At 40.1% G+C, this 573,081-nt stretch overlaps 7 protein-coding genes and 1 long non-coding RNA gene across 16 annotated transcripts in view; 5 read left to right on the top strand and 3 right to left on the bottom strand.

Annotated features, from left to right (window-relative positions):
• Positions 1-25,086, top strand: part of LOC117266318 (eukaryotic translation initiation factor 3 subunit H) — a 77,786-nt gene extending 52,700 nt beyond the window's left edge. The window contains exons 4-8 of the mRNA XM_033641453.2: positions 1,693-1,792; positions 5,685-5,834; positions 14,752-14,872; positions 24,152-24,284; positions 24,764-25,086. Of these exons, the coding sequence (XP_033497344.1) occupies positions 1,693-1,792; positions 5,685-5,834; positions 14,752-14,872; positions 24,152-24,284; positions 24,764-24,858 (599 nt within the window). The 3' untranslated portion in view covers positions 24,859-25,086. The remainder of the gene's footprint in view (positions 1-1,692; positions 1,793-5,684; positions 5,835-14,751; positions 14,873-24,151; positions 24,285-24,763) is intronic.
• A 93,828-nt stretch (positions 25,087-118,914) lies between these two features.
• LOC117265836 (CUB and sushi domain-containing protein 3-like) lies at positions 118,915-387,349 on the top strand. 5 transcript variants are annotated; one of them, XM_078171922.1, is made up of 70 exons: positions 118,915-119,448; positions 134,221-134,443; positions 163,527-163,639; positions 176,984-177,178; positions 192,496-192,742; positions 205,039-205,151; positions 206,432-206,509; positions 208,024-208,111; positions 209,026-209,150; positions 209,621-209,742; positions 213,196-213,299; positions 214,304-214,416; positions 214,749-214,931; positions 215,633-215,959; positions 216,665-216,859; positions 217,338-217,476; positions 218,512-218,699; positions 223,962-224,150; positions 227,641-227,757; positions 233,875-234,090; positions 235,575-235,763; positions 238,749-238,918; positions 240,211-240,367; positions 243,616-243,807; positions 245,362-245,488; positions 246,643-246,845; positions 249,681-249,872; positions 251,462-251,600; positions 253,752-253,939; positions 254,286-254,480; positions 258,779-258,895; positions 280,609-280,722; positions 281,357-281,452; positions 281,839-282,042; positions 287,859-287,983; positions 288,172-288,268; positions 289,763-289,867; positions 297,903-298,015; positions 299,697-299,766; positions 302,087-302,203; positions 302,511-302,720; positions 303,831-304,019; positions 305,005-305,182; positions 310,970-311,115; positions 311,679-311,759; positions 312,681-312,794; positions 318,500-318,688; positions 319,342-319,488; positions 320,788-320,976; positions 323,740-323,925; positions 324,816-325,010; positions 325,744-325,917; positions 328,512-328,685; positions 329,381-329,554; positions 332,896-333,081; positions 334,371-334,544; positions 342,123-342,305; positions 347,884-348,060; positions 354,986-355,168; positions 363,038-363,211; positions 368,462-368,635; positions 369,419-369,492; positions 370,645-370,756; positions 378,734-378,913; positions 379,441-379,506; positions 381,514-381,672; positions 382,075-382,187; positions 382,965-383,052; positions 385,409-385,550; positions 387,032-387,349. In XM_078171922.1, the coding sequence occupies exons 1-70, from the start codon at positions 119,271-119,273 to the stop codon at positions 387,189-387,191; spliced, it is 10,854 nt and encodes a 3,617-aa protein (XP_078028048.1). In that variant the 5' UTR covers positions 118,915-119,270; the 3' UTR covers positions 387,192-387,349. The 5 variants fall into 5 exon arrangements, with proteins under 5 accessions (XP_078028048.1, XP_033496465.2, XP_033496466.2 ...); XM_033640574.2 differs by having other exon boundaries at positions 319,342-319,500; XM_033640575.2 differs by having other exon boundaries at positions 297,897-298,015.
• A 22,508-nt stretch (positions 387,350-409,857) lies between these two features.
• LOC117265340 (protein lifeguard 1) lies at positions 409,858-419,408 on the top strand. Its single transcript, XM_033639775.2, has 11 exons — positions 409,858-410,078; positions 411,018-411,153; positions 413,043-413,211; positions 413,593-413,671; positions 414,152-414,205; positions 414,497-414,587; positions 414,740-414,777; positions 415,435-415,522; positions 417,324-417,413; positions 418,049-418,096; positions 418,688-419,408. Exons 2-11 carry the CDS (start codon positions 411,049-411,051, stop codon positions 418,832-418,834), a joined length of 909 nt encoding a protein of 302 aa, XP_033495666.1. The 5' UTR covers positions 409,858-410,078; positions 411,018-411,048; the 3' UTR covers positions 418,835-419,408.
• A 1,669-nt stretch (positions 419,409-421,077) lies between these two features.
• On the bottom strand, positions 421,078-459,942 carry LOC117265339 (ankyrin repeat and IBR domain-containing protein 1-like). 3 transcript variants are annotated; one of them, XM_033639773.2, is made up of 20 exons: positions 459,771-459,942; positions 456,948-457,232; positions 455,830-456,130; positions 454,530-454,712; positions 453,831-453,948; positions 449,108-449,316; positions 445,212-445,300; positions 444,933-445,077; positions 443,602-443,768; positions 442,056-442,144; positions 440,267-440,397; positions 435,976-436,110; positions 434,534-434,620; positions 434,069-434,135; positions 432,523-432,668; positions 431,846-432,024; positions 431,614-431,665; positions 427,454-427,565; positions 426,653-426,696; positions 421,078-424,448 (listed from the first exon to the last, which is right to left on the bottom strand). In XM_033639773.2, the coding sequence occupies exons 2-20, from the start codon at positions 457,133-457,135 to the stop codon at positions 423,522-423,524; spliced, it is 3,369 nt and encodes a 1,122-aa protein (XP_033495664.2). In that variant the 5' UTR covers positions 457,136-457,232; positions 459,771-459,942; the 3' UTR covers positions 421,078-423,521. The 3 variants fall into 3 exon arrangements, with proteins under 3 accessions (XP_033495664.2, XP_078028047.1, XP_033495665.2); XM_078171921.1 differs by lacking the exon at positions 459,771-459,942 and adding an exon at positions 459,523-459,623; XM_033639774.2 differs by lacking the exon at positions 459,771-459,942 and adding an exon at positions 457,329-457,403.
• A 1,417-nt stretch (positions 459,943-461,359) lies between these two features.
• On the bottom strand, positions 461,360-466,933 carry eomesb (eomesodermin homolog b). Of its 2 annotated transcripts, none has more exons than XM_033640250.2 (7): positions 466,548-466,933; positions 464,669-465,332; positions 464,363-464,517; positions 463,911-464,032; positions 463,273-463,431; positions 462,952-463,013; positions 461,360-462,742 (listed from the first exon to the last, which is right to left on the bottom strand). In XM_033640250.2, the coding sequence occupies exons 2-7, from the start codon at positions 465,190-465,192 to the stop codon at positions 461,911-461,913; spliced, it is 1,854 nt and encodes a 617-aa protein (XP_033496141.1). In that variant the 5' UTR covers positions 465,193-465,332; positions 466,548-466,933; the 3' UTR covers positions 461,360-461,910. The 2 variants fall into 2 exon arrangements, with proteins under 2 accessions (XP_033496141.1, XP_033496142.1); XM_033640251.2 differs by having other exon boundaries at positions 461,360-462,694; positions 466,548-466,922.
• Positions 466,934-485,905: 18,972 nt separating this feature from the next.
• cmc1 (C-x(9)-C motif containing 1) lies at positions 485,906-494,081 on the top strand. Its single transcript, XM_033641757.2, has 4 exons — positions 485,906-485,993; positions 486,499-486,591; positions 492,969-493,059; positions 493,291-494,081. Exons 1-4 carry the CDS (start codon positions 485,975-485,977, stop codon positions 493,409-493,411), a joined length of 324 nt encoding a protein of 107 aa, XP_033497648.1. The 5' UTR covers positions 485,906-485,974; the 3' UTR covers positions 493,412-494,081.
• Positions 494,082-495,305: 1,224 nt separating this feature from the next.
• azi2 (5-azacytidine induced 2) lies at positions 495,306-508,831 on the bottom strand. Of its 2 annotated transcripts, none has more exons than XM_033641110.2 (8): positions 508,667-508,831; positions 506,225-506,478; positions 505,362-505,478; positions 504,956-505,055; positions 504,174-504,307; positions 503,760-503,824; positions 501,951-502,075; positions 495,306-497,671 (listed from the first exon to the last, which is right to left on the bottom strand). In XM_033641110.2, the coding sequence occupies exons 2-8, from the start codon at positions 506,441-506,443 to the stop codon at positions 497,226-497,228; spliced, it is 1,206 nt and encodes a 401-aa protein (XP_033497001.1). In that variant the 5' UTR covers positions 506,444-506,478; positions 508,667-508,831; the 3' UTR covers positions 495,306-497,225. The 2 variants fall into 2 exon arrangements, with proteins under 2 accessions (XP_033497001.1, XP_033497000.1); XM_033641109.2 differs by having other exon boundaries at positions 496,162-497,671; positions 504,950-505,055; positions 508,667-508,821.
• A 3,922-nt stretch (positions 508,832-512,753) lies between these two features.
• LOC144464429 (uncharacterized) lies at positions 512,754-516,853 on the top strand. Its single transcript, XR_013492127.1, has 3 exons — positions 512,754-512,861; positions 513,580-513,671; positions 516,016-516,853. It is a non-coding gene; the product is annotated as an uncharacterized LOC144464429 (long non-coding RNA).
• Positions 516,854-573,081: the final 56,228 nt, after the last annotated feature.

The raw sequence follows: 573,081 nt of genomic DNA, 5'->3' as shown, positions 1-573,081 counted from the left end.
AGTGCTGTATAAATACTCATAACTGCTAGGCACTTTCATCTCTTGTATGACAATATACATTCTGGGTTAGAGACTATATAGTAACTGGTTCAAGATGGTGGGCATTGCACAATGGAGACCCTTGGCACTGTTTACCATGAATGGAAAATAAACATTATTATTGTTTTGTCATATCATACCAAATTCGATGTGCAGATCTAGTTAAGGTTTGCTTATTGGCACTATATCCCTGAAAGATATAGTGATAAAATATGGCTAATACCTACCATACACTAGAAGACTTTAGAAAGACTTTTAAAAGCCTGAAGTCTGACACTTGAAGACAATGTGAGTGCTTAGTCACAGACTAAAAGAATTTACAAAATCTGGGGATCTCTTAGGGTTACTATTTGCAAGACTACAACTAGATTCCTTAGAGGTTATTTTCCATCCTGCTCCTGGTGGAAAGTACTACACCAACTAATATGACATATTAATAATTCCTTGCATGTCTGCTAAAGCACATATCTCCAGAAACACAAGATAAAAGGCCTCGTGTGGACAGTATGATCGTCAATGCCCTATCAGTATATTCTATAAAGAAACTATTTGCTAACTGTACTTGTTGCCTCAACTTGCTACCAGCCTCTTTTGGTTAGCTGCACTACTTTAGTGGTGGAAGACTTTTGGACAAACAGGCAAACCATTTCAAAAAATAAGATTCTTCACTAAACTAGGTGCTGGTCTGGGGATCAGATATATGCTGAATTGTTCACTCCACAGCTCAACCAGTTTCTCCTCCTTCTCTACAGTACAAGAAAACCGAGACTTTGTCATGTTCGTTCCTCCCTGAAGTCCCCTCCATGTTTACTGTCTACCCAGTTTGCTGCTTCCTGTGTGATGCTGGAGAGATAGCACCTATTGGCTGTTGATAATTTTGGAGCATGGGGCATCAATATTTGCCTGAGCCAAGAATAAAAAAACTATGATGATATTAAACATGTTCAGTTTGTTAGAACGTCAAGAGGAAAAAGACTGACTTAAGACAGCCAAGTGTTTTAGGACCACCTTATTCCAGTCAATTGAGATGTTAGAGCGCTCCACAACTCTCGCAAAACACACTTAATTTGTAAAACAACAGAGACAACTGTACCCAAAACTACAGTTAAATTATTTCACAACCAAAAACCATGGATTACCAGAACCATCCAGATACATGGACATTTAAGGAGATGCAATGAAGACTAAATTATAATGCACAAGTTGAAAGAGCTGATGGTTGTACCTTACTGTATATGACTTTATGTGAAGAATAATTGATTGTTTGATTGATTGAAAGTGAAATTGCTTGTTTGGTGTAAGGCTGGTGTAAGGCGCTTTAGAAATTCTAAGTATGTTCACTTCATTCTAATACTAATACAATATTTTACTATGTTTAATCATTGTCTAAGGATGTGATTGTGTATTACTGGAGCAAGTCTCACTCTAGCCCTTCAGATTTGTATACAAATATTAAATATAGATTGTATGTCAGTAGATGACAGGCAGATTTTTCATGGAACTGATTGCATAGGATCAATTGGACAAAACGGACATTTTTTAGAAAGCTTTACTTTAAGAGGAATTCAGTTTGGACTGGAATCCAGAGAGTATGATTCAAAGAGCAGTGTTACAATTTTCATTTTTTCGCATCCCACCCTCTTGTCATTCTAGACCCCATAAAGACGGCCCAAGGCTCCCTGTCCCTCAAGGCCTACAGGCTTACTCCCAAACTCATGGAGATCTGCAAAGAGAAAGATTTCACACCTGAGGGGTAAGTAGCTCATTGCAGAACACACAAAAATAAAATTGGATTTCATGATCACTCACAAAGATATTCATAAGTAAATCTTGTGTTTTCATTTGTGCATAAATATAAGCACATGGGTTCATATTGCTTACAGGAAAACAGAATTAAAATATTTTGCCTTTTGCTCTTTTGATTCTGCTTATTCAATGGATGCAAATACAGGCTTGTGCATCCACAGGGGAGGCATTTAGTAGCAGTTGCAGACTGATGCTGATGATGATGATTTATCAGTTCGCCCTTGCCCGTCAAACAAATGTACCATGTTTACGCTTTTTCTGACCCTAAGGCTTATCGTAATTGCTTTTAAATTGCAGCTAAAAATGAATGTAATGAGGGGACCATTTTGCAGGCAGTTCAGGGTAGTCCAAGTGCACAAACTCACACATGCATAAACACACGCATGAAGGGACACACACATGCACTGACGAATGCAAGTAAACAGCTCCACGAAGAAGTCCCGGAGGTATCAAATTGCTGTCCACTCAGAACTTCCAGATACACATTTTTAAATTCACTAAAAGCAAGTGTATTTGTGGGGAGAGGGGACAATTTAACCGCATCATTTCATTTCTCTTTCCCATTTCCTCTGTTTTTCTCCACCTGTGTGTCTCTATTGCCGACAACTCTGTTATTGACCCAGTGTGTTTGGCCCAGAGTCAGGATCCTTCTCATTTCTGCAGCTTTTCATTAGTTCCTATGATTTATTACTGCTCCAATCTGTAGCTATCAGTGTTCCCAATAAGCCCATGATTGAGAGAGGGCAGCGCAGGGCAGGAAAGGACAATATCACCACATAACAACAATCTTGTCTCGATCCTATTATTTTCAGAATAGACTGGAAATCTGAATATCAATAATGTTTCTGTTTTTTTCCCACTCTGGAGATGCAAAACTTCAAAAGTGTTTCATTCCCCCCCCACTACAATGTGCGTAAAAAAAACACTCTCTTTCATGTTGGTTTATTTGATGTTACATAAGCTTGCATATATTGTGCACCTTTTCAAAATGAAAGGCAGGGTTAGATGATTGCTGAATAGACCCATCCCTTTGAACTGCCCTCCAAGTCCGCTGGGCTATGGAGACAGTGGTCAATAGCCTCCACTTCAGCACACAATATGAAGCATCAAATTAGTCGGCCTGTGGAGTCAACCTTTGGCCTTGTCCAGCAGGGCCCAACTTGGAAAGAGCATGGCATTAAGTGCGCCAAAGTCCAGTAGGGTTGAGCAATTTGTACTGCCTAGAATGTGCTATCCTTCTGTTTCCTCATAGATGTCTTTTTGTGTTGTTCTGCAGGCATTTGAAAAGGTCATAATTTGCAGGAAATATTTTAAAGCACTGCAGATGGATAATTGCGCCAATAGGTATGACAAACAGTATTTATATAATTATAGATTTTCCTTATAGAGTGCTGTTATCCATACTGATTTTTGTTCTTGGCACTCTGAGCCTGAGGCAGGGTTGTCCACTTCCGCTGCCTCAGAGTCTCTTCCTAAAGTTTGCCTGAGGTGATTCTCTACTTGGAATACGAAACAACATTTTTCAAAATTACCTTATCAGAATCAGATGATGCTCCACACCCCTATTCATCACACGGACAGCCATAATATAAACATCTCTGTTTCTGGTACAGTGCACATGGTGGATTTATGCAGCGAGCGTATTGATCCCATAACAAGCAGGACGCGTCTAACAAGCCAACTTTGCACATATACAGACATTAGTTTGTAGCTCATGCACTGTGCACAAGTGACAGGCTGAACTAAGGCATTCAGTCAATGCTATTGGATTTATGTGAGACATTAAGCAAAGTTTGAAGTTCCATTTTGTGTTAACAGGCCCATGTCAGAGAAGCAGAGAGAGATGCAGCTTTTAGCTCCTGAGGAACAAGGAGAGGTGGTTAAAAATCGGTCGGGGCTTTGCACACTTATCAGCAAAGCCCATAAAAAAGTAATTTAAGCTACTGAGTCTAACATTGCCCGGGGTGTGCAATATGGACAACCTATCGTATCACACCATTTTCAGATATCAAAATGCAACATGCATAACATTACTATTCGTTTTGCTTTTATTTGGCTGAGGTACAATTTCCTGAGAAGTACAAGCCAAGTGGTAACAGTACAACGCTCCATTTGCAACCTCTCTTGTAAGCATATGTGAAATAAATAAAAATGTGGAGCTAAAAGCAGACCTGAGAAGATCTCTGCTCTCAACACAACAGATGTTAAATGCATTACAACTAGGGGTAGAACAACTGTTAACCCCATCTACCCTCGGTTCATTTAAAATGTGTTCAAAGTGTCTGTGGATCAGCTAGGACCTGGATTTTTCCTGGCACCAGTTTTGTTTGTTTCTGGCTAATATCCACCCCTGATTCACACTCACTCCTGCGTGTAGTTTTTATGCATAAACAGTAGGGGTGTGAATCTCGAGGCACCTCAAGAGTCAATTCTATTTCAGGGAGCTATGATGAGACTGTTAAATAATTATCAAGGCATTTTGATGCATCAAAATGTTTGATTTCTGGACATGATTTAGTTTTCTCACTGTGTGAGTGCTTGCAACTTTAAAACTGCGTATGTGTGATGATCCATAAATAGATAAACAGATGAATTTACTTGCACACAGTGTGGCTCTTGTCCAGTTCCCTTTTCCCTTCATCTTCATACCAAAATTCTTCCATAGTTTAGCTTCTAAGCCAGGAGGGCTGCTCAGATTGTATCTATCTATCTGCGGTTGCACATGCTCTGCAAAACTCAAGAAGTGGCCAAGATTAGGACAGTGGTTCCTAACCTTTTTCCGTAAGGAACCCCTTTTTTATCATGAAGTAAACTGATGACCCCTGACTGAGTGACATATTTAATGGATATTTCATATTATATTTAATACATAACAATAACAGTAAAGAACAACTGATAAACTGTACAATTAATCCAAATGATGAACGCAGTAACTGCAGGAAGTTTGTGATTATTTCCTTTGAATATTGTATCAGAGATGAGTTTTCCTGATATTTTTAGGAACCTTTTATGTGATTCTCTGTCTGTGTTATTTATTTTTTGATTTTATATTTAACATTCATGCATACTTAATAGGCTGCTTTTCTGACAAATTTAGTGTTTTCTTCTCCCTGACACTTAGCCATTGTACTGTTAGCTCTGTAGTTGTTTAGACTGCATACTTTTCTAATGCTGGACGAGGCTTTGTAGCAGAGAATGAAAAGGCTGTGAAATTTATTTTAAGTTCTCAAGTTGTCTTGAATCATAATCTAAACTTTAAATATGTTTACATCCATTACATTTCACAATCCAGTTGGTTCAGCAATAAGGAACCTATAGCCTGGTCTTACAGAGTTGTTACAGGTGATCATAAGAGAATTTGGGTTTTAATTTATTATTGACTTTTTTGCATTGAGACATAATTTTTCCAAGAGAGAATCCTGATGCAGCCGAGAATTAGAATTTATAACCAGGCAAGCTGTCCCCTTAAAACCACTCACTGTATCAGACAGAAAATGATGGATAATGTACCCTCTGGTTTTAGTATAGAAGTTGATCTACATTTCAGCACAGTATAAAGAACGAAGTGATGCCACTTGGCTGGGCAGCATGGTTGATGTCCATATCAGGAAATTTCTACACAGCAATATACAAATTTATTAACACTAGTTAACTGCACAGAATGTGTATTGTGGAAATCCCGGTTCGTCTTGTGTCAAAATATCTCTCTGTCTGCAAACACTGGTAAAAGCACTGAATGTAAAGGGGAAATGAAAGAAAATCTTTTTTGGGTTGACAAATTGTAACTTAACTTCTCTTCTCTTGCCTCTGTCTGTCCTGTCCTGTCCTTCACTCTGCAGCTTGAAGAAGGCTAACATTGGCTTCGAGCATATGTTCGAGGAGGTGCCTATAGTCATCAAAAACTCCCACCTCATCAACGTACTGATGTGGGATCTGGAGGACAAGTCCACGGTCGCCGACAAGCACGAACTGCTCAACCTCTCAAGCAGGTCAGACGTGAGCTCATGCAGCCATTTTACCAAGAAGGCTTTAGGCCAGACACCTTGGTAGTGAAAATGTTAAGAGTGAATGCAGGTATCTGGATCAGCTATTTCCAATAGGTTTTTCTCTGGACATATCATTTACAAGATATTTTTGCATGGTCTTGTGGGGGCATTGTGTGGGTTTATCAAGATCTGTCCTCTATAAAATAGCGCGACCTTCAATCTCGCTGTAAATTTTCTAATCTAACACCGACTTTGCAGGGAACATGTAGGCAATCTAACAGATTTAACCGCTGTAGATACTCATGAGTGACTTAGTTTCTCTCCCAACTTTTATTCCCCAAATAAAATCTCTCTTTTTTTCTATTTATTTTGGAATTTCAAGGCTCCTGTTTACATAACATGCAAATTAATAATCTTACATTGCACTTGGAGAGACCCGTGTAAGATCATAATGGTAGGAAGCTCTTCGGTCTTTTGATGTAAGAGTCCAATTCCTCGTTCATGTTTCATGCCGTCTGATTACATTACAGCATTTTCTATTTTTATGACACTGCCTGCATCATAGTGTTTTGTAAGCACATGAGCGCAAGCCAGCATGGAAAAAAATACTGTCATAATAAGGTTCATCAGCAGACCTCAGTGTGTCTCATCAGCCTCTGTGCAAAATCACCCACAATCAAATCGCAGGAAAACAAGTTATTGATGGAAATTGCATCACCCCCAAACCATCCAACACTAAGCAAAGTGTCACCTTAATTTGATTCATTTGCACACACTTACCATAGTACTGTGCATACATATCTATTGAAGAATAATGTCTTCCTAAAAGCGTCTTACAAGCTTTAAAACCATGTCATGGTATCTCTTTAAACCTGCAGGGTGCTTTCACAGACATGAGTTAAAGCTACTTCTAAATTAAAATTGATTTGACATTAGGGAACTCCTGGGCATTAATCTGTGTCTTCTACACTGTTCTAAAGTGTACCAGTAGAAACAATAAGAGGCCTATTGATGTGTTTTGGCTTATATTTATATACCATACATGTTTAGTGTTGTTTTCAAGCACTTCTTTGGAGTGTGTTTTTTTTTTTATCTTTTTATTATTATCACAAAAATCCCATAAAGACCAAATGCAACAATGAATTTATCTTACTAAACGGGAATAGTTTTGTGGCCAAAGCTCACACTTCTGTGCCATTGTCTTCCAAAACCTATTAAAAACACATAAAAGAGCCATATTATTGCATTGGGTGACATATTCCTTCATTACAATAAACACAGCCGGTATAGTTTATTCTGAAACATCAGCTGCATTTGTGATCTCTGGAAAGCAAATGCTCACATACACTGGTGTGTGTTTACCCTGCTTTGTTAGTTTGCTTCACCATTTATCATTAGCTGTAGAAATTATCGTTAAAATGTACAATGTGTGGGTCAGACTCGGATCATTTTTACAAGGTTGAATACGCAGCTGACAACACTAATGAAGAAAGGGTCAGATTTGGTGGACCTGCAGTGTCATAAACTGGAATACCCTGGAGAAGATACAACAATGAGCTGAGTGAATGGTGTAAACTACACTGACCATGTTTGCTGTAATGAAGGAATATGTCACACAGTGCATCACTGAGGCCCTTTTGTGTGGTTTAATAGTTTGTAGAGGATAATGGACCTCTATGGCACATAGGCATAAGCTACATGAGGGTGTAGCTCCACAAACAGTACTTGTTAGTAGGATCAGTTCTTTGGATTTGCTGTTTTGTTGATGATAATTAAAAGATTGAAGATAACGCCAGCCTAATCTTTTAAAACTTATTTTAACCTGCTTGGACAGCAGCACCAAATGGGTGAGGGATAAAGCATCAGAACATCTCAAGATTTGTTACCTGCCAGTCATGGAAATGTTTCACCAAGACAGTTGAGAAATTCAGTTTGTATTGTGCATCATAGATATAAAACAAACCCCAACAAGTATTTGTTGTTTGGATCAGATCTGTCACTCACACTAAAATGGCAGCCCACGTACATATTCTAGTTTTTAGACATGTTTGACCACTTATCTTGTTCCAGGAACTTATCTGTGTGCCCTTGGGTTAGTATCTGATGTCTCATTGGGATATCCAGTCTAAAACTAGGTACAGTAAATGCCATATCTAAATGTCAAAACATATTTATTCAGAAATGTCTCCACAAAAACAGAACCTGCCGTCAAACTTTGTCTTCCATCACTAATGAGCACAATATGAACAAATATCACCCCACCAATTCAACTCACAGCCTGGCTCTTAAAGTCTCGCATTTAGATCTCAGAGGCTCTCAGCATCAGTCTCAGGAGAATTTATCAGCAATCATTTATGGAGATAAACCGCTGCAATTGGAGCAACAGCTGTGAAGCTTCCCAGGGGCAGGTGTGAGAAATTAGCACAATAACGACTCAAAGTGCTGATTTACACACTGTTAGCACGCTAAACACTCTGTGCTTACTTATACACTGCAGTGTAGCGCATCAGGAGTTGTTGTGATTTTTCTCATCTGTGTCCTGAAACACAAGTAAGTCATGAATTCAATGAAACACTCGTGTATACAGAGCTCTGCAGAATGCATGTGCCTGTCCAACTAAGTATGGCTCCAGCACAGGCATTTGTTAGAAATTGTCAAGTAAACTGAGTAAGAATACCTCACTTTTCTTGCATATTATTCCATTTTCCAAATGACTACTCTGAAGTTTAAACATAGCTTTTGATATGACCCAAAATGGGGCAGAGGAAGCATGGCACTCCCCATGGATTTCCCGGCACGGCTGCCGATGGGATGTCTGGCAAGATGAAATTGTTTCCTGAAGTTGTCAGATTGCTGCGCAGCTCTGTCCTTGTATTGGATTGTAGTGTCCGTCTCTCTACATCTTCTCCTGACAGCCCCGCCCTCTTCTCCTCATTTCTACCCCTCCAAAAAAGACAACGATAATGGGTTTTATTTAATGTTTTTCCTTTTGTCTCATTTTCCAATCTGCAGCCCCATTTGTCAATGTCATCTACGTCTAAGGCTGAGTGAATGCAGTTTCACTCCAGCAAACAGGGTTGTTCTTACCACAGATGATGATGTTGATCGTGGTGATGGATTGCATGAATGTAAATTCATTTATGTAGCTATTTTCCCCCAAACAGTCTCGACATGTGCAAAGTCACAAAGCAGCATATATTCATGTCAGGCCACAAAGCTTTTCACTTGTGGGCCGGTTTCCACAGTCTTCACCTGCCTTAAGATTTGCCCACTGTATAGTGGCTGACATTGTTCATTATAAATCATCCTTTAAACCTCATATTTACTTTTTGTTCCGTGTGAAAGAGCAACTTGTCAGTCCATTACCTCCAGTCTACTTAGGGTAATTGGTCCTCTGCATAGAAATGTTGGACAATGGAAGGATATGTAAACAGAGCTCTCTGCTTTACAGAACTACCCTGATGATATGTATTCAATAAGGGAAAATGGTATTGAGCGCAGGCAGAAAAGATGAGAACTGCAAGGCTTTGTTAGAGCTGCAGCGGTAGGAGGAGTGAGGAAGGTGAAGAGACATATTGCCACAAAGGAAGTGTTGCTGTGAAGGAAATACACGGAGGAAAAATTATTTTTGACAGACAAACCTCATCCAATAAGATGGACTTAAAGAAGAGATATGTCTTATTCTCTCACAGCTCCGTGTCTCTTGCAATAGAAATAATGATAGTGGACAGGAAGGGAGGAGATAGGGATTTAAATATAATAAAATTAACAAGCTATAGGATTTTCAGTCACATTAAGGATTATGAATTTCTGTCACACCCACCATAAATCGCTCTGAAAATTTTAATTTTATGCATACTTTTTTATCACCGAGATAATACTATGGAGTTATGTTGGGACAATGTTAGATCTCGGCTGTTTCATGTACTTTTTAAAACCTATTATTCTGCTACAAAAGCCAGCCAGAGATCCATATTGTGCCCTAGTCCATCAGTTAAAAAGGCTCCATCAGAGTAAAACACTCATTATAAGAATGGAAGTCACTTCCTTGGCAGCTTTGTTAAAGAACTCCCCTCTGAACTTTCAATTTACTGAATGTCAGCCCATTTTTGCTCGCACATCAATACAGTTTTAGAATTTGTCCTCTATTGTCCTGTGTGAATATGAGCATGTAGGCCTGAGCACGCATACAGTACACTGTATGGGCTGCCATTGAACCTGACCTTAAAACAGAATGAGTGATGATAGGAAGTCCCACAGTAGACTTTGATTTCTAATTCAGGATTGATCGGAAGGCTCACTGACCTGTGTGAATAATTCAACCCTTTGGAGCTTTTGACCAGACACTGTGTAGTGTAGAATGCAATATTCCGCAATTTTTCCAAGCATGTGTCATTGGTAACGTCACATTTTTGAGTGTTTGGTAATACCAGAGAATGTGTGCACATTTATGAGCAGTAGTGTGTTTTCCTTGTATATTCAGGCTTTTATTCACAAGAGAAACAACCGAACATGCTCAAACACAGCAGAGAACAGAGCAAAGTATTAGTAGGTGTAGTCGTACTAGCAACCTGTCATTACCAAGCATGTGTCAAGGACACAGAAATACACTCAGAAATTCAAAAATATAAACCGATAACAAAATAGAACAAAAACCCAGTGCACTGAATCACTTACTAACACACACACACACACTGACACACACAGTCCAGATCCAACACTTGACACATACATAAACGACAGATGTTTTGAAGGATCCTGCTCTGACTAAATGTTTTCCTTTGCATATATTATAAATGCTCACCACACAAATTAGCTACCATATTGCTCGATGAAATAGTTTTAAATGGGCTTTCGTCAGCGAGAATCAATTTTGACACAGCCAGAGGGACGCGGCAGGGAAGTGCTGTGGTGAGATTTGGTCCTGGGCCATCAGTTTTCATGTTTACAGCTCTGACACTGCAGTGGAGGGTTGACAAACCGATCACACGAGAGTCCTCACAGGCAAATGCGATGGGACTGGAAATGGCTCGGCAGTCTAAACTATGGAAAAGAGAATCAGAGCTACTGAAAGTCATACAATATTCTCACACTTATTTTAAAAGAAATTTTTAACTGTGAAACCAGCAGTGAAATCTGACAGATAGCCCATTTGCAGGATTCGTCCACATACCTTCTGTGCCTAACACTCTGCAATGCAACGGGCAGCAGGCAGGCCTTGAAGCTGAATATTTGATCACTTGAATTAACACACACCTCATGCAGGTGCCAGGCTGTGATGTGGATGGTGTTACAGATTGTCAAGCATGTGAGAATAACATTATAAACCATCTTCAGTAATGCTTATACAATTATCTGCATGCATGTGGTTACATTAGTTTTCTCTGTGTTTGTAAGCAAGCTCGAGGGACTTCATCAGTATGTGTGTTTGCATGTAAATGTAATTAAGGTGTTACCAGTTGAATGTGGGTTGATGGCAGCCGGATGCTAAGCTGAGATGATCCCGATGAGTGGCTTCAGGGTGTGCATATATTTTACATATGTATGACTGCTTAATTTTATGCGCATGAAAGTAATCCTGTAGTGTTTGTTCTGGTGTGTGCCCTGGCCACAGACTTTATACTTCCTGGCATTTTGCTAATACTTTCTGACATTAATACTAAAAAGTAGAATGCATAAGTACACTGTACTTAAATGCTGACAGCTTTTTCAGTAACTAGCAGTGAAATGTGCACAGTCAGAACTGCAGCACCTCGGGTGTAAGATTGGACTTTGATGTCATCATTCATAAGTGTTGAAGATTGTGAATTATAACAAATTTCATTATAAATCCCTGTTTAATTTCATTTCAAATCATTAGGGATGGAAATCAAGAACCAAATAGTCCAGTCCATCAGAATTGTGTGCCTCCGAGCTTATCAATTCCTTTATTTGTGCCAGTGCGCATTGCATAACAATGGGGCCAAATTCATGTGTCTGCTACTGGAAATGTGCAACAAGAAAAAGTTATGCCGAAGAGAAGAAGTGGTCCAAAGCATGGCTTCATTTCATGAAGAAAAATGACAACAGTGCAGCTTGTAATGTCTGTAAAATGATCATTTCAAGCAAGGGGGGAAACACTAGCAATATGCAGAAACTAGGGTTGCAACAGCATTTTCACAGTACAATAACCGTCTCAAAGTATCACAGTTTCACAGTATACATTATTACACTATTATTATCAGTTACACTGACCCTTGAAGGAAAACAGAAATGTTTTTTGGGTTGGACAAACTCTTTATTAAACTCCAAACCATTTTCTATAGGCCTATGGAAGTTTGTGTAAAAAGTCTGACAGGCAGTCAAGGAGAAAGGCAGATGCAAATGAACAGCCGAGATTCTCCTTCTGGTTGCTTTTTTCTTTTTTCCAGTGCTATGGTTAAGCAAATGTACGCAGTATGATAAATGTACAGTTTCACAGTATACCACTACAGCCCTTGCTGAAACATCTTTTTACCCAAGGTGGTCTTAAATTCCAGAACAGCCATGACTCTCTATGCACAAGTACCACTGCTTCCCGACTGAGCAGCACATCCATTACCAAGGGTAAATACCCCATGGTATAATAACATTGATGCCACTAAGGTGGGGTTTTTTTTTTTTGTTTTTTTTTTTCCCAGATTTTTTCTTTTACAAAAATCAATCGAGCAAAAACCAGTAAGTGAAATAATAAAGGAACCGGAACGATAAGCAAAACTGATAGTCATTGGTATCAATAAAATTCTATCAGTTCCCATTCCTACTAATTACCGTCATAGCACCAAGAATACTAAATTTGTAACTGGCATGTGCATACTTAACTTTTTAATATTGCAGAGCCCCTAAGGTCCTTGTACAACTGTACAAGCATTGTTTTATGTGACACAGGAGGACATTCAGTGGAGCCCTCCTTGTAGATGAAGCCTCCAACAGCACAGTGACAGAGTGAAGAAGCTCTTTAACATTTGTGCTTCTCATGTCCATACATGTTTTGCTACACCTCACTCACACAGCAGGAGAGTGTGTGGTTTTAAATACAAAAGGAATTGGTTTAAATTGGCACGGCAAATGTGTTTTGCTGAGGTCAGTTCTGGTTACACTGGAGCTTGTTTCTCAGTGGTACCCATGGTAAGTGGCAATTCTTTTTATATTCAAGACTTTGCACAATCTAAGAAATTGAGGGTTGGTAAATTATTTCCTGACAAGATGATTTTTTTTCCGCTTGCAAGAGAAGATGGAGAGTGTGAGGAGCCAGGAGAGAGTGGGGAATATTGATTTATAAAATTGTTAATTGAAAAATCTCACAGCAGAGAGGAAAGCAACTGAAAATCACCCAAAACACTCTCCACTCTTCTTCCACATATTCACACAAACAATAAAACACACACACATAACAGTTACATCAGCATGAGTTCACACACAGCCAAAACATACACAGTGCTGGCAGTCCTTGCGGGTACAATTGCCATTTAAATAAACAGTCAGAATCTGTTTTCCCACAGTACATGCTGCATTATGTAGCACCCAAACATTCATAAATTAAACAATATAATTCCACAGAGGAAAGTACAAGGGGGAGACGTCTTGAAGTAGAGCACTGCAGTCTTGTCAAGGTTGAACTTAAGGCAGTAGTGAGACATCGTGTTAAAAATGGGGCTCATGGGAGGAGAGAGAAGAGGAATGCTAGTAGAGTTATGTTGAGAGTTGTCAGCATGGCAGTGTTGGGGAAAAAATGAGGGATGTGAGCAGAGAGATTTAGCACAGAGACAAGAGGACGGGTCCTCAGGTCTGAGTACTCTCAAACCCCCGGAGAGAGGTTTCATGTTAGATGTCTTTCAGGATTCATAAGAGCAACATGGTAGGAGGTGAACTCAAAGATTAGGTCAGAGTGGAAGGCAAACATGGACTGTTGAAAAATGTGAATGTAGCATTTTTAGATTGCAACCACAGGTCTCTGAGGGGACATCTTAAAGCTTGGAATAGTGCCTACTACTAGCCACTGTTTCCCATTTGTAGTGTAGTGATGGGAAGGAGCATCTTGTGGTTATGTGTCAGAGGATGCAGGATCTGTCGGTGTCTGTGGTTTCCTCTAAGTTTTCTTCTCTGGAAGGTTTTTTTTTTTTGTATCTCTTGCTAGATTTGCTTGAAAAGATTGTGAGGGACCACTGGAAGTTTTTTCCCATGAAGGTGGTCAAACTGCACAGATTGCATTTACACTTGGCTAGCAATTTGTATCAATGTAAACGAGACCATCTGCAGATATGATCTGGTGGATCAGATAGCCCTCTGATTGCAGTGCATTCTGTTTGCATTTATGCTTTGCATTGAGATAGATGCAGTCCACAACTTAATACCAGCTGTAAAGGGAGTCCAGCAAGCAGATCACATCCAGCCAAATATCAGGGAAGAGTTCATAATCACATACAATTACAGCACGGTGTTCCAGCAGAGATTAAAACCCGTAAATCTTTAAATTAACTTGTGTCAAGCTAGTTTTATTTATATAGCCCAAAACCATGCAATGTGGACATGCTCACCCAGGTGGAGCTCTCATCTTTGGGGGAGTTGCTGACTGTGGCTAAGGAGGTAGAGCAGGTTTTCCACTAATCACAGAGTTTGCGGTTCGATGCTTAGCTCCTCCTGTCCACGTGTTGAAATGTCCTTGGGAGAGACACTTGGCCAAAACAATGCCTTACATGGTAGTTTTCTGCATTGCTGAAATGCTTTGGATAAAACCGCCATACCATTGTGTGTCCGAGCTAGCAACAGAAAAGATCAAGTTCAAATTAGGAAGAATTAAGTTTGTCTTCAGGGTGATATGAAGAATGTATGTCACTGCTGCTCTCGTGTGCTGATGGCAGCATAAAACCATGTGAATGACATGCTGGCATTTCCCCCCCAGCAACCATTTGGAGAAGAGCCTCCAGCTCCTGATGGACAGGGTGGATGACATGAGCCAAGATATTGTCAAGTATAACACCTACAGCCGCAACCTGAGCAAGCAACAGCAGCAGAAGCACCAGGTAACTCTCGAGCACACTCACACATACACACAAGCTTTCACGGGCTGCACACACCACCTACAGACACAAAGCGCAAGAAGCAGCAGCAGAAATATCAGCTTACCAGCATGTGTGTAAGGGAAAGAGGCACTCTCTCTCACACACACACACACACACACACACACCTGCAGCCACAAACTCAGCAGGAAAACGGCAGGTATATTTCTCTCAGGCATGGACACAACCAATTGCAGCTATAATCACAGCAGGCAAGCAGCAAGCACCCGGTAGCACAAACACAAACACACACACACACACACACACACACACACACACACACACACAGAAATATGGTACTTCAGGCTCACACATTAATGTACATGCACCCACAGAGGACCACCCAGTATACAGCAAAAGTTAGCAATACATAAGCATTCACTAAAATTCATAACTACACTCACTTTGATACACACAGGCAAACTAGGTAATGCAACACTGCCTTCACACATCCAGTTCACACATACAGATACAAAGTAGTATGCAGTTTCTGGCGTCTTGTGAATCTGCAGCTCCGTTGGTATGTTGTATTACGCACATAATTTACAAACTGACAGACCAGCTGCACTACCAATGACATAGTTAATTCTCAAATACAAAATAGCTTTGTTTGTTGTCTTTTTACAGTAGCGCGTGTTTTTTGAAACACTTGTAATACAAAAATGTCACCTGAATGGTCAAGACTGATTGGCATTGCTGTTCTGTATCTGTACTGTAAGCAATCCTCAATCCACTGGTGGAGCGTTGTAGTAAACTGTGCTTCCATTTTTGGGGGCCTTAAAGTGAGCCCGACTGGCTCTTATCTGGTTGTCGCTTGCATTGCACAAAGCTGAGCTTTTTTCAACTGTCTCCTGAGCACCTTTTAAACTTCTCTAGCTCAGCAGGCAGTGCTAGGCTGCAACACGAGGTCCCATTTATCATGAACAACAGCCTTTCACTGTTCCAGTTTTTGAGTGCGTATGTATAAACGGCTCATAAGAAGCAGCTGAAGAAAACATTAGCCAAGGACAGAAACGCACTGTAGTACTACCAGTAACAAGTACAGCAGTGTAAGTGCAATGTCTCAGATGATCAAATGCACATCATTGACTTCATCACTTCAGTTTTAAATTTTAAGCATCTGATAATGATGATTATGATAGTAATTTGGATGGCAAACGATTTGGACATTGGATCCAAAGTGGGCAGTGTCCAAATTGTATTCAATCAAATGGGGTCTGGTAGGGTTCAGTTGTACTGCTGCAGATCTCATTACTCTGTATTTTGTATTTCTTCAATTTACCTCACAAATTACTTTTCACAAAGCTCCGCCCCCTTTTTTTAGGTACTGCTACTCTGTCACCCTGTTTGAGCGAGTATGGAGTACACTGTCACAAATTGCATTCTTTGCACTCCCTGAAGAAGCATTATAATTTTTGCAAAAACAGAAAGGCAATTTCAGAGAAAAGCAGACAGAAAGGTCTACAATATGCATTTTAAGAATATCTACAGTACTCACAAAATTTAAGAGAACACTTGATTCACACATCACGTCTTGATGAACAAAATGTTCAAGTCAGAAACCTTTACTTTTGTACATTTTAAAACGTTATCTGTAAAATTTTATCATGTCAACTCATAATGTGACTGTAGTGTGTATGACCCCCGCGTGCCTGTATGCACTCCCGACAACATCTGGGCATGCTCCTGATGGCGGATGGTGTCCAGGGGGATCTCCTCCCAGACCTGGATCAGGGCATCAGTGAGCTCCTGGACAGACTATGGCAGTGCCTGGCGGCATCGGATGCACCGATACATAAAGTCTCATAGGTGCTCAATTGGAATTAGGTCAGGGGAACGAGACAGGCTAGTCAATGGCATCAGTGTTTTCATCATCCAGGAATTGCCCACACACTCTGGCCACATGAGGCCGGGTATTGTCCTGCACCAGTGTAAGGTCTGACAATTGCTCTGTGGATTTCATCCTGGTACCTAACAGCAGTCAGGGTACCGTTGACTATGACATGGAGGTCTGCAGTATGCCTCCCCAGACCATCACTGACCCACCGCCAAATCAGTCATGCTGGATGATGTTACAGGCAGCATTACGTTCCTCATGGCGCCTCCAGACTCCTTCACGTCTGTCACATGTGCTCAGTGTGAACCTGCTCTCATATGTGAAGAGAACAGGGTGCCTGTGGTGGACCTGCCAATTCTGGTCTGTTCTCTTGCAAATACCAATCGAGGTGCATAGTGCTGGGCTTGTGAGCACAGGTCCCACTAGATGACGCTGGGCCCTCATGCCACCCTCATGGAGTGTGTTCCTTACAGTTTGGTCAGAAACATGCACACCAGTAGCCTGCTAGAGGTTACTTTGTAGGGCTCTGGCGGTGCTCCTCCTGTTCCTCCTTGCACAAACATTAGGTTAAAAAGATAAAAATAAAAGCTAAAGCCTGCAGGTCATAGGGTAAAAGTAAACCACCATATCACCGGGCATTCGAGACAGTAGACAGTAAAATTAAGGAGCAGCACTGTTGCTGTGAAGCAGGATGGCCTTTATTCACTGTTATAATCATTAAAAAGCAAAAGTAGCACGTGTGTCCATTCAGTATACCTTACCTTCAGTAGCTAGTGTAGCATGAAAGGGCTTCTTTAGTAACCTATAATGTTCAATGTACATCTCCTTCCAACCCCTTGGGGTAACAAGTGTTAGCAATACATGTGCCCCATGCACGTTTCAACATGACCATTTTGAAATCCACAAAGCCTGAAAATGAAGAAAACCTTAAAGTACAGCATGAGAGTCTTTGGTGTACTGTCATTTAGTTTTCGGAACCTGGTTGTAGCTTGCCAATGCTACGCTAAAATGTGCCAGTCTTTGGTCGAGGGCGGGACTTAGCGAAGAGCTAATTGTAATAACAGAAGATAAGATGAGTGCCACTGTGATAACTTTACAGTAGGGCTGAACGATATATCGTTATCGTATCTATACCGAGATATGAACATGCAAGATATTAATATCCCAAAAGGCAACGATATTGACAATATAGTTTCCCCAGCTTGACTTGCATGTACAGCTCAGCCAATCACAAACATCCTTTTTACGCTTGCCCTAAATGTACAGCTACGGCCAGCCAATCACAAACCTCATTTCCTGCTTGCCTTGGATCGACAACAAAGCCAGCCAATCACAAACTTCCCCTTGAGTGAGGGAGACGTGCTGCTGCTAGCAACTTGCTAGTACACACAACACATTTGCGACTAAAAATAGTTTTGTTCGAGCAAATTAAATCATTCAGCACGCTGTGTGAGTACAGATTTCAACCAGCAGCAGAAACGAAAGGCGAAACTTACCGGTTGTGGGTTGAACGGGGGTCACAGACGGGAATACGGCGGAGCACTATGGCCGCCGCAAGATAATGTGGTTTACCGGCATTTCGCCGTACGTGAAGAGCCTGGTGACGCAAGGCTACCGGTGACCGAGAAGCCCGGCTCCAGTTGAATAAGTTGGTGTCATGACTGCCCAGTAGTACTGGAACAGCCGAGCCGTAGCGGCACACAGGTATGTGAGGTGTCAGAGGAGAAACGAGCCGTTAACATTTTCACAAACCTCACCGCACTTTAGGGACTGTTCTTTACTTATGAAGGGACTGTTCTTTACTTGTCAGGGGAGGAGGGTGGCTGGTTGATTTTTATTTTATTTTTTTATTTTATTTTGATCCCCCCTATGTTAATCACTTATTGATGCTGTTTTTGAAGTATGAATAAGTCAATAAGTAATTTATTCCATTGAAATATCATTGATGTATTATAGAAAAGTGATTTATCTTTTTACAAATGACAAAAGGCACATCTGCCTCATTTTCGCTGTGGTATCCTGATACAACTCAGAACCGTGATACTTTCACTGGTATCGTACGGTGGGTCCCAATTTTGGTACTGTGACAACACTACCGAGGACTGTATGAACAGTGCCTTGCATTAAAAGACACGGCAGGGACATCTGGGTCCTCCTGTGTCAAGCCCAAGCAAGGTCGGATTGCCGATGCATTCATTAGCATAATGCCATACCAATCGACGTCCACAGGCACAAAGACATTACAAATGCTATAACGTACCATATTGCTACACATGATTCCCATGTATTCAGTCACTAAAGAGGGCTTCCAGAAAATGGTTCGGACTCGTTTTTTTTTTTTTAATTTTTTATAAAGAATGCTTAGTTTTCACTGAACCCATAGTCGTATCGTATCGTATCGGTATCGAGATATCTGGCATAAATATCGAGATATGAAATTTTTTCCATATCCTTCAGCCCTACTTTACAGAGTTGCAAAATTCTGAGGAGCCTTCAAGCTCATAAATCTGTCACTCAAATTGGACTTCCGTGACCGTATTTCATTCTCTCACAGCCACCTGAAGCAACGCAGCCCTTTTCATTTTTTTAATGCACAGCTATTTTTAGTCTGAAGTCCCACTTATCTCCAAGTGGATCTGACTGGTGTGTCATAACCGTCACCAGTGTCATCAGGAGGAAAATGTTTGAAGATGATGTTTGAAGCGAGATCTTGAAAATGAGATGCAAAGTGCTGGGAAAAATAGACATGTAATGCTATTGCTCTTTTATGTATCACAGTTAAGGTACGTTTTTCACTCACAAGATCACATGGTTGATTAATATACCGGCTAAAAAAAAAAAACACACAGGACTACAAAACATCTGCAGTAAAGCACACAGTAAGAAGAACAATGCTTTGCTTTACAACAGTAGCTCCATTAACTTCCAAACAGCAACTACTTGGGCAACAACTAAATCACCGCCAACATCAGTACTAGTAGCTTCAAGCAAAGACAAGTTTAAAAGACATTCCTGTTGTTTTGAGCAGACACTAATGAGATAAGCTTGACTAATCGTAACCTTCAAATATCTGTCATAGTGTTCATCCCTCACCTCACTTCAGCTGCTGACATGCGCCCACTGAAGATCAGCATCACTTCAATTTCAGACACGCTTCTCCTTCATCTACTACATTATTTCTCCTCTCAAGGAAATGGTTATTTTCATCACTACAAGGGCTACTTCTGTGAGACATTCATCCTTATGTGAAGAAGAGTAGGTTCAGAAGGTTAAATACCACAAGTCATGCTCAGACAATCTTCAAATACCCCCCAGAGAGATCTGATATATGTGGGTTCAAAGCTAGTATTAATAAATTGAGCCTTTCTTTATTTTAATGAGTAAGTGAAAATCCTCTGTTTTTATTCTTTTGCTGTACCAGTGAGACACATCACAAACTTTAACTTCTTTTAAAAGCAGCAGCAGTAGCACTTTGAAAAACACACACACAGCCACACACATACTGTGTGCAAAGACACACATATACACACACGCCACCTACAAGCACAAACTCAGCCAGAAGCACCAAAAAGACCAAAACAAAACACACAGAGACACACAGATGAAGTCAGCCACAAACCATCTGCAACTCCAACCTTGACTAGATGCATCATAAACATTTGGCAACGCATGCAAACACCAAGGGTCATAGACAAACACCCATTACTCAGGAAAATGGAAGCGGAGAGGCACTGATGAATGCCGAGTGCGTGCATACAAACTTACACCTACGTTCAAACAACTACATTATTCTGACATTATTCTCTGCAAGTGGACACGAGGAAATGCCTGAAGTGTTGATGTTAATCCAAGCTGAGTCATCATCGTCTCTGCCGACAGCGGACCAAGCTGCGGCCAAGCTCTCACACATTAGGCAGACTTACAACAAACATGCATCTGTGACCACAGGTAGTCCACCGCATGCACACAAGGCATTCACAACCTGGGCCACAAAAAACCACACACCTACGTAGACACACATCCCCGGGCCAGACACCCACACTCCGGCCATTATGATCCATCATCCTCCCCTACCGACCCTCTCATCATCACAGCCCGCAGGCCTTGCCCCTCACACACACACACACACACACACACACACACACACACACACACACACACACACACACACACACACACACTCATGTCATACTCAATATCACACAGACAACCCCTTTAATGGTGTCGACTTTTTCATGTTTCATGTGATTCTCTACAATGAGCAAACAACGCACACAGAGACAAAGAAAGTGAGCCTCTATTACACCTTTTAGACATCTACGGTACTTGCTCCATGTAATCTTGTGCTATTGACCCAGCTGCTTCCCGGACAAATGGAACCTTATTAATCATCATAGAAAGTTGCAAAAAGGCGCCGTGCTCAGAGGGCTCCATTTTTCATTTATAGCCCTCTAAATTTGGTAAATAGCAGGTTCCCAGGCACAATCTGTGGCCAAGTTAGTCTTTGTATCAGGAAATTTATGTCTCACGCCCCCTGATTTATTCATTTTCAATTTTCTCCTTTCTTTTCTTTTCCCATCGACAGAAGCAGGCAACACTTTGCAGAAGATTAGGTATGGAGCAATGAGTTAATCTTATGAACCGAGGAGTCATGATTCATGGTTAATGATACAATTCAGCTACCATTAGATGATTCAGCAATATTTTCCAAGTCATTATTTCTGAGCCATACAATTATTTTTGATGTATAAACAGAAAATAATTGCATGAAAGCCAAGCCAAGTCATGGCTGAGAGTGTATTTGGTTACTAAATGGATACAAAGCCACCAAGAAGTCTGTGACCACTCAGGAAAAAGTCATCAGTTTGAGCTTTATTGCTTTTGAAGCAAAGGTTATGCTGGTTTTAGTGCTCTGATGTAGAGTTTATGTTGGACATGATCCAAAATGGACTGGGGGAACAGTTACCTGAACCAGACATGAATCAATTAATTTTTGAATTAGAGAAACCTGAACCAAAGGGGACCCAAGGATTAGACCAGATCAGTTAACCCAAATACCTTCAATGGAGAGAGGACACCACAAACAGAATCAGTAATGTGATGCACCCTAACAAGCAGCTGTGGTTGAAAAAGAGCAACAACATAAGAATAATAATGAATCTATTACTGTCACTTTTAGTGAAGCGTAATCTACACAGACATCTGTTTGAATCACACAGATATCCAGCTGTATATTTGTTTTTAACTTAACTGTATATTCACTGATTAATCAGTCTGTCTGTGAGTGGCAGACTCCCCTTGGTCGCTTCGGTGGGCAGGGAAATAAAATCAACCATACAAACACTGAATTCCTCCCGTGGCATTGACTCTGAAAACTATTTTGGTTCAGTGAATGTCTGCTGTCAGTCAGCCTGGTGAAGGTGCTGGATACTGTCCTTACAGCTCTGCAGGAGCTGCTGCTGACAGACGGCTACTTCTGCGGACAGAGACACTGAATGCAGGTCAGAGTCAGTGTAGACTGAAAACTACTATCTTGTTGGTAATGATGATAGCCTTACTAATCACATTGCTCAAAAAATGTTGTTTGCAACATAACAATAAAGTGTAAATGTTGAGCCACACTTTGTTCTTTTGAAAATACGTCATTTCAGTTGAGTGATACTTATCAAAAGTGTCAAGCACCCTAAATCACGCTGCAAACTGCAATTTGGATTTAGTCAGACTCTAGTCTTATTTCCTTAGAACAGAGTGGTCCTGATAAGTCCTCTAGTCAGTTGGCGATTTTAGGGGAGAGGAGGGGGGCATCATCCCCCTCTTTAGCAAAATGCCAAACATTGCGTCCCCCTTGTTAACCTGCCACCATCCTCCAGCTGTTGGTCCATCCCCACTATTAAAATTTAACAAAATGCCTACTGCCTCTAGTCCAGACAAAATTGGAATTTTTAAGCATGATACTGATGCCAACTGCAGCACATTGCCAGAAACACACCATTCCCAGCATGAGTCATGGTGTTTCCAGCAGCATGCTGTGGGGATGCTTCGCTGCAGCAGCCCCTCGAAGGCTTGTGAAGATAGAGGCTAAAGTAAATACAGAGGAATCCTGCTGGAGTCTGTGAAAGAACAGTGACTTGGGACAGGATTATTTTCCACCAAGACAACGACCCCAAGCATAAAGCCAAAACTACACGGGGGTCCAGACCTCAGTTCATCTCAGACTCTGTGGCAGGACTCTGAAACTACTGTTCCCTTACAGTACCAGTGCAACTCGACAGAGCCTGAGCAGTTTGTAAAGAAGAATTGGGAAAAAATAGCAGTGAAAGGTGCCTCGACTAAATGCTGACTAAAAGGAGGTTGTTTTATATTTGTTCTTAATTTAGATCACTTAGATTTTTTTTACTTGTGACTTTTACTTCTAATGTGTGAAGGTAAATACTTTCTAAGCATTTGTATGTCTATATTTATCTATGGAAGGTGGAAGTGCAAAACTGTTTTTGTTTGCTTGTTTCAAAAATTTGCATATATTAGCATTTTGATTATGCACAGCCATGCTGTGACGCATTGGTAGACAAGAAAAATAAATAAATAAATAAATAAAAAAGCTGGAGGAGTAACGATTCATCACAGCAAATAGTTTTATATTTTACTTATTGTTTATCTTAGCAGTTTTTGTCAGCTTCAGTTACCCGTACAGGTGCGTTGTGGGATGTGTTGAAAACACTCAGGTTGCTCCCACGTCGTTTTTCCTCCTCATCTGCCGCAACCTCCCCTTCCACTGGTCTGTGTCAGTCTCTCCTCCATCTTGCCAAATTAACAAGGCTTTTAGGATCTCCAGAGACCCGGCACCTCACTGATTTACCGACTGTCAGCCCTCCACAAATCACTCCATCCCTGTCAGCACTTATAACTCTTCTCTCTCCCTCTGTCTCCTCTATCTCTTCTTTCATCGCCATGTTTCTTTACAACTCACTTCCCCTGTGTTACTGTTTCCAATGTCTGTCTTTCTTCCTCCTCTCCCTTTTTTTACTATCCACTGCCACTCTGTGCTATCTGCATCTCTCTCACTATATTTCTTTCCATCCTCTTACTCTGTCTCTACTTGTACCTGACTTTTTTTACTGAGGTACCTTTTTTTTTTTATCACTTTCGTTACTCCCACTCCTCACCTCCCTGATGTCATTGTTTCACCCTTTCTCTTCTCCTCACATTCTCATCCTGTCTTCTATCGCCTCACGCTTTCCCCTTCTCTTTTACTGTCCATTTTCTCTATAACCATGTATTCCCTTCTCACATCCCTGCCTCCCAATGCTATTAAGTTTAGGGGTTTTTTTTTCTTCTTTCCTTTGCTCTTCTGTGCTCCTATCCCCTTTCTAATGCAACCCCTCATTCTCTCTGTGCCACTCCTCCAGTACCTCCAGAGGCGGCAGCAGGAGAACGCCCAGCGACAGAGCAGAGGGGAGCCCCCTCTGCCTGAGGAGGACATCAGCAAAATGTTCAAGCCCCCTCAGCCTCCACCGCGCATGGACACACTGCTCATTGCAGGTACATACACACTGACACACTGACACAAACACACAACCTCCACACATGGACAGCACTCGTCATTTCAGAGACCCCCCTCGTTCCAAACTCCATCAGCCGCCTCTGCTCCCCTCACAGGAGCTCAGGTTCTGTTTTGTAATTATCTCCGCCATTATCTTGAAATTACATTAATTTAAAGTTTATTGACTCAATCTCCAACTCGACCGCCCCTTTTCCTGCTGTTTCACGCTGTTCAGCTCTCCCCCGCCTTCTGACAACATTCTGATCCTTCCGTTTACTCCATTCTCAACTAATTTGATGTTTTGCTGTGCTGCTGTTTTGTCTCCCCCCCCCCCCCCATCTCCCGCCTCCACCTGTGCGTGTGTGCGTGTGTGTGTGTGCATGTCTGTGTACAAATATATGTGTATGTATGTATGTATATTTCTGTGGGTGTGTTTTTGTGTGGGGGTGCACGGATGCATGTGGCTACCCTCCAACAGGGCAAATTAACAACTACTGCCAGAACGTGAAGGAATTCACCTCGCAGAACCTCGGGAAGCTGTTCATGGCGGAGGCTCTCCAAGGCCACAACTAGAGGAAAGAAATGGGGTGTGTTCCGCATCTGCGAGAGAGTGCACAGAGGAGAGAAAAAAAATAAAGGTAACCGAGATGCAACACCACCTTGAAGACAACTGGAGGAACGCGGCGCCGTTATTTGTTTTCTAAGAATTTATTCATTGTTTTTATGCCTAGCTCCATCTTGGATACAAATTATCTTTGAAGATCACTTGATTTTGATTTAAATAAAAGTCTTGCATCTCTACATCTTCTCTGGCTCCGTGCATGTTTTCACAGTTGAACTGTATTCAGCTCTTTATGGTAATTGCAGCATATTTTATTTTAGCTTGTAGACTTAAGCATTGCTTTGTGTTTTGCTGTACAATAAATGATTGGTTTTGTACACAATATCAATATGCTTAAGTGGGGTTTGTGTGCATAATACAAAATAATTATACAATACAATGGTAGTTAAACATAATTTTATTGCTACATGCTTTCTGTCTTGCAGTTCAGACATCAAGGATGTAGAACCAGTTATTAGTGGATTTGCTGAAGAGTTTATTTGCATGGGGAGAACAATGATATGCCTGTAAACACAACTGCAACAGAAGCATCAGTGAGAGTTGAGCGTTAAATGAAATGCCAGGTACATGACTTGGCCCCCACTGTCTGACGGCACTAAATAGACTTTTGATTGTGTCTTTTCTTTTCCTGAAGTGAAATTACATGACACACCAGAATCTGCCTTTCTTCCACACAGATAGCAATTAACACCTGTTTATTTTTTAGGATGCAAAGATAGAGTCCCAGCAGTGAAATGTAGCTTGAAACAAAGATTTTTGTTGTTGCTGAGTTCTCTAGACAACATTTGAAGAAGGAACTGCAGGTGTGCCAAATGACAGACTGAGAGAAACTGTTTTTGTGTTTTTGTGTCTGTAATTGCCAAACAAGGATAGATTATTTGGTAACACAATTGTACAGAAATCGACAATCAGGGAGCCAATTAAGTTTTTCTGAAGTTTATTCATAAAAATACACAGAGAGATAGATTTTGAGGAATGAATCAAAGCAATGTTTTTTTGTTGATGATAATGAATGTGAACCGTGGTTAAAGATGAAAACCACAGAGAACATTATGCATTGTTTGACAACCAGCTGAAGTGGGATGTAAACATAGAGATGACAATCATGCCTGGCCATCACAGTTCACCTTCTTTAAAAAGGTAGCTCTTTTTCAGTCCGTTATTCTTAAATTCATCTGTCTTTCATCGAAAGTCCGTTGGCCTTTTATATTGTTATATTGACAGAAACTGCTTGAGCAGTGTCAAGGTCTGTTCAACAATTATTGAAGTCAGAAGGATTTGACTTTTTTTTGTGACACATCTTAAAAAAAAAATCAGTGAACACGCTGAACCTGTGATACCTGACCACATCGTCGTAGGAGGCACATTTTCAGTGTTGCCTTCAGGATGTTGCTGTGTTCTACCTGCCTGTAAAAGAACATTTTAATCTTTATCCCACCTGCTATTTAAACTCTCAAGTCTTCACAGCTTTATGTTTTTGTACAGCTTCATACCTGTTATTCAATTCAGTTCAACAGAATAATCCACTCAGTATCAATACTGCTTTCTGGGAGTCCTGGGTACAAACTATAATAACAAAATCTACAACCATGCTCGAGGGTCTATGAGGCTATACTTGGGTATATTAGTACCTTGATCTAAATGCTAATTTTAGCATGCTAACTTATAATGACATTGCTAACGTGTACCAGGAATATTGTTTACTATGTTCACTCTTAGTTTAGAGCAGGGGTGTTGAATATACGGCTCATGGGCCAGCGTCGGCCTGCCAAAGGGTCCAATCTGGCCCGCAATATTGATGCATTTATAGAGGCTAAAAGGTATCAGGTTTCAGGAGCAGGTTAAACTGTGAGGAGCCTACTTTATGTAGAAAGACTTAGAGGCTTCTCACCCTGGGCACAGTATGGCTTTCTGAAAAAACAATGAGCACTTATTGTGGCTGTATTTAAAGATATTGAACATTGTGCAAAATATTGTCAATCAGCAGCTTCAGTTCTTTATCTTAAATCACTATTGGTGGAGTTTTATTGCTAAGGCACTGCCAAAACTAAGATTTGTAAATGATTTGTAAGCTTGGAAATAACTTGTCCTGTTTCCCTGATAGCTTTCACTTTAATTTGGTGAGGTGCTGCTGCACCCGCATTGCGATACAGGGGTGAAAATGTATGGGGGGGGGGGATGCATATGTAATGACAGTGAGTAATAGACCGACAGAATTTGGAAAAACTGACACATATTGTTGAAGTTGCATTTATTTTTCTTAAGATATCTCAGGCTGTTCATCTGTATTGTCAATGGCAGAACATTTTCAGAATGTACTTTGACCACTTAACACTAAAAGAAAGGGGAAAAATTGGAGGTGGTGTTATTAATAAGTTATGCTTTTGCTAAATGAATTTGACATCCCTGGTTAAAAGTTTTAGCAGAGTGTTACATTGCCACCCACAGCCCTGCTGCTAGCACAGCCACAAAAACCCAATAAGACATTTAAAACATATGAAACTGTTGGTACAGTCTGTTGGTACAGTCTGTTGGTACAGGCTGTTGGTCAAGTGTACTGGTTTCCAATTGGTAAGCACGTATACTAGTTTGTTACCTGGCTGGCTGATTCCACATCCACTTGTCACATCATAATACCTCAGGCTGCTTTTGAACGCAGTGTTTTTGACTGCAGGCATTTCCATGTTTCATTTCTCCAAAACTTTTGCTGCTGCAATGTTCAATTATGGTGAAGCCCATCTAAATAGTTTGGATGTAGAAGGGCATTGTGACACTGGGATTTAAAGACTACTGACAGTACACTTTAATTCTGTCCACTCTACTATAAATTCCAGCCAACACTTAATCTTATTTCAGTATTTATTACTTGAACTCATAAATGGTTATTAAGCTAATAGCTTAGCTTTGTGATTAAGTATATTTGATGACCGGGGAGGTAGATTGTAGCATACAGTTGCCCTTGATAAATAAAGTTGAATTGTATTGGATTTTAGCGAATTGAAAAGTCCCTGCTTCTTCGATACCATACTCAAGCTGAATAGTAAAGGCAGACGCTATTTGCACCTGGGGTGTAAATAGCTAATGTGGCTATTTACCGATGTGGCGATTTACATTCGGGTGTAAAGCGATATTCCTGGGTGCCTAGCAACATTCAAATATGACATTAACACTAATGGATCTCTTCAGCTTTTCTGCTATAGTTTATATACCCATTGTGCATTCAGCAGCTTTATACATCCTAAAAAAATGAAAATAGTAAGTCAACGAAGTCTAAAAATAATAAGCCAGCTTTGACTTAAACAGTGTCAAACTCCAGTGTCCTGTGTAAACAGTCATGTGCTTAACCCACTCACCCATCACATTTACTCTGTGGCAGTACATTTGTGAGTTTTTTGTAGTGAATTTACCACTTAAATCTCAGACAACATCTGAGACTGACAAGCGCTAGCTCCAACCATGACGTCTTTGCCCTAGTCCTAACCGCTTCCGACCTTGACATGCCAACGTAAAGAGTACAAGCCAACCATAGCACACAGTGGGATCCATAATAACGCTTCGTAGGGATGAATGTAAATAGCCAAATAGCTGCAGTGTGACTCTTCTCACCCGGGTGCATATATCTATGGCAGCACTGTAAATCAGCCACCACCAGAGTGAAATTAAAAGAAAAAGAAAATGTAAAATAAGCCACTTTTTATGATACAACATTACATTCAGCCCAGAGGGAGAATTCTTGTAGTCCTGTACCCTTCAGACATCCTAAAACAAACTTTTGCTGACTCTAAAACATAACTTGTGGGTTGATGCAGCATCGAGTGTGTCCAACTGTAACCAGTCCTGCGGAGTGTCCTTGAATAAGGGACTGAAACTTTAGCAGCTCACTCGCTCTAAATCCTTCTGCATGAAAGCATCAGCTAAATACCTCACATGTAACATGTAAGCTGTTTTGGCGATGATCCCCAGAGTATCGCATATCTTAGAATTACTCCTCAAGTCATAAAAGCACAGCTCATTTTGTGGCGCTTGTCACCAGTGTCCACTCCACCCAACAACAGGAAGCTGAATGATGGCTCCTCTTCGCTCCATTTAATAAAGAAGCTGCCAGTGTGCGGTTCATTGTAGAACAATTACACTGCAGCTCTATCTTGCTGTGTGCTCCGTTGTTCTTCCTCGACCTGTGGTTAAACAGCATCATCTAATTCAGCGGATGATGTTATTTAACTTGTCATCAGTGTCGCCTAGTCAAGTAATAACTTGTAGTGCTCCTGCTTGTCATCAGCACAATGTCATTAACAATAATTACAAGTCAACCAACATGATGAACGCTTATTGGAACGGCGATACTCGAGCCGGAAATGATTTCTTCCCCAAATCATAACATGTTTCCCTGACAGGCTGGCAGGATGGGAAATATTCATTTGCAACAGAGGGCTCAGATGATATTCATTAATTAAGGTATTTGCTCCGTTGACAGGCACACACCTGGGCCTGTGATTGATGTGTTGTATGATGCGAGGCATTTCTCCCTAGCAGGTATTGATTGGCTTTTGATTGGTGGCTTCTGCTTAAGCTGAATCTTTGTTGTTTGTAATTCTGTAGCAGCACTGTAGGGTGACGTTGCCCTTGAGGGCTGACTGGGGCACAGCCTCCCTTGTCCCTAATCCTGAGATGTGTGAGGAATTACAAAACTTCGAATGCCCTCGACAGAGCCACGAGCATTGTGTGAAGCTGCTCGCCCCTGCAGTGTGCAAACACGGTGACAGAGGTTCAGCTTGTATTTAAAGTGACAGTGTTTTGTTTGGAGTGGAAAGCAGTTTCGACTGAATCATGTAGTCACGGCAGGGCTCAAGGGCAATAGAGTGGAGGTGCATGGCAGTCCAGCATTACTCCACAGTCATATAAATCACAACATTAATGGTTGACTGTCTTGTTAAGCACAGATCAAGAAGATAGATTATTTACGAGTTTAACTGGGAAACTGCAGTCATCCATGAAGCCTATGCAGCCAAACAATGGTGTTTCTGGAATTAAGCTACAAATTAGGAGACCTTTTCATGACTTTATCAATGTATAAATACTTAATAAGTGGTTGTTAACACTCAGTTTTAAGCAGATGTAAGGCCATTTTATAACTTCTCCTTTGAAGCGTTAGCAATTGGTACATAAACAATTAAACAATGATTAATATCCATCCATCCATTTTCATCCACTTATCTGGGGCCGGGTCGCAGGGGCAGCAGGCCAAGCAAAGCACCCCAGACATCCATCTCCCCTGCAACACTTTCCAGCTCCTCCTGGGGGATCCCAAGGTGGGTTTAATTACACAGTATAAAAAACCTTTTATCATACTGAATGACACTGATACACAAGTGCTATAAAATCATTAAAGAGAACTTGTAAAAACGTTTTAATCGGTTAAAAACACTTAAAGTTACACCTGTTTCTTCCACCTTAATAAAAACTCCAAACCTAAAGTAGGATACAAGATGTCTGCTACTTCACTGAAAAGCCAGATTTATTTATTTATTTGGATCTACACACATGTAAACATTACACCATAATGTAAAACTAATGTGATTAAAAATCCAAGGCAAGAAGGAACAATATACAACATTGATTGTAATGTCACAAAATCTGGCTTAAACTCAGATTTAATGTGAGCACAGAGAAAGTTTCTCCTTCAGCAGTCTCACAACCCAGCAGCTATCAGTCTGTCAATGATAAGCCTCTTGGAGCAAAGGCCAGTATCTTCAAGCAGGTATAGCTGCGGCTGGAGCAGCTACATCATTCACCCACCATACCTACACGACAGCTCAAGATCAGCCCTGTTCGCACCTTGGCCCAGAAGTGGAAGTCCTGAAGAAAATGCTAAGTTAGCATTTAGCTAAGTATGAAGAGTTATAAGAGAGGTGGCTAAGGTCAAGGGTTAAAAGGTTAGGGTTACATCTTGTTACCTGAATCATGTCTTCATATGTAATGAATTATAAGCGGATTCATGTATTTACTATAACGTCACATTGTAGCAGGGTTCAAATAACCATCCTGTTGTCTTCTGATCATGGGCACAGTTTGTAGGGTTGAGTTGTGTAGGCTACGAACAGAATGTGGCTGGCGCTTTACATGTCTCAATATTTTGGGGGATCTAGTGTATCCAGCAGATATCCAGGCCGAGACTTCCTGTAATTGCATCTTATATCTGTATGTAAACAGATACTGCGTATTAATGCAGATTGATAAAAATTTAAAAAAAAACTAAAACATTGTCATACTATAACCAATGGTTTCTTAGATTGCATTTCGCCCAGTGTGTTCAGCCTCTTTTGCTCTCCATACAGACCAGTTACCTTCCATTCAAAGGTGACTGGTCAATAATACGCCGACTACAACTGGACTTCGAACAGAAACCAGCACACTTTTGATACCAATATCTTGTCCTGCTGCCTACTGATTCTGCATACATATGCAGATATCTGTTTACAGACGTTACCTCTTCAGCGGATAAATGTGAAAACAGCCTTGCTACTGTCAAAGTGCATGCACTTCATTCTGACCAGTGAGGAGCAGACATTTAAGTGAAGCAACAATAAGCAAAACACATTTGTCAGTAAAGGGCTTTAAAATATCACATTTGATTAAAACTACATTATAATGTATTATACATTTACTAATTGTGTATTTTCTGCTTATAAATGCTAAAAGGTGGGGAGGTTACAGTGAAGTGTTGCTTCCTTCTTATGTAAGTACTTATTCTTTTGTTAGTTGCTATTGAACACAAGTAAATTAGTTATTCGTTAGAGTACATTCATTATGTCATCCTGAGTGTGTGCTGGATAAAAGCAACAGAGAGACTGTGTTGAAACATACTTATGTCCTTCCATATGTCCAGACACTTCACCTTTTGTTCCTGCTTGAGGTATTGATGTGGATACAGTGCTGTGTGTCTGTGCATCATTGTGCTGCTTGTTTTGAAATGTTAAACTGTTTGGAAGAAAGAAGCACACAGAAACCCGCTGCGGCAGCTGCATCTGCGATTTGCTCCCCCACACTATCCTGCTCAATTGACCGTGAGACTACTGTGAGTCGGTGAAAATGAGAATGACATCCTCAAATACGAGACAACATTTTTTCACCCACATCGCAGAAGCTGAGTCTGTGGTCTGCTGACGCAATACTTGCGATTAAACTTTCCACCTCTTCTTCCAAAGTGATTCTATTTGCTCGCCCAATTATTATTTTTTTTTATCACTTTCTGTGATGTCACTTTTCTCTTTAGCATTTGCACAGATTACCCTAAACTATGTGTTTGAACTGAGCATGGGAACCGAATGAGGGCTTTAGCTGTGTAAACAGCCAGGCGTTTTGTACGCCGCAATAGGGGGAAATACTTAATTAGGATTATGGGATTTGTCTCTGCACCTTCAGATTCCTGAGGAGGAGGCTGGGAGATGTCAGAGGGATATAAGTTTGGTCTCATTTAATCAGGGAGTGCGGCCTGCACAGCCCTGACCCCAGCAGTAATTTATTACTGCTCAAACACAAACAGAAGCTCTTTCACCGTGCCTGCCATCGCCCTGTCATTGGTGATAGAGAGAATCAGCTGGCTGAATATAATGAAACCAGTTATTTCCCTGTCAACTCTGAATACTTTTCCTTTTTTTTTTTTTTTTTTTTTTTTTGCTCTCCCTCTCTCGCTCTCTGTTTTTTTTTCTGCCACAGATATTGCCATGGCAACTGTGGATCCTGTATGGAGTAGCTGTTGAGGATGTAAAGTAGTTCCCGTGGAAAAATAATCTTGCAAATCCCCAAAACAAGAGCAGAAAAGGAAGGCAGATGCAGTTGTGGGAAGAGGTGTGTGTATGGTTGGGGAATTTAGCATTTATGGGATTATTCACACAAGTCCGAACAACCAATGTGTGAATATATTTCTTCACATAACAGCGCTCTCTCTCTACCTGTCATTGAAGCAGCTCTATATTTCCCTTATCTCTCTTTTTTCTCCGTGGTCAATAGATCTGCACTGTGATTGGCAACTGTATGGATTGAGCGCTGTGTTCTAGTTGCAGTTCGTCTCTGCCTGCCACCCAATTCGACGGCTGTCACCCGGCAGTGGCACAAATCCCACAGGCCATTATGAGGCTGGTTTAATCCCCACAACAGCAGCAACAGAAGCCTTTCAAGAAGGGTTTCAGAGCATGATACCCTGTCTGTCACATGCATCCGTGGGCTTCAGGCAAGGCTACGGTGCATTGTTGTCATCCCACTCCATCACTTATGTCTCTTCTTATCCCCAAGCCACTAAAACAAATGTACTGGATGTCCTCCTGCTAAAGATCAATCACATGTTGCGTGTAATCTTCTGCTGGGCTTTGTCTCTGCTATTGATACTCAGATTCGGCCTTGGCTGTTGCACACAATAAATTGATTTTGCAGGTCAAGATGGATTTGTAAACAGAACTGCCTTTTAGTATGTCGGTAATATTTTTTATTTCTGGTTTGTAATTTAAAGATGTTTGCTGGTATAAACTGAGGACCCGATCTTTTTATGTGTATGTGTTCCATGTAAACTCTCCTCATCCCTTTTTGGTACACATCTGATTTGTCATGTCATGTATCACAGTATGTTTTAGATCCAACTCATTGTTGTGTATAGATCAGTATCACTAAATACATGCAGTCTGTTTTCAAAACTTAAGGCCAAAAAACCCTTAGTTTTTAGGTTAACTTTCTGAAGTTTAGGCAACAAACATAAACAGTTAGGTTTCAAAAAAACATGGTTTGGTTTGTAATGTGCATTTCTAACCACTGTAACGTAACGTAACATCACATCACATACATCACTAGCATGCTACATATACTAGCGCACGACGCTGTTATTAACATAACTCGACTGACTTGTCGTTTTACACGGAAGACAAACAGCGGTCTCTCTGGTGAAAGTCCAGAGTTTGTCTGAAACATCGACCTCCCCTCTCCCCTCCCTTTGCAGACTTTCTTGCTTTCAGCCTTAAAAAAATTCTACCACCTGGTGCGTCTCATACGGCTGCTAAAAGGGTGCCTCTGTGCGTCGGTAACTAACGCCGAGGGCCACTGACCAAGTGTCAGTATTTGAAAAAGCTGAAAGTAACACTGAGCTGAAATAAAATGTGTAACCTAAGAGTGCAATGGCTATTCCTGAGCTGGATTTTGTATTATGTAGCTCTTGTCCCTTTCTTTGTTTAACATGCTCTATTTTATAATTATTGTAAACTTGTAATGGTGTGCTATCTTGGCCAGGTCTCTCTTGAAAAATAAATGTTTAATCTTAAGGGACTTCCTGGTTAAGTGAAGATCTTTTAAAGTGAATTTAAGTGTGACATACTCTTTTATTCTGTTCTAAAAGATTAGAGAAATACAGGGATGATGAGAAGATCAAGACCACCTTAAGACAGAAAAGTGGTACTGATCTTGTAAAGTCCAGTTCTTACCAATGATTCGCGACGAGTCAAACCTGCCAGTTTACACCAATGCAACTAGATGAGAGGCTGTATCATCTCTATGCAACAACCCTCTGTACTTTCATTCTGATATCTAGCATTTCAGACTAATTTGTGGCTGAATATAATTTGTAGCTTCTTAAATATGAATGAGGACAGTGATAGTGAGATATTGGCTGCAGTTTGTAGTAGTGATGAATTGGCAACAAACATAAAAAAACGAGCATCAGATGGACTGTATTTATTATAAATATGCCACAGTGATATATTTAACCAGCACCAATTAATCAGTCAATGAGAATGTGCACATACAGCGAGCAGCAGCAGCAACCCACCGTCTAACACTGGTACACCTTAAGCATGAAAACAGTCCTTGGCGGGGATGGAGCACCTGCTACAGCAAGCGAATATGTCATCTGCAGTCATTTTGACTTGACCAGCGGACTTCACTACAAGCTGATTGGCTGCTGAAAAGGTGACGTGCTTCATGCTCTAAAACCAGCCACCGGCGATTTGACCAGCTAAGTTGCAGGTGACACTATCAGCCTGCTTAAGTTGAGTTCGGACCAGCCAGTTCACACTGCTACAACTTTTCTCTGCAACGTTCTGAAATAGTTTTGTCTCGTCACAAATCTTTGGTCTGAACTGGGCTTAAGATTTAGGGGTATTTAGTGGCATCTAGTTGTAAGGATTGCATATTGCAACTAGCTGAAACTTCTACTAGTTAGAATTCCTTCAGTGTTCATTGTTCAGAGGGTTTTTACCAGGAACTGAATTATCTGCAGGGGTCTCTTACTCTCAAAAAACAAACGGACCTGGTGATTTAAACTAGTAGAACCACTAAATAAAGTAGTTTCATGTTACAAATCAGTGTTCGAACACTCTTGTCACGGAGGGGCTGCTAACTATGGTGGCCAACCTGAAAACAAGCCAGTGTTTGTTTTGTACATTCTGGGCTACTGTGGAGACATGGTGTTGTAACATGGCGATTTCCGTAGATGAAGACCCGCTTCCTATATGAATAGAAATGGCACATTCCAAGGCAAGGCAAGGTAAGGCAGTTTTATTTATATAGCACCTTTCATACACAAGGCAATTCAATGTGCTTTACAAGAGAAATACATTAAAATAAAACATTAAAGGAACAATAGATCATTAAAAACAAAAGCTAAAAGCAAGACAGTAAATAGTTAAAAACAGTGCAGAAAATGCATTTAAAAAGCAAATATAAAGCAAAAGCAACAACAGACAAATATAAAAACAATAGCTACAGATTATCCTAACAATAAGTTACATATTTAGTTCACTGGTAAGCTGCAGTAAATAGTAATGTTTTAAGCTCTGATTTAAATGAGTTGACAGTTTCAGCCGACCTCAGATATCCTGGAAGTTTGTTCCACAGGCGGGGAGCATAGAAACTAAAGGCTGCTTCACCTTGTTTGGTTTTGATCCTGGGAACACTGAGTAAACCTGTTCCAGATGATCTGAGGGGTCTGGATGCTTCATAACAAGTATATCAGAGATGTATTTAGGCCCAAGACCATTTAGTGCTTTATAGACAAGTAACAAGATTTTAAAGTCTATCCTTTGACACACAGGAAGCCACTGCAGTCACTTAAGCACTGGTGTAATGTGCTCCATTATTGGTGAGGACTCTGGCAGCAGCGTTCTGGATGAGCTGCAGTTGTCTGATTGATTCTATACTCAGGCCTGTGAAGACACCGTTACAATAGTCCAGCCTGCTGAAAATGAAAGCATAAACAAGTTTTTCTGTATCTTGTTTAGACAGAAATTCTTTTATTCTTGCTATGTTTTTAAGGTGGTAGTAGGCTGATTTAGTAATTGTCTTAATGTGACTATTGAAATTTAGGTCTGAGTCCAGAACTACACCAAGATTTCTGGCTTGATTCATAGGTTTTAGTGTCATGGCTTCAAGGTGAGCACTGACTATTGATCTTTGTTCTTTGGGGCCAAAAACAACTATCTCAGTTTTGTCTGTGTTTAGTTGTAGAAAATTCTGGCATATCCATGTATTGATTTCGTCAGTGCGCTCATTTAGCAGATGTAGGGGACTGTAGTCATCTGGTGACACTGTTATGTAAAGTTGTGTGTCATCTGCATAAGTATGGTAGGAGATGTTATGATATTCCATAATCTGAGCAAGAGGGAGCATATAGATGTTGAACAGATGAATAGATGTTGAGGAACTCCACATGTAATTTTTGTTCGCACAGATTCATAATTGCCAAGTGACACAAAGAAATCCCTGTCTTGTAAATAAGATTTAAACCAATTTAGCACAGTGCCAGAAAGTACCACAAACTTTTCTAGTCTGTCGAGCAGTATCTTATGGTCGACTGTGTCGAATGCAGCACTGAGGTCCAGTAATACCAGAACCGAAATCTTTGATGCATCACTGCTCAGATGAATGTCATTTAAATCTTTTACAAGTGCAGTCTCAGTGCTGTGATGTGCTCGAAATCCAGACTGAAAGGCATCAAAGGAATTGTTTTGCTCCAAGAAGGTGTTGAGTTGCTGAAAAACAACCTTTTTAATGAACTTTCCTAAAAATGGTAGGTTTGATATGGGCCTGTAGTTATTTATTACTGAGGCATCCAGATTAGGCTTTTGTAAGAGAGGTTTAATGACTGCAGTCTTCAGGGCCATTGGAAAAAGGCCTGACTGAAGAGAACAGTTGACTATCTGTAGTATATCTGATGCTATGCAGTTAAAACATATTTAAAAAAGCTTGTAGGCAGAGTGTCAAGGCAGCAGGTAGTGGACCTAAGGTTTCTTACTATGTCTGTCAAAGTAGCATAATTTAATGGGTGAAAAAGTGCCAAATTAACTGGAGTAGTCTTATGAGGCACAGGTGAAATAGCCACTGTGTTGGAGTTACAGACTGTCTGTCTTATCTTTAAGATCTTGTCTGTGAAAAAAGAAGCAAAGTCATTGCATGCCTTGGTGGATAGCAGCTCAAGAGGGACTGACGCTGATGGGTTTGTCAATCTGTCAACAACAGTAAATAAAGTCTGTGCATTGTTGTTATTTTTGTTGATAATCTCAGAGAAAAAGGACTGCCACGCCCTTTTTAGCTCCAAGCTATAGATGTGCAGACTTTCCTTATAGATGTCATAATGAACCTGGAGTTTGGTTTTTCGCCACCTGTGTTCTGCTTTTCTGCATTCTCTTTTTTGAGCTTTTACTCATGTGGCGTTCCTCCATGGTGTTTTTTCTTACCAGAGACAACTTTGACCTTCATGGGGGCAATATTGTCCATAATATTCATAGCTTTAGAGCTGAAACTATGAACCAGATCATTGACAGAGACTGAGGGCAGAGCTGGTGTGGGTGTAAAATCCTGGGTGAATAGTGTACAGGTGTTTTCGTTGATATAGCGTTTTCTGATTACCTCTGTTGTAATTTTAGTGTCAGCGGAGATGTCCATTTTAAAGAAAACACAGTAATGATCAGAAAAGGCAACATCAGTCACCACAACCTCAGAAATGTTGAGCCCTTTGGAGATAATTAGATCTAAAATATGTCCCTTGTTGTGTGTTGGCTCTGTTACATGCTGGGAAAGTTCAAAGTTGTCCAGGATGTAGAAAAGAATAAAAACACAGCAACTGTTACAGGCATCTATTGGCAAGGTTTATAACCACCTAAAAATAAGAATTGTTGTGTCCCAGAGTGGTCAACCACTGGCTCTAGATAGGGCCATTCACGTTTTCACATCATTCACCGTCGTTTGTCTACACACTTGGCACACAGGAGCAGTTTCAGTTGGTTGCAATCTGCAACCTCATCACCACCATATGCCACTAAATCCTACACAACAGACTTTAAATCAGATATAATCAATATAGTTAATATTAACATTGGCTCAAATAACTGCTTGTAATGTAAAAAGACTATTAGTGATGAACACATATCCGACTCAGCACCTCTCCTTGGCTCCACAGAGCAATTTAGCATTATTTTGGTTTTCCAGCCCACAACTTCGCTGTTCTGGTTCACTCCCAACAGCACTGCTTCCAGGTCCAGAACCAAATGGCAGACAGGGAGAGCAAGCAACTAGCTGATGGACATAGTGGAGAATTTAGCAGCAAGAGATTTCCCTGAGGAGCTGGTGGAGACAAAAACAGAGCTGAAAGGAGAGTGAATATTGAACTGTGGACAGAAACACTCGGACTAATGTTGCTCCATATCTGCGAGGTGTGTAGGCAACTGTCTGCAACAAGTTCACAATGTCAACTTCAAAGGTGATAATATGTCTATGATATGTTTGCAGCTTGTTTCTGACACTTGCACGTGGATTAAAAAAAATCAATTATTAAAGGGTTAAAAGTGCAGACGGAGTCCCAGTTGTGTAAGATTTTTTTTAAATGATTAAACTGGATAAAACAGATATCTATGCAGCCCGTAGCCTCACCTAGATATGAGTCGATTTCATATGTATTCTGTCCCCCAGGGATTTACAGACTACAGTGTTGACGTGCTACTTGTGCAACATAGTAAACAGGAGGCTGAACCCTTTATTTACCCAAACACCAGCTGTGTATCAGTAAGACGTAGGACAAATACACTGGCCATCTTCCTGTTAAAGACCACACTTGTAGTGCTTTGTATTTTCTGGAGCACACATGCCGTTATTGACCTCCAGTTGCTCCCAAAACTGTTTTTATGGGCTTGATGCTTTTTATTCAGGACTACGAATATTGTTATCTATCATCTTTGCTGAAACCTTGAATCTCTTACTTTTTTTGCTGGCTTATCATATTTATTATAATTCATGATCAGCTTGCCTGTGTTCCTTTAAGTCTGAAGGTGCCAGGTTACCCCGGGCACAGTGATTGATGGGATGCTTGTGACCTACAATAGACAGACCCACAATTAAAGAGCACCTTATCTCCCAGCTGTGAATCTCAAAGATAAATGCTGATAGCACCCTCCCCTTTGATGTTCAATCATGCACTCCACGCCTTGGTCTCAGCTTGTGTCCTTAGAATGACTGATGTGCATTTGAATATTTCTTTCTCGCAGGTAAACATTAGCATTCAGTTCACTTATTCATTCACTCCTCCTCACTCTGGGTTCGATGTAGCCTGCCTGTTTCGCACAAACATTCTCAGGGAAAAGCAGCACCTAATTTAAGTGCGTTTATTTTCATGCTGTGCAACAGTAGGACTAATGTACTGAACATCCTTTTACTTTGGAATTATTCATCACATGATATGGAAAATAGTCAATATTTTTCTTTCGTTCTTTCTCTGCACCCTCTTCAGGTTTTCTATTCTTTCTTGCTTGTTTTTTTTTTAACTTGGCTTTGTCCCATATATCTTGTTTTTGGACTTTAAAACAACTTTTTTTTTCCTCCATTCTGTCTCCAGTGGGACATAAGCCTTTGACCATTGCTTGCCTTTTGTTCCGGTCCCGGGATACATGTTGGGCCTCAACCCATAAAAGATAAAAGAATCATCCCTGCCAGTTCAGTTGTTTTGTCCTGCACCAGATTTTTTTTGGCAACTAGGTTTCCTTTTCCCGGGTGGAGTCTCACATATAAAACTTCTCGATTTGACTCTGGGGCATTTTGAGTTCACAGTTCTACATCTGTCTGATGACGAAATTCATACAATGCAGTCGGTAGTTATTATGGGTATGATGGAGAGAATGCAACGCTGTCGTGTGCCGGATTCCAGTGGCGAACACTCAAAGAGGAAACTATCAATGATAATGCTTCATTCAAAGTGGTGATAAAAATGCTCCATCAGTGCAACAGTGCCATATGATCCTCAGATCTTCTATAGTGTTGCAATGCACAGTGTGAAATGCTTCCATGGGCTCCAGACTAAGCACTGTTCAATTATGTACATACTGTGAAAATTTGATCAATGCTCCCGCTTTCATTCTCGATTCCTTTTTGTTTCTCCCTCAGCTTATTATCTGTTTTTGACTGAAGTTAGACTTTACCATATGAGCTGCAACATGTAAAGTCACTCAGTGGGTGTCATTTTTCTGATCTCTCCTCTGTCTGAAGCTAAAATAACTGCACAGTTGGCTTTTAATGTTTCCAGTGCTCCGATGTTAAGGGAAATGAAATTTTTGTATGTACTAACAGGTATACTATGCAGGATTGTTGGTTACTGTTTCCAAAGATCAAGTGGCAATCTCTAGGACTGAAAAATAGAGCCAATGCAGGATTGCCAAAAACTGCAGCTCTTTGAATGGCCACTTGAGGCTGGCTTCAGAAGCCAGTCAATACCTGGAAATTCTCATGTTAAAATGTTCAACATTACATCAGAAATAAACATGATTACAGGCTGGTACAACAAATGGTTTCTGTCTCTGTAGCTAAATTCCCCATGCATGACAGCAGGGGGTGAATTTTTGTATAACTCACTCATTTAAATTTTATAAGGCTTACAATTCTTAAGAGTGGGGCTGCTTTAAGTGGCAAGCTGTCTGCAAGGCGTCACCACAGTCTTTGAGTCAGATCAACCCCTTGTTCCTCCATTCCTCCAAAATGGGACACCACACTCTAGTGACATCACAGTAGCTACATCTATTACTTTATACAGTTTATGGTAAACATGGCATGGTGGTGCAGTGGTTAGCATTGTCTCATTGCAGCAAAAGGGTTCCTGGTTTGGACCCAGGGTGTGGGAGCCCAGAATTTGCATCTTCTCCCAGGGATTTCCTCTGGGTACTCCAGCTTCCTCCCACAGTCCAAAGACTTGCAGGTTAGGTTAATTAATGAATGAATCTAAATTGGCTGTAGATGTTAATGTAAGCATGAATGGTTGTCTGTCTCTATGTGTCAGCCCTGTGATAGTGTGGCTACCTGTCCAGGGTGTATCCCACCTCTTGCCCAGTGTCAGCTGAGATAGGTTCCAGAAAATAATGAATGAATGAAAATGGTAAACATGCTCACCAGTGAAAGTGAAAGTAAAAGCCAACTCCAGATTCCCTCTTGGTTCTTGTTTGCCTCGCTATATTTGTGTTTCTTTTTTCCCATAAAAGTCCCAAACACAAGAAAAAATAAGAATATAAGAAAAATAAGAAAATACAGGCAGAAGGCAAAGTCTCTGCAGAAAAATACACTGCCACACACTGAGAGTGGGTCGTGAGTGACTATTGAGAGGGTTTTCTTCTGTATGAATCTATACATTGCTTTGTTAGGAAAATCCTGAGTATATCTTAATCTATTTTTAATGTGTTTTAAACAAGTGGGTATCTCTGGGTCTAAAGAGTTCAGCCAATGTGCAATGGTCTTAACCCTGCATTCTCTCTAATGGCCAGCAGGGGTGACTCCACTGGTTGCAAAAATAAGTCTGATTGTATGGAAGTCCTTGAGAAAATGACCCTGCTTCTCATTTGATGTATTACCTCTGTAAACATTTCCCTAATGAGGTTATGGTCTCGATTCCTGATTTCAAGTCTTCCATACAGGATGATGTTCTTTTTGTAAATTATGGTTCCATTTAGAGTAAAATAGACGATCAAACAGGGTATGCTTTAGGGCAGGGCTACCTTGTGATTTGCTAACACAGCTCGCTGGATGGCTCGGTGACAGGGTGGATCCACCCCTCACTCATCCACAGCGCCACCCTCTTGTCAAAATATGGTCGCTCCTGGCTTTAAAAAAAACAAAAAAAAAAAAACAAGATGCGACAACCAAATGCCAAATTGGAGGCTTCGAAACGACAGTCCACAAACCAATAGGTGCCATCACGGTAGCTACGTCCACACTATGATTTTACACTGTTAACACAGGTGCAGACTGTCAGAGAGGCACACAGAGCAGCTGTCACTGACCTTTTAGCAACATGAACTACCACATCATCTCCCAGCTGGGAAGACAGATTGCAACAAATTTAAACAATGATTTTTTTTTTAAAAAATATGCAGTTTTCACCTTCAGCTTTATTTTTCCCTTCCGCATCTTGACTGTAACTAATGTTGATGCCTGGGCCCTGAACCTTGTCATTTGGTGTCCATTTATTTCCTTTGAGGGAAGCAGCAAGCCCACTGACATTCAATCACATTATTTTGGCACAATGATTCGCTGCCTCCACCTGTGACCTGAACCACACATAACACAGTGCATGACAAGTGCTGTGTAAATCAAACCACCAGGACACATTATACACAGATTTCTAACCGAATCTCATGGTGAGACGCTGACCAGCAACGGGGATGATCACATGCACATCAATAAACAAAGCAGACGGTGGTCAGCACCCAGGATTGCACTTTTACCCTTTTCTGCAATATTTTAATTCAGTTTCTCCAAAGCCATCTTCAAGGTGATACTACACCACTTGGATGCAACTGCCGACCTGTTATTGCCAGACTGTAATAGAGAGTAAGCTTATAGCAGCCATAACAGGCTTTTGTAAAGGCATGATTGCCTGCAGGTAAGTGATTTAGAGAAAATCAGGTTGATGCTCCTCAAACCCTCTGCCAGAGAGGCACAGGCCAAGGCCAAGCAGTTGTAAATTTTCTCAAAGTGTCAGCATTTTCCACATCGCTTACCTTAGGCTCAGCTGGAATAAATTCTCACACAATTTCAGAGCTGGAATTGGTCATTCCTTGCGCGTCTTCTCACTCCAGGACCTCTAAAAATTGTCTGAGGGTGCCGTTTGGAGGCTTGTCTCACTGTATTTGGTGTGGCACCTGATCCATACACTCAGTAAAGAGAAATTTCTGAATCTTTCACCCAGTTTAGAAGGAATTGGTTATGCTGCACAAGGCTGATTTGACATGGTCTGTGCACAAAGAAGGAGCACAGGCCTATCTGATGTGTTCAGGCTCACTGCAACTGGACAGCTAGCCTAGGTATATACAAACAGGTACCAGTGTACACTGGAGGTCAGAGTAAAATCATCACATGCTGTCCACATCCTGTATAAGAGTTTAGCAAATTTGTCTTAGTGCACGTGTACCATAATCCACAACCAATTTACTGTTAAATAATGTGGGATCATTTAAATGACAGATTATGACCTTGTTGAGACCCACACAAAGATAACTGGTAAAATGACTAATGAAGAATATCTGTGAAGAGCTTGTAGTTATTAAATCTAACACAAACTGTCAAATACACTGGGATACAGGTGTAAAGAAATGGACACTACATTAATATGGGTGGGATACTGTAGGCCTTTCATTAAAGAAGAATGTCCTTTGTACTGTAAATGTGACAGAATTTCAAGCGAAATTGAATTATGCAAGACGCATTAGATTTTCAAGTATAGAGTGTGCACTGAATAACAATTTGGGAGTTCAATAGCTTGGAAGAATTTATAGGAGGATATATTTTAAAAGGCCCTAATTACATCATGTTCCTCTCAGACCAAGGACACGGCACCCCTGCATCGCCAATTAATTCGGATTTGATTTCTTTTTTTCTTACAGAAAGAGCCCACGCAGAGAGCATCACAGGTTAAGTGTGAGGTTGAGAATTAGCTGCTCTGTTGGTTGTCAGTGCTGATCACATTTTGACACGTGTCCTTCAGCAGTTACATCTGCACCAACACCGGCCCTGACATGAAGGCCGTGATCTCAAACTTTAAATCACTCTTAACACGAGTCAGAAGGGAAAAGATGACATCTCGGTCCTAATATTGACTGAGAAGATTGACTGTCTGGATTGTCTGTACAGTCATACATAATCAGAATGTCTAGAAGGACCAACTGAGGAGTCAGATATTTCCCTCAGGAGACAGTGGATTGGACTTTAATTTGTCAGGGGGCCTGAGACTCGACTCCAGATGAATGATAATGTTGCTCTGTGACTACTGGATTAATAAATCAGCAACTATACTAACAAGTTGGCCTTATCGACTTAACGGTCTAGTGTGTAGGATTTGGTGGCATCTAGAGGTGAAGTTGCAGATTGTAACCAACTGAAACTTCTCCCATGCACCAGGCATGTAGGAGAACAACGATGGCTGATGCTAAAACGTGAAAACACAAATGGCCAGATCTGGAGCTGGTTTTTGGTTTGTCTGTTATAAACTACTGCAGAAACAATATTACAAGCTCTGTGGAAGAGGACCCGCTCTGTATTCAGATATAAACCAGGTCCCCCAGGGAGCACTCTAGACTTTGAAGCCAATTTAACACAGTGGCTAAACCATATAGCTTCAACTTCTGGGTCTATCACGTGATACAATGGGGCCGAAAAAAGACTATTAACCATAGACTTACATTGTGAAGAGATGTCTGTAAATCAGTGGATACACTTTTTTGAGTGTCAAAACCCCTGCAAAGAGACATGTTTCACTTTTGTAAGTCTGTTTAAGCTGCACAATTAAATAATAGTTGTCCCAATTTAAGTTAGAGGAGTGCTAAACCTGAAGTTAGCCACTTGGCTGGTTAAATCTCTGGTGCGCTCGCTCTATGGACCCAATGATGCGGAAGAGCCGGGTAGCTTTATACCTTGGAAGACAAACTTTTTTGACTTCGGGCACCATTGAGCAGCTTTCATAGGAATGAACAGAGCCCCGCCTCCAACACCGTATCCAGTTCACTTTATACATCCATGATATAAATGGCTCATTCTAAGGTAACAAAACCACAATGATTCTTAGTTTCAGGTGATTTTAAACTCATGAAAACATAGTCACAATAAAATTTTTTTCCTCCAGTATATCCCACTAAATCCTGTACACTGGACCTTTAAAGGGCGATGATGTCAGTGTGTTAACGTCAGTGTTATGTTCACAACTGGAGTGTTTTGACAAAGCAAGATAACCTTTAAGTCACTGTATCATAAAATTGAACTTGCAGAGGCCTATTACTTGTAGAAGACAGCCAACCACATTTCTCGTGGTGCATTCAATGGCTCAGCTGTTGCTTTTTTGAATGAGTTGATAATGGTCCTCACTTATGTTAAAGTATTACAATATGTAGTTAATAGGCCACGAGATGGAATTAATCTCACGTAGTGGTCAGTCTTTGCCAGTGCAAAAAAAATTAAGAGTTGTATTTTAAGTTGATATTGGAACAATTGTTTACAAAAATGTAAATATTTGTTGTAAAACTGTCTTAGTCATTTCATTTAATGCATGTTCAGACAGCTGCTCTGTCAGCACCATTTCATAAGCTTAGCAGATATAGTTTGGTCACTTTGCCCAGTCTTTTACAAACCTCTGAGTTTTTCTTGCTTGTTTTTCGGCTGCTCCTACAATATCATGGAATCTGACACCTGGCTGAGAGATTCAACTTCAGCTGTCATCTGGCACCATGGTAGGTTATGATTTGTTTTTCCTTAGTTTAGCTGCTTGCCAACAGTCAATACAAAACCCCATCTTGAGCCAAGCAGCTTAAAGGTCCCTTTATTGTGCAGTAGAAAATTTGATGGCGTACGTGCAGGTGAAAACCCATAGTGTTTATCGACTGATATGAGTGATACTGATCTGAAAGCAGTTATTTCCTCTCCACCAAGCTGTCATTTGGCTGGCTGAGTGAATCCAGCCCGGGCTTTAGCCTATTCTTTTACTGCCAGACGGCTGGGTGATTAGTACTGTGGCAGTCTGCAGTCGGCAGCTCACTGCTGTTGCCTGATAAAGGGGTCAGGCTCAGCCACACACCCATCGCCAACCTACCCTGCCACTTAGAAGTCTGTTTCCTGTTGGCCTGCACGCAGTGAACGACACCAGGTCACCATCCCACCGTCTGGCCACGCCACCTCTTCCTCCAAAGCCTGACTCTCCATGAAGCAGATCCCATTTTGCCACTGCTCCTTGTTGCAACCAGGGCAAGAAAATCCTCTGATTAATCTTAGTCAACATCAGAGCCAGTAACCCAACAATGCAGTCCGCCTGTAGCCAGATTCTCTTCATTGACTGCACAGATAGGACCCCCATACACAGCAGAGAGCCAGAGTTAGTTAATTGGATATTATATTGAACAGAAGTAGTTTAGAGCTGAAGGAGAAAATAACTTTTGTTGGTAACGGTGCAATTGCAGCAGCATGGGCAGATAAAATGGATGTGATTCTCCTATCAAAGAGCAGGTTTATTGTGTCTAGAATTGTCTTCTAAAAAGGATTGAGATTGGAAAAAGAGATGGGGTGTTCATCTTTTCACAAGATGATTTACTGCACTGATACAGTTTCTAATCAGATTTTACTGGTGTTTTAGGAGCTTTTTGACATCAAATCTCTGAATAAATCCACCTTAAAGTGAAATTCACAGGCAGATGTAGCTAAAAGTACCAGCATTAACAGGTTAGCTGCCTTGAGAATTCACTTTTGCTTGATCCCAGTGAGAGTCCTGTGTGAGAAATGCTGCAGTGTAAATGTAAGATGAAGGAATTGGGGGAATTTTTAAAAAATCTCCTGCTGAGTGGTATTTATTGGAATTGGAGAAGTTCGGTTAAAGTCTCTCCCCATTAAACTAACATTATGTTGTGTAATGCATAACACAAAGGGCCCCAAAATGGTGGACTTAACACTTTTAGCTCTGAATCTCGTAACCATCCTACAGGCAACATCTTTATTCCGAGCTAACTTGTCATTACATGCAGCAAAACAGCATAACTAGCAACATTCAGAAAAAAAAGCAATTATAGCATTCGCAGTGAATGTGCAGAAATCATTGCAGCTCACCTTGAAGGCTCCTGGAGGGTCAGCAGTAGGATGCTTTTAATCTGTTGGTCCCCACATCCTCATCACCATGACCTTGCAGACACACCATGAATTTCATTACATGCTTCTTACCTTTGACACGACAATGACAGTTGCTGTTAGTTCCCTGAAGAAGTATTCTTTAGGCGTTGCTCACAAGCCGGGAAATCCATCAAGTTACAGGCCCATTTACCAAAAGAAAAATATTACTTTCAGTTCTGCTTTAAGATTCAAGGCTCAGTCAGAATTCAGTCAGATGTAACTCTTTTCAGAATTCATTTTATTGTTTCATTTTCAATCACACACACATGCACACACGCACACCCACACATACACACACAGCTCGGTTCCATTAGTTTGGCTGACTTTTCAGACTGCATTGCTAAGCATTATCTAAGACTGCCTCATGGTTGTTGCTAATTGATGCTGCAGTCAGTTCATAATTTCAGTCTCTCATGGCCGCTCAGATATCTGATTCATACATACACCCTGCATTTAATCAGTATGATCACACAGCCATGCAACCAAACATGAGAGGATCTCTAAGGCCATCAAATCATTGGCTATCAATAATGTGTAAGATGTATTACAAATGCTAAATGATTATTTTCTATCAATCAATATAGATTTTTTTCTTACTTACTATATATCAATTAAATTGCAATACTTAATGTTTATTATTAACTCCTGCTTCAGAGATTCAATTACAGACTCAACAAGGCAATGTAATTTGCATGTCAGATTTCAAATTTAGGTGCTGCAAGCAGTGTCTGACGTGGCACATTCAGCGCCCCAGGCAAGCTTCTTCTAGCAAGACCTAATGAAAAATAAACACAAATAAACCACTTAGCTAACAAACACTAATAATAAATATTAAACAATATAAGAATACGGTATGTGCAAATTTGCAAATTTCATCTTCTTCTTTTTCTTTAGGTCTGCTCCCCTGATGGCTTTGGGCTTTTCATTTCCTCCTAATTTTAATGCTCTCCATTTATACTTCATTCCACCATACCCATTAATGCTGTTGCTTGTATTGACTGTGATGGTAACTCACTGATTAACCAAATGAATGTGAACTGCATTGCCACGACTATAGGTGGTACTCTTACTACAGACATGGGGTAATTGGGGTAATTTTGGCACCCCCCCTAACTGGCGCCTTAGGCGGCCACCTGTTGCCTATAGGAAGATCTCCCACCAGCTGTAAGCATTGTTTAATGGCTCAATAGTCACCAAATGTGCATCATTTTGTAGGAAGAAAGAATTTATGTCTGCTCATTTTGCTGCTGTGAAGAGGATTTCAAGAATCAGATGTGACAAATGACTGATTGAGCAAAATTTCTTCAACATGCCAATAGATCAGGGGCAGTATATTGTGGGATGTCATTGCTACTGTTCCCACATGGTTTGCTCGATGATGAGGCTACAGTACCACACCCACCCTCCTAAATATCCAGATATTATCCCATTTGAGTTTTTTACTAGCCAACATAAAAATGGAGTACCGAGGTGATTATTCAAAATTATGATGGTAGCAGTGATAAACATTGGCCTTGCCCACTAAAGAGGAGCAGTGAACACCAGAGACAGTTGCCATTACTGAGCTATAAATGGGGGGAAATCCCTCAGCTGGTGGGATCACACCAAGCATATCCAAAACAACTATTATTCGGTCCCTGTGTTGACAGTTTATTCAGAACATCTATCAGCTATCTAAGGGACATCTAGAATTACCTTTCAGTGGCAGACAGACTGAAATGACCTCATTTGAACGCATTATTCTGTGCATAACTCCAACAAATGATGCATTAAAATGCCATGATCAACACGTAATAGACCTTACGCCACTGGAAAAAATTCACTCAAGCAACAGAGACTGTATGCCTCTGATAAAAAGCAGACAAAAAGAAAGACAATTAGGACGTGAAAAAGAAATTACCATCCTCATTGATGGGCCTGAATGGTGTCCCAGAGGAGGAAGAGGTAAAATGTAACGCTTCAACAAAAGGACATTAACGCAGATCCCTTCATTACTTTGAGTATAATGACCCTCCCTCTTTCCCACCCACTCTCCATCCATACGACCCAGCTAGGAAAAGAATTTGCAGTGGTTTAGTGGCAGGGCATATTCTTCAAATACATCACTGCTCCATCCAGACATCGTAAGATGAAGAGGAGTGAAGTGTCAATGTTGTTAATTAATACTTTGACATTTTGGGAGTTTTCAGTGCATGGAGCTGGACGCACTTGCTTTTCATATGTTCAGACTCGGCATAGTTATAACATAAATGGTTCCTGAGTGCATGTTAAAATGGGTTACACCACATACACACACACACACACACACACACACACACTAGTTCTTAGTTCAGAGATTAATTTTTACCAAATATAATCAACTGTGAGGCGTAACTGTTGCACGGAACTGTCAAAACATTAGCATGCTAATATATGAACTGCCAAGACTGAAATTAAAAGATTAAAATAGCCCACATATATTACCTGGCATTTGATCAAAATATTGTTTAATAACAGTGTTGACTGAGAATATTTCAAAATTCATCTCACAGTATCACTTCATATCCCTCAAATTACAAAGTGTTATGCTAATACCTCCTGACTAAAGGACAAATAGCATTGGTGGGTTAGCACAGCCAGATAGATCCCACTCATTTTAAACTGTGAATACCGCTACAACACAAGTTTCTCCATTTGCAGTATGCGTAAATGACTTTATACCTACATTTAGAAAGGAGTGAGAGGTTTAAGTTGTAACATAGCTTACAAAAGCAGGTGTAGTTTATGGCAGTTTGCTGGCAGTGATGCTGCAGTGACTCTCTGTGTAGACATAGCCGACTGCTTTATAATTGGACAGCACTATAATACCCTACATACAGTGTTTCCTATAGCAACCAGTTTACACATTAGGTTTTTCTTTACTACACTAGCTTAGACATTTCTTAAAGGAGCTCTATATGATCTTCAGAGTGTATCTATGATTCAGAGGATGTCTGCACGTGCTGTCACAACGGCACTGTCTCCATACCAGTGGAGTGCTGTATGTGCAAAGTGCAAAGTGGTGACAATTAGCTTGCCAGTGGGATACACCATAAATGTTAAGAGACCTGGATACAGTGTTGGAGGCGGGACCCTGTTTATTCCTATAAAAGGAGCTTGAAGCCATGAAGCCAAAAAAGCTTGGTTTCGGGGCGTCGGTGGCTTAGTGGTAGAGCAGGTGCCCCATGTACAAGGCTGTTGCCGCAGCGGCCCGGGTTCTTGATTGATTTCCACGGTATTAAATTACCTGTATGATCAGCGCTGCTCCTGCATCATTGCGCCCAAAGAGCAGGCGCACTAACACTACTTCTGGTTTATCACTTCGCTGACTTTGATCTTGCGGCTCTTCTACATTTTCCAAATGTTATCTGACCAAGTGGGTTAAATCCTGATAGTGAATCAAGTCATTTCGTGGAAGCTGTGATGCTCAGAAATCTTTATCCAATGATTTACAGACATCTCTTCCCCAATGGAAGTCTATGGGAAAAAATATTTTGGGGCCCAATGGCATCATGTGATGCATTTGGGAGTTGTGATTCCACTATGTGGCTACTACGAAAATTGGCCTCAGAGTCTGGCTTAATTCCTGGGGGCCTGGGATACACACATAAGCCAGACACATGCACACGTCCACACTGACTACCACAACAGTCTTCTCCCAGTCCTGAGTAAACTGCTAGAAAAAATTGTATATGTTCAAATCCAAGACTATCTCTCAAGCAATGATCTGATTACAAGTTACCACCATGCATATACAAAGGGACACTCCACAAACGCAGCACTTGCACAAATGACGGACGAGTGGCTAAAAAACATGGACGACAAGAGGCTGTTTGGGGTGGTGATGTTGGACTTCAGCGCTGCTTTTGATGTCACTGATCACTTGTTATTGCTTGATAAACTCAAATGCCACGGTTTTAGCTCTACTGCTCTGTCCTGGATGAAGAGTTACCTGTCAGAGAGAAGGCAGAGAGTATTTTTAATGGAAGTTTGTCTGATAGTAAAGTACTGCAGTGCGGGGTGCCTCAAGGGAGCTCTTTAGGTCCTCTATTATTTTCTGTTTACAAATGACTTACCACTAGTACTAAATAAATCCAGACTGGTAATGTATGTGGATGATTCTACAATGTACATTACAGCTCCTACATATTGCACGTTAAATGATATACTGATCACTGAGCTTGAGGTAGTTGCAGACTGGGTAGACAGGAATAAATTGGTGCTGAATATTGATAAAACAAAATCCATGGTGTTGGAGTCTAGACACATGTTGGACGGCGATCCTCGACTGAGCTTATCACTGGCGGGGAAAACAGTTGTACAAGTAAAAGAGGCTAAACTACTAGGCATTGCTCTGGATTCTAAACTAAAATGGTCGAAACATATTAATAAGTTAGCAAGTAAAATGGGAAGCATCGCTGTAACCAGGAAATGCTCCAAGTATAACACTAAACATCCTGAAAGAAGTAATCCAAGCACTTGTCCTGTCACACCTTGAATACTGCCCAGCCATTTGGTCATCTGCAACAAAAAATGATATACAGAAATTGCAAATAGCTCAAAATAAGGCTGCGAGACTGGCTCTAAAATGTTCAAATTATACAAATATTGTAGAAATGCACACAAATCTCTCATGGCTGCCCGCTGAAAAAAGATTACACTCCCGTCTCCTCAGTTTCTTCAGGAATGTTTTAAATGAAAAAAACCTGAAGCATTTCTCAGACCAAGTAGTGTACTTAAGAAACAAACATAATCATACAACTAGACAAGCCAGTTCAAACTATCTAGCTGCTCCCAAACCCAGAACAAACCTCCTTAAATCTTCTATAATCTATAGAGCTATTATAGGATGGAATTTATTACCTAATCAGATCAATAATATAAAACAAATTCCACTTTCAAAAAGAAGTTAAAAGAATACTTAATGAAAACATATCTGCAATGAGCAAAGGCTTTGGTCGGAGATTACCATCCAACATGTGTTTTTGATGTGGGGGGTGATCATGAGGGTGTGTGAGGTAACTAGGATTAGTAGGTTTTTCTTGTTTGTTTGTTTGTTTGTTTTCTCTGTGTTTGTCTTTTATGTTCTCTTTATTTATTTGTAGTAATCTGGCTCTTCTGTGTGGTGTTATACTCATGCATATTTGTATGTATGTATATGTATATGGGTACATATGTATATATGTGTGTTAGTACTCTAAGGTAAAAATGATTGTACACTGAATGTGTGTGACACTGAATGTATGTTTGTTTTTATATTTTATTTTTGACGGACCCCAGGAAGATTAGCTTTTGCATGTTGCAAAAGCTAATGGGGATCCAGTAAACAATAAACAATGAAGAAAAGAGAAACTCAGACTACAACACACAAACAGGAAGTGTGACTTTCAAGATGCCAATACTTCGCTATATCTTTACATAGCAGATATGAATGCTCTGAATATTGTATGGTGCAGCCTGATCACCAGTTTGAAGTTAGCCACTAGTTGCTTATAACTTAGAGGGGTCGTGACACACATACTTAGTCATGGATTTATGAGTAGCCTAGCTAGTGCAGCCAATACTGAACTGACCTTAGTGTCCAAGCAATAAATCTACCATCACCATTATCCCAAAGGAAAAGATAGAATCCCAATAAGCACCTTAAATATATTCTAAAAGTACAACTTCTTCATTTTTAATAAAGCACTGGAATCCAAGTTCAAGTCCATAATTTGCTTTTGGCTGCCTTGGTCCTTCAATATTGAAACCACACAGAGTTTACTTTTTGCAAACACACCAAGTACCATATTGATCACCTTGAAGGCAAATATTAGGGAGACAAGAAGCAAAGTTTCTCATTAGAGCACTGAGTTCATTGAATGTAATTACCATGGACACTCGAAAAGTTATGCATCAATTAAGCCAAGTCGCATAATGCAAGCTCAATTATCATACAGCATGGATAGGTATCCATGTAGAGAAACAGTGAAAATGATTACTCTGCTGTATCTGTTCTTAACATTGGTCACGTTCAGAACAAGCCCTGCCGGTGAGTAATTAATGAATGAGTGAGCTTAATGAGCAGAGGTGAGCACTTCAAATGTGAATCATGTCTTCACATACTAATGATGTGGGAGTTCATTTCAATAATAAAGAGATGTAAGTTGCTGAATCATGCTCTAGTTATGGAGGAGGAGATTTAAAATTTGAATAGAAAGCTAAGACAGGACGCTTTTTAAGCCAATCAAATATTTGAACTAGTTATATGAATATTTGGTCTGTAGAAGTAGAAGTGAGTGATGTGCGGGTGGAAAGGCAGGTTGGTTTTTATTCTATTTATTGTTTAATTTCTTTTAACAGTTTATTCCCTGTCACTAAATTCAAAGTACAAAGATGACACTAAGTATAAACTGTCATTGATTTTGTGATAAGCCATCTTCTTATTCAAATAACAGAGAAAAAAAATACCTCAGTACATTTTTTGGAGTATCCTGCCTTTAACCATTTAACCATTATGATTTGTCTGAGTTTACCTGAGGATAATTTTAAGGCTGGGACTTTTATGTTTTTTTTTCTTTTGTGATAAGCCAGCCAACATATCAGGCTGCAGTGCGTCTGTGTCATAATCCTCTCTTACTAACCTTTTTCTCTCTTGCCGAGTCAGCTAAAGCTCAAAATCTCCGATGATAACCTGTTATAGCCTGGACCAAAGTGCTGCAGAGCTGGATGGTTACCTGCACAATGGCTCGTTGATGGTGCTTTAAAATTTAAGTGACACCCACAAAAGGGATTTTTTGGGTCCTTGGGGGCATTCTTGTTGTTGTCAATAACTGTTTCTTTTATAGAGTTAGTTCACAGGTACAGCAGTGTGTGTAGACAGGATAATGCCGTGGTTAAAAATTTTACACTCTTGCATATCTCTCCTGAGCTCAGATACTCCCTATTACGCTACTCTACGAATGAGCTCATCTTTATGTAGACTTGAGTCTAATGATGGAGGGAGGATGTGGAGATAGAGAGAGAGAGCAAGGTAGAGGACTGGAGTGCCCTCATAGTCCCAGACACAGATGGACAAGATGAGAGGGGAACACAAGCACAGCTGAGGCCTTGCAGCGTAGAGTATTATAAGACCAGGAATCAGTGAGCCTGGCTCTGCACTGATGACACTGGCTTTACTGCCACTCAGTCATTCACAGCTCTCACCAGGAACCCCGGGGACGTGACTCGTTGGGCACAGTTGCATCAAGATTAAAGGCACTTTTCCCTCTAAGATCAAAAGTTTGCAAGGCTAAGCCAAACGTGTCTCCAGTGGAGTTAAGATGGCACAATAACAGTACACAAATGCCCCAAGCCATTAGCAATGGGGTATTGAGAGTCAACTCAAAGCATATGAAAGTGATGTGCATGTCCTGTTTAAACAGGGCTTATTACAAACTGATCTCACAGAAATGAATGAAACTACCATGACCTCTTAAAGTGACAGCGTGTAAGATTTAGGGGGATTTAGTAGCATCTAGTGTTGCGGATTGGAGATTGCAACTAGCTAAAACTTCTTCTATGTGCCAATGTTAACTCCTAGTTAGAATTCCTTCAGTGTTTATTGGTCAGGTAGTGTTTATCTGGAGCTGAATTATTTCACTCCAAAACAAATAGACCAGGGATCTCATTTATAAAAAAGTGTATAGGATCCATACTGAAAATGTATGTATGGACAAAAGCCAAAAATGGCGTACATCAAAAAATGTTAAACACTTTCTACAAACTGCATCGTCAACATCCTGTCTCCAGAATGTGTGTAAGCATGGGTCAAAGTTTCTCCCATCAAGTCTGTTTTTTTAGATCACAACTGTTCTGTGAGAAGTGGAAAAGCTCTTTCAGGCCTTGTTTTGTGCATGTGCAATGTTCATAAATGAAACCCCAGGTGATTAAAACCAGTAAAAATTACTAACAAATCAGTTTTTCTTCGATGCAGTTTGGCTCGTTGCAGACAGGCTGCTAGCCCAGCACCTGCCAATGTGTGCTCACCTTTTTTCTCTGATGAGTTTAGATCCAGACCTTCAGGAGGTTGTAACTGAGAGACAAATTATCAGCAGAGATCTCTTCCTCTCTAAAACAGATGGACCCTGTGATTTAAACAAAACACTAAATAAAGCAGTTTCACGTTAAAATAAGTTTTTTGCTGTTATGTTTGGCTCATTGTGGACTATGGTGGCTGATGCAGAAACACTGCAGAGTTTTGTGTCTAGAGCTGGGCTACTTTAGAAATATGTGGGTGCAACACGGTTGGCTCTGTGGACAAGGACTCATTCAAAACACAATTCTTATTTTCAGGTGATTATACACTCAAGAAAACGTACTTATTATATTACATTCAATTTCTGCCAGTATATCCCCCTAAATCCTACACACTAGACCTTTAAGGTCGCATTATTTGGTTGTTACATGTAATGTGCTAAAATAACGTTCCTCAGCAGTCGCTGTTTTAAACATGGGATTAGCGTTCTGAAATGGTCACAGTTTCATTTTGGTTTAGGCACCAAAACTACCTGGTTAGGTTTAGAAAAGGATTATGGTTATGGACATTAGTACATAAAGTTACAACACGTCAGCGTTGACTTTTAGCTTCACACAGGACACTGACAGAGAGGGTGAAAGTCCAAGTTTGTTTGACCCCTCCACCACTCTAACCTTCTCCTTGCACAAACTTTGTTGCTCTTTATATTACCTATAGAGCAGTAACATTATCCAAAACTTATTTCCTGATGTTGAACCGGACAGTTTGTATGTCCAGCATGTCCAGCATGACCAGTCATTGTTTATGTGGTGCCAGCATGTAATTTTAACACATGTTGTGCAATCACCACATAGTGAGGTGTTACGAGGTCATGGCCATTTACATATTTCTGCGAGACCAGTCTGGTTTATTAAGTATGTCCTTTATCTGTTTGGACAGAACATTTTTGGCTGGATTGAACCAAAGTTATCAACTCTGACATTTTGCTGCTCCAAATTACCTTAATTAATTGCCTTAACTTTGATGTTTAGGCTTTACATCTGAGCTTTTCATAAAGAGTGTCATTTATGACAGATGGATTGGTTTGACCTATTATGTCTGCCATCCTTTATGAATCCCTTAAGCCTCATGCATAAAAATGATGTTTGTCAGAACTTTGGACAGGGACAATGAGTTAATGCTTTAATGGGAAAAAGAAGAATAAACGTATCCATTGAGGCATAAACACCTGTTTGTCTTGTTATATACTGTGTTGGATGAGTGTAACTGCTAAATGGCCAGAAAAAATTGTCAAAAGTTATCTGTGGTGCTTCACACTCCCTGTGAGATGAAGCACAAAGCATACTCCACCTGAACTCTATAGAGTACGGAGAGACTAGTAATCTTCCACCGGGGCTTCAGCGGGCAGGACAAGAAAGCACACAATAGCATCAACCACTTCTGATCCATTTTGTGAAGGGAGAGGAATGAGAAAAGAAAATGAATACATAGCCTCAACCTCAGCCTCAACGGTTGCAGAGAATGGAAGAAAGAAGTGGAGAAACGACAACAGCGAAATTCTTAACAAGTCCACTGCTGTGGGTTTATGTGAAACTTTGTGCTGCAAAATTGGAGATTCTTTGAAGATGATTATTATTGGAGGATTAATTGACATTATTTGAACATGCGGTGCTTTAAATCCCAAACAGTCTGTCAAATAAAATGAATAATCAGGAAGAAAAAGCCAGAGTAGTTCACAACTCTAATCCTTTCCACCTTCAGCTCATCAGCTTCCTCTCCTGTCACAGAGGGAACTTCCAGGTAGGCAACGCAGGATAAAGTATTTCCACAGGCCAGAGCTGGTTTCCAAGGTAACAGCCAGTGGGCCCCCTTTGGATCGAATGGCTAATTTCCACACCTGTAACCTTATCGTGACTGCAGAACGATGTATATTTCAACATGCTTTATGACTGCTCACCCGAAGGGATCGACAGCAACAGAGGTGACCACAACGTAGAGCTGAAATACCAGAACAACACAGAGCCACCTCATTAGTAGTATCACACTGATACCGACGCTGGCTTTTCCTTTCCTTGGCTTGGTCATCACTGCCATCTCGCTGTGTGTTATGTCAGCCTGTTCTTGTTCCTCCTTTCCCTTTCACACCATAATCCTTAGTGTGCCTGTTTGTGTGTGTGTGTGTGTGTGTGTGTGTGTGTACCTCACCTCCTCCCTTTCCTGCTTTCACCTCATCTCCTGTTGCGATCTGTGATTCAAACTGTCCTCAGGTGGCTCTTTTCATCCCTATCAGTCTGTCAGTTTATCAAGCCTGAGTGCCCTCCCAATATCTCTGTTATAATTAGTACACTGTCCTGCAGGAGTTATCTGACACCAGCTGTTTTCACTTTCAAAGTTTACCAAATTTAAGATGGCGATGTAATTGATTTGATTGGCCAGTTGAGCTAAATTGACCCATCAACAACTGTTAACTTAAAGGTCTAGTGTGTAGGATTTAGTGGTATCTTGCGGTGATGTTGCACAATTTAAACTTCTCCCATGTGCCAAGCATGCAAAAGAATTATGGTGGCTGACATAAAAACTCAAAAACGTAATTGGCCTTATCTAATGCCAGTGTTTGATTTGTCCACTCTGGGCTACCGTAGAACAACATGGCAGATTCTGTGTGGACCCACTCTGTATGTATATAAATGGCTCATTCTAAGGTAACAGAAAGACAATTGTTATTTTCAGGTGATTATAAACTAATGAAAACATAGTTGTGAATATGATATACCATGTCTGCCAATAGATTCCCTTAAATCCTACACACTGGACCTTTAAGCATCTCTTTATAACATCAAATATCTATGATTATATAACCAGCTTTCAAGATTTAGAAACATCCTTGGGTATTATTTGTCATTTAAATTAACAACAGTTCATCAGCTTCATCACAGGGGTGTGGTTTGATCAGATTTGATTGACAGTGGCCTGTATAGAAACCTCAGCAAACTACCCCACAACTGTCATCACTTTTTGATTCAAATGTTGCTAAATCCTGATTGGTGCATGGAAGTATATGACAGCACCTATTTTATACTCAGACCCACCCACTAGAAACCAATGTGTGGAACAGGCAAAAACACACATACAGAAATACTAAATAGTAATGAAAGAGTCAAAACTGGCATTGCATGTTCAAATCATTTAAAGCAAGCAGTGGTGCAATTTAACAAATTACATTTACTTAAGTACTGAACTGAAGTACACATTTTAGGTACTGTATGATATATTTCTGCCCTATTACATTTCAGAATTGTTTGACAGCTTTAGTTACTAGTTACTTTACAAATTAAGATTTTACTTACACTACAAACGTGAAAAGCCTATAAATATGGTTCTTTGTTATTAATGATAGTAAACTATCCAACATTGTATACTGATAGAGCTGAAATGAGTTGATTAATCAATTGACAGAAAGTACACTGTTAACCATGTAAAAAAATGCAAAACATTTGGTTTGAGCTGCTCAAATGTGCTCAAATTTGTTGCTTTATAGAATAACATTATTGAATAAACAGAAGAAAGGTGTCTCTTTGGGCTCTGGGTAATTGTAATGGGTATTTCTTACTACTTTTCATAAATTTTACAAACCCACCGATGTATCTATTATTCAAGAAAACAAGAGGCCGATTAATTTATAATGAAAATAATCCTCACTTGAAGCCTCATATGAAATAAATAAAGCTCCATCTCAACCAAGTACAACAGTAAAACCCTGCTTTTACATTAATGCATGAGTAATAATAATCTAATAATAAAATATACATTTCTCTCAACTTTTGATTGCAAATCCATGTTAGTGAGCACTTATCCTTTTCTAAGATAATCCATCCACCTGACAGGTCGGCATATCAAGATGCTGGTTAAACAAATCATTACTACACAGGTGTGCCTTGGGATGGTCACAATAAAAAGCCAGTCTAAAATGTGCAGTTTTATCTTGGAAAAAGACATTTAACAGGGTTTCACATGACTAGCACCACAGAAATGCATTCTTTGGTCACAGATACCCTAAAGAATTTGTCTGTACTTGGTGTGACACCATTAGCCTCATGCAGCGCAACACATCACCTCCTCAGAGTTGATCAGGTTGTTGATTGTGGTCAGTGGAATGTCAGCTCGCTCCTCTTCCATGGCTGTGTGGAGTTGCCAGATATTGGCAGTAAGTGGAACATGACATTGTACACACAGATCCAGAGGATCCCAAACATGCTCAGTGACATGTCTGGTGAGCAAGCCATGCAAGAACTGTGATCAGCATCCAGGGATTGTGTACAGATCCATCTAACATGGAGCTGTGCATAATCATGCTGTGACATGACAATATAGTGGCAGATGATGGGCATGAGAGTGGGTCTCAGGATCTCTTCACAGTATCTGTTTGCATTCAAACTGCTGTCGACAAAATGCACTTGTGATCATTGTCCGTAGCGTTCCCAGCCCATACTATAACCCCACTGCCACGATGGGGCACTCTGTTCACAACCGCTCGCCCACACAGCGCTATACAATCTGCTCAGTATTCATCTGTAAAGAGAACACTTCTTCAAAGTGCCAGGTGCCATCGACAGTAAGCAGTTGCCCACTCAAGTTGGTCACAATGACGAACTGCTGTCAGGTTAAGACCCTGATGAGGATGAGGAGCATGCAGATGAGCATCTCTGTGACGCTTTCTGATGGTTTGTGCATAAATTCTTTAGTGGTGCAAACCGATTATTGCATCAGCTGTTCGGGCACCTGGTCTCAGATGATCTTGCAGGTGAAGATGCTAAATGTGGAGGTGTGGTTACATGAGGTCTGGGGGTGTGAAGCCACTAGGATTTACTGCCAAACTAAGGGAAACGACATAGGTGACAGCTTATGGCAGCGAAATGAACATTCAGTTCACGGGCAATAGGTCTGGTGGATATTCCTGCAGTCAGCATGCCTCAGAACTTGTGACATCTGTTGTGTGACTAAACTGTAAATTTTAGAGCGGCCTTTTGTTGTGACCTTCCCAAGTCACATGTGTTTGGGAATGATGCTGTTTAATGAGCATGGATTGCTTGTCTGACCAACATTTGAAAGAAATATATCTTTTAAGTGCTTATAAAGTCTTGGAAAGCCTGGGAAAAATGGGAGCAAAGATAAAAATTTACTTTTACTTTTGATACTTTAAGTACATTTTCCAGATTACAGCCTATTGACAGACTCCTATTTCAGTAACATTTTAACACTTGTAACAGAGTAATCCAAACCTTGTTTCCACCAAACACTCTGGCTCAGTTCAGTTTGGTTTGTTACACATTAGAATGGTTTTGTATTTCACGTTGTCAAAAGTTGTGGATGGTACCAATATAAATGCACCATACCATCACCATTTTTCGCTACCCCTTTGCTAAGGTACCTAACACACTGATCAGATACTAGAAGCTGTTGCTATAAACACTGCTGTCATTTGGTCAATAAACAATCAACGCCTTTGCTCAGGCTACAGTGGACTGTGTTCCTACAGTGGCAAGTTGACATACATCAGTCAGCTCTAACTATGAAATGTCAAAGGATGTTTTGCTGCCTTTTCATCTTTACTAGTTCACAGTCAGCTACAGACTGAGAAAACATAATTTAAATCAGTATGCACTTTAAAGGCTACTGTCAGCAGCTACAGGCAACTAAGGTGGAATGTTTTCCTGCTTGTTACTCTATGCATGAGCTCACATCATGAATCAGTCAACACAACTTATATGTCAATATGATAACCCTGACTGGGCTCTCTGTGCTTTAGTGATGATTAGATCTTCAAGAGCTTAAAAAATGTATATGAATTCCAATCTGTTTATGTGAAGTACAAACACTCTATTTCCTCACCTAGGAAAAAAGTGGTGGACTGTCATTGATGTGTGCTCTGGCAGCACTACACTCCTGCTCTGAACACGCCACCCTGTTCTTTTATGATCTGAACTTGTTGCACAACTGTGTTCCGTGGACAATCAGTGATGTGCAGATATCATTGGTGAAGAAGAAATACACAGAGAGCCGGACAGATCAGTGACGAGGCTATAACCATCACATAAAAACCATCCAAACACAAAACAGATCTCAGGTTTAGGCACATGTCCGTATGGGTTGCATACAGTTCTAAGGGAACTATACCAAAAGTGTCTGGGGGAAACGCAGCCTTATAATGTGGTATTAGTACTTTTACTTAGTAGTTGTGGTAAATGATCTGAGTCCTTCCTCCAGGACTGATAACAAGAAACTGAGAAAATAACTTTTCAGGACATGTAATTTTTAAAGAACCAAAAGTTCTTGCATTTCGAAACATTTTAAAATGAACATTGTGCAGCGTTTTTGTTTAACTATCCTCAGGTTGAGTCGCTGTCCTCTCCTCTGAGGGCCAGTAGACAAACAGTCTAATGGCATCGCAGACGCTGTAATTTGTGTGCATCCTGATGACTGCTGCCCCGAGCTATTTGCACAGTTTCCCAGCAAGCCCTGTGAAGGTCAGCATGGTATCACAGCAGACGATAAAGACAGACTCAATTGCTTGGACAGTTGACAGTTCACACACACACACTGCTTCTTTTTTGCACCATGTTGCAGCTCACGCACAAATACACCCCAAACCCACTGCAGGCGTTGTCTGTATACAGTATCTTTCCCATATAGCTCTCCTCCCATCGCGCTGACACCAAGCACAACAGTGACTGTTTTTTTCTTCAGGCAAATGATTTTTTTTTTTTCTGTATCACAAAGTCTTTAAAGGTCCTTTTCATTTCTCTGACATGTTGGTAACAGGCTTTTAAGAGTGTGACGCATATTTGTTATCTTGTTGGCTGTTAGCAGCATTGTTGAGACGCTGTAAATTGGCTTTTATTGTTGTGAATGTGGAGAGTCAGTCAAAGTGATGTAACAGTCAGATAAATCACTCTTCCCCACATTCTTATGTTTAAACAGATGCATCTGCGGTTGCTGAAAATGAAAGCATGCAATGATTGTACTGAGTGGAACAAGGCTCCTACCACTCTTACATACTTATTAATCTTCTCTGCATTGTGCTCATAGTTTAGAAAGCGTTTCCTGACATTTTCCTGACATTTCTCTGTTATGATTCAAACCAAGGAGATCCAAAATCAGCCATTAACATGGCTAGAGGCTCCTTAATCAAGAGGTACATCTTGGAATTTGATATGGAAGTGCTCAGGTCAAAACTAATCTCACATGGTATTTTTTTCCCTAAATACTCGAGCACGCTAATTTAGATTAAGAATATAAAGACGGAATTAAGAACACAGAGGCCAAAGTCACAGATGGAAAATTAGCACAGCCATAATGATGAAACTTTTCTTGTTTAATTAACTGTGGCATAATCTTCATATTCTGCATGCACTCCATGTCCTCTGGATCAAAACAGAAACACTCTTCCCTTGATCTTCATTAAATTTGAACCCAAAATCTATTTTGTATGAAGACACAATCTGTCACAACAACTTTTCTGGATTACTGTATATTTCTATTTCCATAATCCCTTATTATAAAGTACACATAAATCCAACACTGTAGTATTTTTAATTTGAATAACCTACACGTTTGTATGACCTTATTTGTTAAACTATTTGAGATCATTTTGATATGAGATGGCTAAAATGTTCAATTATGAACATTTCTGAAAGGCAATTAAACTGAACTGAACTGAATCAAAGTGAACTGCACTGAATTAAAACTAAAATTTCATGCAAAGAAAAAACATAGGTCCTTTTAAGTGTCTTGGATCTTTATACTTCAAACCCAAAGTCAATGTCAATGTTTAGAATTTAAAGTAGGAGATAAATGTTGAAACACTCAAGCAAGACACAATCATTTGAGAGTAACTGTGGTGCAACAGGTTGTTGTCTTGCTTCTCTTACTGTTGGTGCAACATCCTAAAAAGCATTTAAATGGCTATTTGTGAATTAGCAAAAATGAAATGAAATGATGTCTTTAATATCAAAGGGCACCACCATCATAAAAAGGGAAACCCCCTTAGACACTGCAATGATGACATGTTGGGAGACCTCCCTATTGGGGCCCCCTACTAGTTGACTTGCTGCTGCTGCTGCAGCCGGTGCTGGGCAAAATGAAGCAAACATATCCTTCAGGACACGCAAAAAAAAAAAAAAAAAAAAAGCAAGAGGAGGAGCCATGTGTATTTGCCAGGTGTAGTTTCCGGAGCACTTTGAAGGCCCAGTGTATAAAATGATATTTGTTTGTTTCTTTGCTTGTTTTTTTCTCTTTATACAGACTCTACATTCAGTGAATGTAGAGTCTGTAGGCAAACCCCGGAGATCTTGCCTCCGGAAGAAGAGCGGAAGAGCCCTGGTTTCTGGTTGTAGGCTGTTTGTAGTCCGCGTGATATTGACCAATCACGTTTGAGCCGGCTGCAGTTGTTGCCAGGTTAAATAGTCCGTGCAGTGAATTAACGAGGCGGAACATAATTGGCGTCACTGCAAACTCTGAATCCATCGCAATGGTTCAGCATATTTACTTATATATAAACGGAAGTCGGAAACAGAAATTCGCCTCCTCTGCCCAAATCAAACCGGAAGGCCAAAGAATCGGGGGTCTGCCCCAGAGGCTGTATCGCCGTCTGCCAGAAGTCACACGCCGAATACAGCCGATGGGTTCCGAGAATGCTAAAAAGTAAACCAATAATAACAATAATGAAATAAACAAAAATAATATTAAAATTATATTGAAATTTTAAAATCTATTTACAGAGTGAAATGGTAGCCTAATAGATAACTTAGATACAATTTACTATTGTTTAGACACTTTATTATTGCTTAGATACTATTTAGCCTATTATTGTATTTACTTTTAGCATGCTTTACTTTTATCTACTGTAGGCTTTATGTTTTAATTTATTTAATAACAAATTTATTTTATGTTAGGCCTACATCTTAATATTTTATGTCATTTATCATAGTTTAGTTCTTAACACCAGTGTTTCCTCAGTGGGAGCCGTGTGCGCCAGGGGGCGGCTGCTGGTTCTGTGGCGATGACTTGGGGTCCGCTCTCCCCTGGTGGAGTGGAGGGTGGCCGGGTTGCCACCTCCCGATGCGGACGGCTCCATGTGATGGCGTTTCCTCTCTGGTTCTTCCGTGCTCAGCCTTATTTTTTTCTTCTTATTTATTTATTTATTTATTTATTAGTGGCATTTGGATTCGGTTACGGCAGACGGACGGCAATTTGAAATGGAATGAAGCCCACAGGCGGCAGACAGTAGCTACAAAACAGTAGTTAAATGCGCCCTATCCGCCCACAGCACAATGCTCTTAAAGCCCTACGCTATCAAAAGCTGGCAAAATACATTTATTTTACTTCATGGCCTTGACATTAACCTGTCATATTGTTGAGTTATGAAGGACACTAGTGTTTTTGTGTGTATACAGGAATGTTAAAGATATCATTGAGGAAAATGAGGTTGACGTGACGTTGTTGAATCAGGGAATTCATGTGTCCACTACGACAATGGATCCTAATTGATTTTACATTGGCATTGTTTCCGTGGTACCGGCACGAAATTTCAACCCATTACGTGCTGCCACCACGGAATGCGGTGTTAAGAGGTCATGGTCATTTCACGTATTTCTGTGAGATCAGGTTGAATCACGCTATGCTATGCCCAGTTAATGTTATGTTACCAGTTTGTGACTGAAGAGGGAATGTTAGCCAGTGATTCTGTTGGTTGTGAATGAGCTGGGCCTGGCAGAGATCAGGTTCTGATGCTTTTTGTTCCAACTGTGCACGTCGGAGGAAACTAGTTGCTGTTGTCCTTACAGAGTTAGTTGCTCGACGCTAACTATGCTTTCTTGTGCCTTGACACTTGTGAAGTTAGCTGACAGATTTGTGTTGTAGGTGTTGTAGTTGATAGTGCTAAGCTTGTTTACTCTCAGTTGGTGGTCTGCACTTAACTAACCAGGGATATGCAGGCTCTTGTGTCCCTGTCATTTAAGGGTCCAGCGCTTCTGCTTTGTGAGCAGGGTACATGGCAGAGATCAGAGAGACATCAGTTGGAGCATGGAGACGAGATGAGAGAAGAGAAGAGAGGCGTTGCTGCCATGAGAGCAAACAACTACTGAAGCTGGGGTTTTGTTGATAAGATCACATCAGGGTTCACCGCTACACCCCACTAATGGTAGTTAAAAACTGGGTCCGTGGGCAGGGTTTCACACACAAGTGTGAATAACAGAGGATTGTGGGAAACTGAGTCCATGTAGTGGTTTATGTTTCACAATAAAACTTCAGTTTAAGCCACACAGATGGACACGTTCATCTGCGGAGCACATTTACAACAACTCTTTTGCAAGTCGAGTAAAGCCCAGTCCTGTTAGTCACTGCACATTGCTCACTGTGGTCAAGCTTGTTAAAAATTCTGTGGGCAGGTTCGGCTGGTGGACGCATTACAAGCAGCTGCTTGCTGTGAAAGGTTTTGATGAATTCTACAATCAACTGGCTTTCATGTTAAACACCTTTCCAACCACTGTGAAATTAGAATTCTTCTCAGCCCTTTTCAATTATTCATTAAATCTGGTTTGATCTGAAAGTCACTGAGTGTGATAAAAGGGCTGTTTTGAACATTTTTTGAGAACCATCCCACCTGTTAAAATAGCCTCATCTATTTTTTTTCTATTATATTGGGTCCTCATAGGTAAATTGTCTCACTTTAAATGGCTGTGATGCAATTCCTCACAAACCTTGGTGCTGTTTTAATCCCCAGAGTTTGGGAATGGATCTCACACTGTGCAGAAACAGGAGTAAAGAAAATACAGTATGTATGACAGTGGTCAGGTTTTACAGTACAAGTCAGAGGGATGGACAAGATATTTACCTCAGACAAACAGCTCTCTGATTTCTAACATTAGCTATAAGTCAACACATGAGTTAAATATTTTTTTTTCACTGATTCTCTTACAACAATGTTTTTTTTTTCATAGTGAAATTGCGTAGGTTGGAACAGGCTCACTCCCCACTCCTTTCATACCCTCCAAGCACCTTAACACCTGTCAGTTCAGAGTCAATAGAGTATCACAGAAAACAAACTGAAAACCTAAGTCTTACAAACCTGGCATAAAAATTGCAATTTTTCAGAGTATAGAAACATTGTCATTCAGTGCATCAAAAATCTATCTGGTGAAGCACACATGCGTGACATTAGGTAGCCCTTGCTTGCATTGTAATTCAGGATGCATCATAAATGGTTCCACATCTTCCTTGAATGGTTTCAAAGCAAAGTGCAGCACAGCATTGTAAAGGGTGTAAAATCTGACAATACATGGGCTCTCAAATGTTGACCAGTAGGTCTTGCTTTCTTCTAATGTGCGCTCTTCTTTTACACAGAGATTCAATAACTAAGGTCAGGTAATTTTCACTTTATAAAAATCAATGTGTGTTGGTAGTGAAACCATGTAGCTAAAGGTGTGTATATGATACAGGGTGCTGATACAGGGTGCTGATCAGACATGGCTGTGTACCAGGTGCATTTACTTATGCAGGGATTGTAATTGCGATGGGTTTTGGAGACGGGGTAGAGAATACAGCAATCTAAGCAGGTGAATTGGCAGCTTTGCCATGGGTGTGCTGAGCAGACTGCTAAATAAGGTTTTCTGTTGTCCAGAGAAAGAGCCAGGACCGTGGCAAGGGGAGAGAGAGAGGGAGAGAGATGGGACAAGGGATAGTGAGGAGGAGCAAGGGCAACAGAGGAAGGGAGAGAACGAGTGAGGGAGATAGAGAGATGGGGAGGGAGAGAGACCGAGGGAAGATAGACGGCCAGCACGGAGGAGTGAGGACAATGGAGGGTAAGGGAGGGGAGGAGTGTGAGACGAGCACCTTAGAAAATCAAGCAGCCAGTCTATTCCCTGGAGAGGCAGCAAGGCTGGCTGTGGCTGACTGATCCAGTGCTGTGCTGCACTGTGTGAAAGGGGCCAATAACAGGCTGAGTAATGGGATTGTGCCACTGCAGATTGTGTGTGAACAGGTTGGGTCCTTGGGTGTTCCCACAAGTCAGGTTAGCACTGGCCTGAATAAGACCGGACTGAACAAGAGCCAAAGCTGCCTGTTGTACTCAACATCTATGGGCTCACCATTTTAGTTGGATAAGGCTGGGGCTATTCTAAATTTTTCTAAGTGCTTGCAAACCTTCATGAAAAGACCAAAACCAAAAATAAACAGATCCTCCTAACAGGTATTATGAGGACATGTGAGGCCAAAGCTTATTCCTCTGTGCCACAGAGCTCCATTCTTCTTAAAATATGAACATCTGAAAACCATCAAAGAGCTGCATTGTTGCACTGGATGACATGTTCCTTCATTGCAATGAATATGGGCCCTGTAATTTGTAAATTACACACAAATGATTTGACCAAAAGTGTATTTATCCACAGCTGAAAATAGTCCCCAGCAGTACCGTTTGCTCATTTGAACCTACAGTGTCCAGTCCGCTATTTTAACGAAAGGAATCAATAAAAAGTTTCACTTCTCTTTCAAATAAATTCAGACAAAACACATCGCCTCATCCTAAACTTGGTCATTTGGTGGCATCTAGCAGTGAAGATCGCAGATTGCAAACAGCTGAAACTTCTCCAAGTTCCAATTCCTTCAATTTTGATTGTTCAGGAGGGTTTTTTTTTTACGGAAGTATCTGCAGAGGTCTCTTCCTCTCCAAAACAAATGGACCTGGTGATATGAACTTGTAAAACACTGTAAAGCAGTGTCACAATACAAATTAGTGTTTCTCCTACGCTGTTCAGCACATTGCAGACAGGCTGCATGCCCAGTCCCCGCTAATATATGCTCACTTTTGTTTTCTGATAAATCTGTGCTCATCTTATTTCCGATCCAGACATTGAGGAGGTTTTTACCGGGAGTCGCATTATCCAGAGATGTCTCTTCCTCTTCAGAACAAATGGACACGGTGATTTAAGCCAGTTAAAACACTAAATAAAGCAGTTTCACATTACAAATCAGTGTTTTTCCTTTATATTAGTTGTAGTTAGATGTCCATTTTGTTTTACCCTTTTGTGTTAAATGGTTTGGCCAAACCACTATATATGTCCCCTCAAGTTTCATGTGCTTAGGTCAGTTTGTTCAGTTGAATTACCGTGTTTTGTTGCTGTTATTTTGAGTACAGTTCTATTTGTTTGACCTCTGTTATGGGCCTAGTTACTAAGTTCTTGGTTTGTATTGTTTTTGGCATTATTTGGGTAAATAAAACCCTATTCTTTCCAAACAAATCCTGTTTTTGTCATTGCCTCACTGCTTGGTACCTGGCAGCTGCTATCTATGATGGCCGGAGCGAAAACAAATGGCCCTATCTAGAGCCAGTTTGTCCATTCTGGGCTACTAACATGACAGACGCTGTGGAGGAGGACCTGCTTCCTATGTAGATATAACCGTCTCATTCTAAGGTAACGAAAACATGATGATTCTTATTTTCAGATGATCATAAATTAAAGGAAAATATATCTATATTCCACTTCTGCCAATATATCCCTCTAAATCCTACACACTGGACCTTTAATTCATGGTACCTTTGCTGTCACTAGTGATAACAATACTAACTCCTGCATTTCTGTCATGTTCAACCTTCACTGCCTTATCTACGCCATGATATTTTTTCCCATCTTTGGTACTGAATCCAAAATCCACTTATTTGTCATTACCACAGGTTACACAATTCATTGTTAGTCATTGCTCTAGTTTGCTATTATTAATATTTTTTCCCTCCTCTGTGCTCTATTCTGTCCCTGTGATAGGCTGATCTGTAATGAGGTCCATTAACACACTTTAATTTAACACAACAGTTTTGTTGGAGCATGTGTTATGTATGTTGCATATATAAAAAGGGTTGATGATTACCACAGCAAATAGTGACTATTTTAGCCATGTGTTTGTTGCAGACTAATTAAGCACATCACAACTTTGCTAACCTGATTGTCGTCGTGAGTCACATAGTTCCACAAGAAATCTCTGTGTGTAGCTTGCCTACCAGCAGATAACTCATTTCTTTCTTTCTTTGTTATTAGTGTTTTGGGGGCTTGTTCCTATAAAGCTGGCTGTCAGTGAGTTAATGTCATTCTGTTGTTAGCAGGAATAAATTTGCCAGTTTGAGCTTCATTCATTACTCAACACAAGAGAGAGTGCACAACTGCTACTCTTCCACACATTACTTCTCTGGCGATTTGGTGTTATAATTATACGTTTAGCACTGCTCGCTAATTTCCTCAACTCACACTGGACATTTGAGTTAAAATAATTCTGTCACACATGATGTGAATTTTTAATTTGAACAAATCATTACAGATCTTTTTTCTCCCCCGATGTTACTGCGTTAAATGGTTATTAGTGTAAAAAAATATTAAAATCACGGGTCCTGTCTGTCTCTGTGTATGTCAGCCTGTCTTAGGGGATAAGATCATCTTCTGAAGTGAGTCAATGGGCTCCATGTTGATGTGCGGTTTAGTTACTGTAGTTCACACAATGTCAGTGTGGATTAGAGCCACCACTGCTCAACACCCCACACCCCGCTTTGAAGCCCCTCTTGCTCCACATCCTGCCGGTGCTTTAGCTCACATTTAGCACGTCCCATTGCATTAGTCTCACTCTGTCCCTCACCTTGTGGCTCCGCTCGAGCGGCTGCTGCCCAGCCATTTCCATTTCCTCGTTGCTTCTTTGATGTTTGTCCATCACATCAGCCGCTCCCGCTTGTGTGTGGGCATGTGTGCAAATGCATGAGTGTGTGTCAGAGTGCAGGAGTTAATTGTGCCGATGCGATTTAGCAATGCATACCGCTGTGATCACTGAATTCATTTAGCAGTTAAAGGCCTTGCGAATGCTTGGCTCAAAGCAAAGACGAAGTCGCTGGCATACAAACAGCCTAACAAGATGAGTGTGTTGCCAAATGTATAGCTGCGTGCCATTTCTACACCAACACAAAATGCATTCACAGGTCCAGATGATGAGTCAGAAGCAATATAAAATGAGGGTTTGTTTTTTTCCTTTTTGGAACAATTTTAACAGTGTTGATTTAAGATTATTCAAATGAACTTCCCACTTGCTGCACATGTTGAAAGGAGACTATAATTCATTGGCGAGTCACCAAAGCCATGATTGCTGCTTGTATTTTGCTTTCACACTGGCGTAACAATCTTTCTCCTTCTGTAGGTAACTGCAGAGAGCACTATAGCTCCTTTAAACACCACCATTTTCCACCAGATTTCAAGCCTCTGACATCTCATTACTTTGGATTAACTAGTCACAAGTGCCACCTCTGACAGCACTGAGGGGGCTACAGATGATGGCCTAAGGGTTTATTCATACCCTGTGGCACTAGTACCCTGCCAAGGTACTGAGGGATGGAAAGAGTGAGGGAAAAGATGAGTTTAACTGGCTGTAACTCAAACCTGATTTAAACTTGACCTTGAGCTTCTTGTTTGGAGTAAATGTGTATTTATTTTCTTTGATGTCTTTTTTTCTGTTTGCATTTAATGGCGTTCATACGTAAGTTGATTTCTCTGCTTAGCATTTCATTTTACCAAGAATTGGAGTTTGTGCATGAAAAGGTGGGAGTGCTGTATCAGATAAGATATGAGAGAGATTTTGCTGAATATAGAAAAAAGTGGAGAAAGACATTAAGTTAACAGATGAACTTAATGCTCTGTGAATTACTGTAAGGACCCGTGGACTGGGAAACATTGCGTCTGCCATTGTGATCTCATGTTACACTGACATCGCTGAACTCACAGAGAATAATTACCTGACTAGCCTTTACTGTCTTTTGCCACATTATTTTGTTTAATGCCTCCATGGCCAGAGCCATTATATTTTTGGGTTGTCCCTCCTGTCTGTCTGTCTGTCTGTTCGTCCCATTCTTCTGAATGCGATATCTCAAGAACACCTCAAAGGATTTTCTTCAAGTTTGGCAAAAACATTCACTTGGACTCAGTGATGAACTAATCAGATTTTGGTGGTCATAGGTCAAAGGTCAAGGTCACTGTGACCTTGTCTGTTTCATTCTTGTGAATTCAATATCTCAATAACAGCGCTTGAGAAAATTTATTCATATTTGGCACAAATGCTCACTTGGACTCAAGGATGAACAAATTTGATTTTGGTGATCAAAGGTCAAGGTCACTGTAACTTTGCATCTGTCTCATTCTTGTGAATGCAATATCTCGAGAAGGCCTTAAGGGAGTTTCCTCAAATTTAGCACAAACGTCCACTTGGACTTAAGAATCAACAGATTCAGATTGGGTAGTGAAAGGTCAAGGTTGCTGTGACCTCACAAAATATGGTTTTAAGTCTAAGTTTATAAGTTTATTTACTTTATTAGTCCCCCTGAGGGGAAATTCAATGTTTTCACTCTTGCTTGTCAATTACACACAGGTCCGAAAGACACACACATGCACAATCAGGACCTATACATGCACAAAGTGGAGAGATGTCAGAGTGAGGGGGCTGCCCTTGGTCAGGTGAACTGGCACCTCTCCAGCCACCAGTCCACGCTCTATATTTGGTCCGAACGGGCGACCCTCCGGTTCCCAACCCAAGTCCCTATGGGCTGAGCTACTGCCGCCCCCTTTTTGGCCATAACTCAAGAATTTTTTCACTAATATGACAAAATGTCATGCAAATATTTAGTAGGATACAATGATGAAGTGATGACATTTTATATCCAACATGTCAAAGGTCAGCTTCACTGTGACATGTGACTGTGCTGGGGGGAAGATGCATGTGAAGCATCCATGTTTTCACCAACATGGATGTACTCTGAAATTACAGCTTGAGTGGTTTGCAAAGGCATACAACTGTAAAGCAGCAAATCTTTTTTTTTTTTTATACAGGCAATTTTCTGTTTTTGTTCACTCTCATGGCTATATTCAGTGTCACTACAGATGAAGCACACAGCTGTTCAGTGATAAAGCTCTGATAAACCCAATGCACGCTACTTACTAAGCACTAAACAGTACGCATACATAGTTTTAAAGGCCTGTACAAACAGGGGCTTTTTTTTAAACGATTAATTTGCATGTTTGCATGTTGCATTTGCATTTTTCTACGGTTGTTTTTTTTAAGAGTACTTTGACACAGAATGCAAATATTATGCCGTGGTAAAGCACCACAATTTTCTCTGAGTTACATTTTTCTGAGCTTTTGCACCGCTAATAAAGGCATCATCCAATCACTTGTATGGAACAAATATCACGTCACAACATCTCAACAATGGCAAACTTGTTGCAAACACTCACATTAGTGCCTGCTGGTATGAATAGTTTTAATGCCTGATTTTTGTGTTGTTTATTCCTCATGCCGCCAGTGTGTAAAAGGCTCAAGTGTCAGATATTTCCCCATAGGAGTTGGTGGAGACCAAAAAAGAGCTAAAAGTAGTGTGAATTTTTAACTTAAATTTGTCAGGTGGACAAAAACACAGCTCCAAATAAATGTTGCTCTGCATCTGTTGGATGTGTAAGTAGGTAACTGCTTAAACAACATAAGGGAATAATCTGTCAAAGTCGTGCCTACAGCCTATTTTGCTGCCCCCTGGGGCCAAAAATATGAACTAATGCAGAATTAAAGGGGCTCTCCTCCACTTTCACAGATCAAAGTCAGTTTACCAGAGGTGGAGAGTTCTTCACAGACCGTGGAAATAGATATGTAGTGGAAGAGTTTCATAATTTCATCTTGTGGATTTTTTAATGGAAAGCCAGGTTTGCTAACTGTGTCTGAATTTGTATATTCTGAAGACATGGGTTTAACCACAGGTCTCATGAAAGATACTATTTCAGTTTCATTTCTCAAAGTGTATTAGGGACAAACAGGGACTAAAGATCATGGTATCTTGGATCTTGCTGAATCAATCAACTGTTTTTTTTAAATCTGTCTTTTATATATCACACAACTTTATAGAAGTGTGATCCCACTGTAAGTTACTGAACCACTGTTTTAATTAGAAGCATCACTTCACACCCAGGCTAAAATAATAGATGGTGCCTGTTATAGTAAAAATGACATATGTGCATATTTTGAAATAGAATTGAGACATGATCCACACTGCAGTGGACTGTTACTGTCTGTATGAGAAGTGTGACTCCAGCAGCCGGAGTCAGCGGTAATTAGGCCGGTGGGTGGATACATTTCATTATGCCCAGAGAAAGACGTGGCTAAGCCCTGTGTTCCCCTGTAATCCTTTCACTGCGCTGCCCATTATGACTCAGCCCCAATCCGCTATACTGAAAGTCATCACTTTTCTCCAGCCACAGCGGGCCAGACAAGCCAGGTGCCCCAGGCTTACTGACACCAGCCCTGCCTCTGGTGACTGAAGTCACCTCAGCACAGAGTTGAAGTTTCCTCCTCTCAGGTTGAATAGGGCTGGAGGGAGCGGCATTTAGTTCCCCTTGTTTAAAGATAAGATAAGGCTAACGACTGTAATAGCTCCTCAGGGAAATAGATACTCAGGATAATAGAGATCCACTGTTCCTATCAGTCCAGGTATATTGGACAGAGCAGAGGTTTTTGGCTGGAGGAAAAAAGCACTGATGAGCTCTGCTTTGCATTACAAGCCACACTAATGACTGTGATATATCAACAGTTATCTGACATAGCAAGGAAATATCACTCCCTAAACCTTTTGATTTTTGTTCCTTACCATTACTCATCACTCTCTGTTCATTTAAGTTTTGCTCATTGAAGGGAGAAATGTTTTTTAAAAAATCCAAGACAAATGATGAAACTTCAGAGTGGTTTTGAGGGGGTGTGTATAAGTGTTTTTTTTAGTCCAAAACTTCTGTGGTCTTTTTGTACTTTCCCCTCATGAATATTTCATGACGAACAAGGTTCATTCAGCAAAGTCAAAGTCTTCCCAACAGTTTTGTGCAGAGACTCTCAGGGACACAAGTAAAAACCCAAGACAAAAGCATCACCCGTCAAATGCCAAAGGGTTCGGAGAGCAACATGACCCCGGGAGAGATTTTACTCTTTAAAAGGTAATTTGAAGCAATTGTTTCAGGTGACTTTTGACTGAAGAACAATAATTGTCAGCCCCCCCACCATCATTAAAGTTTAAAGGCACAAAAAGACTCTACTTGCGTCACACGAGGCTCTTGGAGTCATGTTTTTGACTGCTGATCAAAATGAGTCTGCCGAATAGCATCAAATAACACCCTCAGAAATCATCACTCACACCCTGCTTGTTATGTTACTCTAAAGGGCACCCACACCAAAGGCAATATCCAGTCAGAATAATGTTTTCCCACACTATTATATCAAATGGTGCAAAGCAAGACAGAGCAGTATGGAAAATGATCATTCTGTGAGAGGGCTATTATAGCAATTTGAGGTATCCTTTAAATTACAAAACGCACAAATCACTAGTAATCTGAACTTGATTATAATAATTTTCATTGTGGTCACATCTGTAAACAACAGCAGTCCATCTTAGGTTTTAGCACTAGAGGGAAATTATAGCGTAGCAGTGTTTTATTTATTTATTTAATTTTTTTAGGCCCTGTCCTTGTCTGTGTTTTGCTCTAGATGACTGGGTGTCTTTTTTCAAAATGTTAGCCATGGGCAGGAGCATTTGTCCCTTCTGCCCACACCTTTTACTTTGTGTAGTTAAAGCCTGTGCGGCACCCTGAAGCTTTAGTGTGCCACCAACCAATTTAAATTTTGGCACTAAGATAATTTGTTCTGGGTTTGTACCACAAAAGATAATTGTTGCACACTGACTTTGACCTTTGAAAGACCAAATTATTAAGAAAAGGTGGTATTATTTTGCATTCATTAGATGTCACAGCTGCAGGCTTGCACGTACTTTTAAAGTAATTGACATTTAATTTGGGATTAAAAGGTAGAGCAACTTTATCTGTCTATCTATCTATCTATCTATCTATCTATCTATCTGCACAGCACATTCAGAGCCTATACACACCTGCTGACATTGTTTGACTGTTAAATTTAGAGCATCTCTTTCTGCTCCCTTTGCTTGCTGTCTTCCCGTTTCTCCATTATCTCTGGAGAATTGTTGTGTTATTCCTTGAGTCTCTATCTGATTTTGAGATGAAGCAGTTTACCTTCTGACTTTCCATTCGATTCCAGGCAGATTTCAAACCCATCCTCTATCTTTTTATAGCCTCTGCTACTGTATCTGTGTCTGGGTCTTTTTTATTTTTCTAAACTTTGCATGATGCTTGGAAAGTAGGTTTTGTTCACTTTGAGCAGCTGTTGAAAAGAAGTAGCCTTTCAGAGTATTGTGCCAGAAGCAACAAGTGGCACAATGGGATGTACTTTGTGTGCCATTCTACATGAATGGTTTAGTACATCCACCCATCCATCATGATCTCATGAGGGCACGCCGTGAGATTTGTGTGTTCTCTGCTTTACTACCTTTGCTTCTGCACAAACTGCAAAGCCTCTCTGAGATGATGGTGGGCCAAGTGGAAAGAGCAGAAGTGATGCCTCTCTGCCCTGTTGGGTAAACACTCGGTCGACCACATTATCCTCCTCTTTCTTTTTTAAATATTTCATTCCATTTTTGCATAATATAAAAGGTTAGAATCCAGGTCTGACTATGACACTTAGATGAGAGTGCTGTGCATATGCGAGTGTGCATGTGTGAATGAACCTGCATGCCTAAGTTTGTGTGTGTGTGTGTGTGTGTGTGTGTGTGTGTGTGTGCATGTTCCAAACAACAACAAATCTGGGTTACTGTGCTCCAAACCTGCATTGGCTGCTCACTGTGGAGTGAATGTCAGCACTCTGTGTAGCTCTCGCTGTCTGGCATTTTGTATGTGCAATTAATGTCCTGGCATACAATGTCCCTGTGAAATGTCCTCAATCACTGCTAGATAACAAACAAATACAAAAATGAATCATAACAAAGCTAGGCTAACATTCCTTAAATATGATACTCAGCCTTCCCCCCTGAAGGAGTCACTTAGCTTGCACTTGTACAGAAGTAGAGTCAAGTGAAGCATGCCTCTGTTTGGTTACTCTCCTTTCTTCTTCCTTTCAAATTGTCTTTGGCAGTGTGTAGCACTGCACCACCAGGGACACTGCAATGCAAACTGGGACTGGCAAATAACAGCATGAACTCAGGGCTGAGCACAATTTCAAGAAGAGTAGGTAGCAACATAAAGGCCAAGGTGTGGAAGTGTAGTCCATGACTTGTAATTATGTGTCGCTGTCTCTTTCCCACTCCAAATCAATAACCCTGACACCTCCTTGGTCCTTTCATTTCAGAAAGTCCGTCCTTCATTTTGCATCCTTCAAAGTGAGCACAGATCTTTCCTGTGTAACACTTTTAACTGGTGATAAAATATTACCATAGTAACTTGGATTCATAATTCATAATTTCCATAAACAAACACAACCATAATTGAGAAGATTGGCAAGCTCTATTATGGTCTTGAAGCTGGTCACACTGCATGCTCAATCAGTCCTTTCATTTCCATCTCTGGTTCAACACTGGATAATAATCATATTCCACACACTGTATAATAGTGATTTTCTATGTGAAAATGCAGACACGCTGCCCTGAAGAGGTAAGATACTCTTAACCACTCTGTTATCACACACAGATAATGACAGATAACCCCTACTTGTTGTTCATTGTCAAGTGGCAGTCTTTTTGCAGTAAACCACACCTCATTCATCGGCTTATAGTCATTTACACAAAAACTCCTTTTGACTTTCTTTGCTTTTTGAAACCTCAACCATTCTGCAAAACCCTGCTCTGTAACCTGCTCTTACAACCCATACAAACATACCACAACACCACTCTTTTCTCCCTTCCACTTCAGTCTGCCCAGCTTGACAAGAGCCAGTAACACAAATCTCTAGAAATGGTCAAATGCATCTAAATTGTAGCTTCAGCTCCTATCACACACAATCTACCGCCTACAGCTGCTTCTCCAAAAAATGTGCCCTTACTGTGGTTCATGTGAATTTCTGTAATTGAAGCTTGTTTTATTCAGCTTATTTATGCTCTCTTATGCTGGCTGCGTTATTTCAGATTTTTCTATTGTTCATCATTTTCACATTGTTATCATAATTGTCATTTAAAAAAAAATTCTAGTCCAGTCTGTCAGCTGCCGTTACTCTCCTGTGCTAATCATCAGTTATTTGTCTGGTTGTCAGTGGCAACAAGGCTACCCAAATCTTACCAGCAACCTCAGGTACTATCCATCACAATATTGTAATGTCATACTGAGTGACACATTTATTTCAGACTGGTCCCACTATTGCCAGTGACGAGTGTGGTAAAATCGTAATCATAATGACTAACATGTCTTTGCATCAGCTAAACACTTCATTAATGTAGAGCAATGCAGAAAAATGGCTCTTATTGCTTTATCATTATAGTGCTTTGCTATAATGTACAGGACATTACTGAACCTCGGAGTAAAATGAACCACAGGGTGAGTCTCAGCTTTCCCTCATTCAATTCTAAAATGAAGATTACACAAGAAAAGAGAAACTTTTCTCTACCATTCATCAGAGTCAGCCTGGGCCTGGGTGCACAGACATTTGTCCCATAAAATGCTTGATGAAAGGCTCTTAGTGGGACTGGCTTGGACTGATTGCATATGCACGACCAGTAATGGTGAATTTACTTGGCCCACAGGGGAGCAGTGCTCCCTGGCTGTGTAATGCTTTGATCACCACAAGACACTAGCAGCACTGGGCATGTCTCCCACCTTTTACTCGCCCTATGCCACAGGAATATATTAGCATATTGTGCTTTAAAAGAGCTGTCGCCTGTGATTGCATGGCTGTGGGTTAACAATGTGTTTAAGCAAGTTTGTTTCTTTTTGGTTGTGTGGAAATATTGAGTGTTGGATGAAAGATTTGTCAGCTGGCGTTGTTGCGCTTAATACTGTGGCAGCTTACTGTCAGAGCATTGTCGTGATATAGCACAGCACACAGGAGCTTAGTGAATAATAAAGACCTTGTGCCATTTGGCAGACCTTTTGTTAGTTTTCATAAAACTTCTTGCAGCTCCGTACAGCTGGGCTATAATTTACACGTACAAGGTTGCAGTGCACGAGCCCTTAAACTCATACCCACTATAACTTGACATCCATGAGGGCGGGCACAGACATTGGCAGGAGATGTAATTCTCAATAATTTCCATACTGTATGTATGAATACATCCATCCCAATGTTATTTCATACTCATACACATGTGAATGTTGGAGCGTAAAATGCTCCTCTGAATACTGCGCCTTAAGCAATGTCAAGTTTGATAGGTTTTGTTTTGAGTTTAGAGGTGTTAGGTCACACAATGACCAGGCATTAACTTAATATTCCTCAGGCTTTGTTCATATCAGGTCTGGTCTTGTTAGGGCATTTGAGACATTTGTAAGCTCTGAAAAAAATTTAAAGTTGTGCCCACGTTGTGGTTGCTGCACACAGCAGTTGAAAGTTTCTTGAATAGCATTACTAATTAGTCCCTTTGCAAGAGAAAATATTTTCAAATGCCAAAAACATCAGTCATGAGATACTTGAAGGATATTGACCTGATGGCATTTTCATACATGTGCTTGAAAAGGCTGGCCTGTGATGATATGATAGATTTCACAGGATTTCATCACATCCTCTCAAATTATGCTTTTGTGCATGTGTCCGATATATTGTATCTCACAATGTTTCTCATCTCTACCACTCAGCCAGTATAATTTGATGCTCAGATGCCCCAACGTTGTTTGCAAGTCAATATTTCAAGTGCTTTAAGCGAGGGGAGTCGATAGCAAATTGGACGTATTCTGGGTTTAATCAAATGCTTTAGTTCTGTGATGACACTATCCCTGCTGTGAGACCATCACGCTTGCACCGAGGAGACCACGAAAATATTCATTGCCACACAGCTCGCTGCGTTTGCTCTTGAGGACATTGCTGAATCATGCAATTATGGTTTGGATGAGGAAAGTCGATAACTGCCTCACACTTGGGCCGAGATGGCTAAGGTCACACCTGTAATCATGTGGGAGCAGCACAGTCCATTGACACAATGATGAGACTCCACAGACAGTCGGGCAGGATTGAGATAGAGGCTGATTGCTCCTTATTGGAAGATGGAGTCGGGCTGTCATGAATTGTGCTGTCACAAAGATGGAGATATGCACCAGTAGTCACATGTTTGCTCAGGGCAGGGCCTGACACCCTGCCTGCAGGGCTTGTTTTGGTGAGACAGATGTGTAAGGGCCTTCATAAACAGGCAGAGCACTGACGGAGCAGTGACTTTACAGTAAATTAATATTAAGCAAAGATTGATAGATGAGTTATAAGCTAAAATAACATTTGGGTTGCCAGATTTGGGAAAAAAAATCCCTGGACTGTGCTGCTGCCCTTTTTTAGAGAAGGGCTTTGAGGATATAAACCGAAATTCATTCATTAACAACTGCTTTAGCATTTTTACCAAACAGAAAGTATAAACACTGATCTAAAGGTTTCTCACACTTCAAATTCATTCTTATTTATGGTTTATAACTGTGTTTTTTAATTACTGAGAAAACCACTGGCTACAACCATTTACAGTTTGGTTACTGTTTAAACCACGATGATGGGTTGTTTTATTCTATCTGTTTATTAAAATTTAATGTATTATATTCTTTGATAATGTAGATTTTATAGCTACATTTGAAATTTAACAACACAGTGCCCTTTACATAGGGGTAACTTAGGGTAAAAAGTTGTAGCTGTCAGAGATGGGGACTCGAGTCATTGTGACTTGGACTCGAGTTGACTTGAGTCGCTGTTTTGATGACTTGTGACTTGACTTGACAAAAAATAAAAGACTTGAGACTTGACTCGGACCTGGAAGTTAAAGACTCGACTTGACTTGAGACACGATGAATTGAATGACTTGAGTGTTATTCGCATCATTTTTCAGTTTGAATATAAAATTAATAAATTAATTTAAAAAATAATGTCGATTACCCGGTAGGAGCGCAGGCTGAGAATGGCGTTGTCATGATTGGATCACTACCCTGTCAATCAGTCATGCCCTCTCTACGTACCTTACGTGTTTATTGGAGAAAAAGGCCCTCTTATATCAGATAGGCATCAACATGTCAGCGGGAGGGGTACCAAGAGCCATCGTGTTTGGCTTTCGAAATTACCATTATTACGGCAAAAGACAAACAGCACAGTGCAAGATATGCGGCATAAACATCTCGGACAGCCAGATGACAACTTCAAACTTTGTTCATCATTTGAAGAGCCATTCTGCAAAGTAAACTTTGCAGCGATGAAGTCAATGTTTACTGACACTTACTTATATCTTGTCTTTTCACTTTATTAAGATCTGATTCTGCAAGTAAAATTACAATAATAAGGTGACTTGACTTGGACTTGACTTGACCTATTACAGGACTCGACTTGACTTGACTTGACCTATTAGAAGACTCGACTTGACTTGACTTGACATAACCTGTGACTTGACTTGACTTGACTTGCCCAAGAAAAAATGACTTGGGACTTACTTGAGACTTGAAGGTTAGGACTTGAGACTTACTTGAGACATGCACATGTGTGACTTGGTCCCATCTCTGGTAGCTGTATTTAAAAGAGATATCTCACCCCAAAATCAAAAAATAGGCCTACAGATTTTTCCTCTTACCTGTAGTATTATTATTAGTCTAGACTGTTTTGGTGTACGTTGTCGAGTGGTGGAGATATTGATTGTAGAGGTATCTCTCTCGTGCATTTACTGCTAGCTCACGTAGCACCACTAAGCTAGCTAATGTTACAGCTCAGCTGAGGAGGACACCATTACATCTCGCACTGTCATGAGCAAGAGCCTCTTGTCCATGAGTAGATGCACCCTTCCTTTTGCCCGGTGGTAAGGTTGGCAGGTGTAGTTTGGTAGACAGAAAATAGTTCCTACATGAAACTGCTCATAACAAAGTCGGTGGATTATCTTGAGTAACTGGGTCATTTTTTCTAGAAAGAGACATTGCTGTTGAGTTTTCCAAATGTATTTTTTGGTGCTTTGAGCACCACAAGCTGAGTGCCATCAGGTTCCATTTTATTAAAGAGAAAACAGACATCTCTACCGCCGATATCTCTAACACTTGGCAACTCACACTAAAACTCTACACTGATTAACAGCACCACAGGTAAGAGACCTAAATACACCTAAATAGGCCTCTGTATATTTGATTTTAGGGTGAGCAATCACTTTATGGAAATATACTACATTTCTTTGCTGTGTTGACACATTGCTGATTTTCTCTGGCTGTAAAGGCCTGGTCACACCAGCACTGAAAACAGCAAACATTTTTGCACATTGACAGTGTTGACCTTTAAGGAAACGGAGAGCCAGAGAGTCCAAAATCTAGCAAGCTCATGTAGCTCATTAGTTGTGTTGCACCATCCACTTTTATTACAGCCTCCTGTGTCAGTGTAAAAACTGCTCCCCAAAAGATGAGTCAGAAGTTCATGGTACAGATACATCCTTTGATAAACTGGGCATGAACTGTACTATCGGCAAATGTGCTTGCTAACTGACAGTTAGCGAGCTTGTTAGCTTGGAAAGATCTTTCCCTATTCAATAACATTTTTTGAAGAAACAAAATGATATACAATCCTAAGAACAAAATGCCAGATGAAAGTTAAAGGCACAGTACATAGAATATAAGGTGAAGCTCAGGGAAATATTGTGACTGACTGGCACAATGTTTCTGGCTGGCTAGCTTGTTAGCAATTAGCTCGCCCAATTTCAGAGTATGGTCTGTGAACAAGTGGGCTGGTTCTGGGTAGTGGATACAGAACCGCCGTTAGCCTTGCCAAAGGAGTAGTCAAATACTTGTAGAGTTAATACAGTCACAACTTAATGATCTGTGCTCGTGCTAGTGACTATTCTTCTGATAGCGCAGGAACAGGAATAAAGTGAGCTTTTGTGATGGGCTATAATTTTGCCACAGTGAGACAGTTTACACCATAAATAATGCAGTTTTAGCGAAAGGATTATAGGTTCGGTGAATTTCAGATATTGGTGCCAAAGGACGAGACACTGCTGGCACATGCAGATCACATAAACCATCACATATAAGGTAAATGACCTATGAAATGAAAATACCTTGAAGAAAACTGTTACAGGGGTACTAATGAAAAATTGTCTGTATTGTTACATCAGTAAATCCAGTCAATACGAAGTTAAAGTGTCAACTGAAAACCAATAAGGAAGAAAAATTCACAGGTGAACATTATAAATGTGACATAAAAACCACAACAAAGGAAAAAAATATATTTTGATATGTGAAAAGGAAGGCTTTTGTCATTTATCCAGTTTTCCCTTTCATTTTTCAACATTTGTACAGCGTTTGCTTTAACCTAGCAACCCTCGTACCTGGGACACCACACGAACATGCATAGTGCATATGAGTGTGGTTCATAGACTGGTTCAAGATGATAGAAAGGCAACAGGAACTCAAATAACCACTTGTTACAACCAAGATATGCAGAAAAGACCATCTCTGAATGAACAACATATCGAATATTGAAGCAGATGGGCTACAGCAGCAGAAGACCACACTGGGTGCCACTCCTGTCAGCTAACAACAGGAAACTGAGGCTACAATTCACACAGGCTCACCAAAATTGGACAATTGGAAAAACGTTGCCTCGTCTGATGAGTCTGAATTTCTGCTGCGACATTCAGATGGTAGGGTCAGAATTTGGTGTAAACAACATGAAAGCATGGATCCATCCTGCCTTGTATCAATGGTTCAGGCTGGTGGTGGTGTAATAGTGTGAAGGATATCTTCTTGGTACACTTTGGGCCCCTTAGTACCAACGGAGCATTGTTTAAATACCACAGCCTACCTGAGTATTGTTGCTGACCGTGTCCATCCCTTTATGACCACAGTGTACCATCTCCTGATGGCTACTTCCAGCAGGATAACACACCATGACACAAAGCTCAAATCATCTCAAACTGGTTTCTTGAACATGACAAGGAGTTCACTGTACTCCAATGACCTCTTCAGTCATCTCAATCCAACAGAGCACCTTTGGGATGTGGTGGAATGGAAGGTTTGCATCATGGATGCTGTCATGTCAATATGGACCAAAATCTCTGAGGAATGTTTCCAGCACCTTGTTGAATCTATGCCATGAAGAATTAAGGCAGTTCTGAAGGCGGAAGGGGGGTCCAACCCAGTGCTAGCAAGGTGTACCTAATAAAGTGGCTGGTGAGTGTAATTGACTTGTCTATAGAGAAAATGCCTTTTGGACTGAAGGGTATTTGTGTTGCAGTACAGGTGTTTGTGGGGACACTGAGCCCTGTGAGTTACCTCTATGTGTTCAGTCCTTCCAGAATCAAATATTTCAAAAAGTTACACAGGTGAATGACACTTGTGACCATCATGATCCCCTTTCAGAAAAGTTTTGAACTGATTGTTATGTCCTATACCTTTTCCACATTTAATGAAACACCTTAGGTAGCCCCAGCTTGTGCTAACAACATGTTATATGCACTTTACACCCAGCAGAAATTTACATCAGTGAGTTGTATGCAAGCAGATACCTGCTCTGCTGCAGCCTCTTAAACAGATGACTCATTAGATGGCACCCAGGTTTTCACAACGCTTCTCTGTCCACTTCAGTCCAATTATTCTTAACAAGTGCTCACTCTGAGGTCATCATTATGCCACCACCCACCCCCCCACTCTGTCATTTCAAGAGCCACAGCAGAGTGGTGAAACATCATCTGCTTGTCCTCCTGCAACACAGTCTTTCCTTTTTCTCCACACTTGCACATGCTGAGTCTGATTAGATAAAAGATCGCATGAACAATAACTCCTCTATTAATAACTCAGGATCCATTCACCCGTAATGTTATTGTGTTTGCTTGTGTAAATCTGCGACTATTACAGCACTGTTAAATCTCAGTCTTCTATACCCTGAAGCTGCATGTACAGCTGAGAATGAACGGTGGTTAACTGCCAAAATCATCCAGTGTTTGGCTTCTTCGGCTGGGCTGCGGAGGCAGACAGCGCAGGAATCCAGGATTTCGCTGCAATGTAAATGAGAGCCATTATAGCAATGAAAAGACATTTGGCTGCATTATTCTAATTAGATTGTCAGATGAGATCCATAAAGTATTTTTAAAAATTGCAAATGATTTGTTTTTGCATATAAACTGGAGCCTATATTATCAAGTCAGTGAAAACACCATTGTTTACCTTTTCTCTTGGGTCGCAGGCAGTGCAGAGCATCATTAATTCAGAACTTCGGCATATTTGTATAAGTACAGAAATAGGTGCAATAAGAGGGACTCATCAGAATATTGTTAGTAGAATGTGACTCAGCGATGGTGGATTGGTTCGGCTTATTAGCTTGTTAGTGTGTGTTTGTGTGTGTGTGTTGCCTCACTAGTTTAAACATCAAAGTCCCACAGCTACTGCCATGCAGGCGACAGATATTGCAGGCATGATGTGTTTTGTTATACGAGCTAGCTTGCTATGTGAGCACTGGCAGTGGAATGTAATAAAGGATTGCCAGAAGCATGTTCTCTCTCGTAATGATCTCTCTCAAAATCACTGCAGCAGTTATCTCAGATAAGACTTCCTTTGTTTATGCCTATTCAAATCAAAGTGATCTATCAGCAAACCACGGCAGGTGTTAGATGCTTCCAACAACCTAATTGTTGTTTTTTCTTAAATTGGCCCTTATTTATTACACAGTTGTAGTAACATGTTCGTCAGCCCGTCAGAGACTGCTGTGATACTTTACCAGCCAAACAAAATTGCTCAAATTTACTTCAAGTGCAGCTTGCTTGTTTGTCATTTCTCTTTATCAAAATGCCGTCATGTTGTGTGTTTGTTCAGCGCCTATGCAAAGCCTTTATCTATCGTGCTAAACTATACCGTGCAAAAAGTATGTTCGGCTTAACTGCCTGAGACTAACGAGCATATTTGAGGTGCTGTTGTTTCACTCGGGAGACGGTCCTCTTTTGATCTGAGCAATAATCTGTCTCTCAGAGTCTGGGAGCTATTTACAGAGGAGATTTATTTCACTGATTCTCTGTGTACAATGAAGCATCTGCTCCTGCCAGCTCAGGTAGAGAAGGGCTGTTTCAGACAGCGGCTCACTGAATATGTGCTAGTTCTTCTCAAACACAAAGAGGAAAAATATCTATTAATAGTCCGCTGAGTGTTGTCTGTGTGCTGGTAGATGTGTGTAATGCTCCTTTCAACGAGTTGAAGTGGGAGGAAAATGTCCATTTATGAGCATATCCCTCCTACTTCCTTGTCAATGCTGCAGTAAAAATACCACAGGAGGAAACTTTTGTCCATTTTCTATCAACAGTGGACACAACTGTGTTTTCATCTGCTCCACTGTGGCTACAAATAAAATAAAAGACCAACGAGTGGAATTTTCCATTGGATTTGTCTCTGCTTTTTTATCTCCCAGCTCCAAAGTGAATTACAACACAACAGTGTCTGGCAGGCCTTGAGATATTCCCAGGCAAGAACAGTAGAGGTCAAGGTGTGAGAGCAATGCCATAAGCGCAACTTGAAATTCTGCTGGTGCTTCTTCTCCCACAGGCTTGCTCTCACTTCCCCACTTTCTATCGCTCTGTCTCTGCCTGTCTCTCTCTCACACGTGCTTTCCGGTTTCTCTCCTCTGCACATTCCCCCTCTGTCCGCCTGTCTCTCACTTCCATTTCTTTTTAACACCTCTTTCAACTTCTTCCCCCCTGGCATTCTCCTCAGCTCTCTTGTACAGGTGTAGTGAGTCAGTCTATGGTTCTTGTAAGACTAATTCATTCATTCATTCGTTTCCCTTTAAACATTTAAACATTTCAGTCGTAGTTGTAGCCAGGATATTAGAAACACTCAGGTAATGAGTCCAGATTCCCTCAGTGCGTCCCCACCCCCATAAGAACTGTTTGACTAGACACCAGAGCATCTCTTTAAAAAGTTTAATGTATTGCACATTATATTAATTCATTTAACTTTTAATTATATTTTCTGTAAAATGAGGGTTATATCAGGATAAACTTGCTGAGATATATTATCTCACCGCCAGCGGGGAGACAGGAGGTCTTGTAAGTTGCTGCTTGGTAAAAATCTTCACATATCTGCTTCCAGCATCACATATATGTATTGTATTAATTGTTATATTTCACATCACTTTAATTTATCATTCCAATAACTCTCCAGGCAAATAATGTCACTATCTAAATGAATTTTCTGATTCAACACTGATTCAGGAAGCGTCAAATATAATAACAGCATTTTCATTAGGTACAATGTAATGGTGATTCTCAATAGTCAGTCAGGATGATATAAAAGAATTACAAAGGATCACACTGAAGAATAAAATATGCGGTGTGAATGACACACCATGAGTGTGTCTGCTTGTGGTTTTGTGAATGTGACTCATGGTGAATGTGTATTTGCTTGCAACCAGGCTTGGTATTTATCATATCTGTCCTTCGTTAAACACCAAGCCCCGGTGAAAAGTGCTGCTGGTGGGAAAAATTCCTCCTGTATACAATGAGGATCACTGGGTGCATGGACAGCATGGACTGAACAAATTGCAGCTTGGAGGTCTCCATCAAACTTATTTTAGCAGCATCCTGCGGCGTGGCAACTGTAGAGGAGAGCCGTGACAAAGGATTAAGGGGAGTCAATATCAATTTCTAATGGCTGTGGTAAAGAAAAACAGATTATTGTGGCATGGAGATTTTTCTGATGCTTTTAACAGGCAATTATATACTAATCTAAAGCTATTGAAATGTACCGTGTAATAATTTTTAAAAAAGTATGTTACATATCAAAGTATGATTTCACCGTTGTTATTGTGGATGTTATGTCAATCTTGAATGTTGCCTGCATTTAAATTGCAAAGGTTTATCAGACATGCACAGTAGTGGATGAGTAAATGCCAGCGTTCTGCTTTCAGTCCATTTTAGAAAATATCCACTATTCACTGTTACCAAGCTGAATGTGTTTTGTTTAATGGTATCCTTGTAATTATTTTAGCTAAATATCAATAAAGAGTTGTACTGTTCAGTCCAATATTTACTTAAAGATCCAGTGTGTAAAGTTCAGGGGGGTTTAGTGGTATCTAGGATTGCAGATCACAAGCAGGTGAAACTTCATGTTAGATTTCCTTCAGTGCTCATTGTTCAGGAGGTTTTTTACATGGAGCTGATTTTTCCACAGAGGTCTCTTCCTCTCCAAAGCAAATGGTCTCAAATTATGGAATCAGTAAAAACACTGAATAAAGCCGTTTCACATAAAAAAAAAAAAAATAAATAAAAAAAAACGATGTGAAAACATGAAAACATAAATGGCCCCATCTAGAGCCAGTGTTTGGTTTGCCTATTCAGGGCTACTGTAGAAACATGGCGATGCAACATGACTATCTCCATGGATGAGGACCTGCTCCCTCTGTAGATATGAACGGCTCATTTTAAGGTATCATCATATTATATTCCTTTTCTTCCAATACACTCCCCTAAATCCTACACACTGGACCTTTAAAAACCAACAGAAATCTGTATTAAGATATCATTTTCATGCCTGCAGACAGATGGTCTACACTGAGAAAGTTGATTGCCCATGCATTATAGGTACTAAAGGTAGCAAGTGTGTGCAAAAATTGGGAAACTTTTTCAGTGTATGTGCTGGGTGAGCAGCTCTAATTGGAATAAATGGGGCCTACCTGTTTGGCTTCATCTTCCATGTCTTCCATTTATCATCCATGGGTGTCTCAAGTATGGAGATTCATTTTATCCCTGCAGATCTCTCACTCCCCCAACCAAAACAGTAGTGCAGCAGCAAAAATGTGACCCCTCACTGCCTCTGCACGTGGCAACAAAAGCTGTGTTCAGTGGTGCTTTGGGAATCTGATTTCCATGTCCTCAGAACATTGCGATAACAGAATTTCAGTTGGAAGTCCACATGGTGAGATTCTAATCATGTACTCTATGAAAAACGAACCCTACATTTCTATCCTTCATACTATATTTTAATTTTTCCAAGTCGTATTGAATCATATCATGCTGTAGCCCGCCTAATAACTGTGACATAAGATGCAGACTATGTGATGAATTTTATGAGTTGCTCTGCAGGAACAGTCCTCTGTGCATGTGTGCCTTTGTAATGCTAATGAAAATTATGATGTGCTCTTCAGGCCACCCAGAGCCACATGGGTGAAAGAAATACAGAGTGTGCGCAAACAGGCAGTGTGGTAGAAACTGTGGATAAAGACCTCACAGCAACCTTCAGCACATATTTCACATGCCGGGCAACAGCTCTGTGTCCTGTGTGTGTTTGTATCTGTGTATATTTAATATTAGAGTTGCTACAGTTTGGACAACAATGCTAGAGTAACTGACAGCAAACAGTGTGGTAACAACAATGACTATTTACATGTACACAGGACTGCCTGCAGTTGGCTTAACACAGGAAACACCCGATTAAACTGTCTAAGCTCAGCTTCAGATTCTGAGAAGCACAGTTAAGATGCCTAGCACAGTGTGATACTAAATGTAAATCTTGTGCTTTTGGATTTTGCCATCTGTGCAAACTCTATGACTGACAGTGTTCTGTTTACATTTTAATATCAACAAAAAAACATAGAAGAGCTAGCTTTTGTTCTTATTACTCGGACATAATTTTTTCCACCTGCATTAGAATTAATGTCTGTGAAATAATGAGGAAGCTACACTATTTGATGCTTTTGCTGGTGAATTATTTATCAGTGTGACAGTCACCACAAGTGAACACTTATCTTCTCACACTGGTTTATTCAAGACAAGAGTGACAGTTTATCAAAAGGCGCTAGTGCGCAGCTTAACCCAAACAAGATGTCAACCAGAACATGGCCGATAACTGTGTTGCTCCATGTATGTAAATGTAGCCACGGGAAGTGTTCTGGGTTCAAGTCTAACTATTAAATATTCATACACTTGACATGCTGCAGGGCACTTTGGAGAAAATACTCCTTCAAAGAGTGAGTGTAGTGATCCATGCAAGTGGGAGGAATTCTTTTGTCAAGTCAAGTTTATTTCTATAGTTTTACATCTCAAAGTACCCGCACTTTTATTACAAACAGTAAATGAAAACAATGGTTGAATATGAAAATAATATCTCCAGCCCCCGGTGAAAACGAGGAAAAAATTCATGAGGAGGAAAGCAGGAATCAAACAAATTCAAAGAAATAGGGCTCTCCTTTTTAGGAGGACAGATGTGCAGAGAGCAGGCAAAGATTAAATGTTTATCACAAAGTGCAGTGTGAATAAAAGACACAGAGTAAGAAAATATACATTAAAGACAGCTTTATCAAGATTAATAAGGGGGCCTTCCTGTGAGTGTTTTAAAATGGTGGTATAGATTAAAAACTCTCCAGCTCAATATGTTAAAATACCCCATCAAGACACGATTTTTGATCTCAAAAGAAACTAAAATGACCTTGAATATAATGGGGTTACAGGCAAGGAAACTTTGGTGGAAATTAAAAACTATGATGACAAAGGAAAAAGGAAAACAATGAACAAAAAAAAAAAAAAAAAAAAAACAGGAGGCTGGCAGCAAGAAGAGGGACTTGACCACCGTAAATCCATCCAAAGCCTGGGCAGGGATATACAAGACCTGACAAGTGAGCTCAAGCAGAAACTAATGGACTTCAAAAATTACTTTAGAAATGAAATTAAACAGGAATTCAATAATTTTAAGACAGCCATATATCAAGAGTTACAAAGTATCATCGGGATGTCTGCAACCAAGGTACAAGTCTAATCAAAGCAGAGCAATGAGTGTATGAAGCAGCAACAGTGAGCATCGAGCTAAAAGACACTTTATTCCCTCAGACAACACAGACTTCTTTGAGCTAAAGTAATGTAAGAGGAAGGTCTGTCTGTAATACAGTAACATACACAGAAAGGAGCTTGGTGTTAACATTCATTAACAACTTCCCAAGATGGAGCCGGTTTCATTTGTACACACATTCATGAGCAGATGATAACAAAAAGAGCATAAGGAAAAGGAGAGCCAAAATTTTAATTGTGGCTTTTTGTGGAGCAATGGTTACCACTTCTGCATGGATGCACGTGGGTGAATGTGGAGTCAGAGCTAGAAGTGGTGGGACAGAGATGTGGATGGCTTCACTGAAACAGACTTCAGTGTAACACCCTGAAGTTGGAAGTCAGTGTTAGACTGGTTCCTAATTGTTCTGGTAGGTGGACCCAAACGGAGGACACTGACTCAGGGTTAGGTGAAGTTAAGACTGGTTTATTGGGTTTAGACAGGTTTATTGGACCACAGGGAGTTGTGGGTGAGTGGAGAGAAGATAGCTGGCTGAGGGAGAGGCTGGAATGGAGATGGTGGATGGCAGCTACACCAGAGGGGTGGACGAGGATGAGTGGCTCGAGGGTTTGCTGGCAGGCTAGCAGGCAGGCAGAAGGAAGATTATCCTGAGGCACAAGGTAGAAAGACAGTCAAACTCTAGCTAAAAAACAACACAAGGAATGTTCTCAGAATTTACAAAACTAGACAGGACCAAAGCAGGTGACTACCACAGGAGATGATACAATGATCTGGTACTGGATGTGTGAAAAGCTGAGGATGAACTACTCCAGAGGTGATGAGCCCATTGCAAGCAGGTATGCAGCAAGACTAGCCTCAGGCTGATGACAGGTCTCACACACACACACACACACACACACACACACACACACGCCGGCACATGTAGACTGAGTTATTGTTACGGGGTACAGCAATTTTCAAGTAGCTTCATGGAAAGTGAATGGCTTAAAGGGAGCAAATCTATGTTCCCAGGGTCCTATGTTGCCCAGTTCAATATGCTTTAAATGTGACTCAATAAGGAGACCTTTCAAAGGATTTATGTTCTCAGCAATGGTTTTCCTGAGATTAGATGTTCAATGTTTTTTCCTCTGGGTCAATATGTTTAAATCCACCACATGCAGCTTATAGCATACTGATGTTGTACTCCTTGAAACCTACACCATTAGATTTGTGGGTAAGACAGTTTTCTTGACTTTAGACATTAATGTCCCCACAGTGGCTGAAAAGATTTTTTCCACTCAAACTGCATTTGAAATGTCCACGTCCCTTCTTTCTTTTGCAATTTGAACTGCAAAGCTGGCCCCTACCAATCTCTTACAATGTTAGTTTATATCAAGAGACATAGGATTCTGGGAACATAGGACCCTGGGAACATAAGGATGACCCCAGCTTGGAATATCCAATTAAAAGAAGCAGAGTAATGACCAAAATTAGATAATGGATATAGATCTATCCTAGAAGCAAGGAAAAATAAAAATAAAATTTAGAAAACACCACCCTTATTTGTGTCTAGCTACCTCCACAAAGTGCTCAAAAAGTTATAAAGGAGGCTCTTGAACTCACTGCTTCAGAGTCACAGGGAACACTATGCTGTGCAGGAGACTTTAATATAGTAATAAATGACAAATGGAATACATTTAATAATAAGAGGAATGTAATTTCTCACACAAAATTAATGAGAAAGGGCCTGGGGGTGGGCAGGATGGTGCAGTGGTTAGCACTCTCACCTAACAGTAAAAGGGTTCAGGTGTGTACCTTGCATGTGCTTCCCATGTTAGTGTTCTCTGGCTTCCTCCCACATTAAATTTTGACTCTTAATTGCCCATAGGTGTGAATGGGAGTGTCAGTGGTTGTCTTGTCATAGTCTTTGTTGTTATCTGTCTCTATGTCTGTTACCCCCTCACCCCCACCCCTTCCCCCATATCACAAGTGGTTACAGATAATGGATTGGTCTGGATGAAATTGGCTCATTGGATGTATGGAGGAGCCTACATCCATCAAACGGAAATTATACCTTTTACTCAGCTCCCCATTTGATGTATTTAAAAACAGACTATTTTTTACATTAGCCCGAATTCTGAATTAGAATTAGCACTGGATATCTTAGATGCACCATTTTGTTCCTCAGAGTATTTCAATTAATTCTAACCCCACTGTGCTGTGATTGGCTAGTACTACGTGCTGTGAATGGCTTATACTTACCTCAATGCATTAATGTCAGGGGTGGTTAGGGTTAGGGCAAGGAGGTCATGGTTAAGGTGAATACAAGTCAATCACAGCACAGTAGGGTAGAAATAGGGAGAAAAAAGAGGGGGAAAAGTATAGTAGAACAAGGAAAACAATTTGGAGACTCAACACAAGCTTGCTTGAGAACAAAACAGTCACACAACAAGAAAAATCTGAAATTAAGATCTCTCTCAATCTTTTTAAATGACAACAGGGGAGGGAACCTATACAGAACACCACAGGCAGTTGTAAGGAGCAAAACGTTATCCCTCAGTTGGCAATACAAGAAGCAAAGACAGATAAACTGAATCTGCTCGAAAATAAACTAAAAGAATTATAAAGGCAACACAGTGCAATATTTAGAACCTCCAAATGATGATAAAAGTAAAAGAAAATCAAATTCAGATCTTAGATGAGGAAGAGTTACACAAAAAATAAGAAAAAAATCTAATCATATTATGAAGTAGGTCCTAAAGCTCCAAAAAAGAAAATACGGGGGAAAAAACAGATTTCACAATCATTGTTTAAAATATCATTATAGGGTCGAAGACAATACAAATATTTAACAGCTTAGATGATATTAATGCTGCATTTGAAGCAAATAACAAGACTATCTACTCACAACCAAAGCAAAAAAAGTAAAGAGAATCTAAAAACATTCTTTAATTCACGACTGCCCCGAAAATTAGAGTACATCAAAATAAGCGCCTAATTACAAAATAGATGAGGATTACAAAAAAAGACCAGAATGCATTGAAAAAAAAATAAAAAAATAATAAGACACCAGGAAGTGACAGCGTACCAGCTGAGTGGTATAAGATCTTTTGAGAAGATCTGACTCCAATACTCTGAAATTCCTTTCAAGGGACACTTGAGAAAATGTCAGCTCCAACTTCACAGAGAGGAGCTGCCCTTTCTGTCATCTCAAAATAGGCCAGGAAAAATGGTGTTGCACATGGTGAGTCTGGAAGCTATGATAGTTTTTGACTGTGTTAGTTGGCAATTTTTGTTTGGGGTCTTGGAACAATTTGTCTTGCTGAAAAGTTAAGTAACACTGTTAAAATCTTACATTGAGCCCCTATGACAGGAGTCAAGATAAACTGGTGTCTCATTGATTGCATAAATCTAGAAAGGTCCCCTCGTCAAGGATGCCCCCTGTTACCAGCCCCTCTTGCACTTTACATAGAACCTTTGGCACCAGCAGTAAGAGAAGATTGTAATATTCAGATAAGGAACACAAAATAGTTTTTTTCTATGCTGATGATGTTTTGCTTTATATTTAAAACAGAGAAGTCTGCCTTCCTACCCTTTTAGGACTCCTTGACATATTTGGCACATATTCAGGCCAGAATCACAACGTGCAATACCACACCCACACTGCCTCCTACACATATGACAAATTAGTTCCGCAACTCAACACAACCCAACCCAGTGACACAAGATCCGCAGCCCTACCAAGACCTGCAAATTCTATAATAAGCATGCACTGTTCAGATTTGGTTAGGCAGGGCGTTTAAAGTGATCATTCTGGGACATTTCATACATGTGAAAATAAGATTTTAAAACAAAGGTAATTCAGGTAATACAGTTTAGATGATTTTTTTTTCTTATTCTCATAATATTGAGGAGCAGACCTCCAGAGTTTACCTGGCTTAAGCAGCTGTCATATTTCAGCTGGTGCAGAGGACAGAGCTGACACACAAAGTCAGCAGTTAAAGGATTAAAACGTTAAAACATTATTCTCATTTTATTTGAAAATATTCATCAACACTCACAATTTGACCCTCATATTCTTTGTTTCACCCAGAACTGAACCTGGAAATAAAATTATGACTAAACACCACTTGTGAATTAATGATGAAGTAAATTGTGTAGATTCCAGATTTAAGCACTGGACTAATAGAAATATTTCTGTAGTAAAACTGAGAGGAACACATTGCAAAGCTTTGAGACACTAAGAGGAAAATGTAACTTGGAAAGCCTTCACTTTTTCAGCCATTACTTCTTAAAAGAAATTGGGCAAAGTGAGGCAAATATGGCCTCTGAAGGAATAATACAATTAACTGTACAGGCATACACTGATGGTTCTAAATCAGTCATTATAAAACTTTACTAGGAAATTTTAAAGGTCAGAGGCACTACCATAAACTTTATCAAGGAGAGATGGGAAAGAATTACATGATAACCATTCAATAATGGGAAAACGTGCAAAAATATCTTTTCTATTTCCTCAATATATTGACGTGAATTCTTTTGAAAGAAGATATTTTTTCCCCATTACTCCTAAACTGAAAACATATCTTACATCCACAGACCATACATGGTGGAGAAAATGTGTGGATGATAAGAAAAATCACCACTGAATTTTTTAGGTCTGTCCAAAGATAGCTGTTTTTGGAGAATATTTGAAGAATATTCTCACTGCAGATCTCACTGCCATGCATGTCTCTTATTTGGCAATCTGCCAAAAGGAATAATAGGAAATGAAAGGTACCTCCAGAAAATATTTACAGTAGCAGCAAAAAAATGCAATCACTCATAAATGGTTACAGGCAGATCCACCTACAGTAGATAACTGGCTTGAAATCATCAAAGAGATTCATGAGATGCAAAGACTGACTTTCCTACTAAGATAGAGAAATGATGAATGACAAAATGGATGATATATTTGTTGGAATAAGGAACGTGCCTGGCGGTTTGGCCTGCTTGTCCTTGCTGCTTAAAATATAATTTACCTTCCTGTTACTGCCTGCTTTGACAGTCATGGAAAAATATATGCAAATTATGAATTGCTGTATAAAGACCCCCTGCCCATAATCCATATTATAGGATGTCTGTCATCTGGATATGGTTAATGTCATGATGCATGGCAATGATGTTGCTGTTCTGCACGAGGACTAATAAAAAATCTCAGTGTCAAAAAAAGGCCAATATGGGAATGTTATGTGACCACGATAAACACCACAAAGCAAATTAATTCATACAGGCTAATATGGAGGCCAAACCTAGAAATGTGACGTCAGTTGCCTTTGTATTTTTATGTCAGTCTGGAAGCTTTAATGAAATTAGATACATTAAATTAGCAAAGTAAAATAGAAAATACTTACTTAAGCTTTATGTATCCCCAAACAAGCAGTGGGTGGTGGCTCAGGAATCATCAATCATACCCTGTCCTTTACAATTCTCTTAATTTGACACACAACAACTGAGAGATACAAAGAGAGAGACAGAGAGAGAGAGAGAGAAGAACTTGGGCTATATGTTCATTAATGATTTAGGAAATTGTAGATTGACAAAAAGTCTTATCACAAGATCCACTTACTGGAAAGTTTCGTGGATGAGAGACTGAATGAAAACCAGAAACAAAGCTGTCAAAGCTGTCAATGAACATCAGGACAAAGCCTGTCACAGCACTGACTGGGAAGGCATCAAAGTTATTGATTAAAAGTCTGTGGACAGCCGGAGAACGATCAAGGAGAAGGCCACTGACATCCAACACCAGGGACAAGAGATATTTTTTTTCCCCAAACCCAACCAAGTAGTTTTGCTGACAAAACCTACTTTTACCATAAACACTGAGGTTTATTTTGAAAACATTATGCATGTAACAAGGGGACATGGACATGCTGTCCCTGAGTATCTACAACAAATGCTAGAGGGGTACCTACAGTGTCATAGTTCAAATCTATAGACTGTATTCTATAGATTCTATAGACTGTGGTCGATCAGGCCTTCATCAGAGCATACATGTGCCAAACTCAAACGTCACCAGCTCAAGATGGCAGTGGCTGTATCTGGGACATTTTGGCATTGACATTTTGTACAGTGGGGGGAAGTGGAGATGTGTGTCCATCTTTATATGTAGTCATTGTCTGAAGCACAGGGCCACCGAATAAGCTGCCATATTTTAAAGATTTGGAGTGAAAACCAGCCCCCCCAGAAGGTACAGCAGGCTGAAGACAATTTTTGTAGTGGCCAAACAGTGTAATTACACCATCAAAGGATGCCCTGTTGCCCACAAAGACTTTTATCCAGTGACTTACATGGCAAAAAAGATGTCTGTATATCAGTCAATGCATTCTTTTGAGTGTCACAACCCCTGTGAAATGACTCATTTGACTATTGGGATTTAATCCATTTGGTCCGATAACATTTGGAAATTCTAAAAGAGCTGCATGATTGAATCAGTTTATTGTGTCATACTGTCAGGTGTTTCCTGTCACTTAAGCTACTGCTCTCCTGTTATTCAGACAACCAGCTCTGAGAACAATGCTTCTCCTCACATAACCAAAGTTGGCCAGAGTCATGCCAGATCATTTAGCTGAGGTCACATCAGGATAACAACAGTCTCTATCCATTCACACACACCATGTTTTATACAATAATAGTTTATGCCCAGTCATTTACACTATGCGCTCTATCCAGGTCTCCTCATCCATCCATGGTGAGAATGCACTGGAGGGCCATGATCTGTAGTTTAACACGCCAGAAATTTTCCTGTAAGTGAATCTTGTGCTAAGAATCAAAGTTGAATGATATAGGCTGAGGGGACCAGTGACATGCATTTATTTGTTTAGATCATACAGTTATACACACTCAGTAGGGTGACTGGTAGGTTTTCAGCAGTGCAGCTCAGCCCTCGAAGGTGGACTGAGTCACTGGTAGCTTTTAAACTTTGTTCCTTGAAAAAGATTCATATCACTATAAATCTCATCATAAACCCTTATTGGTGCAACGTTTTCTCATTCAACAGTTTGTATGATATCCTATAAATAAGGGCCTCACGAATTATATTAAGCCCTTATCATACAATAGTGTTATTAACGTAAAGTTATGGAGGTTAGTTTTAGGCAAGTCAAGTTTCTGTGGTTAGGTTTAGTGAAAGAAACATGGCAAGGACGTACCATAAAATGACTCAAAGTTCACATGGTTCTGAACACACAACTTCAGAGGAAAATCCTGGGGTAAAGTTCAGATTTTAATGATCGATCCATCACAGCCATTCAAATACATGGGATATGTATGAATATAGGCAAATTACTTTTCATAGGAAAACATAGTAACAGTTTGTGAGAACAGCCTGAGTGGTGAGGAGCTACAGGTATGGTTATACATCTTGCTTGGAAATATTAACTTATGTTATCTATAATTGCTTTTCAACTTCAGTTTGTTTTATAATACATTATGTGGAAGTCTACACACTTTCTGCTTGAACCTATGCCCCACTCAGATGTTACCTGTTTAAATAACCTACTGTGTTAAATCAGAAGATATGACTACTAACACTGTTAATGTCTTTCCAATCTTGTATATTTAATAACATTAAAAAAGTCACATTCAACAAGTACTACTGTATGATGGTGAAGAGAAAGGATACATTTTCCTCTCTCCCTTTATCAGGACATTATTTATAACTACAGTATAGAAAATTACCTGCACTTGCTGTGAATAATATTAATAATTCTTCCGTTTAAACCCATCCATTTAACATAAACTTGACTAAATTACGGTGAGAAACCAAAGCCGTTTAATTGCGTCCTGCATCCTTGCTCATACCACATTCTGCTCTAAGCTATTACATCCAATTTCAACCCTGATGATTATTATGTAGTAGATACTAATAGAATAATGGCAGAGGAATACCAGACTGCAGAGGTAATTAGGAGGCAGTGGGTCATCTCGTTTGCCCAGAGGAGGATGCTGAGGGAATTACCTGGTCCACAGACAGAAGAGGCAGGAAGAGGGAAGAAGAAGAAAAACAAGAAGAACGTAGAAAGAGAGAGTAGCATATAAATGTATAGGGGAGATGAAAGAAAGGAAGAAATAAAGCAACGAGAGACTCGAGAACTGAAGTATGGATGGAGACTGAAAAAGAGAGAGAACGGCGACAAGAGAGAGGAAAGAGAAAAATGAGACTTGTTTCATTTTGAAATGATGGAATGTGTTCCCGCCCCAGAGCTCTGTTCAATAAGCTGCCTTCTGTTGTCGAGCTCTGGAGGAGACAGGGAGGAGGAGAAGGAGACGAGAAAGAAAGAGAGAGCAAATGGCCATGTGTATGAGTGTGTGTGTGTGTCATGTGTGTGGAGAGTGTGTGTATCCAACCCTTAATTCCATAAAGAGCATTAGTCCGCCTACTCTGCTGCCTTAAATGTTGTTCAGTCATTCCAATGCGTGACTGATCATGATAAAAAAAAAAGATTAAGACATGGATCTCTACAGTCATCCATAAAAAGCCTTATATGTCTACGACCGTCTGTCACTCAAGTGTTTCTGCTTTTGTGCTTTATTAATTAATAAACAACTTTCGTTTATTTTTGGGTTAAAAACCGTCCAGTGGCAGTCAGGAGATAAAGGCACTCCAGTGACAGATATTTATGTTAATTGTCTAGCCACAGGTTTGAAAGTTATTTTGATTATTTTGATCCCACATTTTAATGATTTTTTAAGTATAATGTTACAAGAGTAAAAGGAAAGATCCAAAAACATTATTAAGTGTCACCTTTAAGTAACTGCTCTTTAAAGGTCCAGTGTGTAGGATTTAGTGGCATCTAGTGGCGAGGTTACAGAACTGAAACTTCTTCCATGAGCCACGCATGTAGGACCTGGGTCTTCAACAGGGGGTCCATGACCCCAAGGAGATCCTCGGGGTTGTCTGAAAATACACATTAAGACATTTAATAAAACCTATCTAATTTACAGTACATATTAATGATAAGCTAACTGTTACCCATGAATCCTTGTGCAATCATGTAAGCTAGCTAATGCTAAATTAGTGTGCTGCACACTTTTTTTTTTATTAAATATTGGCCAATTAGCTCTATTATTACCAGTATTTCAAGTGTACAGGCATCCATGTGAGCAACAGTGGATCATTTTGTAACTTTTTCGAGCAAGAGAGTCTGACATACTGTCCACAGGAAAGCCACTGGCAGAGTTATCCCAAGTCCAGCTCAGTTTTATACAATATACAGTGGGGGTCCCTGTTCTGTCTCTCTTTCAGCAAAAGGGTCCTTGGCCTGAAAAATGTGTAGGAGCACAGAACTGTCCCAACAGAAAAAAGTCACAAAACTTTTACGATTCTGCAGAGACAGTACATTCTCCACTTCAGAAGAACTATAGAACAAGCATTTTTCAGCAGTTGCCGGAGGCTCGACAGAGGCACACGTCTGCATTACCTGGCTGCAAGGTCATTAATGAGGTCATTATATGACAGCTTCTGAGTGAGTTGTGCATCGATGCTGAGAACAGAAAGACCACCAGATGCTCCAGTCCCATTGTTGAATGCAGGTATGTTTAATGAGCTTAAGTTAAAAACAAATTTCACTCAGCAGAGGCACCTGACTGTATAATTAACTCTAATATTAACCTACAGTATAAGCGCGAGGGCAGTGCTTGGCTAGCTTGCGCTGCAGCTACGCTTTGTTCACTGAAAACATCTGCGGTGCAGCTCAAACCGTGTTGTGTCTGAGAGGGCCGTAACTGAGAGGGTTAATGAACAACGCGAATTGCACTATCTAGAGCCAGTGTTTGGTTTATTCTCTCTGGACTACCGTAGAACAACATGGCAAATTCCATGGATGAGGACCTACCTCCTTCGTAGATATAAACGTCTCATTGTAAGGTAACGAAAACACAATGAGTCTTATTTTCAGGTGATTACACACATTAAAGAAAACATACTTATCCTATTTTGTTCCATTTCTGCCCATCTATCCCCTCACAGTCCTACACTTTTGACCTTTAGAGGGATGCTCTGCAATAACCAAAATCTTAAAAAATATATTCTTCTCTCTTTCCCATGCGACAGTTTTGGTTTATGTGCCAAGGTTGTGAGAAGTCCACCTGTATGTGTGATGCTCAAAGCATTCAATAAATACATTTGAAAACACAAAAGCAGCCTTAAGCAGCCTTCCCTCACACCAGAGCTGTGCTCTAAATCCATATTACACAGTAATTCTAAGCAGAATGTGTTCACCCCGCAAAAGGGACAAAATTAAGTACACTCAAAACAGTCAATGTGCATACTAAATGAAACAAAGGAAATGGAGGAGCTTGTCACAGCTGGAAAAAAAATCAAACTAATTGTGGACTATTACAGTTTTGGAAAAACATTTTTGCTTTCTCTTTATTAAGTCTAATTGGCAGTGGCATTATAAATCACAGTTTGACTGACGTCTTGCAGTGCATGAATTGTATGAATAAATATTTTGAACAAAAACTAATAGGTGAGTGAGAAGGTATCAATCAAGACCAATCTTTACACGCCCACACAGCCCTTCAGGAGAGATCCAGTCAGGCAAAAGTAAAAAATACCTGTGTGGGTGGACCACACATGTGGCCTGAGCAGATCTATGTGCATTTATATTTGACACCAAAGACATTTTGTCATGTGACACTAGAAAAGCAAAGACTTCAGTGATAAAGGTAACGATAGCTGAATTCCATTTAGCTGCTTTAGTGGCAGATTGCTGGTATGGGGAACACTGGCCAACACAATCACCAGAATAAAAGGTGTTGTATATTATTGAAAAACACAGACATTCTTAGGTCAATATGAAGCAATATGAAGTCCTGTTGTGGGAACAACTTATTTATTTATTTTTATGCCCACAAAATAAAAAAATATTCCACCTTTAGGTCTTAAATCGCCACAATCGCCACTATGTGTTGCAGTTGTTTGTTGGTCTCGAACAGTGGTCTGCAGTGGTCTGTTGCTTGGCAGCCATCTTGCCTTGCTTTCACGAATAGGTGGACTGTGCTCCATGTCTGGACCCATCCTATCTGGACCTGGACCTAAAACCAAATCACTCCCTTGTAAGAAATTAACACAATGCTCACTAGTAGGGACATAAAATGAATGTAGAATGAATTTATCTTAAAAATGATCATTTTGATTTGAGCTACATTAGACAATTCTCTTTTGTTAAAGGCACGCTGTGGAGTGTTTGATCTTTAAGAGCACTATAGAGCTGCTTTTCTGAGAAGGTCCCTGTTTTATTAATCTCATTGACTTGATCCACAGGTTTGTCGATGTTTTTACACTAACCCACTGCATCTACAGGTGATGTTAACATGCTAAGATATGCAGTAATATTTATGCAGTGACAGGGAAGACCAGCAGGTATGACATACGTAAACAATACTGAGTATAAAATGCTTTAGAAAGCTGCTTTGTTAATGTTTTCTGAGGAAGGAAATTCATTCTGCGCATTTGTTAAAGCCCAAGGATACACAAAATGAGTTTTTGTGATTAACACTCCATTTAAACAGAACTTTTGTTTGTTTAAAAGAAAACTCCACAGGATTGCTTTAATAGAATCTATTCAATGATAGTGATCTAGGCAACCTCAAACCATTCCTCTCAGTGAGAAATAGACCTGGATTAACCCTGCTGATTTAAAATTCCAGACCGCAGGTCCTGCATTATGTATCGTAACATTTAAGCAATCAGAGATATACCAGCTATAAATGGCAGCCCCAGCTGTTGGATCCACCACCAGCACCACTACAACCCTTCACTGAGGTCACAGCCTGGCCCTGCAGGCCATCATACCTAATTCTAACTGCACTATTTGCTCCGTCGGCCCAGTACCTACACCTCTCTTTAAACCCTGTTCCCCCATCTTGTCTCAGTTCATCTCCACATGCATCAACAAATCTTTGCAGACAGGAGAGGTGCCCGCTGCCTTTAAAATAGCAGCTCTGAGCTCAATCCCGGGGAAATCTAACCTCAATCAAGGCTCTTGCTCAAACTACACAGACCCATCCCCAGCCTGTTGCTTCCCACCAAAATGTTACAGCATGCTGCTTCAGTCACAGCTGCCTAAAAATGAACTTGATAAAACATTTTAGTTGCTGGCAGTTCACAGCAGCACAGAAATGATCTTGAATGAAGCTTTTCCATGACTGACTAATGGCAGCCAGCTCAGCTTCAAGTCTATTTTTCATTTTTATTACAGACCACAATATTCTCCTCAATCAATGAGGACTGAAATGGTTTCCACTCTTCTCCAACATGCACTGTTATTTAGGTATTATTTGTAGCAATATGTACCCGTGAAAATGTATTTGCTGGAGCAGTCGCAGCAAAGATATGAGTGTGTGAATTTCAGAACTTGTTAGATGTAGTGTGGGATTTAAAACAGTGCAGTAGTAAATGCGAGGTGTAAGGTTTAAAGTTGTGTTTACATGAGAAGAGAAAAATAATTTAGAGACGTACTGCTCCAAAAACAATTTTGTCTCACTTCAGATTTATTGCTTATGTGCACTTACAGTACTCTGTACAAATATAAATTACTTTGTAAACATGCCCAGATCTTTTGCCACAGGTACAGATTTTATTGTAGAAATATAAAGGGATTTTACAACTAAAATAAATTCATAACTGCCAGGATTTACTGGTTGAATTAGTTCAAGTGAAGCTGGAGAATAAAACACATTTTCATATGATTCACAGAGGTGTTGTGAGGGAATCATATAAAGGATTTCTGTCTGGCTATGTATGCATGCAGCATGCATGTAATGTGTTTAGATCCGTCTCAGTCCAAAGACAACAACAGTGTGACAAAACATTCAGTATGGCCCAATTCCTTCTCTTATTTTTACCCATACCGCTAGTTTGTGAATGCCCCTTTGCCCTTCTGAAGAGAGTTACAAGTGGCAGTGGTTAAAATGTTCCCTTCACAGCCTGTTCTAACTCCCAACACTTCAAATACTGCTGCTTTGTAAGTGATTTCAGTGTTAGGGACCAATGCACAGAGGCACCTTTTGCGGCAGAATAATGCGTACCAGGTGTGTCAGTTTTAGAAGAAACGGGCAACATCCTAAGTCATCAAATGCGGCTGCTTTGCCAGTGGATGATGGGGTCAGATATGGATGCAGAGACACCCTTCACATGGTACGTTATACCCTGGTTGGCAACTACTGTGATATAAAAAGCAACAAAGTCCATATAGGGTGGGCAGGAGTGGAGATGGATGGATCAAACAAACTCACCTGGGAACCTGCTTTTCAGTTCCTATGTGAATTTTAGGCCACACCATGATGTTTTTTTCTACATGTAACCACATGCTATTGCTGCCTTAACCTAAAGAAACCAACCTAAAAACGTAAGTGTTTTACCAATGTTGTAAGTTTATTTGAGAAAGACTGTATGCATGAAACGACCAGAAACAACATGTCCTGTGAAAATGGACTGTATTTTAAAAAAGAACATGTTGCCTTTCAAAACTCTGATACGTTATTAATAGTGGTCAATAGAACGTATGTAAACAGACATGTGGCAATACTATGGCAATAATAGTATTATGACAATTACATTTACCTGATGGAGATATAAAATCATGGATGCTCACGACTTGTTCACAACTTAATGGACCTGCATGGTGAATGGACATGCATTTGTGTAGCACCTTTCTATTCATCCGACCACTCAAAGCGCTTTTACACTATGAGTCACATTCACCCATTCACACACACATTCATACACTGGAGGCCGAAGCTACCATACAAGGTGCCACCTGCTACTTAGTTTTAACACACTCACACACCAATGGAACAGCCATCGGGAGCAATTTGGGGTTCAGTATCTTGCTCAAGGATACTTCAACATGCAGACTGGAGGAGCCAGGGATCACACTGCTGATCTTAAACCATATATTGACTTACCCTGCTGTACAAGAACATTCTTTATCCTTCACATGAAGTGTCAAGACGTGGGGTGCCTGACGCTTGCATTGCGACTGGTGAGCTTTTCCCTCTATTTTAATGTTCTCATGATTTATACTCCGCCAGCAGATGATATTGTGAATGTAGCTCTCACATGCATATTGAAGACCTTTCTGTCGGCTTCTCTCTGATATCTCCGAACAGTTTTTCCAGAAATTTGATGTTATTTCCTTTGGAATATCTCTCACTGATATCGCTGAAAACTCCATATTTCTTAGGGGGTGATCACACAGAAATGAGACGCTAGAGACATGGACGCTTCAAAGACGCTGGAAGCGCTTATTCAATGCATGCTAGCTACTGGCATCTGACGCTCAAAAAAGTTGAAAATATTTTAACTAAAAAGAGGCGTCTACGAAAATGTGCGTCTAAAAAGACGCCGGAAAAACGTGCTTCTAAAAAGATGCTTGAACGCCGGTCAGACGTGTCGTATCATAGGAAAACAATGGTTTTACTGGCGTCGCGTTTCTAGTGTTTCATCTCAGTGTGATCGCTCCCTTATGCTAGGAGCGAAAGCTTGACGGACGTGGCAACAGTAACTAAGGGGGGCGGGGCTTAGCGAAGGGTCAATTAATCAGAAAAGTCATCAAATAAAAAAGATCACTGCCTGATTCTCAGGTAACTAGCGTTGCTTTGAAGGCTAACGTTAGCAACTCGTGCTTCTATCCTGCACTCATATAAGAGGAGCAGTCATACATGCAAGAACTTTTGGGCATCACATGCCATCAAAGGGGGAAATGTGATATGGAAATATGTCAAAATGCAGAACTGTCATGCACAAATCAGCAATAACAATGTAATATTAGTGAGCTAGCTAGTTAGCTAACGAAACATCAGCATACTACTAGTGATTTGTTTTGTTATGTTTGTTGTTAAAAAAAAAGGGGGAAAAAAGGACACAATACAATGCTCAGTTAAGATAATAAAATGGTTATTGCCATTTTTAAAACTTGATTAATGAAGAAAATACATTTTTGGCTTCTTTTGTTGCTTTGCAGCCATCTTACAAAAGATTTCTCATAACACTCGGTTTAAAGTATGTCTTGAAATGCCTCCATTTGGAGCGCCATGTAGCCCTAATACTTCACCCTGACCCTCTACCCCAACAAGAACCGGACACCCTACCCCTAAATGTGACACATAAAACAGAGAGGTAGGGCTAAGTAGAAGGGGCAAGAGGTATATTGGGATTGGGCCTATATTTTACATCTTATTTTTAAAAACCTCTTTTTTCTCTTTGTTCTCTTGTTTACCTGGGAAAAAAATCATCACTCCTCAACATCCCAAAAAGTTGTCCTTTATTTTTTTTATTCAAATATTTTTTTCAAACTGTTGTTGAAGTGAAAATGCATTTTAATGCTTTTCATGTGTCATCTTAGTTTCTTTGAAAAATAGTTTCTTGCTATCATTTGACTCAGACAGTCATGATTTATTTTTTCATTTGGTGACATTTCTACAGTGTCTTGTTTGAGGGAATGATGGGGGTGGTTCAGTTTCTTTGTTAAACAATATCTATTCACAGCCATGGCACAACGACGAACGAATTCAAAAGGCAGCTAAAAGAACTAGGGTACTGGAGATATTCAGGCCGATGCAGAAACTCGTTGGTAAAGGAGCAAAACTATATAGAGACAAAATAACAATAGCAGTCAAGAAAAACAATAAATACTGGGAAGGCAAAAGAAATGAGAAGGCACAAAAAAAAAGAACAGGCACTAGTACTTACTATCTCTGTGAGATTTGAGGGAATTTTGTAGGAAGCAAAACAGAAGCCAACAGCTCAGAATCGAGCCTAGAGCGATCACGAACAGAAATAAAGCTCAATCAGGGCAACAATGGAAGGTTGTGTCCGATGGTAGGAAAGAGATCCAGATGTGATAAAGCTGCTTTTTTTTTGGCTCATTCCTCTCACTGGGTACCACAGGCTGGAATACAAGCCTGAAACTATCAAATTCAGGAAATTCATCTGTGAAACCTATTCTGTTTTTTCTGCATCATGCCTTTCTCTTGCCCAATCAGGCACAGACAAATGGTTCACAATCTTACTTTCTCTCACACTCACATCAGTGAATACTCTCCTTCAGATAAATGCAGCAAATCTTTACGAGGTCCTGTTTTCATTGATTTTCTTTGAGAAATGGTATAAAATATTCACAATTATGTGTCATTAGTTTCTAATCACCTGAAATAAGAGTTGTTGTGTTTTTATTTCTTTAGAAGGATCGTTTATATCTACATACAGAGCAGGTCCTTTTCCACGGAGTCTGCAATTTTGTTCCACAGTATCCTTGAACGGACAAACCAGTCGCTGGCTATAGATAGGGCCATTCACATTTTTACGGTGGCCACCATAGTTCTCCTACATGCTTGGCTCGGACTGGCCCTTGGGCAATTCTGGCAAATGCCAGATGGACTAGCCCACCTTGTGAGCCGCAAGGCGACCACCAGCAATGTTGGAAAGCATTCATTCATTAATTCATTCATTCATTCATTTTCTGTATCCGCTTATCCTGTTAGAGGTCACGAGAGTGCTGGAGCCTATCCCAGCTGACATGAGGTGGGGTACACCGTGGACAGGCCACATGACTATCACAGGGCTGACACATAGAGTGTTTAGAGTCACCAATTAACCTAACCAGCATTTGGATTGTGGGAGTATCTGGAGTACCCGGAGAAAACCCACACTGACACGGGGAGAGCATGCCACTCTGCAGCGAAGGATACCTCCACCCCAGGGTTCGAACCAGGAGCCCTCTCGCTGTGAGGTGACAATGCTAACCACTACATCATCGTGCCGCCCTTTTGGAAAGCAATTGTAGGAAAAAAAGAAATTAGGGGTTGGATGGTCCAAAAATTTTCAGGGGCTGACCTGGACTGTAAGGCAGATGCAGTGATACCAGCCATCGTCACCTCCCCCTACCCCTTCAAGTTGATTGGTCCATCATGTAATGTCAGAGGTCAAGCAAGAGAAGTCAAGCGGGGCATACATGAAATCAAGAGAGAAAAAGCGGAGTAATGAAAATACAAATTAGATGAATAAATGAGATAGAAAATGAAAAGGTGGAGCATAAAAGGTCACAGACAAAAGGATAAAAGTACTTGAGCAGCACGCTGATACCAGTGGAGCAACGTTACAGGCCAGGGACAAGGAGAGGAGGTCGCTGCCTGCTGCTGAGGATGAGCTACATGACAGCTTCTCAGCAGGTGATAGTGCTAGTGCTAGGCTAGCCACTCAGCAACAGTACTACCAGTGCCAGTGCTGTACCTCTCAGAGGGCTTTAACTTATCTCTTTTTAGGCTTTAATTCAGTTTATCTGTGCTGTAAATCCTGTTTTAAATCTACAGTCTGTTATTTCTGGTCAGACCGCTGCTATGGATGCAGCTCTGATCATAGATGCTTAGTGCAAGCAAAGTGGACCTGAATTTTAGCCCTAGTCTGCAACCTCACTGTTAGATTGCACTAAATCCTACACACTGGACCTTTAACTGTCATATGATTTGATTTTGATTTGATTTATTGCCAGAAAAAATGAAATTTGTTTTGTGTCCTAGGACATCAACAGTTTCACATACACATTAAAGGGCCAGTGTGTAATATTTGGCATGGTTTACTGTCAATCTGAATCTGAATCTGAATATTCTACCCATTAATATGTTTATACAAGTGTATAATCGCTATAAAATAAAATTCGTTTGGTTTTCGTAGCCTTATAATTATGCTTTTATATATATATATATATATATATATAGCAAGGGCCTTGCTTTAGAGAGGTCGCCATCTTGCGCCGCCATGTATGTAAGGCAGCCCGAGCGGACAATCCAGCCAGCCAGAGAACGCGTTTTGCGTGTATAAATAAACCAACGAAGACAGCGGAAGGAAGGAAGAAGGAGGAGGAAACAGCAGAGAGTGTTAGTAGTTCGTCGATAGAGAGTAGTGAAAAGTTTTTTTAGTTATAAAGTTTGCGAATGGACCACACTTACCACACAACAGGAAAGAATGAACCCTAACCGCCATCTGCGAGGAAAAGAAGACGCAACTTCACTCCTTGTGATGCACTCTCTGCGGCGCTTTTCCTCCTGATGATATACCTCCCAACGATGGTAGCAGTAGCACCGAATCCCATTCTGTGCATTCAGCCTCTCTTCTCGCCCGCTCAGCATCAAACACATGGAGTTCCTCATCTGTATGCTCCGGCTCAAACAGGTATGGCTCTGGGTCTGTGTCCGCTACAAGAAACTCTTCAAAATTGCGTTCAAAGTCGTCCATTGCAGCTACTATAGTCCGGAGATATTGCTAGGCTAAATAAACAGCTGAGCTCTATTACCGGCTACGCTGTCAGTCAGTGTGCGGGCTGGAGATTGGCGGAGCAGAGAGGGGAGGGGGGTCCCCACTCGGTATTGTAAACGAGTATGTGTGTAAAGTTATGAAGTGTGTCTGTTACGCTGGAAGATTCAGAGTTTGGGACGGAGTGGAGTGTTACCGGAGTTTCTGGAGTGCTCAAATAAACGGGCCTTTTTCCCGAACGCTCCTCTGGTCTCCTGCTCGTGAGGGATTCATTACAATATCGTAACATGGCTTAGATTTCTAAATAAACATACACCTCGTCGCTAGATAGACCTACTCCTGAAAAACTTGTGCGCAAGGCTTTTTGTCCCTACGAGCCCGCCATCATTTACCCGAAGGGAGGGGTGAGCAAGTGAGCCCTGCAATCTAGAATTTGGCCACTGATGTCACTGTTTTCAACCCATTTTACACACTGGCCCTTTAACCAAGCAACAAAATCGTACAACAAACCCTACAATTCACAACATATACATTAGAAAAGTGGATGCAGTGCAACACATTACTCATTACCTATCACATTCAGTGTTCCATCCAGGCTACTTAGAAGCCATACTCTGATTTAGCAAGTTGGCAGACTGAGGAATGAATGAGTTCCTCATCATGTTCAATCAAGCCTGTGGGACTCTAAATCTTCTCTGTGATGGCAAAAGTAACATGAATGAGGGTTGTGAGAGGGATCAGATGGACTATTACCAGTCAGAGACAACACTCTGTTAGTACACGCAGTTTGGAAAGTTGACTCAGGCCCGGTTTTTACGAGGGTGCATAAGCATGCATTGCACCCTTATTTTATGTGTCTGCATGCTCAGTTGAAAAGAGTGAAAAAAAAAAATTATAATGTTGACATAACACTATAGAATACATTGACAGTGAAGTGCGTATTCTATTTGCCAGTTTAGTTTTAATTCAATGGTAATTAAGTAAAATTCCTGCCTTTCTTCAGTAACGTCACTGTCAACGCTGTCTGTCATGGCAAATGCGCGTGACTGCATGTCACTCATTTGCGTCCAGCGCCTGGCGGCTGCTGCACCAGTTGGACGCAGCTTTCTGCTGTACCATTAACAGCCTGTAACACAAATAACGTTAACGAGATCGCCATGGATATTCGAAAATGGTTCAAGCAAAACACGACCAGCAACAAGTCAGACAACGGTAACGATGGTGAGACAGAGACTCGACCTCGACGTTAAGTTAAGCCTAGCTGCTGGGGAGCAAGTGGCAGCCTCGTCCTGCTCACTCCCGCCTGAGCCGCTGCCTTCATCCCCAGCCCCAGAGCAGGCGCCCGGCTCATCCAAAGCACCGCCACCCGACGACCTAGGTAAAGAGGAGCCATAAGACTCTATAAAATCTGCACCTTTTGCTGTGGTATGGTGGTTTCTGCCGGATTAAATGGACCACACAGGTTATTTTTATTTTATTTGAGCTATTTTTTTTTTTTTTTTTTAAATTCAACTTTACTAAACATGTTTACAAAAAGACAGAAAAACAAATAACAAAAATAGGGCATATAAACAATACAATAAATTAGTTGTTGAGTAAGTTAGATGGTATGTGTCATGGTCAAAGGGGTAGGAAGAAGTTAAGAATTTTTCTGTGTCCTACTACATTATACTGTTTGTGCAAATTTGAAATAAAAAATAAAATAAAAAACTACAAATTAAAACTAGGAATTCTATCTATAACAATCAGCGATGGTTTTGAGCTGACAACACTGACTGTTATAGATAGAATTCCTAGTTTGAATTTCTATGTTTTATTTTCAGGGTAAGAAACATCTGTTGCTAGATGGACTGATGGGTGAGGTAGCCCAGACTAAATGTAGGCTTTTCTTTGTTCTGCTACAATATTGCTGCAATAAAGCACTTGAAAGACACTTTAAATATTTTTGCTTGGCTGGTATCATCCAACTTGAAATGACTGGAAAATGCATAATTTAGTATCGAATAACGTGCCGGGCATGTGCACCCCCTCTGATCTAAGATGCACCTCTAGTCATTATTTTCTGGAACCGGCCCTGAGTTGACTCAAGTGCTTGACCCACAGTCTTTGACCAAATATGCAGCAGTCTAGCCAGTCTTGCTTTAAGCTGACAACTGAGAGATAACTGAACCATGCACTGATTTCATACTGCATTACACTTTGTATTATAGATTGGAAAAACAACAACAGTCTTCTCACAAAATAAATGCATTGTTGTACCTTACTTCAAATGTGATTTATATATGCACTCCAGGACAAAGCAGCATTCCCATAGATGCCCGAATATTCACAGGGAGAACTTGTTCAGTCTGTGTGTTATGGACAATAACTGGTGAAAAATACCAGTCCAGTGGAAGACCAAAATTATCTCTTGTGTCTTCTTTGTGCTCATAATAAGTGGATCCCTCTCGCACCCCTCGTCTGTCTGTACAATACTGACAGATCGTCTTAAGAGCCCAGTTTTACAATCATCTGTATAAAGTACGAAAAGTTGAAGAGAGCTCACACAACTCTGGAGTGCTCCTGAGTTAGTGATAATGGAAGCTGAATATATTTGATTAACGTTAACTATCTGTACTCTATGTGTAAGAAATAAATAGTACCACTGAATTAGCTGAGGATTAACCTCTAGCTGAATCATCTTTGCCAACAAGAGTTCTGGCTGAATCATGTTAAATGCTAAGTGTATGCCTACACCTGTTCTCATAAATGTGACATTTTACTTTCTTTAATATATATAATGTTAGCTCTAAAAGTTTTTCCCTAATGTGTTGCTGCAAGTAAAGCAGCTGTTCATATGTATCTGATGCTCAGTAACGCTAACACCATGAACTTTTTCTACTATTCCAAACAGACAAAATATACTTACAGTGTATGTAGCAAATATATCATTCAGCTCCACACAGGTATTTATTCATCAAACACAACAAGTCTAATCGGTCTTTTAAAGGGCAATCACAGTGGGAGCGTGGAGATCAGGACTTGATTGCTGCAATTTGGTATTTAGGCAAAGCCAATATGGAAATGCACACATTTCAGAGCATCCAGTTAAACTGCATTAAAATGGAATTCAGTCACACTCTACAATCAGTGTGCACTCAAACCACAACCAAAAACAATCCCAGCATCGCAGCTGTTATACCTGCAATCCATTGTGATTGTGATTCTGTGCAGCGAGCTTAAGCTTAGATCAGGGAAGCCCAAATAATGTCCTTAGACAAAAGGAGATTTTACAAATTTCCCATCAGAAGGGAAGTGAGTGATGTTTCCCACTGCAAGCTGAAAACGTGTCACACCTTCCTCCCTGAATCATATCCTCTCTCCTCTACTGACTCTAATTGCTCTCTCAAAATATCCCTCCAACCCTCTGTCTCTCTGTCCAGCACTTATTCTATTTATTTTCCTACATTTCAAGCCAACAGTATCATTTCATGGTCTCATGGGTATTATAAGAACCAAAAGGGCCCAACCTTTGTGCTCCTTAAGTTTGGCTGCTTGCTCTTGTAGTGATCTGGGATTTGAGGCTTATTACACTGTTATCTTCACTGTAAATCACCCTGGGTTAAAATACAATCGGAATACTAACATGTAGAATGTAAATGTAAGGCTTCAAATCCCAAACAATGTCTTTGAATCACAATTTCCTGTGCAATAAATGCACACAAACAGGTGTTTATGTTCAAAGCCATATGGGGAGAACGGGGTAAATGGATCTGCTTTTCACATTATGCTAGTACAGCAAAATAAATGCGCATTCACCTCAGGTAGTAATTGCTGTGGATAATTAAGGTTGCTGGGCATCCATGGAAACTAACACAAAAACATGAATTTAAAGCAATTTTAAAAGAATGACCCAATTTTTGGCACAGCCTGCCCCAGGGTTGGGGTAAGCATGAGGCAAGATAAATCAGAGGTAAGATCTAAGACTCGCCCGTACAACAGGGATTAAAAAAAAAGAGATGCAGAAATATCTCTATTGGTCTTTTTTGGCAATTTCACCAGAACATGCTCAGCTACCACCTGTTGGATTCCAGGCACAGACGATTTGTATCTTTGCAAAATGTCCCAGTCTTAGTTGCTAAATTTATCTTACTCACACCAACGTAATCTGCTGGAAAACAAGACACAGCTTGACTGAACAGGTCTGTGTTGTGTACAATATGTACAGTATATGTATGTATCAGATGCTAGATCAAGGCGACTGATCCCACACCTATGATCAGATTAGCATACATCTGCTCTGCGACATCTGAAAATCCCACCTGAACACACATTTACTATCTTAAGTTCATTGCATTAGAATGTGAATATGATTACATAACATTATGCTTCACGCAGCAAATCATCTCTAGAGTTAGTTAGGGATATCATATTGTAAAATGTATCTAATGTTATTTCAGTGCATTATTATGATCTTTATCTTTACCCGACATCTGCCCCTGCATTAAAAAAAGTTTATCTTTTACCTCACTCTTTATGTGCTTTCTTCTATCAGAGATACAGGAGAGTGAATAAAGTTCTGATCTCATTAATGTCTTTGTTTGGATAGACAGGCGAGTCATCTAACACACCAGCTCAACCTACCAATGTTGAGCTCTGCTCAGCTCTTACAGAGGCCTCCAGACAAACTTGGTTTCATTTTCGATCGAAAAACAGATTTGTCTCCTTTTTCCTTAGACCATAGTTTGTTTGTTTGTTTTGAATTCATTATTTCTTTCTTTTACCCACCTTTTCAAACTATTCAATTCAATATAAACTGGAGTTGTGTTTACATTAATAATTAAAAGGAGCACTGTGCACTGCCAGCGATCATTTGTGTGCAGACTGCTGGAGTAAGAGGGTTCAAAGTTACACCGTACATAGAAAAAAAGCCCCATGCACCATGTGTTCATGCCCAGACTGTGAAATCATTGATGTTTTGTTCTTTCAGACCTTTATCATAAAAATCCTAACTTGCCCGACGACCATATTAACCCGCGTCTTGACCACTTCACCTTCATTTCATGGTACATAAATTTGTTACCCATGGATATGTACACTTTTAATTTCATCTAATGAAAAAATATGGTAAGCAGAGTTATTAATGTTCAAAATAAACTGATGCAATATCCTGCTATATTTCTTGCTAAAGGCAAATGCAATTTTTATGGTGTAATTTAACTGAGTCATTGATTATTTTCATTCCCGCTCGAGAATGCACAGTAGCTGAGTGACAGTGAAGATGGGTGAGATAAAAGCAATGACAGGCAAGAAAAGGAATAAGCCCAAGAGCAATATAGCGAGTGGATGGTATACAACGCTCCAGCAGGACACCCTTGAACCATCACTTGAAACAGGAAGTGGTTGGAGCTGGAGCCTTAGGTAAGTCATTGACCTACATGGAATGCAGTGAGCGGCTCCAACAGACATATGCATTTCACCTTGGGAGCAACACTAAGTGTTATAGGACTTGCTAAGCTGCTTAGCTGGGTTCTTGATTTGCCTCAGCCTTGCACCATGCTCTGCAAAAAGTAGTGCTAGCTCTAAAAAATAAAACCAGTAATCTGCCTCTTTTTTAAACATGGATCCTGCATGCCCAAGCACACAGCACACCATGTTCTACATACTGTAAGACGATGGTTTGAAGTGATTGATTTCTCCTGCTTGGCAGTGAGATACCGACAACATGTAAAAATAATGCAGCTATTCCAGTCACTTTGAAAGAAGTACGCTGTAACAGAATGTGGTTGTTGTGCTGAAGAGACACGGACGATATTTTGAGGGAATTCAGATGGGTAATTTTTTCCCCTTATCAAGGATGACAACTTGGAAAAATGGGTAAAATGAACAAATGCAAATCATTACATTTGACGTGTAAGTTGCCCGTGTTTACTGCCTCAAAAGGTTGAGCGTGTAGCACTGTCGTAAAGGTGCTATTTAAGCTTGGCAACACTTTATTCAGTGTAGGTAAGTCTGGTATTTCACAGTGTGATTAGCCTTGGCTGTCACGAATACAAGATTATGTTTTGGACTGTCAAAAAACCTCTCACTCAATAACCCCAGCACATTTTTAATACCGCCAGCACATTTACAAGTCTCTGCTCCACACTTACAATCAAATGCATTTTCCCCCCCCCAAAAAAAGGTGTTTAACTCTTTTTTTTTTTTTTTTTTGCCTCCGTGGAGTGAATCAAAAAGCTAGCGTTTGCTTATTCTCTCCTCCTCTCTCTCAATCAGCAATTTTTCCCTTTGATCTTTTATTCATATGATTAAGTCTGTGTATCACCAGACTGTTCATTCTACATTTCAGTATATGATGAGACCATCTTTGAAGTTGGGTATGCTGCAGTCGAGTCACTTTGACGAACAACAGCTTTTTTTTATGCTAATTATTGTTGGAATGGAAAGACTTTCCATCTGGTTAATTATCCCATTTAAATTGTTTGACCTTAAATATAAACACACACAATCAGTTTCCCGTGTTGTTTGTGGATCAGTCACTGAAATAATTTCCATCTTAAATGAAAAAAATACTGAAACACTTCCAAGTTTTCCGGCCCATATACTAAATATGGCTTGTGTCACCCGCAATCTCTTTCATAAACATTTTTATTTGGTACCCAGTTATTCACATTCATTACTTTTCCCTTGTTATTTTGGCTTCTGTGCTCCTCAAATCTATTTTTCTCTCTTGGTTATTATAATGCTTTACCCTTGCTCCTCTCCTCTGTCTGTTTCTCTTCCTGTTTTTTTTTTTCACTGCCAGCCGCCTCTATTCATCCTCACTCTGCCCTCTTTTTGCCTGTTTGTCCTTCCCTGTCTTTCTCTCACTCACATCTGTTCTCTATCTCTCACCTTTATGTTTGCCACCATCCCTCGGTCAATACCTTTAACCCTTTTTTTCTCCCAGTTTCTTGTTATCCCCTCCCCCCTTCCCTCCTTCTCTCTGCTATTTCAGACTTTCCCTAAGAAGATAAAAGGTTTACGAATGTTTAATGTCAGATGTGTGAACAAGGCACATGAGCAGGAGCAGTCAGCAGGGATCTGATAGAAACCTATATAGAACCTAATGAGCAAAAGACAGCCGAGTGTGGTGAACATATAGTAACAAGGCAAAGGTGGTGAGACCTGGGAAAGAGGAGAGTGAGATGAAATAGAGAAAGTGTATGTATCCATGTGAAAGCAATAGGCCATGCAGGGGAAAGACAAAATATTGTGGGATTCATATTTTATGAAGCTTTTCTTAGACTAAAAATGGTTTTGATGTTTTTGATGTCACTTTTTATCCATATTTATTCAGACTGAACCATTTTCCATGACTTATAGCTCAGAGTGATGCCCTGAGCTAGAGTGCTAGCATCGCGCTGATGATGATCTCACCAGGCATGCCAGTGAAACTGTCAATGCGTGTTTTTGTCAGTACGCCACCACGTAACCTGCTACAGGATGAGGTGTGAAGGTGCGCTTTTGTGTAATTGTGAGATCTATGTTCCATTCTGTGCGAGGGGAAAAGCAAGCCTCTATTTAAAACCCCAACTCCAAATTTGTTCAGTGACGGGCCATCATCCCCAAGCACTGGAGTGGAACAAAGATTATCCACACTGGCATGGTGACTGAATTTATTAATTTATCATTTATTACTCAACAGTGCTCACATATACACAAACGCACTAGGAAAACATCCAATAGTAAACGGACATTTGTTTGGACTCCATGTTTTTTCTGCCCCAAATACCCATTATCACACATTAGTCCTTCCGCACCCCCCCTCCACCATCACAGTCACAGATATCTCTCCTCTGCTTTTCTCACCTGCACACACCTTCACAGTGCCCCTTGGGTGCTAGAGGTAGCAGACCCAGAGCAATGGAGCAACAGAACCCAGCAGTGGATTAACAGCAGTGTGTGAGAGAGGCCAGATCCAGACACATTCCTCTGGGGAAGTCAAGCCAGCTAATCCGACCCCAGTGCTTACTCTATCAACCCCCTACCAGCTGCACTTCGCCCCTTCAAACAGACAAACACAAAACTAAAATACAACCCAGGCATGAAGATTTCAACTTAGATGCATGCCGAAGTGTACGGCAGACCTACATGCAAACAGGCATATACACACATTTTAGTGTACAGCCCTGGAGGGAACGTGTTACGTATACACAAAAAGTCAGACACTTTTATTCACACGTGTGCATGTACTCATGCGTAACATACACATATACAGTATGCACACACACGCTCACAGACTGTCCGAGGCCCCCGCAGGGCCCCCTCTGGGAAGACAAGAGACCTTTGGCCCATGTGTGACACGAAAACCCTCCCAGGTGTCAGTTCTCATACATGGCCACTGCTAATCAGAACATGCTGCCCAGATTCACAAGTACAACAGCCTGAGTCCCTGAGGGGGAACACAGAGCTGGTGCAGTCACTGTAGCAATCTGACTGGCTGTTCAGTTGGCTGTCTGATAATCTGGCTGGTTAGCCGACTGGTTCTGTTCTTTCTGATGCGGTGGCCAGCACATAAAAGTACATTCAACACATCAAGTCCCTTTCAGAATGAGATTAAGCCTGCAAACATTTGCACAGAGCCTCTTCCATACAGAGGAAGCTTAACCATGCTTGCACACATGTATGCAATAGTGTATAGGTTCATTTTGGCATGCATGAACTGCTACATTGACATAGACACACATGCACACGTAGAGATGCATACGAAAACAACAGGAGGATCAGGGAAGAGGCAGTGTGATTGCTCATCAAGCAGCAAGCGAGAGCTGGCGAGAGGCATCAATACGACTGAAGCCCACTCTCCTGGGCCCACCTGTCGATTACAGTGGTAAAGACAAGCTGCCTGGTGCCTCAATCCATTCCCAGCAGTCTCCACTGGGCCTGTAGACACCTGAAGAATTCTGATGCCAGGAGGGAATAAGGGACCTTCCACTTCACACTGGCAGATACGCAGTGGTTTACCCCTGCTGCATAAACCATTCAGATAAACAACTCTACGGAGAAACAGAGCGGGGGTACAAATCTATCGCTCACAAGGTAGCGATTTAGTTTGTAAGGATAGAATGAGATAGATTAATATCAAGCTGTCCGCAGAAACGTGAAATGAGACGCTCACAAAGCACTGCTACAATTCATTGCTTTGAGCTGCCGAAGACACAATAAATACAGAATAAAACGTAACTCACAAAAGACAATGCCCATAAAGTGCTGCAGCTATTTACAAATCCAGAATATCTAAAATAAATCTCAGGTCGTTACAATTATATGTGAGATATTTATCAGCATTTGGCCTGCAGAGTTGAATTATGTTTTCTGAATATTTGGCCAAAGGACAACAATCCCATTGCCCTCTGCTGCCTTATAATTAGACAAGATTAGAGCAGGATCAAGCTGTTTTCTCCTATTTATCCTCCCATGGGAGAGCAGGGGTAGGGGTGGGAGGTTTACCCTGTCTAGCCAACTAACCTTGGACACAGAACAGAAACATGCAAAAGATGATAATCCAGACAGCAGGCCTGCACTTTGGAGGGGAATTTTGGGCAGAGGGCGAGGTTGTTCTCTCTAATCTGTTAATTAACTGTTTGAAAAATGTAAGTATGAATAAAGTGATAGTATATTATTCTGAGTCACATTATTTGCTGGGGATAAATGGTGAGAGGATGAGTGTGTTTCCTTGCAAAAGTGGCTGCAAGCAGATGCTCTGGTATAAAGTTTCTGGTTTCAGCACCATGGACAGCTCTCATACTGTAAGTTACTGAGCAGGCTTCCTTAAGAGACGCTCTGGGTTCATTTATTAGGTTTCCTAATGAACTCACCCTGCTGACTTCACGCTAATAAATCTTGCCAATGGTAGGGCACAGGATATTGATTTCTATGGAGGTCGTTGCAGTGACAATTATTAAGTGGGCAATATTCAAACCAGAAACCATGCACATAATTGATTTAATCCTCACCTGACATCCAAGCTCCTTTCAAAGCTGCTGCTCTCACAGAGTAGAAACTTTAATCTAGATTAAATAAGAATGTGGGAATAATGTTGATGAAAGAGAGAAGCCTCACACATTCTTCTCACAGTCTTGAAGAAACTCCATTTGAATGTGTTATAGACTGAATGATGTTCATTCTATGTGCAATCACGGCCTCTCACTACACTGCTCAGTTTTTCCTCTCCGTCTCAAAGTGGAGGTCGGTGACTCTTCCGAAGCTAGATGGCAGAAGAGCCCCACTGCAGCTGAGCTGCGCTTTGCGCCGTCATCATCCCATCTTTGCATTGCAAATTGCCCAGTCCCATCACTCCCAATAACAGCTCCGCTCGATCTCCAAAATGAAAATCAGAGTTATGGTGGGATTGCCTACCAGGCGAATTTCTTTCATCAGCTTTCGGGACGGGATGCTGCCTGTCTGAGTCTCACCTAACACCCCCACACCCACACCCACCCTCTCCCCCCCCCCTCTCTCTCTCACACACACATAAACCACATGCTGTCATTAACAGAGTTCATTTCTTTCCCAGGATTTACATTCTTCCCATAAAGACGTGCCTCCTCCTCCCTTGCCACCCACACCTCACTGTTCGCACTTCATGATTTGTTAGCCACACATCAACCAAATCATACTTACACAGGACGCTCTCTCCCTCTCTCCCTCTCTCCCTCTCTCGCCACACCACCACCCCTCCCTCCCCACCACCTTTTCTCTCACACTCTGCGTGGTTCAATTGCCGATCGATAAAGGCAGCATTCAAATTGTAGACTAGACTCCTCTCCGTCCACAGCCGGTTTATAGGGATTAAAAAGGAAAGATGTTGAACAGCAGATGCGAGAGCGCACCGCCAGAGATGCTCACACTTGATGCCCCTCTCAGCAGAGATGGTTGAGCCCTCGTCCAGGTTGCTGTGGTCCTATCCTAAAATTCAGTCTTGCTCACTTCTCTCCTATCAGCTGACATAGCGCGGCGGGCGGCTCTGCCTGTTTCTCCTCTAAGAAGAGAAAAGGGGAATCTACTTAACCCAACAGAAAGAAAACATATGCTCATAGGTTACATGTGTTAGTTGTGGACATGAAGGGGATTTACAGAGACGGATACTACGACGGATCTATTGAACTACGGGACGTTTTCAACAGGAGATGCGTTAAATGTGGCCGAGGGGACTTTGTTCAAGCCAAAACGATGAGGATTAGGACGGGAATTGTTTTTTGGAATCTCATCTTTTCACTGATGTTCACTTGTGTGAAAGGTACGAGCCACTGCAGCAAGCCTCTGTATTTTCTGATGCGCTTGGTGTGCCTTGGTGTGTGTGTTTGTGTGTGTGCGTGCGTGCGAGAAATCAAAAGCTTTAACGTTACAGACGTGCGCAAAAATAGGCTACCACGGTTTGCTGGATAGAGTTTTAAGGGACGCATTTCACTGGTTTGGCGCTCAATGCAGGCTTTGACTGAGTCGCTCAATAGATATTCTTGCGGTAGCCTACCCTTCTTCTAATAGCCTACGTGAGCTGCTTTGCTTAGTAGGCTAACTAGTGAATTGTTGAGGCGCAAGTGCATGCACTGCAGATTTCCTATAGGATGTAAAGAGGTTCTTATTTATTTCGGCTCCAGCCGTCCGCCTTCTCTCTTTTCTGGGTCGAGTTTTCAAGTATTTATGTGGGATTTGCGTCAGGCCAGTTCCCCCATCAGAAATGTTACTGGAACCATTTAGGGGGCCGAGGCAATTAGTAGTGTGGAACCAATTTGTCGACTGGTGTTTATCGGACTTGTCAGTGCAGGCAGGTGTAAGGTGGGCTTGTTAGTATTCTAGTGGCTCTTTCTCAGGGTCTGCCCATTTGAATACTCGCTCTAGCTGGTGAGGTAACCGCTGATTCCATTTTATTTCTCATATGCATCAGCTATTTTAACTCAGACTGATGGCAATTTCAGCACCATGGAAATGGCACTTTTCTGATACAGTTTTTTTTTTAAAATGTAGTCTTCTTTTTTGACCACATGAACAAAATCCCAGACTTTGGACTTATCTGTCTGTTTTTCTTCCCCTTGCTTACCTCACTAATGTCACTCATGCTATTTACATACTACAACTGCTTTGAGAATCAGTCAAGCAATTGTTGCTCATTTGCCACTCTGCAACCATGTTGCTCTCTATTGTCCACTGACATTAAAACACCATTTAGAGTAAACGTATGAAAATCAGTTTGTTGCTTCCTTGAAATGTCAGTCACATGTTGATTATAAAACTAAACATAAGTGTGTGTACTGTATGTGTGTGAGTGTGTGTGTTTCCCTCCATCTGTGTGTGTATGATGTATTTAATGTTAAACTCACTATGTGAAATTCTCATTTCCAACTAAAATTAAAGCCAAAGAAAAAAGGCAAATCCAATTCCAGCCATCAGAATGTTTTTCTTCGTGTGTGTGTGTGTGTGTGTGTGTGTGTGTGTGTGTGTTTGTGTGTGTGTTTTCAGGGTCACTGTGTGTATGAGTGCATGTCCATTTATCTGTTGAACGCATGTATGGCTGTCTGAGTATGGGCACTCACAGATATCAATTTACATGCAGATTGTTCACCCTGTGAGTAATTCTCATGTCTGTCTATTGGGGGTGGATAAAATGTGCAGCATGCAGAGTAGCAGCGCCCACCAAGAATGAGCCAAGTCGAGTCGAGCAGAGTCGGGCACAGTGCTGTTTCATCACCACCCACATTGTGGCAATGTCAAACCTCGAGGCCACTGCCAATCCTCCTAGTTCTGTTACTTATTAGGGAGCCAGCCAGCCAGCCAGGGAGGGAGGGAGGGAGGAAGAGAGGAGGAGGATGCTTGGGTCTTCTTTTGGAAAAGAGCAATGGAAACAGTCGCACAGACCGAGGCGAGAGGGAAGAACCATGGAACAGCTGTTGTTCCCCTGCTCTGACAGGTGACACAGTGTTTGCAGAAGTAAAAAGATATCTACTAGATCTGGCCTATGACTCACTGCTCCTGCTAAGATAATGATGCTGTAAAAAAAAAAAGAAAAAAAAGAAAAGCATCTATCTAGCAAAGTTTGTTCAACACCACTTTGCTAGAGGTGCTTTTTCATATTAGATTATTTTTGAGCCAGGATCCATGTGTGGGTGGTGCACAGCTCTGATTCTCAGTTTGCAAAGTTATCTCAGTCATCTGTCTGATTCTTGGCGCTCACACACACATTATACAGTGGATTTTAGTGGAATTTTTTCAATTAAAAAAAACTGCATAGTGAATATGTTCTCATTGCGGCAGTCCACCACCAAACAACCGAGGACATCCACTGCAACTGTGTCACCTAATCCTCAGGGAACTTATAAAACTGCTTGACACAGACAAATTTAGGAAGCTAAATCGCAGGGACTGGGTTTTTTCTTTTAAATAGAGCAAAAGACCTGGGTCAAATACAAATTGAATTCCTTTACTCTGATAGTGAGCACTTTACTGTATCTTCTTTTGGGTACCGCTGCTGTGTTTGCCTCTTTTTGTCATGACAGTCACATTGCTTCCATCGACTGCACAACGATCAATCAAGTTCACAATAATGAAAGAGTCACAAAGCTGAGAGCACCCCATTCCTACAACACATGCTTGTGTAAGCAGTGGATAATATCATGTGAGAGAGCAAAGACATCCTCAAACTGTAAGTGAATAAGATCCAGATTGGATTTATGGCCACAGCTTCCTGGATCTGCCCTTTACATTGTTTATGGTTATTAGAATATTAAAACTGATGAATGTTTTGTTACTTTACAGTTTTCTTTTCTTTAGATCCATTTCAAATGCCACTTTGCAGATCTGAATCTCCCAGAATATCCAGTTTCTGTTTTTTGGGACTTCTTTATACGGGCAGTCATAGTGGTGACCTGATAAGGAAAAGTGGGAGGGGACATGATCGTCATGGGAAGTTGGAGGGACACCATGGGAGAGGACAACCAGTACACACAGGGACTGGCCTGTTTCCCACACTGACATTAGCTCGTCAAATGACAGCAAACGACTAATGATAGTCAACAGACTGTTGAAAATTGTCCATCTGTTGTGTCCCACCACTTCTATGTCTTGTGATCACACTGTATTTTTTCAGTATCCTTCTAGCTTCCATGTTTTGTTGAAATGTAGTTGTTGTTTTAGAAACTCTATACCAAGCTGTCACTAATTGCTGGTAATCAGGTGGGTTCTGCACAGACAGTAATCTGGCCACTGAGCCCTTGATGAAGACTTTCTCTCAATGTGATTATGTAAACAGGCTGGAAAGGCTGCTGGGGCTAATCAGGATTACAATTTGTCTTTGTAATTATACACTATCTACAGGGAATTTGGGGCATTATCCCACTGCCCCACAGGTTCCTGATCTCCACAACAGCAGAAGAAGTAGATCAAAAGTACGAGAAAAGGTGGTCAGTCTCCAGGAGCATCACTTGGATTCAACTGGAACTGAGTGGAACAATAAATAATTTTCCAGGAAATAGGAACTTGGAACAGAAACAATTTTACTCCCTGGATTCCTAATGCCTCTTTTAGTGCTGACATCTCACTGGATAGCCGTGGTGTGTACCATAGTAATACTCAGTTCACCCATTGGCCTCCCGCCCATGGCTTTAGGCCTGGGCCAGGCTCTTAGATGTTGCTGACAGGTTGGATATAGTTTGCTGGTTCTGATTAAGTCAGTTCTTCTCAGGTATCAGTTTTAATATAAGCAGTACTCTTGGGGGAGAGAGATTGGCAATATCTTGTCTTCAGGAGGAAAAATAGCTCACCGTTTGTTGAGATTAAATGTAATAGGCTGAGCAGCTGCTGCTTCCAGAGTCAAGGCTACAGATTCAAGGTGGACTGTCTTCTCCACCTCAGGTGCAGGTTTTAGGGAGGATTAAGCTCTGTTAACGGGGTGGAGGCATACTCCCAGATAAAAATGCATTCTATTTTACAGCCTTAACCATGACGTTAAAATCTAGAAAACCCTGACAAATAAGAAATTTGCAATCATGGGGATTAATTTGTGAAGTAGCTGTTTGTTTAGTAGCAACTATTATTATTTATTTTAAGTGAGATGCAACAAATAAATCAGTAACTACATTGCCGCACATGAAATCCCCTATGTATTTCCTATATGTTAATTGAAGCACATTAATATCCATACCTTTGGATAGTTTTCCCATTAATCTCATGAAGAATTGTCACCACAGTATACTATATTTCCAGAATTATTCACTTTATAACCTGTGACCCACGTAACTTTGTGAATCTTCCTTGGCAGTGACCACTGGTGCTCTTGTTTGTGTCTGTGGCTGTCGCCTGGATTTTTGATATGTGACAGGAGAGCAGGCAGGGGCAAAGCATGGCCAGGGAAACAAAGTGGGGGTGGTGGGGGTGGGGAGTGGGGGGGTGAAGGTAATTGAATAGTTAGACTGCTTATTGGAGGCTGCCATGATTCCACAGTATACTCCACAGCAATTAAAATGATAGGTGTGGATAGATTAACAGATACCTGTTTAGACTCTCAACTAAACAATTTTGTTATTAGTGTCGATGAGGCAGTGCTGCATAATGCATATTCCATCTTCTTAGAAAATAAATGTAGACAGGTAGACCATAGAGGCTCTCAGATCAGCAGCTTTGGAAATTATTGATTTCTTCATAAATGCTCTATTACTGTTAATTTAACCATCGGCTTTTTTTTTTTTTTGTGAGCATCCCTTGTTAGGAACAAAGTAGCAGAAATGTGTCATGCCATGTTTTTTCAACATGCGAGAAAACACATTCAGGCTACTCCTGTGCATACCAAAAAATAATTGATTCACTAATAATCTGATTTTAAGCTGCCATGCTGTGTACATTGATATGTAGCCCTGGCCTGTGGAACCGCATTTATTAAAAGCTCTTATTCATCGATCTGTGTCCACTCTCAGTTTAGAACCAGGCTAGATGTTGGTCATGAGAGCATTATCAAGGACACACAGTGTCACTGATACGAAGAAGCTGAATCTAGACCGAGCCAATATCATCAAACTGCAGTGGCAGCAGTTTTAGACCTGCAGTTCCAGTCCAACCTGTGGAATCTGAAGGCAATGACAGTAGGAGTAATAGCAGTAGATAGTAAAGTAATAGCTTCTTTATTGTGCCACCTACAGGTAATGAGTGTAACAACTGCAGTGTTGACTTTCTGTGATTGTGTGTATTTATAGCTGATGTTTATATTTTCTACTGAATTCTACTAAGGCAGTCCACACTGCTTGGAGTGTCCTTGTGTGTCCTCTGACTTCTAGTGTTTTTTCAATGGCCGGAGGAAAAGGGTCTTATCTAAATTATATTTGTTAATGGAAAAAAAGCCAAGGAGATTATGCAGAGGCCCCAAAGAAAATTAGCAATGTAGGTTGACCAAAACTGGAGTAAGAGCACTGATTAGTACATTAATCGATTGGCCGATCAATGAAAAATTAAATGGCACTGCAAATGGCCCTGTCTAGAACGGGTGTTTGATTTGTCCACTCTGGGTTACTGTAGAACAACATGGTGGACTCAGTGAAAGAGGACCCACGGCATATGTAGATATAAACCACTCATTCTGACATAACAAAAACACAACAGTTCTCATTTTCAGGTGATTATCACTAACAAAATCATAGTTATGAATGTTATGTACCATTTCTGCCAATAGATGGCCCTAAATCCTACACACTGGACCTTTAAGTCTAAATGCTAGATATTTAGAAAGGGAAATTCAAATTCATTTTCAAACCTTTGGATGTTTTACAGCCACACACTGCACATATTTATGATTAACACTGCAAGTTAGTATGACTAACTAACAGGTTATACAAATCATTGATGGGATACTCCCAAAACATACAAATACAATGAAAACAAAAGCTTCAAAAAAATGTAGCTGTAACACTCATTGCCTCCACATAGTGCAAAATTGCTGAAGCAATCACTCTCTCTGCCTGTAGGTGGCGAGATCAACATGTCTAAATTTGCAGGTAAACTCCTGGCGCCACTACTTTTTTTTCCAACAGGTGGCACAGGTTTAACAATTCCTGGAGAATCGGCAGTTAAGTAAATGTTAATGAGGCAGTTTTGTAAGTTTGTGATTGAGGTTCAAGTGAGATCCATGAGGTAGCTTTGCATCTAAAAAACATGCCCTCACTATGTGAACAGGCTGTTAAGTGGAAGAAGATGTTTACTTGGAGAGTGAAAAACAGCCAAGTATTGTGCCAGCCTCTGTGTTTGTCTTTAGACAGAAAAAGATTCTTGTTCTCTGCTTCTCTCCTTTTTCAGGGGAAAGTGAAGTGTTGATGTTATTGTTTGTTTGGAAGATTGGAGGCTAGAGAGACAGGCGTCCTATTAGATGTGTTGTTGGCTCACAGTTTTGTGTTGTACAGCAGCTCTCACAGTGGTGGCCTGGCATCAGGTGCAATATGGCTCAGTAGCTCTTTGAGGAGGTATTGGTGTCTAGCCATAAAATACTGTATCTGCTGGGAAGTGGCTGAAGCACCAGCAGCACGCAGACGCTCGCAAACAGTTATTACACTTGGCTATTCAGACTCACAACTTCTGTTATTTCCTTGTGCAGTGGCGTGTGTGTTTGGTGTGTGTATTTGTGCACGTGCCAGCTGTGTTTCAGTGTGGCAATGTATTTGATTTTAGTATTTCTCACCTCAGTGGTTGGCAATTTAAAACCACCAAATGGAATATTTCAGAGCCCTTTTCCAAATTGCAGTGACACACTCATGAGGTAATAGTCATTCTCTAGAAAGCCTCTTTTCTGTTTCTGTTGTACGGAGCCCATTTCCCTTTCATCAAGCATGCAGACAAGCATAGTGAGGGGCTGCGATTATGCACATTCTATCAGTATGAATTGTGAAGGTGCAGCACAGCCATGCAGATAAAACCCTTCTCTTTGGGGACATCAATTTAAGATTTCTGTCTACTAAGGTTGCTGTCTAGGCCCTTGCAGTCATCATTGTTGTATTCCTGGTTGTGCTGATGAAAAATTATTTTCTCTTCCCTCCATATTTTATGTCTGTGGCTAAGAGTACAGCTTGTCATGGATCTAAGAGAAAAGTGCTTGGTTTTCTAAAACCAAAATTACCTCTAAATATAACTCCTAAGTGCTGCAGCAGCTCTGATCTGATATGGGGCAAACCCTGAAGATTCATGATCTGATGGTATGACAGCAGACAGGCCACAATAGGTTTTATTTTTTTACTCCTTTACACATTTCCTTTGATCAATGGTTATCCTCAATGTTCAACACAATCTATAATTTTAATTTCCTCTTCTTTTTCGGGACTTTATAAAATCAATACTCAAGGGAGCGCCTATGTATAACACTTCAGTTTCTCTTTGTTGTGTTTTGTAAAAGGTGTGGATGCTCTGCAGCGAATGAAACCTACCAGGATGTTTGCTGACCTTTGTTTTTGCTTGGTAAGGGCTCAATCTTTCCGGTGGGTGCTCTGTAACCAGGCCCCGCTGATGGATATCTCTGTATTGTCTGACTCACCTTTAAGGTCAGGTGCAAATCAATGCTGGGTTTTTTGTACTTTAACTTTGATTGCTAGGACTGGTGCTGTCGCCTTCCCCCCTTCTGTCTGTGATAGGCCATCATCGTGAACAATGATGAAATGCCATGCGGAAGAAGAGGTGTCCTTGACTAAGCATACACTACAGTCAATCGCAAGGAAAATGGAGTATCAAGCAGAGAGAGAAAATAATACATGCCAAAAATAAATCAAGAAGAGGAGCTTGAAAGCGCATAGCTCAGTAGGCTTGTGGATATTGGGCTTAGGATTTGTTTGAAGAAAGATACTGTGATGTATGAAGGGTGAAGGCAAAACTCTTTTCATGCATAGATCGACTGGTGGTCCAAATCAAGGCTTGTTTCTTTTTTTAGAAGTCTGAAATTGTGCATTTTAGTATTGTTTAGTTTTTCATGTAATCAGGTACTGATGTGAACCAAATTGGTTTGAACATTTATTCACAGCAAGAGTATGTGCATTTAAGTCCTTATCATTATCCATGCATCCTTATACAGCCAATATTGATTAAAAACACAAAATATTTACATAGAAGTATTTATATGCTTCTTTTTATTCCCTTTTCTCACATTCAGTATATTTCAGTAAATATATCTATATGACTCAGAGAAAAAGGTGTAAGGGTGCATTATGTATATCACCTCACACACACTGTTTGTGCCAGAGATTATAATAATTCACTTATTGCAAATCTAAGTTAACTGTCAAAACACTGGGGGACACTGAGGCTCATCACAAGTCTCTACTTAACCCTGTTATCTTCAGAAACAAACAAACAAACAAACAAACAGGTATATTATCTATTTAAATAGCAGGTTAAAGATAAAAAGCCACAAATGATCTTAAATTAAGCTTAAACACAGAAAGTAATAATACATAATAACCTGAATTATACCGCAGTGCCATAAGAAAGCACTTAGTGAAATGCTTAGTTTTTTTTAGGAGAGGAAGTCTAATTGGCTTTGAAACATAAACATCTTATGAGTGTGTCAGAGCTCAGACACTAAAGGCACCACTCCACCTCTGCTTTCTTTGGTCTCGAGGCTCAGTGCACTACACAAACACACACCAGCAGACAAAAAGGTAGCTCAGGTGGTATGAGCATGTCGGCCATTAGTCATATGGTGGCTCAACCTCTTCCTGTCCACTTGCTGAATTGACCTTAAGCCAAACAGCCAACTCTGAATTGTTTCTGATGTACACAATTTAAGTTGCACAGGTCAAAAGCATCTGCCAAATGACTGGAACATAATGGTACACTTTGACATTTTAGCATCCTTTCTTCTGACACTGTAGACTTTGTGTAGTCCATTTACCGTGCTCTATAGACCTCGCCAAATGTCCTTACAAAAAGCCCTGCAGCTGATGTCCTCTTGCTGTTTTGTGTCCATACATCACAATGAGCTTAAGACATGTTGCTAACCTTTGAACAAATTGTCTTCAATATGTAATGCATCAACGGTGTTGCATTCACTGTTTGCAAGTAACTGATCAACTGACCAAAGAATCTTTACTTCACAACCTAAATGTCATATGCATTGTTGCCCCATTAGGTTGGCACTGACTGATGCCAAAGGGGGGCGCTACAACATTCCTTTTATTGCCAGTACATTGAATGCCATTAATCAGGGCATAAAAACTTCCATTTCAATATTACTCTGATTGCTCTAAGCCACGGGGTTTTGTTAGATTAGATAAACTTTATTGTCTCACTGGAGAAATTGTTTTGGACATGCAGGCTGCCGCATAAACTGGAGACAATAGACGGTCGATAAAAGACAAATACAGCTCAATAGACTGCAGATAAATTCAATATGGTTTAGGGACAATCTATAGCAAATGGAACACAGTAAACTTGCCAAACTAAGAGCTGCAGTCTTTCATCAGAATTCAACAGTTTCACTGCCGGCGGAAGAAAAGTGTCTGCCAGTTAAATCTGCCCTGTGAGATCCAGAAGCAACTACCTTAAGGGAGCAGGTCAAACTGTGAATATTTATTTTTCAAGCCCGTTTAATCACAGTCCGTTCAAAAATAGTCGATTGGGACGGGCAATCTTTCTTTCCCATCAGCAATCATCCATTACCCAATGGTCTGTTTGTCACTCATAATAATTTGGATGGCAGTAAATGACTCCGCCTCTCCTCTCCTGCTGCACATAATCATTTCTCTTTATGGTACAACTACAAATCTGCATTAATGCTGGAGGACAACATATTGGCTGTTTACTTCTTTTAGGGGGCACCTATCCCGTCAAACGCTAGCTCATGTACTGGGAAGCCACAATGTTCTTCCATGCTTACAACGAACCTTAAATAACGTATTTAGCCTGAAACAAATTCTATTATCGATACTCTCTACGATGCATAATGTATTTTGTTTACAAAATCAATCTCATTCCCTTTCCACACAGGGTACAGCACTGTGGTTCATTATCTGGTTCATTCTCCTCAAAATCTTTGTATTCACTGGGCAAAGAGGAGAGAATCACATTCAGTCGTCTTGTTTCACCCCTTGCATTAGTGAGAGGCTCCGCAAGGCCTACAACACATATAAATATGCATGTACTTGCAAAATAAACACACACATTCAATTCAGACTGACAAAGAGACAAACACCTTCTCATCAGGACGGGAGACAACTGTCATTTTCCTGTCTGCATTTTGCACAGCAAGCTTAACAAGCAGTTACAAGCATCAAAGGTGTGGTGCAGTGGAAATGTAGTATTTGTGTGTATATCCAAAAGGCCAGTGGTAAATGTAACTATTTGAGGAACAGCTGGGACTGTTCTTGAGCTGTCTGTCAGCCAGCGTGGCTGCCTGCTGAGGCCTGGGTTTTTTTCAGGGACTTGTGCGTTGCGATACTGATTCATATTTCTGAACCGCATTTTCCCCACTGCGCAATCACAGCATGTTGTTAATTTGGTTTCTCATCACAATTTATGGTTGATGTTGCGGCATGGCACTAACATGGGGTCGGAGAAAACCCCGGGGAGTGCGTTTTCCAATTGAAACGATGATGGAGGTCGGGATAGGCGACTAAGTGGTGACAATGGAATTCAAAGAAGACACACTGTAGGTGTAAGTGGTGAATGGATTTAATGCATGTCCTCTCTCTTGTACAAGGAAACACATGCTGTCGTTTCCCTCCATGTTCCCTTTGAAGTAACAAGATAAATGTTTACAACAATGTTCTTTTTATAGATGTGGCTTTTATGGAGATGATGGTGCTTAACATATTACAAGCTCCTATGATTCATTGCATTGAAAAGGGGGATTCTAATTCATAATGGATAGCTTATGGAGAAAAAGAAACAAGGGGGCAATAGATAAGGGGGAGACGATTGGCTGAAGAGGCAGTGAATGAACGAGTTGAGTGAGATGAACAGAGGGTGGGAAGGAAGAGGTGAGAGAGTTGCAGCGACGCTGAAGGATGAAAGGAATACATAGATCTGAGAAGGGGAAAAAAGGAGCGGGAGAGAGGCGGAAAGAGGGACATAAATATCTCTGCAATGAGCATCTGTTCTGTCATCTTCAGGACATCAGAACAATCAGCCACACAAACATGGCTAAGCAGTTCACACCAACAGCATTGCTCTGAACATTAATCATCTAATGCTTGACAAACACTGAAATATCTCAGGGACTAACAGAGCGCTGTGGGTGCTGTCCTGACTGTAGTTCTAGACTCTGGGTGACACAAGAGAGCCTCACATAAAAGCAGTAATAATTGACTTTTGCTTTCTAAAATTAGGTGGGTTTAATTACTACTAAGCCCCACACAAGGTTCAGGGTCTTCTCTCTGTGCTCTGCTGATATCCTCAACTGGGACTGCTCCTGGTTCATGTTGTCCTACCATGGTTAGCCGCAGTTACCCAGTTACAAAACTGTGCAAGTCTAGTTTTCATTACTTGTGCTCATTGTTATGTAGCAGTGATTAAAACTTTATGTCTCTGGGTTCATATATTTTTTACTTGGCTGTTTTAACAGTCTTGCTTAAACAGACATCAAATCAAGAAAAGTGTTGCAGTGATCTTTCTGTTGTAACATTTAAAGGGATATTCCAGCGATTTAGTATCACCATTTCCATAATAAAGGGGACTCACAAGAGACAGATAAGAAAAAAAGAAAAAAAGAACTGTTAAATCAAAGCAAAGGGGGAGCAAAGAGATATCTTGACTTTAATCCAGCTGGCACCAGGTGTCAGTATGACATCAGAGACACATTGGACTCTTGCATTGGACTCATGTAAAACTTTGATTGGAATGAAAATCGGGTTGACATATTTTAAATCTTTATCAATGATATAATTCCATGTCACATGGATGTTAACATTATGACATTTTGAAGACGATGGATTTTGTTCTTCATATCTTATGGCTAAATGTTGGTATTGAACTTCAAGATGGTGTTGACGTGAGAAGTTTAGAGGGCGTCAGATTTTGGTAGTCTCACCACCAGACAATCAGAGATCTCCGCCTTCTGATTTAGTTAAGCAAAGCGTCTAAAGACTGACTCGTGAGTCTAGATTTTGGTGACTCAACAAGACAACTTAAAACCAACAAAATATCATCGTCATCTGTTTCCAGTGTTCTACATCAAATTGACATTGGCATTAGACATTGTCCTGACATTTAATATTGGTCACCTGGTGTCACAACCAATTGAGTTCCAAAACCGTGGTTTCCCATGAAGCATCTGAATGGCATCTTTTATTAGACCCTGCCTGCCTCCTAAATGTTCACCTCCTTTAAACCCTACACCTCCAATTAAACCTCACACTGAGATAAGCCTGATGACATTATCAGGGTTGTTTTTTTAGACTTTAGAAAGCACCCTCCAGAGACACAGAAGGCGTTATGCAACTGTTTCCGACTCCTCGTAAAACTTAACTGAAGGCATCTTTGTTTCTGCCGCCATTACTGTTGGATATTTAATACAGTTGCATCATCCTATGGCCATGGCTAGGTTAAAGTTTTGTTTTGGAAAATGCATTCATAATTTTGCTCATAAAAATGGAGGAGGTGACATTCTATGAAAAACAATAGACTGAAGCTGCACACCAGTATCCAAATAGTGTGCTGTTATGCATCTCTGCCCTCATGATGATCTGCTACTCCTGTTTTTACAGAGGTGAATTGAATCTTAACTGTAACTACTGCAGCAGCTGTGGGTGGGCCCACTTTCAGTAATGGGCATGCCTTTCTCAAACTTCTTTTGCAAGGCCATTTTAAATAGCCAGCGTGGGTGTGGATCATTCTGCCATGTCTTCAAGTGCTCTTCATTAGCTGCAACCTTTCATCTAAGCTGTCTTGCATACACCCAGTCAAGCTATCAATTGCTTTTAGTTGGAAACACAAGCAAAATGTGGATGCTGGGAAAATATGTTGGTGGCATCTTTGTAAAAATGTGGATCAGACATCTAACAGGTACGCTCTATTTTAGCTCATTAAATTCAAGACTGTGACAACTCATGCGACGAAACCCTATGAAAAGACCACCAGGCAACAATTAATATCATGGTCTCTGTTGGTCAGACATGTTGCCACTTTGCAATTACTCATCCACTCTTTTACAGTCATACTGACAACTTTGCTGGATCAGTGACAAGAGCTGTCCTGGTAAACATGATATTCCCGAGAGCACTTGAAAGCTGCAATAATGCACCGTGTCACAGGTTGGATCATGTTGAACCTGTAGGCGGCACATCAGTGTTACAAATTTGCCATGATCACCCTGTTTGCTCAATGGTGGCGGAAATAATTGCAACTTAGACATGCAACAAACCTTGGCGAGAATTTTTCCTCACTGCATTTAGAGCAGCAGCTCATCACCAGACACAACATCATAAACCTGTATGGGCATGATGCACAGTCGACTGGATCCATGACTGGATCTATAAGAAGGTCAGGCCACTTGATCGCTGGATACAGGAGGAGTGTATGGGTCTCGGGGGCAGGTCAGCTATCTGGACAATAGGTGGAGATATACTTTACTGTCAGGGACTCCAGGTCAGGACCCCTGTGAGGATAATATCCTGAAGGTATTGCAAGATGTAAAGATTGTGGGGGAAAAAATGTCCCAGAAAATTATCATATTTGTGATAACAGAGTTGTTTTTTTGTATGAAATATAAACAGCTGCGAGGCTTTGTCCAGAAATAATGAAACAGCTTGACAAGAGGGAAATTAATTGTCAGTTTGTCTCAGAGTTTAACATTTTGTTTGCTCACATCAATTTATAACGAGGCGTACACATTATCAGGAAAAATTACCACTGCTTTCCGAGTAAGAGGTCATTCCAGATACATAGCTGCAGAGCAATCTGTGTGTTTTGCTTTCCTCCATATACTGCAGTACGTGTATGACCAACACTATGCAAAACATCCCTTTCCTACCGAGTGTGAAAAGCTAATTACACTAGGAGTAAATTGTGGGTGGGTAAACCATGCATCTTAATTAAGTTTGCATTTCATTAGACAACGTGTGAGATAGCATCACAGAAAATGGCATGTTTTTTTCCTGGTATGATACAGTGTGTATGGTACCATCTCAGACATTGTTTGTGTAAGTGTGGGAGTACACCGGGTGTGGAAATATGAAAGAATATGTGTGATCGTGTGGGAAAAGGGGTAACCTACTGTAAATGTCTGTGTATGAGTGAGACAGATTATGTTTGTGTCTGAGCAAGAGTTACTTAGCTGTGGCACATTTGCTCATTTACATGAACGCCACAAAGGTTAGCCAAGCAGTCAGACTATTGCAGTCTGAGAATGATAGTATAATGCTTAACCTAATATGTCATGGGTATTGATTTTCAGCGAGCCAGTGCAGCTAGGTGCAAAGATATATATTGTGTGGGCTGTGAAACAGAGTGTTAAGGGCTTGTGGCACCAAATTGGAAGACCTTGCTTGTTGCTTGTCTCCTGGGCTTTCTGACCCACCGGAAAGAAGTGGGCAGTAATGATACATTACTAGCTTTTTGTTCAATATAACTTTGAAAAACATCACTGTAGTCCTCAATTATGCATTTCTCCTCCATAATGACAGCAGTAGTTGTTGCAGCCTATTCTTTTTTTTTTTTAATTTGAAAGGGAACTGAAAGCATAAATGGAAGCACAGAGCTTGGCTCTTATTCAGCTGGTTGCCAGATTTCCCTTACAGCTTCTGCCAGCTGAGAACAATGTGGATTTTACAATTTGTTCTCAGGTGAAGAAATATTGCACCTGGACTTTACAGGGTGCACACAGTTGTTGCAATAAAAATGTTAACTTGGAATAGCATCTGTACAGGCCTATTTAAAAGTTTTAAAGCCATTCTGTTTATTTATTGCCGCTTGAATGTGTTCACCAGGCAAAATTAAGTACATTTTCTGTAGGGATCTCTATAATTTACTCCTTTTCTTCAGTTGTTGAAAAGCATTTTGTTATCTTTATCTCCTCCACTGTGTTTGATAATGACTGTGTGTTTTCCTTTCTTTCCAGGTTTTATCCATACTTGCGGAGGCACTTTAAAAGGGAGGAATGGGACAATAGAAAGCCCCGGGTTTCCATATGGATATCCAAATGGAGCAAACTGTACCTGGGTGATTGTTGCTGAGGAGGGGAGCAGGATTCATATAGTTTTTCAATCTTTCGCAGTGGAGGAGGAATATGACTTTTTATCTTTGTATGACGGGCATCCACACCCGGCTAACTTCAGGACGAGGTAAGGAAGCGGCCCCGAAGCCATGCACCTTGAAGGCTCTGTTTGAAGAGTGGCAGGCTGGGACGGGAAGTAATAGGGAGGGGAGCCTTCAATGATCACTTCTGATGGAGGGTTCATCTTTAATGTACACATGACAAAGGCTGCTTATTCTTGTCAGGCAACTCAGCAATAGTGTGCGTGTGTGGATTGCACTGTGTCCACTCTTTTCTGACATGGTTTTGTGCAGAATTGAAATGTCCTCATAAAACTATAGAAGATTTTGATTTAAATTTGTGAAAAGCTCGTTCTGTGTTTTGGTTGCAAAGGAACCAACTTTCAAAGATATATCTTGTACATTAAACTTAAAACAGACTTTAAATGTAACATTTTCATTTCTAAGTTCAATATGCAATATTTGATACTCCGGAGAGTCAAATATATGCATTTTTTTCAGCAGTAACAGGACAAAAAACACGATTCTGTTCAAACACAATCATACAAAAAAGTCAAAAACTATTTCTTCCATGAAACACAGTTTAATAGTTTTGTTTGGATTCCAAAGCAAAGAAACCCATCAACCCAAAGCTCTACGAAGAATCCCTGGCATTTATTTATGAATGAGCATGCTGTGTTGGCTTCACTGGTCCGTGGGTCAGCTCAGTAGCCATCCTTTATTCAAATGCTTCACTGGAGGAGACAGAGGTACTGAAAAAACAACATGAAAACATGATTTCTCCTTGTTTACTTTTGTCACTGAACAGACAAATAGCTGTTTACTCAGTGTGCTTTCTGCATTGTCAGAAAAGCCTCACATTCAAGTGGAGTGGGAAGATCCATCTATGTTTGTTTTAACATTTCTCCCTCTCCTCAGTATCTGTCTCTAACAGAGTGATTTGGCTCTCACTGTGTTTGATTTTTTTACGGGACAGTAAATTCACACTATGCAGCTGCGTACTGTTCGATAATTGAATTTGATAAAGAAAAAATGACACTCATGGTGAGACAACGCTCCATGATTTTTGCAGCACAAGCTCATTGTAATAAACCCACATGTAAGATATCACCCAGACATATGGATATAAGACGCTGATCCAGATACGCAGTGCATGCATAGATACAGAAACAGTATTGAAAGCTAAGGTTTAGATGTAGACGTTTTCACAGAGCACACCATTCTTTTAGTTTTTTGTAGGATGTACATTGTTAATGGATTTTGATTATTAAATAATTCTGATGCTTCTCATTAAACATCACCAGCATGAGCTCAATCAAACCCTCAAACCTTGCAAATGGGTTTAACCATGCCGGCTGCAAGCCAATCACTATAGTGACTAAAATAATTTTGTTTCTTTGCCATAGAAAAAGAAGGACATATACAGCATCTGATTCAGAAAGAATCTGAACTGCGCCATTCTTGGGATGTTCTGTTTCTCATTTTCTATAAAGAAACCCTCTTAAAAGGCTCATTTTTTGTTTGGATTTCAAAGAAAAACACCACAAAGGTTTTCCTTGTCAAACTAAATTGCCCAAAATAAACCCAGTCTTCACAGATAAGTGTGCTGTGTACTATGAGAAGATTATCTCACGTCTGAGCTGATACACACATCAGCTTTTAAACCTGTCAAAAGCTTTTTTTTGAAAAGGACATCTTAGTGTCTGATTATCCACTTGTACTTACCAGCATGCTCATCAGAGGTGAGTGTGGGGTCCAGCGTTTCTCTGTGAAACACTCAAAAAGATGGTGCCAAAATGAATTCTCCTGGCTCATTTATGTGACTCGACTTCAGTGGAAGTGGACCGAGGTCACATGCTAATACAGTGGAGGATGTATAGCAAAGAGTGGCAATGAAGGGGAATAATTCAAGAGCTGAATCATTGTTGATACTTTAGCAGCTGAATCACTTTAGATACTTAAAAGATTATGTTGCATAATGCTGTTTTCAAGGTCAGGCTTATGAAAGGTTTGTCACCATGTTGGTTGACTCCACATCACTTAATGATCTCACATATATTACTCTTTCTGCAAATATGTTTGAAAAAGCCTCAAAATATAATGCCTTGTGTCTGAGGAACTGTATAGAGTTCCTGACATTGCTGTGACTTTGCACCCATATTTTATTCTCTCCAAGCATGGTAAAGTATTAGCAGTCTTTGCTTTTTCTCTGCAGTAGTAAAATAATTGTTGCACAAATACAAATGAAGCCACACAAAAATATTCAGCATTACCACAACACATCGGCTCAAACCTGTGTGTTATAAACAGCGGGCATTTTAATGCCAGCAATTTGAATTTAATGGCAGTAAAATGGCCCAACATCAACAAGTTATGTGATCACACATGCTGTTGATGTTGCCTCATATGCTCAGATAAATTAATCGGCTGTTAAGTATAACTAGTGTTGTCACAGTGCCAGAATTTTTACTTCAGTGACAATAACAACATTAAAATTCAGCAACACTATCAAACCTTGGTGCAATTTTGACAAATCAGCTCAACTTTAATCCATGAAACAGAATTCAAAATATATATAGCCTCAAAATATATCAATGATTATGTTTTACACGTGTTTGAAAACCGCTGAAAAAAAGATAAAACATTAAAGTTTCCCTTTATTCATGAATGCATCAGAAATTCCCCACACTCCAACAAACACGTAAACGCAACTTGTAATTAGACGGAGTAGACACCTGTGAAGAAGATGATGGGAGAAAAAGCATCAGGTTGACCCGTGCTAATAACTTTAGTAAGTAGCTTGTTTCTTCTTATATTCATAAATTTCTTTTTTTATTTCGTCCTTGTGTCTGAGTTTAGATATTTCAGATAATTTTCTGACAGTAACGTTTGCTGTTGGACACAGTTACTGAGAGGAACATGAATAACAACATGGCGGAAAGATTAACGTTAGCTTGTTAGCTGCTTCCACAAGCATACATTCCCAGTTCTTTAAAAGTTGGGACGCTATGTAAAACTTAAATACAAACCGGATACAATGATTTACAATGATTTGCAACGGAAAAAAAAAAGTTGGGACAGAGGCAACAAAAGACTATGGAAGTTGTTTAATGCTCATAAAACACCTGTTTCACAGGTCAACAGGTTAATTGGTAACAAATGATGGTATCCTTATTATAGGGGCATCCTCAAAAGGCTCAGGTGTTCACAAGCAACAGTGGTCACCTTGTGAAAAACTGTATAGGCAAACAGTCCAGCAGTTTGTGACCAACTTTTCTCAAAGCACAATTACAAGGAGTATATGAATTTATCCATCTACAGTCCAGAACAAAAGATTACTAAGCACATCTGTTTCCAGACAGGTGCTTGGGAGACGGACTAGCAGGACACAACTTGTAGAAAATCTCCTGCACACTTAGATCTTAGATCTTGCAAAAATAATGATTGTAATGTTGCTACAGCAAACAGTTTTGTGACAAAGCAAAGCCCTAATGTAGGAATGGCTGTGAGTTTGCAATCAGTCACATTACCTGCATGCAGTGGGGAGGTATAAATACTAAACATATATTTATGTGACAGTCCACAATATTACACATAGAGGCAGAGAAATAAAAAAGTAAAAGTAAAAACACTGTATAGTGATAATTGTAAACATACATGTACCCCAAAATGTTTACATTAAATAGGTAACTCCTTATGAATACATGCTCAAGTCCTTAGGGTTAAAGGGATAGTGCACCCAAAAATGAAAATTCAGCCATTATCTACTCACCCATATGCCGATGGAGGCCCTGGTGAAGTTTTAGAGTCCTCACATCCCTTGCAGAGATCGTCGGGGGCAGCAGCTAGCACACCTAATGGCTAACGGCGCCCCAGACTAACGTCCAAGAACACAAAATTGAAACCACAAATTATCTCCAACATGCTCATCTGTAGTGATCCAAGTGTTCCCTACATAAAAAGTTGTTTCGAAAAACGTCATTTGAACTCTGTTTTTAGCCTCACTGTAGCCTGTAGCTCTGACTGCTTCTCTGTGCTCCACGCTCACGTGTGTGCGCTCAGGGTGATCGGTGATGCACGGTCTCTGAAGAGCAGCAGTCTCGTCAGTACTGATGTTCAGATTCTCAAGTGCAGGCATCGCTAATTCCCAGTCTGAGCAGCAAAGACTTTCCTCATCCGTTGGCATTGCTGCTTCGTCCAGTAGCCTGAGTTCCGTCCGTATACTCGGGGTCAAACAAATACGGCTCAACAAATAAATGCTGTTCCTCCTCAATTTCAAAGTCTTCAGACATGTTGGGCTATCCTTTGCTAAAAGACCGTAGTGCAAATTATCTTTTAGGTACTGTGGTTACTGTTGTCTCCCCCTGTGGTGCACCTGTCACGTGATGTAAACACGGGTGAGCATAGCTCATGCTTTCGGTGGTCTCGCGCAAGCGCGCACGTGAGCGCAGACCACAGAGAAGCAGTCAGACCTACAGGCTACAGTGAGGCTAAAAACAGAGTTCATATCACGTTTTTCGAAACAACTTTTTATGTTGAGGCTTCAGCACACTTTGATCCAAGTGTGCTGGATCACTACGGATGAGCAGTATGGAGTTAATTTGTGGATTCAATTTTGTGTTCTTGGACGTTAGTCTGGGGCGCGGTCAGCCATTAAGGGGTGCTAGCTGCTCCCCCCGCCGATCTCCGCAAGGGATGTGAGGACTCTAAGGGCTCATTATGCTCCCTTTACGTACGAAAATGTATACGTCCGTTTCAAACAATGTTACTGTCACTGCCCACATACTTCCATGCGCCCTTTACGTTGGCATGGATGTTAACTAATATATCCACCAGGGGGCAGCCCAGCGTCAAAAGTTTATGACAACAGCAAACTCAAAAACAAACATGGCGACTGTGGAGGAGATATTGATAATGTACCTCTTGCATAAAAGACAAAACAGAGGCAGCGTTGTAGGAGGTGGTGGTTGGTGAGGCCGTTAAATACATCGCAACTGGAGGATGGAGAATTCTTTTCTCTAGTACTGCTGATGAGAGAAATTGAATTGTTATTTCTTCTTCGTGTCTCACTAGAGCTACATATCGGGTAGTGACAGCAACACTGCCCTCACGGTTCCCGGTGGTACTGCTCTGTTTGGCCTGTATCCGTAAGCTTTATGGAAACGTGCAGAAATACGGATGAAATGAACGCAGAGCATGGACAGAAGCATAAATAAACGTTGAGCATAAATGAGCCCTAAAACTTCACCAGGGCCTCCATCGGCATATGGGTGAGTAGATAATGGCTGAATTTTCATTTTTGGGTGCACTATCCCTTTAAGTTGCATTCTCAAATTTTGCAGGTTGCATTAGTTAGTGAAACTGCAGGAATATCTTTACATAGAAAGTCAGAAAAGCATCAATACACAACTAGGAACCTCCATAATAAATACAACAAGGCCTCCAAAATGCCACTGGGCAAAAAATTACATCAGAAAATACAAGACAGTAATCTAATTACCCTCCGCCCTATCAAGACTGTACACTTTAAACTAAGTGGGTCCTTTTGAAAAAATCCTTAAGCCCCTCAAAAGGTGATTGCAGTCAAACAATGCAGGAGTCATTTGTAGATGAACCTAGCATAGCGTATAGAAAAAGCCAAAGCCAGTGACACATTTAAAAAATAAAATATATAAATATGAAGGCCTACAAAAATCATTTAGTCACTGCATACATGTACAAATGGACACAATCAACAGGTCACATTAGTAAATGAACCTGATAATATATGTACATACACATGCATCCATGACTATGTGGGTGTGAACTAGGAACCCCTGGGGTAAATCTTTCATAAAAAAAAACAGGGCACACAGGAAACAACAGAAAAATTTACGAGGAATGTTGAGTATGTAACAGATCACAAGAAAATACTGAGAAGTAGTTTATCATTCAGTCCCTTCAGAGCCAAGGTTTGAAGAGTATAAATCCAGTATGCCTCCCACTGTTTAAGTAGTTTGTCATGGTCACCACCTCTAGGTGGTAGGGGACCTGTTCAGTACCACAGAAACGTAATGAGATGTCATGGTGAGCGTCACTGAAATGCACTACTATGGGACAGTTCATAGCATTTCTGCGTGTAGTGCTTTTGTGCTCACTGCTCCTTTGTTTGAGTTTTCTGGTGGTTTTCCCAACATATGCAAACCCACACGGACAGCATATCAGGTAGATTGCGTGTATATGTACAAGTGATGACGCTGTTGATGAGAAAATATATTACCTGTGTGGGAATGGGAGAAATGATTGGTCTGATTACTTGATGTTTAGTATTTACACCTTCCTGCTGTACGTAGGTAATGTGACTGATGGCAAACTCACAGCCACTCCTTCTTAAGAGGGCTTTTCTTTGTCACAAAACTGCTAGTAACTGAGACACTGGAGCATTATCATTATTTTTGCAAGTTTTGACAGTGTGCAGGAGTTTTTCTACAAGCTGTGTTCTGACCACCTACAATCCATAATATAAAAAAATACACAGTATCTGGAAAAATCTCTGCACATAAAGGGCAGTGCTGAAAACCAATACTGAATACCCATGACCTTCGACCCCTCAGGCTGCACTGCATTAAAAACCAACATAACTGTAAAAAGGATATTACTACATAGGCATGGGAACATTTGGGAAACCATTTTTAGTAAACACAGTTTGCCACTACATCTACAAATGCAAGTTAAGAGTCATGAAAGTAAAAACCATATAACAACAACCTCCAGAGACAGTGCCGACTTTTCTTGGCACATTTCAGATTGTTTTTGGAAACCATGGACGTCGTGTCCTCTAGGCTAAAGATGACGAGAACCATTCAGATTGTTACCAGTGTAAAGTAAAAAGCCAGCATCTATGATGGTGTGGTGGTGTGTTAGTGCCAGTGGTATGGCTATTTTGCACATCTGTGAAGGTCCTGCTAATGCTGAAAGGCACATACAGATTTTGGAGCAACATATGCGGCCCTTCAAACGATGTCTTTTTCAGGGATGTTGTGCTTATTCCAGCAACACAATCTCAAGCAACATTCTGCACATGTTACAAAAGCGTGGCTTTGCAGTAAAGAGTGTAAGTACTAGACTGACCTGCCTGCAGTCCAGACCTGTCTCCCATTGAACATGTGTGGCACATTATGAAGTACAAAATACAGCAATAGACTGTTGAGCATCTGAAGCCTCAAATCAAGGGAGAATGGGAAAGAATTTCATTTCCAAAACTCCAAGAATGAGTGTCTTCCGTTCGCAAACACTGAGTGATGTTGAGAGGAAAGATGAAGTCCCTGTCCCAACCTTTTTTGGAACTTGTTGCAGGCATCAAATTCATAATGAATTATTATGTATTATAACATTTAATATCTTTTCTTTGGACTGTATTCAATCGAATATAGATCAAAAAAGATTTGCAAATCATTGCATTCTGTCTTTATTTACATTTTACACAACGTTCCAGCACTTTCTGGAATTGAGGTTGTAATATTGCAGAATAACTTAATGCTTAAACATGTTTAATGTTGCAAAGTATAAGCTAGCCAAAAAGCACAAGTGTATTAGCCTCTTGTTATCTTGGCTAACTGTCATGACATAGTGGGGAGACTGGGGTACTTCAATTGAGAAGATCCATAATTGGTGTTAATAGGCGCAATAGCTTTCCCTGATGTGACATGTCAAACCACCTTTTATGAAATGTTCTGTTGCTGTTAACACGTCAGAGTGGAGATACATTTACAGTGTGAAAACAACACACAACCAACATGCCTCATAGATGCAATCATAACAGGACTATTCTGTTTGGGATTGAAATTGGAAAGGCATTAAGGATATTGTTTCTAGGCCCTGTATTTGCTGCTGGATCATCAAACTGTCAGTATTTGTGCACAAGTGTGTTGCTACCACCCATTACCCCCCTCAGCTCACTTGTTGAAATGACCATTTGATGTTCAGTTGAAGTCGCCGGCTCATTCAGTGACAGCTGTTGCTGAGGAAAAAAAACTTGTTACCAAGGGCAAATGTGTAAATACTGGAGATACTAGTACCTGTGGCTGCACTGGTGTGTGAGTTTGTAGACAGAAAAAGGGAAGAATTCTGTCAGACGTGGTCGGAGCATGGGTTTGTCTGTTGTTGTCTGCTTGGGTTTAGACAGGGGCTTAAAGGTTAAGGTAAGCAGCCAGGACTTTTGACACGGCTTCTCATCCAATGTCATCTGTCAGGTGACTTTTTTTTTTGTCTTGGTCCCTTTCTCACCAACCATAAATTTGTTCTAAAACTAGTGAATGTGTAAACTGTAATTTCCTCTCTTCAAGACGAGAAGCTGACTATTGCACAAACTACACTATGAAAACAATTAACTCTGGTGGTGCAAACACTGTTACTGGCTCCACAAGCATTTTGATGTTGACAATGAGAGCCTAATTATGTTTTTGAAGGTATCCATGATTAAATCACATTTCTTTAAAGTCTTGTTTTAAGGTTTTAACTGTGTTATGAGATGTGACAAAATGTAATTTTTTGTTTTGTGCACCCATGGTGGCATATGAGTGGGGGAAGGTATGGAGCAGTTAGGGACAAGTCTCTGAACACGTATTCAGCTGTTGGGCCTGTTTTTTTTTTGTGTCTATTATCATTACTGTGCAAGACATGTTTGAGAATATGATTGGCTGTCTTGCAAGCTGTCTTGTAGTTTAAGGTCAGTTTTAAACTTTGGTCTTATCACTGACCAGTCTCTCTGCAATAAGCACTTGCAGTTATCCACCACACCAGTTCACTCGGCAAAACTGACCCATGGTCAAAGCATGCAAGTCATGCTGCTCAAGGCTGAGGGCTGAAGTAAAGTCTGCACACCAAAACTCTCTTCATATCTTTAACATCACATGACTAATTACTTTATAGAATCTACAATTAATCAGGCATTTTCCATAGATGGAAGAATATTATAGAAGATCCAGCTGGAATGTTGGAAATGATTTTTAATTATTTAGTTTAAAGGGAAATTTCAGTTTATTTCAACCTGTCTCCTATCGTCCTAAATTTGTTTCAAGTGACTAGTGACATAAAAATAATAGTTAGCATGTTAGCCGTTAGCCTAGATACAACTGGGGTGCATAGTAGCGTCAGACCTGTTAAAACGTAAGTGAACGGGCAACCTTCAAGTGCAAAGTTAGTCCACTAAACAAGCTTTTTTTCCCACAAAGACCGCCTCATATCGTTAGGATAACGAAGCATTTCCTGTGCGCCGGCGCGGGAATGTCGCCGGTCGACACGCAAACTAAAAATGATATATATTGAGAAGTACTGCGAGATGTTAGAGGAGCCGATCGGCTTAATCAGCATTGTGTCATCTCCTCTAGTAGTGGCTTGGGTGAAACGGACATTTACGGACCTGTAGAAGTTACGCACTATAGCTTTAAAATCTATATTAAGGTATTAATAGTAATATATTTCTGATATACCATAGTATGGCAAAAGGAAGTAAAGCCAAATACAAGAGACTCAAACTGATCTTCAGCGCATTAAGCTGCTCCCACTGTAAAAGTATGATTTACCTCAGACTAACTATGTCAGAAAAAAAAATCTCTAACAAACTTTGTCAGTTTTTAATTACATGGAAATTGTGAGTTTGGAAAACAGAATGTTAAATGATAACATGGTATGATTATATCATCATGATATGAGTCCAGTAGAAGATGCTAAACAGTATTATGGGCATGCTAATAATATTTACAAATTCTGTATCTATTTATGTGGTACAGGACTGACAAACTGTACTTTTGACAAATGACTATGGATGTTATATGTATTAGTAATAAGAAATGAAGATAATACATTTGCTATTCCTAAGTACATGACAACTTATAATTTACACTGTATAAATGTGCAGGCTGTACTTCAACATTCAATGTATCAACTTTTAATTGGTTTATGTATATCTAATCTACGCAAAGCTACTGCTGCAGCTCTACTGAAATGACTATTACTGAATGAATCCTGTGGGTATTTCATAATAAAAGCCAAACACAATTCCCTTCAGTGCAAAGCTTTTACGGTGAAAAGCAAATACAGAAAATGTTATCTTTAATAGCACGCTGCTCATTATCTTCTGTTCCACTTGTTTTTCCTGTATCTTAGTGCTGCTTTATCCCCATAATTCTGGTGGTCAGTGATGGTGGTGATAGCCATAAACCTGTGGTAGTAAAGTGTGCAATGCTGTGTGCAAGTTAAAAATATTTTGGTCATTAGTATGCAGTGTGATGAAGATTCTGGCTACAATTGAATTGTAAATACAAGTATTCATGTTTTTCCAATTCACAGCAACTTTCCTCCTCCTGTACACTGAGGTGATTGTTTACAGACATGTTGGTTCAAGAGTCTGCAGTAGAGGCTGCGATATTATGCAGTTGGAGAATACACAACAAAGCTGATGTCAGGGAGATGGCTGGGCAGAGTTACTGTCTTGACAAAAATGTATGACTAACGTGCAGGATGCTTATCTGCTAACGGATTATAATCAGACTGTAGAAAAAATAATATATGTAGATGCTGAAGTTCAAGCCTAATGTTATCTAAATAGAAACCACTAGGAAGCTCTTCAGTGACATTCTTATACCAAGGCGCTCGCTACTGAAACACCACAAAGCCAAAATAAATAATTTACAATAGACAATATGTCAGTGGATTTATTGTAATTGGGAATGTCCCAAATGCCAAATTTTGGTCATTCAAGCGTCAGTGAGAAATATCCATATTTAGTCAAAGCTTCAGTTTTGGGGATGTGGGTAATAAGTAACAAAGACATGAGTTGGAAATTTTAAAACAATAGTTTTCAGTCGATAACACAGCAATTAGCTACTTTGTCAGCATGTAGGTCACAGTTAGGGCTGTATCCTAATATTCGGATATTCGAATATTCGTTTCTATGGGTAGGTATTCGTTATGAAAATTTGGTATTCCATATTCGTTTTTTTATTTACTTTTTTTTTAGTCTTTTTGTTGTTGGTAAATGTAGGTTATCAATAAAAATCAAAACATTTAAATTGCATTGTTAAAAATGTGAAAATATAGTATAGCCTACCAATGGAGCTTGTGCGCACGGCACGCTTAAGCGCATCCGTCTGAGGCTGTGGATCAATGCCAAGTTTTACCACTTTATCACTATTCCCTCTAACTTGTAGCTGTTTTTTCGTTATCTTTTGAATTTAATATGAATTATGGAACCATTTTTGTCAACGTTCATTTCCCCCGTTTTGTACAATAAATTATTGTTTAAAGTTTCAACAAGTTTCTTTTGGAGTGCGTGACACAAGTGTGTTTTGAAAACGACCACGAACTGTCACCTGCTCATCGCATCAGTACCTTCGGATGCCATGACAGTAATAGCCAATAATGTCAAAATATCATTTACAGACCGATTTAACAGACGATCACTGCTGCCCGACCCGCAGGTCCATTTGCAGGTCCCACGGGTTACGGGTCGACCTGCGCATCACTACTCAGCTCAGTCTATAAAGGCTGTACACACAACAGTAAGGCTATAGACATTATATTCTGTTCAGGCCGGCAGAACCAGCAGCGCATCGGCTCTACAGTGCACGGCATTGCTGATTAACCATTTTATTGCAGTACAGAGTGTCTGCCAGCATCCAGTTACTTGCAGAGGCTTCCTTCCGAAAAAGCCCCGGAGTTAGTTATTGCTGATGCATAATAAATAATGCTGGATTTAGGGCTGGGCAATATATTGATATTATATCGATATGTGACTAGATATTGTCTCAGATTTTGGATATCCTAATGTTGTAAGTGTTGTCTTTTCCTGCTTTTAAAGGCTGCATTACAGTAAAGTGATGTCATTTTTGCTCTAGCTGCTTTATCATTTGCCTTTACCCACTTAGTCATTATATTCACATTACTCATGATTATTATGAAAATCTCATTGTGTACATATTTTGTAAAAGCACCAAACCCAACAATATTGTTGCAATATTACTACCTTGGTATTTGGTCAATAATAACATGATATTTGATTTTCTCCAAATCGCTCCTACCCTTGTTACTATTTGTTAATTTATTGGCTATTTAGGATACATGGGTCAGTCCTAATTTTAACTGAATTTAACTGAATGCACACTGCACAGCTATTGAATAAGTTAGTGTGAAGTTATATGCACCAGTCATTTTTCCTACATTTTTTTTTTTTAGGCTCAACATTATAGGAACTCTTGAGCTCATGTGTTACTCCTATGGATTATACAGCTCATGCAGTATTTTTCTGTCTCAACCAGGAAGCTGTAAGAGAGTACTGGTACTTGTGATGACACACTTATGTTTTCACTTTAACTCTGTTGGCACCGTTAGCAGGGCCAGCACTGCTTGTGGTGCAAATATAGTATAGGAGCAAGTGGTTAACAATGCTAAAGGGGTTTTGCAGCTCAAAATGAAGCTGCTTGCTCATGGGGGGACCTGGGGGAAGACTGGAGGGTGGCCACAAAATTAAGGGGTTACTTACTGGTACTGTCAGGCTTTGGTAAGCAAAATTAACCAAAACTGAAATCCCTAGTTTCTGTGTTTTGTCCTTTACATTTGCATATATGGAAGGGGCAGAATATTAGAAATACTTCTTAATATCATGCAGTTCAGTGCAACACTATCACTAACTATGACTTAAATGCTAAAAAGTGTAGTTTACTGAACATCTTTATGACAGAGACAACAAAAAAAACTGAAAATTATAGGCATTATGAAAGTAGACCTTATGGGAGGACAGTTGTATTGGATTGCACAGGTGTACCTCTTAAAGTGGACACTGAGTTGCGATGTCTTGTCAAGTCGTTGGCTTCTAAGAGCCAATGCTGTTTCAGTGTGTCCATTATAGGGTTAACAATTTGCAAAACAAGAAACCAGAGTATTTTGCTGAGAGTTTTTAAATTCACATGGAACTAATCCGGCCATTCAGAGAGGAGGAGGAAAAGCACAACTAATTCTCGCTACGAGACAAAAGCAAATGGCTCAAATTCTGATGGGTTTTTGCTGATCCGACCCAAACCTCTAAATAGCAACGTCGTTCTTTGTGTTTTAGTCACACTTTTGTTTTTTCCAAGTGGTGGATTTCCTCACAATGTGGGACTATGTTATGTGGCGCCAGAAAATGATAATTCCATGACACAGTCTTTGCTGTGCCTCTAGGGCCCAAAATGTACGCTAGTAGAACGCCTGCTCTTACACAATTAATTCTCTCCAAAACAAAAATCACGGAGAAAGAAAAAACAAGTTTCCTTACCTTGTGTTTTCTTACCTTTTGTTTAACTTTGTCAAGAAAGACGCAGCAGAAACTTTCCCACCCTCTCTTCCAGCAACTTGTTCTAAAAGATGCTCATTTCCGTATGGCAATACCTGAAGTTTTTTTCCCTTGTTTTCTTGTTTTTCCCAGCCTTCTCTGAATGTATGTTGATGTGTTTTTCACTCAGGTGTATCATCAGCTGGAGTAAATAAGAAGGTGAACACAATGACAGGCAGTCATTTTTTCTGCCTTTCTTTTCCCCCTCCTAGGGTGATTATAAATAGAAACCTTGATAGAGATTAAAGAGGTCCTGAATTTATTAATGCTTTTAATTAATTAAGGCAGAAATTCAGAAGGGAACACGACAAAAGCGACAATGAATTTTTAACATGAAAAGGAATCGACATCCCCGTGATGGACCTGATTAGTGTGTCTCCCTATTGATCTATGTATTCTCTTTGCTCTGTGAAGTTTTTTCCCCATCCCTCTCACTCAGTGCTGCACTCACATTACGTACAATCCCTCGTGCCCGAACATGGCTGGTTGAAGTACTCATTATTTGTGCTGAAATGATATGCTGAGGATGGTAGAGGAAAAGAGATGAGTTAGTGTGTTGCCCTGCACAAATAATGACCTAATTAAGGTGAATTTTTTGCCGTTTTCAATATACAATTACTATGACAAAGACATATTGAATGCTGTGTTGATAAAGACTCAGTTTTTGATTTATTAGATTTGTTATTTGTCTATAGAGCCATGTTTTCTTCCTGCAGCTTGTAAAAAAGCGATCCCTCCCTTAATTTAACACAGAGCTAAATACTGTGACCATGCATCTAAAAAAGTTTTGCAACTGTAGAAAAATGCGGAAAAATTGTGTCTTTCGATGTACTTTCAGTGTCAGTCAATATGAAACTTGGCTCCGGTGAATTGTTGACCTGCTAGTGTATATTTTTATTTAGATATTTTTCAATTTTAGCAGTTCTCATGATGTAATGTGTTGCTTTACCAGGAGTTTGCATGTAATACTAGATCAGAGAGCAGATAGTCAGGTGACCTGGAGATAGAAAAGGTCTTCACACAACAGAAAACTGAGTGCTAACCTCAGTTCCTCATCTTGTTAAAGGACATTTTGTACATGGATTATTGAACTCTTGCCTGACATGAAAATCCCTAATTAAATGTTAATTTATTTTGTACATAACCTTTGAATGTCTTTCATACATTCAACGGAAGCTATTTTTTGGCTCAATCTCAACTTTCCTTCAAATTTTCTATCATTAGTTTGTAGCTTAAAGGCTAGACAGCTAACTGTTGGTCAAAAGAAACTGAATATAGATGGCAGGCAGTGGTGTGCGTATTACACTAAACTACACCCACTGATGGAGACTCTAGAGATATACACTTAACGATATAACTGTGTTTTTTTTTTTACCATAGGCAAGATATGACCTCGCAATCAAAATAGATATCTGCCTAGATTTGCCAGGAAAGTTGACAGTATTTCACGTTTTTTTCCAGCAGGGCGCAGCCATCTGTCAACAAGCTAGTTGGTGACATCATGGAATGGTTTTTTACCAAGAGCGCTGAGTACAACACTGTACTTCAGACTAGGTTAACTTGTATTAACTTAATAAGTGTTGATACAATGGAGTTTGAGAGTTTTGATAAGATACAGTGAACCACAGACAAAGTTAAAATCCAACTGCCAATATAAAAGCCAGTAAGACCAAATATAGTGGTAAGACCTATTCCCATGGAGTCGGACAACAGCAGCATAAGTGAAGAGCTGCCTAACCTTGACTAACATTCATTTTCATGTTGCTGCTGCTGACACACCACACAAATCACTTCTCCAGACATGTGCTCTGTCACTTTTTCCATCAAGTTGTTGCAACATTATGTAAATGCTATCATGTGGCAGCTAACATGGCTAATATTGGCCTAACCCAGGCCAGTGGTCACATCCACAAGCCACCTTATATCATGATCAACATTTCCACCTAGAAGTCGAGTCAAATGTAGGCATCGTCTGTATCACAAAGCATCAGCACAATAAACAAACTGTATGACTCACCATCAGAGTAACTGTTGGGGTTGAGCTCCACTTGAACTTGGCCCATCTCCCTGTGTGTGTGGTATTAGATTTCTGGTGGTGCAAGTTAGGTTTTGTGTTTGTGTGCCCATCTGCTTGGTGTACATAACAGACTGTTATCTTTGATGTGGAGACACCACCAAGATCTTGCTGGCTCTTTGGTAAAGTTTTGGAAACAAGGGCTCCCTTCTTAGCGACAGAATCAACTCATAATGTTGGGCTGGTTGATGATGTTAGCCTTGCCTTGTATCATACACCAAACGTTTTGCTGGTACGCTTCTTACCACTTAAAGCTCCTCTCCTGTTATTGTATATTTATATATCCTGCACTCCAATTCTTCCATCAAAACCATGTGTGCACTACTCCACTCAAACCATCATACATGTCCATAAGAAACATATTGCCAGAGAACAAAACATCCATCAAAGGAAAAACATGCTTTAATGCAAGTTTACCTATAGCCTAGCTCAACAGCTGCAACAGACAAACAGGCAGACAACAGAGATGAACCATTCCAGGGACGTCGCTGACCTGGCAAATTTAGGTGGATATCAAGTTTGATTGGAGAAAAATCAAACAAACCACAATCATATTGGCCACGGTTTCATCTCCTCTCTAACGCTTTGGTGGACTGGTTCTCTGTACAGTAGATAGGGAGCTTTAAAATGTGGTGTTCCTTTTGAAAGACTTTAGTAACAGAGGCGAGGTAGTGATGATAGTTAAAAGCTTGACGACAGCTGTAACAAAAAGTTGGTGATCTGAGACTTTGAAACTGAATCTATTAAAAGTTGTACTGTCAAAGTAGAGGCTTTACTTCCATATAGCAAACTAAAGTGCAACTTACAAAAAAAACTCAGCAGCGTATACTAATACCATTTGTAGTTGCCACTGAGCGCCGATAAATTGTTATGTAATCCTAGATGTATGTATCCTTTAAAAGAAGAGATGGTTGCACTCAGAAATGTGACATTTGAAAAGTTTACATGATCATTTTGTCTTTTAATACACACAGTGTTTTTGGGCATCCAGCCTATATCGGTGTGTATCGAGATAAATGTGAATGAATTGCAGTGAAAAACAAAGCATTTTTTTGTTTTTTGTTTAATTTTTTTCCCCCTGACTCTTGTACTTCACTTTACAGAACTGTTTTCCTTTCCTGTAGGCTTAGGGTGCTTTCAGACCTAGAGTTCTCTTGCTTTGGTCTGAATCAGGGACTCATTTTGTACGTATTTCAAAACTGTTTGTTTCATTGTGCGACCTACATTTGATACACCCTGTGCTATGTCTACTACTCTCACGTGCGAACCAGACATTCTGGAGCACAAAAAAAGTTCTGGCAGTGCACCAGTTGCTCTCCATCAGTTGTAGTATGTTAGTTGGCTCAAATTAGACCCGTTATCCCGGTTAGTTAAGGTCAATGTACAATCAATGTAGGGATGTCCCGATCACATTTTTTTTTTGCATCCGATCCGATACGAGTCCTTTATTTTGAAACCGAGTCCAATCCGATACTTTGCAAAGCATTAAGAAAGAAAAAAAAGAATGCATCCAAGTTGTCCCATAAGGTTTGTTTTTTATTTAAATAGTATCCAAAAAGTTTATCGGTGGTTCAGCAGCAAAAAATGTAAACACATTCAATATCTTCTTCTTGTCTTCAACAAACAAAATAGGCCTATATCTTTTGTAGCGGTTTGACACATGAAACAAATATTTTTCTTTTACTCAGTCAAACCCCACAGAGAAACCATAAAACCCATAAAACAGGTCCATTAACACCAAAATTAAATTGTTTTTACCTGGTTTCTGTAGAACAAAAGAATTATACTATACTATACAAAAATACAAATACAACAGTAATCAGTTTCAAGAAAGTATATATTTTTTCCACCAAAGAAAAGAAATGCTCCGTTCTGTTCAGTCAGTTCAATCCAGTTCAAACAAAAAACTCCACTCCGGAATTTCCAAATAACATATCACAGTTCAATTCAGTTCAATCCACACAGTTCGCTAAACTCCACCCCACGTTTTCCCGTAAACAAGGATGTAAAAAGAATCAACTGTTTGCTCTGACTCAGTTCAGTTTCAAAACAACAAATCAGGTTCCAAATAAGGAATAATGAAACGGAAAGTAACCCCCGGCTTTTGCCAACTCACGGGACCGTGTGTGAATGCCGTAACGCTGCGGCGCTGTTTCGGGCGTGGAGGCTCCGTAGGATCCCATGATATCCGTGGCGGAATCTCTGAGGTGAGGCCGGTGGCTGGATGGATGATATTCCACAGGGAAGCGCACCTATTTTGCGGACTTGGAGCGGTGTAAAATGCCGTGGTGGGCCGAATACGCAGAGGACTTCTGGCTTATTTCTCACTCGCCGGTGTCTCTCGTCATACTGCCAGGAGGGGCATAATGTAGGGGCCGGTCTACCTGGGCTCAGCTGATCGAGTCATCCCACTGGCACCGGTGAGTGTGTCTGGAGGTACCTCAGTGCCTGGAGGTGAGCAAGCCATCAGCTGACTGTCTAATAAAAAAATATAGGCTATATTTATAAAATATACAGGATTGCCACACTTTATACATTGGAAAGCGGAAGCAACGGTGAACAACATAGATGAAAAACCTGGCCATTGTTGTTGTTTAGATTCCTCCGATCTTTTATTACCGATTCGATTTTGTAAAAAATAATGTGATCGGCGCCGATACATCCTTAAACCAATATATAAATGTATGCATTGTTCAGCTAAAGTCGAGTATACCCGTGGAAACACTCCAAATATTTTATTTAAGACAGCATCACCTGAATGTGTCAGTTAGAGGAAAGAGACAAAAACGGACTGGAAGGCGAGTCTTTCTTCCCACAGCATTCAGGCAGCCTCCCACTGCAGATTCGGACTGTGCCAAAATAATAACTAATGCTATGGATTGTTTGTTGCCAAGTATATGTGACTAACCTTGCTTATGCTGTAACTTGCCTTGTAGAGAATAGCAAATTGAAGCACATGGTTAAAGTGCTTGAGCTCAGCTACAATGTGCCTTCACATGCTTTGTTGTGCCTGCTGTGTAACAATTAGAGCAAGCTGCAGTTCAGGAATTATCAATGAGTCAGGTCCTTATAATGGAGCATTACATTTACATCACTGACAATTCAGTTATCCCCTTAACTTGTACAGTAAGAACTATGGCAAATGAACCACTGGTGAATGTTCAGTTTTTTTTTTTCAAATCAAATTTAAAAACACATTTTCTGCCTTTTTTAGTTTTCTCTGCTTTACCGAAAACATACTGCACTGTGTCCCCCAAACTGAGGTACATAATTTTGAATTTTTGTCTACTGTTACACCCTATAGCAATCATCCATCTCTGTTTCAGCTTTGCTTTCAAAGTATGCCAGGCTCACACTGTGTGGAGGTGTACTTTAAAATCTAAAGGCAAATGTCAAATGTAGAAATGTAAAACTGGAGCTTTCGATCACAGGAGACTTATTAAAACAAGTGTAACCCCAGCCTAATTCAAATTTAAAACATCCAATAACATTTTTTATACATGACCACTCCAGGCTCATGTTCATGTCATACTATTAGAGCCATAATATGGGACAAAATGTCCTTTGCCTGTGATTTTTTGAGTCACAGTTAACTCATCAGCAAGTTACAAAGTCCAAATGAAGCACGTCTATAGAATTTAAGTTGATTATAGAGTGCTCTGCACATCTGATTATGACAAGTAAATTTTATCTTCTGTTTATAACAACTGAAAGCTCATCATCTGAAACAAACCAGATTTGTTTAGCTTTACCCTTTTGCCACTTATAGTTAAGAAATGTAAAGTTATTAAGTGTGTTGCCAAGATTGTGAAACAGTTAACAAAATAATTGTGAATTCTGGTGCATTTTATTAGTGTCAGCACGTTGTCCTGTACATGTTGTAGTTTTAGTAAGAAAGCACTGAGAGTAAAACCCTTTATCCTTTATATTTCACAGAGGAATGGCATGAATCATAGCAGTAGTTTCTAATGCAATACAGAAATAACAAAGAGGTTAACACGACTTAGCCTGACATTTAGCTGCCATATTTAACCGTTCTTAACCCTCTGAGTCACTTTGGGTGGCACTTTAGGAGTTCAAGGTGGTGGAATGTAAATCTGTGACTCTTGACCTGTGTCTTTATATAGCCTATTGCTACTGTCATTTAATGCCCTCTGATAAAATCGTGGAGGCTGAATAGTACTTGTCATGGAACAAGTGGTGCCACTAGTGCCAAGTGGTTAGGTTTATAATGTCTACTACAGAGAACACAGTGCAGAAAGTGTTAGGTGCAGAAAAATTATGCTGCTAGCATCAAATCAGATCCTCAAGAAGGAAGTTTGTAGCCATGTAGTTCACAGAACTGGCTACAACCAGTCCATGTACAGGTTTGCTGTGTTGAATGGATAAAGATTATAAATGACACAGTAAACAATGCGGTAAATAAATAATGTGACTTGCCATTTCGACACCATATCCATGGTGTAATGGTATACAAAATTCACAGTTTGGTATGTACCTTGGTTTTCAGGGTCATAGTGTGGTACGCTTTTAAACAGCAGGGAAAACACAAATAATGCATTTTTTCTTCAATTATTTAAAAAAGAAAATCCAACAATAAATAGCATACATGTCAGTAATGCCCCATCATAAGACTCTGACCCATTGTCCTTCATACAGAGCAGGCACAACGGACTGATTGAATGCACAAAGGCACATTGTAGCATGGCTCAAGCACTTGGACCATATGTTTTTATCCAGCATTCTCTATGACGAGTATGGTCACATACATGTGGCAATAAACACTCCATAGCTTTAGTTATTACTGTGGCATGGTCCGAGGTTGCCTGAATATTGTGGGGAGAAGGGCACACCGTCCAGTCTCTTTTTGTCTCGTTACGCTAAGTGGTGAATTTGGCTGATGCCGTCGTAAATGAAATGTTAGTGTATCCACAAATATACCCAACTTCAGCTAACAATGTTGGCACACAGTCTGACACAAATCGTTGTCCATTGAGCTCAACTAACCTGGCTAACTGGGCTAACTTGAGCTGATTAGCATGCTGCAGCTGATTGATAACAACTAGTGCACTGCCAAAACTTTTCGGGTTAAACTCCAAAAATTCTGGTCCATGTGTTGGTCATAGGGTGTATCTAGTCTCGCTCGCCAGACCTTTCTCAAGAAAAGAAAGGTCTGGCTGGGCCGACTCTCACTTTAAGATTAGAGAAAAAAAACGCCCCGGCTGCTTGTATTTCTTTCAACCAATCACAATTGTTCTGGGCGGTGCCACAGCAACGGTGCGCCTGCAAAAATATTGCCGGGGGGAAACAGGTTTTGGTGTAACACGCCTACAAAAATATCGCCTACAGGAAGCGAACCATGGCAGAAAAATGGCTACATCCCTGCAAGATCAAACACCGCAGAAGTTAGTAAAGGACGTGTTGAAAACTGCAACTGGAGGTGGTAGGGCGGGACTTCAGCGGTGGCTCGTTCCGCCCAATGAGAGGCTGATCTATGCAGCGAACTTCCACCCACTCAGACTAGGGTGTATCAAACTTTGGATGTTGCATACCGAATTGTTTTTGTTTTACGCATTCCGTCACACCCCTAATCTTCAGTCACAAGCAAATCAACAGTCGTGATGTATGAAGAAACTAAATTGTGACTCATTATTACTCTAGAGCTTTCTTTTCTTTCTTTTTTTTTTTTTTCCTTCAAATAAGTGAAAGTAGCTTGAAGTTTCCATGGAGTAAGAGCACAAATAATGGCTTGGCAGTGCTTTATTTATCTGCTCCTGCTCTGTCACCTTCAGCCTGGATAACTTAAATCGGGTCTGTGGTTAATCTGTCTTCTCTTCTCCACATTGATTTACCAGAACGACAATACAGATGGCATACACTTGGAAGAAGAGGATTAATTACCCTTTTGTCTGCACACCTGTGAACTAGCCTAATTACAGTATTGTTAGTTGAAAAGATAGCTCATATTTATCCAGTTTTGTTTTTGCATTTGACACCCTGCCTATTCTCATCAGGAGCATCACTTGCAGAGGCATGATACCGTGGAAAATGTCAGTGTGATTCTGCGCAAAACAGAAGTTGAGCGGGCACAGTAGACACGCAGAGAGAGTGATATTAACTTTCTGACCGTTCACCAGGCATTTACAATATTAGATTTCCCATTGCAATTCAATAAGTAGCCTTTTTTTATTCTTCACTCCTATTAGACAGAGAAGAGCCAAGGATGAATTAATTGATAGGATGATTTGACCTTTATTACAGCAGTTATTAAAACGAAATGTCAGTGTCTGAGGCTGCTGTAATGAGTTAGGACATGTCAGTGCAAAATAAGTCTATTAATCATTCCCTGCTGTTTTTGTGACGGCTAGCAGAAAGGCCATTATTCACCTTAGTAAGTAACATGCCTTATTTTGCTCTGTTTCTAACAATAAACTAAAGGCAAGTGGTTCACTTTAATTGTTGCTTACTAGGTAAGATCAGTCACAACACTTAAGGGCTCTCTCCCCTCTGTCTGTTTTTGTTCTCTCTTCTTCTATCCCAGGAGACAAAGAGGTTAAGAGCAGTGTTGCAACAAGGAAAGGTGAGCAGAGGGAAACAAAGAGATACAAAGAGGCAAGGCGACAGAAATGGTGAAACAGCAAGTCAGGAAAAGCAAAAGTAACGGTGAATATGAGCAACCTCTCGCAACCACAAACAGAGAAAGTGAGAAAGAGAGCTAGGGTGACAGAAAGAGCTAGTGCAATGCAGAGGGAAAGACAGATGGAGGTAGAGAGACAGTGAGTCAGACAAATAGAGGTACATCATTCTCGTCTCTCTCTCCTCTCTGTCTATATGGCACGCCAGTACCGTGACACACTAATCAGATGGCGGGAATGTCTGACAGCTACCTTCAGGGCTGATGTAGTGCGTTCAGGTGGAAGGAAAGGCTGCATCTGTCCAGGCAATCATGGGCACACTCTTTCCAGGCACACATAGTCATTCTGCTGCTACTGGTGTTGCTTTGATCCATCAACAGGGGGGCACCATTATAGCTGTTCAGAGTCAATACAGATGCAGCAAAACTGGTTTGTATCTGACTCACTTTTGTAGCACTATGCAATGTCTATTCTTACAGCTACACAGCATTTAATTTAGTTTTTTTTTTTTGTTTATTTTATTCTATTTCGTAAATGAGCTTTCCCGTAGGGCTGGGATGATATGCTTATCTCCCGATTTGATACTATTATGGTACTTGGGTGACGAATTGTTTATGTATTGCAGTGTTCAAGTATTGCAATTCTACAAGTATTGGGATTTAATAGGATTTTAGTTTATTTTTTAACACTAGACTGAGGCATGTTTCCAAAACCAGTGCACATCACGTCAGTCAGTCTTTCCTTTCAGCAGCATCATATACTGCATAGAAAAGTTGCAAATAAAATGTACATGTACAGTAGAGTGAATAAAAACATATATAGCCAACATTTTGATGAAATCTTAAAGTGCTAAATTTTGATATCCCTGCTTATCAAGTAAGTGCAGTGTTTCTCATAAATTGATTTATTAGTCAGCTGCCACAATATCAACATTGACTGCCACATATTGATTTTCTTTTTTTTTTTTTAACTAATTAAACTGGGTTACTTTAATGAGGAGCTGCACGCAGGGCATTGATTTGCTCAGCCCCTCAGTGCTCCTGTGGTTTATCAAACCACAAATAAAACAAGAAATAGCTAGCTAGCTGTGGAGCTTCAGCAGCTGTCGCAACTCAAATTTAGCCAGCCTAACCCCAGTACTATTGGTCACAACTGGTCGAGTCAGGGCAGTTGGGGATCAGATCCCCAATGCTTGGGTTTGCACTCGCTGTATTCCAGTTGCTACAGTCAGTAACTGATGGTCCTGTTGGTTTTTCTCTGCTATTTTTACTTTGGCTTTGTTTTGTTTTAAAGGGTTTGGCTTCACCTTGCTCATAGATTACAACAATAATGCGTAACTTCTTTGCACCTAGATATAGACTAAAATTAATATAGGCATCAGAAATCTGTTTAAAAATTTCAGTTTAAAAAAATTGGCATACTTAAGTAAAACAGTTTTTTCCCCCAACCCTGCAATCATCTCATAAATGTTCCCGTCTCACCCTTGCCTGAAGGAAGTCATAATTACTGTTTGCTGTGCCGTTGTGAAGACTTCACAAATGTTGTTTTTGTTTTTGAACAGACTTTGATCAAATTCATCAAAGCATTTTCATGCAAATAATTTGGTCCTGACTTTGTATGACCTCTAATGTTCCATCTTCCACCACCATCGCAGGCCAAAAGCAATAATGTTGCTGATTGGCTATGAATGGGACTGCTTTATCTACTGTAAAGTGGATGACCTTGTTTTCGCTGCAGTTGGAATTTCTTTGTCACAAAATCATTGTGTATTTTAATCCAAACACTCTGTACTCTCCTTTTCACCCTAACGTACAGTAGATGTAACATATAATAAAATATGCAGATCCTATTTGTTTGTGATCCTTTTTTGCTCTCATGTAACTTCATGGGATTTAAAATAGGAGTCCCTTTAACCCTCTTTTTCTTATGTGCAAATTCTTTACCATCTTTTTCGAAAAAAAAGTTGTGTATAGGAGGTCTATGAATGGTGTGGATAAAAATATCGTTTCTTGTCAATTGACACAATTTTCCAGTGAGCCAGCAAGGGCTTCTGCAGTGAGCTTGAATAACTGTAGGTTAAAGCCAAGTGTTTGTCTGATGTTTTAAAAGCAAAGTACATAGTTGCTAGGACAAATTTAATACATTTATGTCAAACATTAATGTCTATCCTTGTATTAACCTTTCTTCTGGTTGCGCGTTCATCTTGACTATAATGCCTTAAACTGTTGTACTTTTACTCTCTCAAATGAAAATGAAAATGAAAGTTCCCTAGTGAGTCTGGCCTACCTCCCAAAGTCAGATTAGGGCATAATCCGGTATTTAGGATGTCGCCTTTGTAGAATTTCAAATGGAAGTGTGATTTAGTTGCAGACTTGTGTCTGCTATCTGACTCATAAGCTCCTTGTGTCTGAGGAGACAGCAAGCCCCGTGGTGTTTATTTGTTAATGACATTTTCCAACCATTCACCTGATGCTTCCGTTGCCAAAGCAACAGGTGGTACTGAATGCCAGATGATGGAGATCTCTTTGTCTTCTGTGCTTCTTTGGCTTTAAACACAAAACCCATAAGATATTCTGAAGACCTCTTGAGAATGTGCTGTCAAAATATAAGTACTCTTTTTAGATTAATTCAGAATGATTGTTTTGTAGGCAGTTGCAGGTTTTCATGTCAGTGGTTTTAAGTGGTACTTGTATAGGTTTTCTTTTCAGGTTTAAATTATTCCTGCATTAGCGTAACCTATACGAATTGGCCTGTCTGAATCAGAGATGAGTCTAGGAGTGCAGAATTTTTACCAACTCTGCCTAGACTGTCACCTCCTAATCCGTCTCACTGACAGCCTTAGAAAAGATGTCTTCCCCTCATGTACACTCACTCCATGACATCCTCATTCCCCTGCTATTTTGTGCCATGATGACAACAGAGCAATCTAAGAAAGGATTTAGCCTGTTGAGACTTGGAACGTGGTTCAGAGGTTCAGTTTGGCATGCCTAAGCTTTTTCTAAGGCATTTTATCCACTTTGCTTGTGGTCATGAGAAAATGTCTTTATTTCAGATATCCTGGTGGTTGTAGGGGACTAAAGAAGATACCTAGGCTTTAGGTCATCAGGACTAATTCTTCACATTACCCTGTATATGCTGCCTTAACACTGCATTTGTTTCTCACCCTTTTGTCTCTCTATCACATGTTGCAGGACATCTTTTTCTCATCTTTTGTGTAGTCTGTCTTCAAAGTCAGTGCTGCAACACAGAGTAAAGATTTGGCTCAACCAATTCAGTGTTTATTTGTTCCACTTCTTTTGCAGCCTTTGCAGGTCAAGGCTTTTAGTGTCATTGTGTAACGGCATTGCACTCGTATTGGTGGGTGGCATCGACCTTTGTGCAAACACTTTGCACTCTGGAGCCACTGATTGCTCTGTGGTTTTCTGTTCTGCTCAGCCAATAATTAGTTCCCCCATGGATCCCCCTCCAAAACTTGGAGGTAAGGAGGGCTAATTTTAAAGACTACCCAGCTTGACATCAAACTGTGTTTCATTGAAAATATATAACTCCCACATGGCAATGGCACTGCAGACCCCTCCGACCCCTGCACTCCTGTTGGAATGGCGCTGAGAGAGAGAAAGATTGAAGGCTTGTTAATTACGTTCCCATTGGGAACAGAGATACAGGCCAGGGTTACATGCTTGTCTTTTCAAGAGGACTTTTGTAAACAGAAGCAAAGTCACATCAAACTCATGTGTCCGTGTGTGACATTTTCATGTGATCTCCAACTGGAGCTGTGTTTCCAGAACACATTTCTAACAATGAAGAGATATAAAAGGCACAGAGTGAGAGAGAATTCCTCAATATTTTCATTGTTCATATCTTTAGATATTTGTTCCCAATCACATTTTAGAAACAACAGTTTTGGCAGTGCCTTTCTTAGCAGCCGTGACAAGGTTGTGACAGCTGGTATTGTTTTCACTTTGAGTTTGTGTGTGTCTGTGATGATGGCAAAATGTAGTCCTGAAGACACGTCTTCTACCGGGAAGTACCACAGAAGCAGTTTTAAATATTTTGGCAATTGTTTATATGTCTGTCTGTGGACAAATTTGTCAATGCAATGTCGTCACAACTTTGCAAAATTCAGTCAGGAAACATTAAATATTTGTAGGATCAAAATGAAGGCTGAGTTTGAGGAAGAGCAAGGGGGGCAGAAATGGAAAGGAAGTAGGGTTTCCTCTGTTTTTGCACTTTGCACTATGTGTACACTTAACAGGGTTTGACAAATTCTTCTATTAAGTTACATGTAATTTTGTATCACTGTAATGATATATATGTATCATGATACAGTGATTGTTCCGTAAATTAAATTACAAAATTAAATTAAATTAAATTACCTTAATTACATCACATTTAATTATTTTCTTATATATGGTGAACTACCATACAAACAAAACAACTGCCTCACACGAGAAAACACATGAGTTAAAAACAAAAGACTCAAAACAGTAAAACTAAATTTCAAATGGAAGCTTTTAGGTCCTGACAACATTGATTTCAAACATTACAGGTTTCTGTATTTACAACTTCACTTTCATATCTGCCAGCATCCTGTTACCTTGTGAGGCAGCTGTATTTGCATAATAGTTAGAGTTGTACCGATACCAGTATCGGAAATGCCTCCGATACTGCCTAAAATGCGGTATCGGATATCGGCAAGTACAGCCTATGACCAGTCTGATACCACGTAATGCCTCACGTCATTATGCATATGCATGCTACAGGCAAACGAAACGGAAACGGAGCGTAGTTTAAATTAAATTCTACTGTAGCCTTTAAAATGTCTTTTTTTACCAAATTGTGTGGCTGCACTTTAACCTGTGTCTTGATCTGTGTCAACACTGGATAATAATAATAAAAAAAAAGTTTTATGGCATTCATTCTACTATTATGTATTTATTTCTTAATATTTTATGTTGAGTTTTAGGAGTTGAGACATACAACAATTCATATCCCATCCATTTTTATTTTACGCGCTGATATCGGATCGGTACTGGGTATCGGCAGATACCTAAGGTTCAGGGATCGGAATCGGTATCGGGAAGGAAAAAGGGGTGTCGGTACATCTCTAATAATAGCGACATCATGCGCAGTTGAAACAGTATTGCCAAATCTCTACTGATGGACACATTTCGACTGTTGCATAGGATACAATTCCTGTCATATCGCTAGGGCTACAACTAATAATTATTTTCATTGTTGATTAATCAGTCAGTTATTTTCTCAATTAATTGCTAGTTGTTTGGTCTATAAAATAGTGAAAAATGTCGATCAGTGTTTCCTAAAGCCCAAGATGACGCCCTCAGATGTCTCGTTTTGTCCAGAAACCAAAGATATTTAATTTATTGCCATAGAGGAGTAAAGAAACCAGAGAAAATTCACATTTAAGAAGCTGGAATCAGAGAATATAGAGTTTTTTGCCTTAAAAAAAGTACTCAAATTTATATTTAGATTATCAAATTGGTTGGCCATTAATAGTTGACAACTAATTGATTGATCAATTAATCTTTGCTGTTCTAGAAATGACCCAACCCTTGTTTGGGGCCCGCTAAATGAATAACATTGCCTTTGATATTTAGATTGTGACCAGTTTGAATATTGCCTAACCAGATGTCATTGAAACTTTATTAGTAAAACCATAAAATGTGACAAAAACAGTTTTAATGTGCTACTTTTTTGTCCTGTGCTTGTTGTAGCATTTCAGCAGACTTTTCTTGCAATGCACAGCCTTGCCTCCACTTTTAATTTAACCATGATAGCATGCATATTCAGTGCAGTCCTCCTGTGAGTGATTAAGCTTCTAACAAGGTCACATTTTCAGTTCTGTTTCCTCCATAAATGTATTCAAAATTGCATCATGTGGCAATTGACTTTTAGCAGTATCTTGGCATGCTGTGCAGTACCTGCGACAAAGGGTAATTATTTACTGCAAGGACCAGCACAGTTCACAGTGCTGTAATTGGAAACTCTATTGAAGCTGTAAATACAGCACCCTCTTCTTTGCTGTCACAGGAGGGAGTTCAGTTTTTCCACACTTGGCCCACTACAGACATTATTCACCTGGCTTATTGTCAAGTCGAGGTTCAGTCACACAAACAGCCCCAAAACTAGCAATGGAAAATAACAAAAGAAAACGGGATGGCAATAGAGAAGGAGACATTTTGTTTCATGCACAAGTTCTGTCCATGCTACAAAGTCTGCCTTACAGCAGTGGAAGGTCGATAGAACATCAGCAACCACCGCTGAGGAATGGTCAGCAACACATCTTGTTTACGACGTCGTGAAAGTAAATGGATTTGTTTGGATCTGCACCTAATTTGAAATGCAGTAATGAAGCAGTCTGTTACAATGCAGCTGCCAGCCCTCAAACACCATCCAACAATGGGGAAGGTTCTCGCTTGGGTTTTGATTGTATAGTACCCAGTATATTATTGGTAGACAAATTGCATCACAATTCTCAGAGCAGTTCTGTTTTATTAGACACAGAATGCAACAGCACACAAACTCACCAGTGGTGTGAGGTCTTTGAACGGTCATTATTTTTAGTGATAGTTACTTTGGTGTGCAGTTTTTATGGATCATTGCATTTTAGTGCCCACATCTCTCAACAGGAATTTATAAATTTACGGTCAGCCACTTCACCTGGCGGCCTATCTAATTTAAATAGAAAAATGACAGAGGTTAACAAACCCAGGTAGTGTTTTGGTTTCTGCTTCACAACTTTTTAATAGTGTTGCCTGTTTGGGAATCAATACAAGTTGGGGAAAAAGCCTTAATATTGGTAGATGTCACTCAGGTTGATTATTCTTGAACTCATGTGGTTTTAGCATGTGAAAGCTGTAAAATGCAAATGATTTACCACCGTAATACTTCTTTTAATTTCCGACAGGTTTTGTTGGACTGCCATCATAGATTTAATTAATACATTTGTCTTGCATTTAATTAAGCTCAAACTACAACTGCACATGGTAATTTTAGTGTTACTAGCATATAAATGTGATTGATATGACATAAATCTTAAGTTCAGCACTGATGTGTCTTTCTCTTACCTGCAGGTTAACAGGATTTACCATCCCTCCGCCTGTTACCAGTACTGGCTCCATTTTTTCACTGAGGCTTACCAGTGACTTTGCAGTAAGCGCTCATGGATTTAAGGTAGCTTATGAAGGTAAGAAAAGCATCGTTTTCTGCTCTTTGTCTTTGACTGTTTGAATAGAAAAATGACAGAAATGTAAAATTTAAAGTGGTGACTACGATTAGGGCAGCTCTTCATAAACTGGGTCCTCATTTGGAAGAAAAATCCATCAGCCAGGAGAAGAAGACACAATTTATTCTTAAGAGAGGGACGGATGATCATACTTAGCTTACCTCATCTGATTTCCGGTAGGACTTCCACTTTTGAGTTATGAAAACATTAGGTACCTCAATTAAGCAAATTAATCTCATATTTTCCAAATCAACATCCCTCCCCCCAAAGTCCTGAACCTTTTCTGCAACTCCAGAGGTGCATCTGAAATTGCATGGCAGATGGCGATGGGAATTAGTTGAACTAATGGATGTGCCGAGTTATCTGTGTTGTAGCAGAGCTGAGTGCAGCGGGGAGCTGTCTAAATATGAACTATCCTTCTGTGACCATCTCGCTCACCTCTACTTTTTTTTCCCCCACTGCTCTTTCATGTGAACTCCATCGTTCATCTATCTCTAGTTCTTTCTCTCTCTGTAACCTTCATCACATCTTATTGTTTTTCTTAAGCAGTCTTTTCTCTTCCTCTTCGTTTCATCATCTCACCCCCTTTCCTACCTTTCCTTTCTTCTCCCTTTCCTTCTATGTGCTCCTTTGGCTTTTCTGCTCCTTTCTTCCCTCTATTCCCAATATCCTTCGGCTGTGTCTTTACTTTCTGTCTTATTCTCTTACCTTCTCCCCCACAAACAGGCTGACCCCATCCGATAGCCTCAATCCCCCTCTCTTTCATGATGTCCTTTTCCATCCCCCTTTACCCCCTCCTCATCTCCCCACCTGCCCCAGACCTGGTCAGTCCAGGACCTCTTCCCTCTCCATCTGCCCATTTGTGCTCTCCGTCTTCTGCTCTGTTTTTCTCCCTTGCCTGTCTCCTTCTATCTCTCTTTCTGTCTCCAGTGAGTGGCTCGGTTGAATTAGATCTCGTTCTTCTGCCTCCACCTTTTGCCTTTGTAATCTTCAACAGAATTTCATGCTGATTTGGATGTTAATCACATTTTGTTACACATGAGGCAAAGCTATTTCCCATTACATAATACTGAAGAGTAATAAGGACAGTGGAGGATATTTTCCAATAAGGACGATAGGGGATGTTATATCATCAGCACAGTTTATTTCATGGCTAGATGTGTCAAAAACGTACGGACTAGGGAGTGTAGCCAAAGCTGTGGTGTGGTAATACTTGGACTATAACATGTTCAGCTCAGTTTCTTATGACTATCATTCATTCTTTAATACCCCGGTGTTACAAGAGCGTACACAGCACATGCATAAATATTTAAACAACAATCTGAGTAGTATGGTATTACTTACTCAAGCCTCTACAGGGGTCTCCCTAGAAATCCTTGGTATGATGGTGCTATCAATATTAAAACAGTGTATTCCCAACATATTTTACATTGTATGCAATAATAGCATAAAATATGAATGTAATGCGCTATTTTGTGTGTGAAATAATGGTGCTACAGTAGATTACAGTGGTGCAATTCACTAAGGAATTTAAATGAGAAAGTTACTTTTTATCATTGTCACCATCACCACCATCTGAATGGAAAGCCCAATGGCTTGACTACCATCATAAATTTTCATTATTTTCAGTCAGAGACCCCTATGACTGACACACACAAAATACAAAAATTCAATGTGCTCATCCATAATGTATTCATTTGCATTTACTGTCACTGCTGTATACCTTTTTCCTTGTTATGCTGATATGGCTAGGTTCATCTTACACATGAATATGTATGTGTTTCTCATTCTTATGACTGAAAGTGTGTGATGCTTGTAGACTCTCAGATATGATTGAATCATGGCTGCAATTAAGTGAGTTTGAATCTGCTTGCTTACAAAGGACACAGTGAAGGACACGGCCAGATGGAATCTAATTCCTCAATGGCCTGTCAATCTTTTGTCAAGTATATTGGAATGCAAACCACCTTCAAATTTCTGTGAATTTTATTACTGATTAGTGCCTACTTTCCTATACAGTCACCACACTGTCAATGTGATTCCGCAGCCTTAATACTCAGGCATGGCCTGAAGGGTCAAGCCGCATTTATTAAGGAATAGAGATATGGGTGCTTTTCTACAACACAGCCAAACAATGGCCACCGGTGCTTGTGGCTTTCACAGGGATAGAGAGCGGCTGCAGTCGTTCAGCGTACACATCCTGAGCTGGGAGTAATGCTATCTGCTTGCCCTTTATTGAAGGTTGTGTGTTTGCAGTGAAAACATTGTCGTGCCTATCTAAAACCTGCCTCGATGCCATTTCAACCTGCCCTTTATTTGGAAAAGTCTTTGAAAGACAGCTGACCCATAAAACATATTTTCATCTTTTATCCCCAAATCATTTCATTTGTCCCTCTGTGGCCATGCAGATTGTCCACTGAGTTGGAAAAGTCTGTGTGTATGTGTGTGGGTGTGCATGCATGTATGAGCATGTGTTGTTTACCAGCTGCTTTGCCCTGTGATCCAACATGAGTTCAGTCAATACTCTTTTCTCTGCCTGCGTGAAAATCCAGCTCAGCAGCCAGTGAAGCAGCCAGCTAGGAAGCCAGACAGGCAGTCTGCAGGCACCTCCTGAGGGGAAAGTGTGCTGCTTGTGTGCTCACAAACACTGCCACTCCGTCAAACTTCCATCTTCTTCAAAGGGCTACAGAGTCATTAGATATACAGGCGAAATAAATAGCTCAGCCCCAGAGAAACCTCACACCCAACTACCTCATTTACTAGTTCACATAACTTACTTGTTACCACTGTGATGAGGCATAATGCAAGCCACTCTCACTCCCACTGTTTGTGAACGCAGCTGTAGGTAAAATTGTAGAGGAGTTTTTGTTATAATGACAAAATCCCATTACTGTGGTATTTTTGCTTTAATTGTGCACTGTTGGTTTACCAGGTCTTAGGTTATATTTTATATATTGTCGCTCCCTGTCCTATTAACATATTTTGCTGAAGACGTAAAACACAGAGCAGTTTTTTCATCACATTAGTTTACAGATGGGCCAGAGAGATTTAAAAGCACTCTGTAGCATCACATTAATGTTGTTTGTATTTGTTTTTCTCTGGCATCACAAATGATATTTACTGTGTATTATAATGTTAAGTATTTTTTATATATATATATATATATATATATATATATATATTGTTTTCAACCAGGCTTTATTTTGCAGATTGGGTGGTGCCTTATGAGGTTTAAAGCACTCCACTGGCATTAAGATTTTTTGCATTCATTTTCTCTCCTTGAAGTGTTTTTGAAGTACAGGTTTTCATGAGGCTTTTCTCCAGCATCAGCCCCTGGTGTTTAAGAGCAGCTGTTTTCCCAAGGTTCCGTTATATCAACAATTTATTTAGGGTCCTCCAGACAGCAACACTTTGTTAGCTCAGGGCTAACATTGTATCTAAAACACTTGATTTCTTTAGGGGGCTCTTCAACCCTCGTAAAAGTAGAAATCCTGATTCAGTGTTAAGTGCAGACTATTATTCAGAGTACTTCCTTTTTCTTAGCTTCACCTTCAGCTACTGTAGCTGCAGCTGAGGCTCAGAGTCCTGTTTTGCCTACAGTAAGAGGCCTTATCCAAACCAACTGCTTCAAACGTCTGCAACACATCATTTAAATTAATTCAAGAGCCATGTCTGTCTGACACATTAGTTATGACTTTCCATACACCAAAGGCCAGTGAGTCAGTGCTGGTATAATTACAGCTGGGATGCATCTATTACTTTTTAATTAGTGACCTGGGGTGAGTTTCTCCAAATATTTACTTGTGCTTGCACTTTTGTTTCTCTATGTAGTTCTCTCAAAAACAGCTGCCGGAAAGTAATAATTGTAGCAATGCATATCTTATAGTTACCATACTGTAAGACAGTTTGAATATAATGTTACCAGTGAATTAATCAGATATCCTACACCATGCACATGAGCATCCACCATATATCCGTACAGCCTGCTGCACAGTTAGTATTGTAGTGGGTAGGTGTTATGTTCACTGATTATGCTTAGGGAATAAGGTGGGTGTCATAAAATGAAATTGGGGAAAAAGAATTAAAACACCCAGAAATATGTGGAGAAACAAAAGTTGCATTTAATTTACAAAAATAAAGTTGTAAAGAAAAGTTTTAACAAGAAACAACAAAAAAAATACTTCCCTAAACAGAAAGGGCTGTTAGAACAACAGCAATTAACTAAATCAAATGAAGGAATTACAATGACTAATAACACATACTCCCCCTGGAAGGAAGTAAAAACTATTGACTATAACTATCGACTAGGTCAACCAACACACACCACTGTGGGTGCCAAACTGGCCCTGTGGCACTGTCTCCTCTTTTCTCCAGTCCTTTTCACTAGCCCATGAAAAAACTGGTGTGCTCAACCACTCTCTGATCAGCGTAAAGGGGGAAAACACGGAACCTGAGGGAAAAGACAGAAACGCCCAAGGGAAAGAAAGACAGGAAATGTGCACTCTGCCTTTACCTGAAACAGGATGTTTTTGTTTTTAAGCATGAGCCGTAAATGCATCATACCCTTGCATAGAAAATCTGTGGGAAATTATTAAAGAAGGTTACTACGCTCTTGAAAAATGTGGTGTCATCCTGTAAAATAATTTATATGTCATCACATTTTTATTTGGCTGAGTGCAATCTGTCCGAGGTCCCAGCAACATCTGGCAGCTGAAATTAGAACTCTGTTTGGGGTTCACATGGGTACACATAGTATGATTTGTAACACTCAACAGCTCACAGACTTCTGAGTTTTTGATTTCACTCATAGTCACATCCAAGTCACAGCAGGATAGTCAAGGCACTAGTGAGCAGAGGCATGTTGCATGCAAAGAATAAATTGGGAATGAAGTATGGAGAGACAATTCAAAGAATGTATGCTGACATATTGTTGCAAATATTCACAGATGAAGAGATGGTACCAATAGTTTGCATCAAAGCCACCTAATAGCTACACACAGTGTCACTTTCCCCTCTGCAGACTTTGTATATTTAACTATTTCACACTGAAGTGTCTTGCTAGACGTCAATGTTACTTTTTTGCTGAGTCAGTGCAGTAAGAAGGCAGTAATCTGTGTAAATAGGCTTTTGTATACTTTGTGCACTGCTGAGTTTTCAATTGCAGGGTCTCATATTTAACATATGTCTTTTCCCCCTGTGATTTCCCATGATATTAAACAGTGGCAAACATGGCTGTGGTCTTAACCACCCCCACACACGTTGCAAAGCTTGCCTCTTCTTTTTATACATGATATTGACAGTTTGGATTTTTAAGCTCTAGAGAGGAAAGCTTTCAATATATGGATTCACATAATTTTTCAAAGGTTTAAACATGCAGTTGTATAATGCAGATATTTCTGTACAGGGAATGCATGGTCACTGAATGGATTTAGAATGAAATTGATTTAAATCATATGCCATGGCCTTTGCAGTCACTCGATCTCACCTCAACTGTCCCGTTAATGCACTAGTATACGTCATCAGAAGTACTTGTTAGATGGTTCAGTAGCTTCAGGAACCTCCTCTCCTCACACCTTTACAACACCATAATATGGAGGGCTGCACTCGACAATATCTTGGATTTTCTGAAACAACAACAGCAGACATTCACACCCGCTTCACTCAGTGATTGGCCAGGTGTGCAGAGGTGGGAAAGTAGCCAGGGTTTGAGTCATCTTTTTTTCATTCTTTACACATCTATTTCCAGCACTGTTTGTGTGTACAACCGACACTGAGAATGCCTTCCAGGAGAGACTGTCTGAAAATGTGCGAGTCTCCCCCCTCTCCTCTCCATGATGGCTGGCTTTTCATCCTGCCTTTCAGTGTAGCGGTTTCGAACAGCTATTAACACTTTTACCCTCTAACGTAGTCAGACAACATGATGTCTGAACTGGTTCTTTTCTAGTACAGCCCGGCTCATAGTTACAGTTTATCAGACAGCACTGAATCCCATCAAAATACCAAATATCCCTTATTAGTATATTAGAATTTCATTTAATCCATTACCCATCTGCATAGCATTTAGCTCAGCCTCTTTGGCCAGGCGTATAGTACAATTTCTAATATTTACATAGCTTTCAATGGCAGGTACTGACACTATTCGTTTCTAGTCCATTTTTGTGCAGTGTGTTATAGCAGACTTAAAACCAGTGATTTACCCAAATTGATAAAATATTCTGTTTGATCATATGATATGTGCATCTCTGTAGTTTGATGTCTTAATTTATTTTCTCAAATCCCATGCCAAGACATTCAAGATTGAGTACTGGATGATTTTTTCCCCTTACAATACAGTGTATAAGTGCAGATTGCACTTTAGATAGGACAACATTAGAATTACTCAACACTGACACTGGTTATTTTGCCAACCAAAAGTATGGGTACACCAAGTGCATCAAAAGGGAGAGTTTAGATCAGCTACATTCAACCCACATATTGTATTGTATCATGGCAAGCTCATACCTGAAGTCTTCAGTACTCTTTGTGATCTATGCACATGCACCTTACCTTATTTTACTTTTAAACGATTGGCACATTTCACCACTCAAGTCATCCACAGAATGCTCTGCAGCCTGGTAAAGCAGCCAGGCTTTTGCTGGTAACGTTTAATTTAATTGGCTGATGAGTACTGAATTGCTAAAGCACAGTGTGCCTTTGGTATTTTCCAGTGATCATCATCATCCATGAATGGTAAATGGCCAGTTAAATGTGATTGCTGTAAAGGCAGGCTTTGTGGGAAACAGCTTTTTTCGGTCAGGGGGAGTTCTGAATAACATATGGTTGCACGCAGCACCAGTCCCCTGACCAGTTGATTTTCTCTCTTGTTTAGTTTTTTTTTTTTGTTATTCAGATGTTCTCAGCTCAGCAGTGTGCTGCATTTGAATCTGATGTTCTCTGCATAAATTGTAAAGGGCTGTTGTGGTGAGTTTTTAGATATTTAGCTTCTCTTTGATGTGCTTAGTCACACTTTGTTGAACTCCGTACATTTTGATATTTAAAAAATTTAATACATTTAAATATCACAGGCTCTCCGTAACTCCCATGTAGACATACTATGTTTGCAGTATGTTGCCAAAGACCATGATGTGCAATGTAGGGATGCACACATTCTTTGCAGCTTGCAGTTATTAATGTTCATATTAAAGAGTACCCATTATGCTTTAACTTATTGTTTATTACAAGTTTAATGTTATAGTGCTGGATGTTCATATTAAACATGGCCAAACTTTAAATAGTGTGGTAAACGTGTGTAAAAGTAATCCCTGTGAGCAAAAACCTCAGGCTTCAGACCATTTCGAATACCCTCGTTTCCAGTGTTTTTTTTTCTTCTTTCAAGACAAGCTGTCAAGTCAGACAAGTCAGATCATATTGGATTCCTTTATACAGTCATGTGCTCGGGGCACGCTATTGCAGATTTTTACAATACTACTCCGCTACACGAAGCTACATGCCAAATTTCTCAAATTCTGGTTGTGTTTAAAAGCTTTTATTGGTGATTTTTCACAGTAAAAGTGCCATTATTTTCCATCACAGTCATTCCCCTGGCTGCAATGATGCTGTAGAGACACTCAGATACTGAAGCCCTGGAAACATTGACCAATCAGAGCAAATTGGGCTCTTTTGGGAGGAGGGTCTTAAAGAGATGCTAAAACAGGTGCTAAAACAGTGGGTGAATACTGGTGTTCCAGCACAGCTTTTTTTGAACATCAAACATGTAAACATGTTCTAGTAGAAACCCAAAATACAAGTATGAACCTGAAAATTAGCATAAAGGTCCCATTCAATCAAGTTTTTTTTTTCTTTTTTGGATGCTTCTTACTATAGATCTGTTGTAACCTTAAAGATTAATGTGACCAAATACACTGTGCCCCATATAATTTGAACGCAGCACCATGGACTCTTATTACTTTGTGTGAGTAATAGTTTACATATTTGCAAATGCAAAACAATTGCTTACGAATGCTGTTCTTGAGAGTGGGTTGCTCCTTCTCACCCCTGACCTCTGTGCTGGTCAGATGTTAATCCAGGAATCTCAACCCTGCTTCACACCTCTCACCCCTACATCGGTCAGGCATCATTAATGCTGCATATGTGGTTCGATTTTCCTTCAGTGTGCACCTCTCTCAGAGAAAAAAAACATCACTCAAATTGGCTGTCGGTCATAAATTTCCATTTCTGTATTTTCACTGAACTTTTGGAGATACTTGTGGAAGGAGGTGTTGCAGCTTGAAGTAAAAGAATTGCATGGATCATACATAAATAGATAATAAACCCATTATACATATTTTACTCTTCTTCAGACAGATTAATTTGCAGGAGCTTTTGTCTAAAAATAGCTGGTATTAAAATGTGAGAACGCAAATGAGGGCCTCAGCTCCCAATGTTTCAGTCGGGTCTGTCAGTGAAGAGTTGATCAACCCAGAAAACTACTGTGCCTGTAGGGTTTTTGGAAATACTGTTTACTGTTTAATTTTTACATCATAGTGTTTTTGTGCTCAGAAATGTAGTACCCTTGGTGAAGGTTGGGATTGTCAGGCTAATGGTCACTGGAGTATCAGGTCTGTTTTGGATGTTTTTTACCTATTAGTCTACACTTTCTGTATTTGATTAAAAAAGAAATTGCACATGCTCTGTGGTCCCCTTTCCTCCTGCTTTATTCCCGTCACAGTCTGTTGGTATTTAATTTTGCTCATAAACATAAACAGCCGGCAGTTGATGCTAAGGATTTATATTACATTCATTAGAGATCATACGTATGAGGGATGTGTATGTGAGCATCTGCAGTGTAAAGTGGATTAGTGATTGGATTTCAAAAATGATTCCTAGAAATTAACATTGGAAAGTGCATCTTCACAGATGTGTCTGTCAATGAAATCAACTTCAGAATTGTGGTCTCAGATATACTTCTCCTTACCTCCTTCTGTCTGTCTATCTTTCCATAGATCCATCTAACACAGTTTATGTAAGTGTAAAATGGCTTCCTGTTCCCTGACTTGCCAGTTGGAATAATTAGCCACAAACAGATGGCACATATCAGAAATAATAATTTAACTTGACTGCATGATCAGTCACAAGCTGTAGGACTGAAGGAAGTGTTCTTTTCCTATCAACAAGACAACTCTGGATGTGATCAGACGTAATTGTGTTATATTGATCAATAGCCACGAGTTCAGTTATGTTGTGTTCCTTATCATAAAGCTAAGTCAATTGTGTCTTTTAAGATGGACTTAATATATTTAATAATAAAATTAAGAGTGTGTCTCATTTCATAGACTGTGAAAATAATGGACACACCTACTGTAACATCACCTACTGGTTTGTGAACTCTTCTCATGAAGCCTCGAGCTCAGCATTTTGGCCGTTGCTATCTTTTTTTTTTTTTTTTTTTTTTTTTCAGCCAGAAGTGACCATTTTTGGATGGAGGATGGCGCTGTGAAAGAGCGCAGGGTGGATCTGACTGAGAATCGAGGACACTATCAGCAGACAACCTGTCAGTCAAAGCGACCTACCCTTAATTATGCATAATTTTAAGCCTTGATTTAATGTAAATGGGTGAGTTATATAAAAATTCACCCCCATACAGTTGTCATGAAGGGAGAAATTAGCTGTAGAGACCAAAACCTTTTTTGTATCAGGCTGCTGACATATATTTCAGCTGTTAAGTTGGACATTGTAATATGGGTGTCCATGGGGACTGACTGGCTTCTGGAGCCAGTCTTAAGTGGCCATTCAAAGAATTGCGTTTTTTGGTGCTTTCTGTTGGCTTCATTTTTCAGCCCCAGAGGTTGGCCCTTGGCTGATTTATATTTTTTATACATACATTGTCTTTTACTGAGATGCTCTTTAATCTAAAATGACAGATGTAGCCCATGTGAAATATTTACCTTCAAATAGATAATCACTGATTATTAAAGTGCTCTATATTAAGAGAGTAGCAACTGAAAAGCCATGTTAATATATTTCTTAGTTACTTTTTGTTTTAGATTTTGGTCACAAGGGTGGTACTGGTTCAAGTTAATGAAGGGGTGTCCAAACTTTTTTGAATGGGTTAGCTGTTAACTAGTCTCTATATACAGACTCTACATTCAGTGAATGTAGAGTCTGTAGGCAAACTCCGGAGATCTTGCCTCCAGAAGAAGAGCGGAAGAGCCCTGCTTTCCGGTTGTAGGCTGTTTGTAGTCCGCGTGATATTGATCAATCACATTTGAGCCGGCTGCAGTTGTTGCCAGGTTAAACGCTCCGTGCAGTGAACTAACGAGGCGGAACATAATTGGCGTCACTGCAAACTCTGAATCCATCGCAATGGTTCAGCATATTTACTTATGTATAAACGGAAGTCGGAAACGGAAATTCGCCTCCTCCGCCCAAATCAAACCGGAATGCCAAAAAATTGGGGGTCTGCCCCCAGAGGCTGTATCGCCGTCTGCCGGAAGTCAGACGCTGAATATAGCCGATGGGTTCCGAGAATGGCTGTTAACCAATACATAAGGAATTTAAAAAAGGTGATGACACTGTTGTGATACTAGTTGTTTAACATTTGCAAACACACTTACACATTTGTTTGTCATTTCATCAAGAGACACAAGCATAGAGCATCATGAAAACAATAATATACAAGGGAAAAACAGAAAAATTTAAAACCAAATGTAACATCTTTAGAAAGACTGTATTTGCAGCAAAATAATTGGCTTTACAGGCCAAACCTTGGTTCAAGTCGACCGCAGGTTCCAACAGCCAAAAGGACCCTGGATCATTAGTCTGCAGTCTGACTCACACAGGTGTTTAAAGTTTAGTAACATGAACTCAGGTCAGACCCAATCCTGCCCTCAAGAAAAAACAAAACATCTAACTGCAGAGGCAAAAAGAAGCCAACGCTGTGTTATGTTCTGTGTTGCATAGGGTGACCATATTTTGATTTCCAAAAAAGAGGACACTCAGCCGGCCATGACATAGCCCACTTAAATGATACTCGCAGTTTACTCAAAGATGCCTTATAATTTTAATATATTTAAAATTTATATGTAGTGATAGAAAATTCAGTTATATTACAAAATAATATCTCTCAAAGACAGAAATTCAGATAGGCCCCAATAGGGGACGCATACACACACTAGAGTGTGGCGATCCGAGCCTGATGGTACCTGACGGGTCGGGCCGGGTTTGGTCAAAAATGTAGCTATAAATTGTATTCGGGCTCGGGTCGGATTCGGTCAGCTTTCAGTGAAAATGTAGTGTAAAAATAAATAAAATCCTTTTGTCTGTCCTGTTTATTGCTTGGGCACTGTTATTTACGTGACAACACCTGAACATAACACACACAGACACACATTGGCTGTTTGTTTCTACCTCCCCCCTCTCTGGAAGTCTCGGACCTCCAGCCGCCCGCCTCCGCCTTGATTAAATGCTGAAAATAAAATAAAAGAGGGAGACAGGTTTCTCGTATTTTATCTTATTTTGTTATATTTCTCCCTCTCCTCTCGCTGGAAGCCTCGGACCTCCCGCCGCCCGCTCCCGTCTCAAACACGGAGGTCTCCCTCTCCGCAGCTGAGCACCCACGGCACACGCCGGCCTGTTAAATAGCCTGTAACCACTGTGTGACACAAACTCAGTGCTTTGGTCATTAAATAATGTCGGGCTTGGTTCGGGTTCGGACAGAAATATGCTGCCCGTGCCGCACTCTAACACTCACAGACAAACACGGAAAACCGGACATTATCATCAGTTTAAAAAAAAACACCCCGGACGGGACGTAAAAAGTGGACATGTCCGGGAAAAAGAGGACGTTTGGTCAGCCTAGTGTTGCAGCTTGAAATAAAATCATGATACATTTTGTTCAGTCTGAACATGTGCAGGGGAATTTAAACAGAGATTGAGTTATGGTGGTCTAATGGAGGAGAGAAATGTACTGGAAGATTGTGTTCAACCAAAAGAATATAGGATGGGAGAGCCCTCCAGGCCTGTTTATCACAACTTAAAGTAGATTGTTATCAGAATTCTCTTTCAGTAGTTTGCAAAGGAATACACTGATCATAAGAACTTTGGCTCTGTCAGCACATGAGCACAATATTATGTTGCTAGTAATTTCTGGGGAATTGCCTTCTTGTGAAAGATGTATAACTCTGATATTACATCTTCAAAAATGTGTACAGCAAGGGATTTAAATTTGATGTAAATGCAGTTTTGTACAAGCAATGTTATTTTTCATCATTATGGTTGTTCTATCACATGCAGTCATTTACATTTAATATCTATGTTTGTACCATGATTAGCAGATACACAACAGGTAAAGTAATAAGGAAGTAGAGAGCAGAGGGTGCTAAGAGATGATAAAGGAGTGGATATTAAGTTGTAAATATAATAATGTCACTCTGTGAAAGTACATGCCTACTATAGATTTCATCATCTTGTTACTATTTTCTGGAGTTAAAGAAATTGCCTAAATCAAAAATAGTATTTAAACAAATGAAATGCAATCAGTAAGTAATATAAGTAAGGTAAAAAGAAAGTCATTTGACATGGCAGTTATCTGTACATAGTAAAATCTGCCATAGGTTAGATGAACATTCCTTCCTATAGAAACCCTGTATTCATTGTAAATGATTTGTTAGCCTCTTCCTAGGCCCTGTAGTGGGTATCAGATAGTGGGTGCTCTTTAAAAGTTAAAAGCCTGGTACACATTCAGTGCACAAGTCCCTTGGATTTCTGAAAATAATTTGAGTTCAGTTCCTACTATTAGGCAATGCGGCGATTCAGCAGCATACAGGAAAATGATAATGGTCTGCAGCTGTAGCTCCTTCTCTCATGTACCTGTGCCTCCTTCTTCTTTTTACTACCTTTCCTTTTCTTTCCTCTTTCACTGTGTTCATGTACTTGTTTTTCTCTGCCCCTCATTGCAGCTTCCACCTATACACTGATGTAATTTAGTGAACTATTAATGCAAAGAGATTGGTAAGACACCAGTGTGGTACTTCACCGCTCCCTGGGCAGTGCATTTTTAACATCTTGCCAAGATCATTTCAAATCTTCAGACATAACTAAGCATCTGAGTAGCAATGGCATAAATGTCAGACTTGTGCTGACATGTGCTATTAACAGTGTATGTGAGACTCTTAACACTTAAATCAAGATGACTAACAGTGTCAAAAATGATATTGAAATCTTTTAGGAAGCCATAGCTATGAAAATAAAACACACTAGTGCAGATTTTTTTTTTTTTTTACATCAACACATTATTATTTTTAACAATACTGTCTTTTTATTTTCCAGAGCTGAGAAGCAGCTCATGTGGAAATCCAGGAGTTCCACCCAAAGGAATACTGAATGGAACTCAGTTCAACATAGGTGACAAGATCCGCTACCGGTGCATCACTGGCTATGTCCTGGACGGACACTCACTCCTCACCTGTGTGACCAACACAGCCAGTGTGTCAGTGTGGGACTTCCCTGTGCCAATCTGCAGAGGTGAGGATGTTTTATTGCTCTAAATGAATTGCTAATCATTTTTACTGCATGTCGTGTCTGCTGCTGCCAACTATTTCTCCCAGCTGTACAATGTGACTGTAGTTATGCATTATGTTATCTACACATTTTAGCCTTCCCCAAAGACATATAAAATAAGCCAGCGATTGGTTTGTTTTGACCTCTCTTTTATTTTCCATGAATTGCATAAAGGTAATTCCTTTGACATGATGGAGAGCTTGATGGGGTGTGACTGGGTGACTGGTGTGTGCCACAGAGTAGTAAAGTCTGGCACAAGTCTTCATTAGATCTGTAATTTTATTTGCAATCTGATGGGATGGAATTACTTTTTTTTAATCATGTTGAAGAAGTTAATTAGAGCCTCTGTGGCTCAAAAGGTTAATTAAATATTTATTCCTGTAGAGCAAGTAGCTTAAATACATTAATGCTGATGGCAGGAGTGGTACATCTACTAGGTTTTTGCATCGCCACTTGGGCTGTACTTTAATGGCTTACACTGGAGGAGTATGGGTTTTGGGCATGTCTTTGGAATGTGCCATAGTTTTTTCCTGATGGGATGGGTTTTTTTTTTTATTCAGTGACCTGTTTGCTCCTGCTGCTTTACTTAGATACCATTCACCTCTCCATTCAAACTGCACGAGTAACAAAATCAGGCTGCATGAGCTACAAAGCAAGCAATTAAAGACACACCAAGTCTATTTTATTGGGCAGTGAAAAATAAATGCAACCATTGTAGTCTACTGTGGTCACCCACCAACTCCAGAGCCATTTCCCATGAGGTGGACCAGCAACAACTTGAACTACTACAGAATGTACAGCAGAGAAAGAAGACAGTATGAAGACAGTTCTTATGCCACAATGTGGGGGATTTGAAATGAAAATGCCACATTATTCAGTCAGACCTGGAACCTGTGAAACTTCAATATCTACTGTGCCTTTTCTCTCGCCTGGCAGGAGGAATATACTGAGACTGCTGATTCACCAATATGGCAAAAAGCATTCATAGTATGTATGGCGGAAATTCTCAAACCACTAAGTTTTCTGTCTACTTCAAGACAAGTGACCCAAAATTATCTATTGTTTAGACTGTTAACCCTGGCAAAGGTGATTGTGGAAGGCAAAATATTTATATCAATAAATTATGTAAATCACAAGTATCCACTAGTGAAAAATTTCTAGAAGATCTGGCATCTCAGCTAATAATGAACCAAAATGAAAAACAACATGTAGGTATAAGTATGAGCATACAGCAGGGGTAGATATTTCAAAAAGTTGCATTGCTTGAGGTGTAATATATTTTCTCTTCTGACACTTGGAAGAGTTTCATTATGGTTTTTGCTTCATTTTTTGCTCAGAAACTTCCTAGCGTGTTCAAAATACAGTGTTGCCCAGGATTTGAACCCTTAAAGATGCTGTGCATAGGTGATTTGTCTCAGCGAGCTCTTTTGCTCAACCATCAGGAACAGAGAGAGTGAAAACGATGCTATAGCATAATGATGGTTTCTTTCTGACAGCTGGTTGATGAATGACTGACTAGTGCTCTTCATGCTGTTTATCCCTTGCTGTGCTTAGATGGGACCTGTCGTCACACTGACGCAAATAATCCATGACATATGTAGAAAGGCATTGTGCTTATAAGAGCCTCTTGAAATTTGCAATGATGTGCGCACAGTGGGAAGGGACTTCAAGAAATGTCACTGTGGTCGGTAATTTGTCAGAATTGCTACAGCACAGTGTCTGTACAAAGGACTGAGAGTGATCGTTTAGCATGATGGATTCAAAATGAGGTAAGGCAGTCTTTATACTGCAAGTTATCTCTAACAGTTGCTATTGTGATGTACAGTAGACTGAAAGTTTTTGAGCTGCAATCACTGGGAGTTAGGTTTAATCAATGTTGTGTTGTAAAAGCTCATCTAAAACTCCATTTGGACATTTGAACAACTTATTATTTTTTGCTGCACTTGTATAACACAAGAGAACTGTTCAGCTGAAGAGATGGAGGCATTTATTGCAGTCTGGGTGAACTTCAAACCTGTGATGCACATATTCCAGGGAGTCAACACCTTTTCTTTTCTTTTGCTTTTGCTTTTGCTGTGTCAGCCTCCCTTTACCCCAAACCACCAGGAAGTTCTGCTGTAGTCTCATTTTTAGCCGGGGAAAACCTTAACAGTTATTTTTGTTATTTTTTTGAGACAGACACCTCTTCATACTGTATACCACAAGGAAAAATAAACTAACATTAGGGGAAAAGCTCTCAAGGATTGAAAACCATTCTCATATACTGATCATTTCCATCCAATCTAACACCATAGTCAGCTCCTGTGTTTTTTATTGCTGTATACTTAAATAGCCTCATCCAACTTAAAGAGCTGAGCTTACAATAATTAACCTCATCAAAAATAAAAGTCTTGCACCATGGACATTTTTGGAGTAGGCCAGTGTGTATTTTCTAGGGATGCAGTGATTTATCAGCTCAGTATTGGCAGATATTCACTTTGTTGACTGTCATCAGCCTATTGGCAAATAAGATGTCATTCACTGATGGCAGTGGCCGATTTTTTTCTGTTGTATCACATCAGTTTTAACCACGCTTAAAAGCAGGGCTCGAGACTAACAGCCACAGACTTAAATTAATGAGCAGGTACAAGAAGAATACAGTAACTGTTTGGCAAATGGGCTCTGTGATCTCAACAGAGATCTTTCCCAGGATGTCTTTAGGACGAAAAGACGCAGGTAACTCACTATTAACACGTCAGAGGACGCACGCTGTTGTTTCCCTGGTAATACTACATTCACTGTGAACAACTAATCTGTGTTTAAATCAGCACAAGGAGAGCGAGTTAACATGAGCTGTTAGTAGCCAGAGGCCATAAATAACAGCTCATGGAGGTTGCGTTGAGTTACATTATGATCCACTGAAGCTCTATTCAGTAAAAGTGAGCAGTGGGAGAAGGTAAATTACAATGTTTTCATAATGTGTTCAGTGTAATCTTGTAAAATGTAGTTTTCAGAGAGAAAATTGAATATATGCAGGCTTTTGATGGAGAAATTTGTTGATGTTTTCACAGCAATATAAAATAGATATGAGAACGAGAATTATGATATCATTTACAATAAAAAGCCTTTGAAGCAATTTTTAAAATATGTTTTTATGTGAAAGAAGGTTATATTAAAGGTTGTTTCAAAAGATAAGGGTAATGAAGTACTGAATGACTTGAAAACAGTTCAGTTGCTTTTTTATAGTGTAGATTTTTTTGTTCCTCTAGTACAAAAGAGAGAGTGAATAGCAACAAGAACAAAATAAACAACAATATATAAACATTGTTATCAGCTATGAGCCAAATTATTTTAAACACCGGTAGTGGTCTTGGCCCAGAATTTCACAATCGGTGCATCCCTAGTATTTTCAACTGACTCTTTATTCAAGCAGATTGATCTTGTGGTTTTCTTTATTGAGATGAAAAGCAGGAAATAACTACATGTCTTAATAGACTAAATTGGTACACTTTGGTGCTGATGGACTGCTAGATCTAAAGGCCTTTGCACTGTACACTGAGTCTGCTTTTTATCGTTCTGTTTGTTGTGAAAATTCGTAAAATGATACTGAACAGTGTCGTCAAGCAGTGAGGATGATTTGTCCTCTCACTTCTTTAAAGTAAAATAAGAAAAGATTGGGTCGATCCCATTCTGAGAAGACATCCAGAGCAAGGAGAGTTTTACCTGCTGATAAAGGAGCAGCATAATCATCCCAGTCGTTTCCAGATCTATTTCAGGATGTCAGTTTGATGCGCTGTTAGCAGTACTGGAATCACACATTAAAAAGAAGACCACCAATTTTCATGTTCCAATTGATCCTGAACAGTGGGTGGCAGCCTATGTCAGATAGGGACACGCACACATACAGAGATAGATGTGAAAAATTGCCAACAATTGAACCTGTTTCAAAAACTTCAGTGGCTGACAAAAGTTTCCGAGTTGGAGTATTAACATGATTGACCCAATGTGACATATTTACTTTAAAATGTGTGACGATTTCAGATGAATAATATGGACATGGTGTGCGAAGGCCTTAAACCTGCAAAGTCAGCCAAACAAAAGAGAGAATATACTAAAAAGAGTCAAAGACCCCCCCCTCCTGTCCCAATATGCAATCCTTAGAAATCCCAAAGCCAGCAGAGCAAATTTGCTCTTGCCAACTCATTCTACAGTGCAAGGCACAGCAAAAAGGAAATGGCTCAGCATATGTTTGAGAAATGGCAAGCTTCAGGGAAACAAAAAGCTGCATATGGGGGGTTCCTTTCCATTTAAGGATGGTGTTAGCCTCTATTGCCACGGGCCAGAAACATCACTCCTTTTCAGGCCTGGGCACTGCTTGAGCCACACTCTCTCTCGACTAAATCCAGCCCGGCTCCTGTATGTGGGCAGATGGTCCTTTGATCTTATTTCCTCAGAGATCCTGCCCTTTCTGCTCATCACCAATTGTTTCACACTAAACACACAGCAACACAAAATCTCTCCCCAATCCACCGTCCACCCCCCACTGTCTCCTAACACCTCAGTCTCTCAACCAGTCACCTCCTTTTGTCTCTATCCCTCTCTTTTCATCTTTCTCTCAGTTCTCTTCTCCATCCTCATACAACTTCCAAAGTCTGTGTTTGTGAGGCATTTGTGTGTGAACGGATGACAGAAAGAGAGAGGGATAGAGGAGAGGAAAGAGAGAAGTGCAGGGAGACATACAATACCAATTTCCAATACAAACGTTTCGTTTAAAGCTGGATAATGAAGCCGTGGAAATTTGACCAATATTAAACATCATTACTGAACTGTGGAATCATCAGATATAAATATATTTGCTGGACAGAGTTGTCGACTTTCATTTAATTAAAAGTGGTCACTGCAGTTTTTACCCTGGAGGCTCAGTATGTAAGTCGGTATGGAGAAAGGGGTGTAATTTAGTTTTTCTTTTCCTCAGTTTGACTCCTAATGGAACAACTCACACACAACCACCATGTTTGTTTATTCTGTTATTGAGAAAATCAGAATTCATGGCTTAGATGGTTTTGAGTCAGGGTTATGGGAACCCCATAACAGTATACTGTAGTTATTGTGAAGCCGTCGTAATGCCAGGTGTTATCCCATTTAGATTAACCATAAATGTGTGTTTATCCTGCATTACTGTCTCTTTGAAAGGGGACATTAGAGCTTGAAAGGTAGACAGAAAAACAGAGGTGGCTATTCTAATCGTGAGTTGCTACCGCCCCTCCCAGGAGCCCATTTCAATTCCTTCCATCTAAATTGTCTCTGGACATTCATTAAACCAGGCAGCGAGACAGCAAAGAGGGACAGGATGGTAACATGAGAATATGGTCTATTGATGCACTGTCATTCTCGCTGCCAGCCACTGTCCAACAGAATAAGAGAATTAGGCCACAGAAAAACCTTGCTCCTTTAAAACATCTCCATGTCTGGTAATGTGACTGGACGAAACACGCAGTTCCCTCTGCAGTGCCTTTTCAGCTCTCTGCTACTCAAATAGAGAATTTAAATATGAAAATTTTTCTTACCCATGTCACGATTTTTCATTTCAAGTGAGTGCTCATTTGTCCTCCTCAGTTAGAACTGATATAAAAATATCTCTCTCTATGTTCACTAAGATACTGCTAGAAATTCTTGCATTGAATCCACAAAGGTGATAACAGGCAACAACTGTAATAGCATTTGGATTAGAAATTAAGTTACCAACATGATCCTCCATGTTCAGTATTCATTGATTTGAGCAGAATAATAATACGATGTGAGGATCATTGTTTTTGTGAAAAGAAAAATGACCAAATCCTTTACCCATATATATGGCTGTGATTAGTGCTGTAGTGCTATATTGCTCATTAAATAGTCATCCTCTTCTCTCATTACTCATTTAAAATATGAAATTACGGCGAAATGGCCACTGTAATGAAATGACCCCCAGCAACATGCATGATGCAATATGAATTGCATCTGTGCACCCATTACAGATCACTTTGCCACTGCTCAGCCCTATCAATGTTTAACATGACTTGCAGCTGAGCAAATGAGGGACTCACTGTAGGCATAGTCACTGCCTTTACATTAACACATGGATTATTACAAAGGAGAAACCTAAGGTAATGTAGAAAATTATACATGTTCCTTCCCCCTATCCTTGGGGGTGAATATTTCTAAGCAGAAAGACAAGTGTTGTATATCTGATCAAAGTCAAGGGGAGAGAGGCTTAATCCCTCCTCAAGTAGCATTAGATTGCTGATGCTGGGGATGTAAATGAGCTCAGCTAAAGCAGTCCTAATCCTCACCACCATCTTTTTTTTTCTTTTTTTTTTACACTGCCACCGTTTTCAAAAGAGAGATATTCTTCATCTTCTTTAAATCCAGAGCATGTTCTAATGATTTGCTAAGGAACACATTGCCCAGCATTCAGTGCCTCTTTTATGTCACTAAACCTCGTTGGCTTACTGTACCTCAAATGCTGCCATGCATCCGAACGAAACGCTGCATGTGAATATATGGAACCTGTAAGGCATTATCCAGTTGAAGCCATTTAAAATTCTCAAACTGCAAAGCATTTTTTTTTGAGCCTCAGACAGCAGTTTGCCGGTTCATGATTTACAGTACCATGCATGGATGCTTCTCAAAGAAACAGCTAAGAAACCTGTCATAGTACTTCTGCACAATAATGAATTGCTCCCAAGCATCTACCCAATTTTCCTGTGCAGTTTAATGGGCTACAACTGTAGACACATTAATGAGTTATAAGTGAGGTTATGATCATAAAAACGTGGTTGTGGAAATCTGTCTCATGCCTTTGAGGAAGCCCTGTGCTAAAATGTAGGCAATTAATCCACAACACACAAACCAAAGAATGAGTTGCATTTTTTTTTAGTGTTACCAAAATGTCTCTTTAAAGATGCTTGTATGCAGTGGGCAGTTCCCACTACATAAAAATTCATATCTGTCACTCACACTACTGCACATGGCTTCATGCTGCCACCACCTGAGCTGAATGATGTTCAGCGATGATCAGAAAGCAAGTCCGTTATCATGGAAACCACTTCAGAGAAAACTATAAACGAGCTATATTTTATTTGTTCCAGCATCCTATTCCAGTGTACAAAGATCTGAGGAACAAAAAAGGGCTTTCATTTTTGTTTACGGTTTGTGGGAAAGCCTTTTCATTGTCTCCTTTTTTTTCTATGATAATATCAGTAGTATCATTTGCCACAGTGGCAAGGCTGTGTCCTCTGTGCTTTCCAGTCAAAACCTAGAATATAAACAGTGCTGGATGGCAGCCTGCGGTTTCTGCTTGCTCTCTGCATGCACCTCAAGGCCTAACTTAATTTACTCTTATCTACAGCACCGAGTCTTACTGCTGCGTGTTGATGTTTGATTGATGTATATATCAAGTTTCATCATACAATGCCCCTAGGCTCCAGCAGATGCCCTGCAGATTCTTGTTTAATTGTGCTTGTTGTGTTCCTTTCATATTCAACAATATGAAAATGTGGTTGTTTTCTACTCTTAAGTACATAGGCAATTTAGTTACAGCTTCCAACTCATTTAGAGCACTGAAGAAAAGAAAAAAGAAAACATTTTAACATGAAAGACCTTTGGATGCACCAAATCTTTCTGTTCTTTTTTACAGTATTTTTCTCCTGACTACTGCAAATTAAACTTGTGTAATATGCTTGTTTGGTTGTAATGAATTTTCTATTATTTATTGTCCACTGCTAAAAAATTCTGTTGCTTTAGCCTGTATTCCGTTTTCTGTCTATCAGACCTTGGACAAGTTTAAACGTACTGTGCATTAGTGTGTTTGAGAGAAATTAGCCAATTTCCCCACAGGGATCAATAAAGTTCAATTACATCCTTAAGACAGGATGCTCGTTTTGATATCATTGTGTGACATAATGTATCATGAATACCTGCTGTCAGTTTTGTCGGGTTTTACAAGTACTTATTTTATGTGGCACTTCATTGGAAATCAATGTCACAGTGTTCTGAGTGCATTTATAAAATACTTACCTGATAATTAGCACAATGAGCTTTTAAGCTCAGCCCTGATGTTTCTAGTAAGATAAGTCCATCTAGCTTTGGTTAACACAGAGTGTATTTAGTTTGGATTTCATGTTAAAATGTCATTGAATGACCTTGACTGACTCATGCTCTTTGTGTGGCTGCTAATAATTTTCAGCCCACTACTTTATCACTGAAGTCTTTTTGACTCTTTGAATTTGTCCTGTTAGACTTCTTTTGTATCCCTTAAATGTTACATTTTTTGTGGTTACTGATGGTCGCATTAACCACTGTTTCTTTTCATAATACATATTAATTTCTGTGCCCAAAATTGTTCACACATTCACTGTTGCATGTGGGGGGAACACTGCTCGACCACAACTCTCCGACAGACACACAGAACAGAATAGACTTGAGTACAATACAATGTGTCTTTATTGTTCAACAGTCCACCAATAGTGAAGGATGTCAGACAATGCCCAAGGTTCCCATGATCACGGAAAACCTTGAAAAGTCATGAAATTTCACAGTTACATTTCCTAGGCCAGGAAAATTCATGGAATTAGTAAAAGTAGTTGAGTCAAAAGTCATGGAATTTTGTTGTGTGTCATGAGGTTATTCCAGTAATCCTCCGTGGATAACTGTTAACATATTGTAACATAACAACAACTTTGCTTTCTGTAGCTAACGATGTAAAGTTGCTCGAATATGTGTCATGCGTGATGTTTTGTTTACCATCACATTTTCCAATTCTTCATTTTCTCCCCACATTTGATATGCAGTCTGATATTTTTCAAAAACACCTGCCAAGTGGGACAAGAAATGTATTTTTAATTATGGGTTCTTGAAAAGGCATGGAAAAGTTTTACAAATTTTTTACAAACGTTTTACAAACGTTTTGAAAATGTGTGGGAACATTTCATCAAAATTAAAATGAAACAAGTCCTCCATTATCTGGTCTGGACATTTCCATAGAAGAAGTACTCATATGTACATTTACCACTCCAAAAGCAGCACAACCAGTATGGAATGCATAGTCTGTTTTATTTAGATGACGATTCAGCTGTAGATGAAGAAAAAAACTGGTTTGACTTTTGAGAAAGATCATTTCGATTTGACAATAAAGGTAATTCTAAAGCTTGAGCGCTTCTGGCAGTTATTGATCAGACCAGACATTAACTTTGAGAAACCTTTCAAGCTGAATCCAATAAAACATTGATTGATACTGTTGGATTCATTTATAAAACTTTGTAAGATGTGCTGTAGGTCAGTCACTTTTGCACCCAATTTCCATCATATTTATTGCAGGTCTGTTGTATTAGACACCGTTAGTTTTAGCTAGCCTAGATGTACCTAATAAAAAAGGCATCTGAGTTATTGAATGTGTGAGTATGAAAATTGTCCCTTGTGTCGGCCAAAGTGATCTCTTTATACATTATTATTTCAGTTTTTGAAATGATATGAAAATCTTTTCACACTGTGAAAACATTTTTTAAATTTTGAATACAACCTCAATCATTATTGTTGTGTGATGGATGGCAACAGAGATGCACCATTAAGGCTGTTTTGATACTGCCTCTGGCTGCCAAATTCCAGCTGATTCAGATGTTAATGTTAGAACCCTTTTAAAAATATATTAAAAATCCCTTTTGTTAGGACCAAATTCACTTTGGCAGGGGCAGGGTATGGTTAACTTTTTCCCTGCCTGCCCTCCCCTGTGACAAGCAATTTTTTTTTTTTTTTGTCTGCAACTCAGAAATTGTATCTGCCACTTTTGAAAAAATGCACTAAATGAGCAAATCACATTTAGATCATTTAGACATCATTTAATGTAAAGAATGTTGTCATTTAATGGTCAGTATATTTACACCTAAACCATACACACACATACGTGCATGGTAAATTCTAGTGTCCAAATTACACTTTCAGGGGAGCCCTATTTTTTGGAGGTGGGAGGGTACAGTACACATGCATGCTCGTGCATGAATGTGTCCACCTATGTGCAGAAATATACCATCAATGCATTTCAGTTCATAAAGAGAATATTTAGCCTGGAACAATGCTGATACAGGAAAAAAAATCATCATGGTAATATTTTAAAGCAAGACAAAGGGACTTGGCTTGGTCTTGAGGAGCTGCAGTGTTTATTCATTGACAAACTGAAGCCTACACAGTACATTTACTACAACTCAACAACTTTACTGTTAATTTCCTTTCTGCTCCTGTAGCCAACACCTGTCTGCTCTGAGCAGGGGCAAGAGAGACCTCTTGCTCTCTCAACCACTCACTTGATACACTACTGACTCTTCCTTGAGACGAAATTTAAATGTGACGTAGATCTATGTACAGTACAGGCCAAAAGTTTGGACACACCTTCTCATTCAATACGTTTTCTTTATTTTCATGACTATTTACATTGTAGATTCTCACTGAAGGCATCAAAACTATGAATGAACACATGTGGAGTTATGTACTTAACAAAAAAAGGTGAAATAACTGAAAACATGTTTTATATTCTAGTTTCTTCAAAATAGCCACCCTTTGCTCTGATTACTGCTTTGCACACTCTTGGCATTCTCTCCATGAGCTTCAAGAGGTAGTCACCTGAAATGGTTTTCCAACAGTCTTGAAGGAGTTCCCAGAGGTGTTTAGCACTTGTCGGCCCCTTTGCCTTCACTCTGCGGTCCAGCTCACCCCAAACCATCTGGATTGGGTTCAGGTCCGGTGACTGTGGAGGCCAGGTCATCTGCCGCAGCACTCCATCACTCTCCTTCTTGGTCAAATAGCCCTTACACAGCCTGGAGGTGTGTTTGGGGTCATTGTCCTGTTGAAAAATAAATGATCGTCCAACTAAACGCAAACTGGATGGGATGGCATGTCGCTGCAGGATGCTGTGGTAGCCATGCTGGTTCAGTGTGCCTTCAATTTTGAATAAATCCCCAACAGTGTCACCAGCAAAACACCCCCACACCATCACACCTCCTCCTCCATGCTTCACAGTGGGAACCAGGCATGTGGAATCCATCCGTTCACCTTTTCTGCGTCTCACAAAGACACGACGGTTGGAACCAAAGATCTCAAATTTGGACTCATCAGACCAAAGCACAGATTTCCACTGGTCTAATGTCCATTCCTTGTGTTTCTTGGCCCAAACAAATCTCTTCTGCTTGTTGCCTCTCCTTAGCAGTGGTTTCCTAGCAGCTATTTGACCATGAAGGCCTGATTCGCGCAGTCTCCTCTTAACAGTTGTTCTAGAGATGGGTCTGCTGCTACAACTCTGTGTGGCATTCATCTGGTCTCTGATCTGAGCTGCTGTTAACTTGCCATTTCTGAGGCTGGTGACTCGGATGAACTTATCCTCAGAAGCAGAGGTGACTCTTGGTCTTCCTTTCCTGGGTCGGTCCTCATGTGTGCCAGTTTCCTTGTAGCGCTTGATGGTTTTTGCGACTCCACTTGGGGACACATTTAAAGTTTTTGCAATTTTCCGGACTGACTGACTTTCATTTCTTAAAGTAATGATGGCCACTCGTTTTTCTTTAGTTAGCTGATTGGTTCTTGCCATAATATGAATTTTAACAGTTGTCCAATAGGGCTGTCGGCTGTGTATTAACCTGACTTCTGCAGAACACAACTGATGGTCCCAACCCCATTGATAAAGCAAGAAATTCCACTAATTAACCCTGATAAGGCACACCTGTGAAGTGGAGACCATTTCAGGTGACTACCTCTTGAAGCTCATGGAGAGAATGCCAAGAGTGTGCAAAGCAGTAATCAGAGCAAAGGGTGGCTATTTTGAAGAAACTAGAATATAAAACATGTTTTCAGTTATTTCACCTTTTTTTGTTAAGTACATAACTCCACATGTGTTCATTCATAGTTTTGATGCCTTCAGTGAGAATCTACAATGTAAATAGTCATGAAAATAAAGAAAACGCATTGAATGAGAAGGTGTGTCCAAACTTTTGGCCTGTACTGTAGATGAAGTTGATACAGTAGCAGGTGGGCATGTATATACGTATATGTGTGCATCTTTATAATGTTGGTTATTGGTTAGACTTTGTTGAACTTCAAAGATTACTTTTTTGGCTTTTTGCCTTTTTTTGCTAGGATGGTTTCAGAGAGGAAGGGGGAGAGAGAGGGGATGACAGGCAGCAAAGGGCTACTGGTTGGAATTGAACCTGTAGCTGCTGCGGGAGGGATACAGCCTTTGTACATTGGGTGCCCGCTCTACCAGGTTAGCTACTGGGTGCCCCAGATATGGGTGAACTTCAAGCTTATTCAGAATGAATACGGTTCTATGGCCAACAATGCTGCTTTGATATACCAATTGTGAGACACTTTCAATTTTGTAGCTCTGTCCAGTCATACACTAAGCCTACCAAACGTGTTTTTATGTTTTGGATCCACCTTGTGCGCCAAAATCGCGGATGGCCTGACAACCTGCTACTGCCAACAATGTGCCCACGTTGTGGGGGGGGGGTGCGCTAATGTCAGACCCTGGGCTAGAGAAAGATTCTGTCTCCTATTTTGCTGCTATTGTCAACAACTGAATTTCATTTCAATTCAATTCAATTTTATTTATAAAGCCCAGTATAACTGTCCTTGGACCCTCACAGCTGGTGAGGAAAAATTCCCCTGAAAAAAACCCTTTAACGGGGAAGAAACTGGTAGAAACCTCAGGAAGCGCAACCCAGGAGGGATCCCTCTTCCAGGACAGACAGACGTGTAGTAGATGTTGTGTGTGTATAGAGCAGATCAACATTATAAAAGTGGAGTGATCCATATGACAAAACACAGTATGTCGCTATACTCAGTTCAGTGTATTGAGGCATGAGCTCTTTCTGGAAACAGCCATTTGCCACAAGTGCAGAGGTAACGTCCCCAGTGTTTGAAGAATCAAGATCAGAAAATATGCCCCTGACTTTTGAATGACTGTGTATGGGGAAGAAGTGCTAAGTAAAGAAATGCAGAAGAATGGAGCTGATAGGATTTTTTAATAAACGTGGTAAAGGTGGTGTAATTGCCCAGAAGAGAGGAGAGAGAGTGGAAATAGGAGTTAGGCTGGCCCAGCCCCCCTCTCGGCTCCTATCTTGCTTTTCCACGACCCTATCCAGCAGAATGTATGGAATAAGACTCTGGTAAACACAGCAAGTGGAGATTAAAGACTGTTGTGTTCACATCTTTGCAGACACCTGGCTCCATCATAAGCCCAGATCAGGCTGTTGTACCTGACAGGGAGGCCGTGGACTGCAGACAGGGTGCAGTACTCTGGTGGGATGAGAGGGGGCACACTCTGTGTTTACATCAGTGATGCTTAGTGCTAAAACAGTCAAAGAAGGACAATGTTTCCCTCAGGCTGAATTTTTAATGTTTAGATGCAGACCATATTATATGTCCAGTGAACATTCCTCCTGATGCAAATTGCAAAAATGCACTGCTGTGTTTTTTTTTTGTTTTTCTTGTGTAGCATAAAGGGACTACCACTGATTTTGTTGCGCAACCCTATGTTGTAGCGTGGCAATAAATGAACCTTGTAACCTTCTATCCCTCAGTCTTGTTTTCCTCTCACTCTTGATTTGCTCTCTACTCATCTCTTTCCTTTTCACTTATTTTTTTTGTCTCCTCTCCTGCACTCACCCGTCTCTGATTATCCAACGCTTCCCTACCACTTCTTTGTTGCTCTCTCAGCCTTGATGGCCATGAAGACACTTTACGCTGCCCCCCTGTCTGTCATCAAGGTTAAAAAGTGATATGGCTCCTTTGGTCAGACTTGCAGCACTTTAATATCAGTTTAATTTCAGCCTATAGCCAATTACTCTACAAATCTGCTGGGCACTTTTTGAAATGTCATTTTAAAAGCATTGAGGGGATATACAATTTGTCACTCAGGCTAAGTGTTATGTGGTGGAGGTAGCGATAGCAATGATTCAAACGAGAAACAAATCATGACTCCACATTCTTTTGTTGCTACAAGGCTGCAAGCATTCACCAAATGAAAGCCTGCCCTTGGTGTAGTCTGCAAATGAGTCGGCCCTTGATATAAATCATATATGTGTGTACATCATTGATGTCTCACACAGTATCAATGCCATTGCTGCCCTTTCTATGAAAACTTTGATCAATCGCTATGCTTTGGCTAATGTGTCAAAGGACATGGATCAAGCTAACTAGCGAGCTCCTGCTCCCTCATCTTCTCCCCTTTTCCCTTTATCTTCTTTTGAATTTCAGACACCCGCTTCCTTGTTCCTTGACCAATCGTGTAATGCAGCATACAGGAATGTTCCAAGGCTGGCAGCTCTGACAGCCCTGAGTGGAGCGCTGAGCCATCAAAGGTTTCAGCTGGCACAGCTGAGTGTCACATATTAGTCTTAAATGATGTGAAAACTGTGAAAGCCCTGCCATCATTAGAATTCTTTAGGGAGAAAAAACGGATATAGGGGTAGAGGGGAGGGTGGTGAGTAATAGTAGAAAGATCTGAGAGGACATGCAGAGAGGAGAGGAATGGAAAGAGAGAGAGAGATGGAGAGATATGAGAAAGGGTGGGGGAGAGAAGGGAAAAGGGACATGGAGTGAAAGAGAGCAAGCCACTGTTATGGTAGAGTGCATTAACATTCAACCGACGTGCCATGCTCCCCACATTGGAAAAAAAAATACAATTTCAGAGCATTACAAGCCCTGTTTATCACCATTTGTTTGTTTCCTGAAACATGTGGGGGCTTGGAGGACACAATGATGAATTACTGACTCTTGGATGGAGGGAATAGACAAGATGGGGGGAAAGGGAGAAAAACACAGAAGACATTGTTAGGACTTTTACTTCCACAAACAGCACTGAAGGAAACTGACAGAATTAGCACACAATAATTGGTAAATAATTATGTCCATTGTCTCTTGTCTGAATGCTTCAAGATTCTTGCCAGTGCGAAGAAAACAAGCCGTCTTTTAATCTTATGTTTCATATTGTTAGAAATCCCATAATTGTAATGGAATTAGCTTTAGACTCGACAACCTGTGGATGTGTGAAAAGCAAAATTGTGTTTAAATGGCCTGTGCTGCTCTGACATCAGCTTCCACATTGGTCTTGCTCTGGTTTGCATTTATCTGAGAGGACAGGTACAGATGTTTTTTGCCTCAAGCCACTTTTTTCATGTCCCATGTTGAACTTTGAGTAATAGCTCTGAAATAACCCAGAGACCACGTGTCTGTTCTTCCCTCACCCTCCCCACCCTGCTTTTCTCTCTGGTGACTGACAGCGGAGGACACGTGCGGTGGCACCCTGAGGGGCTCCAGCGGGCTCATCTCCAGCTTCGATTTCCCCAGCGGTGAGTCTCCTGGCGCTGGTGGAGGTGGAGGTGCTGGAGGCCTGGGCAGCAGTGGGGAGTGTAAGTGGACCATCCTGGCAGATCCGGGGGACACCATCTCCCTGGTTTTCACTGAATTTCAGATGGAGGAGAAGTCGGATTATCTGGAAGTAGAGGGATCTGAACCGGCAACAATCTGGTGAGTCGAGCTGTGAGTGGAAGTGCTTAATCATGCAGTTGTTAGTTTAGGAGTTTTACTGTGACAGCAGCTGTGTATGTGTTATATTATGTTGACAAGGTGTTAAAGGGACAGTTCACCCCTAATTCAAAAACATATATTTGCCTCTTACCTGTAGTGCTGTTTATCAACCTAGATTGTTTTGGTGTGAGTTGCCAAGTGTTGGCGATATTCAGCCATAGAGATGTCTGCCTTCTCTTGAATACAACCACTATTCCAAAAAGTTAAGACTGCTGTGTAAAACTTAGATGAAAACAGAATGCCAGGATTACCAAATCTTTTTTGACCTATATTAATTTGAATACAGTACAGAGACGAGATATCTGATGTTCAAACTTTTTTTTGTAAATATACACTTATTCTGAATTTGATTACTGCAGCACGTCCAAAAGTTGAAACAGGGACATGTTTAGCACTGGGTTACATCAGCTTTTCTTTTAACAACACTCAGTGAGCATGTTGGAACCGAGGACAATAATTACTAAGGGTTTGAAAGAGAATTTTTGTTCTCATTCTTCCTTGATATATGACTGAAGTTGCTTAACAGTTTCAGGGTCTCTGTTGTTGCATCTTGTGCTTCATAATGTGCCAGACATGTTCAATGGGGGGCAGCCCTGGACTGCAGGCAGGTCAGCTGAGCTCTGGAATAAGTACGACATACCTGAAAAAGTCGTCATCTGAATGGCAGCATATGTTGCTCCAAAACCTGTATGTACCTTTCAGCATTGATTATGTATTTACAGATGTGGAAGTTACCCATGATGCCATGGGCACTAACACTGCCCCGTACCACCATAGATGCTGGCTTTGAACTTGTCGTTGGTAACAATCTGGGTGGTCCTTTTCATCTTTAGCCTGAAGGACACAGTGTCCATGATTTCCAGTAACAGTTCAAAATGTGGACTTGTCAGAACACAGCACACTAGCCCACATTGTGTCAGTTGATCTCATCTGAGCTCAGGCCCAGGGAAGTTGGAGGCATTTCTGGATGTTGTTGATATATGGCTTTTATTTTTAACGGAGGAGTCTTAACTTACATTTGTAGATGCAGCGACAAACTGTGTTTACCAATGATGAATTTCCAAAGTGTTTCCCAGCCCATGTAGTAATATGCTGTAAACAGTCATATCTGTTTTCAGTGCAGTTTAGCCTGAGGAATTGAACGTCACAGGCAGTCAGTGTTGGTTTTCAGTCTTGCCCCCTTATGTGCAGAGATTTCTGCAGATTCTCAGAATTTTTTGATGATATTATGGATTGCAGATGCTGAAATCCCTAAATTCTTTATGTCTGTGATGATTCTCAGTCATCCATGTCATGGTAATCTTAAGTGCTATATCGTAGGCAACTGGACTTGCTTGAGTCTCTTGAAGACGGTGCGCCTCTCATCCAAGAGGCTTCTTCAGTTCAGTTCAGAACTGAAGAAGCCTCTTGGATGAGAGGCAAAACGTCTTCAAGAAACTCAAGCAAGTCCCTAAATTCGTTGCAATTATGTGTTGAGAAACATTGTTCCTAAACTGTTGGCTTATTAGTCACAGCAGTTTTTCACACAGTAGTGAACCTCGCACTGTCCTTCCTCGTGAACAGCTGAGCCTTTTGAAAATGCCCAATTTCATGCTCAATTTTGATACTATCACCTGCACTGTAAACCCCAATCCATCCATGACACAACATTTTAATGTAAAGTCTAAGCAAATGCCCTGGATTGTTAAAATGACATAAAAACTTTATGTTCACTTGACACAAAAATTCATCCCATTTGAGGCTGACATAATTTTTTATGTCAAGTCAACAATTTTTGAGTTTTGAGTTAATTTGACTAAAATGTATAAAGCTGATTTTGCCTAATTAGTTTAAGGCCATTAAACAACGCTATCATTGTGGGCTTAACATATTATGGTGTGATGGGGCTAAATGGCTGGAGATTCCCAGCATGCTGTTCGACAGTATGTTGAAGGCCATAAGCTGAAGAAAACTGTCTTTAAATGTGTTTTAATTACTCGCGTTACCCATTATGCAGAGATTAATGCTTATGTAATTCACAATGGTTCTACTGGGTTACAGTTCATGTTGTGGTAAAAGACATTTTGCACCATGAGTGAAATCGTATACACAGTGACCTCCCGCCTGTGTGGAGATCTAAGTGTCTAACATAAAGTAGTGCTGATGTGAAATAAAGAGCACTTCCTGGTTCAGCATTCATCTTTTTGCCTTATTGCTGCAATCGAGAAACCTAAGATCACCACAATATATTTTTATAGTTCAATGAAATAAAAGAATGTTGTAAAATGTGTACTCAATGTTTTTGTGTTCATGTGACATAAAATTAAATGGTCAAACAGCAACAAAAAAGCTATGTTAAACTGACATAAAATTCCTCTCAGACAAGGGTCATGTGACATGTTTATTTTTGTGTCGGGTGTACTCAAAACTTTTATGTTGCCGTATTGTTCTGAACTAAAAAGTTTTGAGCTTAGTTAAGCTGTTTCCTAAAAAAATTGTAAGTCGAGTGAGTGTTGGGGTTCACAGTGTGGTAACAGTTAACTGATTTACCTGTGGAATATTCCAGACAGGTATTTTTTGAGCATTCCACCACTTTCTTAGTGTTTTGTTGCCCCTGTCCCAACTTAATTGGAACTTGTTGTGGGCATCAAATTCAGAATAAGCATATATATCCAAAAACAACTAAGTTTATCAGGTAGAACATTAAATATCTTGTATTTGTATTTCATTCAATTGTACTCAGTTATTTAAGTTATACACAGTGTCCCAACTTTTTTGAAAACGTGGTTGTATAATGAATCTAGATGGTACTCAGCTTTGGGTGCTAAAAGCACAAAAAAAACCCCAAAACTCAGCAGTGTCTCTTTCCAAAAATCATGACATTTTTACAAGATTTATGTCGAAACTATTTTCTTTTTATTGAACTACACCCTACCAAAGGTATCACCACGCGAAAGAAGGCATGCTATCTAGTTCAATTATATTTGAGGGAAGGCGGACATCTCTGCGACTTATAACTCCAATACTTGGCAACTCACACCAAAACAATCTACACTGATAAATAGCACTACAGGTAAGAGGAAAGAATGTTTGTGGGTTTTTTTTTTTTAGTTTGGAGTGAACTCATTTTTGAGAGAAAGGTGAGATGCGTGAAATTAAGTATAGTTTCCATAAGCTGTGTTGACTAATGTATCACTTGAAGAGAGATAGGGTGAATTCTCCTCCCCCAAAAAAGGAGTTTTTGTGCTGTTGTAAAACTGTTGAATTATGGCCTGTATTCTGCTTGAAAACATTGCTGCCAAAGCAAATGTAGGCCAGAAACTAAGTTTTGAAGTACAGAAATGCTAGCAGTATTATCACAGTTTTGATTGACAAGTTCAAGTTCGGTTAAAGTAAGTAGTGAAATCATTTTTGTTCTGGTAGCACATATAATGTTTCAGTGGAATTGACAAGCCCACAGTTGCACTCCAAACACCAATTTGAATATTCTAAAGAAATCCCTCAAAAATGTAAACATGTGGAAAGAAATGTAAGAAATGCAAAGAGAGATCCCTCCATCACATTAATGGCTGGGGTTGCAATAAAGACCTGTTTGTGTGTTGAAAAAAGACAGTAACAAAAAGAACATGTAGTAGAAGTTAGTATAATAAACCATAAACAACCAGATTATAATCCAATAATAAGATTACATTCAGTTCAATAATATAGTATATTTACCTATCTGAATATTTTTCGTGTCCTGTAGAGCAGGGTCTTTGTCATCGGGTAATTCTGACTTATTTAATATCTCTGTTCATAATGTCCATTGAAAATAATTCCCCCTGAGAATAAGTAGCCCTAACACTGTGTACTAACAGCAAGCGAGCATTACTCTCTGTCCACACTGAATCTTTTACTTATATGCACTTCTGTGCTCATGAGCAGCCTGGAGACATAACCACTGGAGAGATGAGTATCTCCCTACATTAGCATTTTTTTAAACAGAAAACACATGTTTTACATTGTGATATTTACTGGAAATAACATACAATATAGCCAGCAGCAAGTTGGTTGTAATTGTTATTTAGAGTTTTGTGATTAAATGAGGAAGAACTGTATAAGTAATGCTTAATTTCTGCTTCACGACTCAGCTGTTCTTTGTCCAGCTTTGAAAACGAGCGATAGGAATAAATAGGAACAGGCATCCAACAAAAGTTCAGCTTAAAACAGCGTACCACGCAACATTGTGTTGCTCGCAGCTAGTTAGAACATTCCACTAGAACACCATGCAGTCAAACTGATTTTGTTGCTGATGCTTGCTGGTGAACATGAACATAGACTGACATAATATTTAGAATTTTTATTTAAATAACAATTAATTATAATGCATGTGAGTCTATTCAACCAACACAGATATTTGTGCGCAACATTGAAATCATCAAAGCCACGTAGACCAGCATCAGTTTTTTCAAACAGAACCCTGTTGGACTACTGTATATTCATGCACTGCAAAAACAAAAGGTTATGGGCTGTCATACAGAGAATAAACACATTTTAAATCTAGATTTACAGATCACAAGAAATCCTGCAGCTGTATCGACAAGATTATTCCAAAGAGAGGTGGTGGCTTGGTAGGACAAGGCTGTGTTGCCTCAGGATTTTGTCTTAGTTCTTGGGATAACGAGGAGGCCTACTTGCTATGATCTTGAAGCATGCAAAAGAACAAAGGTTTACTGTGTATGGTTGAGCATGAGCATGTAATATGTAACGGCACTTGAAAATCAGCCGCATGTATTCAAAACTTAAGGGAAAAGGCCAGCTGACTGGCATACAAATGTACCTTTAATGAATTTCCATGGGCAGTTGTGTGCAGAAAATGTTTTAAATATGCCCTGTGGTTCTGATTGAATTAAACCAATTCTCAGAGAGGGCACATGATTTCCTGTTTCATAATTCAAATTAAAGTGCTCATGAATTACAAATCTTCGACAGAGTTTTGTTTAAAAAGCAGCCCTCAGACACTTTGGTTTATGGCTTTCTGCAAGGGCTTAATGTAGAAGTCACTCCCAACTGAAACAAGGAAATATGAAATGGGTTTGACCTCCAACCTTGAGGCTAAGGTTATCCATCTCCTCCACGTCCTGAGTGAATGGGAGCATTTGCCAGGTTTATGTGATCCTGCCGGGCATTAATTATAATTGGCTGAAAGAAGCTCTAATCAATCACTGAGCTACAAGCTTTGTTGTCCCTGAGAGTTGTCATCCGCAGTCAGAGGGAGAGAGGGAGGCAGACACTGTGTCAGTGAGAGACAGAGAGAGTCAAAAGGAGAGGTGCTCTGAGCGTGGTGATGACTGCTAAGTATTGTATGTTGACGTAGCTCAAGAGAGTTTGACAGGGAGCTGATATGGGATGACACTGATGTGTTTTGACAGACCATCAGGTAACCCTCTTCTCTTAGGTAAAGCTCCAAAATTAACTCTTTCACTGACAGAAATGCCTCACAGAGCCCCAGTGATATTCTTCATGTTGTCTTGTGTCTCCTATTTTCAGGATTAAAGAACAATGGCTCTGACTCGTTAATAATTTATGTACATTTTTTGCTTTTGATTTTATTAATGAATACTCTGGTTATTAAAATATGTTCACATGCTGGGGAGACAGTTGTTGTGTAGTGGAAGCTTTCAACAATGACAAAAACAAATGTCTTTCAAACAATTTAAAGGACAGTGTACTGCAGTTTGAACAGATAAGAAAGCAAAGACTTCTGCACACAACATCTCAGGTTCACATTAAACTCAGGGATGAATAACAAGATATACTAGGCAGGTTACTTCCTTGCAGCTTCAAAATAAAAGCATCCATAAATGTAACTCATTTAAAAACAATGTTTGTTTGTTTTTTCACCTACCAAAGTAGTAATGATTTGTTTCTATTAGCAGGTTTCTTATGGTGTGTTTTAACATTTGTCTTATAACATTTAAAACAACATGTGAATTACAAATAAATTGCATGAATAAGGGGTGGGGGAAGATATTGATACAGCATAGTCTCTAATATTTGCCATGGTGATATTGTATCAATACATGGACATCAGGGATGGACTTTGTTTTATTATATAAATTGTTAATATTGCAAATACAAATTCAACTTTTGGAAGCCTCCTTGAACAATAAAACTTTTAGTCCACTATATACATTTGACATTTTACATTATAAATGAGATGAACAGACTGGAAACTTTATCTGATTAGATAAAACAGATGATAACAATGTTTTCCTTTGAGGATATAATTTGCAGTTGAAAAAAGGTAATAAATGCCAGTATATCATGATATATGTTATTGCAATATACGGCATATTACAGAATGTTTAAAATCGCAATGATATTGGATTGTGACCTAAGTACTGTGATAAAATCATATTGTGGGGCCTCTGGTGATTCCTACCCACATGAATTGGTTACATTTAAACAAAATAAATCACATAGAAAACGACTAAGAAATGTGGAAATGTCTCTCGTACCTTTTAAAATCAAAGGCATCTAACATACACACAAATACATATAGATGATGCTCTCTTTATCTCCATCTACAGCAGGGTTTCTTATACTTTTCTATTACCTTATGTCAAGGTCCCAGCCATTAAGAAAGATGTCAGGTAAATTGAAGTAAACCATACTTTTTCCTGTGACCCTGTCTGCTATCAGGTGATACTTTAATGAAGCACAACCTTGAAGGGTGAACTGGCATCTTATGCTATTTTTTTTTTCTTGCTGTCCAGTGTCCACGGAGAGGATTGAAAAGACACATATTGTGTTTGTTTATCAGGCAAAGAACTTTAACAAGTAGTGCCTTTATTTGTTGCAGTTGTTACTTATGCGTGTGTTGAGCGGTCACCATGCATCACTTGAATGCTTTGAAACTCAAAGATGATGTTATTGTATGTCGCTAAATGTCAGAGGCTGTCAGGCCACGTTCTCGTTTTAAGCCCCACAATCCGAGTGGGACTCAGTGAGCTTGAGTGCAGCGGGGCCAGAATTTTAGAGAGATGGCTTCAGCTTGGCCAGGTAAACAAACAGACAAGCAAACAAACACGATTCAGAGCGAGCAATTCTCGCATGCCCATAAAATTCATAGCTCTCGCTCCCTCTCTTTTTATGAGTGTCTCTGACTGTGTACAAGGCCATTGGACAGCTAAACTTTCAAGCATCCTAACATATAGCACCAGCTGCAGGCAGAGACAAGCAAACTGTCAATTTACCCTTGAGGTTTAGAGCTGCTTAACGATGATTGACAGCCCAGAACCTCAAAGTCAGACAGATTTAACACCTCCTCTTAGCCTTTTTCAGGCAAATGGCTTTAAAATGTGACCCAACTTAACTTGTTATCCTCGCTCAACCTGTGGTATTACAGATTGTTATCAAATAATAACACAAGTAAAAACATGAATGCAGACTTTGATCTCTGAAAAAGTCCATTCAGTTTGGTACTAGAGAATAGGAATTGCAAAATAATTCGCAAGGCAGTTAATAATTAATGAGATTGACACACATGTTCCACATATATTTAATTACTGAAGCTATGTAAATATGTAATTAATGTTGTCAAATGTAATCATTGTTATAAAATGGAAAATGCAGTAACATTTTGAACTGCCGAATTTCACCAGCCAATTTCCTTGAAGTAGCTGATAGATGACGACTAATACTAAAAAACAATTTTTGTTAGCTGAAAGTACACAAAGTCCAAGACTATAGGGCAAGAAATATGTTTTGCTGACACCTCTTAGCAGCTTTTATCCTTTTATCAATTGAAGATTTCTATCAGATCTCTGCAAATGAGTTTATTGATCCCGTTGTCGTCACGCTGGGGAAGGTTTATGTGAGGCTACACATCAATCACTGTGAAAATAGACAAAAAAAATCTCTGTTTCCTTTGACAAAAGCCAATGGTGGAGTTTGGCTCGACCAAGGAAAAACAGTTCTTTGTTATTCTTCTGACCTTTAATATGATTGTACAGCCCCTGTTCACAAAGGGCAAAAACAACAAGCTGTAGATTACACGTCACTCATTATTTCAAATATGGACACAGAACATAAAACCTGAAAGGCTATGCGGATATTAAATACACTTTTTTGCTTATGTACTATAAAATTTGACCAGAACATGTTCTGTTTTTTTTTCTCTCTTGCTTTTCTCCGCATACACACCTGAGTTTTTCACCTTCCTATCATTCGGTTTCTTTGGAGATTTTTCTAATCATGTACTCTGCATGTTGTAAACATACTAACAGAGCTGAGACTTTAGAATAGATTGCTATTTTGTCTTGTAATCTGGCAATATTTACTTGGTTCACTGAATATGAACAATCCTATTCCAACAGAGTGGCTAAATGGTTGTCAGAGGAAGATTACAATATTCAAAGCAGGTTGAGAGCAAGAGGTGCCCTGCAGCTAAATTACCAACTTTGGTTAAATTACCATGTGTATTAGATTCAATTTCTTTTTCCTGGGATTTATTATTGATCTTCCCAGGCAAAATATAACCCATCAAAATGTCTCCGAAAGCTATCCTCTACTGCAGACAGACTACGAAAAATGCAATAGCCCTTTTTAAACAGAGATTCTGTAGTATTGCCGTGAAGAAGAGCAGCCATTATGCCAGCTTTGCTTTTTTACACTGAACCAAACAAGGCCAGCATAATGCTGCCCCAAGTGTGTGATTTTTAGATAGCATGCCAGCATTGCGAAAGCAAAAGAGGCGTGACATGTAACACATCAGCTTCAGCTTCTAGATTGTGTTTGCGTGAAGTCCTGACATGCCTGCTGTCCCTTTTACAGAGACGCCGCCTTGAACATGCTGTGATAAAGGAGCTAGAGTTTAATTGAAGGAATGTGAATTGACAACTGACCCAGGTATTTCACCATGGCCACTGGGTATACCGTGACAGGCTCACTGTTCTCAGAAGTCAATCTACTGGCAGACAGGCACCAAACTGTATAAATACATCTCCTGAACAGTCTCTGATGAGGGAGTAACTTGAGGAGGGAGAGCAACGGCTTCTTATCGCTTAGAATATTCTTACAATTATTCCCTCGTCAGATTTTATAGAATATATGTGGGAGGAAAATCTGGCCCTATCTCTTTTGACAAATTTGAATTGATCGCTCATTATCTGGGGTGCACTTATGTATAACCCACCTCTCTGTGAAACTAAGTAGAGACACCAGAGATTTCAACTTCGCTCTGGCCTCAAGGCCCCATTTAGCCACAGTACCTGCACACTGGGACTCGTTACGTTGGTATTTTGATGAGATTGCCATGCTCCCTTCAACCCCTCTTCCCATCAAATCGGGCCCATTTTACACAGAGAACTTTATGAGAATTCACTAATGTGCATCACAAACCTATGTCAGAATCTGCCATTAGTCCTTGAGACGCCCTAAATCAATGATATGAAGCATGCTAAAACTTGGACGAAACCACGCGCATAAAAACACTGCACTTATGCCAAGAAGTAATCTCTGAAAAGCCATATTGCATATCTATGAAGGAATAAATAGACAGCCTGAGTGAGTGTGCAGAGATAGAACGGCAGTGCATTATGTGAGGATTCCATTTTTCCAATTGGACTTTCTCATCTCTTGTCACTCAGTATGCACTAGAAGAGATACAATAAGAAAACAGTTGACAGCACTCACTTGTTCTTATCTGTCGTAAGGACACTAGGCAGCCCACTTCCCACAAGTAATTTATTTGTTTTCATAATGGTTACATTGACGAGTACCAGTGACTAGCGTAGAAGCTCTTTGAAGTCACCCTGAGTGATTTTGCATAACCTATTGCTGTTAAAATTTTGATCACAATCTGGACACATCATCTCGAGAAACAGTTCATCAAAGAGAGCATGAGCAAATGTTGGCATGCAAGACAGCAGTTTCTTGGATTACATCGGATGCTGACAATATGATTCGTGTCACAGTACAGAGGTTATGATTTGATATATAGTGATACTGTAAGCAAGAGGATCTATCAGTGCTAGCAGTGCGTTCTTTATGGCTGCCTGTTTCATAGGCCTGTGTTCTTTGTGTTTATGCTAGCGATATGTTGTTATGTTAGAGTGAATGAGTCAATAGCTGAAGATATAATACAACACTGAAGGAATCAGTTGGAGGGTTTAAACACGAACTACTGCCACAGATCTTTGAATGTAAAGTATTAATTAAAAGTGTATCGTGTTTCTGGGAATTGATACAATATGACAGAACTTACTATCAAGAAACTAGTATTTATCGATATTTTCTTACACCCCTAATGCTGTAAGTTTTCCCCAGCTTGTGATCACATTTGTGTTCAGTTGGGCATCTGCTCTCACTGAGAGCACAGCGTCTGAAGGGAGTGTATTTCCTGTGTGCAAACTAGGTGTCCCCAGAATGGTATTACAGTACAATTCATATCATTTTTACTCTTTACTCACATTGCTTTATGTAGCAGGGGTTTTTTTTTGCAACCAGACCTGACTGTTATTGTATAAATTAATAGAATGGTTTGCTGCACATAGATACAAGTGCACTCATTGGATTAAGTGCTCTGTAAGGTGTCATTAAGCCTTTATTTACTGTCGATGGCAGATCATGTTTCTCCTCCTCTGCCATACTCTGCCATAGTGCCAACAGTACATTCACCTCTGCTGGTCTTAAATTTGTAACATCACTCCTGTTCTGCCTGGAGCATCCATGCAACTTGTGGATGGGTACAGCTTTATTGTCACAATCCATTTTCCTTTAGACTTCTAGCAGAAATGTTGTGATAATTTGCAGCTTCCACTACAGGAAACATGGAGGCAGTTTCTTCTAAATAGTTCAGCTACCTGAAGGGCGCTCTTTTTCATTCTGCCTGTATATTGGTGTCATTAGCATTTTATCAATGACGCAATGAGAGAAAAGGTCAGCTTTTGTGTGAAAATCAATTACCTTTTAACTTTTCTCCAGGAGCTACCATCATCTCCCCGCGTAATGGATAATTTGGATTAAAAATGTCACTATTTAAGAATTGCATTTAGTTTTCTGATTAGTCAAAAATAAAACATGCAACAGCCTATAATCTGTCTGACAGATGTATTTTTTTTTCTCTGAAGTAATACAGTTAAAATTTAAACAGCAGGAACCGGTGGTGTAATCACAATAAGGAGGAATCAAATGTCAAGTAGACTTACTAATGTATTTCTTATATCTGCAGTGGCCACCAAGGGAAAAAGTCACCCTCTCTCCTTTGTTTTTGCTCATCACTCTCTTTCTGTCTCTTTTTCTTTCTCTCACTGCCACTTTCATTTCTCTCCTTTTGATTTTGTCTGTCTGCCCCTTCGGTGGCTCTGCAGTAAATGCCAAAGAAATTACATGGAAAAACAAACCTTAAACACGACTATACACACCTTTTACACACACAATAAAGCAGACATGGACGAGTGTGGGCACATACACACAAACAAAATAACAAGTTAACACATTGTGTTTTCATCCACTGAGCCAATTTGGGAATACAGGGCTCAACTGCACCATGCTCTCTTTCAGCCTGTCCCAAGCCTCTGTTTAATAGCTACTGTAGAATGGCATTGTGTGCTATTGACTGTGGTACGACAGGGTGTGGTGCAGGGATTGCAAAGCAATAGAAGAGAGCCAGAGCTGGTCAGGCAGACAAATGAGAAAGCCCCTGGCAGCCTTAAATCTCTACAATTATAGTGGGTCCCTGATGCTGCGGCCATGCGCTGAGTAAAACTTCTGATCTAAACACTAACACAGACACTAGGACAGATGTAGCCGGAACATACACAGCCTTGAATCAAGCAGGCCAGTTTTGAGACAACTGGCCATGAACATTTATGGATGACACTTTTTCCTCTCTCTGTTACTCTTTGTCCCACCATTTCTTTCTCCCCCACACACATTTGTACGTATAAAAGCACAACCCAAAACAAGAACTTGCAGAGTCAAAGTAAGATTGGCTTTTTTCCTAGGTTTTAAGGCTGGTCCTCATTTTCGGAACCATTTTCTTTCCTGGTCTGTAGAAAATGATTGATTATCTCCTGTATTTGTTGTGAAGTCTTCAAAATTTTTCCAATGTTTTCCTGGTGTCCATATTTTATTATATTACCTGTTTTCCTTTCCTTTTTTTAGGTGATTATGGTGACACAAGGATGCTACTGACAAGTAAGCCATGTAGTTGAATTAAAAATAAAACAGATGACATGTGTTTTCTTTTATTTGTGACTCTTTACACTCAGGATAACTGGAATGAATATTCCAGCACCCATCATCAGCAACAAAAACTGGCTACGGCTGCATTTTGTGACAGAGAGCAACCACCGCCACAAAGGCTTCAGGGCTCAGTATCAAGGTAAGACATGATTACTTCATTTGCACATCATAATAGAGGCCCCCCTACTTGAGCGAAAAGGGATCATCGTAAGAAAAACACACTGTAATTACAAAACATGTTTTTGATCTTTGTTAACTGAATATTAAACAGTTTGATTAATACCCCCTCTGTAGAGGGCATGAAGGCCCTTTCTGCTTCAAACCATTGACTTCAAAGGGCCTTGCTAATCAAAAAATTTGAGAGATAAATACTGTATATACTTTCCCCTTATACAAACCCAGCTCTGGCAGCTCAATAATCCATTACCCTGACATTGTTCCCTGGCATGACTTTAAAGTCACAGTATGTGCTGCATACACTATACCTTATAGGCTTAAAGCCTGGCTTAGAGCCTGGCCCCAGGCCAGATATAAAACCTGCTACTTCACCGTAAATGCTCTATAAAAACTTTCAGTAACATGCATGTGTGGCAACTCATCGTAAATGACGACATAAAATCAATTGCATGAAAAATCACATTTCTCATCTACTGCAGTGCATTGTTGTGCAGGAGTAAAACAATTTCTATATGCATCTGTTATTTATGATGTATAGGGCAGATATTTTTTAAGCACAAACAGGCACTGACGGGTTTCATATTACGCAGTATGCTTTTGAGCATAAAGCAATCCTTATCTGGTCACTAAATAGATTCACGTCCTCATTGTGTTTACAACAGGTTGAATAAACCAGTTGACCTTCAGTGCAGTTCATAGGAGAGGCATTGTCTCAGTGTTTTTCAAATTCAAATAGCCATGTTTTTGCTTGATACATCATTCATTGCTTTTGGCTATTCTGTTGATACTTCAAAATTATGATAGCCGCTTGCATCACCTGGCTTTTGTGTGCAATCTGGCCCCTGTTGTGTTTAATTAGACTGTCTTAAGATGTAGCTTTGGAGTCTTTGGGCTTCTTGTTGATTCTGCTGAGTATTCCCCCCCCCCCACAAGCTATAATCATTAAATCTGCTCTGACCAATCAATTTTCATCCACTGTTTAATATGTCTGAGTTATATGAACAAACAAACATGAGAAACCAATTTAGGTTTTATAGAATTGCCAGGGCAACCCTTAAGAATGCATCAGAGCCATTGGACTCATTTCTTTTGAAAAAGGTTGCACACCAGTAGCAATAACATTTTGATGTTCTTCATAGGACCAAGTATTATCCAGAGAAAGAAACACTTGTACTGTATCTTCTCACATCTAATACTGTAACTTCTATCATCTAATGAACTCTTTCTATTGCTCTCGACCAGTGAAAAGCTCTGGAGAGCTTAAATCCAGAGGGGTAAAATTATTACCAGGAAAGGACAACACTAACAAACTGTCTTTGAGTAAGTCTTTTATTTTTCTTATGCAACTGTTTTCATTGTTTGGATTTTTTTGTTTATGTAGGGCTTGCGTTCTGGGTCTTTGTTTTTTTCTTGTCTCTTTTTTTTGCTGCATCATTTGGTGAAGGAATTAAGCTACAGTACTAGATTTTGCAGAAGTGCAGTCTCTTTTTCTTTCTGATGACCCATTTCCCCTGCTGTCCCAGACTTCCTGTCCTGACACTCAGTTAGATCAGGCCTAGTTATGTATATTGCAGCAAAATGCTAAATACGATCAGTTACAATCGGCCAAAACCCCCTCTGTCTCATTCTGTAGTATTTAGGCAGTACATCAGATTGACTTATGTTCATGCACTGTGTGATCTACACACACCGCAGTAGTCAAGGTTGAGTGACCACTCACTTGTCAGATGATTTGTGTACACTTCAGACCGAAGTGAATGCATTCTAATTGCTCGTGGGGCTCCGTCATTAACATAAATCTGGAACACAATTCCCTCTAACTCCACAGTGTGCTAAACACTTCAATGATAACAGGTTGTAATCTTTATTACCTTATGTGTCATAGATTCGGCATTGCATGGAGACATGAATAATGCAGAGGGCTGTAATCTTTTCTGTGAGACAATACTGTATATCATTTAAAAGACTGTGAGGAGATGCTTCATATGCCTTGTGGATTCATCGCATATAATTGAGCCCATAACTGTATTATAACCCGCAACAATTAACTTCAAAGCTAATGAACTTCCTGAAAGAAGTCAAAGAAAAGAAACACATGCCGGTAGAGCTTCTCGTGTTAAAATGGAGGGGTCTGGATGATGTCTTACTGCAAATACTACACCAAACTTTAATGATAATTATGATAGTACATATTTCATGGAATTCATTTTGAGTGCATGCAGTCTTTGATGTACAGATCATAATGTGTGGGGGGAGATGAGCTTGTTAAAAGTCAGAACACAGAAAATGCTAAGCTGTTTTCCTACTTTCAAGCCACCTCTCTCCGTTCCTACCATAGTGAAGGCAATACACCATATAAAAGTATATCTGCAAGGCTTTATCTAGTGTACTTAAACTATTATTATGTATGGAAAGTCTCACTGAGTGATTATTGTTGCTCCTGCAATTGATAGTTGAAGGTTATTTAATCCTCTTAGTCCCTGTTGGGCCCAGATATATTTCCCTCTATTTTGTCTAGCTCAGGTAAGAGAGTTGCATTTACCCTTGGCACTCACTCTGATATCACAAAACATGACTGTGTATTCACAACAGTGCTGCCAAATAACTGGCAGTTGAAAGTCAGTGACATTGAGAGATGAGGTCGATTTGTCTAACTACATGAATCCTGGAACCAAATTCTGTTACCAAACATAACCACTGAATGTTCAAACAGACAGAGTTATCTGCTATTGAAGTGCTTTTCACTGCAGTGGGTGTTTTCTGAAAGTGCGGAGCTTTGACAATTAAAGTATCTCTCTCTCACAACATTCTTGGTCCTTCTCTTTCTCTCTCAGTGAATGAAGGAGGAATCAAACAGGTGTCTAATTACTGCCCTGACCCAGGGGAGCCGGAGAATGGTAAACGGAGCGGCTCCGACTTCAGGTGAGTTGGTGCTTCTGCAGCTGAAGTGACAACGCACAGATTTGTGTAGGGGAGAGTCGAGGACTGGGACAGGATGCTCTCCATCCAATTTCAGTATTATGACATGCAGCATATTTAAAGTATTGCTGTCACATTCTATTAAGTCAACAAAATCTGTGTGCACATAAACCCAGTTTTAATCTTGTTACGGAAACATGCGTCCATTTTGAAACTGTTATATTACATTTGGAATGTTTGATGTATTTACCAGAGTCAACGGAGAATCTTTTTCCTAATATTGTGCAGTATAGTGTGTCTTCTTTTTCATGAACCAAAACCCTTCAGCTTTCAGCAGAGAAAAAAACACACATATCCACTTTAAGACTATTTGCTCTGACATGTAGCAGACTTTGATTACATTTTCATCCTACACAGTGTACAGAATACAACACAGTGAACTCATGCAGCTTTAGAAACCCTCTGTAGTTCTAAAAATGAGCTGGATGCTGGGATTTAGCTGCCTGCCACAGTTAAGTCCACTCTCAGGGCCCTAAACAACTGAGTGCATGTTTCTTTGTTCATGTAAATATATGCCTGTGTGTGGAGGGTAACTCTTATTGCTCTAATATGCAATACATTTCATGTCTAGTGTTCCAATATGAACTCAATTAAGGTGTTTCGGTGCAAAAACACTCAGTACATTTTTCCTTATTTAACTGTGACATTTGCACTGTAACTATGGAGAATGAAGACAATTGTATATAAATTGATAAATTCACTCATTCCTCCACTGAATTTGATATACTGATGCACAGTGCAATGTAAACCTGTAATGAATGACGTGAAATAATTAATGAATTTGAAATTTCATCAGGAGTCATTTTTGAGGAATTGATTGCTTTTTCAGGCGTTAATGGTGTTTGTTATCTTCTCAGCATCGGAGCAACTGCTCAATTTACCTGTGATGAAGACCATGTGCTGCAGGGTTCCAAAACGATTACCTGCCAGCGCGTAGCAGAAGTCTTTGCTGCTTGGAGCGACCACAGACCCGTCTGCAAGGGTGAGCGAGGCTTCTGAAGAGCTAATAAAACAGTTTGATTAAGGCAGTGCCTCTGGATATAGGCTCTATGCAGATAGAGGAAAGTTCATTTTTGTTAATTATGTATGAGAGCCTCTGCTGCAGCATTCCGCTTTTCCATTCCAAACCGCTCTGCCTGTTTTTCTATGTTTCATAATACCTGGAGCACCTTTTAGAATTTGATTAATGGAAATGCAGCTAATAGACCTTCTCTCTACTTGTGCAAACAATATATTACATTTCTGTCATAATACAATGCAGGAGCTATTACTCTGCCTTTTGAGGATATTTATTGTGAATTTAGCAGTCCTATCTGACTTTAAGGTTTCATAGTAATGATTTATACTGTGTATACTGTATATAAATTTTTTTTGAATGATCAAGAGTTTGAATATTTCCTTTAAAATATGTTCATTGCCTGTGTCTTCCCGTTTATCTTTATGCTGTTGCAGTGAAAACGTGTGGGTCAAATCTCCAAGGACCCTCTGGGACTTTTACATCTCCCAACTTCCCGATCCAGTATGAGAGTAACTCCCAGTGTGTGTGGATCATCACAGCCAGTGATCCAAACAAGGTAGTACAATATTGTCACAGATCTTATTTTAATTTTCTAGTGGGGCTAGGCAATATATAACCTGGAAATCCAGATGCCCTGCCCCTAGCAAATTCAGACTTGCACTGCACGGGGATCTGGCCCCGACGAGCAGAGCCCCCTGAATCGCCAATCGGACCAATCAGATCAGTCTATCTGAGAGAGGCGGGCTCTGGGCGGGCGTAACATGATGAGGACAGCACTGCGCCGTAAGAGTCTAAAAGTAAATAGCCAAGATGGCAGCTAGAGAAGGACCGCATTCATTCAGTTTAGCTTTGTAAGAAACGCTAAGCCAACTACACCTATCTTTTTCCTTGAGAGAGGAACAGAAGACTGCCCTAGAACCCTTTGTATCCAGGGAGGCCGTTTTTGCTGTTTTGCCGACAGGATATGGAAAAGCATAATATATCAGTTAGCCCCACTGTTCGGCAAACAAATGGGGCTTAGTGCAATGAATACCTCACCTTGTTGCTTGTTTTTTGCTCTGATTGGCCATCGTGCTATCCAATTGTGTGCGGCGGCATTTGAAATGCCTCAGTTAGTAGCCCCTTGGGTAGGACGGGTGTATCGGTGAGGGCCAGACCAAAATCTTTCTAGATTTAAATCTGGATTTCCAGGCTAGGCAATATATTGATATCGTATCAATATTGTGACATGAGAATAAGTATCATCTATTGTAGGGGTTGTCTTTTTATAGTTAGGCTGCATTACAGTAAAGTGATGTAATTTACTGAACTTACCAGACTTATTATTGCCTTTCTATTATTTGCCTTTACCCACCCAGTCATTATATTCACATTCACATTATTTACCAAAAATCTCATTGTGTAAGTACTTGGTGAAAGCACTATTAATCAACCCTACAATATTGTTGCAGTATAAATATTGAGGTATTTGTTAAACAGTATTGTGATAATTGGTTTTGTCCATATCGCCCACCCCTTGTTTGTAATCTTCTTACTCTTTGACCCAGTCTGATGAAAACCCACTTTTACTGTTGCCATCTGTGGACCAAGCAATAACACACCTTTCGATCCAAAATTATTTTTCATAAAAGTGTACAGTACAGCCTATGTTTTATATCACACCTATTCACATATACTATATAGCATAAATTGAACAGTTCCTTCCAAGATAACAATGCTGAATACTGTTGATATGACTAGAGGCACAATGAGTGCCATGGTTACTGTTACGAGGGTGAAAATAATAATCTGACATGAGACAAAAGTGTTTGCCATCATTACCTACAACCCCATTAGGTCATGATTGCTTGACTATGGCTTGTAAATTTGACCCCAGAGCGGTCTCTTTACACTGCACATATAGTATATATTAAGATGAAATAGTGGCTTTTATTTACATGATTAATATACTGAAGAAATCTCAAGAGTTTAAGGAAATATATAGTATAAGTAATATGGTGTAATGGCCGATTTGTGTTTTTTATAAATAAGTAACAGTCCCTCATTAGTTATATCATAAACACAAAAAGGTTTTTTCTTCTGTTCCCCAAGTGTAAACCCTCACCGATTTATTTTAGAAAACCCCCTCCTGTATGTGGTGTAGCGCATTTGTCCGGGCATTCCTTTCCTGGATATGTATTTATGTATGCATTTATTTTCCAAGGGCTTCCCAAGGTGGGAAAAGGTTACATAGAATATGCATGTATTTTGACTTAAGTTCATCATCACTGTCCCTCATTAGTGTACATATCTGCAATGTATTGCATTTCAGTTCTCACTAGACTAGCCTGTTGGTAATTGAGCGATTTGCCTCATTCATCTAGGGTAACAGAAATGGAGAGAAATAATGATTGAATGAAATCAGCTTTTCCCCAAAGTGAAGAGGTCAAAGCTGTTTCCCTAATGGTCATTACTGCTCTCCTATATCAGCTTGTAATCTGGCTCTCTATTGGCATTCCAGTGAGTCATATACACAGGGGTGAAAACTAAGTGCTATCGTGCTAATAAACAATAACTAACCAACTAAACGTCACTGAGAGCTGACTCGGACTGGCAAGTGCTGTAGCTTTGTGCCGCCGTGCCCTCTCCTAGGCAAACACGCCATTGAGTTGGCACTGCAACTTGGTCCATTAGTGTTATTATAGTAATTATGCTTATGCGTGCATTGTAATGAGGCTGTTATACATGGATATTGTGCAGGCATTGTCCTCCCAATGGCCAGAGAAGGGGATGTTAAGGATGAGCAAGCAGCCATCATATGTTTGTCATTAGCAGATGTGACACTCGTGTCATTAAGACATTCTTTCTTTCATCGCTAATCCATGTCGGCAAAGTGTAGGTTGAGATAATAAGGCTTTATTGTGTACTGTGTCCACATCAGACTCATTTTTACATGATTATTGTTAGTGTAAGCAGCTGTTGCCGCTTTGATTAGTGAATATGTCATCTTTTGTGATGTTATGCATGTTAATTCAGGGAAAACAGATCAAGACCAGTGACAGCTGACAAAGATATCTCAAGGGTGAATGCGGACAGGCAATTAAAAATTTTGGACTCTTAAATTTGGCTGCCGTGATTGGTTTTCAGCATTTGATTTGCGCTCCAAAGTAATGTGAAGAGATGCTGCTGTCAGTTTTTATATCGCTTTGAGGGATGTTTGTGGTGTCCTTTGCAGGGTTGTATAGCATTTACGTGCATTATTTGTCAAATCCTTATTCCATAAACAGTCACAAATTTGATGTGAGTTAAGTCTACCATTTTCTCTTGATGACATTGTTGATTTGAGTTTTAGGGGTAGTTTCTGCATAATTCATAAAAGTACCAGAATGTAGGCTATATAATGCAGCTATCTGAGTCCTGAGACAGGAGAATGTTCTGGGTTTTTACAGCATTACTCAAACATGCTGCTGTCTCCTTCAAAAAATGTATAAGGCATTACATAGGCTTTTCTCTGTATAGGGTTGCCTCTTTCAGTTTAACTGTCTCTAGAAACACTGTCTCTGAAGGCAAGTTATGGAAATGAGCAACCATGTTATGAATTTCTTATAAATGAGATGGCAGGTTCTTTGGTAATAAAACTTGAGAATCATTTAGAAATATTGCTCATCATTGAAAAGGTTTGGCTTTTATAAATGAATAACACGAGCATGATCGACAGTCAGGATGTCGGTCTGTAAAGAGCTGTTGGTTCGAATCACTTGGGTACAGTTGGGTGTAAACAGAATGACCTCCAGGGGCAGATGGTGGGGCTTTCAGACTCCAAGTTATGTTTGTATTTATAAAAATCTATAAACATTGCTGACAGACAAGTTGTTTAACATGTCCACAAACTATCTGCAGTCTGTGTTGACTGACTCAAATAAAATGCTTCATTAGAAATATTTCTAATTATCACCAATGCTCATAAGCGCTGCCTTGCTCCAATGATAACGCTTATCAAAGGATAAATATGATTCGTATTTTGTTGCAGGTTATTCAGATAAACTTTGAGGAGTTCGACCTGGAAATTGGGTATGATTCTCTAACGATCGGCGATGGAGGGGAAGTTGGCGATTCTAAAACAATAATACAAGTGTAAGTACCACATGAAATACTTTATTGGATAAATACAGTAGTATGATAATGCTCAGGCAGTTAAATATGTTGCAGAGCTGGCTAGATCTTCATTTGTTTAGATAATGTTTTAAAGCCAAGATATGCAGAGAACCTAAATGAATTAATGACTGCACCATTTAAAGTCCCCATGAAATGAGAAATACATTTTTCTAGTTTTAATCCTGTGTCCCTGTGGTTATTGTTCAATTTTCTCTTGTAATATGACAAATATATGTCAAAAAATCAGCATCAGAGTATTTTTACATCAGAATCCAACCAGGTAGAATGGTTTCAAATGTGTGATGACTCATCCTGCACTCAGGGGCCTTTACAAAAATTCATCCAATCAAATGAGACTTTGACCGACAAGCTAGCCACACTGGTCATATAAAACCGCACTTCACTGTTTGTGGGTAGAAGTAGCTACAAACCAACAGAGCAATATGAAGAGAGATAGGAAGAGATACGTGTTTGGATGTCAGCGAGCAAAACTTTTGTTTCATTTCCAAAACAATGTGCCTGAGGTCTAATTAATTTATCTCTCCCTCATCATCCTCTTGATCTGATGGTGAGGTAGGAGTGTGTGGAGCCAACAGTCTGTGCAGCAGCAAAATCCACTGTAGCTTTGAATCACGCTAGGCTCTAATCTCGCTGACTTTTTAGCAGTCCAATTAAATTTGAGGGATTTGATTTAAATCCCACTTGCAACTGTACACTGCTCAAATATTCTGTTTCACTGGGAAATACGTCACAGTATGGAAGATAAAGGCGCCCTGACTTCTGTTTCACGGGGACTTTTAATAAAGGCTTACTTTGTTAAACCCAACTTAATGCCCTTTAATTACTACGATGCAACACTATATAAAGTAAACAGTAGACAGTTTTTTACAACACACTTTACAGGACTTAAGACGTTTTTGAAATAACTCTGTGAGAAGTGGGTTTTGATATCATAGTGACGGTTTTTGTTGCTCGATCTGCAGGCTGACAGGGAGCTTTGTCCCAGACCTTATTGTCAGCATGTCCCATCAGATGTGGCTTCATCTTCAGTCTGATGAGAGTGTGGGCTCGATCGGCTTCAAGATCAACTATAAAGGTACAGAGACTTTAATGCTGATATCATCTCTCACTGTCTGTATCCACGTCTGTGTCTGTGACTGTCTCGTTCAGTAAAGCAACGACTCCATTTTCCTGTCTGCCTTTCGTTAATTCTATCTGTCCGTCTGGCTGTCTGTCACTCGCTTCTCTATCTCCTTCTTTAAGAAAAAACCTTCCTTAACCAGACTCTCAGACTCTTCACCTGGACCTTTATAGATAATGTTAAGCGGAAAAAAGTACTTCAAAGTACTTGGCTTGACCTAATCCTCTACTTTACCCACCTTCCCCTCTTTCCATCTCTTCCCCCTCCTCTCCTCCCCTCACCCACAGAAATTGACAAAGAGAGTTGTGGTGACCCTGGTACACCCCTGTACGGTTACCAGGAGGGTAGTGGCTTTCTAAATGGAGATGTTCTGCGCTTCGAATGCCAGTTTGGATTCGAGCTCATCGGGGAGAGGATGATAACCTGCCAGAACAACAATCAGTGGTCGGCTAATATCCCCATCTGCATATGTGAGTCCAATACGTGCTTTTTGTCATGACAGCAAATGAAGCAATTACTTATGCGCTTGGAAAGTTCACAATGACACTAAGCTATTGGAGGATTAATTACAGAGTTGTTAAATGACCATGCAGGGCATTGTGTGTAAACAGCAATATACATAATGTAAAATGGGAAATTGATAGGATATGGTTGCCTAGTTGTTTGGGGGGGGATCTGAAAAAGAAGAAAGTAGGGTACACACTGTTACACTTTACAAATACTCAGGAGAAGGGAAACCTGCATTATTCTGCACAATGTCCTTTCTCAAGACAAGTTAAACCCCTCCTGTGAGTTTCACTGTACCTAACCCATATCCATAACAAAAATCTAGTCTCCTGTTCCATTGGGACAATGTGCAGTATTCTTGTGCGCCTATATTGCTGTATGTCTGTATCTTTGTACAGTAACTCCTCTGTTCCGTCCCCCTTACAGTTTCATGTTTCTCCAACTACTCAGCACCCATGGGAGCAGTGCTGTCTCCTGATGGCTGAACTAGTTATTCAGTACTGACATTGTTCTACACTGATCTTTGTGCCTGACCCTGTCATGGCAGAATCCAATGTACACTGTCGCATGACCAGTGACAGTTGTTGTAAAACAATTTGCCTCACCTGGGCAATTTAATTTTTTTTAATCATTACTAACATATTTCATCCCATCTGTCACACAGTCCCCTGTTTCTCCAACTTCACTGCTCCCATGGGGACGGTGTTGTCTCCAGACTACCCTGAGGGCTACGGAAACAACCTCAACTGCGTGTGGCTCATTATCTCCGAGCCTGGCTCCAGAATCCACCTGGCTTTCAACGACTTTGACCTGGAGCCTCCCTATGACTTCCTCACCATCAAAGACGGGGACCAGTCAGGAGCCACAATCCTAGGACGCTTCTCAGGGGCCGAAGTTCCTTCCCACTTGACGTCCAACAGCAACGTCCTGCAGCTGGAGTTTCAGGCTGATCACTCTATGTCTGGGCGAGGGTTCAACATCACCTATAGCAGTAAGGGACTCTTTTATCAATTTAATTCAAAGAATCATAGTAAAGAATTTATAAAAACTAATTATTGCATTCACCGTTTTCCTTTTATGTTTAGGAATTAGTGTGGTGATTCATGTTAATGTCTCTTTGCAAATGTCAGGACTGAAGCTGAGCTCTTAAATTTGTGCGCTTTTTAAAAACATATAAACCGCTAAACAAAGAAGGGTTATCTAGAGAGAAGTGCAAAGAAATTACATCTTATATCTTATGAACAATAAAGGATGGACTGAAGTTCAGCAGTAGTTATTTCTGTGAATGTGAGAGTTTTCAGTCCCAAAGCATAGTGTTGTCCTTGAGTCCTCTTTAAAATTAATGCCTAGGCTTTAAGGAGAAATGCTCCTACATTGCACCCCAAGTGAAGCTAAAGTGCCTTAACAAAACAAAAAGCAGCATTTAGGATAGTGCAAACAGTTCCTAACTCTTGTGCCTCATTGCCTAATACAGCACCATCGTAATTCTTTCTCTCCTGGCGAAGGCACAACATGCTCTGAAGACAGAGGCTGTTGTCACCCTCAGGTGTACAGAACAGACCTCTGCTAGGTTTTTTTTCTCTCCTACGGACAGCTACATCCATTTCCCTTATCTCCCGACTTCTCGAAGACCCCATTTCTCATTCACACAACAGCGTTTGTCACCAGATCTTGTTCTCTTTCTTCTCATTACAAGCTTTCGGGCGTAATGAGTGCCCTGACCCTGGCATACCGTTGAATGCCAGGCGCTTTGGGGACAGTTTCCAACTGGGTAGCTCCATCTCAGTGGTTTGTGAGGAAGGCTTCATCAAGACGCAGGGGGCTGACACCATCACATGCCATCTGGAGGAAGGCAAGGGGATGTGGAGCGGACTCATTCCCAAATGTGAAGGTACTGAAATGGAATAGCTAATAATTGTGTGGTTGGTGGACAGATGTGTCAACTTTTGAGTTAGGTGGAGAAAGAAAAATAAAGAAAAAACAGAGGGAATCTTGATACAAAAAAATTGAGTGGGTTATGTGGAACATGCAGTTCACCCGAACTGGGCTTTGCTTGTATTATTTTCAGGTATTTGTGTAACTCCAGCCTTTTGGTGACTCATCCTATATTTCTTTTTTTCAGTGTTTCTCATGTTGGTACAAAAAGATTACTGACAGAGTGGTATCATCTTTAAAACAAATACTCTCTCTTTCCTCCTCTCCTCTCCTCTCCTCTCCTCTCCTCTCCCCACCTCGCCTCACCTCGCCTCTCCTTGCCTCTCCTTGCCTCTCCTCACCCCTCCTTGACTTGCCTTTCCATTTATGAATTTAATTTATATCTTTATCCTCCTCATCCCTCCCACCATTCTTTCACCTCTCTGCTCCTCCAGCTCCTTGCGGGGGCCACTACTCAGGGCCGTCTGGTGTCATCCTCTCCCCGGGGTGGCCCGGCTACTACAAAGACTCCCTGAGTTGTGAGTGGGTCATCGAGGCCGAGCCGGGAAGCTCCATCAAGATCAGCTTTGACAGGTTTGTATGACAGTGCTGCAACAACTCACCCATGGAAATGAAGACACACACATACACACACACAGACGTGATGGCCCAGGCAAATACTGAGAGAGTACACAATCCCTTATGGACGTGTATCCACATACTGTATTGCATGTGAGTACCACTTTACGTAACTACATACAGACCTGCGTTTATACACACACACACACACACACACACACACACACACACACACACACACAGCATATCAATTTACACACACACTGTTCATGTGCACAAACAGAAGGCGTACCTCTGGCCCTGGAAACCTCTGAGTTAGAAATAGAAAGTCAGAGGAGGTGGAACGCAGTCCTGGACCTAGTTTCCAAAAATGTTGAAAGCCTTGAGTAATTCTTTATTTCGCTTACCAGCTCCTGCTCACTCCCTTAGAGAGCTGCAAGTGTTGCTGTAAGATCTTTATTTCTTACCATTAAGGAACGAAACCATAAAATGTTCATATTTTCTAATCAACGCCTTCTCAGTGCTGACATATTCCTTTGTAAAGAAACAAAAAGCTACTTTCCCTTCGACTTTTTTTGTAAAGTGAACTCAAATATTTTGCCCCTCTTCACTTTAAATGAGCAAAAGTTTTCCTATGCCTAGCTCATGTAGCTTCTGTTTTTTTTTAAGCTTTTTGCAATAATAATACAGAGATGTGTGGCTTTCCTCTTGCTGAAATTGTCTAAAGGTGATTTTTCCACAGTATTGATAGTGATATCGGAACTGCTAATGTCACTTGTTTGATGATTTAGAGACCTCAGGGTGACCACAGAGCTATACCATGTCAGATTTCCAAGAAACTCATTGATCTTATACTATTGCAATAATTGGAAAACTTGTTGTGCAAGCTATTTCTGCTCATTTATCTCCTTGAAATAAGAATGTTTTCTCTGCGGACACAATAGGCTAAATGGCTTCAAACTGTCTAATCTGTCAAAGCAGGAGTATTGTTTTGAATACCAATAATTGTGTACTCTACAGCTCCCTCTCTCTGCTTTCTTTATTCTCAAGGTTTCAGACTGAGCTCAGTTATGACTTCCTGGAAGTGCATGACGGCCCAAACCTGCTCTCTCCTCTGATTGGCTCGTTTAATGGAACCCAGGTCCCTCAGTTCCTGTTCAGTAGCAGTAACTTTCTATATCTGCTTTTCACCACTGATAACAGTCGATCAAACAGTGGCTTCAAGATATTCTATGAAGGTGAGAGTATGCGTCTGTTCCCTGCATGCACTGCATAACATGATTTAAATTGTAGAGTTATGAATGCAAAATATTTTTGGGACAGTAAACAGGTATTGTTGGTACATGTCACAGGTACATTTAATTGATTTTAAATTAGATATGTTTAGAACAAGAAAGAAAAAAGGAGATAAAAGTACAAGTAAGCAGCAGTTAATGACCCTACAAACTTAAATTGGTCTGCTTCTATAAAGTTTCGTAAACTATATGTTAAAGCCAAACTGCCCTGAAGATGTGTTTCAGGAGGATTATATGACCACCATGATAACAACTTGGCTCAATAAGCTTCAGTCCTCAGGATAAAACATTTTTTTTATTCCATTTCAGACTACAGAATTTTAAACATTGCTCAAACATGCTCATTTTAGAGGGAGACTAAGGTCAGCACTGTATTGTAAATCTTATCTTGCCATAAATGTTAATGTTTTCAGGATACCTCACAGTTACTTCAGCGTGAGCAGTAGTATTAAAATCCCATTGTTTGCTGGGCCTTTTGTGTGGGAGGTTAGGGAATGGCTTCTGGGTAAAATCAAAGCCAGACTTCAGGAAAAAGTCGGCTGTAGATCTTGATCAATGCGGCTTGTTGAATATTATTGTGCCATAAACTCTAAATGTAAACAAACACTGAAAATAAGGTTACTTTCAGACTGCAGTCAAATCAGATAAGACTAACTGTCTTACTTTTATTTGCAGTTGATCAGATACGAATCCAATTTGAGGTGCTCGAGCATCCGGACTGAGACGCATTTATAGAAATTGGATTGAAATTACATTTCAAACCTTCTCCAAATGTGGTTTGCAGGTGGTCTTTTGCTGTCAGACTTTATAAAATCAGTCTGAATACAATCTAGAAGTGCCAAAAAAAGGATCTGGGCTGGCTCTTAACAAGGCCCTAGTAGCTAAGTTTAGTGCAATCGATGGATTTTTGTATATGGTCATCTGCTGCAGGCACGCTACTGCAAGTGCAGAGATACCAAGATGCAGAAGAACCAGAAACACTGGTGCAGGCTTGTTGAGGAAGGTTGTCTTCAAGTGCAAGACTGACTTAGAAAATCTGGATGAGGGAAGAGAACTGTTAGCTTTTAGAGGTACACAATCGAATACTGTAAATAACTGGCTAAAATCTTCTGCTCTCAAAGGAGTTGATGTTTTTAAATTTTTTTTTGCTGTTGTTGGTTGTTTGTGTTTTTTCCCCTCTCACATGCATGGAGTGGTAGTCTTTTTGAAAATTCAAATAGAAAATACTCTGGACTTAGTGTGATCTATTTTCACGATTGTATGCACTAGCACCATTACCCTTGTCACTCAGATGAGATTCATAAGACAGAGTTTGTTATTATGTCTGTATTATTGACTGAGAGCAGACCACAAGTGCCTTTGTCTTATTATGTTTCACTCTCAAGTGCATTTTTCTTTTGTTGATGAGGCTATTGAAAAGCAATAACAGTAAGATCATATTAGCTTCTTCCATTGCAATTTAGGACATATCTTATTGCTGAAATGCTTTGGGGAAACCCAGCCTAGTTCATTTGTAAAATTGGTCTTACAAAGTAGGGCTGTTGTGAATTATGCTGTGAATAAACTGAGGCACATGACCACGGCATCATTCCCTTTGTATGTAATGGATAACATAGATCAATTCAGTTACAAAAAATACAATAAAATGATATTAAGTGACATGTGGGCCCACATATTCAGTTAATGTTTTCTCTAATTTCTCTCCTGACCCTTGTATTTCTTAATCTTTTTTTTTTTTTTTTTTTTTTTTGTATTATTGTTTTCCACCAAATCTGTGCACCCCAGAGGCCAGTACCAGCAGTGATCCATGAATGGTTTACTTCTGTAACATGTTCAGGCAAAATCCATGTGTTTTCTTACTAAAAATATCACAAATTACTCAAGGAGAGCAAGACAGGTTTTCTACAGGGGCCTAGCAGTACAGAGGAAGAGCCCTGTTATCACACATGAATAATCAGTCTGCTTGGGCTGTTTTACAGGTTATTAATGTTGATGACTGTGATCTATAGCTCACAAACCATATAGTATAACTGTGTTACACTGTCTACGGTGTCACTTTTGTTGATAATGCTGTGCCACGTGGCCAAAAGTAATTGCTGCTGGCCACGTAATAGAACTACACTTCTCCCAGTGGATTAGAATTCATTACAATGGAGTACTGGACCTTTTCAGACAATATTTGTTTGACTTGCTGAGGGTGTGTGTATCCGGCGCTGTTTGATTTTGCAGTGGGGGCACTTTTACATAAATTTCACATTGTGTGCTGTACCTTTCTCAATGCGCTTCATGCTGGGCTCACAGTCACTGATGCCAGACATCCCACAATCAACAGGGTACTATTTGCTGACATGTCTGAGTTCTTTGACTGGGTCAATCACCTGAAACTACTGCAGCACCAGACATTGGACTTGAACCAGGACACCTCTGAGAGGAAAACAAAGGATACAATACAATACAAATTTATTTATATAGCACATTTAAAAACAACAGCATTGACCAAAGTGCTGTACAAAAAATAAGCATGACCAAAACACAAAACACGAAAAGTTTGTTAACACGAATTAAAAACACAAAATTCAGACCACAAAGCAAACCGCTATCATACAGACACTGAGAAGGCCAGAGAAAACAAATGAGTTTTTAAACGAGACTTTAAAAGGCAGGGTAGGGGCGAGTCTAATCTGGAGGGGTAGCTGCAGCTTTGTTCTGAATTTGCGCTTCATTCTAAATATAAATACAATACAATACAAAATGTATGTATGACCACAGTTTACTTCAAGTTACTCAAGCCCTTCCATTACTGATCAGGTGCATTTGATATCCTAGGGTTCATTTATACTCCTTTCATGTACAAAAATAGATCCCCCCATTACAAATGTTGTAAACGTTACTGCCCACATACTTCCATGCGTCCTTTATATTTACATAGATAGATCTACAAAATGGCACTAGAGGGCAGGGCCGGAATTTTTTTTAATTTATTTATTTTTTATTTTAAGATTATTTTTGTTGGCTATTTTTTGCCTTTAATGACAGGACAGAGAGTGAAATGGGGAGTCAGAGAGAGAGTGGCAGCAAAGTGCCGCGAGCCGGACTCAAACCCATGGCTACTGCAGCGAGGCAATGCCTCTGTACATGGGGCGCTGGCACTATCCACTATGCTACTAATGCCCCAGGGTCGGACATTTAATAATGTCTGTTTTAATGGAGGTAACTTTGTAGGTGGCAGTGGTCTGTGAGGCTAATAAATACTTGTGACATTTGGACAGACAAGTCTTTTTTCATGTTAACCAATTCTTTTGGTCCAACATTTTTAAAATATTTTCATGTCTTATGCTCTTGTCTTGCTTGAACTACGCTAGACTGTCGTCACGATTTCCAGTGGCACTGCTCCATTTTGTCTAGATCTGTAAGTTTTCAGAAAACGTGCACAAATATGGACAACAAGAACGCAGAGTACAAACAGAAGGCTCCGTCCATGTCAATATACATATCTTAATGTTGAACATGAATAAGCCCTTACTTATAAATGGATGCTCTTGTAATATGGAAGTAGCTGGGCAAACTGATGAAAATCAAATAAAATGGTATTTTTTAAATAATACCTCTATATCAATACCATGATAATAATTCAGGGTTGACTGAATACAATATTGAGACAATGAGATTTTTTAAAAATAACCATCAGTAATGTGGATATAATGGCTATGTGGGTTAAGGCAAATAATACAACAACTAGAACAGCCTGGTAAGTTCAGTAAATTATATCACTTTACTGTAATACAGCTTTTAAAACCAGGAAAAAACAACACTCACAATATAACAAAATCCAAAAGATGATATCGAGTCTCATATCATGATATATATATAATATCAATATATTTCCCAGCCCTACATCAAAGGAGTCATTGTCAGGCAAACAGCCGATTTTCAGTGACTCCCTGAAGTTAATGCTTACATGTTCCAATAAATTGTTGGAGGTGGCAAAAGTAAAAGATAAAAGTACAGATTGTGGTGATCCTAGTTTAGAATAGCTCACCCACCAATGACCTGATAACTGCTAACACAACTGTTGCCAGTCAGTGCCTAAAATCAGTGTATTTTTAGTGCCTCAAAAGCAACCCTACTTGGAAGATATCCAAACAGCAGTCCTGGAAATCACAGGGAGAACCAGGGCAACTCTTTGCGACTTGCATCACTAAAGATTAAGAGAGAGCTGGCACTACTATCCAACCTGCTCACTCTAGGAGCAAAATCAGTGAGCAACAGTTTTTTTTTAGGAAAACCTGAGGTGGTGGTGTAACACATGGATGAACAGGAGGAGGAAGTATTTTTGGACAGGTTCACTGGGGTCATAACCCCAACTCTTTCTCAACATGCCCTGTAATCCTCCTCACCACCTACAGTAGAACATCTGCTTTTGACCTGCTTTCAGTGGGTGACCTGCTTACATGTAACACAAAAAAACAATAGCATGAAAACAGCTAACAAAAACCAACCCTAACCCTATCAAGGTTATTTAGACAGAAAACTGTCAAACTTCGCAGCAGTCCATGCAATTGTGCATTTTTCTTCAAAGTCTGAGCTGTGTTGTGTTATAAAACAGCCTTTGCTATTGTCTGAATTGTGACATTTTTTTCAGTGCAGTCCCCTTAGTGTGCCATGAAATATATTCTCTCCACTTTGTGTAAGCATGAGTGAGTGTTCATTTTTACATTTAAAAGTCAATAAAAGTCAAAGTAAATATCTTACTTTGGAAAACTTGCTTTCTCTATTATGTATGCAACCCGAGACCTACCTTTGTTGTGATGATTGTAACAACATCAAAGGTTCTGTCAGCACTTTTTCTGTATGAATGTGGCCTAGAAATTTTACTGATGGTAAAAATAGAATTGTCATTTTGTGTTTCGTGAATGCTGTGTGACTTTAATATACCTCTATAGCTCAACAGTCATTCTTTATTTGAATAAGCAAAAGCAGACCTCGTCCCTGACTGTATAAATACTCATCATCCACAGTAGTTATCGTATATGACAATAATAGACCACATGCTCATAGGTTAACACAAAAACTAGACACTTCCTAAAGGTTGTGAACAAAGAGGAACTGCTATGAAAATCAAGTTATAAGTAACTTAATGATGATACGAAAACGTACAGTTTTGTCAAAAGGTAAACAAGAACTGTTTGTTTTTAATTTCTCTAGTGGTCACATTGGACACATACTCCTGCATGGATCCTGGCATTCCAGTGAACGGCATGCGGTTAAGCCATGACCTGTCCATCGGCTCCACGGTGTCCTTTCAGTGTGACCCAGGATACAGGCTGAGCCATGAGGAGCCACTGGTTTGTGAGAAAAACCACTTCTGGAGCCACCCACTGCCCACCTGTGATGGTATGTATACTGGATGGTTAAAAAAAAAGACTCAGAGGGAAACAGATCTACTATTCCTCTTTTTTTTCCCATTGCCTGCATTGCTTGCGCTGGGTTGACCTGTGAAGGGAGCAATGCACATCAAGGTGGCTAGTGTTCACATCAGAGGAAACATTGGAGAAATCCAGCCATACATGTTTGAGCCTCAGTCAGACCCAGACTCAGATGAGGAGTCTGTTGTGCACCAAAATCTGCAGCCATATCAGCCATATCAGAATTGTAGACATAGTTAGCGTTTTTCATTTAGGTTGTTTGTTAGTTGGTAACTGCAATTAATGGTTGTAAAACATACAGTAATATTTTGCTACAAGTTGTGCTCATCAAGTTGCTACGAGTTGTTTACATCCAAAAACTGCACACTCTACCATGTGTGCTATCAAAACTTTTACTACTTTTACTAACTTTTACTATGATAATGCTATGCTTACTTTTACTTTTACTACTTTTACTAACTTTTACTATGCTAATGCAAACTCCCGCTCTCTGTCAAGTCTGCTCTGTGCTGGAGGTTTCAGGTTTCTTTGCTGGTGTTGTGTTGAAATCTGTTACTCCGTCAATATGTGTTTACCATATCAGACATTTTTGCATTAGTGATGTACCCTACCTAACTTGCCTGGTATATATTTAAATCTCAGACTTTTAGGGAAATGAACAGACATCACCCCACTTTAGTGGAAGAATGTGGAAACACCTCTCTAGTGACAAACTTTGTGCAGATACAGGTCAGTGAAGTCAAAGTCAGACATTTTAGGCGTCTGTCTGCATAGCTCTACCCCCCCCCCCCCCAGCAGAAAAGCAGTGGCAGGGTGCAGGAGCTTCATCCCAGCACTTCATTAAAAAAGCGCTCGCAGTGGGATTTTTTTTTTTTTTTTTCATGAAATGCTGTACATGAGTATCTTGACACTAACATAGCAAGGTAGCTAATAAAATGCTACATTGACAGAGGGTTTAATATAGTGTTAACAACAAGCTTACAAAGTATATGGTGATTTAAGCACAACACTCACCAGCGACACTCAGTGTCCGGCCGATCCACACCCAGAAGTGGGCTTTTCTGTCGTTGTTGTGGCAGTAGACAGTAGCCTAGCCAAAAAAACAACAGTGACGTCACCAGTGCCTTTCTGAAAAGTTGAAGCACTCTGAGTGGCTGCACAAAAAGAAATTAAGTGAATGCTTATCATATTTATCAGATCTGTTTTTTATGGCCCTTAAAAACTGTAGAGCTGAATGACTGTAAAATACACTGACCAGCGTTTTTGTCCTAAAAAGCATCCTAACATGAATGTTAAGAGTCATTGAAGAGACATTAAATAATTGACCTGGTTATGATTTGAAGCACTAAATGAATTTTGTACAGCACCGCATCAGCTCATTAGAATGTCAGCATTATTTTTAGAAAATACACGTAAGAGCTTCTCTGCACATTCACTAAGTATATCCTGGCAGAGTCTTTTTTGCTCCAAATACTTATGGGATGCTGCCACTAGTAACTGGCAGAAGGTTTCTAAGTTAATTTTTGTTGAAGGTAACTGGGTTCATATAGCAGCTGCTTCCATGGTTATATTTATTCTCAAACTGAAAAATGAAGAAGAAGAAGAAGAAGAAGAAGAAAAAAAGCATGGCCTTGTTGGCAAGAGGTAAGGACACAAGCATAGTGACTATGGGTAGCCTACAGCAGGTCTGACTAACCAAACATGCGCTTGTCAAAATGCTTTTTATTCAACAAATAGACCCAGTCCTTGTGTGAACAACTTACTTGGGGTGTTATGAATCATATAATACTGAAGACAGATTATGCTCAGCTTCAAAGCATGAAGTTCAGCATGTTCCTGATAGTTTTGATATCTCACATAATCTCCCTCTCACGGCTGTGTTTGTGCAGTTTTGCTCTTTGTGCTGTTTAGAAGCACACTGAAGGACGATTGTGGCAATTATTGTTGCAGCGCACAAGCCGTAAATGATGTCTCTTAGTCACGGATCACTCAGTTGAAAGAATATAACGAATAAAATACATGCAAGGGTTGGCAAGGAGTGCCATACCGTGCATATGATACAGTGCCGTGTGATGCAGCTTCAGCCCAATGGTTGTACTGAAAAATTGTTTTATATCTTGGAACATTTTCTTGCCTAGGTGTGTGCCAGACTGGTGCCAAATGCCTTGGCTCTTTGCCTATGGAGTCTCTAAAGTAGATCATTTGCCAAGCGTACTCATCCACTTTTAATGACTTTATATAATTTTGGCTCATTAATAAAATATTTGATATAATTTTGTTGGTGGGTAAGGATTCAGGCCTTGATGTGTTGTGCTTGCTGGAGGGCCCAAGGGTGGAAGGAGAGAGGATAAGAGGGGGGTGGGTGTGTGCAGCTGTGGAGCCTCAGGCATCTCAGTGATCCTCAAAACATCATCTGACATTCATTACTTTGAAATTATGTACATGCACAAGAGTCCTACTCCTAATATTTGTCGACAATTGCAGTTTTGAAGAAGGCATCCGGGCATTCGGTTGTTACACCAGTCTTAGGACATTCAGGCCAAAGGACACACACATACACACACACACACACACACACATACACATAAAAGACAGAAGAAAAGAAAAAAACAAAGCTTGTCAAATGTCATCAATGCTATATTTAAAAAGCATTGCCCTTTATGTGAAATGACCTTTTATTTGAAGCACAATGACAGCATGAGAAAACGGTTGCAGGTTTGAACAATAGCCAATTAGACCAGTTAACCTTCAAATGGATCTAGTATTAACCTTCGGCTCCTCAGCAGCCAATGAGGGTAGAGATTTATCTCATTAACTTCCTTTGATGAGATAAGGAGCTTTATAACAGTAAAGTCAATAGTCAACATGGTTGAGAGTTGTATTACTGAGATGACAATGAGTGTTGCTGCTTTAGACAACACTATCTATCACCTCAACTGTAACTGCTCTGCACGGTGGGTTGCTACTAGATTATCCTCCCAACCTGACTGAAAAGTAGTTGGAACGCAGCACTGGGTTGATTGTTTCTATTTGGAAGAAACACAAAATCACTTTTAAGTCACAATCAAAATAAAGCCGATTCTGTAATCCGCTGAATATGCCTGTGTCAGTTTTTGTGATTTGTAAGTAAATTTAACGGATTATCGTGTTTTCTGACAATGTCTTTCAGTTTAAGATACCATAGGAGAGGAGAAAATATGGATGGATAGCTGAATTAATGAATAATTTATTGTCCTGGCAGTAGGGCAGGTTTGGAGCAAGAGGGAGAAAAAAAAACATTGTGTTGGCAGAATTACAGGTACTCATAAAAATAGCAGGACAGGATGTGATATGACTCAAATGCATTATTCATTTAAATCGCTCCTCTGTCTTCAGGTGAAGGATTTATTGGTTCATTTACAATTTTCATTTTTTTTTCCGCCAACAGTTATCTTTCATTATCTTCCCTTTCTATTCAGCATCATGCGGTGGGGATATCAGGGGACCTGGAGGGATCATCTTATCACCTGGCTTTCCGGAGCTGTATCCAAACTCTCTAAACTGTACATGGACGGTTGAAGTCAGCCATGGAAAAGGTAAGAAAGCACCACTAATTTAAGATTATGCATTTTTCAACATACAAGTATGCAAACAATGCATACTACAATACATTGTTTTTGTGTTTTGGGCCTACGCCTCATATATTTTAGGAACATTTAAAGGGACTGTTCCCCCCAGAATCAAAAATACACATTTTTACTCTTACCTGTAGTGTTATTTATCAGTCTAGATTGTTTTGGTGTGAGTTGTCAAGTGCTGGAGACATCGGACAAAGAGATGTCTGCCTTCTCTCCAATATAATGAAACTAGATGGCACTTGGCTTGTGGTGTGGGAAAACAATACATTTGAAAAACTCAACAGCAATGTCTCATTCCAGAAATCGTGACCTGGTTATTTAAGATAATCTACAGACCTTGTTCTGAGCAGTTTCATGTAGGAACCATATCACTATGCAGAAGGAAGCGTGCATCTACTCATGGACGACAGGCTTGTGACAATCTGAGATGTAAACATTAATGGCATCCTCCTAAGCTAAGCTCCATCGTTAGTTAGCTCAATAGTGCTAGGTGAGCTAGCAGTAGATGCCCGCTTCCTTCATCATGGCAATATGGTTGACAGGTGTAGTTTGGTAAAAAGAAAATAGTTCTTATATAAAACTGTTTACAACAAAACCTGTGGGTTATCTTGAGTAACCAGGTCATGATTTCTGGTAAGAGACATTGCTGTTGAGTTTTTCAAATGTATTTTTGGCACTTAAAGCACCACAAGCCGAGTGCCATCTAGTTCCATTATATTCATGAGAAGGCAGCCATCTCTATGGCTGATATCTCCAACACTCAGCAACTCAGACCAAAACAATCTAGACTGATAAATAGCACTACAGGTAAGAGGAAAAATATGTATTTTTGATATGGGGGTGAACTGTCCCTTTAAACTATGGATATGTTAATTTAAGAAATATTTTACTTTGTACCTGCATGAGTCATTCACCTGCTACACCTCAGTTACCAGCACATTCATTTTTATATTCCTTACCACACTGACATTCAATAGTCCTCACTATCGCCAAATTATAAAACTATAAATTAAAATTTCACCCCCTCAACAGATCCCAAGAACATTACGGGGATTTATTATTATGAAGTGAGAAGTGACTTGAGCAAAGATAATTTAAATGCACTGACTTTTTTCATCTTTGACAACTGTCCAGAATATGCGTTGGGATAATATTACACTTTGAGGTGTTCACGCATTGAAAATTTAACTGTGTGATTCTTTTTCTTTTTTTTAAAGTGTGTTTGAGTATCGGAGAATACAATTTAATTTGTAGTTCCTCTTCATCAGCAGTTATTCCACTTATTATGCTTATTTGAGACAACGTTGTAGAATAAGCTGCTTCATACATCCCTTAGTTGGATAGCATTTTACGCTGTTGGGAGAATATTGCTTCTCATCAGTTTTTCACCTAGCTCAATTAATAATGAACAGCTCTGACATTTTAGTGGTTCACCTGGTAGATAAATCTGGTATTTCACTGATTTTCACATATTATTCTTTATTTAATTAGATTAATTCCATTATCACAGCACTCGCTGTCAGTTATGTGATCAGTTACCTCTTCTCTGAGACATTCGTATTCATTATCATTTAAAAAGTGCACTAAGCTTATCTTAGTGCTCTAGCACTTAGCTGTATTATCCCTGTATTTTACCATAGTATTTCTTGTTATTCTCTTCCACAAGCCCCATTAAAATGCCTTATTGTACTCTTCATACATTACCAAATGTTCCTATTGTCAAAAACTAGAGCCTTTTTTTTCCTCTAAAGAATCACCTTCTGATAGTTGATGTCTCACAAGACCTAACAAGACCTGTCTTCCACCCTCTCCGTAATGTGCTAGTCAAGCACAGGAGGTGCATTCAGTGCAAGACTCATTCAAGATACACCACAGAGCGCCACAGGAAGTCATTCCTGCCTGTGGCCATCAAACTTTTCAGCTCCTCCCTCAGAGTGTCAGACACTCCAAGTCATTGGACTTGCCCTTTGACTTATTTCACCCAACAGCAGCTATAGCTCCACGATTTATTGATTATTTATATTTTCAACAATGCAACACTGACTTAACTGTACAGGCATCTGTGCAGTAAGTCAACTGTACAATACTCTGGCATTAAGACTAAATTTATACTGTATATTTCAGCCACTATTTTAATTTAACTATTTATAATATTCTTGCGTTTTTTATTTTTATTTTTTATTTTTAAATTTTTTTGGGGCATTTTTTGCCTTTAAAGATAGGACAGTTGAGCGTGAAGGGGGGTAGAGAGAGAGGGGGTAATGACATGCAGCAAAGGGCCACAGGCTGGAGTCGAACCCAGGCCGCTGCGGCAACAGCCTTGTACAGTACATGGGGCGCCTTCTCTATCCACTAAGCCCCAATATTCTTGCATTCATACTTAACACACCTGTAGATCCCATTTCTCAGTAATTTTTATTTAAACAGTAAATGCAGTACCATATTATAGTATGATGCACATATTTCTGCATATTTTTTTATGCATCGTATTTCATATTGTTCAGTTTTCTCTCCGTATATTGTTATTTATTGTAACATAATGCACTTATTTTCCATTTACAGTGTTTCTTGTAATTTCTTTGTATATCAGAGCATGACTCAACAACGTGACCCAACTTTCCTCCCGGGATCTCTGAAGTATTTCTGAATCTCATTCTGATTCTATCAGCAATCCCTCCACTCAAAGCAAAATTAAGCATTTTTTAATTTCTGCCTCTGAGGTTTCTAATCTTAACTTCTCATATGACTTATTTTTCTTGCCATCAAGGATAAGATTAATGTTATTATTGTACACATAATCCACTAGGCTCATGATGGTTATATCTGTGTATGCATTTTCTAAGAGGAGACTGTAGTGTAGTGATTACCCAACAACATCACCTAATCCTTCCCTAAATAACTCACACCAACAACAGAAAACTTGTTTCAACTGTGCTGTATTGTTTCTTTTTTTTCTCCTGTTGTATGTATTTTTAGTCAGGGGTGCCCAAACCTTGAATGGGGGCCAAATCAGATGATGTAAAAATACCTGGGGGCCAGCTGCTTCTCACAACAAAATTGGTATTACAAAAATCCTACACACATAAGACAAATGCAACTGTTTCATCTTTCAATGAAAAACCATTAAATTTTCTAACACTCCTTAAAGCGGCGGCCCTCAGTGTTGACCTTCCACTTCTGTGCTGTGGCCATGTCTGCTACGTAGCAGTCTGCTGTTGGGTAACAATTTTTTTTTGCTTATTTATCATCTGTTCATGAACACATATTAGTTCCGCCTGCATAGTTCCTACATGGCTCATGTCTAAAAACTGTATGGTCGTCTTGCCATCGATAAGTGAATGGAAAAAATGCAAAGTGATCTTGCTTGGTTAATCAACATTGTGTGGTGGGTCACACATAGTATATTTTTAGCAACAAGCCCCAAGCGGGCTATGATTGGACAAGCCTGTTTTTGGTGATTATGATAATAACCTCACATACGTTCTCCTATCAGCAGCATTATCCTTTTTATTTCTTACATGGGTCCTCACCTAACAACTGGAGCCATAAAACTCAATTGCACCAGCAGCTGTAAACCAATAACAACAACTTGAAATAGTTGCCAACTAATTAACTAATTATAATCAAATTCAACACAGTGCCCAAAATGTTTCAAGCTATTTAAAATGCTAAATTAATTTAGTGTGGGCCAATTAACAATCAAACCTCATATATGCTGTGCAAAATCAGGAAGCTAAGAAATTTTACTTAGACCTTACCTAAAACCCTGAAGCATGGTGAACAAATGTGATTAATTATAAATAGTAAGTGATGAAAATAAGCTTTTACATATGACATTGTTTTGATCAGGGGCAAATTTAGTTGATTGAACATGATTTAGAGGGGCAGGTTCTCACAATTTGCAGAGCTTAGCTGAGCAAAACCAAAGACATTAAGTCCAGGGATCACCATTTAGTCACTGAGACTTAAGTTCTATCTTTTTTTAATGGAATAGGTTTGAAAAGTAGGTTCAAAAAGTACTGGTACAATACCTGTACCAGTACCTGGGTGTAACGTTAGGGTGTTACTTAAAACTATACAATAACCACTGTACTACAGTCTATCTCCTACGTAATATGCATTTTCTTTCGATGGTTTTAATTATATCGATATCTTCAGATTTTCATCACAATCTCAAAGAGGTGATGCTACCCATCAGCTCTTGCCATACATATGAAAAAAGACCAATCTTTTATCATTGCAATGATTTTCCCTGTGTGTTGTTTTTCCTTTGGCTACTGGCTGGAAGACAAATTCATCTTTAGGGATAGTAGCTATGTAACTATTCCACGCAGTAATTACCACCATCCCGTACCAACTATATTAAAATATTGGGATGTCCCCTCACAGGGATGGGTCTTGATTAATTGATCATTTGGCTTGACTCTCTGTGATATAATTGCCATTTTACAGAGCACAATCCATCATTTCATTTCGTTATTTATTTTATGGCCATTCGGGACTTTCTTTATCAAGTGAGCCAAACATTATGGAGGACATTATAGAGTCATATTCGAACAGATTCAACAGATGGCACTAAAATGGCAGTGCTTATTGTACTGAAAAGCAGCCAACTGGCCATCATGGATGGAGGGAAGATGTTATTGGGTCTGAGTTACAGTGTGAAAATAGAAGCAAGGTGCACAGACCTAGATCTTGTTTTCAAACTTAAAAGTTAAATATTAGTTTGTTGATACAACATTTAGAAACCTTTTGACCAATCTTAAAGGAATACTTCACCCACAAAATGATCATTTATATATCAGTTAGTCATGCCATGTTACCATAAATTCCTAAAGACGGCTTTGTTTATCTCATATGCCTTGAAGGAAAACAGCAAACCTATAGATTTCTTGATTGACTAGGGACCAGGTTTAACAACAGCAAAACTATATCAAAATGTTAAAAACTCACACAACTCGTGCAGTATAATCTAAGTTTCATATATCCAGTTCTGTGCTCAGTATTTGCCAAACGGATGCATTTTCAAAAATACAATTTAAAGCTGGACTGAAAACAAAACTTATCTGTGCTCATTTTAATGCCAGACTCCTGCAGTGAAAATGCATGTGTTTGGGAAGTACTGAGCACGACTGTCTCCACGACTGGATAAATGAAATTTGGATTATACTGTGCAAGTTGTGTGACAGTTTGTAAACCCATATTTTGGCCCCCAATCAATCAGTAAATCACTAGTTTGCTGTTTTCCATGTAGGCATGCAAGAAAAACAAAGTTATCTTAATGAATTCAAGGTAACATGGCACGACTAAATGATAGACAAATGGTCATTTTGTGGGTAAAGTGCTTCTTTAACACAGTTTCCTGCACTTTGCTCCTGTAGCAGATTTGCTAACATCAATCATGTTGTCTTCACTCATGGGATTCTGTATCATTGGCCTGCCATTAGAGATGTTTTGTCCTGGAGTTTTAAAGTTTCACAGGATGGGCAGATTCCAAAGTGTGAGAAGTACTGACTAATACTCATGCACTAGTGGAAAGGCCATGAGTCTTTGATTACATAGTTTAATTCTGTGGAAATCATTTTCACTTTTTTGGTTTTTACTGCATTTTGAAATTGCTTTGAGTCTTTTTTATGTGTGCCCTTTTTAAATGTATTTTTTTTCCTTTTTATGTAAGTATGATAATTTAAGTAGGATTCATATTCCTAGTGCTGCTGTAAGTTAAAACATTTAATATTTAATGGATGAAAAATGAATTGTGTAGATGGATGTTTCAGCAAACTAACCCCAAATTAATACAAGTGATTTTGAATGATAAGTATGACATTTGAAATTAGAGCTAAAAATTGAATTGAATAATAGTCACATTCAGTCTGAGGTTGTTGCATTAAATTTCGCTGCCTTACATTGTCAACAGTAAATCCATTTCTTAACCTTACGGGTCAGTCTAGACATGAAAACATCAAATTTATGCATTACATATTCTATTCAAAGCTTCCTCTATATCTCCATCAGTGATTCTTCGTACTTTCCTGAAAATCTCTAACGCTGGCCTTTTATATTTTCTCCTTCAAGGTGTCCAATTCACTTTTCACTCTTTCCACCTGGAGGATCATCATGACTACCTTCTGATAACAGAAAACGGCAGCTTCGCCCAGCCACTGGCTCGACTCACCGGCTCAGAGAGGCCTTCACCAGTTAATGCAGGCCTGTATGGGAACTTCAAGGCCCAGCTACGCTTCATTTCTGACTTCTCTATATCGCTGCAGGGATTCAACATCTCCTTCTCGGGTATGACGGCATTTGAGGGTTCTGTCTGTAGGAGGCAGGGAAGGGAGAGTATTGGTATGTGTGAAGACAGGATGGGTAGGTAAAGCTTTAAAAGAGGAAGGGAGATGAATTGTGTGGGGGAGTGAGGATGCTGAAATGTGGTGGGTGGAGTTGTTAAGTGGAAAGGGTAGAAAGCAGAGGTAAAAGACACCGTGACAGACAGACAGAAGGAGAGAGACGGCTTGTTCAATGATGAGATCAAAAGTGTTAAGCCTCTCTAAAGCGTGCATAAAGTAACATGTGAGGAGTGATTTGTCGGTCAGAGTGGGAGCGGGCTTAAGGTAGACCATGCCTCAGGCTGCGCTGATCAGAGGAGGATAATTAAGAGACAACGAGGTCACACAGGTAGAGGATGTCTGACCGTGATGGGAATGATCATCAAAGCATGCCATGTGGGTCAGTATCCTCAGGACTGAGGAGATGGAGGGGAAGGGGGGGGGGGTGTACAGAAATAATGCGCCGCCCCCCCCCCCCCAAAACCCCCCGCCCCCCCCCCCCCCCCCCATGCAGAGAGCAAGAAATGGAGAAATGCAGAGAGAGGTAGCGATAGGAAGCTTGGGGAAGGAGGGGGAGAGAGAGGAAAGAGATGAGACAGATGGTGATGCTGAGTGAGCAGGGTTGATGGAGAGGGTGGAGAGAGAGTGATGGAGAGAGTAAGAGAGAGAGAAAGAAAGAAAGTGAGAGAGGGATAGAGTAGGAAGAGAGAGAGAGAGGGTCTGCTTCATGAGCATCCTGGCTAAATGTTTGCCTGCTGTTCGCTGAAGTGAAGCATAACTTATGCAGCCATGAATATTCATGAAATTTAGTTTGTGAGTGTGCGTGCGTATGTCCTTGCGTGCTCTGTAATTAGCATCTATAGATTTCCTGATTAGAATTCATTTTTTAACCTTTTATGACCTTTGATGAAAATTTGCCAAAGCTGTCAGGTCACATCCTACAGTAGGATGCTGCTTTAACGCTTTGCTGTGATGGAATCAATAGTTGTACATAGCTCTGCATACTGCCAAATAACAGCACCGTGAGAAGAATGCCGCTGGGACTAAGACCTTATTCTTCTTATGCAGCCCAAGTTGCATCTACACCTTAGATGATAAGGCCACCAACAGCCTTTGTATAATAATATTGCATGCAGAGTGGCCTCTATCTTAGAGAGTCCATCCTTCATCCAGACATCCAGGGTTCAATTTTTTGGCATGCATCCTGACCTGATGAAGTGTCCTTGAGCAAGACCGTTTATCCCCCAGAGCTAAGATATTGCTTGCTTTGGCTGAACACGCACTTAGTGTTTCATTAAAGGGAGCAAAAGAACAGACAGTTTTTTCCTTAGAGTATTATCAATGACAAGTTTACAAAACAAATCAAAATAATGGAGCATTAAAAGTACATTTTGGTAGTCAAGACAGCACTTTGTTCCAACTCATTTCTTATGACTTTCTTGTTTCCAGAGTACGATCTCGAACCCTGTCAGGACCCTGGAACGCCTCAGTTTGGCTGGCACACAGGCTCCAGATTTGGCATTGGCGACTCGCTAGCGTTCTACTGCAACACAGGATATCGACTACAGGGGGCGAAGGAGATTGTATGCTTGGGAGGTGGCCGCCGCATGTGGAGTGCCCCTCTGCCAAGGTGTGTGGGTACGTGGTCAGCTGCTTTTATTCCGTTTTCTTTCCTGTCTGTGTATGTGTATTGCAGAATTTCCACTGTAAGCCAGTGTAATGGTTTAGATTTATATGGCACGGATATGAACCTTTTATTAGTCATTCAACAAGTCAGTGGAGTTACATGTACTTGAGCAGAACACTATTAAAAGTGTGTGATTAATACTGATGTGAGTTGCTAGGTTAAAATTATTTTTGGAGATCTCTTTTACACTCAAGAGTGCTCCAAGGCCGGGTTAAAGGGAAATTTCGGTTTATTTCAACCTGTCTCCTATCGTCCTAAATTTGTTTCAACTCACTAGTGACATAGAAATAATAGTTAGCATGTTAGCCGTTAGCCTAGATACAGCCGTAGCTCAGACCTGTTAAAACGTAATTGAACGGGCATCCTTTCAAGTGCAAAGTTAGTCCACTAAACAAGCTTTTTCTCCACAAAGACCGCCTCATATCGTTAGGATAAATGTCAGAGAACATATAGAAAACGACATGTAAACGTGTTGTACCTTACCGGTGTGGTGCCATGTTTGTTGTTTACCATTTAGCTAAGGCTGCAACCAGTCCCATTCCTTGCAACAGAGGTAGTCCTCTTCTGTGGGCACTGGGGTACAGCATTCACAGGTCATGTTACACCACCAATCTCCAGAGCTAAAGCCCTCCAGCAGCCATTCCTCCTCTGTCGTCCTCTAGCGTTACCTGTTGTGCCTCTCTCCCTCTCCTCCTCCGTTCTTCAATTTCACGAAGCTCTTTGTCAGTGTATTCTGGCTCAAATAAATAAGGGCGCCCATCGCCTCTCGATGTGGAAAGCCTATATACTAACATTCCACATTTAGGTGGTCTTCAGAGTTGTTGTCTTACCTTACGTGTGTTTACCATTTACCTCTGCTTCCCAAAGCACGGCCGAAATATCGCAAGAACAAGCAGCGATCTCATACTGTGCCTGAAATCTTGCAAGAACAAGCCGCAGCAGGTGCAAGGCAGAACCGGACAGTAGCCTGAAAGGTTCATTCATTTATTTTATGAAAGATTTATAGAATAATGGCTGACTTTTTGCCAGACTTCGACTTTGTGGAGGAGGAATTTGATTTTGCAGAGTTTGATGGCCACCCTTATTTATTTGAGCCAGAATACACGAGTCTACAAACATATTCAGTGCCACATTACAGTCTGCACAACACTGCACACTATGACAAAGCCTGTCATGTTTAAAAAGTGACGATCTAACTCGGAAAATGCTCTCAAAATACGCTAAATAATATGTAAATAAAAACCAAGCACTTATAGCCACTGGATCATTACAGAGGTGAAAAGCATGGGCTTACATTTACTCACGTCACTGTAATTGAGTAGTTTTTTGTGTACTTGCACTTTTTAAAAATCTAATTTGAGTGTTACATCAGTAGCCTATGTTTTAATTTAAGTATTATGCTTCGCTGCATTTTAAATGACTTCCGTGACCGAGTAAAAAAAAAAAAAAAAAAAAGTCGGCCGAAATTTTAAAAAAGCAAACGGAATTGTATAAGCGTTAACTACCATGACACAATATTAATAGTATTACACTCTGTGACAACCTGGCAGCTAGCTCTGATGGAGACATATGAGCTCTAAGAACAAACTCACATTTATGGACGCACACTAAAAGAAATGTCGCCATGGTCCGAGAGAGATGACGTTATGCTGTTATCTCTGTCTCTACAGGTACGCAGTGAGCGAGTTAGATCGCCACTTTTTAAACATGACAGGCTTTGTCATAGTGTGCAGTGTAGTGCAGACTGTAATGTGGCACTGAATATGTTTGTAGACTCGTGGAAAAAGAACAAGAAACATTGATAAATATGTATGGGTATTTTCAAGGCAAGCCGAGGGTAACCAGTTGTCTCAGGTCAGCCCAAATCAAAATGTTACCTGGATGCTGACGTAATTTACTAATACCTGAGGAAAGCCTGGCTCTCTGGGAGTCTCAGTGGCTCACACAGGTAGACGTGCGGTTTGTGTTACATTGTCTTTTTGTTGACGTGAAATCGAGTCCAGCTCGACGCAAATTTGTGTATATCATATTTTCTTTACTTTCTTTTTTTAATGTCGCTGGTACGTAGTGCTCACTTACAGAAGCATATTCGCTGTGGTAGATGTGGGCTGCGACTTTAAAATCACCAGTAATATGTTGTGTATGTTTGTGACATACACAACATATTACTGCTGACGGAGGCGCAGCACATCTGCAGCTGTTCGGTAAGGAAACCAGTTAAATTGGAAACCAGTAGGGACATAACACCGGTAAGGTAAGACAACACGTTTACATGTCGTTTTCTATATGTTCTCTGACATTTATCCTAACGATATGAGGCGGTCTTTGTGGAGAAAAAGCTTGTTTAGTGGACTAACTTTGCACTTGAAAGGATGCCCGTTCAATTACGTTTTAACAGGTCCGACGCTACGGCTGTATCTAGGCTAACGGCTAACATGCTAACTATTATTTCTATGTCACTAGTGACTTGAAACAAATTTAGGACGATAGGAGATGGGTTGAAATAAACCGAAATTTCTCTTTAAAGGAGAAGTGTTCATGGACAATACAGCTACACTGATTTTTCTCCCCAGAGAAGCTCAGTTACATTACTTGCACATTTAAAGAGCTGACTCCAGCGAGCTAGTTGCTTCATAGCAGAGGCATTGTGTCATTTAAACTAGTTCCATCACACCCTGTGATAGAGTACCCAACATGTTTTCGCACAACCCTGCCTCTGGCACACCAGTTTAGCCTTGTGTTAAAAAAGGACTGCTAGGGTGACATGAATTTTACATGACAGTAGTGCTTGAAAACAAATAGAAAAAAAATATTTATGCAGGGCTTGCCATGACTTCGTTTAATTTGTAATGAGTTTTAAAGTAGGCAGCTCTGGTTTTAAAGGAAAACAAATAAATAAATAATTATTGTCTCTGTGTTGTTGTTTTTTCTTGCAGCCGAGTGTGGATCGACAGTCTCCAACAACGAGGGAGTTCTTTTGTCACCAAACTATCCAATGAACTATGACAACAGCCATGAATGTGTGTACAGCATTCAGGCCCAAGCAGGCAAAGGCATCAACATCACTGCCAGCACATTTCAGCTCGCACAAGGTGACATCCTCAAGGTAAAGACACAATGCAGTCGCTGCTCTCTGTTTACAAAAAATAGATAGGCAAGAAATAAACACAGGGCTTTGGTTATGAACTAAGTCAAATACATTAATGTAGTTGTCTAATTAAAGTTTAGGTGTATGAGGCAGGTCTTTTTGCCTCTTTATTATGTAAAACCTGGGAAACCAGAAAAGGGATTAGGCAGAGCGACAGGCAGAATACAGAATTGTTTTGCCCTGATAGTGAGAGCAAAGGTCAAACAGCAGCAGCATCATCAAGCCTTTGGGAAGGAAGAGATTCATTTCTTTGCTCAAGGGCATTTTAACAGTTTTGGTAAGCACCACAAATGTGATGCAAATGACTATGTAGTCCCTACTTCACAGCTGGAATGCACTCTTTTTAGGATGCAGATGTCTTGTCTAATGCTCCAATTAACAGAGCATTGTAGCCTACTATCAGTGTTTCTAGTAATGGAGCTGTGTAGACAGTAATCTCTTGTACTTAGTCATTTTGTGAACATCTGAAATGTGAAAAGACATGCTTAGAGAGCTAAATTGACTTGAAGAAAGAGAAAAACAAAACCGAGAGGGCCCCAGTAGTATTTCAAAGGAAGAGCCCAGAGCCTTGTATTTCATTCCTTGTTATTTCACAGATGTCAATCAGAAAAGATTAGGTATACTGCTGGAAATTCGTGGGAATTCAAAAGGGTGCTTCTTCAACAAATAATTTCCATTAGATACATGGATCAAAAAAAGATCTGTGAAAAAACAGAACAACAAATAAAGATAAAAAACATGCAATTATTTCTGAGCAACACATCCACACAAAACAGACAAACAATGTAAGTACCTTACTCTTTGCTTAGAGAATGCACTGCTTTTAAACTCTGGATTGGATTTTAGTTCTAGTATAATATTTGGATGATAATTGGTGTTCACTCAAAGTTTGATGAAATTAATAGCATGACAGAGAAAGGACAATTATTCCTCCAAACCTTCAAAACAGTCTAATTTTAGTTTGACTTCATGGATCCCACCATCTGCCTTGTTAGCTCTACAGATGCACAGTATCAAATCAATGGCAAGAATAATGGTCTAATTTTCACATCTCATTTAGGACATTGGTTTTGCAATAGATGTGCCATATAAAAAGAGAATATACAGTACTAATACCTTCTTTTTAATTGTGGCTTTCCTCAGTATTAATATTTAATTCTCAATATGATAATTTTACTTTATTGGGGCTATTTAATCCACCATAAGCAGCAAAACTCTCCATCACGTTCTCCTTCTTTGATTCTGATCAGGTGTATGATGGCAAAGACGGCGCAGCCCCACTCCTTGGCACATACACAGGCACGTCGATGCAAGGTCTGTCCCTCACCAGCACCTCCAACTATCTGTGGCTTGAATTTTACTCTGACCAGGAGGCGACAGCAGCAGGGTTCCGGCTCATATACCACAGTAAGTCACATTTCATTTCCCTGGGGGAGGAGGGCCCTAAAGCTTTTCCAAATGAGTGAATTTAGCCTCACTTCAGGAGCCAGGCATTTCAAGTAGCAGAATTTTAAAGAAAATTTTAATTGACCCTCACCCTGCTTCACTGTGTCTTTCACTGTCAGGGTATCCATTTAACACAGCATGGTGTTGCTGCACCATTCCTTCAGGAAAATTATTTTTTTTTTCTTCCCACCACCCTTTGTCTCCCTCAGCCTCTCTCTATGTGAATCCCTTTTCCCTCTTTTCCTTTGCTCTCCACCCCTGCAATTAGTGTCCATGCCTGCCTTACTGTACCTTGTTAAAACAGGTGAATTATTGTTGGGATTGTTTGAAATCAGTGTGTTTGTGTGTGCATTAGCAATGTGCATGTGCATGCACGGTATACAGTGTGTGACTCTGCATACAGTGTGCGTGTGTGTCTGTTGAAAGTTTGGGTCATTGCTGTAAGTGGGCCAGTAATAGATGGGTTTTGTTTCTCCCCCTAATTGGCTTGCTGACTGTGTATTGTTGCTAACCGTTTCTAATTTATTACTGTGACGAGAGAATGTTTTGGTGACACTGCATTTTGCAGTCCAATTTAAAGTGTTTTTGTGTTTCACCTGCAATTGAGCTCTCGGAATTCTTTTCGTCTACCAGTGAGTTTTCTAGGGTGGGATTCAACATAGTTAGTGAGAATGGCAACAGGCCAAGTCTTGTTTTGACTTAAAGTATGAAAGCAAAAAAGTTTTTAGCTAACTTGCAGTTACTAGGCCCACACTGGCAATTTTTTAGTCTATACCTGGCACACTGGGTTATTTTATCACACTTATTCTATAGTTCAAATAAAATAACAGTTTCAGTGCAGATCAGCATCACTACAGGTCTGCAAAAATAATAATAAATGTCCATTAATCGGGGATGTGCAGTGAATTATAACAACTAAAATGAATTGCCATCAGCATCTAAATGCAACTGCGCCTACCTAAGAGTAAGTAATGGTCTAATTACAAGGTGCCTTTTGAGTTACAGAATTAGACATAATTAAATTTTACAGAATTAGACTTCCTTTTACTTTTTCCTGGTATGTGCACAAGGTAAATGGCAAAGCGTGGACTAGCACCCCTTAAAGGGACATTGTGTAACATTTTCAGTTGTTTATTGGCAAAAATTGATGTCTGCATTCATAAATATGTCATCACTGGTGTACTATTACCACCACCAATAATCTGACTTATTCTCGTAAAAGGAGAATTTCGGATTTGTTTGTACATTGTGCGGGTAAGTCGTCTGTGGGGTTCCATTACGTTTCGCCATCTTGAGAATACACCCGCCAGCAAGGGACATACAGCACCGCCTTCGGCGTTTTCGTTGAGAGCCAGGCCAGCACTGCGTGACTGAGGAGCCGAAGGAGAGGAGCAAGAGGCGCTTCGCTACTACCCTGGCAAATCTGAAACAAAGTCCCGCTCTTTGAGCATAATGCAGGATCATGCATATGCAGCATCATGGGAGATGGAATCCTTGTCGCCAAGAAAGCGCAAAAGGGAATAGAAAAGGCAGCGTGACCGGCGAATTAAAAAAAACGAAGGCCCACATCAGGGTAGCCTTTCCCAGGTAGAGAGAGCTGCTGAGGGAGAATGGTAATGCAATCACAGGCCAGTGCTGCTGTTGGCTGTTAGCCGCTGTTAGCGGCCAGTCGCTAACAGCCTCATCCCTCTCCTCACATCACTGCGCCGCTGTTAGCTGTTAGCCGCTGTTAGCCGCTGTTAGCCGCTGTTAGCGCTGGCCTGTGATTGTATTACCTTTCTCCTTCAGCAGCTCTCTCCACCTGGGAAAGGCAATGCTGACCCTTGTTTTTTTAATTCGCCGGTCGCGCTGCCTTTTTGATTCCCTTTTGCACTTTCTTGGCGACGAGGATTCTGTCTCCCGTGATGCTGCATAATACACGATCCTGCATTATGCTCAAAGAGTGGGACTTTGTTATGCGACAGTAGTGCCGCTGGCCACTAACAGCTGTTAGCGGCGCAGTAATGCCAGGAGAGGGATGAGGAGTGAGAGGTTGAGCCACTTGTCAGTTGTCAAAGGACAAGACGTGATTGGTTTGTTTCAATTTACATCCGCCCCAACAGTCCTACGTTGTAAACACAGCCAGCATGGTGAGGTGGGGGTTTGTCAACTCGCGTCGCGTGTGTCTGTGTAGGAGCCTGAATGAATACTCCATGTAGTATCGGATGACATGGTTTCATCAGTGTTATCATAGCTTTTTGGTACACAGCGGCTACAGTTGTTGCAATACGTGTTTGAAACAGTGAGGCGCTAGAGTGCGCCATCTGTTTGAATGCAATATATGATTTCAGCGTTAGATGGGAGAAATTCCTACACACTGTGGCTTTAACCATCTCAAAGTGCAGTCTATACTTGGTCTTTTCAACCAGAATGAATAGCCTTTTTCAACTCGGAGAGATGTGACTGATGCACGAACAGCACAAGGGCAAGGAGAAGGTGGAATATGGGCAGCTTAAATCTTGTCTGGACATGAAACCTGATCATGTTTTCATGACTCTTCTACCAAAAGTGCAGAGGTAATTTTCTAAATGTGAGCAGTAACTGTTGGAGATTTATACTGGGCATGACACTTGTAATACTACCATAACATCTGGCATGGGCATGGACCTCGCTGTGAGAAGAGACCATAAATCAGAACTGCTGGGTTTATGTGCGGCCACTGTTGCTGCATAGCAGAACACTTACATTTAGTACCTGAGAGAGAGGAATACATATAACAGCCATGGTGGAGTTCAAACATGGTGAGCTAAAGAATTATTGCAGTGTTTTCTTGTTTGTGGCTTGTTTATTTTATTTCTTTTGTATTACCCCAAAGGGTTGGAAGTGCATGGGCTGTTTCTCAATCGTGGTAAATGCCCACACTCAATTTAACATTTAATTGTGAACATCTAATTGTGCTCTGTGTCCAAAAGGAATCTTTTACTGCCAAGTGATATAATGGGACTGTAAGCCCAGCCCTCAACTGGAAATTAATTCTTAAAGCTCAATCAATACCCCTACAATACAAATGAATGGAATTATGGCACTGGTTTACAGAATGGCTGCTCTCCAGTAGACTTTGTTTTAAATGCAGACAAGCAATTCTGTGTTTATATGTGTTCATGGTCTTCATGTTGTGTCATTCTTCGACTTATGTTTTTCTCCTCTGCTTCTTAATCTCACTCGTCCAGGCTTTGAGCTATCCCACTGTGATGATCCAGGTGTGCCGCAGTTTGGCTTCAAAGTCAGTGACCAGGGTCACTTTGCTGGAAGTGCCATCACGTTCGGCTGCGACCAAGGTTACACTCTGCACGGCAGTGGCATACTCAAGTGCATGACTGGGGAGAGAAGGGCATGGGACAACCACCTGCCGTCATGTATAGGTAATCCTTTCTGCGTATGTCTCAGTACTGTCTTTGTCTCAATATTTGGTCCCTGTCTCCCTCTGACCATCTCTCTGTATCTCTCTCCTTCTGTAGTAGATTATTATTCAGGCCAGGCACACTGTCAACATTGCTCAGCTAGGTGTTAATCCTAAGGATTTATACCAACATGATTTCTACTTAATTGAACCGTGCTGAAAGAAAATACGCTGCTTGTCATTTTGTAAGGGAATATAGACAGCTCTGATGTTTTGTTTTGAGTCATTGATCTCTCTGTGTGTGTTCTTGATGCAGAAAGTTAGGAGTATAGAGTGATTAACAACACTCGTGAAACAATCTGAATCGCTGTTGAACTTTCACTGTGATGCTCTGTCTCTGTTTAATTTGTAGACTGTGTTATTCAAATGTTTTAATTCACGAGCCATTGATCAGCATGTTTCTCAAAGCCAGGGCATAATTATCAGAGTATTCATATTAGATTGAGTCATGGACATGATGTACAGTCCAGGCTGTGCTTTCATATTCAGGACATGCTGAGACAGAGAGACAGAGAAATGATAAAGCTATTACCTGCATGCTACTGGAGTCTGGAAGGTGTTGTGAGGCAGTGTCTGTTTCTTGATGTCTAGCAGTGATGGATTAGGGTAAAAAATGATTTATAAATTCCTGACGTGGGCAGAATTGCACTTTAAATGGCACTGTGTCCTATTGCCTTTTTCAAAGAAACATGTATTTGTTCCCTTTTCCGCGAAAGGACTTTGGTGTGGCATTATGGCATGTTCAATACCATCACAAAAAAAAACTAAATCAGTCTATTGATTAACTGTTTAACAGTGCTGGATCACTGAGTGGTCAATATGAATAGTGAGCTTTGTATTTGCGAGCTGAATGTGAAATGGGATTTCCAGCTATTTCTCCAGGGCCACATCCCGGCTCCTGTCAAGGACTTTTACATTTGCCCGGTGTTATGATACTGATTATAGCCTACCACTGTGGCAATGTAATGCAATTTTCCTATTAATTAAGTGCCGTTTGTTCTGTAATATAGATAGCCAGACGATAACCAGGGGAGAGACAGCATAGATTGGATAGATTGATGAGATATTCCTTCAGTCATTAACATTTGTAGCAGTGTCCTCCCTGCAGTGCAAGGCCCAGCCTATATATTCTCTGGACACAGTCTTTTTAAAGTTAATTAATGGCATCATTAGAAGGCTTACTTGGAGACAAAACAAGTTTTGCATCTTTGACTATCTCTGCCCAGACAGAAAGTCCTTGTTACAATCCTATTACCTGTAAAAAAAAAAAAAAAACAGAAGAAGAAAAAAAAAATTGTTCATTTTCAGCAGAGCTTAAACTGTTGCTCATTAGTCCTCATCATAGACTCTGAGCTTTAGTGAGCTTGCACTCTGACAGCATTTTTTTCCTCTATTTGTTTTCAACGTGTGATATGAGCATTTGCTTGTGTGTGTGTTTCTCCATTTACTTTTATGTGAGTTTACATTTTGGAGGTTTTCATGCATTTTGTGTGCGTGTGCGTGTGTGTGCATGCAGCGGAGTGTGGTGGAAGTTTTAAGGGTGAGTCTACAGGGCGTATCCTCTCTCCTGGGTATCCCTTCCCCTATGACAACAACCTGAGGTGCACCTGGACAATTGAGGTCAACTCTGGCAACATTGTCAGGTATCTTTTTATAACATGGTCATATAATAGATACATATTAATGCATATATTATCTATCCACTATAAATGAAACATTTTTGTCTTTGCACAGCGTAGCCATTAATAAGTTTTTAGAGAATCATTAAATTGTAGAATATTTTAATAAAGATGTGCAGTAATTTATCAAAATATGCAAATTGAATTTAGCATCATCACTCATGTAATTTGGTGCTGAGGACATTTGGGCCTTAAATTATTAGTCTCATAAAGAAATTAACATATCAGGAATAAGTTTAATCAAAAACAGCACAATAGGATACTCAGTGTATTGATATGATGAAACGAAAAGGAATTTGATGGACGTTATCATTAGACTGCAGTTTATACACAAGAAAATTGCCTGGGAGTGAACTGAGTTAAGTTAATTTAAACAGATCTTAAATTAACTGAGGTCATCCTAACTTCACCTAACTTTAAAAGACGTAAAGATGAAAACATCATAAAATGTTTTCATGAGATGTTGTGAAGTTCAGTTAAGATTTTAAACATGAACAATTCTCCTCTAGTGCTAGATGTCATCGAGAGAAACAGCCTGTAGCAGCTCCATTAACAATGATTGGGAGAGGGACTTTGTAGACACTGTGACAGCACCCAGGGGAATTTTCCCGGGACATGGAAACATTTCTTTTTTTTTTTTTTTTGGTTGAAAGCTTCTAGTATTACTGTGAAATAAAACCCATTTGGGCTTACAGGTCGAAGTAAACATGGTATGATTTCATAAAGTCAGCCACACATTCTTTGTAAGAAGAGCTGCTTCAGGGTATCTCTTGATGAGATTGCAGATAAGTCTGTGCTCTTGTATTTCTAACTTTGGTAGAAATTGATTGATGATACCATATCTCAACTGTAATACCCAAAAGCATGGGGAGACATTTTCTAGATGGATCTCTCTTTTGAACTGTATTTAATCTTTGCTAAGTTCATCAGCCATTCTGCTTGCCCTCTTGATAACATTTGTTTTTGTTGTATTTAAAATGCAAAGTAAAAGCAATGCAAGTAAGCAAAGTGCCATATTGGCTGATGTTATCTCTGATCATATGTTAAATACAAAGATTTGACTTAAACTAATTTGAACTAAAGCCAAACTAAGAGTCTCTTGTGTTCACCCTTCCCAGTCTCCAGTTTCTTGCATTCGACACAGAGGCATCCCACGACATCCTGAAGGTGTGGGACGGGCCTCCTGAGAATGAAATGTCTCTGAAGGAGGTTAGTGGCTCGCTGCTGCCTGAGGGGATCCACTCCACTCTCAACATCGTCACCATACAGTTCGAGACTGACTTTTATATCACCAAGTCTGGCTTTGCCATCGACTTCTCCAGTGAGTATTCCCTTCTGTTGATGTAAAGTAAATGTTTACTGTAATTTGTCTGCACTTAGTGAGAGTCTTTGTGAGGAGGTGATAAGTATTACATATGTTATTTATTTACACTCTTGTGCCAGGGAAACAAAGAAAACTTCATTATAAATGGGAAAAAAAACCTGAACTGTTCAAAAATCTTTTAGCCCCTCATTGCATCTTTGAATAAGCACAAATTCAAACAAACAAATTTATGAAACAACCTTATAATATAATCTTCTTTCACATGATTTTTTTTAACTGTTTTTTAACTGTTTCAAAAGCCTTTTGGCCTGTTATACAACCACATGTACCTACTAAATGAGACATTTTCAGTACAATAACCCAACAAAAACTTTCTTATTATGAAATACAAGTTGAATGCAATTAAATGTAAAAGCATTGAGAGACGCAATAAAATATAGTAGCATTAATAAATAGAACATTGATCGAGCTATCTCAATGTTTTTCCATACAGAATACAAAGTTCTTGTCTTTTCATGAAGCACAGACTTACCGTAGATCAGAACATAGGGCTGAACATGGACCTTTTTATAAAACAAAAATGGGCATCTCAGGAAAAGCCTTCCCAAACAGGGAGGTTAATGATAAAAAGAACCACCAATAACCAACACAATATTTAGCCAGTGCAAAATTTATGCTATATGACAGATAAATATTGGCCACTGCTGTCAATCATTGTCATGATATTTGCTGCCAACAAGACAAACAAAGGCCGATACCAATGTTTGCTGTATCTGTGCATCCAGTGTCAGAAATTAGCAAGGGCCACGGGCCATTTGGCCCGCAATTTATCCAAAAATGCCCCCAAAAGCCATGTTCCGGGGGCCAAAATTGCCCCCAAGTTTTCGAAACAACTATATGTATTTATATTTTTAACAGTATTACAATCTGACATTAGTAGTATAATTAGTATGAGAAGTATAATTTTATTTTTATTAAATTAATTTACCGTCACTTCTTCAACTCATTTTCCAGACATAATCAACGAGATTGCACTGATTACGTGAGAGTAATCTGACAGAGAAGGGGAGGGGGCTTTGCTGTACCATAAGTATAAATTAACCATTTCTTGGGTGATCTGTGTCTACACAATGACAAATTAATGAAAAGTTAAGGTAGAATGAATGTTAAAGTTTAAATTAACTTACTTCCAGGATGGCATCTAAGGAATTTATAGTAATTTGGCCTTTTTAACAGTAAAAGTAACTGTAATGTGGTGAAACATTAGTACTGCTATCAGTAGATTAATGGTTAAATCATCACATTTAAACTGGTTGAATTATAGGAAATCTGAGTGATATTTTGCAGCCATAACTTTATGTAACCCCTTATTTATTTCATTTATAGTGGTTTCTACTGAAGAGTGAAGACACTATCTTAGTTGGTTTTGCTTTTCATGTGCTTATTGTTAGAACATAATTACAATTTTTTGATGGCCAAAATTGCCTCCAAAATATTTTGTTAATTTCATACCCTGTGTGCATCCCTACCACACAGTATGTCTGTTTTAACAGACACATTAGGCGTTGTCACCACAAAGAATGCTAAGGAGTATGTTAAAGGTTAATATCATGTTGATTTCTAAGCATTATATCCCAAAATGGTGTCAAGTTATTAAACTGAAGTATGGTACAGCTTTTAAGTTAAACATCTCCTCATGTCATATGGATCTCTCAGTATTCTATGTAACCTTTAACCATGACGTGATGTGCAGTAAAAGTCACAGGTATTTTACACATCACTGCTGGCGGTCTGCTTATACAGTCAACATGTTCTGCTGATGAATGGTTTCTAAAACCAAGCACATGAGTACAGCAGTTCCATAATAAGCTATGTATGATGGGTTTGTATTTCTTTTCCTTAGCACTCAGGCATGGCAGCAGCGTAATGTAAAAATCAATCAACACGTTTGAAGCTGTAATCGATAGTAGACATGCATACTGCACTTAAATACCCAGTTTGCCTAAGGCTAGTGGTGTTCAGAACTAAAACATGTTAGTGTTCAGTGAACATTTGCAGGCCTTCCTTAATGAGTGACAGTATTTTGTGGTTGGTATCCAGGATATTTTTGAGGATATCAGTGTATTTTCAGGTTTGAAGCCGCAGTACAATTAAAAGAAACCTTTGTTAAGGTTGGTTGAATTAAGTCTTTATACCATAATTCTGAAGATAAAGTTACACTTCCTTTCATCGTCTATGTAGTATTGAGGTTATGGGTGTCTTTATTACACTGTGAACTATCATGGTCACCTTCTTTTACAGATGTTACACTTATTGATTCTTATATACAATGTGATCATCATTATATTTTAATTCCACATTTGTGTGTCTCTTTTTTTTTTTCATCTGTGTACTTGTTGGATGTTTTTTTTTTTATTTATTTATTTATTTTTTTATGGTTTTTAAAGCAACAGCTACACCAAACCACAATAAACTTAAGTGTGTTAAGTCTCTCAGTAAAGTCTGTCATGATGGGCATATTTGAAGAATCCATCAGATTTTACCAGATCATTCTTGTTGCTCTGGGCTCCACAGCTGTGGTTTAGGAAAACAGATTAGGAAAACACAGCAGGATTTTGACTGATATCAGTCAGTAATCTGCTCTGTGGTCTAACTCTGTTTGAGCTACAGTTTCAGCTTGACAGCTGTCTACTCTATGATATGAAACTGCTTGTGTGTGTGTGTCTGTGTGTATGTGTGTTCTCCTGTGCACACATTGATTCCCTGTACTTTGCATGCACATGTGTGTTTATGTCTGTGCATGTCACGTGTGTGTGTGTGTTTGCCCTTCAGGTTCACTTGCGACAGCTTGCAGAGATCCAGGTATTCCCATGAATGGCAGTCGCAACGGGGAAGGGCGGGAGCCCGGTGACTCGGTGACCTTCTCTTGTGATCCGGGATATGAATTGCAGGGGGAAAGCAGAATCACCTGCATCCAAGTGGAAAATAGATACTACTGGCAACCCAGCCCTCCAAGCTGCATCGGTGAGAGAGAGGGAGATAGTGTGGGTTAGAGGGAGAAGTGGGAGTGTGTGTGGAGGAAACAGAGAGAGGTATATGGATTGAAGGGGAGAGGGAGAGAGGGAGGGAAGCGTAGGGGATCAGACTGAAAGAGATGGTGAGAGGAGGAGGGGGCGAGGGAGTTTTTCTATTAACCGGCTGTAGCGGAGACTATAATTCTCTCTCACTGATGTCATAAGAATATGTGCAGGATAAACAACACTCTTCAGATATGTTTGAGTCGTTGCCAACTCTTATGTGGACAAATCCACTTCTGTAGCCAGTCAAAGACGGAGTACTCTACGGTCTCCCAGCACATTGTCTTATTAGAGCTTAACAGCTAATTACCTAACAATGCAATTAGAAATAATTACACTAAGTAGGTCCAAAGAAACCTAGATGTTGCTGCCAGCAGGTCTAACTGAAGTTTTTTCCTGGACAGGAAAGAGCTAGGCATTTGTAGGTCTCACTGTGCAATTACAAGTTCACACGACTCAGTGAAATGTAATGACACCGGAACCAAGTCTGTATCAGTGAAAACTTGATGTAAATGTCAGCTGTCTTTTTACAACTTAAGTGTTACCACACCAAAAAAGAGCAACATACTCATCAGCGTGTTACTCACACCTCTTTGTAGTGAAACATGACAGCTGGCAGTTTATTCATCAAGTCAATGACAAGAAAAAATGGTAATGGAATGACAAGTAAAGCCTTTTATGAGGCTTTATGATTTAGGCACGTAGAGTTTCTTCTGACATGCTTAGGCTCTAAAAAAGATGTCCTTAAAAATCATATAAACATAATCCATCCAGTTAAACCCCACAGCAGAAATGTCCATATGCATTTATTGATTATTAAGTTGCCTTAATGTCTTGCTACTGTACTTTAATCTCTCAGTAAGATCCAAGAGTAATAAACAATATAAAACAAGTCCAAAATGATTCATGACAGGCAAGGAAAAATGAGTAAAATAGAGTAACATTTTTACAGTTTTGGACTTTTGTTGAAAGAGTTGCAGAAGTCTTAATAAAAGCAGCACTGAAATCATTTGACCAATAAGACATTTTGTTAACTCTCTATATTTGTTAAGTTGTATGTTTATTCCAAATATTTATCATATTTTATGATTACCTAATGTGTACAACTACACAGGGAGACAAACTTATTTGTGCAGTGCTGACCTGTTGACTACTGAATAAAACACTCAACAGGCTGCACTGGAAATTAATTGGAATGTGTACCAGAAAAATCCAATCCCTTAGCGAGACAAGTGTCAGAAAAATAGTCCTTGTAATCATAATGTGGGGAAATAATGGCATGGTCTTTCTCATGCCCTGGTTTCTGGCCTGATGTCATTGCAGTACCTGATGGTTGTTGCTGATAGAGGTCGACTAAAGTCATAGAATTTGAGTCAATTATATTTAATGACCCACAGGTGCTCATTCCCTACCTGTCTCCAACTGAATTCAGCTCAGCCAAACGTTTGCAGCAGGTCAGGCACATTTAAAGGCTTTCTTTGTGACCACTGTGTGCATCTTTCTTATCCATCTCTTCCTCCTCTTTTATCTCCCAAGCTCCTTGTGGTGGGAATGTGACTGGATCTTCAGGATTCATCCTCTCTCCCAACTACCCACACCCATACCCACACAGCAAAGACTGTGACTGGCTCATTGCTGTCCACTCTGACTACGTAATTTCCTTGGCTTTCATCAGGTAATGTGAGCTGCTGCAGTGTCAGTTTTACTTAGTTTGGTTGTTTTTAGTCAAAATACAAAACAAAACAGCACTAAATAGAACTGTGGTGACACTGGGTGTCTAAATGGTGAGATGAAATGTAAAAAAAAAAAACAGCCAGATTTTGTCACAGTTGCATTATTTCGATTTTTAAGCACTGGGGTTTGATATTTTCCTGACATTTGTGGATTACTTAAATTGATTTGAAACAATCATTAAGGAATACTTTGTGTCATGTTAAATTTGTGAAGAAAACTTTCTCGTATGCATCAGGTGAACAGATAATTCAAAAACAGAAAATTGTTGATGAATGAAGTCATAGGGGTCCACGTCTAACAACCGCAATACTATATAGAAAAAATCTGTTTACAAACTCTCACACAACTCGTCCAGTATAATCCAGGTTTCATTTATCCAGCTGTATGCTCAGTACATCCCAGAAAAAGAAAAAAGACTGGTGTTTTAAAGGGTCAGTTCAGATTTAGTGAAGTCACACAATAACACACACAAACTACCAATCAAGGCAACAGTTGACCAGCAACTCCAGTGTTCAGTGAGGTAAAAATACAGTATTTGTCAATGTAGTCTGGCTTTGAAGAGGGCATGGTCAAGGTTGGAAAGGATAGGCTACGACTGGATAAATGAGACTTGGATTATACTGCACAAGTTGTGTGAGAGTTTGTCTATGGATGTTTTGTTGTACTATTACTTTTGTTTAAAGTGAATCCCTTTTGCTTCAATTCATCAAGAATTTTCTCCGTTTTTGGATTCTTCGTTTGCTGTGGATGCATGTGAGAAATACAAAGTTTTTTTCAATTCAAGGTAACACAGGGTGAGTCATTGATATACAAATGGTCTTTTGGGGGAGTTGAAGTATTCCTTTTAAAAGAAAATCCTGAAATGTGAGGTTTCTGCAGGATGTGAATAGTGGCCCCAATAAGAACTACTAGACACAGTGGGAAAAAACAGTGTTGTCCTTTAAGGATATGGTCCAGTAGCTTACAAGATGAAGCTTTCCCTAAACCTGTGGTATGTTTGTAACCTACCTGCAACAGAATGGAGTCAGTTCTTAGTGGATGCACTACAGCTCAGGCTGTGCCTTGGAATTGGTTGTTTTCTGCGGTGGAACCAGCTATAACATCACAGTATTGAGCAAAGTTGGCCATGTGTGTTAAGCAGAGGACCTGAGTTTGAGTCCAGGTGTGTTGGGAGATAGGGGGAAATCAGCAGTGCCTCTTCAAATACCTAGAAGGCAGGTATTCCTGACACTTTGCTGAAATGTGGTGAAACAAGATTTCTGAATGAATACTGAATATTTCAGGCAGAACTGTGAGATGAGTGCAACTCATTTCCCAGACTGAATGATACTCAGGCCATAAGCTTTACATTATTAATTGCAATCTAAATATGTAGCAGCAATACTGGCAGAGGAAGCTCACAGATGGGCCTGAGGGCACTTTTCATGGGCTGTGTTGCTCTCGACTGTTGAGTATTATTTTTGTAGTCGTTTGATGAAGGGCTGGAGAAGGAGCATATGTACATTGGCTGTTACTGCACCCCCACCCACTTTCCCTCTTCTCGAGGTGAAGGAGAGAAATTCACCATGTTTCTTTTTCAACTTTGTCCTTCAAAACAAACATCTAATAGAGTTAGCACAATGCTGCATTCTCCCTTAGGAATGCCAAATGAAAGGATGGAGTTATGATTTTAAATTGGAGTTGCCTTGATCCAACTCAAATGCAATTATCTCCAAGCTATTTACATTTTTGTCATAAACCACGCTCATTATTTTGAAAACAAATGCTCCTCTCTCTCTCACTGCGGCATGTGATTTGATATACAGCACTACAATATGAAACGATCTTTTCACACTGCATCGCCATTGCAGTGTCACAACAATTTAATCTCTTCTCACCTCTTGGGGGAGATATCTTTTTTTATCTCTTTGTCTAGAGATGCAAAAACAAATCACTTGGCATGACTCACTTCTAGCACTGCGGTGCACACTCTCATTTTGAAACCCTAATGCATTCTAAATCTCACATACAATCTGCACAATCTGGTGGTTAAGACTTGCCAAAATAACAACTGTTTTATCTCTCATTTGTGTGTTTCTTTCACTTGTCACAGCTTCAGCATTGAGCCCAACTATGATTTCTTGTATATCTACGATGGTCCAGACAGCAGCTCTCATCTGATTGGCAGTTTCCAAGACAGTAAACTTCCTGAGAAGATTGAGAGCACTTCCAACTTCATGTACTTGGCATTTCGCAGCGATGGCTCTGTGAGCTACACCGGCTTTCATTTGGAATACAAAGGTACTCTGAAGGCCTATGCAAGTGGGATTCTATATGCATTTTTACAGAATGTGTGTATGCATTGCAGCAGGGTATTTAGTTGGATACATTTAAAAATAAATCATAAAATAATGTCTTTGAAGTTTGCTACTATACACAGCTACTTTTTCTAATGTTGATGCCAGCCTTTCATTCACCCTTATTCATTTCCACAATGTTTACCATGTTATTTGTTAACAAGCTATGTAATGTCAAACCACACACACACACTTGCAGCCTGTATAACTATTAAAATCTATTAATGAGAAACCACTCTCATTTTAGACACTTGTCAGTGCTCTAAAGGCTTTGTTCTTTTGATTGGCAGCAAAACTGCGGGAGGCGTGTTTTGATCCCGGGAATGTGATGAATGGCTCTAGAATGGGTACTGACTACAAGCTGGGATCTATGGTGACATTTCATTGTGAGGCTGGTTACCTGCTGCAGGGCTACTCCACTCTGACATGTGTCATGGGCAACAGCAAGAGACCAGAGTGGGACAGAGCCAAACCAAGCTGTCAAGGTGAGAAGCAACACTTGTGCATTAACAGAAGGCCTGCCTGAGTAGCAGAGAACTGCACTCCAGCTGTTTGGTCAATATTTGATACTATGTGATACCAAGACTGTGCTGAGTAAAAATGAGTTGATGTGTGGTGTAGCCTGCTCACGCAGAATGCAAGACGCAGAGGAGAGAATTCTGTGATATTGATGCAGAGCACTTAAATCTTTTCAGGTGTAAATAAATTAAAACAAATACTTTATATTAGAGACATCACTATGTCATGTGTTAAAACAATTTGGGGGGCTCTAGCCTGGTGGGGGCATTATAAAAATGAACATATGTGTGTATTTTGTTTTTTGATGACAACTCCAAATGGAAAATTACATTACAGGGGACCTATCATGCAAATTCTCTGGTTCATGCTTTTATTTGGGTTTCTAGTAGAACTGTGTTTATTTCTGGGTGTTCAGTATCTGGGCATCTTTGTACTGTCATAGCAACCAGGGGGATGACCTTAACAGAGAACTGTAGCACCTTCTGCTATGAAAAATCACCAGTAAAAGCTTCTAAACCAAAATCTTCACAACCAGACATGTTCCAACAGAAATATGATCCAAAATGGGGAAGACATTAACAATGGAAACCAAAATTACATGTTTCCCTGACTTTAGCTTGTAGCTACATGTGGCAGTGTAGGCCACGTAACGTAAACACTCGCAGCGGTGCGCATGGAGCAGATGACCATATAAAGAAAATTGTTATAAACTGATGTCATCTTGTTGCAAAAGCAGAAAAAAAACAGTTGAAAACAGAGTATTCAGAATGATCTGAGGCCTGAGGTTTTACATATGTTTATGTCATTATTTGAAATTGTGGCCGTGTGTAATAAAAAAAATTAAACATTGTTACATTATATATGTGACAGAAAATAAGGAAAAACACAATAGGTCCTCCTTAATGTACTGTATACATTTGCGATGCTATATATTAAGTTCTCCAGTCCCATAACTTGTAACAGAGGACAATATAACTTTATAAAGCCTTAAATTTTCTGCTTTTTACAATAGTGAAAACTATTATGTTTAAATTTGTCTGGTTTGCATAACTCTAGCTCTTACCTCCAGTACACACCCAGCTGCCAAACATGGTTTCCAACAGCTGAACCCTGTCAGTCTAATCATACTGAATCATTTTCCTTTAAAGCACAATAACCACAGATAGTGACAGTATCTCTGCATGCATATAGCATTTCAGGTTATCAATTGTCAACCCATAAATCCAACAATGAGCTGACCTTAAACATAAAACCTGCAGTGAATCTAAGCAGAGTAATAAACAAGTGGTTGGCAGTCAACAAAGCAATATAAATACATTCATGGTACATAAGGCACTGGCTTGACAGGAAGTGAGCCAACGTTTGTGGTAAAGTAGGAAAAAAGCAGACTGCAAAGTCTTTCATCAACTTTAATTGGCAGTATAAACACCACGGCGTTTGATTAGTATCTACCCGTGCTGCAGAATTACTTTATGTTTAAACTAACGGTAGTTAAAGCAACAAAGTGTTAGTGAAAAATAGTCTGTTATATAATTTTGTAGTTTTATAATTGCATAGTGTGTTGCGAAGAACATAATATACCAAATATTAATTGTTTATTATTCACAGCCAAATCTACAGCATAAGATATTTCCTAGAGCTTTTCAGTATCACAGTATGAGAGAAGTGAGAAAAGATGTGAAGATTTCAAGATAACTACCGAGCGTTTCTTCCTCCAGTAGCATGACGCCCTTTTTTAATACTCCTCAAAGTATCTGATCTGCCAAGGTTGAATTAGAATTCAGCTCCCATTTTCAGCAGTGGGGAACAGGGGCACCCACTCTCACACCAGGGAGCTATTCATTACTTTTACAGTTGGCACCTGTGTAACTTCCCTGAACAGCCCTGGGGTTATGTGCTTTACTAAAGGGTCCATCAGCATCTTTCCATTTAGTATTCTCACTTTGAGACCAAATTTGAACTGATGACTTAAGTTTAAAGGCTAAATCTAATGGCTTCAGCTGCCCCAACATATGGCCAGCTCCTGTCCCTTCACATTATTTCGCAATTAACTGAAGCTGATGGTATTTCCCAAAGAAGCAAAACACGCAGTTTACTTTAAAAAGTTGGTAATTACTGACAAGACTGATTCCTTTTGTATTATATGTTGTAGGGTAGTGTTGTGGACAGCAGTAATCACACTGTAATACACAAACATAGCTGTTAAACCGTATCATTATTATATATATAAACAAAACATGTACATTTCAGACCAGTACATTTGTGGGCTGACATCATTTGTTGAGATTAGCTTAGCTTGGCACATATACTGATTGATAAGTAACAAGAAATTGCAGTAGAGATATGCCAAAAATACTGTATGTTTGAGTGCTCAATAGATTTCTTGGACACAGTTTTTTAAAAACCAAATTAAAGGGACTGAATTTAAGTCATCAGCAGTGATTAGGTACTAGTCGTAACCCAGATCAGTTACAATTTTCCTGTCATATTTCCAATTTCATTGACTTTGCTGTCCGTCCAGATTTTAGCATCTCACCCAATACATTTAGCAGATTAGATTAGGTTCCATTAGCTTCAGTGTTTGTCTAAATGAAGTGGATTGCAGTGCTGGGTCAGTATCCTTCAAATATAACCAGCTGAAAATGTAAAAACATTGCAAACCTCTCTATTTGCAGCTTTCTGTCTGTTTGTAATGGTACTGCATCCTCACGTTTTTAAGAAGGCTATGTACTGTATATACGTGTATGAACATTTTGCTGGAGTTTGGTTTTTGAAGATAATCTGAGCTCTCTTGAAATGAAACTTAATACATGAACATCTTAAAAGGTAACCTGATTCTCTGTGGCATATTTATAGTTTTAAGGAATAACCCACCTATTTTAGTGGGGGATTAAGGTTATTTCTGCCCATCAGTCTTTTACAGAACACAAAATGGTTTTGCAGGTTTTGCAGTGTGCCCACTTCTCCTTAAGACTACACTCACCTGTCAGAATGGAACCATTAAAGCATATCTTGAGAATTCCTTCCTCTCCATAGTGCTGCTCTCACCTGCTGTGGATTGACAGTACAGTGTGCCCTCCTTCCCAGCAGCAGCCTTCTCAAATTCCTTACCTACCACGGCACCATGGCTCCCATTCTGTCTGACAAATCAGCTTCAATCAGAGTCCCACTTGCCGTCATCACATATGTTTGATTACATGCCTCTTAATACTCCAACAACCAAATGCGGATAAATTGCTGATCCATCTTTCTACATTAGCCCCTGTGTTCACTTTTGTTCGTCTTCTCCTGTGCTTCTCGGTGAAACAGCAGTGACATGTGCATTGTGCGGGCCACGGGGGGTTCAGAGCAGCTGGTGACAGCTTCCCTCTGACAAATGAGCGTGTGTGTTTGTTTACAGTCGAGGCTCCCCCACCTGATGGCTCAGTCCGTGAGGTCTGAGGCAACCACGTTAGAGGGCCTCATGGCAAATTAGGAACATCATTAACAGCTTAAGATAGAACTCTGAGATGCAACGCAGGTGCAGGACAGACCACAGCTTATATTGATGAACCTAGTCGCCTACACTATGATGATGGTGCAAGTAAAAGTATGCAAGGGTATGAATTTTGTTTGGAGTTAATAGTTTTCAAAGACAGGTGTTGGTTCCTCCCTTGTGAATGGGGTCTTGATACCATTCTGTGACTTTAGCAGCATAAACACTTATCCAGCAACTTCCAAACAAGAGCAACTGGACTTGTTATGTACACAGCCTGCTGACTGAAAGTCTGTTTCAGCTGAAGAGTTTGGTCCAAGTTTTTCTCAAAACATGCTGCTGGGCGTTACGAGCTGATTAAAGTCGAGGCGTGTGGAACTTTTGTGATTGTGTGTTTTGTTGATTGATGATGTTTTCATGTGTTTTGAAGGCAAAAACTACTTTTCCTCGCTGGTTGTTTCCCTTTTAGGTTTTAACCCTGTGAACACAACTCAGACTTCCTTTTCTGTCCTTTTACAGCTCGCTTTGCTTTTGAATATGTCCCCAAAGTGTCTCTCAAGTGTCAAATTATGTTGGTTTGCTGCCCAAAATTATGTTTGTCAGCAGCTGAAAGTTCAAAGGTGACTTTTCATCTCATTTAGTGATATGAACTGCTTACCTGTGCACCTGTGCCAGTTAAAATGGATTTGCTGATTGTAGTTTATTGCCTCATTTCCCCAGGTATTGTGGGCTGGTTGTTTCACATTTGTTAAATGTGTTTCTCTGTTGCTTCCCTTCCTGTCCCCACAGCTCCCTGCGGAGGTCACTTGACAGGTTCAGAGGGAACTGTGCTGTCCCCAAACTACCCACATAATTACACCAGAGGCCAGAGCTGTGTCTATGACATCTTCGTCCCTGGGGACTTTGGTAAGCATTTCAAGTGTTATTTTCCCAGGGTTGCCGAAAATTGCTGCATATAGTCTGCTCAACTGCTGCTTATAGTGGTGTAGTGACTGTTTCCAGGAATATTTTTGCTTCAAAGATGAAGTGAGAGGAGGAGGCCACGAGAGATAATTGTCTGTGTTTTTCCTGCGAGTTTTCTGTTAATGATGAGGATAGACGATAGTCTAAGAAGAAATGAAGGCTTACTCTCAAAGCTGGTCATAGGTCATAGAGTTCTACCAAACAAAATGTTCAGGCCTGCATAATTCATTTCTCTGTAGGGCCTAACTTGTTTCATGCGTTTCAGTGATTTGTAAATTTGGATCCGTATGTTTGATGGTTACACTCAGGTTAAATGCCTGTCTGCTGCTTGATTAATATTCAATCCCTGTATACTCACCTCATATATAATGACTGAATTGACAGAGAATCAAGTCAGTGGTTACACCATGAATAGACAAAGGTCAGTGAAGGTTACTGCTATTCCTCACAGCGGTGCGTGTCTAATGAAATCACATTTAATCAATAATATCAATAATACATGCTAGAATTCCACACCAACATTAGGGGACTGCTGCAGGCTTTTTCCCACTGACTTGAAACACAACCTGAAGAATGGAAGAGATTGGGCTCCAGCAAGAGGCATAAAAGCAGAATAGGATCAGGGCAAACAAAAATTGATTGTGTTGACATGAAAAATGCTCTGTACAGAAGGTAATGGAGAGGAAGGTCAAGCAGCGGAGGACTCTGGGCAATAGCTGGAGCAAACAAATTCCCAGGTTTATCCAGGCACTTCTGTATATGCATAATTCAACAAAGATCTCCAGAAGACCTTGATGCTCATTTGCTCAATATTCCATGTTACTCATAAAGAGCTGCAGAAATCGTAGGCAGAGGTTTTTATTCTGTAAAGCCCTGTGCTTATGAAACACAGATTAATCCCCTGTGTGATGATCCAACTCGACAGTTTACATCCTCTGTTGCCATCTCCCACTGCTCATGGAGTCCAGGAACCCACAGGTCCTCTTTTTTTTTCTTTTTTTTTTTTAATAAATATTGCATATAAATGCAGCCTTTGCTTAAACTGCCTGCAAAAGCTTAATGGAGTGTGCAAGTCGCCAAGCAACATTCCCACCTGAGCCTGCAAATTTATTCCAGGGAGTGCAGGCACACAGGCTATTGAAGTCCCACTGATTATGAACAAACTGCTGTGGCGTGGCTTGAGGGAAATATATTCTGAGTAGTAGTCTAACAAAGCAACTGGGATTCACAGCTTGGATAGAGCAAATTGAAAATGTTGGGACAACAACTCCAGCTATGATGTAACAAGAGATCCTAAATTATCCAAAGCATGCACCCCTCATTTAACTAGTAATATATGAATCTTTGATATAAAAGCTAAAGCCAGAAGAGATAATGCCGTGGCAAAAACATCATATGGCTTATAGTGAAAAACAAACTCTCCACAGTTTCTTGCTGTAATCACAATAGGCAAATCTGAGCTTATTTGCATACAGCATGTATGTGCTCTTAGGAAAATAGCCACGACTTGTAATTCTGTACAGTATATTGCAACAGCAGTACCACCCTAACACATTTTTTTTATTTTTTAGTTATTTTACTTAATCAAGTGAAATTACATTAAAAATAAGGGCAAGTGTTGTACAGTATGCAGGGTCCAGCATTTTAGTGTTTTTAACCTCCAGATAAAACTGTATGGAGATAAATTTTGTTTTCTGTGTAGCAGCTTGGCAGCTGAGTGTAGCCTATAGGCAGTGCGATAGCAGAAATCACATTTCAGTGTCTAGTATACAGGTAATTGAAATTGTAAGCGCCTAGGGTAAAGTATCAAACGTGTGTCCTAGTCTGTCCCTAATATGACCGATAGCGTACCATAAGCCTTTGAGACATTATGTCAGCCTGGTTGAACTGGCAGGAAAAGGTCAGTTGGAAATATCATCTCATGACTCTGGCCGTGACCTGAGGGTTTTACACCTGAGAAAGGGGGGTGCTGTAATATTATGTGGATGTGTGTCTTTTGCTGTCAAGGTATAGTCCTTGGCATAAATATATGTAATGTAAAATGTTTGTGAATGTTGAAATATGGTGCAAGCACACCGTGTTAGTCTTCTCAGAAAACTGAGCAGGTTTAGAGTTCGAAGCAGTACATTTTAAAACAATTAATCATGTGCTTTTAATGATTATTATTATAGGAATATTTGATAAAGCCAGTGCCAGTAAAGTGCCTGACATCATGTTTGAGTTATGGTTGCCAGGGTGGCAACGGGCCATCAGCTGTGTGTTGCCAGAATGAAAGCTATGTTATAATTGTTGATCATCATAAAATTGATTCCACTAAAAACAAGTGGCTTAGCGTCGCCAACAATGCAAAATAAAATTAACAGTGATAGACAGATGTATTTTTAAATTGCATATTTACAAGGTAGCCTCAAGTATAATGAGGTAAATTGCAATAAGGAAAATTACTTCCCGTAAGCATGATCAGATCTGTACTCTATCAGTCATATCACAGCTATATTTGATCTGATATGCAGCAGACAAGGCAGGCCGAGTGCTGTAAAGTGCTTGTCATATCTGAATAAATAAGAAACTGTTGAAAAGTTTCTCAAGGATAACTTGCTTTCTTATTACAATGTGTTATATTGCCATATACCCAGATTTTGGCAGTTACCTAACGACAATACAGGTTGTGAAAAGGAAAAATCTTCTGTTAATTTCAGCCTTGCCATTTCTGACAGAGTAAGGCAGTGAGTAATGTTTTCTGAATATTTGCTGCTTTTAGCTTTCTGTTTTTCCTTCTACACAGATAGGAAGAATTCAGCAGTCTTTAATTGTTGTAGTTGTTTGTTTTTGTATAACAGTAAAAAGCGATTGCCAACAGGGGCAACCAGATCAAATCCAATGATTGATAGTTTTTCAGATCTCGTTGTCTTGAGTAATTGGGCACCTGCCATCGTCAAGATCTGCAAGTCCTGCATTACCTGTGACTTTGAATTTTTTCTAACTACTACAAGATTTTTGCATACATACATACATGACTTACACTGGTGACATAACCAGCTGTTCCTTCTTTTTCTGTTTCATCTTGAGTTTTCCTAAAAGCACAGGTTTACACTGTGTGTTTCGAGATTCTCTGACAGGTTGTCAGTGCAAATGAGTGTAACTGCTGAAAGCTTTGTGTGTATACACGTGTTGGACATTGGTAGATATTTTGTTCAGTGTTATCGTAGCACAGTTTGTATAGATTTACTGTGTTTTACCCAAGCTGTCATGGTTTCTGTCAGACTGATTGAACATACCTTGTGGATAGGTGCATACCTCCCTGTATGTGTCTGTGTTTTCATTTGGACTGCATCTTGCCATGCCACATTTTGCTTCTGATATACTAACATAATGTATGCACATAATAAATATCCGTCCACAACATCATAATGCGCCACAATGTAATCTAGTTCAATTCTGCCCCAGGCGTCACCTCAATCACATAAATTTCTGTTTTTGCGTAGGGCTCGCTGGTCCTACCTGACTTATTTTTACAAATGGGATACCTGGCTTCTGCTCTCATTTTGTGCATACATGCCTATATAGGCATTTATGTGCTGTATTCCAGCTGATGATCATAAAAATGATGATAAATAAAGAGCTGGCCGTAGACACCAGTACTTAAAGCGCACTGTGAGTATAGTCAGTAAAAAAGCTCTACATTCATTTGTGAGCCATCATTTCTTGGTACTTTAGTGCTCATACTACGCGCTGTGCATATTTTACTTTGCACCATTCAGATGTCATTAAGGTACCATGCACATCTGTCTTGCCCTTTAATGTTTAATTATTCTGTCAGAAATAACGGTTGTAGTCATATTTCAAACAATAACTCTGCTTCTTTTTTTTTTAAATAGATGAATTATTCATAGCACTCAACCTTTGCCTTGGGCTCTACTTGTAAACATACAAACATACACAGCGCCATATAAATTCACTCTTGTTTACACCAAATTTGGTAGCTAGTATGTAACTTTTTTGTCCTATACTTCCACTAGTGCATATTATGGTATTTTCCTACTTAAAAACAGGGAGACTGACAGTTGAAATATTTTGACAACATTAGACCCAATTGTGTGCACCGGTACACAGGGAAAAAAGAAATTAAAAAAACATGCGGACACATTTTATCTTTGACAAAAATGCCAAACTGTGCTTCAAGGTAAATTGATTTTTTTTTTTTTTGTACAGCCTTAGTTTGTATAGTTTGTATTTTGCCTCAAGGTTTGTTTGCTCGGTGCTGCCTTCTTTGTGGATGTTTGATAGCGTCAAAGTTGAGCCAAATTCTTCCAATTAGCTGGACCCTCCATGGTATTTCTTGTATACTGTATGTATATTTTTTTCTTTTGCGAGGTAATATGTGATTTATTTTGTTTTGAATTGGATCGTGCTTGAAATATCCCCAATGAGATGTAGCTACATTCACTCCAAATATCATTAGCTTTGTAGATAACCTTTGAAAATCGGCTGTGGATCTGAAAATCTCATTAAAATTGAGCTGATTGTCAGAGGCCATTTACATGACTGAAGGTGAAAATTGAGGCTAACTTCTAATGCTCTCCTTGCAACACACTGCAGTAGTACTTCTATATATGCTTCTAACTCTCACCCTTGTTTTGATGGTTATGTAGCAGGTTGTATAACCACTATAACACAGTATTTTTAATTGTGCTTCACTTTGCAAAAGTTTCATTGCATCCTTAGCTAATGTGTCACTGGAAGGATGCTCATTATGAGTCATTGGTGAATTTGATTTCACAGACACACAACACTCAGTCACCTCTGTTTATCTCCTGAGGCTTTTTATAGCACCAGTGTATGTGTCTATATAATACTAACAACAACATATGCATATTGGATGCCACAGAATGTGTCAGGAGGCGAGACAGGAGCACTGACAGATTGCAGTAATAAATCTGGGCTGTAACAAGATGGACAGAGAATGAGTGTGAGCGAGAGACTGAGGAGACTGCAAGAAGTAAGGAGAGTGAGTCTAACTATGAGAAAGAGGCACATAGATCTTGGTTGAATGTGAAAGGCTCAGAGAGAACAAGTTAGATGGAGAGTGATAATGAGTGAGAGAGTTATAATGAGCGAGACACAGAGAGAGAGAGAGAATCAAGAGTGCTGCTGAGAGCGATCATAAAATCGTTGACCCCGGGGGCTGACTGTTGACTCATCAGTGATGTTCACTGGAGAGTAAGATTATGCCTGGGGCCACCTCAGTACATGACTTCCTACATCCCACACAAAAACCATTACCTTGTCTGTTTGCGTCAGCTTATAGTATACAGTCAGGTCCATAATTATTTGGACAATGATACAGTTGTTGTCATTTTGGCTCTGTACACCACCACAATGGGTTTTAAATGAAACAATGAATACGTGCTTAAAGTGCAGACTCTCAGCTTTCATTTAAGGCTTTTTTCAAAAATGTAGTATGAACCGTGTAGGAATTACAACCATTTCTTCACACAGTCCCCCAACTTTAAGGGCTCATAAGTATTTGGACAAACTAACATAATCATCAATTAAACAGTCAGTTTTAATACTTGGTTGCAAATCCTTTACAGTCAATGACTGTCTGAAGTGTTGGACACATAGGCATCATCAGATGCTGGGTTTCTTTCCTGGTGATGCTCTGCCAGCCCTTTACTGTAGCCGTCTGCACTTCCTGCTTGTGTTTTGGGTGTTTTGCCCTCAGTTTTGGCTTCAGCAAGAGAAACGCATGCTCAGTTGGATTCAGGTCAGATGATATGACTTGGCCATTGCAGAACATTCCACTTCTTTGCCTTAAAAATGTCTTTGGTTGCTTTTGCAGTATGCTTCAGGTGAATGTCCATCTGCGCTGTGAAGCATCGTCCAATGAGTTTTGAAGCATTTGGTTGAATCTGAGCAGATAATGTAGCCCCAAACACTTCAGAATTCATCCTGATGCTCTTGTCAGCAGTCACATCATCAATAAATACAAGAGAACCAGTTCCACTGGCAGCCATACATGGCCATGACATAACAGTACCTCCACCATGCTTCACTGATGAGGTGGTGTGCTTTGGATCATGAGCAGTTCCTTCCCTTCTTCCTTCCCTTGTCTTCCCATCATTCTGGTAGTTGATCTTTGTTTTATCTGTCCATAGTATGCTGTTCCACAACTGTACAGGCTTTTTAGGTGGTTTTTGACAAACTCTAATCTGGCCTTCCATTTTTAAGGCTAACCAATGGTTTGCATCTTGTGATAAACCCTCTGTATTTATTCTAGTGAAGTCTTGTCTTGCTTACAAGAGCATCAGGATGAAAGCTGAAGTGTTTGGGGCACCATTATCTGCTCAGATTCAACCAAATGCTTCAAAACTCATTGGACGATGCTTCACAGTGCAGTTGGACATTGACCTGAAGCATATTGCAAAAGCAACCAAAGACATTTTTAAGGCAAAGAAGTGGAATGTTCTGCAATGGCCAAGTCATATCATCTGACCTGAATCCAACTGAGCATGCGTTTCTCTTGCTGAAGCCAAAACTGAGGGCAAAACACCCAAAACACAAGCAGGAAGTGCAGACGGCTACAGTAAAGGGCTGGCAGAGCATCACCAGGGAAGAAACCCAGCATCTGATGATGCCTATGTGTCCAACACTTCAGGCAGTCATTGACTGTAAAGGATTTGCAACCAAGTATTAAAACTGACTGTTTAATTGATGATTATGTTAGTTTGTCCAAATACTTATGAGCCCTTAAAGTCGGGGGACTGTGTGAAGAAATGGTTGTCATTCCTACACGGTTCATACTACATTTTTGAAAAAAGCCTTAAATGAAAGCTGAGAGTCTGCACTTTAAGCACGTATTCATTGTTTCATTTAAAACCCATTGTGGTGGTGTACAGAGCCAAAATGACGACAACTGTATCATTGTCCAAATAATTATGGACCTGACTGTATACTACCCTAAGTGTGGTTAACCTAATATGAACTGTGAACTTTGTAGAAAGTGTTATTGTCATGGGGCTCCACAGGTGCATATGTCTGTGGATGTGTTATTTGAATGTGCCTCAAATTTGAGTGTGTCAAGCACTTACTTGAATTGATTGCATTGACTGGATTTGACAAACTGCGGTTTTCAAGTTGATGAAATTCTCGGTACCCATTGTGTGAGTGCAATGGCTTGTGCCAGTTGTCGGATACACCCCTGAAGAGTACTGTACGCTGTTTTAAAAGTCACCAGGTAAAAACAATGATAAAGACTGGAGCAAATAAAAAAGCAAAAGGAGAGCAGCTAAAAGTGGAAGGAAAAGAAGGTGGTTAAATACTCTCGTCCCCTTACTTCTCTCTCTTCGCTCTCGAGGTGACCAATAGTTACAGCTTTCAATCCACAGAGGGGAGTTTGTACTCAAGATAGAAGCCTAATGGACTGGATGGAGCTTATGCCAAGGTGTAGCCACATACTCTCTGCCAAAAGGGCTGATGCAATTTCACTGTGATAATGGGTCATTAAAAATATATGTGTCTGTGCTGTCATACAATCCCTCTGGTTTCTGTAAATGAGGCTTGTGTATGCTGTCACAGCCCAGAATCTCAGAAGGCCTGTGCTGCCACAAAGCAAAGACGACAGGTACCTCTTCCATAATTCATAGCCAGAAGGACAAACATATGCTGCCATTTTCCTTACCTTTTGCCGCTGACTGTGCTGTGAGTGTCTTTTACACCTTATGTGGGCTTTGTGCATATTTTGCCTTAAGGCACATGTAGCTAATGCAGTGGCTGTAGGCAAAAATGGGCTTGCAGTGCATTACAGTGTCATCCGTGGGTGTCCTGAGCAATTGCTTTTCACAGCATGGCCCACTGATAGTTTACCTGAGTGGCTCTGTACCAGTGGGAACTTCTGTTTCCCACCTATTTAATTTGCTGCCATCATGGCCATGTATCTTGACTGACCAAAAATGTTTGCAAACAGACTGTGGTGGCTGCAGAGAAAATGGTTGTTCACACATAAGCTTTTAACTGAAAAAGTAAGCAAATGGAGCAGATAGCTGATATTTTGACATTTAACAGCTGTTATAAACAACAAAACAAATACCAACATTACCAATGGCTCTTCTGGATTTAAGTGTCCTAGGATTCATTATCACTATAAGGTAATAACAAGAAAGGTAACTCATCAGGTAGAGAGGTGCTTTTATGAGCAACAAAAGTGCACTCAAGTAGCTTATGACCAGAGTAATCAGCTGATGGGAAACAAATGCCATGAGCTAGCGGGCAGGTGAGGTGTGGCTGGATGTGAAGAATAAACATATCACACAGACATTAGGAAAAGAATTTGGTTAAAATGCTGAATAAGATGGATATGCAAAAGATGGAGGCATCACCATCACAACTTGGCTGCGGTACCCAAGTTGGCAAAGGCATAAAAGCATAAATGCACAAAAGTGTGACTGAAGCAGTTTTTCTCTTTTTTTTTTTTTTTTTTGGATAATTGAAGGTGGAGGGCCTACTTCCTTTTTACTGTGAGACAAAACACCTTCAAGACTTTTCAGACAGAGGCAAGGGCAGAGGGAGAGAGCAGCCCTGCAGAGGCAGTCAAGGTTCACTGATTAGCTTCCACATGATACCTGAGAAGTGCCACAGCCTCTTATCTCACTTTTATACTCCATTTTAGATAAATACTCCACCAAAACTGCTTTATCACCACCAAGAAATGATGTGCTGGCAAGGATTTGTCGAGTTTTAGCCATATTATTGCCACTAATGTTTGTAATGTGTGTCTTAACAACTCATAACTCCTTGTCCTTACTAATATTGCTGTTTTTTCATTGGTGTTACATACCTCCTGACAGGATGGTTTATTTAGTTAGATAGAGGCGCCTCTTATAGTTAGTACAGTATGATGGCCCAATTGCCTGAGTCCAATAATGGAGTACTTACCTATTGGAGGTACACATACTTTAAAAGAAATATTGTGTATATATTATATAAATGTCATGTATATTATTATGGGTATATGGGCATGTGTATGTATGTATATGTGTATGTGTATGTGTGTGTGTATATATATATATATATATACATATATATATGTATATGTGTGTATATATATATATATATATACATATATATCATGGTTTGCACGCACAGGGATTGCAGACATCTGCTTTTACCGGGCGGACCTCTGCCCGAGTATGCGGTCCGGTTGGTCTCCAAAAAAAAAAAAAAAAAACGGTCCAAGACAGAGTACCGAACCGAATTGGTATTACCGAGAACCGACCCAACCCTACCAAACATAACCTCAAATATTAAATTGCAGACTGTACATGTGACTGTATGCATTCCAGCATACTTTGCTTGAGTCTTGTCACATCAGGATGTTTTCAGATAAACTGTAGTCAAGGACTGTCTCTCCTTGTTAAGGTCATGTTTTTTTAATTTACTACTGTTTGTTTGTTGCTTGTGAATCATATACAGTATCATAAGGAAACAGATGCTCTGACAAACCAGATGGTGTAGCATGAGTCTGCAGTTTCAGATGGATTGCAGTGATGTACGTGTAATCTGACCATAGGCTCTTTTTCTATTTTTGCTTAATGTGAGTGGGATTATACTCAGATATTGAGGTCTAATTTCCTGTGTGAACATGGAGAGAAGTGTTTTTTAATACCAGTATCTGCCGATGAGTCATATATAACAAGCTGGCAGTCATGTAGCATGGGTGTGTTAAGCCAGTTGAGTAGGTAGTTAATTATTAATATTTACATCCAAGGCAGATATACTGTATATTTTGCAGCTTCTTTTTTAAAGACATAGACTGTGGAATGAGTTTCTCTCTCCATTACTTTGCCGCACTCTTCTTCTCTAACAACATTATAATGGTGATTTATCATTGTGAGATTTTTTGCGTAGATCTTTGGTTATCCACTTGTTTTAATGCGGTGTGCAACATAAACTAAGTTTGTGGGTTGACTGCATGAAAAAACAATATGAATGTGTTTTGTTGTGAGGCGACAGTGATAATCTCTGAGCTCCCATACCTGTGACTGCAAGTAACGCTACTGATAAACATACCCCAGAGGCAATCTAGGAGCATATTGGTTTGTTCAGGTTAAATAGCAACAAAGTAAAAAGATTACTACCACAGGCATTACAGACTTGTGCTCTCCTAACAATCACACATGCCTCTCATGTTGCTGCGTAGAGAGACACGGATTCATAGAAGCTGGTAAGCATTTAAGCATTGCTCTGTAACACCTCTTAAAAGAGATATAACTAAATAAAATTTCCTCAGCATTCATTGCATGTATAAGCAAGCAAATACACTCAAGATTCTAACCCTGCATTGTGGAATTTTTTTCTTCCTGTCTGGCATACATGAGTTTTCTGATCATCCATCAACTACCCACAGCACACAAGTGTTCAGTGGGCTATGCTCATTCATTTTGTAGAGAGAAGATCAAATAGCAGAGGGGTGAGAGACGCAGTCTGAAAGAGCCTTTCTAAGATTATGACATTTCTCTTCCCTGCTGTATTGTAATGATCCTATCTGCAGCACATGCCCTTGTTTTTGTCAGGGAAAGGACTCCATCCCAAAAGCCGAGATGATAAAGAAGCCAGATGAAAACTGAAAAGTGCAGCCAAAGTTTATAGAGCAGGGGCAGTAGCATTTAGCCAATCAGATATGTTGTCTATATTCCAGCCTCTTCGGCTCCTGTTTTCTCTTTGTAGGGGAACCTTTACATTTTGTTTCTCTTTTTGATCTCCCAAACCTTTTAAGTTCCTGTTCAGGCAAGGATTAAACCCCTAAAAACTCATCTCTGTTCATCAAAATGACATGTAGAGGCTTTATTCCATGAAAAAAATTCTTAATGTCTTAAATTGGCTCAGATGTAACTCTTCATATTTGCTTTTAGTATGCACAGATCTATAATATGCATTTTAGTCCCGCCCCTCAACCACTGGCCTGCAGCTCAAGGTTACGTGCTCACCTTTAACTCTGTTCATCAAACACACAAACCTTTTCTTGACAGTAAGAAATGAGATGAGACTTGCACATTATGTTATCCAACAGTTAATAATGTGTTGCTAATGTTGGATAAACCTTGTTCCCGATCACTAGTTCTGACAAATTGAAGTGAAAGTGAAGCTTAGCTTGCCAAACACGTCTTCTTCTCTGATATTCCTTGTTTTGCCATAGTGTTATGTGATTGGTTCCTTAGGATTTTGATGTAAAAAAAAACCTCAAAGTCAGAATCTCCAGTTAGGAGACTGTCATTGGTGCACTGCAGTTTGAAGGCAAAAATGCTCAGCCATGGTGTTGATGTTGTGTTGTAGCACATAAAGTAACACCATATGAACATGTTAACAAGGCTAAAAACTTTATTTTCACTGGAGGGGGTCCTTAACACCTCTTCTGAGATTTCTTAGCTTCCTAGCAATGCTGATATTAGTCAAAATGAGACAAAAATCCAAGTTTAAAGGTGGCCTGATTTCAGTTGGAATGTCGCAATATGGCATATACAATCAAAGTAATTCATTTCCTTAATTCCCATCGATGTGGGACTCCTTTTTTAACAGGAAATGGAAGACAAAAACCAAAGCAACTGTTGCCCTGTGTTGTGCAGTTAACAATACACACCTTTAAAAGAGAAGGAATTGTTTATAACGACATGTTTACCCAGTGGCCATTTAGAATAATACAAAAGAAAGATGCATCTAATCACAGGTTTGCATACATAATTCCCAATGATGTTGCTTTGCTGTGAAACTAAGTAATGTGTCAAGTGTATTTGGCAAAATACAAAACTGTTGATGCACAGAAAAGTGTAAGCCCTGTCTAATTAGTGTGTATATTGAACATGTAGCATGAATAAACACACCGTATGTAATTGCTTAGTATATATTTGCAATGGTAAAACATGATTTTAAACACACACTGAATGTAAACTTTTTATTTATATTTTCAAGCATTAATAGACCGGGTTAGAAATGGAGGCCAAGAAGTTGCATTGGAACCATCTCACCAGCTGTGGTGCAATTATGTGGGGATGTTTTCTTGGCACACATTACTCCCCTCGATAACACCATGGCACCACCATTCAGACACCACAACATACTGAGACATTGTTACTGTCCAGGTGCATCCATTTAACGCCACAGTCTACACTTTTCCAAATGGATACTTGAAACAAGCCTTGTCACAAACCACTCATCATCCCAAAATGGTTCCAGGAACATGACAGTGATCTTAATTTACTTCACTTCTCTGCACTTTCTCCAGATCCCAGCCTAATAGAGCACATTTGAGATGTGGTGGCAAAGGGATTTTCACAGTAAGAATGCACTGGCAAGTATCTGCAGGAACTGAGTCAGAATGAACCAAGAAGTGGGAGCCATCACTTTGTTGAATCCGTGCCTCAAAGTATTAAGTCTGTTTTGATGCAGAAATCTCCTATGCACCTCAAGCTAGTTGTATCTTATGAAGTGAATTTAAAAGTGTTAACTCTACGTGACCGTCTTCTTCTTTGTTTTCTGAATATGACTCAGAAGTATGAGCAGTGAGCACCCAGACTTGATTGCTTTAATCATATGCTTAATTAAAACAGTTCCCTAAAACCATTAATATCTGTCAGACATCACCAAGGACAGTAGAAACCATCACAGCCTCTTGTCAAAATTTTCAAAATTAGTGCTTTTAAAGGGAAGGAGAATAAGATTACAATCACACGAGGAGGATCAACCTGTAACTTTACATTTTTTCCATTATTAAAGCCCAGCAGGCATAATGGTATTAGATATAGGAATGCACTAAACTCATGGTCTAATACCCAAAGAGGTATGCGATTAGAGCGACTTAACTGCTTTGGGATAATTCAAGGTGAAGATGCAGGCATGAAAATGTTGTCCATTGTTCAAGTGCATTAAGTTACACTACCATGACTAGGCCCAGAGGACAAAAGATTCATCATAGTCCTGCATAAATTAGGTAACAAGTTTACAATGATTTATTGACTTAATATCTGGACGTGATTACAGCAAAGGAGCAGATTGCAGTCATGCATGGCTGGCTTTGGATTAGAGGCAGGAATGAGCGACACTGTACTCGTGAGAGTGTGTATTCACGTGCTCGTGTTTGAGTTTGTGTGTGAGTGTGTGTTCACAAAGCAGGGCAGAGCAGCCTATTCAACGTAGCACGGTGTTGGTATGCTAATACCACAGCGGTGAGCTGTCCCTAAGGGGAAAATCATCTCTTATTCAGATGCAGGTTCAGCCATAGGCATTCTCACTACTCTACAGATAAAGAAACAGGTCTGCCTGTGCTGCTCTGTGTGAGTGCACCTTTTGTGTGCATACATGTGTGCATTTTAATTATTTGTTTGTTTTTTGCTGTGTCACAGTCATTTGTCTCTGGCTGTGTGTTCAATCTGTTTCATGTCACACAGAGTAGGGGGCAAGGCACCCTTATTATTAAACATAGAAACTTTTACACTTACCACCACATTTCCTCCTCCTCTTTCACTCTGTGTCAACAGCACTGTTATTTGGTTGCTCACTTTGTGGTCAGTACAAAACCACCATTGCAGCCTTGCCTCCAGTGGCTGTTAGGGGGCGTTTAGTCTCTCAGCTTTGTTTCCTACTCTGCCTCTCATTCTCTCTCTTGCAGTGTCCGTCTTAGTTATGTGGCAGGTATAACAGTTTTACTGTGCTGTACTGAGAGGCTACATGCCAGAGGAGATCCGAACAGCTACAAAGTGAAGACGACAGGAAGCTGCTCCATAATTCATAGCCAGAAGGACAAACATATGCTGCCATTTTTTACCTTCAGCAATTGCCTCTGTTACCAGTGTTTTTTACACCTTTTCAGGTGGGTCTTCTGTGTATTTTGCCTTGAGGCATGTGGATGAAGCTAACACATTGGCGAGAGCTATTACTGGCCGAAAACAGCCTCGCTTCATTTAGTAGTTTCAGCCATTTGAAGTCTGCTCCTCACAACCTGACCCAATTATAGTTAAGTCGCATGTCTGTGTGCCATTTACAGCGGCACTTTTACTTAAGTTGTTACTTTATTTTAATGAAACATCTAACTCCGATGTGTTGACTGCAACTTCTACAATTTTAATTAATTGGTTCGAAATTAGCCTTAAGAGCTCACATACAATACAATCATGAGAACAATTGTATGGTTTAAAGGTATACTCTCCAGGATTTTCCCAGTTAAAAGCTATATCGATACAATGGCTAGGATCATACAGAAGTAATCTCTCAGTCATCACTTACGACCCATAGAAGTGTGTAGTGGTGTATTTTTTTTTAGTCTTATTTCTTCCTATTTGCTCTGTTTGGGACGTTTACCCCCACAGCGCACAGGTGAGGTCGGGGCCTAATAAAAATGTAGAGACTAGGTGGCAGACTATAAGATGCGGACATCCAAGAGACAGAAAAACCCACCCCCAAAAAAACACACATATTGCAAAGTGAATTGCCAAACGAGAGAATCTGGAGTTGACATTGGCTTCTGCCTTTATACCTTTAAAAAGATTTACTATTATTTTTTAAATGAACATAGACTTTGTATTTGCTCTTTCCATTTACAAACTGATTACACAATTTTTTGTCAAGATGAATGCTTCATAAAGCCACACATAATCATTTAAGCTGAGATCTTGCTAGTAAGGAATACTGTTTCTCAGAGATCAAACCCACTTGTCAAAAACAGGATGGCATTTCTTGCTAATATTCTCTCTGTGTTAAAGCTATGATGGTGTTAATTGCTAACTATTATTCTTTTAAATGAACTCTTTTCGAACCATCCCACACACTGGATCATTGAAACAGAGTGAGACAGCTGGGAATTCATTTTCTTCGAAAGGTTAAATATCAATAGTGTTTAATTTATTTTCATAACCTGCTCCTCCTTATAAATCAAACTTCATTATGGTTGTAATACCTGGCTAATAGCTGAACACAGGGAGCTCAGTATCCACAGCCTGTGATGCAGGCACAGTGCGAGAGCTTATCCATATGACAGGAAAAGCAAAGTGTAAGGTGCCACTTACCTTAATGAACATAACGGAGGTTTGCCTAAACTGCAGTAAGAGCCTGTCATGTGCATCGCCTCAATTAACCACCAACACTCTGGCTGTTGTTGCCTTATTGTTGACAGATATAAGCTGGCATTTGAGAAAAACATGATGAGGAGGCTAATGAGCTCAGCCCAATGGTGCGCACAAAAAATAAACTTATTGCGGTAATCGCCCATCTTCATCAGGCTGAAAGGTAAGAAGCATAAGAGAGAGTGAGTGAAATAAAAGAAGTGCGTAAAGACAAAGTAGCTTTCACAAGATGCCTGCGCACCAGAGGGCGAGATTGAGACTGTATTAATTTTATCATTGCTAATGCACACAAATACAGTACTTCTATGCACACTGGCGTGCACAACCACACAGACACAAATGCCAATGATATCACAGAAGTAGTGATCCAGTCGACCATGTCTATTCATTTGGTTGGAGAAAGATCTGATTATTTTCAAGGGCGTGTACACATTGATATAATCAGGAATGGTTAATTGGAAATATTCATGCAGGACATTATTTAGATAATTCTCTGTTCATTATCATAAATTCTCACTAGTTTCCCTCACTGCTTTTTACTGAGGATGAGATTGAATTATTACTTTTATGATAAACAATAATGTTCTCATGTGACATGTCATTAAGTAAAACGGTTTAATTAAATTAAAGGTTAGACTCCACAAAGACATTGTTGAGTAGCATCGTAGTTAAACTACAACTGAATAATATAATAATATATTTTTTATTTTCATAAGGGCCCCCTTTGCATTTTCCAGTTTCACTCCATTGTGACATTTTAGTCATACATTCACACAGATGGGGAACTTGTTTGTATACCGACAGTCAAAAGGCTTCGTTTTAGATTATATTTGTATAAATTAGTTCTACCATAGGCAGATGGGCACACTGACGGAGATAAGGTCTAGAACTGGTGGAACAAGCTACCAAACAAACATTCACAAAGGAAATGTGCAATGCTAATGTCAGTTTGCAGGCCACATAGTTAATTAGTGGCTCGACTGCTGCACATTAAACAGCATCCAGCAAAATGCTACTTTAGATGCCAGTGTGGGCCTTACTCTTCAATACCACTAACAGCACACTGCTTGCCCATGGCATGCAAGCTACGGCACAAGTTTGTTTAGTTTTCCTCTTGTTCTCCTGATGGGGCTCAGCCTGTCAGCTGCTGTCAGTCAAACACTGACAGACCCCTACAGTGGCTGAGAGGAAAAGGAGCATTTCTGGTATTTCTCCAAAGATCTTTCTTTTTATCATTTGATAGTAAAAAACTATTACAGTGCCTAGGCACACCAAAGACAGATACAAAATTCAGAGGAATACATTATTATTGGTTGTTAGGAAAATGTCACATAAAGGTTTACAGTAGGTGGGCAGATAATATGTTGCTTGAGGAAATGGTGCCCTATAAAAATCTACTGTAGCTTATTATTAGCATATTACTGTAGCATAGCATATTGCACCAAATATATTTTCTTTTTTTTAAGCTGCCAATGCTGCACACCACACTTGTGTTGTTTCTTAACATTGGAGTGAAATGAAGTGGATTTTTGAAGACTCCCCATCTAGGTGCATGCGTGTGCATACTAAGTGTATGGCTCATTTCCAAAATGGCAAAGCTGTGTGATGTGTGTAAACAAAATCTTGATGAAATAGCTTTACTGAAGGGTTTTACAAAATCAAAACAATAATTAAAGTAAAACCAACCAGCCTAAATACTCGTTTAATTTGAATCAATCTGTACAAATATTATTTAATTTAACACTGTTAATGATTCTTAGTTATGTAGTAGGCAAAGAAAGAATTAAAAATAAAGCTAAGTTCAAGGGTTCAAGCCAGAATGGACCTTTAAAACTTGAAAGCTGGGTTGCATTAAAGATTACTTACAGGTTTTCTCACGAAGAGACAGATGCTCATTGATTTATGTACAAAGCTTTACCACACTCTTACTTGGAAACACTGTTGTTTCCTATTGGTCGATTGCAGAAACATTTTGAGGCAATGCCTTAATGGCTTTGTTAAAAAAAAAAAATCTTCTGAGATTGGTGATGTTTGAACAAACTGTCATTGATTTAGGGCCAAATTATGCCATTGGCCATTGCACTAGTTTTGACCTGGTGGTGCCCCCTTTAGAGCAATTTCAAAATAATTTTACACACATAGCTCAACATTGGAAATTAACATATCCTGCTTGTGATGATTTGGACAAATCATTTCTGATTTATAGCTGTTATGCCATGCCCATTTTTTGCATTTGTGATGCCCCCTAGAGGTTGACTTCAGTGACACTTTCAGTGTATGTTGCTAGTACTTAAATGGGCACTGTGTAGGAATTTCTCCCCTCTAGTGTTGAGATTGTATATTGCATTCAAACTGTTCCAAATGCGTATTGCAACAAAGGTAGCTGCTGTGTACCAAAAAGCTATGATAACATTGATGAAACCATGTCATCCGATAATTTATGTAGTGTTCATTCAGGCTCCCATACGGACACACGCGACGCAAGTTGACAAACCCCCTCCTCACCATGCTGGCTGTGTTTGCAATGTAGGACTGTTGGGGCGGGTGTAAATCGAAACAAACCAATCACGTCCTGTCTTTTGGCAACTGACAAGTGGCTCAACCTCACACACCTCATCCCTCTCCTCACTAACAGCACTAACAGTGGCTAACAGCGGCTAACAGCTGTTAGCGGCGCTGTTAGCAGCGCTGGTCGCTAACAGCTGTTAGCTGTGATTCTCCTTCAGCAGCTCTCTCCACCTGGGAAAGGCTACCCAGATGTTGACCCTCGTTTTTTGAAATCACCAGTCATGTTGCCTTTTTGCCTTTTTTCAAATGCACCGGCACTTGTGACTAGCCTGCTTGCTGCTGCTTTTCATCACTCTACCTCCAGGCGGAAACCAGAAACCGACAAGTGAAAACGCGAAAGGCGATTCCGTATTTCTCAAGTATGTCCCTGTACGTACCTGTATTTTCAAGATGGCGCACGTACATGAGGAGACACCAGTCGCAATGTATATGTAAATGAGAATTTCAGAGCTTACGGACAAACTAAGATACGCTGATGGAGGTAAATACACGTGCTAGGACACACGTTTGCAAAATTTGTCTCAAAGAACAACTGAAATTGTTACACATAGTGCCTTTAAGTAGACCTTTTCTGTGTGTTTTGTGATGGTTGATTTGACAGTTGTGGAGTTGGGTCTATTCATGTGCTGAGCCACGACCCCCCAAAAGTTCATTGGGTAGTACCATCAAAATGTAATAGAGTATCCCAGGAGTGAGTCCTAAAACCTGGAAATGAGACAGCATTTTACTACTCACAGTTCCCTCGCCTCCAAGTCAGTGGGTTTTTTGAATGGGTTTTTGTTAGGTGCCTGAAATAAGGTATGTGGTTAACACAAGCTTAAAGGGAAATTTCAGTTTATTTCGTCCTAAATTTGTTTCAAGTGACTAGTGACATAAAAACAATAGTTAGCATATTAGCCTAGATACAGCCAGGGCACATAGTAGTAGATAGTCAGACCTGTTAAAACGTAAGTGAACGGGCACACTTCAAGTGCAAAGTTAGTCCACTAAACAAGCTTTTTTTCCACAAAGACCGCCTCATATCGTTAGGATAAATGTCAGAGAACATATAGAAAACGACATGTAAACGTGTTGTCTTACCTTACTGGTGTGCTGCCATGTTTGTTTTTAGCTCTGCTTTCCAAAGCGAGAACAAGCAGCGATCTCATACCGTGCCTGAAATCTCACGAGCTCTAGATAAGGCCAAGCTGGATACTACTCCAGGTGGAGGTGTCTTGTCCTCGGTCACATCAAGACCTTGAAAATAAGGCTGCAACCGGTCCCATTCCTTGCAACAGAGGCATTCCTCTTGTGTGGGCACTGGGGCACAGCATTCACAGGTACACAACCAATCTCCAGAGCTACGCAGCCTTGCAGCAGCCATTCCTCCTCTCTCGTCCTCTAACGTTACCTGTTGCGCCTCTCTCTCTCTCTCTCTCCTCCTCCGTTCTTCAGTTTCACGAAGCTCTTCCTCAGTGTATTCTGGCTCAAATAAATAAGGGTGGCCATCAAACTCTGCAAAATCAAATTCCTCCTCCACAAAGTCGAAGTCTGGCAAAAAGCCAGCCATTATTCTATAAATCTTTCATAAAATAAATGAATGAACTTTTCAGGCTACTGTCCGGTTCTGCCTTCCAGCTGTTGCTGCTTGTTCTCGCGAGATTTCAGGCACGGTATGAGATCGCTGCATGTTTTCGCGATATTTCGGCCGCGCTTTGGAAAGCAGAGCTAAATGGTAAACAAACATGGCACCACACCGGTAAGGTAAGACAACACCTTTACATGTTGTTTTCTATATGTTCTCTGACATTTATCCTAACGATATGAGGCTGTCTTTGTGGAAAAAAAGCTTGTTTAGTGGACTAACTTTGCACTTGAAGGTCTGACGCTACTATGCACCCCGGCTGTATCTAGGCTAACGGCTAACATGCTAACTATTACTTTTATGTCACTAGTCACTTGAAACAAATTTAGGACGATAGGAGACAAGTTGAAATAAACCGAAATTTCCCTTTAAGAGACTTTTACATTTTGTTCTACAGCATAAAATACATCAGTACAGACAGAATGTCATCATGCCAAGCCCTGTCGAACACAGCTTTACAGTCTTGTTTATGGTGGTGACATCAGGTCATGCAACCGTAGTGTAGTTTGTTTATAGCCAAACGTTAGCTTTTTATTTCTGATGATTGCATTTAGGAAAACGTCATCCCTGGAGCACTCTATACGATATCAATAAGCTTTTGATAACTTTTGATAAGCTTTGTCCGGTGATGATCTACAGGAAAATTTGGTACAAATTTGACCTACTGTGTAAAAGGAGGAATATTGTGTTTTTCAAAAAATCAAAATTGCGTTGCTGCACTCCCTAAATATGGATTTCAAAATAAATTTACACACAAGGTTTAACATTATTAGTCAACATATCCTGCACGTTTTGTGATGATTGGATTAACAATTTCTGATTATAGTCTAATTTGTGTTATGCCACGCCCGTTATTGCATTTGTGATGCCCCCCCAGTGACAGTTTGAATGACACTTTCAGGGTTTGCTGCTGTTACCTCTTTAGAAACGACTTGGACCTACAGCTTCAGAGGAGAAGTCAAAAATGCGATTTTCAAAAAAAAACAAAAAACAACACATTGAGCTGGGCTTGTCCGTCGGTTTTCAAGTCAATGGGACTTACAGTGTGAGGGGCATGGCCTTTCCAAAATTGGATTCTTGGGCTTTAATTATAGTGCCCCCATCTGGCCAATGGGTATCATATTTATTGAGCTGCATTTGCACACAACTTCAGCAGCTGAAACCCTTACACTTTACAAAATACTACCAACGCTAAAACATTTAAACAAATTGTCAGTTGGAACACAGAGCACATCTGTGACATTTGTGTTGTTTTTCTGCTTCTTGATAAACATTTGTAGAATTGTTCTAATGTTTATTTATTTCCAAAACACAAGATACATTGACATTAACTACCGCTAATGACATATCTGTGGACAACAATTCTCGAGAAAGATTGAAAAATAAATGAAGCGCACCTTATCTGACTGTCTCTGTATCTCAGATTCTCTGGCTGACTCACACACAAATAGCAGCAGCAGTCACAGCAGCAAATAAAAGTCGTATTACATGCCTGATTTTCTGTTTTGTTGTTGTCTGTCATAATTTTGCATATGAAATGTATTTTTTGTCTAAGATAGATAAACCAAACATGTATCATGCTTCTGGTAAATGTGCTTTAAAAGCATTGAAACTACTTCTAAGTGTTATATGGTAGGCAACTGGACTTGAGTTTCTTGAAGACGTTTCACCTCTCATCCAAGAGGCTTCTTCAGTGGGTGTGACCCTTACAGAGTCATTGAGATCACTCTGTAAGGGTTCGCCCCATGGTTCATGTCCACACAGGGTTTAAAGCCTGAAACTCCCCACCAGGCAGTCAGAGCTGAGGACACTACTGGATCAGAGGTTGAAACATCTTAAAGGAACTCAAGAGAAGAGTTGGAGAATCTTCACCAACTCATTAAAAGTACTGCACTTTGATATCCAAAGGGTGCAAATGTGCCTAATTTTCCATTTGCAATGAAATGATCTCAGATATATTTTAAGAGGTAGTCCAAGGCCAATAATATTTTATTTAAAGTTTGAGTGTTATGACTAATGTGTTTGGTAGGAATTTGTCCAGGGTGCCTATCTGGGGAGAGACACACGCAAATTAGATTGGATACACAACCCTTCAAGTAAAAGGGAGTATTCCAGTCAAAACAACATTAACTTCTGTGTTACTGGTTCAAGGTGTCAGTTTTTTGTCAAAGCAGCCGCCAGACTCTTGAAAGACTGAAAAGATAATTTCAGTTTTCACCAGCTAACCTGATAATTGCCTCCTCACAGTAAAAGCCCCAGTGAATGGGCTGAATGTTGACAGTTGTTTGTGACCCTCGTGTTTTGATGTACCCGTTAATTTCTTTGTCCCCACTCCCGCTCCTCCTTCTCTGCAGTGCTGTTTGGCCAGTTTGTGGTATTCCAGACTTTGACCAGTGATGTTGTGGAGATCTATGATGGATCCTCCACAGATTCAGCCCTTCTTTCATCCATATATGGATCACACTCAGGTAAAAACGCAACACTGGAACACGTATGTGTCTATTTTTTTTTTTTTTTTTTTTCTTGTGCCTCTGGCTCATACTATAGATTTATATATTTCTGTCAAGGCATTTTGGCATTTGCATTGCAGGCATGAAAGTAAATCCATCTCTTAGTTTAACTCAAATCAAATAACTATTTTTCCCAGACAAATTAAAAATCTAAAATCCTACCTGCCACGGATAAAGATTTTTCTTCCCTTTTTACATTTGTGTTATGATGATACAATGAAACATGCTGATGATGCATAATACATTATGACTACAATCGAATAAACTCCGTAGATCAAAATTGAAATACTAAAAGCAAACCATCTGTTGTAAATTGTTGTCACACTCTGCCTGATTAGACTGCCGCCATGTGAAAACATACAAATTAGTCTGATCTTCCACTGTATATTCAAATCACATTGACATGCTACACAGAACTCAATCAATAGTTTTCCTTCTTTGCCCAGATTAATGTGCAGTTAATAAGGTCATGCAGAGCTTATGTTCATAATTTGTCAGTTGCTTTTTACTGTGTTTGTATGTCATCTGTGGACATGTGTAAATGGCATCCTCTGCAAGTGTTGATAATGTCTCCTTTGATTTTGTAATTTAGGCGAGACACTTCCGTTGAGTTCAGGAAACAAGATTACACTCAAGTTTACCACAAATGGAACAGAAACAGCCAAAGGATTTCACTTTGTTTACCAAGGTAAGGCTGCTTTTGTGATACATGTCCAGAATTTTGATGTGGAAACTTATTTGGTGCATTGAGTGTATTTGCTTGCTTTTGAAAAAAAAAGACGCTACTTTAGCCTCGCACTCATCACATAAAGGGCTGTTCAGCAGAGTGCAATTGGCTGTGGCTGGGCATGGCTGAGCAGAGTCGGATGATTTGGAGTCAGACAGCCTATCCTGGCACAGCCGACAAGAGTGACTAATGACGTGCGAGGAGATTCACAAGGGCTTCACCATTCCTCTCTGCTGCCTTTGTCTTGCCATCTCTCCTTCTCCCCGTTGTCTTTCTCTCTACCACACCCACCCACCACTCTTTGTCTTTCTCCCTCTCATGCTTGCTTCCTCCTCTCTTATCCCTAGCTGTCCCCCGGACAAGCGCCACTCAGTGTAGCTCGGTCCCTGAGCCTCGGTTTGGGAAGCGGATAGGGAACGACTTTGGCATCGGTATGGTGGTACTGTTTGAATGCAATCCAGGCTACACGCTGCACGGCTCCAACGCCATCAGGTGTGAGGCCGTGCCCAATGCCCTGGCCCAGTGGAACGGCACTGTGCCCACATGTGTTGGTAAGCGCCCTCATCCTCCTACCCTTGCCTCACCCCCTGCATGCATACACACACAAACACACATTGATCCAAAAAGATGGAGCAGGTGCACCAAAATGGTTGGTGTCTGCTTTTTCTAGTCATTACTTATCCTAATGTCTGTCACCTATTGCAAAGCAGCCGCCTATCTCTGGTCTTGATAGTTCAGACAGGAACAAAGAGGCAAGGACAAACAGAACAACAAAGTGTCACATAAATTTTCTTCTCAGACGAAGGATTTCAGTTCTTGTGTCTTGACAGACTAATGGGAAAATAAATAGCGTAAAGTGAATAAGTTCAACAGCAACACCTACTTCAGGTAAGTTTTTCTTTGTAGCCCACATTTGTAATGCACCATACACCTGCAGTTAACAGTTTGTTATCCAATGCAATTCAACACAGCACAATAGAAGGTGTTTTTAATACACAGTCAACCCATATGTTAATTAAGGTTGACAAAACATTCAAATGATTCATGGATGTGATTAGACATTATAAAACATAGTAAAGGTTTGCTCTCTTGATGCATTATGGAGGCATCGTGACGCTATATATTATGCATTTATACACTGACATACCAGTTTATCAGGTACACTGTGCAATCTAATGAAAAAAGATTCAGGTGTGCAATCCAATACCCTGCAATAAAGCCTAGTTTTGTGAAGCTAAGCATAATACGTAATATGTTTTATGAGGTGTAAGTGTCTATAATCAGTATTTTTATAATCACAGTTTATCAAATGACAGTGTGGATGGGATTGTTGGAAGTGCTGAACCTACAATTTCTGTCACCATAATGGATGTAGAGGAGGCTTATGGCATGACAATGCTTGCCATTCATGCTGTTTATTTTCTATTTTAAGGAAAGTAATTAAATATTATAGATAAGGCCTTCATAGAAGGTGTTACCACCATGTTTTTAATTTGCATAGGTTTGTTCAGACATGTTTTGATCAATCAATCAATCAATCAATCAATCAGTCAATCAATTTTATTTATAAAGCCCAATATCACAAATCACAATTTGCCTCACAGGGTTTTTCAGCATACAACATCCCTCTGTCCTTGGAACAGGATGCCACAGGTGAAAAAAAAAAAGTTGATGAATTAATGCTATTGCTGTTAATACTGCCGTAGCGCTAGTCACCTGTATGTGTTCTAGCAAAGAGAACGCAACAAACACAGAATCTGATTCATTTTTGACATAGACAGAAAATACAAGGAAGTGATCATGATCCTGTAGCCCTATAATTACATCAGCATCTGATGGTATATGCAAATTGTGGACCATCTACTGAAGGGACCAACATCTCTCTCTTCATGGCTCTTTGGCTAGCATACGCTGAACCATGCATGTATAAACGTACCTGCATAAATATGCACAAACATACACGCAACCCATATTCATACACATGAACAGATTTACATGCCTTTTCTGCACACACTTTTAACCCAAGCACATGCAAAGGGACATGCACTCAGTCTAGCAAAGACACCCACATGTCTACCTTGGGAAGATAAAGAACTGCAGATGAAGTAGGGAGAAATCTATTGAAGTCAGGCCTTGTGCCAGCCAGCAAATAGTCCCAGCCGGTGAGTGCGGAAGATTTCAAGCCAGGGTTCATCCAAGTTTACTGCCAAGTGGTAAGGGAATAGCAGTGGCACGCGCAGTTCCATTTTAAACACAGTGATTTTTATCTGGAGATTGAATCTGGCTGCAGCATCTCCCCCAGCGGCAGTGTACTCGTCCAGAATAATGGATATAGTTTCATGAAAGCTTCAACAAAAACACTATGCTCAATTACTCAAGCCCTCTTTATGGGATATGACGGCATCAGACACCGCTCTCCTGTGAGGTACCTGTGTTTCAGAAGATACTCTCCTTGTCCTGCTGTGATTGACCCGGCTCGTCGGGCAACACTTGGTTTGCCTTCAATTTCACAAATACAAAAGCTGACGAATCAAGGCTTTGCTGTTGAGTTGTGCGAGCACAACATTCTACTGTGATTTAATTAGCTGCGCCTGAATGGATGCATAATGTTTGGGTAGACTCTGTTGAATTTAATGGAGAATAGTTGACTTGAATAAATAGATGTTTTTGTTTCTTTCCTGACGGAGTCTGGCTTCAAGTACTTCACAGTGAGCTGTAAAAAAAAATAGAAGTAATGCTAATGGTCTTGCAAAATACACAATGTGCAAATGGTGGAGTCTCTCTAAACATCTTCTTATGTCACCATTAGATCATGGAAATAAACAAGGGTCCTTTACACTTTGTGATAAAGGTAAAGTAAAGGTAAATACTGTTAGATTAACACCATTTTGTCCCCTGCACAACTGAGAGTAAGGCAGCTGAATCTCACACAAACTAAATCATGACTGATTGTGGAAAATCACGACTGCCCAATATTACATAAGCTCACAGATTGCCGTGATTCATACTCAGTATGCCCACATGATGGAATTCACTGTTGGCTTAAACACTTTTTCGAAGGTGTCAACAAGTAAACAGTGTCGCACTGAGCTTGTGTTTAAACACTGGGTTCTTGTTTTGAAATAGCCTCCCAAGACCAATTAAATTGTCTCAGTTTGTGGGTGTGTGGTAAGGCCAGGCCAGAGTGCCTCTCTGGAGCAGGATGAGCTATCCTTGAGGTCATGATACTTTTGGGAGTTTGCTTAAGTTTTTGTAATGAAAATGGAAGCTGCTGCCGGTATGACTAAGAGTGTATTTACAATATAGCGTGTCTATTTACTTCTTTAAGAAAAAAAACAACGTATTGAATTTAGAATAAAAAGATTAAAGCCCCATCCCTCTAAAACGTTAAGACTATACACAAAAAGCAATTTGTGTTTAGGAAGTACTTTTTTTTTTTGTCATTATACTGTGATGAGGTTCTGTTTTGCTCACTATCCATAATGACTTTGACCAACTGGCTAATATCGGCCATTTCTTTTCAGCCTCAAAAAAATATAATTTTGCCCAGAGAAGGGGAGCAGCAACATTTTATCCACCTTCAATTCCAATTAGACTGTCCTACACAATCCTGGGAGAGCTGAGATGTCATAGTAGTCTTCACTGGCTTTCTTGAAGTAAATTAACCTTAAAAAACTGGCATGCGTGTCCATTTTTGGTGCTTAATTGTTCAAAATAAGCTTTGAGATTAAATTTAGAGTGACTCTGCTGCTGTTAATAAGGGAAAAGGTAAGATAACAGAGACATTAGAGGATACAGTTGTTGGGTGGATGTAAATAATTAGAAGATAATTGACAAAAGGCAGTTTTGACCACATAATATGCACAATTAATGTAATATAAGGATAACATTTGTAAGATGTATGTATCCTAAAAACAAATAAGCTATTTAGGAATATATACTTAGAATATAAGTAGTGCATGTGATGTGAGACACCCATGTGGTACCCACATTATGTGCTGATAGGTTTTTGATATCTTGATTAAAACACCTCTAATTAAAAGTTGCAGCGAATTCCCTGCCTATCAGATTGTGTTAAATGGTGTCTCATAACGTGTGTAGTCCCCACACTTGTCTACCTGCAGTAACTCTGACATATGAGCCTGCCATAGATTGAGATGGGTGTGGTGCATTCATGCTTTTATGAGTGTCATGATTTCTAATCTTGCTCGACCAATTACATTAACTGACAGCTCAGGGGACTCAAAGGAGCTGTTAAATTATACTGGAATACTGGATCTTTCTCGGGAATGGCTGCGTCACTTGTTGTCAGAAACATGGTTTCATGCTATAAGAATTTAAACATAATAGGGCTATATTTTGTTATTCTTAGAGTGCTTTGAATATTTTTTCAGCCCTCTCTTTTAGCGTTTGATGTTGGGAGTCAAAAAGATCAGATTTAATTTTCTATAATAGAAATTTTGGACAGCCAGCCAGCAGGAGATGATTAAATAGAAAACAAGGTTACTGGCATTGATAGTCCGGACACTCAGTCACTCACTATGTTATTTAGTGTATAGACACCTCATACTTTCAAGGAGCCTTAAACGAGTGTCTGCAGGATATTACGTTCTGACAGCAGTATTCTAGATTTTATAGACATTGACCTTCATGTTTCATTTGTGGAGCAGAATTCAAAACAATTATGCAGGCTGTTCTCCTTCAGCCTTGGCAAGAGTTAATCAATAGTGAATACTCTTCATGTGACATGGATTAGCTGAAGATGACATTACTATGGCGTCGATTATATGGAAGTGCGATTGCTGTGAGGTACAGCATAGAAATCATTTTCTTGAATGTGTCACTCGGTCTGAAAGAAAAGGAGTACTGATGTCACTTCAGCACGATTCTCCAAGCATGTGTAGGAGGGTAGATATCACCTGTAAAATATTGATGAGTTTGAAATCTTGCATCTTGCAAATCTTTCCACCTTTTTCTGACAGCCATTTTTTTTCCCTTTGTGATAATTAGAATATTTTCAAACCCTCCAGTGGCTGATGGATATAAAAAGGGTGATTATCATTGACCTGTATGAGTTAAACCCTCGTCCTTGACAAACAGCAGCTGGTTCTTCATTGTGAGAACACATTGTACTACTCCACTTAGAACCTGAAGGATCTCATTCACCCTGAGTGACAGCTTTGGTCATGGTCCTATGAGAAAACCAACAAATGCTAGGTAACTCTGGGTTACCTAGCATTTGTACAGTTTAATCAGATGAACAGTTGTGTCTGCATCAGGAGTGGGAAGAAAAGGGATAATGGAGCTGATGCATTTTAGTCACGAGGCTTGGATATAGACTTTTATGCCATTTATTTTTGAAGTATACATCAACTGTCATTAATGTTGAAATACATGTGATGGTTTGGTCTGATAAACAGAAGGCAGTTGGTGGCAGAAGAACAGTGGATCTCATTAGAACAAAGCAACAATGAAAAAGCAAAATTTCATCAACCTATTAGGATGCTTGTTACTGTGTTAGCCAGCAGGGCTACATCTCAATAAAAAGGAAATGCATTTCACTCTGGGTTTTTTTTTTGTGTGTGTTGAGTGCAATAATCCAAAGGATTCTGGTGTGCAAGGCTGGGTTACCACAGTCCTTAATGGACAGAAAGTGGAGCCAGACACTGTGTAGAAGGTAGCTGGCCGGATACAAGGCCAATTGGCACCGTCTGAAAAGCAATAAAGAAATTGTAACTGTAATGGACCTTTTTTTTTTCATTTTGATTTCTACTCATGCTCAAATATATCACAGTGTCGGAAAATGTCAGCTCAATATGGCCAGTGACTCCAATTCAACATTCATCTGAGAGCCAAGAGGCTTGATAAATATGTTACTTGTGGCACTGGTAGAAACAAGGTGCGTTTTGAGAGGAATAGCTTTCACAATTGAAAGATGTGATTTGCGTGGCCTGCGAGAGATGAAATAACATCAGGGTCGAACTGTTTATGTCTGCATAGAGCGAGAGGCAAGTGTGCTGCCATGCAAAACTCCACTGAGGTATTAAAGGAAAATAATATCATGTGGACAAGGATGCATGCTCTGGTTCAGTACTGTCATAAAATAAAGCTCTTTTACATCATATATCACAAGCAGAACCGGTCATTATCATGGCTGGCTTGCCTTTGGGTCCATAGAATTACATCATATGAAGTGATTTTTCACAGATGCTCATTTAAAATCCATGTATTAGTGGGTCGAATGATGCTTTTATATGCGTGATGGTTTGCTGCTGCCCTACTCTGACCCCTGCCCACTCCTGGCTCGGCAGACTTCAACTTTGTTGAGACTGACACTCTCGCTTTCAATCTTTTCTCCTTTGTCTAGTTCCCTGTGGTGGAGTGTTAACTGAGCGCAGAGGCACTATCCTCTCTCCTGGATACCCAGAGCCGTATGCCAACTATCTGAACTGTGCCTGGAAAATCTCTGTTCCTGAGGGAGCCGGCATCCAAGTGAGAGGACACAGATGCAAATCTTAGTAGTATAATATTTAATGAGAGATTAAAAGATGTTTTGGGGATGCATGGGTGAATTATTAATCAGTCAGCTTTTTTGCTACTCAAGTACATTTGTGTTTTTGTATCTTGTGTATTTTTCAGGCTGTCTTCAGCATTTGTATCAAGGTGTCTTTGTCTTTCAGATTCAGGTTGTGACCTTCGCCACGGAGCATAACTGGGACTCGCTGGATTTTTTTGACGGGGTTGATGGCAATGCTCCAAGGCTTGGTAGCTACTCAGGTAAAACAGATACAACTGGATTTTAGTTGTCAGCTCCCTCTTGAATTTCAATCAGATGTCACAGGGCCCCAGCAGCAGACAGATGCGGTGATGGAGCTGATGACATTTGGCATGTCCTTTTGAGAATGCTGTCTAAAAACCAGTTAAAGAAGTCAAAGAAGAAATAATGTTCCTCCTCCTTCAGACAATATTCCTGTCTCTGCATTAGAGATCTTCATAATGTAGCCCAAGTTTCAGTCTGGAGCTTTACAAATGTAGTGTTGCCTTAGGGCACACACTAATGAAAATGGTGCTCTTGCCACATGGTAACCTGCTAGAAACAGGCCATCACATCATTTTAGATGCTGGATCCCGGTATCAGAGGGACTGGTGTAGCATAATGACTTCTGCCTCTATATCGGCTATCAGGTTTATGAGACTAGGTGTCAGATTTCTCAAGTGGTGGATATCTCATTTTGGAACAAAACTCTTTACATATTGTAATAGCTTCACAGTACAGCTCTCACTGTGTAGGACAGCATGCGGTGTGAAAAGGCTAAGCCATTTTAAATGGCTAGCAATCAATTTTATCTGGGGCTAAACTGATGAAGGTGATTATGAATATATGTAAAAGTCCCCTTGCAAATTGCTGAAGACATACGCCTGGAATAGAGAATATGATCCTAGACCTCAGTGTTGCCACACATACTGAATATTCTGCAGTGCAAATTCAGAGTTAGAATAAAAGATCATGTTCGTGTTCATTGGTTTAGTTTTTAAGGGTCTGACTGAAGATCCAAAGGACGTGTTGAACACCTTAAAATGTGTAACAGAGACTGCATATTTGATCTATGTAGTGAAACAGTCTTTGTTGAAAATGTTGAAGTAGCAACATTAGTAAGTGGAATGTAATCATGTTAGTGTTTCCACAAAAATTCAGAGCATTTGTGCTTGCTGGCTTGAAATTCTAATCTGTATATCACTACACAATCTTGACTATTGTAATGCTTTCTTCTCAGGTTGACCCAGAAGGACTTACATACGTTGCAGGTTATTCAAATGTGTTCTCTGCCCAAGGATGGCACAAAATACATCCTCTACCTTTTTACATTTTAAACACACTCTGCTCTGTTATTTTATTTCTTGATATGAGTGATTGCCTGTGATTTATTGCATTATGTGAGGCACTTTGTGTTTTAGTTTTTCACCATCATTTCATTTGTACCTGCTGATATACTCAGCAACCCCAATTTAGCAAGGTTATGGAGGTGAAATGGCTGCTGCTGAAAGCCACAGAGTCCAGGCTCATACTTGAATTTGGCTCTGGGTAAAATAAAAAAGTGGAATCCAGAGAATGATTTAACAAAATTGCAGCACAGTTATTACTGTGTCTACATTATTATCTATACTGCAGATAACTGAAGTGTAATAAATGGTCACATGTTGCTTGGGTGCTCTCAAATCTGGAATATGGACTAGACATGGTCTTTTCTGTCTTTTGTTTGTTTAATACAGGTACAACAATTCCTCAACTGCTGAACAGCACGTCCAACAACCTGTACCTGACCTTCCAGTCTGACATCAGTGTGTCCGCTGCTGGCTTTCACTTGGAGTACACAGGTATGAGGAGAGACGGCTTGTCTGCCTGCCTGTCACTTTGTCTGCTGTCAGTTGGTTTCCATGTGTCCATCTGCCACTGACTTCCAGCTGCTACACAGAGGTATAAGGAATAAGGGAGACAGCTGGTCTGGGTGGCACAGTTGGACATAGAAAGAGAGTTTGAGGTTAGCGAGTGACTGGGCAAAGTTTCTTCTTCCTCTGTATCTTCAAATTCTCAGCCTTTGTCTCTGCTCCTCTGGCATTCTGGCATGGTATTCCCCAGTGGTCGTTATTAAGTCCTCCTATTGCTACAAGCTACTGGACCCACATCCTTTTTCATTTAGGGACTAAATTTACTCATCTCTCAGCGGGCTATTCACTTAGGGGCATATTTGCAAAGGAGCATGCTGAACATTTACCGTGCACTAAAATTTAAGGAGTATAGCTGGCCCCAGTGGAGCGACTGATTTACTAAGTCCTCCCATTCAAAAATTGTGCAAATGAAAATAGGGGTCCTGATGTTCAGGTGATGCATGGAGCTCTTCTGCAGACATTTAATAATACAGTCCTTTGTGACCAACGTCCCTACTGTTATTTACATCTCCTGCACTTTCCCTTTGTCTCCTTTAATGTCATTGTAATTTTCCTCTTTGTTATTTGTCTCTCTAAGGTTAGATGGATTTTAAGTTGGTCCTTTTTCTGTCTCCTTCTCTCAATTGTCTGCTATTTTGTTGCTTACTGCTCACCTACACTTCAAAGCAGTATTCTTGCTAAAATGTCTAGTTATGGGAGACCCATTGTCAGCCATTTTCAGCGAAGTATATTGAGGACTGTGAAAAAGCGCAGCCATGGGGAAGTAAGAGTGGAGAAGACATGAACACCATAATGTTAAGATAAAACGGGAGCATGACAATGGCACAAAGGAAGGAAAGAAAGGCCGTGATGAGAGCCCCGCTAACATAACCAAACTTTGAGATCTCATAAAGATGCAACTAAAGAATAACACGGTTTTGACTAAAATCAGTTCCCACTCAAACTAACAGTCCCGCAAATGTGTTGCAAAACAAAAGAAGCATGAAAAAACATAGCTGTCACCAAATCTGTCCTCGATGTCAGTCGTGTCAGTCCGCAAGCATCATACCACTGCTGAGAACAACTTCACAGTCATGTCTCTCACAGTCAGCGCTCCGTTTCCACAACACCCTCCTCTTTCCTGGAAGCACTCTGTAGCTGTGTCTCTCTGTGGGCTCTTTCCTCTCTGCACTAACCCCCCTCCCCCTCCACCGCTACCCACTGCTGAGAATCACTTCAGAACCATGTCTCACAGTCAGCTCTTTCCTCTATGTCTGTCTTACACTTTGCCACTGCTGCCCTTGTAAAGTGCATTCCCTGATGCTTTGTGTAAACCCGGCCCCAGTCAGACTCCTTCCTACTTTTCCTTTTGCTATTCATTTTTGTGAGGTTTCCTGCCATATGTTTCTACTGTCTGCCTATTGGCAAACATTTATCTGTGTCTGATCAAGTCACGTTACTTCTCTATGGAACTACTCATTAAGCATTTCTGTTTTTGTGCTCTGTTGTTTCCCATTGTGCAATGTTCTAGTCGACTGCTTATTGCAGAGTTCAGACTCTGATGTATTTGGCCATATTACAGCAGTCCTCTCTTCGGCCCTCTAGTTGGTTGTATGTTTGTATCTTATTCCCAGCCTGTAGTTGGCTTGAACCACCCATTTATTTTGTTCACACTCCAGTTTTTAGCTACAAATTAATGCTCTGAATGCTCAGTACAGTGGGAAGAAAAAGGCAAGAGGGATTGGCACACACCCAGCCAGTCAACCATCTGTTTTAAAATGTTTCCTTTGGGTGATTGTTGCAGTCCATTGAGACCAGTTATAGAAATCTTGTATACCACCCGTCACTACAACTTCTTAAGAGCCAAGCATTTAACCAGCTCTCCTAAGGCAGACAGTATGCTATAGTTGAGAACAAAACTGGCATCTCCTCACAGGCAATATGGCGGTTTGCATCCCAAATAAGTCCCACCCTAGGCTTCAATGGCTACAGTCTGCAGAGGCCTGTATTATTTCTACATCAACTACATGAAGTGACTGTTAAAACAAAATGAATTGATTCTGGACATCTTGGGAAGAAATTCAACCTCTGAATCAGCCCTTAGGTCTGTCAATACATTTTTACATTTTCTACTGCACATCTAATTTCAGTCACACCACTCAAAGGACATCATGGCACTGCATATGGTAATTGCAGTTTTCTGTAAAACCTAAGCATACTACAGATGATCATCTTGATAATTACCTGCACTTATGCACTTTTCAAGTAAATTATTATCATATGTTTCATGGCTGAACCTTGCACACTCATTAAAGATCAAGAGCAGAAATCCCCTGGTATATACCCGTACTTGATTAATGCAATCAAACTTGCAATCAAGTTTCACATATTCTCACTACACTTGCTTCTCAAGCAGTGAACCATACTGTAAGCTGTGCTGCAGGAATGTGCACTGAAATTCAATGTAAAATGACTACGCTAGGGTCTTTCTCTCATGTGTCAGTACTGTGCTTCTCTTAGGCCTCTAATTTCATGCTAGTGCAAAGCCATTAGAAGTGTCACTTTCATCTGGATGCAAGTCTCTTTCTTTGACCTGGCTGCTGTTGTAATTTTTTAGGCTCCTGGCACAAGCCGAGTTCTCCATTAACTGGATGTCTTTGAGAGCTGTTGGAAATGTCGTTCTTAGGTCTGTCACAATAATTATGTCATTGACTTATGGAGGTCAGCAAAAATGGCCATATATCCATGTCCATATATCGTACAATATTTCCCTCTGGTTTATATGTATTTGTTTACATAAGAATGTCACCAACAATTGAGCCGACATGATGCCAGAACAAATAGCAGGGTTTTCCTGACCATTATGAGACTTGAACGCAGTGCCTGAGCTGAATGAACAGAAGAAAAGTATGCTGAGACACGTTTTGCTGTCATTTCTCGTCATGCTGCTTCTGTCCTCCCGTCTGCTCTCTGTTGGAGTTTCACTGTGGGTGGGGCAGCTCCTCTACACACACGCACACACAAACACACACACACTTTTTTTCTTAAGTTTTTATCTTCAAATAAAAAGTGACATACAGATGTCATTTAGGAGTCAGTATGATCAACTGATGCAGCAGTGAATGTGTCAACCAAACTTACTAACCAACAGATCACATACCCCTATTACAGATAGTGGAGACAACTGAAACAGCAACAACAAAAGTAAAGTAGAATAGAAGCTATAATAACACAACACAGTACCATAGCTACTTGCAACAAATACGTTGCTATTAAATTTGCTGCACATTTCGGCAACACTCAGGTCCAGACACGATTACCCTCAAAGTAAAGAGTTCTATCCAATTTGGAGTTCTTAACATGTGAGATGAATGGCTGCCAGGTGTTATAAAATTTGTAAGTAGACCTTCTCAGAGTGAATCTAACTTTCTCTATTTGCAAAAACTGTATTACATCTCTAATCCAATCAGTATGGCTGGGAGGTGTCTCATCTTTCCACTTAAGAAGAATGAGCTGTCTAGTGATTACAGACGCAAAAGCAATAGCATTTAATTTAAATTTTGGAAGGTTAGTTTTTTCACCAACCACTCCAAATATTGCTATTAGCGGAGACAGATGGAGAGGGGTCTCAAACACCTCCAAGGAGTTTTGGACACACTTCCCAGTACTTGCAAAGTCAAGGGCAGGTCCAAAAAGTGTGGACAACAGATCCTATTTGATTTTTTTTGCACCTAGCACACATAGGATTCACATCAGCACAGCTGTTGACTAATTTCTCCTTAGCGTAGTCAAGATCATAGAGAATTTTAAACTGTATGAGCCCATGTTGAGTGCAAATAGATGAGGAGTGGACCCTGTTCAGAACTGAATCTTTTGTGTCCTTATCCAGTTTAGGTCATCTTTCCATCGGCCTCTAATTATAGATGAAGAGGGGCAATCAAAATGAGAAATAATCTTGTATAACTAAGTAACCACACACTTTCCCAGTGGATTAAAAGCCAAAAGATTGTCTAACCAAGTTTTATGTGGTGGATAAGGCAACAGGGTCAAATTAGTTAGCGCAAAATTTCTGACTTGTAAGTATCTGTAAAGCTGGTTGTTAGTAAGGTAATATTTTGTTTCAACTACGAGAATGAGGCAAATCCAACGTTGCTATATAGTTCCCCAAAAGATTTAATGTCCTTGTGTTGTCCTGCAGTGATGGAGGGAAAGAATGATTTTGATCTGTCAGTGCTGAGGGGGGCATTAATTCAAGTCCAGATTTCTCCTGAACTGTATCCAGATCCTGAGGGAAATTTCAAGTGACGGGTTATTTTTATATGAAGACATTTCCCCCAGTATGGGTCATGTCAGGAGAGCAGGTAGTGAAGAGATTTTACAAAAGGTTGCGTTATTGTCTAACCAGAATGGTTTCTGTTGAGCTAGCATAGTTTTCCTTTCATGCTATGAAAGTTAGCTGCCCAATAGTAATATTCAAAGTTGGATAACACCATTCCCCTGGTAACTTAGGTCTCTGCAAAAAGCTTTATGAAATCCTGGAAGCTTTTTATTCTAGATAAATTCTGAATTAGATTTGTCCAGAGTTAAAAATATATATATTATTTCATTATCAGTGTTAGCACACATTGAAACAAACAAAATAGAAATGGTAAAATGTTCATTTTAATCACATTGATTCAGCCAGCCAGGGACAAGAGTAGTGCACCATCTTAGAAAATCTTCCCTGATTGATTTTAAGTGGGTGGTTCAATTCTGGTCCAAGAGTTCAATATGTAATTGTGTGTTACTGACCCCTAAGTAAGTAAGACATCATCCAAGCTGTGGTATTTATAGGAAGCAGCTCACTCTTCTGAAGGTCCAATTTATAGCCTGACATTTGTCTAAAGAGGTCAAGTTTTTTATAGAAATTGTCAGGAAGTATGTGCTTGCAACATCCTGATAACCAGTAAATAAAAAGGCAAAAAGTGCTAAAGAATAATAATAAACAAGTATGTTGTCAAAGTAACTTTTTCCTCTGGTTTTGACTAAAATCCAACCAAGTCACTAACCTTTCTGACTTCTTAGGGGTCGAGGATCAACTCCTAAAGCTTACAAAAGCATCATAATCAATACAAGGCAGAGGAAACTATTCAGCCTCTTCCCCCATAAGTAGTAGCCAAATATTAATGCTCACAATGATTGGATCACTGTAGCAACACGTGGGAAGGGGTTACAGGCAAGCATGATAGCTTATTTTACGTATAAGGGCCATGGATATAGATGTGTTCATTGCCAGTAAGATAGACTAGTCAGTCTGTGTACAAGCCTCACTCAAACTGTGCATGACGCATAGAGTTAAATGACTCAGGCAAAAACGTGTATTTGATGTACCTAAAGTTCCCCTCTCTACTCCACTCATCCCTACTGCGCATGCCACCACCCACCTAAAGTATCCTTGCCTTATGTGAACTCCCAGTTGCTCATTTTGTTCACAGTGTATAACCACAGTACTGTGCTTTGTACCTTGTACCTTTTTTTCCATTCAGTAAACTTTTGCTATTGGGTGATCTGCATGTGTTGTGTCTGCATCTGCCAAGTAGCTTTTAATTCAGTATATTTTTTTTGTGCTACCAGCCTCTTCTACTTTTTGAATACTCAACAATTGCTGTTTTCTTTACAGGTCCAATATATAATTGAAATGGATACATATATGTAAATGCTCATATTAAATTAAAACCAGGAGCAGGTGAAATTCTCAGCTGAGCTTACTGTGACGACTAACTGGTGACATGCACTACTGAAATTGTATTGGCTAAGTAGAGTGGCCAAGGCATCCTGTTGAAAACATAAATCTAGTTTGATAAGGACAGGAGTCCCTCCAGACGTGGTTGCCTACTCAGAAAAAGTGGGTGTCGACCTTGTCACAGCAGGGTGACAGTAATCCTTGCCAAAATGTGCATTCTAACAGTTTGATTGGAACCCATCTGGAGCTCAATGGGAACCAGTGCCATCTGTTAGTCGGTACCCACTCTTAACTTGACCAGAGCGCAAAGGTCTGTGTGTCCAGTTAAGATCTGGCACACCGCCTCTGGCTGTGTAAACTGGAGCCTGGCTGTTTGATACGACTGATAAATACAGGCTTCGATATATGCTTACCAACAAAGTGTTTTACTTAACTCTGGTTTTGTTGAAGGCCTACTGACAATCCATGAAGGTTTTGTATGACTAAGTTTATATCTGTTAAATTAATGTATGGATACACATTTACACGTTTTGTTTTGTTCCCATTTGTAATGCAAGTAGTCGTCAGTGGATCCTGTATTATAATATGTCACCAATCCAATATTCAGTTGTTTTCATTCTATTGAAGTAAGAATGCACCGCTTTAGGAAACTGTTTTACACAACACTACAATGAGAAGGCTGATTGTTGCCTACAGTAAGGACACATGATGAAATAGTTTAATTTATAGCTGCATTATTCTTTGATGCCAAACTTACCTCATGGCAGCCTTTTACTATAGTAGCAGACACTGCTTTCATCAATTGCATCATCATATCTCTATTTCAAAGTCATTGGACGTTGTCAAAGTAATACTTTCATTTAAACCCACATCTGACAAAACTTCAAAGAATCCACCCACTCCCCTTGTACAGTAGCTCTTCTTTAGTAGATGTATCTGTGAATATCTGTCATATTGCTTCCTGCTCTGCGCCTCTTGGGTTATTGTCTCCTCCCACCCAAACATCCTCTCTAACTTTCACTAGATGCTCAGTGGAGTCGCCACTCTCGCAATCCAGTGCTCTGAAGAGTTGCCTATAAATTGTTTTTGAATCTTTTGTGGCCATTTTTGCTGGCATGTTTACATTCATCCTCCCACCTACTTGCTTGGACCTGTTAACTCTTTGAGTGGGCTTGTGTGTGAGTGTTTGTACATTTTTGTGTATTTTTTCTTTTTTGAGTGCTGTGTGATTGCAGTATCCGTGCCTACACACAGGTTGGGATAGATTGGTCCTTTTTTTGTTGTTGCTGGGTTTGTATATCCTCCTTCCCACTACCTCTCACCCTACGGCCTGCTAACTAATTATGCGTCAAGGAGAAAACTTCTGTGTGAATGTATATGTGCTTTTCAGAGTTATTACAAAAGGTCCCCTTTCTGTCAATTCTTATGTATTACTGCAGCAGCAGCAGCACAGCAGCCAATTTTAACACAGAATTTAAATAACCTATTGACAGATGACTTGTGTCAGTTGAAAACTTACAAAATAAGCACTTCTTCCAATGCTACTGTTCATAGCATTTAATGGGTGCATCAATAATGAAGTAAAGTATGAGATGTGTGCTTCTCTTCCTGCAGATTTAACTTTTTATGTATTTGTTCAGTCACCTCTAGGACAAATGAAACTGTGAAAAGCTGTAAAAGTGACTGTCGCTTAAATTTACCTCAAATTCCTTCCATTAATATAGCCCATAGCTGGGATCAACATTGCTTTTAAGCCATTAAAACACAATATCAGGCCTCTCGGTACCTGGCAAGTGGCACTGTATTCACTTTGTTCCAGTGAAGCTCAATGCTTCTGTCAAGTAATACTTCAGGGATTGCTTTGTAATTTCACAGTGATTGCTTCAGATCACAGTCAGAAGGATTTTGCGATTACAGCCACCAGTAGAATAGCTTTGTGACTTGTCCCACTTTCTAAATGTTATGATGAGGGGAGAGAGGGAGAAAAAAACACTTACTCAATTATTATGCAATTACAAGCACATTAAAATGTGTCACTGTGTAATTACATGTTAAAACCTTTGGTTTTAATTAAACAATTCCCTTTTCTCTATAGGTATCGGGTGATTAAATGTAAATGTTTCCATTAATTAAACAGTGGATGTTCAACAATGAAACAGTTCCAAGTGGATTGAGCAGTTACAGGTTTGGTTTGTACCCATAATGTGCAGAAGAATGATTGCTGTCCACACTTGTGTGTTGTGACTCTGTCCTAAGCAATAGGTTTGGATTCTTGCCCAGAGCCGCTGCCTCCCAGTAACGGCCAGAAAGTAGGGGACCGCTACACTGTGGGTGACATGGTATCCTTCCAGTGCGATCAAGGCTTCTCGTTACAGGTAGGTTAGAGCATACAGGGCTGGTGAAGCAGATATCCAGCTCTCTTATGGTTATGATAAGTGAATCATATCTACCTGCCTGGAGTGACAATTTCAAGGGAATACCCCAAAGGATGAGTCTGTCAAGGCAGTGTTACTAAGTACTTTTTCTATGACATTTATATATATATATGTGTGTGTGTGTGTGTGTGTGTGTGTGTGTGTGTGTGAGTGAGTGAGTGAGTGGAAGAGTATGTGCAGGAGAGAAATGTGTGAATGTACAAGTGTGGTAACTGTCAATGTATTTAAGCTTGCATATTTATTGTGTCTACTTTTGCTTGCGTGCCTCTCTGCTTGTGTGAGTGTGTTTGTGTGTGTATGTTACAAAGCAGCTTTAACTTCTCCCAATCCTCCTCAAGTAGATACAGTAGTTGTGGCGTTTTGAGCCGTAGAACCCTCCAACGCCACAGGCGATGGATTGTGTTAACAGTCACCTCACTAATCCCACACTGATTTTTCTTCCTGGGCCTAGGCATTCACTTCTTTTCACATTCTCTCTGGACCAACCAGAACTTCTTACACACATCTTCAGGCTGAGTGTCTGTACACCAGAAATAGACCAGAGGCCATTGTAGAAACAAAAACACAAGAATGGCCGAGTTTTTTGAGTTCAGGTGTGTTAATGCCACACATATGCTTTAGTAAATGCCTGTTTTCAGGTTTGACTTTAGTGTACAGCAGGCATAGGACAGTATGAACATTTTCTGTCACAAATATCCTGGCCAAACTAATTGCAATTCATGCTATTTTCCCAATAAATAACTCTCAAATGGCACTAAGACATAATGGAATCACTTTCCCTTTTCATTGCAACACAAATAGCACACACACTTTTTAAATGAACATCCTTTTTTGTGAAATAAAAAATTGGTCTCCTAAAGCCAGCCTTTTCAACGATTTCAGGTGTCATCACGCCAATGCTTAATTAAGAGCTGTTGCTTTTTTGAGGTGGGTGCGTATGCAGCCAGTCTCTTTTATTGTTGGTTGCCCAGCAGTCTCTTTTGGGACACAATATTCATAATCGTCCCAATGATGGAAATTCGCCATGGTCAAGTTATTGTCAGTTTTTTTTTCTTTTGTCGCGATCCACAATAAAGTCATATATCGTCTAATCCTTGGTGTACGTGCTGGCTGGCGAATGTACCTTTATCAAGGCATTTTACAAGCATCTTGGTTGCAGAAAACTTGTGGACTGCACTTAATTTTGAAAGGATAAAAACAACAACAGTGTTATGAATATTTTACAGAGGATTAACCAGTAATATCCATCACAGGATGATTATTTTTGTATCTTAACAGAAAACAAGTCTGGAAGCTAGGATGTTTGTCTTCTTGTTTTCTCAGTCTATAACACATCTCTCTGTAGTCAGCCCCCAGGTGGTACTCTTGCTGCCCAACTAGCAGCAAGAGGTCCCTTTCCTACTCTTGATACCATCAAATATTCACACACAAGACTTTGAGAAGAGGATTTTGAGAAATCCAAAAATCTGACTGCTAACCAATTCCAAAGATCCACAGGACAGAGATAAAAAAAAATCTGCTGCAAGCACCTGTCTGTTTGTTGATCTCTTGGTGTTCCTTTTTTATTGCACTGTATTTTGAAGGTGGTGAATATATTGTTTTTGTTTGTTTTCCCGAACAGGGTAATGCATATATTACCTGCATGCCTGGCCCCGTCAGAAGGTGGAATTACCCCGTACCTCTGTGTTTAGGTAATGTCTTATTTTATACAGTCTGACATTGCCACCGTACAGGATTTCAGTGGGTTGATATTACTACAGACGACAAAACCATATTTGTTGCATCAAACACAGATTCAATCTCTTTCTTCTGTCTTTTGCCATTCACCTTTCTCGTTGACTTTTTCCTGTTTTTTTTTTTGGTTTGGTTTTTTTTGTTCCTCCCATAGCAACACTTTACTCATACACAACCACACAATAGATCAGTGGCCTCACAGAGGACTTGTTATTGTATTAGGGAAAGCAACAATTTCATTGTAAGATCAGGGGAGGAGATGATGGGTGGGTGTGGAGGGCTTGAGGGGTGGGGATTATGAATTTTCTGCTTTCCCCTTCAGTTCAAAATCAATAAGGCTTTGCACCATCTCAGTGTGTTGTTTGATTTCTGATAGCCCTGATGAGAGTCTCTGCTCTCCCCTGACACTTCCTCTAAAGTTGATTGCCACAGTGACAGATTCCAGAGATTACTAATGAAGCGCACCACTTTGTCTTTTGACACCTCACTGTTCTGTTGCCCCCAATTACATATGTACACAAACACACTCGCGCGCACGCACACACCCTTACGGTGTATATAAACACACAGACGCTTGCACACACCAGCATGCACTCACTGCACTCTTCATGTAAATGTTGCGTCCCTGTGGTTTTCACAGTTCACTGCAGACATAAATCCCGGCTTTACTGTTGACAGGCCTGTTCTTGGACACATGTGTTCGCTCGTTAGCTCAACTCCTCGCTCGTTTACAGTACATATGCTCACCCCAACACCCCAGGATCTGTATCCACTCTGTAGCTGATAAACTCACATCAAAGTGGTTGCATGCCCCAGCACAAACAGTATAACATCCTCATAAGTGCCTCTCCTCTCCTCTCCTCTCCTCTTTCATTTCATACACAAGCGGGTCAAGCAGGTTTCCCCCACCAGCAGCACAATTAAATCCCGAGATAGTTTTCGCCTCATTGTGGCCTTGGTTGATAGTCTCTAAAGAAATGGCAGCAGTACCCCTTGTGTTTCCAACCATTTGCCACATAAATAGGCCTGTAAGGGTTGGGATGGGGAAAAGAGGAATTATTTAACGACATGTTTACATTGGAGCCTCAGTTGGCTATAATGACATTACCTGGGTGGTCATGTAGTGTAAAACTATGTATATGCTAGCGGTGGAAGATTTTTAGGCACCTCACATTTATGCAGCGGGCTACGATGTGATTATAAAACGATTATAAATGCATCTTGATGCATCTAAATTTTTTATTTCAATACCTGATCTATTTAATTTCATTGTGTGACTACTTGCTATTTTTAAAACATGGCAAATGTGTAATTACCCCTAAATAAAATAAGCAGATGGATTTACTTCCATTATCTTTTATTAATACTTTACAAGTAATTTAGAAGGTAGATATGACGCACATGTTTATGTCATTCATGTTTCACCTTACAGTTGGTTCAGCCGCGAGGAACATACAGCTTGGTCTTATATATTGTTACAGGCGATCATACTGTTGAAAATTGGGTTTTAAATTATTGAGATTGTTGGCTTTTCGAGATGTAATCTTTCAAGACAGAATCGTGAAGCATCTAAGACTCCATTTATTTTTACCCTGCCCCTAGTGAGTGCCACAAGAGTGGGGGTGGATATATCCTTCACAGACAGCTGATGTGCTCTCTAACACACAGTCTAAGAAGAGAGGTGGAGTGTTGCAGGGGGAGGGTGAAGTAATCACCGCCACCGCTGAGCAAAACTGTGGTGCTGTATTGAAAATTGACTCCCTCATTTATTTTAATTTAAAGCATCACCAAACAAGGAATGTGCCTGAGTCTGTTATCTTTTCACGGATGCCGTTATTGGGCATAATCCACACAGTCAAGCAGAGATGTACATGCACAAGTCACAAACATGCACAAACACGAGAGACATAAGCAGCCCCCCTTCCCCTCCTCCTCCTCCTACCACAATCAATCCTAAGTTCATAAAGCACACTCGCAGCACTTCATTTTCTTTCTCGCCCACACAAGTCCCCCTCTTTTACAGTCTGCTTACAAACACATGAGTGTATAACACACATGTGCTCATAGGCACACATGTGGCAGACACAGACATTACCAGCACTGTGTACACATTTACAATAATTGTGCATGTACTGAAACCCACAGACACACAAAGACACAATGCTCTTTGCCCTCCCACCATACTCACCCCCTCTAGTCATTGTTTTCCTTTGTTTTCCCATTGAGCCGTTCTGCGGAGAAGTGACATGTTCTTTCTCCTTGGTTGGTCTCCCTCAGCTCAGTGTGGTGGCTCTATGACAGACTTCAGCGGCGTCATCCTCAGCCCAGGCTTCCCAGGGAATTACCAGAGCAGCCTGGACTGCAGCTGGAGAGTTCAACTCCCTATTGGCTTCGGTCTGTCATCCCTCCTCTGCCTTCCCTTTCTTCTTCTCCTCCACTCTCTTTTTTTCTTTTTTGATCTGGTAGCTCTAATGTCTTCTCTGCCGCTTTCTTCTGCATTGTTCAGTTAACTCTTCTTCTCTCCACTTCTTATTGTATTAAAAAAGAACCTGCTAGTTTTATGAATGCTTTTAACATTAAATTTGAAGTAACCCCCTACTGCTACAGTACTTTAAAAGAACATACACATTCACTCACTTTTGCTTTACTCATATATTCTTGAGTTTGTCTCTTATGTCAGCCCTTTCTTTCTGCTTTTTAGGGATCCATCTGCAGTTTCTGAACTTCTCCACAGAGCCTGTTCATGACTATCTGGAGGTGCGCACCGGGAACCTGGAGACAGGAACTGTGATTGATCGGTTCAGTGGCCCCGTGGTGCCCAACTCTCTCTTTAGCACCACCCACGAGACCACTCTCTTCTTCCACAGCGACTACTCCCAGAACAAGCCTGGCTTCCACATTGTCTATCAGGGTGAGGAGGCAAGATTGGTCTGAATGGTAAAGTTAAAATGGGGTGTTATCATAGCAGCAGCTGAAAAAGTGGAAAGAGATTGAAGAGTTTGCTAATAGAACACTTAAAAGACCATTGGTGAGGTTGGATATAGACCATGGACAAAGATCAGTTCTGCAAGGCAGATGCTTTGACTGAGGTTGTAAGATTACAGAAGGTTAAAGAATAAAGAAAAATAAATCAATGCTGACCTCCGCTGAGACATTCAATTGCACATATCCTTGAATAGTAATAGTGTTGCCTATGTCAGCAGGGTATTGTATGTGCTAAAGTAGATGTGGGAAAGAATAATATAACAATACTTTGAATTTTGATGTATTCTGGACAAAACCTTGTATTTTCAAAATCATACCTTTTCATGAAAATGAAAAAGACCAGACTTCCATTTGTAGCTTCAACCACCATAGTGATGAAAGATTTGCTGCTTTTGAAAGCTCACTAGCCAGGCTTTTATTCTTGGAGGTCATCATAGATATTACATATATATACATAAGAGGTCGACCAATGGATTTTTAAAGGCCGATATAATAACAATAGTTTGGAACAGGAAAAAGCTGAGAGCTGATTAATCAGAGCTGAATAATTTTGTATTTTCAAAATTCTCAAAATACTTTCTCAGTGATTCATAAAACATTAAAAACAAAACTAGGTCAAAACCAAGTTTATTGCTGCAACATGTATGAAGTGTTAGAGGGCTTTTAATTTGAAACAAGGGCTTTTAATATGAAACAGTATGTTGCAACGTTCACTTGGTCACAGACTGCAGGACTGTCACTCAAGCGCTAACGCACTGGACCTGCTATTGCAAAAAAGTAATATAAATATATCTTAAAATGAACTATACACTCAGATACAGTCACACAGCAGAAGGGACCTGCTTTCTCTGGAGCTGTACCCACTGATCGGCTCCTTTTCGCTCGATTTAACTCAACCCTTCCCTCTTCAGCTCCTAACGGATAAGTTGGTTGACCTCTATTATATAGTATTTTGTTGGAAGTGTATTATTTGCTTCCTGGAGTCCCTGTTTTATAAACCACTTATACTGTGTGTGGGTTTGTTTTTTTTCCCCAGCATATGAGCTACAGAGGTGTCCGGACCCACGACCGTTTCGTAATGGCATCGTGATTGGTCAGGATTACAGTGTGGGGATGACCATTTCCTTTGAGTGCCTTCCGGGTTACACTCTGCTTGGAGAGCCATCTCTTACATGTCTGCACGGAATCAGCAGAAACTGGAATCACCCTATACCTCGCTGTGAAGGTGACTGTCTACTGCCTCTTATGAATGCAACAGGTGTTTTTCAGTATCAACACATTATACCTATCAGCCCTGAAATGCCTTTTATTTAATATTTTTCTTTCAGTTTCCCCAAACTTGGTGGGGAAATATTTAAATAAATGTGTGCAAAAAATCCTTGAGAAAGTCGTGCATTTTAGTCTCTGAGAAGCCGACTAAAGACTGAGATGCTTTTTCATCGCCATTACCCACTAAAAATAAGGTCTTTGAAGTTATTTTGAATAGAAGAATGAAGGTTCTTGAGACTGCTTGTAGTCTTGTCCTTTATTCCAGCACATTAAAGTAGCAGACTCACTTTTACCACCAATGTAGCACCACTTTACTGAACTATAAACTGACACAGCACATTATAATGATATATGGAACATTTGCAAGTCTTTATTACAAAGCTGATTACACCTGTCACTGTTGTAAATTTCAAGGAGACTCCTCTGATGTTGCTCAGGTATGATAAATTATGGCTTTCCTCCCATCAGTTAAGTGAAACATTTACATATGTTTCAAGTCCACAACGAAGTTTGGTATTTGTCTCAAAGAGTGGTAAATAGTTTTGTTTTTCCTCCGCAGACAGCGTATTGTCCCTGTCGACTTTACGGTTCTGTTTTTGGATCCTGAGGGCACTGCCTTGGCTTTGACTCCCAGTTCAAAGTCAATTTTTAACACATTCCCTCCGAAGAAGTATGACGGGGGAGTTTTAGTGTCTGAACTACTTAGTGTCATCAAGTTCACGGCAACCAGTAACCATCCCCTGCAGTTGTATCTAACAGGTGCAACCCCCCCCTCCCACCCTGAGTATCTTAGTGATAAACCAGTAACATGCAGTTATAGTTTGTTTTATCAACAGTTAGTGGCGATACTGTCATAAAAGCAAGTTTTATGACCTGAGGTAAATCAAATACTGGCTTTCTATTTTTATCCAGCCTCTCTGATTTTTCTCCCCTCCCTACAGCTCTGTGTGGTGGGAATGTAACATCCATGAATGGCACAATTTATTCTCCTGGACACCCAGCTGAGTACCCACACTTCCAGGACTGCATGTGGACAGTCAGAGTGCCTCCTGGGTATGGCATCTACATCAATTTCTCTGTTATTAATACAGAGCCAATCTACGACTACATCACTGTGTGGTAAGTTCTCATTTCTCTCTCAGTATGACATTATTCATCAATCATCAGTCAATGGCACATATCAAACACACACTGTTTTCTGCATGCAGAGTTTTATTGACAGTTATTGGGAGGCAGTCTTTCTCAATTAATAGTGATGTTAATTTAAAGGGACGATTTAGCCCACAATCGAAAAAACATATTTCCTCTTACTTGTAGGGCTATTTATCAGTCTAGATTGTTTTGGTGTGAGCTGCCAGATGTTAGAGATATTGGTCATAGAGATGTCTGCCTTATCTCAAATATAATAAGACTATATGGCACTCTGCTTATAGGGCTTTAAAAAAAGTACATTTGAGAAACTCAACAGAAATCATGACTGGTTAATCAAGAAAATCAACCCACCTTGTTATGAGAAGAGAACGCTTAAATCACACATCGGATCGTAATGTACAAATTATTCAAGTTGAAAACCTTTACTGATGTACACTGTATAATTTATTTAGAACAAAATGATTTAACAATGGTCACTGGAAACCAAAATTATCAACCCACTGAGGGCTGGATTTAGAATCACACTGAAAATCAAAGTAAAAAATTGAAATCGCAGGTTGATCCAACTTGCATGAATTTTATACTGCAACTCATAATGTGACTGTGTAGTAGGCCTATGTATGGCCCCCATGTGCCTTTATGCGCACCTGACAATGTGTGGGCATGCTCCTGATTAATCTGCGGATGGTGTCTCCTCCTAGAGCTGGATCAAGGCATCAGTGAGCTCCTGGACAATCTGTGGTGGTATTTGATGGCGTCGGATACACCAATACATAACATCCCATAGCTGCTCAGTTGGGTTTAGGTCAGGGGCACAAGAGGGCCAGTCAATGGCATCAATGCTTTCATCATCCTGGAACTAACTATGCACTCTGGGCACATGAGGGCGGGCACTGTCCTGCACCAGAAGGAACCCAGGGCTCAATGCACCAGTGTAAGATCTGACAATCGCTTTGAGGATTTCATCCGGGCAGTCAGTCAGTACAGCAGCCAGGGTACCGTTTGCTATGACATGGAGGTCTGTGTGACCCTCCAAAGATATGCCTCCCAAGACCCTCACTGACCCACAGCCAAACCGGTCATGCTGGATGATGTTCCAGGCAGCATAACGGTCATCACGTTGTCTCCAGACTCTTTCACGCCTGTCACATGTGCTCAGTGTGAACCTGCTCTCATCTGTGAAGAGAACAGGGAGCCAATGGCAAACCTGCCAATTCTGGTGTTCTCTGGCGAATTCCAATCAAGCTGCACTGTGAGCACAGGTCCCACTAGAGGACGTCTGTCCCTCATGTCTCTGTCATGCGGTCTGTTTCTGACAGTTGGTCAGAAACATGCACACCAGTAGCCTGCTGGAGGTCATTTGGTAGGGCTCTGGCGGTGCTCCTCCTGTTCCTCCTCGCACAAAGGAGCATATACTGGTCTTGCTGCTGGGTTGATGCCCTACTACTGTCTAGCTCTTCTCGTGCAATGGCCAGTCTCCTGGTATCTCCTTCATGCTCTTGAGACTGCGCTTGGAGACACAGCAAACCGACCGCGACTGCACATATAGATGTGCCATCCTGGAGGAGCTGGACTACCAGTGCAACCTGATTGAGCTGCAGATACTGCCTCATGCTACAAGTAGTGACAAAGACACTAGCAGAACACAAAACTAGAGAAGAATCAGTCAGGAAGGATAAGGAGAGAGCATCTGTCTGTGGACACCACATGTAAAACCATTCTCTTTTTAGGGGTTGTCTTGGTTTTGCTTCTCCATTGCACCTGTTGTCGCTTTCATTTGCACCAACGCAGGCGGAATTGATTCACAATCTATATATATCTTCAATGCTGGGCAACTCACACCAAAACAATCAAGATTGATAAATAGCATTATAGGTAAGAGGAAAAATATGTATTTTCTGTTTGGGGCTGAACTCTCCCTTTCAGTTGTAAACCAATGGCACAGATTTAACAAACAATACTAAGTAGTGAGCCACGAAATATATCCTTGTTAAAGTTTCCACCAAGTTAATACCATATATACCTTGCATTGCTTATACAGTAGCTCCCAAAAGGTTTGACAACTGAATTTTTTTTTTTCTTTTTTTCTCAAGGATGAACCGGAGAGTATATAAGATTTTCAGAATAATATTCCGTACTGGGCCGGGTATTTCCCGTACCCATTGCAAAAGCAAACTCAAAAGCTGCATACAATGGACTTTACAGTTGACAAAACGTGAAGCCCATAGGCTAGTTGGACAAGTTTTGTTCACAGCTTCTGATGTGACACCCGTATTAGATGAGCCAACAGCCATCCAAATATGTTGACCTTTGTCGGGACATCTGTGGATTCATTTTTCTTTCCCTGACAACTTTTTTTTCTTTACAGCCCCTTGCTGAAACGAAATAGATTCTAGTATGTGATGAAATAAGAGAAACTGAAGAGAAGTCTGAGGCACTCTGTGTCCCTCTTCCCCAGTGAGTGTTGCATAAAAAGGCAGAAACACGCAAAAGCATGAAAACATCGGCTCAGAGTTGCTGTGGATGTTTTTTAGTACGCAGAAACTTTTAACTTTGTCAGATAATTGTACAGCAGTAAACTACCTTACACTACCCGCCTCTTATCAGTCCAGCAGCTGTCTCTCCCTCTCTGTCTCTGCTTCTCTTTCTACCTTTCTGTAGCCCCTCTGTAGTATGGTAAGCCTCAGGCAGCCATGGAGCTGTCCTCATGGGTGATAGAGGAGGGAAATGCCTTCCAGCATCTGGGACTACCATTCACAGTATGGAAGGAGGGAGCCACTGGCACTACTGTTTTCAAATGAAATAGCGCATAAACAATCTGTTCCCTGATGGTAACATTTCATTTCCCTGCCTGACTGCCGTCTCCCATTTTGCTGATCACTCTGAAATGAAACTGCAATAAGACTTTTTTTAATATATAAGATATTAGAAGTACACACACATACAAAAAGCATTTAGTGTACATCATTCACATGAATAGGCCTGGAGCTACCCGAGAGTGCCAGTAATGAAATACTTTTCTCTTGTACGGAAATGGCATTTATATGTATAAATATATATATATAATAGAAAAGTACTGTCTCCTCATATGAATCTTTCTTTTTATCCTCAGAGAAAAGTAGCATGTGGTTTGTCCCTACATGCCCCACCCAAATATTGTTATCCAACTTATTTTGGCTGTGTTTCAGAATACAGATCATGGCAATATTTTTACAAGGCTTCGAAAGTTCTCTCCTGCTCTCATTAGCAGAGGTGCTTTTGTGCTCTGTGCTGTCAGAAGCTAATGCATGCCTCATAAATGGCTTCACTGCAAATGGCAAGTTCTATTATCACCTCACAGCCACAGCTTTGGGTAAAGGATGTGAAGAAATGTTAAAGGTAAATGTTGTTTGACATTGCAGTAGAGATGCACGTCACAATATAATAAATTATCTAAAAAATAAAAAAAAATCAGTTTAGAAACAGTTTATATGTGCAACATAATGATCAGGTGGGAATGCATGTTTTTGGTGAATCTGGCAAATTACATACCTGACAAATCAAGGAATATCATCACAGTAATGCAAGAATCCTACAAATCCAAAATTGCCATAAATCGGTCCTGCTAATTGAATTGTATCTTTGCTCTCAATCACCTAAAAGAAATAAATATAATATTAAGTTTAACCACATTAGTAGAAACATTTTAGAAAATAATTAGAGGTTAGGGCTGTCCTATACAGCAGAAAATGTTATCACAATAATTTGTTTCCATATTTATAAATCTCAGTATTTATCACAATATATAATTTGATAATGCTGTTTCTTGTTCGGCACTGACTGACAGCATATTTTGCAGATCGTCATAATCTGTACTTCTGTAGCTTTTGAGATCCAAACTTTGATATAATTGATGTTGTGTTACCTCTTTTGTCAACAATTTCCCCCAGCTCTGTGGCTGTGTAAAACAAACCAGGTGTGGATTAAGAGGAGGCAGCAAGTTACTCATGGGCCAAGGACAAGGACACATTTCTGCAAGCTTGTGCTCTGCTTATTCAACAGCAGACTGACTGGCTGTTGTCGCTTTTATTTCTACTTTGTGAAGACTGTTAGGTCCATCTGTATTGGCTAAAAGCTTATCATTGTTATAGAAATTTTATCCCCATCCCCAATCAAGATCATTCATCAAATCTCAGTCATCTTACAGTATATTTTTGCCAAACCTACATTTATCTGTCCATCCAATATCAGCCACTTCTCTCCAACTTCACCTGGGAGATCCTGAGGTCCACTCAGGCCAGCTGGAATATATAAGCACATTCTGGCTCTGCCCCCGGGTCCCCTCCCAGTCAGATGTGCCTGATGGAGCTCCACAGGGAGGTGTCCCAGAGGCATCCTCATTAGATGTCTGAAATACCTCAGCTGGCTCTGTTCAGGAGGAGCAGTTGATCAGCAGGTCTACTTGGAGCTCCTCCCAAATATCTAGCTTCTCCCTTTATGACCCCAACCTGCACAGGCAGCTCATTTCAGCTCTTTGTTTCAGTAAATTGGGAACTTCACCTTCAGGCTTAGCTCCATTTTCAACATGACATTTCAGTACTATGCCACTTGTCAGTTTCACACTACGTTGTACCCTCATTCAGGAACAAGGCCCATAGATAGTTAAACTCTTTCACTTGGGGCCGCAGCCCAAACTGCCAACGGTGGATGCTGTCCAAAAGATGCGTCAGATGCGACAGGCTGACAACATTCAGGGCCTTCAGCATTTCAGGGTGAATCTCATCCACTACAGGCATCGTGCCAATAACTCTTTCATTGACTGTTGCTGCCCTATCCTCTTGTCTTTCCATCTGTTTGTAATTTATAGATGCCTTAAGGAGTTGGTAGACTATAGTTTCCATCACTCGAAACATGTTATTGTCACAACTTTGCCACATGCTGATGACACTTAGTGTAAATCAGGTTTGATTTTTTTTTTTTTAGACGTGTCATTGAACTGGAGATGAGCTGCTGTGTACTGTAGCTGCAGTAATGTAGATATGGGTATACACTCCCATGGAAATATCCACCCTTCACAGATAACAACCCAAAGAGTGAAAAAATCAAAAGGGCCATTACGATTCAATTAAATTTTCATTCCCAGGGCTACAGTTCCTTATGCAGCCTGTTTTTCAGTCAAGGGCTTTAGGATTTTGTGATAACCTTCCATACATTTTCTAAACACTTTTATTCTGCGGGGCCACAGGGGCTTAAACCTCATGATAATTACACAACCTTATTATATACATACAATAGACGTACAGAATATTAACAGTCTCAACTAAACGTAAAGGAATGTTTTGCAAGGCAAAAAGAGGTCACAAAAGCTGTTGTGGATTTTGCACATTTTTCCAGAATTCTGAATCATTGATTTTTTTTTTCTCCCCCGAAAAAACTTTATTCCGCATCAATATGTAACATGGCTGCAGGAGGCAAAAGTTTCAGTACTTTACTGCCTCATCTGTTAACATATGCTCAACTTCTACTTTGACACCGTTGATTAATATGAAACTTTTTCTCGGGTCGTCAGAATGACTGCTGGGTCCACAAGACTGCTCGGGGACAACTAGACCTGCTCTTTGATCCCTGCAAGTTATTACTGCTGTTTATTCATAAATCATTTGCTCTCTCCCCCTCTCCCCCGCTCTCTGTCAACCTCCTCCCTTCACTCTTTCAATCTCTCCCTTTTTCCTCCCCCCGTTCACAACCTCCACTGCCTCCACCTCTCTGTATCAGGGATGGACCTGACCAGGCCTCGCCTCAAATCGGTCAGTTCAGCGGCAACTCTGTACAGGAAGGGGTGTCCACCACTGCCAATCAGATCCTTATCAAATTCCACAGCGACTTCAGCACCAGCGGCTTCTTTGTGCTCAATTATTACGGTAACCTCCCCTTTGATACCAGCTAAGTAAAGACCTTGTTCTGCACTGCTGTAATGACCCCTATTCATTTGATGCTCACGTCTCCACATTACTGGGACCCTGCTGTAGTAATGAAGATGACTAAAATCAGAGGGATATTGTCCCTGTGTTTCTGTATTGGAACGCCTTTAATTTTCCCCCTTTTATGAATCATTATTTGGCCTTTCTCATTTTGCTACATGGTATTGCTTCCAGTTCTGTGTAATGATAAATGATGAATGCCTTCTTATGCCTATTTTTTCGCCTGCACTATTAAAACGCCCCTTCGAAAAAAGAAGTTGATTAATACTAAAATGTCCCCCATCTCAGCTAAATTAGTGATTGGTTTTTGATGATCATGAACAGTGATAGGTGGCAATTTATGATCTAATCAAGTTTCAGCATGATGGAAGAGCAAAGAATGTGTTGCAGTTGAGTAGGAAATGCATACTCTCCCTCTCTCTCTCACTTGAGTGCACACACACACACACACACACACACACACACACTGTTGCAGATTTCAGCGTTTGTCCTCTCTCCAACAGCTTACCAGCTGAGAACATGTCAGCCACCCCCTCCTGTCGCCAACGCCACTATCCTAACCGATGATGACGAGTTTGAAATAGGTTTGTCTTATTTTATTTTGCTTGTTTACTGGCTGTGGACAATGCGTAATAAACTAAATCTGCACCAGACATAAGGTAATTTGCTTGGACAGCCCTGAACAGAGGGAAAAAAAATAGGAATAGACGTATCAAATTGTTTCAGCCATTAATTAATCAATTCATTCCCCTTCAAGCTGAATCCATTATTTGCTCACTGAAACCATTGTTTGGATGATTGCTACCTTTATTTTCCTACCTTTTTGTGAGTATTGTAATCCATGCATCCATTTTACTGTTTGAAGGAGCTTTGCTGTAGTGCATATTCATTTGGACATATACATTTTTTTCTATAATCCTGCTGCTGGACAGATTTTTTGCAACCTTTTCTGTCTCATTCTATTTGCAGTGTATTCCTTCTTGCCCTTTGCTCTTCCTTTTTTATGTTTCTTTCCTTCCTTTTGAGTTTTTTCATCTATTCATGCAATTAAATATTAGTTTGAGGGAAGGGCTAATTAGCTCTCCACATAAGCTGTTTGTATTTTCAGTGTTCAGAAATGAATCAGAATTGGAAATCATATGGCTGGTGGCTGCCTTACTTTGTGTCTTTGAAATGGAGTTTAATTTAGATTTCATATGTGAGTGGGTGTGTGTCTGTGCATGCGTGCGTGTTTGTGTATCTGTGTGCAAGTTTGAGGCTGTAATGTAATGAAGTGCCTTCAGTACTCCAGTTTAGCTAAGGGGATGTCAATCTTCATTAGAAAATGTGTTGTTGATTACTGTTTCAAGTGCTGGTACTGAGGAGGCTTTTACTAACAGCTCTGTGGGGATGTGTGTGTTTGTGGTTGTGGTTGGGTGGGCGGATGAATGGATGGATATGTTTTTCGTATCAACTCCTGGCTCCTGTGTGTGTTTGTGTGATTGCGGGTTTAAATGACCTCACAGGGGACATAATTCGGTACACGTGTCTGCCGGGCTTCACCTTGGTGGGCAGTGAAATTCTGACCTGTCGTCTTGGAGAGAGGCTACAGATGGATGGACCCCCACCAGTCTGTCAAGGTTGGTTTTATTCAGTGTGTGAGTCTATTACATGTTTTTGTTTGGCTATATGAATGTCGTGTATATAAATATTCCTCTCAATGTGTGTGCCAACATTTGTGCACATGCATCCGCATTTATGTGCATGCGTGTCCATGTTCAGTTCTGTGTGCCTGTGTGTGTGCTTGACGCCACTCTGCCAAGGTTGGTTGCAGTCAGCAGCACCCACTGTTGATGCATCATTTAACAGACTGTCAGCAGGGCCCCTTCCAGCAGGCTCCTGGTGGCAAACAGCATCTCTATTCTAATTTGTCAAGACTCACAGAGTCGGAATACTACTGACCCAAGATCACAGACCTGCGCTCCCCTGGAACCAGCTCTCGACTGTGAGGGATCAGTGTGAAACAGATTACAGATCAGCAGGTTTCATCGACAAATGTTTTTCTTCTTTTTTCTTTTTGCAATGTAACAAGGTAGATGGAGGCCAGTCATAGCTGTTTTTCCCCATAGAAAGACGGGAGCTTATATTTTACCCCTTAATCCCTGCTCAAATAGCCCCATGGGTTTGATTGATGTAAAATGTCTTCCTGTACATGTTTTTTCAGAGGATGGATTTTCAAACATGAAGCAAAGGAAAGAAATGTCTGTGTTGTCTGCATCAGAGATTTTGTTTAGACCAAAAAACAAATGCCATCAGCCTGCCTGTCGTGCCAATACATCTCTGCCGCAGACAACAGAGTGCTCTGAAACCTCCTATTCCCCCTGGATAGGCATCTTTTGAAGGGCCCTGAAGTCCTTTGTGTAGTCTTGAGTTGATGAGCATTTCTGTCTTTTTATTTCTAGAAACTATGAGTAATCGCATTGGACTTGATCAAGGCATGACAGCTACACGACAGACCCAGAGCCTGCATTCATAAAGCATCTTAGAATAGGACTAGTGATTTGGAACCTATTTGCTCATCCCTGGCTGTTATTATTTGATGTCTGACTTGATATCTTGGTTCTTCCCCTGTAGCGTTTTTGCAGCTGACATCATTTTGCTCTTACAAGTAAGAATTTGGCAGATTCCATTTTAGAATATGAAAAGTGCCACAAGTAGAGCAACAAATAGTGATGGCAAAGCTTAATTTGCGTGACCTGACCATTGATCCAAGCACTGGAAGCTACTCATATTCTTATACTTTATTCATAAAGGCTACATGTGGCACTGCCGATGAATAGCTCTATTAGTGTATGCACAAAGGTCAAAGAGAGCAAATCCGTGGTAATTTGATCAAATTTGCGATGATGTAGGTGTGTGTGTGGGTGTCCTGGAAACAACAGGGCCTGCCTTTACTTTTGCTGCATCGGGCATTTTTTAAAATTAATAATTTATAAAAGCACGAGGGGGTATAAAGTCCTGCAGCATTTTATTAGCTTGTTAGACAGTGCCGAGTAAAGAGAGATGGGAAACAGAGGAGGGAACAGCTCCATTGCATACTTGCAGACTGCATCATACCTGTCTGGCATACAGATACACAGTCACATTAAGAACGACATTAATGGAATTGCATTAAAATGTTTTCCAAAGTTTTATTTCATTGATTGCTTGAAAGTGACCAACTGAGCAGATCAGCAACAACTGGAATAGTTTGGAGCAATTTGATCTGTTTGTTTTGTGCCAAGTGAGGGCAGTCATTCACTTGAGAGTACAAGCTCTCTTGTTACGTTGGTCTTGCCAGCTCACCTTCTCATGTGTTACTGTTACACAGAGCTCTGCCAAGACCAACTAGCTCCTATCAGCTAAAACTCACATACTGTACTTGAAATAATTTCACAGGCTTTCATTTGAAGTGACTAAATTAACCTGCCGAATCCAGATGGGTGAAGTGTGTTGGGACTGTTCTGGGAGAACACAGCATTGTTTTTCAGCTGGTTTGTTTTGCAAGGCACATCGATCAGTGCCACAGTTTGAGGTGTTTTAAACTATTGATGTTGGACAGCACAGACTCTCATACATCACAGTAAATTGTGTTGTGCACTGCCAAATAAATGGGTTCTCCGAGTCAGGTTATATTGGACATGGATGACAGAGCAAATTAAATATTGTATATAAAAACATATTAGGTAGATGAAAAAAGATGTAGTAATAAGGATGTTGCACTTGTTAAAATCCACAGTAAAAGGGAGCGGATATCAGGCAAACTACAGTGAAGTGAATAGTGTATGTGAAAGGCATATTAAAAGTGTGCAACCAAATGTGTAAGATGATTAGGCAATATATGTATCTTGATGAAACAGCTCCCTAAAATCTGCCTTGAGCTTTAAATTGGCATAGTTAGTACTATTTTAGGACGTCTGGGCTAGTAATTCGTTGTTTGACATTTTCATGGATCACCTCATTATTGTGCTCAAAAATTCATTACATTTTCTTGTGTTGGATATGTTATGTCCTTGTGCCACCTCTAGCACGAAACTAATTGCTCTCCTTGGGACATGTAAAATTGAACTTAATTTGAGTTGACCTGCTATTCACATCCAAGATACTGCTACAGTAAGCTTATAAAGGGCCATTTCCTGTCGGCAGCTTGCAGACAGGGCAGGAAAAAGAACTCTCTTGTGTTTCCTGATTCCGCTTTTGTTTGCTGTCAACCCTTCTGCTAATTGTCATTTTATGCTTATAAGATAACACTGAAATGTCCTTGCATGGCTATGCAATTTCACCCCCAAATACCCCTGGTTTTAAAGATATTTCCCCTGGCTCTGTCTTTACGAAAGCCTATGAGGAAGGTTATATAGTAGCTTTGATCAAGGATAGAGCCACAATTGAGTTGACTGCTGTGTTTGCTTGGTAAACCATCTGCCACACTGAGGTTGAGTGTAACCCATTAAACGTTGTCATATTGGTCTTCACATTCCCATTGATTTTCATGTGTCAGAAAATCTAATGAAAAACAACTTCTGCTCTAACTTCATTTTCACAACGTTATGTAAGCTTTATTGTATAATGTCTCTGTAGCCGACAATGTGCAACAGTCATTATCGTGGCATTGTCATTCCATACACACAGTGTGCTGAGTAAAAGAGTAAACAATTGGTGGTTTGCACAAGGAATTACACAGCCGAGTCTTGCAACGTTTGCAAGATTTAACAAATGCCAGTGCCAGTTCTTTTTAAAGACATCATGTTGGCATGCATCTCACTGCAAATAACAGCACACGCCTCTATATGTGGGTCCTAAGACACAGTGCATGGTATCAGAAGTTCCAGTGATTACCTGCACTGGCTAAGGATGGTTGGTTTAAACTAATTCGCTGTTCACTCATTACATTTACAAGATTAAATTAAACTAGAAATACCATTTAGAAGGTTGTATTTAAAATAGTTTTTATTTCAGAGGGGTTTTTTTTCGTAAATTATATGGTATTTATAATATAATAGTATATATTCCAGTATCATAATAACAGTACTTCTGCTGCCTTGCATTTTTGTGACACCAAGGTACAGAGGTCTACATTTGTATAATAGCCAAATCACCGAATACATTGTAAGCTTCAGGGTGCTTTCAGCGTAGCATCCTATCCTTATCATGGCCCTCTAAAAACCCATCTTATAAAGCAGCAGCGTTGAGGTGTCTGAAACAGTCTTAAGCCTCTCATGATTCATTTTTTTTAATCCCTGCACCGAAAGTTTGAGGCAAAGCAGTTTAAGCCACGACTGTGCTTACTGGATAGACTTGTGTTTGTTGCCTGGCAACGTTGGCTTATTAAACAAGTATTGGGGGCTCAATTATTTCAATAACAAACCCTTGCCAGATAGATGGCTCTATGTGCGTAAGATCTTATCAAGTGAGTCAATTTCATGTACATCTTAAAGCCGTCCAATATGGTAAAGTGCTGCAGGGAATCTGTGCAGCGTATGAACTTTTTTTTTTTTTTTTTTCCCAGTTGCTAACCCCAAGTGTATTAATATGTATGAAAATTGTGTAGAATTGAAATCAGCAATTGTTAGTAGCAATTACTTACACATTTTACATGTTTCCTTTAAGCTGAATTCGTGCCGGCTCTATGACAAATCTTCCCACTGGCATCAGTAGAAGCAGAGACTCCTGCTGACGACAGAACTAAGAGAACAGAGCACAGAACCGTGTAGATTGACGTATAACTGCACCAACTGAAGACCCTATTCTAAACTCCATCATATTGCCAGTGAGAGTCCTATCTCTCTCTCGCTACAATTCAGCACTACAGACCTTCATTTTCATCTCAAATGCAGCCTCTCAGCTGCATAGAAAAGCACTCACACTCCTTTTTGGGAAAGTGTGGGCTTTAGAAAGCAAAGTTTTTGACTAACTTAGTGTTTAAGGAACTATAAAATTAAAACTAAAATCACTGACTGGCTTACCAACCTGACTCAGTACCACTCACTCCTGTGCAGTATGCCCTTGTCAGTGTCCACAATGTATTTTTAGGTGGCATGACTACAAATTCCTACTTTATTATTTGTGTGTTTTACCCTTGTGGCCTGTAAAGCTTATAAATACGCATAAAAATTCTGCACTCGGTATGCATAGGAAATTATTGATCATGTCTCACACAAACTGTCAAGCAGTGGCAGTAAAGAAATATTGCAATTTCATATTAAATTGCTATGTAAATTTATTTTCTGAACAGATCGGGTTGAGATATGTTGCCTCCCTAATGAATACTGTACAGTGTTGGTATAAATATTGATTCTGCTATGTACAAATCCTGCTACGCATTTGTTGTATTATTTAGAAGGTTTTTTTCTTCGATTCAAGTATTGTCTTTGGTGTTGAGATAATGTAATGAGACATTCTCTTGACCTCGGTTCCCGCAGAGGGCCTTTGGTGTATTGTGTGATTTGAGAAATGCATCGTTATTTAGAAAATCACTGACTTTCGACTTTTGGGAGATTATATCTGCCTGTTATCTGCGAGCTAAAGGCTATTCTAGGTGAAACTTCTGCAGTGACTCGCCGTCGGGAATATTCATATTGCTTTGTGTTACAATTCTTTCCCTCTGTCTTTTTTTCTTGATATATGTCCGATTGTTTCCACTGACCTTTTTATCTGCAACAGTTGTTCGCATTAACCTTTTATATGCGTCATGTTTCTTCACTAGTGGCCCAGAAGAGAAACTTCTGTTAGCAGCAGAAAAGGAAAAGAAAGAAACAGAACTGTCATTATTTCAGACATGCCAGCCTACAGGAAATGAAGGGAATGCTCAGAGCCGATACACACATACACACACACACACACACACACACACACACACACACACACGCACACACGCACAATTTTTCCATACAAAGTTAACTGTCTCACCTACTGAGTATTATTATTTGATAGATTGATATCGGGGGAGCCTGGTGACAACAGCAGACTCACCAGCTCAGCCCTTAGGTGCAATATCAGTCTGGCTGAAATATAATTGTTTCAGGACTAGTTATTTTTTCAATGTAATTTCTACTGTCACAGCAGAGCATTCCTGTCTTTTCTCTCCTCACCTCATCTTGCCTTATCTCTAATTGTGCCTTCCATCCCCTCTCCTGCACCTCTATTTCTTGTGTTTTCTGCCTCCACTAGGCTTTCATCTCCTTCTTTCACCTCTTTCCTCATCCAACCTTTGTCCTTTATTCTCCTCTCTTTTTCTCCACTGTTCCTCCTCTGTCTCTTTGTCTTCCTCTTACACTGCCTTACCCTTACACTGTATCTCTTCTCACAGTCCAATGTCCAGCCCATGAGGTGCGTTTTGACTCAACGGGGGTGATCTTGAGTCCAGGCTATCCTGATAATTACCCCAATCTCCAGATGTGCTCCTGGCTGATCAACGTGGAGAAGGGTTACAACGTGACTCTGCACTTTGAGCTCTTCCAGACAGAAAAAGAGTTCGACATCTTGGAAATATATGACGGTGGGTTCCACTGGGGTTTTTGTGTTTGTGTTCTTTGCAAAAAATTTAGTAAGCAGGATACAAAAAATGTTACTCAAGTGAAATTATTGATGTGTTAGTCTGGTGTTATGAATCTTAGTGCTTCTTTGTAAAATATTCATACTTTCTTATTCTTTTGGGGGTTTTTGCCCAGTGTCTCAGCATTCCTGTTTTGAATATGGCATCTTAGAGCTGAAAGTTTGTGAATGCGAGAGGTGGAAAAATCAAGTCCTTGACAGTTTTTGAAAATAGAGATAAATAGACATGGGTCATTGCTTGGATTTATATATTTTGTATAAAACTAGAAACGAAAATTCTTTGGATATTGTTTGCTATCACTGTAATAAGGTGTTCACACATTCGACCCCCCTCTCTTTTTAATTGTTGTCTGTGAGCTTCTGTAAAGCCTGCTGCTTCACATTATTAAAGTAAATCAGTAATTAACCTTGATCTGTGTCTCAGTCTGTAATGTGATAGGCCCTTGAATTTCAGGAATTTTTACCAAAAAATGAAAATGCATGTTCATATCTGTCAACAGTAATGCTTGTTTTTGACATGGATGTTTTTCTGGGAAACTGTGTGTGTGTGTTTGTGTGCACGCATGTGTTTCTGTTTGTCTGTCTATTTTTGTTCAGGTCCCAACATCTACAGTCAGAGCCTGGCGTCACTCAGCGGTGACATTGAAACACCCTTCAGTCTGACCACCACAGGCCACCAGCTCCTGTTGCGCTGGTCCTCTGATCACGGCACCAACCGACGGGGCTACCACATCAGATACGTGGGTGAGTATCAAAGTATGTATCCAGTTTATAATCATATTCTCTTTTTATTAGTGCTGGTTTTTTTGTCTCTAAACTACAGAAAAGTGATAAAAGTCATGGGTTTACAACTCGGGCATTTCTATTGTAGGCACCATGTAGAGACACTTCAATTGAACGAGTGAAAACACGACATCGGGGCAAATATTCAGTGAACCTTTGCTGCAGCTACTGCATATTACTATGGATACAATGTAACCCCATGATTTTTATCACATTGTGCTGTGATTGCTTCGGGGTATTATTTATTGAGTTTTTAATATCAGTTAATTTACAAAAATACTTTGAACCGTTTTAGAAATGATAATGGTTCACAATAGGAGATGTTTTCACACGCAAAAACCACGAAGTGGGAAGAAAGTCACTGGAAGGCTTCCATGCTGTTTTGCACTCCTTAATTTAAAAAGGTTTTAAATTCTTAATTGGCTCTTTAATAAAGCAAGTGGTGCTAAGCAAGAGCAGCATAGGGAATCTTCTTCCATTTGAAATGCATCAATAATAATGAAAAAAGCACAAAAGACATTTATTTTTCATGTTGTGTCTCTCCATTATATTTAATACACGAGAGTGTTACTGTGAGAGCAAGTCGGTGTGATGAATTTTGTAAAGAAAGCTCCTCCTTGACTTGATTGACTTCAACAGGAACTGACTTAAACCCCAGTGTGTGTCTTTTCGTCTTAAATCCCAGCTATCTCCCAGTCATGCTGATTTGAAGGAATGTTTGACAGCGTTTGTGAAGCACACAGTCCTCCCCTGGATTTTCTGTCCCATCGGCTATTCGGTGCTCATATTCTGGAAATCAAATTTACCTTTTTTTGTGTTCGATGGGCTGTAAGATGAGGGAAAGGAAGGCTATGGAACAAATAACTGGAGGATGCACCAGTATTGCTTGTGTTAAATCAAATTGAATATGTGTGTGCCCATCGGCCAGGAGAGGAATTGTAATAATGTGATTTTGAGGACTTCCTTTGCTGTGTGGCACACAGCCCGAGTGCTAAATAGATGTGACACTCCTCAGGCATTTTCCCTCATTATCTTTCTGCATTTAAAATGGAGCCTTACTGTGACTAAAATGTTCACCTGAGTCTTTCTCTAGAGGAGCTTTGTTAATGCCTCTCATCCTTTTTCTTTTCTCGGCTTTATTTCTCTTTCTCCTGTTAACATCTGCTTATCTGTTCTGTATTCCCTTTCCTTGACTTCATTCTCACCTTCTCTTCCATTTCTTTCTCTCCCCTGTTCCCTTTATTCCTTCATCTATTGTAGCGATGTACTGCAGTACCCCAGACTCCCCACAACATGGCTTTGTAGTAAGCCAGACCGGGGGTCATCTTAACAGCATGGTGCGCTGGGCCTGCGACAGGGGGTACAAGCTGATTGGAAAGGGCACAGCTGTGTGCAAGAAGACCACCTATGGCTACTACGCCTGGGACGCACCAGTTCCCGCGTGTCAAGGTGAGCACATCGGCCCTGGCAGCCTTTTATTCTCAACTTCAGCCTGTCTTTTTCCCTGTTCTTCTGGTCACTGCCTCTGCACCCCTATGCTCAGCAGGCAGACAGACAGGCGCTTAAGGCACCCATGTGTCTCAGCCCAAGCTCTTATGCCTGTGTTGTTAGCAGCTGAACTGAATCCAGCCTGATTGAGAGCCAGCACCCTGTCAGGTGGAAAGGAAACAGAAATCAATCCTCTCTTCTTCTGTCAATTTCCACTCCTTCAAATTACTTTGGCTAACTCGCTATTAGCATGCAGTGTCTGCTGCTGTTGGGTCTCACTCAACTAATTGGGTTCTTTGATGCGCACACGTGAAATGTGTGCATTTACGTGCGCATGATTGCATGAACTAGACACACACACACACATGCGTTCACACAGCAGCAAACAGCAACAGATGGTGTGCTCAATTGCATTTTAGCATGATGCAGTGAAATCAAAATATGTATGTCATGTACTTTAAAATGATTTAAAAACACTTCACACCTGTAATTAATTCTGTCACTTTGGTAATTGCACATAGCTTTTCCAAAGCACATAAAGCCAACTGTGGCTGCAAATGAACTAATATATTCATACAGATGCTGTCCATCTGCTATCTGCTAGATGGTGGAGATTACATTACGTCATGTTCAATCCTTCACTCTTTCCGATCAATATTGTATAATATGTTGAGAAAGTACAGTATATTAATCCATCAGTGTCGCTGATGCACCTCAGAGAACGAGCAATGATCTGAAATCAGGCTCACTGACCTTCTAAGCTTTGATAAGGAATCCACCCTTCTAACGTTGAAACTTTCCATCTGCAGTGGAGAAAAGTGTTTAGTGCTTGTGATTAACATCTGTTAGATTGTGACTTAGCACTAGCAAATGAATGTTGATTGATTCTCTCATGTGGTGGTGAGCGGCAACGTAATGGCTCCGGGCCATGTTGGCAGATTCCTACCTTTGATGTTTCTCACAGTGTGCAGCTACCATTGCTGATCCATTTTATCATATGTGTGTTTGCATAACTGTTCCCATTTAGTCTGGCCCTGCAGATGTTGGTTTCCCCGCTTGACTCACTCCCTCTGACTTGGCTCTGATGATAAACACCTTGAAACCTACTAGCTTGAGCTTTCTGTCTGGTTTAAGCTCTGAGGCCACAGTAACCCAGATTCACTGTGTGTAGGGGCAAGGACACAGTGCTGTGTGGGAGTGTTTCTATGTGTGAGTGCTTCATAGGAAGAGTTACTCTTTCCTTAATCAGCTGGTCTTCGTTATCAGTGAGTCATTCAACTTGGGCTAGCACAATATAAGATTTTCACTACATGAGTTTCATGGCCAAAAGAATTTGCAATAATGATATTATCACAATATCTATAGAAGATTTAAGATAATAATAATAATATTAAATGCATAAAGTGTAACTTTAACTTTGTTTATATTGTGCCTTTTGTCTATTTTTTTTTAAAATTACGCTTAAAATACGAGTGTATGAAGACGGAGACAAAGTGAGAACAAAAAGAAACCTAAATGATTTAAGAGGTACTGGATTATTACACAAAATTATCATATGTGTATATTAACATGATATCAGAAATTTAATTTCGCAAATATCACGGTTATTGTCAGTATTGGTATATTGTGATAATCCTGTTTTCAAACACCTGCTGACCAAAAAAAAAAGAGAGAATAAAATATCATCCCAAGTATCTCCTTAAATTTCATTGACTTGGTTGAATAGCTACTTGTAAAGTCAGTAGGGTAACTTTTTTATATGAAAATATTCTAAAACCTTAGAAGATTTATGAGGACTTTCTGATAACATCCCTCTCTGCAGTGTGCTGGACTACTTCCAATCTGAGGTGGCTGGATACATTATTCCTCAAGGGGCCAGTCCTATATATATAATGCTTTCATGGGTTTCTCTCTCGCAAGTGAGATGTCAAGAGCTGTTTTATGGATTCAGTGGCCTATAATATATACTGTATAAGCATATGACTTGGTTAAGTGTTGACTCGAGACAAGCATTCCAGACCCATTATCATATTAGAAATGCATTGGGTGGGTGTTGAGACTTTGGTTTTCCTTAAATGTTGACTGCAGTGGTAGGCACATAATTTTTCAATTCAGGAAATGTTGCTCTATTGCAGTGACCCTGTGAGACTTTTTTAACTTGTCAAAGCATGAAAAGCACAGGTGCAAAGCATTTCGTTAATGATGGCTCAGCTCTATTAGGTCTTCCAGTAAGCCATACCGGTCAGCTAGCATGCTTGATATCAGGGATCAGGCACTGGCTCAACTAAATTGAACGCAGCCATTATTATTGTTAATTATACCTGTGCTGTCTCTGCTGTGACATGTCAGAGTACTATTAGCGAGGTCTGTTGTCACAATTCTATCAGGGCATCCAATGTTAGTGTTGACAAATTATTCTTGTTGAATTTTTACCAACTAAAGTTGGAACCATTTGAAAGGGAAATAACAAAGTAACACATAGCTGCTTGTTTCAATTGAAAAACATTTGACATTGCTTGTGTACCACAAAGAGGTTGCACATCCAGCACTGGGGGAAGCACATACATGTGTATTTAACACTTGCTCACAAAAATGTGACTGTTAAGTGAATATGTGCCTGCCTTGCCTGTGTTTACCAGGCGTCTCTCTGCAAATCTCTCTAGTATGTGTCTTGCATTGCACATAAACACATTTGTTGACAACCGTCCTCTTTGCCGCCTGCAGCTGTGTCATGCGGTGTGCCCAGTGCACCAGTGAACGGAGGTGTGCTCGCTGCTGATTACTCCGTCGGCACACGGGTGACCTACTTCTGCAACAGCGGCTACCGGCTCTCCTCCAAAGAGCTGACGACCACAGTCTGCCAGCCAGACGGCACCTGGAGCAACCACAACAAGATACCCCGATGCATTGGTGAGTGGAGGATGTTGGGGGAGAAGGCAGGGGCATGCAGAGGAGGACGGGAAGTGATTTAGAGAGATGGGGTAACCACAAGAAGCCATTGATTGCACAGTTGAGCTTTGGGAAAGAAAAGTTGAGAGATGAGGACAGGAGAGAGTTGTGGAGAAGACACTGATTTTGGAATTTTGACAGCTGTGTTGGAGACAGAAAAAAAATCAGAGTTTGAAGAATCCTCCGGAGGAGTTGTGGAATATCAAACAGTTTTAACAAAACACTGCACTGTAATGGAAGGTGTCATGGAATATGGACGGCAGTCCCGACAGAGCTGCGAGTTGTGGTTTCATCACATAAACTAACTTGTTGGGTAGTGATGATAAGACGGATGGATGAAAGGCAGAAAAATAGTTGAGAGGAAATCTGTAGTTAGTGCTTGGGTGACTGTTTTACATGCCAGTGCAGCTCCTCCAAGTTTGAAAGTCAGTGTAAAGAGTGATTGACAACATTGTTTACTGTTGAGACCAGTGTTTATTCCCTGCTGCATATGTGTCTCACAGCAAAAGGAGAAAAGTGTTTGTTTTGAAACTCATTTGGTTTTAAAGAGTGCCAATTCATAAACAGCTTTGTTGGGGAAGAACATTTGTATACGGTAACCACAGAAAGGTTGCTGTTTACGTTTTACATGGATTAGTCTACTCTACTGATTAAGATTTTCCTTTGCAGCTTTTTTATTTCTTCTACACAGCTGGGTTGTCACATATGTTTACGGGTTTTGACTCAGCAGTGTGTGTACAAGGGATAAGAAAAATTGAAACAGAAGTAAGTCCATTTGGATAATCCAAAACTAACAATGTCCACTCCCCACTGAAGCCCCTCTTCTTTTTTTTCTTTGTTTTCTGGCACAGTCATCATGTGCCCTAGTCTCAGCTCCTTCTCTCTGGACCACGGGAAATGGAGGATCGTCAACGGTTCGCACTACGAGTATGGAACTAAAATAATCTTCACCTGCAACCCTGGATACTACAGAGTTGGCCCCGCCCACATTCAGTGCCTGTCCAATGGAGTGTGGAGCTGGAGAAACGAAAGGCCTCGCTGTAGAAGTGAGTGACACATAAAATCACACATCACACTTGAAAATTTTACTTTTAAAACCAAAAGGATAATGTTTCAAGAAATGAAATCTCCTTTATCTCCATTTTGCCATCGCATTATCATAAAAAATAAAGAATAAATGTGTTTCATTAGCTTCATAGGAAAGATAGAAAAGAAATGAAATGAACATATCTCTCTGGCAAAAATGAAATATCTATGTCCTGCCTCGCCTCAGGCACACTTGATTCATAGACTGTAACAATGAAAGACTTGAAGAATGAATACCTTATTCACTTCTCACTTAATCAGCAGCTCGATGATGCACTTTTGTACTTTTTACCCATCCCTGTCTCCATCTAGGTTAGATATTGTTTATTGCAGGAATGGGAAATAAAGGCTTTTCTATGCTGCCATGGGAGCTACTTTTTGAGGAGCAAAAGAGCTGAATAGCCCGTGTAATGGCAAAAGGAGATGCCAGCCAGCATGATGAAAGATGTTGGTACAAAGGCAAACACCATCATTATCCTCCCCATGAAATAGTACAGGTCACTCTTTTATCGCATTAAGGTCGGTAAGATGGGTGTAAATGACTGTGCTCTCCCATTGACTCTGAAGATGTAAGCCAACTTCCATCTTCTTTTTCTTTCTTTCTCACTCACTCTCCTAGTGTCTCGTTCTTTTATTCTGTGCCTCCTCTATCTCCTTCCTCTTCTTTTTACAATCTTCTTCATCTTATTGCAGTCATTTCCTGTGGGGATCTGCCCACTCCTCCTAACGGGAAGAAAATTGGGACCCAAACTACCTTTGGAGCATCAGCCATTTTCAGCTGTAACCTTGGCTATGTTTTAACTGGATCTACAGTTAGAGAGTGTCTCCTGTCTGGCCTTTGGAGTGGGACGGAAACTCACTGCCTGGGTAAGCAGGGTCTAAATGTCCTCTTTAACTTTATAAAGGACAGCCTTGACCTGGGTCAAACACTGCTGGCAATCTGTTCAGACAGGATATGCTTCTTTTTTTTGGTTGGACCAACATGCCCAGAATAGAACCAGATGGGGAAGCAGAGGGTGGCTTTAATTGGTTCTGTTGCCAAGTGTGTATGGCCAATTACTATAAACATTTAGAAATATGTACAGTTTTTGTCGTCTGGTTGTGACATCATGCTGGTACTCAACGCGGCCACTTTATATTTTCCTTTGGGCTGGCACACATCAGCCTGTTTCACACATTGTCGAGATCATGAGGTAAAAATTGTTGTGCAAATGTGCAATCACTTTTGGCAACTACCTTAGTTGATTGGAGCGTGGTGCTGTACAGTGAAGCCCCCGAGTCAGTGTGATGTGGTGTTTCTAAAATGTTAAATGTGAGAGAGCAGCTTTAGAGCCACAGCTGGCCTGAAACTATGAGACACTTGCCAAGCTGTACCAGCACAATTTCAGCAGTTGTTAAGATATATAAACAAGAAAATATGCTACAGCTTAGCTTACCACAGCTCATCTCAGCTCTGTACTGTGAGAAAATGAGACATACGTAATTACTTGAGCCGCATTCAAACCCACACAGCAGCAGACTGTGACGGTTCCTCTGGCAGATGCAGTAGTCCGTTTTTCAACCCTGTGGCAACAGCACTCCAAGCTCCGCTCAAGATTGGTTCAGTTCATTAAGAGGGGCACCTCTCTCTTGTTTAGAAGTATGACTGTCAGGGTTAACATAGCCAGGGACCCCTCGGTATAGTCGCCTACTTCAGCACTATCTTCATAGAATCTGGCTGCTCTCAACTGGAGTGTGATAATAAAATGCTCGGCTGAGTTTCTGGGTGCACGAGTGAATTAGGGAAATCAGACTCACAGTCAGTGGCAATTTCCCAGGTTTTAAGTGGCAGTGGAAATCTCAGCAAGATTCCGCCTCTCTGAAAGGGATTTATTGTAGCTGAAAGTAATACGATTATGTGCATGAGTGTATTGCACAGATTTTGAGGAGTTTCATATGCGTCCCTCTGTCTACTGTAGATGAGAAATACTCAGTTACCACCATAAGAGAAGCTGAAGTCAGTAGGAATGTAGAAACAATAATTCTGAGATAATGAGCTGAAAAAATGCTTTCCAAATCCAATGTGATTCATGAATACACTAACTAATTTTGTTTGCCAGTGTTATAATTTCAAGACCTTTTAAATCAACACTTTCCTCGTTTCATTTTATAATACAGTTGTCAAAATGCAAAGTTATTCAAATGTGATAGCACAATCAAAATTGTGCTTTTACCCTGCAACTATCGTCCATTAGTTCAGTGGACGCCACTGCAGGCTATTATTCTCAAACATTAGAGAGCTGAACTTTAGCGTTGCACCACATGAATGGTTGACTGATAATTCATTGTGATTTGTAATGGAAAGTGCAACTAGTGCAAGGTTGGACCCTCACAGTTGCCACAACGAAATAGCATTCAGAAAGCAGAGGGTTATTTAAGGAATATTTCACTCACAAAATGATGATTTGTATATCAGTTACTCATCTTGCGTTAAGTTAAATTTGTGAAGAAAACTGTGTTTTACTTTCATGCCTCCACAGTGAACAAACAATCCAAAAACAGAGGAAGTTCTTGATGTTATGGAGTAAAAGAGAGCCACATTTAACAACAGCAAAACCACATCAAAACATCTGTTCTCACACAACCCGGGCAGTTTAATCCAGGTCGTATTTATTCAGTTGTACGCTCAGTACTTCTCAAACACATGCATTTTCTGTGAAACCTTACTATTTAAAACCCCTCTGCAGAAACAGTCTTATGTAAGTATTAATAGTGCGCCTGAGCGAGCGCGTGCATTTGCACTCTACTCTGCACAAGCAGAGTTCAAGTGCGCACACTTGCCCAGGCGCACTACTCGTGAGCAACTGTTTTAGTGAAGTTTTTAGTGAAAGTGCATGGGTTTGGGAAGTACTGCGTATACAATAGATAACGAGACTTGGATTATACTGCACAAGTTATGTGAGAGTGTAATGTTTTGTTTTAGTTTTGCTGTTAATAAACATGGATCCCGTTTATGTCAATTCTTTTTGGTTCTTTTTGGATTCTTCGTTCACTGTGGAGAAGTGCAAGAAAAGTTTACTTCACAAATTCAACGTAACAGGGCAAATTATTGACATACAAGTGTTCATTTTGTCAGTGAAGTATTCCTTTACTACCATACATTATAAGTGGTTCAGGATGTGCTGTCTTTGTTATGTCTCCATTACTAAAATTCTTGATCTTGTAGAGAAACGGAGATAAACATTAAGCAAACGGAAAGAGTAAAATGTGTTTACAATGCTACTATGTAAAGAAAAAAACACAAGAGTTGTGGCTACATACCGCACGTAAGACAGGCCTTTGAAAAAGGATCAAGATTTAATAGAGCAGAGCAACGCATTTCGCTTACAGCTTCATCAGGCTGTGCACGGACATTTTTCTACTTTTGATGTTTACAATGCTGTATTTTGTTTTGGTTTTTTTTTTTGTGTTTTTTTTTACAGCCGGTCACTGTGGTGTTCCAGAACAGATCGTAAATGGGCAGGTGATTGGGGAAAACTTTGGTTATAGAGACACAGTGGTTTACCAGTGCAACCCGGGATTCAGGCTCATTGGCTCCTCAGTAAGGATCTGCCAGCAGGACCACAACTGGTCTGGACAGCTCCCAGTTTGTATCTGTAAGTACTTTAACACCAATTTTGACTGCAAGAGGGATCATGGTGTTTGTGTTATATCTGAGTTTCTCACCATAGACACTACTGTTCAGAAGGAGAAGAGCAAAGAGAGATTGTTGTTTTTCATTCCTGGATTTTAACCTTTTTAAGGAAGCCTTTAATATGAAAATCTGTACAAAAAAAGAAGTCAATCAAAACACGATGATTTAATTGCATTGTTAAAGTAAATCAATTAAAACATACTTAGAACATTCTTAGAAATGTAAATGACATTCATAAAGCCTTTCTACAATTCCCTAAGCTTCCTGCTCCTTTAGCTTTAGATGTGCTGAACTCAATAGTTGATACATATCCTCATAATGAGATTCTCCATCTCCTGTTCACCTATTGATGTAATGAGAAATGTGCTGTTTACCCTTTCCCAATCGAGATCATGTCTTGATTCCTAATTACCCCATTGTCCTTTGAGGTTAATTACATGATAATGATATTCCTATGATAGGTGTCACTGTACATCACCTATCGATCATTGTTATTGAATTTTCTCTCTCACTTTCTTATTCTCTCTCTTTCCACACCCTCTGTATCTTTCTCACCCTCCTCCTCCTCACCTTTTCTGTGTATCCTTCCTCTGCTGCCTTTCATCTTCCACCCTCCTCCTTTCTGACACGTCCCTGGGTGATGCGTGTCAACTTCAGCTGTCACATGTGGCCACCCTGGCAGCCCTATCTATGGCCGCACCACAGGCGATGGCTTCAACTACAATGATGTGGTGCGCTTCTCCTGCAACAAAGGCTACACCCTGGAAGGACCCTCTACAGCCCAGTGCCAGGCCAGCCGCCAGTGGAGCCATCAGCCACCGACATGCAGAGGTAAGTCCGACTGCAGAGCTCCAGCAGAATGGATAAATGATTGGCAGCTGGACTGACTTAAAGTATCAGAAGGACGCAAATGTATCTTGACAGTTGAACTAAAAAGCTGCTTGTCTCTGCCAGCATGTTCAGCTAAGGTTCAAACTGCAGACATTTCCTCAGGTGGCAAGACAGATAGGGATGAAAAGAAAGAATTACTACAAGAATTTGGACGCAGCAGATGCATCATATTGATATGCATCTCATTAACCATCTGCAACGCTTTAATTTCTGGAGAGAGTAGCTCTTAGTGTATAACTACAACTAAAGGTGTTTGAATGTTTGATAACAGAAGCCACTTCTATCTAATTCAGCTCCTGTGAATCAGGCTAGCCATCAGTGGAGCAGGTACCTGCCAGCGAGCAGAAGTAGGATCCAGCCAAATTGTTGGAAATGAATGAAATGGTTTTTGCAGGTGCTTTGTGATGGTTCAGGAATCAGAGGCTAGGATGACCACAAGAATTCAGCAGCCAGCAGATGTATTGTGATCATTCAGGAATCAGCGGCCAGTGACCGCCAGCATGCACAGGCATAGACACAGAAGCAGAATGGATAGAGGTAGTGTCCACATATCTATTGATTTGAATGAGAAAAGTCACTGTGTGTTTAAGAGCAAAGCATTAGGCAGCAACATCTGGAGCCCTTGCCTCAGAGCAAACGCAGGGATACAGCAATAACGAGCTTGCAGCAGAATGTATGGAAAGGGGAGAGTAAATGGGGAATTGTCTCTACAACTTTAATGCCAGTTTTTAACCAAGAGGCTTGCTGCAGGAGGAGATTACTTTGAAGGCGAGGAAGCTCAGAGTACATTTAATGGAAGGCATCTTATTGGGAGTGTCAGATGGTGGCTGTGTTTTAGTTGTGTCCAATTTTTGTTTGCCCAGGTTAGGCTCATTAGTGGTGTGTTTCCACTCAGCAGCAATCCAGTCATTTTTTGTGTGTGACCACACCAGAGAAATGTTTACTTGTTTGCCAAAAATAATTTTAACAGTTTGATGATATGTTTTTCTGGAGATATTTTCCACTATTTGCATTGTTTTCCCCAAAATAAAATGGAAACAGACAATAGATGTATTGCGCAGTGTGACGGAAGCTCTATATTTTAACAATGCTTGTTAAAAAAAAAAAAAGAGCTTTTCCATATTTGCCTTTGAAAATACTTCTGGCTTTTGACGGATATTTGTTGCAGTGTAACAACCTGGTCAATGTAAGTACATATGATCTTAACTGGCTGTAACATTCTATAAAACAAGGTGACAGATCGATCATTAAAACACAATTATAGAAATGCATTTCAGTGATATCCATTGTGACTTAAATTGGTCTGCTACCTCTGGATTTAGTCGGCTAAGGCTGAATTTGCTAGACTTTGCCTATTTAAAACTACCTCTCCTCTTGGCGTGAGTTTTGTTGGCAGTCAGATGTGAGGAGACACAGTTTTCATTATTGTGAATAGCACCATAGAGACAGACCTGGTAAAAGATCAAAAAAGTAAAACCATTAAACTGTCATGACTCCCTTTGTCAAAATATGTCTGTGTGTTCCTGCTAAAATTTTCTCATAGTAAGCCAGCCCTTTCACACATTTGCATTATTGATTTAATTTGATTTTGCTCTGAACTTAATTTCACCCTCCTCCACTTTCAGCTGTCTAAGCCACCTTGTCAGCAGCGTGGTTTAGAGACTTCAGCTGCTGCTTTAATGGATGTCTGTGAATTTGTGACAATAGATGTGCCTTTGGTTCTTTTAAAATTGCCTTTTGCTTTTGGGTGGAAGCATTAGGTGAAATTTTATTGACAGTGCTTAAATATAGCCTGGACTCACTTGTCTCCTCTCTTTGAAGAATAAACAGAAAAAGCCACTGATCAGGTCATATCAACATTTCTATTATTAACTCACAAGTGAACAAGCTGACAGAAAGCATTTATGTAAATGAGGCTCCAACAAAAGGAGACTACAAACCTTCTACGAGAGAAAAGTCAGATCCTGGCAATGATGCTGGGTAATGTTTAATTAAGCAGATTGCCACATGACTGTTAATATATGTGTTGTCTATCTTTTTAGCACCAGCAAAAGCACTGGTTACTCTTTATGGGGTCCACACACATACAGTCATACACACTTATACTTACTGTAACCTCATAAACACAGAAAACAAATACCTCATGTCACTGAATATGCAGTCTAGTACGGAAGACAACAAACAAACAACAAACTGTCAAACTTTAAACAAGCATTAAGCTCAACACAAAATTATAAATGAGTCAAATTTCCCCAAGGTTTCATAGCAAACTTGATTTTTTTCTTCTTCATACGGATAAATAGTAATTCTTAGTAAACATATCCTTGTCTGAATAACCTTAAATTATATATTCATCCATTCTGCAGACTTTGCCTAAAGGTGATAAAGTACATTTTTCATTTTCTGCCAAGAGGGAGTTTACATTGTATTTACGAACAACTGAATAATGGTACCTGAAATATTTAGAGATATAGTTTTTCACTTTTTGCCAAGTTTAGATAGAATTATCCATGACAGAATACAACTTTACCAGATATCCTTTACTTTATACGTACAGTATACATGACAACAGTAAATATTATTAAGGCAAAGGCATGTATAGAAACATTAGCACATCTGAATGTCGCATAACCTTTACAGCGCAGTTCAACATATGTACGGTGTCATAGTTCAGTTGATAATTACCGCATGCTATATTTAATCTCCTGCTATGCAGTGGTGTGATGTGCAGTATGAACATGTGGTGCCATAGCAACCTTATGGATAGAGGTGATTGTTCACACAGTATTCATAAGATGGGGTTGGCAACGGTGCCAAGAGGTAAATATATTTACTGTGGCTCAAGTAAACACTACTATGTACTGTACACCACTAATTAACTTACATTATCTATTGAGTTGGTGTGTATGAAAAGTTGCCAGAAACAGTTCTGCTAAACATTATTACAGTATGACTGTACACTTATGATGAAGAGCATATAGATAAGATGCTGAATCTATTAATAGATTCATATTTTAAGACTCCACTCAAAGCTACAGGAATGCAGGCCTTTCTTTCAGCATTCAGTTCAACAAGTAATCATGTGACTGTGCAGTTCCAACAGTAATTCGCCTAAAATTACATTGAAAATGTCTGTTGAGCCTGAAATATCCTTGTAGCAATAAAAATTGATTAAACTGCTGTCAGTATTCTGCTGTCTGTATTCTCCTATTATGATTGAACTAATTAAATGATTCATGATGGCGTAACCGTATTTTTTTTCCCTCTTCTTCTTCATTCAGTGGTAAACTGCACAGATCCGGGTATCCCTGCCAATTCCATCCGGGAGAGTAAGATCGAGCATGGAAACTTTACTTTTGGCAGCGTGGTCTTCTACGACTGCAACCCAGGATATTACCTGTTCGGCTCATCGGTGCTCACCTGCCAGCCGGTGGGCCACTGGGACAAACCTCTACCAGAATGCATCGGTACAGTAGCCACTTGTAATATTATGTCATCATGTTATTGTATCATTATGTTCAATAACAGTGTTTGTCTGTCTACCAACCCCTGTTCAGTGCATCAGCCTGTCCACCTTTCTGTGTAATCAGTGCATTTATGCAGAAGGTAATTAATTGATATACTTAAAAAATTAAGAGAAGTTTTACTCTCAATTGAGTGTCCACAACCTTGTTTGTGTCCTCATTTGCTTCTAGACTTTAAATGGTACAAGTTGCTAAATGCTGTGACTGAGAGCATCTGTGTAATGTTCGATGCCCCAGTGGCTTATGGTTATGTTGCACCGTGCCTAATTGAGAAATGGGGAAACTGTCATAGGGCCAGTTGTTCAGGCTATAGCTAATGTTCCCTCAGAACTAAGTGCTCAGATTCTAACAACAACCATCTATGAACTGTAGGGGTTGTCTGAGGTTGTAATGTTTCCCTCAAACACCTGGCTCATTGTGCACTCTACTTTTGCATGAGGCCACCAACAGTAATGACCTATTTCTAGTGAAATTATCCAAAGTAAACCTCTACATTTTGCACACAGGCTCAGAAAGCACTTCATTTCATGGAAGAGAGATGACGCACAGCGTTTATTTTATCAAATGGAACTGTAATTAAAGAGATACACAGGAGTGTCTGTCTCAAATGTTTATTCACGTCTCCAGGCGTCACAGACTCTTTGTTAAGAAATTAGCTTTGCGATATTACAGAAACTTACTCTGTGTTATGAGAGTAAGCTGATTAAATGACAGCACCCACAGACATATGTAAAGGTCAAACGAATAATAAAGTAGCGCAGAAAGTGATGCACCAAATTAGATTTTAGTCTGGAAAATAATCTAGTGAGCATTTTATGAAGTGCATATGCAATATTACATCAAATTATTCTTTTCATGAAAAATGGTTGTGACAGTGGAGTAGTTCTGAGCAAGCAGATGATTTCTGTTTCAATTTTTAAGGCACAGTAGTCGTCTTAAATGGTCTTATCTTTTGACACAAACTTCTCTGTGTAGTTACAGATTCAAAGTTTACAGCAGTGTAGATTAACATGCTGTTGGACAAGTTGTTTTGGAAGAATTTCTTAATGAAGCAGTAAGCTATGTGATGTTATGTATGTTACCATTTCACCAAACCATTTATTAGCAGTAGAGGACAGTGGGTTGTTTCACCAGTATCAGTGTGAGTGGTGACTTTGTTGAAGCATGCAACACTGATCCATCCATCCATCCATCGATGATGATCATTCCTCTCCTCACTCTCTGTCATGCAGAGGTGGAATGCGGCCACCCAGGCTCACCTCCCTACGGAGTAATGAGCGGAGAGAAGTCTACCTTTGGCTCCACGGTGCGCTATTCCTGCACTGGAGATCGCCAGCTCATAGGAGACTCATCACTCACCTGTCAACTGAACGGACACTGGAGTGGCCCACTGCCCCACTGCTCAGGTACACTAACACGAATATAGTCATGCACATAAACAAGCATTCCTGCGCCCATTGACACAATGAAACCAAAGTCTCTCTTTCACTCTGTCAGTGTCATATTAGTGACTGGTAGCTGTTCAATTTGTAAAGTAGAGTATCCTTTCATTTTAACTTGTGCTTCCTACACAGGGCTTCTCTAAATGGATGGCAAGAGTTGTTTTTACCCAAACATATTAAAACGTATTTTCCCACCTACCTCCAGTGATATCGGGCCACACAGATAGTTTTATTTCTATTTGCCCATGCTTTGAGATATCTGTGTCTATGATTACTGCCATCACCCCAGTACCATAGAGTTTAATGGAATTCCATTTGTGGTGTTCAGAGCATTAAAAATTGACTTTTAAAAAATTCAGCAGCAACATCTTTTTTTTTCTTTCAGAAACAATGCCTCTAATACTCCACAGAGCACACTGTCAACAGTTTTCATAAGTACTTTTTCTTTGTGAGAAAGTAGTTCCAATTAAAACAGTTTTCAGCAGTATCTTTGGATTATGCAGACTCATTAGGACACGCATCCTGAAATTGTTTAAAAGTTCTCTATAGAACATTCAGAACATTGATATACTGTTGTAACAAACCACTATTTGCTATGTAAGGGGCCGTACACATGCCGCTTTTTTTACCGCCTGGAAAACACAAAGTCGGGCGCTGGGTGCTACTCTTGTGCCTGTTCTGTGCCAGCTTTCAAGAGCGCAGCGGCACGTTGCATCCGAGGTTGCTTAGCAACCTTAACAAGCACCGTATCATAGTCCATTTACCTGAAATCCAAAACCTGAGTGCAGAGCTGATCTTCTTCCAGGTACTGTTTGTGTGTAGGCCTATTGTCCATGGGACAGATGAAAAGCTCTGGCAGCTCTGCACTAAAATGAACAACTTCTCCTCCATATTTACCACAGAATGGTCTTTACCGAATAAAGGAAAGATATGTGCCGGCTGTGATTGGTTGGTCCTTTTCACATGACATGCGGCGCACGCTGCTGCGTTCCAAAAGTCGAACTCTGTTTAATTCAGTGCGCAGCCGTGGCTCCCTGACAAATGGGTGCTTGGGAATGCGTGCGCGTCCTGACGGCATCTCTCTGGAGTTTGAGCACCACTGCCGTGCTTCTGCATTAAAAACAAAAAATTTGAGGCCACAAAAAGTGTGGCATGCGTAGGGCCCCTAAAGAGGCACTGTAGTAATGGAGTCCTGAGCAGAGCACTCTTCCTTGGTGTGCATGTAATCTGAGCTTCTCTGTTCGCTGTTATGGTAGATAGTTTGGTACTGCGTGCATGTTAGTGCATGTGAGTCCTTTGTGTATATCCCACTGGCTAGCTAATTGCAACAACTCACACTGCTCTTGTACTGCTGTTACCTAGGGTGACCATATTTTGATTTCCAAAAAAGAGGGCACTCGGCCAGCCACGACATAGCCTACTTAAATGATACTCGCAGTTTACTCAAAGATGCCTTATAATTTTAATATATTTAAAATTTATATGTATGGATAGAAAATTCAGTTATATTACAAAATAATATCTCTCAAAGACAGAAATTCAGATAGGCCCCAATAGGGGACACATACACACAGTGTAAAAATAAATAAAATCCTATTGTCTGTCCTGTTTATTGCTTGGGCACTGTTATTTACGTGACAACACCTGAACACAACACACACAGACACACATTGGTTGTTTGTTTCTACCTCTCTCCTCGCTGGAAGTCTCGGACCTCCAGCCGCCCGCCTCCGCCTTGATTAAACGCTGAAAATAAAATAAAAGAGGGAGACAGGTGTCTCCTATTTTATCTTATTTTGTTATATTTCTCCCTCTCCTCTGGCTAGAAGCGTCAGACCTCCTGCCTCCCGCTCCCGTCTCAAACACGTAGGTCTCCCTCTCTGCAGCTGAGCACCCACAGCGCACGCCCGGCCTGTTAAATAGCCTGTTACAACTGTGTGACACAAACTCAGTGCTTTGGTCATTAAATAATGTCGGGCTCGGTTCGGGTTTGGACAGAAATATGCTGCCCGTGCCGCACTCTAACACACACACACACACACACACACACATATGGAAAACCGGACATTATCATCAGTTTATAAAAAAACCCCGGACGCCCTGGACGGGACGTGAAAAGTGGACATGTCCGGGCAAAAGAGGACGTTTGGTCAGCCTACTGTTACCACTGATAACAGCAACACAGGTGTAGTGTCACACAGGTAGCTCTGTCAGCACTGTTGCCATTGTTAGCACTGTTCACACTGTTAGCACCTTTAGCTACTAGCCGGCTTAGCCATCTCCATGTTGAGGACCGTGTGCAAACAATTCTGGTTCAGACTCTGATTCATAGAAGTCTATACAGCTCCTTTAAATGTCATTTTTCAATGCTGAACCCACCACAAACAAAATTCATTATATTAGAGCCAGCCAAACCTGTATTAGTGTCAGAAATGTTCTTAAAAATATATCTCTCCACCTGAGTTAATTAAATCAAAACTATCTGCGTGGTTGGATAAGCACAACACCACAGTAGTGTAGTAACAGGGAGTCTTGGCATTAATGGGATATTTGGTTCGCGCCTGTGTGAAATTCAGAGCGAACACACATGATTGTTATCAGCCAACTGAGCCAATTTACTGCCCTTGAACTAGAACCCCCTGGAGCTCTTACAGGATTATTTAAATTGTACCTTCATGCCAAAATATTTGACCATTATTTTCCACAAATTCAAAAGCAGTTTCAGCATTTCAGGCACTCTTGTGGTTGATTTGGTGTGTCTGCATGTGACTGATAAATGTTTGATTAAGTACAGTAATGGTGGACTAGTACCAAATAAGCCTTAACCAGCAGTCCTCTTCAATTCAGTGATTGAGAGTTATGACTTTACACCTCAAACAATCAAACCAGTGAGAGATATCAGCCCTGACATGGCCTAAATGCAGACTCTGGCAAAGTAAAGTTTTAACAGTGTTCAGTACATTTCGCTGCAGACTCTTCTCTTGACATTTTCTGAAAACCTGAAAGAAAGTGTGTCTTAGAGTGTATGTCTGCAGATCTACAAACTTCCCCCCTCAATCCCCACTGTGCTCTTCCCTCCCATCACACTTAAGCATTCCTGACCATTTAAGTGGATTCTCTTTATAGAATGTTCACTTGGTTTGTTCAACTCACTGACCCAGACGTAATGTTTGTAAGCAGACTTGTATGATGGTGTTTTTTCCTTCTTCTTTAAATGGAAGTGCAAACTCTCTCACCTGCAGTATTTTTGTATTTACTGAGACAGTTGGAAAGTAGGAAGGCAGTAGTTTAGGATATTAAGGAGATGCACATGATTGCAGAGGCTCAACTATTTCTTCCAGTCAATGAATCTATAACATTTTATCCCCTCCAGATCATGCGTTTGGTCATATGCACTCTTGCGTGAAATGTGTGTAAGTATGTGTATTCTTCCGTCCACAGCTAATTTCACAAACTTTTGGACCAGTAAGCATCATTATCTGTGCGCATTCATGACTGTATGTTGAAGGATCTCTCGTGGTTGTGGTGATTCACAATTGTTGAAGAGTTTTCCAGACATTGTCTCGGCTAAAAACAGCAAGCCATACCTATTTGCAGGACACATTTTGGTTTTTGGCGTGACTCAGAAACACACAGACACCCATAGAAAAATTTGGTCTCTTTTTAAACCAGAGCATCCACAGAATAATTCCATTCCTGATATGTTATGATTCACTGACGTAAGGCACGATACGAGATGAATAAATCCCCATTTTTGTTATTTTTGCCACCATCTTGACTGTAAGGGAGCCAGAAGCGACAGTCCCGCTGGCTGCAGCTGCAGCCCGGTTTTGTTTTGTCTGCTGCACGGCGTCATAACACACAAGGAGCGTTTCAGAAGAGGAGCATTTCGCGCACCTGATTGTGTAGATTTGGTGATTTTTTTTTCTTGACATTTGTGCTTCTACCTTAACAAAGTAAATAGGCTATGTAGTTAGTTTTTTGTCTGTTTTTGTTGTGTTTATTGTTGTTAGTTCCTACTTTTTTGTGCAAAGGTAATACTGTCAAGTCCAGTTATAAACGACACGCATCAAAGATTACTGGCTGTGTTTTACTCATTATGAATACATTTCTCATGATTATATTGTATCTATCTTCTGAAACATGCTGCGGCGCAATTGCTGAAATTACAAGAACTGTCTAGAGGGGCCGCAATCAACCTGGGCAGCTACCTGCGGTGATCTGCACGCTACTAAGGGCACTTTTCTAGTTGTTCCTAGTTTTGCAAATTGAGTATTTCTCATTGTTTGCGCCTGCATAATTATCTGCTGTGTACAGCCTAATAGCTGTTTTTAGGCCTGAAATTATAGCCACAGAATCTAACAAAGCATGTAATTTTAATGCTTATGGCCGAAAGAATGAGCGTTGCAAGGTTTTTTTTTTCTTCAGCCTCATCTTTGAAAGCAATTTGGCATCTATTATTGAGATGATTTGATCAGCACCCTGCTGTTATGACAAACGAGCCTTTTGAAAAGTGATGATTTTCAATTTTGTGTTATATTTTATTTCATCACTCACTCTGAGCTGTGTATCACCAACATGCTCTCTACTGCCTGTTTGCCGGAAGAAACCCAGCCAATAAACTCTGAAAAAAAAAAAAAAAACATTTATTACCAAACTAGATTCAGTGCTTTTAATTTAACTTGTCCAAAACCTAATCTGCATCAACTCATCACTTGAAAAGTGAGATAAGTAAAGCCAACATGAATCTGTTCCCAAGTATTTAAATTGTCAAAGAGCAATCGCTGTTTAGAGAGTAAACCCCTGCAGAGGAATTTGTGCAGCAGAATAAGAGTCCTGGGTCAGTGACCAAAGGATTTAATCATTATAAATGACGCTGTGACTTACCAGACTAAAGAAAAGGATGTGCTGAGGTGAGCTATAGCACATAATACAAAGTATGATTACATGTAATCAGATCACAAAAATGCAACTTCAGTTTATTTTGTAGTAAGGCAACAGCCATCCCATAATAGATGCCACTAGGAAAATAGATTACATTGGATTTTTTTTTAAAACACTAAAAGGAGATCAGTGGCAGCTTTGTTTTGATCTTATTTTATGACCCAAGGCCCAACCAGTTATTTTATATTTATGTGACAGCGAGGACCTAAATAATATTGATATTGACGTCGGTTATAGATGATGGTAATTAAAAGTGCAAAAGCATTGTCCTCACATTGTCACACAAGATTACACTGCATCAGTGCTTCTAATTAACTATGAAATTAGCAACTTATAATGGAAATAAGACACCTTTGTAGATCAGTTGTTCATCACTAAGAGGCTTGATGAATTCAGACCCATGGCAGTAAACATCTGTTACAGCTGTTTGGCAAAAATTAGAACCACAACACAGCTGGAACTGAGTTGTTGCTTACAGGAACTAAAGTTGTGATGCAGCAAATGCCCGGAGAGTTTTAAATTAGTGTGAGTGTACATTTTAACACCTAGTTTTCACAGGCACATTAGCAAAACCTTCTGAGGTGATGCAATTAGCACTGCAGAGTTAGCACAATAAATGAGCTAACTGAAAGTGTTAATGTATATTTAAGTGCTTCTGTGTGTTGATGCTTCTGCAATGATTTTAAAGTTTATTTGCAGAAAGAGCAGTAGAGAGCTTTATCTGCAGTACTAGAAATTATTTAAATGGCACATTTGTATTCTTAGAGAGTGTTCATCACCAACAGCAACAAAATAATTTGGGCTATGAATTCCTCAGAAGTCCGGCCCAGCATCAGCAACAGTTCTCATTCGTGTATCCATTCATGCATCTATCCTTCCTCTCATCTGTCCTCCTTTGTTAATTAGTAAGAGGGGGCTTAAAACTGCTTGCGAAGCCATTCCCCTTTTGTCCTCGTCTGTTGCACGGCTGAGTTGAAGGCCTTATTATTTCCTCACAAAGGGAGCCTGGTGAACGGACATTAACTCAGATTCAAACCAAATCCACCACCATCCCAATTAGAGAGATTATAGCTGTCACAGTGCATGCCGAGCCGGGCTGCCTCACCTAACCGAAGGAGACTAATGAAGTACCGACAGCTGCTGTGAGACATACACACACATATATGTACACACAAGGGGCAACAAATAAATGCATACTTGCATACATACTTAAAATGCGCTTGTAAAGACAAGTGTATGCAAGTGCATGCACAGACAGACAGGGAGACACATCGACACTCACATCAAGTGCACTCTCTCTCTCTCTCTCTCTCTCTCTCACTCACACACACACACACACACATACACACACACACACACATACATGCAGTACAAAGGTAGGCAATGGTACACATATTTGCACACACACTCATTGCTAACCAGAGCCACACACAAACTAATCATCTCCAGCTGTGAGCTCCTGACCTGACAAATCCAGTTTGCGCACATGTGAGCAGTGGGATGCGTGTAGAAGATATGAGCTTGGTGTTTGTGCAGTAAGGCTTTGTCAACAAGTCCAGTATTACTGCAGCTGTTTGCTGCTCTGTAGACAGAGAGCGGCAGCCAACAAATGATGCACAGGGTGTGTGCACAGCTCAAGAAACAGGATCTCACAGCCAATAAAGCACGTATCCTTCACGAAGAGACAACACGTCCTGAACTGTACAGACGACCACAGTGATCTATCTGTCTGTCCATCTATAATCTCTTTCTGTGATTTATGTCCTTTTCTTCATCTGCTGGTTTAATTTCTGTTCATTAAGGGAAGCTGCAATGGAAGTGGTGTATGGTGTCATGTGCTTTTTTCCCCCTTTTCTCTACCAAGAATCACCCTACCCCTAGACTCCAATCTGACTCACACACCACTCAGATTTGCTTGCTGTTCATCACATCAAATGTTCAGTAGTTATGACACTACCTGACTCCATACCTGTCATCTCTCTCTCATTTCCTATGGCTTAGATAGAGAACATGTCCCATTTTATTCACCCACAGATGACAGCCCTAGTGGGGACATGAGAAGAGAATTAACAAGAGACAAAGCATCTTTTTATATGACTCGATTTATAGATGTGCAAGACAGGTGGTGCAAGACACTGAAAGCACTGTATGTTCCTCCACAGAACAAAAGACAGGAGAGATAATTCAGGATAATGAAAACGCATTTAGCTCCAGAGGTCAAGCTGTATTCATCATTTCTCATAACCACAGCTGGTTGCCTTTTAATGCTAGCCCCGCTGTTTTTTATGGACAGAAAGCTCCTGGTGTCAAAGCAGTGAAAGGTATTGGTCCTCCAGGTTGTTGGCACAGTGACAACTGCTCATTGGTGCATTGTGTGTTTTTATGGCTACTTCCTGGAGGACTCAAAAGATGTACAGTTTGAATCTTAGTCCTCTCTGTATTGTCCCTCTGCTTGACGGACAGGAACACTGCGTTGTAATTCACTGACATACCAACTTAAAAGGACTTGTCTGTGAACGCACACAAAGACAGTTAAAGTGGAAGGCATCTTCAGTTTCGTGTTTACATTGCTTCTTGTCTGGTTATCTCCCATTGCAGGCGACTCGGCAGGCACCTGTGGGGATCCTGGCACACCTGCCCATGCTAGCAGGGAGACAGGAAACTTCAAAGTGCGCAGCAAGGTGCGCTTCACCTGTGCGGTGGGACATACACTTTATGGGTCGGCAGAGAGGATCTGCTTTCCCAATGGGACCTGGTCCGGAAGACAGCCATTCTGCAAACGTAAGGGGAATCTTTCAGATGTCTTTGTGATGTTACGCTTGAAACAGTAGGAGAGAAGTGATAGGAGTCATAAAAAAGGATAAACATATACTTCTTCACACACACGGGTCAACATACACAATGAAACTCACAGTTACACAAAGAGATACAAAGTAACACAGGGGCTTTTTAGTACTGACTCAAAAGTGGCTGTAGCACTCAATATTAAAAACTGTCAAATACCAAAATTTGACATGGAAAGCTTGGCCAGGATTCTAGTTTTGCTTGCTTATTGTTTGTATTGACATTCACTATTTTAAACCCAACTTTTATGGAACGTTATTTAGGCAAAGTTCTTGTATGACTGCTTTGTTGTAAACTGGCGGTATGCAGTGTAAAAGAAAGGAAGGGTGGATCCAGTGCTTAAGAGGCTTAAACACTGATGAATTTGATAAGTCCATTTATTTTGTTCAGTTTGTTTTGTGTACTCCTCAAAATTCGCTATCAAAAAAGTATTGTTTTGATCTACTACCAAAACCCGCGTCAGCTGCAATATTGATCGATTTCAAAAAGTAACCAGACTTGGCTTACACACAAAAACATTGTATGCAACACATGGGCAGCATGACAGCAGAAATGTGCATGGAGTGTACAGATAGGTGCTCATGTGCATCCACACCTACACACACAAATGATTGCAAAAGCTCACAAACACAGTACTGCACCAGATGGATAAGTATCTCTCTGCTGCAGTCTGGTATTTCCTGCCAGCACATGGTGCTGTGACTAGCTTCCAGATTGCAACCAAAAAATTCATTAATTCTAGACACCTAAAGCCAAGTTCTTTTTGGATTGTGATAAATGAATGATTGTGGATTTTGAAGATATTAGTTCACAGAACGGCAGCTCTACATCTTGCATAAATTACCCCCAGGGGTCAACCGGATATTGAGGCAAATGTTTGACTGCTTCTGTTCTCTTCCACTTACTGTCCACCAGGTTGGCACAGAGCTAGTGTCATTTTTAATACGATAGGCCAATGTACAGGCTCTCTGAACTACCGTCTGTGTTTCAGCCTTTTATTCCAACTCTCTTGTTTCTCCCTCTTTTGTTTTCTATCTCTTTCTTCTCTCTGTGTCTATCATTTGTTCCCCTGATGTCAGCCTTTTTCTCTTGCTTCTCCCCTGATTTCTCTCTGTCTTAATCTTGTTGTCTGGCTGTCTCTCCATCCCTGTCCACTCCTCCATCTGTCCCTTCTCTGTCTCCCCCTCTCTTTATTGCTCAGCCTCACCCTCCCTCCCTTCCTTTTACCCCACATCTCTCTCCCACTACCTTTTTATCTCTCCATCTCCCCACTGAACTCCTGATTTAAAGATTGTTTTAGCCATCCCTCTACCTCAAGAGGGAGGGGGCAGGAATTCACTGGAGCCTGAATGAGTTTCAGTGCTGTCTGTCTGTGATCTAAAGCCCTGTCTACTGTTAAAGCCCATCCATCCGTTATCCACAACCTTTTACAGTCTCTGGAAAACAGTCACTGTGGATATTCAGCTTAATATCCATCTCACAATACCATCAAGGTCTGTTTGTGTGTCTGTCATCATGTCTCTAATGAATTATTAAGAGAGGATTCAAAGACGCTACCATACTTTAATTCAGAGGTGGGCTAGACAAGTATTCATTGGGTGGCATGGCGACTCTAAGGGGTTGCCAGTATAATAACAAATAATCATACATATCAATATTTTTGGAAAATCCACCAAATAAAGACATTTTAACTCAAAACATTAATTTGTTGTGAAACAAGAGTAAATCATTGAATAGAAATACCAAAGGGTGGCACTGGAAATAAATAAATTGTTTTATTTTCATTAGGGAAAGACCGATATGGATTTTTTAGGGCCGATGCCGATACCGATTTTTTTCCATCACCCTTAGCCGATGACCGATTATGGACTGCCGATTTTCTTGAGCCGATATTTGGGGCCGATACTGCTTTTGCTCCCTCAATTTACATCAAAAAAATGACACAATGATAACAGATATAACAGGTCTCAAGTTTAAAATAAGAAACATTTATTGAACAGTAAAAAATACTAAAACAAGATGGAAAGTTGAGGTAGAACAGGTAGAATATTATTATTATTATTATTATCATACATTCAAATAAAAAAAAGAGTTCAGTGCTCTTAAATCTTCCAGTAATGTCTTTATAAAATAAACAAATATTTAAGCTGAAGCATAAATAAAACAACAACTACTGTACACAGTAGGATTCGCTGCATGTGCGCTGCAGGGTCTTCCGGCAACACAGAGCTGCCCGTGGATGCCTGTCTGTAAATCATGCCAGGGAAAAATAAATCCGCGAACCCACGCGCGTATCGGCCGACGCCGATACAAGTAAAAAACTCAAATATCGGCCCGATATATCGGCCGGCCGATGTATCGGTCTATCCTTAATTTTCATGTCTTCGGACATATTTTCAGTGAAAAGCATGGGCTCATGTTTTTATTCAACATAAGCCCATCACATAGCCTAAAATGCATTATATGTGTTACGCTGATAATTTTAATTTCTTCATAGATGAATAGTAAGTTTTACCTCACTCCTTCACTGTATGCTGAGTTGACTGCTGTTGTCATCTTCCTTCTCGTTGTCATTGTGTCGCAGGTGAAGTCACAAACAGTTCATGTTGGTGGAGGGACAATCTCTCAACCAATGTTACTGGTTTAATAATAAGCTTCCGGGGGTAACAGCCAATATTTTTGGGTAATCCAGTGTAGCAAGTTACCAAGACTTCCTCTTCCATGTGTAGGTCATATTGGATTATCTCTTAAAACAGATATGAATGCAGATACATTTTTTGAAAAAGGTTACATAAAGTTGAATTATGGTGAGATGGGTTTTAAGATTGTATTTTGGCCACCTCATTTGTTCATCACTTGTACCGATTACTTGCAACTCAAACATGATCAATTAATACTACTCAAACGGACTAAAAATGGAAACCAGACCACTAACAATACCAAAATCTTGGTATGTCGCCTACTAGGGATCGATTTATTGGCCACACATATCCGCAGGCATTCTCCTTGTTAACTTTCAACCTATTGGCAAACAAGATGACATTCACTGATAGCAGTGGCTGATGCTTTTCTGTTGTGTCATATCAATATTTCACAGGCTAAAAAGCAGGGCTCAAGACAAATGACCACAAACTTAAAATAAAGAGCATGTGTAAGAAGAATACGACGACTGTTTGACAAATGAGCTCTGTGATCTGATGTGTGGAGCCTGTGTCCGATCCTCCTGTTTAAGATACAGGCATCTTCCCTGGGACGCCTTCCGGACAAAAGGATGCAGTAAACTCACTATTGTCACATCAAAGGATGCACCCATTTGTTTCCCTGATAATGTGAACAAGGAATCTGTGTTAAATTCAGCAGGAAGAGACCTACTTAGCATTAGCTCTAATCAACCAGTTGCCACACCTAACAGCTCATGGAGATTGCACTGAGTCACATTATGATGCGTTCAAGCTCTGTTCAGTAAAAATAATTATTGAGTGAAGGTTAATTCTAACATTCTCGTAATGTGTGCATTTGGATCTTGTAAAATGTAGTTTTTGGGGTAAAAAACTACAGTTGTTCAAACAGTTGTTTGAAGGAAAAATGTTTTAATGTTTTCACAACAATATAAAATAGATATTAGAGAGAAAATTGTGATTGATATGTATATAAATATATATATATATATATATATATATACACACACACACACACACACACACACACACACACACACACACAGATAGATAGATAGATAGTATCTGAAAGAAGGTTGTATTAAAGAATGTTTCATAAAGTTGTGTGAGTGAATTTGTGCTTATTCAGAGGTAATGTAATGAAGGGCTTAATTCCTTTGAAACGGTTCAGCTACTTTTTATAGTTAAGATTTCATTGTTTCCCTGGCATAAAAGAGAAAAAAAATAACAAAAACATAATAACAATGTAAAAAGATTGGTATCAGCTAGTGGCCAAATTGTTTTATTAAACATTGGTATCAGCCAAGAATTAAAAAATGGTGCATCCCTGTTGCCTACAGATTCTGCATACATATGCAGATATCTGTAAATAGAGCTTAGGGGAGAGGTAGAACCTAGAAGTCTCGGGGCAGGGAGCGTCATCTCTTGCTGCACTCACTTGCACTTGAGCATTAGGGTATATGTATTTTTTGATTTGACGGTGCAATGCTGGTGTGGCGGGGGGGGGGCAAATCATTTTTTAAGGGTAGCAACTACCACCCCATACCACCCTGGTAGATCTGGCCCTGCTTTATTTTTGTTGTGTGTGTGTGTGTGTGTGTGCATTTACAGTAGAGTAATGAGAGCATGATGGCACCTGGTGTGTTTGGGTATGTGCCTGAGTGATGCGTTTGCCTCGATGAATTTGTGTGTGTGTGTGTGTGTGTGTGTGTGTGTGTGTGTGTGTGTGTGTGTGTGTGTGTGTGCGCGCGCACATGTGGTAATTGAGAAATCATCACCACACCTACAACACGTCTGTCTCCTACAAGAATCACTATTTCAGATTTTCCAGGCAATTAGGTGATTGAGAGAGCAAATCAGTTTTGTAATTAGACATGATTTGGAGCAGAAGAAAAACACATGAAGCAAACTCTGTCCCTTCACCTCTTCAGGGATACATTTTGGTTGGCGTATTCTGGAAATGCTGTAAAGGATACCTTTTAGCGAAAAGCCCAACGCTTCACCTCACTTCAGAAAGTCTGTTTTTCCCCCCCCAGTGGTTGTACACTCTAAAGTAACATTTTGCATGAAATTGAGCCTCCTGTCTGAGTTCAATTTGTGCTTTAAATTGTCAGGAGTGACATTTCATATTTCAAAATACTTCTACATCTGTTCATTATTTAGTAATATGTGATAACTAAAAGTTTTGTTACTGTTAGACCAGAGCTGCAAATTTTCACATTACTCCCACGTTCCTCTTCTGGTTTTTAGACAGCACTAAATGTCACTAAAAGGGACCAACTATGGGACTTGACAATACACAAACTGCACTTTATTTACTGATGACTCATTAATAGTGTGATGGGGATTTGTGTACCATTGCACCAACTCTCCTCATTAGCCTCTCTTAATAAAGCTGTGGCGCTGTATAGATTAGTCGTTCTTTACTGGTTTGGTTCACAGCTTCTTTAAGAGAAAAACAATCCATCCTTCCATCCCCAGACGTGAGGTAAAAACGCATAATGGGAGTCTCTGAAAAGGGCAGAGAGAAATCGTTGGCTTGTGTCAGACTGTTCCACCTGAGTGCTAATCGGACTGAGTCAAGAAACTACAAATATCACATCAGGTCAAAAGCAAAACAACAATTATTTCATGAATAAATATAACTATTGACACAATATGGAAGGAATATATTTTTCACGACCCCTTAATCACCTTGAGACCTTCAGAAGTCATCTTGCAGCCACCTTGGGGGGTCCCAGTCCTCGAATTGTGAATCACTGATATGGAAAATAGAAAGCCCATTACTGTTTTACACCTCTGACCTTCACCTCCTCTCCTTCTCCCCTCTATTGCAGCGGTACAATGTGGGAACCCAGCCACACCTGCTCATGGCCGTATTTCCCGTGTGGATGGCACAACCTTCTCCCATTCCATCGTGTATTCTTGTATGGAGGGCTATTTCCTCACCGGCTCTCCCACACGCCAGTGTCTGGCAAATGGCACGTGGTCTGGAACGGCCCCCAACTGCACAAGTGAGTTTTATATGCACGGAATACCAGAAACGCAACAGAGCACAATTCAGTGTTTCTTGTTTGATCACATTTAGCTCGGTCACACTTACCCCTACAGTGGCAGTCACAGAATTTGTTATTATAGCTTTAATAAATATGGAAAGAAACATAACGAGAGATAGGATGAGGAAGATTGGTGCATGGTGGTGCATCACTGCTGACCAATTACATGTCCACGTATGTCAGTCACAATAATTGTCTGCTGTTGTACAGTAGACTAAATTGGTCGTGTTGTTGTTGTGTAAACGTGCAATTTATAGTGTAAAGCAGACAACCCCCTCTGAAAAGAATGGAGATAGACAGGGCTAAGGATGATTTCACTCCCTATTTCTGCCAAAGGGAGGCGCTCCGAATGATCAACAGTGGTGCTAAAATAGGGTATAAGATTTCAAATAGCACATAAATCTCTTTGAGCCCCCTCTCCCTGCAAAGCGTCAGAACTGTCAGGCAGTTTTTTATTGTCTGGATCTCAGTAAATGAGCCTTGCAGTAATTAAGAAGTATGCCAATCTATATTCAATTTGCACCAGGGTGACTATCAAACAAAATTACACATTGTTCTTCTCTCTGAAAATCACCATATTCCCTCTTCCTCATTCTTTTTGCTTGTTATTGAATCACAAGAAAAGATAAATGGTTTGGGCATAATTTTCAATTTTGGAATGAAATGAGTCTCTGGAGAAATATACACAGGGAAGGAGGGAGAAGGAGAGAAAGATTGAAAATTGGATTGAATAATAATGATCAAACATGCAGAAAGGCAGAAAAGCTTTCCTTGCCTCCTTCCCCCACTTAAAGCCTGCTCATCACCAAACTTAGTGTTGCTATCCTCCTGTATGCCATCACTTCACATTACATTTCAGTGGTCAGTTCAGGGACATCAAAATGCCATCAACATCAACAAGATGCCGAATTGACTCAGTGTGCCTTCATTAAGGAGGCAATCATTTTCACGGTTCATGGGTAATCGATCATGTAGGTTACCAGATCAAAGTCACACAACATTCTCAAGGGGAGAGAGAAAAGTTCCCGTTTTATTTTTTTTCTCAACGCTCTTGATGTTTGATAAATGAAATTTATAGGGCATGTTAAGGAATTAGCGAATTAGCAGAAGTGAAAGAGACTTGCTCAACGAAGTGTGAAGTAAAGCCAGAGAGCACTTTATAAAATAAACAGTAAACACTGATTATTCAGAAGGACTATTTGCCTTGTAACATGCTGAGATCCTGTTGATTTATATCTACATTTTTAGTATTCTCCTCGTCTCTACTCCATTCCTTTCCTCTCTCCTCTAGTTTAAAACACCAGCACAGTCATTGTCTGTGTAGGGTTGGAGGATATGATTAAATGAAGACATCGGAGGCAAAATGCCTATTACTGCATTTAAGAGTCAGATTTCTGCTGTAATATGATTCTTGAACATCATTTAAATGAGCAAAGCAGTGTCCTAAATCATAGTGGTGTCCTTGAATCTGAAATAACTAAAATCAAAGCCTGACTAAAACTGAAATAAGTCTGAGTCTGTTTCCACACGACACATCGTGTGGAGCTGTAAATTCTCCAGTGCTATGACAGAACAGGAAAAAACTGATGCAGCATCATGTGTCACTACCACACCTTATACGTGTTAGCACATCTAAAAAATATGATATAGCTGGGAATAAAGAGAGATGTGACCAACTGCATTTAAATGCAGGTTTAACTGAGAGCAGGTTCCTGCAGTGCATGTGAACTCCTCTGATCTCCTGCCTAACCTCAGGTCTCCTAGTAACCTTTTTTTCATCGGAGCAAGTAAATGTACAAAATGAAAAAGCGGTTGAAGTCAACAGCCCGCAGCTTCTCTGCATTGTGCTGACTGACTGGGTTTTTCACTTCTGCACTTAGACAGGCACACGTAAACATTTACATTCATGTACACACATACTTCTCTGTATCTCTCTGTCTCACCTCTAGTAAGACCTCTTTTCCACATCTACAAGTGTTGCCAGTTGATATCAACTGAAATTTGTATCAGCTGTATTTTATTCATGCCAGTTGCTTCTGGCGTATGTTTAGAGAGACATATCATGCCTAATTCAAGATAGGGGTGGGCAATGTATTGAATACATATTCGATATACTCAAGTATCTCTTTCTGGGATATTGAAGAGGACCATCATATAAAGATATTCCTTGCACATTTTAGCAGCTTATATAAACCAGGTCATGTTCATGTGCAGGGGACTGGCTTTACCTTTCTCACACACACACACACACACACACACACGCACAGACACCCCTGACTGATCAATCACGTCCACCAGTTTAATTGTCCTGCGTTACCATGCATTCTAAGAAGAGGAAGATCCCAGAACAGGTCTATCACCTGGAGGTGGTTTGGTTGCAGGAAGGCATACGTGAAACAGGCTGCTCTCCTCTCCCACAACATGATTGCTGGTAAAGGTAGCAGTACCCTAAATCTGCTCCATCACCTAAAACATCACCCAGTGGAGATCGCTGCAGTCAAGCCAGCCCCCACTTGGAAAAAGACGGTCTAACTATCCCCCATGTTGTTTTGCGGTATGTGCATGTACTAGGCATTATGGTAAGAGTGTGTCAGAACTGACCTTAAATTAGAAGTGCCCTTCTGGTGAAGGTGGTAGGCAAATTGACATTCATTTAATAAGTCAGTCAGTCTGTCTGTTAATAATGAATAAATATAAAAAACAAAATGAATAAATCTTGAATAATAAATCAAACAAATGGGGCATCGGTAGCGTAGTGGATAGTGCCGGCGCCCCATAAACAGAGGTGTTGCCTCACTGCAGCGGTCGCGGGTTCGACACCGGCTCGCGACCATTTGCTGCATGTCATCCCCCCACTCTCTCTCACTCCCCCATTTCACTCTCTCCTGTCAATTAAAGGCAAAAGCCGAAATATATATATATATATATATATATATATATATATATATATATATATATATATATATATATATATATATACATATATATATATATATATATATATATATATATATATATATATATATATGTAAAAAAAAAAAAAAATCAAACAAATGATGATTAACAAAAACAAAAACAATTTCAAGCATGTGAATAATAAGTCAATTTTCATAACAATCCAGTCTGACTTGAAAATGTCACTCAGACAATATCAGGACATTCTGATCCTGTTCCCTCTAACTTCAGATTAGTTACTGGAAGGATCACACTGGTATGATCATATGGATTTTAGGATTGAATCAAGCAGTTGTTATTTTAGTGAAAATATTGGGAAACATATCACATATTGTGGCATTACCAAAAAATATCAAGATGTTCTATTTAAGCCATGTCACCCAGCCGAATTTTAAGATTATGTGTAGTTGTCTTGGGGTCACGATGAACTGAAGAACTACAATGCAGAAAACAAAACACTCATACAGTCACCCAAAATGCACATACACACATCAAACACATATTTTGTATATACAGTCTTTGGTTCCTGGGCCAGCTATGAATTATAGCTCTTTTGTTGTTGATGCAGATTTTGTCATACCTTTGTTATTAAACTTTTATGTCCGGCATTTATAAAATATGTACATGCCCAATATACGGCAATGTTCAAAATCAATTTAATTCAGGCTAGATTGTGGATAGAGGGGAATGTTTGGTCTGTCTTTGAATTCTTACATTTGTCTCTCCCAATTTGTTTTAATTTCTATTTACGGTATCGTCCGTGGCAGACTACATCTGGGAGACCTGACTTGAATCAAGTATTTTTTCTATGTTTTTCAATGCTAATAATGATAATAAACTTCTTTAATTCAAGCAAATAATACCTGCGCTTTCCAGAAAAACATTATTGGTTGTTTGATTTCACAAGTTAGCAAGTCCTAGAAGCAGGAATGAATTTTATGTTGTCATATTGCTACCTGAAGTTGGGATGGAATGATGGGTGTTTAAAGCATCTGACTGCAAGTAGTATCTGCATGAATAGACACCACTTTAGGTGTGAGTGGGAAAACATGTTCTTGTAATATTTGGGTGAAGTGACCCAAAAAAAGGAGTTCACTACCCACAAGACCTAGAGTCTAAGAAATTAGAGAAGGCTGACAGGTTAGTTTATTTATTACACAAACACTTTGCCATTAAAGGTGGGCAGCAGTGCATATGTAAAAGTGAAAATAAAAAATAATGGACTCCATTATGAGTCACTGTGTATCAAATACCAAATACATCCGTGGCAACTACTGTATAGTGCAATTCAATCATCTGACATAGATTACAGTAGACAGGGTGCAGAAACCTCTGAGGAGGGTGTAGTGTGGAATTACTAAGCAGAAAACACACACAGCAAATAGCCATACAACCTTTGCCATTCATCACACATACATCAAGGCAATTCACTGTCTAAATGTCAGTGTTGTAGTTTTGTGCTTATTTTGAAAATAGACACATCTAGGATTAATTATGGAAGCAAGCAACAACATACTGCCATCAACTCCAAACCAGTTGGTGGCAAAGTGAAGACTCCTCTTCTTTTCTGTGCTGACAACTAGCAGCTCTTTGATGTATCTTGTCAGGATACAAAGTTACTCTCACCCAGCAACGATAAATATGTCCAAGTGTTGAGGTCCTTGGCAGCAACTGAAGATAAACAAACAGAAATTAATTGAAGGGAGGAGGCGTTAGCAGGGACAGCCATATGCATCAAACTGGCTTCTTGCGTTAAGGTGAACAAGTCAGGAATGATTTTGTAATAAGTAGGCACAAATTAGGGCTGAAAGATTAAACAAGGGCTTATGAAAAGGCAATCAAATATAGGCTGGCAACTTACTATTCCATCAGATAGCACTAGGTTAAGACCTGACAATGTAGTGGGCCAACACTCAGCCATCTGTTTACTTTGGAGAAATCGTGCCATGAGAAGAAGCCAAGAATAGGCATATGAAAAGAAGAGACTAAACAAAATTGACTTGGGGAGAGACGCTCCCCAGCATTATTATTATTTCCACTAGGAGCTCCCCTGGATTTAGACAAAAATGAACCAAAATCTCAAGATGATATAAGCACAGTGTTGCATTTTAGAAAGGGAATATGTAAATAAAGCATAGTTATTACTGTAAGGGTCACTGTACAGGCAGCCCTCACACTTCAGGGGCACAACACAACAGATGCTGTGTGATGATGCATTGATTGCCTGGTCATAGACTAATATGGCTACTGCTATATCATCAACGTCTGTCAATATTTCTTATCTTCACATAACTAAAAATTGTATGCACTGAAAATCATTTTTAAGTTGTTTTTATTACCCAGCACGTGCATATGCAAATGTAGTCTAGGCAATCTAATTTTACAAAAAGCAGCATGAAAGCACAGAGCCATTATGCAAGATTATACATCGTTTTTACCTTAATAAAATAATGCACAACCAACACAACGGTGCTACGTCATAACCTGTCATAGGACAGCTTAAGATATATAATTACAGAGTTGTTTGAGTGAGGGCGTAAATAATGTACTGTTCGTTAAAGGTATACTATGCAGGAATATTTGGCTACTGTTTGTAAACATTAATGCCAGCTAAAGTGAAACTGAAAGCCAACTCCAGGTTTGCTATATTTGTGGGGGGGGGGGGGGGGGGGGGGTCTTGGTGCTGTGATCATGGTTTCCATAGCTTCCACTTGGATGTGTTCTGCTGATTACCTCACCTTAGCTCTGTATCCAGGAATGCCTCAAAGAAAAAAAGTGGTGATTAAGAGGAATTACTTTTCTGAGTCTGTAAATTGTTTTTTTGTTTGTTTGTTTGTTTTAGGAAAATCCTACATGGTGTACTTTTAACATTTATTCTTTTTCTGTAACCACTTATGCTGTTAGGGGTCACGGGTATGCTGGAGCCTATCCCAGCTGACATTGGGCAAGGGGCGGGGTACACCCTGGACAGGTCGCCAGACTATCACAGGGATAACACATAGAGACAAACAACCATTCATACATTCAGACCTACGTACAATTTAAAGTCACCAATTAATTGTGTGAGGAAGCTGGAGAACCTGGAGAAAACCCCTTGTTGACATGGGGAAAACATACAAACTCCCCCACTCTTGGGTTCAAACCCCAGCCCTGGATTTGAACTGGGAACCCTATTGCTGTGAGGCGACAATGCTAATCACTGTATCACTGTGCCGTCCTGTACCTTTAACAGTTGTACACTATTTTCAGCCATTGTGAATCATTTGAACCAAATATTAAAAAGAAAATGAACTGTTACTGATGATCAGCATACAATTAATTCTGGTGAGAAACCTACAATGTTGAGTGTCTTGTACCCTTTAACTTCATTATGTTGGACAGCATGCTTCTGTTCAGCAAATCATCAGGGTTATAATTATGAGCTGCTGGTGAATGATTGTGGGTCCCACTGATTCTTTACTGCTCTATTTGATGAGCCATTTTCATCACGCACAACTGTATTTGGCATGGCTGTTTGAAACTTTGGAAACAAATATGTGGCTGAGAGGATAATTATTAATCACCACCCACCCTTCTCGCCTATAGTGTATGGAAAAAAATTAGTGCCCAGGGCCATGTTATGCCCTGGTGGCGCAAATGAACAAATGCAAAGATTAGGAAACCACCAACTTAACAAGAGGAAGCTAAAAATAGAAAATCTATGGGGAAAAGCATTTCCTCCCCTGTGCTGATTTGATAATCCCTCACTACTCTTTCTTCACAATGCAAAGGGATGTAGGTCAGTTACATCAGACACTCTATTTTTGTAATTTGAAATTTTATTTTTAATATACGGTAAATTTCATATTTAGTATGTATGCTGTCATCACCATTCACTATTTAGGATGATTTCTGATGCAGTTTATATGTGTTTGACCACCAATGACAGTGATCACCTGTGGGGACCCTGGCATTCCAGCGAATGGACTCAGATTTGGTGATGACATCACAGTTGGCCAGAACGTGACGTTCACGTGTCAGCCGGGGTATGTGATGATAGGAGGGGACAATGCCGTCACAAGGACCTGCACCACCAATGGCACCTGGAGTGGCACCATGCCAGCATGTCAAGGTAAATACCACCCACAAATGCACACACACACATACGCTGCATCCAACACGTGCTGCACTACACAGTAAACCTTGATAACCATCAGACCGTGCTGTAACAACCTTGGCACGCTAGCACACTGTCATGTACAATATAAAGTACATGCTTACACCCCGACATCTAATGAGATTTGCAACCAAGGTGACACAGATCTTCCTATGTGGTCAGATAGCGTCATATAGTTGACTCCAGTGTGCTGATAACAGAAATATCAACAATACTTAAGGTTGAACATCTGTAAGACTGACATTTATGTAAGTATAAACACACAGGCTGACCCATATAAACACAATATGCAATTCTGAATCTGTTCTTTTGAATTATGTCTAGTGCATCACTACATTACAAAAGTAGTACTGTATTTTAACAAGTCCCCAGATAAAAGACGGCATCGCTCAGTTGGCTTTCATGGGGGGAAAAAAAAGAAAAAAATATTCTGCATTTTTTAGAGCCCTTGATCTGGGACACAGTGATTTCACCCACACCTGCATCTAGAGTTGCACCTGTGGTGGCACAGAGCCAAGGCTAAAAGTTCCTCTGACATCTGATGATGGATAGCCAACAAGTCCTCTTCATCACAACAAGGATCCCTCTAATTGTACTCCTACGGTTAATCATTTGCTTCCTCCCTCAAAAAGTGTGTGCGCACTCTATGGGCGTGATTAACATCAAAGTTAAAAAATCCACTAAGAGGACTTAGTTGTTGTACGCCCATCAGCACTACATCACTCTATGATTTATGACACTCTAGTGGAGGCATAGATTAGCATGTCTGCCATCGACACCCAAAAGTAAGTATTGCAGGGAAGATTAACTTGTGCAGCAAACAGTTCAAAAGTACACCGGGAAAAGAAGGAGCCCAAAAGGCAAATGGTGGCTTATTGTTGCTAAGGAACTGTTCCTAGGCTGCTGTCTCAGTTACAGAGAAGAAAGCTGGCGTTGTATTCGCCACTTGAGAAATGGGAAAGGACAAATGAACTGTGAGAGAAAAAGAGGCAGAGTGTGAGAGACGGACATGCACACAGACAAACATAACAGGTGGGAGAAATATGCAGACGGGTTACAGAAAGGCACGCAATTACTAAAGATCTAATAGACACTGACATATTCTTCAGGGGAGAATGAGTATCAGAGAATGTAAAAACATGACGCCTGTTGATCTTTGTTCTTCTCACGTAATGGCTGTTTTTGTTTCGAGATATGCTGTATATAGATATTAAGGGTATCTAATGTTACTATTGACCAGAAGTAGTGGGCCATCGCCTCTTCTTAGCTCCACTCATAGCGAACTTTGGTTTTAAGCCACACACTTCTTGCCCTCCTCAGGCTCCCTGTAGGACCTTGCCTAGAAGTTAACAACATCCAAACTGACATTGATTTGTAATATTTCATGGGTGTGTTTCATTATTTACACTCTCTGTTCTGTGCTATGTTGAGGCTGTTGGATGAATCGATGGTCGCACAACTGTTGCCCAAGGCATTTTAAACTGCAAGAGAGAGAAAGAGAGCATGGGTGTGTATGTGCACGCATGTGTGTATAACAGTGTGTGGAGCTCCTAACCTCCAAGCTCTAATCCTTGACAGCTACCGCAACAGCTCAGGCACTCGGCCTCGATGCCACTATGCTTGATGGGGGTGGTGTGGAGAGGAGCGAAACCCCAGAGCTTAGCCATCCTCATCACACTCACACCACCATGCATGCATACAATCACATGAGGGCATTACACAAGCGTCTCTCTCATGCATACATAGGCACACATACTTCCACACCTTCACGTTTGCTCCTACCACTGCTGCCACTGCTTGAGTGCTGTCAGATCGCACTGACCTGTATGCATTAGTCAGCAAGCCACAGGGTCCCTCCTGCCTCCTCTCACTCTCCCCGCTTCTTTCACTTTGCCAATAGTACTTATTTCTCTTATGGGGAAATTAATAAAAGAAAGGCAAGCCAGAGGGGTTTGATTACTAAGTGTGTGCTTCGTATTAATTTTTGTGATTCCTCAGTGTGGATGGATTATTAAGAGGGAGGCACAGATGTTTTATGCTTTATTTTCTCCTTGTCTTTGGTCGCTTCCTCTCCTTTGGTCTCTTTCTAAGACTATCTAGGACAAGCAATTGAACAGCTCGCTGGTAATCACGGCTTTTTTATCATCTCTCTCGCTGACAGCCTACGCAGCAAGAGGTCTTAGAAAAGGACTGAGCAAATTTTCTATTTTCTTTTCTCGCATCTGAAACTAAAAACAATGCCCCTTCCAATGAGATCGGTTGCCTTTTTCTTTTGCATGATTGGGTTCAAGTTGAAGGTGCAGCGGTTCAGGCGGGGTGAGCTGTTTGAAATTGTCATGATGCGAGGCGTCTGTCATCTTGTCATAGATTTGGATGATGTGCCGCAGGGATATGAGCCGATATTCCAGGAAGGGAGGGGTAAAGAGAAAGAAGGAAGGAAAGGGAGAGAGCGGGTTGAGACTAAAAAAGACAAAGAGGTTTTACATGTGCCGACTCTGTGCATAATTTTAAACATTTTATGTGTGCGTCAGTGCTAGCCACACCGTTTGTGTGTGGTGTGCATACACACACTGCCGATGACACATCCTAAGCCTCGCCCGGCAAGGATTCTGTTTGAATCCCAGGTTTGGCGTGTTCAGCTAAGAGGCACTAATGCTGCTTAGAACTACTTAGGAAAATGGGGACACTCTCCACTTCCTATTCGGTTCTGCCTGCCACCCATGCCTTTTTTTATTTTTATTTTTTCATTTATTTTAAGTAATTTCTGATGCAGTGCTTATAAGATTAGTAGGCCTACTCCTTTAAGCAGTGTAATTTGCCTACTCGCACATGTGCTCTCACACATTCTCCCCCCATCTGTCTTTTCCTCTTTCTTTCTCTCACATAGACACACTTTAAAGAGATTCACATACATATCCAAGAGAACTTTATGCTTTACACCATCCAGCTGGGCATTTTAGAGAGGTATTTCAGAATGAAGTGGCTTTTTTTTTTCTAGGGCTCCAGAGCAACAACATGAAAATCCCAAACTGAAGGCGCTCTTTACTAATTCATTAACATCAAAGAGAAACAATTTCTAGTGAACTTGTTTCTCCTTGAGAACTTGAGAAAGAAAATTATATTACCAAACAAAACATTAAAAAACAGATTGCAACATCAGTATGGTTTTCCCTTTTAACTTTAATTCACTATTCATCGTGGCCTGAATATTTTTCCAAATATAGTCTACATTTAAATCATATGTATATGATGTATACTGCTGCTGCAATATGTCCATATGGAAATCTGTTTGGATCCACTGCCAGCCAAGAACAAAAGATAGTTCCACCTTGGAGAGAATGTGTGAATATCCCACAGTGGCTTGCTCCACATTTACTGCAAGTTGTGTGGAAAAGGGAAAATCTATCTTAACTCTACAAGGCAACAAAGTTGTCCATCATGATGTGCCTACCTTAAATCTATCACAAGAAACCCACTCATTTTTAAATTTTACCATGACATAGTGTAAAAACTATCTTTAATCACCTGACCAGAGGCTTTCTGAATTGTGTAAATAAAATAAATAGAACTATCTAATCTAGTTTGTACAAAAGGACGCTCCCATGCAGTGATGTATCAGTGTTAATTTTGCCAGCTATTTTATATTCAATTTTGAGATGTAATGTCCAAATTTGTTGGCTTTATTCTTTATGCATCATAGTTTTAGTCTACAGAACCGTATTGCATTCACTTGACAAAAAAAAGAAAAATCTGTTTTATTGAGTATTTTTTTCTGTTTTTCGTAGAATTTTTTTTCTGTTTTTCGTGGTAATTTTTTTTCTGGTTTTTGTGGTAATTTTGTTTCTGTTTTTCGTGTTTTTTTGTTTTTTTTTCGGGGTAATTTTTTCTGTTTTTCTGAGTATTTTTTTCTCAGTTAAGAGAGCAATAGAACAACAGAGGCTTTCATTCCTTTCTTGAGAGCTCGATATAATGGAAGCAAACACGACCCGCTTGTAGATGGTAAGGTGCCTGCATAAAGTCGACAAACTAATGATAACACCATCTATATGACTTAAAGACAGGAGTATCTCCCAGTGTCTCAAACCCAAAACAAAGTAAAACTGGATTAAACTAAACAAGCGGGTCATGTTTGCTTCCATTATATCGAGCTCTCAAGAAAGGAATGAAAGCGTCTGTTGTTCTATTGCTCTCTTAACTCAGAAAAAAATACTCAGAAAAACAGAAAAAAATTACCCTGAAAAACAAAACAAAAAATACCATGAAAAACAGAAACAAAATCACCATGAAAAACAGAAAAAAAAAATTACCACGAAAATCAGAAAAAAATTACACCGAAAAACAGAAAAAAATACACTGAAAAACAGAAAAATAAAAAAATTACTCTGAAAAACAGAAAAAATTACTCAATAAAAGAGATTTTTTTATTTGTCAAGTGAATGCAATATGCTTCTGTATTAGTCCATGTTAATTTGACAAAAAAACAATTTAACCTCTTTCTGCATATCATCATTTATGAATAAGTTTACCATCTATGTTTGAATATATATTTAGATTTAACTAAACTTTTCTGATGGATGGACAGGGAGTTCCGGGTGCTCACAGCACAGGGGAAAGCCATATACTGTTCATCTGAACACTGTGATGACACAGAGCTGGTTTTAAACAGGCGGTTTCCCATTTAAAGGGGAACACCACCTAAATTAAGAATTCCAGTATGTTATTTCCATGGCCTGGGAAAGTTCAATCAATGTGATCATGAGCTACTGTCTCTTTAAACCCAGAAACCAGAGAAGTACGTCTCAAGCTTGTGATGTCATCATGTATGAAGTCTGGAGCTGCTCCATAGACAACAAATGAGTCAGATTTTGTTTTCTTTCTTTCTTTCTTTCTTTCCAAATGAGCTTTATTCTATTGTAGTGTTCTCAGTTATGAAACAGAAAATGTACCCATGTTCTCAAACCATTCCCTTGGCTGCTCTCAGTGTCATCTACAATATATCTCTCAAATCATTATCTGTGGCACTATTTCAGTCTTTATACTTTATTTAAAAAATGAGATTTAATACTCTAGTTTTTAGATTTGGGAGTGAGCTGTTTGTTTACTAGTATATTTGGAATGTCTTAAACCATAGGAATAACGTATTCATTGAAAATGGGCATAGTACCCCTTTAATATACAGCGTAATAAATGATATGATATTGTAATGATCACTCCTACAGGTACTAATGGGTGAAATCACATGCTGTAGCTTTTAATGATTAAAATCAGTTTGATGTCTTCTGGCATGCAGTATGCCAAGTTGCTTGAATGTATTGATTCACTGTGCTCTCAGCATGTACAGTAGAAACAGTGCTGGTTTGGAGGTGAGTGGTGCTCTAGAATTTAAAAAAGAAAGTATTACGCATGAAGCTGACAGGAAGAAGTCAGTGATGAAAGTGGTCAGGAAGTCTTAAATCTGTGCTCCAGATGGCAACTAGTCCAACTTGCCTTAGCAAGGTCTTTGTCTTTCTAATGATGCCTACGAAAACAGTGGGTGCGTGTGTCTCTATTCATGGTCCTGCCCAGCGCCAAGATGTCCATAGACTCTGCCTTCATGTTGCTACATCTGTATGTTTTTGTCTTGTATTTGGTAAGTGAAAATGACTGTGATGTTGTTCTGCCAAAACGCAAAACCTTAACTTGAGAGCCATGGTGTTAACATGACAGTTTAAGTAACTGGATTTGTAAACTAAACATCTGATCTTGCCAGACAGTTGCGAGGCTTGGATAAAGCCTGACTTTGTTCAAGGGTTTCAGCATGCATGAGTATGTCTAAAAGAAAGAGAGACTTGGGGAAATGATGGGTGTTGTGGGAGGATAGTAATGGTATAAAACAACTGCTATAATTTATTCACATCCCTAAAACCCATATCCCATCTGCGTCCCCACGGGTTCATCTCCAAGTGTGTCAGAACAAACTCTGAGCTTTATTATGCATTCATTTATTACATTTGTTGAACAGAAAGTTTATGGCTTACACAGGCACAAGATGTCCCCTCATTTCTCGCAGAAATAATTCAGTATACTCCAAACAGAAATGGCAGAAAATCTCACACAGTCACAGTCAAGACACAGACCATTTCTCTGGGCTAAAGACCTAGTTTTCATTCTGTCATAATCCACATTATGTCGAATGGTGAATTTGTGCCACCTCTACTGCCACTTGATATCTGTAAAATGGCACTATAATGTGAAGCATGCAGTGCAATAATAGATTTGACAAAACATGTTCATGTTTAACCTGCATGAAAAGCTAACTCCAATCCTGTTGTGTCTCATAAAGAAGTGGTGCTTAGGCCCTCCGGGACATTGTGTCATTTTGGATAGAAATGGGAAGATTAAAACCTGTAAGAATGACAATTTATTGGACAGAAAGTGGTTTCATTACAATGTTTAATACATTTTAACACCACTACTCCCTCTTGCCATCACCGCCACCTCCATTTATTAAAGTTGTGATTAGAAATTGAAAGACCCAGGATATAGCCATATCCCTGTAAATCCACATAAATCCTAGTAATTATCTCCAAGCTTTAACATTGTCTGTTATCCTTGAGTTACACCCAGAGCTGTTTTATTTCAATTGTACCGAGATGGAAGACAGCAACAGTGTTTCTTGAGGATATTTTCTGATCCTTCATGTTTGTGTCCAGGGACGTAGAACCAAGTATTCCCAAGACCACTCAATTGATGCCATAAAGTATTCTGGCTTAAATTTGTCCTAATTCTCAAGTGACTGCATCCCCAAAACATAGCAGGGGTTTTGGCTGGGACTGTGAAGAGAGGCATACAAGTCATTGTGCATGCACAGTACCCCAACACTATTAGGGATTTCACTTGCACCCTCAGCTCTAGCTCCTCCATGTTTGCTGTCGACCATAGACTGCACTGTGATGTCACCCATTGTTTTTGACTTGCCATCTGAAGTCTTGAGTTTGGCATTTTGACCGCTGCCATCTTTGGAGCTAGAAGTAACTATATTTGGATGAGAGTTTGGAGCTGCGGAGGAGCAAGGGATGAATCTGACTCATAGGCTGTGGTGACGCCACGCAGACAGCCTGTCATTGAAAGCAGACACAGCCTTAATGATGTGTAACTTTAAGCCTTACTAAATTTTTGAATGGTGGGATACATAAAAATTCAACCCTTGTATAGGTGTCATGAAAGGGGAAATTAGCTATAGAGACTAAAAACATTTCTTGTACCGGGCAGTGAACATGTTTATTTCTGCTGTAATTTTGGGCATTTCAACATGGAGGTCTATGGAGATTGACTCACTTCTGGAGCCAGCTTCAAATGGCAATTGGAGAAACTACAGTTCTTGCCACTCACGCGTTGGCTTCATTATTCAGCCCCAGAGGTAGCTGCTTGCTGTTGACCCACCTGTGCCGCAATAACATGCAGCGTTTTTTGATTCAGCTTTCGTCATTTAAAGGTCTTTGTGCTGTCAGCCTTTTATTCCTTTGTGTTATAGATTTGCAGTATTTCAGATTTTAAAATGTCCTATGGCTTTTGCTAGATGTGATTTTTGTATAATCTATTTTCATTACTTTGCTGAGAACCATAGTCAGTTGGCTATTTCAGCTGTCATTTTTTAATTTTGAAATTTTTGTCTTGCTCTCAATTAGGACTTAATTTGCTCTTATGTGTGTCTTGCTTTGGTTTCAGTCCCACAATCCTTTTGATCCTCGTCTTGACTTAAATTTAAGTGGACCTATTTTGTGCATCGATTGTACTCTAATGAGCTTGTCTTGACTGAGACTGTGTCCTCATTTTTCCTCACAGTGGTGACGTGTCCTACACCCCCACCTATACCCAACGGCCTCCTGGAGGGCTCAGTCCTGGAGTGGGGTTCCAGTGTGAGCTACAGCTGCCTACCTGGCTACGAGCTGTCCTTCCCCGCTGTGCTCACCTGCACAGGGAATGGGACATGGACCGGAGACCTGCCTCAGTGCTTGCGTGAGTCACCATTTTATACTTTCTTGATGATTATTATCATAATTATAGATTTATGTAGAGAGAGTCTCCTTATCTTTAAACTGAAATGGTGGTGGTGACATTTCTGTCGCTGTCTGAAACATGGTTATTTGCACAGTGAGCTAAATTGGATCTTGTCTCTTGATGCCCCTTTTTAAACATGATCAAGCATGTGAAGTGTTGGACTCATAATTAAAATCTGGCATCCTGTTGCTTTCCCTCTTACTCATCTATTGATCATGAATTCATATTAAATCATTTGGAAGTAAAAGTGAAAGATTCTGCCTTGCCTTACGTATCTGACTGTGAAATTACCAGGGTTCCCACTGTGCGTGGAATTTGTGGAAAACACGGAATAATAAGAGGTATAATAATCCAGTCAGACAAAGGCCTAACATTGTACAAATGTGTTTGAGGGAAGTCATAAAGTAACGGGTAATTTCTCAAATAGCTCTCTTAACATCGATATACCTGCATGTTATTTTACAACTTTGCTCATACATTCAGTACATTAGTATTAAGTTCTCTCTCCTAGGCAAGCCTTTTCTACCATTTTGCTGCTTGCCCCTGTGGGGTTATCGCAAGTTAATGAAATTAATGAAAGTCATGAATAAGTCATGGAATTTAACATCAGAGCCTAGGTGGAAAAGCTGAATTACGATACAAATATAATAAGGCAGTCTTGCAGAGGTGCAGAACAGGGATTATTAGTGTTGCTCCTAGTTGCAACGTCAAGGTCTTTCTCCATAAACAGTGAGTTATACATAATCCTGATATCACCTTCAGTGTCAACACAATGATTTTTCTTTTTCAGATATCAAATATTGAAAAAGGCCAAGCATGAGAAGGATATTGTGTCCTACCTGTTCATAAAGAAGGATAATTAATATTTCATCATTCATACATGAACTAGACCTCCAATTTACATTTTGATTAAATGACAAGAGAATTGACCTCTAGCCCCAGAGTCAAAGCCCCAGTGTTGATGATGATCTGAGTGGAACCACAAGTGGGGTGTGTGATGCTCTTTACTACATTAAGACCTTCTCAGAATCATCTTTGCAAGCATAATAATAACCTCTGGGATGCATGACTGCTCAAGAGCGTCTCTTTGTCATCAGAATCATTCTTGCATTATATCAGTCAGACAGAAATAAAATATCAAGAAGGGTTAAGTACTTACATGTGTTTGTTTCTCTCTGAGTGTTAGTCGGTACTAAGTGGAATAAAAACAAATGCCACTGAAAAATATTCATGCACATCACTCTAAGTGCTGAAAGATGTGTTGGTTTTTTTGACAGCTGTGCTGCAACAACATCTCCACTTAAACTGCTGAATGCAGGCAGTCCTTTTGACTGCTGAAGTTGTGCATTCTGCATCAATTAATTGATTGTTGCAGCTTTCTTTAGCAGGGGATCTCTGCTATCAGATGGCTGCATGCATTAATTGTGCAGACTGTAACTACACTGTGTTGATCGCTGCCTTTATGTAAGAGTTTATGAATTGGAGAGAAATGAGTTGGTTTGTAGTATTTTTGTCATGTTGAATCATGACAAAAACAGTGTGAGACCCCTGAGCCTCTTTAAAAAGGACTACATTCACTTCTGTGTTCTTTTGTAATTTATGTTAATGACGGAGTTCGGTGCTTGTGGCCGTATTCAGTCAGGCGGACACGGTCCCATTTGGGTATTTAGCATCGGAGATCCAGCTGACAGACTGCTAGGGTTTGTGTCCCTTCAACTAGAAGCACAGTACCTCTGCAGCCATTTGCTCTTCTAAATGGCCCCATTGCAGTCATTTATTGTAATTCTTGTAAGTCAGTGCGCACACTGCTGTCTGATTTATGTCCCGCTTAACTGTAAAGGATAGTTTTTGTCTGTTATGACCAGATATGTGCTTTAGCACTGCTAAGTGACCAACTGCCTGTTTTATCGAGGTGCACTGATATATCTGTGTTCTTGTCCTGAGCTGTTGTGATGAATAAAAACTGTCATCTGGACATAAAATGGATAAGGTTCCACTTGGTAAATGTACCATGTCTACTTTCTGTCTACCACAATTATGATGAGCAGTGTCATCCCTCAACACACCACAATCATTTTTCCACATCAGCACCCCCAAAACAACCTCTTGCAGCTATGTGAGCAAGTAACCTTTATGTTTCATGATGCAATGCTAGTGTTTAATGTGTCTCAACAGAAACTTGTTTTTGATGTAGTAATTATATTAAAGAGCTCCAGTACTTATGACCTAGAATGCAGGTTCCCATTGCTAGTGCAAAATTGGCATAAATTGAGAGCCATTCACTGTAAACATCTTTCAGTGGGATCGATAATCAGCTTCTGTTAAGAACCTAGTCTTCTAAACATGTTGTTATAGCTAGCCTCCTGCTACAGTACTGGAAGTGGAAGCAAGTCTGTGATAAATCACTGAGGTTTACTAAGGCAAATAAATGAGTTTAGAAAATGGGGACAACGGGGAAGAAAGTGCTGATCATATTTGGTGTAGAAAAAGCTATTATCTATGCATTAAAATGTCAGCACAGCGCTATCTACAGCAATCTCAGCTGCTCATCCCTATAAATCTTAAAGTCATTCTTAAGAGGTAAATACTAAATTAATGCCAATGCTCACAATGCAGTCACAGGACTGACCGTTGCTGTACATACTATGCATTACTTTATAAGACATGCATTTGTCATGAAATGCATATAGGCCAGTAATCTTTTCGTATCTGTGCATTAAATCCAACTATAAAGATACAAGCAGTAGTCAGTGCACACTACTCATCTTGTAGACTAGGAATATTTTTCATTTACTAACAAAATCATGATCTGAGCAGGAAAAATAATCAGATTCCTTTTGGCTCCATCATACAGATCTGCTGTAAATGTAACCTGATATGCTTATTAAATTTAGTTTGATGCATAATCATTTTAAAGCCACAGTCTTGCTGTTTATCAGACATACAGTATAGTAGGCCTGCACTGCTGCAGACTTTAGAAATATGATTGCAATTCATACTCAGCACTTTTAGTTGAATTACAGCTCAGCAATACTGCAGGATATGCCATGCATCTGCAAAAGCAACCCCATCTGTGCATTTCTTAAAACCTGTACTTCTGTAAGCACTTGCAGCCAAACAGGATTAAGATGCATATTCATGTACCCTTTCACAGCACATGGGGGAAACGGAGAGCAAGCAGCAAAAATCAGTGTTTGAGAATGCTAGTTCATGTGTCTGCAGGGATGAGACTGTGATCCCAACTTTGAATCTGGCCTCTGCATACTGATTACTTCAAAGCATTGATAATTCATCAAGGAAGGGGAGAGGCTCGGAGAGAGAGACGGAGACAGAGAGAGAGAGAGAGAGAGAGAGAGAGAGAGAGAGAGAGACAGAAAGTTTGACTAGTCTCACTCTCCTTCTATTTCTCTCACTCATCCACCGACACACACACACACACACACAGGCACATTAAATATGCTGAGCTTGGTTTGGCCCGCGGCCATTTCTCTTATATATCCATAAAATAGTACATTATTTCCCTGCAGCTTGAAGCTTATGACTGATGTGCATGTCACCTGTTTGGCCTGTATTGTCAACCCTGAAAAAAAAATGCCATCTGAATACGAAGTCTTACAATGTCATTTGAAAAGTGACAAGAATCCCTTTTCACATCCAGGCAGATATTTGCATCTTTGTTTGTTGACATATCAAACACGGTCAAACAAAGTATTGGGTGCTGGGGGGCTGAAACTAACAATGCATCGGTTTCAGATGGGACCTGCAGTATGGCAGCAAACATATTTTCTAGGAGAAGATATGTCTCTGAATACAAGGATTTGTTCCTGAGATAACAGTATTTGCAGTAATGGCTTTATTCAGCCATTCCTGCATGGGCTGGATTCTAATCTCCTCTCTTACAAGATATCTATTATGTCAGGGATTGGCTGTGAGAAGCCCCTGTTGGTTCCTGACTTCTAGGAAGAGAGCAAGCGAGAACTTATCTCTGTCTCCAGACCTCCACGCAGCAGCACATGTCAGGTCTGGAGAAGCAGCCTGCCCTATTATTGGCTTGATCCCACAGTGCTCTGGCTGCGTGACTGAATGCTGTGACTCTCGTCCTCGCCTGTGCTCTCTCACACACTGAGCATTTCTGCACCTCCTACAGCTAACAAGTGACTTACTGATCAGTGTGGTTATAGTGGATTGATGGTTGTATGTATACAGTAAAGGGTGGATAGAAAGATACATTGGCAGCCTGTAAAATGGCTGACTTCTCTTTCCATCAAACCCACTCAGCCTAAATTATTCCAGTCAATTTGATTAGATGTCTATAAGCAATAAATTGAAGGAGCAGCAGTGATAATCCAACGGGCTTCATCTGCTGAGGCTGTGGCGAGAGTCCCATTAAAAAGGCGATATCATACCAGAGGCTTGGGGAGCAACAGCGGCAGCAGATGGCCCTAGTTGTGTTAACCTCAAGGCCCTGTCAGAGAAATTAATATTTCACTTGCTAATTATTTTGATCTAAAATTGAGTGCAATGACCTCCCTCACTCGTTCTTTGCTGCCAAGATGAATATTCACATACCTACTGTAACCATTCAACAGAAAGGTTGATTGTTGGAAATAAAAAAAAAAAGTTCAGACAGAGCAATTCATCCTGAGACAAAGACATCAATGCATCTGCCCACATGCAATAAAAAATGGCCAAAGGAAATTGTGCAACAGGCAAAATGTCAATGCAATTTGAATAATTCAGTCCATGAAGACTTTTCAGATCATATAGAAAGACAATAATTTTTACAGTCAGGTACTCAGATAAATCGGATATAATTAAAAGCTCATCAAAAACAGCAAAGCTCACAGCAGCGGTGGAAATCACTGTAGGCACACCACATCCCGGTCTGATCTTGTATGGGTGCAGCAGCAGCCCACACAGCTTATTATATCTGAATTAAATGCTGAATAGTCTACGCAATGCTGCATTCAATTGACTAGCTGCTGCAGTATTATGTGTAATGAGGTTAAAAAGAGATGAATGTTTGAACTGTAAGAGCGATGCAGAGGAATAGAGCATCAGTATTGACAGAGAATGAAGGGAAGATGCAACAGTGCAGTGTGGTACACTGCTGGATGAATGCTTGCAGGAAAATGCGTAACATCTGTGTTGGATTTGTTGGCCGCCATCTCATCACATCAGCAATATTCCACATTTCTGCCTCCGCAGCCAAGTTCTGTGGAGACCCTGGCTTGCCTGCCAAAGGACGGAGAGAAGGGCGCAGTTTCATCTTCAAGTCTGAAGTGATGTTTAGCTGCACTGCCCCCTATGTGCTGGTGGGATCAACAACACGCATGTGCCAGGATGACGGCACCTGGAGCGGATCTCAGCCTCGATGTATAGGTACTGAATTATTAGCCTGTTTAATGATTCAGTTAATTCACAAAATAATAAGGTTTCAGACTGGGGTGTCATTCTTTTGTTTCAAAACAGTCAGTCATTTATTCTCTTGTGTGTTTGATTTACTATGCTAGTACATTAATAATCACTAGATGATGTATGTGATGTTATCCAAGGTTTAGACTTTTCTACATGCAAGAAATAAGCATTTTAATTTGCAGAGTAAAATAACAAAGGCAGTAAAATTAAATGAACAAGGTATCTGCCAAGTACCATCCCACCCTCCCAAATGATCATCCTCTGTTGTTCTTCCTGAAGCAGCTAACATAAATATCAAACACAGTTAAGGGTGAACTAGAATCAGTGTGTTGCCATCTGGCACTGATGTAAAACTAAATCATAAGAATGAATTACATTATTGATATTGTTACCTCAGGGGCGATGCTTTATATTTGCAGCCCAGTGTTGCTGGAAATATGAAGTGCTGAAGAAACACTTTACCACATGGACGTGTCTTAATTTGAATTTAGTCTCACCAATGATTAAAAGTCTCAGAAGCCCATATTTATGGGACTTGTGAAAGCCAAGGAATTCATAGTCAAAGAGACTAAAGATGGCAGGGTAATTCTGTTCATGTTACCACGCCACTTCAGTAATTGTCCTCTGGTACATGGTACACCAGAGAGAAATTGCTTCGTCATTATCAATGATTGCCCCTCTGTCATATTCTCATTTTTGCTCTCTAGCAATTCCCCTGCTCATTGTGACAATGATTTCTTGTTTCAGAGCCCACGAGAACCACCTGTGAAAATCCAGGGACACCTGAGCACGGCTTCATGAATTACACAACAGGCTTTAAGGTAAAATGAGCTGCATATGACACAACTTATAAATAGATGGCGTTATGTTCTTTAACTTTAAGTTTAATGTGTACCAGCAAATCTTATTTCAGAAAGGATCAGAAAAATCACATCCTTAGTTTGAGACAGGTTTGCAACAATTCTCCATGTGATCAATATTTGAAGCAACCTTGTGGAGGTAGATGAACAAGAAGCACCAAATCAAAATACCACTGAAAGCTTGCGGCTCTACTGTGTTACCTGTGCTTAGTCCTTTTTCAAGTGCACAGTATCCAGTGGATGTTCCATGTACAATCATCATTTATTCCGTTGGATGATGTTATGTGGGTGCAAGGATGAAGTAGTCATGCATGTATGTATCCATCCCATGCGGTTGCACTGAAGAAAACCAGCCGGATTTCTTGCCACTGTGAATGTGTAAAGACATGGTTCATGTCTGGATCTATAATAATGTGCACATTATGCAGTTTGACTGTGAGTGTAAAACGGGCAGTGCTGAAATGCATCATTGTCAGAAAAAAAAACTGATATCATGACCATTGGTGTGTGCTCAGTAGCTCCCTTGAGATGCTTTCAGCCAGTGTATTTCATTTTATTTCCTCTATGTTGCTCTTGGAGTGTCACTTACAAGTTAAGTGCAAACAATTTCTCCACAACATTCAGCAGAATATCTGATATGAAATTTGTCCCAAATGAAAGCAGAAGCAGCTTATTATTTGGATCACTGCTTGTAATGGCTGTGCTCTTGCATTTTTCTGCATTACTGAACAACTTTACCAATATCTTGACACCAGCGAATGAGAAAGTTCTGTCGATGCCGTCCTTAAACAGTTGACTGGGATGGTAGCTGAAAGTAAAAGTCGTTTATTATGATAACAGAAAACAGTTTGTCTCCATATTTTTACCACAGAATCAACTCCCTCACTTTCTAATGTCTGTGTATCAGATGAGAACACAAACATGGGCCATCGCCTCTAGGAATAGTCTCCATCTGCCTCCACACACTACAGATAATCATTAAAAAAGGAAAAAAAAAAAAAATTAGTGTGCAGTATTTTTTCCCAGCTCTTTAGATTTGATGCTGGGAGCCTATTGGCATTTGCATCAGTGTATTGACTCTTTCCACTTTGTGCGCTGTCTGTTTGTGGCCAGGTGGGCAGCAGAGTCGACTTCCAGTGCCAACAGGGACACCTACTGCAGGGCTCCACCACCCGGCTCTGTTTGCCAGATCTCACCTGGACTGGCATCCAGCCTAGCTGTATCCGTGAGTGCTTTTTCCCTATGCTCCCTCCCAATATCTTTATATCACTCTTCCTGTCTTTGTTTTTCTCTTCCCCTTCTGGCATCCTGGCATCTGCATTGCTGGCTACTCAGACACTCTTTTCTTTTCCTCGACACTACCCCCCTCTCTGTCGATTTGCTCAATCCTGCCATAACCTCTGACCCCCCGGGAGATTGCAGCTCCAGCCTCAATCAACCTGCCATCCCAGTCATTCTGAGAGCGAGGTGTTGACCGTGATTACTGTCATTCTGTTTGAACTATCTGAACTGTCGACCAACACCAAAGAAGGGCTGTGCAGTTTAGCCCAGTCACTTTGCCAAGTCTGGTGCTTTTCTAAGTTGTGATGTAATCCAGTATCTCAGTGGAATCCCTTTCAGGCACAGCATTTTTCATGGAAATATTCCCTGTTCAAATCGTACTATAGTCTGCATTTTACTCTGCAACGTAAAGTGTAAACACTTGAGCTGTGTGATGATAAGGGGATTGAAATGATATTTTGTAATCTTGATTTCATAACTACCAAAGATGTAACACCCACTTGAATTTTCTGGAGACATTTGTGCTGAGGGAGCAGAAACATTGTAATACCTACCCTTCATTCTCTGCCTGATCTACTCTGCTGCACGGTGTGTCTGTGTGTGTAGGGTCTGTGTGTGTGTGTGTGTGTGTGTGTGTGTGTGTGTGCCTGTGTTTTAGTGGGAGGAGGGAAGTTTTAGAGGGCTTGTGAATCCATAAATATGTCCATGCTGTCTTTTTATTGTGCATACACTCACTTGTCAGTTCATTAGATACACCTAGCTGAAGTAAGGTAGTCTAATAAAGACCTTGGATTGTCATGAGAGTTATCATGTTCAGTTCTTGTTAACTATTTTAGAGAGATGTTGATTCAACTATATGGTCATTTGGGACGCTGCAGTTTGTGGTGCTGTTAAATTATATGCTAAGAGGTGTCTCTAATTAGTCTCACTTCATTGAAACAAATGTAATGCGTGCATGTAACTATGTGCAGACACAGGCAGTTTATATAATATAGATTTTAAAATCCCTTATGTATAAGCTATATTATATAGCAAGCACATTTGCAAACAAAATGTTTGCAGTTATATGCAAGACTTTACAATAGAACACAGCAACCAAATATTCACAAAATTGTCACTTTTAATGGTCTTATGATCATTCATAGTGCTTATTTTCTGATTTAAATTTTCCAAAAAGGTTCATTTGAACAGCTGACAGCAGAAAATAATTCAAGAAGCACTCCTGTCTAGATTTGCATCATCCGACACCTCCTCAGCCTTTCTTGCTCCAACTTTATCTTCAAACTGTTGACCCCATCATCCCACTCACTAAGGACTGATTCAGGAGGCTGCGCATCCCCCCTGCTCCTTAATGGCATTTATTGCCAGCACTGTGACAGGTCCCTAAGAATAAAAGAGCAGTCAGAGTGAGTACAACTCAACAGAATTACAGGTTAAAGCTTCAGAAAGCTCCATAAACTGGCACTTACAAATTTGGTTATAACCAGAAAATTGACACCATCTCTCCGGAAAAGTTTTGACAGCTGTGTCAGGTGAGGAGGAATATCTGCATGTAGATAAATGGCTGATACAAAGTGGATCATACGCAGTCTCTTTTTCTCAAGGGCTGAATACTCTGCTGTCAAAATCTTTGAAACGGTTGAGATGGCATGGTCCTGTGAGAGACACACTTTGTCTTGGAGCTCCAAAGGAAAATGGAAAATGCCAGTATACAACAGGAATTCAACAGGAACTGAAAGATAAACCACTTAACAAAAAAATTAACTCAGAATTTCTTAAAGTCACAACTATTCCTTCCCAAGTCTTGGTGTTATTTTTATTATTATGGAAATAAATAAGAGCAACAGTGCTGGTTAAAATGTCTTTTATTGTTATTATCATCATTAAAATTATCATCATTACTATTATTAATTTATTTTGATTTTATCTATGCATAGGAGAGTACACAAAACCAGGGTAGTGACATATAATAAATGCATGGGTGTAGCCAGGATTGGGAATATAGACACTCGTATATATGTATTGCTTGTGTACATTTGTAATTGACAAAGATGAGACAGAAGAGAAAGGAAAAACTGGGCAAAATAAAAGGAAATTACACAGTAATAAAAATAATAATAACTGTAATAAATAATAAATAATACTGCAGAATAGTCATCAATATAGTAGTAAAAAAAGGTCTTAATATAAGGCCCTTTATCAGCAGCATCTTAGCCTGTTCCGGCTGGACAATGCACAGACATAAGCGGAGGTCAGGAGTCAACTGCTTGATTCTGTTTTCCTGATTGACAATGTTTTATGATTAAATATGATAATTAGAATTGAAGAGTTATGCTTAATGGATGCCACATTGTCTGTGTACTGATATGTTACCATAAACTAAACATGAACACAACATCAATCCAACGGTAGTGGATTCATCTACACATAGCATTTAATAGATTATAGATAATAAAAATAATAGAACTTTTTTGACTGACTTGCACATTTATAACTTGTGAAACATTTTAGATTGAGAGCTGAAATTTGAGATGCTGGTGTAAACTTTACATTTGATTTTGTTGGGTCACTGTTCACGTCTTTCATATACTGTCAGTGGTACATTGAACTTCAGCGAATGGCCTCAAAGAGGTACCTCTCTTCCACCTTTGTTGGATTTGTAGGCTATATAAAACATCCCAGCAGCTGCATTTACTGTACTTTCACAGTGGTAAATACAAAATGACACATTTCACACCCTTTTTGTGTAACCATGATGTAGTAGAGCCAACTGCTGAAACGGAGGTCTGACAGCCAGTTCATTCATGGGCATCATGTTTGAGGCTTTTAACTTTCCTGACTCGCTCTGTTCAGCAGGTGCAGTTTCTTAGCCAGGTCACTCTGCTGAGGTTGCAGGGTTTCAGGAGCTTCTCTCTGGCTCTGGTCCATTGCCTGTGGTGGCTTAAAACTATCGATTTTCCTCTGCCCTCGTCCTGTCATTGTTACCACTGGAATTAAAATAGAAAAATGGATCTCTGATGGTCACCATATTTTAGCTCCTCATACTTTAACAAATGTCTAAATGTCCATATTTGTGACTGAGGAAACCTTGACCCTAATGCCACATAAACATTGGTCAAGTTTAGTTAAATTAAAATATAAGTGGTGACACTGATTAGGTTGCAACCTCGTGAATTTAGTCTTCATAATACAGGTATCCTTTAAATTGCCCTGTAACTTTGCAGCACATTAGCTCATAAGGGTGTAACGATACATTAATCTGGATCGATATGTCAGTGCAATGATCCACGATCCAATATCATCAATGCAAATTGATACATATCATCATCTGAAGTTACCTTTGAACCTTTGAAATTCCACACATCTGTGTCACTATTTCTGTCCAGAGCACCTTCTCTCTAAACATTTAAACAACGCTAGCAACCTGGTGCCAGGCAGACAATGGCAAGCAGCCAAGAAAAGGGCAATGAGGATGTTCTTAATATCGTCTCATATCAATCACAGGCCCCTGAATTTAATTGAATCAAAATGGTATTGTGGTCATCACAAGACTTTGTGATATCAAAAATATTGTATCATTGCCAAAAAAATGGATATGATATTGCATAGTGAAGAAAGTTGTGATTTACACCCCTGTTAATCGCTCATTAACTGGCAAGTCATAGAAATATCCAGTAGATGTTTTACATTGATAAAGTACTGCAGGCTATGTCTTCAGAATATTGTCATGAAAATATCCTGCTAACTCTAAAATCCCTGGTCTGTTGTATGAATATATCGTTATTTGTACAATGAAGAAACCAGCCTTATTTCACTGGCCTGCTGGTGAATCATGTAGACATTGGCAGCATTACTCTTAAATGAGTAAAGTTGCACCGTAATAGGTATATGGTATATGATTGAGCTATTCAATGACACATCATTGAATAACCTATTCCTATAACTGCATTATTATTTTTTGATTGTTGTGAATTGATTTAAGAATATAGCTGTCATATCCTACAGATCCAGAAACACAAACCAAAAGGTCAGTGTGTATTTCTACTTAAAATAAAACTATGAATTCACTTTCAGTCCATTGATGTAGAACATTTTCTTTTTTCATTTTTCATGCGTGCAGCCCTGAGGGTGGACATACAGACCCAGAGGGCTGTCTGGCCCATAATACACTGGGGGGGGGGGAGCTGTGGTTATGTATATGTATTTGAGTATGAGTGCTTTTGTATGGGACCGACACGCTGTGTTGACCCTCGGTCAAAACAGTCATAAATCCTCTAAAGTACCTTTCTCTGTGATTAAACGGTCTTCTGTTACTGTGAAGCCACTTAAATGGATTTAAAAGTGAAGCCAACCAATCTTGTTCTGCTGGCGAAAGCAAAAACTGAGAGGGATTATCAACACAATAGATGTAATAGATGCAATGGACACAAGTCAGAGTTTAACATCACCGGTTCTTAATCATGTTACCTTTCTATCAGCTTAATATTTTATTGCTTTAGGTACACAGCCCAAATCCCCAATTTTCTTTCCAGCTCACTTTGATGTTTTGAAAAGTTCTAAAGCATCAGCAATGAAATTTTGAGATTTAAGGGGGTGACAAGTTCAGGAAGTGTACCTTACGGACAAACCAGCAATAGTCTCAAAGTGTACTCAGTAGATACTGCTGCTGTAGTGTAAAAGTTTATGCCAACAAATCAAACAGTAAGGTTAAGATGTATAAATTGATTAAGAAACTCATATAATCATGTTTTATGTATAAGACATTATAAAGTTCTTTGATCTACATTTAAATATGATAAAACATTGCTGTATGTGTCAAAGTACTCATAGCACCATAGCACCAGACTATGTAATCATGTTGTATGCACCTACTGAAAGAACACACTGTGTCTTGTTAAACGATGAAACACATACTCAAATGCTGTAATACATACACACACTCACAGATTGCACTCTAAAGGTTCACCTTGCATAAGACTGAGAGCACTGAGGACTGTATAGAAAAGTCCCTAAAATACACATGTTTTTTAAAAATAGTGTGAAAGTGAGACCAGATCTAAGGGAAGAAAACTTGGGAAATTCCAGGCTGCATTACACCATTAAAAATGGGCCCAATCAGAATTGGACACAAAGAAAGGTTTTCCACCAATAGAATTGGTTTTAAGAGGGAAAGATTAGCAAAAAGAGGTGGAGACTCATTTGAATCTCCACCAGCATATAAGCCAGGGTTCTGAGAGCAGGTTTTCAGTCACACTCCGGAGTCTGACTCGCTAAGTTGTATGTGTTAAAGCCTGTTGACACATTAAATTTGATTGCATCGGACTTTGCCTGTTTCCAGTGTTTCTTTAAGTATTTGCCAGCTGAGCCTAAGGTACCAAATCGACATCTGAGGACACCTGATAAGAGACAAGAGGTTCAAGGTCGGGAGCCTACAGGCCCACTTCCAGGCACCGATTTTTGACACTTCACTGCTAAACCAGCCAAACTAAACATCATTCTGGTATCAAAATCTGCATGCCAACCTCTGAACAGTTGCTGCTGATTTTTTTTTCTTTGTACAGTGAGGCATGCAAACAAGATTGAAAGAAAAACCAGCTAAAAGAAAAACATTGTAACTCAAAAGTTAACTTTGTCCTCTTGACCGTGGCCTGCTGTTGCTGTCTGTAGCTGGCCAGCCTCCTTGGCTCGAGCAGAAATCCATCAGCAAGGCTGTCTCTGTGTGTCTGCCTCTATCTGTCTCTGTCTGTCTGTGTCCCTAACTAATGCACTCAGTCTCTATCAGAGATACCAACTTTGAACTAAGAAAATTACATGCTGTTGTGTGACAGAAAAAGCAAAAGTGTCTTTTGAGGCTTGGTGTAATCTCGGGAGTAAAGCCTGCTGTGCTGTTTGAAGAGTAAATAAACATGGCGATGTCAACAGAATTTGATGAGGAATGTGATGTGTCTTTGATACAACAATTCATCAGCCTTGTAAGTGTCTTCAGAATTCATGGTCTACATACTCTACAACCACCCTGGACATGTCCTGACAGTTTGTAATTTTAAGTGGGTTACAGAGACTAGTGCTCAGGCAGAGAGAAGGGTGTTCATTTAATTATGTATCTATTTATTTATTTAGGTCTGCAGACTTTATCTCTTCAACTTACAGTATGAGGCAGTTTTTCTTCTTTCTTGCAGTGTAAATAGATACCGCATTAAATTTCCTCAAGGCAGATTTATCAACTCGTTGAGAGAGCTCTGGGTGGCACATACAGGTGACTTATAGAGTTGTCCTTGTGCTTTCTTCATCAGTCTCTCTTAATGTATACCAAAATGTTACAGCCCCTGTATAGCTGAGTATGTGATGAATAAGAGAAGTATCCTCCTGGATTTTGGCACAAGACTTTCACCTTGATGCACCTGTTTTACCTTCTAGAGCTTTGAAAAATGTATGTCTTCAGACATACATACACACATAATATTACTGGCTCACATGCCAGCAGAAAGTAATATCCAACAAGAGGAGTTTCCTGCAGTCTCCTCATCTTTCATAAAGCCCACAAACTTTCATCCTGGCATCCCTTCCACACCCTATTGCCACTAATGTCATTAAGTTGCCATGAAGGACCGATTTGGTGCTGTGACTCACTTGCAGCTGTCTCTCATTCGACAGCTGGCAACATGTTCTTTAACTCACAAGCTGCAAAATTATTTCGCCATTTTCACATTATTGTTGAGCCTGAATGTTCAACCCCTCAGTGTTTTGGTGGTGCGATGTGATTTGCATAATTTTTTGTTCTGTAAATAGTTTGTTGATGTGAAAAATTAAACTAAGAATACAGAGCCCACTCATGAGAAAATGAAAATGTGTAATGTGGTCTATAAGACGCTAGTGTTTTGGCAACACAGCAACACACGCTTTTGTTCCCAGTTTCTGATTCAGCAAAAGCTTGTAAACTAAGCTTTTCAGTGCTATCCTAAATCAGCAGCTTCCTGCTTTTTGAGACAGAATAATTTAATAAGCTAAGAAAGTCACAGTCAGGAAAGTCAAAACTGAATCGCAGTCTTAAAAAAACACTAGATCTAACGAGACATATAGTTGCATTTTTGTAGTTGTTTGTGGTCTTTCAGTGAGCTCACATTCTTTTCAGGTCACAGTCGTCTGACTTTCAGGACATGGGTTGAACTTATAAGCCTCCTATTACTTCACTGAGCATTCATCTTCCTTCCAGTGTCCATAGTGCCTCTGACCTTCCAGCCTATATGAACTTCTTTGTAATGAAAAACACTCTTGCAAGATTCACCATAACATTCACTCTAGTCGTGTTTTGCAAGGACACAGATGAGCTTATTCTAGTTTGGTTTTGCCCTTGAAAATTTTTATTGGTTCAAGAAATACAAAAACAACTCCAAATGTTTTTGCCTTCTTTTTTTTCAACTTTTTCTGAATGATAATGAGTTTAGTCAGACTTTCCTGTTGTACTGGCACCTTTTGTTTTGCAATCCAAGGCTATGGGTAAATGACTCATAACAATTCATACAGTTATTGTTTTTGACTTAATTTAAGCTCACTACATTTTGCAGGGCAATTCAGTCTAAAATTAGGCAGTGCATCTTCCAAGCCACAAGTGTCCATATTCATATCAGAAAAGAAACTAGACATATTAAAGTGTCAATATGCTCCCTAATAGCTCCCTGGACTCAATTAAAATTTTAAATGTGTGTGCTTCCTTTTTTTTTTTATCCTCTTTTTTTAACCCTCCCCCATCTCTCTCTCTCTCTCTCTCTTTCCCCCCAGCAAGTGCTTAATTATCTTTCTGTCTATCTGTACGTCTGTGTGTGTGTGTGTGTGTGTGTGTGTGTGTGTGTGTGCATTTGTGTGTGTGCATCTGGCTCCATTTTGTGTGTACTAAAGTGTCTGCCCTCTGCTTGCTCTCCAGCTCACTCTTGCAAGCAGCCACGGAGCCCAGCCAACGCTGACGTTGTGGGTCTAGACCTGCCCTCCTACGGTTACACCCTGGTGTACACCTGTCAGCCAGGTTATTTCCTCTCCGGGGGTTCAGAGCACCGCGTTTGCCGCTCTGACGGCAGCTGGACTGGCAAGGTGCCTGTGTGCAGAGGTATGTGGTTGGCAGAGGTTTGCAAGGGCAGATGATGGAGAAGATGGCAGGGAGGATGTGGATGCATTGAAAGTTTAAAGGTTGAGGGAAACATTTTGCATTTGCATAAAGGTGGAGGGCAGGGCGGTGTAGGAGAGTGTGTGCTGTACTTGTGTAAATGCTTCAATGTTTATCCTATGTGACATTTGCACTACTGCTCACTGATAGTCAAGACACTTATCAAATATAATGAGATATTTTGGTTTCTGTAATATTTTCTGTAAACCCACTGTGACACTGTACTGTTTTCAGAATTAATTTCAGTATGCACGTTCAGGTTCTTTTTTTAACGTGACATTTCAACAGTGTGTTGATTTGTAAATGTTTGTGTGAACTGAGCTGCCAAGGATGTTACCAAAGTGAGGAAAGTTTAATGTAGGCAGCATGTTACAGTTGAGCAGTGTTTCCTTTTCCAACATCCTCCAGCTGTTAAGCCTGGCTGTGTATCACTACGTCTTTGTGACATACATATTTATGTTCCTCTGCAGCCGGTTCCAAATCACATGAGAAAACTGTCAAATCTGTACCAGGGACACCAAGCCCTAAAATAAATGGTGAGTTTTGAAAAACACAAGCTGTCAAACTGGTAGCCACAGAAGTCAGCACACTCATACAGTGGCTTAATCTGTGCATGTCTTCATCAAAGTTGTAGAGGTTACACTGTCTTCATAGGCCCTTAGTATTTAATACTGTACCTAAAGACAGCATTTCTTAAAGTAGAGGAAAATAATTAACATGTGAGAAAAATTATTAGCCTAGAACCATAGACTGTAAAAATAATGGACGTAGCTACCATGACATCCCCCAGTAGTTTGTGGACGCCCCTTTTTAAGCCTTGAGTTCAGCATTTTGGTCGTCACCCTCTTGGGGTTTTTTTTGGAGCCAGAAGTGACCTTATTTGGGTGAGAGGGTGGCGCTGTGGAGGAGCGAGGGGTGGATCTGACTGAGAAGCTGAGGACACTCTCAGCAGACACCTTATCACTCAAAGCTGCCCGCCTTAATAGCGTGACATTAAGCCGTAGTGAAATGTAAATGGGAGAGTTATATAAAATTTATTTCCTGTACAGTTGTCATGAACGTAAAGTTGACAACATGCTGTAGAGTTGGTCATTTTAACATGAGGGTCTGTACGGATTGACTGGCCAATGAAGCCAGCCTCAAGTGGTCATTCAAAGAACTGCAGTTTTTGGTTCTTCTGTGTTGGCTTCATTTTCAGCTCTGCAGGTTGCCACTTGCCTAGAAGCTGGTTTATTGTTTGTATAATGACCATAACATGTTAGGTTACTGCTCTTTTTCAGTTAGATTTGAGACATTTTCTTTGCCGTTAGAAGTAAATAATTGGAACAAAAATATAATTATGTTTAACTAGTAACAGAACATATTAAGTGGCCATTAACATGTACCAGGGGCTGTTTTTAACCACACTAGCAACGTTGCAAATGGAAATGTTGGTATACGCAGGTTGGCCGGGGCACCACCTTTTTGTTTTTTGTAGAAACCTTCACTCAGCTTAGCTAACATGTTAATCTAAGATAGTAAACATGACAAACATTACATGCTAAATATTAGCATGTTAGCATTGTCAATATGAGCATGTTACCATGCTGACATTAGCATTAATTTAAAGCACTGCTATAACAAGGTAGGAACTCTAGAACCCCTAGCATGATTATAGACTCTTTGTCTGTGTCCGTAAAGGTCGTCAGTAAGATATATATACGATATATGTCAGACATACGTACCTACAGTATCACCAAGTCTTTTACATATTAGACTAACGAGGTACAGTGTATATTGCCAGTGTTCCAGGCAAACAATGTAATTAGCCCAGGAAGGTGAAACTATACTGTGAAAGAGAGCGTCTGCCGTATTCATCCCTTGTAGAGTCACATTTTACTTTTGCTAAATCGGTATCATACAAAATAATAAGCTATTAGCAACAGCTGTTACCTGGCATCTGCATCCCCTTTCAACCTCTTAAACGTTAACTTGTTGTTGTGCCAACGATAATTATTCTAGCTATTATTAGCTTTAGTTTCTGTTGTGAACTACAAGCATTCACCTTTTTGCTTGGATAATTGACAACTCCCGGGTAAATAATTAATGGTAGTTAATGACTGTGCTGTAATAGTCCTACAAAAAAATGTAATCAGTGCAAAACTATTTAAAAAGTTTTCCCAAGTTCACAGAGTGAGTCCAGAGTTATCTCTTTCAGAATGTATTTAATTATCATTAAGTGAGACTGCCAAAGCTTATAAGGAACATGATATTATTCAGACTGAATGAAAAGATCAGCTGTTTGATATGTTGATTCCACTGCACATCAAATTACCATTTTACAGCGTGGGTGCCAGTATTCAACTGCCATTAAGAACATAATATTGATTTGATGTTTTGTTTAAAAAAAAAAAAGAAGGCATGTTAGAAACAAAATAGGAATGATAACATCCACATTTTCATACCTTTTTGTAACATATATATTGGTATGGTACACCATAGTTATTTTTTGCTCTAATTTTAATGGCATTATTATTTAGTTCTTTTCTTGTTCTCTCCTGAAGTTCCTGACGACATCTTTGCTCCTGATTTCGTGTGGAAGGGTTCCTATGATTACAAAGGCCAGAAACAGCCAATGACTTTGACAGTCACAAGCTTTAATGCCACGACGGGAAAAGTCAATGTAACTTTAACCGACAGTAGCATGGAGTTTCTGCTCTCTGGTGAGTCATCTATAAATCATCTGTCTCTTACTTCCTCCCCTCTGCCTCGCCTCTCCTCCTCTCACTACCTCTGTGTGTCACTTCCATTTATTTTGAGGGTGCCTCATGTCAATCAGTCAATCACCAGATGATCTCATGCATGAGAGTGGAAATTAACTATTGGCTCTAAAGACGGATGTATTAGTCTGCGCTGACTGACGAACTGCCCACTCAAGAGTCACTCGTCTCCTCCCTCAGCTTTATTTTCTCATGTTTTCTCGCTGCTTCCCATCTCTTCTGCTTTTCTTTATTTTCTCCCCTTGCTGCTTCCTTTTTCGTCTTTTATGATTCCCTCACACTCTTATTTCTTCATCTCTTTATTCACATCATTCCTCGTATTGCCTCTTGTCCTCCACCTTGTAGGGGTGTACAAGCGCCAGGAGGCACGGTTAATGCTCTTGCTGTACCAGATGAGAGCGGTGGCCCACAGCTCCTTGAGCAGGATTACTGATGAGACCTGGGCAATGGACGGATTTGTGAGTATACACAGGAATCTAAAGCAGCTGGCCAGCGATCTTCTGAAATTAACCAAGAGCTATGATTGTCTTTTATTTTACTTCATTTATTTGTTCAGTCTGACAGACAAGTAGAATATTACAGGGGGCTGAAACTACTAGGGAGCCAAAATAATCCTTTCTTGGACTAAATCAAGCCAATGTTTCCTCATTATTCATTTTTTTTCTCATCCTACTTAACGTGCCAACAAAGAAAAAAAAATCACAATACATGAGAAGAAACTGTGACAACAAGCAGAATAGTAATTTCCTGGCTTATTGTCTGTTTTTGTTTACATATATTTACATTGGCTGTACATCAGATGCACCAGTGGCTCTGTATGAGTCATTTCCGCATTGACAATCTGCTGAATAAGCTCAGACACACACCTGACATCTAAGGGACCTGGAACGACTGCAGAACAATTTTCGTTGGTGGAATTGAAGTTCTTCTTCTAAAATAAACTTCAAGGTCCACTTAATAACAACGTGTGACAGCTGACTGCACACCGCTGAGCTATTGATAGCATACTGCACAGCTTCTGAAGCAGGCTTTAGAAAAACAAAGGTGTTATTTTTGAATGTAGCATGACAGAATGTGTTCACTGTCGTACTAAATACAGTGTACTGTATGTAGTTTTTGATGTGGTGTGGAATAAATGCGACACTCTCTTAGGTGCCAAGACAAATCAGATTTTATTCATGCAGTTAAAACTACACGTACAGTTTCTCGAGCTTTGTATTGTTTTTTTCTTCTAGGTTTCAGCTGAGCCTGAGGGTGGCAGCTATGTGTTCCAAGGCTTTATACAGGGTAAAGACTACGGACAGTTTGGACTACAGAGACTTGGTATGTGTCATTTTAAAACAATTCTCATTTCCATTGGTCACTCTTCATCTTTCATTTTCACAATTTTGTTAAAAGAAAGAGATTATATTTAAACGCCTACTCCACTCAAAAAAATATTTTAATTGAATGAATGATACAGTAGCAGAGTTTGACACCGAAGGCTGTTTCCACATTCATCTACTGGAAAGTTTCTCTGTGCTTATCTGAAAGGGAAAGTTCACCTAAAATTCAAAAATACATATTTTTCCTCTTAATTGTAGTGCTGTTTATCAATCTAGATTGTTTTGTTGTGAGTTGCAGAGTGTTGGAGTTATCAGCCATAGCGATGTCTGTCTTCTCTCCATGTAATGCAACTAGATGGCACTCTGCTTGTGGTGCTCAAAGCGCCAAAAAAATACATTTGAAAAACTCAACAGCTATGTCTGTTGCCAGGAGTCATGACCCAGTTACTCAAGATATTCCAAAGACTTTATTGTGAACAGTTTCATGCAGGAACTATTTTCTTTCTACCAAACTACACCTGCCAGCAGTATCATGGCACAGAAGGAAGCGTGCATCACTTGGTGTGCTAATGGAAAAGACACTCGTGCACATGAAAAGTGGTAGAAACATTAATGGCATGCTCCCTGGCTGAGCTGTAACATTAAGTAACTCAGTGGTGCTTAATAAGCTAGCACCAAAAGCACGCTTCCTTCTGCACAGTGATATGGTTGGCACGTATAGTTTTCTAGAGAGAAATCTGTGGATTATCTTGAATAACCAGTTCATGACTTTTGGAAAGACACATCACTGTTGAGTTTTTCAATGTGTGTTTTTTGGCGCTTTGAGCACCACAAGCCGAGTGCCATCAAGTTCCATTACAGTAAAGAGAAGGCAGACATCTCTACGGCTGATATCTTCAACACTCTACTACTCACACCAAAACAATATATATTGATGAAAAGCAAAACAGGTAAGAGGAAAATGATGTATTTTTGATTATGGGGTGAATCGTCCCTTTAAATCTGAGATTGATGCATACACAAAAGCCTGATTTGTGACATCACAACCAGTTCCAATATGCAACAGTGTAAACAAGTGTAATGTGGAAACTTGAAACCTTCAGCACACAGGGACCCTACAGTGAGGTAGAGGACATCTTGGGTCCAACTGTGTAACTTTGGAAGCTAAAAGTATTTTCATATTCACAAATTCTAAATGTTATAAAGAGGGAGATGGAATAAGTGTAATTTTAAGAATTTTTAATCAGGAAATTGATTTTTTTTGTGTGTGGGTTTTTTGTTTTTTTTTGTTTTGTTTTGTTTTGTTTTTGTCTTGTCTGGAGAGGAACTTAAATTTGCTGTCATGGCAAATTATATTACAAAATGATGTGAAAATATGATCAGATTTTCTTAAAACAGATATGAAACACTCTTGGGCATGGACATATTTTTGTCCTTCAGTCTAAATAGATAATTTACCATCACTGTGAGATCCCTTAACCTCCATGGAGAGAAGAGATGTGGGGCATGTTAAGAGGAGCACAGAAGATGTTACGAGTTTTCATTTAAAACATTGTTTTTGAAAATACAAATGAAAACTGAGACCCAAAGGAGGTCTTAAATTTCTTTTAAGTAACACCTACTATAATTATTTAAAACTAACAATTACTTAGTTACTTTTTTTCCTTTTACTTACAATATGCTTATATGATATGATGCATTACTATACTACTGATCTACCCAGTAGTGCGCAAAAGAATAAAAATAACCTCCATACTGACAAACTACAACATTAAATTTGTTCCTTCAAATGGAGCCATTCTGCATAATGGGTGCTTTTACTTTTGATACTTTGCTGGTTACACTTATGTACCTTTATGTAAATAACATGATGAATTCAGGACTTGTAATGAAGTATTTTTAGACTGTGGTATTTCTACTTTTACTTCAGTAACGGATCTCAGTACTTCCTCCACCACTGCCTGTTACCACAGTCACACAGCACTCAGTAGATCATTCCCTTCCATATTGTTGTCCCTCATTTCTTTGCACTCAACATTCCTGTTGTCATCATCTCATGATTGTCTTCAACAAGATTATCACAGTCGCAGTGATCCTTATCAGTGCCATCATTATGGTTGGCGTCTTTATCAACTGGCTGCTGCAGCTCCGACTTGTCATCATTGTGATCATCTTCCTCTTCATTATCATCACCATCATCATTATCGTCACCAGCAGATGATACGTATCTTTCTATTATTCCATTTTGTTTCTCCAGTGTTTGTGTTTGTGCCATTTTGTTAATCTGAACATTTAAATTGTTGTTCTTTCACATTTACCTCATTCTTTTGCTAAATGTAATGTTTTTCTTCCAGGTTTGAGTGTTAGAGAGAACGTTACACTCCCTGACCCTGAGACCAACGCCTCCACTAACAGCAGTTCTGTTGCTGTCGCTATCCTTGTGCCTTTCTTTGCCCTCATCTTTGCAGGCCTTGGATTTTATCTCTACAAACAGCGGTATGTAGTGTACCCTGATGTCTTCCTACTAGCTCGCAACCCAAATTCACTTGCTACTGCATTCTATATCTGTTTTGTTCCCACATGAGAAAGAAAGTAATACGTTTTTCATGAGCCTTTGTCCCATGTTGAGTTTTAAAGTTACTTACCACAGACCTGGTGTTGAAAAAGTTTTCGGAAACCCAGATTCATGTAGATGTTTGTACAGTTGCAGCCAAAGAAAATGCACATCAAGATGGGGTAGATAGTACACTGTGGCCCACTTCCACAGCTTGTTTTACTGCAGCAAGGTTCCTTACTGAATACAGTAGCTTACTTGTGAGAGGCTTCAAAGCATGATGCAATATTAGTCAACGTGTTACAATCCAAACAGCATTACACAGCAGCATACGTCAGGCATTTTTAATGAGAACACTTTCAGTTTGATGTGTAATGTACTGTACGTCCGTATCCCCTGTATGAACATGTACTGTCTGTAGACGGGTGGACTAATTTATTCAGATTATCTCTCAGAGCAGAACATACGTGCAGAACGTATCCTCATACAACAGGTCATATGATATCTTACGAAAAGTTCTGCACATGGTTTTTATGGTATCTAACAAGGTAGCCCCCCACCTGTTGAGTCAAGTTTAGGAAAAGAATCACGGTTAGGCATCATGATGTTACGTACTTAAAGCTATACTATGCAGGAATTGTCGGTGACTGTTTGTAAACAGTGTCACCAGCAAAAGTTAACACACATATAAGCTACATTTGCACTATTTTCGGCGCTGTGTCCACAATTTTTGTAGGTTCCTCTTGGATGCTTGCTATTTATGGTCTGGCACCTGGTTTTTATAGAGTCCTCACCTGCCCAGGAACATCCTGAATACGGCAAAATAAGAATAAACTAAGAAAATACAGGCAGAGGGCAGAGTCTTTTTTAGGAAAATCCTGCATAGTATACCTTTAATGTGACATACTTATGTAACTTAAATAATGTAACTCCTGGGTGAAAGTCCTGTGTTTGTCTGATGCATCCACCACCCTGATCTCCTCCCCAGATGGAAAATTTTTATTCTGCATTGCCTGACTTCCTGCTCTGCTCCTGTCATATGGAGTAGGACAGTGCATAGGTCATGTGATCACAGCCCCCCGGTTCAGAAGAAAATTAGAAAATACAGGCAGAGAGGGATTAGGTTGGTTATATACAGATTATAGTGCATTACTTTTCGTCAGTTTAAGTATGAAAAGTGAATGAGAACAGCCTGCACAGGACCTGTGATATGCAAATTTAGCACTCATTATGTTAGTTACCAGTGAACTGGCATAGGGCTCCTCTGACTGATCTTTTCAACAATAATTACCATTCAGCCTCATTTACCTACTGCAGCTGTCCACACCAAGATAATGGAGACATGTTTATTGGATTGGAAGGAGGGGAGATAATTGGGCTACTGTCTCTCAACTAATATGAAACCTCCTTTTTTTCCCCCCAGGAAAACAGATAAAGCGCAGTACACAGGATGTTCTGTCCACGAGAACAACAATGGACAGGCCACTTTTGAGAATCCGATGTACAACACAAACACAAAAGCCGCTGAGGGGAAAGTTGTGCGCTTTGACCCCAATCTCAACACCATCTGCACCATGGTTTGATGTCTACTGAGGATGAGAATAACAGGAGGGAGAGGGAGAGGGACACACACAGAGGGAGAATACAACTTCTCCTTGTTTGCTTAACATGAATATATATTGACATATTTATATTTTCCCTGTTTCTGATGACTTACAACAAAGACACAGAATTGCTCAGAAACATAAAGCACACTTTCAGCAACACCTACGTCAGTTGCAATCGATCATATACAAAAGGTCAAAGATTTAAGAGAGAGGAAGGGGAGGTCCCACACCTTTCCGCATCTTCCCGTAGTCCGGTGAAGAAAAGTGTTCTTTACACTCTATGAGTGTTGGCTTTATGAATAAAAGAGCCTCTGGCATATAGATAAAATAGAGTATTTTATGCTCTGTAGTATAAATATAGAGGGGTTACTTCACAATGCCAAATGAAAAATTTAAACTTTTCCTTTGAAGAAAACAGCCCAGATCTAGAAGGTTTTTTTTTTAATTATTTTTTTTCTTGTCTAAGTCTTGTATTCATCCCAATGAGAGTTATTTTTTCTTATGGAGGTGAGGAGCCTCTCAACTGTGAGCTGATCAATGTAATCTTTAGAGTCTATTTTCCAAGCAGTGGGGTGTGTGAGAGGAGATGAGGAAGTGAAGAAGAAACTGCCTCTCTTTGAATAGTGTCTGTGCTGTAGTCTGTTCAAAGTTATATGCTCAATTATACCTCTTAATTGGATGGTACCTCCTACTGAAGAAATATATGGCCAGGGATTTAATTACTGAAGTGCAGTACAGTTTTTTCGAGTGCCACTGGGAATGCTAGGGCTTTTATTGTTACAGTACAGGTTCTGTGACAACAATAGAGTACATTTTCTTCACAAGAGATATAGTCCACATTAGGGTTTATTATCAAGTTGTGTGCAATGAATTCCTTTTTGACAGAAATGTTGTTCAAGTATGAGAGTTTAAACTGCTGACTAGTGTGAGAGTCTAGTCAAGGCAAACTGTAACTTTCAGTATATTGGTCATGTGGGGTTCATTCATCTATTTAACCTGTTCTTAAGTTATTGAAAATGTTCTGAAAACTAATTTATTTTTGGTAATTTTTCTTATTATGATTTTCCAACTCTGAGTGTGCCAAATGAACCAAATTTGGTGTGAATTAACCCCAGCCTGGAGCCTGTGTATATATATCAAGAATCTCACAGTAGGAGTTCCCTGATTAGTTATTTCAGGTTTTATAGAATGACAAAGTTGAGAATACCCACAGTGCACAGTACCTACAGCTGGCCAGGTTTCCCAGAAGTTTATTTAAGCCTGGATGTCAGTAAATCGAAGTGCAAAGATGTGTCAGTGGCAGTCCGAGGTCAGACGAAGCTTGTTGTCTTGTTTTATGCTGATTTAAAGTTTGACATGCATCTGCCTTACTCAAGAGTAATTCCAAGACAGAACAAGTGCAACTTCCACACCACTTCTGGTTTTTCAAAAACTGAGCAGTGTTTCTGTAATTCTTTTGGGAAACCGTGCCTTAGTCAGTTAATTCTTGATCTGTACTCCTACTCTGAGACTCTTGATAAATGCACAGCTTTGGCCTATTTTATTGACACCCACTGATACAAATGGTTATTTCAATGTCTTACTGAACCATCAGCTTCTGCCAACAAATGTACAGTATACATGAAAAAATTTGCACACTTACACGAGCCACCATCAGTATTGTATGATCATCCAAGTCCATCCACGTTTTAAAAATGAAGAATAAATTTGACACTGTCATCACATTTCTACATCATTGCAGTGCCTTGAATACTGTATGGGCATATGTTTTTAAGGGAGACATGACATTTATTGCATTAGTGAAACTGTACATCAGTGTAATTTATCTGCACAGTTTGCAATGATTTAGCTGAGTGATGTCAGCTCTGGTGGTTTATCTAAGAGAGGTGTGTTTGAAAAGCAGCTCATAGTTTCATACCTGTGCATGTTGGCAAAAAGTGATCCAGTATAGCAATTGCTGCTATAGTACTTTGTACCACTACGTTGATTCCTGTCATTGCTGTTACATTTTGTACATTTATACAGTTTTGATACTTGATGGCATTCTTTGGCAAGATGTCTTGTGTTATCGATATGTAATATATTTTGCGAGTTCATATTTCTTATGGATGAGAAAAGAAATGCACCTGGTTCAAAACAGTATACGGCAAGTCAGTCTCACATCAGACTCTGGAGTAGAGTAGAATGCTTTTAAATGTACCACACAAATTGTTATCCCATTCAAAAACCTGTGTATATGAATATGTACATATTACAAAAGTTTTGTAAAGAGATATATTTTTTATGCAAATAAAGCATTTGTAAGTTATTGAATATGTTGTGTAAAATTTCACATGTAAATGTCATGTAAGATCAAAAAATGTTTTGTATTTTTTCTTTATCAGCAATGTATAAATCCTTAATTTATATATAAAATATAAAATAATGAAGTTCAATGTTGCTATTCTCTTTTATTAATAGAGATGCGGCTGTTATGAGACTCTGCTGCAGTATTCACAGTCTAAGAAAAGAAGTTGCAGAGAGCTTTTGTCATTCAGTCTGCTGTTTTTCTCCCATGCACCTTTACAGATTTTTTAATGAGTTTTCCACTTGCTGTCCGCGGCTTGGTTTAGTCAAAATAACCACTGATATCACCTCAGTTCACTGCAGAACTTTAAAGAATGCCTGTCGCAATGCATTGTGGCAAATATTCCTTGTTAACATTAACACCTAGTGTGAGCAGAAACTCAGTCTCACCCTTTAAAATACATTTCAAAAGAGGTGAAATAGTAGTATAACTTGACTTGTCATCATCCGCATCTCCTCACAGTCAAGAGCAGTCAAACTGCAGCATTACCTTCTTTGAATTTTCCTTGTCTCCGCTGTAATGTGGGTCTCATTTAACCTGCTGCTCTCTGTCACTATCAGTGGTTACAAATAGCAGAGATTTACTCCAAAAAAGGCACAAAATGAAATGACATTTGAATGTACTTTACTTTGCATGTAAGATGAATTAGAGTACTTTTTTATTTATTTTTTTTTTACAAATCTTCAGAGTGGGCAGTTTTCATGATTGACCATTTATGCACCCTTGTAGAGGTACAGCTAGTGCTGCAAAGAATAAGACTATTTTTAGTCACATGATCTGAACATTGAAGCATTTGATGGAAAGATGAGCGTACTTTTTGCACAAACAACAGAATTAATGATGACGTATGATCTGCAGTGTGTGTATTTGTCACTGAAACTGTATGATTGCAGAGAACAGCAGTATGTCTGAGCAGAGTTTGTCAAAGTTATTTTAATGAATGTTAAATGTCCCAACAAATCAAACAAAGTATCAGAATATAGAAAGAGACAGACTGGATTGAAATAAGTGGATACCTACCACAGACTTGACAGTGTGAGGAGGTGACGGTTTGTCACGATATTATATCAACTGGCCAAGATGAAGTTAATTGCAGCAACCAAAGTAGAGACGATCAGCAAGGGAGCATGACCAAGATTACAGAACGCTCAATAAAGAAAGTATGAAGGGGCCCCATAAAAAATCAAACAACATGCACTTGACTGGCAGGAACAGGTTTGATTTCAGACTGGGGTTAAGCATATACTTTAAAGTCTAAGCCTCGGATTTGTGTATGGATTAGAAATATTTGCCAGAAGGATTTTCCATTGAAGTTACTCCCAAGCTTCATCAAGCAGATTTCACCCAAAATGTGATGATGTAATATAAGCTGGTGCTAGGCTGAGATGTCAAATAGGCTCAAGGTGTTTGTTCAGTATGGATGTATGCTTAGTGTAATGCACTAATAGTAACACCCTCTAAACACTGATTTGACCCCCTGTTTGCTCTTGGAACGTTGTATAGCTTCATCAGAGCTCTGGTTTCTGTGTCGGAAAATCCCATGAGGAACCTCTCTGGTGTTCAGCATTGGGCCTCTGCTGCCGTTTGTACCATGTCATCCAACAAATGCTCAATTGAGATCTGGTGACTGAGCAGGTTAGTGCAGTAAGCTGATTTCACTGTCCTGTTCATGGAGGCATTTGTGGTCTGTTGGCGTGGGCATGTGCCTGCTGGAGAAAATCAATTTGCAGAGGTGCATGCGCGGGTACAATGAAGGGATGTTCCTGGCTGCCTCTGATGCTCAGATACCCCGTGGCGTTCCTCCACTTTCATCAAAGGGTTGAATGTGTGCCGTGAAATCACACCACACAGCATCGACAGCCAGTAGTATTGACACATTGCATGATAGATGGAGGCTCTCTCAGTTCTGTACATAGCAGCGATTCTCCTATGTACAGAATCTTATTGATCTGAATGAGCATTGTTGATAGAATCCTCCAACAGGTGGAGTTTTTCACTCCTCGTCCTGTATTGCACAATGTCGTGTGTTTACCGAGAGAAGCAGGAGTTGTGAAGTTGTTGGTTTTCTTCCCTCACACGTCTCGAAGCATAATGAGTTGTGTGTGCTTCCATGGATATTTTGGCTCTTATATGCTGCGTTGTCAGTCGACTAACTAGCTTCTCTTTCGCCTCATATTTAAGTCTTTCACTAATGAGCCGTTTTCAACAACTCTGCTCTCATTGGCCAGATGTCCTCAGGGTGGTGGACTGCTCTTGATACAGATGGGAAGCTGTTGAGAAAGAAAAACCCCAAGGAAATACCAGAGGGTTTTTTTCACACACTTAAATGAAGGTAAAGCTATCTGAATGTCATCCCTTAATTGTCTCAGAATCCTTGTTTTTCATTTTGCTCAGCGTTCTTATCTACGCATTTTTGACTAAGGCAATCAGACCTTAATCCATTTTGATCTGGCAGATTTTTAAGAGCACAAATTCCTAATGATTCGTGCACTAAGTAGCAGCATTTTCACCGTTCATAACAATGAAATTCATGTCTTGGAAAATAGACCTGGATTTAATATTCTGTGGAACAGTTTCCAAGAGCAGGACCTAGAAGAGTTATATAGTTTAATATACTTTCTAATCTTAAAGTGGATGAATAATGTAAATTCCTCCATAACCATTTCAGCAAAATAAATTTTTAACCCACAGTTAAATCACAGGGGCATTGGGAAATAGCCTACAGTAGATCGAGAAAGTCTCTGGTTGATATGAATTGAAGGATGTTAAACTGAGGTCAATGAGCGCTATCAACACTATGTATCATGAAAGCAACTGAGGGGGCAGATGTGTGTGTGTGAGTGAGTGTGGGTGGGAGGGATCACTGTTGTTGATCCTGAGAATAGGGGTGATTTTGCAAGTTCTATGTATTTGATTATTGAGCAGCTTTCATCATAAATCTTAAGCAGGATCCATAATTTAACATGATGTTCCTGCTACTGGGATATCATACATCTAATTACAGTAAAGTTTTTATTTATTTATTTATTTTTACATTAATATGTCTTGCTAGATTTCTTCCTAACCTTGAGGAAAAGCAGAGGTTTTCCAACAGAAATTTAAACATAGTTTGATGTTTTGGAAAATGCGCTTATTCACTTTAATGCCATTGTTTATTGTTGTCATTGTGAGGTTGCTGGGCAACCAGCAGAGACACCAAGAGCTAACTGTACCTGGCCAAGAATTAGTAAATAGAAATCAACACTTTTCAAATGTACCCTTCTGTTTTTGTATTATACTGACAAGAAATAGTATGATAATTGGTGAGCTTTAGAGGTGCTAGCAGGCAGATTTTGTTACCTTTGACAGAGCCAGGCTACCTGTTTCACCTATCTTCAGTCTTAATGCTAAGCTAATTGGTTGCTGGCTGTAGTTTCATATTTAGTGGACGGACATGAAAGCAGTATCAATCTCCTCATCTAACACTCTACAAGAAAGCAAAAAAGCATAATTCCTCAAATGCTGAACTATTCCTTTAATTAACATATTCTAATAGAACTACATTTGAACATCTTGAACCATTTCTGTCACTCCAAGCCTATTTAGACCTGGTGTTAACATGTGTTATGGTGGACAGCACTAAATACAGATGTAAATGACCATCAAGAAGTATTGTGATCTGATTACTCAAACCACTTGCTGAGGTGGTCTGGGATGCATTTGACCACATATGTTTTGTAGTACAAACATGTTCTGAAGTTTCCCTGACAAGGACTAGGTCATCGGTGCAGGAAGTGGTGGTTGTTTTGATGACAGTGCTCTCATGCTCTTTAACTAAACGATTTTATGTTGAGTTGGACAGTGTTGTGTGACCATCCATTGTTTTGCCCTGTGGAAGGAGACATGTTGAATTCTTCTGACAGCGACATCTCCAGCTGTACTGACACAACTGCTAATGTGACTAGTGAGCATGCTACAGAGCAGCAGAACAGCAGCAAAAATATGGATATAATAAATATGCGCGGGTCAGTAATGAAATCTGAACTCTAGTGGTTAGCTGGCGATGCATGATATGCCAGCACATTCTCACTTCGACCTTGACGCACATCAACATTAGGCATGGACTTTCCATATCAAGATATGACATACAAGGTACCCTGGGTGCATTGGTTGTTGACGTTCTGGGACGCCACGTCAACTTCAGCCTGTTATATGCATCGTATGTTTTCAAAATGCATGTCTGTTTTCACAGGAAATATATAGTTTGCATATGGTCTCTGTCAAAATAAATGCACTACATCAGTACAACACCACAAATTGATGTGTTTTTGCTTCACCAACAAATGCACGTGATTACGTTAAAGGATAACTTCGGTATTTTTCAACCTGGGCCCTATTTCCCCATGTGTATGTGTGCGTATGATTCATAGGTACCACTCGTTCTAAAATTGGTTCAGTATTGAGGGAGGCGGATGCAGCAGGGAGCCGCGAATCGAGCTAAAACGGTAATGGGGGCAAATGCGCCCCGTATAAGTTTGCGCATTAAAAGTGCTTTTTTTCGCCACTGACCGGTTCAGATCGCCAGTGCTCTAAATAGCATAGTAAACCTTTTCCCTTACCTCTGGGCTGTGTGAGCGTCATCTCGCAAGAGCTTTGCTCCACTGTGTCTGTAGCTCTCTCTACTTGTGGGGCAGCCGTTTTCTTGAGGAAGAGGTGTTTCGGGATTAGATGTTTTCTCTTCTTCGGCTGGCAGTAGTCATCTTGCGAGAAGTGAGCACTGCAGACCCCGATGGTCTGCAAGGCGCAGTGTCTGGACAGGAGTGTTAGCATCCATTTGTAGCATAACTAGCCACAACTTCAGCATCTCGCCGTCCGACAAAGGCAGCCTATGAAAGCTGTACGGGTGTTGCGCGACATCCTGTTCTTGCAATTCGGATAAGCACAAACACGAACCATTGTTTTCAATTGATGCAGTAAAACTCTCAGCTGTACTCCGGGACAACCAGCACCACTCTGAGTGGCGCTCTGCATGGCTCCTCTGTTTTCTTCCGGCAACAAGCAAAGCTCTTGCGAGATGACATCACAGCCCAGAGCAAGTGAAGGGTAAAGGAAATGCTATTTACAGAGATAGCGCTGGCGATCTGAACCGGTCAGTGGCGAAAAAAAGCACTTTTAATGCACAAACTTACACGGGACACATTTGCCCCCGTTAGCGTTTTAGCTCGTTTCGCGGCTCCCGGCTACATCCGCCTCCCTCAATATTGAACCAATTTTAGAACGAGTTGTACCTATGAATCATACGCACACATACACATGGGGAAATAGGGCCCAGGTTGAAAAATACCGAAGTTATCCTTTAAGCCAACATATGCAAGTGGTTGGATTTAGGACAAAAGAATAGGGGTTGGCTTTACATTTATACAGGAAGCTAACACCATTCTCCTGTGTGAAAGTCTGTGGTTGTTGGACTTATCCACCACCCCTCCTGCCTGCAACATGGACTTTCACCCCCTTAACCTATGTTGTTGCCTGGCCATGTTTCCCTGACGCTGCTGAGTGCCATTACAGAATAATGGCAACAAAAAACCACAGAGAAGCTCGGATTACAACACACACACACAGTGTGTCTTCATTCTCTGCATAGGACGCTGTTACCCCACTAAATCTTTACAAAGCAAATACTGGTACGCTTCAATATTATCGCTCTGACTGTTGCATACAGAACCTTTAATAGGCTGCATGTGTCAACCATTGCCTCTTAATATCATCACCAACATATGCTATGAGCACATCAGAATCCATCTCAATCAGAAAAGAATGACTGTATATATATAATTACAGATCTTTAATAGCACCGCAGTGACAGTTGACAGTTGACATCATGATATGTACTATATCCTACTAGGAATAACATGAAAATATGAGAAGGTTGACAGCTCAAGGCTAGAGGCTTGATTAGATAATAACATATGTAATATTCATATTATAGAATCCAATGTGAAAACATTAGAAAAAAAATAGCTGGGAAGAGAAGTACAAAAGCCAGCCTTGAGCCAGGTCTATATGACCTTGATATACTGTACAAACACAGTGTGAACACTAAAGCTCTTCTCAGCACATGACAACTTTGATCTAATAGCTCACAGGGTGTCCAATTTAATAGCCCCCCTGTCCTCAGCAATTAATTGTGGAAATTTTCTAAATTAGCTGCTAATGCCTTGTGACACGCTCCTAAAGGAAGCAGATTCAGTTTGATGTGAAATAAGCAACTGTATCACAACAGATTTTTTCTCGCTCTTATTCTTTGAAAAAATAAATTTTAAAAAATCCCCTTTGACCAGCCAATCGCATCTGTCACATGCGACATTCTTCACCTGCAGAAAATCACTTCTCCCACAAGGCAAATCCTTAAGACAACAAATTGAAGCTGGTAATGTGCTCCGCTGTACGGAGGATGAGCCTTACGAAGGACATGAGTGCGGTTTTAAAAACACACGGCGCATTATTGTAATTTCATCAGCTCTCAAAGCCTCAATCACGGCAGTCATAAAAAACTCCTACGCTCCCCCTGAGGAAAATCCAGAGAAAAGAAACCCCACAACAGACCAGAGCAGCCTGCTTTTGATCACTCCGGCTTGTGAGTGAGTAATCGAGCTTCATAATTGAAACTGCACATGTAATATTTTATTCAGGGAACCAGAACTACTGAACAGCATTTCTGCACTGCCTTTGTTTTCTTGGACTTATATTTTGTTAACACTGCAGCAAAAGCAAACCAAAGACATATCTTACTGGATCTGTATGGAGCAGTAATACTGAGAGGCAGTTTAAATGGTACACAGAGAAGATTTTTGTTTTGCATAAAATTTTACAGGGAACTTGGCTGTATTGTGCCATTCAGTGCTGTATTTGTACAGTCTGTACAGTCCTACAGTCTGTTTTAAGAAACCAAGATTGCCACAGCAACTGCAATCAAAACAAAAACCTTTTAAATTAATTCAAACACTCTCACCTGATGGACTGAACTATGATTCACTCTGCTGTCTGTTTTGTCTCTTATGGATGAATACAACAAACGGTTTCCTGTCTTTAAACATCAGATAATATGCCCTTTAGCTTCCATCTGCGTATAGTACCTGGCACATGAGGACACCCTTTGAAAAAAGATGGTCACTGGTCAGACCATTTATATTGCAACATTTTGAGAGACACATAGAGGGCGGGGAAAATCTGCAGTGATGAGGCATGAATTAATATGTGACATTTCATCCTGTCAATGAATGTGTGGGCATGATGTACAACCTCTCAGTTAAGGACTGCATTATAAATCATAAGACGCTGACATTTTGGATTTGTTATCATGCATGCTCTGCAGGAAGTGGAAGTCATCTCACCATAAAACTGGAGAGGAGGGGAAAGTGTGCCACACATGATGCTATCTCAGCATATGATTGAGCACATTTGTCCTGCAAGGAATAATCGCATGGTCTTCGTCTGATGTTAATGTGCCACAGTGATGCCTGTGGTGCCTTCTGAAAGAGGACAGCTTAAGTCGTCCATTAAACAGCACACAGAGAGAACCCGTGGCTGTGCGTGACAGGGATTTGTGTCAACCAAGCAGCAGGTCTAAGCACAGGTTTGTTTATTTATTTAAGTATTTAGTTAGGTTGTTTTTTGTTTTGTTTTTTGTCTTTAGCTCAACTCAGTGCTGTGGTGACTAACTGAACTTCACAATGTCTCAGTGGGAGGGCAGACACAATGTGGTGTTTGAGTAGCTATTAAGGGGTGACGTGCAATTTTGGTGTCAAGGATCACTGGATGTGTGTGTTTTGGATGCTTCCCTGCTCAGGCTAGGTCAAAAGTACAAACACACAAAGGCACAGTTGTATTCTGGGATTCAAGAACACATCGGCTCACCACTCTTTGTGTATAATTTGTCAGATTTTATCTATAAGCAAGTAAACCCAAATCACACATGCGGTAACAGAGACTGTAGGGTGGCATCTCATGATTATTTTCAGTAACAATTAATCTGCACATTATTTTCTCAGTTAATCATTTTGAAAACAAAATTGTGAAACATGGCCTGTTTTATTTTCCCAGTGCTAAAGGTGACATTTTAAACTGTCTGTTTTATCCAATCAACAGGCCAAAAATCCAAAGCAAAGAAATGCTCACATTTAAGAAATATCAAACAACTGTAAGGCTTTTTTCATTACTTACTTAAACAATTACTCAATGATCAAAATAGTTGTCATTTTATTTTCTTTTTGTTGGCTGATTGTTGCATCTCTAATAGACAGAGTACTTTTTAATTTCTAGCTGTTTGCAGTACATAATGTCTCTGGACTATGGCGCTTGTATGCACCATAATGCACAAAGTATGGAGTATGGAGGCGCTTACATTCTCGTCAGATGTCAGTGACTGTTTGATGGATGACCCAAACTGTCCCTGCAGTCTGCTGCCTGTTCTCTTTGGCTTTTTACTAAATTTTGTTGAACCGTCTCTTTGGACCAGGGCAACATTGTAAGAACATGTGTTATCTCCTCCCAATCTAATTTCCACAGGGGTGCCATCAATTGACTTATGGCAGTCCTCCAAATTCTACACAAGGACATTGGATTCCTCCTCTTGGCTTACACTTTTGTCTCCTTCTGCTACGGAGTTACATCACTGAATTATTCGAGCTCACTGGTTTATAAAGGAAAGAATAATTCGGTTGGCTATGACTAACGTTTGTCCTGTTATTGTCCATTCTCTGTAGCCAAGCATGTGGCATCTGGCCACAAAATTTCCAAGAGTGAGAGGTCACTCCTGAGCTTTGTGCCATTGTCTGGTTTTGCACCATTTACTATCGATTCGCACAATTGAAGCCATATAATGAAGGTCAGTTGAAAATGATTTTAAAGTCAAAGTCATAATCAGAATCCACAGTTTCTTTCTGCTGCTGCTGAATTCTAATACAGTACAGCTTTTAACAGCTGCCATCTAAATGCTTTTTTTTCCTGATGGATGAAAAAAGTAAATACAGCACATAGAGGACAGTTCTTCTTGTGGGAAAAATTCCACTTGTGTGCAAAACAACTGCAAAACACATACTGAGGTAAAGAAAGTTGCATAATGTAGTATGTTTGACAGCGATACACAGTATATGAAATATAGCGTGAAATGTGACACCAAAAATATCTGCACAGATGTACAGTATTGTTTTTTTTGCTAAAAATGCTTTGCAAAATACCATAATTAATAGGAGGTGCCATGTAGGTTACTGAAATATGAATGTGTGAACACATGCTGTTTTATTCTCTGTATCACCCTAGAGGAAGCGTATTGTAATACAGAAAAAAAAAATATTTCCAAGGGCAGAAATCTAAAATGCAGTCCAGTATTTTTCACTCGGACACTGCAGGTGTCCTGCTTTTGTTCTCTCACAGTTGGCACATAGCTGTTGGTACAAAAGAATATCTAAAAGCAGAAGTTGTTCAGTAGCTACACTGGCCTTCATCCTTTGCTCTGCAAGTCCAATGTTGTCTTTTGTCATCAGTTTATTTATCCATACTTTCCTGTCTGGATTCTGTACTCCAATCCAACCAACAAAAAGCCCATTCAACCATTAAGGATACTGGTTGACAAGTAATGTAGGGCAGTCTGTTGTGTGCATGCAAAACACTTTCAGTCCTGTCAACATATCACTGTTGGCCAGGTTGCCATGGAGTTTACTGTGGATATTATCATTCCAAAAGGATTATTCCTAGTGATTTTGGTGACCACCTGATCTCTTGTCAAGTGTCACCACAAGGTCAAAATTTCTTCTCCTGACAAACATTTTTGAAATTCTCTTCCTTGACACAAGGACACAAAAATAGCTAGATTTCAAAGAACATGGCTGACAATAATCAATACCCTCAGAGGATGAATCTTAATGTGTTTGGCAACTCATAAGTTTTCCTCCAACGTCACGACTAGGCTAAAATGTAACACTGAACAATAGATAGATGGGTAGATTCATTTGACAAACATAAAATACTCATAATACCGCTTCACCTGAAGACAGTTATCACGTACACCTACAAATTGTCAAGAATTAAATTGCACAGTGAAGCCCACAGGCTTATATTTCCAAAATGCTAAGTCTGGCAAGACCGACAGGTGCAAATACAATACCCATTTAATCACATAAAAAATAACATAAAATGACAATGTGGAGTTAATTTGTGTGAGGTCCCTGTTCTGAGAGCCTGTTTGCTAGTCATTTCCTCATAGCCTACTTAAAATTTCTCTCTGCTTCAATGAGTTTCAGAGGAACTGGAAGTTTATTCCATTCAATTTCAGCTCTATATTTTGACAATTTAAGTATTGAGTCTAAAAAGGATCGAATCTGTTAAGTTCCCTTTTGTTGCATAGTTGTGAATGATTTTTTTTTTCATACCAGAGAAGAAATGATACACACTTATTTTTTTAAGTGGACTAATATATCAGATATCTCAGGGAGGTCAAAGAGACTCATTTCATGTTAAGTCTTCTCAGTTATTGTGTGACTCTTTGAATAGTCATTGGACAACAGGGTTAAAGCTTCTGTTATTCTGTATGCTCTATGAAATTGTATTTTCATGACTAAAGAGCAATAATTAAAGATAAAGTTTAGGGGGAAAACATCCTAAGTGTTGGTATAATTAATAAGGAGTTCAAAGGAATAATTCATACACAAAATGACCATTTGTGAATCAGTCAGTCAGTCATGCCTTGTTACCTTGAATTTGTGAAGAAAACATTGTATTTCTCACAGATAATAGCGAACATATTTATAGGGCCGATTTTTAGGGCCTTGTTTAACCACAGCAAAACTATATCAAAACAACCGTTTACAAACTCTCAGGTAGCTTGTGCAGTATAATGAAAGTCTAATTTATACAATCGTATGTTCAGTATTTCCCAAACATTTTGCATTTGTTTGGCTTTAAAGAGATCTTAGATAAGTTTTATTTTCAGGTCAGTTTTATGGATTAAGGTTTTAGTGAAAATGCTTTTTTTTGGTTCCCCAGTAAATCAATCAATAAATAAGTTTGCTGTTTTCTGTGGAGACATGCGAGAAAAGCAAAGTTTTCTTCACAAATTCAAGCTAACACGGCATGACTAATTGATATACAAATGGTCATATTGTAGGTGAAGTATTCCTTTATATGCAAAAACTGGCTTTGCTTTGATCACATCTGTTTGACAGTGGCCTGACAATGTGAGTGAAGAAGGCCACATTTTCAAAACAGGGAGAAAACCAAGCATAAAAATGCAAATACAGAAATCTCTCATGTGAAATGACTGATCGAAGCCTCTTCATCGCTTACAATAAGAGGTAGGTTGTGAAAATAGATTTTCAGGGTTTAAAAATAAATTGCTGCAAGGTTTAACATCTCCACTCTGCCTGTATGAGAACAAAAGCAATTAGTAGTCTACCAGTGATCATGTGTGGAAATGTTCAAAGCCCAACATCTTGTCCTGCATCCCTGCATGTACAGTATGATACAAACTGCTATATGTAATTACACCATGTTTTAATCAAGAATAATTTGAGCATGTTTATAGCATATATATCTATTTTTTGTTATACTCTTTATATAATTCTTACATGAGACCTGAATGAGTAAATTAAAAGTAATCTCTACTGCAGTGTTTTCATCCAACTAGTAGTTTTCAGCTAATTACATTCTCCCAGTTGGAGAAACAATCACACTTTCATATTTGAGATTATTAAACAAGCAGGCTGAGTCGTAAAGTTGAGAGAGGAACAGGCTGACATTTGACCACTGGATGGTGGCAGTGGTGGTTCCTCTTGTCGGAGCCATACCAGCAGTGAAATGCCACTGTCAGTTATTGTTCTGTGGTTGTGACGGCTTATGTGAAATCCATTTTCTCTGTTTGAATACATTCTGTCAGTGAAGAAAAGACCCAAAACTCAAGTCTTCTCTGCCCGGTTTTTGACAGGGAGCATCTGACAGCAAATGGCTACATGGCCTCTGCGCAGATGAGACATCCATCTGTCCTTGGACTGCCTTCCATCTCTCATAATGGCTTCATCTTCTTTACACTAGTTTACAATTACTTTACTCCTATTGCCTTGATCATCTGACAGATTTGATGGGAGACTGTCACAGACATGTCTCATTCATTTTATTTATTCAGCCCCCAATATCACAAACCACAGCATGATCTGAGGCGTCCATAAACTTCATCATTACATTGATTTTTCTTTTCATATAGTCAGAAGAATCATTTTTGTAACAGTGAAGGGCACAAGAATTGTCTGCTCGTTATGTGTTTGCTCAGACAGACAAAAATAGTAGTAGTAGTAGTAGTAGTCATACTCTATCTGCCTTGCATGGATCATTTTTCTATTTTTGCAGTTATTTTAGGGTTTTCTGCAAAATTCATGTTGGTTTCTATCTGTTGTGAAACTACAGTAACAACTCTTGAAGGCTTTACCAAGTTAATTAGCAGTTTATCTGGGGTGACCAGATCCCACAAAAACAAACAAAGTATGTTTGTGTATGACAGTGTGGGACAATGTGTTACCAGTGCTGAGAGGTAGACTAAAATTTCACAGGCTACACTGAGTTACAAGTAATTTCCCAGTCTTTGATGTAGCTGCATTTCTTTTTTGTTGTGGTAGTTTTCATCATATTCCCCTTAAATCTGCGTAGCTTGTGACTTCATGGTGACTTGCAATTTCCCCCATTGGCCAAAGCGTATGCGACGGTGACAAATTAACCTGCACTTGACACGTGTGCATAGGGTGATTGACATCAAACACAGCTTCATGATGACAGCCTTCCCTGCTTTGTTCACAGCCATTGGATAAAAGCCAGATTTTAGAAAAGCGTCCGTCCTGCAGTGATTTGACTTTTCGAAACTGGAGCAAATCAAAATGCAGGACACTGTCTCAACATGTGGGATGCAGGACAAGGGATAAAAATGCTGTGCAGTCTCACATAAAAAGGGCCAACTGGTCACACTAAGTTCATCCCATCATTCTCGTCATTTTTCCACATAAAGTCTCAGCGTTATTAGGTTTGATGCCTGCAGCAGGAATATGTAAGACAGAGGAGACTTTTCCATGATGACGTTTGTTTTTGACCCTGAGGGATTTCACAGAGCTCCAGCCAATATTTGACCTGGCAGCATGCACCCAGCCTGTCTGACAGTGCCATGGCTTCGAAGAAACTTTGCCTCAATCCTGCTGTGGCATCATGACACTTCACTCCACTCTGACTCAGCTCCAACATCCCGAACTCAAGCATTCTAACATCGTCAGAATCTGTTCAGATCCATCTGGGATGGTTAGATCAGGAGTCTACAGACTCTAATTAACTGGCTTAGCTTCTGCAGTTGAAAACACAGACTTTTATTCATGTTTGGACCGCGTAACACAAAAAGGAGTAATAAAATCACATGCTCATTAAATTGAGTCAGCACAGTCAAAATTTGTACCAAAACAGGACATCTTCAGTTAATTAATTCAGCTATTCCGAAGTTGCAGTCCCTAATTTTAACAAAACTGTTTCATCATTGGAAGCCAGATCTTAAAGCATTTACAGATCTAACCAAGTAACAGATCAAGTTGAAATAATTGGAGAGAAATTAGAGACTCAATATTGGTGATGCCTTAAAAAACTGTCACACAGCTTTGGGTCTTGGTCAGCAGTATGTGTTTGACTGAATTAACTCAAAACAACTTGAAAATTCAATTTGGTGCCTCAGCTGTCTGAGTGTTGTCGAAAACAAGCCAAGTGATATTTTATAAGCTTGCAATGTGGATGAATAATGCAATAATGGCTTTCATTATCAATGCGGGTGTTGTTATCTCTTCCTGTTGTTGTTGGTTAAAATAACACAATGGTGTGACAGCTTTATTTTGAGCAAAATATAAAGTTTACTTGTCTCTTAAAAGTAAAAATGAGTCAGAGTTAAAAAAGAAAAGATGGCAAAAAGCATTTGTACACTGTAGAACATATATTAGCATAACGATATATTGTGCGTGTGCATCACAGCTTTCTACTGATCACCTTTAACCTGTCCTGGAATAGGTTCTAAACTGACTTTACAACAACTGGATCAATGTATAATATGTAAATGCAGAAATAAACAACTTAGATTTACTTAAAACTAAATAATCTCTTTCATAGACACCTCACTATCAATGCTGTTCCTGTTGGTGCACAGGCAAGAGCGTAATCTTCTTTCTCCATGATGGGAGGTAGCTTTGCAGCTGTATCTATTACCTAATTTGCTGAGGAAAAGAGACAAACAACCTCGAGTGCTAGTTGTGGGACTAGCTAGTTCTGATGGGGGCAGAAGGTGTGAGGTGACCGCAGGCTTCCAGGACTCCCCGGGACATGGATCTCGTATCTGGTATCAATAGATGCCCCGCCTAACCAGGTTTACTGTTTAAGTACAAAATCACCTTCCATCATGGAAAACTCATGAAGGTGCACAATACATATCAGGCCAATAGATTATCAGATGATAGTGAAAATTTCGTGCAATAATTTATTATTCCAATAATGAAATTATAGCCGATAAATAGAGCCAATAATACAAAGCCAAACTGCTTTCAAATGGCCCAGCTTCTGCACTGCCAATAAACAAAGGGAAGGAGAAGGAGAGCAAGCATAGCATGCTATCTATAGAGAGCCAAACATTTTGTCACCAGTGTGGATGTTTTTCACAGTTTTAGCAGAAGACAACATGATTGTGCTGGGGGTCTGATCTTTTTCTGTTGCTGCCATTACACTGGTAAGATGCAGTTCTAAAGGACCGTCCACAGCCACTGCCTTCCTGGCGAAAGGTTATGAATTTCTTTTTAAAGTACAAAAATGCGAAATTATCAGTGAAAACTGTGTTTTTAAGGAGTCCTGCAGGCTCCCAGTGCTGTGAGCTTGCTAGATATAGCTCAATTAACAAATGCAAGCCAGTAGAAAGGCCGCAATACTCAAAGTAGCACAAAAAAACTATGATGATGGCTAGCAGACTGGCATCCTCAGCAAGCAGCACCTGGTGATAGAGGCATCTGCTCTGGTCTGAGGACAAATCAGGACAGAGCTAATCAGGACAAAGCTCATTAGACCTGAGAGCCGGCAAAGATTAGCCTGGCTTTTGACAGCTTACTCTTGCTGCTCAGAGAACCGGGGTTATGCAAGTTACCTCAAGTTATGTATTTCTGGGGTTGTTTGTGAAGTTAATACAGTATGTCATGACATTTTTAAATTATTTGCACCGCCATACTTTAAACCTGCATATTTTGTTACACGTGCTGTATTTGGCATCCCATAGAGTAGTGCCGCAATGAGTCCTAAAGCCTGGAAATGAGTTAGCATTTTGGCACTTCCAGTTCTCCTGTCCTAAAGTCAATGAGTTTCTTGAATGGGTTTTTGTGATAAATGCCTGAAGTAAGGTCTGTGGGTACAATAAGCTTAAGAGGTTTTCAGGTTTTGTTCTATGACATCATTTTGAAGATTTCAAGTGTCTTTAAAAAGGCAGTTGCTAACAAGTGGCTAAATAAGACTACAGAACATCATCATGTCTAACTGCATGAAACATGGATTTACAGCCTTGTTGTGGTGCTGACATTAAAGTCGTGCAACCGTGGTACAGTTTGTTTGTAGCCTAGTGTTAGCTTTTTACTTCTGGGGATCGCAAAATTCATAAAAGTGGTGTTTTTGTGAAGATTATCTTGTTGAATAATTGAAATATCCTATTGGCTTTTTGCCAAGGGAACCAGGGTGAAGCTAACTTCCACGTTGGCCTACAAATAAACATCATCCCTACACCACTTTATTGTAACAGCATTATTTGAAATTGATTATTTTGAAGACAAATTGTGACAGAGCCAGAGATTAAAATAATTCTTATTGTCCCATTTGAATGAATGTGGTTTAGGTACGTCTGCAACTGTGCAAGTTGATGATACGCAATCTGTTAAGCTCCTCGTTGAATATATTTAGACAGAAGTTTCTTGGAGATTATTTATAATTCAGTAATGGAGTGCTCATTGTAGACACAGCTAATGTAAACTCTGACTCTAATAAGGATAAATTCATCTGCAGTTTTGTGCTCTCTGCTACAGTTGTGTAATATATTAAATCAACTACGGATAACAGTCATTTATTCACTTAATTATGTCCATTGACTTAGATTGACTGCAACTGTGCCTTTTGTATCACACACATTTGCTAAACAAGATAATGCAAGTCATTCTGAAAACCAAAGCAATGCTGATTTGGCCCCCATAGTAAGTCAAAATGTTGTGTCAGGACTGTTCATTTTACTGAAATAGTATTCCTTGCTTGACACAGCTGGACTAGCTGATATAATTAAATGGAACATAGTGAAGCCTGTCTCAATATTTACAGTAACACATGCAGTCCCAGTGTGTAGTGCGGGCCATTGTAGAACTCTCCTATCAGCCATACATCCTGCTGAAATTCTACATTAGCAGCTTCAGGAGGGTTGTAAATTAGAAATGAAGAGGCATGTAGTGACACAGACCTCCAGACCCACACTGAGGCTCTCTGAGGCCTCACACAAACCTCCATTTCAATTCTCCAAATAAATCCTTCTGTGGCCCGAACGGCCGGGAAGCCGTAATTCACAACAACACGCAGAGGAAAGAGAGACTCACATGATGGCTACATCTCTCAGTCCTCCTCCAGTGACACCAGAACACTCCCCGCTGTGATCCTCAGTCCCAAAAGCCCCAAAGAGCATCGTAGCAGTCTGACAAAACAGAGCTGTCACAGTCTGTCTGCACCAAGACACAGAGCAGACTCTATCCGTCTGCCTGTCTGCCTGTCTGTCTGTCTGTCTGTCTTCTGTCTTCTTTCCTTTCTGACATCCTGCCTTTCTCGTTTCTTCCTTCCACCTTCCTTTCTTTTCTTCCCTCCTTACTTTCATCGATCAATGTCTCCTTCCTTTATTACTCCCTTTCCTCCATCCTTCTTTTCATCTCATCTGATCTCTCCTTTCTTACTATCTATCATCCAATCATCCTTCCTTTCTTTTTTCCTTCCCTTCTTCCTGTCTTTGCTTTTTAACATTGTTCATTTCTTCCTACTTTTTTCCACCTTTGCTTCTTTTCTACCCTCCTTACTCTCATTGATCTGTCTGTCTATCTTTTCTTTCTTTCTTTCTTCCTTTTCTCTATCCCTCTTCACACCTCATCCAATATGTTCTTCCTCTCTATGTATGCATGTATGTATCCATCCATCCATCCAGTCTTTACTTTTTAACATTGTTTCTTCCCTCTTCCCTCTGCCTTCCCTTCATTTCTTCCCTCCTTACTTTCATTGATCTATATGTCTATCTGTCCATCTTTTCTTTCTTTCTTCCTTTTCTCCATCCTTCTTGATGTCTCATCCAGTCTATCTATCTATCTATCTATCCATCCATCCATCCATCCTTTCTGTCCTATTTCCTTTATGTCATTTCTTTATCCTTTCTTTCTTCCACCTTTCCTTCTTTTCTTCCCTACTTACTTTCATCTATTTACATGTCTGTCTATCCTTCTTTCCTCGCTTCTTTCTTTTCCTCCATCCCTTTTGTCTCATTCAATCTTTCCTTCCTTACTATCTATCCACCTCCCCACCCCTCCTCCCACCTCCTTCTATCAATCTATCGTTCTCCGTCTGCCTTCCTTTCTTTCCGTATGCTGTACAGATTGTTAAGCCCCTCGAGGCAGGTTTGTGATTTGTGATATTGGGCTATATAAATAAAACTGACTTGACTTTTTGTTCCCTCCCTCCATCCTTCCATTTTTCATTTCTTCAGTCGTTTCTTCCTCCCTTCCTTCATATTTCTCCTCCCTCCCTCCATCCTGTGTATCATGGTCTCTGGACACAGCTCTCCGCTCTGTACACATTCTGCTCCATGTGGCTTCAGCCTCATGTGTTGCTCATGTTTGGACAGCGCCGAGACAATCAGATCTGTGTTAAATGCGGCCTCACACTGGGCTCCACACTGATTGGTGTGTCAACACAGGCCGGATTTCAACTGCCTGCTCAAATGTGACTTTGTTTGTTGTGCCATCCATTCAAATCCGCCTAAGATCTCATGAACAGGTGAGAGCAAGCTCATCAGAATTGAGCAGGCAGTGTAAATCCAGCCATGTTGACTGACACACCAATCAGCAGAGAACAGAGTGAGAATGTGTGTTTGTCACAGAAAAGCTGCCCGTCCCTTCAAAATATGATGTTTCATTTAAGTCTTTATCTTCTTCCTGTGTTTTAAATGATTCTTTATTTATTGTTGTTTGTTTATTGTTGTCTAAACAGGGAAAACAATGTTTCCTTTTGTTTTAGCAACATGTCACATGCAGATGAGAGACAGGAAGGATTTGATCCAGTAGTTAAAATGAAGAGGCAGCTGGTTTTAAGGAAGCTCTCTGGAGGGTTTGGTTGGTGCTGGTTGGTTGGGGAGGTGGCAGAATAGAAGGGGGAAAGTCACAACCAAATCACTGCAATTAGTGGAAGAAGCACAGGAGACTAGTGCCCCCCAGTGTTTGCTCGATATATGATTAGTGTCTGTGTGCTGCTGTGAAATGACTAGACTAAAAACTAGAGTACAAATTATTTTCTTTTTTTTTGTTATGTGCACTGATCCATTGAATTTGGAATTTAGTTTTTGCCACCGGTATACCTTGAAACCTCACCTTTAACTACTGATACAATCATTTATAAATCATCTTTTATGTATCCTCTGCAGTTTCATTCTCTGTCATATCAACAAGGCGGGCAGAGTTGCTGAGTGTTTGTGCATGAGGCAGGAGGTCTGTCGGACTATTTGGGTGCTCAGTTGTAACATGACAAGAGGCTGGAATGCCATCTAGAGGTTAAGTGGCTAATTTTTATGTACAGTGGTGGAGGAGGTACTCAGATCCACTGCTTAAGCCCAAGTATCAATACGGCAGTGTAGAAATTCTCCAAAATCCTACTCCAGTAAAAGCATTAAAAATCAAATATAAAAGTAATCATACTCATTCTGCAGAAGAATGTCCATGTGACTGATATATAGGCCTACATAACAATAAATGTGACTGTATTAGATTGCTAATACTGATGCAATAGTTTGCAGGTGGAATTTTACTGTTGTAGCTGGGAACTAGTTTTAACTGCTTTATTTGCAGTACAAGTTTGGTCCTTTGGTTCTGAACGTAGGGATCCAGGCCTCTCCAAACATCACAAGATAAATCTGACAGTTCATGAGATAATTACTTGGGAGGGAAGGAATAAAAAATAAAGTTTGTATTTTTGTTCAGTACTTTTTGTTAAATCTAGAATATTTTTTCCTGATTGGACTTCAAATACTATTGAAATGAAATTATGTGAGAAGCGTCTTGTTTGTGGAACTGCTAATAACTTACAGACATCTGACACATGATGAAGAGGTCACAAGTCAGTAATGTCGGGAGCCAGTGGTTCAACTTTTTATTTTGTAATGTGACATTCTAATCTTAGAGGTAACTAGTAACTATAGATGTCAAATACATGTAGTGGAATAAAAAGTAACAATATGTCCTTCTGAAATATAGTGAAGTAGAACTATAAGGTAGCATAAAGTACCTCAAAATTGCACTTAAGTACAGTGCTGAGTAAATGCAGTTGGTTACTTTCCATCACCGGTTATGTATCTGGGGCATCATTTCAGTAATATGACATTACAACACTGAATGTTTAGTGTAATCAAATTTGATAGAGGTTAAGAAGGGGAAGTTACAGTTTACATAGGCCTATCTTTTTGTAATGGAAAAGTCCAAAGGATTCATCCTGGACTAGTTTCTTATTCATGGATGAAGTCTTCATTACATCCCTTTCAGTGGCGATTCTCCATGGAGAAGCACTAAGACTGTATTGACCTACATTACTTCATGTATTTTCAGCGTACAGTATGTCTTTAGCTATTCTTCCTCGCTATGACTCAGTATCCATAATCCCTTTGTGTAGGCTGGACTGATGGCATGTGTACATCATTCATTGCTCTCTCTATCAATGGTTATTTTCCATGGGCAGGTTGCTATCAATGTGTAACCAAGATGAGCCAGGAAGTTGATGTGATTCCCATAATTCCACAGGGCGCCGCTGAGCTGCATTTGCCTTATTGTACATTACAGACTGAAATGGTAGAGGCTTATCACACACAGCAGGCTAATGACATATCATTACAGGAAATAGAAATTTAAAACATACCTTTGTTAAAGTGTGTGAAAGAAGCACTATTAACTTGTTCTAAAGACCCATGTGGCTCAGTATTGCTGAAAGAAAAAGGTAAAGACACGATTCGCTCTGACAAAGTGCCAGCCTGGTTGGTTTAATGACATTTTAAGAACTTCATCTGAATATCCCATTGAGCCTAATGAGGGATACATCCTTTCCCCCTGGAGCTAAAGTCCTGTCTCTGTGGGAACCGACTGATAGCAGGTAGACTTTGCCCTGAAGGGGAACCAACAATACAGGAAGAGCAGCAGTGCAGATTCCTGGCTGTCACAGCAGAGGTAAGACACATTACAATGGATTAGAGTTGTAATTAATTGATTTATGTGAACAGACCAAAGTCAAACAGCAATTGATCACTTGTTGAAGACTTGGAAAACACAAGGGGTACTTGTGAAAGTGCTTCATTCATCACATCACGGAAGTGATGTTCAAGCCTGTGCTGTGTACACGAACAGAAACAAAGTCCATTTTGTGTCATTTAAATATGTGAAAATATGTTTAAATATATTTCCATTGTGTCCTGTTCATGGTGAGTTTTAGTTTGAGGAGTTAAGGAAGCTGAATGTCGTTTTAGGTATGAGATGATTATCAGGAGTTCAGAAGTTCATTTCTAATTACAGATATTACAGGAAGTGTATATTGTTACTGATTAAACCATAGAAAGGCAGATTTATACGCAGCGCTGATGTTTCTTTGATACGGTTGTGAGGACTCAGAGTTTCTTATCTACAGTCAGTGTAGTCCTGGCTCTACTGAAGTTTTATATCATACAGAATCTGTCATTGTGTAACTAATTAGAACTTTGCGTCTTTAATGACTAATGCAGAACCAAGGACCTCAAAGCGAATCTGTTACACTTATGTCTTCACTATGTATAAAATAGAATCCCTGAGTTTACTGTCTGTCTGTCCTTCTTGATGACAACTGAATTTCCTTGGAGAGCAATTAACCACAACTCTATTTGGCCATTAAATATACATACAGCTCTATTAAATGGAGGCTTAAGGCCATAATTATGGATGTTAGTCATGGATGGCTTTCGTGTTTGTGTGATGCATCGTTTCATAATTACCCATTTATTTGTTCCACTCTGACATTGCCGCATTTGCCAGTTTAACATCGCTGATGAAAGCGCTGACACTGTTCAAAAGGATGCTTTTGTGCTGTCAGTCATGACCTTAACTTACCTCTATGTTCTCTGTCACTTTTGGCCTCAGTTGATGAAAAGATCTGCTAACTTTTGGCGGAATGGAGCAGACTAATGGCAGCAGCAATTACGGTTATGGACCTCGCCCCCCTCCATACAACACTCCAGACTATGGGCCAAGTTCTTACACGGGGGTGACATACAACGTTAGTAGCAATATTAAATCATTTTTTTAGCCTTACATGAGAAAGGGGAATTTGGTAGTGAGCTCCAGCCTTTTTTTCCTATTAATTTTGTATTCAGTGTCTAACTATTAGTACAGCATGAGCCAGAATCACACACTGCCAGCCTTTAATCAGGAGCTAATCATAAAACCTTCCAACAATGTCCACGAGCACTCTTTGCACACTTGATTACACATGGATGATTGATTTTCTTTCACTGATGCACCATTTACATTATTTTTGTGTTTTTCAGGATTTTTGTTCAAAAGTAGAATCTTCTACAAATGTTGCTTCAAAAGGAACTTTGGTATTTTTCAATCTGGACCCTATTTTCCTGTATTTTTGTGTCTAAGCAATTAATTGGAACAACAATTTTTGAAATTGGTCCAGAATTGACAGAGACAGCTCCAGCTGCAGCGGCGAAACAGGCTGCAGTGTAATCCCCACGGGCAATTTGTTCGCCATCAATTTATGTCCATTACAAGTGCTTGTTTATGCCACTGACAGGCTCAGATTGTTATTGTACTGTCTGACTGTCTGACAACATTACGGAAAGGAGTCCACAGAGAAATGAAACATTTTATTTATCTTTAACTGATCCTGTCTGTTTGTTAGTGTGTGTGTGTGTGTAACCTCACTCAGGGAGAAGTGTCGTTCTGAAATCTTGCAGAATTTTCAAAATCAGCTAAATATTCAGCCATGACACTGAAAAACTTTTAGATAACACTAAACTACGCTTTTTGTACTTCAACACAACAAATTCTGCCCAGCACTCAGCACCCAACTCTCACTAGCATTTCCATCGTTGTCACCTCTCATGAGATTCAAGTACAGTACAACAACAATCTCAGAAAATATCACAGTATACATTCATCCATTCATTCTTGCATTTTCTGTAACCTCTTATCCTGATGGGGGTCACAGGGGGGCTGGATCCTATCCCAGCTGACATTAGGTGAGAAGCAGGGTACACACTGGACAGGTTGCCAGTCTATCGCAGGGCTGACACATAGAGACAGACAACCGTTCACACTCACGGGCAATTTTTAGAGTCACCAGTTAACCTAACCTGCATGTCTTTGGACTGTGGGAGGAAACCGGAGCACCTGGACAAAACCCACTCTGACACAGGGAGAACATGCAAGAAGGGCTCCCCCAACCCCAAGGTTCGAATCCCCAACCAGGAAACCTCTTGCTGTGAGGTGACAATGCTAACCACTGTACCACCGCGCTGCTCATGATATACATATATATTACACAATTTTTATTATTGCTGCAATTACTATCTGTGACAGTAACCCTTAAAGGACTGAAAACAGAAGTTTTTTTTTTTTAGGATGAGCAAACACTTCACTAACACTAAAAATAGCAAAATGTGCAAAAAATGAACTCCTTGAGGAGGAGATGCACAAGTTAGATTCTCCATCCGGTTGCATTGGGTTTTTTTAGCACCTGAGACAAGTTGATGTACACAGTATAACTATCAATATTCACACCACAGTGTAAGGTTTGACGGCATACCACTGTCACAGAACAGACCAGCAAAAGGTGTGAAAAAATGTTTAATTTCTCTCAGAGTCCTTTCCATAATGTTATCAGACACTTATAATAACAATGTGAACCTGTCAGTGGCAAAAACAAGCACTTTTATTGGGCGTAAATTGACGGTGCACAGTTGCCCATAGGATTACATTGCAGCCTGTCCGCCGCTGCAGCTGGAGCAGTCTCTGTCAATACCGAACCAATTTCAAATCTGTTGTCTCCATTAGTCACTTTGACACAAGAACGTGGTAAAATAGGGTCCAGGTTGAAAAAAAATACCAAAGTGTCCCTTTAAACTACCTGTGCTGTTTTTGGTTTGGATCAATCAGGTGGGGAAGGGGAACATTGCAGTGGTCTCCCCTCCTGGACCCTACGATAACATGGGCCATCCTGAGGGACAGGCAGCAGCTGGAGGCACCCTGCAGTATGGTCAAGCTCCTCCTGACTACTTTCACGGCTTAGAGGATAGTGGCTTCAGTGACGCTGCCATAAGAAGAGGTGACGGCTAGAAGAAGCAGGAATGGGCAGATGGAGAAACAGAGAGCCAGAGCTGAAGAGGGATAACAATACGTACTCCCTCATTTGCTTGGCAGTGTTTCCTTGAAATTGATTTGAAATTGAAAATTGTTCCCTGATCTCAGCTGCACCCTGCCTCAGCTTTTCACCTCCCATGCAACATGAATTATCTTTTTTTTTTTTTCTTAAACGACAGAAAACAGAAGCATTTTTAAATGTTTTGCAGCATAAACAACCCGGCCTGCCTGTCTGCTTCGCTCTGGCAGATTTTGATTGTTGTTGTTGTCGTCTGTCTTTCTCCTATCTGTCTACCTTCTATCTGTCTTGTCTCGCTATGTGTCGATGTCTGTTTTTTCTGAACAGGTTTCATAAGGAAAGTCTACTTGACCTTGATGATTCAGCTGCTGGTGACTGTCGGGATCATCTGTGCTTTTCTTTACTGGTGAGACACTATTACACGAGGGAGTTTCTTCCAAAAAAAGGGGATGAATCTGTGTCAGGCACCTATCCATCATTCCCACATTTAGTGTTGTCTGTCAGCTTGTAAGAGCACCCAACATCACACAGGAGCACAAGTACCATAGTTGTTCCCATGAAAAACTTTGAGCATGCAACCCAGCACTGCTCAAATCATTATAAATATGTAAGGCAAGATGAGACAAGATGGTAGATAATAAAAGGGCATTTTTGCCACATAATACTTTTGCTTGCAGTGGTTTGAAAGCTTTATGTTTTGTATAATAGATGTGGTAGAGCACTGCTACAGTAATTTCTTTTCATAAATTGTATTCAGCTCCCATGTGCACAATGCTCTGTCCTCTGTTAATATTTAATACAATCATTCTACTGCCTGTATCAAATAAATGGTTCCTCTATTAAACACCCCCCTCTCCCTCTGTCCTTTTCTCTTATGGAATAACAGGGAAGATCTCGGGAGTTGGACATGGGACAACCCCTGGTTCCCCTACACTATGATGTAAGCTATCAAAAACATACAGCTAGATTGCCTAGCACACTTTGTTGCTTTAACCAGTTTGACCACCTACAAATCTGTCCGCAAGTTACCTAAATGAAAATGTCGCTCATGGAAACCCACAGAAATAAATCACAAACTGTCACCCGGGTCTGAATCCCAATCCAAGAAACTGCCAGCTACACTTCATAAATAATGCACTCAGTGAATTCACATATTGAACACAGTGGATTTTTCTGTTTATAGCCTTTTTATTTGCTATTTACGATACACTCTATATTCTCTGTGAAATAGGGCGCTGGTGATGGTGCTCATCGTGGCCTTGTCCTGCTGTAGCAACCTCCGTCGTCAAGTCCCCCTCAATTTCATCGCCCTGGGCCTGTTTGTGAGTAGAAGCAGTACCAGCCAGGCATCAAATTAAACCTCCGCCACACCTGCTCTATTTCACAGTTTTTTTGTCATGTATTTACTTTCCATTTGTCTCTCCCTCCCTCCCTCTCCCTCCCCACTTTCTCCCCCTTCCCCCCTCGGTCTCAGACTATTGCAGAGGGCCTGATGCTCGGATCCGTGACAGTGTGAGTGCTTGTTTCCAAGGATGAAACCCCACCTGATGCTGACTCATTTACACAATAATAACCCTATTTGATCCATATCTGATAGCCTGTTGGATGCCAGCAATGAAGCCATCAAACCTGATAAGATGTTATCATTGCTGGTTTAGTAAATTAAAAAGCACATGGAATCACATTTTCCAGAGGTTCCGGCAGGAGATAAATCAGAAGCATCGCAAATTGTTGAAAACCAATTTTTCTGTACCGGTTGCCTGTGTAAACACACGTTACCTTTTCCATCTGTGAGACATTTCGTCTTTTAGCAGCTTGTCACTCTGACAGTGAAGGCGTCAGTTGATGCCTGACTATCAATAATACATTTAGATTATCATATTTATGGGAGATTGCTATAACTGAAGCTGTAACTGATATGAAATGAACATAGGCAATACATTATGCAATGCACGTCCAGAGGGGGTCCCTGCAATCACTCTGGTTCAGACACATAATACAGACTATGAAATGAAAAAACACCACATTTCTTATAAGAAAGTAATGTTTCGCTTTTAGGTTAGAACAGAACCCTACTGTTAATGTATCCTCTCTGCTTGCTAAATAGTTTGACATGATACTATGGGGTGCCTTTCCCACTGCATATCTGTTTGATATACCCATCTGCAGGTTCTATGCGGCAGAGGCAGTTCTGTGGGCTGTGGGGGCAACGGCGCTGGTGTCCTTCGCCTTGACTCTGTTTGCTATGCAGTCAAAGGTAAGATCTGTCACACACTCTGAGCTCCGTTTGCAGCGCAACCAAAAGTGAAATTCCATAAACTGCGGCTTTGCTATGCAGTCAGTGGTAAATGTCCATATACTCAGCTGTCTTTCCTGTGCAGTCAAAGGAAACGTGTTAAGCTGAGCTGTTGGCCAGGTTCTCTCATGCAGTGTTTGTTATATGCACTCACTAGCAAAGGTTTTAAAAGTCTGATGGCTTTGCTGTCCAGGCAAAACTATGATTACTGCTGAGATCAGTGTGTTTGTCAATCAAGTTAATTCCTTATGTCCAGTAGTGGGACAGAGTTAAACCTCCAGGCTGTCTTCGTGCTGGCTGAGGCTCCTACCATAAATCTTGAGTCCAGAAATGGCCTGGAGCTCTTTTGTTATTTGCTCAACCCCCCTCCTCTTCCTTTTTTGTCTGTCTCCTTTCACCATGAACTGTCTGATAAAGCAAACACGCTCTGAGATTAATCTTTAAAAGGGCCCTTTCAGGGACACACCGGTTGACATAATGCTCCTCCAGCCAGGTATATTTTAATATTGAGAAGGTGATGCACATATACTTGTTTTTCTGATCTCTCACCATTAATCTAGTTTTTTTAAAAATACAGTAATAACTTAACTCTTCACAACTTTTTGTGTTAAATGGACTTTAACAGTGTTCTTTACAGTCTATGGTTCTTCCTCAATGATGTCACTCGGTTTATGTATAATAGCTAACTGTATGCTTATGTAAGTGACATTTAAAAGTTTCATTATAAGTTGCGATGCTTTGTAAGCAAGAGTTAATGTGCACAAATGAGGAGACCTTTTGAGAATCACTTCATTGATGCTGTCATGCTGTTTCGATAAATGGCTCATATTCAGAACAAAAGTAATCATACAGGCAGCGGGGCAAAAAATTAGACAAGTGAAATAGATGTAGGCCAAATTCAAATTGCATTTAGAGTCCCTCTTAATTGCCTTTAAACGCAGTTTGGCATTTCACACATTTTGCCACTTATTGCATCTGAAGGAGCTGCAGACATTTATTTCGACTGCTTAGATTGGATAAAACTAGCAAGCAGGTGTCTAATGATTACACTGTGAACAAATCTGTTCTTAAACGCTCTCTGCTCATTAGTAATCTGTACAAAGAAGGCACATGCATCAGGTCTAAATAGCTTGCATATAGAGGAGGAAAATGTGATATAAATTAAAAAAAAAAAAGCAGTAGCATCCACGGCCCATAAAAGAGGTTGTTTTATGGGCTGAGTGAGCGGTCACTACCACAAACACTTTTGCTTTATTTTTTATGACTTCACGTTCATCTTGCAGATTCCAGCACCTCTTGCTCTGCAGTTACCGCTGTGCGCAGCGCCGTCTCTGTCACTGTGATATAAATGTCACACAGACTGCCTTGCATGCTTAGCCCATAGCTGCTCAGGTGATCAGCGTTAGTCATTCTCCTGTTGTAACTGCCATCTTTTTTCTGTCTATTTGAAAAGGGCATGCAGGCCAAAAGGCCACCTCCCCTCCCCTCCTGTGTGCCTGTGCTGCAGCTTGTTGATTAATTATCCAGGGTCATTAGATCCAGAATCATTCAGAATTTTCTTGTGTGTCGAACTGCAATATGTCTTCATCATTTACTAATCTGCAGCACCCTCACAGCACAGCTGCAATGCAGACGACCTTGAGTGCCCTGGCTTTTATGGCAATGATGAGTGTAAATGAGAAATGTTCTGTCTACTGTTTTCTGTTTGAGAGGCCGGTCACACTCATTGTCCCTCTCCTCTCTCCCCCTTTTCTGGCACCAGTGGGACTTCACTGGAGCAAATGGGAGCCTGTGGGTGTTTGCCTGGACCCTCTTTTCGTTTGCATTGCTTTGTGCAATTCTCCGATCGCAGGTAGATCAAGAAGCGGTCGTGTTTACACCTGTGTTTGCAGTGAGAAGAGGTTTGAAATGAATTGAAGTCAGAGGCAGTCAGTACATACGGCCTCATAGCTTTTATCCCCAGGATGTACTGGCCCTGACCTGTGTGCTGATCAGACTATAAAGAAGAGAGCGTGCACTCTGAAACCTCTCAGGAGCTGCACTGATATCAGTCCGATGCATTTAAATGTATACCTCTGTTTACTGTGTCGGCTGTTAGTGTCTTAGCCGTAAGCGGCGAATTTACAGAAATAAGCATTCCATTGATTTTAAACTGCTATTTTTACACGACGAGGAATGAAGTGGAACACAAAGTAAACACTGCTGTCTCAAAGTGTATTGTGTGCACCTATTATCAAACCTTTACCATCATATTTACCGTACGGAACAACTAGAACGGAAAAATAAGCCCACTTTTACAGATATCGAGTTAAATGATGAGGCTGAATTATTTTCTGCAGCAAGCACACTGTATCATCTCACTAAGATAGAAAATAACAAACATTTCACAGTTTTTTCACTGCATATTACCCAGCCATCACATATCAGTGTCCAGTCACTTATGTCGCAGAAGGCCTCTGCTGATCTTGTGTCTGCTTCTTTCAACAGTATCTTAACATCTTATACGCCTGCCTGGGAACCCTGCTGTTTTCTTTAGTAAGTACATGCACACGTAAATGACAGAACATGGTTTTCAGCAACACGGCTTGAATTGAAAACAGACTGAAACTGACCTTTGTAAAGTGAAAGAAACCATCATCAAACAAGACTTTAATGTCAAGTGAGTGTATGCGATGTAAGGTTTGATCCCACCCTGCCTCCAGTGTCTGTCACAGTAGTTAGCGTAAAGAGAGAGACTCTGATGTCCTTGTGCCCTTTAATTTCAATTATGCACTGCTTAACAGCAGTAGGCTTCATTTTCACAGCCACCTCTCTGCGTGCCTTTGGCATTAACAGCAAATGTTGTGACCCATCCCGTCAGCTGGTGGAACAAACTGCTACTGCACACAGAGCTGAACAGGCTGTCAGCGGCAAGTCACAACTTACTTTCAGCCCTACATGATTATTTACATGGCCTGTTTATCTGCGCCGTCCCCTCTTTCAAAGATAAGAAATACTGCCCGTGTTTTCTTTCAGACCGATTCTTGTAACCGGCTCTCTGTCTCTTTCATCACACAAGCGCACTGCCTTCAGACGTCAGTATTGGTAGTGCTGAAGCATCTCTGATCTCTCTCTGTCTCTCCGCAGTACTTGGTGTTTGATACCCAGCTTATCCTGGGTGGGAAACACAGGAAGTATGAAGTGTCTCCTGAGGAGTATGTGTTTGCTGCCCTCAACCTCTATTTGGACATCGTCCTCCTGTTCCTCCTCCTGCTGAGGCTCATCGGTCGCTGACACTGAACCACTGTGACAGGCCTCCTTAAAGGAACACTGAAGCTCTTCCCACACACAATATCAAATCATCAGGAGCATCATGCTGTCTAGGTTCACATTGAATGAAGATTCACAACCCTCTGTTAGTCCTCCAGGCATCTGCTGTCATTTTAAATATGCAGGGATACAGATTTGTTTTACTGTCACACGCCATGTTATTATGCACTGCAATATGCTGTGCAAAATGTTTGGGGTTTTTTTTTTTCATCATTTCTACATTTGAGATTCTTATGCGGCACTAGCATGCAACCTAGAACGTCAAACTCATGTGCTTAATATTTCTTTATACAATTACACTTGAGCTTTACTTTCTGTATCAGGAGATTAAAACTTTAAAAGGAAACACCACCTATGTTAAAAATACCAACATGTTATTTCCATGGCCAAGGACAGTTTGATCAATATTTGTAAACATGAGCTACTCCCTCTCAAAGCCAGAAACCAGAGGTAAGTCCTAAACTTGTGATGTCATCAAGTATGAAATCTGGAGCTGCTCCATAGACAATAAATGAGCGACTGATTTTGTGGAGCCACAGAGCGTCTGTTTTCCTCTGTTTTTTTCTGTACACAAATGAGCTTTATTTTCTATCGTATTGTTCTCAGTTCTGAAACAGAAACTGTACCCATATAGACTGAACCATCATGATATTGTGCAAACTACAACGACTGTTGCCCAGTAGACAACTGTCACCTGGTTTCACTTGCAGAGATATGTGAAATGGGCAAATTTGTTTATTTAGATATACACTCATCGGCCACTTTATCAGGTACACCTTCTAGTACCAGGTTGGACCCCCCTTTGCCTTCAGAACTGCCTTAATTCTTGGTGGCATAGATTCAACAAGGTGCTGGAAACGTTCCTCAGAGATTTTGGTCCATATTGACATGACAGCATCACACAGTTGCTGCAGATTTGTTGGCTGCACATCCATGATGCAAATCCTCTGTTACACCACATCCCAAAAGTGCTCTATTGGATTGACTGTGGAGGCCACTGGAGTACAGTGAACTCCTTGTCATGCCAGATTGAGATGATTTGACCTTTGTGTCAGGATGTGTTATCCTGCTGGAAGTAGCCATCAGGAGATGGTACACTGTGGTCATAAAGGGATGGACACAGTCAGCAACAATACTCAAGTAAATCATCTTTCTTCACCATTGTGATGTTTGGTTTGAACTTAAGCAGGCTGTCTTGACCATGTCTACATGCCTTAATGTTGAGTTAAGTTGAGCTGCTACCATGTGATTGGCTGATTAGCTATTTGCATTAACAAGCTGTTGAATAGGTGTACCTAATAAAGTGGCTGGTGAGTGTAGTTAAACATGGTGGTCGAATCTATCCAGCGTTTCTGCTCTGCTTATTTTATGTACTATGTTGCTTTCCTAGCATCTTTGATGAACCAAATCTACTGGCACAGAAGCTATGCAATGTTCTGCTGAGAGCTGGGGCTGCAGCAAAACGTATTTTAGCCACATAAGAAATCAGTATCAGTTTAAGTGCACGCCATGTATAGAATACTGTCATTGCTTTACCTTACACATTATCTGACGGAGGCAGCGGTAGACCAGAAACTCCAGTGTTCTGCAAAGTAAAATAACAGCTTCAGTTCCCCATCAGAAAGGGCCACCTGACAGAAAGGTAGAGCAGTGAAAATCCTCTAAATATAGCATACACTCAAAGTGATACTGATTATTTTTTTTAAGGTGGGCCTTTATTTAGGGGGCTAAAAACTACCAGTTGACGCAGCTCAGTGCCATGATTGTGATTCAATCTATACCCTATGACATCACAAGTTTGAGTTTTAGCCCTAAACCTTGGGGAAATGTAGCATTTTTCATGTTTACTAATATTTTCGGACTGTCTCAGACCATAGGAATAACCTATCAATTTTGAAAATGGGGTAGTTCCCCTTTAAGGCAAACATAAAATCCCTGAACAGTTCAGGTAGTAATTTACAGTATGTTGAGTCAGAGTAGTTCAGCCATCCTGTAATCTGTGCCGCAAATGTTTTAACAACTTATGGAATGTGTCCTGTAGTAAAGATGTTTTTGGAAACCAAACTAACTCCATTAAAGGACAGAATCTGTCAGCTTTCCACTCCCATAAAACCAGGTGGATGCTGTGATTTTTTTGTTTGCAAAACATGTTTGTTTAGAATGTAGTCATCACCACATCCCAATTTAAAAAAAAAAACATACAAATTAAAACTCAACACATATTTTATTGGCATCACACATCAAACATTTTTTCATATAAAGAGGGAATGTATCAAGTATAGACTATGAAAGTGCAAATAGCATTTCAAGGATTAGTTGCTTTACAATAGAAAATCTCAGTGAGTTACAAAATGTTATATGCCATTGTAAAATAAATCACCTGAACGTTAGAGGTGAAATACAAAGGAAGTACAAATTCCATTTAGACTTGTACCCATTTCATGCACAGCATACTGTTACACAAAAAGGGGCAACATACTGTATGTTATCTCCACTTCCATTAACCAAGTCCAACAGAGTTAGCTCCACTAACCATATGGCACTCACAGTTTCACAACTTCAAGACACTATCTTTAGATTTAATGTGGCTTTACACATCTGCTAGGGGAAAAAAAGTCATTTACTTCAGTCAGACATTAGTCTATGTTTAAAAACATAATTAAGTCTACAAGGTAAAATTGATCAATGTGTCATATGGGTTATTCACAATCCATTTTTTCCTTTAATGGATTCAATTGATTTCAAATAAATACCTACTTTATATTGCAACTTTCCTCCATTTTAGTGTCTTCAGGTGAGATACATGATACACATACAGTAGGTCAACTCATTTTCAATACAGTGATTTTAGTTTCTAAATCACAGAAAAAACAACTTCAAAATTTAGGGCAAGAATCCCTTCTGCACAAAAAAAAAAAAAAAAGAGAGAAATAAAACCTTTTTCAAAATATATGGGAACAAGATTTGAAAGTATGACATTAACCATTACCCATTATACCAAATCATATAAAATCAGTGTTCTCCATTAACATAATACTACTAGAACCAACAAAAAAGCCTCATGCTACAAATATTTTGATGAGAAAAAAAAAATCAAGATCTCATGTTTGCACACTATAAACTTTATGTGAGAGATATAACTTTAAGGTAACAGGTGTTTGTTTCATTTACACTGTAAATACTGTGTAATTAGCACTCAGAAAAATGTGTGGAAAAAAAAAAGAAATAACGGTGATTGACATAAAGGCACTGTGTCTCTAACTGCGTAGAGAACTGTTTCAAAGACATGGACTCCCCATGTGTTTGAGATGCAATACACATTCATGAACTCTCCATGCATTACCCTGCTGCCCGAGACATCTGTAGAGCTCGAAGAAGGCTTTGCTTATATTACACTTAAATAGGACCCAGAGATTAATTACAGTGACTTGGGCATGATTAATTAATTCGCCAAAGTCTGAATGAGATTGCCTGATTATCTCTCTCACTGGCCTTTCCTGCGGTATCTAAACAAGACAACTCACTGTCTACTTAGTCTGTCACGCTCCACATTTAGCTGCAGAGCTCAAACATTAATATCGGCGAGCTACAATGGAATTCAGACTATAGTGAACTGAGTGACACTGAGCAGCCCCTCTGGGCCCTCAGCATTTGTTGTTTCTAGAGATTAGAAGACAGTTCTCTTTAAAAGCGTGTTAGGATTGAAGCTCCAAGATGAATAATTATTGTCAAGTCAATTTTGAAATGTTTTCAAGCAGGCCACCAACGGTCCATTTAGATAATGAATCTAAACTATTGCGTGTGAGTGTTTCACATAATAAAATACACAACCATGATGGTCTTAAAGTACAGATTCACTGTACACAGCACACTACAGCTTTTAGATAGTAGTGAGATCTGGAAAATATCACACAGCCGCAATCTCAAATACAAATATGGCTCGAGACGTTCACATTTAAAGTTTAGCTGAGTTGTTGAGATTGTAATAAGCAGGCACAATTTGCTTTGAAGAATCCACTTAGTGACTGCAAACTGTGCTTTTGCTAGTCAGTGTTTGGCACCTATAAAGTAGGCAGGTTTGGACAGGAGCGGGAACCATCTCCCAGCCTGTAACCTACAGAGTGGAACAAAATATTGATCTGCTCATATGTACAGTTGGAAAAAACCTCCCTCAGACCTGATTCAGACACATACAGTAGGCTTTTACTCCAGTGGAAAAAAAAAGTTAATACCTGCACTAACACTAAAGTCTCTACATCTCTTATCTCCTCTAAAATTGATTTCAGTAAAAAGCAAGTTATTTGTATTCCTATCAGCACAGAATCATTTTTAGGAAATACATCCTTGGAAAAAAAATTGTTATCAAATCTAATCTCTTCTTCAGTTAGTGCTTTCTTTTCAGGAGGGCTGGTTGTCGGAGGGCTGACAATACAGTAAACGCAGGAAAACGATCTGACTGCAATGCTAGACTAACTAAGAGTCTAAATACCTCTTCCCCCACTTTCCAACCGAATACAAACTGACACATTCTTCATTCTGTTTACATTCCACCTTAATAGCTACTACGCGTATTCCTTAACTCTATTTCAATGCAATCTATAGTGGTTTTTGGCCTTTCCGAAAAAGCTCCTTCCCATCTCAGCCAGTCAGCTCATACCAAGTGCACCTGGTCCTCCCACTCAGAGGAGCTGGTGCTGGGCAGCTGGTCGGACACAGAGTCGCACTGCGGAGTGTCGATGTGGCAGATCTTTGAGCCTCCCCGTTCAGCATGGTCTCCACTTGTATCAAGGGTGGCCGTGTAAGGTAGTGGTGTGGTGTCCATCCCCGCTAGATCTAACTGGGTCGGCCTCTGAGTGACGGCAGACTCCTTGTCCTCCATGTCGCCCAGTCTCTGAGAGCAGAAACCCACGTCTGCCATCATTTCCTGAGGTTTCCTGTTTTCAGGCAAGACAGCCCCACCTTTCTCTTCATCCTGCAGGCACCCTCCTCCGCCTGCATGGAGTGCACCGAGGTTTGAATCAGTGTCGGAGGAGGCTGAGGGGACCAGGGTGATACCTTGAGGATTCATGTCGTGGAACCATGCCATGATGTTGCCCAGCAGGTTAGCATTTGCTACTAATGCAGAGGATGAGGATGGGTCATGGCTGCCGCATGTGGTTGAGTCTATCGTGTCACTGGAAGAGGAGAAGAGGCCCGTGGATGACTTGCTGCCACCCGGAGCCACTGGTATCGGCACAGAGGCCCCGTAGGCCCGGCAGTGACTGTCACAGTGCTGTACAGAGGTGGAAACACTAGTAGCAGCAGAGTACTGGCTGCTGATGTTGATGTTGCCAAGTCTAGCCATGTTATCTCCCAGCTCCAGCAGTTCTGAGCTGCTCAGAGAAGCTCTGGGAAGGACCTCTACACCTGGAGCACTCTGTTCAAGCCTAGAAGGCAGGGAGGTCCCGATGGCGCCAAGTGAGGCTTCGTTGGCAAGGACGTCATGGTTGGATCCAATCTCTGCCATCCCAGAGTCCTGGAGTGACAGCTGAATGGCCAGTAGAATGTTAGGGTCATCATCGTCCAAAGAACCGAGACCCTGCAAGAAAATCCAGGATACACCGTGTCAGTGATGCACACCAAACCAGTATCGTCCAGTAACAGAGCACCACCTGTTGTACACCTGCAGTTTAACTCCAACCTGCACCACTTTTTGGCAAGGACAGTAAAAGCAGCAGCAGGTTAGAGCTGCACATGGAAACATGCTGTGTGCCATCTACAGACAAGGAAAATAATAGCAGGTAATGGCAGTTTTTTCTGTTTTTTTAATACCTGCTGTGTTGTTGTTTGTTGCACATGTTTTTGAGTTTTACACTTTAATACTCCACTGTGGTCAAAGATACGACTGTCAGTATGGTGTATTTTTGTTACTGTTGAACAGAATAACAGTGATTTAGTTCGTCTCTGAAGTGGAAAAACTTGTACTGGTCATCTCTTTGATGAATAATAGATCTAACTCGACGAGCCTCAGTTGTCCTCACTTGTGTATGTTTATTACAACAAATCTGATCAGAGAAGCTTCTGGCACAGCACTTGTGCACGAACAGATATACCAAAAACTAAAAGTAATGTTACATCCCCTCAGCCTGATACAGTGTATCCCACATCATAAAGAATCATGGCTCATCAGGAGGTGTCAAAACAATGTTCATAACCCTCTGCCCAGACTTTTTACCACAGGACTCTGTCTTATCTCATCCTCCAGAGACCTAGAGCCTCCTCACATAAAGTATACCAAGTGTGAAGGACTTACAAAGGCCTCTTAGGTTAATTACCATGAAAGCATAATTTTTCTACAACAGTCTCTCGGTATGATCCAACTTCCCAAACCAGTATGTGGCTGTCAGTCTATTCATGAATTCACACTTTTATCTTTTAAATGACAAAAAAACCCAACTAAAACAGTTCGGAAATACAGATTAAAGCAAACATTACTGGAAACCAGAATTGTGTATTTGTCGGGAATTATTACAATCTGGGGATTTGGTGCGCTAGTGAGTTTTAAAAGCATCACAACAGGAGTATGTGGGATTGACTTTAAAATAAACTCCTGCGGATGTTCATTGTGATAAAGGAACATGTTGCCCAATAGTTTTTTGGAAACAATAAAGGTCTTCGCATCTATAATGTATGAAATTTTATGCCTTATGTGCATTATGTACATTAACTTCATCTGTTTAATTTACTAGACAAAAATCACGGTTTTATTAATCAGTTATATATACTCATACTACAATTTACAACTGTCAAAGGATTCTACAGCCCCATTTCCCTGAAATTTGACTCTGGATTTAATCTTCTACCTTTTGTATAATTTAACAGTATACACAATTATAATGTGAAGAAATGCATTAGACTTTAGTAAAGTTTTCTGTAAGGAATACTTCACCCTCAAAATGACCATCTGTATATCAATTACCCACCATATGTTGCATTGGAAGTCGTTTTTCTCGCACGCTTCCGGTGAACTAAGAATCCAAAAATGGAGATTCTTGATGAATTGGAGTAAAACTGGTCCTCGTTTAAGCAAACGTACAAGCAAACTACATTAAAACATCTGTTTTTGCAGAATGGGGAACTGAACTAAAGGTGAAACCTATGCTTTCATCAAAGCCAGACTCAATTGACAAAAATAGTAATTTTACCTCACTGAACATGGGAACTACTGGTCTACCACTGCCTTGACTGGTAGTTTGTGATATTGTGTGACTTTTGTGTAATCCGAACTAACCCTTTAAAACACTTAAGCCACACAATAACACAAACAAACAAACTGATCGAGGCAGCCTGCAACTCCTGTGTTCAGTGAGGTAAATGTCTATTTTCCTTAATGGAGTCTGGCTTTGAGAGAGCGTATACAAGTTTCACTTTAACTTCAATTCCCTGTTGGAGAGGGCTGTCTGTTTGAGATGTACGGAGCATGTGACTGGATAAATGAGACTTGGATTTTACTGTATGAATTGTGTGAGAGTTCGTAATTCATCGTACCTGGCATGAGTAACGGATACACAAAGTCATTTTGGGGGTAAAGTATTCCTTTAAGATTGCCTTAACAAAACGAAACCCAAAAATGAACAAGGAAAATTGTGTTATCTCAGCATTATCAAGCCACAGTGACAATAAGAAAAAAGCCCTTCAGTAATCAATTCAGCTAGATTTATTTCCCACACTCTCGACATTGTCTGAAAAGTTTTAAAGGCAGAAAGCCTTTAGCTGAGATGAAAATGGAAATTGTTCACTCACCATCAGATGACCTTGTCTACGTCCACCTCCGAGATCCTGTGCGTCTTTGCAGAAAAAAAAAAAGGAAAAAACACCCACAGTCATTAAGCTGAATCTTTACAGCAGCACCTGGATGGCAATTAAACTTATTGCTAATTACTGCTTTTAGGAAAATCATCTTCCTTTTAGTGAACACTGCAAGATATAATGCAAGTAATAGCATTTTCCCCGGACATTCACTAATTCAGATTCTTCATCTGAAATCAATTAATCCTTCCTGGCACAAAAACAATCTTGGCTGGCTTCAAAACTGCAAACTCCATCCATCTTTCATTCCACACAGCCAAAAACAAAGCAGCACTGTGATGGACAAAAGTTTATGGATTAGAAATATTGGCTTGTTGAACTTGAGCAGTTGTAATTTTCCAAAGTTTGGGCCAGTACCCTCATTTGGGTTCTGTACAAATCAGTATCAAGAACTGAGGGAGGATGACTGGATCAATGTAGTTTAATTTGATGTACATGCATTATTTAATCATAGATTAGAAAACTTGGTAATTGCACTTGTTTACATTGCATTAACATTTTTTATGTACCTCACCCAAGTGTGTTGTTGCATCCATCCTTTGTGCCCTTATTTCCTGACATCTCTCTTTATGTAAAAACAGGCCAATCACTACTGGGAACGTAGGGTCACATCATCCACAGGTATGATATTGTTTAGTTACAGAATTTTAGAACGAAGGTCCACATATGAGACTAAGTCCAACACTAAGAACAAAGAGCCCCCTCAGGGAGAGTCCTGTATGTCCACTGCAGTACCTAAAATGCTGTCGCTGGACTCATCAGGGTCAGGTGTGTTGCTACGGAGACTGGACATGTCGCCTCGCCTCCGCTGCCTATGTCTCCGCCTGTACTGGAACTCTGCGTACTCCTTAAAAGAACAGAAATAAATACATTTAAAAAGCACATATCACCAATTAACACTAAGTCTACATTCCTCTCTGTTGCTTGATTTCAATGAATGCTCTAATCCTGCAGTCATGATGTCTCTAATTCTCATCATCAACATATTGCTCTCTGAACAGATAATGTAGCCATGTATTGCTGATCTGGAGAAACAGCACATTTTCATTGATTCATATCAATCAAGGAATTGTTAGAAACATTTAATACTTGAACTGGTAACTTTGATTCAAGTGTTGGAGCAGTTTGCTTCAAATGTGGCCTGAGTGCTCTGTTCCAGGAAGAATCAGCACTGAGAGATCATTCAAACCCTTTCATCTCCAAACCAAGCCTTCAATCGTCAGGCTCCATTCTAGACTGAATCCAAGCAGAGCACACACTCACTCACTGGAAGGGAAGTGGAGATCAAGCAACATCAGGATTCAGATGTTTGAAAAATACTACGTTTGTATGTCTGACTAATCTCAAAAGCAACCAGAATACCTCATCAAAAGTGACCGTGATGTGATAAAAAAGTAAATAAATTAAGCATTCATTTACTGGCAAGTTTTAAAAACACTACACTGAATGAATTCAAAAATATGTATTTCAGGTAATGGGTATGAAGTAAAAGGATACCCCACATTTAACAAGCCTAGAGGCAGTCTTACAATACAGCTTGTTTTCTCCACTGGAGGTAGTGAGACTATGTAGTAAATCTTTTACTATTATGACAAACAACAAAAATCTAATTTAATATTTCTGGCACGTTATCACTCTGGGGAGTTTATGTGATGTAGAATCAATTAACACAGACTGTGTTTCACACAGCGTGTCTAAATGAAACTACAAAAAAAAAACAAAAAAAAAAAACACTACAGTGTAATAGGTGTGTGCGCATATGCACGCATTTCTAATTATAGGATATCTATGGATATCTGCGTGCGTGTGATGGTTCCTTGTGTTAATTTAACAGTGCTGATAACTGACTGATATGCATCAAGAGACTGAGATCCAACGATATGAAGGTGTCAGAAGATGAATAATATGAGGCAGCCTAATTAAGACAGGAAATATCTAATACAGGAAGTACATACCTACTTTAGGCATAAACTATAGTCTTTCCACTGAAAACGACACAGTTAAAGCATCTGTAGTCACAGTTTAACTTCAAACTCAACTGTAGTTATTTTGGAAATAATATTTCTACAAAGCAGGAATTAAAGTGTTGGGGTTCTGCTTCAGTCTGATGGTACTTGTAGTGGTCAATTGCAAACTGAATGTGAATTTCAATGCCACTGCTAACCTAGAGATTGTGAGCTAGTGAGAAATGCTACTGTGTTTACTCTATTCTCTGGTTGTAGACCAACATGAAAGGGTTCCACACAATGAATCTGCACATCTGCATATCATTATCTCCGGAAATAATCAACTCCATTTTCCATTCACTCATATCACGTCTCACACATTTGCAAAAGTCACTGAGTCACATTCATATAATCAAAAGCCTGTCACCCAAACACTGTCTTTCATGTTTCTGCTGCTCTAAAAATAGCCCACTATGAAGTGATCTGCAGGCATTGTAAGAAGCGTGGAGCGGACCATCTGTAGCTGTGCCTGTGAGGCAGAGTCATCAGGCTTTGATTATTACTATGGTGTTCCCATTAACTACTGCAGCTGAGAGACAGAGGCTCTTAATTAGGGGACAAAAATAAAAAACTTTTTTTATTTATTGTTTTTTTGACTGGCTTGGTGTTCAGCATCTGGTGGAAACATTTACTGTGAACTTCCTCATAGATACACGTGCCCAAAATAATGTGTTGACAACAATTTGTTTGTTGTAATCCTGTAGGTGTGGAGTGGGTGGAGGTGAGATGAGCATCTCAGTTTTACATTGATAATTGGTTCTTTTGAAGATAAGTCGCATCTTTGTAGTGTGCACCTAATTAAATCTTTTCTTGGGGCTGGTAAACTTAGGCAGTTGTGTGTGCTTCTGTTGGCTTGTATTCTACGTTTATCTGAGAAATTAATAATGGTATATCACTGCAGTTAATGCAGTAAACAAATAAATACATATTAAGGTATGACAGAGATGATAGTAGGCAAATGAGACAGACCAACTGTGCAGCAAAACATAAACTTTCATTCACTTCTTGCGTGGAACAGCAGAGAGAGAGAAGTGATGTCAAAATCCTCTATTTCAAAAAGCTGAAAGCTATTTCACTTTTCAGACCAGTGACCAGTGTGAGAGCAGATAAACTGTAACACCATGTCTTGAGGCTTAGTATTCTTACAATCTACAGACAACAGAGGATCTGCCTGGATAATGGTACCTTGTCAAAATACTTTATATTTTATGAGCAGAATGCTAAATGAAAAAAACATAGGAACTCATTTCAGATATCCTCGGCATCTGTGAGTCTTCTGTCAGACAGGAAATAGTAAAAATCGAAGGGTCTTGGATCGGATAACGAAAATATTTGTCCAGCAATGACTGTGTACTCAGTAAAGCTAGAGTAAACAAATGCTTTACAAAGTGTTACCTATGCCTCGCTGCGTGGTGCTGAGTAGGCAGAGGATAAGGAGTTCCAAAATTAATTTATCAAACTGACAGACAAGACTGATCTTGTCATTTGTTTTCCTGTCAATAGGGAAATGCTCACTTTATGCTGTTTAAAGGTTTGCACAATAACCTTAGAGGCTCAGATTTGATGTAAGATTTGCATATTTGTGTTGTGTTTCAAGGAGCCTGAGGAGAGCTGTTGAGCTGAGTGAATGTGTTCCAGGTGAAAAGCTTGCATGCTTAAAAACTGTCACGGTGTAAAAACTAAACAATAAAAGAAACTTAAAATAGTAACTGCAGTGTATTGTCTTATGCAGTGCTACTGAGTGCATGCATCACACTGTAAAAAAAAAAAGTAGGCCGGTCAACAATCAAACCATTATATGGTTGACAGTTTTATGACTCTAAAAGTTAACTACAAATGCCTGTTACTAATGTGCAATGATCGGGAGCAACCTGCTTAGGTGTTTGCCAGAGAACTGCGCTTTTTAATCATTCCAACTGGGTGCACAGGGGAACACTGAACCATCTGGCTTGCTCCAGTGTGTTAAATAACATGGTGATCTTTGGGTCACCATGGTTTGTCAGTACTGCAGCCAAAGTCGAAAAGATTTAGATATACATACTGACTTTATAATTTTCTTTTTTGAAAAAAGGTCAAATGTAGGGTAGGGTTACATCATTTAGTGCCGTAAGAATCACAATTTAAGTTTCTGCAATCAATTAAACCTGATTAGGAGTGACATTAACAGAAGTGCCTGAATTACTGCATCAAATTAAGTGCTCCCTATTCACAAATAAGTGGTCCAGCCAATCACAGGTATAGGTTTCACACTGATTAATCACTTTCAGCCTCACACATGGGTATGCTAGTGACAGCTGCAAGTATAAAGTAAGTGCATCTTCTGTAGAGATTAATCCATTTATGTAGATTTTTTTGGAAACTTTTTAGTTTCTCAAAATTCATGGAGGATCATGATGAATGATCCTGATCTGAAAGTAGCGTACAGTAAAACAGTTATTATTATTTCAAGAGCCACACCTGATCTGTTTAGATATTTCATACGAAATTTAAAGGTCCAGTGTGAAGGACTTAGGAGCATATATTGGCAGAATTTATACCTATTATCAATTTATATGTTTTCATTAGTGTATAATCACCTGAAACTAAGAATCACTGTGTTTTCATGACCTTAGAGTGAGATGTTTATATCTACGTACAAAGCAGGTCCTCTTACATGGAGCCTGCCATGTTGTTTCTACAGTATCCCAGAATGGACAAACCTAGATGACAGATGTCACTAAATCCTACACACTAGACATTTGAGATCCAAAATATATAAATATGTACTTGAGTCAAAATGTTATCTTTAAGGTTGTAGTATACAGCGTCAACAGACATGCAAATTTTGTTCAAACAGCACAGTTGACATTTTAACTAACAAGCAAAACTAATGAAGACTTGTTCTGTTACCTCAGGTGATGCAAAGCCTAAATATTCCCAGTCCCACGTTCCGCCAGCAAAACTGCAAGTGAGAGAGACAGAGAAGATTTTGTCAGTACAAGATTGTGATAAGTTGCTTTCATTTTAGAGCTAATTAGTCACTTTCAAGTCATTTCAAACTACAGTTCTGTTCTATTACAGCAGTGTTTTTATCGTAAAAATTAGACTGACACTTGAAGTGAGCTGCATGTCTGTGTCTTACCTGCGCCTGGGGGCCTCAGGAGAGTCATTGGGGGCCACTCCCCTGGCTACTGAGGCCAGGAACTCCTGCCTCTTCTGCTGTACCAGACACGCTGCACGGATGATCTTGTGGCGCGGCGTCCGCAGATAAGGCCGGTTGACCTTTTGTGCCAGGTCCTCAGTCACCATCTCCAAGTCCGTCTGAGGACAGAAAGAGAGCTGGCTGGGAGAGTTTTTTAGGAAACTCACTGAGTGAGTGAGAAATTGCAATGTATGGATACACAGTTTCAAGTTTTCAAGTTAAACTTTGTCTAATAAAATAGTGTGAATGTTCAAGGACAAAGTGACTTTAGAGGTAGCCCTACAAAAGAACTACTGTGAATGTATCTTTAAAAAACATTATGATTTTTACAAGCCTTTAAGAGACTGAGATCTCAATGGGAGACTTACCTATTCATTTTACAGTATTTAAAAAAACACAATATAAAAGATAGCAGGTAAGTACATTTTTTGTCTATAAAAGAGATTATAAATTATATAACACTAGATCTTTAACTAAAAGCTGAGATGCGCAGGTATAACTGGGGCAGATTGTGAAGATCATGAGGTAGAAAGCTTTAGTCCTGCATCTCTAATGGCCCATATAAAACTGGCTGCTGTGAACATTTGTCTTTTTTTCTGAGTAAGTAGGACTGAAACCTGCATAAGCTCGTAGATCTCTTTCTTTGTGCTTTTGGGCTCCAGAAAGAACCCATAAGGATAAGAGCACTTCAGGATGCGGCGAGTCTTTAGTAGTTCTAGGACTGCATCTTCAATGAATGTAGTGTCAGGTGGGCCTCCTTCCCCTGGGAAAGAGAAGGAGAGAGACGGGCAACAAAAATAAATATGTTCTTTGCTTTTGTAAAATGCATCTCTTATTCCAGCCTTAATTACCTACACAGCTAAACAGATCAGTATAAAATGATGAGACATCCTGAAATAAAGCAAATGACAGAACAGCTATATTCTATTAAATGTACTGTACATATTGTTGTTCTATATTGAGGGATTTGCTTGATGGCAGGGGAGAGCCAGCATTTAGACCTCTGGTAAACTGAACTCAAAATCTCTTTTCAATACAAAAACAAACAAGCAAAAGTCACTGACTATGTTTACATGCACAAAATATTTCCATTGGTTTTTTTTGCCCTTTTTTACCCCAATATTCATACTGAGCTCTTACATAATGAAGATGAATATTCCAGTTAAATTCCTGTTTACATTCAGCCACGCACACTCCGATTATCATGCCTAAACATGTCATTTATCATGTCAATATATGGAAAAGTGGAACGGCTGGAGCCGCTTGTGTCGTTTTGCTTTTCTGGGTCAAAACAGGATTTTCTCAAAGTTTTCCACAGCTGGTGCAAACACAGCTTCTCTCTTTCATTCCTTTAACCACCTTTATGAAAAGGTCGTCATTAGGAAATTGTGCATATCAAAAAACCTGTTGATATCCAAGTCTTTCATAATGTTTAAAGGTAGGCTTGTTTCTCCTTCTGACCAGAAATGTGGGCTTTTCTTTAAGCTTACATCTCTACCCCAGCCTTGCAAACCACTGGCTGGTTGGTTTGTGTACAACACACAGAGCTGACTATAACAGGCAAGAGGCTGTGTGTCGCAAACTGCAGTAAAACCCCCACCTGAGAAGCATATTTCCAATGTGCTATACATGTCCAAAGAATGCTCCTAAAACCCGACTAATATTGGCATATCCCACGTCTTAATCCCGTAAAAAGAGTTAATTGTGGCTGGTTGCTATTTTGGAGAATAAAACCTGTCTGCGACTGTATTGTGCAGGATAAATTGTGCAAACTTTCAGCTGAGCCAGACTCATAAATACTGAGTTATGACCATGTCTATTTCTCTGTCAGCTGGCAGACTTATGTGAGCAACACTGCAGCAATCCGAATCTACTGAAGTGTTGTGTATAAGAACAAAACTTGGCTATGCGCAACAGGTTGTAATTGCCTGAACTGACGGGGGTTTAAAGGACTCTAGACAAAGCTTATTCACAAAGCGTAGCTAACTTAGACATGCCTGCTGAATAATAACTCTACCCACTGTTGTTAATTCATTCTTAAAACACCTTTGTGTCTTTTCTCCCTCCTGCCTACTTCCAAGAGCTCAATATCAGAGGACTAGATTAAGATGTGTCTAAATGCATAATAAAGATTGACACTGTTATGGCAGACTGCACACTCACTTCCACTCAGGGCTCGACTGAGCTGCTCCATCTTCTCTTTGGCTGTTTTTAACAGGCGTTGCTCCAGCTATTGTGAGGAAGACAGAAGCTGTTAGGTTTTATTGTTGAGTAAAAATGTCTTGCGAACACCGCCCAACCAAAGCAATGAAGAGAACGGCAGGATATGAGGCTGAATAACACAACAAAAGGTGGGAACAGCTGACTTTTTTAATCAAGGCATTGTGATGTCTCATTATTGCAGCCACAACAATCACTGAAAAAGTAGAACGGTCTCCAGTAATATTGTAGATGTACAGAATACAGACACAGCATTCTTTTATCATTTTACAGTATATTGCATTAGAGAGTATGCCCGCCTATGAGGACTTATGTCCGTTTTACACAAGATGACAAGTTCCCACTGCATGCCTGTTAGTACACTATGCAAAGCAGACATCATTGGAAGGCAAAGCCAGGCCTGTTTACCTGATAGCTGTGCTCATGGTTCTTGAAGCGTGTGTAGTAGTGCATAAAACGGTCGAGTTCCTGAAAGCTCTTGTGCTTCTTCTCTGCCTGCAAAACCGTGATGAGACACCAGTCACAGTCAATAAACTCCTGAGCATGTTGTTCCCCCCTCACAGAGGAAAGTGTTGGTACTCCGGTCGAGAGCAGTCAAAGTAAGTGAGCAGTGCCACAGGTGAAATCAGTGCCTGTGATTGGGAGGAATGCTAGTGAAGACTGAGAATGAACTTCTTTTCACCTTTGATGAAGGTGGGTGGAATTGATTGTGGATGGCTCCATGGTCAAGAGTCTAGACAAAGACTGTTTGTGTGTGTGTGTGTGTGTGTGTGTATTGTTATATGTGTGTTTTCCGTCTTACTTATGGACGCTCCAAGGACTCAAGTGCTTTCCTGTTAGAGTGTATAAGCACACAAACACAAGCACCGTTCTTGGATGCGTGCACGTGTGTGTATGTTTTTGCATCTTTAGATGTGAAAGTTAAGGATGAGAAAGTGTGTGTATTAAGGTTAGGCTGATTCATTGTCAAAAGCAAAGACATGATCGCCCGTGTTGATACTTTTGCCAGTTTTAAGTAGCTTTTTATTTATTGTGCGTCAAGGAAATGTGTGCTTATCAATTGAATAAAAAATCCTAATCAGTGTGCTGTAGTAATCCATTATTTCTAAATGTTTTTAAAGGAGAACTCCACTAATTTTGCACGTCAAAGTCCGTTTATAGGTCTTAGGTAGTATTACTTAATACATGAACAAAGTTGTATAAATGCTGTTGTGGCTCCAGAAAGAGCTGCATGATGTCAGCATCATCTGGGATGGACCACTACAAGTTTGAAAATGAGGCTACATTACTAACTTTAACTTAACACACTCAAATCTGCAACCAAACTGTTGGTGGTCAAGTTGCATTGTGGGTAATGTAAGCACCAACTCTGGTTCTGCTGCATCGTTGTTGTTTTTTAACTGTCCAATATGAGTCAGATGATGTTATGAAAGTGCGATGCTAAATCAGTGGAGTACTCTTTAAACATTTCTAACTAAAACCTAGTATAAAACAGCCAAAGCTCTGCTTCCTTGGGCATGTTTCCTGTAGGCCAGTACCTGTGCACATGATAACAGGGGGCTCCCCCAGTACTAGCTGCCACCACTCAACTCTGTCTTGTCATATACCTCTGTGAAGTCAAATTTAGGAAAGGGGACAGTTAAGTGGGCTGACACCCATGATGAATGTGATGTTAATCAACTTGAGCCTTGCCAATGAGATGTGTAGGTAAGCTGTGGTAGTGTGCTGCAACTATGAGGGAGCCTCCCCACCGCCTGATTAAATAGGGTGTCAGTGATCTAACTCAACATTAAACAGGACGATATGAAAATAAGTGTCCAATTCTAATGTGTATATGTGTGTGTGTATACCTCTTCAGTCATCTCCTTCGACTGCTCCTCCACCTGCTGGATGACCTCGTACCGGGTGCAACGATAGTAGCCTCCTGTTGATGAGCTGTGCTTTTTCCACTCCTCCAGACAGATCCAGCAGAAGTCATACTTACACTACGGGGAGAGAATGCAAATATTAGACCTACGTCTACTCTAGTCTGCCATCACATCACAAACTGGATAGCTAGATACTAATGCTAGTCTAGCTGTACTGGGGAAATCTGCATCTCATGAATTGCCATCAGAGAAAACATATCACTGTTACATGTTATGTTAAGCGATAACTAAAATCACCCCTCACTACACACACACAGTTGGTTTATGTTTGTTTTCACTTGATTAATCCCCCCTAAAGTAAAACGACTGACAACACTTCACAACTCAGCTGACGTGGTGTAACGCCTAATATCATCAAGTATGGACCTATGAGAATACGAAAGCTCAAAATATTTCTTAACATCAGCAAGTCTTATTGAAAGTCTGTTTGTGTATCCTTCTAACTGCTCTCAAAATCAGAATACTGATAGAGGGTGAAGGATATTGTTTAGAGTCCTTAAATCTAGGACTCAAGATCTACTTTCTTCTCTCTGTGTCATCTTTATCTCAATCTTCTTCCCATCTATTTTTTGCCTATTACAAATGACAGAGTCTAATAGACAGGCCTGCTGCCACTAGAAGGCACTCAGACTACATTTGAGATCAGTGAGTCCCACTGGGTATTGTAGAACAACAAAACACTGCAGCCACTCCAATCCGCATCCTATTTGGGTGTAAGTGATTTCTCTCTCTCTTTCCATGCCACAAGTTCTTCTGTAGGTGACAAGTTAGCCAGAGCAACACGAGAACCTAAAGGCTGAGACCTCTGTTATCCTGGAAACACCATGCTTACATGACACTTCACAAAAATCAATACTAAATAAAAGTGTGTGACGGTGAAGAAATGAAGGATGGAAAGACACAAAAAGACAGCATAAGAAATGGTGAGACTCGAGATTTTTAAAAAAAAAAGAGCGTGCAGTCAGATCGGAGGGAAGGAAACGGCAGTGAAAAGACAAAGAAATGTTCCTTTGCAAAACTAAGTCCCGTGTTTCCAAGCAACAAGCGTAAAGCCATTTCTTACCAGGTAATAACAGGTCAAGAGGCTGAGCCCTTGGTGGCCTCTCAGCTTGTGAAAGCTGCTCCAATCCTCCTAAACTAATCTCCATCTCTAGTCAGCCTCTTTAACCAGGATGGAGACAGTGAGAGGGCTGTCACAAAGACAAAAGGAGTCTGGGTGTATGACTGCACTGTGCTCTTAACATGGCCTGTCCTCCAGCGACAGTGGTAGTAACAGAGACACAGTTAGGCGACATGACTCTGATGGTGTGATCCAATGCCCACTCTACCATACAATTAAGTATGCCATAAAAACGATTTAGTAGGTCCCAATATGTCAAATGCAGTTTGCCAAAAATACCACAATGTCCTACTGTATCCGGTCTCATTTTGCAGTATGCACGACAGCATGCTTTTCTGGCTATTCTGACCCACAATTCTCTGCACAGTTGAAGAGACATCACAGTGACTGAGCCGCAGACAGATGACAGCTCACTGACAGCTGACAGAAGCCGCAATGACTATAATCAGTCCATCAATCATTCACAAACAATCTACAATGTATGCAGTTATAACCTAAAAGTTAAAACTACATACATTGCGGAGAAACAATGACAGAGCTCTCCAAGTTTACCTTTGCCTCTGGCGGGCTCGGCAAAGGGAATTTTGTTGTATCTCCAAGGTAATGTTAAGTGATAATGTTAAGATCTGGTGCGTTTCGAATTGCATTCTTTTTCCTTTCACTTCAACTTTGCCGCTACAGACTGTGACAGATATAGGAGCAGGTCAAGTAGTATGTCCCAGTTGTATGCATACTCCATGCAACAGTAAGTACTTTGTAAGTGCAGCTGCAGTACATGTTGAAAGTAAATAGAAAACATGTCTTTTTTTTCCTCCATCACCTCTGCGTCACTCTCTCTTGTCCATCAAAGTAAGACATAAGCTGCTGAATAACTACAAGACTTCCCAGGTGTTTGATGGATTGTTTGCAAGCATGACAGTATCATAAGCCACCAAATAATCTTTTACAGTGATAGCAAAACTCGGCTGATAGCAGTTTAAATGCGATCACTCATTTTCACCTTCACAATTGCATTGCAACACTACTGCTACAGTTACTGTCACTAGAACAAAATAGCTTCTTACATTCTCAAGTTGAGAGAATAATGTTATCGGCAATTTAACACAAAAACTGTTTTATACTCAATTATTTAACCACATAAATCACAAGAGCAAGGTGTAAATTATATCCCGACAGACTGCTGTAGAAATGACACACAGACACTGAGAAATCTTGTGTAATGAGCAAAGAATTGCCCAAAAGCAAATAAGTAAGAACAAATTGTCTTGTGAGATATTTAAAAGTTAAATAAGGCGTATCATCACAAGAATCCAAAATAGTGCTACAACACAACAAAACCTGCCCTACAGGGAGACATTTAATTAGCCAATATATTAGATCTTTTGTTTCCATACGGCTCCTGACTTTAAAAGGAGCATCTTTTCACCCTGTTTCCCAGTGAACCATCTGTGTGCTTCGAAAATGATTTGTGTGCAGTTACAGAGCCTTCATGTTAAACCAATTTCCCTTGTGATGCTCCCACCTAAACCTCTGTTAAAGCCTTGGGAAACCTTAATTAGGTTTCCGCTGAGGGCATTATAAGGGCGAGGCGCTGATTTAAAACCAGCATGCTCAAATCAAGTCCCCACTAACTTTTTATCCTGACACAAGAGGTATGTTGTCAGTCCCATTCACCTCCCTCATTTGGTCAACTTCCCACTTTTCAGACATTGTAAGACACTACCTGCATAATATAGCCTGGGGGAGTGGAAACCAACATCCATTAAGTCCAAAAGACATACAATAATAACAAATACATGGTACATACCATAACATAAATGAGACTAATGAGAAAGTCATTCTATCTATCTATCTATCTATCTATCTATCATCTATCTATCTACCTACCTACCTATCCATCTATCCATCCATCCACCTATCCATCCATGGGCACACACACTGAGCAGCAGAACGACAGAAACCCTTCATTAAGCCATTAAGAAACAGGGCGCTCTATTTCTTAAAACTATAGCACTCTCATTTGTTGTCCATTGTTTTCCCAACCTACTTAAGATGGAGCTGCGTTCCAATGGCAACTGTGCACTCCCTGAACCAGTGCAGGAGCTAAAAGTTTGCTTTTAATCGTCTTTGCAGCAGCTGTATCTAAATTATCAATCTGATCAGCTCTGATTAGCTTTGATCAACACTGATCGATCCAACGTCAAACTGATCGACTGATCAAAATCTCCACTCTGTGAATTAGACTCACCAAACTACCCCTGAGGAAAAATGAAAAGTCATAATGAGCTCCGCCTGCACTGCATTCTTGGCCTGCAAAACCTCCGAATTCAGGGAGGGGACCACAAAGTGATCACAAAGGGACTTTCCCCTGGTCTGGTTAAAAAAAACATCGGCATATGCGTGAAGTACCAGCCGATCTCGTCCTCTAAAAAGCAGAGGATATAAAGGTAAAGCAGGAAGGCAGGCAAGAGGGTTGTTTTTCACACTGTTTCCAAAATATAAACCGTTATAGAAATAATGTGAACCTTGACTCCATTGCATCGGTGTGAGATCTTGCAATTGGTGTGGTTTTCCACACTGTAAACAACATAAAGCAAATGTCATGTAGATCATGATGAAGTGCGCTGCGGTACACAACATTACTAATGTGAAAGCTGAGCAGCAAGGGAATGGAGAGGGATGGCAATCGTACTTGGGCATGGCACGAATCAATAGGATCTAATATGAAAACACTCTAAAGGTCTAAGGCTCCACTAGAGGCCCCTACATGCTGCAATGTTTGCTGCAAAGCTCTAAACTAACAGTGAACCAAGCCCTAAAACCAACAGCTTAACTGTGTCTGAAATTCTGCCCAAATGTTTTCTAACTCAAATTTTTATGCCTATTTTTTTTAGTTTAAATGTAAGCATCAGCAAATTGTGTCCAATACACTGCAACCCTTGTGAATTGTTCATTCAGGTGGTTCTCCTAGTCAGACAACAATCATTACCAGCTGAAAAATACTAGCCAGTAAAGCCTCTGAGATGAAAGAGACACCTAATTATAAACTGCAATAGTAAGACAGTCATGTGAAACTCCCCCAGCCTAACCTACCTTAGCACACTGCATGTGATTGCAGCCCTCGTTTTTCTGTATTGGTGACTTGCAGTTGGCGCAGGGTTTGGAGTTAGAGAGCAACCACAGGCAGTTGGCTGCATCCTCGTAAGCTTCGCTCACACCAGCCACTTCAATAAGAGGGAGGGTGGGGGGGTAAACAGAACAAATAAAGGCATAATGAGACAGAATGAGAATGACTATTACCACATCGTCTAAACAGACCACTGCACTGAGTGGGAAATTGTCCTGCCTGACTAATGTGTATTGCTTATATATTTTGCTAACATCTCCCAAGATGCTCATGCACCCCCCCCAACACACACGTGTACGCACACCACCCCAAACACACACAAACAGAATAATTGGCTATTATCAAAGTACCTCTGATGTGCTGTTTGAAATGCCAAGATAAAACAGAATCTGGGGAAATCGAAGGGGAAGATAGTTCCAACGCAAAATAATTGCTTTTATCTTTCGACTGTCACATCAAGGAAATGGCACTTTGGAGCAACTTGGGCCATCTTAAATCATCTATGAGATTGCCCACAGTCCAATTACTGCTTCTAAACATTGCGTACTCTCAATGAGTGGGTTGTTCATTTTAATTAATAATTTATCATCAACATGGTGGATTTTAATTGGCTTAGCGCTAAACTGTTTCTAATTACTGTGGTTGAGTTCCAGGCAATTTAGCTCCAAATCAATCACTTGACTGCAACCCAAAAAATCTGGGCAAGTAGGGGGACTGGCAAACAAACTACATTTCTTTGTTATAACAATTTTATCACCAGGTGGCTTAAAGGGACAGATCATCCCAATATCAAAAATACATATTTGTCCTTTTACCTGTAGGTCTATTTATCACTTTAGACTGTTTGGGTGTGAGTTGCAGAGTGTTAGAGATGTCTGCCCTCTCTCCAGTATAATGAAACTAGATGACACTCGGCTTGTGGTGCTCAAAGCACCCTAAAAATACATTTGAAAAACTCAAAGGTCTCTTTCCAGAAATCATGACCTGGTTACTCAAAATAATCCACATACCTTGTTGTGAGCAGTTTCATATAGGAACTATTTTCTTTTTACCAAACTACACCCGCCAACCATATCACGAAGCATGCATCTACTGCTAGCTCATCGAACACCACCAAGCTAATTTGTGTTATATCTCAACCGAGGAGAACACAATCCATGTTTACATCTCATTCTGTCACAAGCACAAGCCTCTCATCCATGAGTAGATGCACACTTCCTTCTGCACGGTGATACAGTTTGCTGGTGTAACTTGGTAACAAGAAAATAGTTCCTACACGAAACTGCTCACAAAAAGGTCTTTGGATTATCTTGAGTGGTTGGGTCATGATTTCTGGAAAGACACGCTGTTGTTGAGTTTTTCAAAAGTACTGTATCGATGCTTTGAGCACCACAAGCCAAGTGCCATCTAGTTCCATTATGTTTAAGAGGAGGAAGGCATCTCTACAGTCGATAACTCCAACACTCAGCGACTCACACCAAAGCCTTCTACATTGATAAATAGCACTACAGGTAAAGGGAAAAATATGTGTTTTTGATTTGAGGGTGAACTGTTCCCTTAACATAATTCTACTGGTGTACCGACCAAGTAAGGTGATGCTCGAATAGATAAGATAAAAACATCTTAGATTTGAAATTATGTCTGTTTAAAACCGCATTAAAATGGGTAGGTTGAAAGTAAGAAGGTTTGCAGTTTGAAATTCAGCTGTAACTTCATGTCTCATACATACCCAAAAACTAAAATGTCAATACTCACATTCCTCAGGTCTCATCTCATTGACTTTCTGAAGCCACAACTTCCATGTCTCACAGTCGCAGGGCTCATGAGCCTCGCCTTGACACTCCCTGGAATATACACAGACAGATGAGGTTGATGCAGAAAGTTGAAATGACTGATTCAGAGCTCACATTCTGTCCCTGGACTATACGTGAAATTAAGACAAATGATGAACACAGCAATCACATAGTGCAGTCACAGACGCTGTCAAAACCGTCAGCCACCATCAATTGACCGTATCTGCCTTTCAACCAAATGCCTTCCTTATGTCAAGGGAACTATTAAAGTCAGACATGTGTTACATCCAGTTCCATTACCAAATGTCATGTCAACTGCACTCTTGAGTAAAAGTGACAAGTGAACCTAACAGCCACATTCAGGAACCATATAGTAAGGTGAGGTGCAGTGAGGTGAAGGTGGGCCGCATTAGTTGGGGTGGAGGTCATGATATGACAGCGCAGGAACTGAGAGGGCATTCTGCGGGGCTCTGGAAGTATGAATACAGAGGACAGACGGTGGAGAACAACAGCACCAGGGTCCATCTGCCCTGGAGGTTGGTGCTAACACATGCAGGGAGATAACACAAGTACTTACAAATATGTGTACACAGAAAATGCAAACAAACATAATGCTGGAATTCAGCATTTACGGGCAAGGGCTCTGCATTTTCGCTACGTGCATAAGGGAATATAAAGCATTAAACATTAGTCTTACTGATTCATGTTTTCTAGTTTGTTTACCTAAAACAGATAAAATTCTTTTTTTGCCACCAATCTGCACACGTATTCCATGATGGCAAAATGGTTAAACATCTTAAAAGATGTGTGCATTCATCAAAAGTTACAGGAATAGTTCAACATTTTGTGAAATACACATATTAATCTCATGTCTGTGCAATAAGTAAAAAAGGTCAAGTTGGAAGGACTTAAGCCTGGCTTAGCATAAAGACTGGTATTAGCCTGATTATGAGTCTTACCTGGATCTTACAAGGAAATCTTTGCCCTCATGCTCTGTGATTTCCTGAACTGCTGTTTGGCAAACTCCAGGCAGGCTGTCATATGTCTTTTACTCTGTAGGGGCATCCATCTAGCCACTCTATCATTAAGAAATGATTGATGGAGTGCTTTTTTTGGAAAGATGGTTCCCAACAGAGCATCCGAGCTCTCTGTTGGAGAGGCCGCTGTTTTCTTGGCTGTCTCTTTGAAAAAGCCCAATCTTTCCTAGTTACTGGTTTTGACTGGACACCCTAACTCTCAGATGACTCTTGTTGATTTCAAAGTCTAGGAAAGTTTAGTTTAGGAACTTTGCATAATTTTGAAATAAAAACGATTCTAAACATGTTTCCAATTTGTCATTTTGGTGAAGTGTATTTGTATTACTTATAAAAAAAAGTCCCACATAAACCTACACAGATATAAACAAACACACTTCTAATGTTACTCATGCTTTTCAGTAAGTAGTAGTATAACACACATAACAGAAAAGTTCACATTTTCATATATTAGGGATGGTACTGATTACTGACCAGCAGAAGAGGTGGCCTTTGCCACAATCTACAGCTGGAGCCCGAAGGAGAGGAAAGCTAAGAGAGTCTGAGGTGGAGGTCCCAGGGCCCTGGGTGTTCAGTCTCACTGCCCTTTCACAACCTGCCTCAGGACACCAGCGGATTGCTGGATTGTTCTCTACAAATGCCTGTCAACAGAAGAAACAAAGAACATTTAATGTGTTACAGGTATGAAAGTTTCTGCAAGAGATTAGTAAAACAATCATTTTCTAGTAAGTTCGAATTTACTTTTCATACATAAAGTTGATCAAAACATGTTGACTTCTGTTACAATAACCCCATAAACTCTGTATGTTTTGCTTTTTGAGTCCAGACCACCAGTCAGCCATCTCTAACAGGTCCTAAGTGCTGCCCTATTTTGTAATTCAATCTTGACGCAAAAATGGGCTGATTATGATGACAGTGCCTGTGCAGCTTGAATGACAAAATGGCATGCTGATGTTTCTATGACAACTCAAAAAAGTGGCTGGTCATTTATTTGAGATTTGTGCCTCTTACAGATTTAAAAAAAAAAAAAAAAAAAAAGAAGTGGGAAATAAGCACTCATGTTGAAGTGAAGTTTGTTGTAGAAACTGGAAATTTGGTAACAGCAAAAAATCCCATTTCCACGTAAGGACCACTTCAGTTCTGTTTTATTCCATTCAACTAAATCACACTGCCTTTCAAGTCCAAGAATATCTCTCATTAGCCCCTTTCATACAGCCTGTTCAAGGTGGGAACATTGCGTTGTTATTCTGCCTCATCGTTCTGCATTAAACATACATACATGGAATGGGAGAAGGCCACTGTTCTGCTGTTAAGCTAGCAGCGTATGTAGTAACACAGCCGAATCAATGTCTGTGTAAAATTGGGGAGCTGGCACACTAGATACCAACGTTGTTGTGTTACATGTCTCACATCTTTTGCTTCCAGAACACCAACATGCTTTTTAAAATCACACACTGGGGAGGCATTTTGCAGGCATCGTTTGGGTCAGTGAAGGGATGCACCTATTGTGAAATTCTGGGCTAATACCAATGTTTAAATAACAATTTGGCCAATAGCTGATACAGATAGGTCTACCTTTTAGCAGTATTGCTGAATATCTTTTAACGATACAAAGGGCTATCCTCTCTGACCTTCCATGTCACTGGCGTCTATATTCAGTGTAGTCTTTATTCTACAGTGAAACTGAACTGCAGGAGTCATGTGTTTATTTCTGAAGGTGACAGCATCATTTAAATATATATGTATAAGGCTCACAGTTAAATGACATCGGTTTACTGCACGTCTCTGTTTTGTCATCTCATTACCTTGATGTCAAACTGGAGGTAGCGCCTGTCCATCTCTCTTGACACCACACTCTCAATGACCTCAACAGGCACAAGCTGGTAGCAGTCAAAGGCGGGGCAGAAGATGTTATGGGCTTCACCCTCTTGGATCTTTAGATTTAGAAACCTGAGGGAGGATAGTTGCACTGCAGACATCAATGAGGTATACACGAAAAAAAAAAATTAAGATAAGAGTTAAGAAATTAGGTAGACCCTAAGCCAATGCGCAGAATCCGCAGGCCATACCAAAATACTACTTACCCTTCCCAGCATGCGCGGCAGAACTCATGGCCACAGGACATGTCAACAGGTTCCTCGAAGACCGAAATGGAAGACATGCAGATACCACACTGTGACACAACAAAAAAAATACTGTCTTAAGGCCAAAGTACACATAGTTTCAAGTCAGTCTCGATAAACAAACTCTGCCATAAAAGATCATTTCCCGAGTAATTCTATAAACTCTGTGGTGCATTTTTAAAAGGCCCTCCAGTACAATTCACCCTTTGAATGAAAATGCACATGGCTTTTCGAGAAAGACACTGACAGGTTTTTGCTTGAAATTCAACAATTTTGAGAACAGGCTGACTGGGTCATGTTTTCAAAATGTGGCAGTGGGTGGTCTATTTTAATATTCAATGTGATGACCAGACCAGGAGAACGAGGCCTTAAATAAGCCAATATGTTATGTGTCAACAACACACAGAAGTGGCTCTTTATTTGTGAAAAACACTGTGCCAAAGGCCAGCCCAGGCCAATATAATGATGACTTCTCATCAGTATGAGGCTCACAAATTACTCTTCTGTCATCAGATGTATTTTCTCACATTCACAAAGACTTGAGACAGAAACAGGAACAAAAGCACACAGTCACACACACAGGCCTTGTTACAGTGAAAGACTGACCCCAACAAAAGACATAAAGGAGGCAGTGTACTTCAACAATGTAAGTATTGATTTGTGAAAGAGCAGAATGTGATATAATCAACTGTAACCTTTAAACGGGCCCTTGAGTAGACCCGGTCGATTGGCACAGTGCAGTTCGAGGCACAGAGCCACGACAAAAGATACTGTCAGCCAAACGCAACCTATAATTTCTCATAAAGTAATGGCTAAATCAAGGCTGTCAGCTTCAGCTATCATCTATCAACAGTTTAGTTCACATACCGAAACACTCTGGATTGAAACAGCCGTCAAAGGACTAATCATCATTCATCCAGAAAGATTATGTCCTCTAACACTAAAGTTTTCAGAGACTGGCAAAAACCTGTCTGATTTTCCCCACAGGTAGCAATGTCATTTAAAAAGCTTAAAAGTCCCTCACCACCAAAGTCAGGGGTAAAAAAAAAAAAACATTATAAAAACACAAAGGATTTAATGAAAGGATCAGCTCTCCATTATTATGCCACTTATATGCTTACAGACGAGTCACAACATACATGGATAATGTTTTTTGCCCACATTTAGCATGTTAAAAAGCTTAAAATATTGTTTTCCACACTGAAATCTAAATGTGCCCAATTTTGCAAGTTATTACCCAGTTTAGTTACAGAAAATAAACTGACAATTAAGAGGACATTTTAACAAATATTCTTAGGCCAAGCACCAATGAGCAGACAGGAAAACGAACCTTGCCTGTCTATGCTCCTAACCTCTCCTGGGACTGCCTGATTGTTATCAAACACACTTGATACCTTCATTGGCAGTCTTCTATAGCGAGTGGTCAAACAAGACAAATTGCCAGCTGCATAAAGGACATCTCACATTACCTGGCATAATTTCCATCTAGACAACTGCACACAAAGACGACTGCTGAGAAAAATGTCAAGCTTGTTCGATAATTATCAGGAAACCCCAGACAAGGTCGGGATAATGGAAGGGTAATTAAACAGTGGGTGTGCTGACCCTCTCGCAGCAGTGGGTCAATAAGGCTAGATAATGCTCTAAAATACACCTTACATGAGGTTTTGACAGTAGACTTGCATGTCTATGGGCTCTGACACACCAGGCCGACGGTCAATGCCGGGTCGTCAGTGAGTGTCATGAGGCAATGCAACAGTTGCCCTTCGTTGCCACTAGTTCTTTGATGTCGGTTTGGTGTCTCTGGGCCTTTACATTGTATGAACACTAAACAAACACTTTCCCAAAAGGCAACAGGTCACAACAGGCTATAAAACTGTAAAGCATCTCTTATGCTATGAAATTGAAAACATCAAAATGCATAGAATAAAAAATAAATAAAACTTATGCATTAAGAGGAAATTTATCATCCCAGTGATCAGCACATCTGGGTGATGCCATCAAATGTGTGTTAGCATATTGGATGTGTTTCCATTCACATCCCCCCCAACAGTGGAGCAACGACTTTCTCCATTTCTATTGTGGCTAACCAGGAACTCGCAGGTGTGGTCTTCTGGCTCTGGTGTTTCATTTCTGCTCACCATAGTGTGACAGACTCACATGCAAATCCCACTTGCTGTGCTAACCTCAGCTTATGTTACTAATAAAAGTTACTAAAACTAAAAGTTTTCAGGCAGGACTTGCATTCACGAATTGTGTATTTGTGTGCACCAAACCATGACCCCCGTACCCTGATGATTTGTACGAATACACCATTTATACGAACTATCACAGCCCTACTGTGATAGCATCTACAGGTCTATACGTGTCCTATGTGTTTGAAATAGAAGCAGAAGGTTGCTATGGGATGTTCTTACTACCTTCTTTTATTGTCCCACTCATTGGCCTATGGACAGTTGAATTTTGTACACTAGTAACATTTTTTAGAAGGTATTTTAATATTCTTTCATGCTCAGAGCTTACACCATAATTACCAAACCACTTGCTCTCCTAGGAGCAGGGGAAGTCCTGCTTGTGTTTATGTTTGTCGGGGAGACCACTGGCATGAATACTAATGATTGCTACCATTACAGTGCTGGAAAATAATGCAACATTATGCAGAGAGACAGGTGTGGCAGTGAAAATTTAAGGAATTCAGCAGAAACACTTCAGGAAATCTGTGGCACCGTAGGGATTCCATTTAAATAAGCATTGGTGTACAGTTTTTACGGGTACACTGCCAGTTACTATTAGTCTGTGCACTTCCACGCTAGTTTTATCCTTTGCTGCTGCAGGAGCTTGGCCAGGAAAACATGCTGCTCCCTGGGGCTGCTCGTCTTGTGGTTTAATTTCAACTGATGACTCTGCACTGATAAGTACATTTAAATGATAAACTTCCCAAAATATACAGAAATAAATGGAAAGAAATACACAAGGCAATACAGTCCATCTTTATGCATATACCATTAGGTTTCAAAGTTATATATTTAGGCTATAGCCCCTAGTAAAAGGTACTGGTTGCTGGCATCAGGGGAAAAGGCCCTGACCAGAATATGGGTGATGCATGTTGGTCCTACTGCAAATGACTGAATAGATGTAACAAAGGAGGTTTACATAATGAAAAAGGTTACTTTCGCTTTGCAACTAAAGATGGACATTTCCATACAACTCTGGGAAAAAATGGGTGCAATATATCTCCCTCTGAGACCTGACTTTGTTGAAATAACTACTTGATGGAACATGCTCAATATTTTTCTTTTACCTCTGCTGTGTTCTTATATGTCCAGATATTTCATTGTAACGTGCAATTTTGTGAAGCCAAACTGCTACAAACATTTTATTTATTCTATTTTATTGTATTTTAGCCTTTATTTTATTCTACCTCTCTGGTTGTATATAGTTTTGTTATGGCTCCTTTTTCATAGCCGTCCTTTGTAATAGAAAGAAATAGAATATAAGTCAATCTAAATGAAAATGAGGGCGAGAGGCTTTATTTATGATCCAAGATTCTTTCTTCTAACTTTTTTTTTCTTTTTTGTTTGTTTAGTTTTTCTTTCTCTCTCCCTCACTGCTTATTCATTTGCATTGACTAAGAATGTGTCAACACTGCCTTTAAAAAATAAAAGGAAAATGTAAAATAAATAAACGATAAACTCCACTATAATGATGTTCTTATCTATATGTACCATATCTGCAACTGCCATTCAAAGTTTTTTTTAAACTTTTTAACCTCAAATATATGAAAACAAAAAGAAGGGAGTTTGAAGGCAGCTGTGAAACATCTTTTTGGTGAGAGGGAACTCGCAGGCGTGTCTCACCAGAGAGGACTCCTCGTCGGCAGGCATGAGGCTTATTTGGTCTGGGGAGGTGATGGAGGAGCGGGTGGTGCGTGGTGTCCGGGGTGAGGGCAGGGTGTCCCAGGCATTATAGCCACTTGGAGGGGGGTTGTGCATCTGCACCCCTGAGCGTTGGCAGCATTCCTCCGCATTGCTCATCCAGGCCTCTAGGAGCTTCTCTCTGTCCCAATCTGATGCACAAAAAAGAAAAGACATAATTAAGAAAGAGAAATGCAAGCACATAAAAGCAAACAGAGAAGAATAATCAAAGTAAATGAGAAACATAATAGTTTTGTTATGAGCACATGACAATGAGGCATGAAGAAAAAGTTTGGGATGACAGTCAAAATAATTAAGCTGAGAGAGGGGGAGAGGGAAATTACTACATCAATGTAGTAAAAGGCCAGTGCTTATAAAAAGGTTTGAATGGCCAGTTGAGTTGTCCTTTTAAAAGAAACAAAAGTACCCAACGGCAATTAATTTTAACGACAGCACAGACTTTTTTTAAACTATGTGATAAACAAACAGACCAGTCCCAGTTACACAAAGCAGCTCTAATTTAGAACCACAGAGGTGATGACAAGAGCATGAAAAACAAAAGCACAGCGTATTTTGCGATCATATTCTATAAATCCTCATGAATGAAGGCATGGATAAACATGAAAGACAAGACCTGCAAGAATTCCCATTCATCCTGATGAAACAAGACTTGTTCTCATCTAAATTCTCCCTTCATTCACACAAAGTGTATTCGCATAAAAACATTTTTTTTCAGTCCATCCAGTCTTATGTTTGTAAGAATCGGTAAGCACAGTGCTGAATCCACCAAAGCCCACACAAATCCCACTCCAGTGGCAACACTACCACCTAAGCCTTTCAAACAGCCAACAACATAGACCTGCTGCCATCTGGTTTTCTGTTTTAGAATAGCTGTTCAATCTCACATTAGCTCGGGAACAGGTTGGAGAGCTTTTCAGTATAAATATTGAATGACTTGTGGACTGTTCCTGTGTCCAAATATTCTCTGATGGAAAAGTTCCCCTCCTAAAATAAGGAACACGACCCGGTCAACTGTGCAATTAGGCCATTATCAGCCTCGAGACACGTTTCAGCACCAATCAAATGCCTCTGACTCTAAATGGCCTCATTTAGATAATGAATATTGCAACAATTTCCCCCATCTCCATTCAATTAAAACTCATCAATGAGTATGACTCTATCTTGCAGCTTTTGGCCATTTAAAGGAGTTTGAAATTGAAGTCTTCACATTTAGTGTTAAATATCAAAAATGAGCTGGGAAATACAAATTGTCAGGAGGACAGACAGATGGACAGGCTGGCAGCTCAGCAGGAAAACACCAAGAATTGTGATAAGAAAACTAAAAAAAAAAGAGAGAATAATGAGGAAAAGCTAGGAAGTGTGGAAATGTGTTAAAGTTCTTACAAGAAAGTGATGATAAATAAGAAATCAAAAATCGTTCTCCTGGAGATTAACAGAAATCCTGAAATGTTTCATCCCTACTTAACAGACAGCATTCCCGTGATAGAGGTGAATAAATATAGCAAGAATCTAGGGTCACTCTCCCCTCTAAGCTCCCAAAAGTATGTCTAATATGTAGCACACACAGCTCAACAGCCAGACACTGAGCCAACTGAATTAGGGAAGGGGGTATTTAAAGACTGAAAATCAACCCCGAACTGTGACACATTTTTTGAAGTCCCCTACTAGCATAATCTCAGCCAAGTTAAATTAAGTGGGGTAATGCTTTTCAAAAGGCTTCAGATCAAATAAGTTTGTTTTAGACATTTGAAGTTCCTCATACGCATTATCTTAGCTAGGTTAAGTGAAGCTAGTACAAGAATTGGTGGCTCAAGGCTGTAAATCAAATCCAAACTGTGACACTGTTGCTCAGTACTTGGCCAAGCGAAGAGCATCAGTGAAGTAATTCAGAGAAAGAGACTGATATCTGTGGGCATTAAGAATGTGGCAAAATCAAATTAATACACTCCCCAGATAAAATGTCTTTCACTGATTTAGCCCATTAGTAACATATGTCTCTTGGATGCATCTGTCATTAGGTACTTGATATTGACTGAACAGAATCATGTGTACTGTATTGCATTGCATTTGACCTTATCTGTGTGGACGTGTGCATAATGTCTGTCCATGAATGTGTTACACATGTTTGACTTGGCATTAACCTTAAGCTACCATTACTTCAGACACCAGTAGATTTAATAAGGCAACTAAAATTTTACACTCTAGACTCTAATCTCATACTTGATATTCCTGCTGGCATTAAATCCACACTACAAAGACAAAGCATCTGCTTTAAAGCAAACCATTAATATATGTTATTGCTTTGCTTTACTAACATTTTACTTTTACTCTGTCATTACTTAACAACCTCAATGTCAGCATGCCATTGCTTATTTGTAATAAACAGAAATTATGCTACCTATTAAGGGTTTGTTTGGAAATGTACATTAACAAGTATATATAATTGCAGTGATATATGATGTAGCTCAAGCAAGGAGTAGTTAGTAGCAGGAACAGAATGGAAGAAAACAAAGCCCTAAAATAAACAGAAAGTGCAAATATCGAAGATCCAACTCTTTTCTCATCATATTGCAAACCTGTGTTTGCAACAGCAATATAAGCAAACAAAAGGCCTCTGTGTTATTATATTATTATATGACAAACCTGTCTATGTAGTGGACAATGTTCTTCATAGTAAATGTCAAATGTCTACGTGACCTAATTTTTTTTAAGTATCAGTGTTTTTACTCCCTTATTTGGTGGAAAGGACAGGCCCACTAAAATAGCATTTTAAGCATGTGACATTGACGCTCTCCACTGAGAGCAATACAAGTGAAATTCTTTTAGATAACAAAGGCTGTTCACATCTTGCCACTTTCACTGCGAGGGAATCACTGGAGTGTAGCATGAAGTTTATAGGAGCTACGGCCTCTCTAATCCCAACACAAATAAAGCATGGGGAAAATTTAACAGTGTTTTCTTTACAAGTAAACAGTGAAGTGCAGTTTGTGTAACGAGGGCGAGCTCTTTGTGGAAACAAGGGGTACAAAGTAGAAAAACAGTTCAAGATGTATGAAACTGTTTAAAAAGCAGTCTGTGTATTGCCATGAATTATAATATTCAGGAGGGGTGGTTCACAACAGTTGAGCTGTGCCCTAAAAAACTGTCCTTTGTTAGTCATCTTCTCCAGCGTGGTAGTCAGAGAGAAAGTGTAGTGCAGCAATGGAGGACTTGCACAAAGAGAACTTAAGAGATTCAGACCAGAGTCTGGATTTTAAAATACTTTCGTTTACATCTTAGGGCTGTACAGACAGTGAAAAAACACTTCAGTTCATGTCCTTTCCTTACTGCAAAATGTAGCATGCATGATGAGTCACCCTGTATGTAGGTTACTCTAGACCTAGTCAGTCATCGAGGCTTGATAAAACACACATGAAGCCAATTGCCAGCAGATCAAGTCATTACAAACATACCAATATGTGTCCATAGCACTGACACTGATACATATACATTCAAATGTTAGCTTGTACACTGGGAATGGGACTTGCTGTAACAGGAAGACATTAAGACGCATTAAGACCCCCCCCCCTCCCCCCACGCTTAACTGTCCTATCTATAAAGGCAAAAATGCCCCCCAAAAATATCTTTAGAAAAAAGTCACAGAAAACAGGTCATATCTAGTTCTTCATTCTTAAATATATATATATTTTTACTCTTATCTGTAGTGCCATTTATCAGTGTAGATTGTTTTCGAGTGAGCTGTAGCGTGGTGAAGATATCAGTAGTAGAGATTTCTGCCTTTTCTCCAATATAATGGAACTAGATGGCACTCAGCTTGTGGTGCTGAAAGCACAAAAAAAATACATTTGAAAAACTCAATAACAATGTCTCTTTACAGAAATCACAACCCAGTTACTGAAGATAGTCCATCGACCTTGTTGTGAACATGTAGGAACTATTTTGTTTCTACCGAGCTACACCCGCCAACTGTATCACTGCACAGAAGGAAGCGTGCATCTATTCATGGACGAGAGGCTCGTGCTCATGACAGTGTGAGATGTATACATTAATGGCTGTAATGTTAGCAAGCTCAATGGTGCTAGGTGAGCTGGTAGTAGATGCATACTTCCTTCTTTCTGTTGTTTAAAGATTTAAACAGGAATTGTGTTTTCATTGAGGCAGCAAAAGGACAGAAGGCAGCAGCAGATCTCGTGTTAGTGTTTGGCTATTTGATGCTGCCACCAAAATACTGAACTTTTTAGGCTTTCTTGTGTGTGCTCTCTGTGTGACCATGGCAACTACAGGAACCACACAGGGGAAACAATGAGTATGTCTATGGATGTGAGTAATCCAGTTATGATCTAGTTTTAAAAGTATCCTGATCATTACCAGTCACAGTTCAAACTTAGTTAACACGCATTTTAATGTCAATCAGTACTTTTTTTTTTCTTTTTAGCATCTTAACCTTTGTTAGATAGTGTCAGTGTAGATGCACACAGGAATTGTGGGGAGACAGGGAAAAGAATATGAGATGCAACAGTGGGGATGTTGTGTCTATATGGTGTTTGTTTTAACCACTAGGCTACCAGGTCACTGTCAGTGCCAACAATTTTAAAGACAAGCAGATACTCTGCATATGTGTATGTGTGTTAGAGGTTGATGGTACCATGGGCACGTAGCAGTGCCTCTGCAGTGAAGAGAGGGGCCTGCAGCATGTCGGCTGTCTCCACGATCAGCATGTCCTTCAGCCTCCGTAGATCCTGAGGCCGCAAGCCCTCATACAGCTAGAGGGGAGGGTATGGGAGAGGAGAGGACAGAGACAAGGGAGGAGGAAAGAAGATAATGACAAGAAGAGAATAAGAAAGAGTGGAATAAAGGAAGGTAAGGAGAAAAAAAGAATAGGGCATTTTGGCAGAGAAAAGTAATGAAAGAGCAGAGGGTGAGATCGGGGGTGGGGGGGGGGGGGTGTAGAAAGAAAGATGGGGCAAAGGGGAGGGAGAGAAAAGAGTTATTTAAAGCAAAAGATACTGACGATTACTGATACATGACTGAGCAAAACCCAACGAGCTAACAGCGTGATGGTGATAGGAGTCACATGTCTTATGACAAACTTTTTTGTGTGATTAATTTTGTGTGTGTGCATGTGTGTGTCTAACCAAGGCATTTGCAATGTGAAATAGGCGGCTGGCCAGCTAAATTCCAGCAAAACATAATCAAGTTTTGTCTGAAACAGCAATAAAATCGACAAATGTCTGTCATTACATTTCTCAACAAGTTTGGTACATGTAACGTTTTAAGTGACACCAGTTGAGGGTGACAAGCTGAAAGCTGTGTACCCTCTGCCTCTTGGTATGTTATTCTGTACCTCTCTTCGGTCAAGGGCTGCGTACTCCGCCTCTATGCCCTCGGCCTCGGGGGCAAGAGAGAAGACCATCTGCGACTCCAGGCACAGGGCCAACTCCTTGTGGTGCTGCTTCTCTGCACAGTCACATGGAGTCTCGCGGTCTTCGTTCTCTGCAAACAGGTCCGCTTCTCTCTGAACCAGGAACTGAGCAAGTGGAAACAAGAGGAAAATTTTGCTTTGAATAGTGGGGCACACTCTATATGCAGTGACATATACTAAAGTTTACTGGCTAATATATGCAGTTTGTAACAGCTTAAATGACAAAAACAGTTGAGTATCCCTAACTCTGTGATAGTAGTTGAGGGAAGGGCTACAAAATTATGGCAGAAATGCTAATCCTAATTATTCTGATCTATACTGTTCATGACTATTACCATTTTTTTCAGTTTCACGACCCACAGGTGGATTGCACTTGTGTGACAGAAATTTTCACTTTAACAACTGCAGCATTTATTAAAAGTACCAGCAGAGAGAAAGTCTCCTTTTGATTGTTACTAAGGTGCTTCTGAGCAAAACTGAAAGAACTTTTTTTTACAGTGGCAATGGCTGAGCCGCTTTAAGAAAACTGAATATGTTCTTCTCTCTGTTATGAATATGTAATTTCAGCTTCCCAAACATTTGTTCACTTAATTCTTTTCCACTTTCCTTTTTGCTTAATTTTCCAAAGTCCTATGTAGGTTTCTCTTTTTCTGTCACACCAGAACTACCTGCCTCCCAACTTTAACATTTGGTTTTGCATGAGGTGCAAATTGCATTTTGCTATACACGCCTTTGTGCGATTTTCGGGGAAATTAAAATACAGGGAAAAAAAAAAAAAATCAGCAGCAAAAAATGTAAAAGTTATGAATCACGGAAACTAAACTCAGGTCTTTATAAATGCAGATATTGAGACACACGGTTATCGCTTAATTCATATGTGACTATATATGATGAAGATGTTCTGTGCTGCACAAAATCTTCCCAAAACTCACAAGGGGCTGGTTTAATCAGACTTAATATAATGGATGTGAGCACAAGGCCAAACATCAGCCATTATTCTACAAATATTCATAAAACAAAAGGGCAGACACTGAATAATTTGTGTTAACATCAGGGTTACTCTGGCCCCTTTTATCTTTCTTCCACTCAAATTACTCCCTGTATTAGTGAGGCTCTTCAATTTCCATCTATGGAGCCTCTGACCTATACCTAAAATGTCATATCTGAGAATATTTTACATGAGCCTACACTGAAAAATGTCCACAGGACTTTGGAATCTCACCTCAACACAAGTCTTCATGCCTGAGGCAGCAGCATAGTGCAGGCAGGTGTTTTTCTTGTTGTCAGTGGCATTGATATCAGCGCTTTCATACTCTCCGTGGTCCAGCTTTGCTCCGGTCCATGACAGGATGATTTGTAGACATTCAGCCCGACGCTGTTTGTCTTCATATGGCCGTGAGATCCGAGGTTGCAGTGCCCCCTCTGAGGTCAGGATCTGAGGCCCCATGCAAAGAAGGTGCAGAGATGTCTCATTGTGCACATTACGCTTGTTGGGATTACCATCTTTGCTTAGGAGAAAAGACCTAAGAGAGTAAGACAGAAACAAACAAACTAAACAAGGGTGAAATTGACAAATATCAATGATTCCTGTTGTGCATGATCAACTGATTTTAGTTTTGGTGCAACTGTACATTCTAGTGCATTTTAAGTAGTGAACTTAACAGTATTTTAAATAAAATCTAGAGATTAAAACAGCAGAGATGCATGCAGAAAGACACATTACACCTCAGGTTAACTATTCCATTAGTTAATTAGTCAAAGATTCTTAATTATGATGCTTCATATAGAATCCAGAATTTATATTTCACCAGCTAACTATTTAGTATTCAGTATGTTTTGATTCCGCTTGACTTTGCCACTTTTTGAGCAAACATCTATTAGCGGAAAAAACAACAGGGCCTGAGAGGAGTAAAGATGAACACATGCAAGGTTGGTAGCTTGCGGGATGGGAAGCTCTTGGAGCCCCATCCTATTCCGTCCCAGCATGTTGCATTCCTGAGAGCTGTGAACAGATGGCTATGTGGAGAGACAGATGGGACAAAGACGTATAGAGACAAAACATGAAAAATTTTCTCCGACGATGCAACAGTACAGTACTAGATGGGACCAGCTGATTAGCAACAGAGTGCTGCAGAATAACAGAAGTGCTCAAAGGACACTTGCTAATGTAATTAATTAATAAACTGCAGCATATCAAAAATCTAGAGCATAGCAAATGAGTCCCTCATCTGTCAGCCCTGAGATATCCTTTTTCTCCTACTGACAGCAGCCACTGACTGTGAATGTGTACATTATATCTGTCTGCATGATTGTCTGATTTTGTCAGAACTGTATCCTAACCTGAGTAGGCGTGTCATAGCGTGCCGGGCAGCATAGTGTAGTGGAGTGTTGTGCTGGTAGGACTCTCCATATGTAGCGTTGGGATCCAGAGCCTCCTTGAACTGCGGGTTGCTCTCGTACAGTTGGCAGGCCAGCATCTCATCCCCATTGATGAGAGCCTTGCGGAACTTTGTCGCTGTGTTTCCCATCTCTTCCCCTACCGTAGGTTCAAGCTCTGACTGACACGGCAGCCTCTTTAGTCGTCTTCAACCTGTTCAAGTCCAATAGGCCAGCATACTGAATGTCCTGAAGAGAAGAAGAAAAACAGAAGTTTAATTCCTTTATGGATGTGTCTGAATCCAACAAGGCCTTGTCAACTAAAAAATGGTGAGTATTAATCACTTCCACTCCGTCTGAATCACAAGGACGAGAGGTGCATCTCCAAGGTTGCCCAGACTGCTCTGCCACAAGCCCCTGTGTCAGCATCACCACAGCACTGTAAACCACCTCCTTGTGTTTCTCTTTTTATTTTTTGTTTTGCATAACTAAACATGGTGCCAACAAAGCTCACACAGAGAGAAAGACAAGACTTCCTCTAGCATCACCAGGAGCTTCCGCCTCGCCGTGCCAATGCTGCCCATCCCACTGAGGCCAGGAGTCATTGTGAAGCAAGATATCCTCAACTGAAGAACAACACGCAGCAAGTCAGCATTTCGCTTCCACCAGAGCACCATATGGTCGTGACTGTTTGTGCAGTGCAATGCTTGTATGGGTTTTTTGGTGAGCTACAGCACAAATCGACAAAACACGTTATCTCCGTCAGCACAACATATTCTACTTCATGATGCTAGAAATAATTCATACTCAATTCTCACCACCCTGCAAATCCTTCAGCACAATAATGTCTTGGTGTAAGCAACTTGTGCACACAATAGAGGGAAAAAATGCTTCCTGAAAACCTTCTAAGTATACATAGCATATGCCTAACTCTCCATAGGTTAGCAACAATGACAAAGGAAATGGTATGCAAATTTCAACATTCCATTTACAGGACAGTTGATTATTTTCCGCAGCTTAGAGAGTCAAGATTGTGGATGAACTAATCTAATCTAATCCAATCGTTACAAAATATCAACTTAAACTACATAAGCAACTGTGTGTGACAGAAATAGAAATGGAAAAAGGAAAATTTTATAACTGTTTTCCATTACAAAGTATTATTTATTGTGATTTGGGGAATTTTTAATGTCATATTCAAACACTACTAAAGTAAAAACCCTATACATGCATACAAATGTTATAAGTTTACTTATTTAATTTTACCAAAATAATAGGTACACTCAGTTACCGCTTCATTCAATATACCTGGTTAAAACTAATGCAGTCTAGAGTCATTCAATAAACCCTACCTTTATGATGGTTATAATGTTCAGTTTGTATTTCCCACAATGTTTTGGAAGTGTTGGTTCAATCTGACAATACTTTTGGAGAATGTAGTCTGTGGTGCTGCTGAACTGCACTGCATCATGGACAGAGGTGTTTCTATTATTTTGCCTACCCTCACTGATATAAATGGGGTTAACAAAATAATAGAAACACCTGTCAGTATAACAAAAGTAAGATTAACTGCAGCACTTACGTTTTAGCTGGGTGTACAAATTGGCAACAGCGTACATATGTGGTAAAAGTAAGTTTAGTAAAGTTATGACGTGCACACATAATTTAATCATACTTTCACTTATTCAGTTTTTTAGGAAGACTTATGAGTCACACCCTCCATGAAAACATCCATTGTGGAATGGAGGCAATGGAGCAAAGGCTGGACCTTCGTGGGACAGGACTTTGACTCCTCCTCACTCTTTGTAACCCACTTGTAATAATCAGTCTACATGCATGACTGACCATTTACTCTTTATCCTGCCAACCTAAATAACTACTTACTGTACACTTATTGAAATGTTGGTCAGCTGCCATTATTAGGACAGGACAATCTGCAGCCACCCTTGCAAAACAGGACCCATGCAATCAAATACCGTTAACACCATATCTTACACATACCACTAACATGTTTGCATATTGATTATACATCACTGAAGGCAGATGACACATGTTAACGTGACTTGCTGCACTACATCTGTGTCAAGCTTGTGCCATGTGAGGACAGACACCCTCAAAACCACACACAGTCAGAAAGCAAGACAAACTATGTCTCACCTTGGTGAACACTTGTCAACACCTGCCCTTTGAACAGAGTTAGATATCTCATAAATGGTGACACATACTACTCGATGAGGTTACGCTCCACATTATAACTGTTTAATTACCGCCCGACAATTGTTAACAACACTCCTCCATGACAGCGCCAGCCAACATCGAGCTGTAGAACAAAAGCAGCTAAGGCTATAAAAACATAACAGTTTGTCTGCGTAGCGTGCCACTTGTCACTAAACTCCTTCATGCAGGCCTTTCCCCATGTTGTGTGGTGTTTACCATTTTCGCTAGCTCACACCGACGGCGGTGTGTTGTGTTAATGAACAGTCCGCGATAACGCTCTGTTACATTTCTGATTAATGTAATCATTCACCAATCAACTGACCTTAGATAACGTTAGCTGCAAACTATTCCGCTTGATAAAAGGGCTGGTGTTAACCACAATACACAACATTCCTTGCTAGCTGGGTGTTATTCAAAAAGATAAAAACAACATGACGCTAGCATCTGCGTTGGCTAACGTCAGTGCATACGCTAGCGGATCTGCTAGCAAGCTAACCGCGCGCTAGCCAACTTAGCTAGCACAGTTGATAAACTCACAGTAAACAATAAGTAACAAGTATTCCGACTTACACAGACGGTTCATGTCGCTGGTGTAGCCCCGAGCTTGTGAATTTGCTGTCACTCGCTAGCGCAGTTAACGGAGGGTTTTCTTGTTAGTGAGGTAATCCATAAATAATGTGTGCAGCACACAGCAGTGATGTTGTTCCTGTCAACTCTTCGTTGACTCTCTGCTGGCTGCCTCCTGGACGGGTTGCCAGGTTTCAGCAAAAACACCCAAACAAGCGGAAAGAGAAATAACCCGTTTTCCTAATGTTACAATATTTCTGAGATATGACCAACTACGTGCATGTTTTTTTTTGTTTTGTTATTGTTACTTTGTCCTGGTATTTCTATTTATATTCTATTTTGTTTTCAGCATTAGAATTGTGCATATTTGTGGTGCAGTATATCATAATGACGGACATATAAGCCTATAGTATTCAACCTGTGTGTCAAATCTACAGGTTCCCATGGCCAGGAAAGAAATGTGATCCATCAAAATAGTCTGTACAGCAGGCCCACAGCAACACTTCTTCATCTGTTCTGGCACTGTGCCCATACTGAAAGGCTTTGGAGAGAGCTGAGTGGATTTGTTATTGATAACATTGACTGTGATTTCACTTTTTGCCCAAAGACTATTTTGTTCTGTTTCAATAAATGTAATGGCAATAAACTCAAACAACAGTATATTATTAACCTAATCAATATTTTGGCAAAATTCACAAACTCCAATTTTAATAGAGGTAACGCCTCATTTATTACATTTGGAAATTAAACCAATCAATACATAAAAAAAACATTTTCTCCTCCAGAAACAATAATTAGACTATGAATCTGTGGGCCTCTTTTAATGTATTTGTGTGAATGAATATTGTCATCTGGCTGTGTAATTGTATATGTAGCCTATATGTATACTGTCCCCTGGCATCTATGTTCCTGTTTGCTTGATTCATTATAACTGATTGGTATCACTTATGTAAGTTATTTTTTATATGTTTGTATATGTTTAATTGATAACTAACTAAATAAAAAAGGAGAAAGGGTCCAGCTCTTCACTTTTTGGCTTTCATGGTCCAACCATGGGATAAAATGGAAGTGTAATTAAACCTTAAGTCACATGAGGTCAGTATCCACTCAACTCAACAGGCTGCTGTAGTCATTGGTTTAACTGTGAGTGCAATAAAATTCCACTAGAGTGCGACAGAGTCCACAGAAACAAATGGCGCTTTTGGATGGGCAGGAAGTTGTGTTTTATTTGCTTTCTGTCCCCTGAGCAGCCCAGTCTTAACATGACATGAATCGGTTTTGGCGTTGCACTTATAGTAGCCTTTATTAATTAAATGTAAAGTCTTAAAGGTGGGTCGGCTGATTTTAAGGTACTTCATCCTCCATCACATTCCTATATGTGGTGGTTCTTATATGCAATTAACCAATTAAATTGTAAAGCCTATGAGCATCAGACATGACCCTGCTGGTAATTACAGTCAATCATTAACTGGTACATTCATATATCAAAAACAAATTTATATATTGAATGTAAACAGTATCATCATATATAAGGTAAACAGGGACAGAGGTGTCATAACTTGAAATGACCACCCAGATACTCAATAGAACACATATGCCTTTTTATTATCAAATATCTGAACATTGCAATGAAGGTATATACAGCATATTATCATAACATTTATGAGTGCACCAATTTCATATCAACAGGCTTTCAATAAATAATCTGTAAACACATAACCTCAGTGTAAAGGCAGATACAGTAATGTATGCACAATGAAACATACAGAACACTGCTTTAAAAAAAAAAAAAAAGTGGAGCAACTGCTTTGGCACTTTCAAAATTTCAAATACAGTTACATAAAAAGGGTGGTGGAATAAATAAATATTCCAGGAAAATAGATGGATTGAAGACAGAAATTATGACAGCATCTCAGGATGCTGATGTTTATTGTGTCTTACATGCCCCCTGACCTTTAACGTCATTATTATTTCATTATTTGTATCTTTTATAGTTCCTGTGTCACCACAAAAGGAAGAAATATACTACCACATTTATCACCACCAAGACAAAATCAGGGTGTGCACATGACAAAAAAGCAAACTTTTTATTCATGGTGGCAGGTGAAGAACAACCAAAATGGCAAAAAGAGAAACAAAGCATTCAAGGGTTTGTGTAAAAGGAATAGTAAGCTGCCATGCCTTTGGATGAGGGGGCTTCTTTGCTATAGGAGCTGTCAGTGGCAGCAGAGGCCAAGTCCTCACACTTGATGTCAGAGGGTGAGTCCTCTGTGCTGGGACCATTGAGAGACAAACGCCTTCGTTTGCAGGCCGTGGAATAAGAATCAGCCTTGTCTAGGGACAGAGCTGATGGCTGTGTCTCTGTCCAGGAAGAGATCAGGCTTCCACTGCCGACCACCTCCTCTTCTATTTGTGCTTTAACTTTGTTTGAGTCTTCTGGGAAACCAGTAGTGGGACTGGGCCTGGGAGACCAAGGCAGGCTGGGAGTAACCTTTCTCTGGTATGGTGCTCTGGACCCCCACCCTGCAGACATGGTGGTGAAAGGAGAGTCTGGGTAGTAGCTGAGAGCGTGAGATGTTGGCATGGACAGGGATTTGATACCATAAGGTAGAAGGGAGCTTGAGTATTCCCCTTCATAGGGTGTCAGATCTAGTTTGTTGCTGGTGCTAGTGCCGTTTCCCCCTTGCTGCATGGAGGTGACAAACCACCTCTGTGAAGCTCCATCTTCTGTCTGAGGTGAGAGGAGGCTGTTAGTCTGCGGCACTGCTCTCTCGCTGTTGTAGAAACGATTCTGGGGAAGGTTGTTGACAAATTGGTCCTGAAAGAGGGGCTGCATGGCGTAGCGGGCCCCGGGGACAATCTGGTGGGCACGGGGAGAGTCAGTCGGAGAGGGGGTTAGGCGGTCATTCTCTGGAGCTGTGTACATCCTGGAAAATACAGGTACATATGAACTTGACGTCAAGGAAGGGCAGTATCTGGGTGAAAAAAAATCATGGTGAAAACATGTTTCAAACTGAGTTAGCACATGCATATGAAACAACACATCCTAAATTGGTATATTTACAGACAAAATGACAACAGATTGAGACAGCTGATGTACTAAAACATAATTCAATGTATATCTGTATTATTTATGCACTTTATAGCTGGTGAGCAATGCATGGCAATGAAGTAAAATACTCACGAATCATAATTATCTCTGAATCCTTTGGCAAAAGGGTTGTGATCAATTTTCAGCTGTGTAATCTAAAACAAAGGAAAATGAAAGAGCTTCATATTAATATGTGAAGATAAAGAGAGAACAAATATAAAGAAGCATCATGAAGTTACCCATGCATATCAAACTTAACAAGGAAATAGCAGATAGAGTAAAATTAGAAATTGCTACTTCATTCTTACACACCAGGGGTATTGGTCTGAGTGTATAATCATAAAAACAGTGTTCAGCTCAAAAGCCATATTATAGAAGAGAAGGAAAGAGGAAGGTTTCATGTTTCATGCTTACATCAGTGTTCTGGTAGGCTGTCACAGCTATGTATTGGGTCTCTGGAAATGTGAAGCTCTGAGTCTTAAGGTCATTGTTAATGTCCTCCACACCATCCTCAGTCACCTCAACGATGTGCAGCCTGGGCTGGTACTTATGCAGCGATTGCAGGACAATCATCTGCATATGAAGATCACAAGATCGTTAAATCACTACAATTACTACAATTTGTGCAAATAAATAAAAACAAAATGAATAAAAAATAAGGTTTTTTTTTAGAGTGGTTTGGCCTAATGAAGTAATGCGATTTCCCTTCAAAGTGAGTATAATATGTTTTATTCTTTTCATATATATATATATATATATATATATATATATATGTGTATACATATATATATATATATATATATATATATATATATATATATTTAAAAGATTTTCATAAAAACTATGACTGGTGCGCTTTAACCTTGTCTATACGCATTATTTATTGGGGTAGTTATTTTACTGCTGGCTATATTAGAAATACATAGCGGCTCTGAAACAATTTATGACACTTAAATGCAAAAAAAAAAAATGTTACTAATGCAATTTATTTAAATCTTCGTCGACTGTTAAAGATGTTAGTTCAGGCTTAATAATTTATTAGTTTAACATACCTGTGAAGTATTGTGATTGGTTCCTTTGTTGTTCGTGAGTTTCAGTTTGCTGAAGGAGATTTCTTGTCTCATCCAGTGGGCCCCTGTATTTGGAGACTCTGGGTGGATGTAGACTTTGTTCCCTGAAATAAAATTAAAAATATATTTTTTTCAATATCAAACTGCAGGAGCTAAAAACAAGTAAACCATTTAGTAATATATGCATTGAAAACAAAAACAAATGGCACATCTAAATTTCTAAGGGTATAGTTTTAAGACTTCTAAAACAAGCCTTATTTTTACAAAAAAAATGTTTTATTCTTGCAAATAGAAAATCTTACCATTGTAAATTTCAGTTATATTCATTTTTAATCGACGGGATATGGTTACCCCTTCAATTTTAATCCCAACATCGACTCAGCATCCATCAAAATGAAAAGTTAAAATTGTCAAATATCGATCAGTCTCAGTACCTTGGCTGCTGTTGTCCGCCTTCCCACAGGTGACCCATTTGCCACCTTGAAATCTCCAGTGGTTTGGATCTGCCAGCACCACCTCCACAAACACGTTGTAGTGCGCTGTCAGGTTGAGACCAGCGATGTTAAAACTGAGGAACGGGAACATCCTTCTACAAACACAAAATAAAATCAAAATGATTATAGACGGCATTGAAAGAGCCTATTACAGAACAATGAAAAAAAATTAAATGAAAAATAATATATATATGTATATGAAAATCACAATAACTGTGTCTGGGTGAAGTATCCTCTCCATCTCACCTGCCCTGCTTGGTGATGATCATCTCGGTCTGGTGCCGGTGGAACTTGAGCCACAGCGGCCGGTTGCACAGGTACACCTGGGCCCTCATCCCCGGGCCGGCGGTGGGTAGAGTTATGTTGCTCAGAGCCGACCCTGAGCTAGTGTAGGGCGGATATATACAGCCGGGGCTCTGGCCGAACTGGTAAGCCGGGCTGAAGTGACCGCGGCCAGTGGTGGAGGGAGGAAACCCCGCGGGAGGCAACACGGAGCCCAGGTGTAGAGATGACGGGTACCTGCTGGCGCTGGACGGGGTGTAAACCGTCCCACTGGGGGTGTAAGGGATAAAAGAGCAGGGGTTCGGTGTGTCTGGGCTTTGTTTAGAAACCGCAGGAGGGATGTAGTACCGGTCAGCACCCATCCCGTGCTCCGTGTACCTGCTGCCGGCTGTCGGGTCGTCTCCATCCACAGCCGGAGACTTGCGCCTCTCATCCGCTGCGTCCTTGGTAGCAGTGAATGTACTACTCTCCCCCTCACCGCCGAGCATGACGGCTTCTCTGGTCTCTGCTCACAGTGCTTGATTTCCTTCTTTGATCTCAGTTGCTCTTTTTCGGGGGTCTTCTTCCCCCTCAGGAGGACAGTTTTATGCCAGGTGTCTTCTGGGATAAACTTCTTCTAAACTGAAGTCTGAGATAAAGAGACAGAAACAACTTATAGTGAAGATCAGCCCAGAGTACAGGCTGCATCTGTAGTCAGTGGGCTACCTGATTCACCTTCACTTACAAGGCCTGAAACCAAGTGTGAAGTGGCAACTTGCACGTACACGCAAACACAGTGACTTTTCCTGCAACATAAAAATAATTCTTTCTAATAGGTGTTCCTACCCCTCTGTTAACCCTAACAATTTTCTGTTTTAAAATAATATTGATCGGAAATATTGGCCTATATTAAATTCAGTGTAATAAAATAAGGCACTGTGTTTGTTTCTTTTTTTTTAAGATGTAAAATGCATGAGCAGATGCTAGAAACGCCACGAGACTAAGGCCAATAGTTCACATACAAACATAAGAAAACTGTAATATAGCTGACCTGAATCGATTAGAAATAAATTAGGTGAAGTGGTGACTTCACTTTATTTGGATACCTTAATATTGGAGGCGATCAGCCTGGAGGTGAGAGACAGTTTCTTGTAAATCATATGACAAACTTTAAGTAGAGCACATATTTTTGGGGCGGTAGTTTCGTGGTGTAAACCTGAAGTGAAAGCTCACCCACGAGTCTCGATATTCGTGACATATTTTGGGATAATCTGATGGAAACCGCAATTTTTTCGGTGGAAACAAATAGTGCTATTTTTGCTTTATAACACGTCTGTGGAAAACGAAACCCGAAATGTTATTATGATAGCAGTGCATTTGTTTTAACAGATATTTATTTATGGAAGAAAAATAAGAAAAACATGTTACTTTATGAGAAATAAACGGGGTGCTGTTAATCGTATATTATTATTCAGAGTTAATGAATTTGCATTCATTCAATTCTGATGCGGCTCTGTGTCCCACCGGGATACCCGACGTGAAAAAGGGAAATAGCCAATTATTTTTCCGTTTGAAGAAACCTGTGATGTTTCTCAGATCAGACAGATCGATGTTAGAAACGACAACAAATAAATGTAAATGATCCTGTCCAACAAAATAATACTGATAATAAAAAATAAATCTACTTATAAAATGAATAAATGGGGCTTAAATTATTCCAAAGGCTAGATTCATTTTTTGGGAGACAATGTTTTAATTTCTTATTTATTACAATAATAAATGAAACATATGTTTTATATGGCAATGACATAAAAACGTCACATTCATATATAAATTCATATATATATCGAAAATATAAACTTACCAAGCGATTTTCCTCTTGTTTCCGTTTAAAAGTCAAATTCAAGACGCAAGAAAATGAGCGGAAATTTTTTTTTTAAGCAAAATCAGCACGCAAAATAACATGCGGAACAGAGCCCACACTAGCAGGGCATCATGTTGTGTTTCTGGTTGAGGAGGGAGTAAAAAGTATAGCTTGAGCCATGTGGAGGAGGACTGATCAGCGCGGAGAGGCGCACTCCCGCTTTCACCGCTGCTCTCTCGGTGTGGCCATGACGCACAGATAGCAGCCTATTATCAGATTCTCCTCTGATCTCCAGGGGAGGGGCAGGGGATCCTCAGCATCAACGCCAAGGTGTATAAAGAGCGAGGCTGCTCCACGATCCAGCCGTGAGTTGTTTCCATCTCATCATCCTCACAAAGACATCACCAGAATAACATTCCCACCAGGGCTGAGAGTGCGTCTGAGGGGGGTCAACAGTGCAGAGTTTATGGTGATTGTCATCCCCAGAACACTGATGTCTACAACTCAATAAGCTTCCTATCTGAACAGAAAAAGAAAAGGATATTTATGTTCAGATTTCTGAAAGGTGGCGCTGGCCACAAGACTATAGTCAACTTTTTAAAACTTTTAGCACATTCACAAAATTTAGCCCCCCAAAATGCATAAAATCAACAATATGAAAGTTGCTGCTAATTTCAATTTCGAGGTATCTCAGAGAGATGGAGACTCAGCTATTGTGATGCTTTACCTACAATAACATGTTGTACAAAATGTGTCAGACTGTGAAATGAGAACTTGGAGAGTAAATGTACCTCGCTGACAATAAGACGTAAAATATAAAAATAATAAACACAATTCTGTCATTTCCTGTCAATAGCTGCACAGACGGAACCTGTCATGATTGAAACTCAGCTGTGTCACTGCACTACAGATATACAAATCATTAGGATCCCCTCCATAGCAATGATAATGAGGCTGAAGAGTGAAGAGCCCCAATCAGAAGAGCAGCCAAGGCATGAAAAGGAACCGTCATAAGAGATTTACATTGCTACTCTCTGATTTTGCCATATTTAAGGTAAAAAGAGCAAATAAGAAGAAGAAACTCATTTATGTTATTGACAGATACACTGGCATAAAGACACAAAATATGTGAACCCTGATACTCACATACAATTACAATACAATTGATTGTTTTCTGTGGTTGACCCCAATAAATAGGCACAATGCTGATGACGAATATGGCCCGTTTGTTGTCCCAATATACAAATTTGTTTGTCACAAAAGCACAAGGAATTCACACATCATTTAGGCTCTTATAGGGACACATGTCAGACTGTTTTGTCCTTGATTCTGTCTACTTCTTCACTTCAAAGGAAACCAAATTCAGACTATCAGTGATGCTGCATTGCTGTGTTAATGGGGCGCCTTTTAACAGCTTTAAAGACCAGGTCTTCTCCCAAGACCCAGACGATGCTCAGCTGCTGCTGCGTGCTTGGAGAAACGTTTGCATGATAAAGACAGTGAGAGGATTAATGAAGCAGGTCGCCACCTCTGAAATAAACACATCGCACATCAAACAAGACAGATCAACTGTTTGGGTAAACTGTTTGAACGGCAAACAGTCTAAAGCTAATACATCTCTGCTGATAAACTGATTGAGCTGTTTGTGTATTTCAGGAAGTCATGAATATAGAGTAAGAATTCACAGATCTCGGTGTACACACATGGTTTCAATGGTCCTGCATTTACTTTGTTTTCCCTATTCCCTTTGCCAAGTATATTACTTTTTTGTGTGGTTATTCTTATATCAGTAAGTCTATTTATTACTTATGTAAGTGTATCTTACACAGGTCAATGTAATAAAAATGTTCACTCTCAGGTATTATTTGTATTGGATTGAAACCCAAGGACGTAAAACTCTCTCACGCTCTCTCTCAAGCTTTCTTTTTCTTTATTTAGTCTATCCACCTGACACACAAACACATATGGTCACGTGCGCTGATGGTAAAACCAGTGAGTCAGAAGTGAGAACGTGTGGAGTGTTGAAAAGTTTCTATAGCAGTTTCTATATAAGCCTCTGTTTGTCCCAGCAATGCAGGGGCTGGCACACTCACTGACACATTAAATATTTCTGCATTCAGCCTCCTTCAGAAATAGCTTTAAGTCTCCCCTCTGCTCAGAAATGTGCTTTACGTATTGCCACTTCACTTGGGTGCAGAATGATGTATGTGCAAAGTTTGACACCAGAAGGCTGTTTTACATTCATCTGCTGAAGGGGGATTTACTCTGTGCTTACCTTGAAGGGTATTTGGATTTTTTGAAGTGGGGTTGTGTGAGGGACACATCCATAGTCAGTATTACCTACAGTAAATGCCAGTCGGTGCACCTCAGAAGCAGGCAGGAGTACCATCCTGGAAGCTCAGCATTGTACTGCTGTGGACAAGGGCAGCAGCAAAATGTGTTTAGCCACCTAAAAAACACCAACTCAAAAATAAACCAATACCAGTTTAAGTGTATGCCATATGTAGCATATTTTCACTGTTTTACCTTACCATCAGACGCCATTTCCAACAGGTAACTGAAAGTGAAACTTATTTGTGCTCTCTTCTAGGCCACACTCCATTGACAAAAGTAGTCATTTTACCTCACAGAATATAGGAGCTCATGCCTACCACTGCCTCATTTAGTTAGTTTGTTTGTTGGTGACAAACTGGGATGTTTTAGAGGGTTAGTTTGGATCCACCAGAGTCACACAATAACACAAAAAAACTATCAATCCAGGCAGTGGTAGACCAGCAGCTCCGAATTTAGCAAGGTAAAATGACTTTTTGTCAGTGGAGTCTGGTGGCTTTGAAGAGAGTGAAAAAATGGCTTCAGTTCCCTGTCGAACAGGGTTGTCTGATGGCAAAGTAAAGCAGTGAAAATATTCTAAATATAGCATACACATAAACCAATATTGTTTTTTGGGTTGGTCCTTTTGCTGCTGCCCTCATCCACAGCAGTACATTGCTTAGCTTCTGTAGTGGTACTCCTGTCTGCTTCTCCAAACTCAGGACGCACTGATCATCATCTACTGTGGGTAATGTACTGTTTGTGGATAAATACCTCATGCAGCACCACTTCAAAAAAAAAATCCAAGCTACCCCTTTAAATCTGATTTTAACATGTATGTACAAGCATAATCTTGTGACATCACAAGAGTGGAGATAATGATGCTCAAATATACAACTTTACGTAGGTGTGATGTGAACACTTGAAACCTATAGTGTACATACACTGACAGTTGAATTTTTTTCAGTCAGGTAGGAGATGCTTTGTGTCAAGCAGTTTAACTTTTAAAATGAACAAAGTTTGAATATTCATAAATTCTGGATTTTTTTTAAAGAGAAAATGGAGAAGACATACCATAAGACTTTTTTTTTTTAACAAAGTAACTGAACCTTTGCTTGGAACAAATAAAGACAAAAAGAATAGTCTACAAAGCCCATATTTGGTGGGGAATCTTTAAAATTAACTTCCCAGGATTTGCCTTGTTTGCATTCTACCTCACTTTTGACTATAAACACATAATTTCTATCTTTAAATCAGTTTATCTCATTACCAAAAACATATGTTTAAAGATAACCACTACACATCACATAATGCTGTTTGGTTATCGCGTGTTTATTGGGCAGCCTGTCTCTATAATGGCCTCACTCCTCTTTCTGTCACGCTCGATGAGCAGCTTCCCCTAGCTGTGCCTGCTTTTTGACACGTCTAAAGGGCTGTTTCTGACATCTTGCCATCCTGCCGGCCACCGCTCCCGCAGTGCTCATGCCAGGCAGGAGGAAAAAGCTGGTGACCTGGCCATCGCCGGCCTGCCCTAGGCCACTGCCACCCTGCTGGCAGCAGAAGGTCTGTTGGTCTGAAGCCATGCCAGGAACTCTGCCCGCCGCAGCTTGTGATGTCACGACAGACACGCTCTCAGACGAGAGCTCTGATTGGCTCTGAGCGTTTGCCTTTCTCACTTCCTGGGAAATGCCCTCTCCACAACTTACAGACCTAATTAATTATCACTTTAATTGAATGTGATCTCAGCTTTCTGTCCTCCTAGCTGATCAGCTGCTTTCACAGATCATGCAGCAAACCACAAATATGTTCTTCCCTGTGATGCAATTTGCATATGATGAGGACTGTCGAAGTTTTGTTAAAAAAATTTTACAATTCATTTCACAATACATTTTACAACTCATTTTTTACTTCCTTTTTCTTGATTAGTTACCAGTGCATAAAAAACAGACTTGAGTCATGCAAAGTTTTTCTTGCTTAGATTAAAACTTTTTCATGCTCAGTAACAAGAGAGTCTGGCATTTGAAGACTGTAAAAGTCTGTTAATAAATGCAAAAATGTGTGTTGTGAGTGTAATGATGTACTTTGAAATATACATTTTTTAATGAAGCAAAGTAATGTACACATCAGCACAACTCCTTTATAAATAACTAATATAACAAATCCCACTGAGGCACTTCTTCCACAAACTAATAGCCAACAGCAAGAGTTTTTACAGCAGGTCTTCACATGGCAGAAGGTGAAGGCCTCTAGTGACCCACTTCCTTGTCTCCCCCCTACACTTACATTTATGGTTTGGTCCTACATCCTGTTAAGAGTAGCAGCAGGAGTGGACCATCACATTTGGTGCTCAGCGTGGGGGCGGTTGGTGAGCTGTCATGTTCCAGCTATCCCACGGAGATACACTTCTGCCTCTCTGTGAAGATTTGGTGTTTTCTCATTTGCATTTGCTAATGAGATCCTGTTTGCATGACTTTATACTGGGAGGCTATCTCTCTGAATTTCTCTTTACAAATACAGGAGGAGGATGAGGGCCTGTTTGTTCAACCTTTATTAGCCAATTAGTTCCATTGAGATTAAGGATGTCCTTTTTAGGAGAGATCTGGCCAAGAGAGTGGCATCATGGTGACGTTAGGTACAGTAAACTTGTAGGTATTTGTGAGTGATATTCATATTCTTTTAGTTTTGGGTTCTCAAATTTGATGTAACACATGAGCCACATGGTGAGTCACTAATCAAAAGTTGTAACAGCTTCACGGTATAAATGTAAAGGCCCTTATACTGGCATTCAGCAAAGGCAAAGGACAAGTTTATGCTCGTTGCGGCCCCAAACTAGACCCATTTTTAAAATTTGTTTAAACCAAAATTACAACACTTCTGATTTCTTGGTTTTTAGTGTCTTCGTTTGCAAGAGAGCATACCATTTTACTGATAATCAAGTGTCTGAGTCCGGCCCTGCCAGTTCACCCTGATCACAACTTCACACAAGCGATTCATCTTCCTAGAAGCTTTCCTCAGCCAAGACCCATGACTCCCAAAATCACTTATCTGAAGGGAAGTTGCAGAAGTCTCAGGCCAGTACCAATTAGGGCTCGTTTAGAGCACTTCCTCGTTATCACCCAATCTGTACTGTTAAGAGTTCCTGCCCACCAATCTGCCAGTGTCAGGAGCCCCCCTCCCAAAAGACACAGTCACAATTTGATCTCAGGTCACAGTAATAAACTAATGCCTAATTAAAACCAGGTTGATCCTCAGAGACAGTGATACATTTAGGACCATACAGAGTGACGAGTCCGGTCTCACTCCAAAGTCATTGAAATCCGGCGCCTGGGCAGTGACTGGCGTCAGAAACCAATGGAAAAGGCACCGTTTAACGTTGGCATCATACGCGGCCGGTTGCCATTATAGTTCTATGGCGCCAGGGGGAAACTCGGTGGACAAGGAAGAAAGCTAAGGAGGCAAAAGTCTGAGTAGGGCAGGTGAGAGGGGTGATGGATGGGTCCAACAAACACCAACTTTCGTCCAAGAGAGCGGTGTTCACGTCCTGTAAGATTCTAAAGCCAAACCCTGTTCTTTTTTCCTAAACCTAACCATGTGCTTTTGTTGTTGAAGGAAAAAAACGTCAATTCACGGTGTTGTACGAACGTAGTGCGTTTATTTTAAAGAGACTGTATGTAAACAGTAAATTTCCTGTAAAAAATGGAAGTGTGTTTTGAAAGAAGACAATGTATGTAACAGGCAGAACTTGACACGGTGGCCCAGAACGTCAGCAACCAACACACACAGGTACCTTGCATGTCGTACGTGGATGTGGAAAGTCCATGACCTAAATGTCAATATGTGACAAGGTTGGAGTGAGAATGTGTTGGAGCCACAACAACCAGCCCAGTCAACAGAATAAAATGTGGGCATTGTACATTTCTGCAAACCACAAATGTTATATTTGTATGTTTCATTCATACAATGTACCTTAGATACATGTATATATGAGCTGAGTTTCTCATCAGGAGGACAAGGGGATGGTAGATGGCGTGACACCTAGGCGAGATGGCTGCCAAGCAGTGTGGACATAACCAGCAGACCAATTGTCAAGATCAGCAAGAACAGGTATCTTTTAATATGGGTTCCAGCTGTTTGTAGTGACCAACCAGGGTATTTTAAGCCAAAACATAATGTTTTTTTGTGCCTGAACCTAACTACACATTAACCCAGTGGTGCAGCCATTATTTCAGAAGTAAGGGGCACACATTGTTCTGGAGTAAGATAATTTTTTTCAGTGATTTGTTTTTTTAAATATTCTTTCCCATTCAATTATGTCTCCATAGAGGCTAAGGAGCCAAACCAAATAACCAACACACCTGATGACTCGGAAAAAGGTCATCTTTAAACGTCAGCTAACTGTTATCAAAAACTGTGTTCAGCTTACATGGTTTGTGCAGGGTTTTCTGCCTCTTGCTGGCTTTTTTGATGTACATTTCTGTTCAAACATACAGTACATTCTCCCCGCTCGAAGGGAGCATGCCTCTCTGCTGTGATGACAAAAGAAGCAGCAAGTGACAAAAGAAACAGCAAGTGTGCACCTCGCCCACCCACTCACAGTGCATCCAGGACAACTTGGAAAAACTGAATTGTTAAAATAAATTAAACGCCTGTCAAACTTAATTTACAGTATGGAAAAGTGCAGGGGACATTAGGGGATGGATACAGCAGCTGCGGGGAACATGTACCCCACATACCCTGTGTCCACTATGCCCCTGCATTAACCCCAGCATTGTCAATATACAATAAAATTGAATTTTAAACGTAAAGAAACAATAAGTTTCACCATATGTAACATACAAATGTAACACATCTGTGGTTTGCAGGAACACACAGTGCTGACATTTATTCCGATGATTCGGTTGCATGAACATATGCTTGAAAACCATTAACATGTGCTGAGAATAATGATAATTCTGTTGATTTCCACTGTATCCTCTGCGTCATTTGCATAGGGCTGCCAAGTAGTTAAATGTACCAGCTTTCAACTAGACCACTGAAGCACCATCACATACTTACCACTACAAGGCTGTTATTTCTCTTGTTGACCTCTGACCTCCCTGTGAACAGAATCCCTACAGGCTTTAACTGAGCATCATATCATGTTATTAAGACAATACTGTGTGAAGTCTGCCAACTGTTCCTGATCCTTGTCATAATCTCTTTAGAAATATTCAAAGATGAGATTTAATAAGAACATATCATTTGTGTTTAATCACATTCTCTCATTACACTTGGTTTGCCTTTTTCACACTGAGCACACAGAGAGATTTAATAGATCTATATATTGAACCAGCTGTAACAAAGCATCAGTATGATCACCCAGCAATAGCAAAAGAACAAATACATTCTCTGTATTGTCCCTCTCTCCAGTGGGGTGGAAAGAATATTTTCTGCATTATGTCCTCTCTTTGAGCCAATATAGGCAGAACCCTGTGCATTTTTTTTTGTCTCATATGGGGAATCTGCTGACTGTGGTATCACATTATGATTAACAATTTAACTATGATCCCCCTCTTTCCCATTGTTATTCCACAGATGACTGAGAGTAAGAGCAAAATGCCAGCGACGGCACGCAGGCTTCATTAGATTCATTGATTGATTTATTGTTTTCCATGGTTGTAATCACTTCCCCCAAGGTAATTTGTAAGCTCTTTATGGTTCAGAGGTATAAGCCTGAGAGTTAATTAATCGGCTTTGTTTAGAAGTTTGGAAGTAAAAATGCCCGTCTGAATTGGTAACTGCTGCAAAGGCAACAGTCCCTGTGACTTAGAATCCCTTGTTTACCACTACAAAAGATCACATCTAAGCAGGTAAACAGACATAATCATGTCGGGATGATTTCTGGATGTTGTGCATTTATCTTGGTTCATATTTACCCTGTTAATTGTCTTCTTGTCAAATGCAAATTTAGGGTTTTGTCATGTTTCAGAGGACACAGTCTTGAGTATCTTGGTAAAAGCTACAAATCCAGCATTAAAAGTTATCATTAAAAATGTAGCCAGTGCTCAACAAAGAACAAAGAGTACAACCAATTCCACAGACACTTTCACCATTATTCAAATGAATTTTTTTTTTTTAAATGCACAAAACCCTGTGGAAAAAAAGGTAAAAGACTCTTTGCCCGCCTGTCCTTTTTTCTTTTTTTTTTGTGAGTAATGGACGCATCAAAAACAGGTTAGTAAGCATTAGAAAGCAGCATGGAGGCCAGTGAAAATGCTGCGATGGTTACTTCTTTTTTATATCTCTCATTTACTCAGTCTCTCTTGGTGTCGACTTATTTGGGACGATGTTCAAGCACTGCTTGGACGGAGACAGACAGATTTTGCTGCTGAGATAACAAAGAGTTGCCGAAGTTGACGTTGAAAAAGGGGCCAATATTAACATCTCCACCCAGGTTTTCATCACTGCTGCTCAGAGTTGGAGACAATAAATTCCTATGACTACTGCAGAGCCATTTGTCCCAGGAATGAACATGAATAGTAACCTTTCCCACCAAAGACAAAAGCCAGATGCTGGTGGGTGTTAGTGTTTTTTGGGAAGTGGGCTTATCAGTGTGAGTCATTACAGAAACTGGCATAAAGCAAAAATTTTCAAACTTCTTTTTTTGGTGATCAAATATTTATTACAAGTGTCCGTTATGCATGACAAATAGTATTACATTTTGCAAAAACAGACGAGCATAATGTTGATCTATTGAATAAAAAAAAAGCCCAACGAACAAATGACATTCAAAACAACTACTAAACTGAAAAAAAAACTAATGGCGACCATTTTACAGTGCACTTTTACTAACGCTATACCCCATTTTGTGATTTTATTCTCGTGTTAGCCACTTAAATTCACACTCTTTATCCCAAAAAAGCTAAAAAGTGTTATTAGAGAATCTGATGATACTACTTTTATGTCCTGACCCAAATCTTTGCTCTTGGCAGAAGCAAAAGTGACACACTTGTCCTCACTCCCCCTCACCCACAAAACCTCTGATATTGTCTGGCCTTTGTCAGTCTTAATTGAAGTCCTGGCTTGCTTTAATTGGCTTTTCGATGTAATGTGAATGGGGACTGCTGTTTATGGGTTAAGTGCATCTTAATCAGAGCTTTAATCCAGTCATTAACAGAGAAACATGAGGTGTTGAGAGGAGAGGAGAGAGGTTGATAATTGAGAGGCTGCTTCCTTGCTCCCTGTGCTCTCTCTCTCTCTCTACGTGTGTGTTTGTGTGTGTTTGCTTACTTTCTTACTTTAGAAGTGTTAGGAGGTATGCAGGAAAAACTGGCGAGATAATATGAAGGGGGAAAATCTTCAAAATAATGTTAGTGAAATTTTATTCAGTGCATGTAAAGACAGAAACATTTGCTTTTCCTACTTTGAGCCACGATACCCTCACATTTTCCTTTCCTATACTGTTGGTTTACGCTTGGCGGAGGAAAAATGCAAAGGATTTTGAGGATGAATAATATGACCTCTATAGTACTTTCAGAGCAAAATAAAAACCACCAGAGAAAACATTTCTGAAAACAATTTTCTTTATTTCAGATTTGTATTTTGATGAAAATATAAACCACCACTGATAGTAAAAATAGACTGTTATTGTCTATGAAACACAGCTCCTCCATATCCACCCTATTGCTCAGCTGTCACATTCACACTGAGTTTTTCTCACTGTATATTTTAGCACCTATCCCCTGTGTGAGGCCTGTGTTCTTCCGTACCCCCACTCTTGTCGTCGTCTCACACACAGATGCACGGAGCGTTGAATCTACCAGTCTATACTGAATAAACATGCTGCTTTTAGATAGGGTCCTGATTTGCATCATCCTTTTCGGAGTGTATTTTTCACCATTTTTAGTGTAATTTATTAGAGACATACACACACCCACTGATCCTATAACAGCACTGTCAATTGCTCACAAACCCTCAGTGTTAGTCACCTTCTCAGAGAGGATCATCGCCAAATAAAACTCAGAAAATAGCCTATTCATATTCTGCAGGTGACAAAGAGGCTGAGCAAATGAGGCTAATAGAGAGGATCTATATTTAATATGTGTGTCTTCTCAGATTGGGGTTGGTATCAGGGATGAGCCCATCCAATATGGAGAAATGGTATTGGCCTAGTACTGGCCATACTCACTGCATCAGATATTGAAAAAAGTATAATCCCATAATGATCCATTAGGCTAAACTATCATGTAAATGTTCAACAAACTTTGCACGACATGCCGTAAAGAGACATGTCACATGATACGTAACACAGATGAGCAGCATGTGCTATGTGAATAGTAGAGGTGAGTGGGATTTATGCTTGTGCGGCAGACCCTACACACGTTGCCTACGCCTTTGTGAGCATTTATACTTGTGCGGTGGTGTCTGTGTCACTCTGCAGTTACACCTCCAAAACACTAGTGGGCAGCAGGGTTTCTGAAGTGCTGTTAAGTCTAGTTGATTCAAAACACACCTAAAACACACACTGAACATGGCTTAATAGAGACAATTTCAAACACAAGTACACAAAGTGGCTTCACTATAACTCACAGCATTCACAGACAAAGCACTTGTCTTTATCTTGACACATACTCCCCACAAATATAACATACTACTGTTATTAGCATAGGCCTATGGCATTTTACATTGTATAAATTTGCCTAGCGGCCAGCAAACTTTTCTTCTTCTTATATGAAGCCAGGGACAACAGCAACATTTAACAAAGGTAACGATACAAATTCGACTCCATTACAACTCACAAGGTTCATCGACAAACAACTGTCTTATACTGAATACGTTTTCCAAACAAATATAACATACTAACATTATAAGCACATGCCTATGGCATTTTACATCGTATAGATTAGCCTAGCGACGAGCGGAGATTCCCTTTCCTCATATGAAGCCAGGAAAACCCTGAAGTATAAATCCCCAAAGGATAAATCACACACAAGACCGAAAATGCTATTTTTGTGGAGGCTTTATTATCTACACAATTTATTGTTTCTTATCTGTGAAATTAAAGTAAATAAAGGCTTCGTTTCCACTGATGGAAGTGGTTTCAGCTTACAAAAATAGACAGGAGGTCTGTGACGCCATGACGTGTAGCCTAATTATATTCATGGGAAGGTGTACGTCAGGGTACGGTGTAGGCTCCTTGTCGATGCAGAGCCTATGTCGTAGCTATGGCGTCAATTCAGTGCAGAAGTATAAATCCTGCATTACGTTTGAGCTTGCACTGTCTACCTTTGAATATTTTTTCAATGCAGCTAACTTGGTATCAGGTGTAATAATAGCCTAGACTTTCAGTTGTGAGTGCCTTAAGATGCCATGTCTACGGTACTATGTTAAACTATTCTATACTGATGATGCTATTATTTTTTTGTTAAATAAAAGACAGAATCAGACTGGTATTGGCAGATACTCAAGGTTGTGGTATCACTATTGGACATGAGAAAGTGATGAGTCATCCTTAGTTGGTGGTGTATTACATGTGAATCTAGTGTTGAAGTTGTCTAACCAACCCCCTTCTTGTTATATAATAATTTATCTTTTAACTGGCAAAAGTTATATAAATACAATTATTTTGCCAGATAGTCCCACATATTTGCAAATGTTTTTCACATCAATCTTTGCTAATAAAAAAAGACAGTCAATGAAATATTCAATTAGAAATTTGATGAATAACAACTTGGAACACGATTCACCACTTGTGTCCGCTAGTGTGAACAAACACACATTGAAATTCTAGCATGCTTCCAGTTTGTGCAACACCTTTCACATTGTGGGTGTGAGGTTTGTCTATTTATCAGTGTATTATTTTAAGGTGTGAAGGGCCAGATCACAAGAGAAGCACTGCTGGCCAAGCCTTACCTCTCCCAAAGCTTCACCACACATGACTCTCCCTGTGAGAGTGTGAAAACATTTACAGGCCATTTAGAGCGCGAGATGACACTTCCGCCCAGGTCAGCGGGTCACATACACACACACACACCCACACACACACACACACACACAGGGATCACCCTCAGCCCAGCAGACAGAAACATCTCTCTCCAATGCTGACAGAGAGCAGTGAGGATGCAGCCCTCTCTGCTTCTTCATTTCATCAGATGAAGTGAAGAGGAGGAAATGTGCCTGCATACTGTGAGAGCAACTGATGAAGATCTCGAGCATTGCCTGCAAAAAGCAGAGTTTCAGACAGCTCTATCTGTAGCATGACTATACTGAAGCATGCTGACTGTAGGACTGATAGAGTGAAGGCATAATAGTGTCTGGACAGGGCTTTTGTACATTTAAAAGTCACAAATGTGATTTTACTTGCGCACACACATGAGCACACTCTCACACGCACATACACACACTGATGCACATACGTCGTTACTTCTGAGATGTTATAAAAACGTCTCTTTTATCCATTAAAAAACTATCGATCTTGTGCTTTGCCTTCTCTACTTGATGTTTTTTTTTTCCTGTCATAATGGAAAGTCTCCCCGGCCATTTCTTCAGCCTATTCTTCATTTGGAGTAATTATAGATGGAGAGGTAAAAGATGTTTTTTCCCCTTTCTTTTCTTTTCTCCTTCCTGCCTATCTTTCTCTCCCCTGCGTGCATTCAGAGGCGCTCTCACCACTGCATTCTTATTAGGGACATGTCTGAAAGGCTCCCGCAGCATGTGGTGTCCTCTGACCATCCGCTATGGCTGCTTTTTGTTGGCATTAACAAGCCAAGCAACCAAGGATAGCTTTTCAACAGGTACAAACTTTTCCTTTTAGATAATTAACCGCATTCAGACACTCAGCGCAGTGTAGGCAATGTGGGTACAGAAACCTAGGGAGGATCATATTCTAGAAAAAAGGACAGAGAAAGGGGAGAGAGATGGAGAAAAAACTTGATCAAAAGACAAGATGTTCTCTTTGGTGTTGTTTAGTGCTAGTGGATTCTATACCAAACCCCTATTCAAATGGTGTGGTCTTCATTTCTGCTCTCCTTGTTGTCCTCGTCTCTGTCCTCTTCATCTTTTCATCAAGATGGACCATGTAATGAGGGAAAACTCTGGTCATTGTGGAATGGTCAAAGGTTTGCTGGCTTAATGAATGGGAGAAACACAAGAAGGGCTGAATGCGCTCCTTCGTTCCTGTTTGCCTCGCACGTGCAAAAGCCCCGGGATGCCTCCTGAAGAAGGCCTCCTCCATCCATTGCCGTCTCGTCTCTTGTTAAAGGGGGCATAAAGCGAAGGCAGAGGGGAAAAGTAATTTTCTTCTCCTGTCTATCCATTCTTTTGGTGGGTTTCTTCCACTTTTTGCTGTGTACTTTCATAAAGCTTATAATTATCTTGGCGAGAGCCCCTCAAGTGAGAACGAATGGGGTCTTTGTAGCCTTCTCTCTTCAGCCCTCTCCTGTTTCTGGGAAGAAGAGAGTCATATTAACATTTGGTCTTTCCCTTTTACAGATGCAGTGAGAAAGCCAGATGTGTCTCTTCTAAAAAAAGCCTTTCAACAACTTAATTTTACATTTTATTGAATCACCACTGAGCATGTCAGAACAGGACAGGAGAATAATGCAGAAACTAGAGGAAGTTATAAAACTTCAATCCCGTATGTACTATTCATTCTCTACTAATTACTAATTAGTTAACTGACCAGTTGAATTGTTGTGAGATGTGCATCATTGTTATGCAAAACTCAAAAATAAGAAAAATGTGCTATTGCTAATGCTATTTTCTTACTATTGTTATTTCTTTTTGAAAATATATATAGAGGCCCAGTACAAAAAAAAAGAATAATAAAATAACCAAAAGCTAACTAGGCATGACAGTAGCTTCATCTATACTGACCTGGCAGCATAGATCATTGGTTTAGGGTCAAATTCTCCCCCTCTGTCATTTATGCAAACTGCACCTCCGCTCACCAAACCCTCCCTTGATGCCTCTGACCCCCATCCCCAACTCTTCCGGCTGATTACTCCTAATGTAATTTTAATTAAAAACTGTGGTGTCAAAGGGTTTAGCCTGCTTGAGAAGCGGGTGCAGATTGTGGCACAGTGGCAGACCCCTTCACTTGCTTGAGAGGAAATGCATCCTGACATTGCTTGGGTGGTGCCAACATGACCAAAAAAGCAAAAGAGTAAGGGGGCTTTTTGGATATCATGTTATGACTTTATTCTGCCTGGATATTTCTGTTATTTTTCATGCTGCTGAATTTGGGTTGTACAGTTTTGACCAATAGGTGACTGCTGATTAAATTTGGTATAGGCTACACCAGCGCCATTAATGCTTTAAACTACTTGTATCAGTTGTATTAGTTGTTATCATCATAATTAAAAAAAAAAAAAACAAGTCTCATTCGTCTTCTGTGACACATATCAGATCTGGTGATAGACTGGAGTTTGATGAGGAAACAGGACGGCAGAGGGGTCGATGATAAAGTAAAAATGTTAGATTTTTGGAAGCCGTAAAAGCTCATGTTTGCCCTCACCATCAACCCGACTCATCGGAGTATTTACAATCTTGTGTCAAATAAATCTGTTTCAAAAGCCAGCAAAGAAGAAGCAAAGTAAAGTCACCAGGCTGTATCTCTAACATCAAGATGCACTTAGTAGTCATTGACAATACTTACCACTGCCAAATGTCACAGGGGTGACCTGTGGAAGGTGCCCCACAGCGGGACTCAACAGCAGAGGTCTGCCTGTAGGTTTGTAATCCCCTCACCCGAGTCGTTGGATTATCTGCTCTCCATCGACCCTGAAGAGGCTCCCCGTGGCTCGGGCTTAAACACTCTAAAATCTCATCTCTACACCCCATCTGCTGGCCGTACGACGTCTTGGAAGTCACAGATATTGAGGAGTGGGGACTGAGGCAGAACAGCAGATGAGGAGATCAGAACACACAGCTCTTCCTTCTCGCTGTGGCTGTGTGGAACGGAGAGGAGCCTGTCGTAAAACAGTCTGGTTTAGGCATTTTGCTCATCATAATTACTTACAAGATTTAGTCATTGAATGTTTGTATTTTCCTCTGTGCTGCAAGCTAAAAATCTGTCCTTGCAGTAAAGCCTCTTTCATCCTTGTTGCAACAAATTTTCCTCCATTTTCAACTGTGCTTTTAGTGGATTCTATATCACTATGCTTAGACAAAGAATATACATAAATAACACATTAATAACTGGTTTCTTGATACTCTTGAGTGCAAGAGGTGTCAGTGTCAATGACCCTTTAACATTCTCTGACAGAGGCCCTGTTTTGTGGCCGTCAGTGGACAGTTGGAGGAGCTGGTGGTTGGCCCTGAGCAGTGAGGCATGTAGTAAGAGGGTTTAACTTTGCTAACCTCCTTCTGCCAGGTTCATGGGGTCCTGCTGCTTGGATAATATTGGATCAGTGTTGGGAGCCCGTGCCCCTGCCATATAAACCAGCACGCTACCTGGGGTAGTGAGCAGTTTCCACTATAGAGCCAACTGCGCTTGATACTTGCTTACTTGCTCTCTTCCTAAGACACAGAACTGATTCCTTTTCCATCTTGAACAGGATTTTACAGACTATGATAGTGTTTTAATAGCAAATACAAAAAGATTTTTTACTCTTTAATGACATAAATGAAAATAAAGAGTGGATGTCTGATAGGTTTGCAAACTGGGAATAAAAATGTAGTGATAAGATTTCTATCCTTAAAGGCTGAACTTCCATTTACCCTGTTCCAGAGCAAAACAACAACATGTAGTTGTTTCAGTAATTGATCTTTTTGCATAGTAAATCAGTAAGCATCTGTGTGGGTTTGTTCTTTTACGCAGTTTTATACCACTTTTTCCCTATATGATTTGTGCCATATTTTGTCTTTGTGTGAATGTCTTGTTTGTAACTGTTTCGTATTGCTGCTGTGTCTTGACCAGGTCTCTCCTGAGAATGGAAGCCCGTGTCTCAGTGAGATTACCTGTTTGAATAAAGGTAAAATAATCGTAATGAAAAATAAAACAAGTAAGTGAATAATCAAAAAAAAAACACCTTATAGCTCTTAGACACTTGCATTTCAACTCTCTTGTTTTTTTTTTTTTTTTTTTTTATCTTTTGTTTAACAGCCTAAAACCCAAAGAGTGTTCACTTCATCTGGTGTTTCTGTATATTTGGTCTCCATTAACAAACATTTTTATGAAAACTGCAGTCAAACAAGAATACATCGCCCAGGAGGAGAAAGGTTATATTCTTTGAGTAAGGGGTGAGCAGCATTATAGCAGTTCAGTAGGCAGGAAACAGTGTCAGAGAAAATCATAAGAACGATAGGAAGAAGAATGCAGGCTGTAACAGGCAATATTTTTAATGTATACCATAAAAAGATACACATGATGTTGTGTTTCCCAATGAATAAATCTGCAATGTTTTAGTTGTTTTGGCTTTTTAAGGAATGCAAACAGTTCGAACGTAGACATTAAACACACACTGTGCATGAGTAGTGGTGAATCTTAATAACTCTTTGGCTAATCTAATTGCTTATGCCACTTTGTCCGAATCACTGCCTTTATAATTATGTGTTTGCATTTCTTTGTGTTTCATTTGCATTTGTGAAGAATTAAAAAGGTCACCATCAAAGAAGTAGATTTACTTGTAACCCCGAAAAAGTAGATAATGCGCTGTTATTTCCACTGCAACATATTCTCCTCTCATCATTTGACATTAATGTCAGGCCCCTGCTCTTCTCGGCTAAGTTGCCGCACACTGTGTCTGAGTGATTTGTCAATATTATGGATAGTAAAGAGGATATTTTTTAAAGGGACATGTTTTGTTAAGCTCATGTTTTGTCAAGAATTCAAGAAAATATAATTTTTCTCAGATTTGGTTCAGTGGTTGTGCAGTCATTCGCATGTGCTCCACTTGGCCCTGTTGTGGAAACTTGGCTTGTGCTTCAGTTTGGAAAGATCTGCTGATATTAAAATCTGCAGATGCCCACCTGGTGTCAGGAGGGATGGAAACACAAGAGTGTGCTGTCTGTCTGGGAGGCGTTTGGTTGGGCTTGGAGATGTGTGCGTCCATCTGCTGTATGTGCCTAAGTCTCGGGTGAGCAAAAAAAGAAAAAGAATATTCAGTGCATACAGGTGAAGGTCTGTGGTCTCTGTTTGGCTTTTTTCTACTCGTAGAAATCATTGTTTTTTTAATCTTTTTGGTCTTTGATTTATAGATGAAAAGAACGTGCTCCTCCTCAGAGGTAAAGTGGCAGCTTTAGGGCTCTAGGTCAGAGAGCTGTGAGAACTTCAGGCAGAAAAGCAAGAGATTCACCATATCCCCTCCGCTGGTGGTGTGTGTGGGTGAGTGTGAGTTGTGAAGGCGCACTGGGTGTGTATGTGTGGTTTGGATGTGGAGGTGGGTAGCTTACGCCGGTGTCTTACCTTAGTCTTTAGTCTAACAGCACGTGTGAAGCTTGTCTTTTTTTTCAAGGTGTGTGTACACATGTCTGTGAGTGTGTACCTGTCGCTTTGACTGAACAGGTGGGCCCTCCTTGCATGGGATCTAGACAGCCAGTCCGCCACATAACTGACTGTGGTCAGGCTCACTGTGCTCAACATGCAGTCTGTGGTGCAGGCTCAGAAACCTTGTGGTTGGATGTTGATGTGCTCTTAGCGGAGTGTTCTTTCACCATTCTTATGGCTTTACTGTTGTGTATTTTGTATGTAAAGTAAGACATATTTTTTTAAATCATTGTATTCAGTCATTAAATCTGGCAAAATTAAAGCTATATTAATTCAGCCATAGTTTGGAAAAGGGCACTGTTTGATTTATCAGTGATGCTACAGATATCATAGCTGACAGTTTTGCTGCTTCTGCCCATACATCAAACCACATGTGACATTAGTAAGGGATTTATATAGTGATTTAATAATAATCATGTAAGTAAAAGTCTTGTAATTATGATAATGACAAGAAGCACTGATCTTCATTAACTTCACATTAGCTCTGACAACATCTCACCATTTAAAATATTTTACTACTACATTATTTTACACCAAACAGAGAGAGTCGACAAATATACAAAAACACTGTACTATGGTTGGCGACATCAGTCTCAACATAAAAACCTTGTGTTGAGGTGTAGGCTTAACTGTGATTACATCCAGCACCTAGACCATAAAATGATTTGCAACCAGGACTACACAGTAGTGCAGGTTATGTCTTTCTGAAGCAAACTATTTTATTTTAACCAATTTATGCCTGAAAACAGAAATTTTTAATTTCCCTTGGTGGAAGTGTTCTATGGGCTTTTCTTGAGAACAAATCTGAAGAAATTGGTCAAATAGTTTCTGAGATCCAGCCAATTTCTTATCATATACTTAGTATTTGGGCACGTGCGACTGCTGTTTTTTTTTCTTCATATATCTATATTCATTTTCAGATAAAAACAACAGTCCCATATGCCTAAAGACTAAATATGGTATGATAAGAAAATGACTATATCTCAGAAACTACAAGAAGCATAATCAAGTATTGAATAGCTGAATATAAAAGCTATGCGTACACATACAGTGCAAGAGCAATAGTTTGTATAGAAAACATTTAAAAAACAATGTAGCATTTTTATTCATGTGGTCAGTAAAACAATGTATGTCAGATAGGCTTACATGATTGTGATTGGGCTCAGCTGTCACATTATACATGATAGGTAGCTCACACCTAATCTTAGTGCGATTATGATGACAAATAAATAAATAAGTTAAAATGATAATAATGATAGTAACAGTTATTTTTATTATTATTTTATTAACCACATTACAGGATGAATGGTGTTTATAATTTCCTATCATAGGTCTCTTCAGAATATCAATAGTAAGGGAAAGAACATGAGAAACACTTCTCACAGCCAGCTACAGAAATGAATATGAAGCTTAATCATCTCCCCTCTGTTATTAAATAGCTTATAAGCTTCATGGGGCAGGGAGCAGGGTTTTTATCACTGCGGAGCTGTCTGACTGCTTGTCTATCTCTTAACGCGGATGTTGAGTCTGTGTTTGACGCTGGGATTTGTAGTTTCTTCCGCCGCCTAATACGTCAGCGGAAGTCTTTTGCGCGTACGCGAGCGAGGTCACATTGGTTCAGTTTGGTAATGTTTTGAGAAACACCACTACAATGGAGGCAGCAAACGCAGGTATTAAATATTTCTGTCATCATAAATGCATGAAATGGCTTTCACAGCATAAAGTTAAATACTTATCCAAGTCCCGTCGCTCTTTATAGCTTTATACAGCCCCGCGCACTCAGGAAAGACCAACGTTACTCAATGTGGACTCATAGCTAACGTTAGCATGCTAATGTAAACTAAAGTGGCTATCTCTACGTAATGGGAAATGATAAATTATTTAGCAATTATTCTTCGTGTCTTCATTAGGTTGTATTTTCACCACCTTCATACATGGTGTTAAGGTTGACTTTATGTGCATTAAACGCTGTTCGCTCGTCTTTATGAATGTAGTTAATGAACAACAGTGATGGTGTAGCTCCACGATATGTATCTCATGTCGTGTCGTGTGTGTGTGTACGTTACCGAAGCAAACGTCACCCAGAATGAGCACATAAGAGGGACACAAGGGGCTAATGATGATCGTGATCGTGGTTGTGATGGTTTACCTGTGTATCTGTACCTGTTTCCTCAGAGGAGGTCCACCTGAGACATGTGGAGAAAGATGTCCTGATCCCCAAATTGATGAGAGAGAAAGCCAAGGAGCTCTGTGCTGAGAAAGTTGAAGGTGTGTGTGTGTGTGTGTGTGTGTGTGTGTGTTTTTGTTTGTGTAACTGGTAGAGCACATCTTCTCCTACCCAGAAGTCCAACTCAGTACAGATAAGTGTCGTTTAGTAAAGCAAGACAGCTGTTGTTATCTGGTCTTCCTTAAGGTTTCACAGGTAACATAAACACCAGACATTAGAATGCATTTCCTTTATACAATTTATTTTGTATTTCGTTCGTATGTGTTTGGTTTCCATTCACTAATATGCTAACAATTACAATGCTATTTTGATTGATTTATTGATTATTAATTATAGATTGTTTGCATAACATACATTGTTTAAATTCATTCCCATAAATGCAATTTTATATTATTTATGTGCAGAAATAGTACAGCTGTGCCATCTAAGTACATAACTATATCGTCAAAAACAAGTAGTGTTTTTATACAGAAAAAGTCCTTTTCCATAACAGACGTTTTGACATGTCACAGCAGGTGTATTTAATGGCTGCACATAATTTATGTGAGGCAATTCCAGATCCTTGTTACTGTGTATTATGGCTCACCAGAATGGCATATTGGAAGTTAGCCATCATTAAGAAAACACCTGTAACACCTGAGCTTTTTATGGTAATACCACTGGCATCACCGTTACATTCACAAAATATATTTGGTCTTTGGTCAGTGAGACTGAGATCCTTCCAGATGCCTGCATTGATTTGTGGATCTGTAATAAAACTACAGAAAAAAGGGTTTTCAACTTGATCAACTAGTCATCAATTAAACCCCCTAACTATTCGTCAACTAAGAATTTTATTACACGGACATATTTATGTTATATTGAGTAGTGTTTCTAATGTTATGTCCACCCAATAGGCCTTTTTTAAAGGCCAATGTCGAAAGGTCACAGTAGGAAAACATGTGAATAATAAACTTAATGATGGCTGAATTCCATTTAGCTTTTTCAGTTTTAGACTATGTCCACACTAGTACGTTTTAATTTTAAAATGGCATTTTAGAATTAAATTTATCTCAGTCCACATAAGCTTTTTGGCTAGTCTCTGACCAGACTAACATGCCTGGAAATGCACATCATTCACATTCACATACACTGGGCATGTGCATGCTGGTGTTTGCAGAAATCAGATTGTTTATGCTGGAGGAGGAACAGCAATGGCAAAAGTGAACATGAGTGACTGTGTCATTGTTTTCAAAGGTTTCTATTTCTCTCTGCCAAGACTAATGCACAACCTGGAGTTTTCAGACTAAAATGGTGTCAGCAGTGTTTTCAGAGGTCTCCGTTTTAAGGGTAAAAGCAAAAGTTAAGCAAAACGTACAAGTGTGGATGTAGCCTCAGGTTGATGCGCCGTCATGACTTAAACTGTGATCTTTGAATAGAACAGAGCCATCATTAATAGTAGTTATTAGTAACTCCTGTACCTTTACTATTCTGACAAGCCGAAATTTCTGCTGTGAAAAAGACAATTTTATCAGTGAAGATAGACAAATTATTAGAAACACCTCTCCGTATAATGTAATATAATTCAGCAGCACCACTAACTACAGCACCCAACATGACCATAGAGTTGAGTCAACACCTGTCTTAAACATAAACTGAAGTCTCAACAAAAACTCAACATTATAAGCTTCATGAAGGTCTAATTTATAGTCGGGCCATTGTGTTGTTGTGGCAGCTGAGTGTATTCTGTATGATAAAGGCAATTAATTGTACACAAAACAAAAATACTGGCACTTTAGCTACAGTAGTACAAGGTCACAAAGCAGTTTTCGTCTTTTGCCCTGTCTTAATTCCTTTTGCACCTCAATTCACCTCCTACATAGATCCATGCATAACACTTGCATTTTTCAAGCTTAGGAAGTCCAACTCAGTGACTCATTTAAGTTTAAGGTGTATATTTGCCATATTTATTGCAGAAAACGCACACCTGCAAACGCACAGTCTTTGTATTTTCCAGAATATGAAAGTTTAAGAAAATGTTAATAATAAACCTTTATACACTTGTTCATTTAAGGTCAGGAACTGTTACTACCAAAGCCTTATTATAGGGGATAATTCATTTAGTCCCCCATTGTGATCATTTTAAATTATTATTTTAAGTCATAATTGGTTCTCATTATTGTTAAGTAACACAATAGGATACTCCCACCCTCCAGTTTTGTTTAGTTTTATAGTCTGCATTTTACCTCCAAAGAAATGAGAAGAAATAATGGAAATTGTAGATTTTGGAAGACTGTAAAACAAAGAAATGCATAGAAATTCAAACAGTGTGTTAAAAAACCCAATATTTTCAGATAACATAAGGATCATTAATGTGTCCTTATTTGTGGTTGAACTTCTCCATCAGGCTGGTGTCCAAAAATATTGGCTATAAGTCTGCTAATAATAGACATTTTGTCTGATTATGTGTGACTTCACAACTATATTGATTATGTAGGCAACCCAACAGAAAATACGACTCCAGGCCATGATGTATAGTGTGTTACTTTAATTACAACCAAAAACCAGCCAACTAACCAATAATCCAACCAAAAGAGGGATTATTAAGGCGTTCATCATTGTAATTCTTTTTCTTGATATTTTTTTGTAAATAATCTTACACCTGTGAATCATAATCTGCAACACTGTATGTTAGTTTGGAGGCTTATTTGATCTCTTCCTTTCATGGACTTTCTTGTGTTTCCTGTTCTTTAATCTTGTAACTCGGCTAAACGGGCACTTCTTGGGTCCTTTTTCATTTCTTTGAATTGAGAAGCAGGCCAGTTGGCATGATACCAGTTGCCACTTCATCTGCATGGAAATGGCTTCTGCAGCTTTGCTCACATGTGCCCTGTCTACTGCAGCAACACATCAGCCGGATAATGACTAGGTTATGTGGTTTCTAGAAATCTGATGACAGCCTGTATGAGCCAGTGTGTACTGCTCACGCTAAGAGACGATGCACATGCAGCCTGAGGTGATGGGACAGACAGAGGCTGTGTGGGTAGTGGAAACCCCCCTCACATTACTAGCTTCTCATCCCACTCATTTTCACACCTCCATGTCCGCCATCTATCATTTCATTCTGTATGTTTGTGTCTGCCCGCATGTGTGTCTATGATTGTGTTTTACAAAGAAACGTTAAAAAAAAAAGAAAACAGAATCTCCAGTAGTATGTTTTCCTGTGTGATCTGTCTCTGCATACAGGCGTCTCTAAACACCCTGCAGCTGTATATTGTAGGCTTTGTTGTTGAACCTGAGAAGTACTACTGACCTGTGCATGGCATCTTTGTAGTTTTATCTTAACCTGATGTGATTTTTCCTATTGCATTGATGATTCATGTCAGTCATTTCGCATGCCTTTCAGATGCAACCATTTAAACAACCCACATATTCGATGAGAAACCACTTTCACATTGATACCGGCTACTGTTTTATTTTTGCTTTGATTTGCAGAAAGCTAGTTGGTTGAATTGAATTCAGATTTCTGTGTCTGAATCCCCACATCCAAAATATGGAAGTAAAAACTCTCAATTTCCTGACATTTATTTTCTGTTTTAACTGATTATTATGTATTAGAGGATCACACTTTTTATCTTCCTCTAAAGGTACAAGTCTAAGAGTTCAAGCCTCTAGCTTCTGCTTTCTACTAACTGCCAAGCTACACTTCTGCATCTTTAAAAATGGCAAACAAAACAGCCAAGTGAAGGTGGCATCACACCTTTCTTTAGAGGGGCCTTTTCTGACACAAAACTAGTCTCCTAGACTTGCCTTTGGTGTAGCTGCGATCAGAAAGGCAACCCTCTGCAGCCTCTATTAGTGCCATGGGACAGGGATGAGGCGTTTGCTGATTAGATTAGTCGCACTCTTCTGCTTCTCTAAATTGGTTTTGCAGTTGGTTTTTTCACGTCTGCATCCTGATGAAAGTGTCTGTGTGATAACCATACTGATGCTACTGATAAAGGTAATTATGATGTCAGTTGTTTGAAAGGGGGCATGGGAGGCCAGTGTTTTTAATTAAATCCTTTAGAAAGAACCTGTTAACAAGTTGAAGACTCAGTGTTTTCAACACCTTGTTTACAAGGAGGACCTTATATGTTTAATCTGGAAAACACCACTAGCCAGGGCACAGTGCCACCAAAGCAAGCGTTGTGGAAGAACTTTTCATTTGTATTTCAGTTGAATATCAAAACATTTGTTAATTTGTGTCAGGTGTTTTGTTTGTGCAATGTTTTACCTAAGCCACTTTGTGCCTTTTAAACATGGTTTTATGTCATAAGCATCTATACAAATTTCCAATTATTTCCAGCATTTCTGCAGTCTGTAAGTGTTTTTTAAAAGTCACAATATCATGTGTATCATTGCTGCCCAGGATAGGGCCATCCCCCTAGGTAGGACATCTGAGGTGGCATAAACCTCTTTGAGTGTCTCAACAGCTCAGTGGTAGAGCCTTTATTTGTGCTTGTTTCTTGTTCCTGTCATTGTAGGAGACAGCTGCTCTGAGCACCTAAAGCTCTGTATTGCGTCAACATACAGGCACAACTCCTAAATTGGACTCAATAAAAATTGGGCACATAGGATTAATAGCAAGTACATAGAGTTAATTTGCATCCATTGATATATTTCTGAGGATGAGCCCTACCATAGGCTCAAAAGGCAACTTGGTCAAGGCCTGCAGAGCCAGCGGCAGGACCCAATGCTGCAGCCTCTTAACCCTGGCGAGGCATAGCCTCCTGGCGCCACACAGAAACTGCACTGCTCAGTAATGCACACCAAGTGGCCTTCCATCAGTGTGGCCAAAGTTTAAAGATATTGCTGCCACATGAACCTTTATGGTTGAGGCAGCCGGGCCAGCTTAAAAAACTTGAAGTATGTTTGCCCTTAAAATGAAAGGAGACTGGGTCTAATCCTCTGTCCCTGCACCATGAAGAAAACACAGCCCAACATCAGCTGAGAGTGGCTGATCCCTTTAAGTGACCATACACGGAGTTGAGGGAGACTTGGAAATGGATACCCAACTTTCCCATCCAGCTGGGACTCCGGAGGAGTGTGCAGAACCATATTCTCACTCAAAGGAGGACCCTGTCGTCTGACAACTGCACACTGTGAAGCATAGGTGCTATCAGTGGGATTGAGTTTACAAGCTCTTAAGAGAAACCAATCAGTTACCTGGCACTGTGGCCAAGGGGAGTGGGCTCTGTCCTCATCTGGTGAGATAATCAGTGAGGCTATACACTGGTCCACAGGAGGCATGGAATCCAGGCCATATTCCCCTGCATTGTTCATGGAGGCCAGGGTCCTAGAATCACTGCCATGGTTGAGTTTATGCCTGCGGATCGGCCCTGCAGCACTTCAGCTCTTCCAAAAAAGCAGGTTAGGGAGGAACTTCAAAGGTGGGGCCACAGTTGCTCGTTGAAAAAATGAGTTGCCCCAGATGTATTAATAAGAATGCAGTCGGACAAACAAGTGTCTAGCCAGCCTGACTCATCCAGCCTGCTGCTAGCTTGTTCATCTGAATTGCAGATGTAGCCAGATAATCTTTTCTTTGGCTAACCACAGAACTAACCACTGAACCTGCAGCAAGTGGGGGAATTAAATTGCACAACAAACAATGTAGCTTGTGAGTGAGCCAGCACAAAGCCATGGATGCCTCAAAGGGCAACATATTACACCCTGAGCATAAAGTCACAAGCAGGATGACACCAACAGCACAGAGTGTGCTTGCCTCCCTTGCACCTGCAAGCAAAATACAGAACTAAAACAGATCTTTGGTCTGAATAACCTGCAGAGGATGGTAGGCTAACTGCAAGAAGCTCAAAGAGGCCGAATATAGGCTACCATATGGTATTTATAGCTGGGATGCGCAGGTAGCCACCTTGTTGTTTATATGAGATCTCGACCAATGCGGGCTTATCTACTTTGTTTACTGCCACTATCAGTCAGGAAGGGATGAAACAGAGCCTATATCTGATTCTTGGGGATATGGTCATGTTTATATATGCGGATGGAGGGCTGACTGTTACAGAGGCAATGTGGAAACTGGGCTACCGCCAGTTCAACCGCTCAGTGGCCTGTACAGCTCGGTTCCATCCTTGTGTGAAGAAGGAAACATGGGTTTCAGTTTGATAAGAGGCTTGGCAACATCACCTATTACCAGGTTCCTTGTTGTGGTCAAGTACTAAGATGAGGCCCATCTTGGTTTGCTTGTGGCTGCTTGTTTTCTTTTCTGCGTTGTACTCTAGGATCAAATAATGTGACGTGAAAGGTAGGATGTTAATAGATGTGAAACAAGTGCTATTAATAAAGTTAAGTTTGACGCTATTGCACATGTTGCGCCTTTTCCTCTGTTGCTGTTAATCTCACCCTCTTGACACCACCTGCCTTCTCCACCTCTCTCTAGCCTTCTCCCACTGCTGTAAAGACGCTGGTTTCCTCATGGCGTTCAAGTGTCGAGAGGAGAACGCAGCGCTGAAGGAATGTCTCACGATACAGTGAGTATTTTGCAGTTTCCTCTGCAACACCCAGCACTCATACAGTAAGGTGTGTTATCACACCAACATCTTTGACATGGTATTACCCACTTTCTCTGGCACCTTTGCCCACGCTCTGAACTGTTGTCTATCAAGTATCAGGAGTCTCAAACCTGTATAGGCACCATCAAAGGAGGTCATACAAGGCTACATTAGTTCTGTGAAATAAACACTGTACCTTCTGTCTTACAGCTACAAAGACCCCGGCTTCTATGAGCAGTGTAAGCAGGAATACATCCAAGAGAAACTGGAGTTTGAGAGGACAGGGGTCGCATCAAAGAACAGGAAACAAAAACTCCCAACTAGCATGTAATGAGCAACATGGCACCCAAACAACTTCTCTCCTTTGAGCGCAAAGGTGCGGGATGTGAGGCTTTGGCCAGAACCAGCGCTTAGTTCTGCATACCCAGGACACATGGTCATCTGTCATGGTTTATTACTCTTAAAGGCACCAGACTGTGCACTTCATTTAAATCTGTGGAGTGACTGAAACTGGTTTGGTGTGCAAGAGTGGTATATAATCAAAACAATGGCTTTTTTTGGTTCTGTGTATTTGCAACATGTTCTACATCAGATTGCCAGAAGATCGGCAGCACTTCCATTACATTTACTAATCAGCTTATTCACAGAATATACAGATCTGATCATACAGTCACCTCCTGTACCTAAACCTGAAAGATCTTCATTAGAGTGTAGAGCTTTAGCTTTGAATGTGTGCAGTCATAATTCAGGGATGATTAATATATTATTTGCCAAGCAAAGATGTAGCATATATAACTACATCTTTGCCTGGCCTTACAGCTTGGTATTTCATCTGCAGAAGAAAGTGGAAGGCTTCTTTTGTTATCAAAAATAATTTCATAAACAGTTGGAAATTTAAGATGCTTGTACAGTGTATGTAAGTGAACAATGCACCATGTATGGTCTTGTGATATATGCAATGAATTGTGGCATTGTAAATAAAAATATTCAATAGCAATAAAGTGTATATCAGTGGTAAATTAGATGAAACACAATGTTAATCAATGCATTTTGTTCAGATAAACCTCTAACATCCTCTGTTTTATTCAGTTAAACATGAATGATTTTTAGAGGTTTCTTTACACTCTTGACAATTGATCTTTAATGCCTGCAGTGCACTGTGTATTTAAGTTCAATTTCAATTTAGCACATTCAAAAGAAAGCTGGAAATTTCTAAGCATTTACTGATTAAATTGTTTTTTCTTGTTGGCTTTATTGCATTTTGATATTGACAGTGAGCCGAGTGTCAGCCTTACATTTAGATCACATTAACACAACAGTTTGAAACCAAATTAACATCTTAATTTAATAAGAATTGTGAAGGACTGATTAATTTAATCATTTGTGCTTATTTTTTAATGAAAAAAATTAAAAAGTAAAAATCTATTTTAATTTTCTGTTCCATTTTAACCAAATTTTTTCACTACTTTTTCTGTCTTCACTGTTTTCATAAATACAGACTGTCCTTACATATGCTTTTTCTTCTGTATCTGTAATTCCAAAGAGCCAACGATGGCATATAATGAGGTAAAGAGTAAGTGAGCTACTGTAATTGGGTATTCATGTCATTCATAACATATAGTGTAGATACAGTATATCCCGACTGAATTTGTTTTTCTCTTGATCTTTTTTGGTGACAGCAGAATTGACTCCAGTTGTAATTCATGGCTGTGACAGGACAGGTGACTGAGGCTGGCTGCCCTACATTTAAGATAATTGAAAATGTAATGCTAAATTATAAGTATTATAATAATTATAAGTAGACATTTTTCAGTTAGTTTGTATATTGGCAAATGCCAGTCGCCAGTCTTCAGAGCCTAGAATTATGTTTTGAAATTGCTTGTATGCAACATTTCAAAACCCTTAGATGTTCAGTTCATAACAACATGACTAAGAGAAAAGCAGCAGATTCTCCTATTGAGAAGCCAGAGCCCTGAAAATTGTGGCACGAGCCATTAGCTGATAAAATGATCAGAAAATGAGCTTAATAATAAAAGTACTGCTTCAGCCGGGGCATGGACACTCTGTTTCAAAATATTAAGTGAAAAATAAATATCTATGAGGACAGGAAGCGAAACAAAGTAACTGTAGCTTTATCTGTATACATCAAAGCCTCCAGTTGTACTGAAACACAGATACTCATTGCTAAAAATATGAATAGAGACAGAGCAGCTTCACACAGTAACTTCCTTTCCTTTGTTTAATTGATCATATTTACAAACAGTCTGAAGTGCAGTAAATCTAAAATATAATCCATATCTACTGTACATTGCATTTTGGTTTGCAAATCGTTTACAGAAGTATGAAACTACTGCTGTAAAATAACATTTCTTAAAAATGAACAAAAAGACCACAGTTATCATGAAACAGACCAAAGAAAAATGGAAAAACAAAAGTCTTTTCAACAACCATGGGCCTTTGTGCTTTGTGCACCTCTTAGTCAAGTCACAGCTCACATTTCTTCAGGTTAACAGACGCATTGTCTTGTCACCATCACAGACAGCTCGTATACACATCATAAGTCTTGGGGGTAGGAGAGGAAAATAAAAACAAACCTATGGTTTGGAGTGCAAAACCGCGTTTGGCAGAGTACTGAAGCCCACCATATACATTTATACAGATATGCACATACTTCCCTCTGTGTATCTTTGTATTCTACGCGTAATGTGTTTTCTTTTGTACATCCGTCAGTTGTTTCTACTCATCTGACTTAAAAAGAGAAACCAAAGAGAAACTTCCCTCTTCACACAACAACTTACCTCATACTGCAAAACAAATGTATCATAGATTAACATCAGCACAGTACAGAGTTTAGATACATTTTCTATTATTCAAAATCTCAACAAACCTCATCAGGTTTCCAACCTAATCTGGGTTTCAGATACAGGGGAGTGTGTGGAGCTTTTTCATGAGTCCTTCAAATTTAAAAAAAAAACAACAACCCAAAAACACATCCAACAAAGCACAGCCTCACATCTTACAGGTTCCTTTACAACCGAGAAAAGAAAACAACACAACAGATATCGTCTGACAGCAGTTCTGAGAGAATTAAATGTGTGATAACAGGCAGGTTTAAGGAGGCTTGTTTCGAGTTGTGAAATTTCTGTGGAAATCAGTTGATCCTTTTCTGGTGCCGGTGAGGGTGCAGTGTGTCGTTTCAGAAAGCAGTACATTTTTAGATTAAAATTATTTGCTACTCATTACGCAGTGTCCTCAAAAATCCAAATACTGTAAGTGCATTCTCAAAAATTATTTGGTAAGCATAAGTAGATTGACAACCTACTCAGATACTGATCCGTAAGGACTCTGATGAAAAGGGGGGGAAAGATGCCATTTGGTAGCTGTTAAAGTTTGGAACATAAATCTGATTATCCTACAGTTACTGTATGTCTGTCTCCATCGCAGTACAAAAACACATTAAGTCCTCATACCTAGACACCTCCTTCACACGATCATGAGACATACATTGGACTACATACCTTTTATACTTTACAGCGATCAAATTTAAAAAGACTTGCATTGGAGGGAGTACAGTTTACAAATCCTAGTACAATGCTGTGGCCCCAGTGATCACTGGCCACAGTGAATGGAGAAAGAGGCCCTTTGAGCCCTATTAGGTTTATTATGACGATATACAGATACAGGCAGGCGAAAGATGCCCGCACACTGATCTGCACGCACAGGCACACTCTGTTTGATGTGTGTATACGCACACACAGAAATAAAACTGCTTGTATGCATGCTTGCACACACTTAAGCATGTGCATACAAGGACACATACACACCGACAAACTATTTGTTCTGCTGAGGGTCTCTCATCAAATGCTCCTCTGCGAAGTCCGATATGTTCACCGATGCGGTGTGCAGAGATAACAGCGTAATGAGTTTACAGAGTCTGTACCTCAAAAAGGCCTCCTCTGGCCTCAATCAGTCCCCACAACCAGCAGGTCCAGTGCAGTCCAGCCCAGAGGAGTGGTCTCATCAACTTAAGGCAGATTAGGTGGTAGCTATGTGGCAGGGTTGGAGTCCGTTCATTCATCCACTGTTTTTTTTTCCATCCAATTACACACTCTATTTAATCATCTATTCTCCCATTGAAGTTCCTCTCAATAGGGCTTGGCCCACTCGGCATTGGGAGGGCTCCTGGGACCGCAGTTTCCAATAGATGATGAGGAGTTGGATGCAGCGGAGTGTCCCTCCCAGAACATGGCATCACTGGGTTTGGGGGGGCTGGGGAAGGACCGTGAGCTGTCATCCAGGGAGGCTTGGTTCAGGGGAGGTGGCGGCAGGACGACGGAGCAGGTGTCGCTGCCGACCAGAGCCTCTCCTGAACAGCTGTGGGAGGGCCAGGGCCCATTGTACCAGCAGTCCTCCCTCAGACTGTCCGGCAGCAGGGTGCCCGACGGCCCGCAGATAGGAGGGCAGGGCCGGCCGGAGCACGAGGGGAGCGGGGGGGCACTAGGGGGGCGAGGCACTGATGCCCGAGGAACTGCGTGATGGTGGTTGTTCTTTTCCACGTCGTCCAGACACTGAACTGGAACTGTTGAGGCAGCTAGAGGCAGAGAGAGGGGGGTGGAGGATAGAAGCAGAGAAATAAAGGACAGAGAGAGGATGGAAGCAAAAGACAAAAAAAAAAAAAATTAGATGTAGTCTTAGACATTGTTGCAGAAATGCTTATTAGAGCCTGCCAATGTTTGCCTTGCATTTCCGAGAAATATATTTTTTAAAACAAAACTTTGATTGTCATTTGTAGAAATAATATTTATATTATCATTTCTACTAATTTCATTGTCATGATATGGGGACATGGTTACATTACTGTAATAGCTTTAGCAAAAGGCATGAAGAGACCCATTGCCAAAAGCTGGCACTGGATGCTCAGGCAGATTTTTGGTTATTTTTACCCATTCTTTGATCATATATATTACCAGATTCAAATATATATATATATCTGTTAAGTTTCACACAATATTTTATTTAGACAAAGTTATTGCATGGCTGAGAAGACAGAATGAAAAAGCTTTTCACTACCTTAATATTGGGAATACAGTTCAATTTGAGTGCACGTCAGCAGCAACTGTAGACACATTGATAGAGCACAAAAGATCATGGGTGTGATACTGAAGGATAATTCAGAGCAAGTTATTCGTGATGTCTGGAGAGTTTATATCTGGCATTAAATATGGAATTTAGTAGACATACGTACGTCTGCATTAACAGCTGTTTGTCAGAAATGGATATGACTGAACATTTACTTTTCAGCTTTCAGTTTATTTCTGCCATCCATTTTAAGTAGGAACAGAAAAGAAAAATACACAAGAACCGTTTCTTTCCACAGGTGTCACTATGATAAACACTTAAAGCTACAGTTGGTAACTTTTATGAACTTTGTGTCATATTTTCTGTAACTCACTATAATCTGAAATAAGTATATGAGACAGATAGTCTGTGAAAAAAATCAAGTTCCTCCTTCTTTTCTTGCTGCTCACTAATGGCAATTTACAGTGCCGCACTGAAAACAACCAATCAGAGTTTAACAAAGCTGTCAGACATGTAAATCACTGCTCATGTATGGTCAAACTAACTGTAACGCTTCTAATGGTTTTACCACAAGTAAATGCAAACAACCAATCAGAGCCGAGGAGTCTTTAGTCCAGCTGTCACTCATATCAATCACTGCTCATGTGTGGTCAAACTTTCAAACTAGGCAGCGCTAAGGAAACATGAATCAAAATTCTGTTACTGCATTGCCTGTTTCTTGCCTCAAATGTTGTGAGGAACATTTGTTAGTGCACTGTTTAGCTGTAAAAGGAGAACTTTTTACAGCACCAAGCAGTCAGACGAACTTTCTAATAGAATCTTGATTCATATTTGATCAGCGCAGCCTAGTTTAACAGTGTGACCGCAATGAAAACAACCAATCAGAGCCGAGGAGTCTCTAAAGCAGCTGCCAGTCATGTCAATCACGGCTCGAGAACTGCGGTCAAACTGTCAAACTAGGCAGCGCTGATCCAATATGAATCAAGATTCTATTATCAAGTTTGTCCGACTGCTTGGTGCTGTAAAACATTCTCATTTTACAGCTAAACAGTGCACTAACAAATGTTTCTCACAACATCTGAAGCAAGAAAATGGCAATACAGTAACAGAATCTTGATTCATATTTGATCAGCGCAGCCTAGTTTGAAAGTTTGACCACACATGAGCAGTGATTGATATGAGTGACAGCTGGACTAAAGACTCCTCGGCTCTGATTGGTTGTTTGCATTTACTTGTGGTAAAACCATTAGAAGCGTTACACAGCAGTAGAAGGCAGAGGAAATGATTTTTTTCGCAGATTATCTGTCTCATTTTGTGCTGTGTCGATATTGTGACAGTTTCAGCAAATATGACAAAAAGTTATATATACATAAGTATATAAGTTACCAACAACAGCTTCAACACCTGTCCATAATGTCTGGAACAATCTTGGTGCAATAATCCTTTGTTGCCAGGTGTCCATCTTACCTGTATATCATATATTCATATTCATAGTCCAAAAAAATAAGTGTTCTTCAAAATGTCAATATCATCACTATCAATCCATAAGCATTGCTGTATACAACTGTATGCCTATTTCTGTGCTTGTACATGAGAGCAACAAAAACAGAGTCAAATCCATTATGTGTTATGTGACACACTCCAGGACTATTTTGATTTTGATTAAGTGTTCAGATAACATAATTTAAAAAAATTTTTTTTTCAAATTTTCTATGTATAAGGTGGTGAGAAGTGTGTGTGAAAACACGCCTGTTTGTAAAATCCAGTTAGTAGCATAAATGAAGCCATTCTGTCTTTCTTCAACAGTCTCCTTTTGCACCATGATCGCACCTCTGCACTTGTTTACACGTTGATTAAACTTAGGTTTCTAAGGAGATTTCAGACTTACAAGTTGCGTTCAACAAGCCCTTAGATCCCCAAATAGAAAATAGGCCTCATCTTGTAAAACAGAGAAGAGAGGTAAAATCTCACACCATGCAGCAGGCTACATATTATACAATAAAACCTCTGCAGCATGTAAATACCGCAGTGAATGCGTAAATATCCAAAATAATAATTAGGTTTTGTTCACCAGAACAAATCAAACAAACCCCTATGCATAAACTAAGCCACACTTTTATTCCATACAAAGCATATCAATACACAAATCAGATGTCCTAATCTCACACACACATCATTGCCTTGCTATCAAATCATCATCTTGAGCGAATAATAAAGTTTAAATGAGTATCTCCTCCTGCTTTTCTCCCCTGCCTCTCTCCATCCACACATCATCTATCCATCCATCCCTCCCCACTACTCTTCCATGAGAGGGTCTCCTGAGTCTAGGATTTGAATAAAACTGATTCCAAAGGAGGAACATAAGAAGAATACAGATGCACAATATGACTGAATAAATACATAGCTCACCCCCCCCTCTTCATCTCTCTCTGTTTCTTTCCTTATTTCTCCTCATCTGTCTCATCTAAGTTACAGGATTACCCTGTTATTCAGTGGAATAAATAGGCCAAGATTTATTTTCTTGCCATATTTCGTTCTAATTTTCACCTCCTAGTCCGCTCTTCTGACACTCGAAGGGAATCGACAACAGAGGTAATCTCTCCTGGGGTAGAATACATCATCACAGAGGGAGGGGAGAGGCGGGACAGACTATTTCGTGATGTCCTTTAGCAAAGTGTTTGAGTACTTTGATAATATCCACAGTCTTATCACACCCTCATACAAATTGCAACAAGGAGCAGCAGGAGAAATCTTTTCAGTGAGTAGTACTTCTTCTCAGAAAAGCCTTCCTTTAACAGAAGAGAGACAGCAGTACCCCCTCGTCTTTCGTTTGATGTTAACCACATTAGTTCCTGTGTAGAGAGACGAGGTTTGGATTCCAGCCACTGTGCTTGAAGTGCACATAAATCTGACACTACCTGACACTCAGGTTATAGAGACATTTTCAAATGTCACACTGGTTAAATACGCCAGAGCTTGTCAGTATATTTATGTCTCATGACAGACTCAGGGTTGTTATATGATTTCTAACTATAGTTTTTAACTTTACAATTCAAAGATTAGTTTTCTTTTTTAAGTTGGGTACAGACAGCTTATGTAGAGAGCACACTCTGCCTTCATTATTCAGTTGTATGGGAGAAAATTAGCATTGAACACTATCAGGTTGGAATCAAAGGTTAGTTAATATATTTTTTGTCAGAAAAACATATTTAAAAAAAGTTAAAAACCAACAAAAAACTAGAAGAGCACTCAGAGAGTGAAGTCCTCTGCCAAAGCCAAAAGCCCTACTTTGCAATGTTAACGAAATTGGAAAAACAATTGTTTATCCGCCCCATGATTCAGATCCAAGTTTCATAAAAATCAGGCCAGTAGTTTTTCCATAATTCTGGCGACAGACAGACAAACAAACTGAACCAAAAACATAACCCTCTTGACAGAGTAACAAGTACCTGTGCAATTAAGGAAAAAGCAAATTGATTTTTGTTTTTATACTAGTCTGGGAGACTTAAGGAACCTGATAAAAAACATTTCAATGCTTCACTGCATCTCAGTGGTAGCCTGTGTGAAATTGCTCTAAGGGTATACAGGGGACACAGGATGCTCTGCATTCTGTATATGATGGAGGTGGGGAGGTGTGAAAAGGCAGAAGGGAAGCAGTGCTGGTGGGTTATCATATATACTGAAACCAGCACAGATATTAAGATTGAAGTTGTTTGTATCAACATATACGGTGACCACAGCGGGACCCTGATTATGCCCACATTTTGTGTGCATAGGTGTGTGTGCCTCACCTTGTCTTGTCTCACTGATGAGAGGCCTGAGTTTCCTTATCAGGCCCGTTTGGTGCTTCAGCTCTGAATGAAGACGAGTGACCTCGCAGCACAAAGCCTCATACGTCTGCTGCATGTTCCTCTCCCTGCAGGAGAACAGAAGATTTCATTTTAACATTTCTGCTTTTCTAGACAGCCTGTGTTGTTAGAAAGACCCAACTGTCAGAAAGGATCTCATGTGGTTATGATCATAAGCTTTGTGGCGCATAGTTTTACTTTGGTACCATTCAAATATCCTTGATATTATTGGACTTACTCAAAAGGAAGGCACTTTGTGTTCTTATTCTTCATTTAAACTCAAGGAAAGTTTAATTTCACCTGTGTGCTGACACTCCAAAATGTAAAACTGGCATATCCATTTGATCAAATTTGATAGGATATATAAACACAGAAACCTTGTCTATTTAGCAAATTTCAGAAATTCCTTCCTTGTATATGCTAATTAATTTAACACAGTCACCTGCTGGTTTAAATCCACACGAGACAAACTACTGATGGATTAAATGCTAAACCACCCAGTATCATCAGCTGCTCTACAAACCCACACCATAGTTTAAAAAAAAAATGGGGGTATTTGAGGCAACGCCTACAAACTATCCTATCCACACCTTATGTAAAGATGCAAAATCTCATCAACACTTAGCGTTAACTTCAAACACATGCCTGAAACAGCAAATAAAAAAAAAATTGAGAAGAGATCGTGAAGAGAAAAACTGAGGAAAAACTGGAGCTTTTTGTGCTGCTAAAAACTAACACCATATGAAAACTGCTGACACGTGAAACAATTAGGATGCACCACAAATAGAATTTTCTTCTTGAAATGTGAGACAATGCTAATTTACAGGAGATTATCTTCACTGAAAATGTAGGTGGAGGGCAATTCCATATGCTATAGACTGTGTATACATCAAAACACCAGAGTGCCAATTTAAACTGTTTGTAATGGACACAGGTGTTAAGGATTTAGCTGGTGCTGATCACGTACCATGTCCAGGTACTTCTGAGGTTATCTGCATATCACAGGCTGTTATGCAGAGTTAAAAATGTGTAAAGCTGCACCCTCCTCTAGTGGCCAAATGGAGCAATTACAACACCAGCGGACACCATGCAGTGTATAACTGTGACATCCCATGCTCAACAATACAGCTATCTAACCAGTGTAGTCTCTTTCTAATAGCATTTCTTCATGTCACAGCTTCTAACTTTCTTACAAATGTTTTCAGGCTCATTCTGGTGTTTTAACTATAAGACATTGCTAAATTATCCCTATGCTTACTTTCTAAGGAGCAGCTGAACTCATTTACCATCATGTTTAATGTAAAGTCTGTTGTCTGAAGCCATGATATTGCATTTGCAGTTAAAAGACAGATTAGAAATGTCTTCCATGTGTTCCATTTAAGTGCACATGGAAAGCACTGCATTCACAAGCTGTCAGAAAACAAAAAATGATCAAGCATGGACATTTTGAAAAGGATAACTACCTGCATTTAAAAGCCTGCTACTGAGCAGCAAACTCCAGTATCTCTGGAGTCTACGTTAGGGTAAATAAATTCAAACTGATTTGCTGCATGAGAAGCAAATGTATTTAAAGTAACAAAGACAGTAATAAACACTTTATTTCTCCATTGTTTACACTCATGGTTGCTTATGATGAAAATCACCTACTGAGGAATCATTATTTTATTTACCACTGCAACAGTGAATTCTTGCTTTGTCATTTCTGGTCAACGAAATGAGGGCTGTGCACTGGATATGTATAAAACACTATACCTTGCATTATACTTTGCATCACAGGTCTGGTCCAAGTCTGGTCCGTTAAGGCCATGGGGTTCCTCCTGAAACAGAGTTAAGTTATGCAATATAGGGAGTGTCTGAAGTTGTATTTTTGTGCTCTTTATTATAACATAACTTAGGACTCCTCCACTCTCCTTCAACCTCTACTCTCCTTTATATTTGTTTATCCCCTGCATCCTTCGGCAATTCATCTTCTACTGTTTAAGTTCAAACATATCCTCCCCTGCCCCACTTCTCTCCACTACTCTGTGTCAACCTGTCTGGCTCTGCCCTAACACCTCGCCTCCTCTCCTCTAGTTATACCACATCTATCCAAGAGCAGTGCTGTCCCTCTTATCTTGCACCATTTTTCCTTAAAGGACCTCATCCTTTCTTCCCAGCTTTACTTACCCCACTTCTCTCCAGCAGTCTACTGTTTTCCAGTGTCACTCTCTCCAGCTCCTCCTGCAGTTTGTGGATCTTTAGCTCGGTGCTGACTCTGTCCACCTGCCAGTAGTCCTGAGGGCTGTTCAGGCTTTTCATCACTGGATACACACAATTAAAAAGACAACTACTGAATTTCATTCAGTATAAAAGACATATCCTCATAATTATCACTTCAATTATAGTGTTTGTTGTACTGTAATTGTAATTACAATGAATCATGTACTTGGTGAAATAAAGTAGTAAATATAGAGCAATACACTTTAATATGTAAAGCTGATATGGTTTTATACAGTGGTCAAAGAAGTCCTGCATTCACATTTTACTTAAATAAAAATATATCAGTATTCTCAGCAAAAATTATTAAGTGTATAAAAATTAAAAGTGTTTCTTATGCAATGGCCCCTTTCAGAGCAATATAAGTTGTCGCTAGTCAAGGTGGAGCTAATTTCAAATAATTTCTATGCTTTGACGTAATTAAATCTACAAAAAACATAATATTCTATACGTTTATCACAGATTCTGTAAGTAAAATCTTAATTTGAAAAGCCCCTTGTAACTACAGTACAGCTGTCACATTAATGAACTACAATAATTCCTTCTGAAATGCAGTGTAGTAGAAGTATTGAGCCATATAAAATGTAAATGATAAACACACAAGTGGAGTCAATGTAGCTTCCTACTGTATTTGTTCCTTTAGAGCATCATATACACAGAGTAGAAGACAACCATGTGTGCTCTACCTTTACCTTGGCTGGTCTCCATCTCCGTCCTCAGCTGAAGCAACTCCAAGTCTTTGGCCTGGAGCTGCTCTGTCAGCAACCTCTCACTCTCGCTCTTCTCCTTTTTCTGACAGAGAAAAAGAGGTGGGGGAGGAGATGAAGGGAGCATCAGCATTCATACCAATGCACCAAACACACACTGTCTCTCTCTGCCCCAGGTAAGATCGGTGCACCTGTGCTGTATTTGTGTAACAGTGTCATAAGCTTGGTGTTTCTACTTTGAGATTTGAATCAAAATTACTGCAAAATTGTTCAAAACACACTCTTTGTTTTCCTTAAACACATGCATGTGATTTCAGGTTTGCAAAATACTTCATCTTTGTGCCAGGCTCTAGTCAGTTTGAGGAAAATTAAAATGAAACAGTTAACGCACCAGTTTGTTAAGCTCCATCTGCAGGTCCTCCTTCTCTATATAGATACCTCGGTAAGCACTGAAGGCCTTGTTCACATACTGGGGACCCTCTGATGGAGGAGCCTCTGGCCTGAAGAGCTACAGCGGAGAGAGATAAAACACACAGAGAGGAGACGGGAGATCAATTTCATTTAATTCACATGTCTGTGGTAGGAGGTTACTTTGATCCCACCACATCCTATCTTGATGGACCAAATGCTGCAGCAGATAAAACCAAAAGTGATAAGAGGAAATTAGACACAGAGACCAGAGAGACAACTCTGCCCACATGTTGTGCAGCACTTTCACTTTAGCCCGCCATCTGTATTAAGACCCTTCCTGCTTAAAAAGCTCTGTCTGTATTATACTCCATCCTTTGTTTATGCGTGTGTTTTTTTTTAATCCAATTTCAGGAGCCAAGTGTAGCGCTCCAACACATTGTTTGGCAGTACCATACTTTTCCAGAACCCCTCTCTGTTTTTAGACAGAGCAGATTTATTTCGCATTGTTTTAAAGCTTTGACTATAGGCCAACAATATTAATGATGCTGGCATGCACACTCTCCCAGAGGCAAATATTTTGCAGTTGAATCTGCTGAGGTTTTTAAACTTTCTCTGAGCATTTTATGTCTGTTCATAATTCTGATGTCCTGGAAAACAGCTTTCTTTCACCTCTCAATAGTACACACCCCTTCTACACCTTGCTCTCTGGCTTTCATCATCTGGATGAGCAGTATGTTCTTTTACATCATTCTCTCATATAGACTCTCTCATCATTCTATTATCTCTCTCTTCCATCTTCTCCTCGCCTCTCTCCCACCATCACCCCTTTGTTTACGTCTATACCTTATCCTCCAGCTGCTTAACCCTCTTCCTCAGCAAGGTATTCTCTCGCTCTGTGTCTCTCAGCCTCTTCTTAATGTCCTCATAGGCTGTGACCAGGGCGAAGTGGGAAGCGACGGATTCATCGCCAGCGCACACTGATACAGGACTCTCGCCAGCGGCGGTGTAGGCTGTCTCGTGTTTAAGGATACAAATGTCATCTTCCACTGCCAGGGGCTCCATGCCTGCACAGGCCTACTCTGACGCAGATAGAAGACCTGGGGATTACAGAAAGAGTTTCATTTTCACAGTGAGAAAGCCAAAGAACAATAAAATGACTGAATTAAACAAAGTTCCGTTTCGGTTTGAGAACTTAAATAAGCACCTGCTATCATAAAGCATTTGTTTTTCCTTGTGTTTACGACACACTGGCTTACTAAGTAACTTTGTGACTAGTTTCTGCACATTATCGTGACATGATAAGGATCTGCTATATTTTATATTACATAGTTCACAGATCGTTCTGCAATAAAACAGTGTCACAGAGCTGTAACATTGCTCAGTTGATGACACTTGCTGCAGGAAATGTATAATGCATCATTTCCTGTGTGCAAGAGACATTTTTACAAGGAACGAGCTGCCTGAGGTTAAGTGTTAGAATAACAGCAAATGCAAAAAAATCTCTCTTTCTCTCTCTGTCTCTCTCTCTCTATATATATACATATATCATGAATGATGATTGGTTTGTTGTGGCAGTATATTGAAATCCAAACCTGTTTGACACACAAATTAAATGAAGTGTCAAGGTATGTTAACATGGACACACACAAAAGTCGAGCACAATGATTAAAGCTTAAGCAGCAGCACCTCATATATGTTGTTTAGTCTGAATCCGAAAAGAAACTATGATTAACTGACAAGAGTTTCAGCTTAAATATGATGGGTCAACCTATTGTAAAAGTTTGTTCGACAGGTGTGTTTTCTTTCATCATTACTTCATGCTGGACTTCATCAGAAGGTCTGGAGCTGATTCTAGGTGTGACTAGGCTGTTTGAGATGGGCCTCATCAGGCCACATATGAATAAACTCAGTGCCGCCACCATCAGGCCTGCTATTGTACCTTGAGCAGAGTTGACACAACCTCCACAAAACTTTAAACCTGTGGCTTATTTGAACAGTCTATTCCTGTTTAAAATATATTTATACATTTGTGAGTATTTGGCTACTATACAAATGAAGATGAGAGTAAAAGTGTGCAAACATCTACACATTTTAATAAAAAAAAAACATTACAGCATTTGCAGTGGGGTTATATAAACAATGCCAGATCTATAATAGTGTGCATGAGGTCTTTTGGGGGAGTTTTTCCTTATCCGCTGTGTGGGTCCAAAGGGCAGAGGGATGTCGTATGCTGTAAAGCCCTGTGAGGCAAATTGTGATTTGTGATATTGGGCTTTATAAATAAAACTGATTGATTGAAATTGATAGTGCAGCTGCTGTAAGGAAATTTGTGATACTGTAGTTTAGGCACATGGCATTTGATCCATGACTGCTTGCTTGAGTGCTTAATACAAAGGTATACTTCTATTGTAAGCAGGTGCAGAGGACCTGTTGTTACAGGTCTATCATTCAGACCATCTGACTCTCAGCAGGAATTAAACCAGTCCAGTCAAGCTTCCTGGAACTGATATACCAGTAGACTGAAACTAACCTAAACCCCACACCCTCCTTGTATCTGTTGGAGCTGCTGGGCAGTAGAGACGGTGCAGCCAACGCTGGGTGATGATGTCAGCATGCAATGATGCAGCAAACACTGAGGAGCCAAGTTTTTAATACTGAAGGCCGAAGCTTTTAGAAAAATAAGTTTTAAGAGCACAGCTGGACATGCTATGAGATCCATGCCGTGGATACAGAGCAAGAAAAAACACAAACGCCGGGCCGCTGACTTTAAAGGACGACTTGAGAAAATGTATGAAATCGAAAGTGACCCCAGATAGTTAAAACGAAAGTCAACGTGAATTCAAAACAAGGCAGGAATAGCAGCGTCATTTCGTTCGACCTCCCTGATAAAATATAAAAGCTAACAGCTAGCAGGGTAATGACAGCAACGAAGAGACCTTGTTAGGTTCATATAAGACACTGAAAAGCTGCCATAATTGGGATGTAAACAATCAATGACTCTCGTTTGTAAACGATGCTAACGTTGTGGTGCTAGCTTCCGTGAGCTCTGTTGACAACCGACAAAACACATTAACAGTTAGTTCTAAAATATCTGTCAGAGTAAATAACACAATAAGCAGACAATGACCTAGACGAACATAACACATGTATCAACAGATACGGTGATTAAAATGATCGATCTGTTGATGATAACAGTTAGCTAGCTCTTAGCTAACGTCTCCTGGCTATTTGCGGCTAGGTGAAGCAAAAGCAGTCGATTATTTTCCCCTCTCGACTCTCACCCACCGTGTTAGACGCTGTCCTCAATTGGGTGACTGTTGACCACACAGGATTATCATTTAGTCTTGAGAAAAGAAGGCCAGTTTCTCGGAGAAAAACAAAGAGACGAGGCTGGACTCTCGCACCGTGTCAGAACTGACAGGTGAGGAAACAAAAACTTCCGGGAGTCACTTGACTGCTGAAGTCCTTTCAAAATAAACGCACGATGTAAATAGAAATGAGTGATAATAATACTCGTGGCCTGCTAATTTGTGCACGTTTAGGAAGAACATAATCATTAATGAATGAATTATCTTAGCTGGACAACATGTAAAAGAGGAGGAAGCTTTGCTGCAAAATAAAAAAAAATATATATAGAAAAAGTAATAATATACTGATGAGGCTTCCAGTCGATAGCATGAGCCTATTCAACTAACATTTTATTTTATTTATTTATTATATTTAGTTTGATGTTGATGTTCCTGTGTATAACGTCATGTGGACCTGATGGTGGTACCAGAGTAAAAGTCAAGGGTCATAAAAGTCTCAGGTTGGTAAGATATCAATTAACATTACCCAGGGCCGGCCAAAGTGGCTAGCGGGCGGACTATCTAACGTTAACCTTACATCCTAACAGTTTCCATCCACAGCTAACTAAAGACGGCGACCAGTAAGTTGAGCACCGATACAAATAAACGAAATATAACCAACTTAAGGTACTTTCTAGAGCAACTTTTGTACGTCTGACTATAGGAACAGCTGCCTCCTAACCTGCTAGCTTAAGGTTAATTTTTACTTTAATGGTAGACAGGACGGACAGGACTGCGTTACCGTTACTTTTAACAACGTTAGCTAACAATGCTAGTATTTGTTCTCTTGCTAAGTTAAAGTAAGATTACCTTCCACGGACACTCCCAACATGTAACGTTAGCTGTTAATATTTTTGTGAAAAATACATGAAAATAATATTTTAATATGACAAAACGCAGATTTTATTATATTATCTGGCACTTCTTGTCACTCTTTCGGCCGGTAGGTAACGTCAAAAGTTAGCCGTGTAGCTAGCAAGCTAACTGTTAATCACCAAAGTAAAAATGTAAGGCTAGCTTAAATGTCATCTTTGTTTTTGGTTATCACACATACATTTTTGTCAAAATTGCTTTAATTGTCAATTGAAGTGATGCAATATTGTAATATATTTATGTATGTATGATTAAATATATATCTACTTTTGAAATTATAACCAGCCTTATACTGTTGCGACTTATTTTGTCCAGCATTGCACAGCTAAAGATTAGCGTGGGTCAAGCCTCTAGTTAAAGGGAGACTGCTTCCATTTTCAAAATTTATACATCAATCATATGGTTTAAGGCAGTCCAAAAATACCAGTAAAAATGAAAAACTCCCAAATTCAAAAACTTTTTTTTATTCTTTTTTAATGGTATCAGGTTTAATCCATACAGTTATCTTAAACAAAGGCAGTTATACAATTTGACAAGAAATCAAAACAAACAAACAAAAAAAATTTGAAGCTCTGTTTTATATGGAAACGTTTACAATGACAAATGCAAATGGACTAAAAAGATGCCTCTCATACAACACTTTAAAATAGAAATTAGACACTAAATTGAAACATTGCATGGATTGAACCGCAGTAAAGCAACGAAAGCAACTGAAATTTGTAAAGCCTTAAATATGTTTCTTTAATGTAATTTAATTGATACCCAAATCCAAAAACTAGAGTGCTAAAACTCAAATTTGTGATGTCATAGGATATAAAGTCTGGAGCTGCTCCATAGACAGAAAATTGAAGAAAAAAAAAAAAAAATGTTGACACCGAGAGCACCCAGGGGAATGTTCCGAGTATATTGGCACATTTTCTGTTTCACAACTGAGAACACTACAGTAGAATAAAGGTCATTTGCATACAAAAAAAGAAAACCAACATTTTGTGGGTCCATAAAATCAGGCTCCCATACATTGTTTTCGGAGCAGCTCCAGACTTTGTATCCTATGACATGACAAATTTGAGACTTGTCTGGTTTCTGGCTTTGAAAGAGAGTAGCTCCTGTTCATAAATACTGACTTAACCTTTGTATGCTCTGGAAATAACATATTGGAATTCTTCATTTAGGTGGTGTTCCCCTTTGAGGCTGATTCCCTGCCAAGCAGCCCTTCCTGACTGCTACTGCTGCTGAACTTGGAGAGTGTGAGATCCATTTATTTCTTCAATGTTATAGGTGATAACTAGGAAATAATATATAACAATGATGAATGAGTTTGGAGATTGCAGTCTTGCAAACCTTTGACATGTTTTTATAAAAACCATGAATTGATAATGATATCACTTGAAATTCCAACAGAAAGTGCACCGGAGTGTGTCCTTTTGGCAACTTCAGCACTCTGGACTTTCCCTCAGATTCAGTCTTTGTGAGGAAATCCAAAAGCTGGAGTGTGGGACTTTTTGTCTTCCCTTTCTGGCAGTGAGAGCAATTACACAAATACTGTCAATGTGTGCTTATGACATATGCCTGCAACTGAGCTTCACTATTGGTAATCCATGTTTTTATTGCCATTGATTGCTTTGTTTTTTAAAAAAACAAAACAAAACTTTAATCTTTCTCTAAATACAAGAGTTTCTTTTTTTGGAGTATCCACATCAGAAACTTTTTGTTTTTGGATGCTTATTAAGGCTTTCTGCCACAGCTTTTGCCATACTCCTTGCTGCTGCTTTGTTGCTGTGGTCTTTCCCTACTTCCTGCCCCCTTTAGTTTTGGCTTGTTGACATAAAATGCATCAGTTCTGTTGTGCCAGCATGGGAAAGTTGCCACAGACACTAGACACTGTGGCTACAATCAAATAGTCTTTTTCGCTTTGGAAGGTTGTTAACTGAGAGATAAGACCTGAAAGTGTCTATGTGGCAGCCATAATAACAGCGGTCAAATTCTCTAAATGCTAAGGAAAGGTGCTTCAGTGCTTCCTTTTTCCTCCTTTAGCATAGATTACACTGAACCATCCATTACCAAACAAAAAGAGATGATAATGTCTCACAGTTCCTTGCAACAGCCACATTTGAATTAAATATTTTTTGTTACTGGGTTGTCCAGGTTTAATTAACCTTCATGAAACAACACGGTAAAAGCACAGGGGGCAAAGTATCTAAAATACACTTATAGTAGTCCATCATGGAACATTGTGGTGTCATTAACACCAGACCCATGTCAGAAACATCCACTGTCACATAGTTACGTAGCCTTGTGTAAGTGCAGTCGGATTCTCTTAGCACCATAGTTGTCTTTTCCTAAGTCTATATGAATTCTCCTTCTAAACTTTCCTTGAGGAAAAGGCATAGGATGTAACTTTTTTGACTATTGGCCACAGCCCACAAAATACATAGAGCTTTCCTGGCAGTGATAGGCCTAATCGCCATTGTCTGAACTCGTTTGGCAAGGGCTTCAATTTAAAAGATGTTTATTTATATGTAAAAGGTCAATGACATGATTTGACACTATGGAATCCTCAACTAGTTGGCCCATTCATCAGCTCCAAATAAAACATTTAAATTTCCCCAGATTAATTTAAAGCAGTAGGTTTAGTAAATCTGATTACTAAAAGAGAATGATGTCTGATGATAGATGATATTATTAAATGACCAAGTCCAACATAGCTACAATAATTGATCAAGAATATTATACAGGTAATAAAAAATATTTTATTATCATTTTTTAATTTATGTGAAGATTGGGAAATCTGTGTTTTGTCAGTGAGAGAAAAACATTGGTTTCATGAGTGTGGCATTCACCAGCAGACAGTAGTTGTGCTGAACTTAAAGAGTGTGTACGGCATATGTGTAAAAATCTCACTCTCTGTCATCATGCCTAATTAATATACAGCTTTAAATGGTATCATCCGAACAGTTCTACAGCTTTAAGTAGAAATCGATACTAAGTTCATGTGGTCTCAAAAGTGACAACTTGCTTTTATGATTTCTAATGTTGGTCTTACTCCTCTGTGATTTTTGGAAGCTTATAACTCGTATTGACTGCTGTTCAAATGTATGTATGGCTTTATTCACTTTATCACCACTAAGTGTGCTATGTTATTCACTTTGAAGGACAGATGAATCAAAAGTGTGAAAGAAAAACTTCAGAGGAAGCTGCAAAGATCACTGATATGACATCTGAAGAGGAACCTGAGATGTGCCTCATAAAGACTCGTGAATGTAAGCCAAACACTTGCAAAATGTCATCTCATTAGGTAATGTGTTTTTACTCACTTCCTGGTGACTGTGACACACACTAGTTTTGTCCAGAGTCTTTAAGAAAGAAAAAATGTGTTTCAATTCAAGTTTTAATCCTTCCTTTCTGTTCCTGTCCCAATATAATTAATACTCTTTACTTTTTGTATGTGCCTTATCCTGCACAGTCCAAAGCTAGTTTGCAATGTTTTTTATTCTTTCTATCAGTCTCGATTTAAGGTTAACGTTGTTAGAGTCAATGACATGAGATGACCTTTTCCACCATCATTTGAATAACAACTATTCATTTCTTTTCTGGGGTTCAGTCTATTGCAGTAGTGTCTTCAGGCTCTACTTAAACATACATAAAAACTTTAACTAGTAGTTTGTGAATCCTTTGTGCTTGTTCCATCTCGTAAAACTGTTTTTCTTTCCCTAAGAGATACCCATCAATTCAAATCTTTTAATACCTAAGTGTTATATTCAATCCAAACCTCCAGCATGAAGCAACACACAGTAATAGTCATTACAGCTTGAACTGTTTTATGTTTGTATTTTTGCATTTTATATTTATAATTATAAATACGTTTTAAAACAATTTTCTTCTTGCCCTGGAACTGAGGCCTGCAGAAGTGTTTACTAAATATAATGTGGGCAATAGAGGTGGGGACTTCTACTTTTTTGTGTGTTAATATCATTGCAGTGTTGTCAAAGGCTCAGTTGCTGCTGTCTGACATAGAGCACCTGCTGGACCAGTGCACAAAAGGCCCCACCAACCGGAGACAGTGCAGAATGGTAAGCATAGAAGCAGGTGTGCAAATCCTTAAACAAACCTCATTGAACCAATTTACTAAGCCATTATCACAATACTTTCCTTACTTTCAGCAAGTAGTTTTATTTCTCTAATCTTAATACCGCCTTAAAGGAATATTTCACCCAAAGAATGATAGTTTGTGTATCAGTTACTCACCTGGTGTTACCATTGAATTCATGAAGAAAACTTCGCTTTTCTCGCATGCTTCCAGTGAACGAAGAATCCAAAACAAAAAAAAAATCTCGATGAACTGAAGTAAAGGGGGGCCATGTTTAACAACAACAAAAAAAACTATCAAAATATCCATTGACATATCCAGCCATATGCTCAGTATTTCCCAAACTTAATATTTAAAACACCTCTGCATAGACTAGTGGTGCGCCCAGGCAAGAGTTCAAACACAAGTGCTTTCTCAGGTGTGCTATTTGTCCGTATGTGAGACTGTTTATGCAGTAGTGTTTTAAATTGTATTGTAGCAAAAATGCATTTTGTTTGGGAAGTATTGAGCATATAACTGGATGAATGTGACTTGGATTATACTGCACAAGTTGTGTGAGACTTTGTAAACGGATGTTTTGATATAGTTTTGCTGTTGTTAAACATGGCCTTAGAATTTTCTCTATTTTTGGATTCTCTGTTTAATGTGGGGGCATGCGAAAAAAGTTTTCTTCATAAATCCAAGGTATCACTAAGTGAATAATTGATATACAAATGATCATTTTGTGTGTGAAGTATTCCTTTAAAGACTGCAATTAGGGAGCATAGTAGGTCATGTGGTTCCATGGGGTTTGTCTTCTTCTTTTGTTCCTTTCCCCCCTGGCACTGCAGCTCTTTTGTTATGGCTTGGCCAGCGAGGTGTATTTGTTTAATTCATTTAATCCTGTCTTTAAAGCACATAATGAAGCAGATAGTACTATTACATTCACTCAATACTGAGGTCAGAAGTTGTCAGGCTACATGAGTTCCCTACAGTTGCATAGCAACGCAGTTAATTTGCCTTCTCAGCTGCTGCCTGAGACGTAAACTGAATTGGCATCAATGTAGTTTGCAGCTGACATACGCTAGGAGCTGCTTAACTATTTTACCATTTAATTGTTGCTGTGCACGCTAAGCCGAACTGCTGAGCTTCTTTTACATGGTTTTCCATCAAAGCGATCAGGGGACAAACAGCTGTAAATATTAAATCCTCCTGACCTATTTTGTGAGGTACCAGGGGGCCAACACATAAAACCTTTTCCAAAACCCTTTGGTCAGACAGGAGAAAACGATCTTTGCCTTAAACAAACGACTTTAGTGCATGGAGTTTTAATTAAGGAGCTGTTATTTCGCTCAGCTGATTTACAACAGCCTCCATAGCTGAAGTGATTTCATCCATGCTTGTTTCCATATTTTTTTTTATTCTGGCTTTTGCTCAGTTACATGATGTTCCCAACCACAGTCCCACCTGCAAAGGCAATGATTGACTCAGTTGTTTCTTCTAATAGAAAAAAAAGAAAGGCCTTTGAATCTCTCAGTAACATTTTAGATGTAGGTGCTTCTTCAGAGGTCTGGAACGAGGCCAGCAAAACACAAAGTTGGATTGATAGTAAGGACTGTTAATATGTTTTTTTTATTAATTAGAAAGCATACAACAGGGATATTTGCAGGTCTATAAAAAGTATTAAAATGTCTTAAATTAATTTTTTAAATATAGATTAGACATTAAAAGTAATTAAATTGTCTCACTTTTTTAAAATTTGAATATGTGAGGTCTTAATTGTCACAGACATTTTATGCAATTTAATGTGTCCATGTTTAATTTCTTTTTGTCAAAGTGAGTCAAGTTCTTCTGGGTGAAAGTCCACATTTCTGATAAAACAAATATTTAAACCTACCATTTAACCTAATACTGTCTTACTGTACTTTATCTTGTACTTTGTATTTGCGCTTACCTGTTGGCAAAATGAAGATTAACCTAAGTCACTCTAATAGCCATATTCCTACACAAAACCTACCTCTGCACTGGACCACATATATGCTACTTACTTTTATACTTACCTGCATTGCTTGAATAAGAAAAAAATTATTTGTCCAAAAATCAGTCTTAAATTTGGTTAAAATTATCTTAAAAAGGTCTTAAACTGCATTAAATTAAAGTATTTGATACCTATAAATACCCTGTGCAAGCACATAGACACACACACTAGAAGACACATTTTTGGAACATACTGCACAGGGCAGTTTTTAACTAATGGATATGCAGATGATCTTGTTATTATTTTACATGTATGTGCTCAGGCATGCTGTGCACAGTGTGACCTAGTGTGCATGTTGTTGTTGTGACAGATTCAGCAGTGTCAGGTCAGCATAGAAGAGGACGGAGAAACCTTGGATATAGAGGGCTTCAGGTTCACGAGTGCAGTCAGCAGGGAGGACCTGAGATCACTCACTGGTGGAGGAAGAGGATGCCAGGGCAACACTTAACTGATGGCTACCGTAGTGATTTCATCACACAAAGTCAACAAGGTCAAACGACTGATAGAGGTAACGATGGCAGACGGAGAGCCGACATATGACATGAGTTAAAATGATGGGAGAAAGGCTAACAGTTGACATGTGTTGCTCTTTACAGCAGAGAGACAAAGCAGTATGACACCATGGTGTATAAAGGATACAGACCATTTTTACAGTAGATAAATGTTCCAAATGTTCCTAATGTTTTATGAATTCTTGTGAACATAGTTTGACAGTTTTGAATTGCCATTTTTGGCACGTTTGAGCCATTTCTGAATATGTCCATGCAGTTGACTCAAAGGGTTGTTTATGTTAGTGCCACAGTATATAGGATGGATATTATATAGTTAGAAGTTAGAATGCTGTTGTTTAGGCTAATGGTTATGCCTTGCATTATTTATTTCACTCCTGTTAGTCTTGTCCAACCCAGCATAGTACATTTTGCCGTTTCAGCAGCACGGAGCAAATGGAACAGTAGCTCACTGGCATTCTGCACATTTATGCCTTTATTTCATTTAGCGTTGTTGCCTTTAACTGTACTGTGGGTCACGCACACCTTGAATATCCTGTATACAACAGCACACCGTGTAGGTTAGATGGGGACATGGCTTTCTCTTTGATTACACAGAGCTGTTGGACTATTCAGTGTCCTTCCTGTTTGTTCCCTATTGTAGATTAGTGCAGTTGGCTCGAAGAAAAACAGTATAATAAATACAAATGACAGTGCTATATTTCGGTACCTGAAGGTCTATAAGAAGTCTTATAATTGAATAACCTGAAGTGAAGACCTTTAAAGCTCATAAATAAAGTTCAGTGCATTGGAGGATGATTATGACAGTGCAGTGTGTCTTAAATGTGTCACTCTTCCTCACTCCACTTTGCAGTTTTTCCAAACAGTTCAGATACATTATTCATTGTGTCTTTACTCCTCTGCTGATTTTGGTGGTGAAACATTTAAAAACATTTTGCATTAATTTAAAATTGAATTCTAAACTTGTAATACCACTTGCATGACATCAATAACATCAGTTGTCAGTATCTGATGATACATTTTGTTTTCTAAATATTGTTATACTGTAGCATCAGCTCCAAAGAGGAATAAAAGATAAATGGTTAAATTAGTTTTCCTACTGATTACTTGCAGCATCTTTTCTGTTTTTACAATAATTTTATCTCAATAATCCTTCAAATTTCAATTCAAGCGCAGTCTGCAGCGAAATTACATTATAGCAAATGGCCGTTGACCTGATTGTGTCAAGGGAAGCTAAATGCAGTATCAGTGAGAGCAATATTCTCATCAGCCCTGTATTACCCTTTAAATTCCTTTTCTGTATATGTGAAGGGGAAGTTCTGTGCTACAATTGCCTGTTTAATAGTAGCGTACCATTTTAATCACTCAGTCTGCATCATTTTATTAACTTCACACATGAATAGCCTGGGTTTTAGCGCCATTAGTTTGTCAACGTAGAATTAAATATGAAAATCTAGTGAAGAAATTGTAAAATAAATCCCCTTGATGGTGAGACCAAGATATAAAAATGAATCTGTCTTTCCTCGCCACGAAACGCCCTGCCTAGACGTGAGAAAGTAGGCTGTTTGGTTCTGAAATGAACAAACGAGACCTGCCAGTAGATTAACAAGTGTCAGAGCATCAATGTAACCAATTAACAAACTCCCAATTAGACTGTCTGCTGAACGATTAAACCCAGAAGTTTACCAAGCATTAACATACTAAACAGACTGACATAATGTATGCAAATAAGGTCATTATTATGCATGTGCTAGTTCAGTGCCCAAATTAAGTGCTTGTTTGGAGCACTCAGGAGGTGTTTGCAAGCATGAGCTCTGTGACAACATATTACAGAAGTAATGGTCACTTGAAAAATCTAATTCATTTTACATTTAGCTGTAAGCTATGATAGTTACTAGAGCACAAAGACAGCTTGAATCTAATTTAGTAACCATTTAAAGCTATAGCAAGAAATCTCCTCATAGCGAAAGGCTTGATAATTAATTGTTTGGACATATAATATGGAGATACACATTCACACTGTGCACACAAACACATGGATCTTGTAATCAGGCCAAGTGGTAGGAAAAGTGGTAGAAAGGCATTCAGCAGATGCTGAATTAGTAATGACAGAAGTTGCAGATTGACTATGTTGATTGTCATGTTTTTGTCCTAAAGTGCTGCATGAATTATTTATGTCACAGCCCATGTAATTAGATGTTGATGGGAATAGACTGGACCGGGAAAACAAGAGCGCTCGCTGTTCTTTGGAAATGATTAATCAGTGACTTGGGTCTTTATCATTTTTGACAATTTTAGGACTTTGGCCCTCTTCAAGCTGAGAGCGGCAACCTCTTCACAGCAGCTTCTAACAGATTGACACTGCTGTATTGGGTGTTATCTTTTGGTTTATGATTGCACTTGTGGTTTGTTTGGGTGATCATCTCATGCCTGTTTTTGATATAAACATCTGCTGCCCATATATCTACGCTGATTGAACCGAGACACTTGAAGCAACAGCAGATGCACGCCATGATCGTTTTCAACCAGAAGAGGATGCTATTTCTTTGTTATTTTACTCAGCCCTTGCACCCGGGCATTTTGCACTCAGATGATTATAATAGATGACAATGAGACATTCAAAGGCATATGAAACTCACGGCAGAGAAGAAGAGTGGCTGAAGGTTGGACTCTTATGGAATTGTCTTTTACTACCTTGTAAAACCTTGAGTTAGAACATTATGAAATTAGTAGGGAGTACAGACATGCAGAATAAACTCACCTTTGTCTCTTGGCAAAGTAGAACGTATTCCCCTATTATTAATCACTGGCCAGACATGTATGGATGGTGGGGTCACGGCATACCCTCTATGATCCCTTTCTCTGCAATATAACACCCCATCAACTACAACTGCACTGCTGCAGTTAAAGTTGGGATCAGTGATGCCAGCAGTACAGCCATATATCACACGGCTGTCTCAGAGTTGTTTCACACTGCTGAACTAAACTGCACCAACACAAATTACACCTACAGCAGACATAACTCCAGTATTTCTCTCTCTGCGTTTCAAAACACTCGGGATGTTTGACAGCCGTGGATTGCCCTGATGTCTTATTGCCTATCAACTGTGTGTCAAGCTGCACTGGGAGGAATGGTGGCATAAGTTGTCTTTTGAGATAAGTTGCTTTTTTTTAGCGTTTTTTTTTTTTTGGCCTTGATGAGAAAATGGCCAGGGCAAAACATTCACATCACACACTGTAAGCTTTGTGCGAGTTGGTTAGCCTCAGAGCACTATTTGCATGTGGAGTTCGCGAGACCTCCGTTGGTCAGAGCGTTCTTGGCAACCCACATTGTGTTTTCAAATTGAGCTTCAAAACTGTTCTGAAGTGAAGTGCACTCGCCTGCTTACTGATTCATTACAGACCCTGAAACTGTGCCATGTAATCAAGAACTGGCCGCCTTTAGACAGCACAGAGGTCAGCCATATCCAAGGCCCCTGCATATGTGTTGGTACAGCAGAGGGCATCCCTGTAGACTGAATGAGCATAGCTGCAGCAGGGCATCCAAGGCCCTTCCTTTGTTTTTGCTGAGCCAATTAGAGAGAGATAGCATCTGCTGTGAAAGGGGAACAATGGCTTGTTCATTGCGTGTTTGAGTCCATGTGTGTACACATAAAGTTTGTGTGTGTATATCTGTAGGCCAGTTTGTAATTATGCGTGTGTGTGTGTGTGTGTTTCTGTAGCTACAGTGTATGAGCATGTGGAGTATGTGTGTTGAATAGTAATAAGAGGGAGAGGAGTATTGTATACAGAGGAGAGGACACAAGAAAACGACTGCCTACAAAGTATGACAGACAGCATATGGCTTCATCTGCTGTGATTCGGTTAAGCCACAAACACACACAGACACACGCGCACACACAGCAAATCACCAGAGAGGCAAATATAAATTAGGAAGACTTCCTGCATTTATGCGCTGAGGCACATACAATGCTTGTAATTAAAAAGTCACCGCTGTTGAGTGACAGTCTCGCTCATGCACAGTTAGTTTCTGTCCTTGCTCCAACTTCTGTGAAACTTTTTGACAGGAAGTGCGTCAATGATTTCACAGTGGGCCATAACACTCCATCTCTCCAACGGACCTGAAGGTCATTAACCCCTACCTGCTGCTGTCTGGAGCTGTGCAGAGATGACTCTTCTTTTCTAGCTAAGGAGTGAAAAGAGAGAGGTATGAGGATGTGTGTGTGTGTTTAGCAGAGCTAGCTAGCACCCCTGGCTTGGCCAGCCGGCTCCACCATATGGCCACATTTATCATGTATCTCGCTATTCATTAAGACTGCCCTTGCTGGCTGCAAAAGCACTGCTGGGGGCCTCAACCTCACCTCAGAAACGCTGCGGACGACTGACTGCAGTCCACTGTAATTTTGGGTGTGAATGCTGCAAAATCATACGTGGCCGAAAACCATTTTGCTTCACAAGAGGCCCCGTTTTGCATCACAGGAAAGCGTTGATTAAAATGCAGTTTGAAATCAATTATATTTAATAATAATATAATAGCTTATTGCCCAAATATGTAATTAGTGTTTTTAAGCTCTGTAAGGATGCAAAGATCAACTGTCTGTGGAGAGTCTCCCACAGTGTGCTATTCTCCCACACTGTGTGACATATTTTTGTAACTATGTAAACATAATAACAGCTTATCAGTATTATCTGACCCATTGCTTGACTGCCCTCATTGGATGCAAAAAAAAATCGGCAAATGTGCTGTTTCTTTTTTACTTTTACAAGTAGTGGGTGCACAGCTTTTTGGAAAAACCTGTGGCTAGCTGTGTCTTTATGTGTTTACACATATTAGATTGTTTCTTGCTTGGTGAAGTTTTAACAAAAGTCAGTGGCATCAGTATGTGTTATACATCTACATCTACAAGGAGTCAAACATCTTCATTTAAGGCAGACATCAATTATCACCAAAACAACATGGCACGGCAGACATGTTTTGGTCTGTGATGTTAATTCCCCCTAGTTTCCAAGTTCCCCTTGTGAGGAACGCATCAAAGCCTCTCTAGTTTAAAACATAACATTTCTTGTTACATATAAAGAGAAGGAATTTACATTTTAGACATGATGTATTAATGGATGGTTTCCTGCGTCAACTACAAATAGTGCTCTGATTAACATATCAGCCTTGTTCCCTGAGCTAACTGTGGCAGTGCAAAATAATTACCTGAGCAGGGGATTTTTTGATCTGCTCTCCATGCAGTGTGTCAGACTGTATTTACACGAAGCACATTTCCTCTTTGACTTTCTGAACTTGGTTTTGTTCTCTTTGTTAGAATCTGTAATTCTACACCTACTGTTTAAAGACAGAGAAGTAAAGTGGGGTTGACGGTGATATCCCCAAGTCTTTAGCATCTGAACCAGAGAACAGAAAACATTCTACCCACCAATACATTAAATTAACTGAAATTTCCCTTGGTTGGTCATGTGTGGTGCGGAGTCTGGAGAGGAGGTAGTAGCACTGTTTGAGCAGTGCAAAGCAATTTTGTTCCGTCTCCATTGCTTTGTTTATCTGTTTCCTATTTTCTTACTTAACAAAATCAACACTTGTCAGGGTTGATTAGTTTATATGTCAACTCATACAGCTATTTTTCTTTTCGTTTTCATGTCAGTAACCTTGGCTTATCTGTGTAGTCTTAAAACGTGGATGTGTGGAGTTTTGTGTTTCTTTCTGAATATGTATCAGACAAAACAGGTGGGGAGCTCAAAGCAAGCACTGATCTAATGTTTACTTGTTGGAGCATCCATCTGCTGATATCCTCCTCATCCAACTCTTTAACTCTGATTTTTTTTTTTGGTTTCATTTGAATTCAGGGGCATAGCATTTCAAACATGAGAGACAGCACAAAAAGAAAAGTTGAGATATGTGGGGAGCCTGGCGACCATACGCCATTGTGACATCATTACTTTTACAGATAATCGCACCATGAGCCGTGCAGGAATATCTGCCGCAATGAAGTCCAGACAGTGCTGGTGGTTAACAGTTGAAGAACATTAAGCCTAGTTGAAGATCTAGATGGATGTGATCTGGAGCGGGATTTGTGATGATCTCATTGGATGGATCCATAGAACAGCTGGTTCCAATAAAAAGCAGTAGGGGAAGGGGTGGAGGTGGGTTTTATCACTGACAGCCGAAAGCAACATCGAAGGGAACTGATTTGAACCACAACAAGATGATTGGCTAATGAGGTCGAAGCAAAATCTGATTGGTTTAAGTGAGTCAGCAAATTGAGTTGGAAGCAGAAAGGGAACAAATCTAAATAAACAGAAAGGGGCTATGTCATTTACTATATAGTGTACTTTAGTTACCAGAGATGGGAGTAAGTCACACATGTTCAAGTCTCAGGTCTTAATCTTCAAGTCTAAAGCAAGTCCCAAGTTCCTGTGGTGAGAATCAAACATGTCAAGTCTAGTTTGTGCTACTGGTCAAGCAAGAGAAGTCAAGTCATATGAAATGATCTGATTATGATAATCTACCTCTGTTTTCACATTATACAGAGTGGTCATGAGTTTAATTTTTAACATTAATAAAAACAGCCTGCTTAAACCATATGTATCTCACTGATATTTGACATTTTGAAGCAATCAACAGCAAGAGAGGAGTGGGTCTCTGAAATCATAATAAAAAAGTATAACATAGCTTAAACTTAACTTTGGTCTCCCAGCTGATGTTTGACCAGACAATAAGCTAATAAGTTAGCTAAAAACACACATTCATGTACTTTCCTTTGTGGGTTTTGTGTAGTCTCTTACACAGACGGCGATGACATCAGCACGCTGGCTGACTCTGTCGTCTGTGGACATTCCCATAAGAAAGTTGTAATAGAACTAGCGTTGGCTCCCAGGGGCAGTGATGTGATTGGATCCAAATCCGTGTACTTCCGTACTTCCTTGAACAACGGCTGATTAGCTTTGCCTTACAGCCGCCTACACCGGAATTGCTGTTCCCCGAATTGTTGTACGTACGACTCCGAACAAACCCGACAAATATCCACACGTTTCTTCAGTGTAGTAGCCTGAGCCATGACTGACTACATTACGAATCTACATCACAGTACTATGCACCGGTAACCTGCTCTGTGTTTCTGGTACGTCTCTGTTACATGTAACACACGTGACGTACCTATGGCAACGCTGTCACGTGGTCTGGATATCCCCGCCCATTTCTATTACAAAACGAAAGACAAATTAGTCCGACAGCCCATTGGTCCGACATCCCATTAGTCCGACGGTCCGCAGTGCTGAACGGCTCCCGGCGGGCGTATTTCTACCTCGATGGTGCGCCGCGACCGTCTCTGGGTCAGCTGGGAAAGGCTTGAGGCGAAGCAGGCTCACGGCTTATGTGTTTGTCACTTTCTTTTTCATTTTAACCCACACCATGATCTTTTTGTAACCCTAACCAAGTGGTTTTTGTGCCTAAACCTAACCAGACCTTAACCACAGGGCATCATGATGATTTCGGAACAACGGGACTTCGGAACAATCGGTTTAATATGGTCGGAACAATGGGCTGTCGGACCAATGGGCAGTTCCCATTGTGTCAGTGATTTGTAGACCTTGCATTCTACTGTCCTGGTCAAACCACTGACATAATCCTCGACTCCAGATTTTTGTACTTATGGACTAGCCCCCTCCTTGATAGCTGCCTTGTGTGCTAGCTGCCTTGTGCATTGGCTTCTGCAGGTGTGCTGCATCCCAGTGGGTCTTCAGGTTTGTGCTTATTGCGCTAGAAATCAGCCAATCATGTTTTAAACATAAAATGTAATTTCTAAGTATCTGGAAAAATAAAAAAGTCATGTCCTTTTGAGTCCGCTGTCTTAAGTCTAAGTCAAGTCTTAAGTCATGAATACAAAGTCAAAGTCAAAGTCAGGTCTTACATCAGTGTCAGTCAAGCAAGTCTCAAGTCCTCAAATTTGCAACTAAGGTCAAATCATGTGACTTGAGTCCCCCACCTATGATCGTTACCCTCCATCATTTATGCAAGTGTGTGAATTTGAGTGTGAATTTTGTGCATTATATTGTCCACTCAAACTATTCTCACAATGGAACAAAAATATGTAGTAAAATGATAACTACTATTAATTCAATACAGTATGTCACATTTTATGAATGTGAAAAATATTGACTGCCCTGTTACTCAATATCTGTCTGTAATGTCAAAAATATAAGGATCTGACATTTCACTACTGAGTATCTATAAATTAGAAGTGGTGAATGTATGACCTAGGGAGCGATTTCAGACACAGCTAGAGTAGACATGTGAGTTAATCTTTCTGCTTATTATGCTTATTATAGATGTGTGATTTCTAATTGGTTCAGACACAGATCTGAACAGACAAAGACAGTTACTGGTTAACAAAGTCACTGGTCTTTATCAGTGTTGTCATGCAAACTACTTCCCATTCTCTTGAGATACAAAGTTGCCGGCTTAGTTTCATCAGGACTGCTCCACTCTCTGCAGCTTGTGTTGGGACTGTGAGGCCAGCTGTTGTTCCAGTGCGTCCCTGTTAAGCATCACAACATCAAACGGAAAGCATGACTTCACTGCCCAGTGAAAATCACAGACTGTTGTTGGGCCTGTCATTTTTATCTCAGGAAGAAGTCTTTGCATTTCTCTCCCACTCTGTGTAACACACTTGATTTTCTCTCGTCCTGCCTGTCCGTCTTCCTCTGTCTCTTCTTGACGGTTTGACAATGTGACAGTGAGGAAGAGACGTCTTCAGTCTTGTGGGGGGATGTCAGCAGGAGTGAGATGTCTGTCTTGGCACCACTGATTGCTCTGTGTGTGGGCGTGTGTCCATGCTTGTGTGAATTTGATGCATGTGTGCGGATACTTTAGGTGTGCTTATGTGTTTAATATTGAATATGTTTTGGTGCATACTGTTGTGTTGCTCTTGTGTTCATATTTTCACGGTCACTGTAGATGTGTTTATTTTTACTGTATATCAGAATATTCATAGCCTCAAATGATGGAGTTCCAGTTATTTTAGCAGGTCATAATGGTATAGATTAAAAAAAAAAGGTAAGACAAAGGTTTGTCCTGGTGGAGCACCTTTATAAACATTGTCTCTGTGACATTTTGATTGTGCAGCCATTTAGGCTTATGAGGCAAAATTCCTCTTAACTGCACAGACTGTAAGCGAGACCTTGTTTCTCTAAGATTGATTGTCCAAGAGACAACATGCATACATACAGCTTTAGATGAGGAAAAACATCAGATACACAAATGCTTTATTAGTTGATAAAAATAGTCAATGAATTTTACCAGCATGCAGGAACATTAAACTAGCACTAAAGGTTATAGAAGAGAAATGTTGTGAGCTGAATGCCTTAGTTAAGAGCATTTTAACACAGCTTGTTTTTCCTAAATACTATATAATCCTTGCTGCTAACTGTGCAGTTGCTTTCTTTAGTGCTTTTAACTTTCTCTATGCCTTTGCAGATATTAATTACTGATGTGCATTTTAACACATTGGAGGATTAGCAGAACCAGGGAAACAACAAGTGTGATTTGACAGTTTGTAAAATCACACTGCTGTGGATTGTACTGTAGATTTCTGAGGCTAGAGACTTAGTAGAAAGACAAAATAAACAGCACTAGAAGGAGGTTGTCTGTTGATGCTGATGTAAAAGTCTCACTTTTTACTGCTCACAAAAGCAATTCCGATTTTTTCTCCTCTCAGCTGTCAAACACAGTACAGGAGATGATGTGGACAGATTAGAAGTATCAAAGTGTAAGAGTGTGTTGTGATTATTTTGTTCTGTTTCGCTTTTATGTCTGTGCACTCACTTGTATTCAGGGACTGATTTTTGGGACATTAGACTTTAAAAAAGTGTACCTATCACCATCTTTTTAAAAATCTCCTTTAGGGAGTTGCAATCAGCAGCACCAGAAATCACCTCTCAGCAAATGCAAATGTGCTCTCAACAATGCTGCTGGCTCCCATACACAGGTATGTCACAAATAATTAGTGGCTTATAACCTTCCTAGCCATTAGCTTCTTCTGGAGTTGCAGCAGCGGGCTGACTTGCCATTAAGGCAGCAGCACAAAGCAGCTTCAGTCTTTGCTGTTGTTTAAGAAGGATGTGACAGGAGAATCTTTGTAGTAGCAGAGCAGAGCAGCTTGTAGAGCTCTGTAGTCTGTAAATCTAATCGCAGCATTCATATCCTCTCCTTTTAGTCGGATTCCTTTTTTTCCTTTTTTTATGAAGGTCACTATTGTTAGCCAACTGCTCCGTATATTGCACAATGCTTTGTTTATGCTCAGCAATTCCACTCATAGCTTCAGTGGAGATGGGTTTCAAAAATAACTTTAATTGAATTTATTTTTATGCACTGACTTCTACGCTTAACAAGAAAAAAGTCCAACAAAGCGACAGACACTGTTTGGATCAGACTTTTTATTAATATTGGTAAAGGAGGCAGGCATTTAACCTAACAGTCATACAGCTTCCATGAGGAAATAAAAAAACAGCCCAGTCAGAAGCCAGAGTGTAAGCCAGAGTAAGTGAAATGCTATTAAGTGAATATATTTGCAAAGAAATTACAGTTTCAGGGCAACACGCTGGATATGTTTCCACAGTGCTGTACTCTCTACTTCTGCATAATAACCCTTCCAATTCAGATGTCGCCTGGACAGGTTTGGTAGACCCGTTCATGTGGCGCCTATACAATAAAGCTGCTGGCAGAGAGACATGCCGGGGCGTATGAAACCAACGGAATGAGAGGATGTGTGGACACAGATAAGGATGAGAGTGAAACTATGACCTTGGTATAGTATTAATGACAGACTCGACCACATATAAGCTTTGATGACAAAAGAGGCCCTTATTACTGCAGGGAGGGAAAGCCCTAGGAGGGTGGTATCTGCATTCTGGAAATGATAAACTAATCAGATTTTATGTGCGTGTGGTTGTGTCTGAAGGAGTTTTCAAGTGCAGTGGAATTTCCCTCATCCTTGTATTTCTATCAGTGGAATTACCCTTCAGGACACCTGATGCTTCGTATCATGCCTAACACACACACACACACACACAGACCAAGTTTCATCAAAGTGACAGAGAATTATTTGTCTGCCTGTGTCGCTTCGGTCAGAGCCTTGTTGTTGGGTCACTGACATGCCCTCATATGTCATACTCATATGACATGTCCTGCTAATATGAAGCAATATAAAGGGGGAGAATCTGCTGTCAGTCTAGACGCTTTAAACTTGTCTTAATTGGAAGTTTTTGCTGTCTCCTTGTGTTTTAGATCGTAGAAGAGCAGAACAAAACATCATTTGTACATGCAGTTATTCACCATGCTAAATGCCATGTTTATCTGCCCAAAAACGACATCTTGCATTGACAAAGTTTTATGACCTGACTGCCAGGATAGACTCATATTTAAAAATTCAACCATATTCTTTTGCCGTACATTAATTTCTAATTGTCAAATCAATGTAATTGTATAAATGTCAATTCTGACAAGACAACCAGATAAACTCACGTTGTTATTACCCTGGGTGTTACATCAGCTTTGTGTGCATCATTGTACATGTGTAATGGGTTGACAGCTTAGCTGTGTCAAAAAGTTCCTACTGTGAACACACAGAATTACACATACGTATATATATTCTTATGCTGATTCTATGCCATTAAATGCCACAGGCGCTTCGATGTTCGAGCACGTTTTCTATACGGGGCCCTAATCAAAGCCAGCTTCAGCCATCCTGCCGGCACCCACACACAGAGAGACTGTGGACTGGAGTATGATGTTATTTTCCAGGCTGAGCTAATTGTCTCTTGGGCTCAGTTCTCTCTCTCTGGTTGCAGTCGGACTTTGCTCTGTTACACGATGCAGCCGCGGGGTCCCTGGGAAGGCTCTAATGAAGAGTTATGAGAAGCTGGATGCCTCTTGGCTGGGGAGAGAGGGATGGAGGGAGGACGTGGAGAGATAGAAGATGGGAGTGAAGCAGAGGAGGGTGAAGAGTGAAGCATAAGAGGAAGATGGGGGGGGGGGGGGGGGGGCGTGGAAAGGAGGGAGACAGCATGCAGTGAGGCAGAAAGATGGATGGAAGGGAAGAAAGAACGAGAGGCTATGGGAAGAGAGACCCAACACCCTTAGAAACCTTTGTAGGCCAAAAGCCTGTTACTGCAGCGCACTGCTCTGATGCCAATACTGCCTTGCAACATGTACGCAACACACACTCTTTATACAGCGTTATCTGTCAATTGGAGGAGACATTGGGCCCTATTTAAACGATCTATAGTGGTGGCGCAAGTGCATTTAAGGTGTGTCTGACTTCAGTGTTGCTGGATAAACAGCAAATAATCGGGTGCAAAGTAAGGCGCAAGGGGTAAAGGAGTTGTATGTAGTCCCTTAAATAGTCAAGGTGCCACTGTATGAACCCACCTATGTGGGCGCTCCTTACTGTCTGAATAAAGCGCCCTGTAAATAGCAGGAAAATATACACCATTTTGACTTTAGACCAGGCCCAGGTTGTTTTTGGTCAATGGTGCAATCTCAAAGACCTACACACCCATTGGTGCACAGATGGTACATTTGCAACTTACACAACGTGGGTGCTGGCCATGAAAATGACAACTGCGTTGGTGTGAAACTAGCAATAACAGTTGCGCTGCATTGTGCGGCGATTTGCGCTGTGTGTAAGATAGAGCCCGTTATGTCTTTGCATGAGTGTTGTGAAAATTTAGATATTATCTTACTGAAGTCTAAACTTTTACATTGTCATCAAGGGAGATGGTTTGTGTTCTGTAACCAGAACATAACTGCAGCATTTGCATTTTTATGTAACGTTTGGGGCTTAAGCCTGCTGGCCAGCATTGCAGTTTTACTGTCCTCGGGAGTGCTAACATGAATTATCCTCAGATTGTACAAGTTGGGTGTTTATGTCGTCTCTCCCTAGAGGCCTGCCTGCATCCATAAAGCTGTTTTTGTTTTTTTTTTTTAATTCTGTCTCTCTCTTTCTTTAACTGATAAATATCCACTTGTATAGCAATTACATTAGTAAATGTTCAGACCTTGAAGCTTTCTCCCTGTCCGTCTTTTTCTTGCTTCCTCTCTTCTGCCTTTTCCTTGTTTATGCCTGTGGGAGGCAAGTATCTTGTTTTCACTCTGACCCAATGTGGGTTTTTCTAAAAAACATCTGAAAGATTTAAAAAGCAAATCTCAAGGATTTATTCAGTGTCTGTCAGTTTTCAAACCATTTAACGTGCAACATGTCCCTGCATATTATCGGTATGTTAATCAAAGTATTATCTCCAGGTTGTGTTTTTTAGTGTCACCTTTTACAGAAGAGAAGTCCTATAAATGAGTGTGTAAATATGGATTGAGTGCAGCACACATTTTTTATAAGCAGCAGTTACGATCTGAATCCAAGTACAGCAAGTTTTTAATTCCTTACAGCAAGGAGTATTGAATTCACCAAGGGTGTTTAGGGTAATAATGCATCAGCCACCCATATGGTCTTCTAAAAAAATGCATTAATGGTATTTTTCAGGTGCATTTTCATAATTAGTGCAGTGCCTGTTCAAAATGTGCCTGTTTAGGAGGGGCTCATGGCTTGATTGCTGCTTGCAGCTTTTTTTAGAACTACTCATCCAAACAACTTCACACTCAACAATGCGCTTCTTTGGGTCCTGAGCAATACACCTGCCGTGATATAGTTGCGTCTCACAGCAATACTATAGTGTGCACGTCATTTGGGTGCAAAAACTCACATAAACATTTTGTAGCCTCGATAAAGTCAAAGCCCAGCTGTTACCTGTCAAACAAAGGTACATTGCTGATGCTTGAAATGTTTGACTCTGATACACTGTAACATCTCTGGCCTCTCTTGCATGTTCTTGAATGTACTGTAGCAAGGGATGGAGAGCAAGCTATACCTGCCATGCCAACTGGCGGTGTAACAGTTAATAGTGGTCCCCTCTCAAAACACTACACAGTGGGCACTTCTGGCAGTAGTAACACTCTACTTGTAGATATGTCTCCTAGATCTCAAGAGCTTGCACTTGACACTGCACTTGCTTAAAACCTCAGCAATACACCTGCCAAGTTTGAAGTCGATTTGATGAAAGGTTGACATACAGACAGACAGAGACTCCAATCATTTTAGTTAGATATTTAGCTGTGACCTTCTTCCCTAAACTTGTTTGTTAGCTATCACAAATGTGGAACCATCTTATTTTTGTTGGTTGCAATATGTCTGTGATCAATCAAGAATAACCCAGAAAGAAAATAATGAAAAACTAAATTTAGTCTCAAAAGGTTTCTGCCTTATACTGAGATTAATGGGGAAAAATGTCTATTAAACTTTGTGATAGCATTATTGCTTTACGATTTGAAAAAGCAGCCTGTTCTCATTCCACGCACATCAAATATTGACACTTTGTCATGCCCCTTGGTGTGTCATATCGATGCCAAAGGCACCTTTTAAGGTCTTTATGAGATGCAGCGGGTTTTCTGGTAAGTCCAATATAAAGCCATTTGTGGCAATAATAGACAATCAGAACAAGTGAGTGATGGGAAGGTCAGACAAAATGGGACTATCATCCAGAAGACCACAGTTCGTGTCCTGTGTAAAACTAAGTCAGTGTTCTTTTACTGTAATGTTACGCAATTTACGTATAGTTGTCTCGCACAGTTGTCGCTTATTTCAACCTAAAACATGATCTTTTTCTCTAAACCTAACCAAGTAGTTTTGTTCCCTAAACCTAACCACAACAGTTTCACAATATTAACCATGTTCCAAACCACCACGTCCAAGCACCCAAAGAACTGAGTATGTGGAGTCCATTTTCAGGGTTTCTTGCCTACATGACAAAAAAACCCTTCCTCCCCTATGGTCAGGGCTGCCCTCCTATATGGATGACAGAGCAGCTTCAACCATTTTGATTTGAGATGGGGGTTGACCTGGTCACGCCTTTGGAGGCTAGAGGAGACTCTTTCTGTCCCTTTTCAGGGAGAATCCTTTCTTTGACTTCCTCTCTTCCCTCTGTCTTCACTCCAGTCTAAATGTCAGCCAGCCGGAGAGAGAGAGAGAGACAGAGGGAGATCTGCAGTCTGCTGGGAGAAAGCCATTGAAAGCATACATGATGGCACACTTCCCCCCATTCAGTCTGATGAGCTATTGAAAAGCAAGATGACATTTTGCAATAATACACCATATAGCTCCAGAGTTTAGTGAGATGAAACATTATTCATAAATATGTGATGCCTGGCATTTATTGATGTTTGTGGCTAAGATTTGCTGTCAAATCGTTCTCAGTTTCAGTTGGAGTTTTATTTGTGAGGAAATATGCCGCACCTTGACAAAGCGATGAACTGTGACAGCGTGCTGTTTTAATCAGCTATACAACCACATTGTTTAGCCCAAGGAATGTAAAGAGTCACAGTGAATAATATGACAAGGTTTATAAGGCATCTCCTGCATAATTATGAAAAATGATCCACTCTGTGTGATGTGCGTGTGTGAGCACACTCCTGTTATTGTTGAGGTTACAGAGCAGAATTGAGTTCAGACTTTAGCTTTGTGTCCCACTTACAGTGGAGATTCTGCTACATCAGCCTGCACACCAGACTGCAAAATCAGTTTTAGGTGATAATGAAAAAAAGTGATTTAGTTGACGTGGTTTCCCAAGAGAGAGTGTTTGAAAACTTCTGCATCTTGTACTTGCTACTGAGAGATTTGTGTGTGTCTGTGTTTGCCAGCATGTGCTGTGCACATGTCAGGTGGAACACTAACAATGTAGTGATTGGGGAAATCAGATTGGCTTTTTTGGGAACGGCAGGCGAGATCACGCTATTATGCTTGTCCTCTTTCCTCATCTGCCTCCCTCAATTTTTACCCTTTTCACCTCCCTCTCCGTGTCGTCCTCCTCCATCATTCCTCCCTCTGTCAGAAGAGGAACGCATGTTATTTCCTTTTATGTCCCCAATTCGGTGTGAAGTCCCCATGAAGGGTAGTAGATTAGTGCCATTCTTCATCCAGATAATTTTAACAGCTGCAGCAATGGTGGTGCTGCCGACATCTGAAGCCTCTTGTCTCCTGAGAGACACTCTGGCTGTTGGTTAAATTTCTGTCGCTTCAGATCAGCCCAGCTGGAGAAACACTAAACAGGCACATTTTATTCGCTGCGGGCCCCTACGGATGTTCTGGCTGCACAGTGCTTGAGCTGCAGTATCAACGAAGTATTGACTGTTGCATTCAGAGGAACAGAGAGGGTACCGAGGAGGCTTGAATTAAATTTTACAGAAAAGGGGAAAGAGAGTGCTGTTTGAAGAGAGTAAACAGGCTGTTGGTTTGAATTGTCTAAGCATGTTGTTAAGGTTTGTGGGTTTAATACACTGTAGGCTCAAGTGCAAAAACAGAAAACCCATTTCAGTGGTCATCTTAGAAGACACTTCCGGGCAGGCAGGAGTGAGCATTCAAATGAGGCTTGTAGTTCTGAAGTTTACTCTTATAAAAACGCTTCCCTTTCTTGCTGAGAATAGACCATTTTAGGGCTGACGTCACAATGACATTATGTTATTAGCTGGTGGCAAAACACAACTCACCACCATGGGGCTGTAGCCATCTTGTTGTGTTACTGGGTGCCAGAATAGAAGGAATCATGGCTCAAAACGATATTTTATTGAATACCAACTGCCAACTACAACTATGGTAAAATGAGAAGACAAAAGGACTGGACGGAGGTGATCATCAAAAATCAAAAAGGGTTATCATGTGGACCTAGTCAGAAATTGGGGCGGTACTAAGAGGAGTGTTGGTTTTCTTTGTAATGCTAACTTTATAGCGGATTAGCTTATGTTAGCTTCGATAGCAAAACAATAGGAGGAAATCGTTCAAGTGTTGTCCTCCTGTGTAAGACCGGCATAATTTTCAACCATCCCACCGTCAACAGTCTTGTCAACTCATTCATCCACTGAGTGAGAGCATACAGGTCTGGTCCAGATAGCCAGTCTGGTCCCATTGTTCAGTGTTTACTTTTTCAAGTAACACTCTTTCTTTCACTCTTTCACTCATTAAGTCTGACGCTCTACACTAAAATGAGAGCCATGCTGGTCAAAGAAATGGAGCGTTATATTTCTATAAGAATTAACTAAGGTTAGCTCTGCTGCTACGTCTCCCCAGACAGAGTGCAGAGATTGCACTCTGCCACTCTGAGAGTGTGGTGCTCTGAATGATCGAACGGTACATTGCAACAGCTCTCCGAATTTATGAACGATCCAGTTATTGCCAGAGTGCGCTCCAGTACTCGGAATGAGTTTTTCTGAATGCACCACTCGCATCGTCTTCTTCCATTGTCTAAAACAAGCCAACAGAACTTGCCAGCTAGCACTAGTTAATGTCTGTGGAGAATTGTTTTGCCTCTAGCTAAGCCCCGCCCACCAAAAAACATCATATTGTTTACTAACAGTAAAAGGGTCTATCAGATGAGAAGATTAATATCACTCTCATGTCTCTATGGTCAATATGTAGCTGGAACCAAGAGTGGTTAGCTTAGCTTAGCATAAAAACTGGAAACAGAGGAAGAGAAAGAGCTAGCCTGGTTGTGTCCAAAGGAAACAAGATCCACCTAGCAGCCCCTCTAAAGCTCACTAATTAATACATTACATCTTGCTTTTTCCTAAGTATAAATAACAGTGTTTTGGTGTCAAGTCATGGACTATTTCTTGGTCAGGACCAGTAACTTTTTGTAGTGTCCACTGGTTGCTTGGCAACTGGTCTAAGCTAAAGGGTAAGGTAAGCAGCTGCATAATTAGTGTATAGACATGTTCATGTATCAATCTTCTACTGCACCTTTGGGCAAAACAGCAAAAAAGCGCGTTTCTCAAAATGTCAAATTATCCCTTAACATTTGGCGAATCTGTCTTCCTGTTGGACCTTCCCTGGACCACAGTTGTTTGCACAAAATTTTTAACATTTTCCCCAAATGTTACTTCTTTGCAAACTTCTTTGGTTTCTGCAGCCCCTAAACGATCAAAGATACCATTCTTTTGTCAGCGCTGTAAGCATTGAGCTCAGAGCTGCAGGGCGTGAGCCAGCGTCATTGGCAGATCTGCCGAACTGCCTGTGTGCTGTGTTTGCGTTGGGTGGGTATTGATTTTGTGTTTGTCCTGGTAAATACTGTATTTTGGAACCCAGTGCCTCGCTGAAATCTGGACAGAGTTGTTGGATGGTAACAGAGGAGAGGGAATGACACACATGGGAGAGAGGTAAAAGAGTGCATGGAGCAACAGTAAAACAGCAAGTAGGAAAGAGGGAGAAAAATGTGAGTTTGAGAGGACAAAGGGAAGAGATGGAAAGCAGATAAGAGAACAGTAAAATAACAGAAGATGGGAAAGGAGAAAAAAACAGTGGGGTAGAGATGCAAAAATGAAAGCAGAAGAAGAATAATGAGGAGGAGGAGGAGGAGGAGGAGGAAGAAACTAGACTGCAGCGCTCATTCTTACTTGGAATACATACAAACATGCAGCTCACCTCCAGCAGAGCAGACAAGATTTGTGGCCAAATCACCCACCACCCTCTTCTCCCACTCCCTCCCTTTGCTGCTCAAGAACTTAATTACAGCGATAATTTGGCCTTGTTTGTTGTAGCCATTATTACATTCTGTAAGCACCGGTCAGCTAATGAAAACACAGACACCAGATCAGAGAGGTGATCAGGCGCCTGCCTAAAAACTCGGAAGAGGAAAAAAAAAAGTTAAGAAAAGAAAGAACCATCAGAGGCAGTGTCAAGACACGTCAAGTATAATGAGCACCAAAGCGTTGTGTGTGCTCACTGATGCCAGCAGACATGATTAAGAAAGAACTCAAGACAAAGGGAAAATAATAAAGATGAGTTGGTGCTTAATCTTGGTTGTTGACTGTGGTGTGTCATTTTAGGAAAATGAGACAGTGAGAGATAAATGATCCTCCTAATGCTTGCTTTGTCTCTAATTAAGTAAAATTACAGACTTTCCTTCATTTAAACATCAACTGAAGACCCTTCAAGATCTAGACAAGCCTAATTACAAAGAGGAGCAGCATACGCCAGAAAAACTGTTGTCCCCTTCAGCTTAAGTAGTGCTTTAAATCTAATGTTTGATGTAGCTGATTGCGACAATGATGGGATGTATGGTTTAAACATAAAACTCCCACACCTTCTATTGAGACAAAAGCAGGAACATGAGGCAGATGGGGGATTGTCTCTAGGATTTGATGTGGGTTTTGTCTAGGGCTGTACCAGACTCAGAATTATGAATCAGATTCAGCCGTTTAATACGAATATTAGATGATTCTTAATTTTTAATAAAGTTTTAAAGTTTGAACGGGTCTCAATGTGACCTTCAGTGTGACAGCGCATTCATGTAATATAGTAAGCAAGCTAAAGGCCAAAGACTGTGTCATATTAACTGTCTGTGAACCCTAAATTCACAATTTCCAAGAAGAAGAGAGAAGATAATGTTTTTTCAGAGCCTCACAGTGCAAAGTTTCTCCTCCTGTGTGCCACTGCATCATGTCTGCAGCTGTCCGTACCAAAGAGTAGCATAAAAGTCAAGCGTGCTCACTTTGCAGCAAAATCTGGGAACCGAAATGTCCCCAGAAGTACACTGCACAGCACACTGACTAGCAAACAAAAACAAAAATAACTGCTCAACTTGAAGCAATGTCAGTGGACTCAGGGGTCTCAGACTGAGGATTTGAATCTTCAGCTTTCAAGGGGAAGCCCTAGTTTTGTCTAGTTTTGTTTTAAATGGAAACTGTTGTTCGCTAGTATTTTATGCTAATATATTAATACATGCACGACCTGCCACATTTGGCTGTGAGGCGAGGCCAGCTTTGTTTTTTTTTTTCATCCATAGCTATGATACAGATGCTTCCACCCTATATTTCCTCCCTTTTAACTCTGAACTCACATAATCGTGGTCCTCAATCACAGAATAGGTTGTTGCTCCACATTCCTTTTATCAGAACTGAGCTAGGAATAAAGGAAATCTCTTACAGTGCACGTTGTACATGGAAAGATTTGTAAAAGACCCAAAACTGGGGTGTCGGTGGCTTAGTGGTGGAGCAGGCGCCCCATGTACAAGGCTGTTGCTGCAGTGGCCCGGGTTCGAGTCCAGCCTGTGGCCCTTTGCTGCATGTTATCCCCCCTCTCTCTCCCCCCTTCACACTTAACTGTCCTGTCCATTAAAGACAAAAAATGCCCAAAAAAATATCTTAAAAAAAAAAAAAAGACCCAAAACTAAGATTCTCTGCTGGCATTACAGCTGTTCAAATGCCTTTTTCCGATCTTGTTTTAATTGATTGTAAATGCTTTTAACTATATATCTACTCCATAGCATGGTTATTATCCTTGATATTAACTTATAGCAATTATATATTGTTATTATTGTTTGCTGTTTCTTATGATTTTAATTTTTATTTTAGCTTGTTTGTGTATTGGTTATCTGTTTATTTTACCCTATTTTAGGTTTACTTATTTTTTAAAAGCATTTTTGATGTCTTTCATTCATGCTTGGCATTATTGAAAATGAGGGTCTTTTTCAGTTGATTTTCCAAGTCTTAAATACAGAGTGATACTGATTATCACGATCATCACTTACGTTAAGTCATTGGTTTATTAGAATTGATCCATTAAAATGGTATTATAGAACCAAACATGTTTTAAATTACATGCAAATAGTGTGACTGTATTGAAATCATAATCTACAGTGAACAAAAATGTGAACACAACATTTTGTCTTTGCTCCCATTTCACGAGTTGAAATAAAAGATGGAATACTTTGTCTATGCATACTAAAAGCTTGCCTCTCTCAAATTTTGTTCACAACTTTGTTTAGATTTGTGTCAGTTAGCACTTCGCAAACATAATCCAGGTGTGGCATATTAAGATGCTGATTAAATGGCATCATTATCACACAGGTGTGCCTTGAGATGGTCACAATAAAGGGCCACTCTAAAATGTGCAGTTTTGTCACAATACACAATGCCACAGATGTTGCAAGTTTCGGGGAAGTGTGCCATTGGCATGCTGACTGCAGGACTGTCCACCAGAGCTAGCACATGTAAACTGAATTTTCAGTCAAGCAGTCTTCAATGTTGTTTCTGTGAATTTGGCAGTACATCCAACCATCCTCAGAACCACAGACCACGTGCAACCAGGACCTCCACAGCCATCTTCTCCACCTTCAGGATCATCTGAGACCAGCCACTCTTACAGCTGATGCAACAGCTGGTTTGCACAACCAAAGAATGTATGTCTGAAACCGTCTGTCTTAGGAAGGCTCATCTCAGTGGCTGGTCTCATCCAGTCTTGCAGGTGAAGAAGCCAGATGTGGAGATCCCGGGGTGGTGTGATTACACATGGTCTATGGTTGTGATGCCGGTAGGACGTACTGCCAAATTCTAGGAAATGACACTAGAGACAGCTTGTGGTAGTGAAATGAACATTCAGTTTACAGGCAACAGCTCCGGTGGACAGTCTTGCCGTCAGCATGTCAATGGCACGCTCCTTTAAAACTCCTTCAACATCTGTTACATTGTGTTGTGTGATAAAGCTGCACATTTCAGAGTGATCTTTTATTGTCACCACCCCAAGGCACACTCGTGTAGTAAACATGCTGTTTAACCAGCATCTTGATATGCCACACCTGTCAAGTGGATGGATTATGTTTGCAAAATGTTCATTAAAACAGATTTAAACATATATGTGAACAATATTTGAAAGAACTAAAGTCTTTTGTGTGCATACAAAAGATATTAGATCTTTATTTCAACACATGAAAAACTGAAGCAAAAACATTTTTTGGTTAAATTTTGTTCAGTATACATTATGTGTCATCTCTTTGTAATTACTTTATCAAAATTAAGAAATAGTTGCTTTTAGGGATGGGCAAACAATCAAAATTCATTATTCGATCATCAAAAAAATTAACAATCAATTATCGATTAATTGATAAGCGAGTATTTCAAAAGGGAGAAAACAAAAGAGTGCAGTGCAGACTGTGGCCGCAAGAGAGCGCAGCTGCTCCAGTTTTGAGCTTCATGCGCACTTCACCCCTGGGTGTTTACCGTTGCCAGCGAGACTTACAGGCTTCAGTTTTCAGCAAAACCTCCGTCTTTCAACGGCGTAGTGTTTTCAGAGGCCTCAAGGGAAGCTGCCAAGGCTTTGGAGAGCGATGAGAGCCTCTGTCTGTTCCTGAGTTTTTGCCTGGCATAGGTCCGGCGGGGGTCTCGTAGGCCCGTCGAGCTGCTGTGCTCGCCGGCCGGGAGGCTCTTGTTGGCACGGCAACTTGCCGGACCTATGCCAGGCATTGTAGGGGAAACACTGCGACTATCGATCAAAATTATTTGTGATCGATCAAAAGCCTTAACAATCAATCATCGATAATCGAAAATTGATGCCCATCCCTAGTTGCTTTGACTTCCACCATTGCACATACTGCATTTCCAAACTCTACCAAATGCTGTCAGATCAACAGAAAAAATTCCACTGCAGAAATGGCCATCAATGGAAGGCAGGGTTTTAAGTGAGACGAAAGGACTGCCACAGTTGGAGGCTGCATTAGTTGAAGTCCTGCCTAGATAAATTGCAGACTAAGCTCATCCTGAAGCACTACTCAGTCTCTGGAACCCTGAGGAGGCATTCAAGTCTGCTGGGATACCCCCTCCTCCATTTATTAAATGATTTTGCTGCAGTTACATGGCTGTGTAAATGTCAGCTGACATGTGGGCGAAACTCCATTTAAAGCTTGTCAGAGAGATTTATCAGGGTATTAAAAACTTTTAAATGTGCTGTTTTTTAAAGCTGTTGTGATGTGTCATACACCTCCAGAGCTGTGGATCATTGCAGGAGAGTGAACTGAGTTCTTTAGCAAATAAACACTGTCTATTTACCTCCTGCAGAGGCCACCACACAGAGTGAACCACTGTGCATTTAAATAGAACAGGCAATGGATAGCTCACATTAGTCTGTAATTAATATATTTATTGTATGTTGAAGTACAAATTGCCGTTTTATTAAATTGACCTAAGTACTTTCTCAGAATCACTAAAGAAAAAAGTGATTGATGTTGCAGGGCGACTGTATTCCAGATATAACAGGAGACGTGACATGAGACTGGCCAGATGTTCAAACTATGCAGTGTTAGTTTTGCTTTTTATTAAGAAACTAAAATAAACGATATCTTGCACAGGACACAGAGGGTATACATCACTGACCTAACTAGTGTGTGTGTACTCCACTAGCCTAGAGACTCGTGATACATATTTGGCTCTGGCCCCCTTTGGTGACAAATACATGTTCTCAGTTGACTAAGCACAAATGGGCCAGAACGAGGCCATCGCTGACCCACACTTTCCAGATGAACCATGCTCATATGTTCCACGTGCTGCATTGCTAGTCGTCTGGTGCATAACATGAAATTATGACAGCAGTGTCATTTTTATGATCTTTATTCTAGAATTAGGGCTGGTGCAACAGAGCCAACTGTGGGGTTTCCGTCATGGTGGCTGCCGTGAGCATCATAAAAGTCCCCTTGGTGCCTTTGCACACATACACACTACACACACACAAGCGCGCACACACACTGTCTCTTCTCGTTTGCTCTCACACATGGCCACAGACTGTGGATCAGTGGATTTATGGTGTGTGAACAACACAGTTTTTTAAATTTATTTTTTTATGAGGGGCTTAGACAAACAGTGTTTGGGCCCAGTTGATCGTTATGCTGTACATTATCCCATTTGCTGGAACACATTTCTCTTTTTGGCTGGAACTTAGCAAAACCGGACAGTGGACCAGACACAAACGGTCAACAAAACAAAGAAGTTTACACACAAAAAATATGTGGAAATACTGTTATTTAACAAAAAAAAAAGACAGAAGTTATTTATTCTTCATTAGATTTTTACATTTACAATTAACAAAGCAAGTATATCCATAAGTGCAAAAATAAAGTATGCCTGTATGGGTACCAAAAAAGTATATTAAATAAAGGCAGGTGTAAAAAGGCTGTTTTTCACATGTTTTTAAGCACAACGATCTGTCAGCACACACATCATGCACTAACAAGTTTCTTATGCATTGTGATGCTGAATCAGACCTGCCCTGTGTGGATGTGAAATAGTCCTATGGCTGTCTAAGTAGAAATGTCTTTGAGGTTGATTTCCAAATTTTTTCTTGGTGACAAATAGGGTTTACTTCAGTGAAACAGGAAAATGGAGGCAAAAAGTGTAGCACAGAAGCATTGACTAAAAGGTTGAGAGTTTTAGTATTTTCACTCTGCCATATGGGCAGTCACACAAGGAAACTCAAAATCTGTTACTCAGAAATTCTGCTAATTGGCTAGCAAAGAAAGTTTGTGAGACAGTCATGACTAAGAGATAATGTATAATGTAACATGGATTTGCCAGGGAACTTTTTACTTTATATGTACAGTATGTGTTAAAGCTATAGTGCGTAACTTTTGTCGCCTCCCAGCGGATAATGCGTTATTACAACTAATAAGCCGGCGGCACTTCCATGTACACAGAGTAACACTCACCACACACCGTGTACACAGAGTAACACTCGCCAGTCGCCACACACCGTGTACACAGAGTAACACTCGCTACACACCGTGTACACAGAGTAACTACTCATAATATAATTATAAACCAAGTCACTTACTTATCCAACAACAGCAAGGCAACACCCGTGTCTGCCCTCAGCCCAATTTCTTCCTTCAGGGTTCTCCACTGAGGAAAAGCGAAGCCAATACAAATCCTTGTTTGCCTTCTCTGTCGGTCACTTTCCTTCTTTGCTAATAGACCTTCAGCCGAACGTCCAGGCTTTTTCTTTGTGGTAGGACCACTTCTGAACCGTGTCTCGGCCGCTTCTCCGCCATGTTGCTTTCTCTTTCTACCTGCGCTCTACCTCTTGCTGTGACACTCTCCGCTCTTCCTCCCCCTCCCTTCTTGTTGTGAGGAAGCATTTCCTGTGCGCCAGCGCGGGAATGTTGCCGGTCGACACGCAAACTAAAAATGATATATATTGAAAAATACAGTGAGATGTTAGAGGAGCCGATCGGCTTAATCAGCATTGTGTCATCTCCTCTAGTAGTGGCTTGGGTGAAACGGACATTTACGGACCTGTAGAAGTTACGCACTATAGCTGTAATGCCAACAGTATGTTCCATACAAAACAAATTTTGGCACATATTACAGTTTAACGGTAAGGTAAAATATGTTTCTGACAACATTTGAGAAATAGGCAATGCAGTTGAAGAACCTTGATTTATATTTCATCAGCACTGCCTAGTTTTACAGTTTGATCTGAGTCTTCTTCTACAGTATACTCTGTGTCCTAATGCGGAAGAGCAATCTGTAGTTCTAGCAACAGTCCAAGAGCCAGTGAAAACCCGTTGGATGATGTGTTTGAGCTGGAAGATGAGCAAAACTAGTTGGATCCCCAACTGAAGAGCACCAGAGGGACATCCTTTTTTACACACCTGAGCAGCACTCCATGCAGCCTGTTTCATGGTTAATTTTTTGATTATTTTAATACTATTTATTTATGATTGTCTTTTTATCTGCACTTTTTGACATTAACTACCACAGTTCGATATAAGGGTATAAGTCTTGCTGTAGTCATTGTTCTCCATAAGTTGTGGAGCGACGCCTGTGAGCTAGCTCAGGCAGTTAACTTGAGCTGCACTGATTCATACACACACATCATACCTCGCTCTCCATATGTCATCTACAAAACACACCCTCCCAATTTGGCGGTCTATTTAAGCTGCAAAATCTTCCCAGCTCTCCCTTTTTCTTGTCAGTGTCACTGCTGCCCTGCATCAGTACTGCTGCCTGCTCTTTCAGCCCCACCTCCATCCCAGCATGCACCTGCAGACTCTGGCTAAGGGGGTAATATTTAATCATCGCTCCTCTTGTAAACATATCTGCGGGGAGTGATGAGGCCAGAGTCTAGATGCCAAACTCTATGTTCTGCTGTTGAAATGAACATTTAAAACATGAGTTGTCTGACTAAAATAGCATAATGTGGGAATAATCTGATGAAAGAAATATTAGCTTTAGATTGCTTTTTGTAATCAAAATTACTAGTAGGGATGGGCAATATAGAGAAAATCAAATATCGCAATATTTTTGACCTAGTATCTTGATATCAATATTAGAACAATATTTTAGGGTTGACCGTTGGTGTGTACAAAATATTCACACAATGAGATTTAAAAAAAAGTCACGACTGAGTGGTTAAAGGAAAAAAAATAGAACAGCTCAACCCATTCTCAACCGAGGTTGTCAAAGACATTCAAACCGTCACGCCCCTCGACATCTCATAGCAACGCCCAGGCTGCACATCTGAAACACACTGTAAGACGTAGTTAATGTTGTAAAACAATCGCAGTTTGGTTTTAGGCAACAAAACTACTCTGTTAGGTTTAAAAGGCGTTAGTGTTGTCACGATACCAAAATCTTTGTTTCGGTACCAATATGAATTTCGATACTTTTCGATACTCTTCGGTACTTTTCCTAAGGAAAAGTCCTTTTGGATACAAACCTTTAGAACAATAAATAGTGGGGGTGTAACGGTACCAAAAAAATCATGGTTCGGTAAGTACTTCGGTACGGACGTCACGGTTTGGTAACTCAAATGTTCCACCAAGTTTGTGTTGTCTCGTGTTGTCTCCCTTTGCGAGGCAGACTTTCTCTTGTCTTTTTTCACGTGCGCCAGCTGTGAATGTTGATACAGGTGTTGTCATACACACCACTTGCGCAATCTGTGCTCCAATAGGAACAAGAAAGGCATTTGCGTGCATAACTGAGTAAAATAAATTAACTAAATTAATTAATTCAATCAGTTTCAAAGTACCAGTATTTTCCGAATGCAGTATAGTACCGTTTGGAATACTCTAGTACCGCGGTACTATTTTAGTACCAGTATACCGTGCAACACTAAAAGGCGTTCATGTTTTGGGCTTAAAATAAGTATGTCTGTAATGTAACATCAAGTAAATATGTCACTTGAGTTACGTCAAAAACAACATTGACTTTTGGTTTCACAGGGATGTAGATGCATTAAGTGATCTAACATTACTGTAAAACAACACTAATCATTGGTTTCACACTGGACATGAACTGTGGTGAATGAGAACGGGCTGAATAGCTAGAACAGCCCGTTAATTTTAGAAAATTACGTTATTTTACTGTAATGCAGCCTTTAAAAACCTGGAAAAGACAGCATTGATATCCAAAATCTAAGAAGATATCACAGTATTGAAATATTGCCCAGCCCTAGTTACAAGGTTCACCTTTAGGAATCACTGTTCCCTGGCATGGGAGAAAAATCTGGCATGTCTCAGGGACAGGGTAAGAGGGGCACAACAGACCTTTCCTTAAAGTAAATGAAAATGAGAAGCATCAGCCTACCCCCCCTCGCTGTGTCCATTGTGTCTTGAGTCTAAACGAGGAACAAATGGCCTTAAAGACTCATGGATAATGCATTAGTGGCAGTGAAGGAGGCTTTGGGAGAATTTCAACAAGTTCAGGCTGGTCAGCTGAGCAAATACAGCCAGTCATTTAGAGCACAACAATATGGTTTCACCTGCGCAAACACATCAAATTTAATTTCGCTTGGACTGTACTGCTGACCGTACTTAGTACATTTGCAACGTTCATCCATCCTTTAAAAACTGTGATACACTCTACCAGTGGAGCAGACACCCTTACATCTGACTGGCTTGGCTAATTCAATTAACTCAGCAACATTTGATCAAATAAAAGTCCAAGCCTGGGAGCTTAATTAAATACAAGAGGGTGGGGAAATGCCCGTGTGTGTATGTGTGTGTTTTAGAATGCCCGCACCTACACATCTGGGCGAGTATGAGGGTATTCGTGCTTGTCGACAGTATGAGTGCAAGGATGGTGTCTGCTGGTGTGTTTGACTGCAGGTGCATGCCTGATTCAGTTTGTGTGTTTATGCTTGCATGGCTGTTTGGGTGTGTGTGTTTTTATAACTGGTTGCTAGGCAAGGGATGAGATAAAGCGTTTAACTGAGACACAGGAGATTTCCAACATGCTCTTCCGCTGAGCTGCTGAATACACAATAGGAGGGAGTTCAACAAAGTTCACATAAACCACTTCTGACTGCTCACTCAATGCTACATGAATATGGATTTGTGTTAGCTTGATTTTTTTCTCACAGAAATGAATTAATTATTCAAAGAAACACCTTCCAGCCAAAACAAACAGGTAGCACTGTTCATGCACAAGGTAGGAACACACATGCCCCAAAGAATTTGAACTATCAACTTGACATCAACAAAGACAGGCCGCAAGTTCAGTAATAATTTGCACATCTTTATTCCCAGTCAACACACAAAACAGAAGCTAGTGTTTTGACAAAGTGGCCTTCATTAGGTCTTTGCATTTGCATGTTGCCTTTTTGTGGATGTCTACTGTGCTAAGACAAATAGTGATAATAAAACAACAAAACATGTGACAAATAAATCCAAGGGAAGTCAAGAAACCAAAAGCAAAAAAACAACAACCAAACAAACAAAAATCCATCTGCATGTACACACTGTGGAACAAGAAGAATGATAAAACCCTCAGCTGAAATCTTGGGGACTGCCAAGTTAGCCTGCAGTAGCGGTATCAACAAATAAGGAATGGCACTAGTTCTAGCTGTGCTTGATAGGATTACACAGCCAAGTATTCTACCAAATAAGTCATGTCCACCACCCTCTGATTCTCTCCACGTTGAAGAGGATGACTGTGGAGGATGATCCTCAGACACTTTTGGAAGTCCTTGAAGTGTTGGCGAAGCTTTTAGACAGCAGAGAAAAGAATGGGTGCTTGGGCTTTTTTTCCTATGCCACCAGAGAAGCACAGTTTCCTGGCGTCCTGCTGGACTAAAGCAGCCAGTCCTGGATGGCTGCTGGTTTCAGGGAACCCCCTGTAAGGATGTTGGCTTCCCTTTCCCCTCTTTGACACAGGCAGATGGTGATTATAGCTGCACTTTCCCAGCTTTGGTGCTGGAGAAGCTCTGTGTCTGCCTCTAGAAAGTCATTTGGCTGGGACCAGTGCCACCAGCCCTCCACCCTTGTTGCAGCCATAGCACAAGAGGAGATCCATATGTTTATTTACCCATCAGCAGGTGGACATCCAGAACCCTGGGAGTACACTGAGACATTCTTAATACTGATTGAAAGCCTGCGCCCTGTTTCTGCTGCAGATGCTGCACCTCTATGCCTGACCCGACATTCCTGTTATCTTAAACTTATTGCATCCTTTGTCATATGATTAGCTGGTAAGCTTTTGTTGTCTCATTGAGGATTGTTGGAAGTAAAATAGCAGTAGAGCAGAGTTGCTACTTCTGTTTCAGACCTAGGTCTTCTTGAATTGTCTTGTGATGACGCCTGACAGTGTGTCTGTTTATGTGATTAAACTGAATAATAGTGATGCTGTTGCCATAATGCAGTCATGCTTACGTGTGCTATAAAGGTGGAGGCATGGTTGAAACAAAATAGTCTGCACAACGTAAAAGTGTTTATAGTTGTTCCGAATGGCGGTGGTAAAAAGCCGGTCGTCATAGATAATTGTTCAAATGTGAGGATAATGACGCATACAATCGGGCAGTCTTTCCTGGAAGGCATTCACAGTGTTGCAGTCATTGTTCAAAGATAAAGTGACTGAAGTAGCTGTATGAAGAATGAAAAAAGAGAGCTGGAGAGAGAAGTTCTGCATGCTTTCTCACCTCTGCACACCTGACCAATCGCTGCATGGAGTGGGTGTGATCGCCACATCATCGTCTTTGGAATATTACAAAAGTTCTTCACAATTTTAACATTGGAAAGGCATGTGTGGCAGAGTTTATGATGTTGTTTAACCATCTGACAAGCACTTTGGCTGTAGAATACCAACACCTTAGGACGGAGGCAGTGCATCCAAATCTACCACAATAACAATCAGCCACATGTTAATGCTCTTTCTGATAGTCAGATGTGGGTTTACAGAACCAAGTGTTATTAGGTGTGCAGGAAGTACTCCAGGCCTCCACAGGATTTTCTCCATTTGACTTGCTATATAGACAAGGATTTGATCTCTCCAAAAAAAGCACAGAAGGCTGTCCAGGAAGTAGGCACCTCATGTTACCAAAAATCTAGTTGATAGTAATACCAGTGATTCTTGAGACCCAATTCCAATACCACAGTAAAAAACAAAATAAAACATTATGTCCCATGTACTCGAACATACACTCCTTTATTGAAAACATTTCAATTTATCCATTCATTCTTATCCTGTTAGGGGTCGTGGGAGATTGCTGACGCCTATCACAGCTGTCATTGGGAGAGGGGTGGGGCACACCCTGGACAGGTTGCCAGACTATCACAGGGCTGACACAGCAAGACAGACAACCTTTCACAATCACATTTACACCTATGAGCAATTTAGTGTGGCCAATTAACCTAATGTGCACGTCTTTTGGATTGTGAGAGGAAACTGGAGAACCCGCAGAAAACCCACGCTGACACAGGGAGAACACGCAGACTCCACACAATTAAATTTTATTCATCCCTGATGGTCAGCCTCAAACGCCTCAAGATTTTGTGGGAGAGGAAACATATTGATATATAGCCTGCAGTATTCCCCTCATTATTGTTCAGCACTTGTACATGTAAGATGTGATGGTTGGTCTTTGTGGAAGGCTATTTGTTCGCCCCTCCTCCACTGTGATTGGGCGGCTGGGTAGAAGTGGTAGTGAGGAGTGCAGTGTTTTACCCAAAGTAAAACATTTTTCAACTCTCAGCGACCAGAGAGAGACACCAAACATGCAGCATTCAGTGCAGGACAGACACTTAGCACCTCGTCAAGCTGCTGCTGTTTTTAGGCTAGTGTAAATATGTGGTGCTCCCATTGCATAGAATTAAAAAAAAAATACACAGGCCTCAAGAAAACACAATTTTCTTTTTGTTGAGGTGGACCTGTCGCAGCAGCTTCCACTTGCTATTGTTCTGTGCTGGTAGGTGTTCTTCTTGCTTTGGCAAGAATTGCATCCCTGGTACCTACAGTTCCTTTGGTACCTGAGAGAAAGAAGCACTGAAGTATCAGTTTAGGTGGCATACGTGCCAAGCACCAAATAAAATTCAGTACATCCTGGACATGCAAGCAAAACTCCATTCACTTGGTCTAAAAGCACTAGAGAATTTCAGGCACAGGAAACTCAACACCATCTGTGTAACAGAGACACTGTCGCTGAGACAATTTTCACCAGGAGATAAAGTGCTTGTATTGGTCCCTCTTTTTCAGCTCCAAATTACTCACCAGGTCTCAAGGGCCATTTATGGTCACATGACAAATAAAGGATGTTGTTTATGAGGTACGCCTGGGGAAGATAAACCCACCACATGCCATGTCAGTGTCCTTAAACTTGCAATGAGGCAGTGTAATACCTGTCTCTCTGGCAAAAAAGGAGAATGAAAAAGATCAGTTGAGACCGGCGGTTACAAAACCATCCAAGCTTGACTGTGCCCTTTGTGATGACCATTTCTCAAGCGGCCAGAGATTTAAAACCACCATAGAGTCCCCCTTAGGGATACTAGTACACTGCCACCTTACTACTTGTAGGAAAGCCTACAATGCCTTAACAACTCATGAACGTGCACCTCCATAGCTTATATAGTCCACTGCTGCCTGCTGGGGTGAAATCTTCATCTGCTGTGACAGCTGGCAGCAGAATATACAGTACTTTGAATCCATTTTGGAACGACAGAAGTGGATGGTGTTGACACCACATGAGTGGTTGTCAACCTCCCCTGCTGCCTGTAAGCAGGCTACGTGCTGCACTCTACCTTTCTTCTTGGAAATGATCTGTTAAGTAATTAAAATTTTATTTCCCTTTCAAATGCCATAAGGGAAGAATATCTGCAAGGCATGCAAGGGATATCCAGCAGTCACCTGAGACACAAGCTCGGTGCTGCAATATGCCTGCTCAGTACTGACTTACAGCATTTATAAAAGAATACCTGCACTGGCTTTTATAGCAGTGATGCAGCAGAGTATGCACGGTAGGCAGATTCTGTGGTTGCCTCTGCATGAAGGAGCAATTTGTTATCCTGTGTAACTAAATAGTGGAGGAATGCCCCTGCTCCTGTCAAGGTTCAGACTTATATTCCCACTGGTGCCACTCTTATTAAACACAAGAACACAGTTTGGCTTGTTACACTGGCCCAGTGGTACATGTTGTCTCCTTACCGTCTTGTGTACAAGCTGATTGTGTTCGCCGTTGACTTGTTCCTTTTTACATTTTGTTTTTGATGTTCACATTATTAAAATCTGCATAATTAAGAGTTAATGAGTTTGTCTTTCCCAAGGTGTTGGTGTGTGTAGCATGTATATGTGTCCGTTATTTGATAATGTAGTCGATCATGATGCAGCGAACACCCCGTTTCTCAGGAGAGCTTCTCCTCGGTTTCTGTTGTTTCTCTTACCTCTTATCTGCCCCTCTGCCCTATCTCCTCTCCTCTCCTCTCCTCTCCTCTCCTCTCCTCTCCTGTCTTTCCAGGACTTTCTTCCTCTCCTCAGGTGACAGGGTGATGGATTAAGCCCAAATAAACTCGTTCATCTTTCAATTAGAGCCAGTGTTGAGGAGGTGCCAGCCATTATGAAGCTGTCTGGAAGACTGGGAGCGAGGGAGTGATGGAGAGAAGAAGAAGAAAAAAAAAGAAAGAGTGAGAGTGAGTTATGGGATTAGCGTGAGAGACGGAGATAGAAGGATGTTTGTGAAAAACGGAGTGAGAAAAGAGGTGAGAGAGGGATAAAGAGAGTGCTGTATGTGTTGGGGAAGAAACTTATTGGTTGAGGGAGCAGATCCAACTATTAAAACATCACTCCTGTGCCGCCATCAGAACAGAACTCCCATGCCTGGCCGACCACCCACGGTCTGGCTCCCCACGTCATCACCAGCCCAGCTTGCACTTTTACGCAACATTGCCTTTCACTGATTTGATTTTTTTTCCCTCTATTGTTGTCGCTGTTTCTTATGAGTCTGATGAATTTGTTCTGAGTGGCTTAGTTATAAAAATGGAGGGCTGTGGAGTGTGAGTGTGGAAAGGCCCTGCATATACATGTAGGTGTAAAGGTAGGCATAGATATTTATCTGCAGATATGTGTGCTTATTCTCCCATATTACAGTCCGGGTGCATACATATTCATTATAGTGTGTGAATACAGTATGCGTATTCATATATAACAATGTCTCTGTGAGCGTGGGTGCATGAGAGGGAGAAGACAATGGTGTTTGAGGAGGCTGTTATGACTTAGTACCCTCGCCTTCATTCTCTCCCAAAACCAATACTGAGTTGTCGGCATATTTTCTTTTTTTTTTTCATTTTACTTCTTCTTCTTCTTTTTCTTCAAGGGAATATTATGTACTGTAGGCACACAGGGACGAGTTCTAATGAATTTGAATGAGCGTCTCAATTTATTTTCCATGTTTTATTTATTTTTTCAGAGTTTGGGGAGTAAATTGAATCGACGGCGGTGATGCGTGCGCTAGTCAGGAGCAATATAGGGACCTGCTGTTCTGATTAAGTTCCTGTTATGGAGCCGTTCATTATTGATTTCATTTCTCCTCACTTCTCCTCCCTCTCACATTCGCATTCGCTCCATATCTCTTTCTTCTCAGCGGGTCTCTCCGTCTTTCTCTGCGCCTCTTACTCTTTCCCTCTTCTTCTCTGTCAGCTCTCATTTAAAAGAAGCAAGTTGTTTATAAAACTCTTCAGATTTATTTCAAACCGAACACAAAAGTTTTTTTGTTTTTTTTTTGCCTCTAATCTCACTCTAGTATTTTTTTGTTTTCTGCACCATTGTAATGTGGACGCTCGCTTTGTTCTGATTGGGCAAAGTCCTGAATCATGTTGTGTGGCTGTTTCGCTCACCCTGATAAGTGGACTCAGACAGTATCCATGGTTTATTTACCAACCAGTTAGATACAGAGCTCAACACTGAATCACTTTTCTCTGTGTGCTGTTGAGCGAGTTGTGCTAGAACGAGGACTGCTGGCACGTGTCTCGAGACAGGGATTTGCACAATATACTGTCAAGAAGATATTTATACTTAAAATTAAGAATCTTTTAGTTTACATGTTGTTTTTGGTACTTCAGTTCACAGTGAATCATTGATACAGTTTGTCTTTATACAAAGGTATATGTGGACCATTGTAAGCGCTTGTCAGACTTGCACTCAGGCAGTTTTCAGTGTATTAATTGGCACCTGTATCCATTTTGGAAGTTCAACATATTGTTCAACTTACCCAATATGTGATATAAGGACTGACTCATGTTTATGAGAATGTAAATAGTCATATTGGTAGTCAGATTATCCAAAGCATCAGGGTAAACCATATATATATATATTTTTTATTTGTTATTGTCTTTATTAAATCATGGCCTCGCAAAACAAAATGTACAGGTTGCGCATAGAATCTCAAAGTGGCAGGTGTCCACTGCCATTAAATTATATAGGCTACTTTTGTTTAAGTGTTCTAAGGCAGACTTAGATACATGTTGCTGAAAGTAGGCAAAGCTCCAGCCTTGCAGATGCTGCCAGTTTTCATTGTCTTATTTGTGATATAGTGCACCTAACGTTCTATATGTTTGCATGTACACTGGACAGAACCACTCAGGTGTAATGAGAGTGTATATTGGCACCAGTCCTCTCGACACATACTGTGTTTTACACATGAGCCAACCAGCAAACAGTGGATGTAGTCCCTTAACATGTTGATTTCGCACTGCTTTATAATAGGCAATCCTGTGCCAGTTGACCCTCAAAGCCTTACGCATGTCACCATGATGATATCAACACCTAGAGTGGCTGTAGCTCAGGTAGAGTCGGATAGCTGCTCAATCGTAATGTTGATCTCCAGCTCCTCCTGTTGACATGGCCAAGTGTCCTGGAGCAAGAGTGAAACCAAACTTAAAAACCCATTTCAGAACACGGTAGGTAAGGAAAAACAAAGTCAGCCCAGCTTTAGACAAAAATAGTTTTGCTTTGTTTAGATTTTAAAGTTCAAACAAATGTTGTGTAAATCAATTGAGTCTGCCATTTTCAGTTGTTAATCTGGTAATGGATTGCAGACGAGAGCGGTAGGTCTCTCTCTCACTGGAAAACATAGGTCACAAGCCTTTCAAGAAATAAATGCGCTCTCAAATAAAACTGCATTCCCTTTAAGGAGCCAGCAGTTAAATCTCTTTTGTGGAGGATTAAGAAGCGAGCTTCAGTAAAGTAAGAGGCTGGCAGCTGTGCCGAGACTGAGCTACTGTATGGTTAGGAGGCAAACTGAAGGCCTCTGTCTGCTGGTGTTATTATGACTAACTTATTATAACCCGACCTCTCCATGAGTCAAGAGCCACCTCACAGAGAAAGGAATGCAGCGACAGGTTCCATGGAAAAATGAAGAGGGGAACCTGTTGTTTTTAATGAGTGTCTGGCCATTTCAACTGGCTGACTGTTTTGCTTACTTTCAGTGTGGGTGGCAGGCTGGATCACAGACAGGTCGACCGTAGCACAATGGTGTTTTTTTTCCCCTGGCTAGTATTCTCACTTCCTGGGCTCTTTGCTGACTAGTAAATGTTAGCTGCTTGGCTGTTTGGCTCGCTCTCTGCTTAATGTATGGCTGGATCCTATAAAGTACTCAATAGCAACTTTACAGTACTCATATTTCAGATCATTTCAGCACCTTATACATCAATCTGATGTATTTATTTATACGGTTTATTATATGTAGACATTTTTAAGCTTAAATCTTAAAAGCCAGGTTTCAAATTTAGTTTTTTCTGGCAGCCTCTGTCTGCCTTTTAAAGGAACTACTCTGTCAAAATTCTGGCCTTCTTAACTCAAACTGTGAGAGAGTGAGAGCGGCCGAAACATCTGTGGTCTTGGCTAGGAATTAATGACTACGGATAGACTGGGATTAAGAATCCTGGATGTGAGCTCTGGGGCGGGGTGACGGAGAAGTTGGCTGGGGGTTTGGGTTGCGAGTTTGGGAACGAGGGGTGAGGTGAGGTAGGGGTAAAGATGTGGGGTTGGGAAAATGAGGACGCAAGACAGGACTGGAGTTGAAAGTTCGGGATTGGTTGAGAGCAGGACTGAAGGGATTGGGGGTGAGGAAGGATGGACATGGGAAGGCTGCGGTGAGTTTCGGGAAATTGGGGTTAAGACTGGGACAACGGCTATTGTAGAAAATACAGCAAAACAACTTTGACAAAAAAATCAGTCTTGTAGTTGTATTGGATATTTTGTGGCCCAGGTAATAAATACAACTCTGGATGGACTTTTATTTAATCACTTAAAATACCCAATACAATAAATTACCTAAATACTAAATCAATATTTTTATAGTGTGGGATTTGGTGTAAGGGGGGCTAACGGAAAAGACTTGCGTTTCTGTGATGTGGAGACTGTGGTGAGGCATGACTCTGGAGCTGGTTTGGGTCTACGAATTGAGGTTTGTGAAAGCAGAGTTATGTTGAGCTTTTTTTTTTTTTTTCTCTTTTCGAGACCACAGTGCGAGGCTGATGCCTGCTTTAGCTGAGGCCATACTGAATAGATAGATAGATTACAGATAAGTTGAAATACAAAAGAATTTTGAAATACGAAAGAATTTTAACACGTGAGAATGGAGTTGGCTTCCTAGCTGGTAAATGGGTCTGGGGGGTTAGGGGAGGGTTGGGATGAGGGTTCATTTGGTGCTATTGTGGCTGTTCCCAGATTCAGTAAGGGCTAGATGTGAAGGAAGTCTCTCCCCTTTCTCTCTTTCTCACACGCACACACTTTGATGTGCACAAACTCCTTTCATGCTAAGCCAGTTACACTTTTGGGAAGATGATATTATGGACGATATGGAGCACAAGATGAATCAGCCACAGGAATTCCAGAAAACCCACAGCGGCTGGCTGGACTACATGGAGAGAGGGAGACAGTGAGACAGAGGGAGGCAGAGGAAGTGTGTGTGTGTTTGTGTGTGTGTGTGTGTGTGTGTGTGTGTGAGAGAGAGAGAGAGAGAGAGAGAGAGAGAGAGGGAGAGAAATATGAAAACCCAAGGAGAAGTAAAGGAGAAAAGGAGTCATGGGAATGTGTCATTTGAAGTAGTAATTGTTGTTTCTGGGAATTAATGATTTTGACCTTATTTTATGTTCCCATTAGCCATTCATTAAAATAAATATCCCTTATTAGTCACTAATGAAATACAAATAAATTAAAGATTACAACCAATAAACAACTCATGCCTGATGTTGATTGGCGTTGTGTCAGATCCGTATCATGTTGACTGAGTATTAATGTCTTTGTTTCAGCAAATCTGTGCATGTGATTCAAGAAAAAAAAAGAAAAGTAAACTGTGCATTTGGAACAAAAATGTCCTTCCACAGTTGTTTTGGAGGTAAAGGCTGAATGCCAAAAGAAACATTAGCATCAATGAATATTTCATTACCTATCATGACTAACGGTGATAATTGTCTGCAGCCAAATTCCACAAATGCAAACAGCTGAGAAGCATCCCTGCCTGAGGATTGAGATTAGAGGTGTTTGTTTTAAGTGCACCTAGTCTTTTCATTTCTATGTTCATTATTTTATGAACCTTAATAGCAGTATATTTATAAATTCTGTCTGTAGTCATCTTAGCATGCAGATGGGATTGCTTTATGGCACAACATAGCAAAAGGGCACAGCTCTGACAGTACACTTTTACAGTGTGTTGCAGTGGCCAGTAGCCAATGCCTACTTCTGAAAGGAGTTAGAATGACTTTGTAATAAAGCACAGACTGTGGTAAATGTGGTCTTAGTGTTGTGGAACACCAGCAACACTTCACTGGTATGATTCAGTGATTACTGGCCATTTCTAACAAGGTCTTACGGTCATTGTACAACAATACCACAACTAATTTGGGAGTGATATATTAAGGATTGAATATCCAACATGTCACACTTCCCTTTTTTCTCTTTGGCTCTGTGCTGTTTTTGGGCTGACATTGCGTCTCTGCTGGGGTATTTCGTCTGTTGTCCTGCCAAGCTGACATAACGGGGTCCAGAAACAGGCTCGGGATCAGCTTGAGGCTGAAGTCCAATATGCTGTACTCACACAACTGGAGGGAAGTAAAGGGTCAGACGAGAGGAAGCATAGACACGATTTTTATGCATAGCATTGCTGGCTGTGTGCCCACCCACAGATGTAGAATTGGTTCTGTGAACAGTTTTCTTTCCCTCCATCCTAAAACTCCAAACAAGCACACTACAAACGATGTTTTTTTGGTTTCTAAAGTCGGATATTTCTGTTTTCCATTGGCCCAGTTTCTCAAAATCACAGCTTCACAAGCACGAGAGAGGGAAACAGAGACAGACTCGAGTTATGAGTAAGCACTTACTGTAACTGACGGTAATAAAACTGTAGTTTTTTTGATAGAGCGCTACAGATTTAATTTCATTGAAAGCAGAAATCCTTCTTAAATTAGAAACACTTCCCGTCGTGTCCAAAATAGATATAAATCACAGTGGAATTTCAGGATTGTGAAAGAGCTGAAAATGCCATAATGCCGCCAGCAGTGACATACAAGCAAGATATGTTGGATGTTGTAACAGGATTCACACTCACTCTTTTGTCAGTCTGACTGTTAGACAAGCAAGTGTGGAGTAAGAGTGGAAAAAGTGCTGACTCACCCTTGAGCTCGTGGTATCATGTACCTTCCAAACTTTCGCAGTGTTGCAGTGACCTTGAGCGGTGCAGAGTGGAGTGAGCTTGTGAGTGACTGTGGAAAATGAGGAGTAGGAAAGAGAGAGAGAGAGAGGGACCCCTCCAACCTGCTTCTCGACAGATAATCTGTCAACCCCCCACTGGTCCCCAGACTCATGATACATGCGGCATACACACACGTATGCTGCGTAGAGCACACACACACACCTCTCACCAGCCGTCTACTCCTGCAGTACAGCTGAGTGTCTAACAGAGAGGCAGTTGGTGGAGAACGCGCATACCCCCCTCTTCTGCTCATCCTTTTCAACTCCATCCATCACACCCAACATGCTGCTTTCTTTCTCTATCTTTCACTTCCTGCCTTCTCTTTCATACATTATCTTTTATCCCTTTCATAACCTTCCCCTCTTTCTTGCTGCAGGTCTGTCATACTCTCCCACTCACTCTTTGCTTCTCCCTTTCCCCTTCAGTTTATCATGTCTTTTATTTGTCTACGCCTAAACCTCCTGAGTTAGTTGAGAAGGAGCGGGAAAAAAAAGCTTAATCAGTGAAAAATGGCCACTGTGGAGAACACACACTGGTCTGTAATCTCAGCACAAGCTGGAACACTCTTGATTATATCAGCCCTGCGAAGTGCTGTAACACAGACGTGAAACAAGGCTCGCCATGAACGGCTGTCGTTAACAAATCTGAAATTGCAAACTATTGATTAGCACACTCACTGTTCATCAGCGCACATGCACATTTTTGTGTCACTCTCTCTTTCTCTGTGTGATGTAACCACACACACAGCAGTATTACTCTGCTGCTGGGTGACAGAGAGTAGTGATATCAAGTTCTGGTCACATTCTTGCTAAGTGGTTGCCTCAGAGGTCAGACATGTGAGCACATGATTAACAGACTACATGTGCAAATGTAAACTCCAACTCCCACGTCTAAGTCAGTGACTTACAGGATGTTGCACTCTAGGAACTTTTCTGGTAAGTTTGAGTGGATCATCATGTGCAAGCTGTCCTATGAGAGTTTCCATTTTATGGGGGAAATGGATACAGCAGTTAACTTGTGTGTCTTTTTTTTTCCCTGAGTGGGTAGAGTGCAGAATGAGTCAGTGGGCTGACATTAACCGGCAATCCTGCAAAGTGTGCAAATGCATTGCAAAGACTCAAGATGAGTCACTCCTCGCATCCAAGATGATAATTGCACTTACTGACTCAATTACCACATTTGGATTTGAGTTACTTCCATGGAAGTTGATGCAGAACAAGTGAACAGACATGCTGTAGTCACACAAGACTGCAGCAGGAGAGGAAATGGGAGCAATGAGTTTGTTGAGAGGGAATGAGAGAGATGGTGGTGGTAAGTGTGTGAGAGAGATGGATTTAGAATGCAGAGTGGTAATGCCTCCTCCACCATGTGTGATCATTTAGACCATTACTGGTCGTATTGTTTGTTCTCAACGTCTTTACTCCTCTCTCGTCCATCTTTCTGCCAACTTAATTTCCCTGCTATGTGACGGTTAGATTTATAGACGTGTTCCCCCACAGAGCCACCATGGGAGGTGGAGCAGCACAGATGTGATGAAGCACTGTCCAGAATCCAAGAACTACAGTCGAGTTCCCAATCCGTGCCAAGAGCCACGTGAATGTGGGTGGGGTGGTGAGGCGGTGCTGGTGAAAGCAGCTGAAACTTCTAGAGATGCTGTGACTAAATTCAATTTAACATCTGTGGTGGGAGATGTCCAGTTGGTGATCATCATCCTGTAGATGAGTAAGGGAGGTGGGGGCCGAGGGAATATGAATAAGATAACGCATCTTCGGGCTGTGTGTGGAGTTCAGTGGTGGTAATGTTAAAGGGTAAAGGAGTAGTTCACCCACATTTTGCAATTATTGACTCATATCAGTAAAAACACCAGTGAGGTTTGTAATATAACACAAAATTAGTTACTCCAAAGAGCTCATGCAACTCAGGAAGTAATTATTGGTTGAATTTTGTCATTCTAAGTCCAAATGACATGACATTGACTGTACAAATCCAGCTATCCTTCATTATTAGATACGACCTTTTACCGGCTGGAAAACTGGTTAGTAAACAGTAGAAAGCAGTAAATTATTCAGTCTCTCTTTCTCTCAAACTTGGTGCCAACTATATTTTGAATGATGTTCGAGCACTGCTTGGATGTAGATCAACGGTATTTTGTGACAGCCCATCATTGTATCATGCTAGCAAAGGGGCTAAAATTAGCGCATTCACTTGGGTGTTGTATTTCCATCACTGCAGATGGATGCCGATAAATACCTGTAACTACTGTAGAGACATTTGTCCAGGGACTGAATACCGATTGTAACCTTTCCCATTAAATACAGATATTCGCAGGTATTAGTATTTTTTTCTCCAGTAGGAAGGAGGCATAACTGGCATTAGGGGCATGTCTTACAACTGATAATACACCTACAAAAGTTTCTGTTTATTTAAGATACTTGATAAAAAAAAAAAGTACGTTTTTGTTTTATCTGTAATTAAGTGAGAAGCTTGCTGACTGGCTAGGCTTGATGACTCTCACACGCACAGTTTAGAGACTTGTTTTAGCACCATATCAAGCCCAATAATTACCAACATGGACCACATAAAATCACAAAACAATTATCCATTTGTTTTACTCTGAGTAGTCATTCAATTGATTGCACTTCTACAGACAGTAAAATGAGGAATGTACATAATTGTGCCCAGAGCATCTTGCACTAATGCAATGTAAATGTGCACATATAGGCTACAGTAACTTCTGAATTCATCAGATGTCTGACAAAACAAAAGCCATAGCTGTTGCTAAATGAAGCATTTCATTTCCATCATTGTCTGTCCACCCCCACGGGATTTCAATGTATCTTTTTACTTGATGCATGTGAAGTGCAGCAGAGCACTGTATCTACACAACTGTAGACAGAGGGCTCTGAAGCAGTGCTTCGGTGTTCAGAAGGGGACTGGTAATGAGAGTCACAGTTTTCCCCTGCACAGGAATAACTGATGTGTCTGAGTATGTACGCATGTGTGCATGTGTGTTAATGCTCTGTGTGTGGAACAAAGATAATTGAATGTAAGTGGTGCCTATCAACTGTGGTCATATTTCTCTGTGGTATTGAAACCTACAGAGATTTGAAAACTCATTTAGCCGCGCCACTTCAAAGAAAATAAAATATTACGTAAAAACTGTGCTGGAAGTGTGGGCACCCTCCCCTTCCCCCTCTTCCTCCCCCTCTGCTGGTGCAGTGTAAAGTGCACAAAAGACCTGGTGTGTGAAAAATGAATTACGGCTGCCGTTTCACTGTATTTTCATGTGCTGTTATTGTGTATGTGTGTGCATTCATACACACGTGCATGAATGTATTTGTGTGCGTGCGTGCGTGTGTGTGTGTTTTTGTGTGCCTGCATGTGTGTGTGCTTGTATGCATCTGTTCTCATCTTTGTCTGAGTGAAGTGCGTGTTTGTGTTCATGCTAATTAGTGTGTCCATTGAAAAACAGGAAGCTGTTCCCAGTCTGCGAAGATGAAAGGCATTAGAGCTGTGTCCAGTGTTTCCTCCCTGGTGTGTTACACTGCAGCTCTACAGGCTTTCACAATGAGATCTTCGACAAAGACGGAAAGAAACAGAGCAAAAGAATGACTGTCACAGAGTTTCATAAGCTCCGTTTCACATCAGAGTGAAAGCCTTTCCGAGATAATTGTAGCCAGGTCGGGAAGGCTCTAATGCAGAGCGCTGCGGAAGGCGTGGAGTCAGGTTATTTGCAATTAATTGTGGCTGATGCAGTACAGCATTTTCACCTGATTTAGCTCAACTTACAGTGCTGCATAGACAGAAAGAATATGAAGTGCTTCTAAACTTTTACTGTAGTTTAAGGCTGAAAATAAATGCACGGTGTCACAAACAAAACATGCTTTAGATCAAACCAAACAGGAACAATTAAATGGCAAAATGATTAAAAGCAAAATAATTAAATTATGCACAATATAGAGAGTATAATTATATGTGTGCTTACAACTGGGCCACCAAATGTAATGAGTTGCCACACTTGAGATAGATTTAATTAAAAGAAAAGCTTGATACACCAATTTAATTACATTTAATTGAGGTAAATATTGTCCTAACATTGTTTTTCAGAACATTTTAAATACACATGGTTGGGATGTTAAACACTAATCTATAAATGTAGTTGTGCTGTGACTTTGAGATTACTTTGCCGTCCCATCCCTCCAATTAACACAGAAATATCATTACATTTATATTAATCGGTTCTTATAATCACCAGTCAGTTTGAATATGTTTATCAAAAGTTTAAAAGAACAAACAGAAAATGAATTAAAATGTAAATCAAGTAATTAAATTCCTCCCCCGATGGGTTTTATAGTTTATACTTATATAAAAGCTGATAGGTGAATTATAACATAGCATACTGGCCTGAAGACCTTTTATAATTAAAGTGGAAAGGATCGTATTTTTTCATGCTAACGTGACAGAAGTGGCTGAAGGGGACAACTCTCCAAGTCTAATTAAACAAAGAACCTATTCATAATATGCCATGAAATATTTATAATGTGTCTCAGATACACGTTCTCCAAATTTCACATTATTACTTGAGAGAGGCACAGCTAAAGACTCTCTCTGTTATACCTGCCTGCCCTTGCAACACAAATCACTTCTGATCTCTTTTTTGTGTGTAGCCATTTTTTGTTCCTTGCAACTTTAGCAGCTGCTGATTACTCAGAATGGAGCTTTACTTTTCTCCTGTCTTGTCAAAAATGTTTTACTTTACTTGACTCATCTTGTTCTTAGTGATCAAAATGGGTGCCACTTTTTGAATCAAGGCTGCTGTCATTTGATTCGAGGATGAAGTTTTTTTCCTGCTGCAGGCTCTTTGACACGGCTTCCTGTTTGTCAAATACTCAGTTTGGATTGGGCCTTTTTAACACACTCTGGGGAACTGTCATAAAACAGATTATTTTCCAAAACGCTTCCTCCCGTGATCAATAATCGCTGACTCAGTATGGAGTCCCGCACGATATCAGCCTGTAAGTGGGATGTCGCTTTCCTCGTTGCATATTAAAGCTTGGCGATTAAATGCCACAGCAGGACAAGGACAGTATAACTTAATGGCTCCTTTTTACTGCAGTTGTTAGGTCCTTGCCTCGGCCCCCAGTGAGCAATATCTTTATATTCAGCAACAAGGGCAGCAGAGAAGGTAAAATATTGTTTTCGCAGATTTTTCTTTTAAAGTTAACAAGGGCAATGCATGACATATTTTGTGTTAACAAGGGAGATGCTGTCCCCCCACTCAAATTGCCCCTCTCCTGTTAAAAGCCACCAGGGTATGAAGCGGAAGCCGTCGCTGTGAGGAATGAAGGCCATTGAGTTAAGCTTGTTGAGTTTAATGGAGCAGGAAGGCTACAGTAGAAGTAATGGCAGAGGGTGAGCTTAGCTACAGGCCTGTCAGGTACCACAGGGAGGGAAGAGGAAGGTTATATCCTGCAAGATGCTGCTATCTTTTACCACTGACATCCTTTCAATTTTTTTAACAGTGAATACTGTATTTTCATTGTTTTGGCTTTGTTCCTCTGCATATTTAGTTTTTGTGCTATTGCACCTAGGAGACAGCGCATGTCCTTAGTTACAGCATATCATATGTAGGCCTATATTTCTGTAATATCTCTGCAGAGCGATGATGATTTCTTGACAGCAGAGCAGTTAATTGCGGTAATGTAACTGATTGTCATTGTTGGTGTTGGTGTTGGTAGAAGAGGTCAGCTGTTAACACCCATCATTACTTGTTGATATAAAGAACTAAAATGGTTGCTGCTCTTGCTAATTAAGAGCAGATCGACATCTGGCTCAGCTAGATGTTGCCTTTAGTCACCAATGGTTTATGTCTGCGTGATGGTGATATGGGGCAGGTGTTGCAGTTGTTAATGTTCGGTTTTATGTCTGATGTAGTTTGCCTCTCCCCTCCTCACCTCTCCTCTCAAATGTGTGTGTGTGTATGTGTGTGTGTAGGCTTTGCATGTGGGTGACAGCAACTACATATGTATTTGTGTCTATGGAAGAAGAAGATGTGGGATGAGGGAGTGCTATTAAAAGTCAGTGCAGTGGGTAATGCTCTTGGGCACTCTCACAGTCCTGTTAAGAGCTGCTCCATCTAGGAGGGACACACACACACACACACACACGCACACACCCACACACACACACACACACACACACACACACACACACACACCATGGGTGCAAACATGATAGCTCAGCATATATGTAGAGAATCACTCATTTTCTTAATCTCTCATTCTCGGACAGTAAACAATCCCCTTGGCCCACTGTAGCTATGGAAACGCTTGCTGCCGCAGGCCCCTCATATGGCCGCACTTGTCTGTTCTACACTGTGGTATACTATAGTTATCCCTGCCAAGTGTTGAGGCAGGCAGACTGCTGTCATACATTGCTGCAAAAACCATAAAGGCTCCTGTCATACAACCCAGCAGATCTATAAGCCCCGGGGCTTGATGTCACACAGTAATGTATGTCTAGCTGTGAAAACACTGACTTCGAGGCGAGCCATGTAACTTGCTTTGGCAGGGGGAACAAAGCAGAGTGGGGCTGCAGCGCTAATAGTCTGGCAACCCGATAGTGTTAGAGGCAAACGGAACAGTTTTCACAGGACTCGGCTGACCGAGTGCCGAGTGACTGCGGTGTGGCTTCGCACTTCTCGGGCTCTGGAAACTCTGAGGGGAGAAAGTGGGAATGTTACATGCTGTTGAGTTAAAATAACAATCTAACACCGAGAGAAAACTTCAGCTGATTTACTTTTATTGACCTCAGTTTTTTAGGGCAGGGCATATATTTAAAAGAGAGGGGAAAGTGATTTTGGTGCTGAGTTATGTGCAGCAGTGTTGTTGTGCTACAGCTGAATGTACACTGAATGTATAATATAAACCTTGACAGTTATGTTTTCTTTTTATAACCTTAATTTAATCAGGTAGTCTCGCTGAGCTCGAGATCACTTTGCAACGTAGACCTGGGTACAGAGGAAGAAACAGAACAGAGATAAGACACAAGCACACCAAGCTCAGTATTTATTTGTGGGGTATCAAGAGTTAGCCAGTCCTGGGACCTGCACTGATGAACAGTAGTTTTAAATTTGAGAGGAGATGTGATATACTGAGGCAGCTGTAGCAGGAGACATTTATTTACAAAAATGATGTGTAGTGTAGTGTGTAGTTCTACACAGCCTTGAGAACAATATTTATCTCCTGTAATAAAACACATGAAATAGTGATAAATAGGGCTGGTTATTATGATACCAGTACCAATACCAGTGCCCTTAAAGTGATACCAATACCAATAAAGTACTTCATTTGATACTCATAATTTGAATGAAATGGCATGCCATACTTTCAAACATTTTGGTGGCATCTTGGCACACTGATCTGCCAATAGTGTCAATACACTGCCCTGGACCTCACCGCACACACAGAATGACAGGGCTAACTGTTAGCATCCCACAGTTAATATTAACCAATGGCTATTAACAAGTGTAACGACAAAGTTTAGCCATTTCAGTGTTGGTGTGAGTTTGTTGGGACCGTGTGACAGCTCAGTGTTGGATGTTAGCCGCTACTGCAGTGTTATCTTGTGCTAACCGCACAAATATTGACTGAGTATTCGTCAGAGGAGAGCTGCACCAGAGAGTGCAGCAACAGTAAGTTTGCTGATCTGGGGGAGAGTAGGGATGGTCCGGGATCAGACCTCCAGTGCAAAAAGGATTGAATGCAGGTATGCTTTGACTGAAGATGTTTTGTTATGACTTGGTACTGGGTTATTTTGGTTGATACATTAAAGGTATCGGTTCTGATACCCAGCCCTAGTGATAAAAAAGGGGGGAATAGATTGTCTTACATGTTACTGTAATGTACAATAATGGGCGGCTGTGGCTTAGAGGTAGAGTGGGTCGTCCACCAATCAAAAGATTCGCACTTCGATCCCCAGCTCCTCCAGTCCGTATGTCGAAGTATCCTTTGGCAAGATACTGACCCCCAAATTGCTCCTGATGGCAGTTCCATCGGTGTGTGAGTGCATGTGAATGGTTACTGAGTAGTAGGTGGCACCATGTGTGGTAGCCTCGGCCACCAGTGTGTGAATGTGTGAAAGGCGTGTCAAGCGCATGTCCACTAAAACATGAGTTCTTAATTTTTCAGCTATTCATCCTTTATCTAGAAAAGAAATTCTGACTGAGATCTCTTCTTCGAGCGTGTCCTGGCAATCAGGACATAATAAATCTAACCCATCTCAACATCATAACTGGACACACAGTTTGTGTGTTACTTGACATCACAAAAACAGAGACTTTAGCACTGTCTCTGGCCCATTTCTTTCAGAAGAGTTTTATTCTCAATAGTATTCTGCTATTTCAGCAAATTTCCTGTATGATTGTAGAGTCAGCTGTCTACGGTCCAATGCAACCACTCCTACGTATGAGCACAGTCTTCCAAGTTTCAGTCTATGGAGTCCAGTTTGTGAGGTGGGGTATATTTTCAGGGGCAAACAGGGTGAAGACTGTTGTTCTTGAACCTCAAGACATTGCATCTAATGTCAGAATTTACGCAAGTACAGTGAACAATGACCAGACTTAGTGTCACAGTCAAGACACAGCCAATCCAAATATTCTCAATAGTACAAACAGTTCATATTTTAAGATTCCAATGAGGTGGGATTGGTTTGTGAAGGACATTGTACTGATGTAGCCTTTGTTTTCCAGGATATGGTGCATGCTTCCAAATGCAACCAGTGGCATTAACAAGAAGAACACTGGACTGTCAAGGTGTGTGTGCCAGAACGTAATGGAGAGTAGTTATTTTGTATATCGAATTAAGCTTGAATCTGGAATGAAAAAATCATTTGACTGGATGATGTTTAGTCCATGATGCTACACATAATTAGCAGTGATGATACTGGCCTTTGATGAGGCCTGATGAGATGTAGTGAAATCCTTCATGCATTATAATATTTTGTGGTGTGCAACAGCGTAGGCGTAGAGAGAATTAACACCATGAATATGGATGTTGGGTGAGCATCATGAGAGTAAATGTGCTTACTCTATTGATTAAATCTCCCATCAGTCACCTCGCAGCATCGTCCCCATCCTCTCTCTCTCTTTCTCTCTCTCCACCACATCTCTCTACTCATCTCTGTCAAGGCAAGCTCAGTGGAGTGGTTAAATTGTCCATAGCGCGTAAACGCTCGTTTATAAAAGCCGACAGACGTGGCGGTCGTTTGCTGAAATTAATTACCCCTCGGAGCCACAGCAAGCATGGGCCCTAGTCAGTCAGTCACGGTCCAGCACCTCCCAGGCCCCGTACCTGCAGAGAGAGAGAGACAGAGAGGGGAAAAGGAAGGAGAGCCAGGGAGAATGACGTGAGGTTTACAACGGTAAACCTGATTCGAAATAAAGAGAAAAATAAAGATTGAGGAAATATCTTTAGTTTTTTATACACAGGAAAAGCTGACGGCACCAGACAGACTCCAAACCTCAACACAACAATAGCAGTGTAAGCAATAAGGTTTGAGGAAAAACAGACAAAACTAAAACAAACAAACAAAAAAAACAATGATGGCCCTTGTGTTATTAATCCAAATTGCACATTTTTTCAGCTGCGAAATATCCCTTCTCTTCCATGTTCTTCTTCAGCAAGAGATCTGTGGGGATTTTTGTGCTGACGCTGCCCAAGAAGATAATGTGATACACACCATAGTGACATTAAACTAATCAGAATGTATTCATCTTCAACTAGAGTAACTTAATGAACTTCAGCACTATCTGATGCAACACTTCTCTAACATTAATAAAAGCTTCATCTCCTGTCTGATTTGCATAATTGTTCAAATGAATCCACTAACACGCTGTTTTTTTTTTTTTTCCTTCTTTTTTTAATAAAGTGATGATTTGTGTTAAAGTGAGCTGTGGCTTGCTGTTGAGGGGAGGGTGGAAGTGTGGGAGGGGAGGAGCAGAAATGAGGATGGGAGGAGTGGGATTTGGAAAGGGCCTAAGGTGATTTGTCACCATTTTGATGCAGTCATGTAATTAGGCATTCAGTGTTTTACAAGGAGTAATTGGTTTGAAGTGATTTTTCATTTGGTTTTATGGCTACGAAGAGCTTAGATGTGTTCCTCATATTGTGTAACTTAATATCTCCTTCTTCTTCTCTGCCTGTCTTGTTGACTGAGATGTCTACATGTTTCCCTTGTTGTTGGTGTTCATTATGAACATTGTGCAGCCCATTTCAAATCCTTTCATATTGCTACTGCCAACTATTATTGGAAGCAAACATTGCGAGTGCTTTATAAATGTGTGCCAAATGCATGTCATGAAATGGCATCACCATGCCTTTTAATTCTGAACAGTTTCTCTAAGCGGTGCATGTGCGTAGTGCCTCTTGTTTAAAAAACAGCAACAAGTCATACCAAGTCAACTGCTGGGTGTAGGTCTTGGTTTTTGTTCATACAGCTTTGCCCCTAGAACAGCAGAGCAAGTGTTGTATTCACAAATATTCTGAGAATACTCTCAGAGAGCTCCTAACTTAGCCTACACATTTTTAGTAAGGAGTCTTAGCTTAGGAGGGATTCGTGTTCTCAGAGCAACTCTAAGCAAGGAAGGTACAGAAATGTTTACCTTAGCGAGGGGGTGTGGTTGACCCTGTTGCTAGGACTGTGAAAGTGTTGTCATTGTTAGTGTGATAACTCTGGTGATTGAAGGTTTAGACAGACCAAAGGCATCATTGTCGCATTTTTCCAGTTTTTCAAATATCTTAGTGTTATGATCATTTTATTTCTGGCGTTATAGTGTTATTGTGTTGGGTGTAAAATGAGACTGACCACAAACATTTTCACTGCACAACCTAATCTGCAGCATTCATTTACACACGGTCATCCAGTTCTTGGAGAATATTTCTCCAACCTCTTTGTCATTCTGCCATTTCCTCCTCTACTTAAGAAACTCTTAAGCCTCTTAAAAGTCCTCCCCTCTACTCCCAACAGTTTTTCATCTTTGAGAGCTCTTTTAAGATCTAAGATGCTCTGTGAATAACTTTTATCTTTACAAGGACTTAGTCTTAACTTTAAGGGGAAATTCTAAGAAAACGTCACAATTCTAAGAATTTTCTTAGAATGATGAAGCAACTCTTAGCACTAGGAAGTGTTGTGAATACTGCCCCAGAACGTCTTCCCTGAGAAAGCCACACATTTTCTTGAGGTTTAAACCAGCATTAGTCCCAACCTCTCACGTCAACTGGCATTGGCTCCATCCCCTGCGACTCTGTAAAGGATAAGCAGGTAAAGCTAATGGGTGGATAGATGGATGGACGAGGGATACATCACAGGATGAACTGATTTTTGACAATGAAATATGTTGTCTTTTCCCTACAGTGGCATTAAGCTGTGCCCTCAATATCTGGTATGTCTGCAGACACACACTCAGACTTGGTCGAAGTCTTTCATCAAGGGAAAATTCCCTGATAATAGAACTGCAAAACAGGCATTGAATTATATCCAAGGGGCTCTTGAAATTAGTATTAAATATCAGAATAACTAGAAATCATGTTGACAGCACTGAGCACATTTAAATCAGTGTTTAGATACTGCCTTGTTGAAACTAAATAGAGGTGAAAGAATATAAGACAGCAGGTTGATTAATGAATGTTACCACCTTGCCGTAAAGAATTTTACTACTGTACATGTAGACATGCTAGCAAGGCTCCTGAAAAGTAACCTACTGATGGGCTTTGACTGTCTCTATTGATTATATGACCCTTGATTTGCAGATTGTATCGGCCCTTTGAGAGTCCTCTGATGTCACAAGGGGGCTTAAGTCCAGTATCATCTGTCTTTTACTTTCCTCTGGAATTAATGAGCCTTTCTCAAGCTGCGTCATTGTCTGTTCTTGTGTGCTTGTGCTTTTGTGGCCCAAGTACTGTTCCAATACACAAGTTCACATTTTCACAAGAATGGTTAAAATGCCTGGAACTGTTTTTTGACTTGCCCGTTTTACAGAGGGTGCATTGGTTGGTAACTTCTTTGAACTTTACAGCACAAGTAGTCTGAGTGGGTGGAAGTTCGCTGCAAAGATCAGCCTCTCATTGGGCGGAACGAGCCACCCGCTGAAGTCCCGCCCTACCACCTCCGGTTGCAGTTTTCAACACGTCCTTTACTAACTTTTGCGGTGTTTGATCTTGCGGGGATGTAGCCATTTTTCTGCCATGGTTCGCATCCTGTAGGTGATATTTTTGTGGGTGTGTTACACCAAAACCTGTTTCCCCCCGGCAATATTTTTGCAAGCGCACCGTTGCTGTGGCACCGCCCAGAACGACTGTGATTGGTTGAAAGAAATACAAGCAGCCGGGGCGTTTTTTTTCTCCAATCTTAAAGTGAGAGTCGGCCCAGCCAGACCTTTCTTTTCTTGAGAAAGGTCTGGTGAGCGAGACTACAGCACAGGTATTTCAGCATTCATTTCGGCATTCATCCAAGGAGTAGTAAGCAGGGCAGCAACAGTACGTTTTTTACCATTTTTGTATGCTATTTCATCAATTAATTTACTTCTGATCATTTTTGAGGCAAGACATCAACTGTGTAGATTTTGAATGCTGGCAATTTTACGAAAATTGATAGCGAATTGAAAATGTGCTCAACATTTTCAGAGTCATTTCCATCCTCCTTATCCTGGCTCTTCTCACCTCCTCAGCTCAGCAGCCTCCTCCTCTGCTTCTTGGTAAAATATTCTGTCCGTAGCTACTAACATTGCCCGGTCAGTCTTTGATCTTAATAGTTATTTTGCCTTAATTCTTTATTCTTCTTTACATCAAACATGAACAGCAAACAATAGCCTTTACTAGGGTTTATTCCCACTGTTAGCTTGTGATGTACAGTTCTTGACTTGTAAAACTTAGAAGCACTTGGAAAATAAATAAATAAACAACAGAAGGAGCATAAAAGGGGACTTTCATTGCTTTATTATTATAAATGGACACACATTACATTGTTAGTTGCAGAGTTATCAGCTGAGCTTATGGTAGGCTGTTGCCCAACACCAATTGTTTTGGGTGATAAAGGCGGGGTGTTATTTCAGAGCACTGCAGGCAGCCTGTGTGCTGGGGGTATTGCACCAGCAATCGTATCCAACTTTCAACAGTGTTCTATGTGCTCATGACCTTGCAATTTCATTCTTCCAAGAACGACTAGCAAGAACATCCTCCCCCAAGAACACAAGTCTGTTCTTCGCATTCTTGGGTTTGAGAAACAATCACCTAAGTTGACAATCTGACAGTCTGTGAAAATGTGTCTAAGTTTCAGAGATTCACTACATTACAATAGTTTTGTTGGTTAGACACTTTGGTCTGACTGAGTGTCTTACACACAGGATACCGACTGTGTGTGAAAAGGTTTAGGCATGTAGCTTGTAAGTAATGTAGCTGTTACACACTCTTAGCGCTAAATTGCCAATGATACTGCTTGTATTTTCTTAATGTGTCTAAACTTGAATTCTTATTAGATTTCCTGGATCAAAGGAAACCAAAACAGTTTATTCTACATTCTCTGCAGTCTCTGTGTTTGTATCTTGGGAGACTTGCAAAGAGACAGATTTCCTCATGCTGTGTGTGGCAATTGGATGTAATAGTCCATTTACCACTGTAAATCTGTTGTATTCAAATACCACAGTGTGTATGTGTGTGTGGATGTGTGTGTGTGACGATATCCTGGCCAGTGTTTTCTTTGAAAAACGACCAGAGCAGCTTCTGTAAAATAGGACTATCGTCATCATGACCTCCTCTGTTTTCCCAGCTGTATCTGAGCTAAGATGTGAGGCTTTTACTGCTTTTTTTTCTGCCTCCGTGTTTGTTATACATCTGGTGGTCAGCGATGAGAGGATCACATCCCCGAGTCGCAGCATGGCCTTTCCTGCTCCATTTGAAAACTGCTTTGATGACCGGGGGCTTTAAGAACACACAGTGTCAATGAAAACACTTTGATATTTTGCTCCAGCTGTCAGTTTTTTCTGTCTGGTATTTTTCAAGCCTTGGACATGGAAAATAGTTTCCCCCCATTAGAAGAATGTCCTTTTTGCACAGAAATGCAGATGCAGCAGATACATATTCCGTCTTAAGAAACAAGTAGGCAATTAGATTGTGCTTAAGATGCAATAGAGGTCTGTGGTATTAAAAGGAATGCAATTAACCAGTGTGTATTTACCAGCACCATAATGGCTGTCTTGTCACTAGACCAGGAAGCTTTATTATGGCAGCAGAGGGAGTGAGATGTAAAGATTGCGCTTCTCATAATGGGACTGTACTGTGCAGTTGGAAGAATCAATTCACTCTCTTTGTTTTCTCAAACTGTGGTGTCAGCAGAATCTTAATTTTTCATGAAAACTTTGCTTGGTGTGCTTCTCATATATAGTAGACACACACACACACATACACCTGATCTCCCAGCATCCCTTTGTCATTTGGCATTCCACACATAGTGCCGTTGAATGAATGTATAACCTTCCTCCATCAACCTGCTTTGCTCTGTGAGCGTATAACCCTTCTGACTGCAAAGATTTAGGAATGCACACTCCTCAACTACAAGTGCAACACAATCGATATCGCCTGCTTTTGCTAGCAGCGGCCCGACAACATGCTTATATATTTCACTGTGAAGATCAGACTGGAATTACTGCAGGATGAGCTCATGCAGTAACTCCTCCACCATCTAGAAGAGCGTAGATCATGACTTGCATGTAACAGGTTAGAAAATGGGTTTGGTTAATTCACTGAGTGGTAGCCCGAAGTATATGTTCAAAATTACATTTTATTTATGAATGATATATAGGATATTGAAAACTAAGTGATATGATTAAATCAAGATATTGATTTAGTGTCATTGAGGAAAGATGGTAACCTGTATCGATTGATCTACCACCCCCACTTGACAGCAGTGTTTAAATTGGGTTTTTTCCCAGGTAGGCACATAACTGTCGTCATCTTACTTTGTGTGTCAGTTTGCCTGCACATGTTATGACTCCACCATGGCAGCTTCAGAGGAAGGGAGTCACCCCTTGTTTTTTTGGTCATGCCGGTAAATCTGAATGAGTTTTCTCACATTCTTCACCACAGTCTTCTCTGGTGCTCATGAGTGAAATGACCTGAACAACTGAAGAATGTGTAGCATCTCCATATTGACAAAACTTTAAAATGTTATGTTTGTGTGTGTGATCTTAACAGCTAACTATTGGTAGCTCAAGCGGGTAGTCAGCAATCTGGATTTATACATCCAAAGAACTTCTATAAAGTGAGCTGTTTGGCAACCAGACCAGGTGTCTAATTGAGACAGGCCTTTATTTGTCAAAGTAGCTACACTGGGCTAGTAAAAGGGACTGGGCTTTTAATTGGGACTAGGCTTTTAATTGAAGTTTTACAGTATCATAACTGTCAAATGGATTGCCAGTAAATCATGTTCAGTGATTCATGGTACCGAGAGGATGAATCCTGCTAACTTTTCTGATCCCAACTTTTCCTCTAGCGCCACCACTAGGGTGAATAAAGTGTTTCAACAGCTGCAAGGATTGCCACAAAAGTTGGTACAGACATTCACGTTTCCCTCAGAATAAACTGTAGTTGCTTTTTTGCCATCATCAGGTATACAATTTAATGTGTTTAATACCTTGAATTATGACCAGATACCTGCAAAATTGACATTACTATCAGCCTCAGCTATTCTTTATGCTTACTGCTAATTAGGAATTGTCATGCTCACTAAGATGGTAAAAATGGTAAATATTTTATCAGCTGAACATCAGTGTATTAACACTGTCATGTTGGGTCATGCTAACAGTGCTAACATGCTAACATGACCCAACACTGTCATGTGGGGTCATGTTAGCATGCTTGTGTCAGCATATAGCTAAAAGCAGCACTGTGTTCAAGCCACTAGTGTGGCTATATACTCTAGTTACCTTGTATAAGATGAAAATGCTTATGAAGTGTTTAAAGGAGCTCTTTATTAGATTCAGAGGTTGTCTGCACGCAGCTCTCATCATTGATGTGGCTGACTTGGCGGCTGGCTGCTAGCGGCTAGCGGTGCTAACAACATTTACAGTGCTAACAATGGCACTCATTCTACAGCAGGAAACGGCATGTTCGTGACCCGTGACCCGTGACCCACTTTTGGACCGTGACACACCAGCTGGGAACCACTGCACTAACATGCAGTGGTGAGACTGCCTACCACCACAAAAAACAGAGAAGCTCAGATTACCACACACACACAGAAGTAGCATGACATCATTCTCTTGTCAGGATGCCATTACTACATTATATCTCCACACAGCAAATAGTTGTTTGCTGCTTTGTTAATGTTCTGACTATAACAGTGAGCTCCTAGGTCAATATTATATTGAGATGGCATCTGTATTTACTTCCTTATAACTGTCAGTGTTGTTTTCTGTACTTGTTCTTGTGGTGTTGCTGATCTCTAATTAGAAGCAGATTTTCATTACCACTGGTCATTTGCATTCATCACTTCAAGCTTGAGAGCATACTTGATGTTACGTTTTTGTGCTTAACTTAACTACTTGTCAGCTGTTGGCTTCAACCTGACTGCTACAGCTGTGCACACTTCTTGATTTCCATTTCCAAGTGACGCTTTAACTCCACTATCCGATGCGGGCTGAGCAGCAATTTACCTGATGACTAACTTCCTGCTTGTACTCCTTTGGGTGGCAGAGAATGTCTGCCTCTGTTAATATATGATAATTATGATCATAAAACATGCTATCACAAGGTTATTCAGATGGCTTTGAAAAACTTTGTAAAAGCTACAGGCACTATATAAACAACTTTCAAGGTTAAACTGCAGCACGAGACTGTCAAAAACAAAAATACTTTGAAGAACTAATTGGAGCAGTGCATGGCTAAAAATGCTAACTGTATAGACTACTAATTACAGCATGTAATGTATACAGTCCTGATTATTCTCTTGTTTCAATCTATTGAATTATTAACTAAATTTGTCACATGGTTAATAGGCAATACAGATGAAAATGAAAATACAAGTGATTCCCTAAGTCCAGGCCCGCCTCCAGGCAGAATGTTACAGCAGTGCTGTGTTATGGGTTTTGACTCAGAGAGCTGTTTCTCACACTGGTGCTGAGAAGACAATTTTCAAGTTAAAATTCTCTCGATGAGCCTGAAACCTAATTAAGATAATCCCAAACTATAGTGACAGCATTGTAGTTTCATAGTTTCAAGCTATAAACTGTAAATACTGTCATCATCTGTGGTGCACACAATGTTTCTGAAACCTGCAGTAGCATTTACAGTCATCCTCCAGGGCGTTTATGCATACTTTACAGTGATTAGTATGTTGTGATGGGTTTGGTGCCAGTGTAATTGCTGTCCTTGCTCCTTATCTTGTCTGGCAAGTCCTTATCAGGATCAAACAAGCTTTTTTTTGGTGAGCGGTCAAACAAACAGAATTGTCTTACATCAGAAATCACTTTTGAGAAATCCAAGATGCCTTGACTAAAGCACTGCGTTGTGGGCGACTACCTCTACGCTGCTTATATTTTTAATTTTTACACAGCAGCCTTCTCTGTGCTGCACTGGAAGATGTTTTGTAGTTAGTGCACCTCTGAGCCAAACATATCATTATTGCGTATTGTATAAGCTGACAGAAGAATGCTATGAAAATACCGACAGACATGTGGGCATAGTGACAAAAAACTCTCAGACGGGCGCACAATAGCACAAAGACAGTGATGTGTTTTCGCAACACCGTCTGTAAAGTAGTTTAATTGCCCGCAAGAAATAAAGCCCTTATCTTAGAGGAGGTTTTGTGTTTGCATTCTGTTCTCGTGCCCCCTTTTTCCACTGCAGTGAACTTGCATTGTCTGCCAACCCTCGTCTCCTTCACACACACACACACACACACACACACACACACAGCTGCAGTCAGAGGGCAGAGCAGTCTTTTTCATGCATGGCTCACTGTGCTTATGTAAGAGCACTACTTAAACCTGGTTACATC

Source organism: Epinephelus lanceolatus, chromosome 10 (genome assembly GCF_041903045.1).
Source record: "Epinephelus lanceolatus isolate andai-2023 chromosome 10, ASM4190304v1, whole genome shotgun sequence".
Taxonomy (NCBI): Eukaryota; Metazoa; Chordata; class Actinopteri; order Perciformes; family Serranidae; genus Epinephelus; species Epinephelus lanceolatus.
This window is presented reverse-complemented; position numbering and strand designations above follow the sequence as displayed.

Bases quoted from the DNA above. Each gene is read 5' to 3' on its own strand.
- azi2 (XM_033641109.2), bottom strand. From the start codon at position 506,443: ATGGAGCCCCTGGCAGTGGAAGATGACATTTGTATCCTTAAACACGAG. The intron at 505,056-505,361 runs GTGCGTTAACTG...TTTCTCTGTCAG, and splicing joins AGATGGAGCTTAACAAACTG to AAAAAGGAGAAGAGCGAGAG. The intron at 497,672-501,950 runs GTGAGGCACACA...CTCTGCCTCTAG, and splicing joins CATCAGTGAGACAAGACAAG to CTGCCTCAACAGTTCCAGTT.
- LOC117265836 (XM_033640573.2), top strand. From the start codon at position 119,271: ATGAAGGGGATTTACAGAGACGGATACTACGACGGATCTATTGAACTA. The intron at 282,043-287,858 runs GTAAGCGCCCTC...TCCTTTGTCTAG, and splicing joins CACTGTGCCCACATGTGTTG to TTCCCTGTGGTGGAGTGTTA. The intron at 325,011-325,743 runs GTGAGTGACACA...ATCTTATTGCAG, and splicing joins CGAAAGGCCTCGCTGTAGAA to TCATTTCCTGTGGGGATCTG.
- cmc1 (XM_033641757.2), top strand. The intron at 486,592-492,968 runs GTGTGTGTGTGT...ACCTCTCTCTAG, and splicing joins CTGTGCTGAGAAAGTTGAAG to CCTTCTCCCACTGCTGTAAA. The intron at 493,060-493,290 runs GTGAGTATTTTG...TCTGTCTTACAG, and splicing joins AAGGAATGTCTCACGATACA to CTACAAAGACCCCGGCTTCT.
- LOC117265340 (XM_033639775.2), top strand. From the start codon at position 411,049: ATGGAGCAGACTAATGGCAGCAGCAATTACGGTTATGGACCTCGCCCC. The intron at 413,212-413,592 runs GTGACGGCTAGA...TTTTCTGAACAG, and splicing joins TGACGCTGCCATAAGAAGAG to GTTTCATAAGGAAAGTCTAC. The intron at 414,588-414,739 runs GTGAGTAGAAGC...CCTCGGTCTCAG, and splicing joins TCATCGCCCTGGGCCTGTTT to ACTATTGCAGAGGGCCTGAT.
- eomesb (XM_033640250.2), bottom strand. From the start codon at position 465,192: ATGCTCGGCGGTGAGGGGGAGAGTAGTACATTCACTGCTACCAAGGAC. The intron at 464,518-464,668 runs GTGAGATGGAGA...TTGTGTTTGTAG, and splicing joins ATCATCACCAAGCAGGGCAG to AAGGATGTTCCCGTTCCTCA. The intron at 463,432-463,910 runs GTATGTTAAACT...CTTCATATGCAG, and splicing joins CCAATCACAATACTTCACAG to ATGATTGTCCTGCAATCGCT.
- LOC117265339 (XM_033639773.2), bottom strand. From the start codon at position 457,135: ATGGGAAACACAGCGACAAAGTTCCGCAAGGCTCTCATCAATGGGGAT. The intron at 442,145-443,601 runs GTCAGTAATCAG...TGTATATTCCAG, and splicing joins AAAGGCCACCTCTTCTGCTG to GGAGTGTCAAGGCGAGGCTC. The intron at 440,398-442,055 runs GTGAGTATTGAC...CTCTTATTGAAG, and splicing joins TGAGATGAGACCTGAGGAAT to TGGCTGGTGTGAGCGAAGCT.